We start from the raw sequence: 469,927 nt of genomic DNA, 5'->3' as shown, positions 1-469,927 counted from the left end.
CTGCCATGAACAAGAAGGCCTGAATCCCAACATCAGATTCTACCGTTTTCCTTCAAGGCCTCACGAAGTGGCGCGTCGGGCGCGCTGCATAGCTGCAGTTCGTCGCGCTGAGTAAGCGAAACTTCGTGCCATGCTGACTGCTTCGCCTGTCTTGAAGCTTGCTTAATTATCTGCGTTCGAAATTTCGGTCTTTTGCACCTACAGTCCCGACAGCAGACCGACATAGCAGCAGGCATGGCTGGTAATTCACGATTCGAGACCCGGCCACAGCGACAATAGACAAGAACGGCACCGAGAGCGGCGCTGCTGCGCCGGCATTGAGAGCGCCGCATGCGAAGCAAAATTCTATTAGCGGGTGGTACCCCTCTCCCATCTCTCGTTCGTGCCGCCTTGATTGCCTCCTGCACTGCGCGTGTTTTGGCACGTTTCGCGCCGCGCGCGGTGTGTGCCTACGTGTGTGCGCGTGGAGAGAGAGAGAGAGAAACAACTTTATTGACCAAGGGGTTCGGGCACGTAGCATAGAATAAAGAACAAACTTAGAGAAGGGAAACTGTACCTTCCGCCGTGGTTCGAAAATAAGCAGCGGCAGCGCATGGAACTTACTTTGGGGGACGCCAGATGACGTTGCTCAAACCGGAAGCGGAAGTGCACTTTTTTTTTTAGAGCAAAATTCAATATGGCCGTTTTTTGCCGGTCGCGTACGCTGGTACGCGCCGTGCTTGCCCTGCAGGCTATGCGGCATGCCTCAATGCCTTCGCTGCCGCGTAGGTGGTGCGTTCTAATTGCCAAGAGCCTCTACTGACGCCCATACAAACAAGCCACAAGTGAGTGAACAGAACGCGCGACTTTATTGGCAGAAGACAAGCAGTGTACATTCTCGTGCAATAGCAGAAATAAAGTTTGCATGTCGAGATACGCTGGAATCATTGACGCGAGCTCGTAAACGGCTCACCGTCGTCGTCGCACGTGGTGGTCAGGTTAACGAGCAACAACCAGCAGCGGAAACATATTGGACAGAGTGTGCCACTTGTTTGCAGCGACAGTCGCCGTTAAAAATGCCCAAATTGCATTGCGAAGCAATCGGGAGACGCAGGCATCTGCTACCGCAGCCTACACAGCGACATGGGCTACCCCAGATTTTAGCCATTCACTCCTTTCCAACCTGCACGTTTCTTTTCTTTCGGGGGCCGCTAATGTGTGGCTCACACTTGCTGTCTCACATTGTCTCACTATGGACAAGTCGCTTTCGTGGGCATCGCCTCCATCAGCTACTTTTGCGGGCCTTTCCAACCATCTGGCTATCAACTTCATACGCATCGGACTATGTAAGCACGTATGCTGGTCTCCGTTCATGCCTAATCGCGGCCGAGAAAGGCCAGAGGCACAACATGCCCATTGCTGCAGTAGGAAAGCGCGAACGGGGAGCACGAATCACGGTGCATGAAAATTGGGAGTCTATGTCGCTGTGCAGGCTGCAGGAGCGAATGCTTACTTCGAGAGACTGCTTCCCAGTGCAACCGACCAGGTCGCAATATTCTAAAAACATAACACTGCGACCATAACCAAGTGACATAACAGCAAAATTAAACAGCAATCAGTCACCGCATGAGGTTCAGACAATACATTAAACATTGGCGACGAACCATATGGCAACAGTGAACATTCACATACACGGGTCTCTTAGGGTACATTAAGCTGCCTACCTACAGGCGGAGTGCCTGCCTTCGTCGCACGTGGTGGTCTACTAACGAGCAACAACCAGCAGCAGAAACAGATTGGACAGAGTGTCCCACCTGTTTGCGGCGACAGTCGCTGTTAAAGATGAGCAACTTGCAGTGCAAAGCAATCAAGTGACGCGGGCATCTGCTGCCACAGCCTACACAGCGACATGGACTACCCATCATTTTAGCATTGACTCCATTCCAGCCTGCATGTTTCTTTTCTTTTGGAGGCCGCTAATGTGTCTCACACTTGGTGTCCCACATTGTCTCAATATGGACAAGTCGCTTTCGTGGGCATCACCTTCATCAGCCACTTTTACGGGCCTTTCCACCCAACTTCATACACGTCCGACCATGTAAGCACTTATGCTGGTCTCCGTTCATGCCTAATCGCGACCGAGAAAGGCCAGAGGCACAATTTGCCCATGGCTGCAGCAGGAAAGGGTGAACGGGGAGCACGAATCACGGTGTGCGTAAATTGGGAGTCTATGTCGCTGTGCAGACTGCAGGATCAAATGCTTACGAGAGGCTGCTTCCCAGTGCAACCGACCAGGCCGCAATATTTGAAAAACATAAAACTGCGACCGTAACCAAGTGGCATAACAGCAAGATTAAACAGCAATCAGTCACCGCATGAGGTTCAGACAATACATTATACATTGGCTACGAACCATCTTACGGCATAATGCTTGCCTTTGTCACATGTGGTGGTCTGGTAACGAGCGACAACCTGCGGTACAAACAGATTGGACAGAGTCTCGCACCTGTTTGAACCAACAGTTGCCGTTGAAGATGAGCAACTTCCATTGCGAAGCAATCAGGTGACGCAGGCATCTGCTGCCGCAACCAACACAGCGACATGGACTACCCGGCATTTTAGCGTTAACTCCTTTCCAACGTGCACATTTATTTTCTTTCGGGGGCTGCTATGTGTGGCTCACACTTTGTCGCAATGTGGACAAGTCGCTTTTGTGGGCATCACCTTCGGCAGCCATTCTTGCGGGCCTTTCCACCCATACGGCTATCAACTTCATACACTTCGAACCATGTGAGCACATATGCTGGTCTCCGTTTTGAGCAAATCATGGCCGAGGTAAGCCACAAGCACAATTTGCCCATTACTGCAGCAGGCCAGAACGAACGGGGCGCACCAGTTACGGTGTGTGTATACTGGGAGTCTATGTCGCTTTGCGGACTGCAGGAGCAAATGCTTACCTCGAGGGACTGCTTACCAATGCAACTGACCAGGCCCCCACATCTGAGAAACGTAACACAGTTACCACAGCCAAGTGTGGCAGCAAAACCAGATTCTGCAATCAATCACTTCACTGTAGCTTGCACAAAGACCCAGGCTATCAAGGAAGAGGAGCAATCATCAACGAGACTAGGAATATGGAAAATGAGAAAGCTTGCATTCAAGAGAGAAGCCACTCTGCTCTGCAAGCATTGAAGGCTAAAAACATCAAGAAAAGTAAAATGGTGCATAGCACATGTGCATAGGTTAATGCAAGATGCATGCCGATGCTGCATCAGCTATTTTAGGAGGGGAATTGCGCATGACAACATACACTAGAAGATACTGCTACAGATATGTTAGGCTGCTATACAGTGACTGGTATTAAGTATCAGCGAAGAATCGGTTGACCTTTATATTTGGATGAGGATGAATGACCTCTAACAAAAATGGGCAATGAGAAAGCTTGCATTTATAGAAGAAAAATTACACTTGGCGCAAACGGAATTAACATGGCTAGGAAGCTGATTAAGGGCAAGCTGATGGAACTCAATCTTTTGGCCAGCGTCGTCCGTGCTTGGTCAGATGTTGCAGGTGCACCTGAAGACGAAGAATTTCTAGAAAGTCCTTTTTGAGTTACCTGGATGACTCAACCAAATGTCCGTGCTGGTGGAATGGTGGCTGAAGCTCTTTTCAGTCTTGACACAGTCCTCTGCAGACTTGATATCTCATTCATATTCTTCTGCATGTGCTTCATTGTTCTTGGTGTAAAAGCCTTGCAAATTCGGCTCCAGCCCCTTCCTGTTGGCGCAGATAGGAGCTCCTGTGATGACCAAGATGTGCTTGGCATAGACTCTGTTGAGGCAAAACGGTGACACATGAGATACAGCACAGATTAGCCAAATTTACGTGTGTTTTATATGTTCGAACCAATTATACTGAACCATAAATATGAACAAACATTCATATCTGCTGCAAACAGCAAGCCAATACAGCATATATCAAACATATTTATTTCTGAACCATGTGTTGTTTACCTTGTAGTAGTAGCCAATGTCCACACAATGACCTTGTTGTAGCAGGCAACAGCTTCTGTTTAGTGCGTGGAGTGCGTTGCTTTATACTGGTGCCGTCTTCATTACTGCATGTCTGGAACAGAAATTTTGACTGAATCAGAAATTGAAAAAGCAAAGTTTTAAAATGCAAAAAGGTGTGACATATATGTTGTAATGATTTGCGACTACAGAACACATGCAAATGTACACTGTCTGTTCTAGGGTGCTTAAGCAGCATGTTAAATAAATATTGCTATTGTCCATAAAATTGATGTCTGCCTAACTACAATGCATGTCAACAGCGCAAGTAATATTAAGATCACAAATGAGAACATTTGTGGGTTCATTTATACACTAGAAGTGATCACACTGCTAGTTCCACAAGCAAATGCATGAAAGTCATGAAGCTATTAGAACTGATGCATTATTTTTCTGCACGAACGTGATGCACCGCTTCACTACTGCAAAAATAAATGCCCTACGGTAAACCAATCTGAACAGCAAGAACATTTGGAACCAACAAGTACGAAATATGGGTGAATTATCATGCTTGCAACTGTTTAATACATTAAATTCTGTACTTTCACTTTATTTTACCAAAGGATTATTCGGTTTTGTGGACGAAAGACGTTGCCGGCCGACTCGAAAAAAATGTTTAATATGTATATTGATAAGGCTACTCAGTCACCTACAACCACGGCTACAATAACATGAAAAATGAGACGCGCGTTCCGATATCGCTCTTTCTTTCCTGGTTGTGTGTGTAAACCAAACGACAGCCTCGCAAGTAAAGGTTTATTTAGGAAACAGCAACTGAGATCCTCACCGCCCTTATGTAATGCAGGATCTAGTTCGTTAACTTGTGCCCGCCTGGAAGGTAATGACACGGATATTATATAACGATTCAAGCAGCGGTGTTAAACGACTCACCGTTATTGCCGTTGTCAGCCGCAGCAAAATCCAGCTCCCGTTTCGATGCAGACCTGTTCCGAATGGCTCACGACCGAAACCCAACTGCCGGGCTTACATGTCCGCTTGCAAACACGTAACTTCACCCCAAGTTAAATAACGCGAGACATCGAAGCGCAAGAAACTAGTTTTAGAAACAAAGCAGTCTTGAGTGTACGAACGAATGAATCCGTGCCGCCGTGCACTCGGAAATACCGGTAAAAATTTTAAATCCAGGTCAGAGGTCACGTGAAAGATCGATGATGCTGAACGCTATTTGCGTTTATAATGGCAAAGAAACAATAAACTTACTAACAAAGAGCACAATATCTAATTAGCAATGATCATTTTGCGCTGTTTTTATGTAAAAGAAAATGCTTCGGTAATTGTAAGAGAAAGTTTGTAAGATAAAATTGCGCTTATTACGACGCCTCTACCGGGAAATGTTGGAACTAACGAACGAATCCCGAAAGTGATGCTACTACGTCGGCTTTGTTAGCAGCGGCGCGCGGTCGATTTTTTCGCCCTCTGTGGCCATTTGTTGAACTTGAGAGTGTGCTACCCCTGCACGTAGGTCCCAGGGTCCCCGCACGACACCACTGCGCTACACGTTTGTGAGTTCATGGAGTTCCATGACGTGGGCGGCCCGGTCTTCTGCCTGGCCGGGTCCGTCGAGCGCAGAAGGGTCTCCCATTCCTCCCATGTAGTCAGGAGCTCCGGGCCCCGCGGGGGAGGGTCCGCCGGGCATTTAAGGAGAATGTGGGTAAGCGTAGCATGGGGGTGAGTGCATTGAGCACACGAGGGGGTGTATGCTCCTGGGCGGATGCGGGAGAGAAAATAGGGGGAGGGAAGGGTGCGGGTCTGGAGGCGGCGCCATAGTATTTGGTGATAGTTGCCAAGGGATTGGTGGGGCGGGGGGTATATCTGACGTTCGGCGCGATATGCCTGGGTCAGCTCGCTGAAAGAGTGCATGCGCTCCCGGGAAGAGCTCGACTCCGATTCCGCCGCCGCCCGGTTGATGAGACCTCGGGCGTGGTCATTGGCGGCTTCGTTGCCGGGGTTCCCAGAGTGCGCAGGCACCCAGATCAGTTCCACCTGGCGGGGCGGGTTTGCGGAGGGCGAGCTGAGAATGCGGAAGGCGGTCTCGTAGACTCGTCCTCGTGCAAAATTTAGGAGTGCGGTTTTTGAGTCGGAAAGGACGTAGCGAGCATTAGTGTGTGTAAGGGCAAGCGCGATCGCCGCTTCTTCCGAGGATTCCGGGGTGGATGCGCCAGGAAGGTGGAGAGTTGCGATGGGTTGGAAAAAATTGTTAACGGCTACAGCTGCTGCGTCTTCGCCCGTGCAGGCCGCATCCACCCATACCGCGTCAGCTTCGATACCATAGTATTTGTGTAGAGCTTTTGCGCGGGCTTTGCGGCGGGCCGAATGATAGGTGGCGTGGGTGTTCCGAGGGAGAGGTTTTACTGTGAGCTGAGTGTGTATGGGGCGGGGAACTGAAAGGAGTGTGGGGTCGGCTGCTGGTATGTTAATTCGGAGAGCGTCTAGTATGTAACGTCCTGTGATAGATTGAGCTAAACGAGAGTATTGTGCTTGTCTATGGGCCTCTATGAGTTCGTGTGTGGTGTTGTGGAGCCCAAGCTGGAGAAGTTTGGTGGTTTGCGTGTTAGGGGGGAGGTGTAGGACCACCTTGTAGGCTTTACGAAGCATAGCATCTAGGGTGGCGATTTCTTCTTGTCGAAGTCGAAGATATGGTATTGTGTAGAGGAAACGGCTAAGTATGAAGGCATGAATGAGACGACACAAATCGCGCTCCTTCATGCCATAGTGTTTGCCGGAAACTCTTCGGATGAGGTGCGACAGCGCTTCCGTCACCCGCTTGAGTTTCCGGATAGTGAGAGTGTTCCGGCTGTGCTCTGGATGTGTAGGCCCAAGATCCGCATTGTGTCGACCTCCGGGACGGGGCGTCCGGCCAGAGTAACGGTGATTGGGGCGGTGGGAAGAGTACGTGGTGAGGGACGCATGAAAATTATCTGAGACTTTTCCGGGGAACAGGAGAGACCAATGCTTTGTGCGTGCTGTTGTGTGATGTTTGCAGCGGTTTGTAAGGTTTCCTCTATGTCACCATCACTGCCGTGGGTGGTCCACAGAGTGATGTCATCTGCATAGAGGGTGTGGTGAAGGTGAGGGATATTTTGAAGAGCATGGGCTAAGGGAATGAGTGTGGAATTGAAGGGGAAAGGACAGAACCTTGCGGAGTACCCACTCCGCTGAGGGTGTACGGAGGGGACGCATGGGAGCCCATATGAACCTCGGCCGTGCGTCCCGAGAGGAACGCTTGTACGTACGCGTACATGCGGGCGCCTACATTGAGGGGGGAGAGAGCCGCCATGATCGCTTGGTGTTCTACGCGATCAAAGGCCTTGGACAAGTCCAGGGCCAAGACGGCTTTAGTATGAGCGGGGATGAGAGGGTCAAAGATGTCGTGCGTCAATTGAAGCATTGCATCTTGGGCGGAGAGACCTGGGCGGAAGCCCACCATGCTGTGCGGATATAGGTTGTGGTCGTGCATATGCTGATTGAGTCTGTTTAAAGCAACATGCTCCAGAAGCTTCCCGAGACATGATGTGAGTGATATGGGGCGGAGGTTTGATATGGTGTGGGGTTTGTTCTGTTTCGCGATGAAGATAATTTTGGCATGGCGCCAGGACTGTGGCAGGGTGCCCTCTCTCCAGCATTGATTAAAATATTCTGTAATCTGTGTGATAGATTGATCATCCAGGTTACGGAGCATAGAGTTTGTTATTTTGTCCTTTCCCGGTGCAGAGCTTGTGCGGATGTTTTGCAGGGCCATGCGGACCTCTTGTTCCGAAATATCGGTGTCAAGGGCTTCATTCGCGGCTCCTGTGTAGGGTGGTAGAGGGGGGGAGGTGCCGGGTGCCGTGTGTTCTGTCCGGAGTTGGTCCAGAAGGGTGTCGGGGGAGAGCGTGGAGTTGTGGATGAGGCGTGTGATGTGATGTTGTGATGCTGTGCGCGAGTGTGTGGGGTCAACAAGATGCCGTAGGAGTTGCCATGCGTTCTTGGTAGAGAGGTTGCCAGATATACTGTTGCACACCTGACCCCAGTTGGAACGGCACAGCTCCTCGGCGTGTGCAGCGATTTGTGTCTGTAGCGTGGCCAGTCTTCGTTTTAGCTTTCTGTTATGTTTTTGGCTTTTCCATCTCTCTAGGATGCTGTGGTGTGCCTCCCAGAGGTGGGCTAGGCGCGTGTCCAGTGTTGGGGTGTCGGGTGACGTGGTAATGTGTTGTGTGTGTGCGGTTATATCGTTTAGGAGAGATGCGACCCACTGATCAATATCTTGTATCGGGGTGTCTGGGTGTTCTTGTCGTGCGGACCGGATTGCATCCCATTTGATAAGATTGTGGGTGAGGAGTCGAGGGCTGTGTTGTGTGTGAGGTATTTGGATGGCTATCATGTAATGGTCGCTTCCGAGTGTGTGTTGCGTTCGTGACCACGAGATACCTTTGAGGCAACGGCTAAGTGTAAGGTCCGGACTAGTATCCATGGTTACACTGTTGCCAATGCGGGTTGGTGTGTGAAAGTTGTTATGTGTAGTAAGGCGCAGGTCTTGGACAGTAGTCCAAAGCCTGCGACCCCGTGCTGTGGTGTACCGATAACCCCAGTCTGTATGCTGAGAGTTAAGGTCGCCTCCTATGAGTAGGGGATTTCGGCCCGCGATGCTATTAATTTTATGGAGTAGAGTATCGAGAGTGGTCATAGCTTGGCGTGGGGTGTGGTATATGTTGGCAATAAAGATCGGAGGTGTATTAAGTTTCGTGGGGATGATTTCAATGAGGACACACGGAGTGGCGGAGGTGATTGTGTGTTCTTGGTAGGTAATAGTGCGATGTATCAGTGTGGATACCCGAGGGTTGGCGGTGGTGTCTGAGTGTACTGCGTGGTAACTGGGAAGTTTGGCTTGGTGTTGTGTGTCCTGTAACAAAAGGATGTTAGGTATGGCAGGGAGGGTAGGTATTAAGAGCTGCAGCGGCGCGCGCTTGCGCCGAAAGCCGCGGCAGTTCCATTGAATTAGTGATAGGTGGGTAGAATTATCCCGGCCCGCCATATTGGAGCGTGGGTGGGGCGAGGATAGGTTCTCGTGGTGGTAGTGGAATAGGAGGAGTAGGTAGGTGTAGGATGGAGGTAGGGGAAACCTCCTGTGAAGAGCTGGTATTTGTTTCTAGCCTCTGAAGGCGCGTCTCAAATTGTGCAAAAGTACGTTCGAGAGTTAGGCTTAAGCGTGTGAAAAGTGTGTCCATCTGTTGCTCAAGGCGAGAAGATAGCTGTTCGGCGAGTGTTGTGAACTTGGTTTCGAGGCGCGTCTCCAGAGCTACCAATTTGGCGTCAAATTTGGATTCCAAGTCTTTGAGATCAGCCTGATAATCGGCATGCGAGTCCGATGTGCGTTTCTTTTTATGGGGGGGTGAGGCGGGTATGGCTGGTGCGGTGGGTGATTCTACAGTGGGTGGGAGGATTCGCTCTGGGGAGGGATGCTGGGGTGTGGAGGGGGGAACGGGGTTGTGTGTTAAAAGTGTTGTGAGGCGGCTTACCTCCACACGCAGAGCCCGAAGCTCCTGGTCGCGGGGGTCCGGGGTATGCGGGGTGTTGCTTGCCAGTTTTGTGTTCACGTTGGGCGTCTTCAGCTTGTCCGCCCATGTCGGCCGGTCCGAGCTCTTAGAGCGCCCTGTTTGTTGGCCGGCAGATGGTTCCGGGCGTTCGGATCCTGTACTGCGCGGTGAGTGGTGGTCGTCTTGTCGCCGGGATCGTGCTTCGCGTTCGGGGGTAGGCTTCGTTGTCCTGTGGAGGTGGCGGTGCTCGCATTCCCGGGTTCCGGACAAGTGCGGGCCTTGGCAAATGATGCAGACGGGAGTGCATGTTGGATTTGGTTCCTTCGGGTGTGACTCGCCGCATCTGGGGCACTTGTGTGTCCTAGGTTGGATACAGACATCCGTGCGGTGGCCTATGGTCCGGCAGTTGCTACAGGTCTCGACCCTTGGTGTGTAAGGCGTGCACAGATGCAGTCCTCCGCCATAAACAATTTTTCGGGGGACGATGGCTTGACCGAAGGTGATAAGTATCGAGCGTGTGAGTCCCATCCGTCGAGCATCTAGTATAGTAGCGTAAGGGTTGCGGGCGATCAAGTCTGCTAGAAGCTCTTGCGGCGATTCTTTCCAGTAGGCATTCGTGATAACTCCCCTAACTGAGCCATCAGGGGGTGCGATATATGCCGCCATGGCATACTCACGTTGGTCGTAGATGATGTGCTGGAGTTGCACAAGCTTGAGAGCGTCATCTTGATTCGCCGCAGACACTATGCAAGTGTTATTGACCGGGTGAATTCGAAGTGTCAGCGTAGATGGGTCGGTCAGTGAAGCGGCCTGCATGAGAGCGGTGAGGAGGTAGCGTGGCTGGAGCATCGTCAGGTCCAGGCCTCCCTGGGAGCGGAAGACGACTTTATATTCGTCTGGGGGAAGAGCTGGCAGTTTCTTGATCTTTTGTGCAGCTGTACGGAGCACGCGTAGCTGCGTCGAGGAGCTGTGTGGTGCGGGAGTTGTGGCGGTATCCCGCGTTTCCCGCGACTGACTCAGCGATTCCCGACCGGTAGGATCGGCGCTTGGACCTTGGGTCGCTTTTCTGGTTTTCCGGTGATTCGCCTGTGTTCTCAGGACTTGGGTCCAGTTCCGAGGGTCATACTGGCTCGGGTCCATGTCGGTACCTTGCACCTGAACCTCCATGCTGTATGAAGGCGTTGGTGTAGTCGTGCGCACTCGAGGTAGCAGCGACCGGCAGTTTTCGCCGTCGCGGCGGCCGAGCGTCTCGCCGGAGCTGGGGAGCCGGAGTCACCGGGGTTTCGAGGCGAGCCGTGCCGCTCGCGGTGCCTCGGGGGCCCCCGGCTGGGGGCGGCGGTTCGGGCCGAAGTACGTGCCGTGGAGCAGTGTTTAGGCACGTCTGACCTCGACAAGCGCGTGTGGTGTTCTCTCTGCGCGTGGAGATTTCGTTCGAAGGGCGGTGTACAGTCTGTTTCACATTTAGGGGAAAACTCGCAGCGCATTGCATCGCGATGCGGCGAGCACTTGAGTCCGGCGGCGACAGCAGCTCGCGCAGGTGCTCGAGGGGCGGGATCTTGAACGGCGTCGTCTGCTACGGCGGCGCGCGCGTGAAATGAGCCGGTATTCTTTACTATGCGTTGTGCGACGCCAACTGATACGCCTCGAAGGTAAGTTCATCGCTGCAGGGCAGTCATAGACGACGTACTGATTCCATACATTATTGACGGCCCGCTTCTGGAAGGCGACTATATATTCTAACGCGATAGGTCGCCGATCCACACTGCTCGTGTGGTGCAACAACTGCTAGAAGAGCGCGCAGTCACTCTCTTGGAGTGGCCGCCTCAATCCCCGGGCGCCAACATCATTTAAAATGTCTGGGGCTCGTTGAAAGTATCGCTGGCGCACCGTCCCCTCTATCAGTCGCCCGAGGATAGGCTTCGATCCACCATCGTCACTGACTGAGACGTGCTGCGAATGAACACATCCCTGATCAAGTCATTCTGCACTTCACTGCCTTCCAGGATGAGCGCTGTCATCGCTGCCGCTGGGGACATGACGAGATACTAACTGAAGTTCCGAGCGTGACGTGTCCAATTCCCCGCCGGCGGGCAGAGTCTGTCTGGTGTAGCGAATGATTGTCGAGAAAAACCATTTCGAGCTCATTGTCTGAACCTAAAACATTCATTTAATCGTATCCGTTTGTTTCATCGTGTTCGACTCCCATAGTTATCATTGTTGAGTGCTTTGTTTTCCTTTCGAGTCAAACAAAGACTGAACACGTTGCGCGCACATCTTGGTGCGTCTTGTCGCTGCTTATTACGGGAGCACACACAGTGAAGAAATATACGTACACTGCCCCTGACAGTAGCACGCTTCCCGACAATGCGGCCAGCGCGCGCCGCCGTAGCAGACGACGCAGATCACGACTCCGCCCCTCGAGCGTCTGCGCCTGCTCGAGCTGCTGCCACCGCACGACTGTATTGCTTGCCGCATCGCGATGCAATACGTTCCCAGTTTTCCCCTAAGTGTGAAACAGACTGTACACGCTTCTATTTGCCTTTAAGAAGATCGGTAGGCTTGACGATTATTTTTATGGCTGCAATGCGGCGAAAGGGCAGCGTCTGCTTAACCATGTAAGTGACGCTGAGCAGGTGATTGGAAACGACATCGTATGTACCGCCGGAAAAATCGTCAGCACATACGATGCGGCACATACATACGGCACATACGAGCTAAAGTCATTTTTGCAGTTTCTCACAATATGTTTGCTACAAATCCGTGTTGTCTCTGATGGCGACAACGGTCTTCCATCGACACTGTGCGGAAATAAACAAAATATATCGCTGCATAGCACAAGTACGACATGCGCACACAACTTTAACTAGTGCGTCCCCTACAATATGGAATAGAAGCAGCAATGTAGACAGCTTGGCCATTTTTAAACAGTGCTCAAGAGACGGAAGTTGAAAGTATTAGTAATCATTCCTGCTTCAGCAATGCCGGCGCGACCAAGACGCGGGCCGCGTATCGTCCAGTAACTCGATCGATCGGTGCAGTGGTGAAGCGGGAATGAACTCCGGTCATGTTCAATGCATCATGCACATATTCAATTTCTCGGCACGCGTGAACTTCGGCCACTGCTAGCGCATACAACAGAAGTGGTTTCCATTCTTGGGCAGCGCACACATAAACGAAACACGAGAAAGAAGACAGGACAAGCGCTCGTCGAACAAAAGTTTTTATATGAATAAAAGGATTATGTACCGAGTAATTATTAAATTCATGTGGGTTACATATAAAAACCGTCATACACTCAGGAGTGATCAATGAACGAGCTCGCTTCGTTTGCCAGTTGTTTACTTCGCTCGGCGCACGGCAGTAATCCATGTGTGTCGTCTGCTTTTTTCGTACCATTTTCTTGTGAATCGGCAGAATTTCACTGGTGGCATCAACCATATCGTGTTTACATTGCTGTCGTGACAGTTAACAACACAATAATAATTTCCGGTCATCCGAAGAGGCGCCCTCGCAAACAAGAGACGTTTCGCGCGCAGCACGAACTGAACGCGGGGGCGGCGGAAACCTACACCCGTTGGAGATGAAATCGTTCCGCCAGGGGAGAAACGAGCGCTGGCGTATAGGATGAAACTTGGCGTGCGGTCGTCTATTAACAATTCGACCGATGCGAAGTGGTGAAGTGTATGCAAATGAGCACAAATGGTCGGGCTCATTCGATGACAATTCACTACTCCACTACGAGCAGCACAGGTTAAGAGAGTTAAATGCGCTCATCCTTGATCTCAAGCCAGCACGTCAAGGCAGCGCAGCAAGGCAGTATTGATTGCAGCACATCGATATTCGAGCGCTGTCATTAAAAGCTACATCAAGCGAGCAGCGCACAAGCTCGCGCTACAGCGCGATTCGCACGCACGTGCGAGCTCATATCCATTGCACCAGTTTAGCGGCATGCAGTCAACAAAGATTGCAGGAGGCCCGCCGTTTGGCGGCATGTCGAAAGACCGCTGCCGTCGCGGCGCGTACGATCGTGCGCTCGAGCAGTTCGTACATCGCGGCGCGTACCGTCGTGTGCTCGAGCAGTTCCGTACACATGATGTCTGCTTATCGCTGCTGTGGATTCATTTATAGCACGCATTTCCTCGCGTTTGTGCGCCTGAATCTAGCAGCTAGCGTGCAAACCTTACCTGTAGTTCCACTTCGTACGCGACTCGCTTCACTTGCGATTGACACCGTGCTAAAACTTCGCCGCCTAATTCTTGAACGGCGTACACGTATTCGGCACTGCATAATTTCTTGCCTTTACGCAGCGTGCCACCCCTGAAAAAATCTTCGGCGCCCGATATACGCAGCAGGCCGTGCTACAACACAACCGAAAAGTGGCGGGTCCATATTGTAAACGTGCTTTCCGAAGCAGACGACCGAGCTTGGTACGACCCATTTTAGGACAGAGGGCGCTTTTTACCATTGATTACTGTCTGACCATTGATTACTGTCTGATGACAGAAGGAATTCATGATAAGTTGAGAGAAATGGTCATCGATGAGGAAGGGTTTAGCAGCATAGGGAGTGACCATAAACGCATCATTTTGAAAATGGGATATGTAGTTGGGAAAGAGAGCAACGAAAGCAAAATGGCCAGTCCAAATTTGAACGCTGAACAAATAGCAAATATAGTCACTAGAGTGGAGGAAGAAATTGGCAAGTTGCCAAGTAAGGGGTGGGAATATGGTGAGCTTCTAAGTGTAGTAACGACAGAAATACGGAAAGAGAAACAACATGTTCATTGGAAAGGAAAAAAGAAACCGAAAAGCTGGTGGAACAAGGAGATACGAGAAGCCATCGCCGAACGACAGAAAGCATCTCGAGAGCACAGGCAGGCAAAGAAGGCGCAGTTGCCACAGGATGAAGTAACCAGTAAATGGGAAATATACCAGGAGAAAAAGTCCATGGTTCAAATACTGGTGCAAGCAAAATTAAAAGGTGAAAGTGAACGTTGGTTGTCAGAAATACGTGAGAAAAAGAAGGCTGCACCTAGAATATTTTGGAATCACATAAAATTATTAGGCAGGAAGGCAACAACAATACAACAACATATCCTAGACGAAGATGAAAACAGACTGGAAGGAGAAGCAGCAATAAATTACATCCAAAAAGTAACAGCCGAATCTTTCCAAGGCAAGGACAAGGTTGTATTTGAAGAAAAAAAGAGCATGAAAGAGACCCAAGGGGGAAAGGAGCTAGTGCTTACAAATTTAAACTGGAAGAAAGCGGAAGAGAAAATTCCTAAGCGCACAGCCACAGGGCTAGACGAGGTTCCCGTTAGGCTGATAAATGAACTGGGACCAAAAAGTAAGGAAGCTCTCGTGAAAGCAGTTGAAAAAACTTTAAAAGATAGACGAATACCAGACAGTTGGCGACAAAGTAGAATGAATTTAATTTATAAAGGTAAGGGGGAGAAAGACAGAATTCACTCGTATAGACCGTTGACCATTACATCGGTAATATACAGGCTAGCAATGCAGGCAGTGAAATTAAAGCTTCAAGCATGGGCAGAAAATAATGGCATTTTGGGAGAGCTTCAGAATGGCTTTAGAATAGGTAGGCGTTTGGATGATAACTTGTTTGTTCTTACTCAGTGTATTGAAATATCAAAAGCAGAAAGCAGACCGTTGTATGTAGCCTTTTTGGACATTACAGGAGCATACGACAACGTAGACCGCAGCATTTTGTGGGATATTCTGGAAGGGGAAGGCTTAGGTAACGATTGTATACAGCTTTTGAGAGAGATTTACCTAGAAAATACTGTTTGCGTTGAATGGGAAGGGATGAGGAGCGCGGAGAAAGTTCATATCAACAAGGGACTGAGGCAGGGGTGCCCTTTATCCCCGCTGCTGTTTATGATGTACATGGTGAGGATGGAGAGGGCGCTAGAAGGAAGTAATATCGGGTTTAATCTCTCATACAAACAGGCAGGTACAGTAATAGAGCAGCAACTCCCAGGTTTATTTTATGCGGACGACATTGTGTTGCTCGCAAACAAGCAAAGTGATTTGCAACGTCTGGCTAATATCTGTGGACAGGAAGGCAACAAGTTAGGTTTGAAATTTAGTGTTAGAAAATCAGGTGTTATTGTATTCAATGAAAACAGTGAACAGACAGTGGAGATACAGGGCCAAGAAATACCTCGGGTAACAGAATATAAATACCTTGGTATATGGATAAACGAAGGCAACGGATATATGGAAACACAGGAAAAAACCATAACAGTCAAGGGGAAGAGAAATGCAGCCATAATGAAGCACAGAGCGCTATGGGGATACAATAGGTACGAGGTCCTCCGAGGTATGTGGAAAGGGGTAATGGTTCCAGGACTTACTTTTGGAAATGCGGTTGTTTGCTTTAAATCAGGGGTACAATCAGGACTCGACGGGAACCAAAGGTCAGTGGGTCGCCTCGCATTGGGCGCTCACGGGAAGACTACAAATGAAGCTGTGCAAGGGGATATGGGCTGGACTAGTTTTGAAGTGAGGGAAGCCCGCAGTAAAATTGAGTACGAAGAACGGCTGAGGAATATGGAGGAAAGTAAATGGGCTGGGAGAGTGTTCAGGTATCTGTACAGGCAAAACATTGATTCACAGTGGAGGAAAAGAACTAGGAAGCTTACCAGCAAGTATGCGGCCTGTGGGGTGGGCAACACAGCAACAAAGAAGGTCAAGCGGAAAGTCAGAGAGGCTGAATTAATCTCATGGGTGGCGGCAATGGAAAAGAAACCTGCCATGAGTAACTACTTAAGGGGAAAAAACGAAATTAGGAAAGAAACCATTTATGATAACTCAAAGGGAAGCTCATTACTTTTCGAAGCGAGATCGGGATGCCTTAGAACACGCACCTATAAAGCGAGATATAAGAATGAAGAAGAAACATGTGCTTGCTGCGGTAAAGCTAGGGAAACGACGGAACATATTTTATTAGAATGTGAGGACGTCTACCCAGCGGTCGATTTAGGCACCACTGGCCTCCTTGAAGCCCTTGGGTTCAGCGGGAGCAGTGGTAAAGCAAACAGGTCCGCAATAGACATCAGTAAGAGGCGATTGGAGGATTGGTGGAAGAAAAGTAGGGAAACGACAAAAGACGGAGACGTACAAAAGCACAGTTCGCAATAGGGTATCAGAAAATTTGGACGTGGTAATTCATAGTGGGGTTTTTTTTTTTTTTTTTTCATTGGTGAACATAGGTAGGATATTAGGCAGCATAGTAGTAAGAGCTTGGTGGCGCAAGCCACCGCCCCGTTCCAAAGGGGACGCTCATAACATCCATCCATCCATCCATCCATCCTCGCAGCGCTCCCTGGGCAATGCAAGAGCCCCATCAGCCGCGTCAGCGGAATGGCCGCTGGTTGGAAAAAAACAGTAACAACCAAGCAAGAACCGTCCTCGTTTAATTTGCGATTACGTATCTACAGCGGCAGCCCCCGTAGTTTTATACCAGGCAGGCATGGGGAACTTCTTCCATGCTATTCTAACCATCCTACCATGCCAGTACGGTCACAGAATAAAGAACCACTTGCACACGTACGTAACCATCGTAGAAGATGACACAACTATATGGTCCACACTTCAACCAAGGTTATTCGTACGAAGCACTGTACCGGCGATGCGCTACTGAGGTATAATTGTCACTTCAAAACAACTGTAAAGCATAGCTGTATCTTTAGAATATAGTATGATTTTTTTTATTTACTTTTTGGCGTGCTTTTTGTCGACCTTCGATGCAGTGCGTCCCTTTGCCAGCTGCATGGAAGAAGGAAAATTTCTTCCTTCCTCCATGACTAGCCACAGAAAACCTAGGGCTAGCTTCAAGTCGCAGCATGCCACTGCTGTGAAGCCAGTAGCCGAATCTTATAACGGTTCGGAATACGAACCGTTCGCTTCGCCGCTTACGTCACTAGATGTGCCACTCCCAAGCCGGTGGTGGAAGAAGGGGAGGGCGCGACCAATAGATGAGAGGGTGCCACTTCTGAAGTGTACGTCATTATATGACGAGTTAATCGAGGAATTGCAGAATGTTTCTGCTTGTTAAATAAATGTAAAATATAAATTAAATATTATACGCCAAATTCTGAAGTATAAACTTGTGGTGCCGGACGTTTACGCAATGCAGAAGTAATTTATTAATATCATTCTTTTTCATTCTCAGCCCACAGGCGGTATCGCAAGCGTAAATGAGTTGGCAGAGCGCAGCGCTATGTCGTCTGCTACCAGGAGCTCGCACGATGCACGCAACAGGAACGCACTGCCAGCACTTCTCAAGTAGCTAGCGCGACAAAACCATGAACTGGTTCTTAGGGACACATTTACTAGCCGACTATATCAATTTTCCTTCTTTTTTCGCCCTTCGTCATTGGTTCGGACATGACTCGCTCGCCGCCGCGCTGCCGCTATCCCTGCGATCTGCCCCACTGCGCGTGGCATGATAGAAGCAATGGAACTTGAAATCGAACATTACAGTATACGGGCCCTGCATTGCCTGCGCGAAGTCAAATCGAAGAGTGTGGTGCTGACGGTGCGCGCTGTGCCGTGAAATTGAGGAACAAAGTGCAGCACTCCCGAACTTCAGAAAAAAAGGGCAGCCAAATAAGAGATCTCCACAATATCTTCCCGTCCTGACTGCATAGTTTTATCAGCCGAACGAAGGAAGCGCTGAGCCAGCCTAGGTTGAACCCTTCTGACTGCTGGACGGCGATCTGCAAGCTATTCACTCTGGTGATAGCACTAGGAATTCGATCTCACCATGCAAATATCTCCTTGGCATTGGCTTTGAAGCTGAAGTCACGGGAAAGTTGACCCAGCCCTTCAACCGGCCAACACAGTAACTGCGAGAGCAACTTTGTGGACAGTGTCGGCAGCAGAGATCTAGGCCATTCCGATGAATGCTTCACGTCTGACCGACCTCTGGGAGCTGCAGGCCGGTGGCGATTAACCGCAGCGCGCAATGTTCCTTCCTCTGCGTGGAATGGCCACTCGTACGCTTGCACCCGAGTCTCCTCCATATGATAGCGTAGCCTGCAAAAGGTCTACTTAGAAAGCCAGCAAGGGTGGTGCAAACTCATTATCCGTCACTTCTTCGAACGCGTATCGCACTTCCAGCCGTGGTCGACACCGAAAGAGCAACGCCAAGCAGACGACGAAGGCAAGTAATAGCCTCCGAAGCAACCAACGCACGCGCGTGCGACGCCCGCCTGTCTCCGGGGTCGCGCGACCGGCGCGCGCGGCCAGAGTCGCAAGCCCACAGCCAAGCCACAGCAACGGAACCCAAAGCGGACTACCCCTTCGCCGGTTCCTACGACTGGTTCGCTTTGAAGATGATTGACAGATGCGTGACCTATTCAAAAATTGCGATACCGCCCCACTGCCTCTGACGACCTGTGACGTAATCAAAATTTTGGCCAATCAGGTGAGGCCAAAGGAACGGTTCCCCAACCGAACCGTTATAAGATTCGGCCCCAGATTTGAATTGGTAGACGGCTAGAGCTTGAAGATGTGCTTAGGAAATCTGTGCAAAATCGGTTTCTGGCGCGGGACGCGTGAACTTGAAAATAGCTATATGTGCTCATTACGTTACAAGGCCTCTGGTATACCCTGTCAACGCAATTCTTTTTTCTCTGGCCGTTAGTCATTGGTTTTCATGAAACATTTTCTATACAGTCGAAAACTTGCAAGACATTGGCAACGTATATATATACCTTACACATGTTAGCGTGCAATTATGTCTCGACAGCTGCAGTGTCAATAAGTATGGTCGGTGCACCCACATGTGCGAGAATAAAAGTTTGGAACTAATGATGTGAGAGAATGCTGATGGCCGTAGGTGTTCTATGGCTGATGCACCAGCAGGGACACGTGTTGATACAACGGCACTGTGGCCTACATCTGATTTGCCATGACACAGCAAAATCATATGTGCTACGTAAACTGCACCACACTGGCGCAAGACAGACTTTCTTCTCTTTCTTCATGCATAAAGAATAACAGAAATTTGTGTTTTGTTGGAAGGTAGGTGGCTGCGTGTTTTGCACTCATTCATCATGTCATGCGACCAGTTTTACTTCTTTCATTGTTTTTCACAATGTTTCACATCAGGCATATTGTTCAAGTGGCTCGATATGTGCCTTCCAAGCATATAGTTGACGTTCTCGTGGAGAGGTTTTACCAGCATTCCCGTTTGTAAACTTGGCAAAACTCATCGAATAATCTAAACTTCCTAAATTGTTCTGCAGCAGTACACTTTTCGTGATTCTGGAGATGCAAGAAATGTGGTGAGACAGAATTTTCAGTGGAAAGAATCGGCACCTGAAGGGGATAGCATGGCTTCATTGCAGTTCAGTCCATGTGGTTCGTGCAGTAAATCCAGATCCAAATATACGGGAACATAGCTTTTTTTAACATCAATTTCCCTGCTTGAACAGAATGGCCATCCCGAACAAGCTGAGCTGGTCTACATTGATGAATAAAAAAATTTCAGGAATTGCATTATACTGTATTGCATTCCTGAGTACAATCATAATATGATTACTAGTAGAGTATATTATGCTCTACTAGTACTTACCTGTGCTGCAGTACAACCCTAAAAAATAGTATGCCTAAGCATGCCTTCACATGTAAATATACCATTCACTTTCGTCACGCCGTTCTAGCGGTTTCAAGTGGCTACAATGGCTAATTAGCACTGTGCACTATTTAGCCAGTTTGTCTTTGCATACTGTGCTATTTTGCAATTACGCAACATATGGTCGAAAGAGAGGGCAATGGCCTCATTCTTTCGGAAGACGGAAGAATCCAAAAGTTATGTAAACTAAAGGTGTTTTATTCAGGCACCACAAGAAAGGGACAATATAGAGTACAATGACAACCAGTCGTTCATTCAAGGCACCACAGAGTTATCACTGAATATGGTGCTCACTCAAACACCACGTACATGAAAGGAACAAGTAATTGACTATAGGTATGTGCACCTTAGTGCAACTTGGTTCGTGACAAGTCACGGAGGAAGGAAACTAAGGAGAGGCCCTGACGTCACTCTTTGTGAAGCAAAAGTGAAGCCGGAATTTGGCGTTGCTCATGGCGATGCTCCGCCTTTTGGGCCACCCTCCTCGCTTGTTTACATCTTTCGCGAAACCACGCCGCGCTGCGCGTGGTGTCGCGCGCGGAGCGCGCGCGCTCGCGCAACACCTGGCAGAGCACGGTGCAGGTAACACAGCGCAACAAGACACGGGGACTAACGCAAACCCGCCCACTCAGCGCCTTTGCCACGGCCCGAAACCTACCAGAGCAACACGTGTGAGCGCTCAAAACCATAACAACGCCGCCATTGTGGCCCAAAAGGCGTGGCCATACAACAGAAAAAATAAAAAAGCAGCAAAAAAATGAGAACCTACTACGTCATTTCCGCCACACTTTTCTCCTAGCGCGCGGAGGGGGTAGGGCCTCTCCTTAGTTTCCTTCCTCCGTGTGACAAGTACATCACTTCGTGAACGCACGAGCTAGCTAACGCAAGATGGAATGCTATTCGTGATGAGTATAACTAAGCTGAAAAAATAATTTACTCAACATAAGCTCATTGTGCTCTTGTTTGAGCTTGAATGAAGCGCTGTTACCAACGTTACTAGATTATTTTCAGTTGTCAAACTCCGCCGCGGCACCTCACCCCTTTCTGTCACGCCCGCGGGGCGGCGCGCGCGACACTGTCGGCCTAGGCCGACATAAAACCCCTTGATAATTTGAAAGTACCGACACTCTCCTCCTCACGGCGCTTTCCTCCTCGATTCTCCTCGCCCGCCGGCTGCGCACGGCGCGTTTTTCCTCCTGGGCTCCCGCGGACGGGCCGCAGGATTCTATGGAGGCGTGTTGATTTGGCCCAGTTGCGCGGCCCACTGGGGTTGGAAATTTTGAGAAATGCTAATAACAGCATCGATAATGCTGGAGGCAACGTTTATGAGGAGGTTGGTTTTTTCTTAAAGCCGTATGAACGGTGTATACCGATGTAAAAGGAGCTTTGGGGCGAGTTCTATACTCCGGACAATTTTTCTGCCACATGATCAGATGCTTTACTTCGTGCGTCTATTCTAGTATTGCTTGTGACACATCCCTTTGTGCGTGGCTTATTAAGCGAAAGCGTTAGACCTCTGTTTCAAGGTCCCGTTGTGAGCTACAGAAAATATCACGTGACCGAAGGAAGGCGGGAAGCGAACCAAGGCATGTGCAGCCGCGCATAGGAGATGATTAATGATTAGCAAAGTAATGATTGATTACTGATTGGATTAAGATGAATTCGGGTGTATTAAGGAGGGTTAAGGTGGATTAAAGTTGATGAAAGTGGATTAAGGTGCATAAAGGAGGACAAGGTTGGATTAAGGTCTATGAAGGAGGCTTAGGGTTGATGAAAGTGCGTTGAGATGCATTAAAGACGATTATAGTGGATTAGGGTGGATTAAACTGCATGAAGAAGGATGAGGGTGGATTAAGAAGGGTTGAGGTGAATTAAGGAGGATTATGGTGGGCTAAAGTGAATTATAGTGAATGAAGGAGGACAAGGGTCGATTAAGGAGAATTAGGGCGGACTAAGGTAGATGAATGTGGATTAAGGTGAATTAAGGACGATTATAGTGGATTAGGGTGGATTAAAGTGAATGAGGAAGCAGTAGGGTTGATTAAGGAGGATTAAAGTGCATTAAGGAGGGTTAGAGTAGATTGAGGTCGATGAAGGTGGATTAGGGTGCATTAAGGAGGACTCTCGTGGATTATGAAGGATTCAAGTGAATGAAGGAGGATTAAGGTCGATGAATGTGGATTCTGTGGATTAATGTGCATTAGGAGGATTATGGTAGACTAATCGGTCTTAATACTCAATGAACCCTAATTCACCTTAGTCCACCCTATTCCACCTTAATGCTCCTTCATCCACCTTAATCCAGCTTAATACTCCCAATCCACCTTAATAAAACCTAATCAACCTACATCGCCCCTAATGCACCTTAGCCTACCATATACGGTCTTAATCTTCCTTTATCAATCCTAATCCATCATAATCCGCCTTAATCCTCCACCATCCTCCTTAATCCTTATTCATGCACCTTAATACAACTTAATCCTGCTTAATAGTCCCAATCTACCTTAATACACCCTAATCCACCTCTATCGAACCTAATCCATCTCCATGGTCCCTAATACACCTTAATATACCCTAATCCACCCTAATCGGTCTTAATCCTCCTTTAGCAACTCTAATTCACCTTAATCCACATTAATCGACCTTAATCTTACTTTACTCACCTTAATCCTCCCTAATCCTAGTTCATGCACCTAATCCACCCTAATCGGTCTTAGTACCCTTTCATCAACCCTTCACCCTAAACCAACATAATCCGCCTTAATTCTCCTCCACCCACCTTAATCTTTATTCACGCATCTTAATCTTTTTTAAGGCACTCTAATCCACCTTAATCTTCTTTAATACGCTAATAAACATTAATCCTCCCTAATCCAAATTATGTCAATCACTAATGATTCATTGATTAACTTGGGTAATCATTCTCTTATACAGGGGTGGACATGATTTGGGTCATCTCTGGCCTTGCTTGGGTCACGTGACACTTCCAGTTTACAACGCGACCTTGAAACATTGAGATCTAAAGGCTTTCGGCTTAAAACTTAAAGAAAAACTAAATGTTGACAAGCTAACGCTCATCACCTGCAATACCACGGGTATACTTGCCACTAATTTTTTCAAGGCGCAAAGCAGAATCTATAATGCTGCACTTCCGACTGAATACCAACAGTTAGCGACGTGCGAGAGGAATATTAAGCATACTGAGGACAACCGCAAAAGCGCTGTTGAGCAGGCCGGAAGAATAAAATGGCTGTGGCTTAGCTAAGGTTAAGCCCAGGATGCGAAGCATACTAGCCTTTATTTTAGTCGTCGAACCACTGTTTAGCCTGGTGAACTGCTGTTGCTTGGCTATATTTGGTTCGGCTAGACGAAGAAACAACTCATGCGTTACTCTGCTTCGCCTTCAAGAGTGGAACGCGACAGCGTTCCCGTCGACCCGCCAAGGGGTGTAAGACAATGGGCTACGGCGCAGCGACTACGCGCCCCGCATTGGACGCGGTGAGCTTCGAGCAACGCAGCGTTCGGCGCGGCAACGAAATGTGCGCCTGAGCAAGCGACGCACGCCTGAGCCTTAGAAACAGCTCGTTTCTAAGGCAACACCGCATTCACTAGAAGCGCTTTTGTACCGCTTTGAAGCATCGTACTCGTGGCTCAGTGGTAGCGTCGCCGTCTCACACTCCGGAGACCCTGGTTCGATTCCCACCCAGCCCATTGCAAGAGTTGAGCCAAAACCACCTAGAAACAAGCGCAGCTGCTTATATACCGCCGCGACGCCGCGAGCGAGGGCGCGAGTTGGAGCCCCGTTTCTCCTCTGTCGTCACGTCACGGTGTCACGTGGTCAGCCTTGAAGGCGACGCCGCGAGCGACGGCGCGAGTTGGAGCCCCGTTTCTCCTCTGTCGTGACGTCACGGTGTCACGTGGTATGGCATGGGGTCAAAGGTCATTGAAGGCGACACCGCCGCGCCTGAGGAGCTGGGTTGAGCTCTAGTAATATGCTTCGCATAAAAAAAAATTCAGCATTGCGGGATGCTTTGCTACGAGCTATTAGAAAGACGCCTCAGCTCGCCAAGAACGCTGTTCTTTGTCGGAACAAAGTTCTTTCGACCAATGTCATGCAGCCACTGCTTCCTGCGCAAGCCGTTACGCTTTCCTTGTGGTATCATAAAAACGGCATAACCATCTTCAGGCTTCTTGCTGCAGTTATATGCGCAACAGCCCCGCATAGCGCTAGCACATAGAGCAGGAAACACGGCGTACAACGTTCGCGACGCCGAGCTAAAGCGCCGAGCCAGCCGTGCTGAGGAGGAAAATGGCGCGAACGAAATGAAAAACACAAGCAAAACTCAAGATCCGCGCGTTTCCAAGGGCAACGGCAGGGAGACCAATCGTCGTGCAGAAAAACGGGGGCAAAACTAGTTGCCGCGGGGGAACGCGCAAGGGGCGAGGAGGAGGCGAGGAGGAGGCGAGGAGGTCGCGCGGCGGCGGCAGAGTTCAAAGAGTGTCGCTACTTTAAAATTACCAAGGGACTTTAGGCCAACCTAGAGCGTTGATGAAACGGCATTAAGACCGATTAGGGTGGATTAGGTGCATGAACTAGGATTAGGGAGGATTAAGGTGAATAAAGTAAGATTAAGGTCGATTAGGATGGATTAGGGTATATTAAGGTGTATTAGGGACCATGGAGATGGATTAGGTTCGATAGAGGTGGATTAGGGTGTATTAAGGTAGATTGGGACTATTAAGTAGGATTAAGTTGTATTAAGGTGCATGAATAAGGATTAAGGAGGATGGTGGAGGATTAAGGCGGATTATGATGGATTAGGATTGATAAAGGAAGATTAAGACCGTATATGGTAGGCTAAGGTGCATTAGGGGCGATGTAGGTTGATTAGGCTTTATTAAGGTGGATTGGGAGTATTAAGCTGGGTTAAGGTGGATGAAGGAGCATTAAGGTGGAATAGGGTGGACTAAGGTGAATTAGGGTTCATTGAGCATTAAGACCGATTAGTCTACCATAATCCTCCTAATGCACATTAATCCACACAATCCACATTCATCGAGCTTAATCCTCCTTCATTCACTTGAATCCTTCATAATCCACGAGAGTCCTCCTTAATGCACCCTAATCCACCTTCATCGACCTCAATCTACTCTAACCCTCCTTAATGCACTTTAATCCTCCTTAATCAACCCTACTGCTTCCTCATTCACTTTAATCCACCATAATCGTCCTTAATTCACCTTAATCCACATTCATCTACCTTAGTCCGCCCTAATTCTCCTTAATCGACCCTTGTCCTCCTTCATTCACTATAATTCACTTTAGCCCACCATAATCCTCCTTAATTCACCTCAACCCTTCTTAATCCACCCTCATCCTTCTTCATGCACTTTAATCCACCCTAATCCACTATAATCGTCTTTAATGCATCTCAACGCACTTTCATCAACCCTAAGCCTCCTTCATAGACCTTAATCCAACCTTGTCCTCCTTTATGCACCTTAATCCACTTTCATCAACTTTAATCCACCTTAACCCTCCTTAATACACCCGAATTCATCTTAATCCAATCAGTAATCAATCATTACTTTGCTAATCATTAATCATCTCCTATGCGCGGCTGCACATGCCTTGGTTCGCTTCCCGCCTTCCTTCGGTCACGTGATATTTTCTGTAGCTCACAACGGGACCTTGAAACAGAGGTCTAACGCTTTCGCTTAATAAGCCACGCACAAAGGGATGTGTCACAAGCAATACTAGAATAGACGCACGAAGTAAAGCATCTGATCATGTGGCAGAAAAATTGTCCGGAGTATAGAACTCGCCCCAAAGCTCCTTTTACATCGGTATACCCCGTTCATACGGCTTTAAGAAAAAACCAACCTCCTCATAAACGTTGCCTCCAGCATTATCGATGCTGTTATTAGCATTTCTCAAAATTTCCAACCCCAGTGGGCCGCGCAACTGGGCCAAATCAACACGCCTCCATAGAATCCTGCGGCCCGTCCGCGGGAGCCCAGGAGGAAAAACGCGCCGTGCGCAGCCGGCGGGCGAGGAGAATCGAGGAGGAAAGCGCCGTGAGGAGGAGAGTGTCGGTACTTTCAAATTATCAAGGGGTTTTAGGCTGGATGGATGGATGTTATGAGCGTCCCCTTTGGAACGGGGCGGTGGGTTGCGCCACCAAGCTCTTGCTACTATGCTGCCTAATATCCTACCTAGGTTAAACAATGAAAAAGAAAAAAAAAACACTATGAACTACCGCGTCCAAACTTTCTGATCCCCTATTGCGAATTGTGCTTTTGTACGTCTCCGTCCTTTGTCGTTTCCCTACTTTTCTTCCACCAATCCTCCAATCGCCTCTTACTAATGTTTATTGCGGACCTGTTTGCTTTACCACTGCTCCCGCTGAACCCAAGGGCTTCAAGGAGGCCAGTGGTGCCTAAATCGACCGCTGGGTAGACATCTTGACATTCTAATAAAATATGCTCCGTCGTTTCCCTAGCTTTACCGCAGCAAGCACGTGCTTCTTCCTTCTTATATCTCGCTTTATAGGTGCGTGTTCTAAGGCATCCCGATCTCGCTTCGAAAAGTAATGAGCTTCCCTTTGAGTTATCATAAATGGTTTCTTTCCTGATTTCGTTTTTTTCCTTGCATTAAGGTGCATTAAGGAGGACTCTCGTGGATTATGAAGGATTCAAGTGAATGAAGTAGGATTAAGGTCGATGCATGTGGATTCTGTGGATTAATGTGCATGCCGCCATGGATGGCGGCAGCACCACCTCGCGAGAGGAGCCGCCAGAGGGTCACGTTCTCGCGCCGCTCCCAGGCGGAGTTTTACAACTGAAAAGTATCTAGTAGCGATGGCTGTTACCACGTTCTCACTTCGCAAACAAATACTAAAACACTGACTTCATATTTATGTACACAAAGTCCCGACTTGACGATCGGTCAAGCGTATTTTTCTGTCGACTTTGAGGCACGAGGAACATAATAGCGCCAGCACCCACCTCTGAGCCATTGCGTGTGCTTAGAAGATTGGCAAGCACGCACAATGGCAGTACTGTAGCTTGTAATACTCTATCAAACCTTCAGAGCAGTGATCGTACCCCCAGGCAGCCTTTGTGCGTCATAGCTGATACGTGCCACGAATTCACATATATAAGTAAGGTATTTCATATATACAAGTATGAGGTAAGGACGGCACGGTGTATTTAGGTTAATGAAGCCTTGCTGGAGGCTATGATATTGGTATTCGATCGTAAATATGTTATTTAAAAGATAACCAAGCCCTAAAAGAAAGAATCACTAGACTCGACGCAGAGATCTCCGATCACGCGACCGAGGTCACCCGGCAGCAATGGTACCAAATATGTGATCGCATGAGGGGACGCCTCAGCGCAGCCCGGACGTGGCACCTCCTACGCCACCTCCTGGACCCGGACACCACCAGGGCCGAAGGCAGAAGAAACATGGCCAAGTTAATCCACAGGCATGCTCAGGACCCGGGGGCGTTCCTGGCCGAGATGCGAGACAAGTAAATCGGCCCGCAACTCAAGACACCGTTACCTGCGGCCTACCAGGGCCGGCCGAACGCGCACATAGACGAAGACATTACGTTCGCTGAGGTGTCGGCAGCCGCCTACAAGCTGCGGACGAACTCGGCGCCGGGTTCGGACCGCGTTACCAACAAGATCCTACGCAACCTGGACGAGGCTGCAATGGAGCAGCTCACCGAGTTCATTAACGAATGCTGGAAGACGGGCGCCATCCCGGAAGAGTGGAAGGTGTCAACGATCGTCTTTATACCAAAACCAGGCAAACCACTCAATGCGGACAACCTCAGGCCGATTTCACTCACATCATGCGTCGGCAAACTGATGGAGCACGTGGTCCTAGACCGTCTCAATGAACACGTAGAAGATGGGGACGAGTTCCCCCACTCTATGTTTGGTTTCAGGCCACACCTGTCCTCCCAAGATGTGCTCCTTCAGTTAAAAAGGCAGGTGATGCAACCCGAAAGTCCGGCGGACGCTCGCCGATTCCGGTGCCTCCTGGGCCTCGACCTGAAGAAGGCCTTCGACAATGTCGCCCACGCAGCGGTGTTCGAGGGCCTGACCCAACTGGGTGTCGGAAACCGAGCATACCAATACGTCCGAAACTTTCTCACCGACCGGAAGTGCCGGATCAAAGTCGGCGAACATGAAACTGAATTTATAGAGCTGGGGAGCCGAGGCACGCCGCAGGGATCAGTCATCTCCCCTTTTCTCTTTAACGCGGCGATGCGCGGGCTCCCGGAATTGCTGTGCTCTATCCCTGGGCTTCACCACAGCCTCTACGCTGACGACGTGACGTTATGGGCAGCGGCGGATGATCCACAAACTCTTCAAGAGATCATGCAACGCGGCATCGACGTCGTACAAGCTTATGCGGAGTCGAGGGGCCTGACGTGCTCACCGGGAAAATCCGAATACCTACTGATCAAGCCCGGCAGAAGTAGGTGTCCCAGGGGATTACCACGGAGAAGGCGCTTCCTTGAACTTAAGGTCGGAGAACTTACCATCCCGGAGCGCCCCAGTATCAAAATATTGGGGCTAGACTTTCAGAACACGCTGCGCTGCGGGCTCATGTTAAAGAAACTCCAGAGGGCGACCAACTACACACTACAGCTCATTCGCCGGGTGGCTAATCGGCACCACGGCATGGGTGAGGGCGATCTGCTTCGGCTTGTGCAGGCATACATAACCAGCAGAACCATGTACTCGACACCATATGTCAAACTCGCAGCCACGGACTTAGCCAAATTAAACACCATGATCCGACGAAGCACAAAGGCAGCCTTGGGCCTTCCGGACCACGCGGCCACCGCAAGGCTAGAGGCCTTAGGCATGCATAACACGATCGAGGAGCTCTTAGACGCTCACCACACAGCCCAAGTCCGTCGTCTCTTGCTAACCCCGGCTGGCCGCACAGTCCTCCGGGAGCTTAGTCTCGCGGCTATCCCCGAGGGGATAGAGTACATTACGATTCCGCGAAAGGTCAGGGGGCATATTTATGCCCCACCTCTACCCCGCAACATGGACCCCGAGTTCCATCAGGGCCGTCGGCAGGCCCGTAGTGAAGCCATTTGGCGACGCTACGGCTCGCAAGATGGAGTGCTCTACACAGACGCAGCCAGACACCCTCGGGGCGACCTCATGACCGCGGTGGTAGCGGATCACAACGGAGGACTGATAGAATATACAACAATCAAGGCTGGCCGAGTGGTGGAAGCGGAGGAAACCGCGATTGCCATGGCCATGCATGCGGAAGCGAATACCGTCATCAGCGACAGCAAGCAGGCCATCGGCAATTTCGTCCGTGGTAGAATTTGCAAACAGGCGTACCATGTCCTCACACGACGCCCCCTAAGCGGCTTGAAAACCCTCGTGTGGACCCCCGCTCACGCGGCTGTGCCCGGCAACGCGTCGGCTCACAGTTTGGCTCGAGATCTCGCGCGCCGAGCCTCGTCCGCGGATGCGGACGGCGTGAATGAGGAGGAGAGACACGAGGAACCCTGCGAGACTTATTATGAAATAGCTCATCGGTATCGCTTGAGGCGTCGCGCGCTGCCACCACCGGCCAAGCAACTCGACAAAACGCAAGCGGTCGCGTTTCGGCGACTTCAGACAAATACATACCCACACCCAAAATACATTAACAAAATCACAGGGGGCAGGGAAAGCGACAAATGTAGGCTCTGTTCAGAAACAGTAACACTAACACACATAATGTGGGAATGCACCTCGCTCCCGTTCTCTCATCCCCCCGTCAGCAGCGAGACTGACTGGACAGCCTGGCTCAGTTCCGGGGACGTCGACCGACAACTTGAACTGGTGGACTGGGCGGAAAAGGCCAAGCAGGCCCAGGGCCTTACTTGAGCCCTAACCCTCAGCCACGTCCCCCTTTACCCTTCCCCCTTCTAATAAAGTTTATCACCACCACCAACCATTCACAACAAGATCCTGTTACACGCGCATGACAATTGTTGCAGACCTAATTGTAGCGCACGCAATACATTCAGTGTCGTCATGGCGCTCGTTTAGATACATTTTAAAAATAGTTATCGAAACAGGAAAAAAGAAAGCTGCCGTCATTGAACTTGTATAACCCTCCCTAAGAAATTCTGTGCTGTACCTGAATTTACTCGGAGCTAGTTAATTAAAAGCAAACTATCTCAACCATATCTTTAACCATATTAGGATAGTGTCATTTTCAAATGGTATTGACAGTCCTGTCATCAGTAGGCTTAGAAATTCATCAGTAATTTTAAATAACCATAAACGAGATGGGTAGTTGCTTCGTGTGACGTCACGACGAGTCGATGACCTCAGATCCTACACTACCAAATGTAAACACGTAGTACACGTGGCGCTAATGCCAAAGAAGCGAAGCTGATGTCTCCTGATGGCACAAGCAGGTTTTACAGATTTTCCTAATTAGGCAGCGGCGATTTCAGCGACCGCGGCGGTGTAGTCTCTGACGTCACAAACACAGGGTGGCCAGTAAAAAATCATGAGTCGGGAACACAACCAATCTTTGAAATTCGTTTTCAGGAAAACTAAATGACTTGCAGCCATATTATTAGGCACAGATAATCAGAGTGCAAAAGAGAATGTATATTCAAAAATTTTTCAGGATCAGTGGACATCGAAAAAACGCCGGAGTTGCCGCTAAGGACGTCTGCTACACCGCACTGGCTACACTCAAGGGTTGTAGGCGGCGCCACGGTCGAGGGGGGGGGGGGGGGGGGGGGGGGGGCGTGAGAAAAACGCCTTTTTGTGCTCAAAATTTTGCCCTGTGCCAGAATTTTGTTATTACGTTTGTTTTCTTATTAGGTGCTTTTTTTATTAGTTAGCTGTTTTTATTTTGTGGTCACGCCCCGTCAAAGGGCACGACCACCGTCAACATCTGGCGGCTGCTTTACGGCAGCGCCAGTGGCGCTCTATGCGTTACTGCCTACACCTCTACCTGTGGCATCAGCATCAGTATCGTACCCACGTGCCCACGTTACAGCCCGCGCGGTTTGTGTGAATCGGTTGCATTGTGATACACCGAACGCACGTGTTTGACCTGTCAGCCATGGCTCAGATGAGTGATTCAACAGTAAATTTTTTAATCAAATACATGTCCGTGACCACTAAAGTAGACTGGTTGCGGGTGTCCATGATTGTGGCTGCAGATGTAATCAACGAAGAGCGGAAGCGGGAACGCGAAGCCGCCCAACAAATCTCAGAACGACGACGTCAGTCCGCTGTGCGTCAGGCGGACAAGAAAACTAAGCAGACGACCACGGATCGCATTTCGAGCTGCCCGAGTCTGCGTGGCGCCGCGCACTCCGGCAGCCCTCGCAAGCGTCCACGGAGCCTCGGTGAAGAAGGCACGTGTTCACCGGACGACTCCAAGTTCATTGTGAACCTCGACGTTCGCGGCTACAAGCGTGAGGAAATCTCCATCAAGGCAGTCGGCGACCGCGTCGAGGTGAGCGCGAAGCACGAGGAAGGGAGCGAGGACGGTTCTAACTACGTGAAGCACGAGTTCACTCGGCGGTTCACACTCCCCGAAGGAGTGAAAGCCGAGACGGTCACCTGCGCCCTGTCATCGTCCGGCGTGCTGGCCATCGAAGCACCTAAGCCGAAGCCTCCCAGCAAGAAGCCGAAGACGATTCCCACCGCTGTTCAGTCGTCGGTCTAGTAAGGAGGCGGAAAAACCAGAAGGCACCACCAAAGCTGCACTGGCGTCGTGAATAGAACATTCCTGCATTTTGTATTGTCATCTTTAGGAGCACGTCTTTCCGTTCGCAATGTGCGTCCACATTCCGCAACTTCAACATCACGTATCTTGCAAAGTAAAATGTGTATTTTATCCCAAATGCAGCTAGCAGCATTGTTCTTTATTTCTGCACCTGACCGTAAAGTTGCTGCTGGCGGACAGGCTCAAAAGGCTTAAGAGCTAGGCCTTCAGCTACAACAATTTGCGAGAAAAGTTTTTTCTTCTTCCTTCTTTCTCTCTCTCTCTTTTTGCAATGTGCATTTCCTATGTCGAGCTGTGAACACATACATGCAGTGAATGCTTGCAGTACTACCATCTCCCATCGCTTCGATCGCTAAATTCCAGAGCAATAAATGTTGAAGTGGCTAAGAAGCTAAACTTTTTAGTAGATTTGGTGCTGTAAAAACTTGCGGTTGGCTGTACGGTATCATTCAGTGTCACATTATTTCAATTAAAATATACAGGTATGTGCAATATATCCCAATTCGTTAATGTTTTATTGCTTCCTTCCTGCCTAACCTGAACCATTGCATGTGAGCAAGTGTATACAGGGTGTCCCACATAAATTGAGTGAAGATTTTAAAAATGAAACGTGTGTTGGAAGCAAAGTGAACCGAATGTATACTATTCACAAATAGCCTGCAGTAACTCATGCAATTGTTTGTTTTCCCCTTAACTCACTAATCAATTATGTTTAATTACCCAACTTTTTAATTAGTGGTTGAGGATACCAAGTATGACATGTAGGTTTGTAGAGCACCTTCAGAAATCATCGATCGAGTTGTCTGCTGTAAGATAAGTCTCCCGTAGTCATTTTTTCTGGGTTGCAAAGAAAACCCGAGAAATTTGAAAAAAGCCACGCGACAAAGCACTTGCGCACTGGTATCATGCTGCTCTCAAGCGCGCATTCGATGAACACAGTCAGCTGCATCGCGACTGGCAACCGGGAAGCCGCAGGGCATTGTGATGATTGTAGGCAGCTGGGCAACAGGCTCCTGTGAGATGATGACGCAGATGCATGCTGCTGACCTTGTTCACCGAATGCAGGCTTGAGAGCAGCACGATACCGCTGCACAAGCGCTTTGTCACGTGGCTTTTTTTTCGTATTTCGCAGGCTTTCTTTGCAACCCAGAAAAAAGGACTATGTGAGATGTATCGTAGAGGAAACAACTTGATCAGTGGTTACTGAAGGTGCTCTACAAATCTGCATACCACACTTGGGGTCCTCTGCCACTAACTCAAATGTTGGGCAATTACACTTAATTAATTAGTAAGTGATGGGGAAAACTAAGATTGCCTGAGTTGTTATAGGCCAGTGTGAATAGTATGTGTTCAGTTCAATTCACTTCCAACGTACCTTTCATTTTTAAAACCTTCGCTCAAGTTACGTGGGACACCCTACATATACATCTCAGTTAGGTGAAATTACATTCAACGACATCCTGTGTACATAATAAGAAAGCATGCATGTTCTTATATGGTGTATAACTAGTATACAGAGCACAGAACGTAATTATCATGCACTGAAAAGTGGACTGAACACATACATTCAAATGTCCTCATAACATTTTTGGGACCTTTGGAATCGTTCGTTATACAAGTGACTTCGTTGTGAAGAGCGTGCAACCTTACCCCTCAAAACATAACAGGCTAAAGCATGTTCAGCAAAAGAAAATCATTATTCAACATGAATTCGAGAAAGACTTCGTTAAATAAGACGCACATATCTTTGCACCTCTCGAATATGCCACTACAATTGACCTTAACGCACGGAGGTACAGAGCAGTACAATACATGCTCTGCGGCGACACATACGTGGGAGCGACATAAAGCTGCAGATCTTAAAATGGCACTGTTGCCTTCCCTTGCCGTGAAAATTCATTGGTTCATTTGCAGGGTCTTCATCACTGCTGCCTTCGTTGACATTCGCATCCTTTCCATCCTAGATCGCTTTGAAGACTTCGTTGGTCTTCAGTTAAGTTCCGATACATCATCAAGTGGTCATCCACTGCGATGTGTTCGTCAGCCGGTGCAAACAAGCAGCATGTCAGTTGAGCGATTCCCGGAGCAGTGTAGCAGGACCTAAACGCTTGCCGACATTGGTGTGCTTGTCATGTACACTGCTAGAGGTAATGCAGAACGCAACACAGTGGCATCTGCAGAAAGCAGTGTCGACATCTCTCTCTTTTTTTTTTAAAGCAACAAATCTGCCGTAGGGGATGCCTAAATTCCTTTTCTGTACAGGCAAATTCGTTGTAGTGGTCTTCGTTGTGAAGATGTTCGCAGTATACAGGTTGTCTCCATTGCACGCTTGAGAGCAGCACAGCGACAATGTGCAAGCACCCCATCACGTGGTATTTTTTCATATTTCGTGGGCTTTCTTTGGAATGCAGAAAAAAGGACCACGTGAGATAGATCATGTGGGAAACAATTTATTGAGGGGTTTCTTAAGGTGCTCTACAACTTTGCGTATCACACTTGGGGTCTGCAGCCAATACTTCAAAAGTTGATTAATCAAACATAACTAATCTGTTAGCTAAGGGGAAAATAAAAAACAACCTGAGTAACTCTAGACCAGTGCCAACATTTTGCATTGGGTTCAACTTGCATCCGGAGTGCCTTTCATTTTTAAAACTTTGGCTCAAGTTATGTGGGACACCCTGTATATGAAAGATGGAAAATTCGGCCAGGACATAATCAATCCTTCATTACATAGGTGATTCCATAATAGTGGCAGATGCAGTCATCTCTCTGCACCCTTAAATGTAACCATCACACCAGCCGCATTAGCGTATGAGAAAAAGAGTAGATGCATTCCTGAAGCCCATTGCCAAAGAGTCATTGGGTCGGGGTAGGCCAGGCCCAAGAAAAACCCGTGGTTATAGAATGCTGCATAAACTGCGAGCTCAGGGCAGTACACAACTTGATGAACAGTCCTAAAATAGTTAGCTTAAACCTCTCGATCCGTACTTGCTCGCATCCAAACGAGCACCGGAGAAATCCTTCTTGCCAGGGGTGGCGTCAGGTACATCATCTCTGTACGGAGGGCAAAGCATGATTCTCTATCTCCATGGAGGGTGCGCACAATGGCACCCTATCACAACTCGCACTACACGCTGGATGGAGGAACGGGGCCATGGGGGGCAGAGGAGGAAAATATGGAGGGCTCGGCCAACCGCTCTCGTGCCCCTTTTGAGCCGTCCCTCTTTCCTGCCTTTAAAGCTTGGAAGTTTTTTTATCTGTATACATATCTACGTGGACATTCCTTTGCACTAACGAGAATGGTTACCCATTTGACTAACACTCCAAAGGTGCAGCGTATGGCATTGTTAATACACCAGCTGCAATGGCACAGCTGTTACACGTTTTTCTGCTGAACAGTCACAGTTTTGAATCCAAGCCACCATGGCTGCATTCTGGTGAAGGCAAGCTGCAAAAGATCTTGTGCGTCAAGCTTTTGGTGCGTAATAAAGAATGTTCAGATGGCCAAAATTAATTCAAAGCACTGCTCTATGGTGTCACATATAGCTCCACTATTGCTTTGGAACGTTAAAATTTGCGAATCAATGTCAATGGTGCACACTAGTAAACTACTGGGGTCATTACAGCAAGCAACTTTTCCTGATCCATATATAGTCTAAGCTCAAATATAGTAGACATAGATATGACAAAATAAATTTATAATGTTTATCTCCAATATAAGCATGTAACGAATATAATGCTTATAACGAAGGTACTTTCGGCTCAAATGTGGCCTGATTATATTAAGGTGCTACTGCTTATTACATTAATTCTAGCAATATTGTTGCAAGCTGCATGCGAGTGGCATGAGCTCGTGACTTGCCTGTGGAAAACACAAGCTTTGGGAAGAACAAACATGCGAACTATAATATTCCATCTATGGTCCTTGCAAGCCACTCAGTCATGATGGTGAGCTATGGGACAGGCAATATTTCAATGTATCCTTTGAAATTGATATTTCAAAAGAAGTGGCTGGCGATGCCTAGAGGGGCAGGCAACAACCCATACACTTGAACCGTTCCATAGCCATGGGAAAGATAAAGGATAAGAAATTAATGAGAGCAGCATTCTGGGCAAGTTGGTAATCCATTGCTTAAATGATATTGCGCGACAAAAAAACGACACGGACGTGAGAGAAGACGACGCACCAAGCGCAAACTTTCAACTAAGTTTATTGTGCCACTGCGTCGATTTTATACATGGCAGGCAGCGTAGACCGGGTGATACGTGTGTTAGCTTCCCGTCTCTGGCTCTCACAGAAAAAGAATTAAGTTTCTTGGACGCCGCATCACATAACTTGTAACTATGTTACATGAATTCGCACTTCACTTTCTTGTAAGCGCATGCGCGGTATACGCTGCCTGCCATGTATAAAATCGACACAGTCGCACAATAAAATTAGTTGGAAGTTTGCGCTTGGAGTGTCGTCTTCTCTCACGTCCGTGTCGTTTTTTTGTCGTGCAATATCATTTAAGCAATGGATAAGAAATCATTTAGAGGAGAGAGGAAAGTTACAAGAAAATCAACAAAGAACATAGGAGGATATAAGTAAAAGATTCACTGACAATTACAATACTCCCTAATGCGAAATTTGAGCGCAGTGCTGCAAGTGTTTTCATTTCGCAATATATTGGCTGGCACTGACAATATGTCTCATGCGACACGTTGCAAACGGAGCAAAGGCTGGCACGGCTGCCTCGCTAATCGTGAGATCGCGAGAGGCAGTGCATGGCTCATGCTTGGGTGCAATTCACAGCAGCCGCCGCATGCAGACCTCCACACATGCAGCGCTTTGCTTCCATATTTGGTATCGGTGGGGTCATCGGGGCCATCGGTGAACAGATGACGCATGCTACTCTGGCGCCATCTCATAGCCATCGTCGCCGCAGAGTCCGTCTCGCACGGCACTACACTTTTCTTCTCTTGCTTTCGTCATACCCTCGTCCTCTGCTTTTTGCCTCATGGTTCCGCTGCCCACTCCTCCTTTGCATTCCTCCTCACAATCTCTTCACTATCGCCGTCTTTTGTGCGCCGCTGCACTCTGCGCTCGCTTGGTCACGCCAAGGGTGCCGACACTGAACACAGGAACTGCCCTCTAAAATCCCGACCAACTAGAGGCTCACAGCTAAGGCCACTGGACTCCTGGACTGAGGCGATCGCCCACTGTACAGCGGAAGAGCTACCTACGCTCGTGTGCTCTCTGCTATAAAGTTAACTCTCACGCTCATGGCTAGTCATTCTCATAGTCTTGTCTGCATGGAACGCAGTGAACTATCATTATTTTGAGTGTACTGTGGCAGAAGTGCTTCTGTAGGCTGCCCATGTTTGGATGGTTTCGTGCTTGCTGCCACTAAAGGCAGCAAGCACGAAGCCTCGCTAGCTGAATGTGCGTGCCTTCACCTTCCTCCATGCACCGCATGGCAACTTTCGTGCGCTGTATGCCCAAGTAGTACTCATTCTTCAAGAACTTAATTTCTGTTTCCTGTTGCATCAGTGCCTGATTAAATGACCCCATATGTATAAGTACTTTCCACGTATGGAAGCTTCATGTGAGCTTAGTGAAGTGCCTGGAGTCTACCCCTATGTTCGAAAGCTCGCAGAACAATGGCGCGCACTGCACCTGCTATTCCATTGTACGTACTGCTCCATTAGTACCTTACATTTCCTCTAGACGAAAATGTGGTTGAAATAGTTCAAGTGGTAAAATGTGCTGTCATGCTCCTTCATTGTTGCAATCTGTGTACAGGACAGCATGCCAAATATATATAGCATACAGTGCCCTTTAGTTTTACATAGAAGTTCAGCAGAGGTTACCCGATAAGCTTGTCCCATCTAACAGCCAGCCATCGTCAGAGGGCGTTATGTTGGGTCCTTGGCAGTGCGACTGTAAAGCTAGTTTTCAGGCCATCCAGTCCTTACTTGATATATATATATTTTTTTAAGTATGGGTCTGAACTGTAGGCTACAAGTAGACCTGCACATTATGCGTTTTGCCCCTCTTCCCTCTAAATCATTTCCCATCCTGGCCAGCCCAGCTGCCAGGGCGCTATGCTACCGAGCATGAGGTTTCAATTACCAGTCGCCACGGCCACATTCCGATGGGGGAGAAATGCAAAAAACGCTTGTGTACCACCTTCTTCAGGCGCATGCTAAAGGACTCCGGGTGGTCAAAATTAATCAAGAGCCCTCCACTGCGGCATCCCTCACAGCCTAATGAACAGCTTCTACATGTTAAACCCCACAATTTAACCTTTCTTTTTGCCCGTCTTGATCCTCTTTCTTCCGCCCTTCCCTTTCTTCCAGTGCAGAGTAGCTGACTAAAGGAATGTGCCTCAGGCTGACCTCTCAACCTTTCTTATCATTAAACATTTCTTTCTTCCTTTTAACAATCAATTAGCAGCATTGTTGTGTTCAAAGCTTTCCACAGCATTAAATTGGTGAAGAAAACTGAGTAGGCAAATGTTTGTGTAAACCTTTATTTATGGTAATTACAGTAATGGCGTGAACATATACAATGTGTACACAATGGGCAGAAAAACGTTGATGGCTCGGCATACCAGTGTTCCCATGAAGTGATTAACGATTGCAGAACAAGGAATGTTGCTGAAGCCGCAGTGCCCTCATGATAATGCTTGAATACAGAAATAATGAGGGGACTAGTACAGTGAACTCTCATTTGAGTGAACTTCAAGGGACCGAAGGAAATAGTTCACTTAACTGAAAGTTCATTAAACTGAATATTCACTAGACCAACATAAGACAGCATACAGAGTCAAAAGTTTGAAGTGCAATTCATGGAGCAAAAGACATGGCATCCATAGTGTTAGAAATGTGTGAAATGGAATTTGTTCCTCCAATGTATCCTACAACCTCAGCTAGAGTTAGGGCTTGAAACTGGCTCGGCGATGTTACTTTGTTCATGGCCTCCAAGATTACATGCTTGCTCGTTTTGTGCGGGCGATCTCGGAGGCTATGCCTCGTTGCTGTTCGTTTTCCGCACCGCCGCTTTGCCCCAGGGGCGCTGTAGCGCCAGCGACGTTACATTGCCACTGGAGCGGCGGTTTGATGAGGGCGGGCTTCGGTTGCACCACTAAAATAAGCCTTGGTCCTCTGAGCGAGTTCGTTAAACTGAAATATTGACTGTTATGAAATTCGTTTAAGTGAAACGTTTTTGCATAGAATCTATAAGAAAACTGCCGGGGATTTTTAAAAAGTTCGTTATTCTGAAATATTCGATAAACTGACATTTGTACAACTGAGAGTTTACTGTATACGCATCTGCACTCACAATTCTAGCAAATGGAAACATCTGAGGTAGGCTGATGAAAGCATTGCCTGAAGTACCTATTACAAACAGTCAAACGACTCATGATCAATAAAAATTGTTCACACTGAACTTTTGATACAGGACCCCACGGAGGAGTTACCTTTCAGAGCAAGATGGACAAGTAACCAAACATTAAAAAAAAAAAAAAAGAAACCTGCTAGAAGTCAATATGCCAGTTCTGAAACAGCATTGGCATTGAGTTGTAAGATGATTGATTGTATATATGAATATATAGCGTTCCTGAAAAGCCATCTGAAGAATTTATTAACGGGTACCTGTTGTATGTTATCGTACCTATTTTCAGCCCTATTACATAGACATCATTAGTTTCTAATGTGAATTTCATTATTTGTTTTTCAACTCACTGGAAGAACTGTTTGGGTGACTCAGCCAGGCAAAGTCATATTTTTGTGCCTTTTAAAATTTTTAAGCAATATTGTAAGCTGGCATTCTGTCTGTCTGATCCCAACTGTCGCTGGTCCCAGTGCCGTCTGTTGTCTCGCAGAACTACAGGTTGCGCTCCGCCACAGCCGAACATACTATGGACGCGCCGGCGGGTGCAGTGACAACACCTCAGTATAATCGTACACTGTGATTCAAACTAACAGGAAAGTCCTGGAGAAAAAGTATACATTGCTATGGAAAGAAATTTCGTTGAGTTTGAACTCGAAAGCATGTCAATTTGGTTATTTCAAACCCCACCAATACTTCTTCAAGTGCAGCATTTACTAAAGGCTTGAAAACATAATTCAGCAGACAGTGCTTACTGCTTCCCTAGATGTGAATCTGTTTTCTATAAATAAATTTTTATCTTTTAGTGGCCAATGTTCCTTCCACACGTGAAGACAACTCGTCAGCATCTGCAAGCTGACGAGCAATTTCATCAACAGAGTAATGGAGATTGGGAATGTCAGAAGGAGCAGAAAGCCATGCACGTTGCTCCTCTCAGCACTACTGCCGCACTTCATCCTATGTCCTGCGTTAATGTGCGAAGCGAACGACCCAGAGTATTCCAAGAAACTTTCCGAGATACTTTTGAGGAAGTCACTGTGACCTTTGCTCTGCAATTGGCTTTTAAAGCTGGTTCAAAAACCAATATCAAGAAAAGTCTCGAGACTGTGAGATGAGTCAATGGGCTTGACGCAAAGGTATATGCAGTGCGAAAAAAGAAGGAAGAAACAAGGACAGGGAAGAAAGCTGACTTGGTATTGCATAAATTTGCTTTGTGTCTTTTATCCCTATTTCATGTTCACTGTTGGAATTCAGCCAAGAATGAAAGTTACCGTGCAGGGAAATTTCTTTTAAGTGACTCGAATTCACTTCTACGAGATGGTCGCACACATGATAAACATTAGTTTGCAGCTGTGGTTTGGGATATCTTATCATATGTGTACTACAAACATGTTTGGAGACTGTCGCAGAAAGGAATAAGTTTGAGCTTATGTTAAGTAAGCAGTGGCCGCTGCAATATGCGAAGTCATTTTTTACACGAGTGTAATCATTAAGTCCGAAGGGACAGATTAAGTCACAAATCAAGAATACTTATGTATTAGGGAACGCTTCCAGAACCGTCAGCTGTGATCCTCTAGGAGACTGGCAAACCATGTTCGCAATTACTTGATCCATGAAAAGCGATCGGTGCGCAAAGTCATACCTCGGGCAGGGCAAACCCGAAAATTCCTTAATAGCTGCAGCTATCTTTAAGCAAGAGCGGTAATTAACTGATGTGTACTCGATGCGGGTTTTAGAAGAATTTGTGTGTGACAGGAAGACGCATGCGCTCAAGCATAACTACAGCAGCGCGCTGCGCATCTCATCCCATGGGCGCTCGCGATATGCATCCCCCTCTGGTGGTGCTGCAGCAGTGACCCGGAAAACTAAACCTTCTCACGCTGTTTATGGAGCGCGCGGCAAGCCGCACCATGTGCGTTCTATCCAGCAGCCGTGGATCAGTAGCCACTGGTTGTTTCACTGGCGATGATGGTGTAGATCACCCACAGCTGTTCAACTAAAGTCATGTGAACTGGCAATCTATGCAGAGGCATGTAGCATAAATCAGTGTTAATTGAATGCAGAATGAGGATGCACACGCTTTGCTGTGGCAACTCGGAAAGCTGCTAGAATCTCGGAGGCCACACATATTATGTTGGAGGAGAGCGGGGGCTTGCCACCATGCCATCACCATCAATGCGCCACATTTCCTCATTTTGCGAGTGGTTCGCAGTCGTCGTGGGTATTGTTCTTTTTTGTTCCGCAATGGGAAAGCATGCGAGCACATGGCCGCATTCACGCTCAAAGCTGTAGAATATGCACTGGAGCATGGGAACCGTGACGCAGGCAGAAATTTCAGTGTTGAAGAAGCTTGCATTCGTTACTGATGAAATCAGCGGGAAAAAACTTCAGGCCACTAACAAGTCACGACAGGCCTTCCGCAAGCCGAAGTATGTCGAGTGTCTGCAACTGGAGGAGCGACTTGTTCAGCACCTATGGGACCTACGACAGGATGGTTGTGCAGTGTCCTTGGACATGGTGCAGCACGAGGCACGAAGGATTTTAAGACAAGTTCCGGTTGACAACACACTTCATGCAACGACGACGTTTATCCGTCGGTGCTTGCTTTAAACAGCTTTCGCAGGAACCTTGTAGAAAGCGTACGCAACAAGAGACCTGCGCATTGACACTGCTGCAATTCCAGGCGGCCTCACCTCAGTGCTACAGCTTTTGGACCAGTCCTTGAACAAGCCCTTCAAAGACTATGTGTTGGACGGCTATACACAATCTGGATGGCTGTAGGTCAGCATGTGCTCGCTCCAGAGGCCGTCGGTAGAAATGCTTTGCGGCTGGATTTCTGAAGCATGGCAAGTAGTCTCCGTCGACGTCGTCAGGAAAAGCTTCAAGAAGACTGACGCAACAGATGCAAGCGAAGACGACATGTTATGGAATTCAGACAAAGGAAATTAGTGCACACTCAGCGTTAATGAGTGCGCGCTCACTGACTCTAAATAGTGGGGAGAGAGGAGCGTGCATGGCACCTCTGTCAATAAATTTTTGTGTATGTGTGTACAGTTGATGTTTCTCACCTATTCATTAAAAAGGCAAGTAGGTAGCTTTTGGCTTTATTTTAGAGCACAGCTCTTAGGAGCCCGTTCCTGCGTTGAGCGTTGGCGTGGCTCGGCATCGTTCTTCAGCGTAACCGAGCGAACGAGCACAGTGAAATATTAAAGCGAATGTAGAGCGCAGCGGGAGATAAAAGACGAGAGAGCAAAGAGAAAAGCGGAGGAGAAGGCTACAGTGAAAGCATGAGGTGGAAAGTGGAGGGGGAGAGTATGTCAAAAAGGTGAGGAGGTAAGCACAGTGCCACACGAGACTAGGTGATGGCGCCATAGTATTTGTAATCTGATTGCATGCATGATGTGAATTGTGTAGCACTTCCTGGAAGCCACGCAATTACACTGCAACCTTCGACAGGTCATATATAAAAGCTGACGTGCTCGACCCGCACATCAGATTTCTACCGATCGCCGATTCTGCTCGCCGGTATCGTCGTGTTTGAATATTACTTGTTTTGCAACAATTCACTTCATTTGCAACCTGCCGCACGAGACAGACTGTCCGTGCCAGCCAACATATTGTGACATGAAAACACGCATAGAGCTGCTCTCAAATTTCACATTAGGTGGTATCGAAATTGTCGGTGAATTTTTACGCTACTGCATTTATTGGTAAATGTTGTCAGAGTAGCCATACTCTTGACATGCGTTCAAATTTAACGCGACAGCATGTGAGCCCAAAATTTTACCCCTCGTAATGAACGCACCCCAAACTTCGAGCTGGATTTTGTGAAAGAAAAGTGTGTTCACACATGAGTAAATATGGCATGTAAATTTTCATGGCTCAGATTCATTTAATTTAGGCAGTCCTAAAACATTTCAACACCAGTAAATATTACATAAGAAACAATGTTGCTGACTAGAGGACACTCGACAAAACTTGTACTGTGGTTCACGTGCCTGTCTAAAAAAAAAAAAAAAAAAAGACTACTCGTGAGGAATATCACAACAGACATTATTATACATACAAAATTGTGCGCACAGCCATATCTGAAACCCTACAATGACACCAGCAACAACCTGTGGGGAAACAGTTGAAGCAGTTTCACCTGCAATAACAGGTGAGCAATTTGCGCTCAGGCAGAATGAAATGCCACAAATCGTACGTTTGTGGTTCACAAAGATTTCGTGTCCTGACATCATACTGTAGCAGGATTGTCTGACTGTACTCTCTTGAAACACTGCATTAAAATCAACAGTGCATAAAAATTGTAAAAGGACCTAACTACTCGTCACACACTCAAAATATCACATCTGCTATAACGCTGCAAGTATTAAAATGTTGTATGCACTTGAAGTAGTCTGGCACGATAAATAAGAAGTACAAGATCACTGCCTTGATCAAATAAAATTAAGAAAAGAATACTGGAAATATAAATACACCATGTTAAATACGAGACCTTGGGTGTACCCACTTAAAAATATATATATATTTAGCATAAATAAATATGCCTGCCTGGCAAGCAAGAACATGAATACTACAGAAGAAAACATGCACGCACACCCACGTACACACAAGAGGAATTAAATACACCTTGCCAGGAGTTATAAGCTGGGCGCTGGGCTAGTCAGTTTACGACCAGCACGGCGAACAGCCCAGATGATAGGGCAAGTGATACATATACAGTTAGATACAGCCGAACCTCAACCTGCCAAACACGAATGTAATAAATTATCAGATACAACGAGGTAAATTTAAAATGTCGCACTGATAGCACGTAACAAAGATATGCTTATAACGAATATCGAATACAACAAAGCTTTTTTTTTTTTGTCTAATACGACTTTGTTATAAGGAGGCCAGACTGCACGAAGAGGACAGACATTGCTTGCCATGTTGAACACTACGTTGGCTTCCGGGGGTTCGAGAGCACAGTCGCAATTAACTCTTGTGCCTGCACAGAGCGCTCTACAGCCTCCCGGAGACCGACAAGCTCCTTCTGCAGCACCTGTGCCTGAGTGTTCTGGCCCGTGATGTGCTCCACGACGTGCCCCACGCGTTCCTCGAGCTGGAAAGGAAGGTAGACTTCAGTTAGCTTTGCAAATCAACTTACTTTTACTTACCCGAACTAAATTAATTTGTTGGTTACATACGCTGCTAGATTGCTGCCTAAGTGGTGCTGCATAACATGTACGGTCGACTGCAAGAATTTACGGACCACAGAATCTTAGAGAACACTGAATTTTTTTGAGCAGGTTGTGACCGTAGCTAGTAAAACCATACAACTCTATTGAAATGGTCTGTGCTGGATGCATGAAACGAGACGGAGAAGTGGGCCAGGGGAAGAAGGGGAGATGAAGAAGTTAGATAAAATAGTGGACGACACCCGTCTCACCGAGATCATGTGCTTTCTACCGTCATTCTAGTTAGGAACGCTCCATTTTAGTGCAGCCGACAGGTTTTGAAGTCCAGACATGTGGGTGACGTTTTTCTGACGACCAGGCATTATCGAAGTCTGTTGTTTCCACCCAATACCAAGTGCACCATGAGTCAGTGCCGGACCTTCCTTGCCAAGTTAGTTCCACCGGGCTGATCAACACGGTGTTGCAAAAAGCTGCAATCAGCTGCCAAGCTCTGGTGCAAACAGGATCGGTGACAGTGAATCAACAGCTCCAGTTACCGAGCGAACTCGTTCTGGAACCCATGTGCCGTGGCACCCTCAAAGAGGAAATGCCTGCCAGGAAGGTAAGCCTGGTCTTGACTGTCATAGAACAACCGCAAAGGCACATGATGCAACAGAGTGAAATAATGAGAACTTTGGTCCAACCGTTTAATCAAGTAAAATCTGCACGAGATATTGATGAGCCGGATGTTTTTGAAGGAGACTCACAAAGTGAGCAGTACTGGCTCTGGTTCTTCGAGCGCACCTGTGACAAGAATATGTGGCACTCCGTCGACACAAAGATATTGAGTATGCACCACTCTTTGGGCGCTATCGCCTGAAAATGGTATAATGTGCAACTCATGGATCATGGACCAACACGTTGGGAACTGTGGAAAAGCAACTCTTTAGTAGTTTTCCAAGGTAATGCAATGGAAAGATGGGATGCTACACTACAATTCAGATATACATTTGGCTCTCTGCTTGAGTACCGTCTTGAGAAGCGTCACCTGTTGTATTCTTCAGAACCGAAGCTGCCTTCTCCTGCAGTTGTAGCTTTGGTAACGCAAGGGTTGTGTATCAGGATCTGTAGTCAAGTCCAGCTCAAAGGTCCAAGAACATTTGATGACTTTCTGAGCTTTCTACAGACCTCAGTGCCATTGAGAAGACAGCCAGACGGTAGAACAGAACAACTTGATTCTCATAAGTTGAGTGAACACGTAGAGTCGTTGCCGTCATCTGAGTGTTAAGATAGCTTCATAAACAAACCCCGAGGAAGTGTCGATCATGAATGTGGCTATGGTGAAGGACCCGTTACTGCAGTTCACGTCACGCTAGTTCCACATAAGCTGACTACTGTGGATCATAAGACCCAGAAATAGAGCTACAGTGAGACCGTGTATTTGGTGCCATCTACCCATTAAGGTAGATGGCATTGAAATGAAGGCCCTTGTTGACATTGGGACTTCTGTGTAAGTTATCAACAATAGCCGAGTCGATGCCGGTCATCTGCACGCTGGTAGAATGTTGCGTATCCAAGCCTACGATGGGTCAGTGACCATGTACCATGCATAGCGAATGGGTAACCCTGGCTATTGAATTCCAAGGACATTCTATTACCAGTGACGTATCAGCAGCTCCCAATATCGCCAACGATTTTCTTTTGTCCTGCCCAGACATAAGAAAACCTAAGATAAACCTCCATTGGGACGACAAAGTAATGGTCGAAGACGCCATAAGAACAGAAGATCCCGGTGAAGAACCTAGTGTATCAAAGCTGACTTTCCACCAGGAAGACATCAAGACAAAGTACCCAGAGCTTACATGTATGGGTAGCTACCCTCCAGCAATGAAATCAAATGTCGTTCCTTTCGAGCTCGCAGATAAAACAGTGGTTCGTAGAACCCCCTATAATATGTCCAGAGATAAAAAGAGGTGGCTGAAAAAGGAGTTGCAAGAAATGTTGGACGCAGGTATCATCTGGCCTTCTGTATCCTCATTTGCTTGTCCTATAACTATTGCACCAAAAGAAGACTGAACATTCTGCCTCTGCACAGATTACCGGGCTCTCAATCGCCAACTGAATTGATACCTTATCCAATGCCAAGAATCGACGACATCATTGACAAAACTGGTGGTTGCCATTATTTTTCACGAATAGATCTCTGCAAGGGCTTTTGGCAGATTCCACTAAGTGAAGAAACGAAGAAGTACACTGCGTTCATAGCCCCATTTGACTTGTCTGAGTACAACTGTCTACCATTTGGCTGGAAAGCTCCCCCGACTGGTTTCATAAGATTATGACCGACATTCTGAAACCTTACTTGGGCACATTTTGCAATGTGTACATCGACGACATCATCAGCTACTCAAAGACAAAGGAGGAGCACTGTAGTCATTTTTCAAAAATCCTTCACACTCTCAGCCTTGCCCAACTCAATATCAACTTCAAGAAAAGTGTGTTCTTTCATGATAAAGTAGTATTTCTTGGCAGGGTGTTCGATGCACACAGTAAAAGCACTAAGCAAGCATCGGTAAAGAGAATCTCCAAGCTGGTAAAGCCTTATGACGTGCACTCTCTGCACATTTTTCTTGGCCTAGCAGGACACTTCAGGGCATTTGTCAAAGACTATGCACTGAGAACAAGGCGCCTCACACGTTTAACCCAGAAAGACATACCTTTTCAATGGGACGAGGAGTGCAAAGGTGCCTCTTGTGAGCTGGTAAAACCAGTATCGTCGGGCCCCCGTCTTGCGAATACCGGATTTTTCTCTACCTTTTGTGCTGAATGCAGATGCATCACACTATGCTACCAGTGCAGTTCTATACCAGAAACCTTCAAAACAAGCTGACCAAATGAAACACCACGATGTGGGGTACTACAGCTATATGCAAAAACCCACTGAAATCAATTACTCTACTACAGAAAAGGAAGCTCTGGCCATCTTAAAAGCTGTTCAATACTTTTGTACTTACCTGGAAGGTGCCAAATTCAAGCTTTTCGCTGATCATCAAGCACTGACTCAACTTCTGGGCATGGCCCAGCCATGAGGCCGCATTGCCATATGGGTCAACTATCTGCAACAGTTTGATTTCACTGTCCTGGCCCACTCCTCACTGATGCTGATGCACTACCAAGATTACTTGTACATGAATAAAGCAAGAATCCAGAAGTAATCAATCATATTAAGCTGTGGGAAGGTACAGAAGAGCTCCAGTTTATCAATAGAAATTATCATGTACCACCAACTATGGTTCAAAGGATTCTTCATCTGTACCACGACACTCCTGGATCAGGCAGACATTATGGTTTCTGGTGCACATATTGACGCGAAATAGGTTTGCACGTGTTGAAATGGGACCCTTAAGGCGAGAACGACGAAGTTCGTGGTTGCGCGCGGGCTCTCCGAGGACCAGCCATCGCTACAGGCAGACGTTTTTTCTTAATCTGTCGGTGCTAAACTGTTTTAGTTGTCATAGCTGGGTGACATTTCTGGTGGAGGTGCGGGGTACGGTTGATGTTAAGATCTCCGGAGCATACCCCAGACCTCAGCCCGGCGAGTAGTTCAACCGAGCTTACCCCTGCGCACGTACGTGCCAGCCGACGCCTCCAGGGACTCCAGCCACAGCACGGTCTGCTACCTGAACGAACTAGAATGACGACCCAACCACCTCCTGCCACTCCTGCAGCATCGCACGTTGTCGTCAATCACATCCGGACGCCGAATCCGTTCCACGGAAGTGCTTCAGAGGACGCCGATGACTGGCTTGACCATTTTGACCGGGTTGCCAACCTCAACGACTGGAACCACGAGCGTAAGCTACGTTACGTGTACTTCGCTCTTGAAGATTCCGCAAAAACATGGTTTGAGAACCACGAGGCGACACTGACGTCATGGGAAGAATTTCGTAGGCAGTTCCTCAATGCCTTCGCCAGGGCGGACAGGAAGGAGAGAGCGGAGTTAGCGTTGGAGGCAAGAATTCAAGGCCCTTCAACAGCGGGCCAGGCAAAACAACCGCGACCGTGTCATTTCAAGGGAGCTCTCTGCCGTTACCCTCGGTAACGACGTTGGCGCCTTGCGAGAACTCATCAGGGCTGTCGTCAAGGAGGAACTGCAGAAGATGCAGACGACCACTGCCCCTGTGGGACAACTTTCCATTGCGGAAATGGTGCGCGCCGAGGTCCGACAGGCCGTCCATGTTCCTGGACAGTACGAGGCACCACAGCAGGTACCGCACGCCGAAATGAGTTACGCTGAAGCAGTACGCCGTCCGCCACCCTCAAGTGCGAGCAGCATGGTACACCCCACTCAACAAATGGACGTAAGCTTCAGGCCGCCTCGCAGCCCACCGCACATCGCCTAAGCAAGGACTAGGAAGAGCGACGTCTGGCGCACCACGGACTACAAACCCCTTTGTTTTCATTGTGGCGAAGCCGGGCACATCTACAGAATGTGTCCTTATCGTCATCTGGGGCTTCGTGGATTCTCGCCGAATGCACCTCGTCCACGACCTGGTGAGCGGCCGCCGGAAATAGAGAGTTTCGTCACAAATCGTCGCAATGATGATCAGCGATGGCCGGAGCACCGTTCGTCATCTCCTGCTCGTTACAGGTCACCATCACCAAGCCAAGCTTTTACTCGCGGCGCTTGCCTAGCCCGGCGGGTCGGGAAAACTGAGTTCAGCGACCTCCGGAGGTGAGGCCGCTGACGACGACCGTACGCAATATCCTCCACTACGACGACGACGACGAAAACAGAATGACGCAGACGTACAGACGGAGTCGAACACCTTGCGAGAGGTTGTAACGTCGAACATTCCCGTCACCATAGACGACGAAGAAATAACTGCGTTAATCGACACTGGAGCGGACACCTCAGTTATGAGCATGGACCTTGCCTGCAAGCTGAAGAAAGTTTCTACCGAGTGGACAGGGTCGCAGATTCGAACTGCAGGAGGCCATCTGCTAACCCCGGTAGGGAGATGCACAGCGCGAGTGAGCATTCGTGGGTTTACGTACCTCGGAGATTTTGTTATCCTCCCAAGCTGCTCGAGGGACCTAATTCTGGGAATGGACTTTCTGCAGGCTAATGGAGCTGTGATCAACTTACAAAAGTCGCGGGTAACGTTTTCAACGGCGCAGGCCTTAGCAGGGAGCAGCACTGACGACACGTATGTCAACGCCTTGAGGATTGTTGACGAGAACATCACGGTGCCACCAAGGAGCAGCGTATTGACCCTCGTCACCTGCGACGCATTTGACGGCTATGAGGGTATTGCCGAGGCAAATATCCCGCTGCTGCTTGAAAAACACATCTGCATCGCCCGGGGCCTTGTTCGAATACAGCATAAGTGCTCGCAAGTTTTGTTGACAAACTTCAGCCATGAGTATCAGCCCGTCCCTCAAGCTACAGCTGTGGCATTCCTGAACGAAATTGCTGACTTCTCCGATATCAGCACGTTACAAGTGACTTCACCGGACGCAACAACTCACGCCAGCCTGAATACCCGCGTCCACATTAATGCTGACTTAGCAGATGTCCAGAAGGATCAGCTGCTGGGCCTACTGACAGAATTCTCCGGCTGTTTTGCCGCGGAATCCAAAGTCCAGCGCACTTCCGTTACACAACACCGGATAGTTACAGAGGAGTCGGCGCGGCCTGTTCGTCAGCATCCGTATCGCGTGTCGCCTATGGAGCGGGTGGCGATTAAGCGTCAAGTTCAAGAAATGCTAAAGGATGACGTCACCCAGCCGTCGACAAGTCCGTGGGCATCGCCTGTCGTCCTAGTAAAAAAGAAAGACAACACACTCCGCTTCTGCGTTGACTACAGACGGCTTAACCGAGTCACGAAACGCGACGTTTATCCCCTGCCGCGGATCGATGACGCTTTGGACCGTCTGCGTCATGCTCAGTTCTTTACTTCGTTAGACCTAAAGTCAGGCTACTGGCAAATCGAAGTGGACGAGCGTGACCGTGAAAAAACCGCCTTCGTGACTCCCGATGGGCTGTACGAATTTAAAGTGCTGCCTTTCGGTCTCTGTTCCGCTCCTGCTACGTTCCAACGAATGATGGACACTGTACTCGTTGGACTAAAGTGGCAGACGTGTCTAGTGTACCTAGACGACGTTGTTGTGTTTTCCAGCACGTTCGATAAACATCTCACCCGGCTACGAAGTGTTCTTACCGCAATACGCAAGGCCAACCTCACCATCAAGCCTGAAAAATGTTACTTTGGCTTCCAGGAACTCAAGTTTCTAGGCCACGTGGTCAGCTCCCAAGGAGTACGACCAGACCCAGAAAAACTCGCTGCCGTTGCCGAGTTTCCTCGTCCTAAAGACAAAAAGTCTGTTCAGCGGTTCCTGGGCCTCTGCGCTTACTACCGTCATTTCGTTGAAGGCTTCTCAAGGATTGCTGAACCGCTCACGAGACTGACGCGACAAGATGTGCCCTTTGCGTGGACGAAAGAACAGAAGCAGGCCTTCGCCGAATTGCGTAAACGCCTTCAATCCGCTCCAGTGCTGGCGCATTTTGATGACACCGCGGCAACTGAAATACACACCGACGCCAGCAACGTAGGACTCGGGGCCATTCTGGTTCAATGGCAAGATGGCGCAGAACGTGTAATTGCGTATGCCAGTCGTAGTCTCACAAAAGCAGAAGCTAATTATTCAACGACCGAAAAAGAATGCTTAGCAGTCGTGTGGGCTATCAGCAAGTTCCGACCCTACTTATACGGCCGGCCATTTCGAGCGATCAGTGATCACCACTTGCTCTGCTGGCTTGCCAATCTACGAGACCCGTCAGGTCGCCTCGCTCGTTGGAGCCTCCGCCTCCAGGAATACGACTTAACTGTTGTCTACAGATCCGGCCATAAGCATAGCGACGCTGACTGCTTGTCACGTTCTCCTATTCCTTTGACATCCTCCGACTTGGAGCTAGATTTGCCGTTTCTTGGTGTCGTCGACGTGGTGCGCATGGCTGACTATCAACGTGCAGACTCTGAGCTGCTTCCAGTCATCCGATATCTCGAGGGAGCTGACGTTGTTGTCCCACGCCCACTTTCACGAGGATTGACGTCGTACTGCCTGCGAAACGATGTCCTGTATAAGAAAAATTTCGAGAACAGCCAGGAAACGTTCCTTCTCGTCGTTCCGGCGGCACTGCGCGAGGAAGTTTTACAGGCGTGTCATGACGATCCCTGTGCCGGCCACTTAGGCTTCGCGAGGACATTAGCGCGCATACGGCAAAAATACTATTGGCCACACCTATTTTCGTCGGTTCAGCGCTATGTGCGAACATGCCGTGACTGTCAGAGGCGTAAAGTTCCACCCGTCAAGCCTGCCGGCCTCCTTCAGCCTTTGGATCCGCCTCCGGCGCCGTTCCAGCAAGTGGGAATGGACCTTCTCGGGCCGTTCCCCACGTCCTCCTTGCAAAATAAGTGGATAATCGTGGCAACTGACTATTTAACTCGCTATGCGGAGACGAAAGCTGTGCCGCGGGGAACTGCTGCTGAAGTCGCCAGCTTCTTCGTCCACAACATCGTGCTTCGCCACGGTGCACCCGCTGTACTCATTACTGACCGCGGTGCGGCGTTTACAGCGGAGTTATTGCAACACGTCGTCACACTGACCCACACCGACCACCGAAAGACCACAGCCTATCATCCCCAAACTAACGGCTTAACAGAGCGCCTAAACAGAACATTAGCTGACATGCTCTCCATGTACATTGATGTGGAACACAAAACATGGGATGAAATTTTGCCATACGTCACGTTTGCTTACAATACCGCTGTGCAGGAGACCACCGAGTTTACACCATTCGAGCTTGTTTACGGACGTCGCGTTACAACTCCCTTAGACGCCATGCTCCCGGTAGACCACGGAACCACAAGGAATGACAACACTGAAGATTTCGTCGAGAAAGCCGAGGAAGCTCGCCAGCTTGCTCGGAATCGCATCCGCACCCAGCAGAATATCGACGCCTACCGTTACAACCGGACCCGACGGAATGTCCAGTACCTACCAGGCGACCGCGTGTGGGTGTGGACACCTATCCGACACCGCGGGCTCTCCGAGAAATTGTTGCGCCGCTACTTCGGCCCCTACGAAGTTGTACGCCGCCTCCGTGATGTGAACTACGAGGTGGTGCCTCAAACCTCTGATCCTGGCTCAAACCGACGCCGTCCCCGTGCTGAAGTCGTCCACGTAGTAGGGATGAAGCCGTACTACGCACGCCAGGGCTAAGCAACCCTCACAAACTGCTTCAGCATTGTGTACGTGCCTCTATGTTTTTTTTTTGTCTTTTCATGTTGGCACTCTTGCCCATAGTGCGCGCCCGCTGCCCTTGAAGCGACCGGGCCGGTCGCTTTTGAGAGGGGAGCAATGACGCGAAATAGGTTTGCACGTGTTGAAACGGGACCCTTAAGGCGAGAACGACGAAGTTCGTGGTTGCGCGCGGGCTCTCCGAGGACCAGCCATCGCTACAGGCAGACGTTTTTTCTTAATCTGTCGGTGCTAAACTGTTTTAGTTGTCATAGCTGGGTGACAATATGAGAAACTGCTCATGTGATTCACATGAACAGGCATTAAAACAAAATTGGCAATTACGTCTGCAAATGCCACCTCTGCCAGGTGAATAAAGTTAAATTAAAGCAATCGACAGATGATGTGACAAACGTTGAATATTCAAGCGTCCCATTCGAAGTAATTCATTTGGACTTTGCAGAGCTCAAAAAGAAGGGGGAAGGAGTCAAACGAACACAAGCTTTCCTGCTTTCCATAGATGAGTGCACAAGGACAATTGTGGCTAAAGCTAGTATACGAGGTGTGACACAAAAAAAACGAGACTGGTCCAATAACTTATTGCACTTACTGAATCAGTTCTCTGTGACATTATCACCTTCAATGTAGTCCCCTTCAGCATTCACACACTTCTGCATTCGGTGCTGCCATTGCTGGTAACAGTTCTGGAACGAGGTTTTTGGAAGGCCCTTCAGGAGATTCTCCGTTTTTGCCTGAGCCTCTTCAACCGAGGTAAAATCACTTCCCTTTAAGCAAGATTTAACTTTAGGAAGTAAAAGAAAGTCGCATGGAGCCAAATCAGGTGAATAAGGAGGATGTCCCATCACTGTAATGTTTTTGCTGGTCAGAAACTGCTTGACAGATAGGGCCGTGTGAGCAGGTGCATTGTCCTGGTGCAACAGCCATCCATCACTCCACAGCTATGACCTTCCTTTCCTAATTTTTTCATGAAGTCTTTTTAGTGCTTCAATGTAGTAGTGTTGATTAACAGTCTGACCACTGGGAACCCACTCAATTATTACGATTCCATTAATGTCGAAGAAAACAATTAACATTGTCTTGAATTTTTATTTTGACATGCGTGCTTTTTGGGTCTTGTGGATGCTGGAGACTTCCACTGCATTGACTGGTGCTTACTTTCTGAGTCATAGGTAAAGATACATGTCTCATCACATACAACAGATTCCAACAAATTTGGCTCGTTTGCAATGCGTTCTAACATGTCCACACACACGTCTTTATGGCACTGTTTTTGGTCAACGGACAGAACCTTTGGAACAGGCTTCGCACAAACCTTCCTCATGTGTAATTCGTCCGTTAAAATGCGTCGAACAGCTTCCCTATCCAAGTGAACCAACTCCGCCACTGCACGAACACTTAATCTTCAGTCACCACTGATCACATCACGACCTTTGGCAATGTTTTGGTCTGTAATCGCTGACCTTGGGCGCCCAGCACATTCATCATCTTCCACACTGACCCTTCCCCCTGAAAACCACTTATGCCATTCAAACACACGTGCACGAGACAAAGTTACATCTCCATAAGCCTCGATTATTATTTGCAATGTTTCCGTGGCTGATTTCTTAAGTTTCACAAGAAACTTGATGTTGATTCGCTGTTCGGTTTTTACATCAGACATTTTTCCGGCAGAATGCAGTTGCACATGTTCACTCAAGGACGCAGCACTCCCAACTGGCGTGATCGGTTCCGTCGAAACTGGACCCATGAATAGAGGAGGTGTGTGGGATTACGTCAGCAAAACAGTTGTTGCCAACTCCACTCTTTTTTCAAGCTACACACTTAGTCTCGTTTCTTTTGTGTCACACCTCGTAGAAGACGCGCAAACAGTGTTATCAATCTCCTCAAGGCTGAACGTTTTAAATCCAGAAAGACACTAGACTGTGACAACAAGCCGGCTTTCCGGAGTGCCAAGTTATCAAAGTGGGCACAGAAGCACAAGATAAGGATCAAGTATTCTTCTCCATACCACCCAGCACCAACGGCCTAGCAGAATGTGCCATACGAGACGTCAGACAGTATTTGAAGATGTATCCACACTTTGCAGGTGGCTGGAAGTACTGCCTCGAGGCCGCTGTGAAACATCACAACAGATTGTAGACCATTTGTTTGGGCTGCAGTACTCATTTTGCCACTTTGGATACAGCGCCCATACTTCCTGCAGATTGTTAGCTAGGCCTCCTAGAAAACCTCAAACTGACTGAAATCAAGGAAACTGTCAAAGAACAGGAGGTCTACAAGCGCTGCATGAAGAGGAACTTTGATAAAAAGCATAACGAGAGAGCGGACACACAACCTGGAGACTATGTCCTTGTAAAAAAAGGTGCTGTACCTTCAAATTGAAACTTTCATGGACCATTTCAAGTGGTTAAGACCGTATCCCAGCATGGAATATTGAAGAATATCTGCTACACCGGAGCGTTGGGTCAAACAGAAGCAAGATATCCAATATTCAATTATTCAATATTCAAGTATTACACCAGGAGATGTAATGAAAGGTCCAGAAGAATGAAGCGGTCTGTGCTGGATGCACGAAAGAAGACGAAGAAGTGGGCTAGGGAAAGAAGGGAGGATGAAGAAGTTAGGTTAAATGGCGGACAACAATCGATGCTTCCGAAACTGCGACTTCTTCTATTTATTGCAACTTTAGTGCATTGGGAGTAAATCTTTTGTTTTCCAAATGAGAGAAAGTTGTATTTCTGGACGTTCCTCTTTTTTTTTTTTTTTTTGGTCACGAAAAACGGGTGCGCGTTACAATCAAGGGCACATTATAATCGAGTAAATACGGTCTATATGATACAAGTTTGATGCCACATGCCCATACGACAGCGGTCAAAATTTGGAGGATGCTTAAGCTTCGCCTTTAAGAGTGGAACGCGATAGCATTCAAAGATCCCCGACTGCTTCTCATGCTTCCTGGCAACTGGAGCATTGTCAAAGATTGGTGGTGAGGTAATTCACACTCTCCGAACCGGAGGGGATGGGGCGACAACAAACCCACCCCGCGTGCGTTTACTGATGGTTCGACTGCTGACCGGCGATAAGGTCCACGCCTGATCGACCGTGAACCAGAGGCATGAGACGGGAGGCGACGTACCACTAACACATTCAATTTAATAAAATAAAATCATGGGCAAAACATAATAAAAGAAAAAGAACATACAAATTACAAGCCGTGGGGCTTAGTTCGCGGAAGGCGTGCGGGTCACACAGCACATGCCCTGACGCCACTCGCGCGACACTAAGCCCACCACGTGGGAGCTCCTAAGACTCGCGAAAAACAAAAAGAATACGCGACACAAGTACAAAATATACGCGACAATAAACACGGCAAACACTACGCTAACAGAACATAAAAGAAGTAACACGCGATGGATAAATAAATGAAAGATTAAACGCGATTAAAAAAATACAGTCTGGCAGAAAGTTCTGAGAGCGGGCTGGAACACGAGGCTTAACTGTGGCGTGCTTGCCGAAATCCCGGTCTGAAGAGCGTCGGGCTGCTGGCACCTCGCTGCCGAAGATCCTGACGGACTTACACCGTCTGTCGGTCGAACGGCGAAGACTTCGGCCTGGAGGTTTCAGCCTGCCGACCACATCTTCAGCTGTCTCCCGGTGCACGACCACCCTCCTCCGTCTTCCAAGCCACTCTGCCGCTCCCCGAGCTGCCTCGTCCCTCCGTCGCGCTCAGGCGACCCACGTGACCAAACGGTCGGGCGAGACGGGAACAATGGGGACCGCTCTCCCCCCATCGCCGTGCAAGCGGCGCTGTAGCTGGGGCGGCACTGGCGGCCATCCCGAGAGGGACGCGGGCATGCACTCTGTGACAAGCATATGTAACTACTATAATGTTTACCGGGAAACACTGGCGGCAAATACTATACACGAGGGCAGGCTTCCTGGTAGAAACACGGCCTCTGGAGTGGGCCGCAATATGGCGGAGGTGAGCGCAATCTGGAGGTGTTGCAAGGAACCAGGCGTGCTGCTCCGTGGCCTCCAAGATATTAGCGGGCCGGCGCGCACAAATGGCGTATGCCGTGGCCGGTCTATGAATGGTAGAAATAAATGCTGGAAAAGGGGTTGCTTTGAGTTTTCGCTTAACAGAATTAACACTCCAAATTACAATCCAACACTATCATTTCTTTAGGTTGTGTGTAAGTCGTACTTTACGATTTTTCTGTCTTTTAGCTTGAGGAATTCAATTAGTTCAGTGGCTTTCTTGCACCACATGCAGGGCCTAGGTATAGATGGTTCAAAATTCTTTTTGGTGAAATGACATCCAGCTTTGGACGCCAGACGTGGGATGCCAGATTTTCTGCAACACGGGACCCTTAGCCCTTTCGCTATCACGGACGTACCGGTACGTCATCGCGCTTCTCCCCAACAGTGTCACTGACGTACCGGTACGTTCTCTATCATGCGTTCAAAATTTCGCGCCTGAGCGCAAAGCTGGCGCTCCTGGACTGGCCACGCCATCTGTTGAGTCTTTCTACAAGTTCGTATTTTAGCCCTGACCTGTGTTAGTATATGTATTGAAAAGTACGGTGCGACTGCCACTCCCCCTCTCTCTTTGCTGAATGGCGCGGTGGCTCTGCATTCGCTGGATCATGCGTCGCGCGCGTGTGGTTATGGGTTCAAGGGTTGTTCTGCCATCTCCGCTGGTTTGAAGGTTTTTATTTTTCTTCTGTTGGTGTGTCTGCTACGGCGCGTCAAGTTCAGGCGCACGCGCCGTTGCCTCTCCGAAAAGAGTGACTCGATTGCTGCTTTCGCTCTCTCGCCGCACCCTCGCTTCCGACTTGCAGCAGTAAACATAAAGCCCTTCGAACTTTGTTTTAGCCTTTTTCCATCTCCCTCTGTCTTCTTAATCACACAACGTCCCATTTCTCTCCGTTGTGCGGGCGACTGAAAAACGCATCCTCCCTGCGTGCGGTTACTTTCGGATGGCTGAGCGGCGCGAGACCTTCGTCCGCTTATTGGAGCGGTGGCTGTTCAGATTCAGAACACGAGCCGAGCTCGGATTTGGACTCGGACAGCGTCATGCGACGAAGAGATGAGTTCCGCATCGTCAGATTCAGATGTTGAACGGATGTTATAGTCAGGCTGATGATGATGATGTTTACTAACAACAGCTGCAGAACACTGAAATGTGCATATTGCATTGACTATGTTCATTCCCTGTATGCTCGTTCCCTGAAACCAAGCCAACACTGGGAGTGCGTCACGGCCAGAAAGGTCCGACAGCAAAAGGGTTAGAACTATCGCGTTAAAATGGTGACGCTGCTTGTGTACTTGAGTTGGCTACTGGTGTGGCTAGTAGCAGCTGCGATACAGACTTTTCTGAATGGTGCTATGCACCATACTTATCATTTTCAATTGCAAACTGGCACATTTTTAAAAATCCTCAAATATAAGCCAGCCCTATAGCTCGGTATATGATTATTTGAAAAAACAAAACAAAACAAAAAAACATCAGCCTAGATTCGATAAATACGGGATGTGTTTTATACGCCGGAAGATATGAAACTTCTCTTGCACCATGCATTTCAAGATCTTTAACAAAGGGTTGAAACATATGGACTAAACATATTCATGCACAGAACTTTTTTTTTAATGTGTGCATCACTCATAAAGTTGTAAAACTATTAGCCCAAATTTGCTAAGCACACAAAAAATTTAGAAGGTTGTGTGGTATCAGTTGCAATGTATGAAATAGTTATTCTGTAGAAAGAATCGCACATAAAAAGCAAGTGCAGTGCAAAGTGTGTGGATCGAAGGTTCAACAACCGCACTACTTGCGCAGCTTCCACAGCACGCCCTGCTAATTACGAAACGAAGCGAAGGAGTCTTACGTACCCGTTGGTTGCTCTCAACCAGCTGCTGCAGCTGCTCGGTCATCTGCGACAGCAAGTCACCCTGACGCTGCTGCTCGGCGACAATGCGCTCGATCACACTGTCGGCACTTGGCTGTCGAGATGGCCACCCGGCCTCCTCACCTGCCGGGCGGCAGTCTGCAAATGGAAAGCAAACATTTTGATTCAATCACGCAGCAACAGCTGCAATCGTGAACAGATGTACTGGCAGATGCAACTATGTATAAGAATTTAAATTACTGCTAAGTCATCGTTAAATATGGTAATGGCGCATACGAACAAGTTGCATGAAGGAGTGCTGCTTCTTGGAAGACAAGGACTGAATGATGCCTATGTGTCCTTGTGTGCCTCACTCTGTCCTTGCCTTCCAAGTGCACCCCAACACAGTATAACGTGAGGAATTCAGACACACGCGGGCACTGACTTGCAAATGAAGGTTTATGAAGAAAATGAAAGATATATACCTGCTCCGGCTAGTATCACTTGGCTTAAAAAGCAGGGGAAAAACAAGGAAACATATTTATTTACTTTCATTACTGTGAGCCCTTTCAGGCTCACAGTAATTTCAGGCTGTTAAAGGGTGGGTGAATTCACAGCACTAAGAGCAAATGTACAGACAGCGTAATACAAGCAGTACAATGCAAACTGAAAGCAAAAATGTGTAAAGAGCACACAACAGAATAAAAAATGTCAGCGTAGAAATGGCGTAGTACAACGCTATATGAAAATAAAGAACATTGAAATTAAGCATTTAATTGTTCTAGCTTTCTTTTTTCGAAACTCGCAAGCAAGTTTGTACCATCAAATATTTCTGAGTTCAGTTTGTTCCATTCTTCTATTGTTCTGACAAGAAATGAATGTTCATAAACATCAACTCTAGGCACATAATGTCTAACAACGCATGGATGACAGGACCGAGGTGACACTGCCTGGAGGCCGCTAGTAGAGTATATGTTGGCACAGAAAATAAAAGTGCATGTGTCAATGAAATGAAGTCACTAGATGAGAAGCCGTCTGTTAATTATTTGAGGGACAAAGATGTAAATATACAGCGCCGTGAACAAGGTTTTATTTTCTTCCTTTTTCACTCCATCGTCTCTTGGTTTTCATTCCACGGCTTCACTGTGCTGCCGTTTCAGCGACCGCTCGCGCATCCGTGCAGGCGCACAGCAGTTAGTTTTGGTTTCGTCTCGCAGGCTATTCCCCCTCGTCGCACTTGTAAAAACTGATGCCTACTTGGCTTCTACTTTCTCAAAGGGTCCCTGATAGATGCTAGCTTGTTTATTGCTCACGGGGGTGTGATTACACCTGTTCAGAGGTGGGCGCTGATCTACACAAACAATGCCACCATACAGGTATACGAACAATGCTGCCATGCCTACGTTTCTTTTCTTGAGACTGAATAACTGATTGCCCCTCGTTGGCAGTGAGATGAAGGATTACTGCAAGTCTGTGACTGTTTAGACTTTTCAGACAGGTGCACAATTACGCTGTGGGCATGCGCGCCAGTTGTTTTGATGCAAGTGAGTCGAGCGGCGATTTCTCCGATGCAGACTAATGCCTAAGTGCTGAATCGGAATACATCTCTATCAGTGTATCTACTTTTTTTATTCTTATTAAAAATATTTAGGCAAGCCCATCTGTATTCATGAATAAACAACGCTTATTTACTTACGAAAAATATTTCTTTATCAATTTATGGTCACAGTAAAAAAAATTATGGTACATTTTTTGACATAGGTCAACCTGAAGATCTGAAACCTGCAATAAATAAATTCCACCCTGGGGCGGGGGAGGAGGGGGGGGGCGCATATGGCAAAAGATATTTACCCTCAAAGGGTTAAAGGTCAGCTGCAACAAAATTTCACTTTGGCTCAATTTGTTATAAATTAGTGCAAGGGAAACAGAGGGGCTCGATTTTTATTATTCATATGATGATGTGTTGTGTTTAGTGGCGCAAGGGCCAGGTTTGGCCAAAGAGCGCCATGACAAGTGTTAATGTTGATTATGGAAGATGTGACTTGGCTGCAAAGTGGCCTAAAAATAGTCGCTGTAAAGTGCGTAAAATCTACGTGCTATAAAATTATGGCGATGATTAATGACGAATACTATGACCATTAAAATCCATCGTAGGAAAATGATGCAAAATAAAAAATATATAGGATGGTAAAATTACTTGGAGCACTGCTGCCTCATCAGAGCCCTTGAAACACAAGGGCCTAGAGGCATGTGCTATACTAAAGAGCTATCGCAGCGGCATCCTCTGAAGAGAGGACCTGCTACGAACATGTGGGGTTAAAAACATGCAAGACAACATCTCTCAGAAAACTTAGGACTGCGTTGGCGTCAAATAAAGGTTCTGGGCCGAGTAGCATTACGGGATGTAGGGGGATGTGCTGCCGGTATGCTAGGAAAAAATGTTTCCTTCTTTCAGATTCGGCTGCCCGACACTCCAGGAGAACGTGGAGGACAATCAGCCTCTCCCCGCACCTACCACAGGTTGCAGGATCATTTCCAGTGAGTAGAAAGTTATGTGTGCCAAAAGTGTGTCCTATTCTTAGACGGCAGAATAGGACATCTGTCCGGCGGGATTTTGTAACAGTAGGCCAGAAACCTAATTGTGGCTTTATTACATGCAGTTTATTATTTGTTTCCAGGTCCCACAAGCGTTGCCAGTAGTTTCGCAGTTTCCTTCTTAAGAAAGGCTTCAGGTCTGTGACAGAGACCGAAGCAGTAGGATTAACTGCATGCATTGAAATTGATGTGGCCATCTGGTCTACTAGAACGTTACCCTCGATGTCCCTATGTCCAGGCACCCAGCATATAATCACATGTTGGTTAGATATATATGCTTTGCACAGTACGGAGTAGAGTTCATTAATTACCGGATTTTTGTGGCTACAAAAAGACATCAAGGCCTTCACAACACTAAGGGAGTCCGTATATATAACTGATTTCTGGAGTTTTGATTTCTTTATATGCTTTACAACCGACAAGAGTGCGTAGGCCTCAGCCGTAAAGATACTGGTTTCCGGATGTAGTACGTCGGATTCCGAGAAGGATGGACCGACGGCTGCAAAGGACACCCCGTCGTGTGACTTCGATGCATCCGTGTAGAACTCCGTGCAGGAATATTTGTACTGGAGTTCCCGGAAATGCATTTGGATTTCAATCTCCGGAGCATGCTTTGTGACTTGCAAAAAAGATATATCGCATTCTATTAGCTGCCACTCCCAAGGAGGTAGCAGCTTGGCTGGAGGCATTAGGCAGAGCTCGAGGAGTGGGACATGCATTTGATCACTAAGCTCCCTCACACGTAGCGAGAAAGGCTGTCTTACGGAGGGACGATTATGAAAGAATGTAGCATATGTCATATCGTTAACGGTATTGAAACATAGATGTTGAGGGTTAGAGTGGACTTTCAGGAAATATCTTTGGCTGATGTATGTTCTTTGAAGATGGAGTGACCACTCATTTGATTCTACATACAGACTTTCAATGGGACTTGTTCTGAAAGCGCCAGTGGCCAGTCGAATTCCTAAATGGTGAACCGGATCTAGCATCTTTAGCGCGCTCGGGGCTGCAGAATGATAAATCACGGCACCATAGTCCAATCGTGATCTAATGAGGCTTTTGTAAAGATTCATCAAACATTTTCTGTCGCTGCCCCATGTTGTATGGGATAAAATTTTCAGTAAGTTCATTGTTTTTAAGCATTTCACCTTGAGATACTTTATGTGTGGAATAAATGTTAGTTTAGAGTCAAGTATGATACCTAAGAACTTGTGCTCTTTGTTCACAGGGATTTGCTGGCCATACATTTCGATATTGGGATCTGCAACGAGCCCTCTTTTTCTTGTGAAAAGCACACAAGAACTTTTGTTCGGATTCACTTTGAATCCGTTTTCGTCTGCCCACTTGGACACCTTGTTTAAGCCCTGCTGTACCTGTCTTTCACATACTGTAAGGTTGCAGGATTTGAAGCCTATCTGTATATAGTCTACGTAGATGGAATAAAAAATGGCTGGGGGCAGTGAAGAACGAAGTGTATTCATCTTAACGATAAAGAGAGTGCAGCTAAGCACGCCTCCCTGGGGTACACCAGTTTCCTGCGTAAAAGGACGTGACAGTGCATTACCGACTTTTACACGGAAGGTACGATTTGACAGATAGCTTTCGATTATGTTCAGCATATTTCCACGGATGCCCATTTCCGACAGGTCTCACAAAATCCCGTAACGCCATGCCGTGTCATAAGCTTTTTCCATGTCAAGGAATATCGATAGGAAATACTGCTTATGTACAAATGCATCGCGGATATTTCCTTCAATGCGCACAAGGTGATCAGTTGTTGACCGCCCTTGTCTGAAGCCACACTGATAGAGATCGAGTATATTGTTGAGTTCAAGGAAATGTACGAGTCTGCGATTAATCATTTTTTCAAAGAGCTTACACAAACAATTGGTGAGAGCGGTGATATTGGTGATATTATTCATATCATAAGAAGCCACAAACAATGACACCAAGGCACTTGGTGTCATTGTTTGTTGACTTCTTATAATGTGACTAATAAAAATCAGGCCCCTCGGTTTCCCTTCTTCTGGTTCATTACAAAGCCTGGATCCCGAATCTGGCAGCTTTGATAACTTCAAGTAGCCTGGATGGGTTTATTGACCAGTTGCCTTCACCATAAAAAGTTCATGTAAACGTGACGCCTGCGACAGAAAGAATGTTCCACATCTGCCGCCAAGGCTTGTGAGAGGGACAAACACTACCAGGTTTAGTTCTGGCAGATAAACATGAATACTTCACAAAGTGGATGGGAAAACGACACCACAGTAGCTCAATTGGTAGGAGCTTTGCACGCGTAATGCGAAGACGTGGGTCCATAACCCACCGGTGGCTAGTAGTTCTTTCAACCACTTTAATTTCCATTTATTTATCGTTTATTATTAAAAAATAAGAACTACAGTTAATTATCCCTATGCTCCCCATGGTGTCATTGTTTGTCGGCTTCTTCTGTTATAAATTAGTAGTGAAAACTTGGAGGACACTTAATCTTCGCCTTTAAGAGTGGAACACGTTAGCATTCAAAGATACCTGACTGCTTCTGACCCTTCCTGGCAGCTACAGCTTATAAAACCGTAATGTTTACCGGGAAAAGCTGGCGGCGAACACTATGCATGAAGGTGAGCTATTTGGTAGAAACACAGCCTCTTGCATGGGCGTGGATGCGAGTGCCCTCTGGATGCTGTTGCAAGGAACTGGGCGCGCCGCTCTATGAATTGTAGAAATGCTGGAAAAGGGGTTTGTGTTTCAGTTTCTGTGTAGCAGAATAATGTTTTCTTGCATATTCAAATTACAATACAACGGTATCATGGCTGTAGGCTCTGTCATCCTTTACGATTATTCTGACGCATTTTACTTTGAGAAATTCAGTTAGTTCAGTAATGTCTTTGCGGTACACGGAGGGCCTGCGCGGTTGGGTATGCGTGGTTCGAAACAATTTATCACTCACGAAATGCTCAATGCTGGATGCAAGGCGCAGGACACCAGATTTTCTGTGACACTGGGCCCTTAACCCTATCGCAGTAGTACACCACTGAATCAATCTTGCCAAAGCCCCAGAGCTGGTAATTGTATAGCTTCCTTATTAGCAGCTTTTAACTAGCACCTAAGCAGACGAGGTGTGAACCTGATGATGCCCTTACAGTGCAAGTCCCAGCATGCCACATTCGAGATTTTTCAGTGCGCCGGGCTCGCTTGAGTAGCCGCGCCTGGAGAACCACAGAGACCAATCCGGGCATGAAGTACCTAGTGCAAGCATCTCGCATACCGAGAAGGCTCATCGCGGCACCAAACGGTGACTGTGGCATCTATGCTATGCCGTAGCAGGGCCTCCAAGCCGCGTGTTAGGACATGCGTCACTTCCAGCAAGCGGTAACGATGGTGCTTTTTTTTTTTTCAGTTTCAGAAGCAAAGGTGCCTATTTTGACAAGCTTTTCATTACACTTCAACTCATATTTCAAATGCCGAAATTTGCACGGAGGCTACCCTATATCTACTATATATTAAGCTCTGTTTCTTACGCAGTAAAATATTTCATAGCAGTTGGTCTTTATTGACGCATTCACGGTGGCTCCCACAGACGTGGAAGCCATGACCTGGCAGCTGGTTTTTCCTTTCTTCGTGGTAGCATAACCAGTTGGCCGAATCTCCAGGGAACCTCCTCCAGCTGGTACTCCTGTTCGGCGTCAATACTCAATGCGGAGGGCAATGGTACTTGCCCATAATCGACTGTACTCTGTTTCATGCATACTAGGCAACAACACAAAGGCTAGAGACTTACTGCTCACATTTACCACCGGAAGATAGTCTTGAATTTTGTTAAAAAGAGAAATGGAACATTAGGAACAAATAAGCTGTTTGTTTGCATTGCACAGGCCTCTTAGAGGAGTACGAATGATCGCGGTGTAGTCCGTAAAGTGTAGCTCTCTGAGTGATGTAGCCTGCTCCACCTTGTAATGTCTCATGTTTTATGCCTTCTAGTTTATGCCTCATGTTTATGCCTACTATGGCCACTGGAGTGACAGCCATTGTGCATTTAATCTAATTTTGTGCTTCATAGCACACAGCTGATGGCTTAAAATATTCATAGAATATATTTATTCAAAAAAATTTTGTACTTATAAATAATGACTATATCCAATTCAAAGACTGAATCTAATAGTAAAATATATGATTTGTTATTTCAAAGTTCTGGATATTCACATACCTCTACAGACAAGAATGGAATGGAAACTGCAACAGGAAGTGGACAAATAGGAGAGCAATGCAAAGCAGGTCGTGGGCATCAACTTACGCTGCAGACTACTCGTTCCCAACTCTTCCTTTACTGACACCCGGGGGGCTTGTGCTAGAGGATCTTCTGGGCACACGGGGCTGTCCTCCTCCTACAATAAGAGATAAGTGTAAGCACTCAAGCTCCAACATGGCATTGTTGGGATTACTATTTAAATGGCAAACGGGAAACACCTAAATGCACAAATAACTGCAACTTAAAATTACATATTGTAGAAGATATCATAAGAAGCCAACAAACACTGACACCGACGACAACATAGGGGAAATTATTTGTGCTTAATAAATGAAATAAAGAAATGGTAAATTAATGGAAATGAAAGTGGATGAAAAAACAACTTGCTGCAGGTGGGGAACGATCCCACAACCTTCGTATTTCGCGAAGATTGTGGGTTGTTGGCTTCTTATAATATGACTAATAAAAATAAGGCCCCTTGCTTAATCCCGCTTTGCTTAATCCCCTTCCTCCTCGTTTATGCTGTAGAAGAAAAACATTAAACAATTTTGTGCAAGTCGAGCATCCTTTCAATACTTGTGCTTCTTAGGCCACAGAAATCATTTGTAGAGAAAATCCCTGTACCCTTACAGACAGTAAGTACTACTTTCGTGGCACATAAAGCCTCAGAAGTTGAGCTATTACTGAAATGCTGCATCAGGCTTCCATCAGAGTTGGTCGAACACAATGGACGTCAATTTTTACTATGCGACACACCCAGCACTGTACACGTCCAGTCGCCCGCACCGCGAAGAACACGCATCGCTCTACCGCATTGTACGGGCAGGTGCATGCACACCTAAATTCGCACCCCACCGCATTTCCAGGGGAGGCACTGCTGCCCAGCTCGACCTGGTACAAAAGTTGCAACGGGCAGCCAATGCTGCAGGACTACTGGAAAGAGGGGCCCTCCCATTGTCGAGCTGAATCCAAATTCTTTGAATAAACATTTACTCTCTCTCTACGCATACTTGACTTTAATGCCCAGTAAGCTCCTCTCTTTAAGCTAGCTAGCTCGGTCATGTACTTTAAACTGATGCTAGACCCTGTGTATGCTTGTGGGAGCTAATAAGGACATCTGCACAGCCTGTGTTCAAACGTCGAATGGTAAGGTATCAGGCCACTGGCAAAGTCTGCATAGAAGGCCAGTTCCAAATCGACTATGTGCGCCTGTGTGAGTGAAAAGACCACAACGGGAAGGTTTTATTGGAATATGCTGCACATATGCTGATTGATAAAAGCAGACCACTCCAGAAAAAAAAAAAAAAAAAGAAGTTGTACATGGTATGTTACTATAACATAACAATTGAAACAGTGCACGCTTCCAAGCATGTGGTGATGTTTCAGGCATTGTTAAATCAGTGTAGCTGACAGAATTAAAATTTAACATTGCAACAGAAGCTCCTGCGTCTTCACTACAGCTGTCGTACAAAATTACCTAGTCAAGTTTATCAAAGCACACATTTTGTGTTCCTTAATTCAAGAAGTGCAAGAAGCACTGGAAACCAGTTTTGACGACACCACTCGTAGAGCTTTTATATTTAGACACTCCCCAACACGCCAAATCATATTAAAAGTAAAAGTGCAGCCTTCATTTCATACGATGCAAGGCGTTGCTTGTGGAAGAGTTACAACTATAATATAACATGTCGAAAAGCTTTCAATGAAATTTGTTGGTTTCCTAGGGCACAGTAAGGAAAGAGTTAAAACAGTGTGCTTGCTGTCTGAAGTGCCCAGCCTCAGCCAGCACATAACTAAGACAAAACAAAACTGAATAGAGGAAGAACACGTTTTAAACATGACAACACCGAAGGGCTACTTGCGAAATATGCCATAATGCGCTCACGTTATACTACATTATGAAAAGGGCAGTTGTACGACTTCACAAAGTGTCGATAACATATCAATTGGAGCGCGCTTTTCCAGTGACACAACTTTCCTGAAATGCTTTAAGTACACGGAATAAAACGTGATCATGCAATAAGGTTTGTCGCCCGTTCTGTGCTGCCAACCAAATGTGGGAAGATTTATAGTTTCACAAACAATGGGGCCAAACTTACGGAAACGTCACATCACAAAAAAAGCGAGCTTCGTTCATGTGCAAAGAACGCGTTGCCGGCGCTATTTTTGTGGCGCTGGTGCAAGTCGCTCTGCAATCGAATATTCTCAACGCCAGTAAAGCTTCATTTGGGCCTAGTTGGTACATAATTCAGGATTCTCAACGCCGCACGCAGTGAGAGTCACGGCGTACCTCAGGCTCGCCCTCGTCGTCACCGTCCTCGAAAAGGTGTGGCCCGGACTTCGCGCCGCTCGTTGCAGTGCCGACAAGGGCGAGGATGCGGCCGCCCAGACCCGGTAGTTGGACGATGTCGCTCGTTGCACTGAACAAGACACCAAGCCATCAGCACATCGCCGTAACCTGCACGCACGGCTTAAATTCACGAAGTTTAACAGTTAGCTTACTTGTTCGCTGCCGCTAAACGTGCCGCGACAGACCTGTACTTAAAAGACCGTTTTGCCCAAGTGTTGCGCCACCGTTTGGCAGGCTTCTTTGAGGGCCCCATGGCGTTCAGTGTTCGCGTTATGGAGGCCCACAGCTCGTTTTTCCGAGCAACAGGCACTCGATGTGAGAACCCCGGTTTCGCCAGGTATGGGTGCTGCTCTATGAAAGAGACGAGAGCCTCCTCTTGGGCCCGCGACATATGGGCTCCTTTTGGCGCCATTTTTTTAACCCTGGTGCCCCTTATAGCTGAAGCCGATAAGATCCGACAACATTGGATTCATTAGTGGCTTCATCAAGATAAAACAATTTGGTCACATTCCCCCGCTTCTGTGCCAGACGAAAATATATTTTTATTGTTGCGTTATCTGTAATTTTGCCCGTCCTAATAGGTGAATTTATAGCAATAAAATGGCGCGTCGTCTGCTATAGCGCCTTCGGTTCGAAGCTGCTCCAGGCTTTCCGCTTGTGACAACAACAAAGGTTCTGCCCGATTAAGAGAACCTGTTCAGCATACTTGCAATGCGTACTCTGTTGCCTAGTTACTGTTAAATGTATGAATAACGTTGAGCAGGCAAAAAGGCACGAAATACAGGCAAAAAGAAAAGGTGTTGGGCGTCTTTCGCTGAGTGAAACAGTGCATGGCACTATGCGCGCTGTATAGAAAAGAAAAAGAAAATGATGGGAATTTGTAGGAGGGTGCCTTAGCAAAGCTTAAAGACTTAGGGTGCTTTAGAACGTGGGGTTCAAATTAAGTATACGTTAGAGACGTCGCATCTAAGATTGGCGCGCAGCGGGCCCGCCTAGCGCTCGTTGTTGTGTACAAATACTTGCCCACCGGGGTCGTCTGCGCTAGCGGATATAGTGCGATATTAGAGAGTTTTAGAATAGGGGCCCCAATATTTTGGGGCCCCAAAGAGCTTTGCGGGTGTTAGCGTTGGGGCACGCAGGAGTGAAGAGTTTTAGAATACAGCTTTGCGTTTGCAAATAGCGTCTTGCGCTGACAGCGCCACTACGGCGTCTAAGAAAAACGATTAAAAATAATTAAATAAAATATACCATCTTATGATATGAATAGTAATTTTGACTTGCGTGTATTCGCGTTTAATTACAATTTAGAGGTTATTCTTCAAGCAGCAAACAATTAGTTGTGCTTAGTTTGGAGCAACAAAACCAACTTTACGTGCCTTCACCAGCCAAGCTTAGCCGTGTTAGGCCTACGAGCCATAAAATCCACACTCGATTTCGGAATCAGCGGCGTCTAATGAATCAATCTTCATAACACACGCTAGTTGAGAGAAAGCGATAACTGCAGTCACTACTCCTAGCTTGCGAACTTCACGCATTACCGCGAATCGAACCCAGTTTGGTGCTAGGTTAGAGCCGTCGCTTCGATGGGTGCCGCCATGTTTGTTGACGCAAAGCTTTTGGGAACGCTATTTGAGCTCCCGCTAAATCAGTGAAATAGCGTTCCCAACGCAAAACCCAAACGCAGTTTGCGTCTCGCGCATGCGCAGTGGCTTCGACGCTATTTCTTTGGGGCCCCAAAGCGTTTGGGGCCCCTATTCTAAAACTCTCTATATTATTATTAGAGAGTTTTAGAATAGGGGCCCCAAACGTTTCGGGGCCCCAAAGAAATAGCGTCGAAGCCACTGCGCATGCGCGAGACGCAAACTGCGTTTGGGTTTTGCGTTAGGAACGCTATTTCACCGATTTAGCGGGAGCTCAAATAGCGTTCCCAAAAGCTTTGCGTCAACAAACATGGCGGCACCCATCGAAGCGACGGCTCTAACCTAGCACCAAACTGGGTTCGATTCGCGGTAATGCGTGAAGTTCGCAAGCTAGGAGAAGTGACTGCAGTTATCGCTTTCTCTCAACTAGCGTGTGTTATGAAGATTGATTCATTAGACGCCGCTGATTCCGAATTCGAGTGTGGATTTTATGGCTCGTAGGCCTAACACGGCTAAGCTTGGCTGGTGAAGGCACGTAAAGTTGGTTTTGTTGCTCCAAACTAAGCACAACTAATTGTTTGCTGCTTGAAGAATAACCTCTAAATTGTAATTAAACGCGAATACACGCACGTCAAAATTACTATTCATATCATAAGATGGTATATTTTATTTAATTATTTTTAATTGTTTTTCTTAGACGCCGTAGTGGCGCTGTCAGCGCAAGACGCTATCTGCAAACGCAAAGCCCTATTCTAAAACTCTTCACTCCTGCGTGCCCCAACGCTAACACCCGCAAAGCTCTTTGGGGCCCCAAAATATTGGGGCCCCTATTCTAAAACTCTCTATTAGCATAAGCCCGTGCTTTCATTTCATTGCGAAAACTCGTTTAAGAATACTGCACGTTTTACTTAAACTGTATTCTCCTTCGCCTACTTTTTCTGGCTCGTCTGCATTTGGCTCTCCTTGAAGGTTTCCGCTTTCGAAGGTGCTTCTTGCAGCTTCACTTAAACCTGTGAATACTGTATTCTTGTGTACGGAGTGATCATTTTTTTTTTAAGTTTTACGGAATTTTTGAAGATCGCTTGTGGCAGATAGCATAATTCTTGTCCTTGAGCGGTATTATCCGAAGAGGCGGACAGCATGAGAAATCGAAACAAATTCAACTAATTGACGAAAATTAGCTAATCGACTTCTTAATTAATTACAACGCAAGAGTTGTAGCCGGTGAGCTTGCGCTAATCGTGGCGCGCGCAATGATTATACATGATTAAACCGAATGAAAGAAAAGGTATAGTTCTAAAGCACCTCCACACGTTTCGCCGACCACGTAAAAGCGGCGGTGGCGCGTGGATGGAGGGCCTTTAGTCCCATCTTCATCTCTGTGGGGAATTTTGAACACTGAGCGCACCATGAGTGGGGCCGCAATGTTCTATGCTTTAGTATCTATAATTGGGAGAAGGGACCGCCCCCATGACAGCCCCCTTCCCCCTCTCTCTCGGACAACCACTAGACCTCGCTTTGCTTTCACATTCAAGCTTTCCCTTCATCTATGTAGCTCCTTATTAGTACATGACCGGGGTAGTTGGAGAAGTATGGGAGAGGCCTTTGCCCTGCAGTGGGCGCAACCAGGCGGATGATTATGATGAATCATTGCGCACATATTATATCAGCGGGGGCGTTCTCGCGGTTTTCGTGCGCAGTGTGTGGTGGCTCGAAATTTTTAACAGCGGAGCTGGCTAAGTTTTTAGTTCCTCCGCGGAGCGTTCCCAGAAAACTCAGCCCAGCTGTACGCCGTGTCGCGTTGCCTAGCAACCACCTGCGACAGCACCGAGCCACGTGACCTCCTCGCACCCTACGCGCGTAGGGCGGAGTCGTGACGTAACAGGCAAGTAAAAGCTCGGTATAGCCGGCGCGGCGACACACCTCTCGCCTCCTCTACTCCGCGCGTACGTGCTGCTGCCGTGGGAAGACCGAAGGAGGTCCGGATGCCCGAAGAAGCGGCTTATCCAGGAAGAGCGCCGTACTGCCAAGCGAGAATGCATCGCTGCCGAGCTGATCCGGAACACCGCGCCGAAGCTGCGGCTGAAAAGAGGCGACGCCGAGTCGAGGATCCCGAGTTTCAGTCCAGGGAACGCGAGAGAACGAACCCGGCCTGCGACTGCTCGAAAACTTCCAACGTCAAGCCCGCCGAGAGAACAACTTAGCAAAACCTAGCATAAAAACCTCACAAAACCTAGAAGAAACTTAGCCAAGCTTACCAACGGCTTAGCCAAACCTTGCATGACCTCGCAAAACTTGCAAACAACTTAGGCAAACCACGTAAAAGCTGGTGCTCACAAGCTCCACTGTTAACTCCAGCCTTGCACCACCTGCAGTTCAAGGTGCGCGCGTTTTTTTTTTTTTTTTAATAATCGTGAAGTGCTGATTGCGGAATTGAAATAGAAAAGTTTGTAATAGCTTTACGTTATAGTGCCCTTGTATTCGCGCTTTTTAGACGCTCCCGATTAATCTGTGTTTAATTTCCTTGCAAAATGTCCACTTTATATCACCTACCATGTTCTAACTCCGAAGTGATGTTTCACCGATTTGCACCTTTTGTAATATATTTGCGCTTTGTAACGCTATCTACTTTTTGCGCACCTCTCATTTAAAACCTTATATTGACCCGAAATAAGTTGGCACGTGATGACACTGGCCCCTTGAGGCGAGCACGAGGAAGTTTGTGGTTGCGCGCGCGCTCTCCGAGGGTCAGCCGTTGCTAAACGCGGACATTTTTTTGTCAATCTGTCGCTGGTGAAATATTTTAGCTTGTACTAGCTGGGTGACAATATATGGAATGTTCGAGCCATTAAGTACCTCAAATAAATAATTAATTAAATAAATGAATACGAACGACTTCATTCGTATTTATCTGTTGCGGACATGGGTTAGCTTTTAGATGTAAAGCATCTCTTGAACACTGGCTGGCTTAAATTATGCTATGGCTTGATGTTTCATTAATATGTCTTTTTCAATTACCTGAAATTACGAAATCGAATGCAAGGTATTAAAGAGGAGGCGAATGAGTGAATATTCATTGTCACAATAACTGATGCTCGCCTGGGGAAATGTTGAGTGAACAAGATTACCTATTGATGTGCGGGGCACAGTGTTTATTTATGTTCTGCAAATTATCTTCGACGACATACGCTGCGTGTATGCTCGTCTCTGAAGTCTGCGATTCCAGTTTTCGTCAAAGCCCGCCGTGATGGCGTATTGGTGAATTGTGTTCATAAGCCCGAAAGCGTGGGACGAAATGCCGGACGCCTGTGCATCGTGGTGCGCGTTGAAGAACCCCAGGTATGGGATGGTATGAAAAACTTTATTCAGGTCGCGCTAGATTCCTAGCCCGAAGCGGGCCGCTCCCACGTTGGGACCGAAAGGCCTAGCCGCTGGGCCGGTGAAAATTAATTCGGAAACGCCCACTTCGGCCTGTCTCGTAATCGTATATTTAGCTTTCCTTAGAAACCAAGCATCCGTAATGGGCGTCACTTAGACGGCGCCAAAAAACTTGGAATGATGTGATCAGCGCAAGCCGAAACTTTTGTCGGGACGGTGCTGAATGCAGGCTTGTGATGTGCGTCCTGCGCGTCGGCTGCTACAGCGGGCCGCGGCACCAAAGACAATCCTTGCTGTCCAAGCAGGGTATACACGTAATAATAATAATAAAGAAAAGAATTACTTGCGTGGCCGGTATTCTGAAAGAAAACTTGGACCCTGTTGTTGTTTCGTGGGCTTTGCCAGTGTGCCGCCGACAGCGCCCGCTTCAGAGAAGTGTGTGTAGGGGGGAGGCAGAAAGGAGGGAATGCTAGCCCCCTCCCTTCTTATTGATTACGCCTGTGTGGCCACCACCACCAAAGACAGGCGGACACACACTGTTTTCTCGCCGGATGCGAGGATGCTCACTATAGTAGCTAAAGTCTACCTCCTGTTCCTTAAAAAAAAATCGAAGAAAATAAAAGAAAACGGAAGCAAAGACATCGCAGTAGGGCGGGTATCTTCGCATTCGGCAGGTACACCGGATGTGTGCGCCTGTCTGGACTCCGACTAGCCAACAGTGCGTTCAGTTGTGCTTCGGGGACGCTGCTCCGCTGCTTGCGTTTCAACTTTTTCCGAGAGTGCACACACATGTACTTTTAACTATATATCCCCTTCCATAATAACGCCGTCCCCTTTCCCTTCTTTCCCACATGGTAACTTCTAAGAGGGGAGGTCGTAACGTGTAAACGAAAGAAAACATCTTTACCACCACCATACAAGTATATAGTTCATGCACACATGCACGGGGGCCCCTCGCCTCCTCTCAGTACAGGTATAGGCTGGAAGGGAAGGGGGAAGTGAAAAAAGTTCGAAATAAAGCTCTTAATTGTGTTTTATTCGCAAAGATCGACCGCAGTCTCAAGGTTGGCAGGACAAAGTTGGCAAAATCAACGTGATCGCCTCGATCTTTTCACATCAATATCGGATGTCAAAAGGATTAGATGCCAATGTATCAGGTGTCAAAACAATTAGGCGCTCTTATCATTCAATAAAATTCTGTGTACGACAACATACACTGCAATGTTCGTCTATCGCGATTCCAATAATGCCCGATCATATTATATAGCCGGGAATATAAATCGGCACTCGACGCCTTCCTACTAGTCAGTGTCTAGACATATAGGCCCAGCCATTTGCACCCCCAAGGTTTTGCGATGGAAGTGATAGGCAGTGCTGCGCTTGTTTTAATTTGCAAACAACTGCTCAAGTGCTAAGCCTCGCGCCCAACGAACGGCCACGCATGCAGACGACACGTCTCTGTGCCGGGTCCCCACCGCGCCGTCTGCACCACGGCGCTCTACATGGCCATCTGCAGGGCGAGCTCAGTGGCGCTGGCGCAGTACGGCATCTCGTCGAGCCAGAAGCACATGTCGCACCAGGCCTCCTGTTCGGCCTCGTCGACGGCTGCGGCGAAGCGGCTCTCGAACCGCCTGACGAGGCTCCGGGTCAGCCCTTCCAGGCACGCCACGTTCGTCTTGGGGCAGTACTGCCAGGGCTCCTCGCTGTGCGTGTGTCGTGCGCAGCAGCGGCCACAAATAGTAACGTTATTTTCAGACGCTAGATTAGGTGCAATTCAAAGCATTCTCGGGAGAATATATTTTCCAGGGACTTGAGGTTTCATACGCGACATGTCGCCTGATGCGACCTTGTTCCCGCACATATCAAACGGCTATTACTGCTTATATATATATATATATATATATATATATATATATATATATATATATATATATATATATATATATATATATATATATATATATATATATCCACGGCAATTGGTGAGAACGACTGTAAGGGCTGTTACTGTTTTTTTTTATTATTCTATTTTTCTTTTTTAACGGGACGGGGGTTGAGCGGACAACGGCGGGTATATTGAAAGACAAGAAGAAATCACGGGTTTCACGTGCAACAACCGCAATCTTGAAGGAAAAAAGCAGTCAAAAAACACAAAGGACAAGATGAGAGGTTCACACCACAACGACAGTCGTTGTGGTGTGAACCTCTCATCTTGTCCTTTGTGTTTTTTTTACTGCTTTTTTCCTTCAAGTATGTACCAACTGGCCCAGATTTCAACCCTTCTGCAACCGCAATCTCGTTATGAGGCACGCCGTATTGGGAGAGTCCGTATTAATTTTGACCAGCAGGGTGTTCCTTTAACGTGCACCTGAATTTAAACTGTCTTTGCTTTTTGTTTTACTTTGCTGCTTAATACTGTTATTATTTCATGTGCTACTTCACAGGCAGGTCTCCTTACAACCTTGTACTTTGGGACCTACTCCTGTATCTTTATTTATGTATTACACTTAATAACTCAATGAAACATTATTCTGATTTTAAATGGCATATTCGGCTGGTCACTCCAAGGATCTGCATCGTAGCCGCCAGATCTGGAACCACCCTCAACGTTGGCTGGAAAAGCGGGCAGAGACTGAGGCAGAGACGGTAGCCCGGTGATGTTCAGATCTTACGATCACATATCCGCATATCGCAAACAGTCGCCATCTTTCGTTTTACCAGGTGTCTTACTTTTCTTTATGAAAATATTTCTACATCCAACAGATACAAAGGGTGGCATATTGATTACCAAACTCAACCTATTTGAAAACGTTTAGTAATTAGTATTGCGACTTCTTTTAGTAAACGGAGTTATAAATCTTCCGCCGTCATTTACTTGAATGCTTGTATTATTGATATACTGAAACCAGTGTACCTCACAAACGTCTAACATTATTCCTTTGTTAGTATTTTGCTTGTTCATAGACCACTGAAAGATAAGCGTGATTCAGTGAACGTCAGTTGCAGTCTCCAAAACAACTGTCGCGATGTTTCTGTTATTTATACTTTGTGCGCACATCACGCTTGTGCGGATCACGCGTGACCCACGGACGCAGGGCGGTATTCAAGCTACAGCCGCTGCTTTGTTAGCCGCACGTGCGCTCTTTGCGATACTAAAACTGCGCACCACGAAGATAAATCTCCGTTACCCAGTACGCAGTGCCAAAGGACTGCCGCTAAGTATCAGTGCCAGTAGTATGTAATGGTGGCGCTCTTAGTGTCAATTAAAAAAAAAAAAATTCTGCTGGGACAACACGTACTGCATCCATGGCCTCAACCAGTCTTGCTGCCTGCTGGAGTGCATGAGCGTGCACTTTCCGTGCGGGCGTACAATGCATGGTTTGGCGGTGTTCGCCCTTGTCGCTTGGCTGGAGCAGCAGGCAAGACGCATAGTCAAAACACACACACACATCTCAGCCATCCACTAAAATTTTTCCTATCTCGGTGCAAGGGTGCGCTTTGCGAGTATGTATAGTCGACTCGCGTGAATTTGACCTCGCATAATTCTAGATTTTTTTTTGTTTACGTCGAACGCACTAAACATGTCCCGACAAGAAAGCATCACACAATGATTGCTATGGAAGGAAAACTCGTTTAATTCGAACTCGAAACCATGCCGCTTCGGCTAATTCGACCTCAACCGGCATTCGCTCATGCGTGCAGCAATTACTTAAAGCTTGAAAAAAAAAACACAATTGAACTTCAGCAGCCGGTCCTACTGCTTCCACGGGCGTGAAACCGGTATAGTAACATTCATTTCGATCTTTTAGAAACCGACGCTCCACCCGCCCGTAAAGCCATTCGTTCCCGAAATTTCGTGTCGTGTCACGATGAGGCAGTGTTTAGACATGTCGGCGCTCTTCACCTCATGCCGGTTGAGTCACGCTCCCAGAGCAAGAAACAGAAAGGCATTAGAGACTAATAATAAAAAGAAAACGTCTGAATTCTTTAATTCTGCCGCCTTTCGGGTAGTTAGAACAAATGCCGAGTTCCCGGAAGAGTCGAAATTACGGAAATTCGCTGCATTGAAAGGCGTAATGCCCTGCGCAAGGATAGATAAAACTCGTAGAATTGGATTACGTTAATTCGCTGCGCTGCTCATTGCTTAATGCGATGGTTGCCTTGCTGCTGTCTGTTTGTTACCACTTTCCGTGTTTTTTAATGCTCTAACGAATCATTAACCATTGTTTACGTGCGTACATTTCTGCAGTCAACGTACTTGCACCTTTATTATCAGTGTTTGCCTGGCGTTGCTCCAGATAGTTGTTTTTGTGCCTTCTTTGTCTTGATTCTGTTTGTATTTGTTCCCGTTTTCATGCGCTAACGAAATTGTTTCAATCATTTGCTGGTTTCTGTTTGCCATTTCCCTGTATGTACAGTTGCAATAGCATTGTAAGATCTTTGCTTCTTTCTCGCTTGGTCGCCTTTATTGATTATCATACTTTTGTTTTAGCATGACGCCCCCCCCACGTGATAATGAATAGACGATATGTGTTAATGTTAAAATAACCACACAAATAAATTCAGTGTTGCTCCGTATGGTGCCATTTCAAAGAGACTGGCAAAAGCGCATGGAGCAAGCTTGAACAAAATTCACAATATCGAGCATTTATTTTCTTTCTTCTTTTGCCGAGTGCACGTCCATTAATTAACAGATACTACTTCTCCACATGACAAGTGTCACGCACAGGCACACAAACTCGAGCTTTCGAGAATTAAAGTAGCCACTTGCGAGTGTCTCGCTTTTCAAAGTACCGTCTCCAAATTTGGTTGTAAATGCTGCATGCGTAATGCGTCACTACTGAAGAATATCCGAGTCAAAAAGCAGCATAACTTTTTACGCATATATCACGCGCATTTGTACACTATACGGACGGGAGGCGGCTAAAGCATCGCGAAAGCGAGCGTCGCCATATGCGTGTGCATATGCGCGTGTACGTCACCACGCGCATATGCACACGAGCTGCCCCCGAGCAACGCGTTGCACTCACCACGCATCGCATGTACCCACCCGACAAGGTTGCAGATCTTCGCAAACGTCTCCCCCATGGCGTCGCGCTTCCTCCTGGGCATTTTCTTTAGGTCGGTGAACAGCGGCTCCACGTCTGGGACAAACAAAAGATGCGAAACACGTAAAACTACACAATAGGTGGTGTAAAAGTCCCACGCCCCAGATACGTACGATTCCCCTTCTGAATAACAGAAGCACATATATCTCAAAGGATGTGCTTTTGTGGGCGCCGCATGCACCGGAAGTGGCTAAACGGAACCGGAAACGCAAATTAATTTTAGAGATGAGGCGTGCGCACTCACGACACGCGTGCCCTCGAATTGATCATTTGCACGGGTCGCCCAGCGATTTCCTTTTTGTCACGTCTACGTGGAAGCGACGTCGCTGGTGCCAATCTGGCAAAGCTGCCTTTAAACAATGCGTGCGGGATTCACCATGAACTTGTTTGGTGGTGGAACAATCTTGAGCACCATCGTTATTTCTATAAAACAATCATTTTTATACCAAAGAGAGTCACGTAACACAAGAACGTTTAGAATAAGTTGTGGCTGAACGCACTGAAGTGTTACTGGCGCTCTCGTCCTTGATGCCTGTCCATGTCACCACTGACGTCACGAAAGGCAGCTCGATGGGCGGCGAGGCCCAGCGACACTGCAAGCCTATTTTCTTACTTCAAGCATATATATATATATATATATATATATATATATATATATATATATATATATATATATATATATGTATATATATATATATATTAATTTATGGTCTTTTCGCCTGCTCCCTATGATACTAATTAATTCTTGGGTTTTACGTGCCAAAACCACAGTCGTGGAGTCCCCCACGACGGCACGTCGTCGTGGGGGACTCCGGGTTAATTTTGACCACCAGGGGATTTTTACCGTGGCCCCAATGCACGGGACACGGGCGTTTTTTGCATTTCGCCCCATCGAAATGCGGCCGCCGCTGCCAGGATTTGAACCCGCGACCTCGTGCTTAGCAGCGCAACACCACGGCCGCTAAGCCACCGCGGCGGGTTGCTCTCTGTGACACCGAAGCTTCGTATTTTGCCAGTAAACCTCAATTCGAAAGCGTAGCTTTCTGCGTGGGTCGCCTTCTTTGTCCTCGTCTGCCGTTTCGTCGCACTACTTCCATCGTGCTTAGCTTTAAACCAAGTAACCCAATTTTGCGTCCTATTATCTTACTTCAATTTACTTCAGTGCCTCATGCGAAGTGAACTCTCTTAAGCGTGACAAGGAGGCAAACAGAAGTCTAGAACAACTTCTCTGACATTATAAGAGAAAATGACTCCAAGTTGTTCTTGACAAAGTTGCAAGAAACAGTGCGCCGTAAAGAGGGCTACCCCCCCCCCTTTCTTTTTTCTTGCGATGCAGGTAATTTGAACCTTAATCAATTAATTCAACACTCGTTCGCCGGCGCTGATCATGCTAGTCTGGGCGCATGATTATAGCAGCATTCTGTAGAGAGTTTCTTTTACAGCCACTCCTAGAAGCGTTGTTCGCGCCGCTGCCAACCGTGTGCGTAGACGTGTATACCTCCGAGCGGCCGCAGGCGGGACGCGCAGAAGTCCACGAGGAAGGCGTGCACTCCGAACGTGTTCACGTGTAGCACGCGTCCGTTGAGCCGGAAGGAGAGCACGTCGTGTTGCGCCTTCTTGACCAGAACGTGGTCCTCGCTCGGGGCTCGGTGCTCGAACTCGAGCGCCTCTTCGGCCACGGCCAGGGTGAGCGCCACCTGCTGCACCACCGACCACAGCTGCAACGGGCTCTCGAGCTGAGCGAGGAGGGGGGAGAGAAAAAGGGAGGACCGCAATTGCTTAGCGGCACCGCGGAATCACCTGGCCACGGCCAGTGACAAGAACGCGAAGGAGGCTCCCCTGTACACACCCTTCCGTTACAAACAAAGGATGGTGAACTTGCTTTCCGTCCTTAACGTGCTTCTGGAAGTAGACCCTCTTTACAAATGCCACCGACACGAAGGTGTTCCTTGTGCTACGCTGGTACAGTGCAGCAACAGCAACGGGCGCTCTGCTCTTACGCGCCAAGCGCATATGACCGGCAACCAAAATGGGCAGGTGTGAAGACGTGCAGAAAACGGAAGCTCTCAGCCCAAAACAGTTCGCACGCATAGTTGGCATTAGGCCTATTGATTCCTCCTCCGCTAGGCGCCTGGCATATTCGACACGGGATAAGCCAACATCCTTTGTGTGGAAAGCGGACCGCCTCCCCTTCGGCCCACATCTCCAAGGCACATCTACGGTGTTGCTTGCGACAACTGCCTACGTCAGCTTCACTTCGCCAGGATGTCCAACACGCGTTTAGATGGTTTGTGGTGCCACGCGACCACCGCCTTCATCTTCTGAATTGTTGCAAGCGTTTTGAAGTGGTCGTATTATATATATTTGTATATTTCATGGCTTTCCGCTGCCAAATAATTTTGACAGCTTCTCCTCATTAGCCGTATATCCGCTCGTGGTTATTAAGAAAGCAATAACGGCAGCTCCTGCGGAGAAGAACTTACAGTGCAACACACGGACCGGCAAGCGCCTCTCCGATCCAGAAGAGACATCGCACTTGCACCGCGTTCTATAGGTTAATGACTTTCCGGAGATGCTTTCACCTTTGCGTACCCGCCGTGGTACGTGGCGTATAGTGGCTTTGGCCTGGCGCTGCTAAGCCTGAGGTTGCGGGATGAAACCTCGGTCACTGCGACCGCATTTCGATGAGGACCAAAGCGAAAACGCTCGTGTGGGCGTTTGTAACGTGCACCCCAAAACGCATTGGGTGCACGTTAAAGAAACCCAGGTGTTTAAGAATAAATTCGGTGTCACCCGCTACGGCGTGCCCCATAATCATATCTTGGGTTTTGGCACATAAAGCCCCAGAATTAAATTTTAATGCAAAAGCATTATATATGCCCCATTGAGCGAATACCCGTCGTATAGCCGGCGTGACCGAAAGATGGTACCAAAAATTGCCGACGACGCAAATAGCAATAACACGTCAAAAATGCTCGAATTTACGTCAAATTTCTCAGGGAGGTTCCCGTAAACAAAGTAAATTAATGGCTTTGGAAATAAGCCTCGGCAAATTTTGGTCTGGGTGGTAATCGAACCACGGACGCGTGCGAGACGAGCATGCTTCCCTGACGTCACGGTGGCTCCGCGGTTCTCGCTGACTAAAGGTGTGGCCTAGTGCGTGCTTCATTAGGCACGTGATGGTACAGTCAATGGGGAGGAGGAGCCGCAGCGTCATAAGTGTATAACATGAGCGCGTTCATGACCTTCCGAGGTCTACAAACGGCAGAATGATTTTACATTCGCGCACGTAAACAGCTTTAAGTGTCGCTGCCTAATTTTTTAGCATTTGCGTGGCCTAACATCGAGCACAACTCATTGGGGCGGCGGACATCCTGAACGCCATGGGGCGCGATCACAGATCGCTGTTCGGAGCGCGCGTTCAGATGAGCCGCGCACGATCGCCGACTTCGTCAGCCGGTCGACGTCGGCGATCGCGCGCTCCGAACAGCGATCTGCGATCGCGCCCCTGGCTCCATCCAATGAACTTGCACTGAAAGTTATATCCCCAAGGGTCGTCAACCGACCGATTACAAGGCCCCCTGCGTACAAATGAAGAGACCTTACCGAGATCTTATCGGGGCGTAATGGAGAAAGAAAGTTTCCCTGTGCGGTTGCTACTGAACATTTCACTTCCCCGAATCGACTGAGAACCAATCCAATTGTTACTCCTTACCGTGGTGTTGCTAAGTGGCCAGCCAGCGAAGGACATGTGCAGAACCACGTAAGGTAGACAGAGGTCGTGCTCATCTGCGCCACGTCAATGAACAAACGAGCATTTTTCACTTGCATCATATAGGCTGATGTTGGTACATTTCGCCTTTAAGTTTTACAACCTCACAAGATTGCCTAACTTGCCGAGTTGACAGAATCGCCCACAAAGGCATCTAACGCCGTCGTAAACTTCCCTGACAGACTTCCATAGGCTCGCACGTTGCAAAACACTTTAAAGTTGCACTTGCATGACTGGCACACGCGTTTACATCACCCTTAAAGACTATGGGCCACGTGCTGGACCACCGCTTACTTGCTCCCCGAAAATAACTCGCACGGCCTCGGAAATCGGCAGTGTTTCCGTTTTAGCGACAACTAGTTTTCGTCTGTTGTTGTTTTTTTTCCTCTAATACCGCCAGATTCATGACATATCCACCGTAGTGGGCATATATGGAATCGGACATCACAGTGTGGTCACAGATGCACATGCACGCACGCAGAACCATAGCCTTAAATAACAGGCAGTCACGTGATGTTTTTACTTTCCCAGAGCATACCGTCGGTGACGAAGCCCGAACCCTTTCGCTCCCGGTAGCTGCGGCAGGCGCTGGTCAACAATTCTGGATACTTGCCCCACACGCAGTACGCCCTGGGAGAACAGGACAACGAGAACGGCTGCTGCCCAAATGTGGAGAGACCGTTGGAATGGAAACACAGAAGGCGCCAGTGTCTGTTCAATCAATCGATTCACAAGATATACTTCGCTCGGTCCTTGTACAGTTCTTGCACAGTAATGTACTGTTGCGTCCGCCGGATAGAAAAATGTACACGAGCGTTTGTATGAACTTTCGTGCTACGAGAGCTTTGCTTACCACGGGCCATGGTTCTCCTTTCTCACCTTTAATTCTATTCAGCATTTGATATCAACAGATTACGATATATATCTATTAGCCAAGCTGTGAACCTCGCCCCTGAGGAATACAATTACTTTAGTTACGTGCGTTTGCTCACTCGTTCTTACTTTTTTTACTGTAGAAGGATCGACATTTGGGCGAGTTGGGTACTGGTTGAACATCTTGAAGGGGCAGGGCAATAAGACGAAGACAGAAGGCAGGAACACACAAGGACAGCGCTGAACTCACAACTAACTTTATTCGAAGGCATACACAAACTTATGTACACAACCCATAGCCACGTGCTCTTCCATTGATGGCGTCATTATCAGTGCGCAGGCAGAAAAAAACGCGAAACCGTGTAATCTAGTGCTACACTATGAGGCGGCTTAAAAATTCAAATTCACTGTCATGCAAATTTAACGATGGCATGCTTACACAGCGCGACCTTTTTTTCCTGATATAGTAGGCCTCAATAAACACGGCACTATACCGTGGGCGAACCGTATATCGGGTGCGACGTATAAGGGGCTTCACGCTGGCGTGATGACGACCGCCGCCTGCAGTGGAGTTGTGTGCACACATCGACGCTGCGCCAGGCAACACTGATGGTCTCGATCGCCTCGTGCTTGTGTGTGTATATATATATATATATATATATATATATATATATATATATATATATATATATATATATCCCGAACATCACGGCTACCAGTGATACCAGGGGCACATGTCCAGGAGAACATATCGACCCAGGTTTTTAGGATTTCGTGGGATCGGTCTATAAAAGAGGCTAGAGACATGCCCGATACGAAAAAGTGGTGGTAACTCGCTAATGAAGACTTCGTCTTTAAAAAAAAGGGGGAGGTTGGAAACAATACTTTACGAGTCTAAACTAAATTAATGTTTCTCTTTAGTACCCTGGCCGTTAATTCCCCTGGCCGTTAATTCCATGCAAGCTGAAACCGCGCAACCATAGAGACAAAGCAATAAGCAACAAGCGCCATGCTGCGGTGCTTGCCGTCGTTGCGTTGCGGCGCGTCCCTTACAGCGTCGAAGGTGGGCCAACCATATGCTTGACCGAGGTGAGGCGTATCGGTTATTTCGCGTCATCGATGCTCAAATGCAGGCAAAAACCGCACGCTGCGTGCACTGTGTATGAGGAGAACACTCACGTCCGCAACCTGGAAAGCCCCGCGGTCGTGTTGTGAAGATTGGCTACGATGCCTTGCACAGCTCTGCAGAAACACAAAACACGCAACAATGACTATCCAGTGATTGGCGCAATTAAACACACGGCTGAGAAGTGAACTGCATACATACAGCGCCCGCTTACTGTACGTACGTAATAATCAAGTTAAGAGAAGGGCACACGTACGCAAAATGTCTGGTTTACCAATGCTTCGGCTGGTAGGCTATAGCGTTCGTCAGAGCGAACGCGCGGTCTGTATAGAATTCGGTATGTAACTGTTATAATTCCGTGTGCTTCACGTCGACATTCATCTGGCCATCGCACAACCTTGCGAAGGCTGCAGCTCGCCGGCCGAAACGTTAACAAATGGGACATTTCGTCCTTCTCTTCACTGGCGTATCGCACCGGAGCCATCGCACTTCAAACTCGCATGCAGGCTTTCTCAGCAGACATGCACTGAGATCTAAAGACAAAAAAAATGAAACAATTATCCTCTTATGCGAATAAGACTAAGTGCATGCTGTCCGGAGACCAGTCGAGAGATAGCCAACAATTTTCTATTCCGTAACGTCCAATTAAGTTATCAAAAGAAATTATCTAACTTCTTGTTTATCGTTCTAATCGTCGAGATGTCAATTAGGGAGTTGTAGATGATCGACGTCAAAATGGGGTGTTTGCAGCGAGGCGCCTTAGTTTAATATGAATTTGCAGGAGCAACTCGACCAATAACGCGCGTGCGGGGAAGCACTAAGTTATGCGTCTGTAGCAGGCTTGCGAGAAAAATAGCGGACGTTTTCAGAAACCACCTTCGATGTGCTACAGCGGCGTGAGAAACAATTATCTGTTCGTTTATCTTGTTTTTGTTCCAGTTATCAGTATACAAATGTACGCAGACGCAACACCGGTTGCCATCCGAGAATCCTTTTTTAGAATGCCTTGGGAGGTGGTTATTTGTGGTACAATGCTGGACTACGTGTCATGGGTGGCGCTGCCCTTGTCATCGTGCCTGACACATACGCAGGAGCCAACTGGTACTTCGAGCGCCACTTCCTCGAGAACCTGCAACCCGCGCAGCGTCTGCCGACCACAGGCGCAGCGTCTCGGACCAGCAGCGTCTCGAACCGCATGTCGTCACGAGGGAAGAACGTGAGAAGGCTCCCTTTACCACCGTGCGTTGCCGCACAGTACCACTGGTACCGCCGTGCGCGGTCCTTGTGTTAGACTGCACTACCTTCGGGATCGGCCCACTAAAACGGTTAAACAATCACTATAAAAATGCCGAATAGCTTCCGAAGAAAGCTAAACAATTTAGAAACCTGCCTGTTGGCAAAGGAGATGTTTCGTTGAATGTACAGCGAAGTGCGTGTCTTCCTTGTGGCTCACTTCTTGTTCGTGAGATTCGCGCGCTGTTCGCATGCAGAGGTTTAAGAAGGAAACCGTACGCGGAAAGCCGCTCGCGGCAAAACGCCCGCATACCAACGGCACGGCCACACTTGCGGGCGTCTTCGCCGCCACGAACACGTGGCAGGTTCGCTCTCGGCTGCAATCATTCACGGCCGGACTCGACACACTCCTCCGCGCTGGAGCGAGCGAGTCGAGTCCGGCCGTGAATCATTCTCGCTGCGATCAGCTATGCCGAGAGAGGGCGCTATAGTTCTGCGGGCCCACGTGAATTAATTGGTCGCTCGTCATTGGTCTCTCATGGGTAGTGGGAATCATACCGAAAAAAAAAAAAAACAGCTCCAAGACCCATTCAGTGCACGGCAGGAAAATATTGCCGCCATCCTGTTTTTCACGGCCCGCTTTTCTGCCGCCTGGAGTAGGTGGCGCGGACGTTTTTTTTTTTTTGTTTCACTACAGTGTGGCCGTGCCTTAACGGTGCAAGTGCGACTGATGTTTGAAGCGCAGCGTCAGAAGCGGCACCGCACGAAAGACAAGGCACAGTATAATGAGCGCTGACCGGGTCCACAGTCTCTTCGACAGGTGTGTATACCGCTTCCTTCTTTCTCCGCGAGTACAGGTTTTCGCGCTACCCCTCCCAACGTTTATCAGTGCCGACTTCGCCGGAGCGGTATAGTGGAAAGGGTCACCTGCCTGCCGACGCGCACTTCGGCCAACACCAGGTCCCGGTGGCGCACCACGTACTCGAAGCGAAGCACCTTGATCACCGACCGACGCCACCCGCCGACGATGCAGAACAGCTCCGAGTCGGGGCTCTCGTTCAGCTTGATGCAGCCGCGGGCTCCGCTGTTGAGACGGGTGGCGCTAGAAGATTATTTTGCGGACCATCGTTCGTCGCCCGCTCAATTGATGTTATCCAATCACACCTCATCGAGCGCCCTTTACTTGCAGAAAAATATTTATTTTATTTTTTTAATATTTCCAATACTGTTAGCCCTTTTCGGGCTGGTACAGGGTGGGAGGATTGACACACTTTGTCAACACATCGAGCAATGAAACAAAATAAATACATCACAAGAGGTACATTTCCAGCTTCCGTTCAAATGATTGTAGTCATTCTGTCATCAAAAATGTGTACATCAAGGGCATTCCAATCTTCAGTTGTCTTAACAAGGGGAGAATATTTGAAAACGTCAACTCTGGCATTGTAAGGCATAAAAACATTAGGGTGATTCACACGGCCAGAGACTCTGCCAGGACGTAACAAATAGCGCGACTGACCTAAATTAAACTTATTATAGTAGAGAGCTGGCACAAGAACTTCAGTCGTGCGATTTTTCTGCGTGTTGCCACGGCATGGCTGCGCCAGTATGGCGCCGCCATACCACGAAGATTGGTGGCGTATAGTGGATCTGTCTCATTTTTCGTGCTTGCGGTTTCGTTCACTAGGTAGCACTGCGGTGTGTCGCGATTCGAACGTGGGTGACGCGTCAGCGCCAGTAGACAACAAGATGGCGCACGCCACGACGCACTGCTTCGAGAGATTACTATCGGGAGAATTTGCACACCGGGACCAACCGCGCCATTCCTGGTCAAAACGTCAAACTGCTCCTTCCAAGAAGGCCGCCTCTTTATGACAAGCAGGTCGACAGACGCGGTGCTAACGCAGCTTTAACCACTGCGCCACGATATATAGTTTGTGCCTCCAGGATTTGGCGCTGTACGGGTCCTTATCGTTGCGTGCGGAAAGCGCAATTCATTAAACAAAGGCGCACAGCCACACTCATGATAACGAACAGACGACTGAACGTCGCGGCATCGTTCCTTGCATTTAATCTTTAGGCGGTCCTATTCGCTGTTTCCTCACCTAAGCTTCCGAGCAACCATGTTTTTTTTTCCCTAAACGAACGAAGGCAACGCGCTTTCTCGCACAAGCCTAATAAAAATACATATTCGAAAACTACTAACGCAATTATGGTTTAAAGCAATCAAAATTGAAGTCACGAAGCCGCTTGAAGCCAGAAGGACCAAGTTTAGGCCAATCTATATAACCATCCTGCCCGCGCTGACCGAACCGCCGTGCTTGAACCTACAAGGTTTGATCCAGAAATAAGGTTCCCAAAGAGCTCCAGCCACACGGGAAGGTGCGAGGCGAAGTCCGGCAACACTGCTGCGCGCGGCTGTTCCCCCCACGACCTACTGTCGTAGTTCCCCCACTCGCGATTCCCCCCGGCCGCACTTCGCTGCGCCGCTCATCCTTGGCTCGGCAGCCGTCCGATGTGGAGGTTCCCATTGTTGATCCCGTCAAGTGCGAGATTCGTCCCGTAATCCGCTTTTTGCGCGCCAAAGGGACTCCACCTGTGGATATTCATCGTCAGTTGACAAAAGTGTATGACGACAAGTGTATGTCCGTTCAACACGACCGAAAGTGGTGCAGGGAGTTCAGTTCCGGTCGGAACGAAGTCCACGATGAAGAACGGAGTAGAAGACCGTCAGTTTCGGAGGCGGTTATCGAGATGGTCCAACGCGAAATGCTTCAAAACAGGAGGATCACCGTCCGTGAACTTCTTGCTCAGATTCCTGGGAGTACAGTGGAAAGGGCTTTGAATGAAAAATTGAGGTATCGCAAGTGTTGTGCTCGATTGGTACCATGACTATTGACATCAGACCACAAGGAGATACGCCTTGACTGTGCTCGCCAGTTTCTTCAAAAGTGTCAAGAAGATAAGGAGGGATTGTTGGACTCTAGTGTTACGGGAGACGAAACGTGGGTGTTTCATTTCACTCCCGGAACGAAACAAAACTCCAAACAGTGGCATCGCCCACAGTCACCAGTCGCAAAGAAGTTCAAACAAACTCATTCTGCAGGCAAAGTCATGATCCAGTGTTTTTTGTGATCGTAAGGAGATAATCATGATCGATTTCATGGAACGTGGGGCAACAATCAACTCAGGCAGTTATTGTGCAACACTAAGAAAAGTCAGGCGAGCTATCCGGAACCGCCGCGGGCGAGGACGATTGGCAGCCGGTGTAACGCCGCTTCACGACAACGCCTAACCTCAGGTCTCCCATCAAACCAAGCAGAGTTCCGAAGCGCTGCACTGTGATGATGATATTGGGATTTCAAGAAGTCACATGGCGGAGTGTGACGCCAGCATAATGAAAGCACCTTACAGGAAGACACCTCGTGTGTCATGCGTGGACGTTGTGCAAACGCATGACATTCTAAAATAATCTTGATGCTCCTACAACAAGTGGCTTGAACGTAAAGCTGCTTGTCACCTGACCTGGTCATGACAATAAGAAGCAACTCCACTGCACTTGTGTTGTATGCCTCATTTTCAATGAATACAGGTGATCTCGTTAAGCTGACATCAATCTTCGCCGGGGCTTCCAAATTGCCACCAACTTTACAATCACTTGGCAGATCAGTATAGTCAGGATGGCCGAGTGGTCTAAGGCGCCAGATTTAAGCTCTGGTCCTCGAAAGAGGGCGTGGGTTCAAACCCCACTCCTGACAAGTTCATTCATTATTTTCTTTTTGCAGTTGCGAAAGCAGAGTTAGAGTTTCGAAGCGCTGAACTGTCATGATGATATTGGGATTTCAAGAAGTCACATGGCGGAGTGTGACGCCAGCATAATGAAAGCTCCTTACAGGAAGACACCTCGTGTGTCATGCGTGGACATCGTGCAAACGCATGACACTGTAAAATAATCTTGATGCTCCTATAACAAGTGGCTTGAACATAAAGCTACTCGTCACCTGGTCATTACAGTAAGAAGCAACGCCAGTGTACTTGTGTTGTAAGTCTCATTTTCAATGGATACAAGTGATCTCGTTAAGCTGACATCAATCTTCGCCGGAGGTTCCAAATTGCCACCAACTTTGCAATCACTTGCCTGGTCGGTATAGTCAGGATGGCCGAGTGGTCTAAGGCGCCAGATTTAAGCTCTGGTCGTCGAAAGAGGGCGTGGGCTCGAACCCCACTCCTGACAAGTTCATATATTATTTTCTTCTTGCCCTTGCGAAAGCAGAGTTTCGAAGCGCTGCACTGTCATGATAATATTGGCATTTCAAGAAGCCACATGGCGGAGTTTGACGCCAGCATAATAAGGCACCTTACAGGAAGACACCTCGTGTGTCATGCGTGGAGATTGTGCAAACGCACGATACTGTAAATAGTCTTGATGCTCCTATAACAAGTGGCTTGAACGTAAACTACTTGTCACCTGACCTGGTCATGACTATAAGAAGCAACGCCAGTGTACTTGTGTTGTATGCCTCATTTTCAATGAATACAGGTGATCTCGTTAAGCTGACATCAATCTTCGCCGGGGCTTCCAAATTGCCACCAACTTTAGAATCACTTGCCAGATCAGTATAGTCAGGATGACCGAGTGGTCTAAGGCGCCAGATTTAAGCTCTGGTCCTCGAAAGAGGGCGTGGGTTCAAACCCCACTCCTGACAAGTTTATTCATTATTTTCTTTTTGCAGTTGCGAAAGCAGAGTTAGAGTTTCGAAGCGCTGCACTGTCATGATGATATTGGGATTTTAAGAAGTCACATGGCGGAGTGTGACGCCAGCATAATGGACGCACCTTACAGGAAGACACCTCGTGTGTCATGCGTGGACATTGTGCAAACGCATGATACTGTAAAATAATGTTGATGCTCCTATAACAAGTGGCTTGAACATAAAGCTACTCGTCACCTGAGCGGGTCATGACAATAAGAAGCAACGCGACCCGCCGTGGTTGCTCAGTGGCTATGGTGTTGGGCTGCTGAGCACGAGGTCGCGGGATCGAATCCCGGCCACGGCGGCCGCATATCGATGGGGGAGAAATGCGAAAACACCCGTGTACTTAGATTTAGGTGCACGTTAAAGATCCCCAGGTGGTCGAAATTTCCGGAGTCCTCCACTACGGCGTGCCTCATAATCAGAAAGTGGTTTTGTCACGTAAAGCTCCATAATTTAATTTAATTTTTTTTTTATAAGAAGCAACGCCAGTGTACTTGTGTTGTGTGCCTCATTTTCAATGAACACAGGTGATCTCGTTAAGCTGGCATGAATCTTCGCCGGGGTTCCAAATTGCCACCAATTTTACAATCACTTGTCAGGTCGGTAAGTCAGGATGGCCGGGATTCCACTTCCGGACGCGCTAGCGAAAGGTTGTGTCACCATGAGCTCCGATGGAGCGGATACAGCTGCCCATATGGGTCGTGGAAACAGGTTTTTTACCTAAGAAAACCAAGGATGTGAAGTCGTTCTGCCACAGTTACCTAAAGGTGCATGTGTTACAAATACTGTTTTCCTACACGGAGATATCAGGGCAAGACCTTATCGTGTGGAAGATGTGCGCGACACGATGGTTCGTCTGGGAATGCTGCCCGAGGTGCTTGCTTTGGGGGCTTTCCAGATGAACCACGTATGGGCGGTGACCTTAAGCACAGCAGAAGGAATGAAGGAGATGCTCGCGGTTGGTGACGTCAAGATAAAGGAGAGGCGATGCCTCGTTATCGACCCATATAAGCAAGACGTTCGGCTAAAGCTACATTGGCTTTTGCATTATGTACCGGATGAAGATGTACGCACCGCGTTTGCGGCCTACGGGAAGGTGACACAAGTATCGAAGGAGCGATGGCGCGTCCATGGTATCACAGACAAAGGAACTTCGACTTGTACCGTAGCACTGGAACTGAAAACCGGAGTGACTATCGCGGACCTACCACATCAGCTTCGAGTGGGTGGCATGACAACACTTCTGGTTGTGCCTGGCCGAGCGCCACTGTGCCTACGGTGTCGCCGAACGGGGCATATTAGACGTGACTGTCGAATACCGCGGTGCGGTCAGTGCAGGCGCTGTGGTCACGAAGACAACGAATGCACTCAGACATATGCCAAGGTGGCAGGTACGGTTACAGCCCACCGTGTCTCGGAGCACATCATGGACCAAGTTGACGCAGAGGAAACAGCCAGCAGCAGAATGGGGGAGCCCGTGTACACGCCCCTTTCTAAATTGTCGACGGAGAAAGAAAAGAGTGTGGAACGCGCGGAAGAGGTCGGGGCCAACCAAAGCGGTCAACGATGCTCCAGTGGACGAAAACAACAGAGACGAAAGAAAGAATACCACCGCGTCTAACAGCCAGCCAGAAGACATGGACGTCGTGATTGCAGACGTAAGTGGCGCAACTCCAAAGCGACCGATTGAAGAGGTCGCTCCTGACGGCGGCCGATTAGGCAAGGGGGCAGGGAGTGAGCCGGCGACGAAGGTGGCCACGGGCAGGCGAATCAGCACTAAGCCCACACCCAACATTGGAGCGGGCACCCGAACGCCGCGGAAGCCACCCTCGTAGCAACGAGGGTTGTGCTTCAACCAAGGGCCTTAAAACCATAGACTGAAAAGGACACGGCTAGAATGGCTTCAGCATCATGTGACGTGTGTGGCGGGCGCACGCCGTGTGCGTGTATACCCGCAAGTCCTTCAAGGTTTTGCACCGGCGACACCGGGCCTATGTGTGAGGTAGGAACCACGCGATCCGTTCCTACTGGCACGCGGACTTCGCAATCTAGAACCGCGTTACGGGTTGCCACATTGAACGTTCGTGGACTACGGTCTAGACGAAGGCAATATCAGGTCAGTCGTCTCTACCGCGAGTATGACCTTGACTTGATAGCTGTTCAGGAGACCAAGGTTGAAAGTCAGGAGGAAACGGATCGCATGGTCGAACCTTTTAGGTATTTGTACAACGTTTGCGTATGTCACTCCCTTGGCACTTCTGGAGGCTGTGCCATTTTTTTGCGTAGTTCTTTAGGTCTTGCGGAAGAATATGTTTATTCTAGTGAAGACGGCCGAATTGTATTTTGTGATTTTCTGCTCTTGTTTCAGAAATGGCGCGTCATTTGTGTATATGCACCAAATAGCGTTAAAGATCGTCTCAGGTTTTTTTGCAACTGTTGAACCATATTTAATATGTGAAAGAAAAGTGATTCTTCTCGGTGATTTTAACTGTGTATGCCTGAAGGAAGCTAGGAGCAAGAGATTGCCAGTTCGGGATCAAAGTGCTTTGTTTTTATCTACGATTATGCAGGAGTGTGGACTAGATGATGTTGGAAATTTACTGCAAAAAGGAAGTGGCACTGTCTGTACACATTTCCAACGTGATTGCCACTCCCGTTTAGACAGAGCGTACGTGGCAGACGTGCTTGTACCACTTTGCAACAGTTATGAGGTTAAGCCGGTAGCGTTTACTGACCACAGTGTCGTGATGTTTTCAAAAGGCGTAAAAAAAAGTAGGTCAGGTTTTTCGTGGAAGTTGTGGAAACTCAATAACAAATTACTTAACGATAAAGTCTTTGTAGACAATGTGAAAGTACTTATAGAAAAATTGCACTTGTTTGAGTCGGGGAGATTTGTTGACGCATGGGAGCGGTTTAAGGAAGAAGTAAAAATTAGCGCTATCGAGAGATCTTCCTTTTTACACCAGAATGAAAAAAGAAAAGAAAGGGAACTACAGTGTCAGCTGGAATTCTTGTTGACAGTCGAGAGCGCGCAGCCAGGCACTTTCAATGAAGAAATAAGAAAAATAAAGAATCAGCTTGAAATAATGGATATAGAAAAATACAGAGGCGCAGTTATACGCGCACGCGCAGAACACCTCTGGCTCGGCGAAACACCGACGAAACGATCCTTGAGCGAGGAGAAGCGGTACGCTTCACGTAAGGAAATAACGCAGATAACGTACGGTGAAGAGATTACAAGGGACAAATTGATGATCCAACAAGCGTTTGTCGAATATTACAAAGGATTGCTGGGATGCAGCGGTAAAAGTGAGGCCTCTTTACACGGTGAATTTTTGACACCAATGCCTACATTAGATAACGAAACCAAAGTACGCCTTGAAATGCCAATTGGATTAACCGAAATAGAAAGAGCAATAGACGATCTAAGTGAAGGGAAAACGCCGGGTCCAGACGGACTTGGTGCTGCTTCTTATAAGGCGTTTAAGCATGACCTCTCGAAGGCTCTTTCGCGGCTCTTCGCTGAGGCGTACGAAATAAAAGATGCACCACCATCCTTTAGAAGGTCGCATATTGTACTGATACCCAAAAGTGATGATCCAGTGAAGGTTTTATCGGTGAGTGCTTATCGTCCTATAGGCCTCACCAATGTAGATTATAAGGTGTTCATGAAGGTGCTAGCCAAAAGACTGCAGACTGTAATACAACTAATCGTAGGACCTCACCAAACGTGCGGCATAAAGGGCAGAACAATAGGAACGAACATTCACACAGCGAGGAGCATCCTAGAATGCTGTGATGCATGGGACAGGAAAATCGCGATGTTACAATTAGACCTCGAAAAGGCTTTCGATCGTGTAGTGCATGACGTACTTTTTACAGTATTGGAACATGTAAATGTCGGGAATGTTATCTTAGAAGGTGTGAAAATGTCATACAAAAATTGTAAGGCTAACATTGTCATTAACAAAGAAGTCACTGAAAGTATTCATATTGCCAGGAGCGTTCGCCAGGGGTGTCCAATTTCTCCTTTATTGTTTGCTATTTACTTAGAGCCCTTTTGTTTGAGCATAATTCACAATAACAAAGTACATGGTTTTAAGCTTATGATGGCGGAGGTCAAATTATTGTCTTATGCTGATGACATTGCCGTTTTCTGTGAAAACCGAGAAAGTATTAGCGAAGCTGTGAGAGTAGTCGACAAGTACTGCAAGTGGTCCGGTAGTGCAATAAACTGGGATAAATGTGTAGGTCTGTGGCATGGCACCTGGGAGGCAATGCTAGATTTTTTCGAAAATGTGAAATGGAGGGACGTACCCACAAAGTATCTCGGGGTGCCACTAGAGGGATATAAAGATCCAGATGAATATTGGAAGGACGAAACAGAAATGCTGAGAGAGAAAGTAAATAAGTGGGGAGGGAAAAACTTCTCGATATTCGCCCGGTCAACAGTCTGCAATATCTTTTTAGCAGCGAAAGTTTGGTACGTGCTTCAGGTGCTGTGCATGAATAGGTTAAACATTCAGAAGATACACAGAATGTTTGCCACTTTTGTTTGGGGATCCCAATGGGAACGCACGAGTCGTACAAATCTTTTTCGATCAGTGAGCTGGTGGGCTGGGATTGGCCCATTTGTTTTTAAGACAGATTGTGTCGAGGTTTACTCTTCTACGAGATCAGAGTCATCCATTCCTGCGCACCATGTTAAAAGTTAGACTATGCTGTTATTTACCTGAATTCATTGTATCGACTTCTTGTGCAGGGCGAATGGGTATACGTGGTTATCTGCGCGAAGTAGTATCGGCGTTCAGTATATTAAAGGTTCGCTTTTCTCTGCAGTACTTGTGCGAAGATAAGAAAAAGCGGCTGTATAAAGATCTTATCGACGTAATGATACCAGAACCCTTGTATCGCACCATGTATGCAATCGGGCCCGGAAAACATGTCTTTAAAAGAATCAGAAGAATGGTAGTACGGCCATCGGCCAAGACCTTTTTTTTTTCAGCTACATACTGGTACGTTGCCCGTGAAACCATGGCTAGAGGAAAAGGGCCTATTTGTTCCGTGGAGTACTAATTGCCTCTTGTGCCGTAAGCCGGAAAGTATTGATCACATTTTTTTGGAGTGTTGGGATGCCGTATTTCACTGGGACATCCTTCAGCGAACTCTAAAGAAAGACCTCCCTATAACACCATACGGTATTCGTTTTCTGCCGGTTCAGTGTGAAAGTGGCATGCCGTATGATATGTTTATGTTGTTGAGTATGCACGCAATTTGGAAGACGCGTATGGCGGTGAGGCATGCGGATGTGAACGCACGCCCAGCCAGAGGATACATTATAGAAAGTATAGCTCACACCTGGGATCTATATTGCGCAGGCGAAGAACAGCCGGAATGGCTACCCGTTCTGAATGACCTCATGTCATTATAATCATCCCCACGTCAAACAAAGCGTGTTTGACGTTTTTAAACATTTTTCAGTCTCATTTTTTTCTGTAAATGCGTTTTGTTCTGTTTTCCACGTGATGTACCAATCAGCGAATAAAAAAAAAACAGGATGGCCGACTGGTCTAAGGCGCCACATTTAAGCTCTGGTCCTCGAAAGAGGGCGTGGTTTCGAACCCCACTCCTGACAAGTTTATTCATTATTTTCTTTTTGCAGTTGCGAAAACAGAGTTTCGAAGCGCTGCACTGTCACGATGTTATTGGGATTTAAAGAAGTCACATGGCGGAGTGTGTCGCCAGCATAATGAAAGCACCTTACAGCAAGACACCTCGTGTGTCATGCGTGGACATTGTGCAAACGCATGATACTGTAACATAATCTTGATGCTCCTATAACAAGTGGCTTGAACATAAAGCTACTCGTCACCTGGTCATGACAGTAAGAAGCAACGCCAGTGTACTTGTGTTGTATGCCTCATTTTCAATGACTACAGGTGATCTCGTTAAGCTGACATCAATCTTCGCCGGGGGCTTCAAATTGCCACCAATTTTACAATCACTTGCCAGGTCGGTATAGTCAGGATGGCCGAGTGGTCTAAGGCGCCAGATTTAAGCTCTGGTCCTCGAAAGAGGGCGTGGGTTCGAACCCCACTCCTGACAAGTTTGTTCATTCTTTTCTTTTTGCAGTTGCGAAAACAGAGTTTCAAAGCGCTGCACTGTCACGATGTTATTGGGATTTAAAGAAGTCACATGGCGGAGTGTGTCGCCAGCATAATGAAAGCACCTTACAGCAAGACACCTCGTGTGTCATGCGTGGACATTGTGCAAACGCATGATACTGTAACATAATCTTGATGCTCCTATAACAAGTGGCTTGAACATAAAGCTACTCGTCACCTGGTCATGACAGTAAGAAGCAACGCCAGTGTACTTGTGTTGTATGCCTCATTTTCGATGACTACAGGTGATCTCGTTAAGCTGACATCAATCTTCGCCGGGGGTTCCAAATTGCCACCAATTTTACAATCACTTGCCAGGTCGGTATAGTCAGGATGGCCGAGTGGTCTAAGGCGCCAGATTTAAGCTCTGGTCCTCGAAAGAGGGCGTGGGTTCGAACCCCACTCCTGACAAGTTTATTCATTCTTTTCTTTTTGCAGTTGCGAAAACAGAGTTTCGAAGCGCTGCACTGTCACGATGTTATTGGGATTTAAAGAAGTCACATGGCGGAGTGTGTCGCCAGCATAATGAAAGCACCTTACAGCAAGACACCTCGTGTGTCATGCGTGGACATTGTGCAAACGCATGATACTGTAACATAATCTTGATGCTCCTATAACAAGTGGCTTGAACATAAAGCTACTCGTCACCTGGTCATGACAGTAAGAAGCAACGCCAGTGTACTTGTGTTGTATGCCTCATTTTCAATGACTACAGGTGATCTCGTTAAGCTGACATCAATCTTCGCCGGGGGTTCCAAATTGCCACCAATTTTACAATCACTTGCCAGGTCGGTATAGTCAGGATGGCCGAGTGGTCTAAGGCGCCAGATTTAAGCTCTGGTCCTCGAAAGAGGGCGTGGGTTCGAACCCCACTCCTGACAAGTTTATTCATTCTTTTCTTTTTGCAGTTGCGAAAACAGAGTTTCGAAGCGCTGCACTGTCACGATGTTATTGGGATTTAAAGAAGTCACATGGCGGAGTGTGTCGCCAGCATAATGAAAGCACCTTACAGCAAGACACCTCGTGTGTCATGCGTGGACATTGTGCAAACGCATGATACTGTAACATAATCTTGATGCTCCTATAACAAGTGGCTTGAACATAAAGCTACTCGTCACCTGGTCATGACAGTAAGAAGCAACGCCAGTGTACTTGTGTTGTATGCCTCATTTTCAATGACTACAGGTGATCTCATTAAGCTGACATCAATCTTCGCCGGGTGTTCCAAATTGCCACCAATTTTACAATCACTTGCCAGGTCGGTATAGTCAGGATGGCCGAGTGGTCTAAGGCGCCAGATTTAAGCTCTGGTCCTCGAAAGAGGGCGTGGGTTCGAACCCCACTCCTGGCAAGTTTATTCATTCTTTTCTTTTTGCAGTTGCGAAAACAGAGTTTCGAAGCGCTGCACTGTCACGATGTTATTGGGATTTAAAGAAGTCACATGGCGGAGTGTGTCGCCAGCATAATGAAAGCACCTTAGAGCAAGACACCTCGTGTGTCATGCGTGGACATTGTGCAAACGCATGATACTGTAACATAATCTTGATGCTCCTATAACAAGTGGCTTGAACATAAAGCTACTCGTCACCTGGTCATGACAGTAAGAAGCAACGCCAGTGTACTTGTGTTGTATGCCTCATTTTCAATGACTACAGGTGATCTCGTTAAGCTGACATCAATCTTCGCCGGGGGTTCCAAATTGCCACCAACCTTAGAATCACTTGCCTGGTCGGTAGAGTCAGGATCGCCGTCGCTTAGATTGGCCACGCTAAACGTTCGAGGTCTGGCCGCCAAGCGAAAGCAGAGCCAAGTGTGTAGGCTGCTGGTGGACTATGACCTTGACGTGTTAGCCGTGCAAGAGACAAAAGTAGATGGCGATGAAGAGACCCGCAGCATGGTGCAGCGGTTTACGCCACGGTACTACGCGGTAGTGAGCCACGCCTTAGGGACGTCGGCGGGCTGCGTGCTGTTTGTTAGAAAATTACCCGGTATAACGGTGCAAGGTTTTTATTCATGTCCATCTGGTAAATTAGTTTTCTGTGATTTTGCTTTGCATGGAATTGAATGGCGGGTGGTATGTATTTATGCACCAAATGCGTTGGAGGAACGGGCTTTGTTTTTTTCCATGTTCAAAGAGTATATATCTTCTGAAAAGCAGATGGTGCTATTAGGTGATTTTAATTGTGTTCTCAATGCCCGAGATCGGTCTAATAGAGGATTAAGGAGCGATAAAAGTAGGGATGTTTTGAACGAGATAATTACTGAATGCGAATTAGCGGATGTGGCGGAATGTATGATAGGGACGCGAGATGTGCGTTTCACGCACTTTCAAGGAAACAGCCATGCGCGCTTAGATCGTATTTACTTGTCGCTTCAAGCAATACCAATGTGTAATAGTTACAGTGTATATCCTATTTCCTTCACTGATCATTGTCTGGGTAAATGTGACTTAGGAAAGAAGGAAAAAGGCTGCAGCTTCTCTTGGGAGCTGTGGAAAATGAATTCGAACTTAACTACTGACGAAAGATTCGGAGAATATGTATCGGACTGCATCAAAAAAATTCTAATGAGCGGCGAGGGTGAATTAAAAGATCGATCGGAAGACTTTAAACAGTGCATTAAAATGAAAGCCATCGATCGTTCCATCGCAATAATGCATGAAACAAAAAAGAAAGAGAAGGAACTGCGAATAATCTTGGAAAAGCTGACAGAACTGGAGTGCCAAGAAGCGGGAGCATACAAAAGCGACATACGGAATATTAAACAGAAACTTGAACCTCATGATGAGGAACGCTATCGCGGAGCGATAGTTCGTGCTCGAGCCGAATCCTTTGCGATAGGGGAGGCGCCCACAAAAAGGGTGCTCGGACTGGAAAAATCGCACGCTCGACGTAATCATATTGACGTGATCGAGGTGGGTGGTAACGAAGTTACAGATAATGATAGTATCGCACGTGCGTTTTTTGAACACTACGAAAATTTGTTCGCATTTAGGCAGGTGGACCTAGTACGGTTTAAGACGAACTTCTTGAAAAGAATGCCTCAACTGACTGAAGAAGGAAAAGTTGCATTAGAAACGCCGATAACTGTTTTTGAAGTGGAACGCGCCATTGACAACTTGAATCCTGGCAAGTCACCGGGCCCTGATGGGCTTTGCGCTCTGTGGTACAAGCGGGTAAAAAGGAATTGTCAGCAGTACTTGTAGCAATTTTTACGAAGCGTACGATGGTAAGGCGTTACCGCCATCTTTCGGTCAATCACACACGGTGTTGATTCCGAAGACAGAGGATGTAGACAAGTTGAAAAGTGTAACATCATACAGACCAATAGCACTCACAAATGTAGACTATAAGATACTAATGAAAGTCTCAGCAGCTAGACTTCAGTAAGTTGTTAAAGACATAGTCGGCCCACACCAAACGTGTGGAATTAAGGGTCGCACTATAGCGACGAATGTTCACAAGATGCGCTCAGTTCTTGAATGTTGTGACTCCCTTGAAGCGTGTGTTGCCATACTTCAGTTGGATCTGGAGAAGGCATTTGATTGCGTAGCGCATGCTATTTTGTTTGCAATGTTGGAACACATTAATGTCGGATCCGTCATCACGGATAGTGTAGCTCTGGCGTATCGGAACTGCTCTACCAGGCTAATTATTAAAAAAGAATTGCGGGCCCCCATTAAAGTGCAGCGTTCCGTGCGTCAAGGCTGTCCCATCAGTCCACTTTTGTTTTGTATATATATTGAAACCTTATGTTTGTCAATAATTGAAAATAATTCTATCCGTGGTTTTCGTTTACAATCTTCAGAGGTAAAGCTGCTCGCATATGCCGATGATGTCGTGGTATGTTGTATTGACTACGAAGGCATTGAAGAAACCATTCGAAGTGTTAAATTTTTCAGCGACGTTACAGGAAGCCGAGTAAACTGGGGAAAGTGTCTGGGGTTTTGGCACGGCGCGTGGCCGTTCACCCCGGGCATTTTTGCCAATGTTGTATGGCAGAAAACGCCTGTGAAGTACCTTGGTGTGCCACTTGAGTTCTACAAAAATAATAATGACTACTGGCAGCAACAAGCAGAACTCTTACGCGGAAAGGCGAATGCTTGGAGGGCGAATTATCTCTCCATGTTTGCCAGGGCAACCGTGTGTAACATGTTTTTTGTGGCTAAGCTATGGTATGTGATGCAAGTGATGCACTGTTCTAGGGTAAATGTGCAGAAACTTCATAGGGTTTTTGCGACCTTCGTGTGGGGATCGACGTGGGAAAGGTGCAGTCGCACAAATTTGTTCAGGAGTGTGAAGTGTGGGGGACTTGGACTGGCACACCTTTTTCTCAAACAATTAGTTAATAGATTTTTCTTCTTTCGCGAGGTCAGCGACCCATTTCTGCAAACGGTGTGCCAGGCCAGATTAGGGCGACTGCTACCTGAATATGTTATTAGCACGCAAGTCCTGACGGGGACGGCACAAGGTTATTTTCTGGAAGTAGTAGCGAGTGTGCGTTTTTCTAATGATTATTTATGTTCTGTTAAAAAGAGGAAACTGTATAAAGACTTATGTGATATAGTGTTGCCAATCCCGTTGTACAGGGTGATATACAGTGCAGGCCTGGGTCAGAACGTACTCAAACGGGTTAAAAGAATGCAAGTAGCACCAAGTGCAAAAACATTCTTTTTCAAACTGCATACCGGAACTCTCCCTGTAAGAACCTTCTTAGAGGAGCGTGGGTTTTATATGCCATGGGGGTCTCACTGCATTATTTGCAAAAAGCCGGAAACGATCGACCATGTTTTCCTTCACTGTTGGGAAGCGGTGTTCTTCTGGGATGTGTTGCAGAGGACAATCGAAAAAGAATTCCCACTAGACACGCATGGAATTAGGTACCTTGCGATAGACAACGAAGAAGGAGTACCTTTCGATCTAATCATGCTGACAGGCCTGCACAGTAAATGGCGCTCAAGAATGGCTGGCTTCTACTGTGAACCGGATGCAAGACCAGCAAGGCTGTACTTTAGAGAGAGCATTGCTCGGTTAGTAGAAGTAGAAAAAACAAAAGAATGTCTTTCTCCCTGGGTAGCCAGGGTAGAACCCTTACTCACACTAAGGGAATTTTAACTGACAACGTCAGTCAGAACACGACTGATGGCTTTTCGCTCAATGTGTTGACAAATTGTATTGTCTTGACTTTTCATATGTTGTAAGTGTATTGTTGTTGCAAAACCGGTAATAAGGAAAGAAAAAAAAGTCAGGATGGCCGAGTGGTCTAAGGCGCCAGATTTAAGCTCTGGTCCTCGAAAGAGGGCGTGGGTTCGAACCCCACTCCTGACAAGTTTATTCATTATTTTCTTTTTGCAGTTGCGAAAACAGGGTTTCGAAGCGCTGCAGTGTCATGATGACATTGGTATATCAAAAATTCACATGGCGGAGTGTGACGCCAGCATAATGAAAGCACCTTACAGCAAGACACCTCGTGTGTCATGCGCGGACATTGTGCAAACGCATGATACTGTAAAATAATCTTGATGCTCCTATAACAAGTGGCTTGAACATAAAGCTACTCGTCACCTGGTCATGACAATAAGAAGTAACGCCAGTGTACTTGTGTTGTATGTCTTATTTCCAATGAATACAGGTGATCTCGTTAAGCTGACATCAATCTTCGCCGGGGGTTCCAAATTGCCACCAACTTTACAATCACTTGCCTGATCGGTGTCGTCAGGATGGCCGAGTGGTCTAAGGCGCCAGATTTAAGCTCTGGTCCTCGAAACAGAGCGTGGGTTCGAACCCAACTCCTGACAAGTTTATTCATTCTTTTCTTTTTGCAGTTGCGAAAACAGAGTTTCGAAGCGCTGCACTGTCATGATGATATTGGGATTTCAAGAAGTCACATGGCGGAGTGTGACGCCAGCATAGTGAAAGCACCTTACAGGAAGACATGCACCTCGTGTGTCATGCGTGAACATTGAGCAAACGCATGATACTGTAAAATAATCTTGATGCTCCTATAACAAATGGCTTGAACATAAAGCTACTCGTCACGTGGTCATGACAGTAAGAAGCAACGCCAGTGTACTTGTGTTGTATGTTTCATTTTCAATGAATACAGGTGATCTCGTTAAGCTGACATCAATTTTCGAAGGGGGTTCCAAATTGCCACCAATTTTACAATCACTTGCCGGGGCGGTATAGTCAGGATGGCCGAGTGGATTCTACTTCCGGCTTCCGTCCGGTATGGTCGTGGAATGTCGAGCTCCGCAGGAGCGGCTGTTGCGGCCCGTTCGAGCTGCGGAATCAGGTTTTCGGAAACGACCCAACAGGATTATCAACTTGTCTTGCCACATCTGCCATCAGGAACTACTGTACTTACTACTGTGTTCTTACACGGTGACTTGAAGGCAAGGCCTTATCGCGTCGAGCATTTTCGCGATGCACTAGTCCGCCATCAGCTCATGTCGGAAGTTGTTGCCCTCAGGGCCTACCAAATGAACCACGTCTGGGCCATCACCTTCAAAGACGTTCAAGGCAAGAAGAAGCTTTTGTCTACCAACGCTTTTAGCGTGAAAGACCACCGTTGTGCTGTGATAGACCCCTGCAACCAAGATGTGAGAATGAAGTTGTACTGGCTTCTCCACACCACGCCCGATGAAGACGTCAAAGCAGCCCTGGCACCATTCGGAACCGTGACCGAAATCTCCAGAGAAAAATGGCGTGTTACCGGTTGCAACGACAAGGGGTCACATACACGCCTAGTGTCGTTGCATTTGAAGGCAGGGACGTCAGTCGAAGACCTGCCGCACCAGGTGCGAGTAGGGGAGGATCATGCTCAAGTCATCGTGCCAGGAAGGCCTCCGCTTTGCCTGCGGTGTCATTGTACTGGCCATATACGTCGCGAATGTCGCGTGCCGCGCTGTGGACTGTGTCACCGCTACGGCCACGAAGAGACCCAGTGCGTGCGTAGCTACGCGAACGTCACTGGGCCGGGTCGTAGCGACATATTAGACGAACACCTGATGGATCAGGTCGACGCCGAACAGACAGCAGCAGCAAGCGAAACACATCCCAGCGAGGACAAGACGCGTGAGGCCACGCCCCCCGATGTAGACGAAGCGCAGAAACTTCAGAGTGCCATTGAGGAACTACCGCAAAAGCTTACACCTGCAAACGATGCCCTATAGGCGTAATTACTGTCAAAGAGCCTGGGCCCAGCGAAACACGGGAAGGCAAGAAGGAAGAAACGTGCACCGACGTCACTATGGGAATGCCGGCTACGGTAGTCGCTAAGCGCCCGCGAGAAAAAGCGAGCAGCGACGACCAGCGCTCTGACTCAAAGTTTGCAGAAGAACCTCCCTCCAAAACAGCGTCCACCCGTAGGTCTAGCTTCAAGCCAAAGCCTACCGTGCCACCAGACAGGAAACCAGTGCCGTCCATGCCCCCACATTAGCGGGAGCATGGTTCGGCTAATCACTTCGTTGCGGGACCGGTGAAAGACTTACATCTACAATGGACAATCACGAATGGCAACTCAACCAAGCGACGGGCTGCATCGGGTGCAGCAAAGACAGCAGTGGTCACTGGTCTAGCGTTGTAAGTTTCCACTCATCTGAACAGTATCTTGTGTCGGTTTGTGTAAACTTCACTTACAATGGCCGTTAATCCTGGAATAGCCCTTCGTGTTGCAACACTAAACGTACGCGGCTTCGGAGCCCGAAGGCGGCAACTTCAACTGAGTCGCCTGTTATTAGAAAATGATATCGACATTCTAGCTATCCAGGAAACAAAAATTGAAAGCGAGGAACAAACTGATGCGATGGTGGAAATCTTTCGGTCAAGATGTAATCTCTGTGTGTGCCACGCCGTGGGTAAATGAGGGGGGTGCGCAATTTTCTTGCGTAACTCCGTCGGAATTGTAGAGCAGTCTGTCATCGCTTCTGAAAGTGGTCGCTTAGTAGTTTGCGATTTTTATGTTAAAGAGGCACTATGGCGAATTATTTGCATTTATGCACCAAACAAAGCTAGTGAGCGTTTAGATTTTTTTCGATACATCGAAACCTTCTTGAAATGCGAAAGAAATGTGTTACTATTAGGGGACTTCAATTGTGTATGCATGGCTGAAGACAACGCCAAGAACCTACCGATACATAAGAGCGCATTGCAACTTAGCGCAATCGTTCAGGAATACGACCTAATTGATATAGGCGATGTACTGCGAGAAAAGCGAGTTCAGTTCACGCATTTCCAAGGCACAAGCCACGCCCGACTTGACCGAGTATATCTGACAGCAAGCCTCTTATCTTTTTGCACAACATATGCCGTTAAGCATGTAAGCTTTAGCGATCATAGCTTAGTGACTGTTACAATAGGCACAAAGCGAAAAACGAGCACCTTTAATTGGGACCTCTGGAAATTCAATGATAGCCTCCTGCAAGACGAAATCTTTATCGAAGTAATAACGGCAAAAATTAAAGAAATGCAGGGAAACGACTTCATCAGCCCTGTCGAGTTGTGGGAGCACTTTAAGTGTGAAGTTAAGATGAGCGCAATCGAAAGAGCTAGTGTCGTGCGCTACAAGGCAAGACAGAAAGAAACCGAGTTGCAGCGTACTCTAGACTATCTCTTAAATGCGGAAAGCACTGTTCCCCGCCTGCTTGCAAACAAAGTTAAAGAAGTTAAAAGGCAACTTGAGATTATTGATTCGGAAAAATATCAAGGTGCGATGATAAGGTCGCGTGCCGAGCGGCTCTGGATGGGCGAAACACCTACCAAGCGAGCGTTAAGCGACGAAAGAAGCTACGCTACGAGAAATGCAATAACAGAGCTGCGCTACCAAGGTGCGCTTTCCACAGACCAAAAGGTTATCGAACGAGTGCTAGTGCAACGTTTCAGAAACTTGCTAGGCTTCGGGGCGAATGTGCGAGAGGGCTTTGACACCAATTTTCTGAAATTAATGCCACGATTAGAAGATGAAGTAAAAACACAACTTCAAAGACCAATAAGTGTTAGTGAACTGGAAAATGCGATAGATGACTTGCCTACAGGGAAAGCTCCGGGGCCCGACGGGCTTGGTGCCGCTTTTTATAAATTCTTTAAGCATCAAATGGCAAAAATGCTCCTCAGAGTTATAGAAGAAGCTTATGAATCTAAAATGATGCCTCCGTCATTTAAAAGAAGCCACGTCGTACTACTACCAAAGACCAAAGACCCTGTAAAATCACTGTCACCCGAAGCATACCGACCCATAAGTCTAACTAACACGGATTATAAGGTTTTTATGAAAGTTATAGCTAAGCGACTTCAGTCCGTGATTACAAACTTAGTCGGTGAACATCAAACTTGTGGAATCAAAGGGAGAACCATACTCACGAATATTCATGTGACCAGAAGTATATTGGAACTATGTGACCTAATGCACGGACGGGTAGCCATGATTCAACTCGACTTAGAAAAAGCTTTCGATAAGGTAACCCACAGCATTCTTTTCTCCCTCTTAGAACACATCAACGTAGGTAACATCATATATGATGGAGTAAAAATGGCCTACACTGGCTGTTCTTCAAAACTAATTATTAATAAAAAATTAACCGAAAGCATTACAGCATACTCTGGTGTAAAACAGGGATGCCCTGCCAGTTCATTGCTATTTGCAATTTACCTCGAACCGCTGTGTTTAAATCTAATGATGAATAAAAAGATACGCGGTTTCCGGCTCTTATCACGTGAAATAAAGGTCTTATCCTATGCTGACGATATCGCAGTATTCTGCACTGACAAGGAAAGCATTAAGGAAGCTATGCATACCGCAAGAACTTTCTGCAGCCTTACAGGAAGTGCAATGAGCTGGCAAAAATGCTTAGGTTTTTGGCATGGTGAATGGGAATCTACGCCAGAAATTTTTGACACTATAAATTTCAGCGAGACACCTGCTACTTACCTCGGCGTACCACTCGAACATTACCGCGACACGACCGAGCAGTGGACAGCAGATACTGATCGGGCAAACGAGCAAACAAGAAACTGGGGAGGACGGAATCTCTCAATGTTTGCGCGTGCAACTGTGTGTAACTCATTCCTCGTGGCTAAAGTGTTCTATATGTTGCAAGTATTATGTATGTCTAGGATGTGTGTCCAAAAATTGCACAGGATATTCGCAATGTTTGTTTGGGGATCGGGATGGGAACGTACAAGCAGGCTAAACTTATTTCATTCCGTGAATAACGGAGGCCTTGGTTTGTGTAATTTCTTTTTAAGACAAGTAGTCTCAAGGTTTATTTTCCTACGCGACCAAAGGAATGCATTTCTACAAACTGTTATACACGTCCAACTACACAATGCCTTATCTGACTTCATCGTTACATCATGTGGAACACCACAAGTAGTGGTGAAAGGATATATGCGCGAAGTGGTAAGCGCTTTTCGTTTGCTCAAAGCCCATTTCTCACTTGAATATTTGTCTGTTGTCGGCCGGAAGAAATTGTATAAAGACCTCGTGGATATCTTGTGCCCCGTGCCTATACACCGCTCAACATACACTCTAGGGCCTGAACGCAATGTCTTGAAACGTGTAAAAAGAATGTCTATCAGGCCGACTACCAAATCTTTCTTCTTTCTTGTGCACAGTGGCACGCTTCCCGTAAAACCATGGCTAAGAGAGAAGGGTTTGTTTGTACCATGGAGTATCGATTGCGGTATATGCCATAAACCGGAAACTATAGACCATATATTTCTAGATTGTTGGGACTCACTGTTCTTGTGGGACATCCTACAAAGAACCATCAAAAAAGAATTCCCTCTGACACCATTCGGTATTCGCTTTCTGCCTTTTGAAGAGACGGCAGACGTGCCGTGCGACACAATAATGTTGCTCTGCATGCACAGTGTCTGGAAGACAAGAATGGATGTAAGGCATGAAGCTCTACAACCTCGTTCTGCTCAGGAATATTTCGTGGAAAACATCCTGCACCTACGTGACATACATAAGCCCAAAGGGGAGCCACCAGCGTGGCTACCTATATTAGACAAATTAGCCACAGTTCGGTTCCCCTAACCAAGCTGCTTTACCCAATATGCAGCCGGTGTTTTTACCAAAGTACAACTACCTCTTTCTGTTTTTAACTCTAACGCGTGGAATGTTCTACTGAGAGCAAACGTGTTACCTTTTTTGTACGTGCGTTGTGTGTAAAACAGGTAATAAAGAAAAAAAAAGGATGGCCGAGTGGTCTAAGAGTGGTCAGCATAATGAAAGCACCTTAGAGGAAGACACCTCGCGTGTCATGCGTGGACATTGTGCAAACGCATGATACTGTAAAATAATCTTGATGCTCCTATAACAAGTGGCTTGAACATAAAGCTAGTTGTCACCTGAGCGGGTCATGACAGTAAGAAGCAACGCCAGTGTTCGTGTGTTGTATGCCTCATTTTCAATGAATACAGGTGATCTCGTTAGGCTGACATCAACCTTCGCCGGGGGTTCCAAATTGCCACCAACCTTACAATCACTTGCCTGGTCGGTATAGTCAGGATGGCCGAGTGGTCTAAGGCGCCAGATTTAAGCTCTGGTCCTCGAAAGAGGGCGTGGGTTCGAACCCCACTCCTGACAAGTTTATTCATTTTCTTTTTGCAGTTGCGAAAACAGAGTTTCGAAGCGCTGCACTGTCACGATGATATTGGGATTTCAAGAGGTCACATGGCGGAGTGTGACGCCAGCATAATGAAAGCACCTTAGAGTAAGACACCTCGTGTGTAATGCGTGGACATTGTGCAAACGCATGATACTGTAAGATAATCTTGATTCTCCTATAACAAGTGGCTTGAACGTAAAGCTACTTGTCACCTTTCCTGGTCATGACAATAAGAAGCAACGCCAGTGTACTTGTGTTGTATGCCTCATTTTCAATGAATACAGGTGATCTCGTTAGGCTGACATCAATCTTCGCCGGGGGTTCCAAATTGCCACCAACCTTACAATCACTTGCCTGGTCGGTACAGTCAGGATGGCCGATTCCACTTCCCGCCACCGCCGTGAACGGTCGAGGAATGTTTCGCTCCTCTGGGGCGGTGTCAGCGGCTATGTCTAGCCGTGGAAACCGGAATGCAGCCAGTGCCAACCAGGATTATGAAATTATTTTACCTACTCTACCAACCGGTCGTATTGCTTTAAACACTGTATTTTTTCATGCGGATGTTCGTGGAAGACCCTACCATGTAGAAGATATTCGTGATGCACTTGGTGCTTTGGCAATGCTCCCTGACGTTGAAGCGTTAGGGGCATACCAAATGAACCACGTGTGGGCGGTGACGCTGAAATCTACGGAGGCTAAGAATAGATTGCTTTCTGCAACTGAAGTGACCGTGAAGGAGCGCCGTTGTCTCATCGTAGATCCAAACAACCAAGATGATCGACTAAAGCTGCATTGGGTCCTGCATTATGTGGACGACGAAGACATACGGACCGCTTTTGCACCCTACGGAAAAGTCACCGAAGTCGCAAGAGAGCGATGGCAAACGGAAGTGTTATCGGACAAAAGCTCTACAACGCGTATTATCAGTCTTCAGCTCAAGGCAGGCTACACGAAGGAAGACATCCCACATCAACTACGAGTAGCAGGTGATCTCACGCTAGTCGTAGTGGCTGGAAGAGCTCCACTCTGCCTACGTTGTAAAGGAACTGGCCACATACGACGCGAATGTCGTGTTCCTCGGTGCGCGCTGTGCAGACGTTTTGGTCACGCTGAGGAAGAGTGCGTGAAGACTTATGCGAAGGTTACAGGCCGATCTGCGTGGGACGACAACGCAGAGCTACAAATGGATGAATCGGAAGCTGAGGATGTTTCCACCAGCGAGACCAGAGAACCCGAACAAGAGGAAACGCCCCCTTCGTCGCATTCGCCCAACGTAAACAAAGAGAAAGAGGATAACGGTGAGCAAGTTGTACAACCTTTGCTGCCTCCTGCGACGAAAACCAGTGCGACCAACAGTTCAGGAAAAAAACCCATCAAGAGCCAGTCAACGCCTTTGGAGAAATCCGAAGAAGTCGACATGAAGGATTTGAAGAAGGGTGCAGGGAAGAGAACACGCGAGGAAACACCAGCAGCGAACGCGGCCTCAAACGAGGCCACTGCCGGCGAGCCACCCCCTAAAGCGGCCCAAGGGCGCCGCACGAGCTTCAAGCCAAAGCCCAACGTACCACTGGACCGTCATATTTCGGGGGGCACGTAGCCCCCTGGATCAGTGAAGCCCGGGTCAGCCTCCTGGTTCCGAAGCTACACATGCTAAAAGTGGGCGAGGACAAGCTAAGGGGCTGGAACCCCAGTTCCTTCTTTCTGAGACACTCATGGTGTGTTTGCCCATGGCAACTGAAGATAAAAAAGCTTCCAGTCAAAATTTTCAGCCTCTCACAGAACAAGGTGAGTGCCATGCGACCTGTTTGATCATTCTCAGAAATGGCAGTAAAACTTGACGCGCCACTTAGCATAGGCACGTTAAACGTGCGGGGCCTTTCTACAAGGCGTCGACAGTACCAAGTAAGCCGTCTTTTAATGGAAAATGACCTTGATATCGTAGCAATTCAAGAAACCAAAGTCGAAAGCCAAGATCAAACAGATCACATGGTAGAACCTTTTACTCGACGGTACTATGTATGTGTGTGTCACGCAGTAGGCTCGTCCGGTGGGTGTGCCTTGTTACTACGCAGCTTCCTGGGAATCGTAGTAGAGACCGTGACTGCGTGTAAAACTGGGCGGTTAGTTGTGTGTGATTTTATTTTCTCTGCTTTGAAGTGGCGGGCAATATGTTTGTACGCGCCTAACAGAGAAACCGATCGCTCAGCTTTTTTTGAAAGTCTTGAATCTTATTTAAATTCTGAAAGAATGATTCTAATGCTTGGCGATTTTAACTGTGTGTGTTTTTCTGCCGATAGAAAAAAGAATGAACCGGTACGTGATAATAGTGCCATGAAATTAAGCGCGATAGTTCAGGATCACTGCCTAGAAGACATTGGTCATATTGCAGCTGGCGGAAAACGGCCACATTTCACTCACTTCCAACGCGCAAGCCATGCACGCTTGGACAGGTTATACGTATCTGCAAATATAGTGCCGCTGTGCCAAGATTACAACGTAAAACATGTTTCGTTCAGTGATCACAGTTTGGTTATGTTTTCCTTAGGAGCAAAGCACAAAGGGTCATCATTCAGTTGGACACTTCGGAAGTTTAATGATAAGCTTATGAACAATGATAACTTTGTGAGCAAAGCAAAAGAATGCATAGAAAGACTACTGTCTAAAACGGATAGTTTCATCGCTGAATGGGAGCTGTTCAAACAAGAGATTAAGATCATTGCAATCGAGAGGGCATGCGCACTACGCCGCAGTGAAAGAAACGAAGAAAATGTGCTCCGTAGTCAATTAGACTATTTGCTGAACGCAGAAAGCACACAACCAAGGGCATTAAATAATATAATTAAGGATGTCAAAAACAAACTGGAAGCAATAGATGTCGAAAGATATAAAGGAGCCATTGTTCACGCTCGTGGCGAAAGACTGTGGTTGGGAGAAACGCCTACTAAGCGCTCACTAGCGGATGAGAAAAGTTATGCCGTCAAAAATGAAATAAAAGAAATACAGTACGAGGGCGTTATAACAAAAGACAAACGGATAATTGAACTTGCTTTTGTAGAGTACTTTAAAAATCTGTTAGGTCATAAAATTGATATTGAAACCGGTTTTGAAAATGATTACCTTCACTTAATGCCAAGGTTAGACGATGACGTGAAGACCCGCCTTGAAGCAGACATTACCGTACGCGAAATTGAAGACGCAATTGATGAGTTATCCGTAGGCAAATCTCCAGGCCCGGATGGCTTAAGCAGTTGTTATTACAAAGCTTTTAAAGTGGATCTGGCAAAAGCCCTGCATCATGTAATAACCGAAGCATATAATGAAAATGCAGTGCCCCTATCTTTCAACTGTTCTCACGTTGTATTAATACCCAAGACAGATGACCCAGTTAAACTTCTATCGGTTTCGTCCTATCGACCGATAAGCTTAAGCAATTAGATTACAAAATATATATGAAAGTACTGGCCAAAAAGATTACAAACCGTGATCACAGTTTTGGTAGGACCCCACCAGACATGTGGGATCAGGGGACGCTCGATATTTACTAACATTCATGTTACCAGAAGTGTACTTGAATACTGCGATGACTTTTCAGAACGGGTAGCAATGCTACAGCTTGATCTAGAAAAAGCTTTCGATCGTGTATCACATCAAATTCTTTTTAGTCTTTTGGAGTATATTAATGTTGGGTTTGTGGTTGCGACTGGTGTGAAAATGTGTTACACTCACAGTTCAGCAAGCATAATTGTAAACAAAAGTGTCAGCGAAAGTTTCAAAGTTCAGTGTAGTATTAGGCAAGGGTGTCCATTATCTTCATTATTGTTTGCAATTTTTCTCGAACCTTTCTGCTTAAAGATTCTTAATAATGACACTATACATGGCTTCAAATTACTCACAAGTGACGTTAAAGTACTGTGTTATGCTGACGACATAGCAGTCTTCTGTGGCGATAAGGGAAGCGTTAAGGAGCCCGTTAAAGAAGCGGAAATTTTTTGCTCGCTCACGGGCAGTATGATAAATTGGAACAAATGTTTAGGCTTCTGGCATGGGCCGTGGGAAAATACCTCTGATTATTTCGCTAACATGAAATGGACTGTGACACCTGTCAAATATCGCGGAGTGCCCTTAGAACATTATCGCGATACAACGCAATACTGGAACGAGGAAATCAAACGTGTTAGGGAACAAACAGATAAATGGGGTGGGCGGGATTTCTCCGTTTTCGCGCTTGCTACAGTTTGCAACGTGTTTTTAGTCGCGAAAGTGTGGTATGTTCTTCAAGTGCTTTGTATGTCTCGTACCAACGTGCAGAAGTTGCACAGAGTCCTTGCATTGTTCGTGTGGCGTTCAACATGGGAAAGATGCAGCAGAACTAATTTATTTCGATCAGTCCGTAGCGGCGGACTAAGTTTATGTCATTTATTTCTCAAACAAGTTGTGTCAAGATTTATTTTTTTGCGCGACCGAAATAACGGATTTCTGCGAACAATTTTACAATTACGAATGAGTGATGTAATTCCTGAATATGTTGTATCAAATGTCACAAAAAAAGGGAGTGTTCGCGGCTTTCTTCGTGAGGTCGGTATGTCTTTTCGAATGCTAAAGGTGAGATTCTCAATGTAGTACCTAAGTAATGTACCTAAAAAGCGTTTATACAAGGATCTGATTGATATTATGTTGCCAGTGCCCATATATCGTGCCATGTATTGTGTAGGTTCGGAAGGTGACGTGTTGAAACGTGTTAAAAGAATGACAGTCCGCTGCTCAGTTAAGACGTACTTCTTTCAGCTCCATACCAATACCTTGCCAGTTAAACCATGGTTGCAAGAGAGAGGACTGTTCGTACTGTGGTCAGTTAATTGTCTAATTTGTTCAAAGCCTGAGACAATAGAACACATTTTCTTAGACTGCAGGGATGCAATATTCCACTGGGATGTCTTGCAAAGAACGCTGAAAAAAGAGCTCCCTATATCACCCTACGGTATCCGCTTTCTCCCAGTTGAAAAAGAAAACGACGTGCCCTATGACATGATCATGCCGCTGACCCTACACAGCATATGGAAAACACGAATGGCCGTACGAAATGCTGATGTGGATGCCAAACCAGCCAGACAATATTTTATTGAAAGTGTTTCTCAAATAAGAGACGTGTATAAATCTCAGGCTGAACCACCAGAATGGTTACCTGTACTGGATACACTGGTGACCTTAAAGCGTTTTTAACATGTGCATTTCGAGAAGTATATGTAATGACTATGTAACACTTTGTTTTGTTCTTACCTTAGTATGGTGAATGTACTGCATCTTTGATTATCCGGCAATAAAGAAAAAAAATAGTCAGGATGGCCGAGTGGTCTAAGGAGCCAGATTTAAGCTCTGGTCCTCGAGAGAGGGCGTGGGTTCGAACCCCACTCCTGACAAGTTTACTCATTATTTTCTTTTTGCAGTTGCGAAAGCAGAGTTTCGAAGCGCTGCACTGTCATGATAATACTGGGATTTCAAAAAGTCATATTGCGGAGTGTGACGCCAGCATAATGAAAGCACCTTAGAGGAAGACACCTCGTGTGTAATGCGTGGACATTGTGCAAACGCATGATACTGTAAAATAATCTTGATTCTCCCATAACAAGTGGCTTGAACGTAAAGCTACTTGTCACCTTTCCTGGTCATGACAATGAGGAGCAACGCCAGTGCACTTGTGTTGTATGCCTCATTTTGAATGAATACAGGTGATCTCGTTAAGCTGACATCAATCTTCGCCGGGGGTTCCAAATTGCCACCAACTTTACAATCACTTGCCGGGTCGGTATAGTCAGGATGGCCGGATTCCACTTCCGTCTGTCGAAGAGAGCGGACGTGGTCATCATGTGCTCCGATGGGGCGGTGTTTGCGGCAATGAATAGCCGCGGTAACAGGAATGCGACGCCTGCTGAACGTGAAGATTATGAGGTCATCTTGCCTACATTGCCTACAGGTCGTACAGTTTTGAATACCATATTTTTACATGCCGATATTCGGGCCAGGCCTTTTCGAGTTGAAGACTTCAGGGATACGTTGGACCGTCTGGCATTGCTCCCTGAGGTGCTAGCCTTGGGGGCGTACCAGATGAGTCACGTATGGGCCGTCACCTTCAAGAATGCGGAAGGCGTGAAGAAGGCTCTGACCATCGGTGAAATGAAGGTGAAGGGTCGCCGCTGTGTTGTAGTTGACCCGGCGAACCAAGCCCGGCGCCTGAAGTTGCACTGGCTGCTTTTCAATGTTCCCGATGAAGATGTACGTGCTGCACTAGCCATGTTCGGGACGGTAACAGATGTCGTGAAAGAAAAGTGGCGTGTGAATGGCATCCACGAGAAAAGTACGACGACGCGGACGGTGAGCATTAAGCTCCATCCAGGCGTCAAGGTTGACGACCTCCCACACCAGCTTCGTGTTGGTGGGGAACTGGCGCTGCTAATTGCGCCAGGAAGAGCACCAGTGTGTTTGCGCTCTCACACCGCGGGACATGTACGACGCGACTGCCGTGTCCCTCGATGTGCTCGGTGCCGTCGTTTTGGGCATGACGAGAGTTCGTGTGTGAAGACGTACGCAAGTGTAACAGAACCAGTTGGAAAAACTGACGCAGCAGAGCTCGTCATGGACGAAGCCGACGCGGAAGAAGCTGCAGGAACGTCGAGTCAAGTGACTCAAAAGGAGATGCGACCAGCAGACACGCCCTCGTATCCGCAAGAAAATGAACAGCAAGGAAAAGCCTTGTAGAGAAGCCCGACGTGAGGTAAGTGCCTGAAAAGACAAGTGTGGGCGCAGAACACGGTGAACCTTCAAAGGATCCAGCGAGCCAACACACGGAAAGCATGGACGTCACGGTACAATCCACCGGAGGCGCAGTCGGCAAACGAGGACGCGAAGCCACAACGGACGAGGCGGACAGACAAGACGTCGTTGGATCTGTGGAACCACCAACGAAAACGGTGGTGACTCGACGCGCGTCATTGAAACCCAAGCCCAACGTTCCACCAGACAGAAAAGCGGTGTTGAAACCGTCAACGTAGCCGCGAGCTTTGGCGCTCTGCGGTTCCTAAGGGACTACGTCGACGCACATCAACTATTGAATAAGGACAATGATTGGAGCCTATTGCCGCGCAACCCAAGCCGAAGGTCGAGGACTGCAGGCATCGGGAATCGGTTTGCTTCTTGGAAATAAGCTGGCTTTCTGGTGTGCCTGCGCTCACGAGGTATGCACCATGGCGCATATGCAATTTTAATATATGGCGGGAAATCTCAGCACAGCACTAAAAATTGCGACTATCAATGTTCGAGGCTTAAATGCTAGAAAGAAACAATATCAGCTAAATCGCCTTTTCTTGGAGAACGACTTGGACGTAGTAGCTGTACAAGAGACGAAAATAGATAGCGAGGAACAAATTGACCGCATGGTGCTGCCTTTCCGAGCAAGGTACCATGTTTGTGTTTCTCATGCTTTCGGCACGTCAGGTGGATGTGCCATTTTCATTAGAAACAATTTAGGAATAGTTGTTGAGACCATGCTTGTGTGCCAAAGTGGTAGATTTGTTTTAGTGGATTTTGTTATGTCCGAGTCTTGCTGGCGAATAATCTGCCTATATGCGCCGAACGCCGAAAATGAACGTGACGTGTTTTTTGAACGGCTCGAGCAGTACCTGATATGTGAAAGACAAATAATTATGCTTGGAGATTTTAATTGTGTTTGCTTAGTAGCTGATCGAGTGGGAAATGTCCCACTAAGGGATAAGAGTGCCTCACGCTTGATTGCAATGGTGCAAGATCATAATCTAGAAGATATAGGAAATATATTAACTAATGGGACGCAGCCAGTCTTTACACACTACCAGCGTCCGAGCCACGCGAGACTGGATAGGGTATACGTTTCATTGCATTTAGTAGCGGCGTGCCATAGTTATGCCGTTAAACATGTGGCATTCAGCGACCATTGTTTGGTGTCAGTCACAATTGGGACGCATAAAGAGGCCTCGCGCTTTAATTGGAAAATGTGGCTATTTAATGACAAGCTGCTGCATAATGAATCATTTGTAGAGTGCGTAAAGGAAAAGTTCGAACAGCTATTGGCGAGACATGATGACGTGATAGAACGGTGGGAGCTTTTTAAAGAAGAAATAAAGATTTGTGCAATAGAAAAAGCGAGTGTAATGAAATACGAAGAAAGGAAAAAGCAGAAAGAAATACAACGAGAATTGGATTTTATGTACAGAGTGGAAGCCGATAGGCCTGGTACATTCACAAAGCAGATCAATGAACTTAAAAGCCAACTGGAGCTTATCGACGAAGATAAGTACAGAGGAGCGGTTATCCGAGCAAGAGCCGAAAAGCTATGGCTCGGTGAAACGCCCACAAAGCGAGCCTTTGCAGATGAAAAGGCTTACGCTAGGCAAAACGTAATACGGAAAATAAGTTATAAGAATGAAGTCACTGACGAACAAGCAAAAATAGAGAGCGTTTTTAGAGCACTATAGCGAATTATTTCGAAGAAGTTGCGATGTCCCGGAAGAGTTCGAACGAGAGTTCCTTGCTAGCATGACAAAACTAGATGATGTTGACCGCGAATGTCTGGAAGAACCGATCAGCCAGAAAGAAGTTGAAGAGGCCATTGACGATTTAGCTCGAGGGAAGTCTCCTGGACCTGACGGGTTGGGAGCGGCCTTCTATAAGGCCTTCAAAAAAGATGTGAGTCTAATTTTGCATCAGGTAATTGCTGAAGCACATAAACGAAAATATGCACCCCCGTCCTTTGGCCGGTCGCATATAGTGCTCATTCCCAAAACGGAAGACCCAGTGAAATTGCTGTCAGTAGGGTCTTACCGCCCAATAGCATTGACTAACTTTGATTATAAGATATTTACTAAAATCTTGGCAAAGAGGTTACAGCGAGTTATAACACGAATTGTAGGACCACATCAGACATGCGGAATCAAAGGTAGATCAATCTACACAAATATTCATGTTGCACGAACCATTCTAGAATGTTGCGATGCGTGGGGCGAGCATGTAGCAATGCTGCAGCTTGACCTACAAAAAGCGTTTGATCGGGTATCCCACAATATCCTTTTCGCAGTTCTTGATTATGTAAATGTTGGTTTGCTGTGTTTAGATGGAGTTAGGATGTGTTATGCTAACTGTACCGCTAATCTTATAATAAATAAGAAGGTAGGTGAGAGCTTTCACGTACGCTCAAGTGTGCGCCAGGGGTGCCCCTTAAGTCCTTTATTATTTGCGTTATACCTTGAGCCATTCTGCAGAAAAATTATTCATAAAAACAGTGTTATAGGTTTTCGTTTGCAGTCAGCGGAAGTAAAACTGCTAACAAATGCGGAAGATATTGATTTGTTCTGTAGCGATAAGGAAAGTGTCGCGACCGCGGTAACGGACGTCTTATCGTTCTGTAATATGACGGGTAGCGTCATAAACTTTGATAAGTGCCTGGGAATATGGCATGGAACATGGGAAAACACCCCACCTATTTTTGTGAATGTGAAGTGGACCATTGCGCCGACAAAGTATCTTGGGGTGCCGCTTGAGCACTACAAGGAGACTGCGGGACTCTGGGAAGACGAAACAAAGAAAGTCCGTAGTCTTTCAATGTTTGCCCGCGCGACGGTCTGTAATTTATTCGCCGTTGCAAAAGTGTGCTATGTATTGCAAGCATTGTCTATGACTAGATTGCACGTGCAACGTTTGCATAGGGTACTGGCAGTGTTCGTATGGGGGTCAAAGTGGGAGCGAACCAGTCGAACAAATTTATTTCGATCCGTCAAAACAGGAGGGCTTGGACTGGCACATCTGTTCGTTAAACAGATAGTATTTCGTTTTGCGTTTCTTAGAGACCAAAAAGACCCTTTCCTCATTAATGTGATGCAACTGAGACTAGGTACGGCTCTTCCTGAATTCATTATATCTAGTTGTGTAGCTAACAGTGGCCCTAGGAGCGGATTTCTTAAAGAAGTGATATGGGCATTTCGGTTTCTCAAGGTACGCTTTTCAATGGAATACCTCAGTCACGTTCCTAAAAAACGTCTGTATAAAGATTTAATTGATGTAGTACTGCCAGTACCGCTGTACAGATCGATGTTCAGTTTAGGTACTGAAAGAAATGTGCTGAAAAGGGTAAAACGTAAGCCTGTCAGGCCACCGGCAAAGTCTTTCTTTTTTCAACTACATTCCAATACACTACCAGTAAAACCGTGGCTGCAGGAAAGAGGTATTTTTATTCCCTGGTCTTTAGACTGTTTACTATGCCATAAGCAAGAAACAATTGAACACATATTCATAGACTGCTGGGACGCCTTATTTCACTGGGACGTCCTGCAGCGAACTTTAGAGAAAGACTTGCCGATAACACCCTATGGCATCCGTTTTCTCCCAACGGAAAACGAAGGAGGAGTGCCTTACGACATGTTTGTGTTATTAGGGTTGCACAGCCTGTGGCGCACGCGCATGGCCGTTCGACATGCGGATATACATGCTCGAAGTACTCGTGAATATTTTATTGAAAGTGTCTGTTACATAAAAGAAGTCTACGATGCTCAAAATGAAAAACCAGAATGGATTAGATTATTGAACGAGCTTGCTAAACTTGGGCGTTTCTAAAGCCACGTGCACACCAAAGACTGGTGGCACTTTTACCATTTGTAAAGTGTGCATATTTTTTATGTGCTATGAAAACGGTAATAAAGAAAAAAAAATAGTCAGGATGGCCGAGTGGTCTAAGGCGCCAGATTTAAGCTCTGGTCCTCGAAAGAGGGCGTGGGTTCGAACCCCACTCCTGATAAGTTTATTCATTATTTTCTTTTTGCAGTTGCGAAAGCAGAGTTTCGAAGCGCTACACTGTCATGATGATATTGCGATATCCAGAAGTAACACGGCGGAGTGTGACGCCAGCATAATGAAAGCACCTTACAGCAAGACACCTCGTGTTTCATGCGTGGACATAGTGCAAACGCATGATACTGTAAAATAATCTTGATGCTCCTATAACAAGTGGCTTGAACATAAAGCTAGTTGTCACCTGAGCGGGTCATGACAGTAAGAAGCAACGCCAGTGTACTTGTGTTGTATGCCTCATTTTCAATGACTACAGGTGGTCTCGTTAAGCTGACGTCAATCTTCGCCGGGGGTTGCCACCAGCTTTACAATCACTTGCCTGGTCGTTATAGTCAGGATGGCCGAGTGGTCTAAGGCGCCAGATTTAAGCTCTGGTCCTCGAAAGAGGGCGTGGGTTCGAACCCCACTCCTGACAAGTTTATTCATTATTTTCTTTTTGCAGTTGCGCAAGCAGAGTTTCGAAGCGCTGCACTGTCATGATAATACTGGGATTTCAAAAAGTCATATTGCGGAGTGTGACGCCAGCATAATGAAAGCACCTTAGAGGAAGATACCTCGTGTGTAATGCGTGAACATTGTGCAAACACATGATACTGTAAAATAATCTTGATGCTCCTACAACAGGTGGCTTGAACGTAAAGTACTTGTGACCTGACCTGGTCATGACAATAAGAAGCAACGCCAGTGTACTTGTGTTGTATGTCTTATTTCCAATGATTAGAGGTGATCTCGTTAAGCTGGCATGAATCTTCGCCGGGGGTTCCAAATTGCCACCAACTTTACAATCACTTGCCTGGTCGGTACACTTCCTCTTCAGCCACCGAGGTGAGCGGACGTGGAATGTCGTGGTCTTTACAAGCGGCTTCAGCGAACCTTTTGGGCCGCGGTATCAGGTCAACTGAAAAACCAGGTCAGGACTACCAAATAATTTTACCAATGCTGCCAACAGGTGCGTGCGTTCTGCATACGGTTTTTTTACATAGTGACGTTAAGGCGAGGCCTTACAGAGTGGAACATTTTCGAGACGCTCTTATACGGCTGGCTCTCATGCCGGAAGTGGTTGCGCTGGGTGCATATCAAATGAACCATCTGTGGGCGGTGACTTTCAAGGAGGAAGTAGGGAAAAAGAGGATTATCGCTGCAGACGCGTTTGATGTCAAGGATCACAGCTGTGTGGTCTTGGACCCGTGTGACAGAGGCGTCCGTATCAAGCTCTACTGGCTCCTTCACGGTGTACCTGACGACGACGTTCGCACTGCCTTGTCGCGTTTTGGAAAGGCGACTGAGATTACGAGGGACAGGTGGCGGGTACAAGGATGCGTTGACAAAGGGTCAACCACCCGTAGGCGTCACCACAAAGTAGGCGTCACCGCTGAAGACTTGCCCCAGCAGCTGCGAGTGGCGGAAGATGTTGCGCTCGTGCACGTCCCTGGCAGAGCTCCCCTCTGCCTCCGATGCCGTGGCATCGGGCACATACGACGCGAGTGCCGTGTACCACGCTGTGGGCTTTGTCGTCGTTTCGGCCACGACGAGACCCAGTGCGTCCGAACCTAAGCCACAGTGACAGGCCCGGCATTGAAGGAAGATGTCACAGATCACTTCATGGACGTGGTCGACGCAGTGGAAGGCGAAGGGAAAGAGACCCAGCCCTCGGCGTTAACGCCCCTGAAGAAGGCAACGACTGTTAATGAAGACGAGTCATCGGACGGCTGGAAAGACCCATGGTATGACACGGTGGAACCAACTAACTCAACAGAGGTCGAGGTAAAAGAGGCCAAAGATACGTGCACATCAACAGAAGCGACGACCACCGGCGAACAGCAAGACACTGATGACACCGCGATGGCAACGTCAAGTAGTGCACCTGCTAAGAGGCTTCACGAAGAGGCGGATGAGCAAGAGGATCAAGAGACTGGGAATGATGAGCCTCCTCCGAAAGCTACCCCGGGACGCCGACCGGCGTTCAAGCCCAAGCCCGGCTTTCCAGCCAAACGCCGTTCTACAACCCAGACGCCTCCGCGTTAGCGGAGGCGTTCCTGGGTTTGGAAAAAAAAAATTTGTTGGGGTCTGGGGACTGGGGTTTGTGGGCAGGATGTGCGTCGGCCGTCGTCATTGGGCTTTCAAGTCCAGAAAACCATGGTCTGCCTCCCTAGACCGTCGAGTCATCGTCGCAGATGTGAGACGGACGATGTGCGGTAATTGGTTTAGATTCTCCTCCCGATAAATGGCAGCTAATTTTTCGTCTGGTCTTTGTGTCGCGACGTTGAACGTGCGTGGACTTAGCGGGCATGGAAGGCAATGCCAAGTTAACCGTATTCTTATTGAAAATAATATTGACTTATTTGCCATTCAAGAAACAAAAATTGCAACTCGTGAATACAGGGAGCAAATGGTTAACGTTTTCCGCCCTAGACATACCGTAAGTGTATGTCATGCGGCGGGTAGGTCTGGGGGCTGCCTTATTCTTTTGCGTAGCAGTATTGCTGTAGTTGAAGCCGTCACGCCATCCGAGGATGGTAGAATGGTCCTCTGCGATTTTACTTTTTCAGAGATGTCTTGGAGGGCTATATGTGTTTGTGCTCCGAGCGTAGCACGGGAGCGGGAAGTCTTTTTTGGTGATATTCAGCAGTACTTGAATTGTGAAAGACATGTCATATTACTGGGTGATTTTAATTGTGTTTGCTTTCCAGAAGATCAATTTAAGTTGACTAGTGTTTGTGATAAAAGTGCGTTGCTTTTAAGTTCGATCGTAAGGCAACAAGAGCTTGAAGAAATTGGTTATGTGTTGTCAAGTGAAAACCATACTATGTATACGCACTATCAAGGTCAGTGTCATGGCAGGCTAGACAGAATTTATGCTCCGTTAACCTTTGTACCGTTATTTTCAAGTTATCAAGTGTTACATGTTAGTTTTAGCGATCATTGCCTCGTTATGTCAACCATAGGAAAGAAACAAAAACCATCGAAATTCAGCTGGGACTTATGGAAGCTAAATGATAAGCTTTTGCAAGACGACGTTTTTCAAAAGGCATTTCAAGAAAAGCTCGAAAATTTGCTCAGCATAACTACGTCAGCGTTCTTCATTGCAGAATGGGAACTCTTCAAAAGAGACGTTAAATTCACCGCGATTGAAAGAGCATGCGTAGTCTATCATGAAGAAGAAGAGCGTGAGAACGAATTACACCTTAGGCTAATATATTTGCTCAGCGCAGAATGCTCTTCGCCTGGCTTATTTTCGAAAGAAATCAAAGAAGTCTGAACTTGAAGTCATGGATGAAGAAAAGTACAGGGGTGCGGTATTAAGGGCAAGGGCGGAGAGTTTGTGGATGAGAGAGACGCCTAGCAAGCGAGCAATAAGTGACGAGAAGAAACACGCGGTTTCCAAAGAAATAACAGAAATAAGTTATCAAGGGGAAGTCACTAGTGATGTTGAAATGATCGAGCACGCATTTGAGTCTTCTTATGAAAGTTTGATGGGGAAAAAGACATGTGATATCGAAAGGTTTAGAACTGACTTCTTGCCATTAATGCCAACATTATCAGATGATGTCTGTGAAGCGCTCGACAGACCAATAAGCTTTTCAGAAGTTGAGGATGCGATTGACGAACTTATCCCGGCAAGTCGCCGGGGCCTGATGGTCTGGGAGGGGCTTTCTATAAGAGCTTCAAAAGTGGAATAGCTGTAGCATTACATCGCGTGATAAGGGAGATGTACGATAATAAGGAAGCACCTCCTTCTTTTCGGACATCGCACGTTATTTTAATTCCTAAAGCAAAAGATCGTGCGCGACTTATGACGGTTGAAGCCTACAGACCAATAAGCTTGACAAATACGGACTATAAAGTTTACACTAAAGTACTGGTGCGACGATTGCAAACCGTTATAAAAGAACTTGTGGGCCTCCATCAGACATGCGGTATCAAAGGCAGATCGATCTTTTCGAATATACCTACTGCAAAGACCATACTGGAAGCTGCGATGAAAGAGAGGACAGAGCTGCTATGATACAAATTGACCTTGAAAAGGCTTTTGACAGAGTCGTCCATGATGTCATATTTTTGCTCTTAGAACATGTTAAAGCCGGTGCAGTGATAACAGATCGAGTAAGAATGGTGTACAACGATTGCACTGCAAAGTTAGTAATTAATAGGAAATTAGGCGCCAGTATAAAAGTGGAATCATCAGTAAAACAAGGATGCTGTTTGTCGCCTCTTTTATTTGCCTTGTATTTAGAGCCTTTCTGTTTGAAAATAATTAAAAGCCAATCTATTCGTGGGTTTATCTACGCAGGAATTGAGACTAGAGTTCTGGCTTATGCAGATGACGTGGCAATATTTCTGCGTGATACAGAAAGCATGAATAACACTATGAAAGAGGTTGTTTCCTTTTGCGCCGCAACTGGAAGTGTTGTCAGCTGGACTAAGTGCCTAGGTTTATGGCACGGCAGCTGGCCACAGGCACCCGAGTATTTTTGCAATATGAACTGGAGCGTTACCCCTGGAAAATATCTTGGGATGTCATTACAAAATTATCGTGACAGTGCCGCGTATTGGATCGAAGAAGTAAAAAGAGTTAAAGATCACACAGAAAAGTGGGGCGGGCATAATTTTTCGATCTTTTCAAGAGCTAGTGTTTGCAATTTGTTTTTAGTTACAAAGGTGTGTTATGTACTACAAGTGTTATGCATGGCAAGGATTTCGGTGCAGAAACTTCACGGAGTGTTTGCGATATATATATGGGGATCCACTTGGGAGAGAAGTAGCCGGTGTAACTTGTTTCATTCGGTGAAGAATGGAGGACTAGGATTAACACATTTGCTTTTGAAACAGATTGTTAGTAGGTTCTTTTTCTTAAGGGACCAAAGTGATATATTTCTGTGTACTGTTATCCAAGTGAGATTGAGTTCTTCCTTGCCTGAGTGGGTTGTCTCATTAACAAATGAACGTACTCGAACATCAATTGGCTTTCTGAAGGAAGTTGTTATGTCCTTATTTATTTACTGAAAGCGCATTTTTCGAATGAATTTTTTACTTCAGTGACGCGTGAGAAACTTTATAGTGATCTGGTTGATGTTTTCTTGCCGCATCCTGTTTACCGTATGATGTATAACTTAGGACCTGAACGCAATGTGCTGAAACGCGTTAGAAAAATGCCGGTTAGATCTTCAGCGAAAACCTTTTTTCAATTGCATTCTGGCACTCTCCTTGTGAAGCCATGGCTGCAAAGCAAGGGCTTCTTTGTTCCATGGTTTGTTAACTGCATCATATGTAGGAAACCTGAAACTATTGAGCACATCTTCTTGGATTGCCATGACTCAGTTTTCTTGTGGGATGTTCACAAACGAACTCTGAAGAAAGACCTGCCGTTAAGTCCTTTCGGTATTCGTTTCTTACCGTGTGCAGACACAGGGGGAGTGCCGGCTGACTTGATAATGCTTTTGTGTATGAGCAGCGTGTGGAAAACGCGCATGGATGTCAGGAATGCCCGCGTAGATGAAAGGTCTGCGAGGGTACACCTAAGTGAAAGTCTTAGGTACACGCGTGATGCCCTGAAGCACATGATTGAACCGCCAGAGTGGTTTCAGGAGCTTGACACTTTGGTGTCTGTGATATCCTCTTTGAGTGCCTTTTATGTATGTACAGTCTCTCGAAATGATGTATTATTATTTTTCCGCACCAAGTGACGTACTTTGTAGCGTTTGAGTGGTGTTGAAATCAAGGTAATAAAGACAAAAAGAAAAAGTCAGGATGGCCGAGTGGTCTAAGGCGTCAGATTTTAAGCTCTGGTCCTCGAAAGAGGGCGTGGCTTCGAACCCCACTCCTGACAAGTTTATTCATTATTTTCTTTTTGCAGTTGCGAAAGCAGAGTTTCGAAGCGCTACATTGTCATGATGATATTGTGATTTCAAAAAGTCATATTGCGGAGTGTGACGCCAACATAATGAAAGCACCTTACGGGAAGACACTGTTAAGAACGGCCCAGTTGAGGTGCAAGTTTTGCCAGCCAGTTGCGACAGCGGCGTCAGCTTTCTTGGAACGCCACCGTTACGCTCTAGCCTCGTCGCCGTTGTGACTGAATGCGATCGGCGGATCAACTATTGTTACTGAGCCCGCCACCGCCGCCCTGGTCTGCCGCGAGCGGGGGAGTGCTCGCGGGAACGTAGTTCGAGGCTCCTTCCCCCGCGCCGTCCAAGACGCAAGACAATGGGTACCCGGCCGCGCTGCGGGGGTCAGCTCGGGGAATAAAAGGCACCTTTCCTGACACAAGCCCCGAGTTCTACGAAGTCCATCTGACGTCGGCTCCGGACCGTGAACCTGTGCGGAAGTGTGTGTGTGTGTAAGCCGTCCCGCAGAGAGGCGGCTTGTTTACGATGTCTGGATGAACGTTTCCGTCACCTTGGGATCGAGGGAGGACCGAGTGTTTATAAACCGCTATTGTGCGGATGCTCAGTGTACTTTCTCAAGCAGTCACGCTAGACTGATGTAGATACTGTAAATAAACCCATATTCCTCGTTCTCGATTAGAAGCAGTGCTTCCCTTCATCAGCGTCCTCAGCGCGGATAAGTTGGACGACGGCATGGGCCAGCTACCTTCTAATTCATGCCGGACTCCAATCTTGACAATGGGTTACGAGCGATGAGACTGAGCCCCGAATCATAACAACACCTCGTGTGTAATGCGTGAACATTGTGCAAACGCATGACACTGTAAAATAATCTTGATGCTCCTATAAGTGGCTTGAACGTAAACTACTTGTCACCTGACCTGGTCATGACAATAAGAAGTAACGCCAGTGTACTTGTGTTGTATGTCTTATTTCCAATGAATACAGGTGATCTCGTTAAGCTGACATCAATCTTCGCCGGGGGTCCAAATTGCCACCAACTTTACAATCACTTGCCAGATCGGTGTCGTCAGGATGGCCGAGTGGTCTAAGGCGCCAGATTTAAGCTCTGGTCCTCGAAAGAGGGCGTGGGTTCGAACCCCACTCCTGACAAGTTTATTCATAATTTTCTTTTTGCAGTTGTGAAAACAGAGTTTCGAAGCGCTGCACTGTCATTATATTGGTATTTCAAGAAGTCACAAGGCGGAGTGTGACGCCAGCATAATGAAAGCACCTTACAGGAGGACACATCGTGTGTCAAGCGTGAACATTGTGCAAACGCATGATACTGTAAAATAATCTTGATGCTCCTATAACAAATGGCTTGAACATAAAGCTACTGGTCACCTGGTCATGACAGTAAGAAGCAACGCCAGTGTACTTGTGTTGTATGCCTCATTTTCAATGAATACAGGTGATCTCGTTAAGCTGACACCAATCTTCGCCGGGGGTTCCGAATTGCTACCAACTTTACAATCACTTGCCAGATCGGTGTCGTCAGGATGGCCGAGTGGTCTAAGGCGCCAGATTTAAGCTCTGGTCCTCGAAAGAGGGCGTGGGTTCGAACCCCCCTCCTGACAAGTTTATTCATAATTTTCTTTTTGCAGTTGTGAAAACAGAGTTTCGAAGCGCTGCACTGTCATGATATTGGGATTTCAAGAAGTCACATGGCGGAGTGTGACGCCAGCATAATGAAAGCACCTTACAGGAGGACACATCGTGTGTCAAGCGTGAACATTGTGCAAACGCATGATACTGTAAAATAATCTTGATGCTCCTATAACAAATGGCTTGAACATAAAGCTACTGGTCACCTGGTCATGACAGTAAGAAGCAACGCCAGTGTACTTGTGTTGTATGCCTCATTTTCAATGAATACAGGTGATCTCGTTAAGCTGACACCAATCTTCGCCGGGGGTTCCAAATTGCCACCAACTTTACAATCACTTGCCAGATCGGTGTCGTCAGGATGGCCGAGTGGTCTAAGGCGCCAGATTTAAGCTCTGGTCCTCGAAAGAGGGCGTGGGTTCAAACCCCACTCCTGACAAGCTTATTCATTATTTTCCTTTTCCAGGTGCGAAAACAGAGTTTCGAAGCGCTGCACTGCCATGATGATATAGGTATTTCAAGAAGTCACATGGCGGAGTGTGACGCCAGCATAATGAAAGCACCTTACAGGAAGACACATCGTGTGTCAAGCGTGAACGTTGTGCAAACGCATGATACTGTAAAATAATCTTGATGCTCCTATAACAAATGGCTTGAACATAAAGCTACTGGTCACCTGGTCATGACAGTAAGAAGCAACGCCAGTGTACTTGTGTTGTATGCCTCATTTTCAATGAATACAGGTGATCTCGTTAAGCTGACACCAATCTTCGCCGGGGGTTCCAAATTGCTACCAACTTTACAATCACTTGCCAGATCGGTGTCGTCAGGATGGCCGAGTGGTCTAAGGCGCCAGATTTAAGCTCTGGTCCTCGAAAGAGGGCGTGGGTTCGAACCCCACTCCTGACAAGTTTATTCATAATTTTCTTTTTGCAGTTGTGAAAACAGAGTTTCGAAGCGCTGCACTGTCATGATATTGGTATTTCAAGAAGTCACAAGGCGGAGTGTGACGCCAGCATAATGAAAGCACCTTACAGGAGGACAGATCGTGTGTCAAGCGTGAACATTGTGCAAACGCATGATACTGTAAAATAATCTTGATGCTCCTATAACAAATGGCTTGAACATAAAGCTACTGGTCACCTGGTCATGACAGTAAGAAGCAACGCCAGTGTACTTGTGTTGTATGCCTCATTTTCAATGAATACAGGTGATCTCGTTAAGCTGACACCAATCTTCGCCGGGGGTTCCGAATTGCTACCAACTTTACAATCACTTGCCAGATCGGTGTCGTCAGGATGGCCGAGTGGTCTAAGGCGCCAGATTTAAGCTCTGGTCCTCGAAAGAGGGCGTGGGTTCGAACCCCCCTCCTGACAAGTTTATTCATAATTTTCTTTTTGCAGTTGTGAAAACAGAGTTTCGAAGCGCTGCACTGTCATGATATTGGTATTTCAAGAAGTCACATGGCGGAGTGTGACGCCAGCATAATGAAAGCACCTTACAGGAGGACACATCGTGTGTCAAGCGTGAACATTGTGCAAACGCATGATACTGTAAAATAATCTTGATGCTCCTATAACAAATGGCTTGAACATAAAGCTACTGGTCACCTGGTCATGACAGTAAGAAGCAACGCCAGTGTACTTGTGTTGTATGCCTCATTTTCAATGAATACAGGTGATCTCGTTAAGCTGACACCAATCTTCGCCGGGGGTTCCGAATTGCTACCAACTTTACAATCACTTGCCAGATCGGTGTCGTCAGGATGGCCGAGTGGTCTAAGGCGCCAGATTTAAGCTCTGGTCCTCGAAAGAGGGCGTGGGTTCGAACCCCCCTCCTGACAAGTTTATTCATGATTTTCTTTTTGCAGTTGTGAAAACAGAGTTTCGAAGCGCTGCACTGTCATGATATTGGTATTTCAAGAAGTCACATGGCGGAGTGTGACGCCAGCATAATGAAAGCACCTTACAGGAGGACACATCGTGTGTCAAGCGTGAACATTGTGCAAACGCATGATACTGTAAAATAATCTTGATGCTCCTATAACAAATGGCTTGAACATAAAGCTACTGGTCACCTGGTCATGACAGTAAGAAGCAACGCCAGTGTACTTGTGTTGTATGCCTCATTTTCAATGAATACAGGTGATCTCGTTAAGCTGACACCAATCTTCGCCGGGGGTTCCAAATTGCTACCAACTTTACAATCACTTGCCAGATCGGTGTCGTCAGGATGGCCGAGTGGTCTAAGGCGCCAGATTTAAACTCTGGTCCTCGAAAGAGGGCGTGGGTTCGAACCCCACTCCTGACAAGTTTATTCATAATTTTCTTTTTGCAGTTGTGAAAACAGAGTTTCGAAGCGCTGCACTGTCATGATACTGGGATTTCAAGAAGTCACATGGCGGAGTGTGACGCCAGCATAATGAAAGCACCTTAGAGGAGGACACATCGTGTGTCAAGCGTGAACATTGTGCAAACGCATGATACTGTAAAATAATCTTGATGCTCCTATAACAAATGGCTTGAACATAAAGCTACTCGTCACCTGGTCATGACAGTAAGAAGCAACGCCAGTGTACTTGTGTTGTATGCCTCATTTTCAATGAATACAGGTGATCTCGTTAAGCTGACTCTTCATCCAGGGTCCAGCCTCTGGATGAAGTCAGAACTTCAGCTGAAAGGTCAAATTAATTCTTTCTGGTTTTTCTGCTTGCGCCATGCACTTATTACGACTTATTGAACACCGGATATACGCAGTGTTTCTACGAAGACCTTAAGTAATGTTTAAATATATCAGACTTGAAATAGAAGTGTAACATAGTGGACACCTGGTCTCATTGGTTTACTTGCATCTTAACGCTGTACTAGCCCCCGAACGCGAAGACGGGACAAGATGCGAAATAAAGGAACGGCTCCTCCGGAGACATGCCGTCAGCGCTGGCGACCCCGGTTGACGGGTGACGCGGGGTATAATTAGTCGCTAATTAACAAAAATCAGTTAATTCTTTTTCGGACATTTAGTTTCGGCCGGCCCTTCGTAATTGAGAAATTGGAGCGAGCTCTCCGTACAAGCGACACGAAGTCTTGCATCTCGAAAAAATGTAACTGTGGCGTAACTGTGGCTCGACGAATTTCGGCTGTCGGAGTGCGCGAAACCGAAACTGGGAGATTGCAACGAGCGCAAAACGCCGCGCCGCTGGAGGCGGCGTCCTGCCTACGTCACCCAGCAAGCGGGCAGCCAGCGCCCTAGGGCTTCATGCTCCTCGCTATATTCCTGTGGTTTTCTTTTCTCTGTGTTCCGTCTGTCGCGCTCTCATATATCAATGGAACCCTGGTGACGTGGGGTTCGATCCCCCTCATCATCGGATAAATTTAAGGGCTTTTTTTTCGTTTTCGTCGTTGTGGGTATCGACACACAACTAGTTGCCCGAGTTGACATCAAAGAGGTTCGTTGAAGACCAGCACGAACCGAATTCCACACGCCCACTGCTCCAAGTCGGCGCCAAAGAATTCCTTCGAACAGCAGCGCCTACCCACACCCGCACGCACAGTGATCCATATGTCGGTGTGAAAGAGTTTCGTTGAAGAGATGTGCGTATGTAAACTCAGTAACCCAAGTTTCCAATGGTTGGTTTCGAACACTGTTATCTCAGTACAGCAGCCCGATGTGCTAACGATTCGACCATAACTACCCAGTGAGCCAGGTGGCGGGAAAACGTAGTACAAGCGTGCATGCATGCATGTAGATATATATATCTTTCGCCGTCGCGCTCAATCATGGCCACAGAGCAAAATACCCTCACCAGCACTGCCTTGGCGAGCCCAGTCCCTATATCCAGCACTACCGAGAGCCACGCACGTTATCGGCGAAGGCAGATGTAGATGTCGATGAGTAGCTAACCCATTACGAAAGGGTAAGCCAATACAATAACTGGAACGTTGCCAGTCAGCTTCGAAACGTTGCTTTCTTCTTGGCCGGCACGGCATTGGTATGGTATGACAACCACGCGGACATGCTAACTACATGGACACGCTTCGTTGAGAAGATCAAGAAGTGTTTCGGTGACTCGGACGCAAAGAAGAAACGTGCGGAATTCACATTAGCCCAGAGAGCTCAGGTACCCGGCGAGACTTGCGCTACCCATATCGAAGAAATTTTGAAGCTGTGCCGAATCGTCAACCCTCAAATGACAGAGGAAGATAAAGTGGGGCACGTCGTAAAAGGAATAGCGCAAGACGTGTACAACTTCCTCATTGGTAAAGAGAACTTGAACACTGTATCAGAACTGATACGGCACTGCCGTACGTTCGAGGCACCGAAGGCTCGCCGAATTACACCAAAGTTTGGACGGCTGGCCAGTGTATTGACCGTAGCAAGCGTTGACACGAGTCCTCCGCACCCAGACCTTTTGTCCGCCATCCGCCAGATAGTCCGCGAGGAGCTCCAGCGGCATGACGAACAGGCACGTTATGTGGTGGCGCCACGTTGCAGCTCCTCCGTTTTCCGAGACACTCTTTGGGATCCCCCTTCGGCTACTTGGAACCACTCGGTGAACGTCGCAGATCTTAACGGCTCCAAAGAAGAACCTCCTTACATTACGACCGAACCACCACGCAATGATTCGCCCCCTCAACGTTTTGATTCACGCCCACGCAACGTTCGGCCACGAAGACTTGCCGCTACCTACGACTTTCAAGGGGAAGAGCCTCATTACCCTCAACCGATGTCTTCGGCAGAATACTTCAATCCGCATTCTGAAGTTCGCCCTTTGCCAGTGTGTTACTGCTGCGGCATGCCTGGCCATATAGCTAGGTACTGTAGCCGACGCCGAGCATCAAACTACGGATCGTCAGCGCCGACTATGCGGTCTAGCGGTCGCACACTGCGCACTCAGCCCAGTTGAAAATGACAACAGAGGTTGTGTTCAGTACTACAGAAATTTCTGTTGTACAACAGGATTTTTCTGTAGTAACTACAGATTCCTGATGCAGCGACAGACTTTTCTGATGTACAACAGACATTTCTTGTTGTGACTACAGAAGTACAGTCTGTCGTATGTCTGTTGTTACAACAGAAAGCTGAAGCTCTACAACAGATTTTTGTAGTACTACAGAAAATTTGTCATCACTACAGGCACCCTGTTGTCCCAACAGAAATGTTCCTGAAGTAACCCGAAAAACTTCTGTAGTGCTACAGAGAGCTGTTGAAATACTACAGAAACCTATTGTGGCAACAGGCCCCCAATTGTCACAACAGAAGTGTTCCTGAAGTAATGCGACAAACTTCTGTTGTACTACAGAAAAATGTTGTACGACAGAAACCTATCATTGCAACAGGCCCCCAGTTATAACAGAAGTGTTCCTGAAGTAATGGATAAACTTCTGTTGTACTACAGAGAACTGTTCCACAACGGAAACATATCGTCGCAACATGTACCCAATGATGACAACAGAAGTGCACTGAAATTGTGCGATGCGACAAGCTTCTGTAGTGCCCAGTTGAAAATGACAAGAGGAATTCCTGTCGCAACTACAGAAATTTTGTTGTACGACAGAAGTTCTCGACATTTCTTAATTGAGTGACATTTCTGACGTTACGACAGAAATTCTGATGTCGCAACAGAAGCATTCTGTCGCGAAGGCCAATAGTTATGAAGTCGCAACAGAAACGTTCTGTCGCGACAACAAGAGTTCTGAAGTCGGAACAACACCTTTATATCCTGACAGCGACTCCGACGTTACGACACCAATTCTGACGTCGCAGCAGAAACATTCGGTCGCGACGGCCAAGAGTTCCGAAGTCGCAACAGAAGCGCTTTCCGTCGCGGCCCTTTAAAATTGTATGTTAGTTTCGCATCGGTGGTGTACACTGTACTTTTCTCTTGCGCGGTATTCAATCGCGCTTCTCTAAAGCCGGCAATGCTGAGGGCACCAACACCGGTAATAAAGTCGACGTGGAGAATAGTTATAATTGTGCCGTGACGACGCGGCACCAGCAACGCCTTACCGGCCTCCTCAAGATCGGCCGCTGATCAAAATCATACCATCTGCGGGAATGGCTGCGTATCCGTTTCATTTTTTTTTTTTTTTGGTAAGATGTGGCACACAGGCCTGTGGACTTACATGTGCTGTTACACTGACACATTAGTTAATTTCCCAGGAATATTTCACAAGCTTATGCGAAGCGGAAAAGAAGATTTGGGTTGTTCCACAAAGTTGCGTGAAAAGCTGTCTCGCTCGGGTCTCATTAATCTGGTACAGTGCTGCCGTGAGAAGCCAGTATGCTGTCAGAAAGAACTCTCATCCACGAATGTTTATGCAGCTATTTTGCATTGAACACACGAATTATATGCGCGCTCAAAAGTGTAAAGAACGAGAGACAACTGTCGAAACTAGCAGTAATAACCCTAAAAGTCAACATAGTCTATTTCTGAATTTCTTATTTAATATGGATATCGTACATCAAAATCGATGTTCTAGCACTCCACGATGTACCTGTCGATGGTACGAACACTCTTGCTCTTCTAGAGATGCGGCACTTGACGCGGTGAATAGCGGATCTTGGCTCTTAAAATGCAAATGTAAACATCAGCGCATCCGCACGTCGTACTATAGACATGGCCAAAATGTACACTCGAAAAGCATGTCAGGAGTGGTGTAGTGGTAAGATGCCGGGCTCGGAATCGTGAGGTCGCAAGTTCGAATCCTAGGCGGGGGCATTTTTTTTTCGTTTTTTTTTTTTACTTTTATATTTTTCTTTTTTTGTACTAACAAATTTACATAGCCTTAAGGAGGTCTCTGTCAATATTTAATTAAATATTGATCAAGAACTACAGAACTTTCTACTACAGGACGTCCCACTACAAACAACAGAACTACAGAGAACAGAACTACAGGCAACAGAACTACAGGCAACAGAACTACAGGCAACAGAACTACAGAAACAACGTCCCAAAATACGACAGACTGTGAAAATTTCCTGTTGTGTTTTTCAACTGGGAGTGGCCAGGAGACTCCACTTCAGGAAGCCACTTCCGAGAGGACCGATGCACCGCCCAGGAGACCTACTTTGGAGAAGAAAGAACCCGAAACCGCTACCGCTCCCCTGCCTCCGACCGCACTCTGACGCCACCACCAGCCTTCCGAGCCTCCCGATCACCATCCCCTCGGCCGCGATTCACGTCACCGTCGCCTCGGCGCCGTTTCGTGTCGCCCCCGCCGGGAAACTAGCCAGCGCGGCCGATGGATGTAAGGTCACTGCAAAATGTGCGCTGCCGACTCAAATGCCTCCACCTATTTTCATGCTCAAGAATAAGGTTCATGTACTGATTGATGGGGTCTCTACAATGGATTTAGTCGACACGGGTCTCGGTCATGAGTGTGGGGTTTAAGGGCCTTCTGGGACGCAAGGTTATGTTTCGTTGGGACCAGCGCACAAGTTTCCGTGGAGTCAGTGGTGAATCATTATACCCGGTTGTTGTGTGTAACGTGGATGTGTCTTTGGGTGGGAAAGTTTTTAATGCAGAGTTTACTGTTCTTCCTCGCTCCTCGCATGACGTGATTCTGGGGATTGACTTTTTGCATTTGTGTGGTGCCATTGTTGACTGCCGGACGGGAGAACTCAGTGTCGGCACCAGTGTTTCGCCTGTGCTCTTTGAAGGTGCAGCTTGCCCGGAGAGTGTTGTGCATGTCTGAGGATACAGTTGTGCCCGCCTTATCCGCGATGCGTGTTGCCGTCGCCTGTTCATCTCCGACTCCTATCTCGTTCGATGCTGCAGTGGAACCTGTACATCGGAACTGCCTCAAGAAAAACGTGTTAGTCCCGCACTGCGTGGTCTCAGTGACCAATAGATGCGCGGGGCTGTGGGCGCTAAACTGTTCCACTGAAGCGGCAGTGCTACCACAAGGCGTAAAGGTTGCCAAGTTTCAGGAAGACTCGCCAGTATCGCTGGCAGTACTTACAGAGCTACCAGATGTAGGAGCAACCAGTGTCTCGAGCCCCGGGAGCTCCAAGGTACTTTCCATGATTGATAAGTCACTCAGCTATCACGAGCGTCAAGTTTTGATGGCCCTGCTTACGAAACATACCTCGGTATTCAACTTTGCGCAGCACGATGGCCCGCCATCAATTCCTGCGTCCAGAACTCGTCGCCGCATCAACACAGGAGCCGCTTAGCCAATCCGACAAAAACCCTATCGTGTGTTCCCGTCAGAACGCAAGATAATCAGCGATCAAGTCCAAGAAATGCTATGCAAAGGCGTCATTCTAGAATCTAGTCCTCGGGCAGCCCCCGTGATATTGGTGAAGAAGAAAGATGGTACGTGGCGGTTCTGCGTTGATTATCGTCGCCTAAACGCCGTTACTAAGAAAGATGTATATCCGCTCCCACGAATTGACGACGCCATCGACTGTCTCTTTGCGGCATCTTACTTTTCCTCAATTGATTTACGGTCAGGTTACTGGCAAATTCCTATACGCAAGGACGACAGAGAAAAGACAGCATTTGTAACGCCGGACGGATTATTTGAGTTTAACGTGATGCCTTACGGGTTGTGTAACGTGCCCGCAACGTTCGAAAGGTTCATGGACACGATATTACGTGGCTTAAAATGGGAACTTTGCATGTGCTACTTAGACGACGTTGTGATCTTCGGGCGAACGTTTAGTGAGCACAACAAACGTTTGGACTTAGTCTTGAATTGCTTGGAGAAAGCGGGTCTTGTGCTCAATTAAAAAAAAAATGCCGTTTTGGGGAGCGACAAACTCTTGTGCTAGGACATCTGGTCGCTAAAGAAGGCATCACCCGCCGTGGTTGCTCAGTGGCTATGGTGTTAGGCTGCTGAGCACGAGGCCGCGGGTTCGTATCCCGGCTACGGCAGCCGCATTTCGAAGGGGGCGAATTGCGAAAACACCCGTGTACTTAGATTTAGGTGCAAGTTAAAGAACCCCAGGTGGTCGAAATTTCCGGAGTCCTCCACTACGGCGTGCCTCATAATCAGAAAGTGGTTTTGGCACGTAAAACCCCATAATTTAATTTTAAAGAAGGCATCCGGCCAGACCCATAAAAGACTGCGGCCGTAGAAGCATTTAAGGTACCCAACTCTGTCAAGCAGTTACGAAGTTTCTTGGGCTTGTGCCCCTACTTTCGCCGATTCATTCCCTGGTTTGCTGACATGGCTCATCCCCTTATACGCATTCTCCAAAAAGGCGTTCCCTTTGAGTGGACAGCAGATTGCGACTCATCGTTTCGCCAGCTCAAGTTCCTGTTGACGTCCCAACCAATTCTTCGCCACTTTGATCCTTCATCACCAACTGAGATTCACACCGATGCCAGTGGCGTAGGCATCGGTGCTGTGCTAGTTCAGCGTGTGGGCGACAGTGAGCACGTGATCTCATACGCTAGCCGGACCTTGAGCCGCTCCGAGCGCAACTACACAGTCACTGAACAAGAGTGTCTGGCGGTCATCTTCGCAGTGCAGCAGTTTCGTTCGTATCTTTACGGGCACCCGTTCACTGTGATAACAGATCATCATTCGCTATGCTGGCTTGTGAAATCTGCGGGATCCCTCAGGACGACTAGCGCGCTGGGCGCTCCGTCTACAGGAATGCGATTTCTTTATTTGCTACAAAAGTGGCCGGCGACATGCTGACGCTGATTGTCTCTCCCGGATGCCACTTCAAACAACTGAATGTGATGCGGACAACTTTCATGAATACATCGCTGTTGTGTCCCCGGAATTTCCGGATATGGGTACCGTCATATCCGAGCAGCACAAGGACGAGAGCTTACAACCGCTCTTCGCGGCAGCACAGGAGTCACCTGCAGGCAGTCGCTTTCGTCTACGTGATGGTGGCGCGCTGTATAAGAAGAGCTACTCGACCACCGGTGCACGCTACCTTTTAGTTGTCCCCAAGAACCTTCGCAACCAAGTATTATACGCCATGCACGATGGCCCAACCTCCGGTCATCTTGGTTCCACACGTGCGCTCTACCGGGCTCAAGAACGTTTTTACTGGCCTAAGATGCGGAAGGATATCGAGCGGTACGTCGCCAGCTGCTCTCAATGCCAGCGCTACAAGCGTCCGCCACAAGCGCCACACGGTCTGCTTTAACCAGTTCCCCCTACTAGCGTCCCCTTTGAGCAAGTTGGTATAGACCTTCTGGGCACTTTCCCGCGATCCTCCAAGGGCAATCGTTGGGTTATAGTTTGCGTAGATCATCTTACCCGCTATTGTGAGACCGCCGCATAGCCATCGGCCACAGCTACAGAAGTTTCTATCTTCTTGCTGGCTCACGTTATACTCCGACATGGACCTCCTCGCATAGTAATCAGCGATCGTGGGCGACAGTTTACCGCGGACGTGGTTGAAGAAACCCTTCGTCTGTGTTCATGTAGCTTCCGCCATTCTACACATTACCATCCACAAACTAATGGTCTGGTCGAGCGCACAAACAGAACGCTTGCCAACGTGCTGTCCATGTACGTCGATTCAGCACACAAGAATTGGGACAGTATCTTGACTTTCATTACCTATGCCTTAAATACCGCGAGACACGAGACCACTGGTTACTCACCATTTTTCCTTCTTTATGCTCGTCCGCCGCGCTACACCCTCGACACCATATTTCCCTACTTCGCTCATGACAACGAATCAATTTATGAGATCATCTCTCGAGCAGAAGAAGCACGACGCCTCGCTAGGCTACGCACCCTGTCATCACAGGACCGGTCCAAGATACGCTACGAAGGGCGTCACCGCCACGTTTACTTCGATCCGGGTGACCTTGTGTGGCTCTGGACGCCGCTGCGGAAGCGTGGCTTGTGCCAGAAGTTTCTCGCCGACTACGTCGGCCCCTACGTTATTCTGGAGCGCCTCAGCGAAGTGAGCTATCGCATTGCGCGTCTCACGAGCAGTGGACGACGCTCGGCCAAGGCTGAATTTCTCTATGGCTGAAGTGACACACGTTGCGCGTCTGAGGCGTTACAATCCACGAGATGACTGACTCGCCCGGCGGGCTTCGTGTGCCAGCGGGGAAATGTCACGAGCTCTGTCATGAACCACGGCTGCCGCGCATACAACCAGGTGGAAGAAAGAAGAGAACGACGTGAGCCAAGCTGCCCCTCGGGACCGCTGGAAACACGCCTATATCAACCAGATTCATCTGATTCTGCGTTAAACACCTTGAGTGTAACGATATATATATATATATATATATATATATATATATATATATATATATATATATATATATATATATATATATATATATATATATAGAGAGAGAGAGAGAGAGAGAGAGAGAGAGAGATAGATAGATAGATAGATAGATAGATAGATAGATAGCCTCCGCAAACGGCGTGGGGTACCCCAAGAATGCGAACGCATTAAAAAAAAAGGTTTGGGTAAGGGCACCCACGTAACAGTGAAACATGTATAATGCATTGTGTTTGGCAAAAACGTCTCAATATATTACCGGCGTTGTCGGTGCAGTCATGTTTATGGAAGGTTGACACGTTACGGACAAGCTAAAACTACAAGAAATACGAAATTTGAGCAGAGCCCGTCAACGATATGATTACAAGCATGCGAGTGACCGAAATGCGTCATGCATGAGGCTTGCACTGCAGCCGAGCTGCTCTATCGCGCTTCACTCTGGACACACTGTGCCTTCTGCCGGCGCCGCCGAGAAGTCCCCGCATTCCCAGCGGCAGATAGCCACTGTCACATATCCAATGGCACATACCCGTGCAAACGGCCTAGATCTTAGACTGCCCTGCCTCGGCGACCGGCCCACATTTTTTGACTGCGCCATCTTCGGGAACGGCGCACATGTTTACAGAATACCGAGATAATTAGCTAGCCGGAAAGAAAACTGGTCCGGCGATGCCACGAATGCAGCTCGCAATAAAACTGCGAACACTGACCGCGCAGGTGAAAATGGAAGCGCGCGCACAGCGGCTAGGTACAAGCAGGATGCAGGCCCTTTCCCGCGCTCTCACATTTCCTTGAGGACGACGTCGAAGGTGACGGACGCCCCGTGCCGGCACTCTTGCAGCAGCTCCCCGAAGACCCACTTGGAGGCCGGCGCCAGATGCGGCAGCCCCCAGGGCGCCGCCCGCGGCCCGGGCCCGCTCCGCGACGGCGGCGGCCACGAGTGCGACGAGCAGCCGCTCAGCCGGCGGGCGGCCCCCGTTCGCCGCGGAGGGGCGGTCGCGTGCGGGGGCTTCCTGGAGGCCGCGCTGGACGGCGCCGCGGGCAGGTAGCCGAAGGGCACGCAGCGCGGGGCGGGCTCGGCGACCGCGGTGACGGCGTCGCTCGTCGACGAGGCAGCTGGAGCGGCGGGCGCGCGAATGTACGGACCGGCGTTGCATTCACGAACACGAAAGCCGTGTATTTAGGCTCAAACACCGAGTTCCACGCTACAAGCCAGCACACAGTAAAATAATTTACACCCTTGATGGTGATAATTGCGAGTCATAACACCCTTGAAGGGTGTTTTCATTCAAGAAACATCCCATCACCATGACTTTTTGTGAAGCATAGGGTAGTTCTAGATGCCATAACACCCTTTTACCCACCGAAAGGGTGCACTGACTAAGAATATTGGGGGTGGGTGCAAGGGTGTTTTTGTTTATTTTTATTACATTCACAAACATACAGTTGTACGAAGAGACAGCGTGTCCCACGGCACTACAAACCAGTGGCGTATCCAGAAGTGGGCCCTCCCCTACCGCATTCCCTTCCCACCGAGACATGTCGGGCTTTCAATGCCGACAAAACTCCTGAAGAGAGTCCCCCTCCGTTTCACTGTCTGTTTTGATGAACCATTTTAAATATGTTCTGCGAAAAACCTGTTGCTGTTGCTACTTTTTCTAGTATTGAATATTTAACCAAAAGAAAAATGTTCAAAATGTTTGCAGTACGGCAGAACTAGTGCAACTCTTGCTTTTGGGACGCCAGGAATCCAGCAAAATGAATAGGCCACGTGACAGCATGCAGCTGGACGCGCCACAATTGCTCCAATGCAGTGCGGTCGTCTAGGTTTCTTTCAAGCACGACAAAACAGGCAGAAAAGGGCGCGACGAACCATACGCGGAAAAAAGATACGCCAATTCGGGAAGCTTTGACCCCACCTGACCTTTTTTCGCCGAATCAATAACCTCAATTCGTTCTGCTTCTCTCACGTTTAGAAACAAGGTAGGTTCGCTGGCAAACTTGAGCCTTCTCACCCACCACAATGCTTTGCTCAAGCAGCATCTGCAGAAAGAGCCGTGCAAAACGCTCATGGCTTCGCGTCTGCGTCAATTTACGAAGCTGGCTGTACAAAAAGAAACTATTAAGTTTGTAGTTGTATAGTAAAGGAAATTTATACTGGCTTACAAACAGCTGCCAGAATGGAGTGCTCAAAAAGAAAGGGAGAATAATATGAGAAAGTATAGAGAACCAACGTACAACTTGCGATGCATACAGTATTTACAACACCGATTAACAGCGCTATTTACTCAAATATTTCCCCTCCCAAATTGGAGACAGTATTATTGCATGCATGAATAGGACATTAAGCCAATCATTGTAGATATAACGAGATTCCAGAAATTGGCGGGGCATTTGCAGACCCATCTTTGTTCACGGAACAGTGGCGAGGCATTTTGCAAGTGTGCGCGCAATTGCCCACCTGCCAATTACGTTCGCAATGTCTTGACATATGCAGACCTGCGCGAGACTCGCCCGTCTCCCATCGCGAGATGGGTGAGACAGGTGCACATGCTGAATACGGGAAAGAAATACCTTGTAGAATCAAATTGAATTTTGTCCAAACACCAGAGCTCTGGATTGCAGGTTACAGTGTGCACAGGGGCGGTCTGCCAAATTTTAAAGCGAAGCTTTCTATGCCTCCTCCCTCACCCTTTCCAATTATGCTGCTGCTGCTGCTGTCACTGCCTTGCCAGCCGCGTCGGTGGGTGGTTTGGGAGCGTGCATAATGAACATGAGAGGGACGCGGGGAAGGCGTGTGCGAGTCCTTTTAGCGAGAACTTCGTGGGCATCGCTACAATACTCTTTGGACCTCTTTGGCCGTCACAATGCCCACTGAAACACCCTGGCCATCGACACAATGCCCTCTGGAAGACTAACTACGCGTTAGCCACCTCCTCCCCCCCCCCCCCCCTCAGCAAAAGTAGTGCAAAAGGTGCAGGGCTTACTTTTGTACTCACATGCAACAGCGCAGAGGAGAGATAGTATGGTACTAAGGGGAGACAAGAGAGTGCTTAAAGCCAACACCCAGACGAAATGTCATCAAAGTTCCCACACTTTGCCAAGAAATTGCTGTTGTCATTCAATAGCCTTTACCACAGCTGCACCCTCGCCGAGCAAAGGTGTTCGGCGATTGTATAGGCGCAGCTATTGAATGGGAACAATACTAAATTGCTCTGCTAGCGGTAGTTTGAGGGCGAGAGTAGTTGGGTTGAAAATGACTTCCTCATTACCCGTCAAACTGCTATTCTAAGCAACTGCAATAAGACAAAGACCGACATCAGATTATAACAACGACAACTCACGGTGCTGTCCACCAAAGGGGAGTCGTTGTTATATTTGTTCTTTCGTTTGAGCGGTCATCGGCCCCACTCGCTCACCCGCTCTTAAAGAAAAAAAAAAACGAGAACTGGATTCGCTTCGGTTGCACATTCACGACACCACGCAAAGAAAGAGTTTTAGTACTTCGAAACTTGAGGTTTTCGTGTAATTCTGCACATGTGAAATTTCGTGGTATCGCCTATACGTTTATAAAGCTATTAAGCAAGTACTTCTACATCTGTCGTTCGCCCAAGCTATTTAAAATTTGCGTGAGCACACCAGTTAAGAAATATGAGCATTGTGAACTTCTTAAAAATGCCAATTAAAGCTTTTTTTTGTCTCTCTCTCTCTTTCTTTGTGCATAAAAGAAAAGACTCGCAAATACCTCTGCATATTATACAATCAGGAAGGACCACGTCTCTTTACAAATGAACGTCCAAGCAATATATATATATATATATATATATATATATATATATATATATATATATATATATATATATATATATATAGAAAATGAATTCACTTACACGCAGTTACCAGCCCACCTTTGCCATTCCATTTGATTTAATATCAGCCAATGTTTCTGCGAATAAATTTCCACTGAAGCTACCCGTAAACACAGAAAATGGCTAAGAGGTAGCGTAAAATAAATAGCTTGGAAAGTAATATACACATGTAGTTTAAAAAAATATTTGTATTTATGCCTTGAAAACGAAACCGAAATTGAAATAACTTCCCCCGACGGGTGTCGCCGCTATCGCCGCTACGTCATTTCCTTCGTCTCGCGGCGGGCCGCCGGGTGCATGTGTGTTATGGTGTGTTCTCCGTGACATTCTTGAAGTTGTGAGTAATTAGATTGTCTTTTGCTGCGTTTAGGTTGTACCACCTCGTTGTTTTCGTGTACTTTTGCGCTCATCGACGCGAAGTGAGCGTCCGGAGTGATGGCGACGCGATTATGCGTGAGAAAGAAAGGCAGCAGCGGCCTACGACATCGGTGTTTCTTTGTGACACTGTGTTTACTATGCCTACGACGGCCGTCATTCGTGGCGAAGGAGAAAACATCTTCCATTCGGCCTGAACAGTGACGAAGTGGACGTTTTGTTTTTCGGCGGAATGCATCGTCAACATGGTCCATCTACTACGTAAACGAAACGGCGTGCCCAGAGTACACATCGTGACAGCGCTCCGCCTTCAAACCGAGGGCCTTTTGCAAGGCGCATGGACTGCTCATATAAAAGGTACGTACGTAGTCACGTTCAGCATCGCGTTGTTATGGTGCGTCATTGTGGTAGTAATTTTCGCGTAATTTCTTTAAAGGACAGCGCAGGGTGTTTTGGATGCGAGTGTAGTATCTGTACTCTAGGCGCAGCCTACGGGCACCGAATGTGAAAAAGAAAAAAAAAATCCAATGTTTCATTGTTCACGTGTCCTCAACTGGAGTTGTAGAGAATTAAGTACTGCTACGCGTCAGTATTCGGCGCAGGCAGGTAAATAATACTATGGTTTGACTAATTGATTCATTCTGTTACCAAAGATGGGCGCAGACTTATACCGGTGTCACAGGGCCACTTTCGATTACGATCGAGCCCATTCTGGATGGAACTTTTCGACCGCGATTGGCTCCCGTCCGCAGATTGTGCAACGAAGCCAAACGCGCCCAGAAATTCGATTCCGGTCAGGATCGATCGCGGCCAAAAGTGTGCAGTGTGACAACCGTATTAAATGTCGCTTATGTACTGGCACTCAATTGTATTTTTTTGTATTTTTTGTCGGTCACGTGATAGGTAATTGCGCAGGTAGCTTGCAATGCTTGTGCTTTCATGACTAGAACTAATGCAAAACAAAAGAATCACGACCATCCTGGCTATGCACTTATCCTTCGTTTTAAGTTGTGCTCGTTTGTTCTAGAAGCTCTCGTGTTGTTGCAGATGAACGCGTGGTTGCGCTGTTTGTTCATAAATTTATCTTTTTGTATATATAAGTACACTGATCCTAATCTATTTTTTTCTTGTTCTTGAACTCGTGTCTTGGTTTCACGCAGGCATACTTATTACTACTACTATTTATATTTTCTTGTTGTGTGACTGAACCTTGCCTAAGGCGTCCTGTCAGTGGTCAACAGTATTTCTGAAATGAATTGCACTGAACGTCCTACGGTTATTGTACGTTTCACTACCTTATTTTATTGTCTAGTTATGAAGCGTATGGTTATTGTAACTATTCTTGGCCGTTATGTATGTATGTATTAGGCTGGTAAATGCTTAATTGTATTTGCAGTTTTGAGAGGTTCTTTTATTGAGTGGTCAATCTCGCGTGGCATTAATGGTGGGTTGTTTTCTTGTGCCCATGCAGTTACAGTCAGCATGAAGCAATTGCATGGGAACCGACTGGCTGTCTTGGGCCTACACATTGCTGAAAAGACAGCGAAGATGTCTGAGCCGACAGGTATACTTTTTTCATCACAATTGGCCTACATATTCTTTCCACCTGAGTATGAAGACCTCTACCAGTCAGCTCCAATTACCTCTGTCTTGCGCTAGCTGAATCGAGGTGAAGCCTGCAAATTTCCTGACTTCATCATACAGTCTAATTCTCTACCTTCCTTGACTACCCTTCTCTTCCCTTGGCATCCGTTCTGTAACTCGAATGTGCCACCGGTTATCTGCCCTATGCATTACATGGTTGAAGAAGGCACTTGGGCTAGTTGGTGCTCATTGCACACTTGAGACATCAATAACTAGCGTGACAAAGACAACATCAAGAAGCACATAAGACAGAACTCTAGACTTCAACTGAAATTTTTGCTACACAGAAACATGGAATACACAGAATGTCGACAGACAGAAACAACAAAGGAGCTATCGGAACAAATTGATGAACAGGTTAATTTCACTTACGAACTTTCTTGGTATGAGCCAGAGACGGGTGCTTACACACCTATTCCCCGCTTTTTTGATGCAAAGTGGTTCGTATATTACCCTATGTACCTGATTCTGGAGCTGCCTGAGCACACAATTGCTTTGAAACTGCTCGGTGCATGAGCACTTATGGCGATGATTGGCCATGTGGCCACCAGCCACTAAGGTACTTAAAGCTGCCCTATGTTTCCTCAAGCCAAACAGGTCGGTGTTTAAACGACCACTTGGGGTAACAAAGATAGGGCAGTTGTCAGTGGCTGGTGGCCGTCCGGCCAATCATTGCTGTAGGTGCTCATGCACTGAGCAGTTTCAAAGCACTCAACTGCCCAGCCGGCTCTAGAGGCAGGTCAACATGAAAATAGTAGAAGCACTTTGCATCAAAATGCGGGTAATAGGTGTGTAAGCACCCCTTCCCTGACTCTGCCAAAAAAGAGTTTTCGTATTTGAAATGAACCTGTCCATCGATTTGCTCCGATACCTCCTGTGTCAGGCAGGGAAAAGGAAGGATGAATGTTGCTTCCATGCGTCGTAGTCGCATCCCCTGAATCCTATGTTTCTGTGTAGCCAAAATTTCAGTTGAAGCCTAGAGTTCTGTCCTGTGTGCTTCTAACTGTCGTCCGTTGTCCTTTTCGCGCTAGTTAATGATTTATCAAGGCTGCACTACATGGCCTGACCAGCTCCCTTTTTTACTCTTTATGTCAGCTAGGATATCAGATCCTTCGTCTACTTTCTCATCAGGATAGGAGTGGACATGACAAATGAAACTGAATGTCATTTAGACAGAGGAGCAGTGAGACTTCCTGTGCTTTACCTTTTGTTGTTGTACATAATAGTTGAAATTGCATCAACATATCTTTTTCCATCTTGTGATTTTCCCATAGCTATGGCAAATAAATATATAGGCTTTAAGAAACTAGAAATGCAGTTTGCCTAAGAAAAAGAACACTCTTGCACTTAAAGGTAATGTGTATGATGCTCTGACTCCTTTGATGCATGTGCCTTGAGAGGTGTTGATGTTGTTCATTTCTTTCTCAGTAAGCTTTACTTGATGGGTCTGACTTTGTATAAAGAAATAAGTTCTAAAGAAACCATAATACCTAACAGGCAGAAGTGTCGAGGTTGAAAGCCAAGTTTTCTTTCATGGCATTTTTTTCAGGCTGTACTAGTTGATCCATGATGTTCGACAGTGCAGACTTGTACAAAGGACGTCAAAAGTGGCGAGAAATGGAACAAATACTATCGCCTCTTTCTCCATCCTTTGTCGAGTTCACGTTGTGTAACGTCATTGGCCAATACCAACTAGCCTGTTTGCGTACCTGTACCAGTTGAGCCATTTATACTATGGTACTCTAAACCAAATGTGATAAATTCAAAATTGGTGCCTTTTCTATCTTTGTACAAATAACTGTTTCATAAAATAGTTCAAAGTCTTATGGTTGATTTCATGTTTCGACACCCCCCCACCATAACCATATAAAATATCTTCATGGATGCAAAAGGTGCCTCTTGTGCAAGTTCCGTACTAGCCTGACATGGAGAACAAGCCTGGCAGAAGGTAGAGCACATGCTCTTTTGTAAACAAAATGCATGATTGCATTTTCTTGGCAGTTATTGCAATGTTTTCTGATGTTTATCTGCATGAACATTAATTATCTCAGCTGCTAAAGACACATCACTAGACACTGTGAGCAGAAAAAAGTCTGATTGTGCAGTACTGTTGAAGTCATGCAACATTATGTTTAAGCAAACTGGCAGGGATGCTAGCTGTTAAAAAGAAAAAGCTGACTTCAAGAAAAATTTGCACTCCTAAATGTAGAATTGAAATGCACTATGCTTATAAGCTACAAAAGATTTCCAGGATGATCAGACTATTTACACTGGCCATTTGCTGATTCAATAAGGTTCACTGAAGCTTGTTTTTAAATTCACACTGTTTTTATACAGGGTGATGATTTTCAGTTTTGTGGAATTGTTAAATATAGCCCTGTTGCATATAGCATAATTCTAGTCCTTGAGCAGGAATATTCAAACAGGCAGATATATCTTGCACGAGAAATCGAAACATATTAAACTAATTAGAAAATTTTCTTATCTTTCGAATGAATTATATCCTAAGAAGCCAGCAAACATTGACACCAAGGACAAGTTAGGGTAAATTACTTGTGATTAACAAATGAAATAAAGAAATGATAAATTTACGGAAATGAAAGTGGATGAAAAAACAACTTGCCGCAGGTGGGGAACGAACCCATGTCTTCGCATTACGCGTTAGATGCTTTACCAATTGAGCTACTGCGGGCGCCGTTTCCCCATCACTTTCTTGGGTATTTATGTTTCCTACTAGAACCCTGGGAGTGGTTGCCAGCGCCACCACATATCTGGGGCACATATTGTAATTTACGAATCATAGCCAGTGAGATTATAAGGTGTATCTACTTGGAATTTATTTCCAGAATGGCGTCAGTTTGGAGATATGCACCATCAAACTTGCTGTAAAAATGCACTGTTGTTCCACTTACCTTTTTTAACAAAATGTGCTTTTATGCACTGATGCACAAAAGTAACGGAAACACCCTTGTGTATTGGTCTTTATCAGGGAAATATTCCTAAGCTGGTGTCATCCTGGAAGTTCAAATGCATACGTCTTCCAAGCTCACTGGCTACAATTCATAAATTGCAATATGTGCAGTAATATAATTATTACGAAGTTAATTAGTGATTGTTTTTTATTTAGTTGAGCATGTGTTTCGATTTCTCATGCTAGTAATGTCCACCTCTTCAAATAATCTAGCTCAAGGACAAGAATTATGCCATCTGCCGCAGGACATTTTTTAAAATTCCATAAAACTTAAAAATGATCATGCTGTACAATGCTACTACAGTGCTAAACAGCCAGCAGCCTAATCATCACATATAAGAATGCCGTAACAACACTGACAAGTGCACTAAAGTTTTCTGCACTTCACAGATGAAAGATGTTGGCCATTAGAATGTTTGATCTCAGTGTAACTCACAATCATATAACCAGCAAGATCAAGCGAAAGCAGATCACAAACTTCATACATGAAAGGCTTTAACTGTGCTTTGATTAAAATAGCTAAACTTCTGTTAAGCATGATGGATTCACTGTGTTGTTTCAGTTAAAAGCATCTAAATGATCAAATGCTAAAGTTTTCTTGCTTGGAAGATCTTTAGTGAAAACCCCTGTAATAAAAATACCAGCAGGATTATGTGCTTGCTTAGTGGAGATGGCTAAGATGATGTCAGGAGGTGTAGGTAGGGCTTCTTTGTAGTAGAGATGCCAAATAGTTCTGACAGAGGGGTTGTTACCAGCACTGTGTAAGTCAGACATTAAGAAAAAAAATAAAGGTCAGCTTAGTGATGCTTAGTATAAAATGAACAACAGGAAAACGAAACAAGTAATGCTCTCAACTAACATTTTAAAATTTTTGTTAAATATGTTACAAGTAATTGTGTCAAATATTTTAGGGGAACCATGCTTGATAAACATTTGCAGAGCAACCACCATGACAATTAAGTGATCAAGAGCACACCAGTGAGGCGAATTTAGAAGCCTAAGATCACTAAATTCTAGTTTTGGGTCAGATGTCACACCCAAAACCAACTGCCCAGCGTTATTGCTGTAATATGAGGACGGTTAAGAAAGTAATGCCTCCAAACCCACTGCTTTACCAGTAGTACTGCAAACATTTTGGCTCTTTATCATTAATGCACTGATGTTTAAGCTATAGAATGTCACTTGCCCCATCTTCCTATCTCTTCGCGTTCCAAGGTAATCGAGCAATGCATGGCATCCAGTGGTGATATCCGGTTGAAACAGTGGGCTGTAATTGAATTTCTCACTGCGGAAGGTTCTGCGCCCTTCAAGATTCATTGCCACCTGAAAGCAGTTTACGGGGATGCCTGTGTTGAAGTCAGCATTGTGCGTAGGTGGGCAAGTACTGAGAAACATCAAAATCCAGCCGCATCAAATGTCCAAGATGAGCACCGAACTGAACGGCTCACAACGGCTTCTTATGAGGATCATCAACATCAGGCAGACGAGTTGAATCGGGTCAATCGCAGGATCAAGCAACACCAGATTGCTACAACACTCGCTGTTTCCATTGGTTCAGTGAACCACATAATTAAAAACCTCCTGGGTTCCAAGAAGAATTGAACTTGTTGGCTATGCTTCGACTTTTTCATGTCAGTCGTCAGTTACCGTGACATTCAACAAGCGCAAGTCTTCTTGTAACGCAGGTCTTTAATGATGTGGTTCACTGAGCCAATGGAAATAGCGAGTGTTGTTGCAATCTGGTGTTGCTTGATCCTGCGATTGCCGCGCCCAGTCAACTCGTCTGCCTGATGTTCATGACCCTCATCAGAAGCCATTGTGGGCCGTCCATTTCGGTGCTGATCCGGGAGATTTGATGAGGCAGGATTTTGGTCTTTCACAGTCCTTGCCCACCTCCACACAGTGCTGACGTCAACACAGGCATTTCTGTAAACTGCAGTCAGATGGCCATGAATGTTGATATGCACACAACCTTCCACAGTCAGAAATTCAATTACAGCCTGTTGTTTCAACTGTACGTCACCACTGGATGCCATGAATTGCTCGATTACTCTGGAACGAGAAGAAATAGGAAGGCGAGGCAAGTGACATTCGATAGCTTAAACACAAGTGCATCAATGATAAAGAGTTCAAAATGTTTGCTGTAATATTGGCAAAGTAGTGGGCTTGGAGGCAATAATTTCTGAATTGCCCTCATATAATTGTGTAGCCTGTCTCTCCTACATTCATGATGTGGCAGATTAAATGCCTTATTCTTTCGAAATAACGATTTCTTGGAAGTAAGCACTATCTGTGCTTGTTTTCTTTAACCTGCTCTTCATGTGATCTTGAAATATTAAAGTGAATGATGCAGGGAAGCGCAGCTTGTCATGTTTCGTGTACTTTTCCTGACATTAAATTGCAACAAATCATTTTGCAGGCAGAAAAGAAGCAGATGGCTACAGCGATCAATGAAGAAATGGCTTCATCTATGATGGCTCGCCTTAGGACATTGGAATGGAGCTACACAAAGGCATCATCATCCTCGCCTGTGCCCTGGAACTTCGGTTTGAATGAGACTGTCCTTCAACGTAGAACGGCCACAAGACTTGTCACCACATACAAGGCATAGTGCAAGCTCTAAATATTGTACAGGAGGCTAGAATAAATGACCCTCCATGCAGTCACTCTGTGTCTGTGGTAAATAGGACCATTTCACGCAGAACACTCACACATGATTATGTGTTTTCTCTCAAAGTTGCTATGCCATGCATTTGGAAACACATTACCTATTGTATGCACACCATACATAACATTTCTGTGTGCTAGCCTGACTGTAGACTTACGAAACAAACAATGAACTGCATATGTACATGTTTCCACATGCCATACTTCAAGGGTCATTATATTGCTCATTACACCCGATAGGTGAAGGGGTAATATATTCCTCATCACACCCTTACACCCCGTGGGTCGAAGGGTAATATGTTGTTCAAAACACCCTCAAGGGATAGGGTGTTATTGGAATATAGAATAACCATCATAAGGGTGTAATTCCCTATAAAACCCAGCTTTTTCAAGGGTGCTAGGGGGTTAGTTATAGACACCGAAAAAAACCCTTAGGGGTGTAAATTATTTTACAGTGCACCGCGCTTGTTTGAAACTGTGTGCACTCACATAGGTGTCATTGCGGCGTCTCGTCCAGTGTCCCCCCACAATGTTGTACGTTAAGCGTTGCAGTTTTGCTACACGTTGCACTTAACACATTCCAGATCAGCACCAAATGTGAGCTCGGTGTGGCGTAGAGTTCTCACGGGACATTCGGAAACACGACCTACAATGGCCATGTAACGCTTTCGAGCACCTTGCTAAGGATATTTTTCTCAAAGGCTTACAGCATTTGATTCACGCGTATTCACACGTAATTTCAGTGACGAATTTGACAGAGTGTCCCCTACCTATTTTCCGTAAATGTAATCTTGGTTGGCATCACAGTTCTCCCCATGGGTAGTGTGCTAAATTCTGCACCGTTCGCAAAACACGCCTTTAACGCACCGGAGCATTTGCGTACGTAATTCATTATAAATGCCACAATAAACTCATTTACACTTCAGCCCCACACATCGCCAATAATCACCTTATTTTCAATATATGTAAACAAGCTGCCTGGTTCAGTTCACCGAGGACAACGCAAGATGCCCCACCCCATTCCTTGGTCACGTGTGTGCATCTTTAGCTGCGCCAGTAAGGGAAACCATAGTACGAACAGTATAATGTATAACGCATGGAAATAGTGGGGAAACAATGCAACACAGGGTTCAGAAATTACAAGCAACACCTCTAAATTACTCAGAAACGTTACAATTTAGCCACAAATTATATACTCAAAATGTCCGCCCTTTCCGCCAAATGTGTGCTTGGAGTTGTGTTGAGCACGACACATGCTCTTCGACAGCGTCGGCACACGGCGCGCATATCAGTGTGTTTGATCCGCCCTCCCTTTTATGCATAAGTTGCGTAAAACAGTTAGAGCAGGACAGCGGTAATTGGATATCGCCGGGTGAGGCTGTCGTCCTACAGTGGACATAAAAACAGGCTGACGATGATGACGACGATGATGATAAATTGCAAACGAGCGCTCACTAAAGCGTAAAGTGTTTCCTTTGACGGGACGTGTCACGTGTGTCGAAAGATAGTGACGCATAGATTTCTCTCGGGACACTGGGAAACACCGTATAAAATGCACATAAAACACTTTTGAACACTTGCGAGATCTTTTTTTACAACGGCTGTATTTAATTCAAATACATGTCGCTTCGCGTACAGATCTGGCATAGTGTTCCTTCCGTGCTCACTAAATTTAACGGTAGAATTTATAGTTTACCTGTAGGGCAGCAGGCTAAGTTCTGCGCTGTACCTAAACTCCTTTAACATGATCCGAATCACTCGTATAATTAATTTATTACAAATCCCACAATTAACTTACACTTAAATCCCTGCCTACACATCATCCATAAATTGCCCCTTACTTTTCTCGAATATAAACAAAGTTCCTCATCTAGCAGGCCCAATAACGCTGTGGAAACCTACTGCAAACCTTGAGGCGCGAAAAATTGGAATCAACGATGGTTCGTTATTAATTGCAAAGCTCCTAATTAAGACAGAGATGTTGAGGTTTCGCCAAAGATTACACGAACTCTGTGACGTAGAGTTCTCTCGCAACACTTCGAAACGTAGCGGGTAACGGCCTCGTAGTGTATCACGCTTGCTTAACGATATTTTTGACTGACTGTCTTCACACTTTACTCGTACAAGCCAAGTTTTAGTTTAGTGTTTACGCGTTACTGCATTCTTTTTCCCGTTACGTACTTCTCCCTCGGCCCGTACCGCGTCATACGCAATCACTAACGTGACCGACCAGATCGCTCCGCTAAACCCAGAGTCACCGTCTGCCACAACCACGAGTGACGTAGTCCATGCCACGCGCATTAAACCGTGCCACCCTCAACCCGAGAGCCTAACTGCACCGGGACGGTGCTTCTGCTGCCGACGGGTGACGTCACGGGGGTTGATCCTGCATGTGGTCGGTGATTGGACGACGCCGACGGTGCGGCTATGCGGTGTGCGCGCGCTAGCCCTACCGTTGCTGCAGTGTTGTGCGTCTTGCCTGGTAAATAATATACTCCGTATATGTAGCTTCACCCCGTGACAATATACAATCGTTTACAGGAATGAAGAAGAGCAAAAGGAAAGCATCGTTTGCTCCTGACCTACACGCAGATTTCGTCATTACACTGTATGCCAAAGCGAGAGCTTACGCGCGAAGGTGCTTTGTTTGCGTCCAGTTCCCTGCGGGCTTCCGTGGCAGACGCGGTCTCCATCCGCGCCCGGGTGCTTGCAGGAAGTCGGCGGCCTGGCAACCCTGGCGTCGTCTTTACGCTTGCGCCCACTGCAGCGCCACCTGCTTGCGAGACAGCAGCGAAAGCAACAGTGGCTCCCCACACCTGACAACTTTCTGTGGTTTTGTGTGCTTCAGTGCATGAAACGACGTTTCGTTAACAAATTTAATGGAACGCCAATGCATTTCTCCGTAAAGTTCGGGAATTTATATCTAGAATGGTGTCGTCCTGAGAATTCGTTCCATGTGGATCCGCCTTGCGAACACCACGGCTAGAATTTATAAATTGCAATATGGGGCATACTGTAATTAGTTAAAACTTAATTCGTAATTTTTTTATTAATTAGACGATTTTGCAACTCAATTTCTTGCGCAAGTATTGTCCGCCGCTTCGAGTAGACCAGCTGATGAACTAGAATTGTGACGTCTGCCACAGGCAACTTTTAAAGATTTTTGAAAGTGTTCGCTGAAACACACCGTATAATGTGAAGAGCGCAATAGACAGAACATAAATGCGTGCGTATTCGTTGTGAGGCTCGCTAATTTTACGTTTGACCCAGATACGAATGCTAGGACGTGGCCATTAAGTGCCGTAGTTGTGACCTTCCTTTCTCGATCAGTTACTTCTGGCATATCCGTTTAGAGAGCAACGGGTCTCCGCGGCAAATGCGAAGCATAGGCGTTTGAAAGCCGTGGTTTTGCGTGCGTCGCGATGCTCCTGACTGTGTTTTCTTTTACGTGTGTGCGCTGTCTGGCCTTCTCATTTGCACGTGCGCGTGTGTCCTGGCTAAATGTGCAGATACGTATTGGAATTTCAGATGCTGATTTTGATTGGTCGGACATATCATACCAGCAACGCTTGCGATCCGTAGCGCTATACTAACGCCCCAGGTTATCGATACTACAAATACTTGTTTTGCGAACCATACAACAATAGTTAGAACGCAGTGTAATACGAAGTTACAAAACAGATACCCCTTTAGATAGAAGATGATAAAGGCTTTCTGCGGTTAATTCGATAGCTTCTTCGAATAAAAAAGCGCCAGAACTATAAGAAAATGACACAAATGAGGTAGGAAACGCAGCTTTCCGCCTGGGCATAACTGGATTTACTCTCGAGTAGAGAAATAGCGAGTCGATCGAGAGTGACGACATGATTTGAAGCTTGTCTTGGAAGCTTATGTGCGCCTATTAACCAGCACATGCGGGAGACGCTCTTTCGAAGTGTTGGTTTGACACGAAAAACAAGCAATGCCCAAAAATCTCAATTCAGTGGTGGATTGATAACGAGTCCATTGCACCAAGCGTCGGTCCCACGGTAGCTCGGTGAGCTCAGTCGTATCTCCACCAAAGTAAAGCGCGAGTCTCAGCCAATCAGAAACAAGGTAAGTTGGCGTGGGCGAGCGTGTGAGCAAGCCAGGCGAGTCCAAGTATAGATATATCTATATTCTATAGATATTAGATAGATATTCTAGCCACCCTATAAGGTGGCTAGAAGAGTTCTAGCCACCCTATAACATAGGTCTGGGCCGCCTGGGCCATAGAGTTTCTCCCTGAGAAACTCTGTGGTCTGGGTACTCCGCGTGAGCTCGGGTGTGTGTGAATCTAAGCCGATGCAAGTCGAGTCATTCCAAGCGGTCATCAGCATGAGTGTGATCGAGTCTTGGTTCTTGCTGCTGGGCGCGGATCTATATGTTATGTTAAAAGGAGTTAGGGTTAGCGCAAGTATGAGCAGGTCCGAGTGGAGTCCGTGTAATTATGCCTGTACCCGAGCCCATCTGATCGCATGTCAATCTAAGTGCACGTCGGAGCGAATTAATTTTTGTTAGACCTGCAAGCCTCACTGATAACTTGAGCAGATTGACCCTCAGTAGATGAACCTTTACAGCGGTGAGGCTTTAAAGCTTACATCATCTGATACGCAGCGTTATCTTGTGAATTGTAGATTTTGGCATCTTGCATCGCCTACAGTGCCGACGCTACGCGCGCATCAGACGGCTACGTGCCCAGAGTTGTGATGACGCACTTCTCTGACAAGCATACGAATTCGCTCTCGCTTACTCGACGACAGTGTTTCGTTGGCGGCCTTCCAAGTTTGCGCACACGGCCGCAAGGCGGCAAAATAACCGCTTCCACTGTTTCCCTTCGCCCCCCCCCCCCCCCCGTCCGCACCCCAAACTCTCAACATATTCTTCCAGTACGGCTGAATGCGATGTCAGTCAGGTTTTGCAGGAATCCTTGATGATACGCTTATCATTACATCAGGCGTCACTCCACGTTCCGTACGGTATTCCGTGCGGGCGGTGGCTCACTTCGCCTCGCGGTGGTTTTAACGGCGTTCGGTTGATAATTACCACGCGTCCGTACGCTAAAACTCTCTCACTAGCTTAGACTTTGGCTTAGGCTCTCTTTAGAATATACAGAATTCTTAACAAATCTCCTGTGGCAGATGCACAATTCTATTTCCTGGGATTACTCGATTACACGCAAAATCATTACACGCAAAATCAAAATGGGTAACTGACTTACGAAATTACACGAAGTAAGTTTCGACTAATCATTTTGCGGCACATATATTACGATTTACGAATTCTAGCCGGCGAGTTGGCGAGGCAAGTTGCGATTATGGGATGACACCAGTTTCGAGATATTCAGTTCCAAAGTGCGCGACGAAATACACTGTCGTTACCGTTACTTTCGTGCTCAACTCATCACACGGCGTTTCCTTTAAAAAAGTGTAACAGTGAATTTTTACCGCAAGTTTGACGGCGCGTATCTCGAAACCGGTGCCACGCTCAGAATTCGTTACAAGTCGATCGATATGCATTGATAACGTAACGGCTTAAAATAATAAATTGCAATACGTATCCTAAATTAGCACATAATTGAATTAGTGAAAATTGCTTAACTTGTAGAGTACAACTTTTCATTTGTCGCGCGAACTGCAGTCCGCCTCTCCCAGTAACCCAGCTAAAGTATCGTAATTGCGCCACACGCGATAATTATAGATTGTGCATCACGAAACACCCTATATATATAGTCCGAGCAAGGTCAGCGAGTCAGCCCAAGCCCGAATTAAGTGCGGTTGGGTGTCAGTCCTAAGCACGTATCTGCCAGAGTGGCCAGGGTCTGAGTGGCGTCCGTCAATTTCGCCGACCTGCAGGCGGCTCTCACCTGACGATGAAGAGGCTCAAGGCCAGCGCCAGCAGTGCCCAACTGTCCGGGAACCACTCGCAGCGTTTCAGCCACGGCCACAACCCCGACGCGACCAGGGCCTCGGCCGCTTTCTCGCGCAGCACTGCCGCCTGGACCCACGCGCATTCTGTCGGGGAGGAGAGGACGACAGCGCGAGGCAGAAGAGCTCTGCCGTCAGTTACCCTTGCACGGTGATTTAGCCGCTAGAACGGTAATATATACGGAAGCACACAACGGGAAAGAGGGAAAGTCACGAACGATATCACAGCTACAAATCGAGCAGCACGAAAACAGAAGAGGGTCGACAAGCGGGACACGACTGGACCGAAATCGGTTACTCGCAGTTCTGAGTTCGAGCACTCGTCCGGTTGCCTCCCTTGTCCTGCGTTGTTTACAAGCTCGGTTTACAAAACGGCTTTCGGTTCAGGTTGGCCATCTTTTCTTGAGCTCTTCATCAATGGCGTTGCCCGCACGTGAGAGAGAGATAAATTTATTTACATAAAGGCAGAGAGGTCGGCCTGAGCCATAACTTGCTCTGGCCTGCTACTCTACACTGGGGAAGAGGGACGGGGAGGGAAAGGGCTGATGAATGATGATGGTATAGGGAAGAGATGCATATATACAAATTCACAGAGTTGTGGCCTCTCTAAAGCCGTGCGTCCAGCCCAGTGGCTTGGAGAAAAGCTATAGCGGCTTTTGTTACCAGGGCTGCGCTGTTTGCATTAGGCCAAGGACCTAAAAGAAACTCGGTAGCGGTCTCTCATGGATCTTTGCAATGGAAGAGACAAGTTGCTGTCGTTCTTGTGCGTAGGCGGGACACACACAAAATATATGTTCAAGTGTTTCTGGCACCTCACAGCATTCACATGTAGTTTGGTCTAGTATCACTGGCACCTATCATATGTCTCTAACGGTTGGTGAATGCGACACCAAGGCGAATCCGGTGCACCATGCTCGTGTGGCTTCTCTTGAACTTGTGAGGCATACGAAAGTTTATTTCTTGGTCCCATTCGTGTAATCGCTTGTGTCGTCGATCTGGTTGGGTCCAGTGTTCTAACGTAGAGTTGCGGTTTACGCGACGAACTAGGCCGTTTGTGTCTGCCCGCACGCGTGGCTCAACTATACGCTACCTCATTTGTAGATACACACCAGCTTCCTGTGATTTTAAATGTAGCAGCGCCGTTAGTGTGGCTTTCAGCGTATTGCGTCGGGGGGCAGACTATAGGTGTTAACGCGACAATATATACATCGCGCCTGGCTCGTGGACTCGCCAGCCTGTGATGCGTGCAAAATACCTCAGACAGTGCAGCACGTACGCTTGTTGCTTGTCCACAGTATGACTGTGGAGGGCAGGCATTGATCTCTTCGTTAGCGCCAATTAACACTAGGCCGTTCAGTGAAAAAGTGTTACTGGGCCGCCGACCGGACATATCAATGAAACGAGCCATCCAGGCTCTCTTAGAATATATAGTTCACACAGGCCTACATTCAAGGCTGTGAACGGAACTTTGGCATGCTGCCTGTCCTCATCATTACTCCCCAGTCCCCTATTTTTCTCCTCTTCCCTTTCCCCCTGAGCGAAGTATAGTACCAGAACTCTGAGTTTCAATATGCTCTCTCTCTCTCTCTCTCTCTCTCTCTCTCTCTATATATATATATATATATATATATATATATATATATATATATATATATATATATATATATATATATATATATTGAAAGGGGGTTTATTGCAGCTCGTATGCGGGATCGCAAGTGGCTCTTGATCGCGAGTCCTAGCTGTTCGCATCAGCAGCCCGAGCTCGGGTCTCGCGCCGCAGCGGTGGCAGTCCGCACAGCGCCACATGCATGTTACCCACTACAATTGCCCCCGCGGTGAAGAGGAGCCATCCTGGCGACCTAAGGTGATGACACGATAAGGGGGTCGTGGTACGGCTTCAGGCGGCTGATGTGAACCGTCTCGCGGCCACGGCGGCGTTTGTCCGAAGATGGCGTCACCGGTTCGACCACATAATTCACCGGCGATGTACACGCGACGATCCGGTACGGACCCTGATATTTCGGAGCGAGCTTTGGGCTAAGGCCTGGAGATTGGAAGGGCAGCTGAAGCCAGACGTGAGAGTCCACGGCGAAGGACTGTGTGGGCTGCCCGTTGTCGTGGCGATCTTTGTGGATTCCTTGGGTATCCGACGTGAACAAGCGAGCCAGTTGGCGGCACTCTTCAGCATGGCGAGCAACTTCGGAAAGAGGGGTGAATTCAGAGGCATCCGGATGATATGGTAGCATGGTGTCGAGGGTAGTGGATGGTTCACGTCCATAAAAAAGGAAAAATGGGGAGAAGCCTGTGGTAGCCTGAACGGCGGTGTTATACGCGTACGTCACAAAAGGGAGGACATCGTCCCAATTGGAATGATCAGACGCAACATACATGGTGAGCATGTCACCAAGAGTGCGGTTGAACCGTTCCGTTAGACCGTTAGTCTGTGGGTGATACGCCGTAGTGGTGCGGTGAATAGTGCGGCAAGCGGCGAGTAGCTCATTAATAACTTTGGACAAGAAGACACGGCCTCGATCGCTGAGCAGTTCTCGCGGTGCGCCATGCCGTAAGATGAAATGCCGTAACATGAATGCGGCGACGTCGCGAGCAGCAGCCGAAGCAAGTGCAGCAGTTTCGGCATATCTTGTGAGGTGGTCTACTGCGACAATTATCCAACGATTTCCTTTAGCAGTGGATGGAAGAGGCCCATAAAGGTCAATGCCAATGCGATCAAAAGGACGTGCAGGACACGGTAAAGGTTGCAGAGGGCCTGTCGTATGAGGAGATGTCTTGCGTCGCTGACAGGCTACACATGACCGAATGTATTTGCGGACATAAGAATACATGCCGCGCCAGTAGTACCGCTGGCGGAGCCGCTCGTAGGTTTTCAGGACGCCAGCATGAGCTTGTTGTGGGTCGGCGTGGAAATACGTGCATATGTCGGAGCGCAAATGGCGAGGGATGACTAGCAGCCATTTGCGACCGTCCGGCTGATAGTTTCGGCGGTACAAGATGGCGTCCCGTAGCACGAAATGGGTGGCTTGGCGACGAAGGGCTCGAGGGCATGTAGCCGTCGAAGAACTGTGAAGAATGTCAACGAGAGACACAATCCACGGATCTTTCCTCTGTTCAGACGGCATGTCGGTAACAGCAAGCGTAGTAACCGGGCACTCTATGGGTGAGGGTGGCGTTTCGTCGGATCGCATGGGCGATCGGGAGAGTGCATCGGCATCAGAATGTTGGCGCCCGGATCGATAGATGACGCGAATGTCAAATTCTTGGAGCCGAAGAGCCCAACGTGCAAGACGGCCTGACGGGTATTTCAGTGACGCAAGCCAGGTGGTCTGTCACAACATCGAACGGATGGCCATACAAGTAAGGGCGAAATTTGTTTAACGCCCAAACTATAGCCAAGCATTCTTTCTCTGTGACAGAATAATTGGTTTCTGCCTTCGTGAGGGCACGACTCGCATACGCAACCACATATTCCGGAAAGCCAGGCTTGCGTTGCGCAAGGACGGCTCCAAGACCAACGCCACTGGCGTCCGTATGAACTTCGGTCGGTGCAGTCGGGTCATAGTGGCGTAGAACAGGCGGTGAGGTAAGCAGACGACGCAAAGTGGTGAAGGCTTGGTCACATGCCGGAGTCCAATGGCGAAGGTCACCGGGGCCAGCCAGGAGCTTCGTCAGGGGAGCGATGATGCAGGCAAAATTGCGCACAAAGCGTCGAAAATAAGAGCAAAGGCCGATAAAACTTCGGAGCTCTTTCAGTGTAGTCGGCCGCGGAAATTCGGCGACAGCGCGAAGTTTGTCAGGGTCGGGAAGGACGCCGTCTTTGGAAACGACATGGCCAAGTATGGTCAGCTGGCGGGCGCCGAAGCGGCACTTTTTCAAGTTAAGTTGAAGGCCGGCGGTGGCAAGGCAAATCAGGACTTCGCGTAGACGAGAGAGGTGAGTGGTGAAATCAGAGGAGAAAACTACCACGTCGTCTAAATAACACAGGCACGTCTTCCATTTGAGGCATCGCAGAATATTGTCCATCATTCTTTCGAATGTCGCGGGCGCATTGCAGAGGCCGAATGGCATTACTGTAAACTCATACAGGCCATCAGGCGTAATGAAAGCTGTTTTCGAGCGGTCGGATTCATCCACTGGCACTTGCCAATAGCCCGATCGCAAGTCCAAAGAAGAAAAGAATTCAGCACCATGTAGACAATCCATGGCGTCATCTATGCGCGGTAGAGGATAGACATCTTTTCGTGTAATCTTGTTGAGGCGTCGATAGTCCACACAGAAACGAATCGAGCCATCTTTTTTCTTAATGAGTACTACGGGCGATGACCAAGGGCTGCAGGATGGCTTGATAACACCACGGTCAAGCATGTCTTCAACTTGCTCGGCGATGACACGACGCTCGGTGGATGACACGCGGTACGGACGCTGGCGTAATGGTGCGTGATGTCCCGTATCAATGTGGTGAGAGACGGTACTTGTGCGGCCTAATGATGCTTGGTTCCAATCAAAAGAGGCGTGAAAATCATTTAAAAGAGTAATTAGTCGCTCACGTTGTGTCGGCTCGAGGTCATCCGCAATGGAGCGACAAAAAACATCCGGTGGTACTCGGTTAGATGGCACATGGGGTGTCAGTGCTGCTACGTTGGCAGTATCTACGTCGTCGGCCATAGGGAAATGCACAATAGCGTCAATGTCGACAGACTCGACGGTACCAATAGTCTCGCCACAGTGCAAAGCCAAAGTGTATGAATTTGGGTTTGAAATCAGTATTTCTGCAGCACCATGGTGAACCGTGAGGAGGGCGAAAGGCAACAATATAGGTTGGCGGCGAATGAAGACGGCAGCGGGTGTAAACATGACCGTCGCTTCGGCAAGCGATGCACATGAAAGAGGGACAAATACAGCACTGTGAGGACGAAGGTCAGTATCCGAAGCTACACAGATCCTGCTAAGATCCTGAACTTGAAAGTCGTGACATGGCAAATCGCACAGAACGGAGAACTGAACCTCAGCACGTGCACAGTCAATGACAGCATGATGGCGCGACAGAAAATCCCAACCGAGAATGACATCGTGGGAGCAACAAGTTAGCACAAAGAAATCAATGGAATACAATATGTCTCGAATCAGCACCCTGGCAGTGCACATAGCGACTGGCTGAACTTGTTGTGCACTGGCTGTTCTAAGCAATGGAACCGAAGGTTTCATGGTCACTTTCCGCAATGCACGACAAAGCTTCTCACTAATCACGGATACAGCAGCACCTGTATCGACGAGCGCAAGGCATTTGATGCCATCAACGGACACTTCAATAACGTTAGCGGGGGGAAAACGAGGACTTTGATGTTCCGACGATGACGCAGTTCGCGCCTCAGGAACTGCGGAAATCAATTTTCCGCCTCAGTAGTACTGGCACTGGGTCTACGACGCATGGGTGAGAGTGAGCGCCGACGAGGGGAAGGCGAGCGACGAGTGCCGTAGAGCTGTGACTGCGGTGCCGGTATGTCATCAGCAGCGTAGACTTCCGGTGGTGGTCGCTGAGGCAGACGGAAAGGTCGGAAGTCGGAGCTGGGTCGTCGCGGGGTGCCCACGAAGGCCGGCAAGCGCCGGCGGCAGAAGCGCACAACATGACCCGGGGTACCGCAGGCATAGCATATTGGGCGGTTGTCAGCAGTGCGCCAAGGATGTGGCCCCCGCTGCTGTGCACTGAAAAAGGGATCCACCGGCTGGCGAGGCGAAGGCGGAGGAGAGAACACCGGCGGGCGAGGCGCTGAAGGCGGAGGAGAGAATCCCTGTAGACGAGGCGCCCGTGCAACGGCTTCAGCATACGTCAGAGGCGCGGCCACGGGAGCCGGCTGACACGGAGGTGGAAGAGCTTCGGTCACTTGCTCTTGAATTATCTGTCGGAGCGCTGGAGCCAAACTTGAGAAGGCTTCTCCGTGGTCGGCAAAATCGAGAGCTGTCGTGCGACCTCCTCGCGCACAAATTCTTTTATTTGCGTCAGCAAAGTTGTGTGGTTGTCGCCAATAATTAATGCGGCTAACGAATCTTCCGTAGGCGGTGGGCGCCGAGCTAAGATGCGTTGTTTCCGTAGCTCGTCAAAACTTTGGCACAAATTGATAACTTCGGCCACGGTACGCGGATCCTTCGCTAACAACATCTGAAAGGCGTCCTCATCAATGCCTTTCATAATGTGTTTTATCTTGTCCTGTTCTGACATTGACGGATTCACGCGCTTACACAGGTCAATAACATCTTCGATGTAACTTGTGAAAGTTTCACCGTGATGTTGCGCACGCCCACGTAGGCGTTGTTCTGCGCGAAGCTTGCGCACAGCGGGGCGCCCGAACACTTCTGCGAAACTTGTTTTGAATGTGCTCCATGTGGCGAAATCGTGTTCGTGGTTTCGGAACCAGAGGTTCGCGACGCCGGTTAAGTAAAACAGCACGTTGTGCAACTTGGTGACGTCGTCCCACTTGTTATGCTGGCTCACCCGTTCATAAGAAGACAACCAATCCTCCACGTCATGATCATCGGTGCCGCTAAAGATGGCAGGATCACGCTGGCGCAACACACCGGAAACGATGACCGCCGGAGGCTGTGGTGCATCTTCCTGGGTGGTTTCGTCAGGCATGGTCGTAGCAGTCGGTAGCGTCCGGCTTCGGAGTTCCAGTTTCCGAGGTCTACCCCGCAGCTCCACCAAATGAAAGGGGGTTTATTGCAGCTCGTATGCGGGATCGCAAGTGGCTCTTGATCGCGAGTCCTAGCTGTTCGCATCAGCAGCCCGAGCTCGGGTCTCGCGCCGCAGCGGTGGCAGTCCGCACAGCGCCACATGCATGTTACCCACTACAATATATATATATGGGGGGGGTCGTGGCGTGATATATATAGGGGGCCGGGGGTCGTGGCGTGCCATTGTAATCCAGCTGCTCGGAGGCCGATGCTAGAGGACGGGTTGAGACTAGGAACTCTGCCCCGTGCTTAGCCCATGTCGATCGGGTGTCCGCGCTAAGCTGGGCGTCGATATGGCCACCCCAGGGGAGCCCGGTGGTGGCCAGGTCGCCTAAGGAGGACCCAGAGCGGAAACGCAGCGGTGGCAGTCCGCATAGTGCCACATGCATATTACCCACCACAATATATATATATATATAAATAAACCTTCGCTTCACATAGGTTCTAGCACTGGTGTTGGACCTGCATAATTCTTATGCAATTACGTCAGGCCTGAAGAACGAACAACAGGCTTAATATTTCAGTGCAGCTGGCTTATCAGTAGAGCCGAGCTTTTGTACGAGATAAATTTGTGGTGCGTTCCTGAAATTATGGTTTGGTTATGCAAATGAAATTGAACCGGTTCGAGCCAGTTTGCACCGTTATCTTTCTTTTTCTTTTGCTCCGGAGTTGAACCGGAACTGAACCGTTTCCGTGGAACCACAACAAAAACCGGAACGAACAATAAAGTTTCGACTCGGCACACTGCCCGTACGTCGAAGTCGCACTTGTCTACAGTGGTGCAGTCCGCAGCTGCTGCTACCTTGCGGTAGCTGCTGGGCTCGACATATGCTTAGCATGCTATGCCATGACTATGCGTAGTCTGACTGCGACATCCACCTGGTCGCTTTTTTTTTTTTTCGAAATACATGGTGGCCAAATGGGCCGACTGACCACTCCAGGCAAATTTGATTCAGACTGTACCAACCAGTTCAGCAGATACTAGGGCTGATTATAAATGCGTGAAACGGCCAGACTCCAGTAAGAACTTTGACGTTTTCAACTCAAACACCGTTGACAGCAACTTAGGGTGTCCCAACTATCATGCACCAAGATATTAAAAGATGCAATTGCCACGCAGGGGGACAGAACCGAAGTAATGTTGTTTGCCGTCGCTTGGAGATACTCAGATTATTTCTTTTCATTCCGCCTAATTAGGTAATTAGCCTTACTTGATTAATCAACTTCTCAAATATTGTAATTACATGAAAGGTGTCAATGAGAAAACTGTAGAGCAACGTGAAGAACTCCCGTTGCAGCTTTCTGTTTCTCGATACGTGCTACATAATTGTGTTTTTTCCGAGCGTGAAAGAAGCCCGCGAATACACGCAAAGTGGCTCGAGCGCCAGTTTTGCGTGTATTCGCAGGCTTCTTTCACGCTCGGAAAAAAACACAATTATGTAGCACGTATCGAGAAACAGAAAGCTGCAACGGGAGTTCTTCACGTTGCTCTACAGTTTTCTCATTGACGCTTTTCATCACGTTGATTGTCAACGAAAGCGAATATCCAGAACGCACGAACGAGAGATCGAGCGACGCTCGATGTTTCTGCTCGACTTTCCTTTTGGCCCACCCTGGCCCTTGTGCAAAAAAAAAAAAAATAAATAACGAAAGAAAGGAAGCATGAACCATCGTCATCATCAGGAACGAGGAGAGAGAGAGAGAGCTTTTTTCTTGCACAGTCGAACCGCCTACCATGACAGACCTCCGCACAACCAAAGAAAAAAAAAAAAAAACGGCTGAAAGAGGTAAAGGAAGCTATTCGATCGCTGTAATCTAACAGAAAAAAAAAAAAAGAATTTTGTGCCGAGCTGCAAGAAGCGGAATGGAAATGCTCGCTTCCGCATAGTTATATAAGCTGTCTGTCAAGTGCGTGTTAAGTTCCACAGCTGGCCTAACAGGCAACGCGCGAGCACTTACGAGCGAGGCTTGCGTTTCGAAGTACGGCGATCTCCTCTCGGACGCAGTCGCAACGGTCGCGCGCTCCGCAGTACAGGGAACCGGCGGCGGAGAACACGGCGACGACAATTTTCGCGGTGTACCATCCAGCGACGCACACAGGGGCGAAGGAAATCGCGGCCACGAGCAGCAGAACAGTCAGCATCCGGAGCGACATGGTGCAACGCTTCTTTCACTACTGCTTCTGCGAGCCGCGCGCGTGCCAATGATGACGGATGATGATGGTCATGATCATGGTCATCGTGTCCTCGAGAATTGGAACAAACCCGCTACGTGGAAGCAATGCGGTCTGAAGTTAGCGATGACGAATAGCGCACGGGGCCTATAAGAACGTCCTGACTGGCGAAGCACGCATCCCCGCCGCCCTGTTCGAGGGTCGATGCTCCTGATAATAGAAAAAGTGAGTCACTTTAGCATACGCCAAAGATGGGGAAGGAGAACGCCTGCGCGCTCAAGACGCATTCATTAAATTACTTGACATTCTCACTCGAATGCATTCTAAATTCTTATTACTTGTTTTCTGCCATCAAAAGCCGTGGGTTCGAGTGCCTTAATTGACGTTTCATTAATTAAACGCGTCTCAATTTACTTCGCCCTATCTAACACAGAAGGCCGGGGGTTCGAGTGTATTAATTGACACTTACTTAATTAAATCTACCTTAATTAACATCGTCCTAATTAACAGCAAAGGTCGTGGGTTCGAGTGCCTGAATTAACTCTATCTTCGTTAACTTTGCCCTTTTTTCGGGGGGGGGGGGGGGGCAGCATCACCAGCTGTCGAAGAAGACGACGACGAACGCGCGAGCAGTGGCACGAGCGCGTGTCCGCGAGAGGGCGAGCTCAACTGACTTGCTGTACCGCACGCCACGTTTTCCAGAGCATCGGGGCTATGAGATACTTGAGGCTTTCACCTTAATAATGAGAACGGGTAAGTAAGTCAAAAAAGACGAAGCGTCGTTTTGATGGGTCATTTTCGTACAGTAGAAAAATCGTGACCAGAGAGAGAGAGAGAGAGAGCAAATTATAAATGAAAGGTAGGGAGGTTAACCAGGACTGAGCCCGGTTGGCTACCCTACACTGGAGAAATGGAAAAGGGGACGGAAAGATTAAAAGAAGAGAAAGTCCACTGGGGATATCGTTCGGTCACTCAATCCGGATCACAGACACTGACTCAATCCGGTAGCTTTCAAATATCGCAGCAGCGCTTTTGTGGCCTTTTGTAGCTGCTATATGCGAGGCCATGGTCCCAAGATCTTGTTTAAGGTGAACGGTTTTCTATCTAACCGATTGAGAACTGTGCAGAGGTCATGTCTTTCATTTTCAAAAGATGGGCAGTAGCACAGTAGATGTTCTATGGTTTCCTCGACACCGCAGGCATTGCACTGGGCGCCATCAGCCATTCCAGTCAAAAACGTATATGCATTGGTGAATGCAACGCCCAAGCGTAAGCGGCACAGCATTGTTTCCTCATTACGCGGAATCCCTGGTAACACCCGCAGTTGCACAGATGAATCGAGTGAATGCAATCGATGTTGGGTGAATTCAGGTGTGTGCCACTTCTCCAATGTCATAGGGTGCGCTAGCTTGCTTAAGTGTTGGGCTGCGTCAGTCTGCGATAATGGTACAGAAACGAGGGTTGCTCCTTTGTGTGCTTTCCTAGCAGCTTCGTCAGCGAGTTCGTTGCCGGAGATACCGCAATAGCCCGGCAGCCACTGAAACACAACGTCGTGTGCTTTCGCGATCACGCGATGGTGCATTTCTCGTATCTCCGACACGAGTTGCTGACAGGACCCGCGACGAAGAGATGACAGAAGACATTGTAAGGCCGCCTTCGAATCGCAGAATATCGTCCACCGATTAGCGGGTTGGTTGTTGACATAATCAACGGCACCTCGGAGGGCAACAAGTTCCGTTAAACAAGTTAAAGGACGAAGAAGTAGGTGTATACGCGCTATGCGAAACACATCCAAGGGATCTAGAAGACCCACCGTTTATTGAAGGCTACGTCTGGGAAGAGAGCAATAGAACAACAACGGAGAGAAAGGGAGGAGGAGTAGGTATGCTGATACATCAAAGAACGAATTGGCAAAGAATAAAGTTAACTTGCAAAGAACATGTCTTGGTATCAGGTACAACTTCCGGTAAAAAGGCATGGCTAGGAGAAGTTTATTTAAGGACAGGGGCCAAACGCAGGTAAGAGAACAAGGATATAGTGATGTGTCTAGATGACGATATAAAGCAGTTTGGAGAAGGTGCCGATATTTGTCTGCTGCGGGTGACATGAATGGCCACATCGAGGATCTGGATTTATACACAGATTGTAATGGGAGGTTGATGCTAGACTTCTGTGAGCGACACAACCTATAGTTATAGCAAATAGAGAAACGAAGTGTGAGGGACAAATCACGTGGGAGTCCCGTAACAGACAAACGACCATTGACAACTGCTTAATGTCGCAGGGGTTGTATAGCAAGCTCGAAATAATGGAAATAGACGAAGAGGCGAAGTACAGCTTCGGAAGTGATCATTGTAAGATTCGTCGGACGATCTCGCCGCTGCCACCATTTGTAAGATTCGTCGATGTCACCGCTGCCACCATTCGAAGGAGTTGAAGGTCGTAGAGAGGAATTCGGTGAACAGGATTTATTTACATATTAACATTTTAGGCAAGACATACACCGACAGTCTAGCGTGACTCCCATATGGAGCCCGCAAGACTAACCTACAGCAAACAGCTTACGAGCACACAGCTCACTAGTACATTTCTAGCATGACAACGAGCACTCAGCTCCCGACGACGAGCACCCTCTAGCAGCTGGCAAACGCTGCTTATAAGCCCTTGGTCCCCCCTTGATTCCCAGTGGATGGATTCCCAGTGGACGGATTCCCAGTGGACGGATTCCCAGTGGACGGAAACGTTCGTCCAGTCATCGTTCGACGTCACCGTTCGACGTCACCGTAGATGACCCGCCCTTTTGGAGGATGAGGGCTGTCATACACGTGCCGCACATACACACAGGTGAAAAGGGCCGGAGCCGACGTCAGAGGGCTTCGTAGAACTTTGCTTTGTCCCGGGTGGCGCGGCCGAGTACCACATTCCTGAGCTGACCGCGCGCCACGTGGCTGCCGGCCATTCGCAGTTCTCCAAAGTGCGCCCCGTCCGGCCGGATTGGAACACGTGCAGCGGGCTGAAAGCTGGCACGTTGCCACCCCGTCCGGCCATTCCTAACATCATAAGCGTATTTTATCTACAGTTGGGAGCCCTGCTCAAAAGAGAAATGCAGGGAAGTCAAAAAGAGTGCGCAAAATTAAATGACGAACAAATAGCACAAATAGCGGCCGGCATAGAGGAAGCAATAGAGAAACATCCCATGGAAAGGTGGGATTATAATCAGTTAGAACTACTCATTAGTACAAAAATAAAAGAAGTAAAAGGAGTAAACCGCTGGAGAGGAAAGAGGAAGCCACGAAGTTGGTGGAATAAGGAAATTAGGGAGGCCATCGAACAACGACGGTGAGCATCTCGGGAACACAGAGAAGCAAAGAGGGCGCAGTTATCTGAAGACGAAATAGGCAAAAAATGGGAATATTATCGACAAATGAAACAAGTGCAGGTCCTCGTCCAGGCTAAAATAAAGCACTCCTCTGATCGCTTGCTGGCTGAAGTTCGCGATGCAACTAAAGGGGGGTCAAGAAAATTCTGGAACCATATAAGCTGGCTGGGTAAAGCGAATCACAGAAAGCAGGAACAGATTCACGATGCCGAAGGAAATTGTTTTGAGGGAGATGACGCTGTGAACTACATTGGTTCAGTTATAGCAGAGTCATTTAGGAAAGACGATAGGTAATCGCCCCAAATGAGGGAGCAACACAGGATAGAAAACAGCTTAGAACTGACCAATCTTCACTGGAAAAAGGCGGAAGCAAATGTTCCAAAATGCACGCCCGCGGGGATAGACGAAATTCCAATCAAGTTAATTAATGAACTTGGCCCAAGAAGCAAGGAACCGCTGATAAAAGCATTGGAGGCAGTCATAGCAAATAAGCAAATTCCGTACAGCTGGAAACAGAGTAAAATGCATTTGATTTACAAAGGGAAAGGTGACAAGAAGAACATAAAATCCTTCCGACCGATTGCGATAACATCAGTTATATATAGGCTGGCGATTCAGGCGGTGAAATTAAAAATGCAGTCATGCGTAGAAAGTAATAGAATACTCGGAGAACTTCAGAACGGGTTCAGAAGTGGTAGGTGCTTGGATGATAGCCTGTTCGTGCTTACCCAGTGCATAGAAATAGCTAAGGCGGAAAATAGACCTCTGTATTTAGCCTTCCTGGACATAAGCGGTGCACACGACAACGTGAACAGGGAACTCCTGTGGAACATTTTAAAAGATGAAGGTATCGGTCATGAGGTAATTGATTTTCTACAGGAAATATATCGAGAAAATAATGTTGAAATAACATGGGAAGGAAGTAAGAGTACGACAACTGTCGAGGTACACAAAGGATTAAGGCAAGGTTGTCCGCTATTACCGCTGCTGTTCGTGCTTTATATTATAAGCATGGAAAGAAGGTTACAACGAAGCAATCTAGGGTATAATCTGTCGTACAGATTAGGCGAAAAGGTTGTTGAGCAACGACTACCGGGTTTAATGTGTGCGGACGATATTGTACTGTTAGCAGATAGCCAGGAAGATTTTCAAACTCTGGTTAATTACTGTGGAGACGAACGAGACAGTTTAGGTTTCAGTTTTAGTCCGGTGGGATGTTTTTCAACAATACAACTGATCAGGAGCTTACAATACAAGGCCATGAAATACCCCGAGTGGCCGAATACAAATATCTCGGGGTATGGATAAACAAAGGGCAGATGTACACGGAAAAGCACGAACAGTCTCTCATAGCAAAAGGGCGAAGAGATGCCGGGATAATGAAACATACGGCATTGTGGGGGTACAACAGGTATGAGGTACTGAGAGGTATGGAAGGGAGTAATGGTGCCGGGGCTTACTTTCGAGAATGCGGTCCTGTGTTTAAGGGCAGAGGTTCAGTCGAGACTAGAAGTAAATCAGAGAGCTGTGGGAAGGTTAGCACTAGGTGCCCACGAGAAAACCACAAACGAAGCAGTACAGGGAGATATGGGCTGGGCATCGTTCGAAGCACGGGAAGCTCAGAGTAAAATCCTATACGAAAAACGCCTGAGGCAATTGGACGATAACAGGTGGCAGCTAAGGTATTTAAATACCTATACATAAAGAGCGTTGACTCACAATGGCGGAAAAGAACTAGGAAGCTAAGAAGTAAGTATGCCAGACATGAGGACGAAGAAAGACAGAGCATTAAAGGACAGGTTAAAAACGCGGAAGGTAAAAATTGGATAAATTCAATGGAAAAGAAGCATAATGTGGAACTATACCGATACTGGAAACAGCAGATCAGGAAGGAAGCGTTTTATGATTACTCAAGAGGCAGTGCCCTACTCTTTGAAGCTAGATCAGGATGTCTTAGAACGCGGAGCTATAAAAAGAAATTTAACGAAGAAGATACATGTACTGTGTGCGGTAAATATGTAGAAACAATAGAACACCTCACACTAAGATGTGATGGTATCAATCCCGATGTCGATGCGGCCACAGTCACGCTTCCTGAGGCCCTAGGGTTCAGAGATAATAATAGTCATTTAAATAAATATGCGGTGGAAATTAGCAAAAGGCGATTGGAAGATTGGTGGCTCAAAAGCAGAGAGGTGACATAAGGTTAAAAGGGTATAGAAGACGTATTTAGAGAAAATCGAGAATTTCAATAACACACAACACAGATAAAAATAAAAATAAAAGGCAAAATAAAAATCTGAGCATGGTGGCAACTGCCATCACCCCGTTTCAAAGGGGACGATCCATCCATCCGTCCGTCCGTCCGTCCATCCGTCCATCCGTCCATCCATCCATCCATCCATCCATCCATCCATCCATCCATCCATCCGTCCATCCGTCCATACATCCGTCCATCCGTCCGTCCGTCCGTCCGTCCGTCCGCTAACTTTCACCGCTGTCCTCAAACGTAGAGACGGTAGATTATGCGTGAGACGCAACAATTACGTATAAAAAAAAAGTTGGAGGACGCTTAAGCTTTGCCTTTAAGAGTGGAACGCGATAGAATTCAAAGGTCCCTGAGTGCTTCTCACGCTCCCCGGCAACTGCAGCTGATGTAACCGTCCACCGGGAAACGCTGGCGGCGAACGCTATGCACGAAGGCGAGCTTTCTGGTGGAAACGCGGCCTCTTTCGTGGGTCGATACCGAAGGTTGTGCACAGCCGCACAAAAAGAAATTACATCATTTTTGGGTTTCTGGTATTGTTTCACACTTTTAACATTTAAGTCCGAGAAGATTTAACATAAAATGCATATGCTGTTTTGTTTTTTCTGACGATGGTGAGCTGGAATTCCACCTCCTCCAGTGCACTACATCTGCATGCTTGGAGTCACGCCTGACACCGGCGAAAGATGCCGAGAGTGAGTGGCGCTATACTAATCCAGGTACAACCAAATTAGGAAGGCCCACTAAGCTTTAACAAAGGCACTCACCAGAAGAGGAATTGGCCTCCCTGGTGCAGTATTCGGCCACTCCCTCCCTCATGGTTCCTACAATTAACCCATGGTCCTCGGTCCCCAGCAGCTGCGGAGCACCTGACCAAGGCGGCGGTCAGACCTGCAACGCAGCAGAGGGTGCTTAGAATCTCTGGGCCCGGACAGGCCGCCAATGTAAACTGACCCTGGCAACCTTTAACACCAAACACCGTCGAGCGAGACTAGCTTAGCAGGACTCTTTAAGGAAATATCAGACATTGTTTGGGATATCATTGGTCTTAGTGAAATTAGAAGAACTGGTGAAGCTTATACAGTGCTGACTAACGGCCATGTCCTCTGCTATGGAGGTCTACCAGATAAGAAGCAATACGGGGTAGGACTCCTAAACCATAAGGACATAGCGGGCAACATTGACGAATTCTACAGCATTAATGAGAGGGTAGCAGTAGTCGTAATCAAACTTAATAGGAGACATAGACTAAATGTAATGCAAGCCTACATACAGTCACGATGATGATGAAGTAGATCAGTTAAACGAAGATGTTGAATTAGCGATGAGAAAAGTGCAAACTCAGTATATGTAGTAATGAGCGACTTCAACGCAAAAGTGGGGGAAAAGCAAGCTAGTGACCAAGCAATTGGCAACTACGGCGTCGATTCTAGGAACGCTAGAGGAGAGATGCTGGTAGAATTCGCCGAAAGGAATAAGCTGCAAGTAATGAACACCTTTTTCAGGAAGCGTTGAAACAGAAAGTGGACCTGGACAAGCCCTAATGGTGGAACAAGAAATGAAATTGACTTCACACTTTCTGCTGATCCCAGCACAGTGCAGGATGTAGAAGTGATAGGTAGGATAAAGTGCAGTGATCATTGGTTAGTGAGGGCTAGGATTCACCTCAATTTGAAGAGAGAAAGAGCAAAATTGGTCAAGAAGAAACAGGTCAACCTAGAAGCAGTAAGGGTAAAAGCAGACAAATTCAGGCTGGTACTTGCAAACAAATACGCAGCCTTAGAACAGAGAGATGATGATGACATAAAGGTAATGAATGAGACCATAACTAGGCTGGCTTCAGAGGCAGCAATTGGAGCCAAGGCACCAAGGCATCCAGTAGGCAAGCTCTCTCAAGTAATAAAGGACCTAATAAAGAAACGACAAAGAATGAAAGCGTCCAACTCAAGAGATAAGATAGAATTCTCGGAACTATCAAAACTTATCAACAAGGAGAAAACAAGGGATATCCGAAATTGTAACGTGAGAAAGACTTAAAAAGCCGTAAAAAATGGACGCAGCCTGAAGTCAGTGAGTAGGAAACTTGGCATAGGACAAACCAAGATGTATGCACTGAAATATAACCAGGGTAATATCATCAACAATCTCGAAGGTATAGTAACAACAGCGGAAGAATTCTACGCTAACCTGTACAGTGCCCAGAGGAGTCAGAATGCCTCCATTCGAAGCAGTAATGAACAGGATACAGAAACTCCTCCCATATTTAGCGATGAGGTCAGATGGGCCTTGCAATACATGAAACGAGGAAGAGCGGCAGGAGAAGATGGAATAACAGTCGATTTAATCAAAGATGTAGGAGACATAATGCTTGGAAAACTGGCGGGTCTTTATACGACGTGTCTGTCGACTGCAAGGGGTGCCAGATAACTGGAACAATGCCAACATTATACTAATCCAAAAAAAGGTAGGCGTTAAAGAATTGAACAATTATAGGCCCATTAGCTTACTCCCAGTATTATATAAAATATTTACCAAAATAATCTCCAATAGAATAAGGGCAACACTGGACTTTAGTAAAACAAGGGAACAGGCTGGTTTCAGGAAGGGATACTTTACAATGCCATGTCATCAAACAGGTTATCGAGAAATCCGCAGAGTACAATAAGCCTCTCAGTAAAGTTTCGTTCGTTCTCTGTCCTCGCTTCACCGCTGGAAATTGAAGCTTCTCGGACGATGATCGGCCGTTGTTGATCAAACGCAGGCAGGAAGCGATGAGATCAGATGTACAAGAAATATTTATAGGTAAACTTTTCTATATACATGGCAGGTAAAACAAATACATTACAAACTTGAACAATTGAGAAACAAAGTCTCACTCATCGACTGTCTCATTGACTGTTAGAGCCCAGACTCGTTTTAACGTACATAGTACGGAGGCTCACTGATCTATCAGCAATCCTGATTTCAGCCAAGTCTGAGGGACAGCATGTCGTCCCGATTTTTATAGCCCAAATATACAAAGAAAAAAAAAGGCGGTAGGGCCGTTGGCCCGTCCCACAGGTTCAGTTGCCAATCAGAGTCAACCGTTTGTTAAGCCACAAACCACAGGGATGGGCTTACTCTTAAAAATAAACATATTGGAAAACAAAGCTCTTTTCCTTCTTCCACAAAACTCCGTTGCCCTCTCGTTTCTACGTAGTTAGTGACGGGCTCAGCAAAACACGCCAGGCCCGAACAAGTAATCGCTAGACCGCCTCAAATCCCAACGGCGTCTAGGCCGCAAATGTCTCGGAAGTAGGGGCATCGACACCACGTAGTGCCGCTGTACTCAAAGTTTGGCCGTGTGGGAGACGGATGGCCCTCCTTGTCCTTCAAACTTACTGTCTACAAGACAAAGTTCTCCGAGTGCGTGTTTACAAGACGCCGCCTTCCGAATGCACTCTTCACGTGTGCACCGCATCCCTACAGCGTGCACTGTAAGCTGGCCTTCGACATCACACAGGCAGTCGCACCCAACAACAAGGCTGGCGATTGCGTTCCGGACGCGCGGCACGGGGTCAAGGTTGCTAAGCCCTTCTTAACCTCGGCGGCGCCTCCAATTAGTCACGTACTCGGGCGCCAGACCCACAATACCGTATACAGCGGTCCCTTTCAAGGCTGGTCTGTGTGGACTCGTGTGACCGTCGGCGGACTGCCAACACCCTGCGCACAATACCGACTTCCCGGAATCGGCACTCGCCCTCCTGGCGCCTGCCGCGACGCGTCACCCAACACCGCGCGGTCCGTGGCCCCACATAACACCGAAACGGTTGCCCCGCTGACATGGGGGGGGAGTGAACCCCCTCTCTATACACACAGCACGTGGCCGATTCGTGACACTTAAGAACATGAACAATCAGAGCGACCTTACACTCTCCATATGGCTTTCATGGATTACGAAAAAGCATTTGATTCAGTAGAGATACCAGCAGTAATAGAGGCATTACGTCATCAAGAAGCACAGAGCGCTCACGTAAATACCCTGGAAAATATCTACAGAGATTCTACAGCTACCTTAATTCTACACAAGTAGGAAGATACCTATAAAGAAGGGAGTCAGACAAGGAGACACAATGTTTCCAAGGCTATTCACTGCGTGCTTGGAAGAAGCATTCAAGCTATTAAACTGGGATGGTTTAGGAGTAAGGATCGACGGTGAATATCTCAGCAACCTTCGGTTTGCCGATGACATTGTTCTATTTAGCAACACTGCAGACGAGATTTTAAAAAAATGATTGAGGACCTTAACAGAGAGAGAGTGCAAGAGTGGGGTTGAAGATTAATATATGCAGAAGACAAAGATACTGATGAATAGCCGGGCAAGGAAACAAGAGTTCAGGATCGCTAGTCAGCCTCTAGAGTCTGTGAAGGAGTACGTTTACCTAGGTCAATTAATTACAGGGAACCCTGATCATGAGAAGGAAATTCATAGAAGAATAAAAATGGGTTAGATCGCATATACGGCAGACATTGTCAGCTCCTGACTGGCTTACCATTATCATTGAAAAGGAAGGTGTACAATCAGTGAATTTTACCGGTGCTGACATATGGGGCAGAGACTTGGAGACTGACAAAGAAGCTTGAGAGGACTGCACAAAGAGCGATGGAACGAAGAATGCTAGGCATAACGTTAAGCGACAGAAAGAGAGCGGTTTGGATCAGAGAGCAAACGGGTATAGCCGATATTCTAATTGACATTAAGAGAAAAAATGGAGCTCGGCAGGTCATGTAATGCTCAGGTTAGATAACCGTTGAACCATTAGGGTTACAGAATGGGTACCAAGAGAAGGGAAGCGCAGTCAAGGACAGAAGAAGACCGATGGGGCGATGAAATTAGGAAATTCGCGGGCGCTAGTTGGAATCGGTTGGCACAGGAGAGGGGTAATTGGAGATCGGAGGGAGAGGCCTTCGTCCTGCAGTGTACATAAAATGGGCTGATATATATATATATATATATATATATATATATATATATATATATATATATATATATATATATATATAGAGAGAGAGAGAGAGAGAGAGAGAGAGAGAGAGAGGCTGTCATTGTCAAAATTCCGAGGAATAACTGTATATAATAACACAATATATAATATGAGCAACCTTAGTTACAGAATAGTGCGGCAATATAACCCGCATATACCGCATGCCATATATGACAAAATGACAAATTCTCAAAGTCGCAAAGCCATTATGAAGCCAGATGGATGATGTTTACCAAAAAAGTAAAGCCAGTTCCAAGCAGTGAAAGCCGTCGTTTTCTGAAGGTTGAACTCGTGTTTAGAGCGATTTTAAGCAAAGCTTTTCGTCTCGTTGTCGTCGTTTTGCTTGATTCGAGCTTCGGTTCCGGATAGCGCACACTCTTCAATTGCGTGAGGTTGTAATTAAACCGCAGTCTATCACACACCTTGTAGCTGTGGCCGCACTCAAGGTCGAAGAATTCTCTCTTGAACCGTCCATCGGCACCTTCCGTGGGAGGAACGTCTCTGCGTCGACGTCTCTGCTCAGCCTCCTACTCTCGAAGTTGGTGGGTTAGCTTGCCCCCGCTGGCGCTCGGCTTACCTTCTCTTGAAAGTTGGGGTTGACTTGCCTCCACGGGCGCTTGGCTTGCGCTTCTCACTCTAGTAGCTCGGGATTTGCGCAACGTCGGTGCTGCAGCTTGCGGAATATACGGGGAGAAAGGGCGCGCGCCGGCAAAGCACCTCTTCCAATACCCCTTCCCCCATCCGTCGGCGCGCGCTCCGATTGGTCCGCTCCAATCCCAGCGGAGCCCCGGATGCATGGATGGATGTTATGAGCGTCCCTTTTGGAACGTGGCGGTTGCGCCATCAAGCTTTTGCTATTATACTGCCTAATGTACTACCTAGGTTAAAAAAAACGCACGATGAAGTACCATCACCAAATTTTCTCACCCCCTATCGTGAACTTTGTTTTTGTACGTCTTCGTTTTTTGTCGTTTCCCTGCTTCCACCAATCTTCCAATGACCTCTTACTAATCTCTATTGCGGACATGTTTACTTTCCCCCTGCTCTCGCTGAACATAAGTGTTTCAAGGAGGCCAGTGGCGCCTAAATCGACCGCTTGGCAGACGTCTTCACATTTTAATAAAACATGCTCCATCGTTTTCCTAACTTTACCGCAGCAAACACATGCATCTTCTTCCTTCGCTTTATAGGTGCGTGTTCTAAGGCATCCTGATCTCGCTTCGAAAAGTAGTGAGCTTCTTTTTGAGTTATCACAAATTTTCGTTTTTTCCTCTTAAGTAGTTACTCATGGCAGGTTTCTTTTCCATTGCCTCCGTACATGAGATTATTTCAGCCTCTCTGACTTTCCGATTGACGTTCTTTGTTGCTGTGTTGCACACCCTACTGGCCGCATACTTCCTGGTAAGCTTCCTAGTTCTTTTCCTCCACTGAGAATCAATGCTTTTCCTGTACAGACATCTCAACACTCTCCCAGCCCATTTACTTTCTTCTATATTCCTCAGTCCTTCTTCATACTCAATTTTACTACGAGCTTCCCTCACATCAAAACTAGTCCAGCCCATATCACCCTGCACAGCTTCATTTGTAGCCTTCCTGTGAGCGCCCAATGCGAGGCATCCCATTGACCTTTGGTCCCCATCGAGTCCTGATTGTACCCCTGATTTAAAGCAAACAACCGCATTTCCAAAAGTAAGTCCTGGAACCATTACACTTTTCCACAGACCTCGGAAGACCTCGTACCTATTGTATCCCCATAGCGCTCTGTGCTTCATTATGGCTGAATTTCTCTTCCCCTTATTCACTGTTATTGTTTTTTCCTGTGTTTCCATATATCTATTGCCTTCGTTTATCCATATACCAAGGTATTTATATTCTGTTACCCGAGGTATTTCCTGGCCCTGTATCTCCACTGTCTGTTCACTGTTCTCATTGAATACCATAACACCTGAATTTTGAACACTAAATTTCAAACCTAAATTCTTGCCTTCCTGTCCACAGATATTAGCCAGACGTTGCAAATCACTTTGCTTGTTTGCGAGCAACACAATGTCGTCCGCATAAAATAAACCTGGGAGTTGCTGCTCTATTATTGTACCTGCCTGTTTGTATGAGAGATTAAACCCGATATTACTTCCTTCTAGCGTACTCTCCATCCACACCATGTACATCATAAACAGCAGTGGGGATAAAGGGCACCCCTGCCCAGTCCCTTGCTGATATGAACTTTCTCCTCGCTTCTCATCCCTTCCCATTCTACGCAAGCGGTATTTTCTAGGTAAATCTCTCTCAAAAGCTGTAGACAATCGTCACGTAAGCCTTCCCCTTCCAAAATATCCCACACAACGTTGCGGTCTATGTTCTCATACACTCCTGTAATGTCTAAAAACGCCACATATATAACGGTCTGCTTTCTACTCTTGATATTTCAATACACTGAGTAAGAACAAATAAATTATCATCCGTACACCTACCTATTCTGAAGCCATTCTGAAGTTCTCCCAAAATTCCATTATTCTCTGCCCATGCTTGCAGCTTTAATTCGATTGCCTGCATTGCTAGCCTGTAGATTACCGATGCAATGGTCAACGGTCTATACGAGTGAATTCTATCATTCTCCCCCTTACCTTTATAAATTAATTCTACTTTGTCGCCAACTGTCTGGTATTCTTCTATCTTTTAAAGTTCTTCCCACTGTTTTTATCAGAGCTTCCTTACTTTTTGGTCCTAATTCATTGATCAGCCTAACGGGAACCTCGTCTAGGCCTGTGGCTGTGCGCTTAGGAATTTTCTCTTCGGCTTTCTTGCTAGCTGAAATTTGTTATCACCAGCTCTTTTTCCATCTGGTTCTCTTTCATGCTCATATTTTCTTGGAATACAAGCTCGTCATTCCCTTGGAAAGATTCGGCTGTTATATTTCGGGTGTAATATAAATCCGCTTCCCCTTCCAGTCTGTTTCCATCGTCTAAGATATGTTGTTGTATTGTTGTTGACTTCCTGCCTAATAATTTTGCGTGGTTCCAAAATATTATAGGCGCAGCCTTCCTTTTCTCACGTATTTCTGACAACCAACGTTCACTTTCACCTTTTACCTTGGCTTGCACCAGGATTTGAACCAGATACTTTTTCTCCCGGTATATCTTCCATTTAATGGCTACTTCATCCGGATGGATGGATGGATGGATGAATGAATGAGGCTCAACCCTTTAAATCGGGCGGCGGCGGCGCGCGCCACCTAGCCTTGAATGGTACTATATGCATGCATACCTATGTATTTACTCCTTTACTATTGCGTTGATATTATCCACCAGACAGATAGCCTCCGTTTACTTATTTCTACCTGTTCAAAGTCTATTTTACTTTCACTGTATTTAAAAACCAAAGCTTTGAATAGTTCCCCGTTACATTCAACTGCAGGGTGGAGTTGTTTACAAGCATCAGGTGTTGAGCCGTTTCCTCCTCCTCTCCACACGCCCCCACAACAAGTCTATCTCCTGGTATCTGGCTCGGTACGTTTTAGTCCGCTCCTTAAAATCCCTTGATAATTTGAAAGTAGCGACACTGTTTGAACTCTGCCGCCGCCGTGCGACCTCCTCGCCTCCTCCTCGCCCCTTGAGCGTTCTCCCCGCGGTAACCAGTTTTGCCCCCGTTTTTCTGCACGACGATTGGTCTCCCTGCCGTTGACCTTGGAAACGCGGGGATCTTGAGTGTTGCTTGTGTTTTTCTTTTTCGTTCGCGCCATTTTCCTCCTCAGCACGGCTGGCTCGGCGCTTTAGCTCGGCGTAGCGAACGTTGTACGCTGTGTTTCCTGCTCTGTGTGCTAGCGCTATGCCGGGCTGTTGCGCATATAACTGCAGCAAGAAGCCTAAAGATGGTTATGCCGTTTTTATGATACCACAAGGAAGGCGCGACGGCTTGCGCAGGAAGCAGTGGCTGCATGACATTGGCCGAAAGAACTTTGTTCCGACAAAGAACAGCGTTGTTTGCGAGCTGAGGCGTCTTTCTTACAGCTCGTAGCAAAGCATCCCGTAATGCTGCATTCTTTTTTCATTCTTCCGGCCTGCTCACCAGCGTTTGTGTTGCGGTTGTCCTCAGTATGCTTAATATTCTGAGGCGGCTCCATCACCTCGCACGTCGCTAACTGTTGTTAGTCAGTCAGAAGTGCAGCATTATAGATTTTGCTTTGCGCCCTGGAAGAATCAGTGGCAAGTATACCCGTGGTAGTGCAGGCGATGAGCGTTAGCTAGTCAACATTGAGTTTTTTTTTTTTTTTAAGTTTTAAGGCGAAAACACTCGTGTACTTAGATTTAGGTGCACGTTAAAGAACCCCAGGTGGTCCAAATTTCCGGAGTCCCTCACTACGGCGCGCCTCATAATCAGATTGTGGTTTTGCCACGTAAAACCCCATATTTTTTTTTAGTTTTAAGGCGAAAGCCTTTAGATTTCTATGTTTCAAGGTCGCGTTGTAAACTGGAGGTATCATGTGACCCAAGGAAGGCCAGAGCTGACCCAAAGCATGTACACCCCTGTATAAGAGAATGATTACCCAAGTTAATTAATGAATCATCAGAGATTGACATAAGGTGGATTAAGGTTGATTAGAGTGTATTAAAGAAGATTAAGGTGGATTAGAGTGCATTAAGAAGGAAGGATCAAGGCGGATTATGGTGGATAAAAGTGAAGCGTTGATGTAAGGGTATTAAGACCGATTAGGGTGGATTAGGGTGCATGAACAAGTAATAGGGTGGATTAAGGTGGATAGAGGGAGATTAATGTGGATTAAGGTGAATTAGGGTTGATATAGGGGGATTAAGACCGATTAGGGTAGATTAAGGTGAATTAGGGACCATGGAGCTGGATTAGGTTTGATAGAGGTGGATTAGGGTGTATTAAGGTAGATTCGGACTATTAAGCAGGATTAAGTTGGATTGAGGTGCATGAATAAGGATTAAGATGGATGAAGGAGGATTAAGGCGGATTATGATGTATTAGGGTTGATAAATGAGGATTAAGACCGTATAGGGTAGGCTAAGGTGCATTAGGGCGATGTAGGTTGAGTATTAGGCTGGATTAAGCTGGATGAAGGAGCATTAAGGTGGATTAGGGTGGTATAAGTTGTATTAGGGCTCATTGAGTATTAAGACCGATTAGTCTACCATAATCCTCCTAATGCACATTCATTCACCTTAATCTGCCTAATCCTCTTTAATCCACCCTAATCCTCCTTCATTCACTTAAATTCAGCCTAGACCACTATAGTCCTCCTTAATCCACCCGAATTCATCTTAATCCAATCAGTAATCAATCCTTACTTCGCTAATCATTAATCACCTCTTAAAATTAATCACCTCGTTACACCTCTACTTAAATTGAGGAAGACGCAACGAGCTATGGAAAGAAGAATGATGGGTGTAACGTTAAGGGATAAGAAAAGAGCAGATTGGGAGGGAACAAACGCGTGTTAATGACATCTTAGTTGAAATCAAGAAAAAGAAATGGGCATGGGCAGGACATGTAATGAGGAGGGAAGATAACCGATGGTCATTAAGGCTTACGGACTGGATTCCAAGGGAAGGGAAGCGTAGCAGGGGCGGCAGAAAGTTAGGTGGGCGGATGACATTAAGACGTTTGCAGGGACGACATTGCCACAATTAGTACATGACCGGGGTTGTTGGAGAAGTATGGGAGAGGCCTTTGCCCTGCAATGGCTGTAACCAGGCTGCTGATGATGATGGATCACCTCTTATGCGCGGCTACACTTGCTTTGGTTCGCTTCCCGCCTTTCTTCGGTCACGTGATATTTTCTGTAGCTGACAACGGGACCTTGAAACAGAGGTCTAAGGCTTTCGCTTAATAAGCCACAAACAAAGGGATGTGTCACAAGCAATACTAGATCAGACGCACGAAGCATCTGAACATCTGGCAGAAAAATGTCTGGAGTATAGAACTCGCCTCAAAGCTCCCTTTAAATCGGTATACCCCGTTCATACGGCTTTAAGAAAGTACCAACCTCCTCATAAACGTTGCCTCCAGCATTATCGATGCTGTTATTAGCATTTCTCCAAATTTTCAACGCCACTGGGGCGCGCAACTGGCCCAAAATAACACGTCTCCATAGAATCCTGCGGCCCGTCCGCGAGAGCCCAGGAGGAAAAGCGCGCCGTGCGCAGCCGGCGGGCGAGGAGAATCGAGGAGGAAAGCGCCGTGAGGAGGAGAGTGTCGCTACTTTCAAATTGTCAAGGGGTTTTACATAGAGTCACTGGAAATTTTTTTCCAGTGACTAGTTGGATGGATGGATGGAAGGTAGGAGCGTCCCCTTTGAAACGGGGCGATGGCAGTTGCCACCATGCTCAGATTTTTATTTTGCCTTTTATTTTTATTTTTATCGGTGTTGTGTGTTTTGAATTTCTCGATTTTCTTTAAATGCGTGTTTCTACCCTTTTAACCTTATGTCACCTCTCTGCTTTTGAGCCACCAATCCTCCAATCGCCTTCTGCTAATTTCCACCGCATATTTATTTACCTGACTATTATTATCTTTGAACCCTAGGGCCTCAGGAAGGGTGACTGTGGTCGCATCGACATCGGGCTTGATACCATCACATTTTAGTATGAGATGTTCCATTGTTTCTACATATTTACCACACACAGTACATGTGTCTTCTTCTTCGTTAAATTTCTTTTTATAGCTCCGCGTTCTAAGACATCCCGATCTAGCTTCAAAGAGTAGGGCACTGCCTCTTGAGTTATCATAGAACGCTTCCTTCCTGATCTGCTGTTTCCAGTATCGGCATACACTCTAAGAAGAGATTACACCCTTTGGCGTGCCCCTTCTGCCACACAACGATAATCGTCATCTGCCTTGATGCGTTTCCTTTCGTTATCGCTGCGAGCCCGGAACTTTCCGGTAACGAACGGCACGCGCGTTATCAGAAGGGGCACTCCAAAGGGTGTAAACTGTTCTATGCTGATAACGCGCGTGCCGTTCGTTACCGGAAAGTTCCGGGCTCGCAGCGATAACGAAAGGAAACGCATCAAGGCAGATGACGATTATTGTGGTGTGGCAGAAGGGGCACGCCAAAGGGTGTAATCTCTTCTTAGAGTGTAGAGTTTCTAAAAATACCCTAGAGGGAAATGTGGCGCTAGTGTCTACGGGGGTTCTCATGCGCGTTGCCTCAACCTACATGGGAATGATGGGAAGTACAGGCTTCGGATTGACTTCGGTCTTTAGACTAGTGGCGTTTGTTTCTGGCGCAGTAAACAAAGATATACTCAAATATTATCGCGTAAAAGCTAATTCTATTTCTGCAGTATGTTATATAATGTACAACACGCTGCATAAACTTTGTATGACTTCGAGATGGAAGCATGGTTTACTATGGTTTGTCACCAGAACACACCAGGGTATGCATACTTGTGCGATTCTGTTCCCAATTTAACGCCAAAGAATAATTATTTATTCATTTTTTCAACAGCAAAACAACCGTGCAAGTACTTATATAAAAATACTCATCATGTATTTCTGGAAATAAAAATGCATTGTGACAAAGCGTTGCGCCCTTGAGAGGAATGCTACAAGTGTCGTCTGCTACGACGCCTGCTCGCTGCAAACGCGAGACTTTTCTCGCAGACGACAGGCACTTGCGAACTCTCTCGCTCTTTCGAAAGGTTGCGTCGGCTGTCACGATTGCTGAACGTCTTCAAGTACTTTTAAGCACATCTGCTGCAGTGCTAGCTAGGACGCTAGTGGCCTCCTACGAGTATGCTGCATCATATTTTATATTGGCGTACCGCTTCCGAAGCGTTACAGCGTGGCTTTGCGGGTACCCATTGTGCGACACTAGACTACAGCTAGGAAGCAGCTATCTTTCCTACCACAAGTAAGTTTGTGTTCTCAAAGTCCTAAAACACGCATTTCAATGAGCACATAATGAAGCCCTCAATAAAATTTGATTGTGAAGCCACTAGAAGTACAACTGTATATGTCTTGTATCAGTAGTGCCTTCTTTGTCCTATTCTGAAGTCTCATAAAGCACGTAACGCTACAGTGCCAACCTAACACACTTAACAAACAAAGGTCCAAACGCTCAAAACATGCTCTTTCAACGTTTACGATGCTGCCGCTTTCTCGTCACGGCTTCGACGCCACACCGCGACACAAGCATCGTCCCAGTCGCTGGCCCAGCGCGCTATCGCCACTCCGAGCAACATAACAAAGGCAAAGAGCTTTGCGTTGCACTGTACAACTGCAGGTTATAGCAATTGCGCTTGGAGCGAAACCAAAACTGCCAAAAAAATACTTGTACACTAGTTCGCCAGTCAATAGAATGCCAATCCGAAGCCTGTACTTCCCATCATGGTTGAACGATCGCAGCGCCAGATTTGCCTCTAGGTATACTAATATGAAACTCTATGAGTATCGGTATAGTTCCACACTATGCTTCTTTTCCATTGAATTTATCCAATTTTACCTTCCGCGTTTTTAACCTGTCGTTTAATGCTCTGTCTTTCTTCGTCCTCGTGTCTGGCATACTTACTGGTTAGCTTCCTAGTTCTTTTCCGCCATTGTGAGTCAACGCTCTTTTATGTATGGAACACGGAGGAAGGAAACTAAGGAGAAGCCCTCCAGTCACTCTTTGTGAAACAAAAGTGAAGCCGGAATTTGGCGTTGCTCATGGCGATGCTCCGCCTTTTGGGCCACCCTCCTCTCTTGTTTACATCTTTCGCGAAACCACGCCGCGCTGCGCGCGGTGTCGCGCGCGCTCGCGCAACATCTGGCAGAGCACGGTGCAGGTAACACAGCGCAACAAGACACGGTGACTAACGCAAACCCGCCCACTCACTTAACAGCCAACTTTCGTAATCTTATACACCGCATGAATATTGTTTCTCATCCTGCATCCAAAGTACCAAGATTTTACCACCAGGCCACTTGCTTTTTGACTTTCTTTGCCAATTAAAAATTACAATTCCAACTTAAACCACAAACAGCAGCTGGATCCTAGCACTACAAATTATGGCAATTTCGATCAACATCTCGCCACACATTCTGGCCAGTTGTCAGTCCCACAACGCATTTGTCATGCTGAAGGAACAGCATACACTGTAAACTCAGTCCAATGTATGTAGGAATCTTGCCACGTCATACAAAAATTGCAAAGAAAGTCAAAGAGCACCCCCCCCCCCCCCCCAGTGTCTGTCCTTATCTGGACACAACCAGCATCAACAACTTTTGAGGAAGTTGACCAGCGTACATGCATGCATGCCTGCACAGAGACAACAGAATTGCCCTTGGAGCAAAGCAGACAACCCGTGTCGCATCGCCTTTTATTAACATGGGCAACCCTTCATTTGCCCTTCTTAGACTTGATCTTCTTGGTGTAGAACTCAAGTTCCTTGCCCTCCAGGATGTAACCATCGCAGCGGCCGCACTGCCCGGGTCGAGACGAGATGCAAGCTGCAAGGACACACAAAAGTCACTTGAAAACAGCAGTCGCCACACTTGAGTCGACTATAGAGAGTCTAATTAGGCTAGTAAATACAGTAGAACCTCGTTTATATGTTTTGGAAAACACACTAATCGGGAAAATGCACAACCTGCAGTCATTTCAAAAATTTGACGTACTTCGCTGTTGACATGTAATGCGATGCGTTGCGAAATCGCCAACGCACCTCTAGCTGGTGGGACCAGAGATGCGACTTCGTAAGTTCTTGCGGCTTCCGCAAGCTTTTTATGTTTGCACTTCTCGAATTTGGTCTGTTTTTCATACTGCGTAGTATTATAAAACTGCAATGGAAAACAAATGAAATATAGAGCTTATGAGGGACGCCGGAATACGATACCACCAGAGTGGAACATGATGCTCCGGTTATCTATAAAAGCGGGCAGTACGTTTCCAATGGCACTGTGAAAGAAATGATGCTTATCACAATAGGGTTGGCAATGATAGCTGTGAATGGTGGAATGCAACGACCTGTAAGGATATTTTTGCTGGTATAGGAATCGTGCCGACATTTTCACGCAAGACAGGCAAGCGAGTATTGCAGGGAAGCTGTTATGGCAGGCAGTCACTTTTCCTGATAGAGTGCATCTTTTGTTTACGTTGAATCTAGCTGCCGGAAAATGCTTCATGTGATCATGGTCTGGCGATGTACTGCCCAATGGTGCTGAAAAAAGTAAATTTCACTTTTTCGTGTTCTCGATGGTGAATGTCGGCACATGGAAAGTGTACTAAATGTGATCGTATGAACAAGGTTGCACACCTTGCAATGCAAGCTATATACAGTGAAACCTTGTTAAACCGTAGTTGGCCAGAGCTTGGAAAAAGTACGTACTAAAAGGTAGTACTGATTAATCGAAATAACGAGAGCTCGCCCACTTGCCTGTCAAAAACGGAACTCAGAGAGTGCAACGAAAGGGCAAAAAACATACAGTATTTATTCAATTCAGGTGACAAAAATCTGATCTTTGATGCCGCGGAGGCCTACCAGCAAACACAGCCGCCTCAAACTCACTTAAGCCAGCTTTTTCGCCAGCACCCTCTCCTTGGCAAACACCCGCATGAGGCTGACATAACGTGCAGCTTCCACCCCTGTTAGGCCTGAATGGCCCGTGCTGTCGGTTTCCGTGTCGTTCTTATCGCTGTCGTTTGGCGACACTTCGGCAACAGCAGCTTCGTCAAACATGTCCAGAGAGGTCTGAACATAGCCGTCGATGTCTGAAGGAAATGCCTTCTGTTAACACCGTGCTGCTCCAGCACTTCAGCAAGCAGGGTTTCGCAAGCTTGGTCGACAGTGTCGCTAGCATCCTCTGTGTCACCTGCGCACACCGTGAAGCCAGCGCGCTTGAAGCAGTTCTGCACTGTCACAGATTCAACATGCCGCCACGAGTATTCCAGCAGGTGAATTTGCCACACACTTTGCCACACTCCAGGGCTAGAAGAATTCTGCGCAGCAGATTTTTTTTTGTAGAGCTGTTTCACAGCCAGAATGAGACCTTGGTCCAAGGGCTGTGCAATCGCTGTGGTGTTAGGAGGCAGAAATGCCAACTTCACAGCCTCAAGGTTATCAAGCGTGATACGCGCCAGCGCATTATCCAAATAACTTTCCTGTTCCTCCCAGCGAAACGGAGGTTGAGGCGCACGTACTCTTCAAAAAGTTTTGAAGTCATCCGCGCTTTCGTATTGCTGCAGTAGACAAGTCTGGATAGCAGTCGGGCGCGTTTAAAACATCTCGGCTTGGCCGACTTCCCAATCACGAGAAGTGGAAGTTTTTTCAGTGCCCAACATGTTAACTCCGAACGCAACCGAAATCCTGTCCTTGGCATGCTTGCCGCCGGTGCATGTCTCACCTTCAAACGCAAGCGTCCTGTTTGGCAGGAGCTTGAAGAACAGGGCTGACTCATCTATGTTGAAGATACCACCGGGCTCGTAGTCCAAGATGTACCTCAGCTGACCATATTGCCATTGTTATGCGCCATCCACGTCGCCAGCGGCACCATTTTCTTGAAACCGTTCTCACGTTTACGCTGTGCCTCGCCTTAACCCTCGCCGGCCAGCTATTGCTGCATACGAAGTCGTCGTGGTTCATCTGCGAAGTGAAAGCCAGGGCCTTCTCCACAAGTAGGGGTCCGCTAACAGGCAAGTTCTTCGACCGCGCTGCTTTTAACCACTTCACCAGCGCCTCAGGAACAGTCGAACCTCGTAGGCGACACCTTTTTGCGGTTGCAGCAGCACTGCCGAGCAACTTTTCCTTTGCATTCCAGATGCCGCACACCATAGTTAAAGGTAGAACTCTCTTGCGTGCCAGTGCCGACTTCTTCGTGCCTCGTGCCACGAACGATGTCCATTTTTTCTTTTATGCTAAACACACTGCGTTTTTGTCCGAGCTTCGGCATGATGCGAGTCTTCACTTGCACGATGCCGCAACGCTCTCTTGTAGAAAGTAAAGAAGGCTCTCTGGTACAATGCCAAAATGTTGATGTGGCTTCACCCTTCCAAGCACCCTCTGCGTTTGTGCTTGAAGGCTGTTCTGATCTGAAGCCTGATGGGGAAAATGTACCTCCACGACCGCGCGACGAAAAGTGAAAACGTTACTTTTTAACCGACGCTGAGTCAGGAATTTCACCTTACTACTCTTAACTACTGTTCAAGCGAGTACGGCTTAACGAGGTTTCACTGTATTAGCAAAGTCCCGATGTTGTAACATAAAACAGCAGTAGCACTAGGCTACAAGAAATCTTTACGAGTTTTTGCAAACAGGAAGAAGGGACTGCAAAGGTATCCCCACGCAACCAATTTTTCAATAGAGAATGCTGAGCAATGTTCGTTTACTATGTAGTTGCGCTAAATACTATTTCAGGGCTGCTTACTCGGCGGTAAAAAATTGAATTAATAGTGCAGGCAACAAAGCACCCCCAAGTGCAGTTACATATCTCAGGTGTAGTTACTCATGCTGGTGTAATTTAATGTGCAAAACATGCTATCAGGACTTGCCAAGCGTTCAGTTCCACTCATTTACATGGTTGCGGTATTTCACAATGCACGTGGTCTAGCATCATTTTCGGTGCACTGCTCGTCTGTCCACCAGAATGGGAAGGCATGCCTCAGATTAACTATGACAACAGAAACCCTCATGTAGGCGGGCGGCGCTGGGCACCAAGACGGGACCAGCATGCCCTGTCAGGTTCTGGCTAATCATCATGGGCAGCTTCCCAACAAGAGTTTCTATACTATGAAAGAAACTTTCTAATCCACAGCAATGCCAGAACAGTTTTGTTAGATATCTCAACGTTTGTACAGCGACGAGAGACAACACGTGCATGCATGCATAAGTGTGCAAATACAGTCGCCAAGCGGTTTTCCGGAACTCGCGGGGACCAAAACGTCTGAAAAGCTTATTCACCCTCCCCTCCCCCAAGTTTAGAGCAGCTTAAATCTCTAATAATGCCCTGCCTCATAGTACGTTTGGAAGCAATCAGATTTGCTTGGATTTGTGAAATAGTGATGGCTCCGTATACGGTCCGACAAGAGCGTCGCCGCACTGACAATCTCTGTTGCCGGAGACAGAAGAAATTAGCCGCGTTTCTTCGCACCATTTGGCCCTTGCAAAGGCACACGAGGTGAAGCCGATCACACAAATGCAAAGCCACACTAACACACAAAAGATGAGACGTCTCGAAGACACACTTGCTCTATAGATGCACTAAGGACAAATAGCAACCAAAACTTATCCCGCAACAAGTGATTATGACGATAGTGCTGACTGAAAAAAAGAAATAGTGCTGGCCCCTGGAGTGTTGTCAGTCAAGGAAAAGCGGGAATGGCCTCAGAGACTGGGGGGATGTCTCTAAGGTGTATGCCTTCCAATCTTGGAGGCTACAGCACGGGCCACTGAAAGCCAAGCCAGCGGAAAATACAGCATGGCAGCCACCTTTTGAATTTCCAGCCCAAATGTCTTTTTTTTTTGTTTTGCTTTCATGAGCCATGGCACAAACCTTAAACTTTGATCACCTGCACAATGACTAATGATTCGATTTGAAAGCTGCGTGTAGCATCGCATCTACTGCATACCCAGCATAACCTGCCTAACATTAGGAATCTGAGCAGTTCATTTGGTGTTGTTTCCAGAAACAAGAGAGTGGCAGCTTTACCTCCAGAACCAAAAGACCCAGAAGAAATTTTTTGCATACTCAATACAGTCTAGGCTCATTAGAATGGACCTGAATACAACGCTTTTGGATGTAACTAACCAAATTTCAGCCTTAGTTTGTCCTACCTATTTTATTAATGCAACTAAGTTTGCTTTTAACAGACTGCGCTACAACAGACTGTCGGCTACAGTGGACGAAATTATAGAAAATTTTTTTTGAAGACCTGGCACACAAAACGTACTTTTGCCGCGTCGACATGGGCTGACAACTGAATTGCACGGGTCTGCCGACGATTGCGGCTCAACATCACATGTGTGAAGGAGGAACGCGGGCGGAAACGTGTGGGCTATGTTCGCCCAGGAGGCAGAAGACAAAAGGTTCTACTCCGACAGCTGCTTACATGCAGCCTCCGTATCTTGAAAGCAATCTGCAATGCGGACAAAGTGTGCCCAGTGCCAGTAGCTTTGTATGTGCTGTGCTTTCGACGTTTAGTTCACGTTGAAGCAAGAAACAGCATGGTCAATTTGCTCGCTGCTGCTGTGTTTATCTTACTTAATTTGCTATCGCAATCAATGCTTTGCCTTTCGTGCAAAACTGCTAGTTCATTTGCTTTTTACTTTAAAAAAAAAAAAAGATTAGATGATGGGGTTTTACGTCCAAAACAACTTTCTGATTACCAGGCACGCCGTAGTGGAGGACTCCGGAGATTTCGACCACCTGGGGTTCTTTAACGTGCACCTAAATCTAAGTACACGGGTGTTTTCGCATTTCGCCCCCATCACAATGCAGCTGCAGTAGCCAGGATTTGATCCCGCGACCTCGTGCTTAGCAGCCCAACACTATAGCCACTGAGCAACCACGGCAGGTTTCACTTTGGAAGTTTCTCACTCACTATTTACAATGAAGTTGTTAGACATCGCAACGAACATTTTGGAAGCGAGATGTTTTGGATATTACGGACTTCGGTTACAACGGGCATTTTTTTGTCGGATTATCAGGGTTCATTGTAACGAGTCAATTGTGTCAGCATAACTGAAGTTTATTTTCATCATGTTAAACCAGACAATACAGCAATCTCAGCCTATGCTAGCCCTTAGTCTGCATTTCATGCTACCTCTAAATGCAACTTAACAGCTTGCATCCAGATAGGTCGCACATTTTTAAGAGGCAAACGCACATTTTGCAAGCTACTGCAGGCTTCAGTAAACAAATCTTGCATATGGCTAGCTGCTTGGAGAATAGTGCTCAACGGCACACAACACTGCAGCCACTTCAGCAAATTTGGCCAAAGGCAGGTACACCAAGCCGGCCTACTATTCCAGTTTTTGTTGTGCATCAGCTAGTAAAGTCAGGTACACTGGCCAAAGAAAACGAGGATTACTTCCATGATGCTGATGGGTATAAAGGCAAGTTAAAAACCGCTGTAGACATTATAATTATCTTAATGTAGACTTCGGTAGCTATCAAGACAAGGGGCTGTACACTTCCCAGTCAAGGATTTGATGGCGCTCTTCTTGCAAGCGGTCTAGCACCACATTTCGGCATACTGCTTGTCTGTCCATGAGAATGGGAAGGCATGCCTCAGATTAACTATGACAGCAGAAACCCTCATGTAGGCGGGCGGCGCCGGGCACCAAGACGGGACCAGCATGCCCCGTCAGGTTCTGGCTAATCATCATGGGCAGTTTCCCTACAAGAGTTTCTTTACTATGAAAGAAACTTTCTAATCCACAGCAATGCCAGAACAGCTCTGAATGGCGCCCGCGCAGTTTTATTAGGCATCTCAATGCTTGTACTGCGACGAGATCATTTTACTGCACTAATGTGCAAAACACCAGTGATCACACGAGTCTAGTTCATATATTGCCATACCTCCCACATTTCACTGATTGTTTATACGGTAGAAGGTTGCACAATTTAGTCAATTCCGAGAACACACATTTTAAACGGCAAACACTGACCTTTGACCCGACCAGTCATGAACTGCTCTTCGAGCAGGGGATCAACCTTGGCCAGCTTCTGGCGCTCCTTGATCTTCTTCTCGAGCTTTTTGCTCCTCTTCTTGACCAAGGCACCACCTTCAATGTCAGCCTGCACAAAGTGCGAGAAAAGTGGAAATGAATCGCTTCGCCGCCTAATACTTTCTTATTGTAGCCTTTCTGCAGGAAGTTGTGAACTTTTGAAATTACGTATAGGAAAAAAAAAAAAAAAAGCTTAATTCTTGTACTATTTGTAACTTTGTAGTTGTCTGGGTTAACATTTGGTGACAGCACACTGCACTAAGCAGACTCGCCTTCCAAAAGGCAAGTATCAAAATGGAGCGAAGTCATGAAAATTGCAAAAAGTGACAGAAAGATGACAGAATACAATAACAAAAGCGCAGGCGTTGTCATCGTTCCCTTTTCAAAAGTTGGCTCAGATGATGTCAATTCACCTGAGAGGAGAGAGAGCGCAGTCTACTAGAAAAGGCAATTTTGTCTCAAATATTTCACTGCCCTAAATGCTGCCCCTTCTTTGAGTAGCACTAACTGCCAGTTAGGTTCTTGCACTCAATACTCCAGCCTTGCAGACACATCAGGCACACATACTGGGACCTATAGTCACCTTTATATTTCTTGTCATTCAATGGGTGATGGCATCTTTGTAAATAGATGAGACCACACCCATGCCTAACACCTCTGACTGCATGACCAAAGGCAAGAGCCCACAGGCTTCAGAATCGAGTCTCTCAGCATAGCATTCAGCCGAAAGATGGTATATTTTCAGATCATCACACCAGCCTGCAGAGCTACTTGTCTTGGCAGCGAGTCAGTTACTTGGCTATGAAACAGCCATGTTTAGAAAGAAAGATAATTAGTGTAGTCTTTCAAAGCTGCACATTGCAAGCATTACAGGGGCTCGCAACACAAAACCACGACTCACCAGCTTAGCGCCCTTCTTGCGCCCCAAGGGAAGCGCATAGTGGGCCTCGTACCACTGACGGAATGGTGTGGCGTCAATCATCACAATGGCGTTCTTCACCAGAGTCTTGGTCCGAACCAGCTCGTTGTTGCTCGCATTGTAGACCACATCAATGATACGAGTCTTGCGCGTGCAGTCTGCAAGGGGGCATCATCCATCATCACCGCTGGGCACACACACATCGAGAGCACCCAACTCACAAAACTACCACCAAATGATGTCGAATTATGTTTTTTTACAGGCCAGAAACATGTATACAAAAATAATTTTGAATTGCTACAGTAAGTTTTTATCGTTCATGAAAGAAAATACATTTTACTCTAGCCATTGTGGTCTGACACTTACGGGCTGGTCGGGGGTTTAAACACTCAGCCAGCTTAGTCTGGGGTATGCGGCCCTTGAAGTCCGAAAAATCGCGAAAAAGTATATTTTTGAAAAACATTTCTGGGTTGTATGTTTCATAACCTACCTGTTCTGTAATTATCAGCACCTAATTCAACTGCAAAGTTAAAATAGGCATACGTGCAATTCGATTATTTCTTATCCAGTGCTAGTCTTTAAAGGCATGCTCAGATATGTATATTCCAATATTAACTGCTACAAAATGGGGATTAAAAAAAATTTCTTGTACAGCATACAAAACCTTAACAAACGTACATAAGCACTTACGTAAGCGACACCTGACCAGGATTCTGCAGTAGTACAACAAAAAGAATGGCTGAAGTAGGTGCACTGCCACGTGATCAAACTTTACCAAGTCATTTGGGCGCTGGCAGCACCACGGTATGTTCTCGTGCTCAATACTAGAGCCTTGCAGATATGCCAAGCACAGATACTAGGGACCTACACGCCCACCCGCACACTTCCCGTCATGTAATGCATGGTCGCATCTATTGCACGCAGAAACTACATGCATGCCTCACACTTGACTGCATCACCAAAGGCAAGCACCCAGAGGCTTCAGAATCGAGTCTCTCAGCACAGTATTCAGCCGAAAGATGGTATATTGTTCAGATCATCACAGCAGCCTACAGGGCAACTTGTCTTGGCAGCGAGTCAATCTGCGCCATGAAACGGTCGCTTAAAATATTATACAGAATCATCCTAGTCTCAATGCACCTCCTGCCCTTCCTCAGTACAAGATAGTCATCAATTAGGTGAGAAAATGAATGCAGACCACCTTTTGTAGGTGCTGACAATGTCAATGACACTGGGAATTTCAGATTATCTTTGCCCATATGGAGCCCCTCTGTGCAGGCAATTTTCCCAGGAGTTTTCAGGTTGTCTCTGCTGTAATGCAAACATTTTCTACTGGTACACAAGCACTGACAAGCATATCAAAGTGGCATAGCCACCAATCTTTCGTTTTTTGCATCCTTCCCAACTTGACAAGCCTCTGCTTGTGGTAAAATTGGCCTACACACAATTCCAGCAGCGTAATGTAGAAATCTCACTATAAGTTTCTTTTGTGTGTCCATAAAGTAAACGCATTCAGCGCCTCACACAAATAATATTAGTGTTTTCATGCCCCACTGTTCCCTGTATGCAGCGACTCAAAAGCAGCAAGCTAGATGTTACACCATGAAAGCTGCTCAAGTGGCAGTTTCGTGACACAGGCACCGAAGCACACATCCCCGAATGAGCTGTCAAAGCGGTCAGCAACTTACGCTCGGAGGCCCAGGAGAAGTTGCCGCAGTCAAGGCGGAGGGCCCGGTATTTCTTGTTCCCACCTCGGGTCCGGACTGTGTGAATGCGCTTGGGGCCAAGCTGTCGAAGGGAGGAGACATCCCACCCGTCACAACACACACAAAATGCATCTTTCAAACGTACATTCTGCATTTATTTAATGGAAATAGGCGGCCTAATACTGTAAAAAATGAAGTGAGAACTTCCCTTTTCCAGTTTCCTGCCTTAACTACATTGTATGTCCTTGTGAAGTAGCAAATTTCGTTGAAGTATTTTCTCGCTGCTTGGTCCCTTTTCCCATAGAGAACTTTGCTAGGAAGATCTACTGGCTGCTCTGTAAACTTACACAGACCTTCACTATATTAATACAATTACACATAGTAACAAGCAGGTGTGGTTTAAGTCCGCATCATAGGGAAGCAGTGCAAGAACTCTCAATGTGGCTTTGCCACCCATATTGCCTAAATGCTAAAACTCTTCAACCTTTTTCTCATTGTAGACATGGCTTATCAATCCCTCATTCTGCACAGCCGAGTGGCTGAGTAGGCTAGGCGAGGGAATGATACCAGTACACAATGAGTCCCCGCAAAGCTTTCCATGTTTGTAAGACCACGTAGAAATACACACCACCCATTAAAAAAAAAAAAAAAAAAAAACATCACTACTCGTCATGCTGTAATGCTAGGCATACAGAATACGCTTTCCAAGCGTATGTATAGATGTACGATTCATCCACACCAGTCCAACAGCCACGAGGCACGAAGGTCAGTGTGTGGTCCAACCAGCATATTTTAGTGTTCCCTGGTTTTAGGGCGAGGCCTCCTAACAGAGGGGACACGCGTAGAGCAACACAGGGAAACGAACACACCCATTTAGAGTGCTCATTTGTGAATAAACAACCAAAACAATCAACTCTGAATTTCTGCTCAGTTTCCTTGCCGCTGCCATAAAGTACTCGCTGTTAAACACTGGAGCACACTCCCTTACAAACTTAGCATACACTGCAGATGCTAGCATGACTTTCTGCAGTGCTTACATTCGCGACCAAGCACTAGTGCATCACATAGTGAACCTTTACATAGTGAACACAAACAAACACTCTCAGCAGTAAACCAATTAAATTTGCTTTGTTTGTGTCTTTTCTTACTTTCCAAGTAAAACAAAGCAAATTCAAAAGGTTTACCACTGATGGTGAAATTAATAGCATATTTTTTTAACAAATGCAGAATGTGATGAAGGCAGTTTGGTATAGCATGCAGCCTCATAATGACGTTCAGCTGTATAACATCACAATGACAAACCAGTGTTGGTTGCTTCACACCACACTAACATCATAATTATTCTACTTTTCTATTTTGCGCGCCTGCCTTTACACACAGCTTTACTTCACATTATAGTCCTAGTGGTGCTCTGTATTTGGAATACACATACACGAGAGGCATCGAAATGAGTGAATGTGCAGCCTGTATTTGATCCTGCAGCCTCGGGCTTAGCAACGCCAAAGCCACTACGCCACCAAGGAAGGTTAGCAAAACAAATAGGCCACGTCCATCAGACATTTACACAAATGTTTGCACACACTAATGTTTACACGCAGCTTGGGCCATCTCCTTCAGGTATTTTAGATTAAGCAGTAGACATGCTTTGAATTTTTTCCTTCCTCACGGTCTTAAAGGCAGGATGGAAAAGCAGAATACCAAACCACCCAACTCCCTCAAGCACGTCTGAGCACACATGCCTAAATCAGCGTGGCACATAAATAAGCAGGTTGATGCAAAATCTAGCTCCATGAACATTACTCTGCTGCACGCATAGCAGGCAACGGTACAAAGGTTAGAAAGACATCTCTCGCCATGCACATTCGAATCCAACAAATGGTGCACCATGTACGGATGAAAAGGCACAGCGATGTGTGGTGTAATTCTACGTAATCTTTAAGTTTAGTAATATTATGAAGCAAAATATAATTTACTATATGGAAAGCATTGCAGGCCTCAACTTATTTACAACTAGCAGAGCAACACGTTTCTGCGGCTAGCAGACATTACGCAGTTATACACAAATAATTAGCAATTTGACAAGAGCTATCGTCCGTAAGTTCTACTGACATTTCAAGTAGAAAGCATCACAAACTAAATAACTGCACTGCGAAACAAGCAGAGTGGGAATTGTATGACCGCACTATTGGCATACCTTCTGCAATGTTTCCTGCCAGCATGAAATTGAGCATACAGCTGCAATACAGGTAGCAGTTAATCCATAGACAGCATTGCTGATCAAGAAGGCAGTTCACCTCAAAACAGACGGACTTACTTTTTTGACTACGCTATTTGCATAGCTCCTAAATCACATGCCAAGTATAAATAAGTAAAGCATGGCTGCCTATACAGACTCAATGCCTTTACTTTAGGGAAATGAAGTGGCCAGAATGACATCACGGACCTCATAACCAGCCTACAGATCTTGGTGTCAGATTCAGGCTGCTATGCTGGTGAGATACCACTGGAGTGTTCCTTCTAGAAGCAAATGACTCTGCACTTATACTTAACAGAAGAGCACGCTAAACTTGTGTATGGCTGGCTGGCTTATAATTTCGGGGTGCGAAATTTTTTTGTATGAACGTCGCTGTCCTTTAAAATTGTCTTCTAACTCCTTACAACATTCTGTAATCTTAGATTTTCCTAAGAAAAGGCTTCATGCTATGCACAGATCTTTTGTTAAGTGTGCCTGCAAGCCACCACAACCATTGCTAGTTATCTCGCAGAATGTGGGTCAGAATGAACAGCTACAACCCCAGAGGCTCAAACTTAATACAAAGCAATAACTGTTTACTGCAAGAGCAAAATAAGTATGGCGAACAATCACGCATGGTATGCCTAGCATGTCCGGACAAGTGTGCAACCAAGTCCGCGTAGCTTTGTGCGTGCATTGAGACCAAATTAAATAAAGCACCACCTCGAAGAATACCACCGCAACTGCGACGAATACGTGATGTCGCCGACCATTCAGTTCAACATTAGGGAAGAAACGGAACCCGCGGTGAAAAACGAAGTCGGACCAGTCCGCTCACCTTTGTGTTTGCCGCGGGCCGACCAAGCTCGAACTTCCTCTTCTTACGAAGAGGCTTGCGCTTACCGCCAGTCTTCCTACGCTTATGCCAATGGTCACGGGAGATACCTGCGCCGGAGACAAGGGGCCGTCACAATGCATCCAAATGTAACACTAGAAACACTTTCGTACTTTAACTCCGACTCGACACGGGAAGGCCTCAGGAACGCTTTGCTCATCACGGCGTTCAGCCGAAAGATGGTAATTTTGTTCGTTCATCACGACAGCCTTCACGAACATTCGAGAGTTGCATTAGCGATGCCGGCACAGACGCGGTCTTACAGCACTCGAACTCGACGCGATGAAACATCTGCAGAAGCTAAGCGCAGCTCTGGAACTCCGCGTACTGTCGATTAATTCGCTGCAATTACAACGTGAACGTCTGGTAAGTTGCAAAAAGCAAGCAGGTTGAAAGACTTACACGTGTGGCACGGCAACCCTTCATGATAGCAGCACTAGGAGACACGGTACTTGGTGCCGTATCCCAAATTTACAAACTTCGGCAGCGACAAATTAATTAGCTCAGTCGCTGGTACGGACATCTCTTGGTAATTATGTAACAGTAAAAAACTTTTAAACTTTTTCTACGCGCAGATTGAGCAGGATTCAGCACAAGGCCCGAACCGTGTACTTACCCATGATGGCGAGTGGACCGGAAAGAGATCGTGCACGGCGCGTAGCACGACGGGATATGGATTAGAGTCCGAGCGCCGTCTATGATAAACATGGCGGAGGTTTCCTCGTCGGCTGCTATGACTGCAAATGTTGTGAAAGGTATTTCGACTTGTTCGCTTCACCTTGTGATGTTCCGAAACTTACCAGTGTTTAAACCTTTATTCTGTCCCGTATCTGTACCCGTATATACCGCATGTTCATTGTAACGGAAATGACGCGAGTGCTAAACCTCGCGTTCGTTTTGATGGAATTCTTTGCGCGTTGCGGTGTTATGTCATGTTTGTCTTGGCGCAGATATCACCGAGATCTATTCGCGCCTCTTCGATCACAAGCCATTTCTTCAAGGGGAAATAAAGTTCTTTGTAAAGGAGTTTGAGGTAAGCATGCGCCGATTTGTTTATATATATGGGCCGTCTGTATAATGTGCTTTACTTTCTTTTGCAACGAAAAGGCTGCTGTGTCGGCGACAAAGCATTCGTCATTCTGAGAGGTTTCGAGTAAAAATGTGCAACATTCGCGTCAGCCGCGGCCGCTTATCTCACCGGCTTCTTCTGCGCTTACTCGCACATGCCTTTGCTTACTGCTGAACTGGCAAATCTGGGACATACAGCGATCGAACGAGCCACTCAAACCGAAACTGCTGCACTTTGCCGCACTAGGGACTACAGTGCAGCAGCTTTGCTGGTGTTGGCATCTAGCAAAGTCCGCGGGGTTTGATCGATTGCTCGTAGCCACACACTTTACGTGGGGAGAACCGCAATCATTTGCAAATGAGCACACGTACGCATGCATCCTTTTGCCGCACGTAAATTGTATAGCCGGGCTAATAAATATTGGGACCGCTCTCATATGAAGTGATTGTTGTGCGCTGACAAGTATTTCACAGCCGGCGAAATGCGCGCAAACATTATAGCAAGCAGTGGCTAGAAAACAGGCATCAGACGCATTTCCAGTCGGTTTGATCACATCCGTGGATCTTTCAAAGGCTCAATTGTTTGCGCACAGCCGAGCGCGGGTTGCTCATGGACTCAGCTAGATTTGATACGTGTCTTGAAAATGCAGTGTTGCGGTGTGGCTTCTAACGTTTATATTAACGAAACGTTTGTTTGTACAACCGTATATCTTGGGCTGCCACGGCTGAATTAGCGCCATTAATTATCATTCGGAAATGGCATATTCTTATATGTTGAGGGTACTTGCTATATGAAGAAATAAATGGGGCGCTAGGCCACACACTCACCAGGACTATAGAATTATCCATGGGTCACTAATATGGTTGCTGAGAGAAGGGAAACATTGTTGAGTCAAAAGTGGCAGATAATGTAACGCATGCTTCAACTTTGAACACTCTTTTAATTAAAGCATGCAAAGGCTATTAAAATTTGTCAGCACGATTGGCTACTTTCTGCTACCTTGCGCAAAGGAGCCAACCGATGGAGATTTTAAAACTCCAACCAGATCGGGTTCAATCACTCACAATCAAAAGTGCCCGTGTGACACGGTATTAGACAGGGAGATGAGGTTAAGAAATTTGCAGGTTTAATTGGGATGGCCTCTGTTTACATGGGACTCGGCTAAGGTTATTTGAAATCATTGGTACAAGTCTCTTTCCTGCAGTGGCCTAATAAGCCGGGGGTTGATTGTGATGGTAATGAACAGAAGGTTCGGACGACATGCACGTAATGTCCTGTGTGTGTGCCACGTAGGAGAAGCGTGGTGACCGCGAGGTGCAAAGGCTGTTCGAGATGCTCGAGGATGTGACCGAGGTCCGGGAGACGCAGATTGACCGGGTGTGCCGTGCGTCCGACCAAGGGCTGTGCAGCCTCGCAGGCAACCTCGAAGTGGCACTCAGCATGTGCCAGCGCATCCTAGAGGCCGAGGACAAAGTCAACTCTGTGAGTGTTGCTCCCCCATCCCTGCAAGCCTTCTGTTCCGTTTTTCTGGCCAGTGGTAGCTGTCGCGCCCGCTCTCACTTAGAGTGCAGCAGTTAAAAGACGATCCTAAAGCCTTGTGCGCGACATATCCATGGTTTGTTTGCCGCCATTAGTATCTCAGAGAATCGTGCCAAGGCAAACAATAGATGGTAATGTCAGCTTTGAACTACTGAAGCACCAGTATGATAGATCACACGTTGAGGAAACAGTTGATGACTTGCATTTTAAAGAATGGACAGCGCTGTACTAAAGAAATGAACAAACATGCATTATGACAACCTTAGTAGGCTTTTCCTGCGACATTGAGCATTGCTTTTGAGATGTTCTCATGTCATTTGAGGAACACCATTGATAGATAGCTCTTCGAATGAATTATGTCCTACCAATGTGTAACAAACTTAGTGACAAGGGTGACTGAACTAGAGCTGGAACTGAAACGCACTGAGCACCGCATGCATCACTGCAACAAGATATGGATAAAAATCAGCGAGTCATGTCTCCCATGTCTGCACGTAGACACGACTTGCTGCAACACAGTCTTGGACTCTGGTGCCACTGCAGTTCTATCTTACAGGAGTATCATAGCAGTTAAGCCGTACGAAATGGCTGCAAGCAAGCAAGCGTTGAAGCCAACAATGTGGCTAGCAACTCTTAGAAAATGTGCATCCTGGTCTGTGCTCAAACCTTTGATGTGCATTCTTTGGTCCAAGCCCTTCAGAAATGTTCAGGAAACAAAGGGACAAGGCATACGGTGCTCACAAGATTCTTCATTGTCTTAGAGCCTCAAGTGGTTGCAAAACAGAAAGAGTCTCGATTTTGGACGAACTGTTGCGTGTCTGATTGCACTGTGTGGAATGTAAAAGCATTAGTTACTGCTGACCAAGTTCCAGAGAGCTTGATGCAGAGAGGGCACTCAGTGTTTGACCAGCCATGAAGTTAGCTATTGCAGAAGCTAGCAGGTGCGGTATAGAGGAGGCGCTTGCAATCAAAGTGTCATTTAAAATTAAAATTAGATTGTGGGGTTTTACATGCCAAAACCACTATCTGATAATGAGGCACACTGTAGTGGGGTACTCCGGATTAATTTTCACCACCAGGGGTTCTTTAACGTGCCCCCAATGCACGGGACACAGGTGTTTTTGCATTTCACCTCCATCGAAATGCAGCCGCCACGGCCGGGATTTGATCTCGCGGCCTCGTACTTAGCAGCGCAATACCGTAGCTGCTAAACCACCACGGCGGGTCAATCGAAGTGTGGTGTCAGCTAGAAACTGAGCAGGCCACCATGCTTAGCAAATAATTTATTGCCAGGAAGAGGAGAATAGGCTGCTGTGTAGAAAGTCGAAGTCTTCAAAAAAGAAAAGAAAAATTGTGTTTACTTGTGGCAGCAAGGGAACAAACAAGTAGCAGTACTGTGGTTGGTTCTTTCTAGAATTAGGGTTGAAAACCCCTACTCTCCATCACAGCTAAACAACAAATCCCATATTTATTTCTTTTTTGAACACTTTGACCTTCTGTCATTCTACTCTGCGCACCAGCTTATTGTCCTTTTCCCACATTGAGGGTGAAGGAGAGCGAGCTACATGTACATCAACGCTGCTAAGTAAATCACTTACTGGCCCGATGAATACAACTCCTAGCAGGCGGTGTGGCGTAACGAAGATGTCATATATAATTATTTGCTATAGGGGCTTGTTGGTTGTCGCAGCATTGATGACACACAGGCGTTTTTGCTTCTTACATGTCTGCATGTCACCCATACTTTACCAAAGCTGCGTCAAATGCTTTGGCAGATCATCTTCTATTGAGTGCTGATGAGTATTGGCAAATCTGTTCCGTAGAAGTCCATAAGTTGGATACACAATAACACGAATCCAACAGGCAATGAAGCCTAGGAAATCATGGGGAAAATCACCAGTGGTTTTTAATTGAAACGTAGAAATGATAAGATAAAGGGAAATGAAAGTGGATGAAAAGACATCTTGCCACCGGCAAGAGCCAGACCCATATCTCTTGCATTACGCTAGCAATCCTCTACTAGTTGAACTACGGCGACAGCTGTCCTCATGGCCACTTTCTGAGGTATTTGTGTATGTGTACCTGTACATATACAAGGAAGTTTCACGAAAGGGTAAATGGTTATCCGTTCGAGAGTAGCATGGAGCTACGATAGAAACCCATACAGGTTTCTTGGAAAGAAAGCTTTGTAGTGTAAGAAAAGAAATTTGACCTGGTCCGGGTATCGATACCAGGACCAGCAGCTTTCGAAGGTGGTTGCTCTACTATGTCAGATAACCAGGAGGCTAGCAGATTGCAGAACAAGGTCCATGATTGATCCCTGGACCAGGACAAATCTTTAATGTGAGCATTCTCGGGGAACTTCCCCCAGTTTACGGTACGTCTTTCTGTCCACATCTGACCTCTTTCATGCTAACTTCGGCTACAGGGTAGTTCTACTGGTTAGAGCACCAGGCTGCTCTGCTCTGGGAACCAGATTCGAAACTGACTGTTGCATGTGTTTTATTGTGATTAGCACTCTTTGGGAACTTCACCCAGTTTGTGGCATGTTTGTTTGTCTTATCTAACCTCTTTTACCCCAACTTCATTCACTGGAAATGTGCCCCTCTTCAATGACAAAAAAAAAAATAAGTCCTTTAAAATTTGTCTGGTGCTGGGCAGAATCCAACCTGCATCATGTATAAGACCATCTTGTCTGAGTATATATATATTGAGGCATGCGCCATGCACAGACTGCATCGTTACATGGTGCAGCAGAACGAAGCATTAGAGAGGGACCCAGCTGCAGTATATTCCTCATACACGACACATTCCAGTGATAGCAATACAATGTGTCATTGCATTGCTTCAATGCTGATAACATTAGCGTTGACAGTCACCCCGAGATGAATTCTGCCAGAATTTTTTTCAGCCACGAAGGTTTCTTTCTGGAAAACTTTTATCTGTTTCCATTGTAGCTTGGTGCTACTCTTGAGTGAATGAAAATTTTCTTTTTCGTGGTGATCAGCACTGTTGCCATTGCTTGGGCAAGAGTGTGATCACAATGAGTGGGCTTATCCAGGTGTGTAGCTGATCTGGAATGGTGGCTTGTTTGACACGATCACCACTTTTTTTTTGTCTCTTGCCAGGCGGACGACCTGTCGGAGCGGCGCGAGCGGCGGCGAGGCGAGTGGAACCAGTTTGAGCAGGATGTCAAGGACAAGGTGGCCAGGATGGACCAAGCCTTCGAGGAGAAAGAGCGTGAACTCATCGACCACTACCGTCGCATTCGCGAGAAGCTGCAGCCCCCTCACAAGAGTGAACAGTAGCCGGAATGGTCTTGGCTCGTCTCGAGTCGGGGAGACATCCCCAGGCGTTGCACAAAGTGCCAGCCGTGCTGTGTGCAGTCAAAATCTTTTGACGGGTAGACAGTGGCACTCTTACCGGCTTATTGTGACCGACTATGATGTGCGCTTTAATAGTAGAGTATGTACAGTGGACATGACGGATAACACAATTCCAGCAAGTTGGATTACTGGTCTTCCTCTTTTGAGCAAATGGATGAAGTTCTTCAACAGTCGTCAACAAAGGAGTGTCTGTTCTTCCATCAGGAAGTGCAGGTTTGCAATTGTATATAAAGAGCATATATGCACTGTTTTTTGTAATAAACTAATAAATAAATAAAAGAGGGACACCTTGGGGTCTTGTGCTGGCTGCAGCGCACCAAGTTATGAGAGAACCTCACATTCTGCTATAATTGTGAGACGGTTCCTTGGACATGCTTAGCATTAGAAGAACACTGTAGCCTGCTAGTATACTTTTTAAAACAGTGCTATACAGTATGTAATGCAGGTCACGACAAACTTGCAATTGTGATACATACGAAATAAGTTAAGGTCGGGTCAGTTATTTTCTTAAGGCTGCTAACACATGCTTCTTCATGATACTCGTGTTATGTCGCCTTCATGTTGTGCCCCATCCCTTAGGTCTAGCAGTGTTGCCCAAATTACAAGGGCCCCTTTAACAGAGGTGTTCCTTAAGGGGCAGGGTAGAAATATTTAGACATAACGTAATAGGTACATAAGAAACAAAAAGCTGCGGAAGACCCCACCTCGCAATGAATGTCGACATAACATGATCAGCAATGTAGTGACACAATGTATTGCCAAATTCTTTACTTCTGTGAAGCCAACTTTCAATTTTCTGTTACCGACATCATCTTCACTTCTCTGGCTCGACGCCCCTCGTTCAATGCACACTCTGCTCCCTTTCTGTTTACTCCACTTGTTTCTCCACACTCGGCTGCTTTCGTTGCCAAATTTTTCATTTCTCTGTAGCCAACTTTTTTTCATTTTTTGTCCCGGATTAATCACCCTGTGCCTCTTGTTCTGCTTGTGTATCCAGGCGTCTTACACAACTCGGTGGCGTACCCCTATTCTGGAGGAATGGCCATGAATGTTCACACACCTAACGTCACATGCCCATTTACACATACCTCTTTGTCCAAGTTGTCTTTTCATCCATCTAGCCAATGACCCAGGTTGAATGAATAAACAAATGAAAAAAAATGTGGGTTCAGGTAATGCAATCACATGCAATTCACCTCACGTGCGAAGTCTTGGAGGGAGGGCAGCATGTCGCGGGCTCTATTGTATTTGATCGGGATCTAGTGTTTAGACGAGACAATACAATATCTTGTGTTTCTTTCGGAGATCTTGGCATCCAAGACAGCCCCACAGCTTTTGTCCTCCAGATGCCTTTTGTGCACGAGTGTGGGACTGATTTCATTGCCTGTGCTGCTGGGGTACTTTTGCATTCACTGTCACTAGGCAGGAAAACCTACTTGCATGGGAGGATGTCTTTCGTCAGTGCGCTTCCCGTCTAGACCTTGTGTATTGTAACACTTGATCACCGCGTCACATCCTCAGTTGCCACAAATTATCATTGATGGGAACTTGGGCCTTAAGGCATCATTCTTGTTTAGCCGCAGTGCCAGGGTCGGGCTCGTCTCAGTAAACCAATTGGTAGTGCGAGGTATGCTTCCTCGTGTGCTTTGAATTGAATGGTGCTGTAGTGGATGGCACCGGAATAATTTTGGGGGGGTTCTTCAATGTGCATCGAAATCTGTGTACCTCACAAGTGTTCCTTCCATTCTGCCGCCCCCCCCCCTGGAAATGTGACGACTATGTGACTACCACCAATTTTCACCCGCGGAAACTTATCTTGACCCTAAACAATAATTGTTTTTTATCTTGCATACCTTTCCCGTATTTAACGCTGCACGCATTTTCTGGTTAAGAGCGGCATGCACTTAATCAGCACTAACCATACCGTCCTTGACAGTAAAATAGCGATAGCAGGGTTTTCAAGAAAGGAAATACAGGCAAGACAGATGACGATTGTTGTTTAGGGTCAACATTTTTCCCCAAAGGATGTCAACCTTTTTGCTCCTTCTCTTTAGCACTGTAGCCACTGAGGCTATTGCGGCTATCCTCCTTTGCTTTGTCCTCGTCACTTTAATTACTTATTGTGATTACATACCAACTTGTCCAACAATGTACACTGATAGCACTGCTTCTTTTATCGACATGGTGTCTTGGGCTTTACCACTGCTTGACCTTGCAAGATTCATATGCTTGGGAGGAAGCTTTTACTCGGGGCCAATTCCATTTTGGGTATTCAAGGACGCACGAAACATCGAAATGCACTCATCACACAACTATTGAGCTCATTTGAATGCAATTCGTTTACTTTAAGAGAGCACACTAAATTCTGCTTAGTGTAACAAGCATAATTCTAACTTGATGTTTCAGCTTTTTGCTAGTTGTGCTCAAATTGGCAAAAAAAGAATGAAGTGCATAGTTTACAACTCCATAACTTTGTGTCAAAATCGGATATTACAGTAGTATAAACTGTATCTATTAAACAGTCTAAAGCAAGACAGATGTATTAGTACACAGCTTGCATGGTCATTGTTTACACAAGCTTAGCAAAAGTCCTCTTAACCGATCTTTTATGATGAATCGCAACGATGCATATTCTGCCTGCTTTGGATGTCCCAATATCTGCGATTTACAGAATTGTGACGTCTCTTACTGCTGAGTTGCAGAATTATGAACTTGATTATTTATTCATAAATTTTCCTGATATTCAAACATGTTTCGTAAGAAAAAATTACAGCCCAAGTAAAGGACCTGCTCCCAACAGTGAGATTTCCAAATTCGAAAATGCTGTGTCGGGCTTCAAGGAGGAACTAAAGCTTGCGAGCTCACCCACCATGTGCCAAGGTGTCCATTCTCTCTACACTGTGAACCTTCAAGTTGGTTCTGCAAAATTTTAAACTGCACAAAGAAGACAGGACACGAACAGGAACACAGACGCACACACAAAGCCCAATTCTTCTTTGCGCAGTTTAAGATATTGCAGAATCTATGAACCGACTAGCACAACATACCTTACTTCAAGTTGGGTGTGTGGAGCCATGCCAGGAGGTTTGGCTCTCGCATGAGTACTGCCAATACCGCCGAGCAAGTCGCGTGCAGTCCTGCCGACCTAGCTCGCGTCTGTTTTGGTCAGGATGTGAGCAGTGCAAGTGTTAGGCTTGACAGCCACTCGTTTCTTATTCCCGTGCATGGGTAATCACCACTGGAAATTACTGCGCAAGTGCGAAAGGACAAGACGCAGGAAGATGCAAAGAAATAATGCAAGTGCAGAAACAGTGAATGGCAATATTTGCCTGCTCATCGCACAACCTGTAGATGTAAACCATTTCGGGGGATTTGGTCCTAGGAAAAAAAAGAGTAGCACCTGTTCACGTCAAGTTGTGGAAGCCTATTTAATTAAAAGGAGTTGAAGGATCATATCAAGAAAAGTCGAAATGCCTGAGCAAGTTGGAAAACATCACTTTTCACTTCCGAAACATCTTTCCCGGACAGCCATGCAAAATTGATAAAATATCAGCTGTCAGCTGGCGGTGTTGTTTGAAGCTTAACCCCCGTATTCAGAAATGGATCTTAAATTGAAGCCCATGCTTGACTTGATTTAAACGACGCCTGTCATCACGTACCCCAAGAAACGCAATGAGTGTCTTTGGCGCATTCGCACCAGGCGTCATTTATATCAAGTCAAGCATGAGCTTCAAGTTAAGTTGCATTTCTGAATACGAAGCTTAAGTGTGTTAGGTTGCCTTTTTTTTTATTTCGATAAAATATTTTTCTGTTTGGTACACCTTTCTTTTTTACAATTGCGCAAGTAATTACCTGTGAACCATACTAGCCCCTCGCAATGTTCTCCCTCATGGGTAATCAGGCACTTTTTCTTTTTCCAGCATATCCTGTCGGTGCTCCAGCAATTAAGTCAAAAAGCCCTATTCAACTGGCCCGTTTTCTTCAAGGAATGCCTCAGTGATGTGTAGTACAACTACGTGGCTCGTTAAAAGTACTAGTTGAAGCATAATAGGCATCTTTAGAGTGTACACACTGACGTCATGCATTGTCATTGAGTGTGAATTGCATCGTGGTTGTCAAGCATGCGTGTGGCAACTGCAATGCACAGTGCCCTCCAGCATGGCATTTGGCACACCTCCAATTTAAAATTAAATTAAATTATGGGGTTCTACGTGCCAAAACCACTTTCTGATCATGAGGCATGCCGTAGTGGAGGACTCCGGAAACTTCGACCACCTGGGGTTCTTTAACGTGCACCTAAATCTAAGTACATGGGTGTTTTCGCATTTTGCCCCCATCACACCTCTAATTCGGAAGGCCCCAGCAGGGTGGCAGATTGGTCTAGCACACAATTATGTTGCAAGGGTGCATAGCACACGGCCCAGTCCGATGGTGTCTTGTTGTTATTGCTTCATGCTGTACGCCGTTGCCCCAGCAGAGTCCTTTAAGTCGCCACAGGCATTTAACCCTTGTGCATTTCAAGCTGAGCGTAAGAGCAGCTTGCATTCTACACTGGGCATTATAGGCCAACCTTATTTATTTACAATACCCCTAAAGGCCCTCGAAGGAGGGTATTACATAGGGGGGGGGGGCTACAAGAAACACAAGTGTACATTCAGGTACAGCATACATAAAAAGAAAAACATTTACAAGAAATTCTTACCACTCAACAAGGCAGTGTAGTTATATGCGAAATTGGACAAAAAAACAATGTACATAAAAACGTGAGGAGCAAGCAACAACTCGCAAAGCATCAAAAATATCAAGAAAACACTTAAAAAGAAAACTCAACATTTTTAACAGCTTGTCACAGATTATTTACAGCTAGAGCATACAGACTGGTGTTTTGTAAGCTACGTAGACATGCAGGAATATTAAAGCTGTGCCCCTTTCAGCCATTTTCGCGATTAATTGATGGTCAGACTCGACAAGGAAAACGTTTGTTTGCTCGCTCACTCGTTCAGGCTATTTGCTTATGAATGAATGAATGTGTGTTGTTTAATGGCACAAGAGCCAGGTATGGCCAAAGAGTGCCATGCCGATGTTAGTAAACTAATAAACATAGTGAACTGAATTTCTTGGCAGATTTAACGAAGTCTAGCAATGATTCCAGGTGATGGATGCCATTTAAAAAGGCTTGCCACTTCCATGTTGGTGGGTTCGCAGTGGAGAGACGAATTCTGAGGAGTAAATGAGACGTGGCTGTAAAAGGGCCTAAAAATAGTCACCCTAAAGTGTGAAGAATCTAGATGTAATAAGAGTACATTGACAATCATCATCGATGGTTTCTGCACAATTTTATAGCTGGGTGCATTCAATAGCATCAGTTTTCTGCCAGATTTTTTCGTAGTCGAGATAGAACCTCCCACACTTTCATAACCCCTTTAAGAAACTATTCAAACCTTCATTTAATCAAAGCTATTTTACAAAGTTTTCTATTTCGCCGAGTCATTTGATTTTAAGGCATATCCTGCGGGCGTGCACCTCTGTCCCAAGGGCACCATTGAGGCCCCAGAATTCATAAAGCCTAATGTGTTGAAAACTTTTAAGCAACATAATAAACTGAATTTCTTGCCAGATTTAACGAAGTCTAGCAGTCACTCCAGGTGATGGATGCCATTTAAAGAGGTTTGCCACTTCCACGAAAAATCATGAGCCATTCCACTCTCTGAAGGCGGATGACCAGCAAAGCTGTGTAGAACACAACAAACAGGTGACACAGAACTTGGAACAAAAGTACAAACACATTTATTGTCTTGATCAGTGATCATCATGATAAAAGGTATGCACAGACATTTTTATACAACCGCGTTCATTTGCGTTATACATTTGTTATATACATTCATGTTTTCATTTCACTATATATCGACGCAAATTTCATACCGAAACCGCCTCACCGACTGGCAGTGCGCCAGTGCGTTCAGCGCCTTGGCAAAGGGAGGGGCAGTACGGGAATGCTGGCAATTATAAGCAGCAATGAAGCCAGCTGTGGTAGAACACGACGATGAATGCAGGAGCAGTGGTAATTGGTGATGATTGGTGAGCCATTGGTGATGATTGTAGTTTGTGCTCACACATATTTGTTCATGGACATGAAAAATCCACGGAACACTAGCCATAAACAGCTTCACTGCAAGACCAAGATGTGCTTATTGGTCTCATCATCCACGATAAGCACGCATGCAGGCAATGATTTAATATTTTCTCGTTCTTGAATAAATATGATATTTGCACGAGTGTTGTAAGCATCTCCTATTTGACAGAGTTCTAGATTTAACAAAACAATTCTCTTGTCGTGTTAACTTTGTTAAAGGGAGGCTTAACTGTATTTTTGCACCACATCCCTCCTGCTCCTAAAGTATGTTCTCTTGTAGCTTGCACCTTAAATACTGCATGCACTGCTTCTGTAGGTTGTGCAAATCAGTCGAAATCAAGTAAGTGATCTACATATATCATACAGATGCAGTAAAGATGAAATTACAGGAACCGAAGCCATACATTGGCTACGAGGTGCTGCGGCTCCCAGATTGCATTCAACAATCTGCAGTTCTCCAAGATGCACCCAAGGGTAGCATAAAAGGAAGCAAATGAGGGAAATCACCTCAGCGGTCACACAGTGCCAAATAAAGTGAATATGTGTAGAAAAAAAGGATTCACACAGCTCATTTGTCTTTATTTTCGTCCGTTTCACTCCTCCAGAAGGCTTGTGCAGATGCCTATCTAGAACTCCCCCCCCCCTCCCACTACCCCCTTCCTCCCTCCTTTTTCTCCCCTTATCACAGTTGTTGCATTTCTTGCAAATGTGGCAGTACAAACTGAAAATTTACACAGCTGAGATCAGACAGTGATCACGTGTCTACTTAGTGTTCATTGAACTCCATGCTTTAACTGCTGCTATACTTATTCTAAAGGAATACGCAGGGCAAAATGTTAAAAGGACAATGCAGTCTACTGTTAAAGGAAACACCACATGAAAATTTACCCCTTTGCCAAGTGTACAGTCGCTCAGCTTTGCAGCAGATGACTTGCGACTAGCAGTGCCGACACCTTTTCTCAAACCTCTGTGCCATTGACACAGATGCCAGCAAAGCGAGAGCCACACATTAGAGTGTTCCCTTTATCAATAATCTGCACTGTACATTCTACCTTGCAATCTGGCGATACACAAGAAATGGCACAGCTGTGAGCTGTGCAATCATCTTTTTTTTTTTTTCTGTTAACTAATCTCAATGATTGTGCTGTGCACTCTCAATCCGTGCCTCCGAATGAATAATTCGCACTAGCCATCCTGCGCTCGCCATTCACGACATCACCTATGGTAGCTGCACTGCTGGTGCTGCCATCTTGCAAACCTGTCTTCAAACAAAGCGTGCAGAACAGTTAGTGCCGTGAACAACAGCGGTCAACTTAGTATCTGCTAGTGCACAGGGTACAGCAGCAGTAGGTCCATTCGATTCGCCCGCACTTTCTCAACTAGTTCATGAGGCGCTGCACATCGCCATTTGTTTCACTCAGCGCAGGCTTGGCGCAGGACGAGTTCACGGCATTTCCGGCGCTCGTCAGAAAGGTAGCGTAGCGTTTGTGCAGCAGGAGCCATGCCAGTTCCACACAAGCAAGAACTGACACTGAACTGGCAGGAACTAATCCATGAAATTCAGGGTGAATCGAATGGACCCAGTGTAAGCTTGACACTGCAATCTCTGTTTTATCTTGCCCACCAAGAACTATGCAATGCAAGAACTTTTAGGATTCGCCGAAGTCGAGCACACCACCTTAAGCTGTCACTACAAGCAGTCTTGTTCCTTGTGCGTTCCTCTTCCAACGTTATGACCGCTGACGTCACGAGCGAGTGGCCATCCTACAAAGAGAGACTGTCTGCTTATATGAGAGTCAGCCGGATTACTGAGGACAATAAGGTACATGCCCGTCTAAGCCCTACTGGTTCGAAGAGTGTCATTAAAGTCACTAACAGCAACTAAGCTGCCCTCAGCCAAGACATTTGAGGGACTGAAAGAGCTGCTTTGGGTCCATTTGGTTCCGTGGCTGTCTGTCAATGCTGAGAGAGCAAAGTTTTTCAAGTGCTGTCAACTAGACAATGAGGATGTGGCCGATTTCGTTGCTCGGCTAAGGAGGGTGGCATAAAGTTTCAACTTTGGACCAAGCCCCCCACACGGCCTCAAGCACGAAGCAACTCAATGGCTCTTGTTGGCCCAGGACAAGAAGCCAACGTTTCTGAAAACAGTCGGGAAGGCTCTCCCCGTGGGGACCATTACTAGAAGTGCGGCACTCGCACATGCTTCGGAAGACAGTGTGCCCAATGTGCACAACGTGTGCACAGAATCATGTACGTTCTCTTGCTGTTTCCAATGTGGCTCGCCCAACCACGAGAGCAAAGACTGTCCGCACATCCCTGACACGTGCTGCAAGTGCCTAACTATGGCACATTCAGCTAGTGTGTCGAGGTAGCCTGCAAAAGGAAGACAAATGATGGAAGAAAATAACCCTTGAAAAAGTAGACGAAAGTACAGATGACAGCAGTGCGGTCGATCTGAATGCCACAAGGTGTCCTGATCATGGCTCTGTAACTGTCGGTGTGGTATCGGACAAACAGACTGTGTGCATGGAACTTGACATTGATGCAGCAGTGTTTGTGATGCTACTGCAGCAGTTCAAGAAGCTGTTCTCAAACAAGAAGCTTGACCCAATGCCAACCAAGCTTGAAACATGTAAAGGCAGCCCTCATAGAGCCTACTGGTATGGTCGACGTCGAGGTTAGACACAATGATCAAGTCGTTAACCTGCCGTTGCATGTTCTAAAGAGAATGGACCTCCACTTTTTGGGTAAGGTTGGCTGGGGGGGGCATGCAAACGAACTGGAGCAACACAATAGCCTTGTGTAGATTGGAGTCCATGCGCAGCCTTATACATGTCACCCACAAGGCAGGCTTGAGACCTTTCTTTGTCACTACAATGGTCTCCACAAGGATGAGGTCAGTACCATTGCTAGTAGAACACATCCAACTGAAGAAGCACGTCCAAAGTTTGCAAAATCTTGAAGCATTCTTTCTGCATTACTAGCAGCTATGGAAGCTGAGTTGAAGAACTTTGAGACACTCAGCATCATCACTCCTGTTGTGTCTAGAAAGTATGTGGCACCAGTGGTAAGGTAATGGTTGTGAAGAAGGACAGCAGCATTGTGCAGGGGTACAGGACGACCATAAATCCTTGTCTTGACATTAACCTACACCCAATACCGAGGATAAAAAAAAAAGCTCCTTGCACCACTTTTAGGAGAACAACAGTTGTCTACCTACCAGCAAATGTTAATGGCAGCGAACTCAAGGAAGTACCCGACGCTCAACTTAAACAGCGGACTCTGTGCGATTAATCAAGTGCTCTGTAGAGTTTCTTCAGCGTCGGGAATCTTTCAGCATATTGTGGACACAATGCTGAAGAGGTTGCCAGGGATCAGCTGCTACCTGGATGATATCCTCACCAAAACAAAACAAAGAATGACATTTCAAAAACCTTGAACGTATCCTGAGCCAGCTCATAGAATGTCGTTATCTGGCTATGACATGAAAAATGTTCTGTTCTACAAGACAAGCTCCCTGCACAATCACACAGAGGGCATTGATGCTTTCCCCCAGAAAACACTGGCTCTCGAGAAAGCTCCAACTACCTCCAACAGCCACAGTCCTTCCTTGAAATTGTAAATGACTATGGGGAAATTCATGGCAAAACTGTCAACCCTTGCGCAACTGCTCTTTGGACAACTAAATAAAGGTATGCCATAGTGCTGGGATGAAAGTTGTCGGCAAGCATTTAATTCCGTCAAGGTAGCTATGGTTTCCTTCCAAATCTTAGCACACTATGACACTGAGAAATTGCTGAAACTGGTCTGCAATGCACCAATGTGTGGAGTTGGTGCCGTTCTGTCATGTGTTCTGCTCAGCCAGTCATATTTACTTCTCTCACATTATCTGGAGCAGAGAAAAACTAAGGAGGTTCACCACGTTAGGCGAGAGGTGTCATCACACAGCAAACAGGACCTGTCTCGAACAGCGTTGTGTGACGCCATGAGGCTCCTTCACAAGAACCAGTCCATAAAGAGTCACATCGACTCGAAAAACAAAGCATCATATCACCACATCGACTCGAAAAACAAAGCATCATATCACAAGTGGATCAAAGCAAATGGACAGCACCAGTTCCCAAGAAGGACAAGACAATATGTCTATGTGGGGACTTCAAGGTCACGATAAACCATGTTATTGATATGCAGGGGTATTCCCTACCCAGCTGATGTTAAAGATATTCTCGCAACACAAAAGATTGAAAAGTGTACAGCAAGATTGTTCTGTCAAGAGCACACCATCGACTAGAGGTGGGACAACGCAGCCAGGATTTGTTGACCATCAACGATCACAAGGGACTGTTCCAACTTTAATAGGCTGCCATGCATGGCGTCAATGGCACAAGCCCTTTTCCAACAATATGATGGATTAAATGCTTGAGGGTCTGGAGAATGTTGTGTGCTTCCAGGATGATACACGAGCTTTTCAGTTCATATACACTTGAGAATCATCTGAAGTTATATGGCAAGGTGCTCAGTCAGCTGATGCAGCACAGAGTAATAATGACATGCGGAAAATGCAGCTTACTGCAAATGGAAGTGGAGTACGTAGGTTTCTGCACAGATAGAAATGAGCTGCATTCCATGGGAAAAAAGTTATCGGCAATTTCAAAAGCACCTGAATCCAAGAATGTGCCCAAGCTGACAGCCAACCTTGAATTACTGAACTACAGTATAGACCACTTGCTTATAGCACGGGACTGATAATGCAGGTTTTCCTAACTACTGGTATTCTATAGAACTCAATATATAGGCAGACCAAGGGTGTCTACCAAGTTGACATTTCCGAATTCCCCGAGTTTCCCAGGTTCTCCCCGAGTGCCTTTGCAAAATTCCCTGAGTGACGTAGAACTATGTTTTATGTCAAGACGGACTAAAACCATGTCGCCCGATGCTGTCACTCTAGTAAGCATGTGAAAAAATAGTAAAAAAAAACGACTTGATCCAGTTTAATACTAAGGAGTAGTGCTTATTTTATTCAAAAAGAGAATAGAAGGGAGGGGTTAGTAAAATGCACAGCAAATAAAATATGTCTTCGAAAAAAATTGCAAATCGAGTCGGACATCCTTAAATATGAATAAAAAGAAGATGCATAAAGAAGCAAATATTTTCGAATGTGAGCTATTTCTATCAACTGATAGCAAGCTCAGTGGTATGAGGCCCGAACTTTGTCACAATTGAGATTCTCTCTGAACAGCTTGTAAGTCAACCTCAACTGTCCTGACACAACTGTCCTGACATACTCTCAGCCCGCGCACGATGCCTCAGTGTTGTGCTTCACTGCTTCAAAGAGTTTATTTTGGTTTGGATGAGGGGCACCTGCGTATCGGCATCAGCCAGCTTTGTTTTTTGAGCTCAAGCTCCTTCAAAACAGTGGCAGCACACTTCCTTTCCCGTTCATTCCTCAATGCGTAGGTCCTTTCTGTTCTCGTTCTCCTTCTGTCGCTCGTTTGCCCCATGGACAATATGAAGGACCTTTTTGGTCAGTTGTACAGTCAACGTCCGATTTTTTGAACTCCCTATGGGCCAAGAAAACGTCTGAAAAATCGGCCACTTGGAAAAGAATGCATGTCTTTACTGCCCTTAAGGACTCGAACCACCACAGGCACATTTGAAAAAGCTCTGAAGATCTGTCGGTACACGTATTAGTCATATCGGTACTCGTACTGTGACAGGAGATTCCGGGTGCACGTGTGTATAATTAAGGACTACATACTGTCTCCCGTGGCAACAGCCCCTTCACACGCTTGTTATGCTTCACCGCAATACTTTTGCGTATGTTTCACGAAGTAACATTCCTGTACAAAGGCCAAGCTGATTTTCGGGAACCGGCATTATGCAACGCACCGTTTTTTCCAAGCTTTGAAGCCAATCTTGAGGACCACCAATGCAGAGTCGGTACCATTGCTGACAGTGGCGAATTCTTTCAATGAAAAACACTGCACCCAACAGCAAGAAGCTTAATAACGAACGTCGAAGCAGCTAGGCCTAGCATTGCCACAGTGTGGATCTGCGTGCGAGAGCACCAGTTCGAGGTGGCGAGGTGATCTAATCGGCAGCGGTGGTGGCTTTGATTAATAATTAAACAGGAAAATCGGACGGCGAAGGGTTCTTGCGTCCGAAATTTAAGACATTCTGACAACCGCGAAGCCGTCCGAAAAGTCGGTCGTTCACTGTACACTTGCCACTCCTCCAGCTTACGACAGGGCAGCAAAGACGATTCGTTATGATTCCTGTCTGTTACTTGAGCCAGCATTACCGCGACTCTCGTTCCCTTTCAATAAAATTACAGCTAATTTTCCCTAATAGAAGCACAAATTCCCTGAGTTTTCCCCGAGTTTTTCCAGACTACTCAATATCCCTGAGAATTCCCAGTTTTCCCGGTTGGTGGACACCCTGCAGACCGCTTAACGTTCAGGCACGCAAAGCACAATACCATTGTAGCATGGTTCCTTGAAGGGCATGACCATGGAACCCGTGAAGGGAGTGCTGATCGATTCGTTCCCGTTTATCAGCACAGCAGGAACACACGGAGGCCATGGAGATCAGCGGTAAGAAGGAAACCATAAAGACAGCGAGAGGAGATGAGAATGGGCAGCATCTGATCTGGGTGTCTGCTGCATGGAGCGTGGGTCAAAGCAGTAGTGTGAGCGTCATATCCGTTTTTTGGCAGTCTTTTTGTTGTGTTTGGTACACGGCACATTGTGTCAGTATCTGTAGTTGTTTGCAGGCTTCTGTTCTGCATCTCCAAGTGGCATTAAAGAGCAGCATGCTTCCTCACTGGAAACCAAGAAGTGTGTGATAAAGTACGCCGAGAGCAGATGAAGAATGTGTCAGCGGTGGCAAGGTACATATCCAGCACAACCGTGTCAACTATTTACAAGAACTGGGAGAAGGTGCAGCAGCTGCTGCAGTAAGATTCTTCTTTACTGTCACAAAAGAGAATTTGTGCGTCGAAGTATGAGGTCATAGATGCGGCACTCTCAAGATTCTAAGTGAGGGCTCAGAACGTCCCAGTAAGTGGTCCCATGCTCCAACAGCAGGCTAGGTCTCATGGCCTCAAGATCGCCATGGCATCAGCCGCAAAGCCATCTGCAGTGAAAGCGGAGATGTGAATGAAGCGTCTACAGAAATTTGGGTTCACTTAAATTTAGAAACCATGCAGTCAGTATATGCGGACAGACATTTATAATGCCAATAAAGCTGCCATATTTGATAATCTGCTGCCAAACTGCAGTAACGCTCCGAGAGGACATAGCATGCTCTTGCCTCAAGGCTTCAAAGGAGCGCATTAAAGTGTTCTTCTGTACAAATATAGATGGCATTGACAAGCACTGCCTATTTGTCATTGTATTGGTAAATAAGTGAGGCCACTGAAGCGTCTATTAACAGCATTTAGCCAAATGTGAGTACTCGGTTGGCAACCGGGAATAAAGCATGGGAGCTTGAGCAATGAGTGTGTATCACAGTGTCACTCCAATCTAATCAATCAGACTGCATCGCGGTCTACCGGAACACTAAAATGGTGTCAGAAGTGTTACTTGGTCTCACGTGAGTGCCAAACCAACAGTCATTCCGTCGTATCATCCCTCAGCAGCAAGCGGCAACTGGCAATCACAGCCACGGCACACGCGCTCCCTTCCTTCCCAAGTTTCGACCTTCGTGCCACAGACACCAACAATACTGGTCGCAAATGAACCAAGTGGATAGAAAGGTTCGAGAACTTTCTTTTAGCGTGCGATATCATGGCAGATGCATGCAAGAAAGCGCTCCTCCTGCACTACGTCGGCGAGAAAGTCTACGACATATTTCACTCCCTCCCCGACAGCCCTACACAAGCTGCAACAGCTAGTACAAGCATGACCCAGACCACGCAGAGCCCATCGACGCCAGAATACGATGCCGCACGAGCGAAACTGAGTGCATAGTTCGCCCCACAAGTGAACTCGACATTTGCAATCTACAAATTTCGCCAAGCCCAGCAAAACGTTGGTGAGCCACTGGACGCCTTCTACGTGCACCTCCGGCAGCTCTCTCGCCACTGTAACTTCGAGAATGTCGATGCTGAAGTCCAGAGCCAAATCATTGTTGCCACAACATTGTCTCGCCTTCACAAATATGCAATGCTTCATTCCCTCGCTTTACCAGACTTACTTAAACAGGGAGGAATGCTCGAGGATGTCAAACGGTATGTATCCGAAATCGAAAAGAATGTCGATAGCAATGCGGCGGTGCTCGCAGTGCACAAGCAAGGACAGCACCATGGCCAACACCAAAGAAACGACCGAAAGATGCTACGACAGACCTATGCACCGCAACAACCTCATGTCTCATCGGCAGATTGTCGCAACTGTGGCGGCAAGTGGCCTCACCAAGGCGGACGATCAAGTCATGCTGCATGGGGCAAGACATGCAAGGCATGTAACAAGGTTGGTCACTTTGCATGATTCTGTCGTTTAACGAGACAAATGGTACACGCAGTGGACTGTGACAATGGTCCAAACAGGAATCGGACAGTCTGCAGTAAGAAGAGTTCTAGCACCAAAGAATGTGCTGCCACCCGTGACACCAGTTCAAGCAGTGACGAGTATGTTTTCGTTGCCATGACCTCACCTCAGGCAGGCCCATCTCCAAAAGTTTTTGTCACTGTCAACAATGTGCCAGTCGCTTTCATAATTGACACAGGTGCAACAGTGTCAATTGTTGGCAAAAATTACTTTAAGAGCCATCGCATAAAGGTAAAACTCCAGGAAACATCCATCAGAGTGTTCCCATACAAAGCAACATCTCCACTTGAACTTCTCGGCAAAGACTCTGTCACAATGAGATACAAAGATAACTGCATGGAAGAAGACATCTCTGTCATTCGAGGAAACTGTGCACCACTCCTAAGCTTCACAGCAGCATTCAACCTGTGGCTTGTCCAGATCACATACCAAGTTAATGAGCATCACGGTGAAAAGTCAATCGTGGAAGCATTCCCCAAGTTGTTTAGTGGAGTTGGAAAACTCAAAAACCAACACATTCATCTTTTTAGAGGACGACACTGTCCCACCTGTTGCGCAACCACACAGGCGTATTCCGTTTGCCTTACGTGACGCCACAGAGAAAGAACTTGAACGCCTTCTGTCAGAAGACGTCATTGAGCCAGCCATAGGACCTACACCGTGAGTGTCCCCTGTGGTTATTGTGCCTAAACCGCATCAGCCTGATGAAATTCGAATCTGCACTGACATGCGTGTTGTGAACACTGCCATTCAACGTGAACAACACTTGTGCCCAACAGTGGATAACACCATTGTTGGCTTAAATGAAGCAACAATGTTCTCCAATCTTGACTTAAAGAATGGATATCATCAGTTGGAACTAGACCCTTCCTCAAGGCAACTCACCACGTTCTCAACACATGTTGGCTTGTTTCGCTCCAAACAACTGAACTTCGGCATCAGCAGTGCAGCTGAAATCTTTCAGAACACCATATGCCAAGTGCTCAACGGCATCCCCAATGTCCTGAATGTTAGTGATGATATTCTTGTTTTTGGGCAAACAAAAAAGGAGCACGACTTGTCCTTGGAAGCCGTTCGGCAGCAACTCCAAGAAGCTGGATTAACACTGAATGAAAAAAAGTGTCACTTCCATCAACGTGAACTGAACTTCTTCGGACTTAATTTTTGAGCTTTTTGAGAACACCGAAATCACCACACAAGTGAAGAGCCTGCTAGGAATGATCAACTATTCGGGCAGATTTCTGAGAAACCTTGCTGACCTCGCACAGCCTTTACGTGAAATAACATTGAAGGATGTTGTATGGGAGTGGACAGAATGACAGCAAAATGCTCTTGAGAGCCTAAAGCAAGCCATGTCCGATACCTCCAACCTTGCTTACTTTGACCCATCCATACCAACAGAATTGGTGGTAGATGCGTCTACATAGACTGGGTACTATCCTCACAAAGCGTGACAGTGAAGACATTGTAGTGACAGCTTACGCAAGTGCAGCGCTTACACAAGGTGAAAGTTGTTACTCCCAAATTGAACATGAGATGCTCGCAGCTGTATTGGCCATGGAGCACTTCCGCCTTTACGTTTGTCGAGTCAACTTCCTTTTGCTGACTGATCACAAGCCTTTAGTGAGCATACTGGGAAACCCAAGATCATCACCATCTGCCTGCATTGAGCGCCTTGCTCTATGCATTCAAGAGTACAAGCTTATTGTACAACACACTGCAGGAAGTAGTAACCCTTCCGATTACCTTTCCAGGCATCCAGTTCCCGAGACGAAAATGTGTGCCCGTATCGACAAGGTACCTAATGAGTGTGTCAACTTTATCCAGCGCCACAACCGCCCAAAGTCCTTCTCGGTTCAAGAAGTCGCTGATGCAACGAAAGCGGACCAGCAGCTACAGTCACTTATCAGCACTATCCAGCACCCCACACTCACCAGCTGGGTTTCAGCTGAACCGAAGCCATTTGCATCTATAAAGACAGAACTAACAACCACGCCCGAGGGCATCGTCCTTCGAGGAACACGCCTAGTTCTTCCCACTACCCTGCAGAAACAAGCAGTGCTGCTTGAGTTAAAACACCTAGCTCGAAAATGCAACTTTGGAGGCTTTCTGCAGGATGCCTTGCGAGACATGCAGCAGGCATTCGCAATGAAGAAACACAAAGAGCTCTGTTCACCACAGAAGGCCCAACATTTCAAGGCGCCTGTAACAGTGCATTAGATAGGGAACTGGCCACACAACAGGCCATGCTGTTGCAACAAAGAAGTCGTAATGAGGCAGTCAACACCGTCAGAACGAACGAAAGGCGTGACGAAAAGACGAATGACACAGCGCAAGGAAAAAGGAAAAAGCAGAAGTGTAGCTGCTGTGGCAAAGCCCATGCGTCAGACAACTGTTAGTACGAGACGAGTGCAGACGATGCTTGAAAGTAGGCCATCTTCAAAAGATGTGCCAGGCAAGATGGGAGGAACTAAAAGCGCACCTGGTAGCCAAGGCATCGGAAGACAAGCCCACGTTGTACAGTTGTGAAACTACGCCTTCCAAGAAAAGCTACGTTGTGTCTGTGAACGTCGAAGGCCACGACCTGCCAATGCAGGTTGACACGGGTGCGGCCGTGACGGTAGTGCCGGAAAGCGTGTACAACGCCAAGTTGTCGCACGTCAGGTGTGAGCCAACGAAACTGGTGCTAAAAACTTGCACAGGTGAAAAAATGCACGTTATTGGTCCGTGTCATGTCACTGCTCGCTATGAAGGTCAGTGTGCCGTTTTACCTGTTGTTGTTGTTAGTGACGGTGAGCGCAATCTGCCTATTCTTCTAGGCAGAAGCTGGCTTGATAGGTTACAGCTTAGCTGGAAATCCCTTTTTGCTTTAAGCATTGAAGACAGGGCATCGTAGCTGTGTTCCAAGCACCCTCGAGTATTTTCTTCCACTTTGGGAGCTACTAAGAACTATGAGGCAAAATTGGTTCTGCAGCCAAAGTGGCACACCTGTATTTTGTAAATCCCGGCCGGTACCCTTCGCGCTGCGAGAAGCGGTAAAAAAAGAGCTGTCTGACCTTGAAAAAAAAAAGGTTTAATCGAGCGTGTAACTTAGAGCGACTGGGCAACGCCACTCGTAGTGGTCCTAAAAAAGGAAGGGGACAAAATAAGGTTGTGTGGCGACTTCAAAGTCACTGTCAATCCGGTCCTAAAAATGGATCACTATCCGTTTCCCCTACCTGAAGATTTGTTCAGTGCAATTTGTGAGGGAAAAGTGTTTTCTGTACTCAATTTATCATCAGCATATCAGCAGGTGATGCTTAGCCCTGAATCCAAAGCGGTTGTTATAGTAAACACACACTGAGGGCTATATCAGTACAGCAGACTTCCCAATAGTATAGCAAGTGCTCCGGCTTTGTTCCAATCCTTAATGGACAAAGCCTTGATGGGCATTAAGAATATAGGTTGCTACATTGATAATGCAATTGTAGCTGGCCGGAACATAGATGAGTGTGAAAATACACTTGAGCTAGTTTTACAGCGACTGAACGAGTACAATATTACGGTCAAGGCAGAGAAATGCAAGTTCTTCTTAAGTTCAGTGTCTTACCTGAGTCACAAGATAAGCTCAGCGGGGATACATCCCACTGAAAGCAAGGTGAAAGCAATCACCTATGCTCCTGAGCCTACGAATATCACAGAGTTGAAAGCTTATCTAGGGCTACTGAACTACTATGGCAAATTTTTAAGCAACCTAGCGTCGGTGGCAGAGCCATGTTACAAGCTACTTCGAAAGGGAGAGCGTTCGGTTTCGACGAAGAAATGCAGCGACGCGTTTGAGACCATGAAACAGCTGCTCAGCAGTCGAGCGCACATGTGCTATGATGTACGCAAGCCGCTGAGGTTGCAATGTGATGCATCAGCAGACGGCGTTGGAGCTGTTATTTTCCATGTGTTGCCGAACAGCGAAGAGCACCCAATTACATTTGCTTCGCGTACCTTGACACCTGCAGAAAAGAACTACGCGCAGTGCGAATGAGAGGCCCTAGCTTTCATTTTTGGATTGCAGAAATTCCACACGTTCTTGTACGGTAGAAAAGTTGACTTATAAATGGACCATCAGCCACTACTGGCAATTTTGAAACACAACAAAGCCACGCCATCGCTAGCAGCGGCCAGACTGCAAAGGTGGTCTTTAATTATGTCTTCTTACCAGTTCACTCTGAAGTACAACAAGGGAATTGAAATTGAGGTGGCTGATGCTCTGTCAAGACTGCCTAATCCTTGTTCTTCCAAACCAGAAACGGCTGAATGTCTGTCTGTTTTCAAATGCACACCGCTCACACCGCGAGATGTGTCAAAACAAGCTGCACGAGATGACACACTTGGCAAAGTTCTCGAGTACGTTAGAATGGGTTGGCCAGCAAATGTCGTGGACGAATTGAAACCCCTCTATGTCCGGCATCTGGAACTCTCAGTCGAATAAAATTGTCTGACGTGGGGGACAAGAGATACCTTTAGCTACAGTGGTTGAGTCACTGAACATTCCTAGGAGTTCTGTCGAGTGTGGTGGTGGCAACAGTGAAAAGCTGCACATCGTTAGTCAACTGGAGGACATGACCTATGGTGCTGCAAATTACTGTTCCAAGCAGACGCGCATTGACGATTACTTCAAATGAATGTTTTGCAGGTGAAACAAAGGTGCAGTGTTGATGCAGTGACGTTCCACATGTTTATTTCACATTTTTCATCCATTTCTTATCATTCGAAAACCTGGTTAATTGGAAGGTTTTTCGTGGTCCGAGAGACTTAGAATTAACGAGGTTCTACTGTACTTGAGGTGCAACGTATAAAATGTGTTATCTGTGAGCCATTACTTATAGCTCTTGTTTCAGTCATTTTGTAACACAAAAGTGTACAGTGACTTTTCAAGGACAATCTTATTTTGTCCCAGGGCAGGCATGTTCAAAGCAGACAAGACGCATGTTCAACCGAAGCAGATGTAGAACACTGTGGACACTGCATGTCACATTCAAGTGATGAACACCAGGTCTGAGAGTGTGAATAGAACAGCCACTTCACCTCCAGCCCCGGCGTAACGATGTACGGGGGCAACAAGGCTTCTGATGCTAAGACCTTGCTTGCTGCGGCCGCTCAATGCAAATGAATGCCAATTCTCAGCATTCAAGGTTGTGTGGATCAAGTGCACCGCTCGCTTTAGTGGCCAGGCCTTTGGTTCCCTCCCAAGGACCAAGTTGAATGATGCCGCAGCTAGATCTTGCCAGCTTAAATGAAATCTGCGTAGAACACACACACACAATATGTTACAGCTCCAAGTACTGGCTAAATCGGCAGCAGAATACAGCTCGAAATACCAAACTTTAAAGGGACCCTGAAACAGTTTTGACGATTTTGTACAAACGTATGGAGTCGTTAAGGTAGTAATCTCGCTGATCATTAAGTGACACATTTAAGCACTTTGCTTAAAGCGCACAATTTATTATAAGTTCACAAAAATATGCATCACAACTGATTGCAGCGGTGCCGCTCCCCCGAGTTTTCAGCCGCCCTGTCACCATCTGCGTAATGGGTGCGCACGACATCAGTCGGGCAAGCTATCCAACTTGCTACCCACGTAGCATCATCAAAAATTTTTCCATCTTTATGGTCAACAAACGTTGTTTGTAATATAGTTGGAATGTTGGTTAATTTTTTCCCATAGACAAAAAAGTAGCTGAACATGAACACACAACGACAATTTGTCACTACACTAACACTTCCAGCGCAGCAAGTGTCGTCTGCATGTGTTACAACGTGCTCTGTGTTGATCCGAGCTGCGTGGTCAATGTTGGCCTCGAGGTTTCTTTTAGTGAGGACCATGAATCGCACTTGTTGCATTGTGGGCTGCAAATCTAGCAATTGACGTCATACCAAGCTGCAACATCGTGTCCCTCTGCAAGGCAATAGTTGTCAATAGCTGCAGCACATTCAGGCTGTCGGTATCCGATTAGTGCCAGGATCTACGCATTTGTTTCCTTCACTTCACGCCGAAGGATTACTACTCCAATAGAGAGCTTTAGCATGTCTGGTGTTTCGGCAACTGCAGGCAGACTGGACGTTTTGCTGGATGGGTGTAGGCACAAATGTGAGCAGCCTGCAGTGTGCAGCCACCTGGTGGAACAGAGCTCAACCAGATATACAAAGAGCTAACATAGCAGTAACCAAGTGTATTCTGCTTCGCTGCTGGTGTAAATTTTCAGAAGCAGTGTAATCCTGCATACACTGTCTATTTAAATGTTTAAAATGTTTTGCACTTGGTTACAGCAATATTAGCTCTGAGTTTGGCTGGTAGAGCTCTCCGGCACCAGGTGGCTGCACCGTGCAGGCCCATTCACGTTTATGCCTACACCCATCCGGCAAAACGCACAGTTCACCTGTGTTTACCGGAATACCAGACATGCTCAGTGCTGTGACAGCACGCTCGCAACACACGTTGCTTGGATAGCTCTCACGGGGGGATCAACGGCCAGACAGCTAGTGGGGAGGTCAGAGAGGCTTGGCGTGCTGGCTCTGAGGCAACCGGAAATAGATGACACAAGTTTATATTTTATATACATCCTCAGGATCTCGAAGCAAACAGCTGCGAGACTAATGTAAAAAAGAAAGATATAACAAGAAGCTCTGCTAAAATGTCTTGGACTGAGGGCACCATATGCCACATCATGACACAGAGCCTGTGAAGGCGGAGCTTAACACAGATCACTTGGTGAATGAGTTGAGGAGAAAAGGCATGGTTAGGAAAGAGGCTAACTTGCAATCGTCCGTAGCTCTTTTTGTGCGATATTTCACTTAAATTATGATGATGTAAATATTTTGCTGTAGCTGTACCCTACGCACCTACAAAATTTGTCTGAACAATTTCAGGGACCCTTTAATATGCTTCAGAGGAGCACCAAATTCAAGGAAGTGGTTCTTTCAAAATTGTTTCCACTTATAACTTGTTCTTACGTTTTGATATTCCACAAAAAGAAAAAGTAACATCACCAATAGGCAAGCAAGCACATTTGTAACTAGCACAACTTTGCTTCAAGACAGCGAGATAGGTAGCTTAGTGGGAAAGGACAGCATGACGTGGTCTTTCGGGGCACAAAGAACATATGAAGATACAGTTAAACATCGATAAACTTCGATCAGCAATGTGGTGTTATATGGCACAAGGGCCAAGTATGGCCAAGGAGTGCCAGGCCAGTATTAATGAGTTCACAGTGGAGAGATGAACTATGAGAGGTAGATGTGACGTCACTGTAAGGTGCAGAACCTCGTTCATACATTTTGGAAAAGAACACGAGAGAAAACGTACTAACTGGGAAAACGTACAATCCAAAGTAACTAAAAAAAATTGACAGACTCATTTATTGTTGACATCTGTGTAATGCCAAGGGTAGCTCAGATTGTTGAGGCACAAAATGCCGACACACGTCGAGCAGGTGGTGTTCCGGCGGCCCAAAACGTGTTTTGTTGTTTTCCTATTGCATGGTGTTTTAAGAGGGTGACATGAAACCGAAACGAAATCGAGCTAGTGGGCGGCGCCGGATGCCGCCGAAGTAAAACGTGATGCCCATATAGCGCTGCCTGCAGCAGGGAATGGCGGCACATTTTGATTATCGCCGACTAGAAGCGTGCGGTACACTACCAATGGCACTATGCACCACATGCTGGAAAACAGCTAGGTGAAGATGCTTATCGCAATAGGTTTGACGGCGACAGCTGTGAATGCAGAGTGCGACAACCTGGGTGAAGATTTGCTTGTGCCAGAATAAGAAGCTGTGCACGCAGTCATTTTCATGCGAGACGGGCGGCTATATACTGTTCTTAATCGTGCGCACCTGCCACCTTTTCTTGTTCCCACGGAATCTAACAGCCGGAAAATGTACACAATTGCAGCCTGCAGCAGGAAACGGCGGCGAGTTTGAGTATCGCCTGTTAAAAGTATGCGCGGCACTTCCGACGGTACCGCCCCTTGTGAAACATAGGCGAAGATGCTTATCGCAATAGGATTGGCAGTGATAGCTGCGAATGCCGCGTGCGATCAACTCTGAGAATATTTGCTGCTACTGAAATGAGAAACAAAGTGCCTGCAAGCACTTTCATGTGGGACGGGCGGGCGAGCATTGTGGTGAAGCTGCCACAGCAGATAGCTACGTACAGTTCTTGATTGAGTACACCTCACACATTTTCTTGTTTACATGGGATCTAGCGGCCAGAAAAAGTATCATACAGTCACAGTTTGGCGACGTACTGAATGCCGGTGCCGAAAAATCATGTTTTCCGGGAATGTATGAACTGATCAAAAATGAGCATAACTCTACTGGGTCATTTTTTGTGTTCTCAATTGCGAACATTGGTGCCGGGAAAACATACATGACAAGAACATATCAATGAGGTTCTACTGTATATATGTAATAAGATTACGGCAATGACTAGTGAGGTGTAATATGGACATGAAGGATACACACTACAAGAATGACACGATATACTAAAATATGTCACAGGTAAAAATTTGCAAGAAGCACTACTGCCTTAACAAAGCCCTTGAAACACAACGGCCTGGAAGCATATGCTATACAAAACACTAATATCACCATGGCATCTCTGGGATGCACTACGAATTTCTTGGGCTAATAATACGTATCACAGTATCGTTCCAGAAACCTAGTACTGCTTTGGTGTCGGAAAACAGTTCTGCATCAAGAAACATTACCGGATTGAGAGGGATGTGCTACCGGTACGCTAGAGGAAATCGTTTCTTTCTCTCAGCTTCTGCTTCTCGATGCTCCAGGAGGACATGGAGGATGGTCAGCCTCTCACCACAGCTACCACAATTTGGAGATTCATGAACAGTCAGCAAAGAACTGTGGGTACCATATCTGTGTCCTATGCTGATTTGACAGAATAGGACATCAGTTCATGTTTTTGTTGTGGAGAGCCAGGAACCTGGCTATGGCTTAAATATGTGATGCTCATTATTCATTTCAGCATTTTACAAGCAGTACCAGTGGCTTCTCAGTTTATTTCATGGGAAAGGCTTGAGATAACAACATCAGTAGGATTCATAGCTTGCGATACAATTGATGTGGCAATTTACTCCTATGCCCAGGTACCCAGCATACAACGACATGCTGGTGACGCATACACATTGTGCAAAGAACGGAATAAAGCTCACTAAGTACACTGATGCTGTGTCTACGCAGCAACATTAAGTCTTTTATGATGCTTAAAGTCTCCGTAAATATAACTTCTTTCTTTTTTTAAGTTTTATTTTCCTGACAGCCAACAATAGTGCATAGGCCTCAGCCCTAAAGATACTTGCTTCCGGGTGCAGGACATCAGATTCCGAGAAGGAAGGACAGATAGTATGGTACGAAAAACTTTATTCAGGTCCTGCAGGTCGCCCTAGATTCCTAGCCTGCAGTGGGTCGCTCCCACGTCGGGACCGAAAGGCCTAGTCTCTCGGCCGCATCGCGGGCCCGATGGACTGCCCATGTCTTAGTTCGTGGCTACGGAGAGCTGCGTCCCAACGCTCTTTGGTGTTGTCCTTGCAGCTGTGTAACGCAGAGCAGCGCCAGAGCATATGTTCTAAGTCTGCAACGCTACCGCATTGCAGGCAAGTGTATGAAGCCAAGGCATCGAGAAATACTTTGCTTATTAATAGGGGATTGGGATAAGTTCCTGTCTGCAAGAGCCTCAGGATGAGAGCTTGGGGTCTGTTTAGCTTCAAGTGAGAAGGCGGATATGCTCTGTGCGCCAAGTAAAAGTGATTTGCGAGTTCGTTGTACGAGAGAAGATGTTTCCTGCAGCACGTAACCTCCAAGCCTGGCTGCCCTAGCGCCACGAGGTCTGTAAGCCCTCGCGCAGCGTCCTGAGCCGACTCGTTGAGATTAGTTGGGGCTCCGTCAATTTCTCCCATGTGTGTGGGAAACCAAATGATCACGTGCAGGTTAACTTCCTTGCTGCGGAGGATTGCTGCATAAGACGCTCTGACATGAGAAGCGCGAGTGTAAAAATCTGTGCATGAGTACTTCGACTGGAGTTCTAGGAAATTCACTGTAATATGTGCCTCTGTAGCATGTTTTGCTACCTCTACGAAGAAAGTATCACATTCTATGAGCTACCACTGGCATGGGAGCAATGGTTTTGCTGGGACCATCAGCTCATGCTCAAGAATTGGAACTCCCATTCCTTCAGGAAGTTTTCTTAAGTGTACAGAGGATGGTTCTCTAGCTGCAGGTCGATTATTAAACAGCATTGAAGATGTCACACTGTTTACAGTCTTGTAAGAGGGATGATTGCGGCTTGCATCCACTTTCAGAAAGTACATGAAACTGGAGTACAACCTCTGAAGATGGAGCAACCATTCGTTAGCTTCAACTTAGAGATTCTCTACAGGACTTGTCCTGAAGGCACCAGTCGCCAGCCAGGCGGATACCTAGCTGATGGACAGGGTCCAGCACCTTCAAGGCACAAGGAGTAGCCGATGGATGCGCTCCATAATCTAAGCTTGTTCGAATGAGGCTTTTGTAAATGTTCATGAGACACTTCTCATCACTATCCCACATTGTGTGAGACAGGATTTTAATAATTTTCATGGTTTTTAGGCATTTGTTTTTAAGGTACTTCGGGTGTGTAATAAAGTCATTATGCAAAATAGAAGTGAGACGTGCAGACAGGACACAAGAGCAGAGAAGTGGACAACACGAACGCCCTTCTCTACTCTTGTGTCCTGTCTGCACGCCTCACTTCTATTTTGCATAATGAATCCTTACCAACTAGCTCAGCTTTCTGTCGTTCTAATGTGTAATAAAAGTTAACTTCGTGCCCAAAATGATGCCTAAAAATCTTTGCTCTCTGTTTACAGGCAAGTGCTGACCAAGTAGCTTAACATGGGGGTCTGAGACCAGGCCTCTACGTCTTGAAATAAGTATACAGGAGCTTTTCAAGGGATTTAGCTTAAATCCATCCTCCTGTGTCCCTCTCAACACTCAGTTCAGGCCAAGTTGAATGTGTTGTTCGCAGATTGCGAGGTCACAGGATTTATATCCCACCTGCACGTCATCAACATAAGTGGAATAAAACATACTTTGTGAAATAAATGAAATTAGCATAAAGTAAAAGACGTCATGTCAGTACTGCAGGACACTAAAGAGAAGCATTAAATCACTTACTCTATAGTTTTGAAAGTATTATTTCAAAACACCATTCTTGTTCATTTCCCCCTAATAAGTTTGTTATTAGAAGAGCTCAAAGTTCCGTTCTTTTTATTTCACGCCAGACCCCAGCACCGGTACATCAGTATGACGTCACCTATTTCAAAGTTTATGTTTTTAGTATTTTGGCACCTTGGCTCAGTAAATGTTCACAAAACTTGCCATGTTTGATCTTTGGGTCCTTAAGACAACGTACACCATTTTTTGCCGGCAAAAAGTTAACTAGGCCTTAGCAAGCACCATCAAACTCCCCAATGTTACAGCGAGCTGGTATGGGAACGTTGAAGTGGCACTGCCGCCTGTAATTCGTTTTCGCCAATTTTCTGTCTTGCCAAACCTTTTCTCACGATAAGTGTTGCTTTGCTGGTATTGCACTAGAAGGGCAACTTACTAATACAGCTGAAATAATTTTTCTCCTTGCTGCCCCTTTAGAAGGAGAAGACAAAGGAACAAAACTACAATCTTCAATCAGTAAACTTTTAAAGCGCCCCTCACCAGGCCACATAGCAAATTTTGGTTATATGCTGGAAGTTGTTACGTGCCCTCTGTTCTACCGCAAGAATTTTTCAAATTGGTTAATTAATAACTGAGACAGAAATATTTCAGTGCCGCAAGCCCCTGATTTCAGGAGCCGAGCTTCACCACCAGCATAACACTCTCTCATATAACATAACACTCTCTCATAACACTCTCTTCTCCCATATTGGAGCTGGAGGATCGCGTGACACCTACATCATGGGCCCTGCCTTCTTTTATTTATTTTTTTATTTTCTCTCTCGCTTTCTTGCTGCGCAGCGCATTTTCGCTGACTGCCTCGTGCGCGAGCTGTTGTGTTTGTCTCATTTTGTGCAGCACACCACTTTGCGCACTGTGCACGAGAACACCTCACTAACGCTGTAAGTCAGCGCTACCCGAATACTGACGCAGACATCAGCGGATAACAGAGCATCATCACACAATGGAACACAGTAGAAAATGACAGTTTCGTTGTCTGCATGTGCAACTGCTCGACGTGGGAACAAGCAGACAAAACGGAAGTACATCTCTCTTGCTGCAGTGCAATGTAAAACAACGACATGCGGACATTCGGTCCGTAGGTTTTATTATTTGTCTAAATTTTAATTTGTCTATCGAGGCAACAGATCAAACAAATATCTGTTGTTGCCTTGAATAATTCTCCAAGTCACGTGCTACTATGAGTGACGTCACGGCACTGCCAAGTATGTGGTCGCACTTGCACCATATACGTCGACTCTCTGGCTGGGAGCGTAACGCCCGTGAGGAAAAGGGAAAACGGCATTCGGTTTGAAATTTAAGCTCTTTCCGTGATATGCAGGGGTGTAATATTTAACAGACACGATCGTTAGAGTGTGTTGTATGCAATGCACTTGTCAGCTCAAAATGGCCAGACCTGGTCAGGGGCCCTTAAGAGGTGGACTTTACTAAATAGACACCAAGAACTCTCCCCACTACTGGTTACCATATATACCCATGTGACGAACACTTCACAAACCTTATGTCAGAGGATTCCCACTGGATCCTGTCACATTCAGCGGCTGGCACCTCTTCTTCGTCCAGCTCCATCTGCTTGGAATGAGGGACTGACGTGGTTGCAACGGAATGAGGGACTGACGCGGTTGCAACTTGACAGGCAGCGGAGGGGAAATAAGGCACAGTTCAGCACCTCAGGTTCCACACCGGACTGCTCAATGGAACGTGGTCTGTGATGCCACTGAGAGGCAGATGTATGCACTGAGGTGAACCTGCACGCCTGCCATAGTTTTGAGAGGGTTACCACACTAAAGACAAACTAAGAAATATGCAGAAAAGCCAGAAAAACAAACAATTATGGGCAATAATTACACCACTTCATTTTTCATCTTAAGGAAATGTCAGCTTAATTTTTTTGTGTCATGAAATGTTTGATGACCTCGCGTCTTTCTCAAAGTGGCATACGCATGTCACTTAGTCAGGGCAACTTTGGTGAGAGCTGCGCCCGCCTTGCCCTTTCGCACAGGGGCTTACGCACCCCGAGGAAGCCCCTTGGGCAGAATGAGCAACACGTGGTGCCTTCGCCTTCATTTCCCGTTTTGCTTGAAGTTTGAGTCATCATAACTCTTCCTTCGGGTCTAGGTGCACAGAAGCGAGAGGGACCGGGTCCACAGAAGATGGCCGGGAAAGCAACAGCTCGCCGGCTGCGCCACGCATTGCCAATGCTGCCCGAGAGCCCCAGGACCCAGTCCACTCAAACCCCTATGCTGTGATCCCAACAAAGGGATGTGGATGTGACCTTAATGTCATGCACCCAAGTGCCAACTCTTGGTCAGTGGTAAACGAGATGCATAAGTACCCTCTAACAGTCATCATCACTGCAATATAAGGCATAATAGAAGGTTCACAGAGGTGTAATATCAAATTCTCAAACAGAACTATTCAATTCATATGCAGCTTGGTCTACGGGTCATATAAAATTGTGATGGTTGAAGTGTGACGTGCAAAGGCATCGCAAACATAAAATAGTTCCTCGGGGAGGCAATAAGAAAAAAACAAATTACAATGTCGCAGTCATTTCTTGGCATCGTCACATCAAGATAAAACTGCCTTAAGCTCTTTGCATATCTTGTTTTTCCCAGCAATTTTCAATGATGGGACTGTTGCAAAATAATGTTGCAGAAACATTGGGTCCAAGTGACGACTCCACTTGTGCACCTACTGCTGACTGACGTGACAGCAAAGCACACTTCTAACATCACAGCTTGTTGCATGAGGAAAAGAAAAGGGGGTCTATCAAAGCAAGTTCTTCAAACGATCACTACTCGCAATGTATTTTCTATGCTTTCTCAAGTGCTTGGTTTAATTTTTTCTTTTGAATGCATTCAATTAAAGCACTCCCATCTGTTATACAATGGTCATTAGAGCACAATTCAATACAGTCAACTTTTGTTATTTCGACCTTTATCGGACCAACCAATTGACTTCAACATCTGGAAAAAAAAAAAAAAAACTATGGCAGACTCAACTTGAACTCTATGTAGTGCAAAAAATGCTTGATTTGCATAGCATAGTTGTATGAGTCATGTAAATGTTTTGTAGAGAACGGTTATGCAGAGAATATATGCTGCAGTGTTTACATTTATATTAGGACAAAATGTATGCCATGCCAAGATTTAAGATTAAAACATGTGCTGCCACTATGCGGGAATACAGGGAATTTTTTTCTCGCGCCTCTTTCTCTTGGTTTTCGTTGCATTGTTTGTTTGCTCCAGTGCATCTACTACCATTCGCACGTTGGGCGCACGCGGCAGTTAGTTTGGGTTTTGTTCTGCGGGCGGTTTGGGCTTCTTGCACTCACAAAACAGATGGCTCTCTCGTCACTAATCGTTTAAAGGGTGACTGCCTGTTACTTGCTTGTTTGCTGCTCAGAGGGGTGCGCATACGCGAAGGATGCCGCCGTGCATGCGTTTGCTTTTTTTGGAAACTTGCGAAAACTAATTGCCTCTGGTTGGCTATAAGATGAAGGATTAGTGGAAGTTTGTCACACATCTTGCTTTTCCGATGGGCGCACAACCACACAGTTTTCTTGAGTGTGCTCACCTACACAGTTCGATTATGCTATGGACATAAATATTAGTGTAAGAGAGGAACAATTGAGACTTGTGAAATATTCTCGTGCGCGCATTTTTTTAAGCCTTTGAACTGTGTTTATAACAATGCATCACTTTTTTAATTCTCATAAGTTCATTTGCTATTTTATTGTTGTTATTCATGAATAAACGGTACATATGTACCAACACAAAATATTTTTTTCGGAACAGGTCCGTCTGAAGAATTTAAACCTGCAATAAAAAAAAATCGACCCTGGGCAGTTGCATATGGCAAAAAAAAGTCGACCCTGAAAGGGTTAAGAGGTTGAATAAATGTTCGAGCACATGACTACTTCATTTGACAGTACAGACGAACTAACTTGTAACAATACATTAGACTTCCATTAATTCGACTCCGGTCAATTCGAATTTTTCGGTTAACTCGATTCCTACTGAAGGTCCCAGCCAGCACCCACACATTTCTATGGGCCTAAACTTACGTTATTTTGATTTTAATGTGGACCTTTGCCGAATAATTCGAACTTGATTGGTGCGCTTCATCACAGTACAGCAGCGTTATTCGGTGAAGCATACCAAGAATGAAAAGGGACCAGTGTGACAGGACATAGAATACCCGTTCTTTAATTATACAGGTGCATATGCACCTTCTCCAGTCACAGTATGAGCATCTATATGCCTAACACGCATACTGGCAGCCATTATTTGGAGCTGTTTCTGACATTGCTGTGGCGATCTGAGCCCTCGTTTCACCCGCCATGCGTGTCTCGTATACGAGACCGTTAACGATGCCCAATACAGGTTCCTTAATTATATGCACAAACATGCGCTGTGCACCGAGAAGCAGAGGAAAAACCATCTGTGTTTTGGGAAAGCTAGCAATAAAGAATGCAATAAGATGAAAAGAGTCTTTCCAAATCTCTGAAGGACTGCCAGCAAACTTATTAGGCATTTCGGTGCTCGTAGTGTGACCGGAGAAGGCGCATGTGTGTGTGTAGATTAAGCAACATGTGCTATGTAAGGTAACAGTGGCACCTCTCCTCCAGCCAGTATGCTTTGCGCCATAACCTGGCTGCATTTCGGCGAACCTAACTTTGAAAGCAATACTGTTAAGTGAATCGGTGTGCTTTTTCTGCCTTTTGTTTAATTCGACCTGCCTGTTAATTCAATCAGTTTCGTTGGTTCCATAGGATTGAGTTAAGAGAAATCGGCTGAACTGGTTTTAACAATATATCGGATATAACAATAAGCAGCCAATGCACTGTCAACTTTTGTATGTGTTCCACAGTAAAATAAACCGCATCCTACGATGCTCCCACGTCGCATTGTCGGTTATAACAATTAAATCTGACTGCTAGGTGTGTGGCTACATGGTAATTTGCAGTAAGCGATTCATTTTACCATAGAAGACATACAAAGGCTGACAATGCATCGGCTGCTCATTGTTATAATTGATATATTGTTAAAACCGGTATCTTTATAATTGGGTTCGACTGTGATTCCAACCCATCCCAGAATCTCGTCCACACAGAGTCGCTATGGGTTTGTAGATGAAATCACTGTGTGCCAAAATCTTGCAACTTCAATTTTCCAACACTCGGCTTTTGTGACTGGGCAAGCCAAAGGTGTTCTCACCAGCGTTCCTTCTAGAAACTAGCAGGCAGCTCTCGGCAGTTTGCGAATGGGAACTGCTTGTGGCAAGCTGCTCGAAATCCGGGGCCGTCTGCATAGCCGTTGTGCTCATCGAATAATGGCAGCAACAACGGCACAAGTGGGCCTGCAAGTGAAGCATTGCTAACAAGTCAGTGCATCCTTACATGCACCACTGTTGTCACATTAGCAGCAATGTACACAGTCGAGCCTCATCATGACAAAGTCACATCAGACACAAAAAATACCTGTCGTTATATTGGATATTGATTATAATAATAGGCTATATCTGTAACATGCTCACATCCATGAGAAACACTATAGATTTACTTTTGTTGTACGAAATTTGGTTATATCGAAGTTCGACTGTATCAAGAACAAGGAGGACATTGCAAAACGGTACAGCACAGTCAAAATTCAATCACATAAGACTACACAAGAAAAACACCATTATGCACCACTAGATCTTGGAGCCTCCCTAGAATTCCCACAAAAATATTTTTAGAGAACTTGGGCACCATGGTAGCTCAGTAACCGTGGGAATGATGGGCAAAACATGGATTTGCCCAATGTTCGCATTTGTCGCTTCACTGGCATTACCTTATTACACTTACTTTTCCTGATCGCCAAGAAATCAAACTTTTACATGAAGGCACCGTGTTCCCGTGTACATGCATAATCAATGCGCATTCTTGCATTTCTAACGTAACATTCCGTTCAACGTAATCATTTTGCTAATTCACAAAGAGACTGTTTGAAGCTGGAAGGCAAAGTTTTGGCAATCTATGTAAAATCCATCATTATCATGCTGACTGAACTGCCACCCCTTGCAGCTTCTCTACAGATGACACCAGTGACAAGGTTTTCTCTAGCAATTTCTGCATGAAGCTCTGTGGAAGCCACATGTCAAGGCTAACGGTGCTGTCAAATTTATGCCACGATACCAAAAGTGGTCGACTTTCTCCGTTAGATGTAAGACTTTAATGCTTGCTACACCATCGACGATAGTTGATGTGCTGGGGAGAAGCCCAACTAAACTAGTTGGAGTGAACACGTTCTGGTGGTGACCATCTTGGTGAATTCAAAGTAGCCTCACACGAGTTCCTTTTCGCACAATGCTGCAGTACTGCATTCTGCATGAACGCGACAAAGGCGACACAGAGTTCGTGCAGAACACTGGACAATTCAAGGATGCCAAAGTTCAAGGAGGGGAAAGCAAACCTTATTTGTACACGTACACTGGTGAAAGAGTAAAATCTACTTAGCTGCACTTTCTAGTCCCTAAGCAGCTACTGAGTTGGACACACTCTTTAAGCTCTTCAGGTGACTTTTCAAAGTTGACTTGCCCACTGTAATGATGTCGATCGCCTTCTACACTCAGGGATGACTTTTCCTGTCAGTGCTGTGAAAACTATGCGACCTTAATGCAGCGTCTCCCTATGCGCCACGAAAGAGTTCCCTAAATTTATTATTTTCATATTTTCCCAGCTCTAATAAATTATACTTGATTTATTAGTACATTAGCAATGTTATAGGAAGCCGTGCACAATAAAAAAGAATTGTGCACTTTCACATATATTTTTTTGTTTTTGTTTTTATTTCTTGGGCCCCACCAAGTTTTCTACACGCCTGTTCTCTACAGTAAATAGGGCGCATGGTCTCAATCAATCAAGATGAGGGGTGCGTTCATCGCTGAATGCCAACGGTAACAATATAAAATTGAAAATCTTTTGCTGAGAACGCAGTTCTCAACAAAAGTATCCGAGATTTAGATGCAACATTTTAAACGGTAAAATAAATATTTCATCAAATTTTACTAAACAACCAGTGCTATTCCAGGGATCATAAATATAAGCAATGGGTGTACACAGTGGGTAAAGAAAACCGAAACGAACTGAAATGAGCTGCAACCTGCCGTACTACTTGGAGGAGTAACACAATTGTGCAGAAGCTTCAACCCCCTAGCCTTCATTTCATGGCCAAGATAAGTTGTCTCCAAGTATAGCATGATGACTAGCAGTGTCTGGCTTCAGCCATTTACTCATCAGGTTAAAGCCAATGGGCTTTACTTTCTGCCAGCCATCTTTAGAACCTAAGGCTCGAAAATGGAGTCATGATGGCTGTGGTGCCAGCCAACTAGCAAAACAACAAAAATAGTGGTGCAGTGAAACATCGTTACTACGAACACCACTAACGAACTTTTCAGATGAACAAAATTTTCTGGAGACCACTGCTGACTGGCTTATAGTTTCAATGTAAAAATATTTCAGTACTACAAACTTCAAAATACCAAACTTTTCAGAATAACGACCGTTATTCAGTTTCCGTGTCGTGTTAACAATGCCTCATTACTACCAATTAATATTTAGAAATCTGGGGATCCTTAGATTTCCATGTATCCTTCAAGGCAGATGGACAGTAGGCTAGCAGACGACAATGTGTAGAAAGCAAACACCGCGGTGAATCGCTTCAGAAAATCCGAGAGGGGGCTGGAGGAGAAAAATGGGGGAGGGGACCTTTTAAAGGTTTTTTTATTGTGGACATAGAGTTAATATAACCAACTCTAGAGGAAAAGTTCCCCGCAGCGTCCATGCAACGGAATCGGCAACCTCAAGGGTGGCGCCGTGTTGCTACCCTGTGCAGGCACGGATGACGAGATGCAATTCAGACGAGACGTTCAATAATGTGATCTCGAGCCTTTCCCTGGATGGCTGCACAATCTAGTTCAGGCACCTGCAAATGCAGACTTTCAAGCACCTACATTTTACATCCAAATTTTATAAACAACCATCTCATCTCTCTGAAAAATATACGGAATGAGCTTTACACTTTGTCTATGTGTATGTGAGACACGTAAATGTTGGTTTTTGCATATTTTTAATATCTTTAGCACTTGAAAAATGAGTCATAGCAACATGGCTGTGCCTTTGTGGTTGCTGCTTTTCTCGCCCAGCTTATCCTCTAGAATTAGCATGCTAACTCTATAATTGCAGAGGCAAGGACGCATCAGGTTTTACCAGCGCATGCTCCGGCCGGAGAAGTGTCACCTAGCAATGGAGGTGCATCTCTTCCTTCTTTTGCCCTTCTTTCTGCGCACATCTCTTCTTTCTATCCCGATTCTTTCTGCAGCTGTTCAATCTACACGTGCGGAGAAATGCAGCCTCCGTGCTCGTGAGGATGCCAGACGGTAGCACTTTTGGGACGATGTCGTACATATGAACTTGCACTATGGAGTAGTTCAGGTATCTGTCTCGCGTGAGACAGTTGTGGTTTCCACAGCAAGGAACGTAAAAAGCAAATAAAAAAGAAAGCATTGCGCTTTGGAGGAGACATGGAGTTTCCTCTTTATAGGCGGTTTTCTCAGCATCAGTGTCTCTTTTGCACGCGCCACTTTTATTATAAGGTGCTTTGGTGGTGCGTGGTGGCGGAATCTACGAAAAATAGCAACAGCGCAGGCTGGGAGCCAACAGCAATGTTTTCGTGGATAGCTCATATGGTGACGATTAATAAAATGGTGGGTTGATAGGTGGAATGTTTAATTTTGGGGATTTCACTATAGCGCCGTTCAGAATAATGAGCAATTTGCCGCGGCCCCTTGAAGATCGTTATATTGAGAGTTTACTGTATGGCTTCGTCATTTGATCTGGCACTGTCTAGTTCCACAACGACGATGGCAATTTAAGCAAGCCTGCCATTGGTGGCTGTGGATGTGCTACACTATGAAGAGAAAATATATAGGATCATTTCCCCCTAGGCAGTGCTCCATGGCATAGCCCCAATGCAGAGTTTGTTACTTTGAATGTTCAAAGGTCGCCCCCAACCCCAATTTTCAAGGAATTCAAGGAGCACATTTATTTCCAAGGATTGTTAAGAGCACTTGATGAGCCCACAAATACACGCAAAACTGACACTCGATTATCTAATTAGGTGGAATGAAAAGAAATAGTTTGAGCATCTCCAAGCGACGGCAAACAACATTACAGTGGCTCTGTCCAGCTATGTGGCATTCGGATATCTTTAAACTCTGGCTAAAGTTAGCTGGGACACCCTGTATACTTTCTCAGCTTTCCCTGCACTATTGCAGATTCCCTTTACACTTTCATCTAAAATTGTGGGCAAAAATTCCCCAGAGGGAAAATTCCCTGCACGGAATCTCACTAGCTTCTGTTGCCGTTCGTAGATGCACATCATTTTTTTCTCTTCGAGCAACCCGTCACGTGACTAGCTGTGGGTTAACATGGAGGGTGCGAAGGTGTCATGGCCGGTTGCACACATATGTGTCGACGGCGGGTGAAGGAGGAGATGCGATGGAGGGCGGGGGGTGGGGGTGGGGGGCAGCAAGAGGGCGTTGCGCGAACTTACTGTGACCTGGCAGATTTCAGAATCTCTGACAGGTGGAAAATCACTCCGAACCTAACAATGAAGCGGCACGGCCGGCGTCTGCTCTTTACCGTCAGCAAAGGCTACGCACGGAGTGGTGATTGAGTCCCGTGACCTGTGGGCCTTTTGTCTGTCACACTGATTGGCCCTTACAATAACCCACCTGCTGTAAAGCAGGGACAATCCTTCTGTATTTTGGAGAAAAACTAGAAAGCAAAACTTTCTGCACAATACACGAAAGATTACTGCAAAAAATAGGTCCAATATTAAACTGAGAACCTCACTGGTATTCAGTACAACAGAACGTCACTAGTTCATTAGTCTCAGAGGAAAAAAATGCACTTGAGTATATTCAACAGAAATTTTATTCTTAAAAATATATTTTCTAGACCTTCACATACGTTCATAGGCCTTCAAAACTGAGCTGTAACCACTGCTGGCATACTAGTTTGGTATTTATGTTAGTAAGGGTAGACTGTACTGTACACCTTGATTTCTATGTACCTATGACATTGATAGCTTTACATATTCTTGCTATGCAATGCTAGTTGACTCCTGAGCGTGTGCAGCACCATATATTTTTGCTCAAAATTAGTAATCATTAAATATTGTGAAAAACTTTTTGATATTCAACATTTCATATGATATCCGACTTGCCTTTCTCAATCTGATTCAATATTCTAACAACAATCTACTATTACGCATTCACACATCCCTACTATGGCAGTGATGAAAAATTAGCAAAAGGAAAATGCTAAAAAAGAAAGAAAGAAAACAGCTCAAGTAAAGGAGAGAGGTTGTAGGTGCCTGGCAAAGTATTAAAAGCGCAAATAGGAAATGAAAGCAGTGAGCACAAAAGTGAAAGCCGTGCCTAAAGATTGACCAAATACACGGTAACCAAAGAAATGAAGGCCAGACAATACAGCTTAATACACGGCAGTCATTACTCGCACTTGCCTGGGAAAACTGCAACGGAGTGCTTGACGTCTGCGTGCTGATCGCGAGTTGAGGCAAGGCAGTCTGTACTGCCTGTGTGATCATCACAGGATGACAGCTGCACTGGCACTTCCGAACCTGCAGAGAAAATGCACATGTAGCGGTTTCAATCACGGGTCACAGCATTCTTATATAACATTGAGTGTTGCGTCAATCGCAGAGTTTCTTACACGAAAGAAAACTAGTTCCACTGTGTCTAGGTTTTTTAACTGGCACTGTGCCACCAAGGGAATGCCACTATATGAGTGCACAAGGCTTGTCTCGAATGCAGCTTGGCTTTAAGGGGAGACGTGGGTCTTGAAACGTTTCTTTTCTTTAAAGTGGAGCTTTCTCATCTAACTAATGTTGAATTCCAGCGGCGGAGTCGGAGCAAGTTTTTCTGCTCGTTTCGGAGCAAGTTTGTTCCAATGGCAGAGTGAGGGCGGGAGTAAGGTGTTCCAATGAGAGAGTCGGATGGGATTCAGAGCGGGAGTCACTCCGTGGAGCAGAAAAAGATGCTCCGCCAAGATCGGCGGAGTGGACCGGAACTCTGCGTGACGTATTTCCTTTACCACGTTTGTCTGCTGGGAGGCGCCACCGGTCACGACTCACAAGGAAGCAAAAGCTGCTGCACGCTTGGCGAGATATCCATTCCGCACTTTTAAAAAACGACAGGTGAACGGCGCTGAAGAGACAAGTGACCAGTGCCGCGGTGCTGGCAACAAACAGCGGAAGGAAATGACAACACGCAAGGTATCCTTGGTAACTCGGCGATAGAAGCTCCGCTTCCGCGTTGCTCCGGCGGCGCAGGCTGTGTTCCACTCGCGGATCTGGAGGCGTTGCTCTACGCCACAGTCGAGTGCTCGCTCGCGGAGTCCGTCGGCTGCTCCGACTCCGCCATTGGAATTCAACATAAGCACAGACAAGTGAAACATCTGGTTAAATAAAATTGTGTAAGGGACTAACAGGCTTCCCTTGGTTCCATGGAAGTGCCATAATACAATTCTGCAGATAAGCGCAAGAGTTTTCACTACTTCAATATAAGTAGCAAATGTTGCTCTCAAACTGAGTGATAAAGGACATGATAGGTGACAACAGTGAAATAATTTTCTAGAATTACTGCAACTTCTACTCATCCCACTAATGACCGACATCCATTTGCTACAAACAATGGCCAAAAGTTTGCAACCTTGGCTCCTAGAAATGGTAGACATAAAATTTCGTTTATGGCCCAATTATAATGGAGAGGCTACTTTTTTTAACCAACTTCCTTGGGAAAAAGAAGGTGTCAATTAAAATTGGGCAAATACCGCAAACATTCATTATAAACCACCATTTCCATATGGAAATTTTTCCAGGCCAGGCTGCAATTACATGTTCTTTTGGCAGGACATGATGGCCTTTTCGATCCATTCACTGTCCCTCAAGACCCGCCAAGACAGACCCCACTCCCACTGGAGTCGGGCACATGCATGCTGACCATTCAAGTTCAGCCTATCCAGCAAAAGTCAATTTCGGGATTGAAATTATGAAAATTTTACATATAGAAGTGTATGGCCTTCAGCCGGCACCTGCTGTTGAGATTGAATAGAATAAATGCTTGAATTAGCCGGAAATTAATTAACATAAATCTACCGTGCCCACAATGCAGCTCCAGAAAGGTGTAATCAGAGAAGCAAGTAGGAGTGTGATTTAATATAAGACAGACAAACTTTATTCCTTAAATGGTGCAGAGATGGACTGAACTCTTCCAGCCTGCTAGTATGTGCTTGGAGAAAGGAAGTTTATGACGGCTGTTGATGAGGAAAGAAGCTGCAAAGAAATAGTCTCAAGACAGACAGGACTATCACAGCAGCGAGTCAAGCCACTACTGCATGGGAATGCAAGCAAATGCACGAATGGCTTCGCAACTCTCACCGAAGTTTCAGTAATTACTGACCTCTTCAGTTCAGTGGTCAAATGACAAGTTTGAACAAAGAAGACACCAATGCCCGCCATTCACACATACACTGGGACAAGCAATGAAGAAGATGGTGCACTGTTTCAAACATGACACAATGTAGGCAAGGATGCACATATGAACCAAAATCGACGACACAGAAAGCGGGCAGTCAGAAGCCCAGACATCAAATCAAATTAATAGGGTTTGTGGTTTATGAGAGATGCCACAGTGAAGGGCTGCTGCTTAATTTTGATCACTTTTTAAGTCACTGATTCTTTGAATCTGAGCTGTCCGATTCTGGAGGCACTCTGGGTCCAATTAGAGGGTATCCTGCACCAACCAAAAAGCCAGTTGCTTTTTGAAGCAGTGAGAGGGAAGGAAGCAACAGCTGAGTGGAGGATACAGCGACACCGCCAAGACCCCGCCACTACCACAGCCAGCTGCGTTTATATGTGAAGAACGGTGACAATGGCGGTGTGCAGATGATATTTGTCATTGGTGTCAATGGAGAGAGAGAGCCAAACCACTTTTATCGGCATGGGGTCACGTGACTGGAAATTAACCAGTTTTCTTAGCTGCTCTGATGGTGAAACTCGGAGCATTTTTCTGCACTTTCATCTGGAGTCGGGTAAACGGAAAGGCATATCTGAATGTGGCTGGACTATCCTTTTTTGACCATCCAAAAAAGACCGGCCCTTCAGGAGCGCTTCAGAGCATGTGAAAAGATTCCATAAGTACACAAGCATTTTTTTCCTTTCTCCCACACTCAAAATGCAGCCACAGTGGCCGAGAATTGAACCAACCTTGTACTCAGCAGCTAAATGACATAGCTGCTGGTCCATCGTGACAAGTAAAAGAAAAACAAGCAGAACCACAAGACAAGCGGCAAGTTAATTTCTCTCTTTTATTTATTTCTCGTCACATTATTGTTTTTCCTCTGTATTCTTGTTGGCTTTACATGGTTAAAATTGAGCCCCTCAGTTAACCTTCTTCCCATTCAAACAAGCAGCAGATATGAGGAGCTTTTCTTTTTTCGAAATGAGCCAGATTCACAAACTGAAACTACGTCAGACAGAGCTGTAACGACAAGAAAAACTAGGTAACTTTCTGCTAGAAGAAGTATCCCAACGAAATGGACCAAATAACAAAAGCGAACCATGCGCACATTTCATATTTTGAATAAGAAATGAGCCCGATCCTGCCAGTGTACAGATCAAAATGGGCCAAACTCACGGCCACACAATAGAAGAGTGTCCACACAAAGTGATCGAACCAGTATGGTAATCTCATTACAAGTCTTATAGCTTATTTCGCTACTGCCTTCAATCCTGCTCAAAAAAACAAGATCCAGTGAGAGATTACAAAGGAGGCTGCTTATGCTTTCAATAATATTCCCAACATTCATGAAGCATAGCAACGCCCCAAATTGCCAGTGTTCTAATGACTTTTCTACTGAAATCACATCAAACCATCTTTAAAAGTCATTTCCCCCAAAGCTTTCAGACAAAAGCCGCATCAAATCGTGTTCCAAACCAATAAGAGTCGAATCCTAAGTTCACATCCTAATATTGGTCAGATTTCCTGCATAATTTTTCATTACTGATTGCCGTAATGTTGTTATAGCTTACATGCAAAACAAGATATGCTAATAGCTTAACATAGCCTTGCATTTTGGTTTTATAACAAGTTTTCGCATATTTCTCAAATTCTGTATAGGCGGATTTGACTCATTTAAAAAAAAGTGAAAAACCTTCTCATACGCGCAAAGGAGTAGCATGGGATACACTATAGGTAAAAATAAAACATACGAAGATACCAGCCCATGTATAAGCATAACACAACCTGTGTGCCTGCAACGATTATTCGGCATACACTGCAAAGTATTAGACTGGCTGTCACTGGCACGACAGCTTGAAATCCTCAGTGTGCCATGGCAGAGACCAGGTTCAACTTACCTGGGGCAGGGTGTAAGAGGAACCATCACTAGATGGAGTTGGCACCTGGCTCTGCAAGGCCTGGGACTGCATAGTGTATAGTGAAAACAATGTCAACTTGACATTTTGTAATACCTTTTTTTATAGGGCTCACTGCTATGAATTGCAACTATGAATACTTCACTGTCATGGTATCCTTATGCCCAGTGGGGAAACAACCTTAACAGTGGCACCGGGTGGACATTTTACCAGTGCAGTTAATAAAAAGGCATAGATGAGGAAGACCAAGCTATGCAGCATAGCATCAATTGATTTTCATTTGGCAGATAGAAATACGTAGTAAATAAGCACAAAGATGGTGCAATAAGAGAATAACCATGCATTAAGACGAATTTTAAACTCATCATTACAGTGGAGCACATGTGAAGCTAAGACGTCAAGGATTGCCCTACCAGTGCGCTCCCGAAATTTTTGTACAGGACGCATGTTTTATACAAGGCTGGAGTTAATAAGCACCAGCAACAATGGTTAGCAGCAAAGGCTGTCCCGCAGCTTGCTTTCAAGTCATGCCTTCGTTTTCCGACTATAAATGTTGCAGGCCTTGCAGACAAAAAAAAAAAAAAAAAAGGATTTGGCAGAACCCACCTCACAATGACTGTTGACGGTAAAGCATTTGGCATTACGTCAATATCGTGGCACCACGTATTGCCACTGTCAAAATCAGATATGCATCAGACATGTACTGCACCACAACTCTTTCTTTCGCGCTTCCCCAAGAAAACTCGGCACTATCTAGGAGCACTGCCACGAAGCCGGCCTGTGGCCTTCAAAATGCATGGCGTATCGGTGTGCACCCAGCAAGTAAGTTAGCCCCTGAAAAGTATGTGAAGTACCCTAAAAATGACAATGCATTAAGTCAGAGGTCACTTGAAAGGGCTCCCGCTTGCCTGAATAGACCAATTTTACCATGCTCAAAACGCATGTGCTGCAGCCCTATCGGTGCCGTAATGATAGACACCCTTACTGCTCTTCTGCCATGCTTGGGTTCAAGGCAACACTGTGCGGAATTCCGAAGACTGTGCCATTCTAAGGGACTTCAGGGAAGTTGGAAGGTGCATCTGCCCAACCTGTCTCTTATTGTAGGATCTGTTTTATTGTGCTGGCATTCTTAGGGTATTTCGCACACTTTTCGGGCGCTATGTATCTATCCACATACGTATGTACGTATGTTTGTATCTAACCATTTTCCCACCTACCTGGTTCACTGGGCAGTTCGTGGTCAAATGGGTAGTGCATCGGGTTGCTCCCCTGAGGGAGCAGGGTTCAAAACCAACCATGAGACCAACTCAGGTCACCGAGTGTGTGGCAATGTGTGCATACGTGCCACTCTTCAACAAACCCCTTTTACGCCGACATGGATCACTGCAGATGTGGGACTGGGTAGGTACCGCTGTTCAAAGAAGCTCTTTGACATCGACTTGGAGCACCGAGTATGTGTGCTGCTATTGTGCAGTTATCGTGATGCCAATTTGGTGCCGCGGTATGTGCCGCTACTCAATGAAAGTCTTTGACGCCAACTTGCCTAACTAGGTATGCAACACTGGGAATGTGCCCTAAACTTCTTTGGTGTTGAAAGGAATCGAACCCATGTCACAAGGATTCCTTAAGCACAGCAACCAAATGCTTTAGCAAGCTGTGCCATGCATGCACCGAGTATGAGCCACTCAGTGCACGGCAAGCGAGGGAACCATTCTCAGCGGTCACAGGCATTGGCACGCCATGCTTCTCATCTCGAAGACCATGCATGGACTTCTCAGCAGTGCCACTAGGTGGCATAGAGTGTCCAGAAAGAAGCGCAAGAGAGGAGCCCGGTTGGTGTACGATGCATTTCTGCGCTGGCGTGCCATGCATTTCGGAGGTCAAGCAGAGGCTTCGCTGCCGCAGTGCTAGATGCCGCCAAGTGCTCTTAGGGAAGCGCAAAATAGGAATCCTGCTGCAGCACACACCTCGTACATAACTCATTTCAACGGTGGCAAAACGCTGTGTTGCTGTATTGATTCAATTAAATGCATTACCATCGACAGTCATCGCGAGATGGGTTCTGCTGAATTTTTTCATTCTCACCTCCCTCCCTTTCAATCTTGAGGAGTAAGTAGGTTTGTCATTGTACCAACACAAAATGCTTTTTACTATAATTGCCCATCAGTCCACTTAAAGAGGTACAGAATAAGAATCCAAGAATATTGTGAAAGCACCACAATTGCATTCCTAAGACACGATTGCTCTTGTGCATAGTCATTATTCTGATTATTTTTGAGCAGTTTGCTTTATTTTTGTCGCTCTGCGAGCGGCCACAGGGCCACATGCAACGCGCTCCCGACAACAAGCTGGCGGATATGATGTCACATCTACCTTCAGCAGAAATGGGGCGAAATGACCGGCTGCACGCTGTTTTGTTTGCCCCGTGTTGCGCCATGCACAATGCCGAGCTCTAATGAGAGTGATGGCATGAGCGAAGATTATGATTCTTGACTTCAAGGAGTGGCTTATTGAATGACCAGCAACGACCAGAATGAATGGCATTCTGGTGACACTCTGTCAGAGGTAGCAGTGGTACTGGAGGCGCGTGTTCTTGTTCTTTCATACTTTCACCAAGCAGTTGATCAATCTAAACACAGAGGAACAAAGTTTTTTATGCACAGCCTGCAGAACTGGCAACTACAAAGAACACAAGTGGTGAGCAGGTAACATATACTTCAGCTCAGCATATTCCTTCTGCAGACAATGCGAATTTAGATTCATTTGGACAGAACTGGCCAAATATCTGGCTCAGAACGTTGTATAAAAAAAAAAAAATTACTGACAAACGGCATTCTTCTCTGGCGGCTGCTAGGGTGCCTCAATGTCCTCCTTGCCCGCCACTCCATACAGAGCAGAGACAACCGCAGTGTCTACTACGGCATTGGCCATGCAAAACAGGGGGCGCCGTAGCAGATGCCTTTGGCGGACGCCATAGGCACGCGTTGCCGGCACTCGTGTGTCTTGTGTGTGGTTTGCACAACTTTACTGGTCTTCCCCCAACTCCGATAGTCTCTGGTGCCCGCAACAGCACAGCCACGCATATTCACCTTCTCTTTTCAAATGTGCCTCCGACATCTTGTTGCTTGCGCTTCCTCGAGAAAACGGACAGCACAATGTCAGGTTTGGAGCGCTACCTTTTCAATGACACCCCGAGGCTTTGCTATCGCTCGCAATGGGCAGGAAGCAGTGAGGCAGGTATGTTGTGACGTGATCTCTGGTTTTGCCGGAGCCATCAGAGGATGCCGCTAGGTGCGGCAATTTGAGAAATATTCATTAAAATAATTACTCTTTGCTCGCTGCTCAGTGTTGTTTTAGTTACTCTCTGTGCGATAGCTGTCATTGGAGCCAGGAATTTCGGTGACAAATTTTTTATTCTGTATCCCTTTAACGACTACTACTACAGGAAATCTTGGGCTGTTTGGCAGCAGTGACACAGTGAAACTCATCATAAAATTGGTCTATTCCCTTGTTTGCCCAATCCTTTGCACTGTGTAGGCACAACTCACCTCTGGTATGAGCTGAGAGGAACTTTCACTAGATGGGGCTGCCACAGCATGCTGGCTCTGCGATACTTGCTGCTGCAGTGTGTGGCCACAACGACAGTGTTGACAGTCCGACCCTCACAAAATGGGATACGGTCAAACCTTGTTCTAACCAAGTCCCATCCAACACAAATATACCTACCTTCATTATATCCGACATTTGCTATTAGCGCATATTTGTCACAAAACGAGATTGGCAAGAAACATTGCAGGTTGACTGTTTTATTTAAGGTACAGCATTTTCGGTTACGCTGAAACAAAAAAGTATGTGGAATGTATTTTTTTTCCAAAATGCAGTTTTAGCCAAAAAAGATCAGCGAAAGCATATTTAGCTGAGAGCTAAGATGGTTATTGGCATGCAGCTGCAAATCTACATGTGCTTTGATGCAACAAGCTTGGTGAGCTCAACCTGACATGTCAGTCTTACCCCAAGCAATTTCGAACTTTCTCTCTTTTGTGTCTGCTATTCCTGACATTGCGATGAAATAGAAAAGCACGAAGCTGACCAATCACCACTGTTTTCACACTCTATGGCCACAGCAGCCTTTGTACAGATAAATACAGAGGTACGGGGAAAGAGTACCACAGAGCCTCAATAAATATTTAATTAATGAACAAGGCAAGATTGAGCAATACACCGCCCTACAATCAGCAGAGGAGCTTCCATGTAAACACTTGCCGACAAGAGCACTTGTCAGGGCTATTTAGTTGTCCAATGAATTTTGAACTGTGGCACCGCATCTCGCTGCGCAAGAATGTGCACTTGCTGATCACGTAACCTTGGCTCTATTGCATGGAACTACTGAGACAGAGCACATGCATGTATGCCCATGCCTAATGTCCTTCCTGCCAACTTGGGTCACCGGGTTATTCATGGCCAAATGGGTGGAGCGTCAGGCTGCTGTGCTGAAGGAAGCAGATTCAAAACCAGTCGTCAGGCAAACTTGGGTCGTTGCATATGCAACTCTGGGTATTTGGTGTCGGCCATAGGCATGATAAAATGGTGAACAGCCGGCGGTGTTGCATCGCGATGAATAATACGCAAACGTCACATATGGTACTGCGTCTTTACACATTTTTACAACTGGTACAGCGTTTTTACGGTCTAGCAGGTAGAAATTCATGCTTTCACATTTGTAAGTATGCACTGGCAAGAAAGTGCTATTTACAAATGTAAGCTGACAACACTGCATTTCTGCAACCACACGCTTGTCACTTTATCTCATCGGTCTCCCTTCCACTGCTCGTGCAGCTGATCATGGCACAGAAATGGTTTCGTTGGTTTGTAGGTTAGTTTTTCCGGCTTCTCACTCGTTTCAATGGGCCAAAGCAAAGATGCATGCACTCAGTTGGTGCAATAGGCTTTCAACCGACGAAGAGCCACGGAGTGATAAATTTTACATAACTTTTCAAAACAAATGAGTAGTACAAGGCAATGACAAAATGGTGCTTGTGATGCATTCCTTTGTACGGCTTCACTGTGTGCAATCGATTCTCGAAGCCGGTGTAATTGTGTACACTTCCCAGAGCACATTTCACATGACTATGGGAAGCGTGCTCTGGGGCAGGGGCACAAGTTTTGTGCGAGCTGAACAGCAGCACAAATTCTGAGAAGGCTGGGAATGAGATATGTTCCAAGGGCCACCAAAGAGGTGTGAACAAAGTCTCAGACCATAAAAATTAATTTTCCTGAATAGATATACATCTGTTTTGGGCTAGCTGCCTGCAACAAAAACTGCCCCCGTAACCTCCCCTCTTCCACACCCTGTTATACATATGCAGTACATGCATGCTGTTTGGATTGCCAAATGTTTTCTCCCTAGAGTGAGTGCATCAGAACTGCACAGCAGAAGCAGCGGGCAAGAAAAGCATGTTCGGATGCAACCCTCGAGCCAGGCATCCTGTCACGGAGACAATCTCCTAGCAAGCAGCTGATCACTGCAAGACATATGTCTGTGATGCCAGTGACGAACACGCTAAATAAACTGGAGCTGTTTCGACGTTCTTTGGCAAGGAGAGCGACACAATTGGTAACAACCCACCTTTGCCAATGCCCATTAATGGCTTAGAGAAGCCAGCTAGGCAAGCTCGTGTGTGGTTCCTTCCAACCATGCCCATCAGCCACTTTCAAACAGAAAAGAATAACCACAAATGCAGTTGTTGTGCAAAGTGGGCTTGCCGAGTCCAGTTGGCTCGAGTGAAGTTCAGAACATCATGCCATGTTTTGCATTTATTGCAGGGCATTCCCGATGAGAGGTGGTTTTCAAAGGCCCACCGGGACCTGTCATTTGCGTCAAATGGATTCCGTGCTTGAAAGAAAGCATGTATTCAACCAGCATCAAATATCTGAGAGTCAAGAGGGCAGTGCCTTGTCGCGAAATAGTTCCGAAAGTAATGAGTGTTGGTTTTCTCCTAGATGAGGGCCTTGCTCAACGAGAGTCCCAAGCACAATAATGATTCAAATAAACTGCTATGTTTTAAGGCACCTACTTGACGCCATAGTCCTGGGGAGGTATTCTGTAAGAGCCCGCCTAGTGGACATGTGTGGACGGTGTGGATGCTCGCAGGCAGATGCACTCCAACCACGCTTTCAGTCACTGGGAATCATGTGGCAATCGATGGCAATTTTATTTCCACAGCAATTATATAGACACCACAAGCGGATTTCCACCATCGGTGTCGCCATGATGTTCCATATAAAATGAATGTGTGATGAAACACCACGGTCACGTGCCATATGCTGTGGGTGTGAGAATGAGAAGGATGGTGGCTAGATCTTGTACGCAGTCTTTCATCGCGCGCACGGCAGCGGGGCAGTCTGCTCCGGCGGCGACTGAGTGGGCCCTATCTTGAGAGAGATCTGCAGTCGGTACAAAGCGTAGGCACATTACGGGCTGTTGGCTTCAGGTGCACTGCGTTCTCACTGCTTAGTTCACGCTGAAGGGAGAAGCAGTACAAAGGGCAGTTCGCTCGCTGCTGCTGCCGCTCTTCTTCACGCCAGTGTTTTGACAGCGAGTGTCTGTGGTCATTGAATGAGATGTGTTCATGTTTGCCTGTGCGCTCGTGGCACCACGGTTGTTAATTCAGTTAGTATATGAATGTTTAATAAAAGTTCATACTGCCAATAAAACTGCTATCCTTACTTCATATAGGTGTTTAAAAACCTGCTATCACAATCGACGCTTCGCCTTTTGGGCGAAACCGTGACATTTTATAATTGCGACAGAAATTATATGGACGCACCTGGCGAATTTTTATACCTTTCTTAATAGGCCTGCCATTGCCACTCCCTTTCACAATGCAACTGCATGACTAATCTGGGTAGTAGTGGCCGGTCACTGTGTCCTTGTTTAGACACTAAGCAGCAACAGTGCTCGCTAAAATGCAGTGAGGTGAAAGCAGCCTTTTCACAAAGATCGTAGCTTATGCATACCTACCAACTCCAGACCACTTCAAATACTACACGAGATGCCAGAAAATACTACAATTGCATAATGAAATACTAAAATACCCTATTATTGTTCAGAAACTTTTGGTTAGTTGAGATGCACAACAAACTCATTACACCTTGGATATTGAGGGCTCGGCTAGCTCTACACCATTGCAGCTTTACTCTTTCTGAGGATCTTCTTGTTGAACACCTGTGGTCATGACACTTCCTTGAGTGAGGCTCAGCACACCTCATGACTTGCAACTGCTCCACTGTCTTTTATGACATAGAGGCATGGAACAAGGTGCATGCCTTTTTAAGCTTGCTTTTTACGAACTATTTCATACTCTGCATTGCTAAGCTGGAGTGCATAGACACCTAACGTACCCTTTAAAAATTTCGTGTTCTTAGAATTACTATTTCCTTATCAAATCAATCCCAGTTGCCGCGACCACATTCTGATGTGGGAAAAAAGCAAAAATCACCATGTGCTTAGATATAGGTGCATGTTAGAGAAACCCAGGTAATCAAAATGAATCCGCAGTCTGGCACTATGGCATGACTTGTAATCAGATTGTGGTTGTGACATGTAAAACACCAGAATATATTGTTTGAATATTATGCTAACACTTGGGGACATGATATGTTACAGTCCTCAATAATACTGTTTTCCAGGTGCACAATAAGTTCATCTCATGTGATTATGCTCTGTTTATACTTGCATAATTCTACACCAAACTTTTTCTATTCTGGAGGGAATCAATATTTTCCTGTGGCAGTTAGTACAATTATTGCTCCTGAGAATTATTCAAGGAGGTAGACTTTATATGCACAAAAATTTAGCTATGTTTTAATAAGCAACAACCTAACTAATCACTTTAGCCCATATGTTTCAACTGATGTCAAGTTGATGAGTTCGGTAGCCTATTTGGCTTAAATATTGAAACTAGCACCAAGTCTGAGAAAACAGCCCTGAAAGCTGCAGGCATTAACATTACAATACACTTTTAAGCAAACTGCCTTCATTGCACACTGCAGGTCAATCTTGCCACCAAACTTGCATGTTTGGGGGAACAGATCACTCAAAACTGATGCCAGCTTACGTACTCTTTCCTAGAAGGGGCATATTGTGAAACTCATCAGCTCTAATCTGCAAAATACAACACTTTCCTGAAAATTTGAAAATTGGTAAAAAGTTCGTAATTTGTTATTTATCACATTTGCTTTGATATGTAAGTAACGATCGCCTGTCCGCGAGTAATGCAGCACAAGAAGTGGAATTGTGGTATCTGCTTCATTTTCTTGCAGATGCTTCAGCCAAATGTTAAATTCTGTGCATGAATTAAGGAACACCTGCTGAACAGCCAACTTCGGCGTCGTACAGAAAAAAAAAAAAAACGGCCGCCTGGTGATTGCGAAGCAATAGCGTGTTATTCTCGGATCAGCTGGTAGTATGGCTGGTGGTAGTCTTGGGTTATGCTAGTGTTACGGCTTACAGTGAATCATCTAAGAGGAAGTCATCCGTCGAATCCGCGGAGACAGAAGCCGCTCGGCAACTGGGTTCAAACGCGGTAGCCCTTCTGTTATCGGCGGGTATCTATAGCCATTAGAAACACTGTACAAAGTAATATTTTCCTCTTTAAGGCTATTCTTGCATGTATTGCACATCGCGGCACCGGCTAAAGTCTCTTCTTTCCAATCCGGGTAAGCCTTAAGCAATGTGGGAAACATGAGAGCACTCACCGGCGTAAGTTTGTCCCTATGCCACAACCGGTCACGCACTGTACACGCATAGCCGAACGCGTTGTTAGTAAAGCGTCCGTTGAATTCACGCGTTGCCGTCTCAAACTCCTTTACTCTTCTCGCATGTTCTTCACGTCGTTCTACTGCAATGTGTCCTTCGGTTTGAGTCGGGCCAGCCTTGGCGAGAGATTTCTCCTGTCTTTTCTTCGAACGCTCTTGTCTCTGCTGGGGTGTTTCTTCTGCACGCTGTTTTCTTCGCTTTTCGTTTTCCTTCTCTCGAAACGCACGTTCCTTCTCGAGCCGCTGCTGCCGCTGTTCCGGGGTTTCTTGGACACGCCTCTGCCGTTTAGTCGCGTTCCAGCGTTCTGAACTAGTAGAAGAAGACTCACTGTCGGGCAAACTCACAATTTCTTCCTTTGCTTCTGCTGTTTCCACAGAGGAGGTTGCGCGTTGTCGCCGAGCTGCATACTGGGCACGCCGCTTAGAAAGTCGTTCTTCTCGTTCTTCTTCAGTCTCCGTAGCTCGCTGATGCTTCCTCTTTGCATTCTGCCGAGCTGTCTTGCTCGTAGGCACCATCGTAACATCCGGCTGTATGACTGCCATTGACTGCCTTAGCGAGAGGAGCGGAGCTGTTTTATACAGCTGGTGTGGCGTCACTTAAAGCCCGAGGGGCTTTAGCCAGGCCCCGCACACTCTCAAGTTCAACAAATGGCCACAGAGGGCGAAAAATCAATCAATCAATCAAAAACCATAACAGTCAAGGGGAAGAGAAATGCAGCCATAATGAAGCACAGAGCGCTATGGGGATACAATAGGTACGAGGTCCTCCGAGGTATGTGGAAAGGGGTAATGGTTCCAGGACTTACTTTTGGAAATGCGGTTGTTTGCTTTAAATCAGGGGTACAATCAGGACTCGACGGGAACCAAAGGTCAGTGGGTCGCCTCGCATTGGGCGCGCACGGGAAGACTACAAATGAAGTGATACAAATGAAATGAACTGTGCAAGGGGATATGGGCTGGACTAGTTTTGAAGTGAGGGAAGCTCGCAGTAAAATTGAGTATGAAGAACGGCTGAGGAATATGGAGGAAAGTAAATGGGCTGGGAGAGTGTTCAGGTATCTGTACAGGCAAAACATTGATTCACAGTGGAGGAAAAGAACTAGGAAGCTTATCAGCAAGTATGTGGCCTGTGGGGTGGGCAACACAGCAACAAAGGTCAAGCGGAAAGTCAGAGAGGCTGAATTAATCTCATGGGTGGCGGCAATGGAAAAGAAACCTGCCATGAGTAACTACTTAAGGGGAAAAAACGAAATTAGGAAAGAAACCATTTATGATAACTCAAAGGGAAGCTCATTACTTTTCGAAGCGAGATCGGGATGCCTTAGAACACGCACCTATAAAGCGAGATATAAGAAGGAAGAAGAAGCATGTGCTTGCTGCGGTAAAGCTAGGGAAACGACGGAGCATATTTTATTAGAATGTGAAGACGTCTATCCAGCGGTCGATTTAGGCACTGGCCTCCTTGACGCCCTTGGGTTCAGCGGGAGCAGTGGTAAAGCAAACAGGTCCGCAATAGACATCAGTAAGAGGCGATTGGAGGATTGGTGGAAGAAAAGTAGGGAAACGACAAAAGACGGAGACGTACAAAAGCACAGTTCGCAATAGGGTATCAGAAAATTTGGACGTGGTAGTTCATAGTGGGGTTTTTTGTTTTTTTCATTGGTTAACCTAGGTAGGATATTAAGCAGCATAGTAGCAAGAGCTTGGTGGCGCAAGCCACCACCCCGTTCCAAAGGGGACGCTCATAACATCCATCCATCCATCCAAGGCTGCACCTAGAATATTTTGGAATCACATAAAATTATTAGGCAGGAAGGCAACAACAATACAACAACATATCCTAGACGAAGATGAAAACAGACTGGAAGGAGAAGCAGCAATAAATTACATCCAAAAAGTAACAGCCGAATCTTTCCAAGGCAAGGACAAGGTTGTATTTGAAGAAAAAAAGAGCATGAAAGAGACCCAAGGGGGAAAGGAGCTAGTGCTTACAAATTTAAACTGGAAGAAAGCGGAAGAGAAAATTCCTAAGCGCACAGCCACAGGGCTAGACGAGGTTCCCGTTAGGCTGATAAATGAACTGGGACCAAAAAGTAAGGAAGCTCTCGTGAAAGCAGTTGAAAAAACTTTAAAAGATAGACGAATACCAGACAGTTGGCGACAAAGTAGAATGAATTTAATTTATAAAGGTAAGGGGGAGAAAGACAGAATTCACTCGTATAGACCGTTGACCATTACATCGGTAATATACAGGCTAGCAATGCAGGCAGTGAAATTAAAGCTTCAAGCATGGGCAGAAAATAATGGCTTTTTGGGAGAGCTTCAGAATGGCTTTAGAATAGGTAGGCGTTTGGATGATAACTTGTTTGTTCTTACTCAGTGTATTGAAATATCAAAAGCAGAAAGCAGACCGTTGTATGTAGCCTTTTTGGACATTACAGGTGCATACGACAACGTAGACCGCAGCATTTTGTGGGATATTCTGGAAGGGGAAGGCTTAGGTAACGATTGTATACAGCTCTTGAGAGAGATTTACCTAGAAAATACTGTTTGCGTTGAATGGGAAGGGATGAGGAGCGCGGAGAAAGTTCATATCAACAAGGGACTGAGGCAGGGGTGCCCTTTATCCCCGCTGCTGTTTATGATGTACATGGTGAGGATGGAGAGGGCGCTAGAAGGAAGTAATATCGGGTTTAATCTCTCATACAAACAGGCAGGTACAGTAATAGAGCAGCAACTCCCAGGTTTATTTTATGCGGACGACATTGTGTTGCTCGCAAACAAGCAAAGTGATTTGCAACGTCTGGCTAATATCTGTGGACAGGAAGGCAACAAGTTAGGTTTGAAATTTAGTGTTAGAAAATCAGGTGTTATTGTATTCAATGAAAACAGTGAACAGACAGTGGAGATACAGGGCCAAGAAATACCTCGGGTAACTGAATATAAATACCTTGGTATATGGATAAACGAAGGCAACGGATATATGGAAACACAGGAAAAAACCATAACAGTCAAGGGGAAGAGAAATGCAGCCATAATGAAGCACAGAGCGCTATGGGGATACAATAGGTACGAGGTCCTCCGAGGTATGTGGAAAGGGGTAATGGTTCCAGGACTTACTTTTGGAAATGCGGTTGTTTGCTTTAAATCAGGGGTACAATCAGGACTCGACGGGAACCAAAGGTCAGTGGGTCGCCTCGCATTGGGCGCTCACGGGAAGACTACAAATGAAGCTGTGCAAGGGGATATGGGCTGGACTAGTTTTGAAGTGAGGGAAGCCCGCAGTAAAATTGAGTACGAAGAACGGCTGAGGAATATGGAGGAAAGTAAATGGGCTGGGAGAGTGTTCAGGTATCTGTACAGGCAAAACATTGATTCACAGTGGAGGAAAAGAACTAGGAAGCTTACCAGCAAGTATGCGGCCTGTGGGGTGGGCAACACGGCAACAAAGAAGGTCAAGCGGAAAGTCAGAGAGGCTGAATTAATCTCATGGGTGGCGGCAATGGAAAAGAAACCTGCCATGAGTAACTACTTAAGGGGAAAAAACGAAATTAGGAAAGAAACCATTTATGATAACTCAAAGGGAAGCTCATTACTTTTCGAAGCGAGATCGGGATGCCTTAGAACACGCACCTATAAAGCGAGATATAAGAATGAAGAAGAAACATGTGCTTGCTGCGGTAAAGCTAGGGAAACGACGGAACATATTTTATTAGAATGTGAGGACGTCTACCCAGCGGTCGATTTAGGCACCACTGGCCTCCTTGAAGCCCTTGGGTTCAGCGGGAGCAGTGGTAAAGCAAACAGGTCCGCAATAGACATCAGTAAGAGGCGATTGGAGGATTGGTGGAAGAAAAGTAGGGAAACGACAAAAGACGGAGACGTACAAAAGCACAGTTCGCAATAGGGTATCAGAAAATTTGGACGTGGTAGTTCATAGTGGGTTTTTTTTTTTTTTTCATTGGTGAACATAGGTAGGATATTAGGCAGCATAGTAGTAAGAGCTTGGTGGCGCAAGCCACCGCCCCGTTCCAAAGGGGACGCTCATAACATCCATCCATCCATCCGCGTTTCAGCGTAAGCGCGTAAGTGGAGCTACTGTAATTTGGTCGAATACTTTAATTTGTGCTTTCTCTGCTAGGGGCGCTGAACATGCTGAATTTTTTAATTTACACAAACCATTGACATGAACAATCGAGGTGTCTAAGGATGCTTTTTTACCTCAGGCAAGTAGGCAGTTGATTCTTTTTTAATTTGATTGTTGAAGCTGCTTTTTAGTCATAGCGTCAAGGTTTTTGTGCTCGGTTAACCACCGACAGCCGACAGCCTATTGGTATCGATGTGTTTCCTGGCCGTTGGCGTTCGAATACTACGGCGGTAAAACACTCAATATCTGCTGAAGAATCTTCCCTGAAGCCCACTGCGCAGACTGCTTTGATAGCCTTATCGTGGAGTGTCACTCAGTGATGCACACAGCTGTGGCTGAAATGGCTGTGGCACTTTGGCATGCTCCAGACATGGTGGTTGATGTACTAAATAAGGTGTGTCCGATTTATGCACAGTTTACTGCACCATGCGCACCAGTCATGTTGTGCTGTCCCACAGCCCTCAATTCTTTGGTGCAAAAGCATGCCGCTGCACAACAGTTCTCAATTGTAGCATGGTGTAGGCGATGTGCCACTGCGTAGCAGGGAACAGCTGCACCTGCTCGTTAGCTGGTGCTGCTGAGGTTTGCAGCACCATGCAAACGATGCTCACAGGGGTGATGTTTGCAGACACAGAGGGCACTTCCAGTGGGTGTGCATATGCTCCGTAACCTCTTAGGCTTGAAGGAGCTTGAAGGTTTCAACATGCAGCCAAAAAAGTGTCCAGCACATTGATATTTGTTGCGGGCACTGTTACTTTAAAACCATTAATATGTAGTTGGCGGGTAACGTGGATCAGGTATGCACTAATCGATGTACTAATTAGCCGACAATCACAGATGAGCGGCTATAGACTTACCGGCTAAAAGAACATGTTAATTCTCACTCAAACACATGCAGACAAGCTTTATTTGCGGGCAGGCAGCAAAAAACTTGTTACTTTCACTTGCCAGTGTAGCGACTTTGCAGTGGTGACGGCATCCTAAAACACGGCAAGTCCGCCAGCCAGTTTCTCCATCAGTCCCCACTTCTCTGCAAATGCCCTGATGATGGTCAACACACAAGCCATGTCAGATACGGAAGGGCCATCATCCATGTCGTCATCCGTGACGATGACGTGGAAGTGCTAGAAGCTATGGGAGCAGGAAACACGTCATGGCTACCGTGTTTTGACGTCGCTATTGGTGGCAATGCAGTACGGGAGAGGTCCGTATGCCACGATTTTGCTATCTATGATCTGCAAGCACAACATTTTGTCAATGTCACACTTGCAACTTGTAAAATGAAGTAAATACTATGCATTAACCACTTGGCATGCATCAAGTGACTACGGTTTAAGCAGTAATTCGTCAGTGTCATGCTTGTACCCTCTGAAAAATGAAGTAACTACTACACATTAACCGTTTGGCATGCATTACGTAACTATGGCTAAGTGCTCAGCCAATACATCAGGTTGAGTGGCGACAGGGCAGGGGATTCATTATGGCTACATTTAAATTGGAATTGCTTATTAAGTGGGTACATATTGATACATGCATATTGCGTGTTTCTTGTGGGTGATGCACGCGGGTGCCCTGACAAACACGACGAACGCTCTCTGGCTCTCGAGCTGTCGGCTGAACTGGCCAGCACTGCATTATCCTTTGTAAATAGTCTCCAGTTCTTAATCCTTCGTTTGCGTAACATTTTGGTGGAGGGTACCATTCCCCGCCCTCGCCACGGAGCTCCGCAGCGGCCGCACCGTCCTGCTTTCCACCATGGCTCCTGGTGACGGCACCTCATCTGCTTCTACTCCTGCGACCCCGCCAACAACTTGCGTTACGGTTACTAACCCCTGCAATCCTGGCATATGCTCCGGCCAAGATAAGGTCGACGTTGAGGACTGGCTCAACCTGTATGAGCGTGTTAGCCAAAACAACTGCTGGGACCCTACCATTATGCTAGCCAATGTCCTATTCTACTTGGGTGGAACTCCTCGTGTCTGGTTCCAGACACACGAGGACGAGATCTCTAGCTGGGATGCTTCAAGGAGAAGCTCAGCGACCTCTTTGCAAATCCCACCGTTCTGCCGAAAGGTGGGAACGGTGGGCTGGCTGTTAGAAAAGAGCTTGCTACTTGAGTTTAGTCTTCTACTGAATCGTATGTCTCATACATACAAGAAGTGCTCGCTCTTTGCCGGAAAGTCAATGACAAAATGTTTCAGGTTGAGAAAGTCGGCCACATACTCAAAGGGATTGCGGATGATGCATTCAACTTCTTGGTCTTCAACAATGTGTCCACCAACGTCATTGTCAAGGTATGCCACCGCGTCTTTCCACAGTTCTCCCAGCTTCCTAACACAGATGCGAGGTAATCTTGCGTCGACCTTACCACTTCACCACCCTTAAGTGAGCATGTCACACTATTGTTCGTCGTGAAATCGAGGCTACAAGTCCTGTGCCATTCCATCCACACCCACTTGACCCCACCATTGACCAACCAGCCCTAGCGATCTCATTCAGGCAGTTGTGTGGCAAGAATTTGCCGACCTCGGTTTTCCTGCTGCCTACTCCGTCTCCCAACCTGATGCCAGACTGGTGCTGACAGCTATGCATCACAGCGATCTGTATTCCCCTCCGAGGTACCGCAACCCTACCCAGTGGAGAACTCCGGACAACAAGCCCTTTTGCTTCCATTGCCTCCGCATTGGCCATGTCGCTTGCCACTGCCGCACCTCCTGGACGTCGCCATATTCGAGCACCTTTTCCCCGTATTCTCGTCCATGTGCCGACCCACGCCGTTACTCGCCTCACCGTATGCCTCCTACCTCAGACATCACCTCAGCGCCGTTGGTCCCCGTCGAACAAGCCACACTGCTATTCATCACCGACCAATTATGGACCCTCCCAGACAGAAAACTAGACCATGCAGCTCCTGGGGCTAGTGCTGCATTATCTTCGTCGTGTCGAAATCCTCCACTGACGCTCCCAACGAACCAGAACTTACTTGATGTTCACGTCGACGGTGTCCCTTTGACGGCGTTAATAGATATTGGAGCCCAGGTGTCCACAATGAGTTGTAAGCTCCGTAGTCGACTGAGGAAGGTTCTCATGCCTCCTACTACTCGAGCCGATGGCCGATGGTAGCACTGTTGACGTTGCAAGAATGCGTACTTCCCCTATCAGTATCGCCGACCACCACGTTCCTATTCTTTTTAGTGCGGATCAATTGTCCCCATGACCTAATCCTTGGACTCGACTTTCTTACAGTGCATTCAGCTTTTATCGACTGTTCTGCCGATACCCTTTGCCTAGAACTTCCTCTACTTATGCATATTCGTGCCGAACTGCCGCACAACTTTAGTACGACCGCCTTTGTCCGCCTGCCACCTAAAGCCTTGACTTTCATCGATTTGCTATCATCTTTTCCTGTGCAAGATGGTGATTACGTCGCCACACCTGTTCCTGATGTCCTTTTGATACGCAATATCGCTGTGCCCCACTCCGTATAACCCTCGCCAATAACCGGACATGCATCCCCGTTGTCAATTTTGGCCTGACAAAGGAAGTTCTACCCCAAGGCATATCGGTTGCAATGCTGCGTGCTATAGGAGATGACCACGTCACAACGTTTTCAGTAGACGTCTGCTCAGATTCTTCACCATGTCTACAGGATGCTATTTGCCCTGACGCAACATTTTGTCCCATGATTGCTGCGGACCTATTGCCTGAACAAGCAGCAACTCTGTGTCACCTTTTGGTTTCCTACCACGACATCTTCGACCTCAACAATCTCCAATTGGGCCAGACTTCAATTGTTAAGCATCACATAAATACTGGTGATGCCAGTCCTATTCATCACCGGCCATATCAAGTTTCTGCTTTAGAGCGTAAGGTTATTCAAGATGAAGTGAACAAGATGCTTGCAAAAGGTATTGTTGAACCTTTGTCGAGCCCTTCGACGTTGCCCATCTTGTTAAAAGGAAAGATGGAACATGGTGTTTCTGCGTAGATTATCGACGTCTAAACCGCATTACCAAGAAAGATGTCTACCCCTTGCCTCGCATTGACAATGACCTCAATTGTCTCCACGGTGCCAAATACTTTTCATCAATAGACCTTCGGTCTTGGTTATTGGCAAATTTCTGTGGATGAAAAGGACCAAGAGAAGACTGCGTTCGTCACCCCTGATGGTCTATATCAATTCTATAACAAGGTTTTACTGTACAATGGTAGTATTCATTATTATTTATTTATTTTTAAAGCTCTCGGCAGATTTGCTTGACTATGCTCCAGGACGAGCAGGCAATGTCGTTTATGGCACAACTCTGTGGAAGTGTTTTTGAACTTTACAGAAAGCATAAAAAGCTCGCACTGATTAAAAAAAGCAGCCATAAGCACGAGACCATGTAGTGATCCAATCAAGCAAATAACACGGCCTACACATCATCGCTTGATAGAAAAGTGCGAGTAGTGTGCTGCATCAGCATCCCTGGCACTGTTTATCTGTTGCACCGGCACTGCTGCCCCTTTTAAGCACCTGTTCTCTGTACTGCACGAGTATCTATCGCATCAATAGCTATGTCTACATTGACAGCTTTCTCAATCACCTCTCAGCATCAGCACAGGGTGCCATTGTTTCTAAGCATGCTTTGTTGAATCTTTCTATGATGTCAAAAGTGATTCGAAACAGAATTTCACTTGGAGTTTGGTTGTTCTTCATTGACCATATTTGCCCTGTCATTGTTTTTGTGTGTGTCATTTTATGGCTGTTCAATTCACCAGCACCATTTCAAACAGTTCACATGGTGCTGAACCCTACCATTCATTTCAGTGCTTCATTGATAGTGCCTTCTAAACCTTGCTATTCATTTCAAAAGGTGCTTGGTTGGTTAGCAATTTTTCAGCACCATCCTTCGGTGCAGCATGTTTCATGCATTGCTACCTTGGTGCAGAAGTATAGGTGCTAATCAGCGATTCAGCATACAAGACACCATCGAAACCCCACTTACACACATCTTCTGCATCTACGCCATGCTAGTGTACATGCTTTGCATGCATGTACACTAGCATGTTCTGTATTTGCCGTTAGGCTGCGAATCAACTGTCTGTATTGATCAACTCAATGCTACTTCAGATTAAATATGCCTCTGTCAATACATCTGCATTGGTAGTTTTCTTGTGCTCTTATTGCCTTCTTGTGCTCTTATTGCCTTCTAAAATTTAATACAGAAAAACAATTGTCTGCATTCTCGTTAACGAAGGCATGACCAGTTCATTCCAAAATACTGACGTTCACTTCCACGGTGCACTTTGCTTTTAGAAAATGCTGTCTGATCATCTGCAGTGAAAAAATTGATATTTATTAACATATAGCATGTATTTAAACTACTTCTCTCATCGGCAGAACTAACCCTACCGTTTCAAGCATTTACTCATTTCTCTACATTATTTTTTTGCTTCCAGTACAAATGGGACATTGCTTTCCACTATTTTTATGACCAATGAGCTCAAGACATCGACTTTTATCTGGAGTTCAGGACCTGTCATTGCACTGTACTCTGCCTCTCAAGCTTATGCAGTCCAACTCGAGCTAAAGGTTTGTCTCACCTGCACCATTTGAAACAGTTTATGAGGTGCTGCACTCTTCCATTAATTTTAATGGTACAGCAATAGTGCCCTCTGAACCCCATCATTCGTTTCAAAACGAGCAGGCATAGGTGCCGATTACGGGGAAGCTCTGGGGCCCGAGCCCCCTCCGGAGTTTTCAGGGGGTGCTCAGCCCCGGGTGATGCCGAAGATGCCAAAGACCACTCCCTAAACACACACGCACACACACACACACACACACACCTAAAGTGCCATTACCAGAGCTTTGTAACCCACATCGTTTGAGGTTTCTTTTGACTTTCCTCGACCTTTTCACTTGAAATTTTACAGGGACTAATAGCTTACTGCATCATTGTTGGTGTGGACATGCACGACTTTTAATTCATACTTTTGCTTTATTTCTGCAAGTCCTGACAATAGGAGGACACGCGTATTAGAAGCACTAGTGGCGGCTGCCTCATACATATTTTCTCACTTCAACCTTGTTTTAAATTTTCACTTTAAACACCATGCATATACACCATATATATATGAATACACACACAGGACAAAGTTTATTATATATTTGAAAGAGATGGAGGTAGCCAATTAAAATTTACTTCTAAAGGTATGGATAGCCTATGCCTAGAGAATGAATATGTTGCTGTATATTCACCACGCTTCAAATTGCTTTGCATGCTTTTTTGACCATGAAATACCTATGGACTTTAGTGACCCATTTGGCAGAGTCTTTAATCAATGGCGTGTGAACTGCACATGAATGTTGTGTGTCTCAGTGTTCCTTCTCTTTCCAGTAAGCAATGCTAACGACTCAAGAAAAAAGAACATTTCTAATAATTTACAGCATATATTATGAAAGGAAACATCATCAGTTGCACGCAAAGGTCATAAATATATGTAGGGTGTCCCTATTAACTATCATGCACCAATATTTTAAAAAAGGGCAATGCGTTACTAAAAGAAACCTAGTGCATATTGTTTACAGTACAGTGCAGTAGCTGCCAGTAATTTTTTTGTTACTGAGAGTTAAGTAATTATAATTAATTATCTAACTTGAGACATACTATCCTAATTATCAAAGTGTCAATGAGGCATTTGAAGGCACAGCCAAGGGACATCTAACTACGGTACTTTCAGCAACAAACTAATTGCATACAAATTTTTTTCCGACATAAATAAACCCCACGAAATATGGAGAATACCAGGTAACTGCGCTCCCACCCAGATCATAAAGCAGTGCCCTCGGACAGGCTCCTTCTGAGTTATCCAGAACGAAATAAAGAAAAACATAGTGATCGAGCAAGTTCCTTATCTGCCGTGTCCCGGCTGAAGTAACACGTCGTGTTTGATGTTAGTTCGAAAACAGTTGTGATAACTGTTGTCTTAGCATCTGTAAAGTGCATGGATGTCTGATTTGTCTTTTTTTTTTCTTTTTTTTGCCACAAAAGCAAATTGACAACGTCGGTGCAAAGGTGTAAATTTGCGTTCTGTTTTGTCCAAGTTTCCATGTCTTTCTCTATTGAGCAGAAGGTAAACATGATCCTTGCCTTAGGATCTGTAAGTGGCAAAAAGAAGAAGGTCGCAAATATATATATATCAGTCATGGAACGGTGGTGGTAGACCAAATGCATCAACTATCATCAGAAATTATGGATACCTGAGCCAAACCGGCAGCTTCAAGAAACAGCAGCGGAGGACTCCATCTTTGAGTCCTAACCTACGCACAAGTGTTCTAGCATTTATGGCTTCAAACCCTCGTGCTAGCATGCAAGACGTCGCCACTGAGGTACCTATTTCGAAGTCATCAGTTTGGAGGATTGTAAATGACGGCCTTTCGCTCGTACCACCTGAACCAGCACCAATGCTTAGAAGATAGGAACCTGTAGAGATGTCTAGATTTCTCGAATTGGGTCTTCACAAAAGCCTATGCGTCTCCAGACGTTTTGAGCAAGATCATGTGCACAGATGAAGCCAGTTTTTGCAGAAGCACCTAGGTAAATTTGCATAATGCACACTATTGGAGGGACTCCAATCTACATTAAGTAAGGCGCAATCGGTGCCAGTACCAGTGGTCGCTCAGTGTGTGGTTTGGAATTTACGCCAGTGCAATAATCAGTACCATCTTCAATCACGCACTGACTGGACAGCGTTACGTGAATGAAATCCTTGAAGGAGTGGTGGATGAGTTTCTCAACAAAGTCCCGCTGTCACGTCTTCCACTTCTGCGGTATCAGCAAGATGGGCCACCTGCATGCAGCAGCCAAGCACGAAACTGGTTGGGTGCGACTTTTCATGCGCAATAGATTGGAAGGCACGAGCCTGTAAATTGGCCGGCTAGGTCACCGGACCTCTCTCCGTTCAATTTCTTTCTTTGGGGTTATGTGAAAGATTGTGCTTACATGATCAAGACGGACGTCAGATTAGTTCAAGGTAAGGATAACGGATGTCTACTGTTGAATTCCGGCGTCGGTCATCAAGAAAGCCACTAAAGGTGTGATAAAATAGTACTGCGTAGCTGCAAAAGGAGACCTATTTGAACACGTCCTCTAGGCTGATGTTCAATGGAGCTTACGAATTCATAGATAATAAGAACACACAGTGGTTCCTTTTTTTTTTTTTTTGTCTGTGTGTGTTTGTGTGTATGCCGACATTCTGATTGCCAGTTCGGCTCATAGAAGTGGTATATTTAATTTCGTGAACGCATTGGTTTTGCCTTTTCTCTACAAGTTGGTCGCTTTCCAATGTGTTTCTTTCGCTTTTATTTGTTGACACGAACCTGTTTTTGCAGCATGTATACACTTTCATGAAAAATAATACGCTCACTTTATATTGGCTTTGGTCCGAAGCAAGTTTCTGGTGCCGCCCGCACTCTTTCGATGTGGTGCGAGGAAAGGCTGGATTTTGAAACATTCTGTGCCTATTACATTGCTCTTCGCATTTTGTGTGTGGTCAGAGCTGCACTTTGGCTGCGTTATCAAGGCTTTTGTTATCATTGATCAGTCAGCCTTGAGAGAGGGATAATAAGTGTGACGTAGAGAGAAAGGAGTAGCTGTGAAGCTGTAAAACCTGCTGTTGGGGCTCCTTCCGTACCATTATCAAGGTGGTGCGCTGTCTCTTCGGGTTTGCGATAGGCAATGCAGTTGCTTTAAATCAGCTTATTTGAGGGCATTGCTTTATGATGCGGGTGAGAGTTCACTCACATGGTATTTTTCATAGTTCGTGAGGTTTTTTTTTTTGCCAGCAAAAAAAAATTGTACGCAGTTAGTATGTCGCTGAAAACACTGCAGTTAGATGCCATTTTGGGATGCCAACAAATGCCTCATTGACACTTTGAAAATTAGGAGAGTACTTCTCGAGTTAGATAATTGTAATTACCAAATTAAATCTCAGTAACGAAAGAATTACTGGCTACTACTCCACTTTACTGGAAACAATATGCACTAGGTTTTCTTTGAGTAATGGTACTGTTCTTTTTTTTAAATCTTAGTGCATGATAGCTGTGGAACACTCTCTCTTCATTCCCATAACCCTTTCCCCAGTGTAGGGTAGCAAATCGGACATGTGTCTGGTTAACCTCTCTGCCTTTCCTCTCTTCTATTTCTCTCTCTCTGTATAATTCACTCGGTAACCGAAATGAGGCCAAGCCAGATTCACTCGAAATCGGAATCAACAGCAGTCATGTGCGGCAGCACTTATGCTCGGACTAGCAGAAAAAAAAAAAGAGAGAGGCTGCAGTTTTGCAGAAAGGCAAAGCAGTGTTAGTGATAGCCAAGTATGCGATAATTACACGAAGGAAGATTACACCAGCAAGGGGACTTGGGCTGTGAAATTGAACTGTCTCCTACTACGAGGTCTTGTATATACTTAGCGCCGTCACTTCAGTGCTCAAGTCTTCGAGGTCACACAAAGTTTCTTGAAGTGCAAGAAATATATATATGTATCGTAAGGAACCGCTTTATTCCAGCCAAGCTCGGGCTACTACCTCGAGGATTAAACTGTGCTGCTGGTGATGATATATGCAGACGGAAAAGATGTGCAGATGATGAAGCTGAAAATCGGGCATGTGTTGCGCCCACACTAATTCTCTCTCGCTGTTGAAGCGGCCACCTGGCTGTGCATAAGTACTATAAAATGCGTCAAGTATTTGGTTTTAAGCGGGAGACATGCACTATCTCTGTCCCACAGCAGCAGGAATCGGATGGCGTTCTAACGAGCGAGACATGGTAATTGACAGGTGATGTCTGCTCAATGACCGTGGAAAGTCGAATAAAACATGTGAGAAATTTTTTTCATAAGCAAGGAACGCACACAGGAGTCCAAAGAAGAACTTCGTCACCAGGAGAAAAAGTCACAGCACAGTGGGTCGAGTCATAACGAAACTTGCGAGCGTCCTGGGAGACGCCTGTGTTAAGCGGGGCGAGGCGACTGCACTCCGCGAGGCGAGACACAATCTGTTCCAAGAAAGGAACTGATGGGGGTACAGGAGTCGAAAGGAATGATACATCAAGAATGAAACTTGGTGAACAGCCATAGATGAAGAAAAAAGGTGAAAAGCCAGTAGTACGTTGCGTAGCCATGTTATTAGGCGAATGTCACGAACGGCAGGATTGCATCCCAGTTCGTGTGGCCGGGGTGGATGTACATCGCAATCATGTCGGGGAGGGTACGGTGAAAACACTCCCTCAAGCTGTTGGTCTGCGGATGGTAACTGGAAGTCGTCTTGCGAATTGTGTTAGAGGCGCACAGAACTTCTGTAAGGATAGAAGAGAGGAAGACTGCTGCGGTCACTGAGGAGAACGCGCGGAGCGCTGCGGTGTAAGATAATGTTGTGTGGAAAAAATTCGGTGGCTTCAGCAGCAGTCTTGGATGGTAGAGTTGCTGTCTCCGCATAGCGTGTTGGATGGTCTACGGCCGTTACAATCCAACGATTGCCATGTAAGGTCGTGGGAAGAGGACCGTACAAGTCTATTCCAACTACTTCGAAAGGCGAAGCGGGACAAGGCAGAGGTTGTAAAGAGCCAGAAGGAGCTGTTGGTCGTTTGCGGCTTTGACAATGAACGCAGGATGCAACATGCTTCGCAACGGCTGAAGACGGGCCAGGCCAGGAGCAGCGACTTCATATTCTGTTGTAAGTCTTGTGGTAGCCTAGATGACCAGTCGTCGCATGATCGTGAAAGGCTTCGAGCACCTCACATTGCAGAGAACATGGTACGACCAGGACCCATTTGTTGCCATATATGTGATAAATGTTGCCACGTAAAGCCACATTGTGCAGCTTGAATTGATTAAGTTGTCGACAAAGTCAAGCATTTGGAGGTGACGAAGAATCTTCCATGCATTGGTGGGACACAAGGACAGATGGGCTGTCGTGTCTTAGCCAATCGAGGGTTACAGTGGGTAAAGCTGATGAAGAGGACTCAGGACGTACACAATTACGGAAAGGTGATGGTGAATCGTCATGATTCGGCAGAGGGTAGCGAGAGAGAGCATCGGTGTCTTGATGCTTCTTTGCAGCCCTGTAGGTGACATTGAAATCGTACTCCTGTAGGTGAAGCACACAGCGACCCAGGTGACCTGACAAATTCTTTAGCGATGAAAGCCAGCACAGTGTGTTATGGTCGGTAACGACTGTTGAATGGCGGCCATGAAGATATGGGCGAAATTTTTGCATTGCCCAACAGCAAGGCACAATAGCAAGGCTGCTTGGTTATGGTGTAGTAATTCTCTGCACTGGTTAGTGCATGACTAGCATAAGCAATTACTAGTTCGCGGAACGTGTTGTCACGTTGCAGTAGAATGGCACTGAGAGTGACTGCTAGCGTCGGTGTGAAAGATGGTGGGCGCGGTCGGATCAAAGTGGCACGATACTGGGTCTGACATCAGGGCATGTTGCAAAAGCAGGAAAGCATGTTCACATTCGTCGGACCAAACAAAGGGCGCATTACTGGCAAGGAGTTGATGGAGCGGGGACGTAAGCGCAGCGAAGCTGCATATGAAGTGCCGGAAGAAGCAAGTCCAAGAAAACTGCATGTCTTTTTGACGCAGTGGACGTAAAATTCGAGGATGGCAGCAAGCTTTTTGGGGTCCAGTCGAATACCTTCTTTGCTGACTATGTGCCCCAGAATTTTGATGGTCTTGCTGGCGAAACTGCATTTGTGTGTGTGTGTGTTGAGCTGCAAACCAGCATTTGCAAGACAGGCACGGGCTTCATCAAGACGTTGCAAATGTTGTGAGAACGTGGTTGAAAACAATGTCGTCGAGATAGCACGGACAGGTTTTCCATTTCAAGCCACGCAAGGCTTATCGATCATGCGTTCGAAGGTGGCAGGCACATTGCAAAGTCCAAAAGGCATCGCATTGAACTCGTAGAGCCCATCAGGGGTAGCAAATGTTGTTTTTTCTTTGTCGGATTTGGACATCGGTATTTGCCAGTAGCCTGGTCTAAGGTCAAGGCTAGAAAAATTTTCAGCACCGTGGAGTGAATCCAGTGCATCATCCATCCGTGACACAGGGTAAACATCTTTGCACATGATTTTGTTCAGCGCACGGTAATAGATGCAAGAACACACTGAGCTGTCTTCGTGACAATTGCAACAACATGAGTGTCAACAGCTCAAGTGACAGTTGATCCACGAGGCAACAGTTGGGGTTCGAGAGTTTGGTTTATTGTGGTAAGCAATGCAGACCCCTCAGAGAAGCGAATAAGGCCAGGGGTAATCAGAATTGCTCGAGATAAGGTATGGTCATAGGGTAGAAGGAGTACGTCGCCATCCACAATGCTACAGGAGTTGACACTTATAATCTCTTCTCTAGGTGGCCAAAGAACGTAATCGGAAGAGGTGACGAGACGAATGCGTTCTTCGTGCTTAGGAAGAGAATTGCCAGTGGCATCCAGTTGTTTGAGGCGCTGACGACAAGAGATAGAAGCGGACGCCCAAGATAAGAAGTCCCACCCCAAGATGAGTTCATGGGTCACTAACGAAATACCGCAAAAACAATGTGGTGACGAATTTTGTCTATGGACACACGAACTGTGCGATTGGACGAATAATAACATTGGTCGCTGCACAAAGAGAAAGGCTGGAGTACGGCAATTCTTGTGTTTTATAGAGTCCCGAACAGTCACATGGCAATGATCGCCAAGCGTCTTGTAACATGGAGCCACCTCAGAATTGCATCAAACAAAGATGATGGATGGAGCCAGCCTTGCCAGATAACTGCATTTTGACTATTCTTTATTGTTCGCATTTTTTTTGCAAAAGGAATTCTCGCGGAGAGTTTTATCTTCAATGGCCTTCACTTGACGTCATCTGCTACAACTGGCACATGAGTTAACTCCATAGCACACCACTAGGATGGAGACACTGTGTCGTGGGATGCTTCCTTAAAAGTGGATGAGAAGATTCCAAAGGAAAAGTGTGAGATGGTCACAGTAATAACCAAGGCATTTGGCATGGGAATAACCCAGCTATATAGGTATCAGATGTGGACAGGCATATAATCCTAAATGGCACCTTGCACGAGTCCCAAATGTCAAATGTAATGAGTATCGTGCATTGAAAGGGCCAAGGATGTTTTGTACATGCAATGGAGCACTATACGCATTTGATAGCAGTTGCTTAGATGTACCAGATTAACAGGAACCAAACGAACTCCCTTAGACATAAGCATGTAGCAAATTCAAGGACTAGATGAAGTTTCAAAGAAGTATCTGTGTTTCATGTAGGATAGGAGTGAATGACCTTTGTGCGTGAGATCAGTTACAAAAACACTAAATGAATGCAGTACAGTGTCTGTATCATATCTTATGCAGGCCAAACTAGCCTGGAGTTTCAGCGTTCCTTGTCAGTTCATTTAAATAGGCACTACATTGTTCAAAGTGCAATATTGTTCTACAAAACATAATATGCAAGATGTAGCATGCTAACCCTCGTGGCTCAACAACTACTGAACCGAAACCTCAATGGGCAGTGAAGCTTCCTTGTAATTTTCATCGTAACCATACTTTTGCTCTTGAAAGTGAACCTATTTAGTGAATTTGCTTGTGTATTAATTTTTCTTTAGGCAAGTATTTTTTTACATGTTAATGTCTCAATCCTGCTTGCTCTTTCCGGAGCTAAAACAAAATGCCTCTTATTTCAATTTGATCTTTTGACCTAGGAAGCCATCATCTGGTGCTGTGTACAGCAAGCACATGCTTCGGGCAAGGAGGGAGCCAGCACCATATCTACATCAGCAAGAACATCGGTGCTCAAAATAAACATTTTCTTTGCAAATACCTGTCTTTTTATACTTCCAGCATGAAGTAATAAGTTTTTTTTGCCTTCACATGCAGGAAGGTTTGTAGGAATAAATAGTGACTGTTGAATGCCCAGGAAAAGCCTTGAAGCCTTTCTACTTGTACAGTGGTAAAGTACATGTGTACTTGAACTTGATAGTACAGAAACGAAAGGCAAAATAACGGGCACAATGCTCGGGGCAGCAGTCGTATAAATGGTATATGAACACAACTAATTGTGCTGTCCAGTTTCATTCAGTTTGACCAAGTGTTGCAAGGATTGCCTTCAAAATGAATCATTCAGTTTAGCTAGCTGAAGTCGAACTCGTAGGTACTTTGGAATGTGTGCTGAGAATTTTAGCATAAATGGTATGTGTGCATCCTTCAGCAGCACTACAAGCCCAATAAGGTTTTTGCGTTACTGTCCCCCCTCCCTTGAGGTTATTGCAGTGTCTACTTCAAGTGCTTGAGGGTATAATGGAGAATGACCAATTTGCTATGAATATGTGCAGTGTTGATGCAGAAATGAGAAGGCTATATAGATATGCAGGACAAGAGCTGGTAGGCCTGGTTATAAGCATGAATTAGAAATTTGTAGACCAAATGCAATATGAATACAATTTCTTATTAAATGACATCCATGTGTGGGAACTGCCCACATGAAAGGAAAGAAAGTGCAATACTTGCAACTTGCCAACACAAACATCACTCTAGGGGAGGATTCCGTAAGAGTGACGACGGGAGAGGACTTGAGCGAGAAAACAACACATGACACCTGAGCACAAACTATCAAGTGGTGGTTATCACAAGACAATGATTCTGCTGAAAAGCAGGAACCAAAGGAAAAGAGAAGTCGTGGAAGCATGCAACATCAAGATGGACCCACAGGGCTCATGTGTCAGTGCACCGTCTATTTCACTCGGCAATAAAGAGATAAGCATAATCGCTGACAATAGGTAGACTGGGAAGAAGACTTCTGTGGATGTGTGTAGGCTTCATGTACTCTTCACTTGCAGAAAAATAAACCAGTTCAAATAGACAGTCCACTAAGTGGACTGTCTATTTCAGCACACACTGATTAGTTAGAACTCTAAGCTGGTAGAGTAAGCGGCAATCGTCACCATGGGCTCTCATGCTCTATTCATTCAGTGTGTACTGGAATGGACAGTCCACTTAGTCAACATTTACAAACTAGACCCTATAGGGCTGTGGAAGCATGCAGTATATTAAGCTTAAGTCTGTGTAAAGTGCTACCTCCTGCTTACGTGGCAAGTCCTCCTGTTTACCTGTTCCTTTCAACTGAGAGCTGAGCATGGCCTAGGTTAAGTCAGAAAAAGCAACCAGCGTCCATAGAATTCAAACTATTACTATTTGCCTTATAAAAGGGGACAGTGAAACCTAAAATGACCCTAGACCTGGGCCATATTTTTCGCAATATGCCCGAGAATATTGGGATTTCCCATCAATTTTACCCTTCCTACATCACATAGTGAACAACCTGAAAACTTAACACTGTTGCGCAGAGCGATGAAGGGACAGGATTTGAGCGAGAAAACAACACACGACACCTGAGCGCAAACTATGAACTGGTTTATTTTTCTGCAAGTGAAGCGTACATAAAGCCTACACGCATGCACAGAAGTCTTCTTCCCAGTCTACCTACACCCTCTATTGTCAGCGATTATGCTTTTCTCTTTATTGCTGAGTGAAATAGACGGCGCACTGACACATGAGCCCTGTGGGTCCATCTTGATGTTGCATGCTTCCACGACTTCTCTTTTCCTTTGGTTCCTACTTTTCAGCAGAATCATTGTCTTGTGATAACCACCACTTGATAGTTTGTGCTCAGGTGTCATGTGTTGTTTTCTCGCTCAAGTCCTGTCCCTTCGTCACTCTGCACAACAGTGTTAAGTATGTCGAACCAACTAGCCCACTGCACAATTTTCCTGAACTTGAAAACAATTGTAAACTAAAGTCCGTGAGAAACGATGAAGTGTTCTGTCATGACATACTGATCTTTGCATGATCACTTTGCTATATAAAGATACAATTTTAGCCAATGTTAATGAAGAGCTTCACTTTTGAAGTTCACTTAAATAATGACTGTGATGCATTGTGACAACAGGAGGTCCTGGAGACGCTACTGTGGAGATATGTCAACACATTGAGCCTATTCCTGTTTAATCTATGGATAGATGCCTTCATGAAGAGTTGGAGAAACTGCACAATAGAATGTTTTATATCACATGTAATAATTATGCTGTGATAAAGTGTACACGCTGAGCTTAATGTTTTAGAAAAGCTCAAGAAAAGGCTCCAGAATAGGTATGATGGATAGGCGACCTTTATTTGGCTTTCCTCATAGTGAAGTCTAGACGCATCACCTCAGCCACACTTAGTAAAATCTGTGGGCTCGTACTGCCCATGCCTTTACTGCACAAGTTGCCCTGGTGCTCCCAGTCTTGACAGGTAACACTTAAGCACCCTCTCATGCACATGTTTGTTCCAAAGCTACAGTTGCTAACTAAAGTAGCCCCCACATGCGATTCTGTAACTCTAGACCTAACTGTAAAAACGCATGCAGTACTGCGAGTCTGGCATGGAGTCCACATGACATGTGCACTACTTCAAATTTCGTATGGGCAACAGATAACTAGTAACCTGTTAGAGTAACAAAATGGATGCCAAGGAAAATTCACCCAAAGCCTTAGGCAGGAAAATGAGGTGTTGTGATGAGATAAGTAAATAATCGCATTTGATCGACTGACTCAAAGCTGGCAGGGGTATTGCATTTGACATGATTGAAATTAGCTGCAGCATGGCATGGTAACAGTGGCAGCCTTTACAATGTCGCGCTCTCTGAATTACACTTATGTGTATCCATATGCTGCAGCGACGTACTGTTTTTATTCAAGAAAGCCAAGTCTGTGGTTCAGCACACATCATACGCTGGTAAACTCACTGATGAGTCAACACCCTCGGATCATCCCATGAGTCTGAGTGAGCTTAGCTGAGCAGCATTTTGGCGAGTTTGAGCCCGAGTGAGTCGGCTGAGTAGTATTCTTATGAGTTAAAGTGAGCAGGTAAGTATAATTTTGGCGAGTCTAAATAGTGAGTTCCAATTATTTTGCGAACATATGTATGGTCCGTGTACTTTCTAAATTCAGGTACGACACTTCCGCATAGGTTGGAAATTAAGCTTCTCGCCAAGTGACTACTGCTGAAATGATCATAGAGCCAGAGAAGACCGATACGCCTTAATGATGCAGCGTGCCGCGCGGGATCCGTGTGTGCAGCAAGCCAGTGGATGGGTGCGTGTCTGGGAATTTAGGGGGTTTCGACCCCATCCACAGATAATTTCCATAATACCTTTCTCTATAGTGTATTAATGCGATAGCAAATTTTAGACACCCTAGGCGAATTTTCGCCATCGCCCTGATGTTCGGTTTAAAGTCCAAGTGTGACAAAAATTATAGTGCTCCGTTGCATCCCACATGCTGGGGTTAATTGCGAATGAAAGGGTGCGAGGGTGAGCCGAGAAGGATGGCAGCTTTATGCGCGCTGTCCACGTCCCGTGATCAAGCGCGCTAGGTGTTGTGTCGGCAGCGGCAGGCAAGCGGGGGCCCGCGCCCAGCGAACGCGCGGCGAGCGCCCGACGCAGAAAGGGAGACGCGGAGCTAACTGCTCCTGATGTAAACCGGACAAAGGACTGAGCCGGCTCGCGGCCGTTTATTACCAGAAAGGACTTCACACGCCAGATGACACCTCCTGATTGGTCCAAGCTCGTCACATGACAGAAGGGGGTGCGCCATCTAGCTAGACTACTACGAAACATAAAAGTATGATAACACGGAGATCTTGCGCGTCTCTTGCCCGGCTGTGCCGTGCATATGGCTGTCTGCGCGCAGCAGAGTGCATATACACGGCCCGCGCGTGCCACATATTTTAAAAGTAATTTGCGGCCGGTGTAAAGGCGGCATGCCGACGTGGCTGCTGGTTTCATGAGTGTTGGAAGTAGCGTTATCTAAGTTTCGGACGAAACTTAGAGAACAGTGACTTAAACAGTGACTTCCTTGAGGGGCCAAAATTTTGGGGCGCATGAGCGGCACGTATAGTAGAATGCAGTGTTCCATTGTACAAAAATTTTTGATGTAACAAAGCGGTGTGCTGAGCGTTACGTCTTTGTTACATCAAGGTTCAACAAAAATTAAGCGCTGGAAATCAGCGCTGGATGCATATGCAACTCCTTACTCCACACTGAAAACATTTGAGAAAACATTAAAAAAAAATACTCTGTACATTTGTATAAATCCCTACCTGCAGATATTCCTCTGGTTTAGCCTAATTATGTGCTGCCAACTTAACTTACTCACGCAGCACACGTATAATTGCGAAATTTGCTTTTAGAAAAAGCATTGAGTTATTTAATTTTGCGAACAGAAAAAAATATTCAACTTCCAGTATAGCGCGCTTCCTAGGCTATTAAATAGCTGCAATGTTCAGGGAAAGTACTGTTTCCATGAGTAGTTTACTCATGCAGTAAGATGTACTGCTCCTACACGTTGTAATAGAAAGCATATGCATCGACACATAGCTGACATTCTTGCTTATTTTCTCATCACAGAGGTAGATGGGGCACATGAACCTATATGCTCACACAAATCAACGTGACCAACTACTGCGGAGACATGGCAACGAATTCTTTGTTTACCTTGTACACCACAAGTGCGAGGTTTACGCATTCATTTGACTTCATGAAACCCTATTTGCACTACAGGCTTTACGGCAATGCTTGCATACAGTGCGGTGAAGCGCTCGACAAAACTGCACATATATGGTCTGTTTGATATTAACTCGAGATGCAAACGTTTGTGCAGGCAGGCAACCAATGTTTTCATCCACGCAGCACACCAAAAGAGCGTGGTATATGCATTGATCTGGTTTCATGACATCCTACTTTTGCCACTAGCTTTACGACAGTGCTTGTGTATAGTGCTGCGAAGCACGACGGAACTGCACTCTATTATACGGTGTGCTCGAAATTCACTCGAGATGCAAACGTTTATGCAGGAAGGAAACGAATGACTTAATTCAAGTAGCACAACACGAGAGCGTGCTCTATGCAGTCCTTTGATTTCATAAAACTCTTATTTCTGCCACAGGCTTCACAGCAATGCTTGTGAAGAGGGCTGTACGTGAAGCTCGACGCAGCTGTAACATCCCACGGCCCACCCAATTTTTACCGAGTTTGTTTTGAAGGGCCCCTCACAGGCTACATAACAAATTTTGGTTATACGCTGAAAGTTGTTACGTGCCCTCTAAGAAGTGTTCTACCGCAAGAATTTTTCAAATTGGTCCATTAACAGCAGAGAGAGAATGATTGAAGTGCCGCGAACACGTGATTAGGGGTAAAAGTCAGACCCCCAGCACTGAGGCAAACGCGAGAGGATGAAAGAGCACGATCGCAATGCTGGAACACAGTAGAAAATGACATTTCGTTCTCTGCGCGCGTGCAAACGTTGGAAAAACGAGACGAAACGGAAATTAATCTCTCTTGCTACAGTGCGAAGTAAAACAAAAGCACCCAGACATTCGGTTTGTATTCTTCATTATTTCTCTAAACTTTAATTAGTCCACTGAAGCAACAGATTCAGCAAATAACTGATGCTGCCTTTAATCTAAGTCACGTGTCACTCTGAGTGACATCACAACACTGCCATGTACGTAGGCGCACTTGTGCGATTGACGTTAACTGTCCGGCTGGGAACGCACGGCCGGACAGGGCAATAACGTTTGAAATTTAAGCTCTTGCCACAGCAAATAGGGATGTAATACTTAGCAGACACGATCGCTAGCGCGCATTGTACGCACTGCACTTGTCGACTCCAAATGCGCAGACTGATGAGGGGCCCTTTAAGCTTGCGAAAGCTTCAGATCTCTATACTTCAAGGTCGCTTTGCGAGGTTTCTCTATGTTTCAAGGTCGCTCGTGTTGCTCGCACGTTTGTTGTCTTCTTCCACATCGGTGCCACATTGATGGCACTAATCATGCCAAACAAAAGGCAGGGTTAATCGGAGCGCCCGCAACACTGCTCAAATGTTCGTTGTCTTCCACATTGATACCACTAATCATGCAAAAAAGAAAGGTGCAGTTAATGTAGAGTTAAGGCACTTGAACCCACGACCTTTGGTGTTAATTAGGCCAAAGTTGATTAATGTGCAGCAAATTAAGGTAGTCTTAATTAACACTTTAACTGCATTGTGGGTCACCAGTGTGTTCATCTTTCTTGCTACAGTGCAAAGTAAAACAAAAGCACCCAGACATTCGATTTGTATTTTTCATTATTTCTCTAAACTTTAATTAGTCCACTGAAGCAACAGATTCAACAAATAACTGATGCTGCCTTGAATCTAAGTCACGTGTCACTCTGAGTGACATCATAGCACAGCCTGTGCTCCTCCTATGCAGCAACAAAGTTACGGGCGTTCATATGCTTGCTGCTGCGATAACTTTATGACACTTGAACTCAGAGGTATGATTTTTGTTGCGCGAGGTTATCGATAGCCAGTAGAATACATGTCTGATGTTAAATGCTATGACCCACTGGCAATCCATGATGCACTCAATGAAAAAGTTTTTTCTGCTGCGTGCGGCGTGACCCACCAGTGACCCACACGCAAGAATTCTCGCTCTTGTGTTGCCACCTGAGGTTCGAAATTGCAACTAATATATCTTTATATTGCATTGGACATGGGGTGGCACGTTTTTTTCGGAGAGTGGAGCGGCGGCACATTTCTCAGTTGGGTTGCTTGCCAACATTTCGCCTCAGTTTTTGAAATACGTGCCGTGGGAATAAGTACCTGCATTTTTCTTGCTACTCCCAAACTTTTCAGCGTGTCTAATAGATCCTCATGCCTCTTACAGATGAAAAAAAAAGCACAATGCAGAGGAAACAAATAAACTTAGTTTTGGGCCAGAAGAATGCACCAGCAACTTCGCGATCACCAGCTGATGAGTCAAGTGCTTCAGTGTCAGATGTTCAACAGTGGACAGACAGTGAAATCAGTGACAAAGATAGTGTTTACGAACCATCACAGACCTCAGCCAGCACGTCGAATGGAGAGTCGGACCTGACTGATGATTCTGAAGCGAATGATTCAGGATACGATGCTCTAATTTCTCTCAGCCCATCTCTAGAGAAATGAACACCGGCAACAACCACTTCGCCTAGTGTGACACCGCACTGTAGGCCGCCCACTATCATTCAGTTGCCATCTAGCCATTATGCCCCATCTTTATGTTCAGTGTTTATTACGGATGACATTTGGCAAATGATGGTCAATGAAACAAACAGGTTCACACAACAAGTGTTGAAGTCAACTACTCCCAAATCTAAATCACGTTTGAAAAATTGGACGGAAACCAATGCCAAAGAAATGAAAGCATTTATTCGAATGCTGATTAGTATTGGGTCTCCTTCGTCTTTCTGCTCCCAAGTCTAAATCACAGTTGAAGAATTGGATGGAAACCAATCTCCAACAAACGAAAGCATTTGTTGGAATACCAATTTGTATTGATCTCGTCCGTCTTCCTATCCGAGTCACTACTGGGCAAAAAGTAACCTGTATGGTGTTGAACTCATTCGTCAAAATATGAGCCGTGACCACCTTTTCCCTACTTTTGAGGTTCCGGCATTTTGCGGACAATTAACTGGTTGCAGAGTTGCAGGATCATGTATTTAAGATCCAGCCTTTGGTAGAGAAATTGAACCAAAATTTTTGCCACTGTGCTTGAGCCTGGAAAGGAGGTTGTGATAGATGAAACAATAGTGCCATGGCATGGCAGAATTTCATTCTTACACAGTCAGGCTGTTCAAGGCATGTACCAAAGACGGTTACAGGCTAAAGGTTGATGTATATGCCAGAAAGTGTGACTGAACAGTTGGCATCGGACACGCCGTAGATGTATGCTTGAAACTCCTGCAAAATTACAAGGAAGTCGTGTGCCCACTGTACGTAGACAACTTCTACATGAGCTTGCTGCTCACTCTTCGCCTTCTAAAGGAAGACACTTTCATTTGTGGCACAGTTCGCTCAGTGAGGAAAGGGCTGCCAAAAGATGTCACTGAAGTAAAGGTTGCAAATGGCAGTGTTACCGTACTACAGTCCCAAAATGGAGTGAAGGCACTGAAGTGGATGGACAAAAGGCCCTTTCTGATGTTCACATCTGTCGCCAAATATAAAGCAACTTTGGTGGACAGTGGGAAGAAAACAAGGGACGGCGCACCAATCATGAAACATCAGGCCGTTCTCGATTACAATGCAGCAAAAAAGGGCTTCGACTATAGTGACCAAATGATGTTATACCACAACTTTAGTTACTTTAGTTAGCAACTGTAGCTTTGGAACAAACATGTGCATGAGAGGGTGCTTAAGTGTTACCTGTCAAGACTGGGAGCACCAAGGCAACTTGTGCAGTAAAGGCATGGGCAGTACGAGCCCACAGATTTTTTAAGTGTGGCTGAGGTGATGCGTCTAGACTTCACTATGAAGAGAGCCAAATAAAAGGTTGCATCATACCTATTCATACCTATCATCATACCTATTCTGGAGCCTTTTCTAAAACATTAAGCTCAGCCTGTACACTTTATCACAGCATAATTATTACATGTGATATAAAACATTGTATTGTGCAGTTTCTCCAACTCTTCGTGAAGGCATCTATCCATAGATTAAACAGGAATAGGCTCAATGTTGACATATCTCCACAGTAGCATCTCCAGGACCTCGTACTGTCACATTGCATCACAGACATTATTTAAGTGAACTCCAAAAGTGAAGCTCTTCGTTAACATTGGCTAAAATTGTATCTTTATATAGCAAAGTGATCATGCATAAATATGTATGTCATGACAGAACACTTCGTTTCTCACGGACTTTAGTTTACAATTGTTTTCAAGTTCAGGAAAATTGTGCAGTGGGCTAGTTGGTTCGACATACTTAACACTGTTGTGCAGAGTGACGAAGGGACAGGACTTGAGCGAGAAAACAACACATGACACCTGAGGATGTCATTTAACATATTGTATTCATATTGCCTTTGATCTATAAATTTCTAATTCATGCTTATAACCAGGCCTACCAGCTCTTGTCCTGCATATTTATATAGCCTTCTCATTTCTGCATCAACACTGCACATATTTTAGCAAATTGGAGTCATTCTCCATTATACCCTCAAGCACTTGAAGTAGACACTGCAATAACCCCAAGGGAGGGGGGACAGTAATGCAAAAACCTTATTGGGCTTGTAGTGCTGCTGAAGGATGCACACATACCATGTATGCGAATATTCTCAGCAGACATTCCAAAGTTTGTACGAGTTCGACTTTAGCTGGCTAAACTGAATGATTTATATTGAAGGCAATTCTTGCAACATTTGGTCAAACTGAATGAAACTGAACAGCACAATTAGCTGTGTTCATCTACCATTTATACGACTGCTGCCCCGAGCATTTTGCCTGTTACTTTGCCTTTCGTTTCTGTACTATCAAGTTCAAGTACACATGTACTTTATCACTGTACAAGTAGAATGGCTTCAAGGCTTTTCCTGGGCATTCAACAGTCACTATTTATTCCTATAAACCTTCCTGCATGTGAAGACAAAAAAAACTTATTAATTCATGCTGGAAGTATAAAAAGACAGGTATTTGCACAGAAAATGTTTATTTTGAGCTTCGAGGTTCTTGCTGATGTAGATATGGTGCTGGCTCCCTCCTTGCCCGAAGCATGTGCTTGCTGTACACAGCACCAGATGATGGCTTCCTAGGTGAAAAGATCAAATTGAAATAAGAGGCATTTTGTTTTAGCTCTGAAAAGAGAAAGCAGGATTGAGACATTAACATGTATAAAGAATACTTGCCTAAAGAAAAATTAATACACAAGCAAATTCACTAAAGAGGTTCACTTTCAAGAACAAAAGTATGGTTACGATGAAAATTACAAGGACGCTTCACTGCTCATTGAGGTTTCGGTTCAGTAGTTGTTGAGCCACGAGGGTTAGCATGCTACATCTTTCATATTATGTTTTGTAGAACAATATTGCACTTTGAACAATGTAGTGCCTATTTAAATGTACTGACAAGGAATGTTGAAACTCCAGGCTAGTTTGGTCTGCACAAGATATGATACAGACACTGTACTGCATTCATTTAGTGTTTTTGTCACTGATCTCATGCACAAAGGTCATTCACACCTATCCTACATGAAATGCAGTTTCTTTGAAGCTTCATCTAGTCCTTGAATTTGCTGCATGCTTGTCTAAGGGAATTCGTTTGGTTCCTTTAAATGTAGTACATCTAAGCAACTGCTATCAAATGCCCATAGTGTTCCCTTGCATGTACAAAACATTTTTGGCCCTTTCAATGCACAATACTCATTACATTTGACACTTGGGACTCGTGCAAGGCGCCATTTAGTATTATATGCTTGTCCACATCTGATAATACCTTCATAGCTGGGTCATTCCCATGCCAAATGCCTTGGTTATTACTGTGACCATCTCACACTTTTCCTTTAGAATCTTCTTGTCCACTTTTAAGGAAGCATCCCACGACACAATGTCTCCATCCTAGTGGTGCTATGGAGTTAACTTATGTGCTAGTTGTAGCAGATGACGTCAACTGAAGGCCACTGAAGATAAAACTCTCTGCGAGAATTCCTTTTGCACAATAAATGCAAACAATACAGAATAGTCAAAATGTAGTTATCTGGCAAGACTGGCTGCATCCATCATCTTTGTTTGGTGCAATTCTGAGGTGGCTCCATGTTACAAGACGCTTGGCGATCATTGCCATGTGACTGTTCGGGACTATAAAACACAAGAATTGCCTTACTCCGGCCTTTCTCTTTGTGCAGCAGCCAACGTTATTCTTCGTCCAATCGCACCGTCTACTGTTCGTGTGTCCATAGACTAAATACTTCACCATTGTTTTTGCGGTATTTCGTGAGTGACCCATGAACTCATCTTGGGGTGGGACTTCTTTGGCGTCTGCTTCTATCTCTTGTCGTCAGCGCCTCACACAACTGGATGCCACTGGCAATTCCTTTCCTAACCACGAAGAACGCATTCGTCTCGTCACCTCTTCCGATTACGTTCTTTGGCCACCTAGAGGAGAGATTATAGGTGTCAACTCCTGTAACATTGTGGATGGCGGCGTACTCATTCTACCCTATGACCATACCCTATCTCGAGCAATTCTGATTACCCCTGGCCTTATTCGCTTCTCTGAGGGGTCGGCATTGCTTACTGCAATAAACCAAACTCTCGAACCCCAACTGTTGCCTCGTGGATCAACTGTCACTTGAGCTGTTGACACTCATGTCGTTGCAATTGTCACGAAGACAGCTCAGTGTGTTCTTGCGTCTATTACCGTGCGCTGAACAAAATAGTGCGCAAAGATGTTTACCCTGTGTCATGGATGGATGATGCACTAGATTCGCTCCACGGTGCTGAATAATTTTCTAGCTTTGACTTTAGACCAGGCTACTGGCAAATACCGATGTACAAATCCGACAAAGAAAAAACGACATTTGCTCTACGAGTTCAGTGCGATGCCTTTTGGACTCTGCAATGTGCCTGACACATTCGAACGCATGATAGATAAGTCTTGTGTGGCTTGAAATGGAAAACCTGTCTGTGCTATCTCGACGACATTGTGTTTTCAACCATGTTCTCACAACATTTGCAACGTCTTGATGAAGTCCTTGCCTCTCTTGCAAATGCTGGTTTGCAGCTCAACACACGCAAGCGCGCACGCGCGCACACACACACACACACACACACACACACACACACACACACACACACACACACACACACACACACACACACACACACACACACACACACACACACACGCACGCACACACACACACACACACACACACACACACAAATGCAGTTTCGCCAGCAAGGCCATCAAAGTTCTGGGGCACATAGTCAGCAAAGAAGGTATTCGACCGGACCCCGAGAAGCTTACTGCCATCCTCAAATTTTGTGTCCACTGCGTCAAAAAGACATGCACAGTTTTCTTGGACTTGCTTCTTCCGGCACTTCATATGCAACTTCGCTACGCTTACGTCCCCGCTCCATCAACTCCTCGCCAGTAATGCGCCCTTTGTTTCATCCGACGAATGTGAACATGCTTTCCTGCTTTTGCAACATGCCCTGACGTCAGACCCAGTACTGTGCCACTTTGATCCGACCACGCCCACCATCTTTCACACCGACGCTAGCAGTCAGTCTCGGTGCCATTCTACTGCAACGTGACAACACATTCCGCGAACGAGTAATTACTTATGCTAGTCGTGCACTAACCAGTGCAGAGAATTACTACACCATAACCAAGCAGGAGTGCCTTGCTGTTGGGCAGTGCAAAAATTTCGCCGATATCTTCATGGCCGCCATTTCACAGTCATTACCGACCATAACACACTGTGCTGGCTTTCATTGCTAAAGAATTTATCAGGTCACCTGGGTTGCTGTGTGCTTCACCTACAGGAGTACGATTTCAATGTCACCTACAGGGCTGCAAAGAAGCATCAAGACGCCAATGCTCTCTCTTGCTACCCTCTGAAAAATCATGACGATTCACCATAACCTCTCCGTGATTCTGTACGTCCTGAGTCCTCTTCATTGGCTTTACCCATTGTAACCCTCGAATGGCTAAGACACGACAGCCCATCTGTCCTTGTGTCCCACCAACGCATCGACCCATACTGCTGAACTATTCTCCAACGCATGGAAGATTCTTCGTCACCTCCAAACGCCTGACTTCGTCGACAACTTAATCAATTCAAGCTGCACAATGAGGTTTTACATCGCAGCATTTATCACACATCGATGGCACCAAATGGGTCGCGGTCATACCATGTTCTCTGCAATGTGAGGTGCTTGAAGCCTTTCACGATCATGCGACGACTGTTCATCTAGGCTACCACAAGACTTACAACAGAATATGAAGTCGCTGCTCCTGGCCTGGCCCATCTTCAGCTGTTGCGAAGTATGTTGCACCCTGCGTTCATTGTCAAAGCCGCAAACGACCAACAGCTCCTTCTGGCTCTTTACAACCTCTGCCTTGTCCCGCTTCGCCTTTTGAAGTAGTTGGAATAGACTTGTACGGTCCTCTTCCCACGACCTTACATGGCACTCGTTGGATTATAACGGCCATAGACCATCCAACACGCTATGCGGAGACAGCATCTCTACAATCCGGGACTGCTGCTGAAGTCGCCGATTTCTTTCTACACAACATTATCTTACACCGCAGCGCTCCGCGCGTTCTCCTCAGTGACCGCAGCAGTCTTCCTCTCTTCTATCCTTACCGAAGTTCTGTGCGCCTCTAACACAATTCGCAAGACGACTTCCAGTTACCATCCGCAGACCAACAGCTTGACGGAGTGTTTTCACCATACCCTCTCTGACATGATTGCGATGTACATCCGCCCTGGCCACACGAACGGGGATGCAATCCTGCCGTTCATGACATTCGCCTATAACATGGCTACGCAACGTACTACTGGCTTTTAACATTCTTTCTTCATCTATGGCTGTTCACCAAGTTTCATTCTTGATGTATCATTCCTTTCGACTCCTGTACCCCCATCAGTTCCTTTCTTGGAACAGTTTGTGTCTCGCCTCGCGGAGTGCAGTCGCCTCGCCCCGCTTAACACAGGCGTCTCCCAGGACGCTCGCAAGTTTCGTTATGACTCGACCCACTGTGCTGTGACTTTTTCTCCTGGTGACGAAGTTCTTTGGACTCCTGTGTGCGTTCCTGGCTTATGCAAAAAAATTCTGGTGTTTTATTCGACTTTCCGCGGTCGTTGAGCAGACATCACCTGTCAATTACCATGTCTCGCTTGTTAGAACGCCACCCGATTCCCGTTGCTGTGGCACAGAGATAGTGCACGTCTCCCGCTTAAAACCAAATACTTGACGCATTTTATAGTACTTACGCGCAGCCAGGCGGCCACTTCCACAGCGAGAGAGAATTAGCATGGGCACAACACATGCCTGACTTTCAACTTCATCATCTGCACATCTTTTTCATCTGCATATATCATCACTAGCAGCACAGTTTAATCCTCGAGGTAGTAGTCCGAGCTTGGCTGGAATAAAGCGGTTCCTTACGCTACACATATATATATATATATATATATATATATATATATATATATATATTTCTTGCACTTCAAGAAACTTCGTTTGACCTCGAAGACTTGAGCACTGAAGTAACGGCGCTAAGTATATACAAGACCTCATAGTAGGAGACAGTTCAATTTCACAGCCCGAGTCCCCTTGCTGGTGTAATCTTCCTTCGTGTAATTGTCGCATACTTGGCTATCACTAACACTGCTTCGCCTTTCTGCAAAACGGCAGCCTCTTTTTTTTTCTGCTAGTCCGAGCATAAGTGCTGCCGCACATGACTGCTGTCGATTCTGATTTCGAGTGAATCTGGCTTGGCCTCATTATGGCTACTGAGTGAATTATAGAGAGAGAGAAATAGAAGAGAGGAAAGGCAGAGAGGTTAACCAGACGCATGTCCGTTTTTCTACCCTGCACTGGAAAACGGGGTATAGGGATGGAGAGAGAGAGTGTTCCACAGCTATCATGCACTAAGATTAAAAAAAAAAACTGTTCCGTTACTCGAAGAAAACCTAGTGCATATTGTTTCCAGTAAAGTGGGGTAGTAGCCAGTAATTCTTTCGTTACTGAGATTTAATTTGGTAATTACAATTATCTAACTCGAGAAGTACTCTCATAATTTTCAAAGTGTCAATGAGGCATTTGTTGGCATCCCAAAATGACATCTAACTGCAGTGTTTTCAGCGACATACTAATTGCGTACAATTTTACCGACTGGAAAATAACCTCACGAACTATGAAAAATACCATGTGAGTGAACTCTCACCCGCATCATAAAGCAGTGCCCTCAAATAAGCTGATTGAAAGTAACTGCATTGCCTATCGCAAACCCGAAGAGACAGCGCACCACCTTGATAATGGTACGGAAGGAGCCCCAACAGCAGGTTTCGCAGCTTCTCCTTTCTCTCTACGTCACACCTATTATCCCTCTCTCAAGGCCGACTGATAAATGATAACAAAAGCACCTTGATAACGCAGCCAAAGTGCAGCTCTGACCACACACGAAATGTGAAGAGCAATGTAATAGGCACAGAATGTTTCAAAATCCAGACTTTGCTCGCACAGAGGCAGAGGCAGCCACAATATCATCTGAGTCACGCATTGCGCACACGTCGGCAAAGTCGGCGTCCAGCACTTCTGCGAGTTTGAATGACCCACACACACATTTTCTCTTTCGTATATTGCCACGGCCGATGCCCTGTACGATGCCCTGTTCTATTTGCTGACACAACACACTTGTAGCCGGTGATGCCATGTGGACTAACTCAAGTCTGAGAGAAACAGATTAGGGACACTAGCATTAAGGGGTAGTCGTGCATGATGTCAAGTCTGTGTGCAGTCGGAGAACGTACGTTCAGAGAGCAGATGGCAAATCAGTGGGGCTGATCGAGCAGTGCAAGGCAAAGCTGCATGACCGTGTCGACGCGATGTTGTTTCAGTGTACGAAATTCATCACGCCGTGCTCTATCTGGGCTTTCGGCGGCGTGGTAAAACGTTAAGTCGTATTCCACGTTCGGGTTCTCCACGCCATCAAGTGAAGTGGCTCGACTCAGTGCCACGTGCACAGGTTTCTGGGGATGACGTTTCTTTTATTTTTGAACAAAGGTAGTATATGTGCCACCCTGAAACTTGTGGATCGTTATTGCACTAGCCTGCACCCCAGAAAACTGTGTGCGGCGACATGTATTGTCAGTCTTACAGTCCAACGTTGTGGTCACCATGCGTTGTTCGATTGATACACTGTCATGATTTCGGCTGCTTAACGCGGGGTTGTTTGTCCAGCAGTGTATTCACAATTGCACGATTAGAATTGTTCTGGCCACCACTAAGGCGAACCCACAGTGGGGAAAAGAAACAACGAAGCCGATTGTTAACAAAACATGAACATCAAATTAAAACAAACCATCACATACACAAACCAACTAAACAAGATGTCAAGACCAATAGAAACGTTCGTGCATCTCCAGTTGTTCTCACACAAGTAAACAATTATACAAAACAGCAAGGTATGTGACCGATCACAATTACTTGGCATGCGTCGGTGCAGCTGCAGTGCATCGGTCACGTGAGGATAACTCGCTGCTTGCTTTTTGAGGATCATCCGCAGCATGGCCAAAAAGTCGCACGAAGAGAGTCTGAAGTTCTTAACTTCATAGCCATGTAACCAGGAACAGCGAAGACCACAGGCTGGAGGTAGGACGGAGGCCGGATCGTCGCTGAAGCCTTGAAGCTAGGGTCCGCGGCCCAACAGCTTCGCTTCTCCGCCCGGCGCTTCTGAAGCGTTGAAGCTCGGACTCACAGCTCGACAGTGTCGCTTCTTCCACTCTGCGCACCGGCCTTCTTATCCAAGAAAGAAAAGAAGCTTCCTCTCTTTTCTTTTTCGGCTTCACCTTCCAGAGCCCGTGTCCTTTCGTGACTGTCTGTTAGTCGAGGTGCCCCGTCCTGCGAGCTCGCGCCAAATCCCACCGATCTTTTTCTTTTTTTATTCAGTGGCCGTCCGCCGCACCAGACACGCGCACATTAGTCTTTATACATGGCATACCCACTCGGGGCGGAACGTGCACCTGAGTACACTGCGCAACGGTGCCGCTTTTAGCTGTGCCAACTTTCCCGTGCCACCACAGTCTTTTTGCGAGTCCCAACTCGTCTACCTCAGCGTGGGCGAGGTCCCAAACCGCACCATTGACCACCATCTATTAGGCCTATGTTGATCGTAATCGCATATACGACCAAGCTCCCGGGCCTCATTTTCGTCGACCCGCACGTGAGGGTCTGCGCGACGGCTCTTATGTGCTGCACGTGAGCAAAGGTTTTCCTGGCGAAGCTGTCGGACCACATATTAGGCAGAGCGCACGCGAGGTTGCTCGCGTTAATAGTGTCGTGCCTAATTTTCGGCAGCACACAGGCGAGAGTCTTGGTGGCGAAGCTGCCGGGCCGCATCTTCGGCAGCATGCACTTGAGGATTTCAGCTGCGAACCTGTGATGCCACAGTTTCAGCAGCACCCACTAGAGGGTCCTCGCGTTGAAGTCTTTTTGCGTCCTTTTCTCGATAACGAACTAAATTGCCCGCCCTGCGTCGACGGCAACCTGCGGCTTGCGATGGTCTCTGCACAGTGATCTCCTGAGCCATTACCCCCTGAACAGCTTTCAGGCCTGCGCCCACAATTTTGACGTCATATCCAGGAGGCTGACACTTCCAGAAGCCGCAGTGTAAGCGACATCAATTAGGCTCGTTCTTTCACGCTCCTGGCAGCGCGCGGACCGGTTGGTTGGATCGCCATGGTCGCGTTTACCGTTTCCCTTTGTTGTTTTACAGCAATTTTGTTTTCGTGTGCGATGTGCAGTGGATGCTGAAATGCCAAATAAGTGTTGTGTGCTGGGGTGCACCGCCAACTAGGATACGGGAAAGAGAATACAATTGCTTTCTTTACCTAAAGACGACGACACTTTCAAGAAGTGGCTACGCGCCATTGCTAGGAAGGACTTCGCGCCCACTTCGTACACTAAAGTAAGAATACTAGATGGTCCTGTTGTGTGGTCCTGTTGTGTGGTCCTAGTTGTTCGTACTTGTTAAGCACTTTTACTGTGATACTTCCGAAGCCCAGACAGACTTATTGTGCCCACACGGACTGTAAACACACTTACACAAAGAGGAAAGCATCAGGTTATTTCAATAAGTGGATTCTCGGGTGTTTACGAGACGTTTGTACATTGCTGCGCATTTGCGCGGATAATTTCCAAGCTTCATGCATCGAGAGCATGACTACATACATGGATCCAAGAACAGGAAACGTTCTTTCAGTTGCACTGCCAGTACCGCGGTTGCACCATGGATCTGTGCCTACACTTTTTTTCCGGCTCTCAGTCGTACTTTCAGAACCAGACAACAGCACGAGAGAAGCACCTGATGCCAAGAGGAGCCGACTAGAAGCTTCCCAACTGGCCCGTACTGTCGAAGAGTCACTGACTTCACATGAAGCGAAGCAGGAGAGAGACCACTTTGCGTCCCTCGAAGAACTAAAGGTGCGCTTGCAAGTGGCATCAGTGTCGGTGAAGTGGACTGTGATCCATAAAGAAAAGTGAACGATGTTTTTGAACATCACCGACGATCGTGAATCTTGGTTGAAGGCGTCATTGACGGTGTTCGAAAGCCTTCAAGTGTCTGCCTGCTATCAAGCTCAGTAATGTGGAAAATTGGGCTAGTTGGTGATTAATCATCATACCTTGCTGGTGAAGCATCGCACTGACACAAACACGGTGACGACACACAAGCAGCGAGTGTCGTCTTTTCTTGTGTGTCTTCACCGTGTCCGTGTCAGTGCACTGCTTCACCAGCAAGATATGATGACGCTATCAAGGCTCCGTGATCAAGAACCTTGGTAACGCTGTTGTACCGCACTCAGTTCGCAAAGTAAGCTCCTTGTTGGAAATTTGGACAACCTGTGCATGCTGTCTGAGGAGCGCTGTAGTTCTCGCCACCTGTCGCTTACAATACATTCTCTTCTAGACATAATAGAAGGAAGCATAAATGAAGACAAGAAAGGGGCTGTAAAGTTTATGAAGGAACAGCTACTACTGCTTTCTGCCGAGTGTATTCAGTACAGCACACAGGCAATGATGTTTGCATGCATTCTCCACACAATATTGCCGCATGTTTATACGTTTTTGAGAGGAACAAGTACACTAACCTTGCCCCATCCGAGCACTATCAGGAAAGTGTGCTCATCTGTTCAAATGTGCCCAGAAATTGATTCTTGAGATGAAACTTTCATTCAGTATGCTTCCCAGAGATTTAAACATCTGCAGCCACATGAACACACCGTGAAGTTGATGCTTGACGAAATTCACATCAAGCCTTGTTTTGGTTACGAGGATAGGAGCATATGTGGTGCTGTAGTGAATGCCAACGAGACAGCCACATCAGTACACGTATTTATGGTTCAAAGTCTGTTGGGCTCATTCAAGGAGGTAGCACACATTCTTTCGGTAAAAACAATACAGGGCGACTAAATTCATGTTAAACTGAAGAAGGCAATCTTGCGAGTAGAAGAGACTGGGTACAGGGTCATAAATGTTGTCTGTAATAATAACTCACTAAACAGGAAGGCAATGAAGACGCTTCCGCCGAAGCCGATGCTTCGTCATGTTTACCCACATCCAGCATACCCAGATCAACCGCTATATTACGTGGTAGATGCTGTGCATCTGTTTAACTGCATAAGAAATAATTGGCTGAATCAGAAAAATGCAGGCATTTGTTTTTTCCACCCACGCTTCGAGCTTTTAAACAATGATGTTTGTCCTGAATTCAAAATGACTGCCTCATTTAGGCATTTGGGAGATTTATATAGAGAGGAGTCATCTCTGCTGTTAAAGTATGGGTATGGCTTGACGTCAAAGGCACTTAATCCAAGCAACTTGGAACGGCAGAGTGTTAAGCTGGTACTACAGGTGTTTAATCCGCACGTAGCCACAGACCTGGCAGCTCGCAGTGGTGAAGCCAATTTTCAGCATGCGCCAGCAACAGCAGATTTCATCAAAATTATTCTTCGCTGGTGGAGTATTGTCCACGTAAGGATGCGCCAGCAACAGCAGATTTCATCAATATTATTCTTCGCTGGTGGAGTATTGTCCACGTAAAGATAACGAATAAAGGCTTCCATCATCGTAATGTTTACGAAGAACCCATGCCCTACCATATAGATGACCGAAAAGTAGCTTCTCTAAATGCTTTCATTACATGGCTCGACGTCTGGGAATATTATGGGCACGGCACTGGAGTCCTTACCAAGGAGACACTGAGTGCCCTAAGACTCTTTGCTCAATCCTTGTTGGAATTGGTAAAGTACTGCATAAGTGAACTTACTTCAAGTACGTCCTGCTAGGGAAAGTCCAAACGGATCCTTTCGAGAGTCGTTTCGGACAGTACCAGCAGATGGCTGGTGGGCAGTACCACATATCTGTTCGAAAACTCTGTGAAACAGAGGGCAGGATTCGCCCTCGAAATGTCCTTCCAAGGAGGAGCACTGTTGACCTCAGAGGCATCGAAGAAACAGTGTCAGAGATGTAGGCACCTCCTTTAGTGTTCATGTTAGTAACGATGACCTTGACGCGCTCAGAGCACGAATGCCAGTTATTGGTTATGTTGGTGGGTACTGTGCGCATGCTACAATAAAAGTTCTAAAGTGTGAAAGTTGCCGAGGGCACTTGGTTTTTACTGGAAATGAGACCGAAATGGATGAAGACACCCATTCCTTAATCGCACAACATGACGAAGCTGGCCTCAAATTTCATTCTGCCCTTGCGATTATAGTAGTCATGCACACGGAGGTAGTAGATACAAAGCTTGTGACACAAATTGCCTGCACACAGTTTCTCCATGGGCCCTACAAAAGGAGTGTTGTTCGGCAACTGACTCTACACTCTCTGCCGAGGCTTGAGGACATAGATGCATGTGAAAATGGGCACGCCTACGAGCTCCTTGTCGCACTGGTTGCAAGCTGTGCTGCAAACATAATGCTGAACAACTTTTGCAAACAAAGGAATCACCTAAATATTAAAAAAGAAGATAGGGCAAAAAACCGAAAAGCTCAAATCTTTCTGGAAAAGTAATTTTCCATACTCTGTACTCTGCACATTTAATTGTGTTTTATTTCACTGCATATATTTTATTACTGTTTTCTGATGTGATTTCTTCGGCCAATTTACGCCTGTTGCAGTACAATGAGCCGCCTTTTGTTTGTGTCGTGCATATTTTCTAGCTTAGATTTAAATGGCAGTTCACTGTCTTCTAATTTGAAATCGTAGTGCTTTCGGCATCTCAATGCGATATATTTCTTTTTTTCTCATTGAACTAAACCTCAGACAGGTCTTGCTGTGGTTGGTGAATGTCTTATTTGTAATAACTTGTGGCCGTGTGTGCTTTTCTTGTGCAGAGTGCATACAGAGACATTGTGCAATTTCGTTGGTGCGTTAGGATTTTTTGTAGTTGCCTCTACCTGCAGCAGTGAAATAAGTGGTTCTTTGCTTCACTTATTTATCCTACAATAGTCCACAATTTCGCCACCAGTGTCTTCAATGGACAGTTGTTTTTTCACATGTCTTTGACTCTGAAAAGCAAGGTGTTGTATTAGACGCCTTTGAAGTACAGCATTTTGCATAGAGGCATTTGTGCGTGTGACCTTGGCTCCGTCAAAGCGTGGCGGCCTTGAGAGTAAGTGCGGTCTTCTGTTTGGAAATCCAGCATTTTTTATGCCACTCAGCCATTTCATACTTTTCAGACACGGTCGTTGCCATGTGATCTACATGCTGCACTTGTTTGCATTGGCCAAACCTGGAGACTTCAACTTCAACACACTTTTTGTAAATTAGCAATGCACATTCTTTTGCAGCTTGTATTCTTCATTGAAGTGCTGATTACGCTACGCATTCTGATGCAAGTTTTCATCTTATGGTATTCCGAGATATTTGCAGTTCACTTATAATCTGCGCGCATAGAGTTGTGGTTATTCTTCAATGGCTGTTTGTTGTCCCTTGCCTTACTTGTATTTTTTCACGAAATAAACCACATGCACTCAATTTTTTGTTCACTTTACTCTGTGTCAAGGTGTTTGCCTCATACGTTTTACTCAATGCCATTTTTGTTGCACTTTTTAGCATATGAAGTATATCTTGCCAAACAGAACATGAGAAGTAACATGGAACAGTGTGAAACCTGCATACGATGAGTATTTAAAAAGTTTGGCCACCAGAGTTGAGTACCCTGAAAGAATGGCTTGATTCAAATGACCCCACCTGGTATATGTACCATAATTTATGCTTCTTCCCAATTTGTTGAATACAGTGCAAATGGCTGTCCTGGGAAGCATAACTAAACCACTGGTAATACAACATGGGGAGACACTTGTGCAGGCTTAACATCAGTGAATGATAATTATTGACCTCCAGAGAGCATATAGAGCTGTCCTTACTATGAACATATCAATACATGGAAAGTAAGTGACATAAAATTTTAACATGCACTTAAAGCACTTAACAAACACTTAAAGGGCACTGAAACACTTCCGACTGATCATAGTGACCTCACTACAAAAGGACATCGCCTGCTGCAAAAATTTTTCGAATCATTGAAGTGTAAGCGGAATTAGTAGTTATTGCACCGATGCATTGCTTTCTCCTTTTGTCTCAGCTAGTGTGCTGGAAGCTACACGGTGCATGGCAAGGGAGCAAGGTCCTGGTCAAGTTTTTTTTTTTTTTGACACATTGCTACTTGTGGTTCAGGCATGTGTGGCACTCTCTAAACGCGAGATGGACGCCTGGAGCTACATCACTTACAGAGACCAATCAATACACACGGCTGTCTGATCGTCCTGCGAACAGAGCTTGTGGTGGTCGTGGTAACTATATTATGCAGCATGCCAGTTTCAGGGCCCCTTTAAGAAGGGTACAAACAAAGACAACAAAAGTTGGTTTCATGAGTTCTGCCTGAGTCGCCACTGATATCACGCAGTTGCTCGTGCACAAATTGTGAAACAATAACGTGTGAGCCATAGGAAACGAACAGTCATGTCGGCAAAAAAAAAAAGCAGGATATTTATTGTGATAGGTAACCTCAAGCGCCACAGCACAAGGTGAAGCTAAGTTGCAGTTTGGCACATAATAGGATCTCTTCTGCTTACAACGGTGCACGCACATGAACATTTCACTTTATACGATCTTTGCAATATGAACAGCATTGAAACGCAATGTAGAGATGAAACATTAAAGGGACTGAACTACACCAAATGTTCCAGGATAAGGTGCCAGGAGAAACAGCCGAGATGTGCTAGCACTTTTGCGACAATCCAGCAGTGCACGAGCACTTTGCCTCCACGATCGATGGGTCCCGGAATGCGTCGGCGATTCTCACCACAATCTGGTGCGGGTCCGCTGTCACGCCGGAGGTTTGCACACACGCGCGACCACTTCTACTTAATTACTCACTGTACCACTGGTACCGACTAAAATGAGGTGCTCGGCGTCCATTACCCGTTCTCCCCCCACAAAAAGCGCGAATTACCATCGCAGTGCAACAAACTTAATATTTTCACCAAGGACAGCGTACGCGGGGACCTCCGTAAAGCCGCCATACTGCACAGTGTAGCCAGACCGGGCCAGGCTTCGCAGCGCCCCCTAATGTTGATTTGAGTTGCGAATAGCGGAGGAGATTCAGCGCATGTGTGACCTAGGAGTCATTGTGCCAAGTGAGAGCGACTACACCTCGCCTCTAATACTAGTCCAAGTCCCGGGAAAGGATCCGAGGCCGTGCATCGATTATCGACGCCTCAATGCGATAACCCGAGATCAGACCTATCCGATACCGAACCTCGAGGAAAGGGTGGAGACGGTATCGAAGTCGAATTGCATATCCACACTAGACCTTGTGCGAGGCTATTGGCAGGTCCCCCTCACAGAACGGGCCAGTCGCTACGCTGCGTTCGTTTCCCCGAGCGGAACGTTCCGCCCCGTCGTGTTGAGTTTTGGACTCAAAAACGCGCCGTATTGTTTCACCAGTCTAATGAATCAAGTGCTTCATGGCCTGTCTGAGTACGCACTCCCTTACCTCGACGATGTCGCCATCTTTTCAAACACATGGGTCGAACATCTGGCGCACTTACGAGTCGTGCTGAGCAGGCTGAAAGAAGCAGGTCTTACGGTAAAACCTGTGAAGTGTCACCTTGGTTGCGCCGATGTGACTTATCTGGGGCATGTGTTGGGGCGCGGCCGAAGAAGACCGTCTGAAATCAAAGTAGCTGCGGTCGTGAACTACCCCCGACCAACCACCAAGTCCGAGATGAGGGCCTTCTTAGGCTTGGCTGGATATTACCAGCATTACGTGAAAGGTTACTCTGCGCTTGCTTGTCCTCTAACTGACGCACTTAGAAAGTCTGAGCCAGTGAAGGTGCAATGGGACACGGCAAAAGAGAACGCATTTAAAATACTGAAACAAACTTTGAGCGAAAAACCAGTTCTACTGGTACCAGACTTTTCAAAAGGTTTTTTGATCCAGGGTGATGCGAGCGACCGTGGTATGGGAGCGGTGCTATGCCAAGAGGATGATAACGGCCATGAACGGCCAGTTTTGTACTTGAGCCGTAAACTAACTTGCAGAGAAGAGGCTTACAGCACCTCTGAAAAGGAATGCGCCTGCGTCGTGTGGGCCGTGCAGGAATTGGCCTGCTACGTTGCCGGTTCCAAGTTTGTGGTGGAGACCGACCACTGCCCACTGACTTGGTTAAATAATATGTCGTCTAAAAGCGGCCGGTTGTTAAGATGGAGTATGACGCTCCAGCAGCACAATCTTGTCGTTCGCTATAAGAAAGGAAAGTTGAACGCGAACGCAGACGCATTGAGCCGTGCGTTCTAAACAGTGCTGCCTTCGAACTCCTCGTGACTTGCATTTCGTTACTTCACGAAACGCCAATGGTGTTGTTATTAGCTGAGGGCAAAATTTAGACACCTCATTTGCAGCCTCTGCTTAGTGTTTTCTGACCAAGTGATCCCAAGATAACCAAAATTTTTTGTATCGTAATCATTACGTGTCATGTAGTGACACATTGTTTGTGCCGCGCTTGAGAGTTCTGTATACCACATGTATCTCTTGTCGAAGAGGGAACTAAATTGGGACAGAGACGAAGCTAGAACCATTTCGATACGTTTGAGTCTGGTATTCTGACGGGTGACAAAACGGCACTTGCTCGTGTTGGGGGTTGCCTGTTGTCGGTCGGTTCTCGGATGCTGCAGAACTAACCTTGACCGGTGCCGAGAAGGAAGCCTGTCGGAGCTGCCAAATAAAGCTGGTCGAGACACTTGGGCGACAAGCCGGTGAACGAGTGACCCTGGCCTGGCGAGTGGGGCCTGTTCACGAGAAGGAGCGTGGAGCCACCTATTCCCCGGAACACGGAGGGGAACCTGAATGGGCCTGGCCAACAAGCGCGCCCGGCATCTGAGCCACGAGGGAGCAGCTTGTCTTCCTGGCGCATGGTCTGGCGGCGGGGGTGCTGTTGTGCTAGAGCTCCCAACAAAGGTTCGCTTTGCCGGCATGCGGCTGAAGCTGGGCGCCGAACGAATTCGCCGGGCCCGACAACGGGTCGGGTTCGGTTTACATTCGGTGGCGCCGCCGGAGCGGCGCCGTTGAACCACTTCACCGGGATCACCTGATGCAGGTGCCTCTCGTCCATTCGTCGAAATTCGCACAGCAACCCGCGGTGGGTCCTGATTTGAGGTTCGAGCCGATGGCAACTGCATCGACTCCTGTGGTTATAAAAGCCCGAACCACGGGACAACGACGAGGACAGCAAGCAGAGGCGTGCTCCCGTTTCTCACCGCACGCTTTAGTGCCAGTCCATTATGCCCCGGCCTCTGAGCCGTTCATGTAACGCCCTTGTACATACTGCACATAAATGTTTCGTTTAATCACCGTCGCCTTGGATCCTCCTTCGCAACAGTGGCGGCAGCGTTGAGACGTCTCCGTCACAACAATCCATAGACTACCTTGTGGAATAGGCAGATTAGTACATTTAACCTGCGGTATTGCAATGTAGAAGGAGATAGCTATGATTTATGTTAGCTACGCTCTCGTGTCGGTTCTACACTCTCAGCACGGTAACATTTATTAAAGGGTACATTATCAGAAATTCGTGCACCTTTTTTTTATAAGTTAAACATTAGCCTTTACAAGGTTAACTTCTCTTAAAGGTAAGTAGTCGTCACTTCATCTAGAAGTTACAATCACCTTTAACACTTTACCCTTTAGTATAGGCGAACAGTATTCAGCGCATTTGCCAAAATATAGAGGTTACTTTCTACAGTATACCAGTTGAACTAATAAAATGTTTACACAAAGAAGCTTGGAGGAGAACCGAGATGGACTCCGTGCTGCGCATGCTCCGTAGAGCCGGTGCCGCCTAGCAACGGGCACACGGCTCTTCTAACTTTCGGGCTTCTTTCTAGTGTGTAACATAAGAGCCCGTTGCTCTGCGCATGCTCCGCCCAGGCAGTTGTCGCCTAGCAACAGAAGTGCGTCTCTTCCTTCTTGTGCGCTTCTTTCCGCTTGCGCCTCTTTCTTCTTCCACGCTTCTACTGCGGCCGTGCTAGGCAGCCTACAATCATGCACGGAGAAATGTGAGCCCTCGCGGAGGACGCCACTCGGCCAATCCTTTTCGGACGCCGCATTTACACGCGCTTGCGCTTCTAAATAGTTCACGCGTCCACCTCGTGCGATTTCCAGGGCAAAGGGTGTCCCTGTGTCTCTCTCAGCCTAAGGAAAAAAAAAAAGAAGAAACTCTACCGAGGAAATCACTTGCACCGTATCACTGTGTTTGAGACATGCATGTCATCATTAAATCCGTGTTAACTGTCTATGTAAAAAGTTGTACTGCAGTCAGGAAGCAAGAAAACAAAAGGTTAAGTATATGAGATTGCAGGCACTAAAACATGAATTGGACACTTCTGTTGAGATCCACCTTGGACACTACAGAAAAACGACGCTCCACTACAGACGCTCCCAATTCAGTGTAGCAAATGCAAAAAAATACACCATGTTTTCGCTTATATGTATATGTATTTAGACATATTGTGCACGAACATATTGTGCATGACTATACTAAAGGTTAAAGGGTTAAAGGGTATTGTAACATCCAGTTGAAGCGCACGCCTGCTTATCTTTAATCGAAGCTAATTTTGTAAATGTTAAAGTTTGACTTATAAAATAAAGGTGCTCAAATTTCTGATAATGCACCCCTTTAATAAATGTTACCGTGCTAAGAGTGTAGAACCGACACGAGAGCGTAGCTAACATAAATCATAGCTCTCTCCTTCTACATTGCAACACCGCAGGTTAAATGTACTAATCTGCCTAATCCAAAAGGTAGTCTATAGATTCAACCATTGAACGCTGCCTCTTGTGCAACCTTATTAGCCGTACACCTTACGGCGTCAAAACAAACCTCTAAACAAGAACGTAGAATCTAAAAGTCGAATCTTTCTATTTATTCATGTACTTTGCCACGGGCTTTCCCTGTAATGATCTTCCGAAGCAGATCATGAATGTCCGTGATCCAGCTAGTTCCAGAGTCGAAGTAGCGGCCGTTTTTCCTAACTACAAATGCATCCTTAGCTACTCTATAATTGTGTTTTTATTCTTCAGTGATCGGTACTAGCAATCAATAAGCGCTGTACAATCACGTTACTGATGCTCCTGACATACCTCTCTCGCATATATTTCCCCCCACACACAATGCTCCGATGTCGGAGCCCGTGAGGAGACGTTAATAAATAGGGTGTGCTCATCAAGCTATTGGTCGCTGCTTCATGCGTTCCCTAAATTTGCAGAAATAAAATGAAGCTCAAGTTAGTCTGCTAAGGCTTACATTTTGCAGCAGCTTTGAAGTAATTCTGTCACTCCTTTTGTAAAACAGAAATCCCATGATGTTCCATTAGTTGCAAGATTGTTCGACTCGCGCGAAAAGACTTCCAATTTTAAAAGTTATTCTTTGAAGTTAGCCCTCAGCAGAACCCTTCTTTTAATAAAATGGCTGAGAAACACTTACGAAATGTATCACGCATACACGAAGACCTCACGCGAACGATACACCAAATGATGACTTCATGATATCGAGAATAAAATTCAAAGGGCACTCTGTTATCCCTATGTTGATGAATGCGAAAGCATGGCGGCCAGGTCAGCAAGAAGTGCGGCGACATCCGGTGGCGCCTCTGGAGAAGTCACGTGACCCGAGCGGTCACGTCAGCAAAAATTCGTCACAAGCTGAGCAGGAAGCAACGTCTTGGATTTGACTCCCACCAAAGGTCATGGATTCGAGTGCCCCAATAAACTCTACCGTAATTAGATATGCCTTAACTTCGCCTTCATTAACACCAAATGTCGACGGTTCGACTCCCAACAATGTTCATTGGTTTCACTGCCACACATATTCGAGGCTTTTTAGCCGTTTTGGACCATCAGAGGTCAAGCCTACGACACCGGATTTTCAGTCTCATGAGCCATTTAATGCTATCGCATTAAAAAGCTACTCACGCACTCCCCTCATATCTAACCAAGAACTAAATAGGCTCGCTGAATAGGGCTTTCGTGTCGCCCACCGTAGAAAAGCGTGGCATTACCTTTAGTCGTGTCGTCGCCCCCTATTTCACTCTTCAATAGGTAAGATAACTTGCCCAAGCAAATTTACATAATCAAAATTGCAAATAAGCCTACACACGTAGAACTTGGGATCTGCATGGCGGCAACTGCAGCAAACAATTCAAGGGGCACTTAGTTATGCCTACGAGGATTAATGCGAAAGCATATCGGCCACGTTAGCAGAAGCGCGTCCACGTATGGTGCCGCCACTGGCGGACTCACGTGGCAATAGAGGCACGTCAAAAGAAGCGCCGCGACGTGACCAATGCTTTCGACACGTGGTGCTCACAATGCAATGTCGCGGATTCGACTCCCACGAAAGGTCGAGGATTCGACTACTACAAAGCTCGTGGGTTCAAGTGTCCTAATTAACAATATGTTAGTTAGGTGTACAATAATTAACTTCGCCCTAATTAACACAAGAGGTTGTGGGTTTGACAGCCTTCAACTCAATCTTAATTTTCCCTGACCACCGAAGGCCGTGCGTGCGACTCCTACCAGTGGTCATGTGTTCGAGTGCCCTAATTAAATTCGCCTGGATAAACACCATAGGTCGTGGGTGCCACTGCTACCAATGGTCATGGCTTCGAGTGCCCTAATTCGCCTTATTTAACGTCGAAGATCGTGGGTCTCACTCTTACAAATGATCATGGGTTCGAGTGCCCTAATTCACCCTAATTAATAGCAAAGGTTGTAGGTTCGACTGCCAGCAATGGTCATGGGTTAGAATGGCCCTATTCGCCTTAACACCAATGGTCGTGGATGGTTCTACTACCAATGGTCATGGACTTGAGTGCCCTAATGAAATACGCCTAAATAACCTATTAACACCAAAGATCGTGCGTGCGACCCATACGAATGAGCGCGGGTTCGAGTGCACTAATTAATATCGCCTTAAACAGCACCAAAGATCGTAGGCTCGACTCCGACCATAGCTGGATGGTTCTTAGCCTTTCCAGACCACCGGTGGTCACACCGTCAACGCTCGATTTCTCACTTCATGAACCCTATAATACTCTCGCATTAATAATGCATTGAGCATTGTGAGGACGCTCAACTCTCAAGCGGCCCCTGATGTGTTTCCGCTATGGCTTTCTCATCTCCTGTAATCCGGCTTGCAAGTGCAGCTGGGCGCCTGTGGCAGTCGGTGTTGTTGGAGGTTAGTCAGCGATGGCGTGAGTTTTGAACTGCTAACACCAACTAACGGCGGGTTGATTGAGGCGTAAAACGGAGGGCGTGGGATCGGCGAGCTGCGCCGAGACGTTTCGCGGGAGCGTCCCGAGAAAAGCTTCAAAGCAGGGCACCGGGATGGATGAATTGGATCGTTTGAAGGCGACACCGCATGCGTGATTATACATGCGAATAATTAGGCCTTGGCGTACAGCATGAGGGCGAACATATTCGCACACGAAGACTTGGGCTTGCTCAACTTGTCGCGCCGCATTCAGCATGTTCTATTGGCAACAATTCTGCGGGGTAGATTGGTACGTAAGAGCCTCAATAAATTCCCCTTGTGATTGTCCGCGCTACTGTGTTGTCGTTCCTTTGTCCCAAGAGTGCGCTTTCGTTTGTTTTTGCTTGGCTTTCGAAGACTGCACAATATACATATTCCAAAAGGCATACAGTTCAGTTTATTGTAGTCCTTGTATATTTCATTAGCACGATTGCCAATCCCACTCTTCTCTGTTCTTGCTGGCTGTCTCAGTGAGTATGGTGAAATTCTACCAACTAGCCCAAATTTTAATACTTACGAAATCTGTGAGAACTGGTTCGTTTGCTATATTTTCTATATCTAGCTGGAAGCTATCGTAAACGCTCGAGCGGAACGTGGCGTACACGTCTCCCAATTCGTACGAAACCATGTGAACACCTAGCAGCAACCGTCGCATCTGAAGCCCTTCGCGCCAGCGCATCAGCTATAAAGTTCACTTCAAACTTTAATAATTTGAAAGCATTACATGCCCCCTGAAGCGAAAAATTTCATATGCGCCGTTAACATCGAATTGCAAAAAAGCACAATTGACCAAGTGATGACGTCATGCTCTTGGCACTGAACCTGCTGCGACTCGCACTGCAAAATGCCACAGTCAACTAGTCATGGCATCAGACTTTGGCCGTGGCGCACACCCAAAAATTCATCATCATCAGCCTGGCTACGCCCACTGCAGGGCAAAGGCCTCTCCCATACTTCTCCAACTACCCCGGTCATGTGCTTATTGTGGCCATGTTGTCCCGGCAAACTTCTTAATCTCATCCATCCAGCTGAATTTCTGCCACGCCGTGCTACGCTTCCCTTCTCTTGGAATCCAGTCCGCTACCCTTAATGACCATCGGTTATCTTCCCTCCTCATTACATGCCCTGCGCATGCCCATTTCCGTTTTTTTTTTGTTTTCAATTAAGATGTTATTAACTCGCGTTCTTTCCCTCACCCAATCTGTTCCTTTCTTATCCCCCCCCCCCTTCTAACGTTACACCCATCATTGTTCTTTCCATATAGCTCGTTGCGTCGTCCTCAATTTAAGCAGAACCCTTTTCGTATGCCTCCCGGTTTCAGCCCCATGGGTGAGCACTGGTAAGACACAGCTGTTATACATTTTTCTCTTGAGGGATAATGGCTACCTGCTGTTCATGATCTGAGAATGCCTTCCAAACGCACCCCAGCCCATTTTTATTGTTCCGATTATTTCGGTGTCACGATCTGGATCCGCCGTCATTACCTGCCTTAAGTAGATGTATTCCCTTACCACTTCCAATGCCTCGCTACCTCGCTACTGCTGTTCTCTTCCAAGATTGTTAAAGATTACTTTAGTTTTCTGCAGATCAATTTTTAGACCCACAATTCTGCTTTGCTTCTCCCGGTCAGTGAGCATGCATTGCAATTGGTCCCCTGAGTTACTAAGCAAGGCAATATCATCAGCAAATCGCAAGTTACTAAGGTATTCTCCATTAACTCCCATCCCCAATTCTTCCCAATCCAGGCCTCCGAATACCTCCTGTAAACACGCTGTAAATAGCATTGGTGAGATCGAATCCCCCTGCCTGACGCTCTTCTTTATAGGGATTTTGTTGCTTTCATTATGGAGGACTACGGTGGCTGTGGAGCCGCTATAGATATCTTACAGTATTTTTACGTACGGCTCGTCTACACCCTGATTTCCTAGTACCTGCATGACGGCAGAGGTTTCGACTGAATCGAACGCTTTCTCGTAATCAATGAAAGCTATATATGCTATCTACATTTATAGCTATATATGTGCTTTCTACATTTCACTCCCGTTGAAGCAAGAGCTGTACGAAGGTCACTTCAGCGTTTTTCAGTGAGTTTCCATGGTCATTGAGAGAAATGTGTTCATGTTTACTTGTGCACACATGTAACCGTACTTGTTAATTTAGTTACTAAACAAATGTTTACAAGTTTATACGGCTGAGAAAACTACTATCCTTACTTCGTATAGCTATCTACTAATTTGCTATCACAATCGATGCTTCGCTTTTGGGCGGAACTACAACACTTATTTTTTTCTTCACCCCAATCGGCGCGACAAATGGGCGGTTGGAGCAAGAGCCATTTGAATGTCGGGCACGTCGACCGCGTTGGCCGGATCTGGTTATGTTGGCAGTGCAAGTGCTTCGAAGTATAGACAATACTGTTCACGCCAACGTGGTGCGAGTACACACCTGCTCATGCCATGTCGGACTATATATGTGCCTTAACCGAGTGATTTTTTTTCTGTGACTTTCATTAGTTCGAATTTTTTGTTTGTTGTAATTCGAATTTTTGTACCATCCCCACGAAATTCGAATGAGAGCTTTTACTGTATGTGCTTGCATTGGCAGGAATGGCGAAAGCTCGCTTGTGGACAACATTTAACTGATGAATTTGCAGAACACAGTTTCAACTGACAGTATCACAGAGTCAAGGTCACACATGCGACGACGCACATCACGATGGGTGAATGTGAAATGCACTCGCGGCCTCTACCAATTTTTTCGGCAGCGCTCGAGTTGTAAAATAACAAATTTGTTTGTCTGGCAAGCCCGATAATGCAGATGTTTTTGTGACCCTGTCCGTGTCTGAAAAAAATTCTCAGTCAGCGACTATATTTACTTTCCGCACGCAACCTGAAGAACCAAACAGCGACAATGCACACGCATTCGGTGTGGACCGCACACCGCTGACAAGCAACCGGAGCAAATGGCTTCTTCGTCTCCTAGGCAACCCCTGGCACCCGCTGAATTGTTTGCTCACTCACTCCGCACTGCCCTCAACGCTCTCCGCTCAGCCGGTGCACCTCCTTCAGAAGTGCACTCGTTGATTCGCTTGTCTGTGGGATTTTCCAGCAGCCACACTGTAACCAGTAATTCATCTTGTGCGGCTGCACTTACGCGGTAGATGTATACACTGAATGCATTATATATATATATATATATATATATATATATATATATATATATATATATATATATATATATATATATATATATATATAGAAAGCATTATATCCGGTCCTGCACTATAAGCGGTCTGAGCTGTAACAGCAGCCTTTCAATAGCATTTAAGGCAACAATGCATGCACCTGGTGATTTAGCAGACACGGTGCAAATCTCACCATAACTTTTTAAATTTTTAGTGTATTGCAGCTGCCACTTAATTTAGGAAATCAGGCCAGGGAGCTAAGCTGGCTCTCTAAGATCTGAGATCTGTGCACTTTTTGGCAAGCAGTGGCAACATATATTTTTTTTGACAATAAGAATGCTTATAGTACAAGTCAGTTCTGAGGAAGAAAGTTCATGAAAGGGTTAAATGCAAAACGAGACAGGATGACGCATTTCAGGCGCTGAAACGACAGCTGCAGTCACCACCGGTGCTTTCACACTTCCACGAAGACGCGGAGACGGAAATCCGCAGTGAGCAAGTAGCGTAACTCATGGTGCCGTGCTAGTTCAGAGGGAAAACGGAGTTGAAAGCCTCATAGCTTATGGTAGTCGGTCACTGTCAAAAGCGGAAGAGAATTATTCTACGAAGGAGAAATAATGCCTTGCAATCATTTGAGCTACCGCGAAATTGCGGCGTTATCTATACGGCAGGCACTTTAGTGACAAGCGACCACCACGCCTTGTGTTGGCTGGCAAACTGAAAGGATGCTTCAGGTCCCCTAGCCCCATAGAGTCTCCACAGTCCAGAAATTCGACATCACCATGGGGTATGAGTCCGCAAGAGAGCATTCTGAGACCAACTGCTTATCGCGCGTTCCTAATCACCCTCCATCTCAAGACAAGACGAACTGGATGTCGACACCTTCCTAGAAACCATAACTGTACACAACTACGCCGAACGGCAACGGGCAGACCCGGAGTTACGACGCCTTGTAGAAAATACTTAGAAGGCAAGATCGACGTTGTCCCTCGGGTATTTCAGCATGGGCTATCTTCGTTTTGCTTGCAAAACGACGTTCTCGTAAAAAGAACTTCTTCCCAGTCCACGCAACTACATTCTCGTTGTGCTAGCAGCACTCTAACCCCGGTCGTGGCGGCCCCATTTCGATGGAGGCGAAAGACGAAAGCGCCCGTGTCCCGTGCATTGAGGGCACGTTAATGACATGCCCCCAATGCGTGGCCAAATGATGATCAAAATTAATCCGGGGTCCTCCACTGCGGCGTGCTTCATAATCAAATCGCGGTTTGGGCACGTACAATCCCAGAATTCAATTCAGCAGCACTCCAGCCAGAAGTCTTGCACTTCCTGCACGACGATGAGACAGCCGGGCACGTCGCATCGTGACGCAGAACCAGTGAAGGCGGAGCTTAGCCCCGATCGCTCGGCGAACGAACTGAGGAGGAAAAGCATGGCTAGGGAGGATGGTAACTTGTAGTAGCTTGTAGCTCCATTAATACGTAGCGCTTCACTTAAATTGTGGTGCGAATGTTCTACTTAAGCTGTACCCTACGCGTCTACAAAATTTGTCCGAACCGTTTCAGGATTGGAGAGATCGTATCTCCCTACCTGACTCCTCTATTTATTGGGATTTTGTTGCTTTCTTTATGGAGGACTACGGTGGCTGTGGACCCTCTATATATATCTTTCAGTATTTTTACATACGGCTCGTCTACACCCTGATTCCGTATGCCTCCATATCTGCTGAGGTTTCGACTGATCAAACGCTTTCTCGTAATCAATGAAAGCTATATATAAGGGTTGGTTACGTTTCCGTGCATTTCTCTATCACCTGATTGATAGTGTGAATGTGGTCTATGGTTGAGTAGCCTTTGCGGAATTCTGCCTGGTCCTTTGGTTGACAGAAGTTTAAGGTGTTCCTCATTCTATTTGCGATTACTTTAGTAAATACTTTGTAGGCAACGGACAGTAAGCTGATCGGTCTATAACTATTCAAGTCTTTGGCGTCCCCTTTCTTATGGATTAGGATTATGTTGGCGTTCTTGAAAGATTTCGGTACGCTCTAGGTAATCAGGCATTGCGTCCACAGGGTGGCCAGTTCTTCTGGAACAATCCGCCCACACTCCTTCAACAAATCTGCGGTTACCTGATCCTCCCTAGCTGCCTTCCCCCCCTTTGGATAGCTCCCAAGGCTTTCTTCATTTCTTCCGGCGTTACTTAGGGGATGTCAAATCCCTCTAGATTATTCCCTCTTCCATAATCGTCGTGGGCGTCACTGGTACTGTATAAATCTCTATAGAACTCCTCAGACACTTGAACTATATTATCCATATTAACAATGACACTGCCGGCTTTGTTTCTTAACGCATACATCTGATTATTGCCTATTCCCAGTTTCTTCACTGCTTTTATACTTCCTGCGTTCCTGAGAGCAAAGGAACAACGTTCAACGCTACAACGAACGCTAGAACGTTCCGTTGCGCAACTGTGTTTTGGCCGTTTCCCACCACATCTGAATTGTTCATAGCTCTTACCCTTTCCCTGTATTATCTGCCTTGCACTGTTTTCTTTGGTCTGTCGTTTTGTTTGCAAGTTATATCTTTGAATTGTAATAATTAGCGCATTTCATTGCTTTCTTCTGTTTTGACCAACAGTGTTTTGTTGCTTTAATTGTGACCCATTCCTGTATGAGCCTGTAAAAAGGCTTACAGTATTGCTAAATAAAATAAAAATAACCCTTTCCACACGTTAGAGCGATGCGATAGATAATTGAAGCTGAGTATCCCCAAAAATATCTATGCTGCGAGGCCAAATTGCAACGGCATTAATCAAACATTTAAACGTAATTGTTACGCAATTTGCAGCGGTCAATGTAAGAAAGACTTCATTACTCAATTCAGTGTTGTACCGGCGGGTTGCGGCAGCTGTGGATTAAGGTCAGCAGCCATGACGAAAATTGGCTTATCATGTGAGCCAGCTGTGGCAGGTAGGTGACTGTCAAAGTCGAAGTCGGGGTTCCAGTTGTTGTAGCAGCTTGTTGATTGACTTCGACATTGACATGAACTTCTTCCGAGTGTATCACTGAAAAGGCAGGAAATATTTGTTGTTTACTTGAGTTGTAAAAACGTTTCTAAGAACAGAAGGAGAAACAGTTTCAATGGACACAGCTTTTCAGTGTGAAAGAAACTCTTTTGACAAGATAAAATCTTTTTTGCGGTAGACAGCTGTATTGTAAAAATTATAAAACTATAGAGAAATGAAAGTGGACAAAATTAAATGGTCTCCAATCCACCATGTGAAGCTGTTTGGTCCGCAAAGCTGTAAACGACAACTAGTACAATAAATTGCGACGTAGCTTGAAATGATTCACACTGCGACATTCACATGCAAGTTCCATAATTATTACCATTTCAATGGCCTGCAATTTGACTTGCGCCGTTACTTCCTGAGCCTACAACACGTGGACCAGCGAGACGTGAATTGCACTTAACCACACTCTGGCCACACCTCGTGTGCCCGATACTCTTCAAGAGTCCTCATTACACACACCCTTCGCATAGCACTGTCACAACCCAAACCATTTGGTAGGCGGGTCATTCTTTTACATACTAAAGTGCACTTACATGAGTCCCTGCTTTGTATGCTACAGTTGCTACCCAGAAACTGCAGCTTATGAAATCGTACTTTTTTCCGGGAAACGCTTGCGGCGAACGCTATGCGTGAAGGCTAGCTTTCTGGTCCTTTTACGCAGAAATACAACTGACCAGCTAACACAATGTGCGAATATCTGTTCGAAGCCGTCAAGGAGGTGGAGGTGGAAGGCGCCTGGAGGTGAAGATAATCGCGTGCGGCGGAGGTGCGCTGGGTTGCCCGTGACCTCATCTCCTGTTGCTGCAGATTTTGTTTGCGATACGGACGTACCGGGTTCGTCTCCTGATAACATCGTCCTCGCGTGCCGTATGCTGTGTGTGCGAGTGAAAGCGTGCGACGCTCAGCCGACGATCGTGGCTCAATCTCGCGTGCGCAAGGGAGGACAACAGGGGGAAGCACGCCGTGTTTCCACTGAGTGGGAGGGGGGGGGGGGGGTCTGCTGCGTCGGCTGGTGCGTAAATGGTACGGCTGTGCGCACCCCGTCTTCCATAGGATGTGCGATGTGGTCAGTGTAGGCGTCTAGGCGCACCGAGGGCCAATAGTTTCGTGCGCGCTATAGCACCCACGCGATTTCACATCACATGCGTTCTCGAAGTGAAGCGTCACTAACTGTTTTTTCATCTACATGGCCGGCGCCGCGGTAGCGCGGAGGCGAGCGCTATCTGTTGGTGCAGAAAGAAACTCAACGGCGCACGCTACGTGTGCCCTTGCAGTGTTTGTCTATGGCAACGACAGACCCATTGGGAAATAGTCTTATAGGGTTTCACTGTAGAAATTCACCGACAATTACGGTACTCCCCAAGGCGAAATTTGAGCGCAGCTGTATACATGTTTTCATTTCGCGGTATACTGGGTGGCGCGGACAATCTTTCTCGTGCAGCACGTTGGAAACGAAGCGAAGTGTGGCGCGACTGCCTCGCTAACCAGGGGATCGCGAAAGTCAGCGCGTGGGTGAGGCGTGGGCACGATTCACAGCCGCCCCGGCGGCATATCTACCAGACGACGCGCGCTACTGTGGCGCCACCACGTAGCCATCGTCGCCGCACTATGCTTTTCTTCTCACGCTTTCGCAATACCTCCTCCTCTTTCCGGCTCATGGTACCACTGAACCCTTATCTCCGTTTTTCTCCGCGCATCTTACATACCCCGTTCCAACCCATGTTCGCTTTTATCTTACGCCTTGCTCGTTCGCTTGGTTGTTGCTCGTTCGTTTGCTCATACGCTCGCCGCAGCAACAGTTGACACTGGAGGGAGCTGTGCCCCCAACATCAGCATTACGCGTGTGTTGCACTACCAAATGTGCCATGGTGGTGGCTGTGTCTACGTCCACATTCTTGGTACTTATGTATCCATTAGAGAACAACGAAACTGCTAGACAGCACTATTAGAGGCCGTTTTTCGCGGAAGATATGATAGGCTGCGTGCCGTTCTGAAGTCTCGGGCCAAGATGGTTTTCGCTTCGCCCGGAGAGCGCCCGCCACGCGTTCGCCACCGTCGCCATGCCAGTTTCAGCCTGGTGACACTCGGCCCTGCATCCCTCGACGAACTCCATGAAAGGGGGGACCTGGAACTTCGTGCCACTTGTATGCTGGCTCAGTCAACGGGCCACCACCATCGATCTCCCTGTGGATCCCCCCCGCCTACTACCGCTTCGAAGCCTCTCCAGGACGGCCCCAACAGGAGCCCCAAGCTTCGGTCCCGCGTCCCCCCTCCGATGACGAGGACATGGATATGTCCAGCTCCCGGAAACGCGCCCACGAAAGAGAGCGAGGACGAGGAGCCAACCGGGCGACGTAAGCAGCCGTCGAGCTCTCCCCCCAGCCCGGAGCAGCACACGGCAGCCAGCTGCCACGTGCAGCAACCGGACCACGGCAGCGCCATTTCCCCACACTCGGGCAAAACAGCCACCACCTCCTCTCCGCCTGCCGCCCAAGACGGAGGCCCTCCAAAAAAGGCGAGTGCCACTTCTAGACATCCCGCCGAGTCTACAGCCGCCTCCTCCGCGTCCCCTCCGAGCAAGGGCGTGCCCGGCACCATCCTCGACGCGCCGTCTGCTCCTGATGGCGGCGCGTCCCCTGCAGCGTCTGTTAGCGAACCAGCTGCAAACGAAAGCGCTACCGACGCGATGGAGCTGACGGATGCAACACCCACTGTTTCGTCACATCAGGGCCCTGATAACCCTGCGGCGCGGTTTCTGAAGGACCCATCATACCAGCCTGCTTCGCGGCCGAAGCCAAAGGGGAAGAAGAAGCAGAAGAAGAGGAAGGAGCCTGCCCATGTTTCCCGTTCGTCTCCCGGGGCAACGTACGACTCGCGGCGCCCACCCGCTACCCTGGTCACGCCCAGCGTGCCTACAGCCGCAGTACAGAGAGCAACGCCATCCGCCCGCGAGTCCACCATGTACGACTTCATGCTGGTGCAGTCAAAGAGGGACGGGCGGCGTGCACGAGCCCTGGAGACTGCTGCACTCCCGGTTGACCCTGCGGTCGTCGGTACAGTGCTCTTCCGTCCCTCGGCGCCCGGTGGAACCTTCCGAGGAGCACCGCGCCTCTCACTCGCTGCAACTCTCTCTTCGCGGCCCGGTGTTGCAGTGGTTCGTGTTAACCATAAACGCAACATCGTGGCAGCCGATACTACCACCCGGAAGTGCCTGGAGGAGCTGCTGGCAGTCACTGAGCTGCACGGAATCCCATGTGACTGCCCGACTGCCAGCTGAGCGCGGCAAGAGCACCGACTTCCTACACGGGGTGGTCGGTTTACCCGCGGACACAGACCTGCTGGGAGCCATCGAGTCGAGCGTTCCCGTGCTATCGGCAACGAGGGAGGAGAGCACCATCACCATCCGATTCGCGGGACCGGTACCCCCTGAACACGTGCGCCTTTTCAAGCTCGGGTTCAGGGGGAGGCCTGCCAGGCCCCTTCCAGTGCAATGTCGGCAGTGCGGCCGCTTCGGGCACGTGCTGGAGTCCTGCAGATGACCGACCGACTGCATCTCATGCGGCAAGAGCCACGCGGAGGGCGCCTCCTGCCAGAAAGTCCGCTGCAGGAACTGCGGGGGCCCTCATAGGGCCAACACTCCTGCCTGCCCCAAATGGCAAGAAGAACGGGAGGTGGCCACCATCATGGCTTCCTCCACCTCGGCATTGTCGAGGCGTGCTGTCAGGGCAGCAGTCCGGGAGGAGAAGCAGCCGCAGCAGTCCTCCTCATCTCCGGCGCGGTCCTATGCGAGCATGCTGAAGGGCCCCAGCCCTACACCCAGGCATCCGGTACCAGCCCCTTGTGCCCCTCAACGCCAGCAGACTAGGGATACTGCTGCTCAACCCGCCCCAACCACTATGGATCAGCTGGTAGAAAACCTGCTGCTCACCATGCAAGCAGTCAGCACCATGCTGCCAGCTGACCAACCGCTCCGGGCCATCTGTCTGCAGGCAGTGGCATGTCAACAGCGACACAATCACCATGGCTAGTCCCAGCCAAACGTCGGCCGCACATCCTGCAATGGAACGTGCGCTCGCCGCGCCGACGACACGCCGAACTGTCCGAACACCTACTCCTGCACGAGTACGACGTGCTCGCGTTGCAAGAGACATACACGCGCGACCGGGATTCGTGGGATACCACAGTGCGACCAGCTGCAAGTTACGGACTTGCGCCAACGTGCAGTGCTGTGATCCGCTCCATCCACCCGGTCGCTCCCGCGCGTCTATTTACGTCCGGGCGCGCCTTGCCCAAGCCGCCGTCCGTGTGGCCGACATCATTCCCACCTCCGTAGAGTGTGTGGCTATGACTGTGCGCGTTGGGGGGGCCGACACTTGTGTCGCCAGCGTGTACGTGCAACCCGCACAGCGATGGGATACGTCTTTCGTGGAGAGCCTTACCGCGCGCATCAACGGTGACTGTGTTGTGAGCGGCGACTTTAACTCTCACCACACGGCATGGGGCAGCAGCCGCTGTGAGCCTAATGGCAGGAACCTGCTGAACTCCATCCACTCCTCTGGTCTGCTGATCATCAACACCGGCAGTCCCACTTTCGTGCATCGGAAGGTGCGCGGGAGTGTGATACTTATCGCTGGTTAGCAACACTATGAGTGGGTACGCAGCCCTGACACTCAGGGGTCGGATCATTATCCGATCTCGCTTGACCCGCTCGGTCTGAGCCGCGACCAGACCTGTACCTATCGCATCACCGACTCGTCTCTGTTCAGGACGATCTGTGCCACGGCCCCTCCGGCGAAAACCGACTTCCTCACGCACATTTCAAGGTGCGTTGTCGCCGCGACCAAGTCGTGTACGGTGTCCGCTGGAACGCCGGCGCCCGACATCAAACTTCTGAAATTACGCGCGGCACGCCCACGCGCTGAACGCCGCGCCATCAAAAGCGACAAGGTGGAGCACTGGACACTTTACAACCGCCTTGATGCCGCGTGCCGTCGTCATGCCAGGCAGCGTCGCAACCAGAGCTGGCAGAGTCTCTGCCTCTCCTTGGAGGACACTCGCGACAAAGCACGCCCCTGGCGCATTCAAGCCGCCCTACTTAGTCCCAAGATCCCCCGCCGCCCTGCACTCTCTATCGCAGAGGCCCGGGGCTTGAGTGCATCCCCCGCCGCCCTGCACTCTCTATCGCAGAGGCCCGGGGCTTGAGTGCCGAGCAATTAGCCGAACTCTTCGCGGATACGTTCGCTCCGCCGTCTGTGTGCCCTGTCACAGCCGCCGTCGAACTTCTGCCACACAACATGGTTGAACGCCTCGCTCCTATGCGCTATTTCCCAACGAGCGCAATTCTGGAGCATGTAGAAGTGCTGTGTTCTGCTGAGTTCACGCTCAGCAAGTTGCGCATCGTCTTGAACAGACGCAAACGTCGCTCCGCTCCCGGTTCCGACGGCGTTACTCATCAAGTCCTGAGGAACATTGACGCAGCTCAGCTTCCGTCACTTCTCGAGGTCTTCAACTCGGTCTGGCGCAGCGGTATCATTCCCGCCGACTGGAAAGAGACGATCGTCGTTCCCATTCTCAAGCGCGACAAACCAGCCTCGAACATCAACTCCTATCGCCCAGTATCGCTAACCTCGGTACCCGGCAAAACAATGGAGTCCATGGCTTTGCACCACCTTGAGTAGATTGCCTCCGCCCTAGAAGCCGTTGCCCCTGAACAAAGTGGCTTCCGCCGACTGCGCTCGACAGCTGATTCCATCGCGGACGTTGTCGCTACGCTCGAGGACGCGGCAAGCCGCCACGAAGCCGTATACCTGGTGCTGCTCGATGTGGAACGCGCGTTCGACGGCCTTTGGCACGGCACCATCATTCAAGCGCTTCGCGAGCTGCGTATCACCGGCCGCCTACTGGACTATATCTCGGCCTTTCCTAACGACCAAACGCTCACAGTGCGCGTGGGTGATGCGCTCAGCACCCCGCGTAGTGTGACCTCTGGTGTTCCTCAGGGCAGTGTCCTCAGCCCTTTCCTCTTCAACTTGGCACTGGCAAGGCTCCCTGATTTCATCCCGAAGCTGACAGCCTTCGAAGTCCGTGTGGCGATTTACGCTGATGACATCCCTCTTTTTGCTTGCGGGCCCACGGACTAAGGCTACCAAGTGCGTCAATCACTTCAGTCGGCGATCAACGCCGTGGAATATCTCGGCAGCATAGGGCTTCAGCTCTCGGCGTCAAAAACCGAGGCGCTACTAATTTACCCCCGTGCGAGCCGTGTACGCTTCGAAGTGCCAACTCTCTCGCTGCGCGAAAGCCCCCTCCCGTGGCAGAGAAAAGTCCGATACCTCGGCCTCCACATCAACTGCCGCCTCAACTTTAAAGCGGCCACCACACAACTTTGCAGGGACTCCAGGAGAGTCGCAGGCGCCGCACGCTCCCTGCTCGCCCGAGGCCGCGGCTGCACACCGCATCTTGCGCTCCGAGTTTACAACTCGATCGCAACGTCGCGAGCGCTCTACGCGCTCCCACTCACCAACGCCAGTGCAGCCAACTGGAAGGCCGTCGACCTCGAGCACCGCACCGCAGTTCGCCAAATGTACGCCCTTCCCCGCTTCTCGCAAGTGGGGGCAACTCTCGCCGAAGCGGGAAACTGGCCGCCCTGACTTCGCGGGCGGAAACAAGCGCTTCACCACATCGAGCGTCTGCAATGGTCGCCACAGGGTCGGCGTCTCGTGTGCCGCCTCAACACCCTCGAGGGCTCGGGCATCGGCCAGCGTGCCACCGACAGCACTCGCATCGCCTCGTTGCCTCAACTCCTCTCCCTGCCGCCTTCGCCGCACGCCTCCGCGCTCCTTGACGTAAACATCACCGTCCGGGCGTCAAGAGCAAGCGACAAACAGCACTGTGTGCCATGCAGCAGGAGACGGCTGCATTGATCTTCGAACATCTACGCGACCGACTCCTAGTGTACACTGACGGATCCGTGTCCAGTGACTGTTACGCCGCTGCCGCGTGCACGGCACCGGACATTTCTGCATCTCGACAGTGCCGCCTTCGTTTCCCTGCCTCGTCGACAGTCGCCGAACTCGCGGCGATTGACCTCGCGGCTGACCTACTTCAGCAGTGCGGTGTCTCGTCTACCGCGATACTGTCGGACTCGCGTGCGGCTCTGTGCATGCTGAGGAAGGACTATGCCGGTCTTCCGCTTGTGCAGCGCGTGGGATCAAAACTGCGCCATCTCGCAAATCAGGGCTGCAATTTGGCATTGCAGTGGGTCCCCGCGCACATCGACCTGCCCGGGCAGCGTATTTAGAATTGCTCGTAGGTACAACGGGGCGTGCCACTTTTGACGGAGCTCGACGTTTCTGCGCAGGCGCGAGTAAGAGCGGGCGCGAGAGAGAAAATCTGGGGGCTTTTGCTCCTTGAATATATGACTCAGCCTAGGCACTACGGAGGAGGTTTCTTAGATTGCGTTGTATTCGTTTGTCCCCTGACATGCCGGCATTGCGGAGTTCGGTCGAGTTGGTTTATACGCTCCGCCGCTGGCTGCCCGCGCGGTGAGGCAGTGGGCGCGGACGCCGCTTGGTGATCGCTGTGTCTGAAGGGACAATGTTCTGACTGGTGTTTTATAAGTCGCGGGTCGAATTTTTCGTCGCGACGATAGATCGGATTTTTTACAAGCACTGCTCCAGGAGGGCACATGTAACCGGCAAACGGAGGCCTCAGGAGAGCACCTGAGGTTATATTAAAGCAGGCGGCGCAGGATCTCCGGGGCACCCAAGCGGTAGCGGGGGGATCAAAGCTGGAAGCTGGGCGGCCCGTGGGTTGGGGCCGCAGAGGCCGAAGCGTGCCTCTGCAAACGCTGTTTAAATTTTCGGTGAAGCCCCACACAACCCTTACGCGCCAAAAGACGGGATGCGAGGATGACGTCAATACAGGGGTCACGTGAGCGCTCTATTCGAATCACGCACCCCGCCGATACCTAAGATGACGTCACGATCGTCTTCGCCATCAGAGCCCGTCAAGAGACCCGTCAAGGTCCAGTCAAGAACTGATTACCTTGTTTTAATTTTTTTGCGTTACGTCAAACTGTTTTGGAACCGACACGTGGGAATTGTATCTTAGATTTGTTATTCACAAATAAACCTGAATTCGTCTGCTCCACTCAAGTGCTACCTGGAATAAGCGATCATAATGCGGTGCTTTGTGAAATGAATGTTGAACATTTAAGAGGCATTGGAACAGCAAACAGACGAGTATGCAACTACGAAAAAACAAATGTAAGCGAGAAAAATAAAGTGTTGAATGAGTACCAGACGGTATTTGAAACATATGCCGACTACACTGGAGTAGTTGAATTATGGCTTATATTTAAGGACGAGATGTTTGAACTGAGGGAGCGCTTTGCTCCGGCATGGACATTAACGAAAAGAAGTAAAAGTAAACCTTGGGTTACTCGGGAGTTACGCAGTCTAACACGCAAAAGGCAACTAGCTTACAGCAAATATAAAGGAAAGACGACACGTGAGCATTGCTTGAAGCTACATGAAATAACCGAAAAAATGAAAGTTGCAGTGGTAGCTGCAAAGCATTCATTTGGAATTTCAATGGAGTCGAAATTAAAGGATATTCCAAAGGAATTCTGAAAACATATAAAGAGAAATGGAAGAGACACTGACTATACCACTTCTTCTGTCTGGTAACTGCTTTTTATTGATGATGACGTAGGAAAAGCAGAGTTCTTTAATACGTATTTTAGCTTTGTTTTCAGCTGTGCATTGTAACAGAGACATGATGATACGAGTACCTTGAATTTCCAACCGGTGATGAGTGTTACGGATGATGATGTTTATTAGCATTAATGGTATATAGTCTCTGTTGCAGAATCTGAGGATTGCCAAGGTTGGGTGTCCTGATGACTTGCCAAACAAGTTTTATAAATTTTGTGCTCAGTCGGTGGCACCGTACTTGAAGATTAACTTCGAAAAATCGCTTGACGAATCCTGCCTTCCAGATGACTGGAAAATTGCGAGCATAGTGCCCATTCACAAATCTGTTCCTCGTGACACCGTCTCAAATTATAGGCCAGTATCACTAACTCCTGTTGCGTGCAGAACACTTGAACATATTTTGTATACTAGTGTAGTAGCACATATGGACGCACATTCATTGTTTAATCCTCGTCAGCATGGTTTTCGCAGGGGCCTATTTTGTACTACGCAGTTGGCTAAATTTGACCACGACCTGGCAGCGGCAGGTATTCGGAACAGGTACAGGTATTCGAATAGGACAGGAACAGGTATTCAAATTTAAATATTTAGGTGATTATTTTACTCCTACATTGAACTGGCACCGTCACGTCGATTAGGCCGCTGTTAAAGCATGCAAAACCTTGGAATGTCTTCGCCGAAATGCAAACATTTTTTCACAGTCATGTCGGGACGTTTTGTACAAGACTTATGTGAGGTTGATTCTGGAATACGCGTGTATGGTTTGGGACCCGCCTACTGGTAGAGATAAAGATAAGTTGGAGCGAGTGCAGAACATTGCCTCTCGTTTCGTATCTCGCACCCGCGGGGCTCGGTACAGTGCATCGCGTACGGAGGAAGCACTCAACTGGGAATTACTCGACACGCACCAAAAGAAGTTGCGCCTGAAGTTTTTTCATGTTATTCATTATTCAGCTGTTCGGGTTGATCGCGAAAACTTTGTGCAAGAGCCTTTTTATAGATCCAACCGTGTTGACCATGACTTTAGGGTCTGTAAATTTGCGACAAAAACTCAATTGTTTAGAATGTCTTTCTTTCCTCAAACCATTAGGGAATGGAATAGACTGCTGAGTGATGTTGTGAGGGTTGAATCAAATTATGCTTTCTGTGTGATGTTGTAGATTGTAGATGTTTATAGCTAAGGGCTTTGCCTCTTTTGTCTTTTGTTTCGTTTCTATCTTTTTTTTTTTGTTATCACTGATAACACTGTCTAAGAGCAGAGGTGTCGTATGTAGTTATTTTTGTACCTCCCCCCTCACCCACTGTAACGCCTTGGCGCTGTGGGCTCCTTAATAAATGAAATAAGTAAACTAATTAAATTAATTAATAAAAATGTATGCGTCCATTCCTTTCGTCTACATCTGCAGTCATTCTTCCTTGCCGATTTTCGTTTGTATTCCTGAGAATTGCATTACGACCGCGGCGGCAGCAGAGCTGTCAATTTCTTACAAGCGCGAAATGCTCAAACCATGTCTGACTGATCGAAGAACGCACCACTGTAGGTTAAATGAGGCATACAATTCCCAACTCCCTAGCGCTTAAGCCCGCAGCGTTCCCAGAAAAACGACGGGTTCAGTTACTTCCTCCTCCCTCATTAGCTCTAGTATAACCGCTCTCCAAAGCTGTAGAAAGGATGAAGACACTACAGGGAGCTGTCAAGGTCGCTTGCTTTGTGCGACGCTCAGAGCGGTATTGAGACGGCGGCGCGATTGACCATCCTGAATAGCTACGTGGGAGCGCTAGTTTTAAAGCAAAAAGCTTCACTACGCTAGTCAACACCGCGCTTCGCGCCAGCCGGCGCAAGTCAAAATTGGCTCCGTAATGCCCCAACCACTGGCACGCGCCGAAAGCTTCGGTGCGCGCTGGCAAGCGAACGCGTCGCTTCGCTTCGGCTGGAGGGAAAGGGCGCGCAACCACTGGAAGCTCCGACGCACGCCGAAGCTCGCTCCTCGGCTGCGGCGCACTGTTGCTGGACTATTCCGTCTTCATCCGTCAAAGTCCGGCCTAAAACAGCCTGCTGTAAACTAAGCTTGAAAGAATAAGTTAGTGATCTGTACGTGCTTTTAGATATAAAAAACACGTTTCAATAATGAATATACACTTGTCGCAACAGTTTTTTTATTTTTGAAGTAACAATAGTGTACAAAATATCGACATCAGCGCTCGCGCGTCGTCTGTCTGCAAGATCTCTTTGCAAACACCTGCACGACGATGCCATATATCAAAAACTGTTGCACCATTTTATTTTTTGGTAGCTTATTGCACAGCCAACTATGTAAGAATTAGGCGCGCAATGTATAACTGAAAAAAATCTGTGTTGGAAATATTGCCACGTAGTAGTGACGGTAAATAAATAGTGCCGGCTCAATCGCAACGATAGCGGCGTGCAATGTCGGCAATCGTAGAAAATCTCATCTGCGGGTCAAGCGCGTCGGTTTGCATACGTCAGTCGTCGAAAGTTAGCCTATTCGCTGGTGCCCGCGCGCCTTCCAGAAACTACAACACAATTCGTGTCGCGTATGCAATCAGATTAGCAAGGTTCGTCGACAACAGACAGAACCATCGATAACATTCGCGATACTTCCGATACGTTCAGGCGCATCCTGCACCGAGCGATAACGTTTAACATTTTTTAGCCGGTGAAATACGGTAACCGGATACAGATAAAGCATCCGTGTCAATATAATTATGCTTGTTGGTGCATGAGAGAAACGTGAACAAGTGGGTTCTGAGAAAATCAGCAAAACAGAATTGAAACACCTGTAGCACCCAAAAAAAAAAAAAAAAAACTAGAATAGCTAAAATGTATGCAATTCGTATCTTGTCTCCCCCCAATTCTTGATTCTGCCAAATCTAGCCCATGGAGCACCTCTATTATTCTAGGTCGTTTTGATGCATCAACACCGCATCTGGAGGCCGTCACATTGAGTGTATTGCTACAAAACATTTTCACAGCGTAAGGGCCATGTTCTATTGTAACTGGTTTCCACATATCAAGTTTGCCTTTCTTTACATTAATGAAATGGCATACCTTCAGATAATACCAGCTTGAGAATTAGAGGGTTTTAATAGGAGTCTTTCGTTGCCCTTTGCGAAGTCTTACTATTGAAGCACTTATTCGAATGTATGGGAGCAGCTCATTTCCATAGTATAAGAAATATATAAACAGGTTATTTTCACAATTTATACACTTCGTCACCACAAAAAGAAAAATTGCAGTTTATTGTTTTCAGCCTGCTATGATGTTTTGACTGAGAAAGATATATTCAATTTGTTCTGCGAGGCACGCAATAATTGCTGTGGCATATTATTTTATTGCACAACACTGCATACAGTAGCCAGCCATTATTAAAACTCAGAAGAAATGAATAGCACAATGCATATGATCAGGCACATAGCATATTATTGCACTTTCTTAATTCATGCCAGAACGACGACCACAGGCGTCCTTCTCCAACAAGGTCAGCATCCATCGTGCCTCCTTACCATCGGGCTTCACACCCTCAGCACGTTCAACCTCAGCTTTGTGGTGTTTAAAACAACCTTAAGTGCGTCTTACGATTCCAGGGATAAGAAAGAAGACCGTCCTGCCTACCTTGGCCTTGAAGCAAGCAGCTCTGGATTGTTTGCACACTTTCTACTTTGATCGAGTCCACATATATACGGATGGTTCTTCCACTCAGACCAGCTCCACCAGCGCAGTGGTGATACCATCACGATCACTAAGCATTCAATACAAGATTTCTCACTTGACAACATCGACCGGTTCGGAGCTTGTTGTCCTCCGAGGTGCCGTTGATTATATTAATAACCAACCGGCTAATCGGTGGGCAATATTCTGCGATTCAAAGGCGGCCTTACAATGTCTTCTGTCATCTCTCCGTCGCGGGTCATGTGAACAACTCGTGTCGGAGATACGAGAAATGCACCATCACATGATCATGAAAGGACACGACGTCGTGTTTCAGTGGCTGCCTGGTCATTGCGGTATCTCCGGCAACGACCTCACTGACGAAGCTGCTAGGAAAGCCCACGAAGGAGCAACCCTTATTTCTGTACCTTTATCGCGGACCGACACAGCCCAACACTTAGGCAAGCTAGCACACTCTTTTGACATTGGAAAACTGGCACACACCTGAATTCACTCAACATCGATTGCATTCCCTCGATCCCTCTATGCAACTGCGGCTGTTACCTTTCATTTATCATTTTCTCTCTCTCTTCTTAATTCATGCCCTTTTTTTAATTGCACGAAAGCTACTGCACTAAAATAGTATACTAGTACATACTTAAAAAGCAAAATTTTATACTACGATAATAGTCAATCATTCAAATTTTTATTGTAGTGCCCAGGAACAGCTAGAGAGCCTTTGTACTGGTGCACTTAACGAGCACTACGTGAGACAAAATGTAGAGAAAACATGAATGCAGTAGACAAAAAAATTGAAGATAGACAAACAAATAGGGAAAAAAGGAAACGCGGAAAAGTAAAAGGGAGTTAATCCTACGTGATTATTTACAGATACACAAAACACAGGAAATGAACTCTGAAGTATGTTTTGGAGTCGAGTCTTATTAGCACAATCTTGTAACAAGCCCAGGCAACGAATGTGGAATGCTACCTGGTTTACTGTTGCGGCACAAACAAATGCATATGATCAAGAAGCTTTAAGGAATGTATAATGTCATGGACCACCTTATACAGGAACAAAAGGTGCAGGAACAAAGGCTCAACTGTGGTCGCCAGAATGGCAAAAGTGGTGCTTGAAGATAGACATCAATTTATTCTGGATGGGTGCAATGAGGTCAGAATTAGATTTGCTCACTGCACCCCCCTCCTACAGAGGCATACTCTAGTAGTTGGAGGCACACAGCAGAATTTCAGAAACACAACAGGTGAGTGGAAATCATGCAATATACGTCATGCAATTCCAAGAGCGTGAAGGACATCTTGTGTAATTATCTATGTGAAGAGAAGCTTAGCATTTTGTCGAAGTACACACCAAAATCTTTCATTTCATCGACCCTAAGGAGTGGAGCATCACGTAGGGTGTACCAAAATTTCACATGGTGCGTTTTGTGCATATAACTTAATGCCATAGTGTTGGAAGCATTTAAGAGTACTTATTGTTTCTGCACCAGTTCGAGAGTGAAAAAATGTCTTTTTGGAAGTCGATGCAGTAGTGAACACTGTTGACAGTCTGAAATAGTCTGAAAGTCTGAAATGTCGGCACACAAAGTCATGCTGTTCATTTATTAAAATGCTCTTAGCACTAACAGAAAGCGAGGAATCCCATATTGATTCAAACACCTGATGCACTGAAGAGGATAGATATAGGTCGGCAGTTAGTAACTGCACATCTAGCACCTGATTTGTGCATGGGCAATGTTCATGCTACCTTCCGAGTGCTAGAAAAGGTACTAGACTTTAGGGAACTATTGAAGATGCTTGTGAGAACGAGGAACAAGTATGCTTCCATACATCTTAACCCTTTCAGACACCACTTTATCCCGTTGATTGAAAAGTTGCTTTCACCACATCTCTTGCATCCTCAGAATCGTAGAAAGTGTACAGCCGCAGCAAATATTAAGAATTTTCAATAGTTTAGCGAGTTTTGTCAAGTTTACAAAATTTCGACTCCATGCGAAAACTCACTACAGGAACACAAAATATGAAAACATGTACTATTTCGTGTTTTGAAAAGCTTGAAAAGCACTTATCCAGCCACTTGACAATTATGCCTGGTGCACGACATTGTAAAAAACAATGAAAGAAGTGAACCCGCTACATACAACATACTGACACAGAGTAACAACACCCAGCCGTCTACCTTCCCACACAGTTCCAATAATAAGTGTTTCAAGATGTATGAAACACATTTTAAATACCATTACTTTCATCAGTGCTTTTGCTATTGATGCACGCTCCTGCTGTGCCCAATTGTGTAGGCAGCGTCTCAAAGGGTTAAGCTCTGTGGAGGAAATACCATCAACACCACAAGAAAGGGAAAGTTTAAGGCACTTCATATACTTGGAAACGAGGTTTTCATTGACTGTTAGCATACACTGCGCCAGACTGAGAAGGAAGGTTACTTGAAGCATATTTCACACCACACAGCAAACAGAAATGTTCTGCAAAGGCATCAGCAGTGTTCGAGACAACACCACTATTTTCATGAAGCCGTACATCTTTGGCACTCCTTTTAGAAGAGAGAGCCCACAAAGCTCCAGAAATATTTTGAATTATGTGTCACGCTGGCTTCGACACAATCAATGTGGTCAAAGTAATGATTCTAATAATAATAATAATAATAATAATAATAATAATCTTAGTGGTAACTTGGCACACTAGACTAAAAAGAAGGCTGATGACTGTATGTTAGAGAATCTGATAACCAGCCATCTAAAGCAGGAATTTGCAGGATGCAGAAGACACTTCCTTCCCCTCCACGTGCACACACACTTGCTCAATAACACAGCACAGCACACACGCACACACTCGACAGGTGCACAACACACAGGAGTGCCAATGAAGTCTGGTTCCAAGGAAGGAGAATCCAAATCGCCAGGGGGGTGGAGAGAAAGCTCTGCATGCCAGATATAATCATGGAGTTGTGGTGTCGGGCCATACAGGCGTGATGAGGGCTCAGGCTGTGCTGACCACTTGTTCAGACGAAGTGAAAAAAGATTAGTGCTGTTTAGAGAGACGTCAAACACCCTGCAGTATAGACTAGTGCAATGTTGCGTTGGTATTGCAGGGTGTGCTACTTGAGGGGTTTGAGGCAATCCTCGAAGGCTGGCATGAGCTTGTGACAACCGAAAAGACGGGAGTAAAGGGTGCGTATTGTACGGCGCTGAACAAGCTTAAGCTTGTTAGCATCGCGAGTTTGGTACGGGAACTATACTGATGAGCAGTACTCAAGTCGTGACAGAATGATAGAAGTGTAGAGTGCTCGGAAAACCTTAGGTCATCAGGGAAGGGAGACACGGGACACAAACCCAAGAAAGGGCCGGTGCTTACATACAGTGCTGGTGACATATGTGGAAAAGTTGAGAGAACAGCTAAATGCTACGCTCAGAATGAGAAGGGCCCGAACAGTCTTTATAGAAGTGCCTCCAAGGAAGAAGATTGGACGTGCAGTAGTTTTGTTGTGGCTGATACGCATGGCAGCACTTTTTACGGTACTACTACAAAGCTTTATATTGTAAGCCCAGTCGTTCGCCTTTACGGAATGTATTTATTGTAAGCACATATGCTGTTCATCGGCATATTGTTGTTGTGGAAGCGTTAACTTGTTAATCAAACACATTCTGGGCAGATGCATTAGTAACTTGGTTTTGAGTACATCTTTGTCCTGACTACAATTTATAGTATCGCAGCAAGAAACATTTTAGTAGAGGCTGGAGGGATTCCAGCAGTTTAAGCATACTGACTGCACAAAACACTGATGACACCTTTTCACCTTCCCCACAATGCACTCACACCATCTACACTTTCCATAAGCAAAAAGTGAGATAAAAATTCAATTACAGTTTCATTGACTCAGTACTTGCTGCTTCTGAAGCGGGCATCGAAGCAATCGTGGTATACGCTGCTACATGCATAGGTATTGCATGATGCAGGTCCTGCTATGCACTGCACACAGGCTACACGTTGCAAACAGATAATTTCTTTTTGCAGTGCTCAACTATAACGACACACTGACTCAAATATGACTGCGTTGCCACGTATGCTTCAGTGCGTCAGTGTTCTTGATTGCTACACGAGCGATTTATCCCCAACTAGCCCAAAAGACGGTCGCACTTGAAAGAAGTGAGTGAATGAGTACAGTGAACTTGTACTAAACTGGATTCACATGCCGAATAAGAGGGCGCAGTGTCATCTGAAACAGGCGGCACGGCTGATTATGTAAGTACTTCCAATAGTTCGGCTACTAGTGTAGTTCGCTTCCGGGAGTTATCTTTACCACTGGAAACAGCGCAGAGCTTGCCCGTTAAACTTGAGTCAACCGACACCACACGAAACACGCCGCGGTTGACCAACCCAACTTCCACACGGTTCATTCACCACATCACAGGTCACACGAAGTCAAGAGTGCCATATTTTAAATCACTGCAGCACCAAACGGACCTGAAAATTCATTTCCTTCGACAGATTTCTCAGGTGAGTTCGTTCACTCGCCAGTTACGAACTCGATGGACGCGCTAGGCCTACGCGTAACGTAAACAACATCGGCGATAGGCGAGTGTTGATTATCCAGACTTCGGAGCTCGTAAACGTGTTTCCATTCGTTTTGAGCACAACAAAATGCACATACAACAAGCACAGACGTTGCGGCAATCGTGATTCGGTTGGCTGTTTTAGCAGACGATCGTACCGAGCTCGGCGGAACCCAGTGGGCAGGTTGGATTAGTCGGCGTCGTTCGAAGTCGCTTCGGATCCACGTACTACTGCCACAACCCACGGTAGTCGGTCGGTCGGTCGTGTCGTTGTCGGCTTACTATTACAACACTGTCTTTCAGGAACACTGTCGCGCGCGTCGTGCGTCCAAAACACTCGGACGATCGTTGGTGCCGGCGTCTCCGCACGGTCGGCCATTACAGGCTTAGCAGCCGGAGGCTCCGCAGCCTCCGATTGGTTGACGCCTGACGCAGCTTCGCCGCTCGCCGGCAAACTTCTAGCATCGGCTGTAGACATAATCGCTGCGCGACGTTCCGCTTCAGCGAGTTCCCGACCTACGCTTTGACGCATTTGACCCTTCGGCGCGCGCGTGTTTGACGTCATCGTTTGACGTTCGGCGCAAGCGCGTGTTTACCGCGGAGGCCGACTATATAACCGCTTGCCAGAGAATAGGCGTGCACATTCAACATGGAAGGAGAGGAGAGTGGTACTACCGATACAGAGAGCTGTCTTTATGGCTGTACAGAAATCGCAAGACAATGTGCCTAAGAATGATGAATAAAGAAGTTTAATAATCCTGCATAACTTATGGCATATATCATTTGTAAGCAATTTGCATAACTACACAAGGCACACGTATAGCATAACCATAAGCTAACCAAAGCACAACCATAAGCTAAACCGTAAGCATTTCCATAACTTAAACCATAAGCATATCTACAAGATAAACCGTAAGCATATCCATAACTGAAACCATAAGCATATCCATAGTTAAACCGGAAGCATATCCATAGGCTAAATGATAAAGCATAACCATCAGCTAAACCGTAAGCATACCCATAGGTTAAATCATAACGCATAACCATAAGCTAAACCATAAGCATCACCGAACCTTTTCGCTTCGAGATATCCAGGCTTAACCTTAGGTAAGCCCCAGCCATTTTTTCGGACGCCAAGGGGCATACAGACGCGACGAGCGGATCATACGCCTCTCGGTAAGCGCTGAAAACTTTTCCCTTTTTTTATTTTTACGCACAACTGTTGAGCGCTGTTCAAATTCAGCGAAGATATATCGTGCACCTAGGCGTGCGTGCATGCGTGAGATTCGGGAAACAAGAGGTTAGGGCCACTGAGAATTGACAAGCGGAAAAATTAGCGGCTTCATCAGGCATGTAGGGCCCTCTCGGCCATACTTATCGGCGACAAGGTAGCCTTGCTGCCTGCGGGATTATCTTACTGAGCTATACCGAATGCTCGGTTGCGGTAGTCGGGAAGTTCAACCCCCCCACCCCCGTTTTTTTTTTTTTTTACATGCTCCAGTGCATATCTGCAGGCTTCGACTGACGCCTGACACCGGCGAGAGATGCTGAGAGCGAGTGGGGCTATACTAATCCAGGTACAATCAAATTAGGAAGGCCCACTAAGCTTGAACAAGGCACTCCCTCACCAGAACAGTAATTGGCCTCCCAGGTGCAGTATTCGGCCATCCCCTCCCACATGGCTCACTCAATTATCCAATGGACCTCAGGCCCCAGCAGCTGCGAAACACCTGACCAAGGCGGCGGTCAGACCTCTAACGCAGCAGAGGGCGCTAAGAACCTCTGGATCAGGACGGGGCGCCAATGCAAACTGACCCTTGCAACATTTAACACCGGAACCATCTCGAGTGAGGCTAGCTTAGCAGGACTCTGAGGAGTTATCAGTCATTGTTTGGGATATTATCTGCCTTAGTGAGATTAGAAGAATAGGTGAGGCTTACACATTGCTAAATAATGGCCACGTCCTCTGCTATAGAGGTCTCCCTGATAAGAAGCAATACGGGGTAGGATTCATTATCCATAAGGACATAGCGGGTAACATTGTCTAATTCTGCATCATTAACGAGAGGGTAGCAGTAGTCGTAATCAAACTTAGTAAGAGGTATAGATTAAAGGTAGTACAAGCCTACGATACAACATACAGTCACGACGATGAGGAAGTAGATCAGTTTTATGAAGATGTTGAATTAGCGATGAGAAAGGTGCGAACTCGGTATACAGTAGTACTGGGCGACTTCAATGCAAAAGTGGAGAAAGAGCAGGTGGGTCAAAAGGCAACTGGCAACTACGGTGTCGATTCAAGAAACGCTAGAGGTGAGATCCTGGTAAAAGTCACGGAAAGGAATAAGCTGAGAATAATGAACACCTTTTTCAGGACACGTGACAACAGAAAGTGGACCTGGAAATGCCCTAATGGTGAAACAAGAAATGAAATTGATTTCATACTTCCTGCCGATCCCAGCATAGTGCGGGATGTAGAAGTGATAGTTAGGGTAAAGTGTAGTGATCACAGGTTAGTGAGGGCTAGGATTCACCTGAATTTGAGCAGACAAAGAGTAATATTGCTCAAGAAAAAAATAAACAGGTCAGCTTAGAGGCAGTAAGCGTAAGAGCAGACAAATTTAGGCTGGTACTTGCAAACAAATATGCAGCCTTAGAACAGAGAGATGATGATGATGAGCTGCTTCTTGAAGTTCATTTTCACTCAATCTATTGCCTCTTCCACTATTCCAAACGATTGGAAAATTAGCAGTATTGTACCTGTGCACAAATATGGTAGTCGTTCTAGTCCAAGTAATTACCGCCCTATTTCCCTAACTTGCATACCTTGTAAAATTCTAGAGCATATATTGTACTCCAGCATTGCATCTCATTTAGACAAGCACTCTTTCTTCTTTCCCAATCAACATGGATTTAGACGTGGCCACTCATGTGAAACGCAGCTGTTCGAATTCACCACAGACCTTCACCTCCACCTTGACTCCCGTTTCCAAACCGACGTTATCTATCTCGACTTTGCAAAGGCGTTTGATCGTGTCGCCCATCTACGTCTTAACGCAAAACTTGCTTGTCTTAATCTCGATCCACTTGTATTGTCCTGGATTGAATGTTTTCTCACAAACCGCTCATAACACACTGTCATCGATATCCTCAAGTCGACAAGTGGGCCAGTCCTGTCAGGTGTACCTCAGGGCTCTGTGCTCGGACCTCTTTTGTTTCTAATTTTTATAAATGACCTCCCTAACAGCATTCTTTCATCAATTCGGTTATTCGCTGATGACTGCGTCTTGTGTCGGCGCATATCCTCCCATAATGACCAACTAATACTCCAGGAAGACCTAAGCAAAATAGCAAATTGGTGCTCTATTTGGCTCATGTCCCTCAACGTTTCCAAGTGCAAGTACATGTGTGTAACTCGCAAGCGGGACATCATTAACCACCAGTACTTTCTTAATTCCATACCCTTGACTAAGGTTGACCAGAGTCCTTCCATGGAAGGACTCTGCTATCACTAATTAGCTTACGTGGTCTACACACATAACTTAACTTATAAACGACTGTTCCAAATCGCTTGGCCTACTGAAAAGATCGATTTTTCTGTCTCATGTTCCCGTACGCAAGCTCGCCTATGAAACATTCATTCGGACTAAACTTGAGTATGCCTCAGCGATTTGGAACCCTCACCAGTCCTATCTTACTAACTCGCTCGAAGCAATGCAGAATCGCGCAGCACGTTTTATCGCTTCAAACTATGACTGGCATACAAGTATAAGCGGCATTAAATCATCCCTCAGCATCCCTAGTCTAACACTTCGTAGGAAGATTTCACAACTTTCCCTTTTCCACAAACTCTATTACAATTTCCCACATCTCAGGAACACTCTCTTACTTCAGCCTAACCGCTTTTCTAAGCGTCTCTTTAACAACCTGAGTGTACAACGTCTCCATGGTTCCTCTAATGCCTTCAACAACTCTTTCTTACCCAGTGCTATTGAATTGTGGAACGCCCTACCCAACAACATAGTAAATGAAAGTAATCCAGATAAATTTAGACACCTCGTGTCCTGTTTTCTAAACCCTTAACCTACCAGTATTATGCTGTTACTCTAACGTCTGTTCTTTTTTTTTTTTCACTTTTCTGTTATAGTGCCGGTTCTGTTACCATTTCTACTTGCGGTTCCTACTGTATTTTTAAAAATTTTATTTTCTTGCCTGTCGTCTACTAGCATGTATACTAAGTTTTGTTTACCGTCGTACAAATGAGTTAACCATTGTATAATAATGACCATAGTGTTTCTTGATGCTTTTGCCCCCCCCCCCCCCCCCCCCCAAAGGGACCCAGTGACTGTGCCGTAACGGGATGAGCCGAGATGAGCAGAAGGGCAAATGTGAATGGTCTGCACGGTGCAGCCACCTGGTGGCATAGAGCTCAACCATACACAGTAGCAGCAACGAAGCGTATTCTTTTTTGCTGCTGGTGCGTATTTTTCGCAGGAGTGTAATCATCAACACATTGTTTTTATAAATGTTTAAAATGTTTTACACTTGGTTAGAGCAATATTAGCGCTGTGTTTGGCTGGTTAAGCGCTGCGCCAACAAGTGTCTGGACCGTGCAGACCGATCAGGCCGCTCACGTACGTCTGCGCCAAAGTTCCTTCATCAGCTTGAGTTTATGCCTCCAGTCATTTGCCGATATGACCAGCTTGCCTGTGGCTAACGGAATACCAGACACGTTCGGCGCTACGACAGAATGCTCGCAACGCACGCTGCTTCGATAGCTCTCGCTTGGGGTCGACAGCCAAGCGGCTAGCGGAGAGGTTTCGCGCGGGCGGGGGCGGGCTTCAAAACAACCGGAAGTGGACGATGTGACGTCGCATCGTGACGCAGGACCAGTGAAGGCGGAGCTTAGCCCCGCTCGCTCGGCGAACGAGTTGAGGAGGAAAAGCATGGCTGGGGAGGAGGGTAACTTCTAATCGCTTGTAGCTCCATTAATACGTAACGCTTCACTTAAATTGTGGTGCGAATGTTCTACTTAAGCTGTACCCTACGCGTCTACAAAATTTGTCCGAACCGTTTCAGGGGCCCTTTAAGGGTCAATAAATGATGATGATGACATAGAGGTAATGAATGAAACCGTGACGAGGCTGGCTTCAGAGGCAGCAATTGAAGTGGGAGGCAAGACACCAAGGCAACAAGTAGTCATGCTCTCCCAAGTAACAAAGGACCTAATAAAGAAACGACAAAAAATGAAAGTGTCTAAGAGATCAGATAGTATGCGCGGAACTGTCAAAACTGATCAACAAAGCGAAAATAAGTGATATTAGAATTCATAACCTGAGAAAAACTAAAGAAGCTGTCAAAAATGGAGGCAGCCTGAAATCAGTGAGAAGGAAACTTGGCATAGAACAAATCAAGATCAGGGTGTCTACCAAGTTGACATTTCCAAATTCCCTGAGTTTTCCAGGTTTTCCCTGAGCACCTTTGCGAAATTTCCTGAATGAGTCAGATCTTTGTTTTAGGTCAAGACAGGCTGACACCACGTTGCCCGATGCTGTCACTCTCTAGTAAGCATGCTGAAACAAAAAAATGACTTAATCCAGTTTGAATAGTAAGGAGTAATATATATTTTATTTAAAAAGAAAACAGAAGGAAGGTGTTAGTAAAATGCACAGCGAAAGAAATGGTAAAGCCCATTCCAAATTGAGTCGAACATTTTCAAATACGAATGAAAAGGAGATGCATACATAAGTAAATATTTTTTTAATATCAGCTATTTCTATCAACTGATAGCAAGCTCATCTGTATGAGGTCCTGAACTTTGTCACAACTAAGGTTCTCTCTCAGCAGCTGGGAAGTCAACCTCAACTGTCCTGACATACTCTCAGCCCGTACACAACATCTCAGTGTTGGGTTTCACTGCGTAAGCAATTTATTTTGGTTTGGATGAGGGACACCTGTGTCTCAGCATCAGCCATCACTTAGTTTTTTTAGCTCAAGCTCCTTCAAAAAGGTGGCGGCACCCTTCCTTTCCCGTTAATTCCTCAGTGCGTCGGTCCTTTCTGTTCTCATCCTCCTTCTACCACGCTTTCACCACATGGATCATCTGAAGCATCCTCTTGGTCAGTTGTACAGTCAACATTTGATTTCTTGGACTTCCGAGAGGCCGCAAAAAAAAAAAAAATTGAAAAAAACGGGCAGTCTGAAAAAAATTAATGCATGTCTTTAACTGCCTTTAAGGGCTAAAATTACCATAGGCACGTCTCAAAAAGCTCTGAAGGCCTGCCAGTACGCTTTTTAGGCATATCAGGGCTTGTACTGTGACAGAAGACGACGTGCACGCATGTGTAATTAAGTAATGTATACTGTGTCCCGCGACAATTGCCCCCTTCCCACGCTTGTTATGCTTCACCGCCTAACACTAGTGTACCGAGGCGAAGCTAACTTTTGCAGACTGGCATTACGCAACGCGCTGTGCTCTGCGAGCTTCAAAGCCAATCGCTAGGATTACAAAGGCGGAGTCGGTGCCATTGGTGATAGCGGCGAATTCTTTCAATGAAAAACACGGCACCGCACGGCAAGAAGCTTAATAGCGAACATAGAAGCAGCTAGGCCTGACGTTGCCGCGGTGGTGGTTACGGATTTGCGGATTTGCCTGCGAGAGTGCCGGTTCGAGGCGGCGAGATAATCAAAATAGCGGCGGTGGCGGCTTTGATTAATGCCATTTCAGACCTGCAGTCGGGGCAATATACATTGACTATATGGAGTACGTGGTGGTGCCGCAAAACCGTGCAAATTGTCGGGCATGTCCGAAAAATCGGGCGTCTAGAAAATCGGTCGTTAACTACTCTGGCAATACATCGTGCCGATGACACGGCGTCAATAATGATTCGTTGCGATTCCTCTGTTACTGGAGCCAGCATTACCACGACTTTCGTTCCCTTTCAATAAAGTTACAGCTAATTTTCCCTGATGGAAGCACAAATTCCCTGAGTTTTCCCTGAGTTTTTCCAGACTGTTCAAATTCCCTGAGAATTCCCGGTTTTCCCGGTTGGTAGACACCCTGAAAATGTATGCACTGAAAGATACGCAGGATAATATCAGTAATCCAGATGGTATAATAAATACAGCGTAAGGATTCTATACTGACGTGTACAGCACCCAGAGGACTCAGGAGTACTCTATTCGAAACAATAATGAACAGCGTACAGAAACTCCTCCTATAACTAGAGATGAAGTCGGAAAGGCCTTGCAAGGCATGAAACGGGGAAAAGCGGCAGGAGAGGATGGAATAGCAGTCGATTTAATCAAAAATGGAGCACACATAATGCTAGGAAAACTAGCGGCTCTCTATACGAAGTGTCTAACGACTGCAAGGGTCCCAGAAAACTGGAAGAATGCCAACATTATACTAATCCACAAAAAGGGCGACGTTAAAGAACTGGATAATTATAGGCCCATTAACTTACTCCCAGTATTATATAAAATATTTACCAAAATAATCTCCAATAGAATAAGGGCCACATTGGGCTTTAGTCAACCTAGGGAACAGGCTGGCTTCAGGAAAGGATACTCTACAATGGATCACATCCGTGTCATTAATCAGGGTATCGAGAAATCCGCAGAGCACAATAAGCCTCTCTATATGGCTTTCATAGATTACGAAAAAGCATTAATACAGAAGAGATACCAGCATTCATCCAGGCAATACGTAATCAAGGAGTAAAGACCGCTTACGTAAATACCCTGGAAAATAACTACAGATTCCGCAGCCTCCTTAATTCTATACAAGAAAAGTAGGAAGGTACCTATAAAGAAAGGGGTAAGACAAGGAGACACAATCTCTCCAATGCTATTCACTGCGTGCTTGGAAGAAGTATTCAAGCTATTAAACTGGGAACGTTTAGGAGTAAGGATCGATGGCGAATACCTCAGCAACCTTCGGTTTGTCGACGACAGTGTTCTATTCAGCAGCACTGCGGACAAGTTATAACAAATGATTCAGGACCTTAACAGGGAGAGTGTAAGAGTGGGGCTGAAGATTAATATGCAGAAGACAAAGATAATGACAAATACCGGGCAAGGGAAAGAGAGTTCAAGATCGCAAGTCAGCCTCTAGAGCCTGTGAAGGAGTATGTTTACCAGTCGACTAATTACAGGGAACCCTGACCATGAGAAGGAAATTCATAGAAGAATAAAAATGAGTTGGGTCGCATATGGTAGACATCGTGAGATCCTGATTGGGAGCTTATCGTTATAATTGAAAAGGAAAGTATACAATCAGTCCATTTTACCGGTGCTGACATATGGGGCAGAGACTTGGAGACGGACAAAGAAGCTTGATAAGAAGTTAAGGACCGCTCAGAGAGCGATGGAACGAAGAATTCTAGGCATAACTGTAACAGACAGAAAGAGAGCGGTTTGGATCAGAGAGCAAACGGGTGTAGACGATATTCTAATAGACATTAAGAGAAAAAAATGGCGCTGGGCAGGTCATGTAATGCGCAGATTAGATAACCGTTGTACCATTAGGGTAACAGAATGGGTACCAAGAGAAGGGAAGCGCAGTAGAGGATGGCAGAAGTTTAGGTGGTGCGACGAAGCGGGTGCTAATTGGAATCGGTTAGCGCAGCACAGGGGTAATTGGAGATCACAGGGTGAGGCCATCTTCCTGCAGTGGACATAAATAGGTTGCTGCTGCTGCTCCTGATTATTATTATTATTATTATTAATATTATTACATTTGTTTGGTCGACGTTAGCGCATTTGTCGACGACGTTAGCGCTTCAAATGAAAGTAAGCGGTTGCGTACAGAGGCCAGTGCAATTCATCTGCAATTTCGCGAATACGTGTTGGCGATCTGAAATATGCGCCATGCCAGCTTGCTGATTAGTTAAAAGAATATGCTGTCAGGAGCGTCACAGGAAGGGCCATTTAGTAAACGTCAATTTGAGGTTGCGTGAGTGTGCGCTGGGCCACCATTGCATAGATTTTCCGCTATAATTTGTGGTGCGACGAGCCGCGGAAATTATGCTAATGCGCAGCCATATGCAATGGCGGCCGAGAGGAATGCGTATCGCCACATTTTCCCCGTCGTTTGGCGCCATGAAAATCTTTTGCTCATAACGTGTGCTCATAGTATTTGCATCGCTCTCAGGTGGTGTTGGCATTTGTGTTTTGGGCTGGCATTTTTTAAAAGAACGCGCTTATACAAAATATTGGTTGAACATAGCAAACTTTCTGCAGCATTGTCCACTTTTCACAGCTGCGTTTGTACTGTAATCAAGATTAATGCCGTTTCGCAGGATCGAGTTACGACAACGGCGTCTTCTTAATTTATAAAAAGAAATGTACGCAAGGCGGCGCCTTGAAGTTTCCTCCCGCGGTGCGAGTAACCTGCCAAGTGAACAAGAGATGGCAGCGCCGGCGCTTGCGTCGTGCTAGTGGATATCTCTGGCGCGCGCAACCCTATCGGTGATATTCGGCCTTTCTCAGCTAGCCTAGTGGGGCTGAGTCACTTACGTTTCACGAGATAGCGATAGCGCGGTCTAGAACATGCGTGCATCACCACTGGTAGGTCGCGTATGTTGTCTCAAGGAAGAAAACAAGCGCGTTGGCGCCAACATACGATGACTCATTCCATTTAATTCCCAGGGGCACGCATCCTAGCTAATGAAACAGACGATGGAAGCGAGAAGCGTTTTCGACGGAATAATCATGCGCTTTGAGCTAGCTGCTTTATTTTTACTGCGGAGGAAAACTGTATTGCTTTACCGAGAACCTTACATTCAGTACCTTCATTTCAGTTTCTTAGGCAAAACGTCAACTTGACCTCACATTACGAAAGCAAAATGGAGCCATCAGCGCCATTTTATTGGCGTCGCGTCAACATCACGCATCGAGTAAGATGGCGGAATGTCCAGAATACACTCTAAGAACAGTTTACACCCTTTGGCGTGCCCCTTGTGCCACATAACAATAATCGTCATCTGCCTTGATGCGTTTCCTTTCTTTAACGCTGCGAGCCCGCAACTTTCCAGTAACGAACGGCACGCGTGTTATCAGAAGAGGCACTCCAAAGGGTGTAAACTGTTCTATGCTGATAACGCGCGTGCCGTTCGTTACTGGAAAGTTTAGGGCTCGCAGCGTTAAAGAAAGGAAACGCATCAAGGCAGATCACGATTATCGTTGTGTGGCAGAAGGGGCACGCCAAAGGGTGTTAATTGTTTTTAGAGTGTAGCGCCCCAGGGCGCTATCATAGAGAAATAAATTTCCACAAGAGCGGACACTTCCATAGCGCCCAGCTGCCGAATTGACTGTAGCGTACCAAGCGGATAGTATTAACACTTTCCGGTTTCGGTTTTGGGCGCGCGCGTTTTGAAGGCCAGTTTGTACACGCCACGCTGGCTCAGCTGATCGGCGCGGCATTTTTTTTTTCCTTAACTGCTTCTGCTGCTGAACCACGCGGGGCGTTGGCGCGGAATCGTTTTATTATTTAGTAAAGATGATTGCGAACGATCTTTACAAGCCTCCACCGAATCTGTGTCGCGTGCAATTTCATAAAGAAAACACAGGACGTCTTCTGATTTGATGAAATGTTTATTTTGCCCTATATAAATGCTCATTCCGGGCTTCTTGTGCATTCATACGAAGTTGTGGCACCAGGTAAGCAGCAGCAGTTGCCGTACGAAGCCCCACCGTATGCCATCAGCTGAGCGAGATATATATAAAAAAGAGAGGAAAGGCAGGGAGGTCAACCAGACGAGCGTCCGGTTTGCTACCTGCACTAGGGGAAGAGAAAGGGGGAACAGAAAGAGGAAAGCGGAGTTAAGTTTTTGTGTTCTTTTCTCCTTGAAGTCGTCCAAAGTCTCTTCAAGGTGATTATCGGCGTTGATGAAGCAGGAGGCAGGTTGGAGGTAATAAAACTTGAAGATATATTGCAACGGAAATATTTACACAGTCAAATACAGTTAGCAAAAGAACACTGATGCAAAACACACAAGTAAACAGCGCCTTACTCTTCTACTTTTCTTAAGTTAGAGCCTAGGACAACTGTCGCAACATACGACCAACCGAGTCTCACTGTTCTACCACTAAGTGGTTACGGCCCAGACTAGCATTGCATCGTACGGAGTCTTACTGTTCTATCAGGTTTAGTGATTACAGCCTAGACTGCGGAACAAGCACCTCGTCTCGATTGTTATGGGCGAAAGAGACAAAGAAAAAGCGCGTTAGGACCGTTAGCCCATCCCACAGAAGCAGTTGCCAATGAGAGTTGACAGTTTCTTAAGCCACAACCCAAAGGGATGGGCTTACTCTCAAAAGTAAATGCATTGGAAAACAACCGTTTTCCTTCTTCCCACAACTTCGTTTAACCCTCTTATTCCCACGTGGTCAGTGACGGCCTCGGCAAACACGCCAGGCATGCACGATTTATTGAGGACATCTCGCACCTCAGCGGCGTTTCTAGCCAGCAGGGGGCTCGGGCGCTGGTGTCCCAACACCGCGTGCCGCAGTCCCCCTCAAGGTTTTTCCTCGTAGAAAAATAATGACCGCTGGCGGCATCCGGACTCGGTGTTCTTAAAACGACGTTCTCCGAACGCGGCCTCCGCATGCGCACCGCGCCCGTCTCTACGGCGCGCACTCCAAGTTGTAACACGACACCAAGCGGGCTCTCCTCAGCGCTCAAAACAATATGCACGTGGCTGCCGCCCGAATGCGTAGGGGCGTGAACCCCCCCGCTGCGTACGCGCAACACGTGGTCAACATTGCTAGCAGCTGCGTCTCTAACCAGCAGGGGACTCAGGAGCCAGCGCCACAACGTCGCGTATACCACCGTCCCACTCGAGGTTTGTCCGCGTGGCCCTATTATGACCATTGGCGGAATGTCAACACAGCGCGCGTAAGAGCATGTTCTCCGAATCCGTTTTCCGCCTCCGCACCGCGCCCCCCCCGAGCGCGCCTCGGCTCGTCACCCGACACCACGCAGGCCGTCCGACCCCTCAAAAACAAACGGTTGCTGCCCGACGCGCTGGGGGGTGGACACCTCCCCATTCACAAAACGCATGGGCAACTCGCGGCACTGCAAAAGTATATACAAAACAATCATGCAGCCCTACACCGTCCATTCTGCCTGTTCGAGAGATGAGCGGCCTAACAAGCAGGATAGAGGGAACACTGTCTGTGCACACAGCAAAGCGCCTGGAAATCAGTGAAGTCAAAGCAAGTACTCCGTCGATACGTTAGGCTGCCGTCATTCTGCTGTCTGAAGCTAATCCTGGTGCTTCATAGCTGGTGATGCATATTGAAGTCACCAGTGAAGACCAAGGAACCGGTGGGCATCAGCAGTACGTTGCAGTGCGTGGCAGTATATTTTTAAGCTAAACCCCAGCGGTTCTGACTTCAGTGCGAATAGAATGATGCGGATGAGCCATGATGCTTACTCAAGAGTTGCAAGTACTGAATTGAGAGCACCCAGCACTTGCATTGCACTTCGCGCTGACGGAGTGTGCAGGTTATTTACGAGCATTTGAAAAGGATTCGTCAGAGACCAGAGCATCATAACCACTTGCCGGCCTTCTTCGGACAATTTGTCAGGAACGCCACACTGTGCACTCACTCTACAGCCGTGCGCAGCTGTATCACTTGACGTGGCATCGGCTGTAGTATCAGCTGTGGTATCAGCTGTGGTATCAGTTGTGGCTTCGGTTGTGGCTTCGGTTGTGGCTTCGGTTGTGGCTTCGGCTGTTGTTCTGGCTTTGGCTGTTGCTTTAGTAGTGAAGACTAAGTTCCATTGTTCTCGGCTATGACCTTATCACATTTAGATTGAATTACCCCAGGCCTAAAGGGCAGAGGAGGAGGTGTCGGATGGGGCGCACTCTTCACAGAGGCATCAGCGTTCTTTGAAGTCCGACGGCATCGGGAGCGTCGCTTTCTAACGGCCGCAACAGCTTCCTGACGAGACGAATGGTTTCTCGCCATCTGCTTCAAGATCACTTTTTCCTTCTTTATTTTGGGGCAGTCCTTCGAGGAAGCATCATGGGACCCATGGCAATTGATGCATTTGACAACTGTGGCTGCGCAAGAGTATGCAGCGTGGGGCTAGCCGCAGCATGAGCAAACTCTCGTGTTCTCGCACATGGCGCTCACGTGTCCCAGCCTCATACAATTGCGGCATTGCAGTGGCCTTGGGATTAATGGTCACACAGGGTGTCTCAAGTGGCCCACTTTGACGTGCGAAGGGAGAGTCTCGTCCTTGAATATAATTTTCACACGGCGGGATGTGCCGAGGCGATACACGTGTTATGGCGACGCCATCAACGGCAGGCTTCACTAGAATCGGCAAGTCAGCGCTAGAGATGGAGACGTCCACGTCGTAGATGCCACCAGTAGTGGAACCATCGTTAAGGGTGATGTACGAGCAGATCTTAACGCCACCTAGTTCTGTAACTTTAGCCAAATTTCTCAGCGCAGTCTCATGCGTGACGTCGATAGCCAACACTTTTCGTGAGTTGACTAACGTCTGTTATCTGGTTTGGCTCCACCACTTCAAGTTTCGCCGATACGGACTGTCTGTTGAGTCGCCTCAGGTTGTCAGTAGCGAGTTCTGGTACAAATAGAATCGTACTTGTTGCGCTATTCTGAGTTGGTCGCATGCTCGAAGACATGGATGCCCTGGTGGTGTGTCTTCGTTTCGCATTGCGGCTCCGCACAAGCTCAAAGGCGTCATCAGAGAAGTTCTCACTGCTGAGCGAGTAGACTCTGGTGTCGTCGGTGTCGCTCTGGAGGCCGCCGCTTCCTAGACGCAGCCGCCGCTGAAGTCACCATTCCCGGCAGAGGCACGGGGACGTCAACTTGCATCCACGCTACGAACCATGCCGGCTCTCCAAAGATGTACGCAGAAATAAGGACAAAACAGCTGAGCTAGAGAAGTAGCGTCCTGGCTTGCAGACGCTTCGTCTTCGTCCTGCGCCATCAGCTGAAAAAAAGAAAGTAAATTGCAAGCATGTATCATTTCCGTATATTGACCTAACAGCAATATTGCGTGTAGAGGCGAAACATGCGTAAGTGGTGAATGAGCGGCAATGCAGATAAATTATTTCACTTTTACATACATTTCGTAACAAGTAGACACCTCCCAAACAATGCATAAAATATGAAGAAAACATCCGATTTTCAAGCATTCCTCCCTTTCCGGGAATTATTTCCTGCACTTTAAGAGCAAATACAAGGGTGACTGCGCGTTTCCAAAACAACTTGGCCTCAGTCGACGCAATAGTATACGCCAAGTACACAGAGGTGGCTACAACACAGGCTCTCAGGAAGACCATGCCACAGGCTCGCAGAATGCCTTCTAGTCGCACTCAAAACATTTGTGGGTGCAAAGCCTGTTTTCAGTCGCTCAGAAGGCATACATGTCAAGTTCTTGAGCTCCTGGGCGTTATCTATTACGCGTACTGCCGGCGCAAGCAACAGATTCTCGTGTTATCATTCTCGGCAATCGCTCTTCGCGTTTTCGACAAGCGTGAGTACCGAAATAAGGTGTATGTTGTTGCAGGGCCATAATAAACGTCAGAAACTTGTCCCACGAAAATTCAGTACACGCAAAACTAACTCACCACGGCCGGCTTGCTTTTTCGCTAAGAGCTTCACAACCCCAGGCGCAGGTAGCAAGCCGCAAAAGTATCACAAAAAGTTACCAAATGAATTACAATAATTTTTGGGGTCAGAGAATGCGTCACGAACTTCTCCCTGTAAGATTTAGAACAGGACTCACGGATTGAAATAGGACATTCGGAGCGCGTGGCCGTCGCTACATGTAGCACCCACCGCTCGTGGGTGCCCATAGAACCAACGTGCTACATGGTGGTGTAGGGTTAGGGGGAGAACATCTACGGAACAGAATTGCTCCTTCCGGTCGCCAACGAACCACACTGTGGTTTAACACACTGCCAGTGTGGCGCTGCAAGGCTTGCGTGCCTGTGTGTGCCGACCAAAATGGCTCGACGGTGCGCACATGCGTGAGCAGTCCCCCCCCGACGCTCTCTTTACACGCGCTTAAATTTGGCGACGCGGCACGCATGCTGTGCAAGCAAGACACGGGATTCAGCTACGAGATTGCACCTTACGTGCGTTCGTAGATATCATAAACATCTGCACAAAAGAATAGCTTATTTCGTGCAAACGCCTGTGGAGTAGCCGACGAGAAACTTCCTTCTTTATTTCAGCCTCGAAATGATAACTCCCGGCATTGTTGGTCGTACTGACGTCAGCGGAAGCCGAGCCACAGGTAGTTATATATGGCGAGCACAAGACGCGCCTCCGTTGCAGACACGAGCAGCAATGCCAGGCATACCCATCTCGGAACAAATGCAGATTGTGACTCTGTCTTCAGCAGGTTTACCGCAGCAACAAATCGCCGATATGACCGGACGCCCCCGCTCGTCGGTGAGCAGGATTGTGCGGGCTTTCAGGACGGATGCTCGCTTGACAAATCTGCTCAGAGGACACCGGCCGAAGGTGACGACCGACTCTGATGACGAGCGTATAGTTGAAGCAGCGAGACAAAACCCGAAGATGATGGCGAAATAAATACGAAACGACCTGGGGCTCGCAGCCAGCACACACAAGTAGTACGCGAGCGCCTTCACATGGGTGGCCTTCGTAGTTGTGCGGCGGCGATTGAGCCCTTCATCTCTTCAGAAAAGAGGATCAAAAGGCTGCTGTTTGCAGAGGAGCATCGGTCATGGAAAGTGGAAGAGTGGCAGAATGTCATTTTTACGGACGAGAGCACGTTTACATCAAAATGGGACCAGCAGCAGCGAGCGTGCCATGGAGGACACGAAGCATGAGGTAGGTGGACTCTCACGCAGCTTCTCTAAAAAAAATCCGCCAAAGTTTATCTTTCTTTACATTCCCGTAGCGCATAATACATAGGATAGATTGTATGTGTCGGCTAGGTATGCGTTTTCATCAAAAACTACGTTTTATATTCCGTGCACTCCGCTACCGCGAGGAGAGAGCGCACGCCGAAAACTTTTCACCAGCGCCTTGTTTCGTCACTAAATGGTCACTAAAGGCAGTGCATTCTGCCAACATTCAAGAGCAGGACCCCTTATCGTTGCGGTTGTTAATCGCAGTGATATAAAATAATGTCTTGTGTTCTTTCCGCTTCCTTCACACAGGTTTGACGCCCCCAATCTGCATCATGCTGCAAGCAGCGGTCGATGTATACTGTCAACGTGCGGGGGAGTATTTCCAAAGATGGCTTGGGTCCGCTTGCTCACCTGGATGGCCGCGTTAATGCCGCGGCATACTTAGACCTCCTCGACAGCGTCCGTATGCCGTACGCCCTGGATGGCCCATTTAAGGACGGCTTGTTTTACTACCAGCAGGACCGGAGCCCAGTTCACACCGCAGCACCCCTGACTCACCTGCTAGAAGACAGGTGTGTGACAGTGTTGAGCTGGCCTCCGCAAGGTGTGGACATGCATATTATTGACTATGTATGGGCTGAAATAAAGAAGGCCCTGTCTCGTCGGCCGCTCCACAGGTGTTCTTCGGACAACCTGTGGGTGGCTGTTCAAGAAGAATGGGAGCAGCTAGCGCGTTCTCCCTTGGCCGGTAGCTTCTACGAAAGCTTGCCACGCAGAATGGCGGCCGTATTTGCTGCTAGGGGCGAACCAACAAAATACTGAGACTTCGTTTACATGTTTCACGAGGACAGGCCTGTGACTGCTTCTTTTGTTTTTGTCGTTACAAAACGGACGAAATAAACTTTATTTTCTTTTGTGCAAGTGTTGATCATGTCTACGAAGGCACGTACGGCGTTATCTCGTAGCTGAATCCTGTGTATTAATTGCACAGCATGCGTGCCGGATCGCCAAAACGCGTGTAACGAGAGCGTCGTCTGCTCGCGCAGTTGCACAAGCAGACGACGCCGCAAAATGGGCAGTGTGCACCGCCGAACCATTTCAGTCGGCACACAAAGGCGCGCAAGCCTTGCAGTGCCACGCAGGTGGGCTTCTTCGATTTTCCACTTCTGGCTACCCGCGGGCTGCCAGAACCTGCCAGGACGATTTTGGTCTAGCTCCTTTCTGGAAGTTCTCTGGCTAGCAGACGACTAAAAGAGGCGATGGGCGCTCGCCGCCATCTTTGCGGGGACTTCACGGATTGCAACGCGGGTGCTTTACCTCGCTCAGCCAACTGTCTACGGGAATCTTCAGATTTCCTTACTTTTGGCGTTATCTTTTTAAGTGGTAATGCTCCGTTCCGCATCGCGAAGCGGTGTGATGCGAGCAGTGATGAACAGCTTTTGTGCGTGTGCGTGTTTGTGTGTACGCGTGTGTATGTCCCCTGAAGGCTTCTTCGCGGCGGTGCACTCTAAAGAAAGTCTGCACCCTTTGGGGTGTACATCTGCCACACAACGATAATCGTCATCTGCCTTGATGCGTTTCCTTTCTTGAAAACGCCGTGCCCGCTACTTTCCTGCCGGGAATGCTATGTTATGCTGATAACGCGCATGCCGTTCGTTACTGGAAAGTACCGGGCTCGCAGCGTTAAAGAACGGAAACGCATCAAGGCTGATGACGATTATCGTTGTGTGGTACATATAGCCCCCCCCCCCCCCCCCCCCCCCCAAAGGGTGCAGATTTCTTTTAAGGCCCGTTCACACTACACGAAATATCCGGCGAGCGAAGTGGATTCGGCCGCTTTTGACGCCGAGGAGGGCGGAAAGCGGCGCGGTGAATGTAATCGGTCCAGGACCCATTTTTCCCGCTTTCGCCGCCACCGGAAGTTGCCTTTTGACGTCGCAACCCGTCTAATCTCAACATGGGAGCCAGAATGTCTGAGCGACCGGCCTTCTCCGGGGAAACGGCGCAATACAAGCAGACGCAACAAAAGCCCGCGAACGAGAGGCACACACGTGAACTCTCGTCTCTGTCGCAAAGTCGCGAAACCAAAAAAGAAACTGCCGCGAGACCTCGCTGTCTCGCGGAAAGGCTTGAAGCGACGGCGGATCCGCCTATGCACGCGTCAACAGATGAGAACACGCTCTCTTTTTTCCGGTGAGCGGATTCGCTTCGCTCGCCGAATTTTTGTAGTAGTGTGAACGGGCCTTTAAAGCGTGATCAGCACGCCGCGCTCTCATGCATGCATGTTATCTGCATCGTGTTCCACGCAAGTTGTAGACGCTCATTCACGCACTGCGCATGGTGTCTACTAAATTACTTAATAGATATTCCCTGAATTTTCCAGGTTTTCCCTGATAATTCCAATAAAAATTCCCTGAATCTTAAAGAAGCTTTGAGAGTCGAACAGAGGCACAATTCACATAGACGATTCCATTCACAAAACAGTTTATTGCAGTGCCAAAGCGAGATTATGAGCGCATTTATTCACTTTAAAGCGTCAATTTCTTCCTGGAGAAGAGACGCCTCATTCTGTGCTTCAGTGATGAGCCTTTGCTTCTTTTGTTGGAGTTCCTTGATGCGGGTGGCCGCCCTTTTCCTGTTTTGTTCAGCCTCATATGCATCCAGCCTGTCTTGCTTCTTTTTATTGAGCTCCTCCTTCCACCGAATACATGCGCCACGCACCATTTCCACCATACTGTCTGTAATGTCAACATTGGCTACGCCCCCTGCTGCTGAAACTCCATCATACACTATTCTCTGCGCAATGAGAGATTCTTCCTTCAGGTTCTCTATGAGGCATTCTTTATTTACAGAAAAACCTCTTTCGACAGCAGCATTGCCATGGGACATGGAGAGGATGATCTTGACAAAGATAAGCAACTCCTTATGGTTCCGTGAGCACAGCTAAAACCACAAGGTGTCCAGTCTCTGTGCTGTCCTATCAAAGTTTTTCAGAAGTAGCTGTGCAGAGCTCAGCGAACAGACTTGCACATAGGATCGGTGTGCCCGTTCTGCTTCTAAGCCGGTCAGCCACCGGTGCTCTGTGAGTATTTCCAGCGCAATCGCTAGTCGTTTTTTGCCAACCTCCACTGACAAGGCGCAGACTGGATCCAGGCAACTCACTCCTGTTGTTAGCCTGTATTTTAGAGGCGATCTCTCCATAATCTTCTGCGAGCACACCTTCAAAAAAGAAATGCATTCCTTCTTGAATGTAAGCAGTGCAAGTTGAGATGGTTTTGCAGCTTTTCGAAGTTCGCTCTTGGCAGCAAAACCAACATCAAAACAGTTGACAAAAACGATGTTCTCGGGCTTCTCCAAATCTATTTTAAGTAACGAACGGCGTGTCAGTGGCGCGCAAAATTTCTTGCTTAATGATCCTTCCCAACAGTGATCGTAGGACAGCCTCCAATGCTGCGGCAAGGAAGGGGACCATTGGTTCGTCCGTTTGAAATTTGGTCAGGAATGGCTTTAATTCCTCAGCAACTGATAGCATGAAAGCCAGTTTTGCCGGCAGCATCGTGTCAGCTACTAGCGTCTCAAGTGTGGTGTAGCTGGTGCACTTCGGCTTGCTCTTGTCTTTAGCTGAACACTCCACGTATTTTATTAAGTGTGGCAGTACTTGAAGAGCTCTTGAAATCACCATACTGTTTTCAAGCCATCGAACCGCACAGAATTTGAGCGGAAACGATGTGCTTGCTGTGATGCGAATGTAATCAGCGCGGCGCGCTGGAACACACTTGAAAAGGTTATAAATACTCCGCAGAAATACTACCAAGTTCCAGCCAGTTGCTGCATGGCCTGTTTTGAAGGCACCATGAACCACATGTAGACCACAGCTTCCAGTTTCCAGGATCTGTCCACTGTCGTGATAAGTGAGTTCTTCCTTAAGGGATCTAAGAAACTTGAAGTTTACATTTGGACCATCCATTGACATTTGCAATATCTTGTGCTTTATGTCCTCTGTGGCTTTCTTGAAAGCAAGTGTCAGGTCTTCAGAACAGGTGTGGCCGAGAAAGCATGAAGTCAGGTATCGAGTTTTTACAGTAGCGTCAGCCGAATCGCAGTATCTGACCAGCACATCCATTTGTTCTTTCTGCGCTACTTTGTTTTGTGATTCATCGAATGCTACAGCTATGTACGGTACTTCAGCAAGAGCCGATAGCAGCTTTTTTCGGAAGAATGGCGCGATGCCATGACAGATAGTATATCCGACTGTGTTTTCCTAATTGCATTTTCTTGGCAATTTCACAAGACTGGAACATCAACGGGAAGAGCGCCGCCGATGATGCCACGGAACGGAGGGATGCATGAGTCATTACAGCATTCATGCACCATACGATCTCAGCTTTCGCAACATCTTTCTTCAACAGAAAACCACGTACCGTGATCTGTGCAGGCGCTGATGTAGCAGGAGGCATCGATGAGGGGTCTGCACTCTTCGTCCGTTCGTCGACGGTCATCGCGGTTGACAGAGCTGCACTGCTTGGCTTGAAGAACGAGAATACACGTGTCTGGGAGCCACTTTCCAGCGCCTTCATGGCGTTCTTATGCTTTACACTTGCAGCGTGGCTAGACACCGCGGTTTTTCCCATGTTGCTCAAGCGAAACGTCTTGCAGCACACTGCGCATTGTGCGCTATATACATCGTTGGGCACAGGCTTAATCCAGCTCGCGAAGTCGGATACGTTGGCGTTGGTCCAGTCAGCATTGAACGAGCGCTTTGTCGACTGTGACATCGCCGATTTCGAGTGTCTTCAAAAGTAGCCTCACCGCAAAACAAAACTATCAAAATGCCGCCGCCATGAACAAAGCACAACATACACAAGTGCACCCACGAGCACGTCACATATTACCACAAAATGGAGAGATGGCGATACTCATCCGATAATGATGATGACAGTTGCCTCTATAGATCACTTGCTGCTGGTTGGTTACTGGCGCCACTTAGTGGCAATTAAACTGCGGAGAGCTACGATGCATGGAGTCGGGAATCTACGGCTCAATCTCGGAGGCCGTGTGTAACAGCGCCGTTGTTGCACACCGCCTCAGAGATCTGCGCGGTATTCGTGCCGGTTTGGGACGCTGTGTGCAGCAACGGCGCTTCTGCACGCGGCCTCCGAGATTGAGCCGTAGATCGTATTCATTGCTTTGTCGATCTCACCGGCCACATTCCCTGATCTGACCACGTTTTTTGTAATTTCCCTGACAATTCCCTGAGTTTTCCAGACATATCGAGAATCCCTGATAATTCCCGGTTTTCCCGGTTGTTAGACACCCTGACTGCGGCGCATTTTCGGTTCGTCTTTCTCTGGTGGCGTTCCTTTTCACATATCACGCGCATGTATGTACTATCGGCCAAAAAAGTAAACAGACCACGGCTCAAGTGGCCGGTGCGGCTGCGGGGCCACACCAGGGCGTTGCTATCGCGCTCCGCACGCTGACGGCGAGAGTGCCCCGAGTGACGCCATACTTCGCCCTCACTCTCACGCGGGGTCTCCTCACGCTTGATAAATTTTTAGTGCACCATTTGGTTGCTCTGCTGCTGACGGTCGCGACGAAGGGGACCGTGCGTCCCCGGTAGTCCAGCACATGGCGCTGTAGTGCAGTAGTGGGTAAAGCCCCTCAATTTTTCAAAAGTAGCGCCATTCTTAGATCTTTCCACCACCCCGCTCACCCTGGCACGTCCTCCATCACGCCTCCTATCGCCCCAGCCTCCTCCGCTCTCCCATTGGCCAATGAGTGTCACGTGGAAGCAAGCGCCGCGCTTTTGTATATCTTTTCTTTCCAGCGCGGAGCAGGCGCCGCACTTTTGTATATTTTTTTTCTTTCCAGCGCGCGCCGACCTCCATTGTTGGGCCTGCGCGACGAAAGTACAGCAGGCGGACTGACGGAGTGCGTTAGCGTAACAGAATGTGTAGGGCCGGGAACTTAATTGCGATGCCATGCTGCTGCGCCTTCGGTTGCCGCAACAGACACAGCGAGGGCAAAAAGCTTTTCGCTTTGCCGTCCGGCGGGCGCAACGCAAAAAGAAGTGTGGATTCGCAGGATCGGGCGGGCTGACTTCAAGGAAGTGGCAAAGAATGCACGGCTTAGTGAAGTAAGGGCCACGGCTACTCACAACCTCTTATTTCGAGCCTAGTTCACACCTTCCGCTTCGAAAAAGTGTGTGTTCATGCTTTGCGTGGGTTTTAGCGCGTTGTTTGAGTTTCTTTTTCGAATGTGCTTTCTTTGTCTCATGTAGTGTCGTCTTGCGGTGAAATGCACGCATCTGCAGCTGGCCTGTGACATAAAAGCGACTTTATTCAGGGTGTGTTTCGAGCTCCACCAGAAGTTAGCACATTCTTGACGCTTTTGCAAGGCTCAGTATGACTTACGATGCAGTCTTTTAGCTTCCAATGTATGCCCGCATGTATGATTTGGTTTGTGGTGATTAACGTTTTTAACGTTCCGAAGCGACCAAAGCTAGGATGCAGGTCTTGGATGGCTCCGGATAACGTTATCTAGCTCGCCTGAGGAAGTTTAACGTGCACTTTGATCGTAGAGTCGTACGTGGGCCGGTAAATTCCTCGTTGGCATTTCATAATACTCGCGCAGGCGCGCTAGCGCTGCTTTAGCAGTTGGCGCCTCGGCGCAATTGTATTTCTTCAATAAATTTTATTTACTAGTTATAACACCTTGTCATTATTTCGTATTATTGACGGCGCCTCCAGGCCACCAAAGCGGCAACGGGAACACCAAAGCTAGAACCAGGGCTAAATGGGGCTCGCCGAAGCCTGTGCATGCCAAGAGGGTATAAGATCGCGGACAGCCAATTTTGTATGCGAACACTCCCTGCGACGCCTGCATTATTGTAATGTCACGTGCTCTTCAGAGGCCTCTGTTAGCCATTACATGTGCCCTCCTGGAGCAGTACTTGTAAAAAAAAAAAACCAATATATCGGCCCGATTACCAAAGCACCCCACAATGAAAAAAACTGCCCTGTTGCCAGGCATTGCTGCCCGCACACAGCCATTCCGGCTGTGGGCGGTCAGCAATCTCTCATGCGCCGGCCGAACAAAAGTATCCTGCAGGTACGTAAATGAACCTACGAAACCACGTACACATACTTTCACGCTGTCAGCACCTGAAACTTTGGTAATTGCCCGCGTTTGAGTACACCACGTGCTTGCGTCATGTTTCAGCAACAAGAACTCTCAACGTCGCGCGCTTTACGCCTTAAATACGCCTTGAATAATGGCCATTTTCTCTATTTATTCCGCAATTCCAACACGAAATTCTAAAGGCCAGTTACTGACTGACGAAGAAAGATCTCGATTGAAAAAACGGCTCCGCAGGGCTCGAACGAACTTTTCTGCAGATTTCCTCCCGTAGCGCGTTAGCCGTCGTCTGCTACGGCAGGCCCACCACCGGCGGCGCCACCGTCGAGGCCGCGCCGAGCGGAGGAGGAGGGAAGTGAATGGCGCTACTTTGGGAGATTTAGGGGCTTTAGTAGTGGGCAGCCGCAGCGCATCGAAGCGCGGGACTCAGAAGGAATGAAGACCCGTTCTGATTGTTGTTTTGCTTATGTTCACCTTGTGTTTCATATTAGTGCATGTCGCCGGCATCCACCGCTGCTCCATTTTAAGCTGCATAACACAAGTAGCAGCAATGGTAGTGATAGTGATGCGCGCTTTTTCATGCCAGCCCGATAAGTTACAGGCGCGAAGCTTTATTGAGGGCACGGCTTTCCTGTCAAGGGTACTTTTCTGGCAGTGTCTCCAGCAGTGGGTTTACTATTTACATGAGTGACGCCTCTGAAAACTGCTTTAGTTAGCTACTACAATGCGTAGGCTGTTATGAAACTTTACAAAAGTACGGCCAGGAAAAGATAATTGGGAAGACGAATCGGAGAAACTAGTTAGTCGCGAAAGTTTATTCACGGAAGCATTCCATGGCTTGAAGGGGTCCTCAGTGCGATGAAAAGTTGCCGTCGACCGCGATGACTTGGCTTAGTCGCCTTGGCATCGAGTCGTAGAGCGCCGCCACTATAGCTTCGGACGTCTGCGCAGCGCTTCCCGCTATCTAACTTGTTGCGCGGACGTGAAAGAGCGCGCGTCACCGTAGCCGCCGTTGCGGCTACTTGCGTTATCCTGCCCAAAATCGAGCAGCGGTGGAGGCCGGCGACATGCACTAATATGAAACACAAGGTGAATATAAGCAAAACCACAATCACAACGGGTCTTCGTTCCTTCTAAGTGCCGCGCTTCTATGCGCTGCGGCCGCCCGCCACTGCACGACAGCGCCATGTGCTGGACTACCGGCAACGCACGGTCCCCTTCTTTGCGACCGTCAGCAGCAGAGCAACCGAACGGTGCACTCGAAATTTAACAAGCATGACGAAGCCCCGCGTGAGAGTGAGGGCGAAGTCTGGCGTCACTCGGGGCACTCTTTTCGTCAGCGCGCGCAGCGCGATAGCAGCGGCCCGGTGTGGCCCCGCAGCCGCTCCGGCCACTTGAGCCGTGGTCCGTTTACTTTTTTGGCCGATAGTACATATCTCGTTTTTCTGCAGTTAGCGATAGCTTTGCAGCTAGTCCGTGTTCGCTCCGTCTCTCCGTCGTATAATTAGGTGGCAGCTCGAAACCGATATGTGTTCAAACTGCAGGCCGTTGATCTAAGAATACACTGATTGCACTCGGTACATTTGACACACGTACATCGGCTTATTGCTCTCATGATAGCGACCAATGTTTTTTTCGTGTGAAACGATTCGCTGATCACCGGCCACGTGCATTTTCATGCGCCAGCCGCGTCCCCAGCTACTTAGAGTGAAAATGAGAAGCACCATCAGCCACAACGAACTTTCTGAAATCGAAGCCCAAGCAGGTGGGCACGAAATTTTATGTGTATGAGACCTACCCGATAACCTGCTTTTTCATGTCTTGTGATGCCGCAACGCCAAGTCATCAATGTCGCCAGTGGGCGACGTGATCGCAGCGAGCAGGGATCCTCGCTTTCGAGTATACAATCACTTACGCGCGATTTTGAGTCTTGTATCCGCCGCGTCGGAGGCCCTCTGTTGCACAGCGCGCAAGGTACGTGACGTTGGCCCAGTGCGCGTCCTGCGCCGAGTCGCGTGAAATCGCGAGAAAGTGATCGCATCCCTGAATGCAACTACATTTTCAATCTGGCAACGCATAAATGGGCCGACTACACCGAGCGCGCGCCGGACGCTGCCATGCTGGTAGCTTGTTTACATTTGGCCAGCTGTCCCGGCGTTCGATTTTGCAAACTTCGGGCAAGTTCGGGTTGTCTTGGGATCCCAGCCCACGTGACTTCCTATCAGAACCGGAACTAGCTATCTGCCAGCGGACTGCCAGCGGGCTGCCTGAACTCCGAAATTCGAACAGGCCCAGCCTGTGGTAAACCACAGGCTGGCTCGTTGGCGACCGGAAGGAGCAATTCTGCTTTGTAGATGTTCTCCCCCTCGCGCTATACCCCAATGCATCACCTTGGTTTCATGGGCATCCACGGGCGGCGCTGCATGCAGCGACGGTCACTCGCTCTGAATGTTCCATTTCAATCCGTGAGTACTGTACACGCGAAACTAACTGCTGCACACAACCTAGCTGTTTTTCGCTAACTGCGCCACTACACCGAGCGCGGCCACATTGCATGAAAGGTACCCCCAAAAGTAGCAAAATTGGTACAATAGTGTCTGGGGTCACAGAAAACGCCAAAACTTGTCCCGGTAAGGTTCAGTGCACGCGAATCTGCGTCATGCGGCCGAGGTGCTTTTCGTCACAAAACCAGGTGCGGCGAGCGTGCCCAAGAACTACCCAAATAAGTTATAATAATAATGGTTGGGCTCACAGAAAGTGTCGCAAACATCTCCCAGTACTAGCAATTAACTCAATTTAACTAGACCTGGATGGTGGCGCTGTTTTTCGATAACTGCATCACTATATATAGGGTTCAGTTTTGCGCAGTAAGAATAAATGTGCTTGAAGTGCGTCGCAGACTGTCGAACAAAATTCCTCACCTTGATGCAGTCCAGTAGTGCAGCGGTGCCGTGTCGAAATGCAGACGCATAGCAAGAAAATGCCGGGAGCCCGACAAACGGGCTACATCCAAAAGAGACGGGTCGCCGAGCAGGCGAGCTTCACATGCGCAGGCGGCCTCGCTCGCCTCGGTTGCATGCCTGGCGAATCACGCATGCATATGGCGCGTCTGGCGTGCCGCTAGCTTGTTGCTAGGTGACGAAAGAAAAATAAGTCGCGAAGTATAGGTTCATTTATACGTAAAACTTTTTGTGTTTTAGTGGGAAAGAACAAAAAAATAAAACGTCTGTAAGTTAGTTTCAGATTCTTTTTTTTTTTCCCGATCCTTGCGTCAACTAATGAATGGAGTTGACACTAGGCGTGGCGTGTTTCCTGTTGCCAGTTTTTGCCGAGTGTCCCCTCTTGTTGAATTTCTTTCTCTATGGCGCTATCCTGGACTGTAAAGGTGAGCCTTTACAGCCAATATTTGACCATCTATTGTTCCTGCTTTATGAACGTAGCCTGCACATAGCCCATGTAAAGGTATAGCTGAGCAAAGAAGCAACAGGTGTTAAGCGCTTAACTTCTTCCATATTGGAAATGGCGCTAACAAAATGCGCGGAGAAAGTTGAATCAAAACAGGGAAGAAAGCCCATTCGTTACATACGTGGGGTGACAACCGACTTTCCGAAGCCCTAAAGAGACTTCTTCCATTAGGCACAACTCTGGTAGCCATATCAGTGACCCACGAATCACAGGGAAGCAAGTGCCACGGTACCAGAATAATGAAGCTGAGAACCAAATGGTGTATTAGGACCAACGAAAGGCATTCACTTACGCCGTGATTTGCCATCGCCGTTGTCATACTGCTCAGCACGTCACTGTTCAACGTCAGGTCCTCTGACACAGTCGTCGACAGAGTCAGTGCCTCGACATCCTACAGAAAATAGAGCAGCAACATAAAATCAGACACAAACATCACCAGCATGATCGGTACTTGCATGATTGGCATGTGCCTCGGAGGGGGACAGGTGCGTGGCGACCTGACAATGGTTCCTAGCGGACAATGTTTTTCTGCCGACATGACATAAAACACTATGCTGCAAAATTCTAAATGCCACAGCTCTTCCTGCGTATTCTTATGCGCGAATACCTTATGTTTACCCTTCAACGCACTGATTTAATTCAGAGCATGCATATGTGAATGGAATAAAGGAATGTGCCAGCTTCAAACGGTATTGAATGAGAGACCAAGATACAGGACATGGACTAACGCGCACCTTAATTTTATTAGGGACGGCTTATCTACATATATACAACATAGGCAAGTGAGCAGAGCGCATTTCACATAAAAGCTACAATCGCATCATTTCTCAGTTTTAACAGCTTTTCTAAAGACATTTTCTTTGAGGTGAAGCAAGACGGAAACACCCTATCTTTACCTAGTGCTTCTTCTGTGCCGCGTAAACAAGCTAGGTTGCGCCCACATATTACTGCGCCACGAAAGAAATTCACTTGTTGTAAGGGCTAAGCCAGGCCGTGCATCATGTGCGCTGTTGACGTTGGGCATAAAATTCCGCTCGCATTAGGAAACGTCTGGTTCGGGCAGACAGGTAGTTATATATCAGCCATCTTGCGCGGAAACATTAGTGATCTGTTAAGAATAGTACTTTATTGCATTTACGAGTGTCCTGTCGGTCCTCTTCCTGTGAGCTATTACTATCAAGCTATCGAATTCTGGGCCAGAGCATGAACATGCTTTGAAGAGAGATAATGGAGGCTTGCCATATTAGAAAAAAAACGAGAAGACCTGTATAAGTAACGCTTGTGCTTTGCTGCACGGAAAAGATGTTTATGTGGATAGGAATTACATGGACACTCCAAGCGCATTTGTGTGGTCGCCGTGATGTTGCGTATAAAGTCCAACGGCGATAACACTGTTGGCGCGCGTCGTAAGCTGTATGTGCGAGTGAAAGCATGCAAGGTGTTAAGAACGGCCAGCTGCAGTGCAAGTTTTGCCGGCCAGTGGCGTCAGTGGCAGCAAATTTCCTGGAACGCCGCCGCCAACCTCTAGCCACGGCGTGACTAAGTCGACTTTGTGTCGGGAACAATACGCGCGTCCTCCGCTCTCCGTCGCTTCAGCTAGGATGCGTTTGACGAAGCAGCCTTTGTGCTGAAACCGCCACCGTTACGCTTTAGCCTCGCCGCCGTTGTGACAGAATGGGTTCGGCGGGCCAACTATGGTTATTCTTCCATATTGGAAATGGCGCTAACAAAATGCGCGGAGAAAGTTGAATCAAAACAGGGAAGAAAGCCCATTCGTTACATACGTGGGGTGACAACCGACTTTCCGAAGCCCTAAAGAGACTTCTTCCATTAGGCACAACTCTGGTAGCCATATCAGTGACCCACGAATCACAGGGAAGCAAGTGCCACGGTACCAGAATAATGAAGCTGAGAACCAAATGGTGTATTAGGACCAACGAAAGGCATTCACTTACGCCGTGATTTGCCATGGCCGTTGTCATACTGCTCAGCACGTCACTGTTCAACGTCAGGTCCTGTGACACAGTCGTCGACAGAGTCAGTGCCTCGACATCCTACAGAAAATAGAGCAGCAACATAAAATCAGACACAAACATCACCAGCATGATCGGTACTTGCATGATCGGCATGTGCCTCGGAGGGGGACAGGTGCGTGGCGACCTGACAATGGTTCCTAGCGGACAATGTTTTTCTGCCGACATGACATAAAACACTATGCTGCAAAATTCTAAATGCCACAGCTCTTCCTGCGTATTCTTATGCGCGAATACCTTATGTTTACCTTTCAACGCACTGATTTAATTCAGAGCATGCATATGTGAATGGAATAAAGGAATGTGCCAGCTTCAAACGGTATTGAATGAGAGACCAATATACAGGACATGGACTAACGCGCACCTTAATTTTATTAGGGACGGCTTATCTACATATATACAACATAGGCAAGTGAGCAGAGCGCATTTCACATAAAAGCTACAATCGCATCATTTCTCAGTTTTAACAGCTTTTCTAAAGACATTTTCTTTGAGGTGAAGCAAGACGGAAACACCCTATCTTTACCTAGTGCTTCTTCTGTGCCGCGTAAACAAGCTAGGTTGCGCCCACATATTACTGCGCCACGAAAGAAATTCACTTGTTGTAAGGGCTAAGCCAGGCCGTGCATCATGTGCGCTGTTGACGTTGGGCATAAAATTCCGCTCGCATTAGGAAACGTCTGGTTCGGGCAGACAGGTAGTTATATATCAGCCATCTTGCGCGGAAACATTAGTGATCTGTTAAGAATAGTACTTTATTGCATTTACGAGTGTCCTGTCGGTCCTCTTCCTGTGAGCTATTACTATCAAGCTATCGAATTCTGGGCCAGAGCATGAACATGCTTTGAAGAGAGATAATGGAGGCTTGCCATATTAGAAAAAAAACGAGAAGACCTGTATAAGTAACGCTTGTGCTTTGCTGCACGGAAAAGATGTTTATGTGGATAGGAATTACATGGACACTCCAAGCGCATTTGTGTGGTCGCCGTGATGTTGCGTATAAAGTCCAACGGCGATAACACTGTTGGCGCGCGTCGTAAGCTGTATGTGCGAGTGAAAGCATGCAAGGTGTTAAGAACGGCCAGCTGCAGTGCAAGTTTTGCCGGCCAGTGGCGTCAGTGGCAGCAAATTTCCTGGAACGCCACTGCCAACCTCTAGCCACGGCGTGACTAAGTCGACTTTGTGTCGGGAACAATACGCGCGTCCTCCGCTCTCCGTCGCTTCAGCTAGGATGCGTTTGACGAAGCAGCCTTTGCGCTGAAACCGCCACCGTTACGCTCTAGCCTCGCCGCCGTTGTGACAGAATGGGTTCGGCGGGCCAACTATGGTTACCGAACCCACCAACGCGGACCTGATCTGCTATGCGTGGGAGAGCTGCCACGGGAACGTCGTCGGAGACCTCTCCCCACGCGCCGACCAAGACAAAAGACAATGGCTACCCGTACGCACTGCGAAGGTCCGCTCAGAGTTCTACGAAATTCGTGTGATGTCGGTTTCGGACCGAGAACATGTGTGTGTGTGTGCATGTTTGTGTGTAAGCCGTCCTGCGGAGAGACAGCGTGTTTACAATGATTGGACTAACGTTTCCGTCCCCTTGGAATCAAGGGGGAGACCGAGTGGTTATAAGCCGCTGTTGTGCGTATGCTTGGTGCACACTTTCTCTCGCAGTCATGCTATACTGGTGAACTGCATGTAGTTACTGTAAATAAACCCATATTCCTCGTTCTCGATGAGAAGCTGTCCTTCCCTTCATCAACGTCCTCAGCGTGGGTAAGTTGGGCGACGGTATGGGCCAGCTACCTTCTAATTCATGCCGGACTCCAATCTTGACAACGGGTTACGAACGGCGGGATTGAGCCCCCAGTCATGACAAAAGGAAGCCGACGATCGCGGCTTAATCTGGCGCATGCGAACGAAGAAATCGGAGAGCAAACTCGCCGTTTCCTGTCGCGCGAAAGGTTGTGAGGGGATGGGATGGAGGGCAGCGAGGTTGTGCTCCAGCAGCAACTGCGCATTTCACAGCCGGGCGCAAGGGCAATTGATGATCGAGGCCCTATATCGCGCGCCATATGTGAAGGCAAGCGGTGATCGAGGCGGCGCGGGATGGAGGAAGGGTGCGCGGCTTCGACTGCACGAACAAGTGCTGTTTCTACGGTCGCGCGTGCCGTATCTTGACATAATCTGCGGACGGTTCATATCTACGCGCACACTGTGTGCTCACCGCTCTTGCGTTGAAGCCGTAGACCACACGAAGGTCACTTCGCTCGCTACTGCTGCTGCCGCGTTGCTCACATCAGCGTTGCCACAGCGACTGCCCATCGAGCGTGATGTGTTCGTGTTGGCTCGTGCACGCTGACACCATATGCTTGCTACTTGAGTTAGTAAGCGAATGTTTCCAAGTTTAGACGGCCGATAAAGCTACTGTGCTTACTTCATATAACTGCGCACTAATTTGCTATGCCAATCGATGCTTCGCCTTGAGGGCGAAAGTACGATTTTTTTAAACGAGCTGTTACAATCACTGCATGTTGGCCAAGATGATGCGATTGTTGCTTCTATACAGACTGCGGCCTGCGTACCTGCCTGGGTTCGATCTACCTGGTGTTCCACGTAACCTGAACGAAAGATTTTAAAAAGTGGTTAACAGTTGCTGGGCGAGGCCAACGACATATCTTTTGCCTTATGTGTTGCTCCTCAATATGCTTATATTTCGCTTATTGTATATAAAAGAGATTAATGATTAAAACTTTCCAACATTTACTTTAGTGCCAAGTGCATTTTGTCACAATGTAGAAAGTGTTCCCATCTTTTGTGACAACGTGCATGTTGCGTGACGAGATTTCTTTGGCGTTTAAAAAAGAGCCTTCAAAATAGCAAATAAAACGACGTCACTTAGCTCATGCGCTATCATATTGCAGCGTTCTCAATCGTGCTTCGAGCAACAGAACCATGCGGGCGGTTCTATCGCTTATCAAGAAAGGCGATTAGTCTTTTCCGCGTGGCGCCGTGGAAGGTACCGATGCCTAGAGCGTCGGCCACTCACTCCGGCAAGCATGAAACCAGACTACTGCGGCAAATCCAGAAATCCCGAGGATGAAGTTCACGAAAGCCAGGCTAGTTACGTACAGTCGCATTCATAAATTTGGAGACCATGCGAGCCCGTGGCCATGTGCGTGCACGCCGTCTCGCGGCTCGGTGCCTGCTGCCGAGAGTATCGCAGTGCGCATGCGCATTCTTCCTATCTCGCTGGCCCACTCACTGCTACAGTGGCTAGAATAGGGGAAGTGTGCGCAAGGCGCCGCGTCTCGCGTGGGCTTCTCGGATGTTCCGCTCAGGTGGCGCTCGCATTCGCTTACACGTCGCTTGGAGGCGGCGGTCTGCTGTAGGCACTGTGGCATTCCAGCCGCGGCACTGAGGCAGCTTGGTGTTCTACACTCCTTTTTTTAGATTAGCTGCAGTCATAATGAAGCCATATCTGAGGCAGCTACGATCGCATGGCCTCCGCACTTCGCTTTGCGCTGTTGCAAAACCGGTCCAAAATGCATCTACAGCTGCCTATTCCGTACATGCATCTGGTGGCGTTGATTCTACAGCGGAGGCCACGCGATCGCAGTTTCACATGTTTACTAGACTAAACACAGAGCGTATTAGTGCCGAGATCTGCGTTTATCCATTCGACGAGCGACGCTGATCTGTTGAACGGCGCCATGTTTGACCTATATCCGAAACTAATTTATCACGACCGCGGCATTAGCTCCTAAATAATACTGCGAAAATGACCTTATTGTAACTGCCTTCGTGCCCTCCTGCCGATCTTGCTCCTCATTAACCCGTGAGATCTGAGTTAGTTAATCGGTTCACCTTGTGAGATGACCTGCATTACTGGAGATTCAAAATTGCTGGCATGCTGGTGTTGACTACTAATTCCTAACAAACAGGCACCATAGCACTGTGTATGAAAATAAAAAATAACTGAGACCCACACAAGCTTCTTAATTTTTATCAGTTTTATTCAGCAAGTTAAGATTAGGCAAAGTGAGCATCCGCATTGTTGTGTTGGTTATGTAGTGCGGCGCATCTTCAGATGTTTCTTTTTTTCTCGCGTTGATATTCTTTCTTTGTTCAAAGACTTGATGTAAAAGTGAAGTCGTGTCAAGATAAAAAACTTCACTATATTGCTTGACAGTGCTTCTTTGTGGGCATCACAACCAATGGAAGGCACGTGTTGCATACAATGCAAAATATCGGTGACGCTATCTCTTTGGACTTTCTTACAACTGAACCACATTGTGAAGCTATCCTCCAAAGCTTCCACGAATGAAAAAAGTTGTCTTGAGGGATACAGAAGCCCTCCTTTATCACAAAACTGGGTGAAAGATGAGAGAGCTTCATCTGAATTCTCAACCGATGTCAGCAGCTGCTCAAAGCAGTCCCGACATTTCGTTGTTAGTATTTTCCGCCGGGCCACATAGCCAGCCAAATAAAATACCAGCCTTGCATCACTATGCTTCTCCGGATAAGGATGATCAGTGCACAAGGATGATGTTTCAAGCACGCTGGAGGCTTCGTCAATTCTTCCTGCACCAATCAAGTTATCCACTTGGTCAGCTGCCTCAGCTGGTCCGACAAATGACACGATTGCGCCACCTGAGCAGTTGCCTGTGTCTAGAGCTTTTACTAAATTATTGAAGCTCAGACAGTTAACAGCAGTCAGGAACTGTGCTGAGGTTGGATGATCATTACATCCCGAAAACTGGCGAATTATGCCAAACAACTTCTCTATGGGATCCTGGCTCAGGCGGGAAGTTAGCAAATATTTGTACCCTACTTGCTCCGTTAGGTATCTTAAAAGCTCCAACGTTCCTTGAAGGGTCACTCTTAAACCCTCTGCTGTACTTGAAGACAAAAAACCTGCTTTTGAGTGGCCTGTTTTGGCTTCCCATTCGTTGATGTAAAGTAGGGAATCACTCAGCACCTGTTCTTCTGGTGAATTTGGTCTGAGGGCACTGCATGGAAGTCTTGATGTCATGATGGCAATTAACTTCTGCATAAATCCAATGAAATGGTCTGTCTGCTTCCGGTGTGCCAAGGCTTTGTCAATTTGGCTCTTATAGAAGAAGAGGCCACGCAGAACTTCAGAGCTGAAAAGATGAAAGGCATAATTAACTTTCATTTTTTCAAAATTATTGGGGTTCAGGTGGACTTCGCTTATCTTTGGCATAACTTTGAGCGTTGTGGCACATTTGTCCAGTTCATATGCTATCTTTAGTGGCTTCACGTCCACATGCCCTGCTGGTGTCTTGTAACCAGCTTTAACAAAGCCGTTTCTCACACACTTCACTAAGTGTGGAAAGTCTGACAGGAAAAATAGTCGTCGGTCATCATCAGTGGGGTGGGATGTTGATGGCTTGATAGCTGTTCCTTTACCCGATATTCCAAACTGATGCCACATTGCCCGATTCCATGATGCTCCGTCGCATGTCACATAATCCACTCTCAGCCCAGCATTCTCAGTTAGCATCACCGCTTCTAAGACGATCTTGGAGAGTAGTGGCGCCTTGACATTGCCCTTAGAGGCAAACACACCGAGAATCTGGTGCCACGAACCTGACAGCGGCTGAAACATTACCACTAATCCGTGGTCGCAAGGGAGTGTTTTGTCAGATTCGGGTGTAAAGGGACCGAGGTCTACAAACCCATCAATCTTTCCACCTCCTGCAACACCCAAGTTTTCGGAAAGTTTCATTTCGTCGATTATGAGCCCTCCGTGGCATTCAAGGTCACTCAATTTTTTCGTCTTTCTCAGGATGCCTGAAAGCACATGTGCATTGAACCCGAAGCTGCTCTCATACTGCCTTTTGTATTTCTTGAGGCAGCTTCGGCTGGGCAGAGCAAGTATTTTTTCTCTGCGGACGTGTTCGTAAAGTCGAGGACTTTTCATGTGCATGATGATGCACTCGAGTAGCCACTCTGGACTATAACGCATGCCTTTTGGGGATTTTCGTCTCCCAGCTTCAAAGCATTGCATGATAGCAGCCTTCTGTTTGGGTGGGAGCATGTCGATTCTCTTCAGGATGGCAGATTCTTCGATCTCCTCATTTTCCTGCTGCAGCTTTGAAATCACTTGGTCTAAAGTTTTGACCTTTGTCCTGAGGCGACGCACTGTTTCGGCTTTTGCCTTCATTTTCATGGCAGAGCTCGGTCTTACTTTTTGTTTCTTTTTCCTGCACCTTTGGTTAATCAAAAGCTTTCTGAAATACTTGCACTTCATACAGCATTCCTCTTCGCTCCCTGAAACTCCCTTACAACACTTGTTGTAGATGGTGTCATTCCACACTGTTAAATTCGCATTCGAAGACGCAAATGGGAACTCTTCCAAAAGTCCGGCCCCAGCGCAAACACAGATGGCGTCAACATCCTTCAGCAAAGAAGCTGGATCCCCTGAGGTTTCCAGGGCGATCGGAACCCCTCGCAAAACACTTCGCACTTCACCACGGTGTCGACGACTGTGAAAAGCACCAGCTTTTGTGCATGCAGAACACTCATGTTTTTGGGCACAGCTAAACACACACTATAAGCTACCTTTAACGGTTCTTCGCTGAGAATGTGCTTTCCCCACCGGCTGGACGGAAGACGGACATTCTTATAGTCATGTGCGTCTTCATTGTCGGAAGGCACAGGTAGATCAAGGTGATCAAGGTCGTTTAGCGAAGGTGGTTGCAGCGGCCCATCCTTTCGACGCCTTTTTGATGGCACTGGGGAATGCAAGCTTGACCTCTCTTTAGACTTTCTTTTCTTCGGAACTGCCTTGGAGAGGTACTTTGGTACATTTGGAAATATCGTCGGTACGGCGCCCGGCAGAAGAAGTGGCCTGCTTCGGTCCAAGAGCACTGTTTGGCCGTCAATTGAGTGTTCAAAGTGTCGTGAGATGAACTGCTGATCGAAATGCAGCTCACATACGGCTGCATTGCATTCAAGCGGCTTGTCTGCTCTCGGTATGTTCCTTTGCCACTTCTGAAACACGGCGTCTTCCTTCGGGACTCCGAACAATGAAAACTTTTTCTTGCATGACTTGTAACCAGTCATGCATCCGGGCACAAAACAATGGCTTTGACGGCGGCTCATTGTGCGTCATTCGCACAAACTTCGACGAAAATCTTAGCAAGCAGACTGAAAAAACTCCGACAACACGTGTAGGAAACTCGCAGTCATCTGCTGTAAAAGCGCTCAACTCGACGACGACGTGTAAACAGGATCGAGCGCCATCTGGTGGTGGCATCGCTAGGCAGCGTCAGCGACTCCCATAGTGGCTGCTCGGGGATAATCACACTTCCCCTTTCTAGCCACTGTATCACTGCCCACCCGCAAGCGCGCCGTTCACAGGAATTTGCAGCCGCCGCCGCCAGTAGTGCTGTCAGGGGTAGCACACTCTCAAGTTCAACAAATGGCCACAGAGGGCGAAAAAATCGACAGCGCGCCGCTGCTAACAAAGCCAGCGTAGTAGCATCACTTCGGGATGCTTTCGTTAGTTCCAACATTTCCCGGTAGAGGCGTCGTAGTAAGCGCAATTTTATCTTACACTTTCTCTTACAATTACCGAAGCATTTTCTTTTACATAAAAAACAGGGCAAAATTATCATTGCTAATTATATATTGTACTCTTTGTTAGCAAGTTTATTGTTTCGTCATTATAAACGCAAATAGCGTTCAGCATCATCGATTTTTCAGGCGACCTCTGGCCTGGATTTAAAATTTTTACCGGTATTTTCAAGTGCACGGCGGCACGCATTCATTCGTTCGTACACTCAGACTGGTTGCTTCTTTGTTTCTAAAACTAGTTTCTTGCGCTTCAATGTCTCGCGTTAATTAACTTGGGGTGAAGTTACGTGTTTGCAAGCGGACAGGTAAGCCCGGAAGTTGGGTTTCCGTCGTGAGCCATTCGGAACAGGTCTGCATCGAAACGGGAGCTGGATTTTGCTGCGGCTGACAACGGCAATAACGGTGAGTCGTTTAACACCGCTGCTTGAATCATTACATAATATCCGTCTCATTACCTTCCAGGCGAGCACAAGTTAACGAACTAGATCCTGCATTACATATGAGCAGTCAGGATCTCAGTTGCTGTTTCCTAAATAAACCTTTACTTGCGAGGCTGTCGTTTACACACACAATCAGGAAAGAAAGGGCGATATCGGAACGAGCGTCTCATTTTTCATCTTATTGTAGCCGTGGTTGTAGGTGACTGAGTAGCCTTATCAATATACATATTAAACTTTTTTTTCGAGTCCGCCGGCAACGTCTTTCGTCCAAAAACTGAATAATCCTTTGGTAAAATGAGGTGAAAGTACAGAATTTAACGTATTAAACAGTTGCAAGCATGATAATTCACCCATATTTCGTACTTGTTGGTTCCAAATGTTCTTGCTGTTCAGATTGGTTACCGTAGGGCATTTATTTTTGCAGTAGTGAAGCGGTGCATCACGTTCGTGCAGAAAAATAATGCATCAGTTCTAATAGCTTCATGACTTTCATGCATTTGCTTGTGGAACCAGCAGTGTGATCTCTTCTAGTGTATAAATGAACCCACAAATGTTCTTATTTGTGATCTTAATAATACATAAGCTGTTGACATGCATTGTAGTTAGGCAGACATCAATTTTATGGACAATAGCAATATTTATTTAACGTGCTGCTTAAGCACCCTAGAACAGACAGTGTAAATTTACATGTGCTCTGTAGTCGCAAATCATTACAACATATATGTCAAACCTTTTTGCATTTCATATTGCAAACCTTTGCTTTTTCAATTTCTGATTCAGTCAAAATTTCTGTTCCAGACATGCAGTAATGAGGACGGCACCAGTATAAAGCAACACACTCCATGCACTAAACAGAAGCTGCTGCCTGCTACAACAAGGTCGTTGGACAACTAAGGACAAGGACCTGCCTGGACAAGAAGGACGTTGGCTACTACTACAAGGTAAACAACACATGGTTCAGAAATAAATATGTTTGATATATGCTGTATAGGCTTGCTGTTTGCAGCAGATATGAATGTTTGTTCATATTTATGGTTCAGTATAATTGGTTCGAACATAAAAGAAAACACACATAAGTTTGGCTAATCTGTGCTGTATCTCATGTGTCACCGTTTTGCCCCAACAGAGTCAATGCCAAGCACATCTTTGTCATCACAGGAGCTCCTATCTGCGCCAACAGGAAGGGGCTGGAGCCGAATTTGCAAGGCTTTTACACCAAGAACAAAGAAGCGCATGCAGAAGAATATGAATGAGATATCAAGTCTGCAGAGGACTGTGTCAAGACTGAAAAGAGCTTCAGCCACCATTCCACCAGCACGGACATTTGCCTGAGTCATCCAGGTAACTCAAAAAGGACTTTCTACAAATTCTTCGTCTTCAGATGTACCTGCAACATCCGACCAAGCACGGACGACACTGGCCAAAAGATTGAATTCCGTCAGTTTGCCCTTAATCAGCTTCCTAGCCATGTCAATTCCGTTTGTGCCAAGTGTAATTTTTCTTCTATAAATGCAAGCTTTCTCATTGCCCATTTTTGTTAGAGATCATTCATCTTCATCCCAATATAAAGGTCAACCGATTCTTCGCTGATACTTAATACCAGTCACTGTCTAGTAGCCTAACATATCTGTAGCAGTATCTTCTAGTGTATGTTGTCATGCGCAATTCCTCTCCTGAAATAGCTGATGCAGCATCGGCATGTGTCTTGCATTAACCTATGCACATGTGCTATGCACCATTTTATTTTTCTTGATGTTTTTAGCCTTCAATGCTTGCAGAGCAGAGTGGCTTCTCTCTTGAATGCAAGCTTTCTCATTTTCCATATTCCTAGACTCGTTGATGATTGCTCCTCTTCCTTGATAGCCTGGGTCTTTGTGCAAGCTACACTGAAGTGATTGATTGCAGAATCTGGTTTTGCCACCACACTTGTTTGTGGTAACTGTGTTACGTTTCTTGGATGTAGGGGCCTGGTCAGTTGCATTGGTAAGCAGTCCCTCGAGGTAAGCATTTGCTCCTGCAGTTTGCAAAGCGACATCGACTCCCAGTATACACACACCGTAACTGGTGCGCCCCGTTCGTTCTGGCCTGCTGCAGCAATGGGCAAATTGTGCTTGTGGCCTGCCTCGGCCATGATTTGCTCAAAACGGAGACCATTATATGTGCTTACATGGTTCGAAGTGTATGGAGTTGATAGCCGTATGGGTGGAAAGGCCAGCAAGAATGGCTGCTGAAGGTGATGCCTACAAAAACGACTTGTCCACATTGCTATAATGTGGGACACAAAGTGTGAGCCACACATAGCGGCCCTCGAACGAAAATAAATGTGCAGGTTGGAAAGGAGTTAACGCTAAAATGCCGGGTAGTCCATGTCGCTGTGTTGGTTGCGGCAGCAGATGCCTGCGTCACCTGATTGCTTCGCAATGGAAGTTGCTCATCTTCAACGGCAACTGTTGGTTCAAACAGGTGCGAGGCTCTGTCCAATCTGTTTGTACCGCAGGTTGTCGCTCCTTACCAGACCACCACATGCGACAAAGGCTAGCATTATGCCTGTAAGATGGTTCGTAGCCAATGTATAATGTATTGTCTGAACCCCATGCGGTGACCGATTGCTGTTTAATTTTGCTGTTATGTCACTTGGTTACAGTCGCAGTGTTATGTTTTTCGAATATTGTGGCCTGGTCGGTTGCACTGGGAAGCAGCCTCTCGTAGTAAGCATTTGATCCTGCAGTCTGCACAGCGACATAGACTCCCAATTTACGCACACCGTGATTCGTGCTCCCCGTTCACCCTTTCCTGCTGCAGCCATGGGCAAATTGTGCCTCTGGCCTTTCTCGGCCGCGATTAGGCATGAACGGAGACCACCATAAGTGCTTACATGGTCGGACGTGTACGAAGTTGGGTGGAAAGGCCCGCAAAAGTGGCTGATGAAGGTGATGCCCACGAAAGCGACTTGTGCATATTGAGACAATGTGGGACACCAAGTGTGAGCCACACATTAGCGGCCTCCGAAAGAAAAGAAACATGCAGGTTGGAAAGGAGTCAATGCTGAAATGATGAGTAGTCCATGTCGCGTTGTAGGCTGCGGCAGCAGATGCCTGCGTCACCCGATTGCTTTGCACTGCAAGTTGCTCATCTTTAACAGCGACTGTCGCTGCAAACAGGTGGGACACTCTGTCCAATCTGTTTCTGCTGCTGGTTCTCGCTCGTTAGTAGACCACCACGTGTGACGAAGGCAGGCACTACGCCTGTAGGTAGGCGGCTCAATGTACCCTAAGAGCCCCGTGTATGTGAATGCTCACTGTTGCCATATGGTTCGTAGCCAATGTATAATGTATTGTCTGAACCTCATCCGGTGACTGATTGCTGTTTAGTTTTGCTGTTATGTCACTTGGTTACGGTCACAGTGTTATGTTTTTCGAATATTGTGGCCTGGTCGGTTGCACTGGGAAGCAGTCTCTCGTAGTAAGCATTTGATCCTGCAGTCTGCACAGCGACATAGACTCCCAATTTACGCACACCGTGATTCGTGCTCCCCGTTCACCCTTTCCTGCTGCAGCCATGGGCAAATTGTGCCTCTGGCCTTTCTCGGCCGCGATTAGGCATGAACGGAGACCACCATAAGTGCTTACATGGTCGGACGTGTATGAAGTTGGGTGTAAAGGCCAGCAAAAGTGGCTGATGAAAGCGAAAAGCCCACGAAAGCGACTTGTCCATATTGAGGCAATGTGGGACACCAAGTGTGAGCCATGCATTTGCAGCCTCAGAAAGAAAAGAAACGTGCGGGTTGGAAAGGAGTCAATGCTAAAATGATGGGTAGTCCATGTCGCTGTGTAGGCTGCGGCAGCAGATGCCTGCGTCACCCGATTGCTTCGCACTGCAAGTTGCTCATCTTTAACAGCGACTGTCGCTGCAAACAGGTGGGACACACTGTCCAATCTGTTTCTGCTGCTGGTTGCCGCTCGTTACTAGACCACCACGTGCGACGAAGGCAAGCATTACGCCTGTAGGTAGATGGCTGAATGTACCGTAAGAGACCCGTGTATGTTAATGCTCACTGTTGCCACTCACCTTGCGCTTCTGCATTGATTACCGAAAGCTGAACGCCGTCACAAAGCGGGATGTGTACCCACTTCCAAGAATCGATGACACTCTAGATAGACTACGAGATGCCAAATTCTTTTCCTCCCTGGACCTCAAAAGCGGCTACTGGCAGATAAAGTGGACGAACGTGATCGTGAAAAGACGGCGTTTGTGACGCCAGATGGACTGTACGAGTTCAAAGTGCTCCCATTCGGCCTTTGTTCCGCACCTGCCACATTTCAGCGCATGATGGACACTGTGCTCACCGGTCTGAAATGGCAAACCTGTCTCGTTTATCTTGACGATGTCATGGTTTTTTCTACCACCTTCGAGCAGCATGTAGAACGACTGCGGGCTGTGATGGACGCTATTAGATCAGCAGGTCTGACGATAAAACCGCAGAAATGTCATTTCGGCTTTCGCGAGCTTCTTTTCCTCGGCCATGTCGTCAGTTCAAAAGGCATTTGCCCGGACCCTGGAACGGCCAGTGAAGGGTCCGGCCAGTGAAGGAAAGGAACGGCCAGTGAAGTAGCAGAATTTTACGTCACTAACATAGTACTACGGCATGGCGCTCCTAAAGTTCTCATCACGGACCGAGGAAGCATATTTACTGCGCATTTGACAAAGGCCTTCATGAAATTGACGCACACCAGTCACCGAAAAACCACCCCATATTATCCGCAGACAAATGGGCTGACTGAACGACTGAACAGAACGCTGACTGATATGTTGTCAATATACGTGGACATGGAGCACCGAACATGGGACAGGATACTACCGTACGCAACGTTCGTGTACAATACCGTTGTACAAGAGACGACTCAAATGACACCTTTCCAAATCGTTTTTGGCCGGACCGTCACCACAATCTTAGATGCAATGCTACCAGTAGATGAGACCTTCGAAAATGACAATGCTGTCAGGGACTTCACACAAAAAGCCGAAGAAGCACGGCAGCTGGCGCGACACCGCATTCAGCAGCAGCAGCAAATTGACGCGGACCGATATAACTTGCGACGAAGAGACGTCCAGTACGCACCTGGAGACAAAGTATGGGTGTGGAATCCCGTACGGATGCGCGGCCTATCCGAGAAGCTTCTTCGTCGTTATTTTGGCCCGTATAGGATAATTCGCCGAATTAATCCATTGAAGTTGCTCCAGAAGGTCAAGTAACCTCATCACGACGGCGGCATCGAACAGAAATCGTCCATGTCGTCCGAATGAAACCATACTACGACACGCAATAACTGCTTCCGCCAACAAACATTGCGAGTTCATGACAGTCAAGAAACCACCGTCTTCTATATGAGCATCGGGACGATGCACTCTTGGAAGGGGGACAATGACACAAGATGATTTCAAATAACACGCGCCAGCCGCTTCCTGCGTCGGTCCAGCTGTTTACTGCTACCTGCGAAAGATAGCGGCAGTGAAGCGGGCAACACGGGCTCGCAAGGCACGCGCAATCGGAGCAGCGTGCTATGAGCGCGGCACACGAGGGAAGAAGAAGAAGTACGGGACTGCTGCGAAAGAGACTGTGGACGTTTTAGCGAGGCTCTCGCTTAGCTGGTTGTCGGGCACAAGTTCGCCCAACGTAAAGTTATTAAAGTAGCGTCACTCAACTGTGCGTTACAATATATATATATATAATGCCACGGCTCACTGGAGACAAGAGCAGAGAGCGGTATTTAATTGAGAGAATTAGGGCAAGGGCTCAGTCCAGGCTTCTTCTGTAGTGCCTCCCTTGCACCCACGAGGTCGTCTTCATCGTCAACGTGGTTGAGTACAAATGGCGTCGTGGCATTTGGCCCCTTCCAAAAGGAGCATCGTCCCGATGCTCGGCGGGTAGCATTCGGTGTCCAGACAACCAGAGTGTGTCCATTTCATTCAGAAAAATAAGGTTTCATGCGCACCACGTGCACAGTCTCAGACAGGTTCTGACGGCGCCTCGAGCAGGATAGGCTGTCAGGAACAACTTCATAGTTGGCGTCGCTAAGGCGTCGGTCGTAGAACCTTGTACGGTCCGAAGTATCGGCGCGTAAGTTTCTCCGCGAGGCCTCGGCGGCGTACTGGAGCCCAAACCCAGACTCTTTGGCCGGGCTGGTAGACGACGCATCGATGGCGCTGATTGTAACGTCGGGCATCACGGTCTTGCTGACTAGCTATGCGAACGCGCGCGAGCTGTCTCGCTTCTTCGGCGCGCTCTGTAAAATCTGCGGCGTCAGTCTCGGGATCGCTGGAATCATGAGGAAGCATAGCATAAAGCATTGTAGTCACTTCGCGACCGTGGAGGAGACTGAATGGCGTCATTCTTGTTGTTTCTTGCCGAGGTGTATTATAAGCAAACGTTACGTAGGGTAATATTTGGTCCCTGTTCTTGTGTTCCACACCAACATACATGCACAGCATGTCTGCGAGAGTCTTGTTGAGGCGCTCCGTAAGTCCATTGCTTTGCGGGTGATAGGCCGTCGTCCTTCTGTGTACCGTGCCACTGAGGGCGAGTACAGTTCGCAAAAGTTCAGCCGTGAACGCGGTTCCTCTGTCGGTTACGATGACCGCTGGATCACCGTGCCTCAGGACGATGTTTTCGATGAAGAACTGTGCGGCCTTGGATGCTGTGCTGCTAGGAAGTGCCTTGGTTTCAGCATATCGCGTGAGGTAATCTGTTGCGTCTATAATCCACTTATTTCCGGCAGCACATATTGGGAATGGGCCCAAAAGGTCCATCCCAATTTGTGCGAACGGTGTTTCTGGCACTGGAACGGGATGCAATAGTCCGGCAGGTTTCGTAGGTGGCACTTTTCGTCGCTGACAGTTAAGGCACGTTCGAACGTAGTGCTTCGCCTGTGCTGCGAGCCGTGGCCAGTAATACTTCTCTTTGATCCGTGATATTGTTCTTGTGTAGCCTAAGTGACCTGAGGTACCTTCGTCGTGACAGGCCTGCAAAATTTCATTGAGCAGAGTTTACGGACGATTAATGTAGACATCTTTTCCCTGTTGAAGAGAAGTTCCTCCTTAAAAAAACACTGTTGCGCAGGCAGAATGGTGATAGGTGCCTTGTTAACAATCTGAGCTTGTTTGTGGTGCGGCCTTCTAAGAAATCAATTAGTGACGCGAGCTCCTGGTCTTCTTGCTGTTGTTGAGAGATGGTGGCCGCATCAACAACTCCTAAAGAGCCTGCGGATTCGTCATCATCTCCGCCTGACAACTCGATCGGCGATCTGGAAAGGCAATCAGCGTCTAAGTGCTGCCTTCCCGATTTATAGACCACTGTCATGTCGTATTCTTGAAGCCGTAGGCTCCAGCGTGCCAAACGTGCAGATGGATCTTTCATGTTGGTCAACCAACAGAGAGAATGGTGGTCACTTATAACTTGAAATGGACGGCCGTATATGTACGGGCGGAACTTGGTAACTGCCCATACTACAGCCAAGCATTCGTTCTCAGTGGTTCGACTCGGCACGTGACAATGTTCTACTCGCGTAAGCGACGACTCGCTCAGCGCCGTCTTGCCGCTGAACAAGGACGTCGCCAAGACCTACGTTGCTCGCATCGGTGTGAATCATTGTCGGCGCATCCACGTCAAAGTGGGCAAGAACAGGCGGAGTTTGTAGACAGTGCTGCAACTCGTTAAATGCCGCCTCCTGCTCCTCGTCCCACACAAACGGGACATCTCTGGTTAAGCAGGTGAGCGGTGAGGCCGATGCGTGCAAAACCTGCAATAAATCGCCGGTAATATGCGCATAGCCTCAGGAAGCGTCTGACTGCCTTTTTGCCTGTAGGCCTTGAAAACTTTGCGACGGCTCCAATTTGCTCGGGATCAGGTCTGACACCTGTGTGACTTACTACGTGGCCCAAAAACTGTAGTTCTTCATGGCCAAAGTGGCACTTTTCAGGTTTTAAGGTAAGCCCAGCATGGCTTGAAGAACCGACCGTAGCTGTCTGAGATGTTCATAAAATGTGGCAGAATAAACAATGACATCGTCTAGGTAGACGGTAGACTAAGCAAGTCTTCCACTTAAGGTCTGAGAGAACAGTATCCATTAGTCTTTGGAACGTGGCTGGGGCGGAACACAAACCAAAGGGCAGAATTTTGAATTCCTAGAGCCCATCAGGCGTTATATATATATATATATATATATATATATATATATATATATATATATATATATATATATATATATATTATAACGTCACCGCTAAGTTTCTCGATGCCTGAAGGTAGGTTCGAGGTAAGGGGACATCGCTTACTACTGACACCACAATTGTCTCGTTCAAGCCAGATATCTGTCTATTGTGACCCACGTCTTGTTTAATGGCATTATATTCCTGCACATCACAACGCTGTTACGGCACTCCCATGGAGCTCTCGGATCGCTTATATTATATATATATATATATATATACACACACACACATCAACAAACTCAGCGGCGACGTTTTCACTGAACTTCATCGAAACGAACGTCACAAACAGCTCGAAATCTGTTCGTTCAACTGCTCCTTTACTGCCCGCGTAGTCCAATGGTCACATTTTAGCGGTGCCGCCAGGTTTCGAAGGCCTCAACACTTCCAAGAGGGTTAAGAAAGGTAGATGGCCAAAACCATGCACGGGCATCGGCACATGCATACATAATATGGCGCTACACTTGTCCCAGTTCGTCATAAAAATAAAGTATAGCAACTAGTTCAACAGTATAGTATAAATAAAGTATAACAGTATAGATAAAGTACAACAGTATAAATAAAGTATAGCAACTACAGTATAGCAACTAGTATAGCAACGTATAGCAACTAGTCGTTACAAAAACATATATAAAAAAGAAATGGTATCTCTGCAATTGCCGCGTTCCTACAAGAACACCATGGAAAAAGGGGATAACAGCCGGTTAATGTGCCTTTAGAGCAAATGCAAGTACAGGTTTTCATACGGCACGCATACGCGTGGTGGCACTGCCGTGACCAAACAGAGAAAAATGCACGTGGCTCACCTGATTGTTCTCAATTGCCTGCGCTGGGTCGTCAGGCTGGGCAAGCCCTTCAGCTGATGTCTGCGTTGGCTGTACAATGTAAAAAATTTCCGTCATTATACGGAGGATTTCTGTCATTATATGGAGAACTGCAGGTAAAAATACGGAAAGTATGTCATATTGCAAAAATACGGCAAAATCTGCCGTTAATATACGGAAAGTGCTCTTCGTTTTAAGCTTTAGGGAAATTTAATTGTAATGCATTTAACGGCTATACACTGTTTTGGATTAAACAGAGAGAATTCCGTATTTTTGTTATGCGAACGTCCGTATATTGTGAGAAAATTTAAGCTGTCTGAATGAGCGCTCGTACACACAAAGTTTCACCTAACAATACTTTATTGAACACGCAAACTGTACGCATTATGAGGATACGTACAAAATGTGAGAGCTAGCCTTCTACCAAAAGTTGCAATAACAGATCGTATAAATATACTATATACGCATCTTTTATTCCGGTGGCAGTATGCCGCTCATATGGGCCTTGTAACGCTGATCATATATAGGCAAATATATGCGTGTTCCCGCAATGATCTTAAATTAAGCGTTTTGTAGTTAATAATAAAGCATATATGTTTAAGTGAACGAAGAGCCGTGGGCATACGTGCATACGTAAACAAGCTTGCGGCACTCAGATGCTGGTGCACTGGGAATGACATTGGCGCTCTTTACGCCAAAAATTGTGCGCACTATAAATTCGCACCAAAACGCAGGGAGTGGTATAATGACCGTAACTGCGTTCACATTTGGCAACAAATGGTCTCGAAGCGGACTGGCGGCCTATAGATACAAGTACAACGGTCGGATGAAATTTTCGAATGCGGCAAGCAATTAACCCAAGTGTCAAAGGGCATTGCTGAACTGCGATGTAGTTGGTTTAACTCATTCCCATAATATTTACAACATATCTCGTCTCTGACAACAACCGACCATTCATTGAGACAAATCGACTACGCACAATCTTCACTGTTCGTGAGTTAATTCTCGCGGTAAGATGTAATCGCAAACATTTGGCACTTCATCTTGAAACAAGACCGGTAAGCGCGCTCGTACTTGTACGGCAGAATAACGAACACGAACATGCACCGACGTGTGCAAACTACTGGAAGGTGACTGAAGATGAAGGACCTATAAGAGTGCTAGTACTGTGCGTACTGTCAAAAAAAAAAAAAAAAAAAAGACGGAAAAAAAGAATGCCCAGTGCCGAGATGTACCGATTAAAGCTTTTTCTTTTTGACCTAGAATGCACCACCATTAATTCCACGTGCTTTATACATGGGTAAATGTTATGACACAACTCATTATTTACCCGTTCATTACATGCACCAACTAGCCCAAATTATCACTATACTAGAGCTTAAGGACGCATCACAGTGCACTAGCTGTACAGTAGAACTACTGTACAGCCGTGATAGAACTACTGAACAGCCGACAAGCCGTGATCCAATCCCGGACCACAAAGAGAACACCAGCGTAGTCTCGGACCATTGAGCAAGCCGCCGTCATCAACAGCTGCCCCCGGAGCACGGACTTCTACCGGAGAAGACCAAGAAGATTGTGACCAAGGCAACCCCAATGGCAGCCCCAGCGTCCCCCATCGTGCTGCAGCAGCCCTGGGAACCACCGACGTTCCGCAGTTCCACATTTGGGGACCCGGAAAGCTGGCTGGAAACGTATTAGAGGGTCGCTACGTTTAACAGCTGGGCAAGCGACGACAAGCTACGACATGTCTATTTCGCATTGGAGGACGCCGCCAGGACGTGGTTCGAGAATCGAGAAGCCACCTCGACGACGTGGGACCTCTTCCGAAGCAGCTTCCTGCAAACATTTACAAGCGTCGTGCGAAAAGAGAGAGCCCAAGCTCTACTGGAGACCAGAGCGCAGCTGCCGAATGAGACCATCGCTATCTTCACTGAGGAAATGAGCCGTCTTTTCCGCCACACCGACCCAGAAATGTCCGAGGAGAAGAAAGTGCGCCTACTGATGCGTGGTGTAAAGGAGGAACTTTACGGTGCAATGATACGAAGCCCACCGAAGACCGTAGAAGAGTTCCTTCGCGAGGCCACCAGCATTGAGAAGACACTCGAAATGCGGAACCGGCAATTCAACCGCCGCATGAACTTGACAAACTACGCCGAAGTTCAGTCACTGGCCACCGACGACCTGCGCGAGACCATCAGGGCAGTCGTACGAGAGGAGCTTCAAAGGATCTTCCCTTCATCGCAAACTCAAGGGGCCTCAATTGCCGAAATTGTCAAAGAAGAAGTCCAGAGATCGTTCGAAGTTCCCGAGGTACAACCACAATCATCGCAGCCCCAGCCAGAAGCGATGACCTACGCCGCCGTCGCCCGCCGTCAAGGTCCCCCTCCACGACCGCGCCAGGGCCCTGTAACGCCGCAATTCCGTCGACCGCCGTCGACCGCCGCCGCCGTTGCCGCCAGGTCGCCCACCCGTCGCCCAGCGCAGCTACCCGAGGAAGACAGACGTTTGGCGCGCTCCTGACCACCGCCCGCTCTGCTACCACTGCGGCGAAACCGGCCATGTGTACCGCCGATGCCCATACCGCGACCTGGGTTTGCGAGGCTTCGCCGTCAATGCACAGCGCCCGAGGGAAGGTGAACGCCCTCGTGACATCGCCGACTACCTCGCCGCTACTCAGTGGAGTCCTCGGCGACCGTCCCGTTCGCCGTCACCAGGCCGCTACCTGTCGCCGCAGCGCCGACCATACACTGGCCCAGCCCGGGGCCGGTCCGTCAGCCCATATCCGGAAAACTAAAAGCAGCAACCGATGGAGGTGCGGTTGCTGTTCGTCGAACTGACGAAGATCCTCCGCCGCCGACGAAGACGCCGAAAAGACTATCTCGACGACATAACGACGACACACCGCCGTCCCGACGAAGTCTGGCAGGAAAGAACACGCTGACGAAAGACCACCTGACGACGCCACGTACGAACCACAGGTCAACGCGACGCAGCCGTGATCCGACGCCAAGACCTAACTGCAACGCCAGACAAAGAACCACCGACCTCGACGTGCTTCTCGACGGCCACTCACTTACCGCCTTAGTGGACACAGGGGCTGATTACTCCGTAATGAGTGGACACATCGCCACCCAGCTGAAGAAAGTTAAGACCGCATGGGAAGGCCCTCAAATTCGGACCGCTGGAGGACACCTCATCACGCCGAGTGGAATCTGCATGGCAAGAATTACCATTCATGACCGGACTTCATGTCGCCCTTTACGTCAAGTTATGCCGAGACTGTCAGCGACGAAAGGCACCACCACAAGGCCAGCGGGATTACTACAGCCGATCAAGCCTCCTTACCGACCTTTTCAACAGATCGGGATGGACTTGTTGGGACCGTTTCCGACATCAACTTCCTGAAATAAGTGGATCGTCGTGGCGACGGACTACCTCACCCGCTTCGCTGTAACTAAAGCACTGCCGAAAGGTAGCGCAGCCGAAGTGGCGAAATTCTTTGTCGAAAACATCCTGCTGCGACATGGCGCGCCAGAAGTCCTCACCACCGACAGAGGAACGGCCTTTACAGCGGAGCTCACCCAAGCCATTCTGAAATACAGTCAGACAAGGCACAGAAGGACAACAGCCTACCACCCGCAGAAGAATGGAATGGTCTTACGGAGCGGCTGAATAAGACCCTCGCCGACATGCTAGCGATGTACGTCGACGTCGAACACAAGACATGGGATGCCGTCCTGCCGTACGTAACATTCGCTTACAACACGGCGGTGCAAGAAACAACACAGATCACGCCGTTCAAGCTGGTCTACGGCAGGAACCCGACGACGAAGCTCGACGCCATGCTGCCGCACGTCACTGACGAGGAGAACCTTGACGTCGCTACCTATCTCCAACGCGCCGAAGAAGCCGGACAGCTCGCCCGCTTGCGGATCAAGAACCAGCAGAGGACCGACAGCCGACACTAAAATCTCCGACGACGCTTCGTCGAGTACCAGCCCGGCGACCGTGTTTGGGTATGGACCCCGATACGCCGACGAGGACTCAGTGAGAAACTACTGCGACGCTATTTCGGACCCTACAAGGTCATCCGACGTATTGGCGCACTGGACTATGAGGTCGTGCGAGACGGTATTTCGCATTCACAACGGCGCCGCGCACGATCTGAAGTGGTCCACGTGGTGCGCCTTAAACCCTTTTATGGACGCTGACGAACTTCCTTATTTTGTTGTTTTCTTTGCTAAGAGTGCTTTTTTTTATTACTTTCGTTGGTTTGCAGCATCGGGTCGATGCTTTTTAAGAGGAAGGTAATGACACGTGTACTTATCTTTATCGGACGACCTCGTTTGGCCGCCTAAAAAATGTTATCGCGCAGCGCAGGACGCGCCTGCATCTAAAAGAAGTTTTTGGAATGTTATCAATGGTTCCGTCCACTGTCTTTCACCGCAACTTCTGTAATCTGATTGCATGTATGCGCGACGTGAATAGTGTAGAACTTTGTGGAAGACACGCGGGTCCCATCGGTTAATCTGGAACATTCGACGACTGATCTATAAAAGCCGACGCGCTTGACCCGCTGATCAGATTTTCTGCGATCGCCGACTGTGTTCGCCGCTCTCGTTGTGCTTTAAGTGCAGCCTGTTTTGTGGGCATAGGTTCGCCCAATAAAAGCTAGTTTGCCTTTCACAGTATTGCTACTGTGTTCTTTGACGTCACGACCACGTGACAATACATATATATATATATATATATATATATATATATATATATATATATATATATATATATATATATATATATATATATATATATATATATATATATATATATATATTTAAATGGATAATCGAATAATGAGCAGAAATTCACTAAGTATTAACCTAATTACCTTAGGCACATATTGCAATAATACTCTCTTGCGGGCTAGTTGGTTCATACTTGAATTATAAAGATTCTGCGAAAGTTGCACAAGAAAAAAAATGTGGACAGTACAGAAAGCCTTTGTATAGGCATTCTAATAACATGCGCCACCCGGATGTGTAAAACCTGGACAATGAAATTGCCACTATCAACACAAGCTCTGCACACTATCTTTCACTGGCGAAAATAATTTTTAATACAGCAGGAAATACTTCATCCTCAAGGCAATTTTAAAAGAGATCAACAGCAAAACCGAAATAAACCAAAAGAAGAAGGACAACCGAGTACACAGTAAAAACGAAAAGAAGGAAACAAACAAAACCACTTCACGAAAAGCATATGCAAAGTCAACAATAAGTGACACTAGTAACAGTAGAGTAGATATTGGTGAAAACTACATCACCAAAGTAATGACAAAGAATAAAACTGATATGTGGGTATCGAAAAAAGCGACCTTCCTGTCTGAGTGTAAAATCGAAGGCTTGCCTGCCCACTTGTCCCTCTGTTGCCTGATGAAGAAAGCTTCAATAATTTCCCTTTCCGTCTCATAGGGTGCTTTTGCCATGACCCCGATTTGGTGTAAATGCGGTGCGCAGCCGTAACTCTCGCAATGGACATCTAAATGGCAACCATCGTTACTCCTTGCAGCCAGACGGCGCTCTCGCATGTCATCATTGACGCAGCGCCTTGTTTGCCCAACGTGCACACACCCACAAGATAAAGAAATACCGTAAACAACAGCGCATGCACAATTCATGAAAAATGTCGCTTCGTGTACTCACATTTTTTAATGTTTGGACATCAGGGAGAAAATCTGCCCTAACTGGCAAGGCGCTGAAAGCACCACGTTCACGCCGCACCTGCTAGCCACTTTCTTCACATCGCGGGAGATATTGTGGACGTACATGATAACTTACACTGACTTCTTGTTCCTTTCCTTCGCCTTAGGGCTCCATTCTTTGTATACCTTTAAGGCAGACTCTCATATGCGCTGGACACTGAATGCATGCGATTAGGTTGCCTATATAACGGCTTTCCGTCGTATCTTGAAAAAAAAGTTGGTATTCTGGGCTCTATCCTGTCCTCTTTTCTCTTTTTCTTGTGCATCTTGCGTAGCACGTTTATAAGTCATATAACGCAATTTACAATCATAGCCGGGGAGTTCGCAAGGCGGATCCACTTGGAACGAGTTCTCAGGATGACATCAGTTTCGAGATGTAATTCCCTAACCTTGCGGATAAGTGCATTGGCTTTGCAGTTACATTTGTGCTTCAGCGCGTAAAAGGCCGTTTTGTTAAGAAAGTAAGTGGAACTACAGTGTAGAATGACAGAAAGCTGAGCTACTTGGTAAGGATTCATTCTGCAAAAAAGAGGTGAGGCGGGCAGACAGGACACAAGAGTAGAGAACTGGACAACACGTGTTGTCCCCCCGTGTTGTCCACTTCTCTAATCTTGTGTCCTGTCTGCACGCCTCACCTCTTTTTTGCATAATGAACTACAGTGCATTTTTGCCGCAAGTTTGACGGCGCATATCGCGTAAATGGTGCCATCCGCACAATTCTTTCTTCAAGTGGATATGTCTTGCAGTCTCACGGGCTAACATTTGTTAATTGCAATATGTGCCATATGTTAATTAGTTCGAAATTTATTTGAAAACTTGTGGTAATTAGATTACTATGAATGCCAATTTTTTGTGCAAGTAATACCCGGCTACGCGAGTAGACCAGGTAACGGACTAAAATTGTGCCATCTGACACAGGCAATATTTGAAATTTCTTGAACGTGCCCGCAGGAATGTCTTACACACACACACACACACACACACGCACGCACACACACACACACACACACACACATATATAAGTCACATTATGAGAAGCCAACAAACACTGACACCAAGTTATGAAGCACAAGTCATTTATTTATTAAGCACAAGTAATTTCCCCTGTGTCGTCCTTGGTGTCAGTGTTTGTTGGCTTCTCATGATATGACTTATAAAAATCGGGCCCCTCGGTTAACCTCCTTCGTTGTCATTTACACACACACACACACACACATTATATATATATATATATATATATATTGAAACAAAATGATTTCAAATTACACGCGCCAGCCGCTTCCTGCGTCCGTCCAGCTGTTTACTGCTACCTGCGAAAGATAGCGGCAGTGAAGTGGGCAACACGGGCTCGCAAGGCACGCGCAATCGGAGCAGCGTGCTATGAGCGCGGGACACGAGGGAAGAAGAAGAAGTGCGGGACTGCGGCGAAAGAGACTGTGGACGTTTTAGCGAGGCTCTCGCTTAGCTGTTTGTCGGGCACAAGTTCGCCCAACGTAAAGTTATCAAAGTAGTGTCACACGACTGTGCGTTACATTTCTGGTGGAGGTGCCGGGGTATGATTTCAAGCCCTCCTCGAGTCAGAGAAAGGAGCCCGGACTCACGGTGACTTGGACCCATCGAATTGACTCCTGTTCACCAACGCAGCAGCCGTCGCCTACGTGGTGAGCCCCCCGAGTTTTCACCTTTGCCGGATTCAATCGGAGCATCAGCAGCTAACGGAAGCGCTACCGAGATGGCAACTCAAATCACGCCAACTCACATCGTGGTGAACTCGCCAATGACGCCAGAGCCTTTCCATGGCGACACATTTGAAGACGCAGAGGACTGGCTGGAACGCTTTGAGCGCATCGCTGAGTTCAATGGATGGAACGGAGAGCGCAAGCTACGAAACGTTTACTTCGCGTTATAGGACAGCGCACGAACGTGGTTTGAAAACCACGAAGCGACATTTGTCTCGTGGGATGCTTTCCGGCGGGAGTTGCTTGCGACTTACCCGAGTACCGACCGCAGGGAGAGGGCCGAAACTGCCCTGCAGGCAAGAAACCAGCGGAACAACGAAAGCGTGGCCATGTATGTAGAAGACATGTCCCGCCTATTTCGCCGAGCTGATCCGAACATAAGCGAAGACAAGAAACTACGCCATTTAATGCGAGGTGTAAAACAGGAACTGTTCCCAGGGTTGGTTTGGAGCCCGCCGCGTCCGTCGCTGAGTTTCGTTCTGAGGCGACGACAATGGAAAGCACGTTGCAACAGCGATCAAGGATGTACAACCGGGAAATGAACATCACCTCTGTAGGCTCAGTTCCAGCCGCCATAGGAAACAGCATGGAGGTCATACGGGAGATCATGCGATCTGTAGTGCGAGAAGAGCTTCAGAGGCTACGGCTTGACCACAACGCTCCAACGCCCTCTTCGCTAGCAGACGTGGTTCACGAAGAGGTCAGACAGGCGGTCCGGGAACCACAGCTGAGTGCGCAGCCCCAAGCGCCATCACTGCGCCAGCCGAGTGTCTCGTATGCCAATGTGCTGCGGCAAACTCCCGGACGTGCTGACGTCGCAGCCACTTCCTCTATGAATAGCTCGATGCCTCGAAATACGCAGCCGCCACCCGAAAGAAGATTTAGGAAGACCGATGTATGGCGCACTCCTGACCAAATACCTCTCTGCTACCACTGCGGTGAGGCTGGCCACCTGTACAGAATGTGCCACTATCGCCAGGCAGGGCTTCGTGGTTTTCCGGTGAACGCACCTTGCCCTCGAAATGGCGAGCGTCCATTTGAAATCGAAGAGTACCTGTCTACTCGCCAAAGCTCCCTATACGCCTACCAGCAACACCAACCTCGATCAACAGCGCCGTAGAGGCATCGGTCACCGAGTCCCCGCCCATCTTCAAGCTCCCCAAGACGCCGTTCACAGAGCCCGCGTCGGGAAAACTAGAGTCAGCGGCCTCGGGAGGTAAGGCCGCTGCTGACGCGAAAAGAGAACCTCCATCGATGATGCCGAGCGACGACGAGGGACTCAGAAACCAGTGCCATAAGAGTGACGTTGCTTCCGATTTACGTGCGTTTGTTGACGGTTACGAAGTGAACGCGTTAGTGGATACAGGTGCGGATTACTCGGTAATAAGTAGTGAGCTCGACAGGAAACTGAAGAAAGTGCTGACTCCTTGGAAAGGGCCACAAGTTCGCACAGCAGGAGGACACCTCATTGACCCGATGGGCAAGTGTACGGCTAGAATAGGAATACGAGGCTTCACGTACGTCGCCAGCTTTATCGTGCTTTCCGAGTGCTCAAGAGACGATTATTGGCATGGACTTCTTGCAGGATAATGGCGCTATAATCAACTTGCGGGAATCATGTGTTTCCTTCTCAACCAAGCACGCTGTCGCAGCATTCAACACTGAAGAAAAATTCGACGCCCTTTACATTGCCGATGACGACGTGATGCTTCCTCCGAGATCCAGCGTAGCCGTCACAGTCAGACGCGACGCGTTCAGCGACTACGAAGGAATTGCAGACAGCAACACCAGTCTGCTACTCGAAAACCGGATCTGCATGGCAAGAGGCCTTGTTCAGCTGCGTGGCGGATGTGCCAATGTTTTCCTTACTAATTTTGGAAATAAGGTGCAACATGTCGCAAAGGGAACCGTTATCGCCAGCCTTAATAACTTCGTCCAAGTTACAGATCTCAGCATTCCAGTCTTCACCATCGAATTTCCAAGATGTGGATTCTGTCCTTGCAGCCATCGACATCGAACCAGGCCTATCGCCCATACAGAAGGAGCAAATAGAGAACCTCGTAAGAGAATTCGCAGAATGTTTTTCAATGTCATCCAAAGTTCGGCGGACATCTATTGCTAAACATCGGATAATTGTTGACGAATCAGTGAGGCCTATTTGCCAGCATCCCTACCGAGTGTCACCAAAAGAGAGGGAAGCCATCGGAAGTCAAGTTAAGGAAATGCTTGAAGACTACGTAATTCAGCCGTCGGCAAGTCCGTGGGCGTCGCCTGTGGTACTGGTAAAGAAAAAGGACCAAACCTTGCACTTCTGCATTGATTACCGAAAGCTGAACGCCGTCACAAAGCGGGAGGTGTACCCACTTCCAAGAATCGATGACACTCTAGATAGACTACGAGATGCCAAATTCTTTTCCTCCCTGGACCTCAAAAGCGGCTACTGGCAGATAAAGTGGACGAACGTGATCGTGAAAAGACGGCGTTTGTGACGCCAGATGGACTGCACGAGTTCAAAGTGCTCCCATTCGGCCTTTGTTCCGCACCTGCCACATTTCAGCGCATGATGGACACTGTGCTCACCGGTCTGAAATGGCAAACCTGTCTCGTTTATCTTGACGATGTCGTGGTTTTTTCTACCACCTTCGAGCAGCATGTAGAACGACTGCGGGCTGTGATGGACGCTATTAGATCAGCAGGTCTGACGATAAAACCGCAGAAATGTCATTTCGGCTTTCGCGAGCTTCTTTTCCTCGGCCATGTCGTCAGTTCAAAAGGCATTCGCCCGGACCCTGAGAAGACTGCGGCAGTGAAGAAATTTCCAAAACCAACCGACAAAAAGGCTCTTAGGCGATTCTTAGGACTTTGCGCCTACTACAGACGCTTTGTCAAAAATTTTTCAAGGATCACCGAACCACTAACGCGGCTAACAAAGGAAGACGTGCCTTTCGTCTGGTTGAATGAGCAGGAGAATGCTTTCAATGAGCTCCGAAAGCGTCTTCAGAACCACCCAGTTCTTGCTCATTTCGATGAGGAAGCCGAGACTGATATTCACACAGACGCAAGCAATTTAGGCCTGGGTGCTGTCCTCATTCAGTGGCAAAACGGAGAGGAACGAGTCATTGCGTATGCCAGTCGAACACGTTCGAAGGCTGAGGTGAACTAGTCAGCGACAGAAAAACGATGCCTCGCGGTGATATGGGCCATCAGCAAGTTTAGACCATACTTATATGGCCGACCATTCCGAGCTATCAGCGACCATCATTCGTTGTGCTGGCTGGCGAATCTCAAAGACCCATCTGGACGGCTGGCAAGATGGAGTCGACGGCTGCAGGAATACGATATAACGGTCGTATACAAGTCCGGTCACAAGAACAGTGATGCTGATTGCTTGTCACGTGCACCGATTGAATACACGGAATCTTCGCTTAGGGAAAATGAACAGGATTGCCCGTTCCTAGGAGCTGTGACAACATCACAAATGGCTCAGCATCAGCAATCCGACGCGGAGTTACGCCTGCTCATTGTTACGTTTCGCCTACAACGCGCGGTAATGCCGGCGCGGATGCAACGGACGCCGGGGCTTCGTTCAAAGCGGCGGACATTTTGGCCCGTTCGACGCCGCCGCAATGCCTCCCCGCCAAGCGTGTCCAGGCGTGTTTCAGTGCCACGTGTCTTCGTGTGTGCGTGTGTGTGTGTGTGCCCACGCTTGTCAAAGCGCGGCAGCCGGGGAGCGGAGCTCCCCAAGTGAGGTGCCAGGAGGTCTGTCCGTCGGCGGGTTGGCAATGCGTCACTACACTCGGCTCACCATGTCTCTCGGCTCGACCGTGCGCGCCGTCGTGGGCTCATGCTCCGCCGTCGCGTGGGCTCATCCCGTGACCTTCCTTCTGACCCGCGACGCCGAGAGTATAAGAGCAGCTGCCCCCGGACGCCAGGGGAGAGGCTCCGATTTGTACTGTTGAGTTACGTGCGCTCCCGTCTCTCCACTTCGGTCGAACTGACCGGCCGCTCTTTTGCTATGTTAGAATAAACAAGTTGTTCTGTTACCAGTCTTCTCTTGCTTTGCCGGGACCTTCGGATGCTCCCAGTGCCCCAGGCCGCCAGGCCAACGCTACCCTTGGGGCTTGCGACCCATTGGCAATAACGGGCGTCAGCACCGAGCCCCCAACATCTGGTTGCCAGCGGTGAGATCGCGACAACGGAGGCCAGCAGCGAAGAGATGCGGTTGACTGTATGCTGAGCAGCACAACGACCATCCGGGAGCAGCGCAACGAGCCCTGTGTGATGACTGGTTGCCTGCAGCGGAACGACTGCGCTGAAGTCTTGGCTGCGAGGTTTGGTGAGTGCGGGACTTTCTTCTTCTGAGTTTTGCCAGGCTTTTGTTAGTGTTAGAAACAGAGCTGGTAATTGTGGTTGTCGTTGCTGCCGGGTTAGTTTGCGGCAAGACAACAGTAGGCAGTAGAGAAAGCAGCATTCAGAGCAGCCATGGATTTGAAGTCGTTGCGCAAACCGAAATTGCTGGAGCTTGCGAGAGAGTTGGGTCTGGATGTCTCAGACAAACTCAGAAAACCAGAACTGCTAAGGGCTATTCTTGAGTTAGAAGCTGAGGATGACGAGCTGTCGGAATGCCTTGAGACCATTGAGGAGAGGGAGCGTGAACTTAAAGAGCAAAAAGAGAAACAGGAGCGTGAACTTAAAGAGCAAAAAGAGAAACAGGAGCGTGAACTTAAAGAACAAAAAGAGAAAGAAAAAGAAGAACGCGACCGTCAACACGCTTTGGAAATGAAGCGTCTCGAGTTAGAGATGGAACGCGCTCGTAATGGAAGTCAGGCACACGGTGCAGGAGAACGAGTATTGTTCAAAATGACTGACCTGATGCGGCCGTTTAAGCTTGGAGAGGACATTGGTTTGTTCCTGGTTAACTTTGAGCGAACGTGCGAGAAGCAGGGGTTCTCTCGGGAAACGTGGCCACAGCGCTTGCTCACTTTGCTACCCGGCGAGGCGGCCGACGTAGTCGCTCGCTTGGAGAGAGAGGAGGCAGAGGATTTCGACAAAGTGAAATCGAGTCTGCTAAAAAAGTACCGGCTGTCAGCGGAGGCGTTCCGTCGGAAGTTTCAGGAAAATGAGAAAGGCAGAAGTGAGTCGTATACAGAGTTTGCCTACAGGCTAATGTCAAACATGCAGGAGTGGCTCAAAGAAGAGAAAGCGTTTGGTGACCACGAGAAAGTTCTGCAGTGTTTCGGGCTAGAACAGTTTTATAGTCGGTTACCTGAGAACGTGCGGTACTGGGTCTTGGATAGGCCAGACGTTAGTACGGTGGCTAGAGCCGCTGAGTTAGCCGAGGAGTTTGTGACGCGTCGGGCTCGCGGAGCTAAGGACGGTCAAAAGGGTGAATTTGGCTCCAAGTTTGAGAGGCCGAAGTTCACACCCATGAGAGCAAAGGGGGATACACGTAGTGCGGATGCGAGTGAAAGCAGTCCGACCGAACGTACGGAGACGGCGGCAACCGAAGCCGAACGCAGAAAGCGGTTCGAGACGAGGCAAGCGCGCGTTTGTTATACGTGCCAGAAGCCGGGTCACTTTTCGGCGCAGTGTCCAGAAACAAAACCAAAAGTCGTGTTTTTGTCTTTATGCAGCACTGACGAGAACATGAAGCTTCTCGAGCCTTACATGCGAGACCTCCTCGTGAACGGGAAAGAGTGCCGAGTGCTTCGCGATACCGCAGCTACGATGGATGTCGTTCACCCCTCTTACGTAGAACCCGATATGTTCACGGGCGAGTGCGCATGGATCAAGCAAGCAGTGGAAGCTCATAGCGTGTGTCTGCCGGTAGCAAAAGTGCTTATTGAAGGACCTTTCGGAGCACTTGAGACGGAGGCCGCAGTGTCATCTATGCTGCCCCCCCAGTACCCGTACCTATTTTCGAACAGGTCCGATCACCTCCTGCGCGAGAAGGGGCTTTTGTTTGGTGAGGCTAGCGTTCAGGCCTTAACCAGATCGAAGGTTCGGGAGCTCGCTGCAAAGGCGGTAGTTGCGGGGCCGACGTTGTTGAACGATGAGAAAGGGTCAGAGGCGCAGCAAGCTGGTATTCAGAGCACGCCCGAACTGAATAAAATTGAGCCTGTAGCGTTAAAGGCACCAGATACTGGAGAGGAAAATCCCGACACGGGAAAGTTAGAAGAGCTGTCTCCAGATTTGCTCATCGCGCCTACGTCAGACGGACTTAACAGGTTGCTAAAAGTCAGCCGGTCGGCTTTGATAGCCGAGCAAAAGAAGGATGGCAGCCTAGAAAACATACGCTGCATTGTCAAGGAAGGTATCGCCAAGAAAAATGCTCGCTTTGTGGAAAGAGGTGGGGTCCTGTACCGGAAGTATCTAGACCGCAGGGGAGTGGAGTTCGATCAGCTGATCGTGCCTCAATGCTATCGTCAGGATCTGTTGCGCTTGTCGCATGGGGGTTCGTGGTCCGGACACCTAGGAGTTAAGAAAACTAAGGACCGTCTCTTGCAAGAGTACTATTGGCCAGGGTGTTTTCGGGACGCAGACCACTTTGTGAAGACATGCGACACCTGTCAGCGGGTGGGCAAGCCAGGGGACAAATCGAGGGCGCCGTTGAAGTTGGTACCTATCATTACGGAGCCTTTTAGACGGCTCGTTATTGATACAGTGGGACCTCTGCCGGTAACAGCCACGGGGTACCGACACATTTTGACTGTGATCTGCCCAGCGACAAAGTTCCCTGAAGCAGTGCCGCTTAAAGAACTCAGCTCAGTTGAGATAGTCAATGCACTACTGTCCATATTTGCGCGAGTTGGTTTTCCTGCAGAAATCCAGTCAGATCAGGGCACAGTGTTTACTAGCGCTTTGACGACAGCCTTTCTCGAAAGGTGCGGGGTAAAGCTGTTACACAGCTCAGTGCACCACCCCCAGTCGAATTCCGTTGAGAAGCTCCACTCCGTCATGAAGCGCGTGTTGAGAGCATTGTGTTTTGAACATCAAACTGACTGGGAGCTGTGTCTGCCTGGAGTGATGTTTGCATTAAGGACCGCGCCGCATGCGGCTACGGGGTTTTCGCCAGCTGAGCTGGTGTACGGTCGCTCGCTGCGATCTCCGCTTCGCATGCTTCGAGAATCATGGGAAGGCAGGGGCGACGACCCAGTCGTGGTAGAGTACGTGCTTAAGCTCCTCGAACGCTTAAGAAGGGCACAGGAGTTGTCAGGTGAAGCAATGGCAAAGGCCCAGCAGAGGGCCAAGGTTTATTATGATCGGACAGCCAGGGCCCGTCGTTTTGAGGTGGGCGATGAGGTCATGATATTGCGCACATCGCTAAAGAACAAACTCGACGTGCTGTGGGAGGGCCCAGCACGGATTGTTCAAAAACTGTCGGACGTTAACTACGTGGTGAGTCTGCCGGGAAAGCGGAAAGCAGTGGTGTGCATGATGGTAAACGTTCCCGAAGAGCTTCCGGTCGAGCTTCCGGGACTAGGCTCAGTGACGAACAGGAAAGACACCGATCAAGTCATTAGTGACTTAATAAGTAAAGCATCGCTGTCGCCTGAGCAGAAAACCGAACTACACCAGCTCTTACAAGAGTTTCAAGGTCTGTTCTCTGAGAGGCCTGGTAGGACTTCTGTCCTTACTCATGACATAGAACTTACCTCCCCAGAGCCAGTACGATCCAAGGCGTACCGGGTGTCACCCCGCCAGAGCGATATTATGGAGGCTGAGGTAAAGAAAATGCTACAGCTCGGTGTTATTGAGGCGGGTGAGAGTGATTATACCTCCCCTTTGATTTTAGTTGAGGTACCGGGCAAGGAACCTCGTCCTTGCGTCGACTACCGCAGGCTTAATTCCATCACTAAGGATCAAATTTATCCGATCCCTAACATCGAGGAGCGCCTTGAGAGAGTGAGTAGCGCTCAGTTTATTTCCACCCTAGATCTTGTCAGGGGTTATTGGCAGGTTCCACTTACAGAAGAGGCTAGTAGGTATGCGGCGTTCATTTCACCAATGGGGACATTCCGTCCTAAAGTTTTGAGTTTTGGTTTGAAGAACGCGCCATACTGCTTTTCAAGCCTCATGGATAAAGTGTTGCGGGGACAGCAAGAATTCGCTTTACCGTATCTAGACGACGTAGCGATATTCTCCGCATCCTGGCCTGAGCATATGGCGCACTTGCGGGCAGTGCTAACCCGCCTGCGCGATGCGGGCTTGACAGTCAAGGCTCCCAAGTGCCAGTTAGCACAGGCCGAGGTTGTCTACCTCGGACACGTGATTGGTCGGGGTCGTCGCCGCCCCTCTGAAATAAAGGTGGCCGCTGTGCGAGACTTTCCGCAACCGCGCACGAAGACCGATATTCGGTCGTTCTTAGGTGTCGCCGGCTACTATCAGAGGTACATCCCCAGGTACTCTGATATCGCGGCTCCCTTGACGGATGCTCTAAGAAAGACAGAGCCGCAAACAGTCGTCTGGGATGAGACAAAGGAAAGAGCTTTTAGCGCCCTAAAGAGCGCCCTAACAAGCCAGCCTGTGCTACGATCGCCCGACTACACAAAAGGGTTCGTTGTTCAGTGTGATGCTAGTGAGCGAGGCATGGGCGTTGTACTGTGCCAACGGGAAAATGGAGAAGTAGAACACCCCGTCCTGTATGCTAGTCGTAAGCTGACGAGTCGTGAGCAGGCGTATAGCGCCACCGAGAAAGAGTGTGCGTGTATCGTGTGGGCCGTGCAGAAATTGTCATGTTACCTAGCCGGCTCGAGGTTTATCATTGAAACGGATCACTGCCCTCTCCAATGGCTGCAGACCATCTCTCCCAAAAATGGCCGCCTCCTGCGCTGGAGCCTCGCTTTGCAACAATATTCCTTTGAGGTGCGTTACAAAAAGGGGAGTCTCAACGGTAACGCCGATGGGTTAAGTCGAAGCCCCTAACGTGGGAATCAGCCTCAAAATTGCTTGTTACTGATGTTTTTCTTCCTGAGGCAGGATTTTTAACCTATTGCTTTTGTGTAGTGTTTCAAAGTGATGATGTGCTTTCTAGTGAAATTTTCCGATTTGTGGACGCGTTCTGAGTGCTGCTAAACTACTGTAAGGAACTAGGCAGCAGTATAAAAGGGGAAAGAGCCTGGCAGGGCTTAGTGAGGGTTGTGCCGTGCTTGCTGACTGAGCGGTTGACTTTCGGCGTAGTTCTAACGCTTGCCGGAAACGAGAACAAAAATGTCAACTCTCCCGAAGTCACTTTGCAGTGTCCTGTGTGCACCTGAACGTGAGAACGAGGCCTTCTCTGTGCGCTGCGCTCAAGAAACGCCAAAGGACGCCCGACTTCGGTTATGAGCATCATCGAGCGACATCCCTCCGGACAGCGGATGCAGTCCCCTGACCATCGGGATCTCCTTCCCCCGGCGGGGCGGTCTGTTACGTTTCGCCTACAACGCGCGGTAATGCCGGCGCGGATGCAACGGACGCCGGGGCTTCGTTCAAAGCGGCGGACATTTTGGCCCGTTCGACGCCGCCGCAATGCCTCCCCGCCAAGCGTGTCCAGGCGTGTTTCAGTGCCACGTGTCTTCGTGTGTGCGTGTGTGTGTGTGTGCCCACGCTTGTCAAAGCGCGGCAGCCGGGGAGCGGAGCTCCCCAAGTGAGGTGCCAGGAGGTCTGTCCGTCGGCGGGTTGGCAATGCGTCACTACACTCGGCTCACCATGTCTCTCGGCTCGACCGTGCGCGCCGTCGTGGGCTCATGCTCCGCCGTCGCGTGGGCTCATCCCGTGACCTTCCTTCTGACCCGCGACGCCGAGAGTATAAGAGCAGCTGCCCCCGGACGCCAGGGGGGAGGCTCCGATTTGTACTGTTGAGTTACGTGCGCTCCCGTCTCTCCACTTCGGTCGAACTGACCGGCCGCTCTTTTGCTATGTTAGAATAAACAAGTTGTTCTGTTACCAGTCTTCTCTTGCTTTGCCGGGACCTTCGGATGCTCCCAGTGCCCCAGGCCGCCAGGCCAACGCTACCCTTGGGGCTTGCGACCCATTGGCAATAACGGGCGTCAGCACCGAGCCCCCAACATCTGGTTGCCAGCGGTGAGATCGCGACAACGGAGGCCAGCAGCGAAGAGATGCGGTTGACTGTATGCTGAGCAGCACAACGACCATCCGGGAGCAGCGCAACGAGCCCTGTGTGATGACTGGTTGCCTGCAGCGGAACGACTGCGCTGAAGTCTTGGCTGCGAGGTTTGGTGAGTGCGGGACTTTCTTCTTCTGAGTTTTGCCAGGCTTTTGTTAGTGTTAGAAACAGAGCTGGTAATTGTGGTTGTCGTTGCTGCCGGGTTAGTTTGCGGCAAGACAATAGTAGGCAGTAGAGAAAGCAGCATTCAGAGCAGCCATGGATTTGAAGTCGTTGCGCAAACCGAAATTGCTGGAGCTTGCGAGAGAGTTGGGTCTGGATGTCTCAGACAAACTCAGAAAACCAGAACTGCTAAGGGCTATTCTTGAGTTAGAAGCTGAGGATGACGAGCTGTCGGAATGCCTTGAGACCATTGAGGAGAGGGAGCGTGAACTTAAAGAGCAAAAAGAGAAACAGGAGCGTGAACTTAAAGAGCAAAAAGAGAAACAGGAGCGTGAACTTAAAGAACAAAAAGAGAAAGAAAAAGAAGAACGCGACCGTCAACACGCTTTGGAAATGAAGCGTCTCGAGTTAGAGATGGAACGCGCTCGTAATGGAAGTCAGGCACACGGTGCAGGAGAACGAGTATTGTTCAAAATGACTGACCTGATGCGGCCGTTTAAGCTTGGAGAGGACATTGGTTTGTTCCTGGTTAACTTTGAGCGAACGTGCGAGAAGCAGGGGTTCTCTCGGGAAACGTGGCCACAGCGCTTGCTCACTTTGCTACCCGGCGAGGCGGCCGACGTAGTCGCTCGCTTGGAGAGAGAGGAGGCAGAGGATTTCGACAAAGTGAAATCGAGTCTGCTAAAAAAGTACCGGCTGTCAGCGGAGGCGTTCCGTCGGAAGTTTCGGGAAAATGAGAAAGGCAGAAGTGAGTCGTATACAGAGTTTGCCTACAGGCTAATGTCAAACATGCAGGAGTGGCTCAAAGAAGAGAAAGCGTTTGGTGACCACGAGAAAGTTCTGCAGTGTTTCGGGCTAGAACAGTTTTATAGTCGGTTACCTGAGAACGTGCGGTACTGGGTCTTGGATAGGCCAGACGTTAGTACGGTGGCTAGAGCCGCTGAGTTAGCCGAGGAGTTTGTGACGCGTCGGGCTCGCGGAGCTAAGGACGGTCAAAAGGGTGAATTTGGCTCCAAGTTTGAGAGGCCGAAGTTCACACCCATGAGAGCAAAGGGGGATACACGTAGTGCGGATGCGAGTGAAAGCAGTCCGACCGAACGTACGGAGACGGCGGCAACCGAAGCCGAACGCAGAAAGCGGTTCGAGACGAGGCAAGCGCGCGTTTGTTATACGTGCCAGAAGCCGGGTCACTTTTCGGCGCAGTGTCCAGAAACAAAACCAAAAGTCGTGTTTTTGTCTTTATGCAGCACTGACGAGAACATGAAGCTTCTCGAGCCTTACATGCGAGACCTCCTCGTGAACGGGAAAGAGTGCCGAGTGCTTCGCGATACCGCAGCTACGATGGATGTCGTTCACCCCTCTTACGTAGAACCCGATATGTTCACGGGCGAGTGCGCATGGATCAAGCAAGCAGTGGAAGCTCATAGCGTGTGTCTGCCGGTAGCAAAAGTGCTTATTGAAGGACCTTTCGGAGCACTTGAGACGGAGGCCGCAGTGTCATCTATGCTGCCCCCCCAGTACCCGTACCTATTTTCGAACAGGTCCGATCACCTCCTGCGCGAGAAGGGGCTTTTGTTTGGTGAGGCTAGCGTTCAGGCCTTAACCAGATCGAAGGTTCGGGAGCTCGCTGCAAAGGCGGTAGTTGCGGGGCCGACGTTGTTGAACGATGAGAAAGGGTCAGAGGCGCAGCAAGCTGGTATTCAGAGCACGCCCGAACTGAATAAAATTGAGCCTGTAGCGTTAAAGGCACCAGATACTGGAGAGGAAAATCCCGACACGGGAAAGTTAGAAGAGCTGTCTCCAGATTTGCTCATCGCGCCTACGTCAGACGGACTTAACAGGTTGCTAAAAGTCAGCCGGTCGGCTTTGATAGCCGAGCAAAAGAAGGATGGCAGCCTAGAAAACATACGCTGCATTGTCAAGGAAGGTATCGCCAAGAAAAATGCTCGCTTTGTGGAAAGAGGTGGGGTCCTGTACCGGAAGTATCTAGACCGCAGGGGAGTGGAGTTCGATCAGCTGATCGTGCCTCAATGCTATCGTCAGGATCTGTTGCGCTTGTCGCATGGGGGTTCGTGGTCCGGACACCTAGGAGTTAAGAAAACTAAGGACCGTCTCTTGCAAGAGTACTATTGGCCAGGGTGTTTTCGGGACGCAGACCACTTTGTGAAGACATGCGACACCTGTCAGCGGGTGGGCAAGCCAGGGGACAAATCAAGGGCGCCGTTGAAGTTGGTACCTATCATTACGGAGCCTTTTAGACGGCTCGTTATTGATACAGTGGGACCTCTGCCGGTAACAGCCACGGGGTACCGACACATTTTGACTGTGATCTGCCCAGCGACAAAGTTCCCTGAAGCAGTGCCGCTTAAAGAACTCAGCTCAGTTGAGATAGTCAATGCACTACTGTCCATATTTGCGCGAGTTGGTTTTCCTGCAGAAATCCAGTCAGATCAGGGCACAGTGTTTACTAGCGCTTTGACGACAGCCTTTCTCGAAAGGTGCGGGGTAAAGCTGTTACACAGCTCAGTGCACCACCCCCAGTCGAATTCCGTTGAGAAGCTCCACTCCGTCATGAAGCGCGTGTTGAGAGCATTGTGTTTTGAACATCAAACTGACTGGGAGCTGTGTCTGCCTGGAGTGATGTTTGCATTAAGGACCGCGCCGCATGCGGCTACGGGGTTTTCGCCAGCTGAGCTGGTGTACGGTCGCTCGCTGCGATCTCCGCTTCGCATGCTTCGAGAATCATGGGAAGGCAGGGGCGACGACCCAGTCGTGGTAGAGTACGTGCTTAAGCTCCTCGAACGCTTAAGAAGGGCACAGGAGTTGTCAGGTGAAGCAATGGCAAAGGCCCAGCAGAGGGCCAAGGTTTATTATGATCGGACAGCCAGGGCCCGTCGTTTTGAGGTGGGCGATGAGGTCATGATATTGCGCACATCGCTAAAGAACAAACTCGACGTGCTGTGGGAGGGCCCAGCACGGATTGTTCAAAAACTGTCGGACGTTAACTACGTGGTGAGTCTGCCGGGAAAGCGGAAAGCAGTGGTGTGCATGATGGTAAACGTTCCCGAAGAGCTTCCGGTCGAGCTTCCGGGACTAGGCTCAGTGACGAACAGGAAAGACACCGATCAAGTCATTAGTGACTTAATAAGTAAAGCATCGCTGTCGCCTGAGCAGAAAACCGAACTACACCAGCTCTTACAAGAGTTTCAAGGTCTGTTCTCTGAGAGGCCTGGTAGGACTTCTGTCCTTACTCATGACATAGAACTTACCTCCCCAGAGCCAGTACGATCCAAGGCGTACCGGGTGTCACCCCGCCAGAGCGATATTATGGAGGCTGAGGTAAAGAAAATGCTACAGCTCGGTGTTATTGAGGCGGGTGAGAGTGATTATACCTCCCCTTTGATTTTAGTTGAGGTACCGGGCAAGGAACCTCGTCCTTGCGTCGACTACCGCAGGCTTAATTCCATCACTAAGGATCAAATTTATCCGATCCCTAACATCGAGGAGCGCCTTGAGAGAGTGAGTAGCGCTCAGTTTATTTCCACCCTAGATCTTGTCAGGGGTTATTGGCAGGTTCCACTTACAGAAGAGGCTAGTAGGTATGCGGCGTTCATTTCACCAATGGGGACATTCCGTCCTAAAGTTTTGAGTTTTGGTTTGAAGAACGCGCCATACTGCTTTTCAAGCCTCATGGATAAAGTGTTGCGGGGACAGCAAGAATTCGCTTTACCGTATCTAGACGACGTAGCGATATTCTCCGCATCCTGGCCTGAGCATATGGCGCACTTGCGGGCAGTGCTAACCCGCCTGCGCGATGCGGGCTTGACAGTCAAGGCTCCCAAGTGCCAGTTAGCACAGGCCGAGGTTGTCTACCTCGGACACGTGATTGGTCGGGGTCGTCGCCGCCCCTCTGAAATAAAGGTGGCCGCTGTGCGAGACTTCCCGCAACCGCGCACGAAGACCGATATTCGGTCGTTCTTAGGTGTCGCCGGCTACTATCAGAGGTACATCCCCAGGTACTCTGATATCGCGGCTCCCTTGACGGATGCTCTAAGAAAGACAGAGCCGCAAACAGTCGTCTGGGATGAGACAAAGGAAAGAGCTTTTAGCGCCCTAAAGAGCGCCCTAACAAGCCAGCCTGTGCTACGATCGCCCGACTACACAAAAGGGTTCGTTGTTCAGTGTGATGCTAGTGAGCGAGGCATGGGCGTTGTACTGTGCCAACGGGAAAATGGAGAAGTAGAACACCCCGTCCTGTATGCTAGTCGTAAGCTGACGAGTCGTGAGCAGGCGTATAGCGCCACCGAGAAAGAGTGTGCGTGTATCGTGTGGGCCGTGCAGAAATTGTCATGTTACCTAGCCGGCTCGAGGTTTATCATTGAAACGGATCACTGCCCTCTCCAATGGCTGCAGACCATCTCTCCCAAAAATGGCCGCCTCCTGCGCTGGAGCCTCGCTTTGCAACAATATTCCTTTGAGGTGCGTTACAAAAAGGGGAGTCTCAACGGTAACGCCGATGGGTTAAGTCGAAGCCCCTAACGTGGGAATCAGCCTCAAAATTGCTTGTTACTGATGTTTTTCTTCCTGAGGCAGGATTTTTAACCTATTGCTTTTGTGTAGTGTTTCAAAGTGATGATGTGCTTTCTAGTGAAATTTTCCGATTTGTGGACGCGTTCTGAGTGCTGCTAAACTACTGTAAGGAACTAGGCAGCAGTATAAAAGGGGAAAGAGCCTGGCAGGGCTTAGTGAGGGTTGTGCCGTGCTTGCTGACTGAGCGGTTGACTTTCGGCGTAGTTCTAACGCTTGCCGGAAACGAGAACAAAAATGTCAACTCTCCCGAAGTCACTTTGCAGTGTCCTGTGTGCACCTGAACGTGAGAACGAGGCCTTCTCTGTGCGCTGCGCTCAAGAAACGCCAAAGGACGCCCGACTTCGGTTATGAGCATCATCGAGCGACATCCCTCCGGACAGCGGATGCAGTCCCCTGACCATCGGGATCTCCTTCCCCCGGCGGGGCGGTCTGTTACGTTTCGCCTACAACGCGCGGTAATGCCGGCGCGGATGCAACGGACGCCGGGGCTTCGTTCAAAGCGGCGGACATTTTGGCCCGTTCGACGCCGCCGCAATGCCTCCCCGCCAAGCGTGTCCAGGCGTGTTTCAGTGCCACGTGTCTTCGTGTGTGCGTGTGTGTGTGTGTGCCCACGCTTGTCAAAGCGCGGCAGCCGGGGAGCGGAGCTCCCCAAGTGAGGTGCCAGGAGGTCTGTCCGTCGGCGGGTTGGCAATGCGTCACTACACTCGGCTCACCATGTCTCTCGGCTCGACCGTGCGCGCCGTCGTGGGCTCATGCTCCGCCGTCGCGTGGGCTCATCCCGTGACCTTCCTTCTGACCCGCGACGCCGAGAGTATAAGAGCAGCTGCCCCCGGACGCCAGGGGGGAGGCTCCGATTTGTACTGTTGAGTTACGTGCGCTCCCGTCTCTCCACTTCGGTCGAACTGACCGGCCGCTCTTTTGCTATGTTAGAATAAACAAGTTGTTCTGTTACCAGTCTTCTCTTGCTTTGCCGGGACCTTCGGATGCTCCCAGTGCCCCAGGCCGCCAGGCCAACGCTACCCTTGGGGCTTGCGACCCATTGGCAATAACGGGCGTCAGCACCGAGCCCCCAACATCTGGTTGCCAGCGGTGAGATCGCGACAACGGAGGCCAGCAGCGAAGAGATGCGGTTGACTGTATGCTGAGCAGCACAACGACCATCCGGGAGCAGCGCAACGAGCCCTGTGTGATGACTGGTTGCCTGCAGCGGAACGACTGCGCTGAAGTCTTGGCTGCGAGGTTTGGTGAGTGCGGGACTTTCTTCTTCTGAGTTTTGCCAGGCTTTTGTTAGTGTTAGAAACAGAGCTGGTAATTGTGGTTGTCGTTGCTGCCGGGTTAGTTTGCGGCAAGACAATAGTAGGCAGTAGAGAAAGCAGCATTCAGAGCAGCCATGGATTTGAAGTCGTTGCGCAAACCGAAATTGCTGGAGCTTGCGAGAGAGTTGGGTCTGGATGTCTCAGACAAACTCAGAAAACCAGAACTGCTAAGGGCTATTCTTGAGTTAGAAGCTGAGGATGACGAGCTGTCGGAATGCCTTGAGACCATTGAGGACAGGGAGCGTGAACTTAAAGAGCAAAAAGAGAAACAGGAGCGTGAACTTAAAGAGCAAAAAGAGAAACAGGAGCGTGAACTTAAAGAACAAAAAGAGAAAGAAAAAGAAGAACGCGACCGTCAACACGCTTTGGAAATGAAGCGTCCCGAGTTAGAGATGGAACGTGCTCGTAATGGAAGTCAGGCACACGGTGCAGGAGAACGAGTATTGTTCAAAATGACTGACCTGATGCGGCCGTTTAAGCTTGGAGAGGACATTGGTTTGTTCCTGGTTAACTTTGAGCGAACGTGCGAGAAGCAGGGGTTCTCTCGGGAAACGTGGCCACAGCGCTTGCTCACTTTGCTACCCGGCGAGGCGGCCGACGTAGTCGCTCGCTTGGAGAGAGAGGAGGCAGAGGATTTCGACAAAGTGAAATCGAGTCTGCTAAAAAAGTACCGGCTGTCAGCGGAGGCGTTCCGTCGGAAGTTTCGGGAAAATGAGAAAGGCAGAAGTGAGTCGTATACAGAGTTTGCCTACAGGCTAATGTCAAACATGCAGGAGTGGCTCAAAGAAGAGAAAGCGTTTGGTGACCACGAGAAAGTTCTGCAGTGTTTCGGGCTAGAACAGTTTTATAGTCGGTTACCTGAGAACGTGCGGTACTGGGTCTTGGATAGGCCAGACGTTAGTACGGTGGCTAGAGCCGCTGAGTTAGCCGAGGAGTTTGTGACGCGTCGGGCTCGCGGAGCTAAGGACGGTCAAAAGGGTGAATTTGGCTCCAAGTTTGAGAGGCCGAAGTTCACACCCATGAGAGCAAAGGGGGATACACGTAGTGCGGATGCGAGTGAAAGCAGTCCGACCGAACGTACGGAGACGGCGGCAACCGAAGCCGAACGCAGAAAGCGGTTCGAGACGAGGCAAGCGCGCGTTTGTTATACGTGCCAGAAGCCGGGTCACTTTTCGGCGCAGTGTCCAGAAACAAAACCAAAAGTCGTGTTTTTGTCTTTATGCAGCACTGACGAGAACATGAAGCTTCTCGAGCCTTACATGCGAGACCTCCTCGTGAACGGGAAAGAGTGCCGAGTGCTTCGCGATACCGCAGCTACGATGGATGTCGTTCACCCCTCTTACGTAGAACCCGATATGTTCACGGGCGAGTGCGCATGGATCAAGCAAGCAGTGGAAGCTCATAGCGTGTGTCTGCCGGTAGCAAAAGTGCTTATTGAAGGACCTTTCGGAGCACTTGAGACGGAGGCCGCAGTGTCATCTATGCTGCCCCCCCAGTACCCGTACCTATTTTCGAACAGGTCCGATCACCTCCTGCGCGAGAAGGGGCTTTTGTTTGGTGAGGCTAGCGTTCAGGCCTTAACCAGATCGAAGGTTCGGGAGCTCGCTGCAAAGGCGGTAGTTGCGGGGCCGACGTTGTTGAACGATGAGAAAGGGTCAGAGGCGCAGCAAGCTGGTATTCAGAGCACGCCCGAACTGAATAAAATTGAGCCTGTAGCGTTAAAGGCACCAGATACTGGAGAGGAAAATCCCGACACGGGAAAGTTAGAAGAGCTGTCTCCAGATTTGCTCATCGCGCCTACGTCAGACGGACTTAACAGGTTGCTAAAAGTCAGCCGGTCGGCTTTGATAGCCGAGCAAAAGAAGGATGGCAGCCTAGAAAACATACGCTGCATTGTCAAGGAAGGTATCGCCAAGAAAAATGCTCGCTTTGTGGAAAGAGGTGGGGTCCTGTACCGGAAGTATCTAGACCGCAGGGGAGTGGAGTTCGATCAGCTGATCGTGCCTCAATGCTATCGTCAGGATCTGTTGCGCTTGTCGCATGGGGGTTCGTGGTCCGGACACCTAGGAGTTAAGAAAACTAAGGACCGTCTCTTGCAAGAGTACTATTGGCCAGGGTGTTTTCGGGACGCAGACCACTTTGTGAAGACATGCGACACCTGTCAGCGGGTGGGCAAGCCAGGGGACAAATCGAGGGCGCCGTTGAAGTTGGTACCTATCATTACGGAGCCTTTTAGACGGCTCGTTATTGATACAGTGGGACCTCTGCCGGTAACAGCCACGGGGTACCGACACATTTTGACTGTGATCTGCCCAGCGACAAAGTTCCCTGAAGCAGTGCCGCTTAAAGAACTCAGCTCAGTTGAGATAGTCAATGCACTACTGTCCATATTTGCGCGAGTTGGTTTTCCTGCAGAAATCCAGTCAGATCAGGGCACAGTGTTTACTAGCGCTTTGACGACAGCCTTTCTCGAAAGGTGCGGGGTAAAGCTGTTACACAGCTCAGTGCACCACCCCCAGTCGAATTCCGTTGAGAAGCTCCACTCCGTCATGAAGCGCGTGTTGAGAGCATTGTGTTTTGAACATCAAACTGACTGGGAGCTGTGTCTGCCTGGAGTGATGTTTGCATTAAGGACCGCGCCGCATGCGGCTACGGGGTTTTCGCCAGCTGAGCTGGTGTACGGTCGCTCGCTGCGATCTCCGCTTCGCATGCTTCGAGAATCATGGGAAGGCAGGGGCGACGACCCAGTCGTGGTAGAGTACGTGCTTAAGCTCCTCGAACGCTTAAGAAGGGCACAGGAGTTGTCAGGTGAAGCAATGGCAAAGGCCCAGCAGAGGGCCAAGGTTTATTATGATCGGACAGCCAGGGCCCGTCGTTTTGAGGTGGGCGATGAGGTCATGATATTGCGCACATCGCTAAAGAACAAACTCGACGTGCTGTGGGAGGGCCCAGCACGGATTGTTCAAAAACTGTCGGACGTTAACTACGTGGTGAGTCTGCCGGGAAAGCGGAAAGCAGTGGTGTGCATGATGGTAAACGTTCCCGAAGAGCTTCCGGTCGAGCTTCCGGGACTAGGCTCAGTGACGAACAGGAAAGACACCGATCAAGTCATTAGTGACTTAATAAGTAAAGCATCGCTGTCGCCTGAGCAGAAAACCGAACTACACCAGCTCTTACAAGAGTTTCAAGGTCTGTTCTCTGAGAGGCCTGGTAGGACTTCTGTCCTTACTCATGACATAGAACTTACCTCCCCAGAGCCAGTACGATCCAAGGCGTACCGGGTGTCACCCCGCCAGAGCGATATTATGGAGGCTGAGGTAAAGAAAATGCTACAGCTCGGTGTTATTGAGGCGGGTGAGAGTGATTATACCTCCCCTTTGATTTTAGTTGAGGTACCGGGCAAGGAACCTCGTCCTTGCGTCGACTACCGCAGGCTTAATTCCATCACTAAGGATCAAATTTATCCGATCCCTAACATCGAGGAGCGCCTTGAGAGAGTGAGTAGCGCTCAGTTTATTTCCACCCTAGATCTTGTCAGGGGTTATTGGCAGGTTCCACTTACAGAAGAGGCTAGTAGGTATGCGGCGTTCATTTCACCAATGGGGACATTCCGTCCTAAAGTTTTGAGTTTTGGTTTGAAGAACGCGCCATACTGCTTTTCAAGCCTCATGGATAAAGTGTTGCGGGGACAGCAAGAATTCGCTTTACCGTATCTAGACGACGTAGCGATATTCTCCGCATCCTGGCCTGAGCATATGGCGCACTTGCGGGCAGTGCTAACCCGCCTGCGCGATGCGGGCTTGACAGTCAAGGCTCCCAAGTGCCAGTTAGCACAGGCCGAGGTTGTCTACCTCGGACACGTGATTGGTCGGGGTCGTCGCCGCCCCTCTGAAATAAAGGTGGCCGCTGTGCGAGACTTCCCGCAACCGCGCACGAAGACCGATATTCGGTCGTTCTTAGGTGTCGCCGGCTACTATCAGAGGTACATCCCCAGGTACTCTGATATCGCGGCTCCCTTGACGGATGCTCTAAGAAAGACAGAGCCGCAAACAGTCGTCTGGGATGAGACAAAGGAAAGAGCTTTTAGCGCCCTAAAGAGCGCCCTAACAACCCAGCCTGTGCTACGATCGCCCGACTACACAAAAGGGTTCGTTGTTCAGTGTGATGCTAGTGAGCGAGGCATGGGCGTTGTACTGTGCCAACGGGAAAATGGAGAAGTAGAACACCCCGTCCTGTATGCTAGTCGTAAGCTGACGAGTCGTGAGCAGGCGTATAGCGCCACCGAGAAAGAGTGTGCGTGTATCGTGTGGGCCGTGCAGAAATTGTCATGTTACCTAGCCGGCTCGAGGTTTATCATTGAAACGGATCACTGCCCTCTCCAATGGCTGCAGACCATCTCTCCCAAAAATGGCCGCCTCCTGCGCTGGAGCCTCGCTTTGCAACAATATTCCTTTGAGGTGCGTTACAAAAAGGGGAGTCTCAACGGTAACGCCGATGGCTTAAGTCGAAGCCCCTAACGTGGGAATCAGCCTCAAAATTGCTTGTTACTGATGTTTTTCTTCCTGAGGCAGGATTTTTAACCTATTGCTTTTGTGTAGTGTTTCAAAGTGATGATGTGCTTTCTAGTGAAATTTTCCGATTTGTGGACGCGTTCTGAGTGCTGCTAAACTACTGTAAGGAACTAGGCAGCAGTATAAAAGGGGAAAGAGCCTGGCAGGGCTTAGTGAGGGTTGTGCCGTGCTTGCTGACTGAGCGGTTGACTTTCGGCGTAGTTCTAACGCTTGCCGGAAACGAGAACAAAAATGTCAACTCTCCCGAAGTCACTTTGCAGTGTCCTGTGTGCACCTGAACGTGAGAACGAGGCCTTCTCTGTGCGCTGCGCTCAAGAAACGCCAAAGGACGCCCGACTTCGGTTATGAGCATCATCGAGCGACATCCCTCCGGACAGCGGATGCAGTCCCCTGACCATCGGGATCTCCTTCCCCCGGCGGGGCGGTCTGTTACGTTTCGCCTACAACGCGCGGTAATGCCGGCGCGGATGCAACGGACGCCGGGGCTTCGTTCAAAGCGGCGGACATTTTGGCCCGTTCGACGCCGCCGCAATGCCTCCCCGCCAAGCGTGTCCAGGCGTGTTTCAGTGCCACGTGTCTTCGTGTGTGCGTGTGTGTGTGTGTGCCCACGCTTGTCAAAGCGCGGCAGCCGGGGAGCGGAGCTCCCCAAGTGAGGTGCCAGGAGGTCTGTCCGTCGGCGGGTTGGCAATGCGTCACTACACTCGGCTCATCATGTCTCTCGGCTCGACCGTGCGCGCCGTCGTGGGCTCATGCTCCGCCGTCGCGTGGGCTCATCCCGTGACCTTCCTTCTGACCCGCGACGCCGAGAGTATAAGAGCAGCTGCCCCCGGACGCCAGGGGAGAGGCTCCGATTTGTACTGTTGAGTTACGTGCGCTCCCGTCTCTCCACTTCGGTCGAACTGACCGGCCGCTCTTTTGCTATGTTAGAATAAACAAGTTGTTCTGTTACCAGTCTTCTCTTGCTTTGCCGGGACCTTCGGATGCTTCCAGTGCCCCAGGCCGCCAGGCCAACGCTACTCTTGGGGCTTGCGACCCATTGGCAATAACGGGCGTCAGCACCGAGACCCCAACATCATTGATTACCTAAAAGGACATCCTGTCGACATTCCACGAGCTTTCGTCCGCAGCTTGTCGTCGTTCGTCCTGAGAAATAATGTCCTGTACAAACGAAATTTTGAACATATTGCAGAGACATTTCTGCTCGTTGTACCTTCAAAGTTACGACTCTAGATATTGGAAGCATACCACGACGAGCCAGCAGCAGGACATTTAGGAGCGAGCAGAACATTCGCTCGCATCCGCATGAAGTATTACTGGCCAAAGTTATTGAATTCTGTGCAACACTACGTAAGAGCCTGCCGGGACTGCCAAAGACGCAAAATACCACCACTCAAGCCAGCAGGTCTCCTACAACCGATACAGCCACCGGAAACTCCATTCGCACAAGTGGGAATGGACTTACTTGGCCCCTTTCCCACATCGTCATCAGGAAAGCGTTGGATCGTAGTTGCAACTGACTACCTAACTCGATATGCCGAGACAGGGTCTCTTGCCAAAGGAACGGCCAGTGAAGTAGCAGAATTTTACGTCACTAACATAGTACTACGGCATGGCGCTCCTAAAGTTCTCATCACGGACCGAGGAAGCATATTTACTGCGCATTTGACAAAGGCCTTCATGAAATTGACGCACACCAGTCACCGAAAAACCACCCCATATCACCCGCAGACAAATGGGCTGACTGAACGACTGAACAGAACACTGACTGATATGTTGTCAATATACGTGGACATGGAGCACCGAACATGGGACAGGATACTACCGTACGCAACGTTCGTGTACAATACCGTTGTACAAGAGACGATTCAAATGACACCTTTCCAAATCGCTTTTGGCCGGACCGTCACCACAATCTTAGATGCAATGCTACCAGTAGATGAGACCTTCGAAAATGACAATGATGTCAGCGACTTCACACAAAAAGCCGAAGAAGCACGGCAGCTGGCGCGACACCGCATTCAGCAGCAGCAGCAAATTGACGCGGACCGATATAACTTGCGACGAAGAGACGTCCAGTACGCACCTGGAGACAAAGTATGGGTGTGGACTCCCGTACGGATGCGCGGCCTATCCGAGAAGCTTCTTCCTCGTTATTTTGGCCCGTATAGGATAATTCGCCGAATTAGTCCATTGAAGTTGCTCCAGAAGGTCAAGTAACCTCATTACGACGGCGGCATCGAACAGAAATCGTCCATGTCGTCCGAATGAAACCATACTACGACAGGCAATAACTGCTTCCGCCTACAAACATTGCGAGTTCATGACAGTCAAGAAACCACCGTCTTCGATATGAGCATCGGGACGATGCACTCTTGGAAGGGGGACAATGACACAAGATGATTTCAAATTACACGCGCCAGCCGCTTCCTGCGTCCGTCCAGCTGTTTACTGCTACCTGCGAAAGATAGCGGCAGTGAAGCGGGCAACACGGGCTCGCAAGGCACGCGCAATCGGAGCAGCGTGCTATGAGCGCGGCACACGAGGGAAGAAGAAGAAGTACGGGACTGCCGCGAAAGAGACTGTGGACGTTTTAGCGAGGCTCTCGCTTAGCTGGTTGTCGGGCACAAGTTCGCCCAACGTAAAGTTATTAAAGTAGCGTCACTCAACTGTGCGTTACAATATATATATATATATATAATGCCACGGCTCACTGGAGACAAGAGCAGAGAGCGGTATTTAATTGAGAGAATTAGGGCAAGGGCTCAGTCCAGGCTTCTTCTGTAGTGCCTCGCTTGCACCCACGAGGTCGTCGTCTTCGTCGTCAACGTGGTTGAGTACAAATGGCGTCGTGGCATTTGCCCCCTTCCAAAAGGAGCATCGTCCCGATGCTCGGCGGGTAGCATTCGGTGTCCAGACAACCAGAGTGTGTCCATGTCATTCAGAAAAATAAGGTTTCATGCGCACCACGTGCACAGTCTCAGACAGGTTCTGACGGCGCCTCGAGCAGGATAGGCTGTCAGGAACAACTTCATAGTTGACGCCGCTAAGGCGTCGGTCGTAGAACCTTGTACGGTCCGAAGTATCGGCGCGTAAGTTTCTCCGCGAGGCCTCGGCGGCGTACTGGAGCCCAAACCCAGACTCTTTGGCCGGGCTGGTAGACGACGCATCGATGGCGCTGATTGTAACGTCGGGCATCACGGTCTTGCTGACTAGCTATGCGAACGCGCGCGAGCTGTCTCGCTTCTTCGGCGCGCTCTGTAAAATCTGCGGCGTCAGTCTCGGGATCGCTGGAATCATGAGGAAGCATAGCATAAAGCATTGTAGTCACTTCGCGACCGTGGAGGAGACTGAATGGCGTCATTCTTGTTGTTTCTTGCCGAGGTGTATTATAAGCAAACGTTACGTAGGGTAATATTTGGTCCCTGTTCTTGTGTTCCACACCAACATACATGCACAGCATGTCTGCGAGAGTCTTGTTGAGGCGCTCCGTAAGTCCATTGCTTTGCGGGTGATAGGCCGTCGTCCTTCTGTGTACCGTGCCACTGAGGGTGAGTACAGTTCGCAAAAGTTCAGCCGTGAACGCGGTTCCTCTGTCGGTTACGATGACCGCTGGAGCACCGTGCCTCAGGACGATGTTTTCGATGAAGAACTGTGCGGCCTCGGCTGCTGTGCTGCTAGGAAGTGCCTTGGTTTCAGCATATCGTGTGAGGTAATCTGTTGCGTCTATAATCCACTTATTTCCGGCAGCACATATTGGGAATGGGCCCAAAAGGTCCATCCCAATTTGTGCGAACGGTGTTTCTGGCACTGGAACGGGATGCAATAGTCCGGCAGGCTTCGTAGGTGGCACTTTTCGTCGCTGACAGTTAAGGTACGTTCGAACGTAGTGCTTCGCCTGTGCTGCGAGCCGTGGCCAGTAATACTTCTCTTTGATCCGTGATATTGTTCTTGTGTAGCCTAAGTGACCTGAGGTACCTTCGTCGTGACAGGCCTGCAAAATTTCATTGAGCAGAGTTTTAGGGACGACTAGTAGACATCTTTTCCCTGTTGAAGAGAAGTTCCTCCTAAAAAGAACACTGTTGCGCAGGCAGAATGGTGACAGGTGCCTTGTGAACAATCTGAGCTTGTTTGTGGTGCGGCCTTCTAAGAAATCAATTAGTGACGCGAGCTCCTGGTCTTCTTGCTGTTGTTGAGAGATGGTGGCCGCATCAACAACTCCTAAAGAGCCTGCGGATTCGTCATCATCTCCGCCTGACGACTCGATCGGCGATCTGGAAAGGCAGTCAGCGTCTAACTGCTGCCTTCCCGATTTATAGACCACTGTCATGTCGTATTCTTGAAGCCGTAGGCTCCAGCGTGCCAAACGTGCAGATGGATCTTTCATGTTGGTCAAGCAACAGAGAGAATGGTGGTCACTTATAACTTGAAATGGATGGCCGTATATGTACGGGCGGAACTTGGTAACTGCCCATACTACAGCCAAGCATTCGTTCTCAGTGGTTCGACTCGGCACGTGACAAAGTTCTACTCGCTCAGCGCCGTCTTGCCGCTGAACAAGGACGTCGCCAAGACCTACGTTGCTCGCATCGGTGTGAATCATTGTCGGCGCATCCACGTCAAAGTGGGCAAGAACAGGCGGAGTTTGTAGACGGTGCTGCAACTCGTTAAATGCCGCCTCCTGCTCCTCGTCCCACACAAACCGGACATCTTCTCTGGTTAAGCAGGTGAGCGGTGAGGCCGATGCGTGCAAAACCTGCAATAAATCGCCGGTAATATGCGCATAGCCTCAGGAAGCGTCTGACTGCCTTTTTGCCTGTAGGCCTTGAAAACTTTGCGACGGCTGCGATTTTCTCGGGATCAGGTCTGACACCTGTGTGACTTACTACGTGGCCCAAAAACTGTAGTTCTTCGTAGCCAAAGTGGCACTTTTCAGGTTTTAAGGTAAGCCCAGCGGACCGTATGGCTTGAAGAACCGACCGTAGCTGTCCGAGATTTTCATCAAATGTGGCAGAATAAACAATAACATCGTCTAGGTAGACTAAGCAAGTCTTCCACTTAAGGTCTGAGAGAACAGTATCCATTAGTCTTTGGAACGTGGCTGGGGCGGAACACAAACCAAAGGGCAGAATTTTGAATTCCTAGAGCCCATCAGGCGTTATATATATATATATATATATATCTATATTATAACGTCACCGCTAAGTTTCTCGATGCCTGAAGGTAGGTTCGAGGTAAGGGGACATCGCTTACTACTGACACCACAATTGTCTCGTTCAAGCCAGATATCTGTCTATTGTGACCCACGTCTTGTTTAATGGCATTATATTCCTGCACATCACGGCGCTGTTACGGCACTCCCATGGAGCTCTCGGATCGCTTATATATATATATATATATATATATATATATATATATATATATATATATATATATATATATATATATATACACACACACACATCAACAAACTCAACGGCGACGTTTTCACTGAACTTCATTGAAACGAACGTCACAAACAGCTCGAAATCTGTTCGTTCAACTGCTGCTTTTACTGCCCGCGTAGTCCGATGGTCACATTTTAGCGGTACCGCCAGGTTTCGAAGGCCTCAACACTTCCAAGAGGGTTAAGAAAGGTAGATGGCCAAAACCATGCACGGGCATCGGCACATGCATACATAATATGGCGCTACACTTGTCCCAGTTCGTCATAAAAATAAAGTATAGCAACTAGTTCAACGGTATAGTATAAATAAAGTATAACAGTATAAATAGAGTACAACAGTATAAATAAAGTATAGCAACTAAAGTATAGTAACTAGTATAGCAACGTATAGCAACTAGTCGTTACAAAAACATATATAAAAAAGAAATGGTCTCTGCAATTGCCGCGTTCCTACAAGAACACCATGGAAAAAGGGGATGCCAGCCGGTTAATGTGCCTTTAGAGCAAATGCAAGTACAGGTTTTCATACGGCGCGCATATGCGTGGTGGGACTGCCGTGACCAAACAGAGGAAAATGCACGTGGCTCACCTGATCGTTTCCACTTGATGAACTCGGTGCATCCATTGAAAAGAGCACTTGTGCCAGGCACGCTCCAAGCTGTACAATGTAAAAAATTTCCATAATTATACGGAGGATTTCTGTCATTATACGGAGAACTGCAGGTAAAAATAGGGAAAGTATGTCATATTTCAAAAATACGGCAAAATCTGCCGTTAATATACGGAAAGTGCTCTTCGTTTTAAGCTTTAGGGAAATTTAATTGTAATTCATTTAACGGCTATACACTGTTTTGGATTAAACAGAGAGAATTCCGTATTTTTGTTATGCGAACGTCCGTATATTGTGAGAAAATTTAAGCTGTCTGAATGAGCGCTCGTACACACAAAGTTTCACCTAACAATACTTTATTGAACACGCAAACTGTACGCATTATGAGGATACGTACAAAATGTGAGAGCTAGCCTTCTACCAAAAGTTGCAATAACAGATCGTATAAATATACTATATACGCATCTTTTATTCCGGTGGCAGTATGCCGCTCATATGGGCCTTGTAACGCTGATCATATATAGGCAAATATATGCGTGTTCCCGCAATGATCTTAAATTAAGCGTTTTGTAGTTGATAATAAAGCATATATGTTTAAGTGAACGAGGAGCCGTGGGCATACATGCATACGTAAACAAGCTTGCGGCACTCAGATGCTGGTGCACTGGGAATGACATTGGCGCTCTTTACGCCAAAAATTGTGCGCACTATAAATCCATACCGAAACGCAGGGAGTGGTATATTGACCGTAACTGCGTTTACATTTGGCAACAAATGGTCTCGAAGTGGACTGGCGGCTTATAGATGCAAGTACAACGGTCGGATGAAATTTTCGAATGCGGCAAGCAATTAACCCAAGTGTCAAAGGGCATTGCTGAACTGCGATGTAGTTGGTTTAACTCATTCCCATAATATTTACAACATATCTCGTCTCTCAACAACCGACCATTCATTGAGACAAATCGACTACGCACAATCTTCACTGTTCATGTGTTAATTCTCGCGGTAAGATGTAATCGCAAACATTTGGCACTTCATCTTGAAACAAGACCGGTAAGCGCGCTCGTTCTTGTACGGCAGAATAACGAACACGAACATGCACCGACATGTGTGCAAACTACTGGAAGGTGACTGAAGATGAAGGACCTATTACCGTGCTAGTACTGTGTGTACTGTCAAAAAGAAAAAAAAAGACGGAAAAAAAGAATGCCCAGTGCAGAGATGTACCGATTAAAGCTTTACCGTATTTACTCGCATAATGATCGCACTCGCGTAATGATCGCACCCCTGAATTTTGTCGTCAAAATTCGATTTTTTTTATTTCCCGTGTAATGATCGCACCCTGAACTTGCCGCAGCGATATTTGTCGTGTGCCAAGTCTAGCTAAGGATGATCGCGCTTACCATCTGTCAAATGCTACGCGAACTACTTGTCTGCACGCACCAAACACGCTTAAGTAGATGCCTCATTTTATTACTTTCATCACTTTCTGCACTTCCATGGCAAAAAGAGGTACACCCAAACTTGCCTTTATTATGGGTAGGCTTTATAATGGTTGAAGTCAACAAAAGCAAAAAAAGGCGCCTTTCGATTCTTTTCATCTGCACTCGTGAGCACGCAACAAATCGCGCGCGGCAATGATAGTAGCCACGTTTACACTGATACGTTAAAGGTGTACCCTATTCATACACCGACGCTTGTAACACAGCTAAGATATTTGCCCACCCTTAGCGGAAACGTGCCGTGTTAGGGTAGTAGTGAAAACAGATGCCGCAGTTTCCGCAGCACGCCGGCCATGCGTTTCTTCACTGGCAGCTAAGCGCGCTGTTACGACTTTGCACCGCTGCACCACTATTACGACTTTGTGGTCCCGTAGCGCTCGTCACCCGTTTCGTGAAAGAGCGTTGGTAGCGAAGACTCCGAGCCAGGCGTCGATGAGAATAACAAAAGGGACTTTATACACCATATACAGGTCATTATACAGGACATGAACGGGTCGGCACTGGGGCCGAGATCTCACTGCAAACGCGACTGTTCCCGCACGGCGACGTCCGGCGAAAACGCGTGACATCTCACCCCAGTCGAGAGCGGCACTGTGCTCCCGGTGGGTCAGCGGATCCGGTTTTTCAGGCCGCGCGTCGCGGCTTTTATAATCCCCGAGGAACCATTGTCCCTCAAATGGCCCAATACAAAGTCAGCACTCGGCGGTCATCCGAGAGGTCCAACCAGCGACCGCGCTGGCCACCCGGTTCAAAGTTCGCGCGCGCGGTGACCTCCATGCAAAAGGAGGTGCGGCGCCGGGCTGTCTGGCACTCGCTGACACGTCTGAACATGCTGCTCGCCGAGGCTTCTCCGCAGAACACCACTGCCTGACGGCTGAGCATCTTGACTTGTCAAGGGAGAATTAGGGCGCTCGCAGGATAAATTCTGCATCTTGCAGATTCGGAATCCGGGCTTGTGGTAATGGCACAACAGCATCCCCGCCCTCAGATAAGGCGCCGGGAAGACGAGCTGCCTCCACGTGGCTCGGATGCCAGGCTCACACGTTCGTCAGGCTCGTCCAAGTTCACGTCCAGTGTCGGGACGCCAGGTAACTTCACGTGCCCAGGTCCGACTCGCCAGGACAGGAGCTCTGCTCACCGCGTTGTCGCCAAGGCACCTCGACCAGCTCCACTCGGTCGTTCCTAAGCCCTTGCTTCTCGCCACTGGTCCCGGTTGGTCGTTCTGCAGCTCGCAAAACCGACCGGCAAAAGGCAACACCCAACACGAACAAGTGCCCTCTGTCTCCCGTCAAACACCAGACAAGGCCATAATCCAACTCAACCTAACTAAATTGCTATCCCCCTTTTTCTCCCTCTGCAACAAGAGGCAGGTGTACGATCTGGTACACAAGGATCAAACAACCAGTTTTCAAATTAACAACACACCAAATTAGAAACAATTAATAATCAGCAATAATAACGACAAATAGAATGGTGCCCTTGAAATCACTTGGACCGAAAACATACTACTGAGGAAGCAAATGAGGTCATTCATTTTTCCCGGCGATATTTTCGCGGAATCCGAAGCTGCTTATATTTGCGACCCTGTTTATCCGTGTAGCGGCGGTACAATAAGCCAGATTCCTTGCCAAATGAAACCCTCTTTTTTTTCACTCCCCGTTTGACGCTCTTCCTCAGATCGGCTAGTGAACAATCTTCCTGTTGCTCGTGAATCCGAGTTTCTCTTTCAACTGCAGCCTGCTCCTGCCGGCTGGCGGAAACCGGAGCGAGTGTGGAGCCCCCGTCGCGTAATTGCGGCGTCGCGTCTATATCGCGGCTAGCACTGCACGTGTCACTCCCACTCACTTCCAGGACCCGCTCGCCTAGGCCAGCCTCCGAGCTCTGCCTCTCCCGTGACTGCTCGCCACTCAAGTTACCTTGATCGGTCCGTGTGCCGCACCGCCTTTCGCTCACCAACGCAAAGTCAAGTTCCCTCGACAGCGGGCGCGCTTTGGATCGCGTGAGCGCCATGTACGCCACGTCGGCAAAGAATGATTTGCCCTGATCCTTCAGCAGCTGCTCCGAGTTATTTGAGAAGAGGTAGGAAAAGTGCTCCGGGAGGGCGGCTGACACAGCGGCTTCGGTATTAAGTTTCCCAAACTCTCCTTCAATGATAACCGTTGCGATCGGTAAACAGACACTCTCCTCCTCGGCCACTTGCCGTATCCTAGCACACTCTCCCGTAAAATCACTCGAGGAGACGAAAGACGGGTGAACAACGTCCATAGTTGCTGCAGAGTCCCGAAGTGCACGGCACTTCTTACCGTTTACCTTAATTTCCTGCACATAGGGCTCCAATAGACGTATGTTTTTGTGAGTTTCCTGTATTGTTGCAAAAGCAATTCTCTCTGGGCAGCTAGCAGCGATGTGCCCTTGCTTTTTGCAATTGTAGCAGGTTAACGGTTTCCGTTTTTCAAAAAAACGCGTCGTATTGTTTCGCTGTTTCGGACCATCGTCATCATTCTGAGATGCATTCTGTCCTTCCCTTACAGTTTCTTTGGGAAGGGACTCGTCTTCCCGAAACTCGCGACGCGTGATTTCGTTCCGTTCGTCGGGCTTCCCGGAAAACCCATCTCTCCTATCTGCCTTTTCTACGCGCACTGCCTTGCTGTGCAAGCTGCGGCGGGTGTAATACTCTTCCACTAACTCTGCTGCCTTGTTTAGCTTAACATCCTTTAGCCTATCTTGCAGCCAGAGCCTGACATCCTCATCAATGCAACGGTAGAACTGCTCCAACGCGATGCATTCGACGATTTTGTCGCGGTCGTCGTAAACCTCTTCGCCCTTCAGCCATTCCACCAGGGCGGCTTTTAGACGAAACGCGAAGTCAACATTCGACTCCTTGCCCTTTTTTGCATACCGGAACCTCTGCCGAAAAGCTTCGGGTGACAATTTGTACTTCCGCAGTAGCGCTTCCTTCACATCACTGTAGCTCTCAAACGCCTCTTTTGATAAGCAAGTTATTACGTCTGATGCCTCCCCAGGAAGCAACGCTAACAGATTCTGTGCCAAGAGGGATCGCTCAATGCTATTCCGTTCGCACACGTGCTCAAATTTCACGAGGTATTTGGCCATATCCTCTCCGACGACAAAGGGTGGAAGTTGATCGCGTATTCTTGGACCGTTAGAAGTGAGACTAGGCGCTGGCGAGCTATTTCGGGTCTCCAACTCTTTCATTTTAAGCTCGTGCTCACGAATCTCTCTCCTTTCCTCCCTTTCCTCCTCGCGACGTTCCTTTTCTTTCCTTTCCTCCTCGCAACGTTCCTTCTCCCTCTTTTCCTCCTCGCGACGTTCATTGATATCCGCCCAGACCTCTGCGGCTTCCTCAGCCGTTACGTCTCCAGTCCTCATGACCTCAAGGATCGCATTCTTTCTTTTGGTTGAGCCCAACTCAATGCCCAACTCCTCACAAATTTCGAGAAGTTCCTTCACCTTGTACTTCTCCATCGTTCACACTGTCCTCCTGCTGTTTACCCTTTTTGAATATACCTGCCGTACGCTACTATAACACTACTAGTAAGACATATGCAAGTATTTCACACACTGCCCCGTTTACCCCCTCAGCATCCCCTGGTTTTCAAAACACTCTCACTAGGCTTGAAACACACAAGGTTAACACAATGCAACACCAAATCCTTCCCTAAGCTACTATAACCTGTGTCAGAGAAAGTCTGGTGTTTGAGGTAAACTTCAGGCACTCACCGCGCCGAGGTAGCTGATGCCGGTCAATCCCGTAGCTGCCATCCACTGTTACGACTTTGCACCGCTGCACCACTATTACGACTTTGTGGTCCCGTAGCGCTCGTCACCCGTTTCGTGACAGAGCGTTGGTAGCGGAGACTCCGAGCCAGGCGTCGATGAGAATAACAAAAGGGACTTTATACACCATATACAGGTCATTATACAGGACATGAACGGGTCGGCACTGGGGCCGAGATCTCACTGCAAACGCGACTGTTCCCGCACGGCGACGTCCGGCGAAAACGCGTGACACATCTCACCCCAGTCGAGAGCGGCACTGTGCTCCCGGTGGGTCGGCGGATCCGGTTTTTCAGGCCGCGCGTCGCGGCTTTTATAATCCCCGAGGAACCATTGTCCCTCAAACGGCCCGATACAAAGTCAGCACTCAGCGGTCGTCCGAGAGGTCCAACCAGCGTCCGCGCTGGCCACCCGGTTCAAAGTTCGCGCGCGCGGTGACCTCCATGCAAAAGGAGGTGCGGCGCCGGGCTGTCTGGCACTCGCTGACACGTCTGAACATGCTACTCACCGAGGCTTCTCCGCAGAACACCACTGCCTGATGGCTCAGCATATTGACTTGTCAAGGGAGAATTAGGGTGCTCGCAGGATAAATTCTGCATCTTGCAGATTCGGAATCCGGGCTTGTGGTAATGGCACAACAGCGCCTATCTGTTTCTGTCCCCTCAAAGAGGACATGGCTACGTTATTGCCGCAAACTTGCCGATATTAACGATATTATTCATCACTGACACGGAAGAAACTGTTTCAATGCACGTAATGTACTCACGAGAAGAAAAAAAAAAAGGATCGCGTTCGGCGCGTTCGGCTCGCTACGCCGGCCGCCATTTCTGTTTTGGTGTCCCGTACTCGCATCCCGCAGCAAACGCGGGAAGAAAAAAAATTCTTTTCGCGGGAAATTTAACTCGCGTAATGATCGCACCCCTGAATTTGCGTCAATTTTTTCTGACAAAAAAGTGCGATCATTATGCGAGTAAATACGGTATTTCTTTTTGACCTAGAATGCACCACCATTAGTTCCACGTGCTTTATACATGGGTAAATGTTATGACACAACTCATTATTTACCCGTTCATTACGCGTGCGTCTATTTGTCGTACAAAAATCCCTCACGTGATCTGATCCTAGGTGCCTAGAGACAGCATCATTTAGGGATTTTTGAGAAGGCGCGATGCTGGCGCCGAGCGACGCCGTGGCGTGTTCGTCCTCGGCGTGATAGTTGTCTGGACCGCGCGTTGTTCAACATTGCTTATGTAATCGTGCGTCCTGGGCAGTCCGGGACGACAAATCGAAGAGCCCCAAGTGTTTCCCAAATTACTTACTGTAGCGGTCGTCTAATGCTTCTTCTGAGGGCGAGCCTCGCGTGTCCGTCGCAGCACCTCTTCCCGTTTCCCTGCTGTCATGGCGGCGTCCCGTCAGCACCAAGCCTCGCGTCGTTGACGCAACGCTTCTTCCAGTTCCTCAGCGGTCATGGCGTTCGCAGGTGATTGCCTAGCCTGGCGTCTCCTTCGCAGCGTTTCTTTCCGTTCCTCCGCTGTCACGGCAGCGTCCCGCTGGCGCCAAGTCTCGCGTCGCGTTTCCAACCTGTGTTTCTTCCACAGTCACCGCAGCAGCACGCTGGGCCGCCGTTTCGTAGACCTTACGCGCCGTTGTCTTTTCGCATCCTGCACGCAGCGTAGCGCATATGTACACGCTGTCGCTCGGCGTCCCGGCGCCGGCGCTCCTCGAATTACTGGTTGGTAAAACGCTTGGGGCCATTTTCCTTACTTATGGACTTGTTTTTTTTTTTTTTTTTTTTAATGCGGTGTTCGCATATCTTGGCGAACATTCGCCACTTTCAGAGTATCTAGCCGCCTACGTCCTGACGCTTTCATGGTCATTTCGTTAATTCGGTATGTACCAAAATTGGCATAGTATGACAAGAGTGTACGACAAACTTTAATGATCATTCATGACATGAATATCATGGCACGTGTGTCATTGTGATGTGTGGTGCGCGACATAGTGCCGTGATCGGGACAGCCGAGAGCAGACGACGCTGAGTGCACGCGCGCCGAGCTGGAAGGAGCAAAACGACGACGCCGAAGAGCGCCCGGCACGTGAACGCGCGGCGCAGGAAAAACAAAAAGAAAAGAAAGCAACCAATTAGAAAAGACCACGGGGCGTCGGGCAGCCAATCAGTAAATGCCAAATCGGCCATACCACAAGAAAAGCGTGGTGCGCTGGCAGAACGGGGGGCGACACGCAAGAGGACACGCAGGGAGACGCCGGGGAGACGCCAGGAGAGTCCTAGGAAGCGACGGCAGGAGGAGGTCAACCACCGGAGCGGGCGTTGAAGACGGGCCGTCGGGTTCCGGACCCGAGCCCACCAGGACTTCACCCGCCCGGGGCCTCCTGCCAACCTGTTCCTGTGCGTCGCCCGTCTACCTGAGCGTGCCGTCAGCTCCTCAAGGCCGGTGAGCTTTTGCGCCAGTGGGCAGGACGAGAACAGTCGGGCTTCGGGCCCGAGTTCTACGACAGCTGCCCGGCCAGAACGCCACCCCCGTCTGCCGTGCCGCCTGCTGCCCGAGGCCGGCGTTCGAGCTTCCGCGCCGTGGGCGAGAGGGGAGCAGTCGGGCTACGGGCCCGAGCTCTCTGCCCGGCCACAACGCCGCCGCCGTCCACCCAGCCGCCAGCGTTACCTCGCCGCGCCAGAGCTGGCGCGCTCCCGGCGCCCGGTCGGTCAACCTACGCCACGACCTTTGGCGAGACCGGCGCCACTACTCCTGCCAGCTCGTCGCCGCGTTGCCGCGTCGAGACTGCGACGCGTCCCCGCCCTCGTGGCAAGCCCGGACTCGCACCCTTGTTAAAGCCCTAAGTGTGCTCCTTACCGCAATGTTTTCTTGAATGTTTATTTTATGCATGCGTTCTGTTTCTTTCTATTTGCTTTATGTTTTCTTTAGTTTGATTAAAGTCCTTGTGTGTGTGCTCCAAACCAACGGCTTTGTCCTCAATTGGGTTCTCGGAGGCTCCGCCTAAGAGAACCATTAAAACATCGAGAACGTCACAAATTGGCGTCCGCGCGACAGGACAAAGCCGTTCGTTTGGATTTTTTTTTTTTTCTAGCGGTTAGGAACTATGGCTAACACAAGTGACTTGTTAGCGCTAGCCGAACGCATGGGCCTAGAAGGTGCGGAGTTGAGGGCATGGTTGAACGAACAGGAAGAGCGTGCGCGAGAAGAGCGGGCAGCGGAGCGAGAAGAGCGGGCAGCGGAGCGCAATGCTAGAAGGGAGCAACTTGCGCTTGAGGAGAAAAATTTACAATTACGGCTTAAAGTCGCAGAGGCAGAAGGCGCGTATGTAGGCCAGAAACAGCCAGAAATTAGTCTGTCTGACTTAGCCACCGTAGCCCAGCGATTGGGTTTGCATGGGGAAGACTTGCACAGGTGGGTGCAAGACAGGTGGCTGTTAATATGCGAGAAAGCTCAGAGGGAGCGCGACAGGCGAATGGCAGAACAGGCGGCTGAGAGGGCACGCCTGGAGGAAGAGCTTCGCAAGGTGCGCGTTCGCATCGAGGCACTCGCGAATGCTTGCTCCGAAGGGACGAGCTCCATTATTGAGGATGCAGCACAGCAGTGCAGCGGCGACCCAAGGGTTCCCTCCGACATGGCCTCAGGCCTCGGCGACCAAAAAGTGTCTCAAGGACAGACACCTGGTAATGATGCCATGGTAGGCAAAGATACTGAGGTATTGTCACAAGACAAGGAGCATAGTGCCTCCGTACCTCAACTAGTGCCGCGTGAGCACAGCGCAGGCGATGACTGGCTTGTGCAAGATTCAGAGCCACCATGCATAAGCATGGTTCAGACAACTGAAGGTAGAACTGAGAACCTCCTACAGGTTAAATACAGTACGTCGGAGTATTTGCGCCAGGGTCAAGATGGACCTGAAGATATCAGGGCTCCTGAGGAACCAGGTTCGGTTCCAATAAAAAGTACTGAGTTGTCCTTACTGCGTTCCTTGAATTCAGCAAAGGCAACTGCTTATGACCCTATGTGCACTGGGGAGGGCTCAGGCATGTGCACCCAACCAACGTATGGCTTTAAGGGTTCAGAACATTCGTTGGGCTTTCATGAACTCATGTGTGATTCGACCACTGGCACTGATGCTGCAACCACACATTACATTGTTGATTACCTTAGAGCGCCGACAGTGACTTGGTCGGCAGCATGCAGAGGCATTATTGCTTGGAGCAATGGTATCGCGGACTTGCCAGGGTTCTCTGACAGAGAAGATAGATGTCTGGTCCGCCTCATGTGGGAAAGGGTCACCTGAAGGAGCCGATGCTTCGCTTATGGCTTTTCACGGATTTTTGACCCCGGACATGGTGACCTTGGACATTATTGGATTTTTTCTTCAATAGGATATTATGATAGCCTTTGACGCTACCATTTATTTTTCACTTGTTGTGCATTCCTTGAATTGGGTTTTCCTGTAATGTCTTATATCTGTATGCTCAGTGAACTGTGCCACTCTGTGAACTGTGCGTTTAAACCATACAGCGCAATCTCGAGCGCAGATAATGACTGTAGTGTTGTGCGCAATCTCGTGGGTAGAACATGACTATAGTGTTGTGCGCAATATCGTGGACAGACCATGAATGTACTGTTGTGAACTATGTCGCGCACTGAGCGGCAGTTTTTCTTCAGAAAAACTTGTTAAAAAAGGGGCTTTTGTGATGTGTGGTGCGCGACATAGTGCCGTGATCGGGACAGCCGAGAGCAGACGACGCTGAGTGCACGCGCGCCGAGCTGGAAGGAGCAAAACGACGACGCCGAAGAGCGCCCGGCACGTGAACGCGCGGCGCAGGAAAAACAAAAAGAAAAGAAAGCAACCAATTAGAAAAGACCACGGGGCGTCGGGCAGCCAATCAGTAAATGCCAAATCGGCCATACCACAAGAAAAGCGTGGTGCGCTGGCAGAACGGGGGGCGACACGCAAGAGGACACGCAGGGAGACGCCGGGGAGACGCCAGGAGAGTCCCAGGAAGCGACGGCAGGAGGAGGTCAACCACCGGAGCGGGCGTTGAAGACGGGCCGTCGGGTTCCGGACCCGAGCCCACCAGGACTTCACCCGCCCGGGGCCTCCTGCCAACCTGTTCCTGTGCGTCGCCCGTCTACCTGAGCGTGCCGTCAGCTCCTCAAGGCCGGTGAGCTTTTGCGCCAGTGGGCAGGACGAGAACAGTCGGGCTTCGGGCCCGAGTTCTACGACAGCTGCCCGGCCAGAACGCCACCCCCGTCTGCCGTGCCGCCTGCTGCCCGAGGCCGGCGTTCGAGCTTCCGCGCCGTGGGCGAGAGGGGAGCAGTCGGGCTACGGGCCCGAGCTCTCTGCCCGGCCACAACGCCGCCGCCGTCCACCCAGCCGCCAGCGTTACCTCGCCGCGCCAGAGCTGGCGCGCTCCCGGCGCCCGGTCGGTCAACCTACGCCACGACCTTTGGTGAGACCGGCGCCACTACTCCTGCCAGCTCGTCGCCGCGTTGCCGCGTCGAGACTGCGACGCGTCCCCGCCCTCGTGGCAAGCCCGGACTCGCACCCTTGTTAAAGCCCTAAGTGTGCTCCTTACCGCAATGTTTTCTTGAATGTTTATTTTATGCATGCGTTCTGTTTCTTTCTATTTGCTTTATGTTTTCTTTAGTTTGATTAAAGTCCTTGTGTGTGTGCTCCAAACCAACGGCTTTGTCCTCAATTGGGTTCTCGGAGGCTCCGCCTAAGAGAACCATTAAAACATTGAGAACACGAACCTTTGCACCCCATAAGTGGGGTCGTCACAGTCATGTAGGTCATGAAACAGCCACCTACGTCTTGGCGCTCCCATGGTCGTTTCGTTAACTTGGTATGTACCAAAATTGGCAAGTATGACAAGAGTGTACGACAATTAAGCCTTAATGATCGTTCATGACATGAATATCATGGCACGTGTGTCATGAAACAGCCGCCTACGTCTTGGCGATCTCAAGGTCATTTTCTCGTTAGGAAATGACCATGACACCGCTTCGCGTAACACCGATTCCCACAAGGCGTGCGTGGGATCTGCCGGTTTTTACAGCGAAGCTGTTTATGCGGACCCTACAGTCGTTGCCGGACTTCGCTAAGGGGCCACGTGACGTAGCGGGAGAGAAATAGAGCTAAACAGGGGGAAAGGGGACCCCTTTCCCCCCGTGAGAATGCTATCTTATGCGCGTTTGTCACACGGTGCATTTTCGGCGATCGCGCCAGATCGGCATAGAATTTATCGGCGATTGATTCCGCCCTGCCGCGAAAGAAATGTTATCCTGATGGTTTGCGGCCAACGAACGGTGCCCAGCGATTGAAACGCGATACTAGGAGCGCGTGGCTGCCGGCATTTCTTGCTGGCGCAGGCGAGTTTTTGCCATCAGCTTGAGAGACTTCTAAAAGCAGGCTACCCTCAGTCTGAAAATCCGTGATCGAGTCCCTCCTGCAGAAGCTGAAAACTAGCGCTGCGAGTGTGAAAACGCACTCGAAGGAAAGCGAGCGTGTTAAGGCAGAGCTATAGTCCCTTATGTGCACCCTGTTAGCCATAACCTCAAGAACGTGACTAACAGATATGGCATTCCGGTTGTCTTTTCGGTTTCTAATAAGTTGGCTCACTTGTGCCCCCGGATCACACGCGATGGGCCGGGGGCTGCCAGAAGCAGCACGCCAAACCTTTCAGGGACTGCGTTGGAGGGGCTGTCTATGCGATACCTCTAGATTGCGGCAAGTCATATGTTGGACAAACGGGACGTTGTATTGAGGCGGAATTAATCCTTTAATGCTCATTGTCAAGGTCATCTGCCGTTAGCAGAAACTGTCACAGCTTTCCGGCCTCCTGACTGGTCTCCTCTGTGTCGTGACGTCACTGTCGCTAGGCGAAGGTGTGCGCCTCCTGATTGGCTCGCGTGCGTGACGTCACTGTCGTCAGGCGATTGAGGTGGTCTCCCGATTGGGCGCTGTGTGGCCTGACGTCACTGTCGCGAGGCGCGCGTGGCGACCGTCTGCTTGGGTGTGGTGTGGCGGCGGCAGTGGCGGCAGCATGGGCTGAGCGTATACGTACGTCGCATGCATCAGGGCGGCGAGGCGCGTCCGACACCACAGAGTCCAGGGACGCGACGGGCCAACGCAAGAGAGGCAATGCGTTTGAAGCGACTCGCTGCATCTCCGGGTACCTAGGCAAATGAAGCTCGGAAGCGCCGTGACCGCCATGTTGCCGCGGCAAGCCGAGCAAGTACAAGTCAATCGAGCGAAGTGGATGTTGAGCATGGCTAACTACACCCCGACACCGCCATGGAAGACGCGTCTCCTCCTGATCCACAAATGGCGCTGCAACAGTTCGGCGCTGCAAAGCAGTCATCTTGGATGTGGAACCACTAAAGCACAAGGAGTTCACCGGCCATGAGTTGCAAGCCGACATCCTCCCAGATGACAGCTTTGAAATGATGGACTCAGAAGACATCGAAACGATAGACATAGGCATAAACGACGTTGCAGGTGTTTAATAAACAAACATTCACATAACAGTGTACGAGTTGTGTGCCTCCATGGTGTTTCCGACGCAACAAATCGCCATTGGCAATGGTGTCAGGCTTCCGCCGCTTCACACTTTAGTCTCGACAAACTGTCTTCCGTTTTTTAATGACAGACTGAGGGAGCATGCTAATAGTATTGGTAAGTGTGACAACGCGCATATTCCTGCGCACTGTAAAGCCTGTCGTTGTACGCAATGCTTTCAGCAAGTATATATTGATTCTTGGCAATAGTAGTGAACAAACTCCAAGGGAATTGTTGGAAGCGTTTCATATTAAAAAGAAAGGGTCTGATTATGTAAGGGATACAATCTATCCTGTTGTATTCTGAAGAAATGTGCTTTATCCAAAGCATATGTTATCATGACCATGTTCTATGTCACAGCTTGGCTCTCTGCGCTTTCCCGGAAGAATTGCCTTTTTTTTCTACACGTTTTTCCAGGCTGTCATTAAACAGTTGGTAGTTTGGAGCTTCACTGTCTTCATTCTGTCCTTCAGAGCAGTGGCTAGCCGGGCTTGTCTTTTATTTCTGTCCCTTTTGATGAAATGTATTTCGCGCCACAATCAAGCATACCTGGGAAATCTAAGCACCAACTTGCCCATGAAGAAGTCCTTTTGGATCCAAAGAACCCTATTCGCGGGTGCTCCGTAAGGGCTGCGCGTGAGCGAGGGGCGAAGGCACCGCGCAGCCCCACCCCACGCTTCCCTCTCACCGCTGTAGCAGACGACCAGCGAACTGCGGATCAAGCGGCGACCGCGGCGCCGCTAGTTCTACGGAGGATTACGACCGCGGCGACAACTTTCCACGTGCTATCCGTGCATGGAGTATTAGAAGCGTAGGAAACCGTATGGTTAGAAGGGCTCCTGAGATGCGCAGTATTTACCTGCGAAAGCGACGAAGCCAAGTGGACGCACCTTCAAGCTCCGCTACAGGCATCAGCGTTGCGCGCACACACATATGCGTTTGTGCCGAGAAGCTGTGTGCATTAAGGGAATGTTTATTTTATCCTTCCTGGCGCTCTTTCTTTTCGGAGAATGGCCACAGTGGTCTCAGCGGTACGGGCAGTAAATATCATGTATGTATACTCCGTTTCATACATCAGATGCAATGACGTGGAAACTATGTGAGAAGTGTGGTCACCAAAATATGTCACTCCGCGCATTCCTTCAATGCTTCACTATGCGCCAGTGGCGTTTGCTCGCTCAAGCATGCACGTTGGGCAGGCGCAAGAAGCTGAAAAAAAAAAAATCCCAGGTGTCCTTATAGCTATCGCCTAAGAGACGCGAAGGCGAAAGCCTTGTAAAGCCTATCGTAATTCATCTTAATCAACCAACTTAATACTCCCTCAGCCACCTTAATCCACTGTAGTCGACATTAATACATCATAATACACGTTATGCATTGTAATTGGTCCCCTGAGTTACTAAGCACTGTCTGGAGAGGCAAAACAGAAGGGTGGGTCTAAAAATTAATCTGCAGAAAACTAAAGTAATGTTTAACAGTCTCGGAAGAGAACAGCAGTTTACGATAGGTAGCGAGGCACTGGAAGTAGTAAGGAAATACATCTACTTAGGACAGGCAGTGACCGCGGATCCGGATCATGAGATTGAAATAATCAGAAGAATAAGAATGGGCTGAGGTACGTTTGGCAAGCATTCTTAGATCATGAACAGCAGGTTTCCATTATCCTTTAAGAGAAAAGTGTATAACAGCTGTGTCTTACCAGTACTTACGTACGGGGCAGAAGCCTGGAGGCTTACGAAAAGGGTTCTGCTTAAATTGAGGACGACGCAACGAGCTATGGAAAGAAGAATGATCGGTGTAACGTTAAGGGATAAGAAAAGAGCAGATTTGGTGAGGGAACAAACGCGAGTTAATGACATCTTAGTTGAAATCAAGAAAAAGAAACGGACATGGGCAGGACATGTAATGAGGAGGGAAGATAACCGATGGTCATTAAGGGTTGCGGACTGGATTCCAGGGGAAGGGAAGCGTAGCAGGCGGCGGATGAGATTAAGAAGTTTGCAGGGACAACATAGCCACAATTAGTACATGACCGGGGTAGTTGGAGAAGTATGGGAGAGGCCTTTGTCCTGCAGCGGGCGTAACCAGCCTGATGATGATGATGAATACACGTTAATCCTCTTTAATAGACCTTAATACACCTAATTATCTCTTAATACAATCACTAATCAATCATTAATTAACTTTGCCAATCATTAATTATCTCATACGCGGCTGTAAATGTTCTGGTTCGATTCTGGCCTTTCTTGAGTCACGTGATCTTTTCTGTAGCTCACAACGCGACCTTGAGATATAGAGATCTAAGGCTTCCGACTTAAAAAAAACAAAAAAGCAAATTTATCTAAAACATTGTGCAGCCGTGTAAGTACATGGTTTGTTTGTTTCTAATCATTAGAACTTGTTTTCCTTAGGAACTGTGCTTACAGACATTTCTCTCGGTGATCCCGTGGGCGCTACCATGTTGGATCACGTGGTGACGCGTGCATTGCTTGCCTCAGCTGCCCCCGCTGTATGCATGCTTATAATGCATGTGCGTGACGCCAGTGCGGCTCAATAGGCGTATCTACGCGGGGGGTAAGGGGGTCACTTGCCCCCCCGACTGTAAGAAGTCAGGGGGGCAAAGCGTGTCATTTGCCCCCTCCCCATTCACTTATGAAAGCGGACACTGGCACTTGCGGCCGCACGCCGGAAAGTGCATTAAAACTACAGCTGAAGCTAAATTTTCTTTCTTAGTAGAGTGACCACATAAGTTATGCTTTTCTTTACTATACGCACATCCCTGCTCGGACGATTGCCTTCTGTCCCTTCTCGGCATTCCCTGTAGCGGACGACGCGCTGGATTCACCATGCACGCTCGCGTCGCCTATAACGCCTGGCGCTGGGCAGTTCCCGCCACAACAAACTGCCAGCTTGCGCAACTTGCACCACGCCCAGTTTCTTTGGACGGCTATATCCGTATTCTAAAACACAATCAGCTTGTTACATTTAATCTGCGGGTGAGGGGGAGGTCCGGATAAAGTACCATGATCAGCCGCGCTCAACGACAGGGGCCTGAAATCGTTGGATTATCAAACGCAGGAACTGTTTAATCTCTCTCCGTTGCAGCGTTGCAGTCTCAGTGTCTTATCGTCATAAGAAACCTAATGAAACATCTTACAGGTATAACTGTAGAATTCCATTGTGTAATGACAACATGTGATAGACATGCTCATGAAAATGACTGTGGTAGAACTCACGGAGCCATTTTAATAGTAATAGGACACTGACTTGAATTTTACAGCGAATCTGTTAAGGGCTACTTTCCCCACTATCGTGTTCGCGTGTAGAAAAAAATCCCGAGGATAGTGCAATGCCGGGCCGGCCCACGGTGGAGGTGTAGTTCGCCCCACATCACGCCCGAAGAGCAACTGCTGCTACGCTTCAGCCATTTGAGCACAGTAAAAAATAAAACGCGTTTTCCATGACAGCTATAAGATGATACGTAGCTTCTGGTTGTAGAAAGGGCTATCTTGCTCCGTGGCGGGCGGTTTTCGGCTTTTTCCGCTTGCGAAACTGATGGCTATCTCGTTCCTAATCGCTCAAAGGGCGACCGCTTGTTTCTCGCTCTAGTGCTCACAGGGGTGCCCTTAGGAAGGATGCCGCCGTGCATGTGTTTCCGTTCCTTTTCTTTTCTTTAAGACTCGCGAAAACTAGTTGCCCTAGCTGCTTGGCGATAAGAGGAAGATTAGCGGAAGTTTGCCACACGTGTTGCTTTTTTTGATGGGCACACAACAAAACAGTTTTCTTGAGTGCGCGCACCTACGCAGTTCGATTACGGCGTGCCCGCTGAAGCAAACACCCGTGTCGTCTGCTTGTCGTCTGCTTTGAGCGGGCGCCGCCGGAGTGAGCGCCGGAGCCGCCGAGCCGCCTGCCGGGCGCTGCTTTTTTTTTTTTTTTTCCGCTGCGGCTTCTACGACGCGCCGCATGGTGCCGCCACTGCATAGGGTAGCGTCGGCGCATGCAACAATTGTGACTTTATCTGGTCGCCCGCGCTCGCTCGCGCTGACGGGAGTTTCACCTCCTATATGTCTTACTCCGTGCCCCACATACACAGATTCGCTCGTCATCCTTCTTTACAGAGTGGAAGGGCACTGAGTTTTTTGTGTGGGTTCATTACAGCCTTTGTAGAAAGTTACTGATTGAAGCGTTCCAGGGTGTCATACAGCCGCTAACCTAGATGTTTCCTAGATTCCCAAAACAATGCACGAGATACAGACGTGAAATTCCGTGGAAATAGGAGAATTTTAAGCGCAATGCGTTGCGAAGCTTTCACTTCCCTGCTTTAAATGCGAGTGTCGCAGGTGATAACTAAACCCTCGTTTTCTCATGCATTTTCGTGAAATACGTTCAGTCACGAATTATGATAGACTGACGATATTGGCGGCCAGGAGTTACGGAGTCGCCACCTATCGGAAGCGCCTCGCTGGCGTAGTATGAGGGATCACGCGGCGCGCTCCTCATAGGTTTTGCTGTCAGCGCTCACTGAAAACACCACGCACGAGCTCTCCCGGACATTTCTGTACGTACTTCCGAAACGAAAGAAGTTTTTTATTGTCTAAAAAACACGGGAAGGGGGCACGACACCGCACGCTGCACCATGCTCAACCCGCTGCTGACGTTACAGGTTCTGCTGTTCTGGCTGCCCGCTGCTGAATGCCCCTTCCCTCACTTTGACCTTGATTTTGCTCCCCCCTTATGTAATGCCTTCGGGCCTTTAAGGGAAAAAATAAATGAAATGAATGAAATGAAATAATAATCTTGGCCAAACTGAAAGCACAGAATCGTTTACAGACGCTATCTCTTTACCGATTACGTACAGTGAACGCCACTGCGCGCGGTCGCCGCGATGGAGTCTCCCGAACCGGCTTCTTGCGTGAAAGGTAGGTAAACGCTGAGAGCAAACTATGTGAAATACGTTCTTATAGTGTTTGTATAACTAAATGGAGCGTAATAGAATGGAGTCTCAATGCAGCGGTCGCACAGATTCGCAGCGACTGACTGCGCGTCTGCATGCTTGTCCGCGCAGTTTCGCTTTCGCCACGTGCGCGTTTTCGCACCGTGTCATGAGCTTTGGGCCGCAGAATATGAGCATTTGACAGTATACAAGCAACCATTGTTGCGTGGGCGCTATCAGAGCTGTTCAAAAATAATTTCATTGTAGAGACTTCGACGCCTACGGGGACTGTGATGTGCCGTCGCGACGATTCAATCTTTTCTTTTTCTTCTAAATTCTTGGACGTTTCAATATTATTTCTCGAGTTGCGTCGCACTGTATGTTTATCGGTGTTCTCAGCGTGCGATTTCGCGCTGCTGCTTTTTTTGTAATCCAGTGCATTAGTTCGTAACACAAACATGACCATATGCCATGCTTTTTTTTAATGTGCTTCTTACCGCTCCCTTTCCACTTCAGTGAACTTGCCAGTACCTATAGCATCGACAAGTTCATAGACCAAACCGTCATGACATTAGTCGGGCAGCGGACTCGGGTGAGCGTCTCAGCGCGCGTTTTCCGAACATCGCAGACCCGGCGCCGTAGCAGAAATCTTCCTCGCGTCTGTGCTTGCTGCATACCCGAGTTGTAGCCGACGACTGTCTGTCGGTTTTATGTTTCGCGAGCCAAGCTTCACGCAGCTTCTTGTCCTGCGGCTACGTGTGAATAAGGCTGACACCGGGCTCCGTTGCGTACGTCCGGCACTGCGGCACCGAGCAGTAGTCTACCATGTTGCGCGCCGTCAAAGGCAGCCACTACCTATTGTAGTGCTTTCAAGCGTTGTAAAGGAGACACTCGAAGCGGGAAAATTTCGCCACTAAATGAGGACCGCGGCGTACGAGGGAATTTAAACTGTCGTTTTCAGCTCGCTTCGGCGCTCCCGAAGCATCCGACGCGGCCGCTATGTCCACGTGATCCCTCCTAGCACGTCAAGCCGACGGTGGCGCCAGCTTTTCCAGTGGTGTGGCTCGAGGCTAATCTGTGTGAAATTTACATAACTTTATCCCAAGGTGGGCTAGAGACTCCATACAGAAAGCAAGTTAAGGCGGGAGAATGAGTCTGTGCATTTTATAGTGACCCATCATGACAACATAGTAATTAAATATTCATTTATTGTACAGTCAGTCTTTATACGTTCCTTCATTAAATATATTGAAGCACCCGCTCTAATTACATGCGCGGGTTAATTATTGGGCACAAGCATTACAAAAAGGGAAGAAATATTCTTTCGCGATTATTACCAAAACTCCCCACTTCAGACGTCCCGTCAATGATGGTAGTGCCTTCAAGAAAGCGGTCGTGTGAAGCGATACATTTCACTCAGCAGAGAAATGGGTGTACTTTAAGAAAGCAGAATGTTTAACTTACTCAAAGCTTAATGTTCATTGTCTATTTCTTGCAACCACTGCACAGTAATGGCAGTTACGAATTTTTCTTCAATTGCGAGGCTTTTCTTTCGAGGAACCCATATTGGTTTCCTTTGTAGCAGTTTGCTACGTTTGGGTGGATGTCTAATTTTCCCTTTATTAGGGCATAAAAAGCGAAAAACAAAAGCAAAAGGACACAAATTTACCAAATAAAATGGAGTGCATCGATGTAAATTATGCGAAAGCTTTTATTGTCACTTTGCGAATATAAACGTTCAGGCGTGCGACATATTTCATTCAATTTGTGTAACATATTTGTTTTATGCTGACAGTGTCATGCATATCCATAATGGTGTTTGTTGCTCGGAGAGGAAGCCTCTACATGCGTTACAAATCGCCGAATACAGGATCCTACCTTTTTCGGATAATGATCGAACGACAGGGATGGATGACTGTTGATCCAGAAAAAAAGAATGGCTTCGAATGCTTCTCAGATATCTTGGCTAGTCTGCCTATATGGACATCTGGGTCGGTACACAGAATAGACGCTAGTAGTTGCACTTGTGCTAGTTGGTGCATGTAGAACAATTATGAATTTTGCGTCAGAAACACAATCAAACAGTGATCAGATCTCACAAATCACGATCATGTATGCCCTCCCCTCTCACTGAGCGTGTTTATGGCGCTGAATTCATTGTTGTTCGCAGAATAGAATTCATCATTTTTTTTTTTTGGAGCGCCAGGTCCCGCCTAGCGCGCGGGCCGGGTAAGCAAGTTTGCACGCTGGCCTGGGCCAGGCATCAGTCGGGCCTGTAACAGGCCCGGTTATATAGTATTTGCAACTTCGCGAAAAGAGAAGGCGGTGTTCTGTCCACTCTTGTCCCGTTTTCCGCACCTTTGTTTTTATCCCGAAGGCGGTGTACATAAGGTATATGCGCCGAATACGGGGGCGCCGCGGCTCAAGCCGCCTCCGAAGTTTTCCGGGGGGGGGGGGCGCAGAGCCCCCCTGGCAATGCCGAACGCTACAACACTCCCGCCCCCCCCCCAACCTAAAGCAATCATCAACAGAGTTTTGTCACCCACATCATTTGAGGTTTCTTTTGAGTTGTCTCTACCTTTTCACTTTAAATTGTATCGTGGCTAATAGCTTACTGCATCATTGTTGGCGCGGACGTGCACGGCATTTAATTCATACTTTTGCTTTATTTGTGCAAATTCTGACAATAGCAGGACAAGCGAATCATACGCACCAGCAGCGGCTGCCTCATCCGTATTTTCTCACTTCAACATTGTTTTAAATTTCCACTGCAAACGCTATGTGCATACAGAATATATTTAAATTTATACACAGCAAGGACAAAGTCTGTTATATTTTTGAAAGAGAATGAGGTAGCCAATCAACAATGATATTGAAAGGTATGGATAGCCCATGCCTACATAATGAATATGTTGCTGTATGTTCACCTCGCTTGAAATGGCTTTGCGTGCTTCGCTGACCCTGGAAAAAAAAATCTGCAGACCTCATGATCCCTTCGGCAAACTCTTTTATCAATGGTATGCGAAATGAACGCGAATGATATGTGCTTCAGTTGTGGGTGCCTCACCCGAACCCTTGGGGGACGAAGGAACGACAACACAGTAGTGCAAACAATCACAAGGGCATTTGTTGTACCTTTGATATCCACAGAACATGCCGACGGGCGCGCGACAAATCTAGGATGCCACACTTTGTTCCAACCTTTTGCTTTTGAAGACAAGGCCTGCTTGAAGACAAGGCCGGGGTTTGCGCAGATGGGATCTAGACCACTCGCGCGCGCGCGCTTACACACACACACACACACACACACACACACACACACACACACACACACACACACACACACACACACACACACACACACACACACACACACACACACACACACACACACACACACACACACACACACACACACACACACACACACACACACACACACACACACACACACACACACACACACACACACACACACACACACACACACACACACACACACACACACACACACACACACACACACACACACACACACACACACACACACACACACACACACACACACACACACACACACACACACACACACACACACACACACACACACACACACACACACACACACACACACACACACACACACACACACACACACACACACACACACACACACACACACACACACACACACACACACACACACACACACACACACACACACACACACACACACACACACACACACACACACACACACACACACACACACACACACACACACACACACACACACACACACACACACACACACACACACACACACACACACACACACACACACACACACACACACACACACACACACACACACACACACACACACACACACACACACACACACACACACACACACACACACACACACACACACACACACACACACACACACACACACACACACACACACACACACACACACAAAAGAAAGGCCCTTTGTGCCTCTAGAGCGTTTTAGCGAGCCGTAAGATGTAGCGATATGTAGGTCTCAATAAACCAAAAAGTGAGAATTAGTCACAGAGTAGGTAAAATTAACGGCGCGGGCGCGTAATTAGTGTCAATATAATCTAAAATTAAGCACATTGCATTATATCCCTGTAAAGGGTGCACCGCCGTATATATGTATATGTTGAGGCAAAGCAGCCGTATCTCACACTTGTGAGAACTGAAGCGATGTGTTTCTATTGGTGCTTACTAAGATCTTTATTTTCTTTTTTTTTCTTTTCGTGCATACGCATGGCGTATGTTTGACAACATCGATCGTTATTATTTTGGTAGTAAAGTTTAGTGGGTCTATATATTATCTGAAGTTTACAAGGTGAACTTGCGCTGGCTTTTATTGTTCCATTTTTTACCCGCCGCGATGGCTTAGCGGTTGTGACTCAGTGCTGCTAAGCACGAGGTCACGGTATCAAATCCCGGACACGGCGACCACATTTCGATGCGGGCGAAATGCAAGAAAGCCCGTGTCCCGTGCATTGGGGCCACGTTAAAGATCCCCTGGTGGTCAAAATTAATCTGGAGTCCCCCACTACGGCGTGGCTCATAATCGAATCCTGGTTTTGGGACGTAAAACCGCAGAATTTCTTCATTAATATTGTTTCAAATTTATATCTTTTTTTCTTTGTGTGTGTGTGTGTGTGTGTGTGTGTGTGTGTGTGTGTGTGTGTGTGTGTGTGTGTGTGTGTGTGTGTGTGTATAATACGATTCTGAATATCGTATTGTGTTCAGTATTTAAGTTACAGGGATGCAAATGGCATAATTCTGCGACATTGGGGTTGAGCATTACATAGCCAAAGTTTTATATTAGATATAAAAACGAGAATTGCGATACGGCATGCTCTAACTCGATCTTGGTTTCAATGGATGACCGTATTTCATATTGTTGTTTGAAATATAGAATATTGTGTGAAGATATAAATGTCTGAATGATCGTTGTTAGCGAAAAAAGCCTTAAAGGGCCTCTCACCAGGCCCCACAGCAAATTTCGGTTATACGCTGGAAGTTGTTACGTGTCCTGTCGGAAGCAAACATTTTTCAAGTTGGCTCATTAATAGCTGAGATGGAAATATTTCAGTGCCGCGAACCCATGATTTCAGCAGGCGGGCTCCACTGCACAGCAAGACTCCCTCTCCAATCGTCCCGTCTAGCCTCCGCAAGCGAAATTCCTTCCCTGCGTTCTGCCATGCCGGAGCTCGAGGATCACGTGACGCATACGTCACGGGCCCCGCCTTCACTTTTTTTTTCTCCTCGCTTTTTTTCCCCCTGCGCTACGCATTTCCGCTGACCGCGCCGCGCGCGAGCTGTTGTCTCATTCGCGCAGCGCACGATTTTGCGCGCTGTGCACAAGGACTCATGACTAGCGGTATAATTCAGTGCTACACGAATACTGAGGCAGAACAAGCGGATCGCAGAGCATGATCACGCGCCGGAACACGGTAAGAAACGGCATAGTTTCAGTACTTGCGCACGTGACCGCACGACCATGGGAACAAGCAGATCAAGCGGAAGTACATCGCTCTCGCTTCGGCGTGAAGTAAAACAAGAAACACACAGACATTCTATTTGTGTGTTTTATTACTTCTCTAAACTTTAATTCGTCAATTCAAGCAACAGATCACACAAATAACAGATGGTACCTTGAATAATTCTCGAGGTCACGTGTTACCACGAGCGACGTCACACTGCGGACTCGAGTACGTAGGCGCAGGGACGCGACTACGTAATCCTCCGGCTTGGAGCACGGCGGCTGCGAGGAGAATGAATGAATGTTTGATGTTTAATGGCGCAAGGGCCAAGTATGGCCAAAGAGCGCCATGTCCATGGTATAATGGGTATGCAGTGTAATTATGAGTTCAATGAAGTTGGTGCGACGTGGCTGTAAAGGGGCCTTAAATATAGGTGCCCTAAAGTGCGTAAACTCTGTATAATAAGATTATGGAGATGACGTATGACGTGGGCTATGAACATTAAGATGCATTTAAAAAAATGATACGATGTGTAAAAATGTATCAGGTTATAAGATATGCTAGAGCACTACTGCCTCCTTAGAGCCCTTGAAACACAAGGGCCTGGAGACATGTGCTATGCAAAACAATTATCGCCGCGGCATCCTCTGGAGAGAGGAGGCGCTACGAATTTAATGGACTTATAACTTGTAGAACGACATCATTTAAGAAGTTGAGGACCGCCTTGCTGTTAAAAAGCGGTTCCTTACCAAGAAACATAGCCGGGTGTAGAGGGATGTAATAACGGTATGCACGCGGAAAATGTTTCTTTCTTTCAGTTTCGGCTTACCGACACTCCAGGAGCAGGTGGAGGACGGTCAGCCTCTCATCACATCTGCCACAGGCTGGAGGTTCACTTCCAGTAAGCAGAAAATTATGGGTGCCAAATGTGTGTCCTCTTTTGAGACGACAGAATAGGACATCTGTTCGGCGTGATTTTGTTGCAGAGGACCAGAATCCTAACTGTGGCTTTATCACGTGGAGCTTATTATTTGTTTGCGCGCCCCACGTAGAGATGCGAAGTGCGGAAAAAAACGGGAAAATTCCGGAAATAAACAGGTTTTTTCTCGTTTTTTCCGGCGCAGTTGGAAAAATTGGGCAAAATTTCCGCGGGGAAAAACGTACAGAAATAAAGCTTAGGCGACACCCAGCGTTGAATGTGAAACGGAAACGCTGAACGCGAAACCGAAACGTCGCACATGATACCGAAACACCAAACGGCGGCTGGCCACTCGCCATCGACGTCACATAATGTCAGCTCCAGCGTTAGCGTAGCTCCGTCATTCGGGGACGGTTTCTCATGGTTTGGTTCCCGTTATTGTTCAACCTTGACTTTCCGCCGTACACGTGTGCAACCTGTGGCGGAAGTCCGCATATAAAGCCGTGTGGAAGCAAATTCTGCAATGGTACGGCCAATTTCCGACGTGTGGATGCCCTTCAAGGTCGGGGAGACCGTTGGCGGGATACGGGGATCCGCTGTCACTGGATCTCGGAGCACAGTACGCACATGAACCTCGAAGTTGGAAAAGTGTACTCCGATGTGGCAGAATACAGGACGAATTCAAGCATATGGTCAAGGTCCGGAATATGGGCTTCGGCTAACCACATGCCTCCTTCAACATGGTGGGAGGGAATCTGTACGAGTAAAACAGTGATGCCTCTGGCTCGAAACATTTTACAGATTCCACCATCATCAGCTGCTTGTGAGCGGAACTGGTCCGACTTGGCCAACATTCATACTCTGCGTAGGAACAGGCTGCGTAATGAAACGGTGCAAAAGCTTGTTTTTGTACACGCACATCTCAACATAATGAAGAATGCTACAGATGAAGTCAGTGATATTGACTCTGAATAAGAGGTAGAACTTCATCGTTTTACCATCTCGACCAATGTTTCCATAGTCGAAGCCACGACGAAATATCCACAGAAGAGACATTTCAGTGTTCTTTGTTCCTTGTTTGAAGTGCCGTAACAATTCTAGGAAGCCGCACCGATTCACAGAGAACTGAACGCGTTCGCGGTGATACTTCTGGTCTGCCTTCGATCTGTTAAACCCTGCATTCCTTTGTGAAAAGGCAGAAAGCATTTCACTCCTGTTATTTACATAAGGAGAGTTATGGCTTTTGACATTTGCCAATAAACTACTGCCGTATGCTAAGGAAAATTTGTTCTTTTCCATTTTTTCCAAAATTTCGGGAAAAAACGTGAAAAAAACAGGTTTTTTTTCCGATTGCTCAAAATTTCCGGAAATTTTGCATCTCTAGTCCCACGTGCGCTGCCTGTGGCTTCGCAGTTTATTTCGTAAGAAAGGCCTCAGTTCTGTGACAGGTACATCAGCGGTAGGGATTACAGCTTGCGCTGTGATTGACGTGGCCATCTCGTCCGCCAGAACGTTACCTTCGATTCCCCTATGGCTAGCTACCCAGCATATTACGATATGCTGGTTAGATGAGTACGCTTTACACAAGACCGAATAGAGTTCATTAAATACGGGATTTTAAGTGTGTTTCCTGTAAACACAGCACTTTTGGATTGTGTTGGTGGATGAGTTCTTGTACATCATCAAGGTTTCTAAGGGGACCTCTGTACGCTTTACACAAGACCGAATAGAGTTCATTAAATACGGGATTTTAAGTGTGTTTCCTGTAAACACAGCACTTTTGGATTGTGTTGGTGGATGAGTTCTTGTACATCATCAAGGTTTCTAAGGGGACCTCTGACGTTCCATTGAATAATTTGTGTATCCATATTGGAAGTAAATAGGTGCTGTGTGTGCGGAAACGGAAGTAGTAATTACAGAGACTACAGAGATTAGATTACAGAGCTCTTTCGAGGCCCTGTAACCGGGGTTTTGCCTTTTCTGGAGCATTCGAGGGAGCCTCGCCGCTCCTTGGTGCGCCGTGAGGATAGGTGTTGTGTCCACTGCCTCTGTGAGGCGCCGGACACGCGCTCTTGCGAGCGAGAAGTTTTTCGAGAGAGTCTCACCTCGGAAGGCAAGACCCCTGCGCACACCAGCCCGGAGGTCGATGGGGCTCCCTGTGGGATTTGGCTGCGCCGGCTGTTGCCAGCGCTGGAAGGGGCCGGGGAGGTTGGGGCAGCCTCGGCTGCGCCTACCTTCGGGGCCGCTATCGGTCCTGCGGGATCGCTGCTTGTAGCGCAGGTTGCCGCAGACAACTCTTGTAGGGCCGGCAGCCCATAAGTAGCCTGGCCTGTTTGCTGGTTGGATGGAGTAGGCTTACTTACTACCACCCTGGGGGCAGGAGCCAAAGGTACCCACCTGCTCGCTGTATGCGGGCTGGGCACTTGGCAATGGCCGCTGCGACGCTGCCCCCCGACCCGCCGCATCAGCATAAGGTGTGCTGTGGAGCGGTGAGCACCTCTTACGGGCTTCCTTAAACGAAATGTTTTCTTTGACTTTGAGGGTGTTTATTTCTTTTTCTTTCTTCCAGTTCGGCCAGGAGCGTGAGTAAGCTGGATGGTCACCACTGCAGTTCACAGTGAGGTGTGCCACTGCAGTTGTCGGAGGGGTGGCCCTGGACTCCACACTTTTCACAAGTTATTTGACCACAGCAGCTCTGCGAGCCATGGCCGAACCTTTGGCATTGGAAACAACGTCTAGGGTTTGGAATATATGGTCGGACGGTTAGCCTGATGTATCCTGTTTCAATGGTTTCCGGAAGAACGCTAGATGCAAATGTTCAGACGAGGCGTTTGGTCGGAATTTCTTTGTTGTCCCGTCTAAGGATAATACGCTTTACATCAGTCACATTTTGATCTTTCCACCCTTCCAGGAGTTCAGCTTCTGTCAAATTCTGAAGGTCTGCCTCTGACACGACTCCGCGTGAGCTATTCATTGATCGGTGTGGTGTAATAGAAACTGGTATGTTACCAAATGTCACCAGACTGCCTAGCTTCTCATGCTGATTTTTCTGAGGGATCTCAAGAAGAAGGTCTCCGCTTGCCATTTTCGTCACCTTATAACCTGACCCTAAGGCTTCGGTCAAATATTTTGAAACTATGAATGGTGAAATGAGTCTGGCCTGTTTTGCAGCGTTCTCGCTGTGTGTACAACATGGTATTTCGGGTAGGTCTCTTTTGTGCGGGTCAAATATGTGCTTAAGTCTTCGGTGCGTCTCGTCCTCTGAGAGTGACGATCAAGTAGGCGGGGAAATGCGGGTGTTCCTATGGTAAATTTCGGTTCGTTTTCGGCAGCAATGACGGCCACCCACCACGGAGCCCAACATGGGGACGCTGCAGAACTTAACGCGTAAGGCTGCAGGCGCCAACCGTACATTGCCACTATAACCTAATATATTATACCCATGGGAGGGCACATACACAAGGTTAACCCTAGCCGCCCTAGGAAATTAGGAAGTGACAGAAGAGAAGAGATGATAGGAGAGTAAAAGAAAGAAGATAGGAAAGAAAAAAGATTGAAGAGGGGGGACAGGAAAAGGCGAGTGCCGATTTCCCCCGGGTGGGTCAGTCCGGGGATGCCGTTTACGTGAAGCCGAGGCCAAAGAGGTGTGTTGCCTCCGCCGAGGGGCCGTAAAGGTCCAACAACCGGTATCGGCTCAACCCCCAGGATCCCCTTTTCCCCGGACACGGCTAAGCCGCGCACGGCTACGCGCGGGAGGGGCCAACCCTCGTGTGCTCGGGTACGTGGTGTCGCAACACACCAAACGCCTGCTGACGCAGACGCCCCTGCGGGGGCTGCGATGAGAGAGAAAACGGCGTTCGGATTGAAATTTCAGACCTTTCGGCGGCGCGTAGCGATGTCATGTTTTGCAGACACGATTTTTATCACGCAATGTATGCTCTGCGTTTGTCAGCTCAATATAGCCAGACCTGGTGAGGGGCCCCTTAAGCGGCACGAGGCTCATACCCGATAAAATAGGGGCGTCTAGTCCAGTGAGACAAAAAATGTGGTCGTCAGGAATGGCTGATACCCCGTAAGCAAGCAAAATGCAATGGCTAAATATGAATGAAGAAATGAAAGAAAGAACGAAGGAAAGACAGAAAGAGCGAAAGAAAGAAAGGACGAAAGAACCTTTAGGTAGTGTATTACGTGCTCGCAATTGTGTCACTGAGGGGGTCGACCTACAGCGCCCTACGTTTACTTCACACTGTGGTTCGTTATGTGTTGCAAGAAGTCTTACCCCTCCGATTGTGTAACTTCAGGCACTACCACGTGGTGCAGCAGGCTTTCGCCTTCGCGCATTACAGTAGTGTAACGCCCTGCCGATCTTTTTGTTATGTAGTGTTAGGAATGGGCCGTACGGGGTGGCAACGTGCCAGCTACTTCAGCCCGCTGCACGTGTTCCAATCCAACCAGACGGGGCGCACTTCAGAGAACCGCGGATAACCGGCAGCCACGTGGCGCGGGGTACGCTCAGGAATGCGGTACCCGGCCGCGCCACCCTTGAGGGAGCAGAGTTCTACGAAGCCCTCCGACGTCGGCTCCGGACCTTTACACCTGCGTGTATGTGCAACACGAGTATGTGAGCCCGCCTCCAAAAGGGCGGGTCATCTTCGGTGACGTCGAACGGTGACGTCGAACGATGACTGGACGAACGTTTCCGTTCGCTTGGAATAAAGGAGGGGGGGCAGGGCTTATAAGCAGCGGTTGTCGGCTGCGAGTGCGTGCTCATTGTCGTGCTCGTCGTAGTGAGCTGCGTGCTCGTTGTCATGCTCGAAATGTACTCGTGAGCTGTGTGCTCGTAAGCTGTTTACTGTATGTTAGTCTTGCGGGCTCCATTTGGGAGTCACGCTAGACTGTCGATGTATGTCTTGTTTTAAATGTAAATCCTGTAAATAAATCCTGTTCACCTAGTTCCTCCCAAGTTCATCCCTACAGCTGCGACTGCCAAATCTTACAGTAGTGGAAGCTTCATTGGTGCAGATATACAGGGTGTCCCAGCTGACTTTAGCCAGAATTAAAAAAATATGCGAATGCCACGCAGCTGGACATAAGCAAGGTAATGTTGTTTGCCGTCGCTTGGAGATACTCAAACTATTTGTTTTCATTCCGCCTAAGTCGATAATTAGTCTGAATTAATTAATTAATTTATTTATTTATTTATTTATTTCTCAAATATTATAATTAGATGAAAAGTGTCAATGAGAAAACTGTAGAGCGACATGAAATACTCCCGCTGCAGCTTTCCGCTGCTCAACACGCGCTTCGAAAACAGCCGGTTGTCAGGACGCGCCAAGCGCGGTCGCGAGTGGCTGCCTGTGTGCGCTGTATTGGGAACAGCGGCAAAGAACGTGTTCCATAGTTTCCTCGTCGCCGCAGACAGTCCTGGAAAGCCGACCTATACAGTCTTGAGGGTTCAAGTATAGGTCAAGACCTATACTATATTGAAGAAGACAAGTCCACTTGTCGAAACGTTGGCTCCTGCTTTCACCTTGTTCTCGTTCCGCTCGTCGACCTATACAGTCGTCACACGCACCGCAAGACAATGAAGGCACTCTTGAAAATTTTACGTTCGAGACTAATTCTCATACACGTTGACGACCTTCAACTACATTTTTTCCCCGTTAGTCTGCTTTTTTCTCTCCGCTGTTTTTTTTTTCGTCTTTCATTTCTCCTTACCCTTTCCCCCAGTGCAGGGTAGCAAACCAGAACCTCATCCGGTTAACCTCCCTGCCTTTCTCATCCCGTTTATGTCTCTCTCTATCTCGATACGCGCTACATAAAAGTCTTTTTCCGAGCGTGGAAGAAGCCCGCAAATGCACGCAAAATTGCCGCGCGACTGCCGCTCGAGTCACTTTGCGTGTATTCGCGGGCTTCTTTCACGTACGGAAGCACACTTTTACGTAGTGCGTATTGAGCAACACAAAGCTGTATCGGCAGTTTTTCGTGTGGCTCTACAATTTTCTCTTTGACACTTTTCATCCAATTATAATATTTGAGAAGTTGGTTAATTCATTACGACTAATTACCTAATTAGGTGGAATGAAAAGAAATGGTTTGGGTATTTCCAAGCGACGGCAAACAACATTACCTTGCTTCTGTCCAGCTGCGTGGCATTCGCATATTTCTTTAACTAAAGCCAGCTGGGACAGCCTGTATAGCGCACGCTGTAATGTTTCCGACTTGTGTCGCAGAACTTCTCGCGCTGCTATGTCCCGCATACAAACATCATTGCTTTTGCGGGATGCTCTTGGATATGTACAAATCGATAAAGAAATTTTAATAAATGGGAAGCAATCAGTCAATACTAATAGAGGAACGCTGACATTGCATTTCCGATGTACTGGTTCACGGTAAATGAAGGTCATCGATCTCTAAATCCTATGGCAAGCCTCAGTGCGTCGTAAATTGTATTGTTGGGAAGGAGCACCGTGAATTCCAACTGTTAACTGGTTTTGTTTTTATTTTGCTTCAGCACATGTCCCCTCCCCCCTTTGGGCTGCTCCCCATTCTCTCTCCTCACCATTGGTGGAGAGTGGAGGCGGCGGGGACAAATCGGTTCGGAGGTGCTCTCGCCGCTCGCTCTTGCCCCCGAGTTGTGGGCTTTTCATGGCCGCTACAGTACTACTATAGCAGATTTTCTACGAAGCCATTTAGATTTAGTTTCTCAGGAGGCAGAGTACGTGACAGTGGGGTATAGCTGCAGTCGCAATTAAAAAGTTACACAATGACCTATGTCGCCGGACCCTGCTCATTACGCGTTGCCCCATTTAAAGGGGGAAATGAAGAAGGGAAAAGGAAAGAGAAAACACGCACTCCAATTCTTACCGCTAACGCTATAAGCCAGAAAAGACGAGTGGCGACGCCACCTCGAAGTTTCTGCACCAGCGCGCCATGTGACGTCATGGACATTGACAGCCTTTGCTCAGGCCTTGTTATATAACGCATACTTTATCGGCAAAAGTGGACTACATTCATTCTCACGGAGCCAAAGACCGAATTAATGTGGCAAGCTTGATGTGCTTTATTTTTTATTAGGACACAACGTGTTTCCGAAAGGAAAAATGTGAAGAGCAAAGCCCGGTTGCTGTCCAAGAGTGCCTTTGGCACGCTATATGGGAGGTGGTTTATTTGTGGCACTATATAGCAGTGCACTATGTGCGACGGCTGGCGCTAGCTCCACTTAATCGCCACCGCGCTTTATCCGTAGACCGAAGCCATCCGGCACTTCGAGCGCCCCTGCCTCGAGGACCAGTTCGGAAAGCCGTGCAGCGTCTAACGACCGCCTCTGGTAGCGCAAGAGCCTCGACGAAAGTGTCCGAAAACGTTAAATGATACGAGGGAAGAATGCGAGAACACTCCCCTCACCACCGTGCGGTACTGCACGGTACTACCGGTACGCCCGCACGGCGACGGGTAGTACCGTCGCCGTCCCGGCCGAGTGCTGGCCAGCGTTTCTAGTAGTTCCGAATTTGACATTGAGAGTCTGAATGCCGAGAGTGGTTTATTAGCGCCAATGGCACCTCACAGCTATGGTTCCTTAACGGATGACTTCGCGAAAATGATTGCACCTCTCCTCACCTCTGCACAGGCCACGGACATACGTCTCCTGCTCGAATCGTACAGTGACATCTTTGATTTTGGCGACAGGCCTTTAGGCCAAACATCTGTTGTTCACCACCGTACGTATAAACACTGGAGACACGAATCCTATTCGTCGGCGTCCCTATCGCTGAACGTCGAGTCATCCAATCAGAAGTGCACAAAATGTTCCGCAAAGGGGTCATCGAACCATCAGCCAGCCCTTGGGCTTCGCCTGTAGTCCTTGTGAAAAAAAAAATGGTAATTGACGTTCCTGCGTCGATTATCGCCACTTATACAAGATCACGCGAAAAACCGTCTACCCAGCACCTGCACCAATATGTTACGAAGATGTTGGGAGTATAGAAAGACTGTATTTACAATATATACACAAGCAGAGTCAGTGTAGTTAAAAATGGCTGAGCAGCAACAACACGCAGTAGCCAGCGTCTCGCGATGGTATGGTATTCCTTATGCGATGGCGCACACCCACTGTGGGGGATTGGCCAAGATTTGGGTGAAATTAGGCTATCTTTATTAAAATTTAAAATTGGTAAAGCTAACTAGAGGAAATGAAAAAAAAATAAGATGTTTAAGAATTCAAGACAATCTCTTTGTAGCACTTATAAAATCCTCCACGGTTGAGCAAATATCCCTGTGGCACTTTCCAAGAGAGGAGGCTCCTAGAGAAAGGATATTTATAATTGAAAAGCTCAAACCAAGCTGTGTAAATCTTGATTCTAGATTTTTTCTTAAAGAAGTGAAACGGCGGCAGAATATGAAAAAATGATCTATTGTTTCATCTTCTCCACAGACTGGGCACAGAGGGGAGGGCACCAGACCAGCCCTGTGACGATAGAAGTTTAATTTTGGTGTTCGACAACGTAATCGGGTAAAGATGACTTCAGTTTTTCTGGTGTGAAAGGAATTTTTGGGCCAAGGGAATAGGAGGTGTCGATATTCTGAAAAATTAGCTACAGCTGGGTTCAAAAAGTCTTGAGTATAATTGTATATCTCCTGAATCTAGTAGTCGTCAGGTAAGCTATTGTAGGAAGTAATGGTAATACAGGGCCACTGAGGGCCTCTCTCGCGAGACTGTCAGCCATTTCGTTTATGACTAATCCTTTATGTCCAGGCACCCAAAGCAATCTAATTAAATTTATGTGGGCAGGCACTAGAAAATGAAATGTGCGTAAAAGGTTAGTGACACCATTTGCTGTGAGCGAGGAACATAAGAATAAAGAACCTGTTATTATTACTACCGCCGATATTGACAAATTTAGTTTGCGTAAGGCTAGTACTACAGCTAGAAATTCAGCCAGAAATACGGGAAAGAAGTCCGGAATCCTGATTGCAAGTGACCAGTCTAGAGCGGGAGAGAAAATGCCAATTCTAGATTTTTCTTCACACTGTGAGGCGTCTGTCTCAATGACCGTACTTATAGATAAACTCAATAAATGTTCCTGTAATAAGCCGTTTAATATATTATAAGGGAGATGTTTTGCATTATTTGGGTAGATGTCATCATATATAATTTGTAGGTTCTCTCGCGCATCACAAATAGGCGGTACCTCCCAGAGACGTACATTTAAGGGATTTATCAATGTTTTTACGAAGACCACCTGTGGTGTATGAAAACGATGCCAGTGTACTGCGAAGAAAAGTGCAGGCTGGGAAATGAATATGTATTTCAATCTTGTAATAGGGGATTCATACAATTTTAAGACTGTTTGCACCGTCAGTAACCGAAATCTACACAATATTGAGGGCAACCTGACTTCTTGGTGTAATATGTTATTGGCAACCTATTTCGGTAATCCGCAACACAGTCGTAGGGCTTCCCGCTCAAGTAGAACAAGGGGACGTAATTTATAAGCTGGTGAACCAGAAAATAAAACACATCCAAATTCTTAAATGGGCCGTACATACACTTTGTATATCATTAAAAGTGGATCTCTCCGCATTCCGGACCGACTGTTGCACAGCTTACGTAGCATACCAACTGTTCGTACTCCTTTTTTAACTATATGGTCAATATGGCCGAGCCAGCTGAGGGAACCGTCATATACTACACCTAAGTATTTCACCGACTCCACTTGAGGTATAGTCTCGAGGCGATAGGATATCGATATATTAACGGGATTGTTAAGAGGGAAAACCAATATCGAGCATTTTCTAACGTTAAGTGAAAGGCGAATTTTGTTTAACCAGGTTTCTATGGCGTTGAGGTAGTTTTGTAGTCGATAATATAGAGAGTGAATATCACTGTCTGATGCGAAGAAAGCAATGTCATCCGCGTATACGTATGTTTGTACATCTTGTTGAAGAGGAATGGAACACATCAGAATATTAAATAGTAATGGTGAAGTGACAGCTCCTTGAGGAACACCTCGTGATTGATTATATATACTCGAGGAAACGCCTCTCACACTGCAGTAAAATGTTCTTCCATTTAAAAAGTCACCAATCCAGTTTGAAAAATAATTTGGAATCTCTATATTTCGCTATATATCTAATAAAATTAAGTGTTCTACGCTGTCGTAGGCTTTGGAAATGTCTAATGTCACAAGAGCACCTATTTGCCTCTGTCGCCGTGCTAATTTTATTCTACTTTCTAGGTCCACGTGAGCATGCCAACTTGAACATGATGGTCGGAATCCAATTTGGCAGGGGCTAAGCAAGTTTTTGTTCTGTATAAATTTAATCATGCGGGCATATAGAATTCTTTCAATTAATTTAACCAAATTTGAGGTTAGCGCAATTGGCCTAATGTTATCGATTGTATATCCTTACCCATGATTTTTAAGAATAGGGATGATTTTAGCAATTTTCCACGCAGACGGAATCCATGAGAAGCGAATTGAGTAATTTACAATGGCTAAAAGGTCATCAGGAGTTTCCTTAAATAAAATTCTGATCATAGTAGATGTTACCCCATCCACACCGGGAGCTGAATCTGGAAGTCGCTCCACGATTTCAGCCAATTCTAACATGGAGATTTCTGTAAGGTCATCTGATGCCCTTCCTAAGCAAGAACAACTTGGCAAGACAAAAGAAAATCTAATTTCTAATCCCTTCGCGATTTCTTCAAGTGATTGTTTCATTTCATCGCTACTTAAGATTATAGAGTCGATATTAATTTGACGCGGAAGAACTTTTCTACCGCGGAGAAAACGGAACAATGCACGCTTATTTTTATTGTTAGACAAGAAATCAAAATGCTTACAGTCGAAGTCATATTTGGCTTTAGAAACTGTATGTTTAAAGACAGCTCTAAAAAATTTATAGTCACTCCAATTTTGGGGACTCTGGTTATGCAATAATTTTTTCCAAGCAGCTTTTCTCTTTCTGTAGTCTCGAGTGCATTCTTCATTCCACCAAGGACTGTAAGAATTTCTTTTATTCAATCTAATCTCAAATTGAGCCTTTTTTTGAGAACTTTCCAAAGCGGAACAGATAATCGTGGTTTTTTGTTCTGTAGGTGCATCAGACAGAGATGAAAGAACATTTCGTAAGCATTTTTTAAAAATGTTGTAATTTATGAAAGTTCGAACCTGGTCACTTATAAATGTTACCGGACGTGCAACGTCAAATACTATTGGAAGGTGATCACTGCTTGTCGAACAATCAATAGTCGACCAAGAAGTTACGGAGAGACTCGGGCCAGAGAATGTAAGATCTAGTGAAGAGTAAGATCGGCCTCTAACAAACGTAATAGATCCGGAGTTTACACACGTGAGTCGATTGTCCAACGACCAGTTCCACAATCGGGTGCCGCACAAATCTGTTCTTAAACCCCATGAGATATGGTGAGAATTGAAATCACCTGAGATTACAATGTCACGTCCACAAGAGTTAATAACACTATCCAGTGTGCTAGTGTCCTGTACGCCAGATGGAAAATATGCATTAACTACGGTAAAAGGACAACATCCCGGGAGAACCAGTTCTATTGCTAGGATTTCACACTCTGGAGTAGAAACTTGAAATGAAATTTTAGCCTTATGGCAAAATTTAGATGAGATAAGTGTAAGTAATCCGCCACCTCTTGTACCACGGTCTAATCGGAATGACCTGTAGAATTTCAGTTGAAAAGATTTCTCAGGATTTAGCCACGTTTCTTGTAACATAATTAAATCAGGATTAAGTTGAGAAGTTAAACAAGTTAAATCTACTGATGCCGATTATAAAGAGCGGCAGTTCCGCTGAAGCACTTTTAGTGATCCTATGTTTTGGAAAGTGCCGCAGTCGAAACTGCCTTCTGTAGAATGTTATCCTTTAGCACAACACTGGACTGACTTTTCTTAGCTTTTGAGTGAGGACCGGGGGAGAAGTCTTCACTAATAGAAGACATGGTTCTTTTATATGCTCGAGCATTTTGTTCTACCTCTGTCATCTCCAAATCTGTATAAATCAGATCACAAGTTGTAGGGCCCGCGGAAGAGGGAGTTGAAAGTCCAATATCATTATTGCAAGGATTGGCGTCTGATCTTTCATGGTTAGTTTGGTGCTCAGGATCAACTGTTTGCGTTGGTACAGGAGCTGGGCAGGTAGTTTGCATCAAATGAGATAAATGACTAGAAACGGCTTGTGAGATACATTCACCAAGGCTCATTGCCAACCTTTCCATAGCTTTAGTAGCTGCCTTTTCCACAGCGGCCTCTATAGTTGCAGTAAGTGATCGGTCCGTGGAAAGATTTTGTCTGCCTATTGTCCCCGCATAGCCAGATGCCCTTTCTTTCACAATGTTTATGGCCTCCATCCTAGAGCAGCGTTGACGATCAATTATTTCAATCACCTGTAATTCTTGAGCACTAACAGAACAGTTTAAATAATTGGCTGGATGATTTCCATTACAGAGACAGCATCGCTCTTCTTGGGCATTACAATCACTTTGAGCGTGTTCTCCCCCACATGAGCAACAACGTTGTCTTGATTTACACCCTGCCATACTATGGCCGTATCGCCAGCAATTGCGGCATTGAATCGGACGCGACGCCAGGGGTTCAACTCTGAACACAAGGGGCCACACCTTTAGCGCTGACGGGCAGGAAGTTCCAGCAAAAGTTGCTATCACTGATTCTGTTGGGACCCGCTTATTGTCTACCACTCGATTGCATCGGTAAACAGCGATTACTCCAGTCCCAGACAATCTCTCAAGTGTTTCAGCGGGAGAAAGATCAGCATCGACACCTCTGACTATTCCCTTAGTGCAGGCGAGGTGAGCAGGGATGAAGGCACTCACCGGTAATGACGCGAATGACGAGCACTTTAGCAAATCCGCGACACAGGACTGGTCTGGCGATCGACACACGATACCTCCGCGGCCGAACTGCCTCACTTCCGTGATGGTCTGGTATGAAGAGGTTGCAGAGATTTCTGGATCGCATGGGGGTTGGTCAGACGTATAAAGCCTCTATTTGAAGGAACCAGAGCCACCGGGATGTTGCTCACACCACTGCGGATGAACAAATGTAGAGGTAATTCATCCGTTGGGATAGAGGCCGCCCATGGGGAAAAACCCCTGCCTGGGGAGTTTATGGACATCAGCTTAGGATGAAGGTGGTGTTAGAATTAGTGAGAGCTGTTGGATATCGCACCGCTGGCACGAGTTGTTGGAACCTCAGTGCTGACGCCCGATGTTGCAAATGGGTCGCAAGCCCCAAGGGTAGCGTTGGCCTGGCGGCCTGGGGCACAACTGGAAGCATCCGAAGGTCCCGGCAAAGCATGAGTAGACTGGTAACAGAACAACTTGCTTATTCTAGCATCGCAAAAGAGCGGCCGGTCAGGTCGACCGAAGTGGAGAGACGGGAGAGCACGTAACTCAGCAGAAGAAATCGGAGCCTCTCTCTTGGCTTCCGGGGGCAGCTGCTCTTATACTCTCGGAGTTGAGGGCAAGAGGAAGGCCTCGTGACGAGACCACGTGACGGCGGGCACGGACAGGCTGAGAGACACGTTGAGACGAGTGTAGTGACGCATCCGCCAAGCCGGCGCCTGTCAGACCTCCTCGCTTCACACTTGGGGAGCTCCTCTCCCCGGCTGCCGCGCTTTGACAAGCGTGGGCACACACACACACACGCACACACGAAGACACGTGGCACTGAAACACGCCTGGACGCGCTTGGCGGGGAGGCTTTGCGGGAGCTCCGAACGGGCCAAAATGTCCGCCGCTTTGAACGAAGCCCCGGCGTCCGTTGCATCGGCGCCGGCTATACCGCGCGTCGTAGGCGAAACGTAACAGAGCTCAATAAATAAGATTGGTAAAGCCTAATATCACCCAAAACCTGGCCAAGTGTCAGAAGTCGCAGCGAACGAGCAGGAACGAGCAGGAACGGCAGGAACGGCCTTCCTTCCTTCCTCTTCTTTTATCCTTCCGTAACAATATATAATGGCTACCTAAATCTGTTTTCGGCACCCGAGCGCCGACCGCGTTAAAAGAACCCGTACCAATTACTCCGCATTCCGTTACTCAGGGAAGACGGAAGCATGAATGGAATGTTGCACTGCAGCTTTTTTTCTTTTTCTATAAGACTACTTTCCGTAAATCTGAGTACAGGGCGCGGGATGGGGCAGAAATGTTTTATTTGTTTGAAGCGCCAAGCAGGAAGCTTGCATATGTTTTTCCGTCTGCGTTTCGCACCACCTACTGATAGAAAACTATATGCGCAAAAATATGCGAGAGATACGTGCTGCTTTAAGATCAAGAAAAATATTTGTTCTCCAAAGGGAACCGTACGACAACACTGAATGAAAGCCGACACTGTGGCCGCAATGTAGTGGCATTAAAGGGACACAATGTTACTATGAAGTCAAGTTAAAGTGATAAAGCAATGATAATCGCGAACAGAGCTTTAGTAACCGAGAAATTGAGGTAGAGGCATGACACGATTTGAGACCCCCAGCGACATTCCGGTACTAGCCCGATGACGAAGGCACTCTTCATCATAATTTATGTCACTAGTACTCAACTACTCGTATTAAAAAGATCATTTCATTAGGTTATAAGACGGAAGAAAATGCCACTTGTCTAGTTCTGTTCGATTCTAAGAAAAAAATAACATTTTGACGTTACCCTTCAGTACTATGAATGGTCGAAAGGTTTCGTTGTCGCTCAACTCTGCGCGCTCGACTCTGTGCCGCGCGCACTTTGGAGTTTCAGTTGTTTCGTTATCGCGTCGTGCTGCGCTGGTTCTGCTGGCTCGCGAAACTCGCGTTTGGAACAAGCAGCGACAATGCCACGTCCATGTATGTCGTGGGATGCGCGAACGGTCCGCAGAACTTGGCCAAGGGCAGTTGCAGCGGTGGATCCAACGTTACTTATCACTGTGTGCCAACGAGTGAACCTCTCCGATCGAAGTGGTTAAGTGCCGTACCTCTGTCACATCGCGTTGGCAAAGAGCCGAAAAATCGCATAGTGTGCTTGCTGCACTTTCGTTGAAAGGATTACGAGTTCAACGCCGACTTACTGAAGTCGCGTGGAGTGCCTTTCAAAGCAATGCTTTCCCGTAGCGCTGTTCTGTCGGTCTTGCCTGCATTCTCCGAAGCGCAAAAACAACTGCAGGCCGAAGACAGGGCGGTGAGTGCGGCATTTGGTTTTCACGAAGCAAAAGCTTCAAATGTGCGAATATGTACAGCCATTACATAAGTTGCCGTCGTAGTAGTACGCAACGGCGCCGGCAGCGCGAGCCCTCTGCAGCAGGTCACGTTCATCAGTGCTTAAATCGTTGAAGTCGCGTCTAGCATCGCGAGTCAATGTGTCGTTGTCAGGGTCGACCATTGCAACGAGCGTCAAAGTTGGCGTCATAAAATAAAAAAAAAGCAGCTTATCGTCGCACGCTTTCCCTTCCGCTAGCCACCATAATTACGATTTCGCGTAGCCCGCCGTGATTGCTCATTGGCTATGGTGTTGGGCTGCTGAGCACGAGGTCGCGGGATCGAATCCCGGTCACGGCGGCCGCATTTCGATGGGGGCGAAATGCGAAAACACCCGTGTACTTAGATTTAGGTGCAAGTTAAAGAACCCAGGTGGTCGAAATTTCCGGAGTCCTCCACTACGGCGTGCCTCATAATCAGAAAGTGGTTTTGGCACGTAAAACCCCATAATTTTTTTTTTCGATTTCGCGCTGCTGTCGGCTCTGTCTTGGCTCTGTTTCTGGCGACGCGTTTGCGTTTTGCGCAGAAAAGCCGTAGCGCCGCCTGCGGGCGCCGTTTTACTCACCGACGGCGCAAAGTCACTATGAGGCCATGACGTCACCACTCCTCGATCGGAGGGCGGGCGAATTGAACTGCGCTAGAGGTACGCGGACGCTTCAGAACGCACTTTCTCTTAAAGTAAATCTCTTCTTCTCATGAAACAAGCGTTTCGAGGTTTCTTGGATGGTATTTGAACAGTCCACGTTGACTTAATATTCACCTTTAGTGTCCCTTTAAAAATAAGTAAAATGAAATAACGAAGAGAAAGAAAGGCATCTAGTCCTGAGGCATAAATACGTATCATATCCAATCATAAATACCGTTTGAACGGCCTGAACGAAAGTAATACGAATTACCCTTCCGAGAAGTATCACCAGCAACACAACTCACATCGATCGCAGCGCCGCCACAGTATTTTTCGTCGTCGCGCGCTAGTACACTCTATCGCGCGTCTCACTGCAAAGCATGCGCCGCCCCAGCCGCTCGCCCCAATCAACCGTATTCTAGTACACTCGTGATGAGTACACTTGTGATGGCCTATGCAACGTCATCGCTCCCCCCCCCCCCCTTTTGGTTGGGTGGCGGGAGATATGAATTTCGAATACGGTATTCGGATCCTTCAGATGCAATTTTCTCTAAACTAAGTCTCTTCCTCGCAGGAAACAAGCGTTGCGAGGTTTCTGGAACGGTATCTAAACAGTCTAGGTCGACTTAGTATTTGCCTCTGTTAATGACCAGCAAGTATGCGGAATTTCACTAGAGCTACAACATAGCTACAAGGCACTAACGTGATCTTGATTACACTGCGAGAGCTAGGCTAAACCCCGTTTACTGCTGTGTTGAAGCATATTCTGCCTTATAAAAAACTGTGCGCAGTAACAATGTTGGATTCCCAGATATTCTTGCCGGCATCTACAAACTACATCTACATACTAGGTCTAGACCTGGAAAAGGCCTTTGACAACATTCTTCGCTCTTTCGTTTTAGACACGATCTCGAGCCTTAACCTGGGGAAGCACTTTCATTCCGACACACGATCGTTCCTGTCAGACAGAGAAGCCACCCTTAAGGTCGGACACCTGACTTCAGACATGATCAAGCTGGGGTCTAGGGGGACGCCACGAGCGCCAGTCATATCCCCCACCCCCTTTAACCTCGTCATGAATGGTCTATCCAGGAGGCTCTCTGATATCGACGGCATCAGTCACACCATATAGGCAGACGACGTCACCATCTGGTGTACGGGAGGTAGCGAAGGACAGGTAGAGACGGCCCTGCAAGAGGCGATTGATGCTATCGAGATGTACATCGAGCCCACGGGCCTTCGGTGCTCAACACACAAGTCGGAACTGCTACTATATCGTCCCAAGCGCAGAAGCCCCAAACCAAAGGGATGGAAGCCACTCGCCGAATGCGACATCAAACTGCGCACAAACGGTGGATACCGAGGGTGGATGCCATCCGGATTCTCGGCATGATGATCGAGTCGAGCGGCTCTAACAACCAGACAGGGCTGCGACTCACTAGGAAGGCGGACAATGCCGTCAGACTAATAAGAAGAGTGGTCAACCGGCAGCAGGGCGTCGGAGGTAACATCGTGAGATTGGTACAAGCGTTCGTATTGTGCCATTTCACTTACGTCGCGACCATGCACAACTGGATAAGCCGGAGCTGGATAAGCCGAACGCATTAATCAGGAAGGCAATCAAGAGAGCTCTCGGCCTCTCCACAAACACCCACACCCACACACACACACACACACACACACACGCACACGCACACGCACGCACGCACACGCACGCACGCACACGCACGCACGCACGCGCGCGCGCGGAACGCTTACTTCAACTCGGCATGCATGACACGCTAGAGGAAGTCGAGGAAGCGCAGGAGAGCGCCCAGTTCACCAGGCTGTCTATCACCCAAGCTGGAAGGCACATCCTACAGGGGCCGGGCGTTCCCCCCACAACAGTCAAGACAAAGTTCTGCAGCATTCCTTGAGAGCAGCCGCATCACTGTCACCCCGATCCCACGAAACGTCCATCCGGAACACGTGGGAAGACGTCGGGCGCGCGCCCGACGTCTTTGTTTGCCCGAGGTATTTCCTGGCCCTGCCTAATATGTTATGTGGTTCCTAAATATTCTAGGTGGGGCCTTCTTTTTCTCACGTATTTCTGACAACCAACGTTCACTTCCACCTTTTTATCTTTGCTTGCACCAGTATTTGAACCATATACTTTTCTCCCGGCTTATTTCCCATTTACTGGTAACTTCGTCCTGCGGCAACTGCGCCTTCTTTGCCTGCCTGTGCTCTCCGGATGCTTTCTGTCGTTTGGCGATCGCTTCTCGTATCTCCCTGTTCCACCAGCTTTTCGGTTTCATTTTTTCGTATTTCTGTCGTTATTACACTTAGAAGCTCACTATATTCCCACTCTTTACTTGACCATTTGCAAAGTTCTTCCTCAACTTTTGTGACTATATTCGTTATTTGTTCAGCGTTTAAATTTGGAGTGGCCATTTCGACTCCTTGCTCCCTTTCCCAACTACATATCCCATTTTCAAAATGATGCGTTTATGGCCAATCCGTATGTTGCTATACCCTAGCTCATCAATGATCATTTCTATCAACTTATCATGAATTCCTCCTGTCATCAGACTGTAATCAATGGTCGATTGCCGGTTTCCCACTTTACACGTGGTCTGCCCTTCCAGGCCCTGTATTCACGATAACAAGGTCACGTTGTTCACAAACATCTAGCATTGACTTCCTGTTGCTGTCGTTATAGCCATCTAGATCCTGTGTGTGGGCATTCATGTCACCTATTAGGATAATTTCGGCATCATTCCCGAAACCCTTAATATCAGCACTTATGCATTCCACTAACTCTTGTTTCTTCTCTGTGCAATTATTTCCAGTCCACAAATACCTTACGCCCAGCCAAGCTTTTTTTTCCCTCTCATTGTACCTGACAACAAAAGATGCTCTTGACATTTTGAATTCATACTCTTCTCCATTTGGCTCCCTGATAGATGAGCATTCCGACTCCCTCTCCCTCCGTCTTAGTTCTGTTGCACATTTCCCAAACATAATTCTCAATCACTGGCGGCTCTTCCAAGTCTGTGCGTTTCTGTAACCGCATACACCCCTAATTGTTCTCTATTTAACTGCTCCTCAATCTCTGCCCACTTTTCCTTTCTTCTGCCGCCCTGCATGTTGACGCAGTCTATTGCTTGGTGAGCTCTCTGTCTTGTTTTTCTCCTTTTTCTGTTATTGACGGCGATGCTGTTCTGAGCCTCCTGAGCGCCCGTGGGCCGCCTGAAAAAGATACAGCGCGACCAGCAAGTCGCCAGCCCACTTCTCGGCTGAGCCTGTAGTTGAGGTAGATCCCCATCTCAATCAAAACCACCACATCTTCTCACTTTTCTGTTTATTCGACAACCTCGGAACCTTTATCTCGGCTCATTTTCCATATCGCCTCATTAGCAGCCACTACGGCTCTTTGAAAGGGATCACGGTCACTGACAAAGTCTGATGAATAATCACGGCTCTTTGTACGTGACTGTCACGCACAGGCACCTCCGGCACCGTGCACACCACGATCCGCACCTGAGGGAAAGTCGTCCACCCCCTTCGCCAAGCGCTGGGCTAATCCTGTCCCTTTCCTGTTTAGGACGTCATTTGGCCCACCTGCTACTATGACAAGGTTGCGCACGTGGGCATTTTCCGCGAGCTTTGCTTTTGCTCGCTCCAGGACAGAGCCCAGTGTCCGCCCCGGCTATGTCCCTACCGCCACTCTCCTGTCGCCTTTCACCCTCTCCACAATTGCTTCTGAGCACGTAACCAGGTTTGAGTCGCCGGCGATAATCACCATTTCGCTCTTTCCTTCCTCTCCCTGCTTCCCTTTGTCCTTTTCCGCGTGATTCGGACTTGACAAGGGGCATTGACCCCTGCGCTCTTGCTTTTTTCGCGTGGCGGCCTCAAGGTAGGTGCCGCTCTTTCCAGCTAACCCCTCACCACGTTGCACGCATTCCACGTACTTTGCTGGCGCTCCCCCTCCTGTCACATCTGGGGACTGCGTTCCATTGCCACGACCATTCTCGTTCACAATGGCGGCCCTGTTCAGCTTTTCCTCGGCTGCTTTAAGTGTTTTTTCAGCTACCTTACGTGCATCTCGCATCATAATTAGCTCATTTTGAGCTGTTCGACGTATTTGACAAGCTCATCCTGGAAAGCCTCCATTTTTTCAACCTAGCATCGACGTGACAGTGTGGGCCTATTGACTCGATTCCCTCTCCATTCTCATTCGTCCCCTCGTCTGCCTTGAGGGATCCCCCGCACAATGCACGCTTTCCCGGCTTCCTTGCCATGTATTGCACGGCCTTTTGTAATGCAAATACTATAATACTACAATAATGCAGAGCACGTGCCTTCTAGGAAAAACTGATACGCACAGTATCTAAATCCTTAAAATGCCCCAAAGTAATTCCCACCAATGTTTTAAAAGCAATCAATGCAGCACCAACTTAAGGTGTGCCCCGTTTTTGGACGTGTTCAACCACGCGGCCACGCTCTCACCTTGCTACCAAAGCGATATTCCCGATACCAAAGCACACGCAGTAAAACCACTAATAGCTATTAGTATTGCCACTTCCAAGCTACTATTTAAAGGCTATAAAGACAACGTCCCACCCGGTGGCACGTGTTGAAGCACGTGGCGCGAAAGGAGGCTCTGACAATCCTGCAAAGCCAAATGTACACGAAACACACCCGCGCACACGAAAAAAGGAAACTACCCGATTATTATTCAAAGGCTAAAAAAAATCAGCAAATCAAAAACGGAAACAAGCTCAAAGCATGAACAAAAGAGACGATTTCTTCGCCGCCACGGAGCCCTCGAAAAACACGTCCATCCGCCCAAAATCTCACGCTTCTTCACCTACTCACGATGCTCCAAAGCTATAGTACACTGAGCAGAACTTGTTGCTGGGCGAGTTGGTTGGGATCTAATTAATACATTGTTTCAACAAAAAAGGAAAATAAAGACTTGGAATGGAGAGTATGAAACGACAGATCGAGCGCTGAACTTCAACTGATTTTATTCTTACAGCAGGGCAGGGAGAATGAACAAATGTGCATGTTTCTTTTAAAAAATAAACACTTGGGAGGGAGGTTTACCTGGAATGCAGATGCCAGCCACTACTGCGTGAGATAAAGATACTTGGCAGGAGTGGTGATACGTTAGCAAGATAACTTTTGGAGGCACATCACATAAAAGAGAGAGGCACGAGTTGTATTAGTGATACGTGTGTTTTTTTTGTTTGAAAACGAGATGCAGCTGTTAAAAACGTCACTGTAATCGCTCTAGGCAACACTGATGTACGCATGCGCGTTTGTTCATTCTCCCTGCCCTGCTGTAAGAATAAAATCAGTTGAAGTTAAGCGCTCGATCTCTCATTTCTCCCTCGATTTCAGATCTCTCTCGATCTCGATCTCTCCCTCCCAAGTCTTTATTTTCCTTTTTGGCGCAACAATGTATTCACTAAAGTACACTGTTTCCACAGTTTGCCGACAGACGCCAGCGCCACTCCTTACCCTGGCGGTGAGCGGTGTCAACATGTATCAGGTCGTCGGCACCTCAAGGTTCCCAAGGTGCCCGCGATCTTCGCAAAATTCCTCCTCGCGTCACCGTTGTTTCACGTACGTTGGTTCGGCGGTCGGGTAACCAAGGTCCCCGGTACTGTTGCGAGGTGAACACCTCACAACAGTGACGATAACATCCAGGGACTGCAGCCGCATGTCAATTCGTTTCCCGTATAAATTGCACGAAAAGGAACGCAAGCAGGCATGGCTAACCGCCGTCCGCAGAACCAAGCAAGTCGGAATTAGAAAATTTGCCGTTTTACTTAATGATTGCTATCATTCACGGCAGCGTCGTTGCTCTACTTAGGCGTGCTTCGAGTGACGCATAGAGCGTCGACCGATTACTTCGTGCGATGCACATTGAACTTTCTCGTGTTTGTTTGACAGCACACGCTTGATCGTTAACATTTAAAGTAGCAGCAAGTTGCAAGCAGTCGAGCGCTTCAGTACAGGCGTACGATCAGCCCATTTCTAAAAAAAGAATGCGGACCGTATTGTGGCATCTCACCTTGACACGGAGAGTTCTCTTGCGAAAGAAGGTCGGCGGCAGTTTGAATCGCTTTGGCCCTCGGTCGTTTCGTGTCGGCGCAACACAGGCACTTGCAGTCGCGATCAAGAATAGTAGCCGATGCACGGTCCAAGAGTGCGGATCAAATTGCATGGTTGAGCTCACACAGCATATACGGTGCAGGCGACGGCCTACAATCGCGATACACTGGATTTGGATCGTGCACTATCGTGGTCAAAAGTGCCCTCGTAGAAGCACCCGGTCCGGATTAGACTCGGCAGCGCTCTAACGTGCCCGAGTGACAGGGGTATAAATTCATCGCGGGTGTAAACACCCCAGCGGCGTCACAGTAGTGTGGCGCGACGCGATGGTAAAATCGTCTCTTGGTACTTGCGACACAGCTTTCCGCACGAGTTTCTTCCCGCTTCTTTTAGTCTTTGACGAATCCTTTGCTCTGTCAACGTTTGTAGCATGCCAGTGATGTTGCATCACATCGTGACACTCGCTGCAGCTGCGCGAAGCTGCCGACACTCGGTGGCATCCATCGGAGGCTACGGGACCCAGTGTCGCCGTCAATACTTGACCCAGGTTACGTGCGCGAGCCCCCTCGACTGACTGCGCGACACAGTTAAATATTTCGCATGCGGCAACGTTAAATAAATTGGCATGCGAAAGCGAACAAGCGTGTCCTACTTGACTCTGTCAACAACAGCAATAAGCCCGCACCCCCTCTCTTGCACTACCTGCCCGGACACGTGTGGAATTTCACAGGCGCGGGTGTCGGCTATTTGTGTTTGCGAGACTGTTGTAGCACTGAAAAACTCCAGGCTCGTGCGGACAAAGGCACGGGAAACACAATCTCGCAGCCGGTATTCGCGGCGCGCCTACGCGACCGCGCTGCCTGGCGACACTTCCATTTGCTCCCGCGAGCGGTGCTGTTAGGCAGCGTCCGATGGGGTGCCCTTTACAAAAGCACAATTCGAAATAGGGGATCAGAAAATTTGGGTGTGGTAGTTCATAGCATTTTTCTTCTGCTTTTTTTATTGTTTAACCTAGGTAGGACATTAGGCAGTATAATAGCAGGAGCTTGGTGGCACAACCCACCACCCCGTTCCAAAGGGGTTGCTCATAACATCCATACATCCATCCGATAAAACCCCTTAAACTTGGTAACATAGCGACACTCTCCTCCTCCACCTTCACTTCTCCTCTCTTTCACCCTCCCTCCTCGACCGCGGCGCCGCCTACACTGCTCGAGCGTAGCAATTGACGGTAGTACACTGTAAACATGCGCTCCTTGCCACTCCGTAGACGCTTCTCGAGCAAAAATGGCGCTGATGCACGGCGCGAGGGCCCACGTGATGCTATTAGGCCAATAGCGACGCGGTATCGGCCTAGGCCAGAGCGCGCGAGGAGGAGGCGGCATTCTTTAAAGCGTGGCTCTACTTCAGGAAGATTAAGGGGCTTTAGCGTCCGACGAATGGGAAGGGATGAGCAGCGAGGAGAAAGTTCATATCAACAAGGGACTCAGGCAGGGGTGCCTTTTATCCCCACTGCTGTTTATGATGTACGTGGTGAGGATGGAGAGGGCGCTAGAAGGAAGCAATATCGGGTATAATCTGTCAAACAGGCGGGTACAGTAGTAGAGGAGCAGCTTCCAGGTTTATTTTATGCAGACAACATTGTGTTGCTAGCTAACAAGCAAAGTGATTTGCAACGTCAGGATCTGTGGACAGGAAGGCAACAATTTAGGTTTGAAATTTAGTGTTCGAAAATCAGGTGTTATGGTATTCAATGAAAACAGTGAACAGACAGTGGAGATACGGGGCCAGGAAATACCTCGGGTAACAGAATATAAATACCTTGGTATATGGATTAACGAAGGCAATAGATATATGGAAACAGGAAAAAACAATAACAGTGAATAAGGGGAGGAGAAATTCAGCCATAATGAAGCACAGAGTGCTATGGGGATACAATAGGTACGAGGTCTTCCGAGGTCTGTAAAAGGTGTAATGGTTCCAGGACTTACTTTTGGAAATGCGGTTGTTTACTTAAAATCAGGGGTACAATCAGGACTCTAAGGGAACCAAAGGTCAGCGGGTCGCCTCGCATTGGGCTCTCACGAGAAGACTACAAATGAAGCTGTGCAGAGTGATATGGGCTGGACTGGTTTTGAAGTGAGGGAAGCTCGCAATATAATTGAGAATGAAGAATGGCTGAGGAATATGGAAGAAAGTAAATGGGCTGGGAGAGTGTTCAAGTATCTGTACAGGAAAAACACTGATTCACAGTGGAGGAACTAGGAAGCTTACCAGCAAGTATGCGGCCTGTAGGGCGGGCAACACAGCAACAAAGGTCAAGCGGAAAGTCAGAGAGGCTGAAATAATTTCATGGGTGGCGGCAATGGAAAAGAAACCTGCCATGAGTAACCACATAAGAGGAAAAAACGAAATCAGGAAAGAAACCAATCATGATAACTCAAAGGGAAGCTCATTACTTTTCGAAGCAAGACAGGGATGCCTTAGAACACGCACCTATAAAGCAAGATATAAGGAAGAAGCATGTGATTGTTGCAGTAAAGCTAGGGAAACGACGGGGCATGTATGATTAGAATGTGGAGACGTCTACCCAGCGGTCGATTTAGGCACCACTGGCCTCCTTGAAGCCCTTGGGTTCAGCGGAAGCAGTGATAAAGCAAACATGTCCGCAATAGGCATTAGTAAGAGGCGATTGGAGGGTTGGTAGAAGAAAAGTAGGGAAACGACAAAAGACAGACGTACAAAAGCACAATTCGCAATTTGGGTGTGGTAGTTCATAGTGTTTTTTCCTTTCTTTATTGTTTAACCTAGGTAGGACATTAGGCAGTATAACAGCAAGAGCTTGGTGGCACAACCCAAGCCCCGTTCCAAAGGGGACGCTCATAACATCCATCCATCCATCTATCGTAGCACCACCTAGCCCAAGTGGGAAGTCTGCGAGGCAGTTTTCGAGCTCACACCTCCTTTTGTCCCTGAAAAAGACCAGCTAACGGCTTCTTCAGGGTGTCTACCAAGTTGACATTTCCAAATTCCCAGAGTTTTCCAGGTCTTCCCCGAGTGCTTTTGCACAATTCCCCGAGTGAAACAGAACTTCCGTTTTATGTCGAGAGGGGCTCACACCATGCTGCCCAATGCTATCACTCTCTAGTAAGCATGTTAAAAAATAAAAATGACTTCATCTAGCTTGAATAGCAAGGAGTAACGGTTATATTATTTAAAAGAGAAAAAAGCAGGAAGGGGGTTATAGTAAACTGCACAGTGAATAACCTTCGAAAAGAATGGTAATATCCACTGCAAATCGAGTTGAACATTCTCAAATATGAATAAGGAGATGCATACCAAATGAAATATTTTCGAATATGAACTATTCCTATCAACTGATAGCAAGCTCATTGGTATGAGGCCTGAACTCTGTCACAAATGAGGTTCTCTCTCAACAGCTGGTAATTAAGTCAACCTTAACTGTCCTGAAATACTCTCGGCCCCCGCACAATGCCTCAGTGTTGCATTTCACTGATTTAAAGATATTATTTTGGTTTGGATGAGGAAAACCTGCATCTCAGCGTCAGCCAACACTTTTTTTTTTAGCTCAAGCCCCTTCAAAGAAGTGGCGGCACGCTTCCTTTCCCGTTCATTCCTAGATGTGTAGTTCCTTTCTGTTCTCGTCCTTCCCCTGCGCGTTTGCACCATGGACCATTTGAAGCATCCTCTTGGTCAGTTGTACAGTAAACGTGCAATTTCTTACACTCCCTAGGGGCCGCAGAAACGTCTGAAAAACCGGGCATTTCGAAAAAGGGAGGATGACAAAAAATTGAATGCGTCTTTTACTGATCTTGAGGGATCAAAATTGTCACAAACACATCCGAAAAAGCTCTGAAGGCCTACCAGTACACTTATTAGGCATATCGGTGCTCGTACTCTGACAGGAGATGGCAAGTGCACACGTGTATAATTAAAGAATACGTACTGTGTCCCGTAACAATTGCCCCTCCAAACGATTATGCTTCACCGTGTAACATTTCTGTACTGAGGCAAAGCTGACTTCCGGGACCCGGCATTATGCAACACGCCGTGCTTTCCGAGTTCTGAAGCCAATCGCCAGGACCAGAAAGGCGGAGTCGGTGACATTTGTGACAGCGGCGAATCCTTTCAATAAAAAACACTGCACCAAACGGCAAGAAACTTAATAACGAACGTCGAAGCAGCTAGGCATGGCGTTTCTGCGGTGATGGCTACGGCTGCCAGCGGATCTGCGTGAGAGCGCCGGTTCGAGGCGGCGAGATACTCAAAGTTGAAGGTGGTGGCTTTGACTAATGCCGTTTCGGACCTGCGGTCATGGCAAAAAGTCCGGACAATCGGACAGCGAAAGGTTCTTATACATTGACCCTATGGTATACGTGGTGGTGCCGTGAGGCTGTCGGGAAGTCAACTCCTCGTCGACACGGCGTCAACGACGATTCGTTACGATTCCTCTCTATTTTACTCGAGCCAGCTAGCGTTATCGCGATCTTAGTTCCCTTTCGATAAAATTACAGCAAATTTTCTCTGATAGAAGCAAAAATTTGCTGAGTTTCCCCTGAACATTTTCATGCAGACTATTCAAAACCCTGAGAATTCCCGGTTTTCCCGGTTGGTAGACACCCTGAAATCTTGCACGCTTCTGTGCAGCGCTTTGATTTGGAAGCACCACACTTTTCTTTTTTCCGTGCTTCGACAAAGAGAAGGGAGGGAAGCAGTGTTTGGTGGCTCAGCGAACGTTTATTTACAAAGCAACGAAGGCATCACTGTGCTTATCACGGTGGGGGAAGGAATCACAAAAACTCGGACAGCCTCACAGTGACACTTTTGAGGGCTTTTACATTCTGTTGAATGGCAGGTGGTAGAGCTAACGATAGGTTTGAAATGAAAAGTGGTGGTTGCACATGGCACAAACGTCGCTTGCACAAGTCGAGGCTGTTCATGCTGTCAGCCCCAATTACGGCAGCATAAGATGACAACAGCACAACACGTTACGAAAAACAATGAAATTATTTGCCGCAATTGCAACCAGCACCTGTGGAGCAACCCTTCTGGTGCTGACAGAGCACATTTTCCTCTGCATCGACGTCAATGCTGATGACGTTCACTTTACAGTAACAAACGTTAAACAAATACTCACCCAAAAATAGTAGGGTACTAGTTTTACATTAGGGCAACTCCCAACTTTGATCAATTTTTAACATGGCAGAGTCAATGCATTCTTACCGCTAAGTATGCAGAGGTAAAAGAGGCCAAAGCAACGTGTAATGTGTTCAGAAGATGCAATGTACAAGTGTTATGGACAGAATAACTTCACCTGATTCTTGCTTTTGCAATGTGTACAGATCCACCACACATTTTACTCTTTGTAAAGGTGGACACAGGATGACACAAAAGCACATTGTGTGAAAAAGTCAAAAAAATATAAAAATCTGATGCACAAGATCTAGCTTTAGGTAACAGTAGTGTCATACAGGGAGACATAATGCACGAGTAATGTGCCAACAGTCTCCCACACAATGATTGGGTCTTTTGAGTGAAACATTCAACAAAAATTGACAAAAGCGTTCATGATTTGGACAACCACTCTAAGGACAGCACTTTTCCCCACAAGTATGCCCGATGTTTTCAGTCAACTTCAAATGTTAGCTGCCACTTGTCATACCATTACACTTTATCAAAGTAAGTTGAAAATTAAGGAATAGAAAAACGCAACATGCTTACAAAAGCTATGAAAGTCTATCTTTGATGTTCCGAAACCACAAGCCTGCATTTTGTCTCCTGCAGAATGTCCCGATTAAACAATGCATGCCGCCCTGTTTTTACGTAACATTTTTCACACCGTACTTGATGGTGCCTATTAACATTCTAAGTGGCTTTGTGTGTTCCCAGCAGTTAACATGCTGCCAAGGTAGTCTATGTGGCCCTGTGGGCACCACTCAACTTGACATACTTCACCTAGACATCTTAAGTTTCTTTATGGGTCCCCATCAGCTGACATGTTTTGGCTATGCCCAAAGGGGCTATGGGGCCCTGTGGGGACCCACCAGCTTGCATGCTTCACCTGGGAAACGTTGGAAATGTTCCCATGGTTTCCCATCTGGTGACATGCTTTGCCTGGGTGAGCTTCAGGTGGCCCTCCGCATACTCCTCAGCTGACAAGTTTCATTTGCTTACCAGATGTGAGGAAACTGCTGTAATACCAATAGGAGGAGCCAGACATCCTTTTCTTCTCTACAGATTCCACGTGCACACAAACATGCACTTTCACCACAAATATTTGCAGCTCTACACATTTCATGGAAATTGTATATATACGCAAGCAACATGCTCACATGCAAGGCTGTATTTACACGGCTGGCTGGCTACATATAATCTACAGACGGAGTATTTCTTGCTGTTTGTACAGTTTTTTTTTTCTTCAACAGAACAAATCAGGACAGGCACAAAATGTGAAATGAAGGCTGAACTTGAAGGAAGCAAGTGCGGAGCTTGCCTGATGCAGCCTTCCCACGTTACACCAAGGAAGTGAAGTCCTGGTGAAGGTTAACAGAAACATGGCTCATTGTACTGCAGAGAGCCTACAATGGTCATCGTCTGCGCAGGGGATCGACACACACGCATGCTGACGTGAATGAAGCACAAAGGGTTGCATGCAATCCAGACTCTAATGTGGGAACGAGAGCCACCAGAAGAGAACCTAGAAAAAGTACAGGATATTATAAAACATGCATTCTGCATAAAACGGGGAACATGGGTGAGAGATTAATAGCTTTCTGCAGGGTCATTCCTTCCTTCTGAATGGCAAGCATTTGAGTGGCCACTGAACGTCGCACGAGGCCTCTTGTTCCAGTCAAACACCATCACTGCCGCAGCATTAGGTTCACGCATGCTAGGGTTTACAGGTGCGCCCCTATTAGCTCGGCTTCAACTCCACCGAACAGAGGGCAGCGTCACGCCATGACTAAGTAGCTGCTACTGTTCAACAGAGTCTCTCGTAGAAGCACAAGCTACAATTAATGTTACAACCACGGCCTTTCAAGATCTACTCACTAAAGCACTGGAACGGAAGGGTGTTTCCTAGACAATTTTTGTGTGCCGCAATATCCAAAGAATGCTGTTGCCACGCTGCGACTACTTTAGATCTCGGGGCTGTGCTGCGCTCTGCCTAACGAAGCCAATAAAAAGGTTGGAGCCAAGCCACATTTGTAAGAACGGGGGTCAACAAACTCGGACAGGCTCTGTAAAGTTCGACGACAGTGCGCTACGCAGAGCACTGGGCCTTGCCCACTCTACACACAGCACCCCACTCCCTCCTTTCAGTGCTGGCCTATCACAGTCATAGGGCTTTGTGTCTTCCATACAGCAGGCTGGAGGTGCCTGTAAAAATGGAAGCCTATGCTAGCCTGGTATATTCACTGGAGGCTTGGAAGAATGGGTAAACAGCGTGCGCACAGGTCACTGTACGCAACAGCTCAAACGTGTGCTAAGTTGGCGCCGTGTATACCAACAGAAATAAGTGATTTTCTCCTACAAAACAAGAAACATCCGTCACGGCACTGCATTGGTTAATAAAGAAACGACTCCCAAACATAAACAAGCAAGCGCTTTGGTGCCAGAAATAAATCAACATGGGAATGTAAAGCAATGTACAAGTTGCGTGCCATGAAAGAACTTTTTGAACAAAACCTTGCTTTAGGCATTCCATGAAGGTGAACCAGTAACACTTTGCGAGCTCTGGTAACTATAAAAAGAAACGGTATGTGAAAAAGATGGATGACGCGAGGAATGAAAGAATGGGAAACAAGGGTCACTTTGTTCCATGCAGCGTAGGGAAGGGAGAGCAAGAAACAAACTGCAGCCTTCATTTACAGACGCTCGCACACTCCACTGGTGAAATGCGTCATTGCTGCTACTTTGGCGTACCTGTGTGAAGTGCACACCGTCGTGGCCGCAGAGCCAGATCCAGTGGATGCTCCGCTCACCAGAAATTAGGCGAACGAGAGGCGAGGCTTGTTGGCAGTGTTATGGATAGCAGGCAGTCGCATTACGAGTGTTCATTCACACCACGCTCGGCGCAGGTTTCAGTTCCATTCAGCGAAGATCATAAAAGGCTCAGAGGGCAATTTATGTGGACTGATGCGTCTTCAGAGGCCAACTGCATGAAAGTTTCACTGTGACAAAGTTGTTTACAAATGAGGAATACGTACTCCACTAAGCAAAAATATGGAGACCAGGGATACCATGATGGAGTCAATTTTCTTCTGAGCCGATTAATGCAACTTGAAATTGAGGGCTGCCGTGTAAACTTGGCATTGAGAACATTCCAGTGCACTCGTCAATTCTCATTTGTGCGTCTGAATTACAAATAAATTCAGTCTTTTCGGCCAGCCCGAAATATACTTTTGCTCATGAGTGTACTACAGAAGCAGTCATGCCAAAGCTGCAGGGCTGGTAACTATCCCATCTTTAAAATTAGCAGCCTTTAAAACGCCAGCTGCAACGAAATTTCACTTTGGCTAAACTAGTTATGAGTAGTATATAACTAGTGAAGCAGCCTAGGCAAAGCAGCAAGGCTGGTAAATCTCCAATTTTCCTATCAGCAGCCTTTCAACAGTGCCTAAGCAGACGATGCATGCACCTGGTGGTTAGTGGACATGTCGCGAGTCCCCAGCATGTGGCCTCCAAGATTTTTTCAGCATGCCATGGGAGGTATTCCGAACTTTTGCGACGCATCCGCTCGTATTTCAAACATAAAATTTTGCACGAAGGCTGCTTTGTATTTGCACTACCTGAAATGAAGCTTCTTATGTGTTTCAAAATTTTGTTGCAGCTGGACTGTAATTTGTATCATTCCCGTTTAAATCTCTCCTGGTAACATACATAATGGCAAAGTAATCAAGTGTCCAACACAGCGTCCAGTGGCTTACAAGGCCTTTAGGTTAGCCGGCGTTCGATTCTGAGATATAGAATTTCCAAAATCACCACGCAACTGCTGCTCTTTCAACTGCTAGCACATGGAAATCATTCACGTCACTAACATAATTAAGTTTACCAGCAATTGCGGTACCAACAATCAGCGAAGAAGCCGAGAACAATTGTGCTAACGAAAGTTCACAACCTATCTCGTCACTGCAAAGTTAAAAAAAGAAAGAAAAAAAAAAAGAGAGGGAAGCCCGCTTGGAATGGGGACCACCCCGTACGTGCAGGGCCTCGTGATGCATTTCCTTCAACTCCAGACCTATGGAGAAGCCACAGTGACGACTACCCTGCTAGCCACAACACTCACACAAGTGCCGGTTGGTCAGGTCATCGTGTTCCGTCACGGTGCTAAGGCTCTTCTCATTAATTTAAAGAAGAAGAAACACACACACAGCACCCTAAGTAGGAAGCCACAGTCTTCACAGTCGGGTCTCGTTTGCCACCTGCAGCACACGCTGCAGTCTTTTCCTTCACATTTTTGTGGGAATGCGCACATTCAGATGGAGAGCAGATGTTGAGACAAAATGGAACTGGAAGTGCACGATGATGGAAGTAAAAAGTAACAGCAGAAACTTGAAAAACTAGTGCACTCGGGAAGAACCTCGCCACCCTTCCTAAGGTCTCAGTTCAAACCCTCAGCTTGTACTCTTTACTCACCTCTTCACTCAAAACCATAACTCAGCCGGTCAATGCGCCATCGCGACAGCCATGCAAGTAGGTTGGCTCCTTGGTAAGCTCTCGCAACTGTAGCTCAAATGAAATAACCGAACGCAACGAACGAAGGGCACGAAGCACTGCAGCCTCTTGGAAGTTCACTCCGTTGCCTTGGCAATCCGCACATTGTTTCCACACACGGACACACAAAACAGGTTGCTTCGGCTCAGATGCAGACGTCTCGAAAGGTGGCCGACCCAGCGGTCAGCTCGGCAGCCGGCTCGGTGGCCAGCTCAGACGTCCAGCATCAGGTCGGGCTCGAGGCCCAGTGGCAGGCGGCGAAGGATATTCCAGGCTTCCCGCAGACCACTCATGTAAGCCCCGCTCACGGTCTGTGGGAACATCCGGCTCGTACCCTGGTGGGGGGTCGGACAACAATGACTGGTTTTGCAGCAACGTGTCATTACGTAGCACTGTTTTGACACAGCTCTATGCGAAGTCTAATGGTGAACTACAGAAAGGAAAACAGAATCGGAAACGAGAAAGCATCACTCCAGTTTCTGAGTGATGCTTTGGTGCTTCGTTTCAATAATTTGCTACAGTACACTTCTATTAATTTGGTTTTGGCCAGTGCCCATGCATCTGTATGGGCCCAAACGTTTGCTAATTTGATGCTAGAATTGGCCTTCGCTGAATAATTCAAACTTGTCCAGTCAGCAGCACGTGCTTGACCTCTGTGGTGACCCCAATAGCAAACTCTCTGGTGGCAGCGTCTGTCTTGGTGGAGCTTAAGGGTCAGTGACGGCATTGGATACGTAGCATCTCCTGTCGAAAACATCTATTTTCTGCCTGGCCTAGGAAGGTTTTCAAGCAATAACAGTAGCTCACAGTGGCTGATTATGGTATTTATTCAATTCTAACAGGCCCTAATCTTGTTTCTTCGGAAAAAAAAAAAAAAAAAAAAAAGAATGGATGGAAATTGCCTGCGCGGTGCTCAGACAGGATACAAAAACTGCCTTCGCAGCTTTGGAATGTCTTACTGCATAAAGCTTGTTTCACATGGTGCAAGTTACGTCGCTCCAGCAATTTCCATCGCATGCGACCAAAATCCCAGATGTTGAACCCACCCTCTGTGACTGCGACCAACCGGTTCAATTGGTTGGCGTAGCACCGATCAGCAATTTTTGTGAGTAAAAAAGAAAAAGAAGAGGAGGAGAGAGCGTGAGAGAGAGGGAGAGAGGAGAAAAAGATTTGTTGGAACTGTGCCAAGAGCTACTTTGCGGTTTGCTTTGGTTATGGAGGTTGTTGGGAAATGTCTGTCGTTCAACAAATCAACTAACTGAGCGGAGCAGTGGATTGCGCAAGCAGCACGCAACCTTCAGCACCAAAACACAAACAAAGCAGATAAAAACTCGTAGTTGAGGTTTGTTTCTGCGATTTCTATGTGTTTGTTGACACGCAATGTTGCTAATCAAGTGACGCTTTTCTCACGTTGGCTTCGGGTGCTGAGAGTGTGTACTTTTGGATGGCTTTCGGCTATTCATATGCGCTGCAAGTTGTAGATACTACTAGGTGACCCATTATTAGGGTTTTCTTGCTACTCGCAATACAGCTTCGGCCCATCATAACGTAACCACTTACATTGAAATACTGGCTATATAATGTGGCATTTTTTGACTCCCATTTACCCTCCCATAGAACTCCGTGTACATATACCCACCACTTATAGTGCAGCCGCGCAAAACGAAATACCTGTTATAATGCGGCTTCTGCAGGAAAATCCCGCAGACAAGCGCAGTAGTGAGCGCACTTCTCAACAAGGTGTGCCACCGATAGGAGGGGAAAGCGACGAGAGTGCTGCTGCGGAGGAGGAAACGCGGAGCGAATAAACAAGAAATGGGGCTGGGGAGACGGTGGCAGCGATGTGGGGATGGGCATGACGGGGGCCGCCTAGGTGACAGAGAAGCCGTTGCTCTGCACAGACTGCAGGAATGCAGGTATGGCGCGTGCAACCTTGCCTGCCGTCAGTTTGAGCGGGGATGTGGCTTTCGAAATTAACTACCGTATTTCTCCGTTAACTTCCTCCACTGCAGACGAGTTACAACAAATGATTGAGGACCTTAAAAGAGAGAGTGTAAGAGTGGGGTTGAAGATTAATATGCAGAAGACAAAGATAATGATAAATAGCTGGGGGATAGTCAGCCTCTAAAGTCTGTGAAAGAGTACGTTTATCTAGGTCATCTAATCCCAGGGAACCCTGATCATGAGAAGCAAATTCACAGAATAAAAATGGGTTGGGTCGCATACGGCAGACATTGTCAGCTCCTGACTGGAAGCTTACCATTCTCATTGAAAAGGAAGGTGTACAATCAGCGCATTTTACCGGTGCTGACATATGGGGCAGAGACTTGGAGACTAACAAAGAAGCTTGAGACCAAGTTAAAGACCGCACAAAGAGCAACGGAACAAAAAATTCTAGGCATAACATTAAGAGACAGACTTTAAGAGAAAAAAATGGAGCTGGGCAGTTCATTGATAACCGTTGGGCCATTAGGGTTACAGAATGGGTACCGAGAGAAGGGAAACGCAGTCGAGGACGGTAGAAGACTAAGTGGAGTGACGAAATTAGGAAACTTGCGGGTGCTAGTTGGAATCAGTTGGCACAGGACAGGGGTAATTGAAGATTGCAGGAAGAGGCCTTCATCATGTAGTGGACATAGTATAGGATGATGATGACGATGATTTCTTCTTGGCTTCTGACGAAAGTTGGCACAAACATTTAGATTGTCTCCCTGATGCTTCCATAAAAGCTCAAGAGTGATACCTTGAGAGCCTTTTATTCAGCAGAATCATACTCCTTTGCACTTTCTGGAGGGCCTGGGGAGCTTAAACAAATGCAATAGAAAGCTCGTCGAGAATTGACTGCACAGCTAAAACAAATGCAATAGAAAGCTCGTCGAGAATTGACTGCACAGCTAAAATGCATCGTGAAGGATGTGACAACCAGGCTTCTCTTTTATTCCGCAACAAAAATTTTTTGGATTGTCATTTTTTTATGTGACCTTTGCATCAGGCAGACTTATGGGGTGAACGAACAGCCATAAGTTTACAAAAAGCCAAGCTAAGAAAGAGAGAATGTTAAGTCCTGCACTAAAGCTCAAGGAATGTAAAAGAATGACCAAAGAAGAAAAGAAAGGGTCAAAATAGGCTAAACGGTAACAAAAAAATCAGCTCTAACAGTTAATCAGGGGAAAAAAAAGTGATGAAAAAATGGTTTTCGAAGTTTCGCCTTGCCTCCGCTTTTCTAACATCACCAGGATTATAAGTTTCTGGTGTCCTTAGCAATGCAGGGCTTCTTGGGCATGCGGCCTTTGGTCTGACGTGCTTTAGATGGCCTTTGTTTTTTTCCCGTAGGGCATCCATTTCTGCAGGCCTTCGAAGAGGATGCTTTCCAGGATTCAAGCCAAGCGAGGGACAGAACTCCCTGTACGCATGAGAGTGGCTTGTTGGGCTAGTTGGTACATGGTTATACTAGGAGAATTCCAGCAAACTTGAGTAGAAAAAAATCCAGCTTCCACCTTCCACCATCCTGTCTCTTTGTCTATGTCTGCCTCTTGATTTTTTTTCTACTCTCAAGTTTGCTGGCATTCTCCTAGTACATCCCTGCACGCACGAATAGTTTTTGAAGACTGCCTCACTGATTGTGCAACAATCTACGAAGCATTTTGCTCTTTCGACAGAATTGATCATATTACAGAACAGACTCTTGGTTGCATTCTGCGTCTTTCCTTTCCTCGGCAACAGCCGAGTAGTTGAGCGTTGAGAGGCGTCGATGCACAGGCAGCAATGCAACTGCAAACACGTGTCGCCAGTTTGTATTTGTGTTGGGGCACTGCTTTGCCGTCAGCTTCTGCAGCCCCATATGCAGCACCCGAGGGGTCCTCGTGGGCAGAGCTCACGATGAGGCTCTTCATCTGTTGAAGTAACACGATCGAAGGTTCCCGTTATGGCCCTCAGCATGTCAGCTACGTCACTTTTGTCACATATGGCTATACCATAATAATTAGTAAGTCTTTTGATTAGGTCTTAATAGCAGACCGCCCTCCCCTCAAATTGGTTGATTTCTTCCACTTTTGGGACAAGCGTGCATGGGGCTGTATATACGCTCTTCCCTATGTGATTGATACAGTCTTTGTTGAACGGAATGAAGCCGTATGCTTTGTCTTCATAAAGGGCCTGGAAGAACGGATCTGGTCGAAACTCGCAATAACGAAATCGCCGGGGAAAGTGAAATAAAAACTTGCTTTCGTGGAAATTTCATTGGCTCGAGAACGAGACAGAAAAGACAGGAAAATGGCTTGCAAAACAAAAATTCATTTCCAAAAGTTGGTAAGCTTACTTTGCCAAGCCTTGCTTTGCAGCAACTTGACGGCGCTGGCTTTATTCACAAAGCAAAAAGTGGTTCATTCCCACGTTGTCGTCGTGTTCACCGAAAAATGAACAAATTGTGTGGAAGGTGTCTGACACATCCCATGGGTTCGTCGTCTTCTCTTGTTTTGGTCCCTGCCGTTGTCAGGTTCGCACACGTTACCTATGATGGCCTTGTTGGTCATCTCCTCGTGCACAACATCTTTATCCGCGTGAACAAACTTGTCGATACTGAGGCCACCTGGAACTTCGTTTTCCACGGCACAAAGTCCTCCCCGTGCGTAGGTCAGCGATGGCAGCACTGCACCTCTTTGAGTGTGCCTTTGGGCAAATCTTCCTCCGGTGCCGCAGGATCGGCGACGATGCCTGCCGAGTGGCAATGAAGCCGGCCTGCTTAAAACAATTTGCAATCATGGCTGGACACGCTTCACTGCATTGTTTCCGAGCGCGCCGAGAATGGAGGCCCTGTTTTTCAACATCGCAGACAGTGAACTGCACGTAATTCCAAAGTTGTCGGCAATTTCCATCTTCTTTCTGCCCTTTTCAGCCTGGGCATTAAACGCAGCCTTTCTCAAAGCATAAAAGTTGCAGTTTCTTTTTTTTGGCCGGAGGCAGCATCTTTTTGGTAGGAAGCAGACGGTCCGATCGACATGCACACAGCTGACGCACGCACACACACACACAATCAAGTGCACGGTACACAAAGCGTCATTGGAGTCTTCGCTTGTGGATGTAGATTTGGCTACTCAGCGATTATTGATCCACATGCCATGCAGGTGCTCCGCTCCATTAGCACATGCCGTGATGGCACACGGGACATAAATGTGCCCACTGGGAGGTCGCCGTCACTTTGTTTTGTCTTCTTATTGTTGTTTTTTAAAATTTAGTATATTACTGGTCAGGACACTGCGCATCACTCGCCCGTTGCAAAGGATAAACTCCAATTGTCATCATCATCGCCATCACCTGTTGCCAGGCGCAACTAACTGCTCCACTGCTGTTGTTTTGTAAACAACAGAGTTCGAAATTTCAGTCGGCATTCTACTTAAGTCTTGCGGAGTTGTTGGCGGTGCAGGGGGAACTTCGAATAATTGAGCAGGTCTGAAAATGTCGTCAGTGACTTGCTTCGATTCTCAGATATGTGTGGCTGCTTGGTCTGCATGTTTTGCACGTGAGCACCTTTTGAAAAATGTTGTTCTGGTTATAGTGCGGTACCATTTATATCAGCGGCTTATGCTATGAGCAGCCTACGCTGCATGTGAAAACGCCACAGTTGTAGCGCGGTGTGCCTTCACAGTCACGCGTACGTATATGTCTCACGCGTATGGAGCAAACTAAAGAATGTGCAGCTACGGTCAAATGATGTGTCGAGGAGGTACAGTTGCCGACCGATATTCTGGACCTCCCAGGGACTGTTAAGAATGGCCGTACGGGGTGGCAACGTGCCAGCTTTCAGCCCGCTGCACGTGTTCCAAGCCCACCAGACGGGGCGCCCTTCGGAGAACTGCGAAGGACCGGCAGCCACGTGGCGCGCGATCAGCTCAGGAAATTGGTACTTGGCCGAGCCATCCGGGACAAAGCAGAGTTCTACGAAGCCCTCTGACGTCGGCACTGAAAGCTGGGCGGTACCGAGAACTGTCCGGCCTTTTCACCTGTGTGTGCGTGCAACACGCGCATTTCCGTCCACGGGGCCCTCGAACGTGTCAGCCTTTGTGTGTGTGGGCCGTACTGCGGGGCAGCGGCAAGTTTACAATGACTGAACGAGCGTTTCCGCCCGCTGGGACTCCGTCCACGTGGACCTCGAAGAGTGACGCCGAATGATGACGTCGAACTATGACGTCAAGCGGAGAGCTTATAAGCAGCGTTTGCCAGCTGCTAGAGCGTGCTCGTGTTGTGCTCGTTGTCGGGAGCGTTGTTAGTCTTGTGGGCTCCATATGGGAGTCGCGCTAAGCTGCCAATGTATCTTGCTTAAACTGTTAATATGTAAATAAATCCTGTTCACCGAGTTCCTGTCTACGACCTTCATCTCCTACAACTGAATGGCAGCGGTGAGATCAGACTACGGCTCCTAGATCGGCCTACGACTCGGGAGACAGCAACGGCAGCTGACGGACGTTGGCACATGGTGACCGACCGGCATCCTGATCAAGTTGGAGGCGACTTGAGATTGACCACCTCTTGCAACTGACTGGATAAGGCGGGGAAGGACTGGTGATATGGTGCTGCTTCAGCGGGTAAGCGTTTGGTCTTGGCTGTAAGATTTACCAGGCTTCAATTTCACTTTGTTTTTGGATTTGATTCGCTGGGATCTTTTACTTGTATTTTGATTTGCGTGGGTATCGCAACAAGTATTGTGTTGCGATACCCAAAGCCAGAGCAGAGCCAAAGCTTAAAGTAGCGACCATGGTCCTAATGTGTTTGACGAGAGCTGACCTGTTGTGGTTGTGTGTAGAGACCGAGGTAGACGTAGATGAGGACTTGAGGGAGTCAGAGATTCGTAAAACCATTCTAGAAAGTAACAATGATTTGAAATTGATAGAACAAATGGGCAAACAAATTCTAAGCAAAAAGCAGGAACAGGAATCAATTAAGCAAGAATGCCAAGAGCGCGAGCGAAAACGCCAAGAGCGCGAGTGAAAACGCCAAGAGCGTGAGCAAAAACGGCAGGAGGTTGAAAAAGAAATTGCAGCAGTAAAGAAACAGATACAGGATTTGCAGCAGCTAAACGCACAGAGACAACAGCGGCTTGAGAAATCTGTAGGCTGGACGCAGCAAAAGTGTGAGGAAGTAGATTGCAGATTTTCGTCGAAAGCCGAGAAAAGTAGTAGTACCTGTGAGAGTAGCAGCACGTTCATAGGTGAACTCGAAGTGCTAGCAGCTAACGAAGCCTTAGTGGCAACAGAGGCCGTTAAAGGCCAGAGTGAGAGCGACGAGGTGCTGTGCAAACAGAGGACTGTAGAGACAGCTAGGCCAGCTGCGAACAAATTGGCACAGTTACCGCGCGTGTGCGTCGCATCTCATGGTAGCGAGTTCGTTAGCGAGGTACAGAATACTACGGACTTGACAGACGCGAGCACCCATGTCGAGTCAGGTCTGCGTGCAGAAGTGAAGTGCGAACTGGACAATGCAGTTGAGAATAGTTCTCAGGGTGGCGAGCTCCGTAGCTCACGAGAGAACAACTGCATTGTTCAGGGATCAGTGCGGCTCTCCACCAGTCTAGACAGCCTAGATAGGGATGATTCAGTTGTTAATCATTCGGACTGTGCGCGTGAGACAGCGATCGATACCGACGGGCTGTGTGCAGATGCACAGCGTGAGCTGGGCAATGCAGTAGAGGGCAGTTCGCAAGGGTGCGAGTTGCATAACTCGAGTAAAGCCTGCTGCATTGTTCCAGAGTCGGTTGAGCTGTCCGCCAGTCGAGGCAAAGTGAGAGTAGATTTAAACGTAAATCACTCAGACTGTGCCGGTAAGAGACCGATCCGGGCCGACGAAATGTGTACCGGCCAGCACGAGGCACGAGAAGGCGACATGAAAGTGAGTGCGAAGAGAAAGCGCCGTAAAAAGAAGCGCGGTAAAGACCGAAAGACGGTAACTAATGTAGCGCCGCCAAAGATGGCGAGAGACCCAAGAGGGCAGGGCGCGAGGAAAAAGGTGCGGTCGTCACTGACAATGTTGACGCATCGAAAACGTTCGAGCCACCGGTCAAAAAGGAGACCGAGAAGCATGTTCTGCACGGATGCGGACAAAGGGCACGGGGCTGTTAAACTCCTCGTCGTTCCGTAGTTCTTTTTATAGCTCAGCGTGCAGTACGAAGAAGCGCAAGGTGGCAAGACGAGACCAGGTGGCGAGTAGCGACGCGGTCAATCGAGTTTGTGAGGAAAGCGGGGCGCCAGGACGCAAATTGGCTGGAGACCGTAACGTCTTGGGGGAGCTGATAGTGAGTCAGCCCTTTTGTTGTTCCTCGGCAGCCAGAGTAGCTTTCAAACCGCGACCACCTTGGGTACGACTCAAAGTATGAGTCAGACGTAAGCGTTTGGAAAGGGAGGCCGAGAGCCCTTCCGTAGAAATGAAGTGTGTTGTTTTTTATTTTGAGCATCGGAAAGTTTTCGCGATTTGAGACTACGATTTCTTTCAATATGTAAGGTTTGAGCTTTGTTTGTGTTTTCGTTTGAGAAGCTCAAGATTTGAAAGAGGCGTTTTTTTTTTTAAAACATGTAGTCTCGCGAGTGTTAGTCAATGAGTAAATAGGCTTTCTTTTTTTGTGTGTGTGAGTAACCTGAGGGTCAAGGTATAGGTGAGAGGCCCATCGTAACGCGCGTGTGTTTTAGTTAACCTGCTTTTTTATAAGCGTTTTTTTTTATTTTCTAAGGTTAACCGCGTAGATTTTCAGTAAGTGCGTGATTTGCACTGAGAAGAGCTCTTAGGTCCATTAGCGCGTGTCCTGTGCGGACGGAAGGAAGCAGAACGTTTATGACTGGGTTGCTCGTGTGTGTCGAGGGCAGCCGTATTCTGACTTCTCTAGTACGCGTGCGTAGAGCTAGTTATTAGAAAACACATTTGTTCAAAGGTTCCTCTGCGTAGTGTAAGTTACGCAAGTTTGGTTGTTTGTTTAAGGAACGTGTCCTGTGTGGACTAAAGGAACAAATGTGAGTCAGCGTGATGAAAACTTTGTTGGATGCAAGCACGTGTTCGGAATAGGGACCACAAAGCTAGCGCGATTGTGATTGCGTACCTGTGGAGTTGGCCAGACTGTTCAGTGGCAACAGTACGTGAGATAAGTACGCCACTGCGATAGGGTAAGAACAGGCTGTTCGTGAAGTTAGGCTGCTTATGTTATGTTTGGGTATTGGTGTTTGAGAGCCTTCGGTTTAATTCTGCGTAAACCTTTACTCTTGTGCAGCACGACAGTCAGGTTTGGTCGAACTGAAAGGGGAACGTGAACGCTCGCTTTGGCGGCACGAAATTCTGGGGCAAAATTTGGGATTCCCAGTTGAGTGACTTGCATCGGAATTGTGATAGGAGGCCTGGTGGGTTAGCAGCTGATTCCGGGCGTTTGAACACTGAGCAGTATTGTGTTGCCGGGTCGGCTCTTCTGTGACAGTTGTTGTAAGATGGTTGAAGGCATTCCAAGTACGCAGGGGTTGCAGAGAGCAAAGCCATCGTCTTGCTCGCCAGCCATTCTCTTCCTGCCCAGCGGTTGCCAGCACTGGCCAGGCGAGATTTTCCGGGCCATGGAGGAGCTGTTAAGAATGGCCGTACGGGGTGGCAACGTGTCAGCTTTCAACCCGCTGCACGTGTTCCAAGCCCACCAGACGGGGCGCCCTTCTGAGAACTGCGAAGGGTCGGCAGCCACGTGGCGCGCGATCAACTCAGGAAATTGGTACTTGGCCGAGCCATCCGGTACGGAGCAGAGTTCCACGAAGCCCTCTGACGTCGGCACTGAAAGCTGGGCGGTACCGAGAACTGTCCGGCCTTTTCACCTGTGTGTGCGTGCAACACGAACATTTCCGTCCACGGGGCCCTCGAACGTGTCAGCCTTTGTGTGTGTAGGCTCGAACGTGTGTGCCTTTGTGTGTGTGGGCCGTACTGAGGGGCGGCGGCAAGTTTACAATGACTGGACGAGCGTTTCCGTCCACTGGGACTCCGTCCACGGGGACCCCGAAGAGTGACGTCGAACGATGACGTCGAACTATGACGTCGAGCGGAGAGCTTATAAGCAGCGTTTGCCGGCTGCTAGAGCGTGCTCGTGTCGTGCTCGTTGTCGGGAGCTGAGTGCTCTTTGTCATACTAGAAATGTACTAGTGAGCTGTGTGCTCGTAAGCTGTTTGCTGTATGTTAGTCTTGCGGGCTCCATATGGGAGCCGCACTAGTCAGCCAATGTATGTCCTGTTCAAAATGTAAATACTGCCAGTAAATCCTAGTTCCTCCCAAGCTCCATCCCTACGACTACGACCGCTCCGAATCTTACAGGACCAAAAGATAATTCGAAAGATTCATTCAGCCAAAAAGAAAAAAAATTATTAGGCTTAGAGTGGCTTAAAAGCAAATACCTAATAATGCCCTGCGTCCTACTACGCTTGGAGGTGATCAGATCTGCTCGGATTTGCGCTAGAGGGATGTCGTCTCCACAGTCGCCAAGAGTGTAACCGTGTTGGCGATCTCTACCAACGAAGATCGCCATGGAGATCGAAGAAACGAGCCACATTTCTTAGCACCATTTGGACCTCGCAAAGGCATGGGAGGTCTCGCCGAGCACACGAAAGTCAAGCCACACAAACACACACAAAGATGCGATGTCTCCGACACACACTTCCTCAGTGGACACACAATGTGCAGAATGGCGACCGAACTTAAAATAAAGGGAGAGAGAAAGAGAGATAGAGAAATAGAAGAAGGGTATTTTGGACCGCATGATCATGACAATAGTGCTAACTGAAAGAAAGGAAGGGGGGAAAAAAAGCCTCCTGGAGCATTTTGTCAGTCAAGGAAGAGTGGGCTTGGCCTCCGAGACCGCAGGATAGTGTGTGCTCTATTGATAGCATGCACCTCCCAATCTTGGAGGCTATAAAGCGGGCCACTGGAAGCCAAGCCTGGCTATGCTAGTGGAATATCCAACACGGCGTTTTCGAAGATCGGGTAGCATGGCTTGGAGCAGGCGATTTAGTCTGAAAAATCTAACTTTGGGACCTAAATTCATCTGAAAAATATAATTTGCACGAATGCATTAGCTCTATCGGAACACTGACAGTGCATTTATTAACTCCAGAATATCCATCCAGGGCAAATTTTTGTAGTCTGAAAATTGCATTGCAGACTGTATGTTGGGTGGATGCCAGTTTTCCCTGGCATGAACTTTCCTCCACCTTGTGGGCTTCCGCAGGAGTGATTTATTTATTTATTTGGGATACTTTCCTGGCCAGAAGGCATTACAGAAAGGAGTGGTAAGTGAAAGAAAAAGAAAAAACAGTACATAATTATACAATAATTGGTATTAAAGAACGGCAGAAAATACAAAAGTGGGCCATTGCCAACCTACAGCGTGTAGAAAAGCACACCTGTAGTCGGCGTCCAAATTGCAGCCCCCACCCCCCTCCCCGACCTCCTGAGCATGAAAAGGCAATCTCGAAGGCCATGTTTTCGTGCACTGCAGGCATTGGAAGTGATTGCTTCCCATATGTGTTCAGTGACTGACAAATAAGAAAGTGATTACACCAGCTGAAAAACAAGTGATTGGAGACACCCACCTCGCCAGCGAAGAAGAGCCGATCAGCCAGTGGCTCGGCCAGAGTGGTGTACGCCTCGCCCGAGCCCCCACAGCGCACGTAGCTGTAGACCATGCGTGAATAGGGGCTGTCCCGCCAGTGGGTCACGGTGTAGCCCTTCGGGTCGGGCACTGTCTGCACACGTCGTCACAAAACAGCTGGTTATGACACATTTAGCCAGCGAGTTACTCTGTCTTGTACCACAATGAAGCCAGGCTTAGCATGAACGCAACTGTTCTTTCACTTTTTTGCATGGGCATAGAGTTTCATATCAACACAACAACGCCCCGCTTCATAATGGTAGGCCATGTTAGGAAGGCTGGGGTGACTTCTCTCGCTGCATGCATTTGTGAGCAAAAAAATAATGTGTTGCACATGAAAGAAAGACCTATGTAAGAGTAATCTAATTCACCGTAAGTAGTGGGATCAAGATTGCCACGATCACATTACCAGGTTCGACAGTCCTCGTAGGGCTCGAGAAAAAAAGAAAAAAAAGAGTCAGATCCTCTTTTCTGTTGAATTTGCCACTTTCAGCACTTTTATAAGGCAACAAATGC

The 469,927-nt window shown here is 47.4% G+C and overlaps 8 protein-coding genes, 2 long non-coding RNA genes, 20 other non-coding genes and 2 pseudogenes across 42 annotated transcripts in view; 26 read left to right on the top strand and 6 right to left on the bottom strand.

Moving 5' to 3' along the window:
• Positions 1-520: 520 nt before the first annotated feature.
• Positions 521-268,972, top strand: LOC140217403 (uncharacterized). Of its 4 annotated transcripts, none has more exons than XR_011893966.1 (3): positions 521-824; positions 260,553-260,685; positions 268,857-268,972. It is a non-coding gene; the product is annotated as an uncharacterized lncRNA (long non-coding RNA). The 4 variants fall into 4 exon arrangements; XR_011893968.1 differs by lacking the exon at positions 521-824 and adding an exon at positions 254,434-255,504; XR_011893967.1 differs by lacking the exon at positions 521-824 and adding an exon at positions 255,826-256,314.
• Positions 31,221-32,535, top strand: LOC126530688 (uncharacterized). Its single transcript, XM_050177957.3, has one exon. The coding sequence runs from the start codon at positions 31,368-31,370 to the stop codon at positions 31,977-31,979; it is 612 nt and encodes a 203-aa protein (XP_050033914.1). The 5' UTR covers positions 31,221-31,367; the 3' UTR covers positions 31,980-32,535.
• Positions 44,059-68,427, bottom strand: LOC126530686 (uncharacterized). The gene is made up of 5 exons (XM_055070725.2): positions 68,133-68,427; positions 67,921-68,050; positions 65,676-65,766; positions 58,797-58,951; positions 44,059-44,524 (listed from the first exon to the last, which is right to left on the bottom strand). Exons 1-5 carry the CDS (start codon positions 68,390-68,392, stop codon positions 44,360-44,362), a joined length of 801 nt encoding a protein of 266 aa, XP_054926700.1. The 5' UTR covers positions 68,393-68,427; the 3' UTR covers positions 44,059-44,359.
• LOC126531946 (uncharacterized) lies at positions 74,361-163,858 on the bottom strand. Its single transcript, XM_050179661.3, has 11 exons — positions 163,402-163,858; positions 154,635-154,782; positions 151,381-151,523; positions 138,010-138,340; positions 86,042-86,194; positions 83,931-83,993; positions 82,417-82,508; positions 81,822-81,895; positions 79,605-79,842; positions 78,049-78,142; positions 74,361-74,701 (listed from the first exon to the last, which is right to left on the bottom strand). The coding sequence occupies exons 1-11, from the start codon at positions 163,595-163,597 to the stop codon at positions 74,497-74,499; spliced, it is 1,737 nt and encodes a 578-aa protein (XP_050035618.2). The 5' UTR covers positions 163,598-163,858; the 3' UTR covers positions 74,361-74,496.
• Positions 88,785-88,868, top strand: TRNAL-UAA (transfer RNA leucine (anticodon UAA)). Its single transcript has one exon. It is a non-coding gene; the product is annotated as a tRNA-Leu (tRNA).
• Positions 89,261-89,344, top strand: TRNAL-UAA (transfer RNA leucine (anticodon UAA)). Its single transcript has one exon. It is a non-coding gene; the product is annotated as a tRNA-Leu (tRNA).
• TRNAL-UAA (transfer RNA leucine (anticodon UAA)) lies at positions 89,733-89,816 on the top strand. Its single transcript has one exon. It is a non-coding gene; the product is annotated as a tRNA-Leu (tRNA).
• Positions 95,889-95,972, top strand: TRNAL-UAA (transfer RNA leucine (anticodon UAA)). Its single transcript has one exon. It is a non-coding gene; the product is annotated as a tRNA-Leu (tRNA).
• Positions 96,359-96,442, top strand: TRNAL-UAA (transfer RNA leucine (anticodon UAA)). Its single transcript has one exon. It is a non-coding gene; the product is annotated as a tRNA-Leu (tRNA).
• On the top strand, positions 96,829-96,912 carry TRNAL-UAA (transfer RNA leucine (anticodon UAA)). The gene has a single exon. It is a non-coding gene; the product is annotated as a tRNA-Leu (tRNA).
• On the top strand, positions 97,299-97,382 carry TRNAL-UAA (transfer RNA leucine (anticodon UAA)). Its single transcript has one exon. It is a non-coding gene; the product is annotated as a tRNA-Leu (tRNA).
• TRNAL-UAA (transfer RNA leucine (anticodon UAA)) lies at positions 101,275-101,358 on the top strand. The gene has a single exon. It is a non-coding gene; the product is annotated as a tRNA-Leu (tRNA).
• TRNAL-UAA (transfer RNA leucine (anticodon UAA)) lies at positions 101,745-101,828 on the top strand. The gene has a single exon. It is a non-coding gene; the product is annotated as a tRNA-Leu (tRNA).
• TRNAL-UAA (transfer RNA leucine (anticodon UAA)) lies at positions 107,540-107,623 on the top strand. The gene has a single exon. It is a non-coding gene; the product is annotated as a tRNA-Leu (tRNA).
• TRNAL-UAA (transfer RNA leucine (anticodon UAA)) lies at positions 112,979-113,062 on the top strand. The gene has a single exon. It is a non-coding gene; the product is annotated as a tRNA-Leu (tRNA).
• LOC140217058 (uncharacterized) lies at positions 113,474-114,398 on the top strand. Its single transcript, XM_072287483.1, has one exon. It carries the CDS (start codon positions 113,508-113,510, stop codon positions 114,396-114,398), a length of 891 nt encoding a protein of 296 aa, XP_072143584.1. The 5' UTR covers positions 113,474-113,507.
• On the top strand, positions 118,378-118,461 carry TRNAL-UAA (transfer RNA leucine (anticodon UAA)). The gene has a single exon. It is a non-coding gene; the product is annotated as a tRNA-Leu (tRNA).
• On the top strand, positions 118,846-118,929 carry TRNAL-UAA (transfer RNA leucine (anticodon UAA)). The gene has a single exon. It is a non-coding gene; the product is annotated as a tRNA-Leu (tRNA).
• On the top strand, positions 125,429-125,512 carry TRNAL-UAA (transfer RNA leucine (anticodon UAA)). The gene has a single exon. It is a non-coding gene; the product is annotated as a tRNA-Leu (tRNA).
• TRNAL-UAA (transfer RNA leucine (anticodon UAA)) lies at positions 125,896-125,979 on the top strand. The gene has a single exon. It is a non-coding gene; the product is annotated as a tRNA-Leu (tRNA).
• Positions 126,363-126,446, top strand: TRNAL-UAA (transfer RNA leucine (anticodon UAA)). Its single transcript has one exon. It is a non-coding gene; the product is annotated as a tRNA-Leu (tRNA).
• On the top strand, positions 126,833-126,916 carry TRNAL-UAA (transfer RNA leucine (anticodon UAA)). The gene has a single exon. It is a non-coding gene; the product is annotated as a tRNA-Leu (tRNA).
• Positions 127,300-127,383, top strand: TRNAL-UAA (transfer RNA leucine (anticodon UAA)). Its single transcript has one exon. It is a non-coding gene; the product is annotated as a tRNA-Leu (tRNA).
• TRNAL-UAA (transfer RNA leucine (anticodon UAA)) lies at positions 127,767-127,850 on the top strand. Its single transcript has one exon. It is a non-coding gene; the product is annotated as a tRNA-Leu (tRNA).
• TRNAL-UAA (transfer RNA leucine (anticodon UAA)) lies at positions 128,234-128,317 on the top strand. Its single transcript has one exon. It is a non-coding gene; the product is annotated as a tRNA-Leu (tRNA).
• On the top strand, positions 141,218-148,897 carry LOC129386693 (uncharacterized). The gene is made up of 3 exons (XR_008613996.2): positions 141,218-141,825; positions 142,940-143,032; positions 148,503-148,897. It is a non-coding gene; the product is annotated as an uncharacterized lncRNA (long non-coding RNA).
• RpS8 (ribosomal protein S8) lies at positions 183,594-196,385 on the bottom strand. The gene is made up of 6 exons (XM_050177956.3): positions 196,322-196,385; positions 195,649-195,755; positions 192,560-192,659; positions 190,854-191,029; positions 189,893-190,022; positions 183,594-183,737 (listed from the first exon to the last, which is right to left on the bottom strand). The coding sequence occupies exons 1-6, from the start codon at positions 196,323-196,325 to the stop codon at positions 183,628-183,630; spliced, it is 627 nt and encodes a 208-aa protein (XP_050033913.1). The 5' UTR covers positions 196,326-196,385; the 3' UTR covers positions 183,594-183,627.
• On the top strand, positions 196,378-202,031 carry Muted (biogenesis of lysosome-related organelles complex 1 subunit 5). Its single transcript, XM_050177958.3, has 4 exons — positions 196,378-196,460; positions 196,656-196,738; positions 198,068-198,256; positions 201,442-202,031. Exons 1-4 carry the CDS (start codon positions 196,403-196,405, stop codon positions 201,619-201,621), a joined length of 510 nt encoding a protein of 169 aa, XP_050033915.1. The 5' UTR covers positions 196,378-196,402; the 3' UTR covers positions 201,622-202,031.
• LOC126530691 (uncharacterized) lies at positions 204,992-407,872 on the bottom strand. 8 transcript variants are annotated; one of them, XM_055070727.2, is made up of 8 exons: positions 250,904-251,607; positions 245,695-245,766; positions 242,129-242,194; positions 238,214-238,330; positions 232,862-233,003; positions 229,138-229,395; positions 221,443-221,657; positions 204,992-207,429 (listed from the first exon to the last, which is right to left on the bottom strand). In XM_055070727.2, exons 1-6 carry the CDS (start codon positions 251,504-251,506, stop codon positions 229,331-229,333), a joined length of 1,065 nt encoding a protein of 354 aa, XP_054926702.2. In that variant the 5' UTR covers positions 251,507-251,607; the 3' UTR covers positions 204,992-207,429; positions 221,443-221,657; positions 229,138-229,330. The 8 variants fall into 8 exon arrangements, 7 of the variants coding, with proteins under 7 accessions (XP_054926702.2, XP_054926701.2, XP_054926704.2 ...); XM_055070726.2 differs by lacking the exon at positions 204,992-207,429 and adding an exon at positions 212,818-214,966; XM_072287974.1 differs by lacking the exons at positions 204,992-207,429; positions 221,443-221,657; positions 229,138-229,395; ... (3 more) ...; positions 245,695-245,766; positions 250,904-251,607 and adding exons at positions 278,479-278,795; positions 279,956-280,137; positions 304,647-304,836; ... (3 more) ...; positions 401,739-401,807; positions 407,568-407,872.
• Positions 210,359-220,924, top strand: LOC129384980 (uncharacterized; annotated as a pseudogene).
• Positions 340,183-342,523, bottom strand: LOC126530685 (uncharacterized; annotated as a pseudogene).
• Positions 407,873-452,764: 44,892 nt separating the features above from the next.
• LOC126530690 (lysine-specific histone demethylase 2-like) overlaps positions 452,765-469,927 on the bottom strand; it is a 71,568-nt gene continuing 54,405 nt past the window's right edge. For 2 of the 3 annotated variants that reach the window (XM_072287973.1, XM_050177959.3), the window contains exons 17-18: positions 469,353-469,505; positions 452,765-458,096 (exon numbers count right to left, since the gene is read on the bottom strand). In XM_072287973.1, the coding sequence (XP_072144074.1) occupies positions 457,974-458,096; positions 469,353-469,505 (276 nt within the window). In that variant the 3' untranslated portion in view covers positions 452,765-457,973. The remainder of the gene's footprint in view (positions 458,097-469,352; positions 469,506-469,927) is intronic. The other variant, XR_011893963.1, reaches the window with a different exon arrangement.

The sequence above is a fragment of the Dermacentor andersoni genome, chromosome 4 (genome assembly GCF_023375885.2).
Source record: "Dermacentor andersoni chromosome 4, qqDerAnde1_hic_scaffold, whole genome shotgun sequence".
NCBI classification, from domain to species: domain Eukaryota; kingdom Metazoa; phylum Arthropoda; class Arachnida; order Ixodida; family Ixodidae; genus Dermacentor; species Dermacentor andersoni.
This window is presented reverse-complemented; position numbering and strand designations above follow the sequence as displayed.

What these genes read in the sequence shown, in the direction of transcription:
- LOC126530688 (XM_050177957.3), top strand. Translation starts at nt 31,368, where the DNA reads ATGGCTCAGATGAGTGATTCAACAGTAAATTTTTTAATCAAATACATG.
- LOC126530686 (XM_055070725.2), bottom strand. Translation starts at nt 68,392, where the DNA reads ATGGCGCCAAAAGGAGCCCATATGTCGCGGGCCCAAGAGGAGGCTCTC. An exon ending in GGGAACGAGTAGTCTGCAGC is followed by an intron (nt 58,952 to 65,675) that starts GTAAGTTGATGC and finishes TTCCATTTGCAG; the next exon opens with ACTGCCGCCCGGCAGGTGAG. An exon ending in TGGTTGAGAGCAACCAACGG is followed by an intron (nt 44,525 to 58,796) that starts GTACGTAAGACT and finishes CTTCCTTTCCAG; the next exon opens with CTCGAGGAACGCGTGGGGCA.
- LOC140217058 (XM_072287483.1), top strand. Translation starts at nt 113,508, where the DNA reads ATGTGCTCCGATGGGGCGGTGTTTGCGGCAATGAATAGCCGCGGTAAC.
- LOC126531946 (XM_050179661.3), bottom strand. Translation starts at nt 163,597, where the DNA reads ATGTCGCTCCGGATGCTGACTGTTCTGCTGCTCGTGGCCGCGATTTCC. An exon ending in CAAACAAAGCACCTTCGCGC is followed by an intron (nt 138,341 to 151,380) that starts GTAAGCTCTCGC and finishes CCGCCGCTCCAG; the next exon opens with CTGCCTCGTCGACGAGCGAC. An exon ending in GCCGAAGTGCGCGTCGGCAG is followed by an intron (nt 83,994 to 86,041) that starts GCAGGTGACCCT and finishes GTGTTTCTGCAG; the next exon opens with AGCTGTGCAAGGCATCGTAG.
- RpS8 (XM_050177956.3), bottom strand. An exon ending in GCAAGAAGGGCGCTAAGCTG is followed by an intron (nt 190,023 to 190,853) that starts GTGAGTCGTGGT and finishes CACTTTGTGCAG; the next exon opens with GCTGACATTGAAGGTGGTGC. An exon ending in CATGACTGGTCGGGTCAAAG is followed by an intron (nt 183,738 to 189,892) that starts GTCAGTGTTTGC and finishes GTGTCCTTGCAG; the next exon opens with CTTGCATCTCGTCTCGACCC.
- Muted (XM_050177958.3), top strand. Translation starts at nt 196,403, where the DNA reads ATGATAAACATGGCGGAGGTTTCCTCGTCGGCTGCTATGACTGCAAAT. An exon ending in GACTGCAAATGTTGTGAAAG is followed by an intron (nt 196,461 to 196,655) that starts GTATTTCGACTT and finishes GTCTTGGCGCAG; the next exon opens with ATATCACCGAGATCTATTCG. An exon ending in TCTTTGTAAAGGAGTTTGAG is followed by an intron (nt 196,739 to 198,067) that starts GTAAGCATGCGC and finishes TGTGCCACGTAG; the next exon opens with GAGAAGCGTGGTGACCGCGA.
- LOC126530691 (XM_055070727.2), bottom strand. Translation starts at nt 251,506, where the DNA reads ATGGCAGTCATACAGCCGGATGTTACGATGGTGCCTACGAGCAAGACA. An exon ending in CCTCTTACACCCTGCCCCAG is followed by an intron (nt 238,331 to 242,128) that starts GTAAGTTGAACC and finishes TTTTCTCTGCAG; the next exon opens with GTTCGGAAGTGCCAGTGCAG. An exon ending in CTCCGTTGCAGTTTTCCCAG is followed by an intron (nt 233,004 to 238,213) that starts GCAAGTGCGAGT and finishes CTTCACTTGCAG; the next exon opens with GCCCACTTGTGCCGTTGTTG.